At 48.3% G+C, this 456,253-nt stretch overlaps 7 protein-coding genes, 2 long non-coding RNA genes and 1 pseudogene across 20 annotated transcripts; 5 read left to right on the forward strand and 5 right to left on the reverse strand.

Annotated features, from left to right (window-relative positions):
- Positions 1-9,296: 9,296 nt before the first annotated feature.
- KCNK3 (potassium two pore domain channel subfamily K member 3) lies at positions 9,297-50,193 on the reverse strand. The gene is made up of 2 exons (XM_031008328.3): positions 49,710-50,193; positions 9,297-12,834 (listed from the first exon to the last, which is right to left on the reverse strand). Exons 1-2 carry the CDS (start codon positions 49,990-49,992, stop codon positions 11,933-11,935), a joined length of 1,185 nt encoding a protein of 394 aa, XP_030864188.3. The 5' UTR covers positions 49,993-50,193; the 3' UTR covers positions 9,297-11,932.
- Positions 50,194-64,354: 14,161 nt separating this feature from the next.
- On the forward strand, positions 64,355-64,673 carry LOC109025676 (large ribosomal subunit protein eL37-like; annotated as a pseudogene).
- Positions 64,674-67,672: 2,999 nt separating this feature from the next.
- LOC129531532 (uncharacterized) lies at positions 67,673-94,806 on the forward strand. The gene is made up of 3 exons (XR_008676762.1): positions 67,673-68,485; positions 69,341-69,400; positions 94,738-94,806. It is a non-coding gene; the product is annotated as an uncharacterized lncRNA (long non-coding RNA).
- Positions 94,807-100,521: 5,715 nt separating this feature from the next.
- On the forward strand, positions 100,522-161,109 carry CIB4 (calcium and integrin binding family member 4). 4 transcript variants are annotated; one of them, XM_055377606.2, is made up of 8 exons: positions 101,156-101,190; positions 101,991-102,025; positions 104,226-104,921; positions 113,029-113,125; positions 147,095-147,236; positions 158,400-158,509; positions 159,385-159,473; positions 160,908-161,109. In XM_055377606.2, the coding sequence occupies exons 3-8, from the start codon at positions 104,902-104,904 to the stop codon at positions 160,936-160,938; spliced, it is 489 nt and encodes a 162-aa protein (XP_055233581.2). In that variant the 5' UTR covers positions 101,156-101,190; positions 101,991-102,025; positions 104,226-104,901; the 3' UTR covers positions 160,939-161,109. The 4 variants fall into 4 exon arrangements, with proteins under 4 accessions (XP_055233580.2, XP_055233581.2, XP_004029015.3 ...); XM_055377605.2 differs by lacking the exon at positions 104,226-104,921 and having other exon boundaries at positions 100,522-101,190; XM_004028966.4 differs by lacking the exon at positions 104,226-104,921 and having other exon boundaries at positions 101,157-101,298.
- Positions 161,110-162,778: 1,669 nt separating this feature from the next.
- Positions 162,779-179,817, reverse strand: CIMIP2C (ciliary microtubule inner protein 2C). Its single transcript, XM_004028965.4, has 4 exons — positions 179,657-179,817; positions 166,115-166,388; positions 164,664-164,776; positions 162,779-163,009 (listed from the first exon to the last, which is right to left on the reverse strand). The coding sequence occupies exons 1-4, from the start codon at positions 179,728-179,730 to the stop codon at positions 162,865-162,867; spliced, it is 606 nt and encodes a 201-aa protein (XP_004029014.2). The 5' UTR covers positions 179,731-179,817; the 3' UTR covers positions 162,779-162,864.
- Positions 179,818-183,593: 3,776 nt separating this feature from the next.
- Positions 183,594-285,156, forward strand: OTOF (otoferlin). Of its 3 annotated transcripts, XM_055377604.2 has the most exons (47): positions 183,620-183,857; positions 204,748-204,806; positions 214,550-214,638; positions 223,348-223,447; positions 225,858-226,039; positions 238,620-238,693; positions 240,075-240,201; positions 240,693-240,747; positions 247,445-247,576; positions 252,771-252,833; positions 253,217-253,301; positions 257,880-258,039; positions 258,879-259,065; positions 259,879-260,065; positions 261,464-261,687; positions 262,162-262,270; positions 262,786-262,966; positions 263,055-263,175; positions 264,685-264,785; positions 264,928-265,018; positions 265,146-265,262; positions 265,391-265,543; positions 265,902-266,091; positions 266,181-266,305; positions 266,691-266,825; positions 267,510-267,671; positions 268,220-268,339; positions 268,761-268,922; positions 269,034-269,196; positions 269,719-269,789; positions 271,219-271,248; positions 271,648-271,776; positions 273,894-273,960; positions 274,867-275,003; positions 275,134-275,268; positions 275,519-275,656; positions 276,292-276,419; positions 276,526-276,696; positions 277,338-277,498; positions 278,261-278,403; positions 278,792-278,880; positions 280,176-280,274; positions 280,420-280,661; positions 281,327-281,505; positions 281,610-281,710; positions 282,152-282,349; positions 284,131-284,219. In XM_055377604.2, exons 1-46 carry the CDS (start codon positions 183,779-183,781, stop codon positions 282,330-282,332), a joined length of 5,934 nt encoding a protein of 1,977 aa, XP_055233579.2. In that variant the 5' UTR covers positions 183,620-183,778; the 3' UTR covers positions 282,333-282,349; positions 284,131-284,219. The 3 variants fall into 3 exon arrangements, with proteins under 3 accessions (XP_018876157.3, XP_055233579.2, XP_055233578.2); XM_019020612.4 differs by lacking the exon at positions 282,152-282,349 and having other exon boundaries at positions 183,594-183,857; positions 269,659-269,789; positions 284,131-285,156; XM_055377603.2 differs by lacking the exon at positions 282,152-282,349 and having other exon boundaries at positions 284,131-285,156.
- Positions 285,157-285,678: 522 nt separating this feature from the next.
- Positions 285,679-342,857, reverse strand: DRC1 (dynein regulatory complex subunit 1). Of its 2 annotated transcripts, XM_019020619.4 has the most exons (17): positions 342,575-342,857; positions 330,265-330,352; positions 322,802-322,914; positions 319,745-319,928; positions 314,458-314,595; positions 313,355-313,441; positions 312,212-312,334; positions 303,722-303,861; positions 298,046-298,180; positions 297,454-297,686; positions 293,573-293,685; positions 292,293-292,382; positions 291,696-291,785; positions 288,844-289,073; positions 287,600-287,743; positions 287,157-287,259; positions 285,679-285,930 (listed from the first exon to the last, which is right to left on the reverse strand). In XM_019020619.4, exons 1-17 carry the CDS (start codon positions 342,727-342,729, stop codon positions 285,874-285,876), a joined length of 2,223 nt encoding a protein of 740 aa, XP_018876164.1. In that variant the 5' UTR covers positions 342,730-342,857; the 3' UTR covers positions 285,679-285,873. The 2 variants fall into 2 exon arrangements, with proteins under 2 accessions (XP_018876164.1, XP_018876166.1); XM_019020621.4 differs by lacking the exon at positions 287,157-287,259.
- A 5,952-nt stretch (positions 342,858-348,809) lies between these two features.
- On the reverse strand, positions 348,810-397,609 carry SELENOI (selenoprotein I). 5 transcript variants are annotated; one of them, XM_004028959.5, is made up of 10 exons: positions 397,424-397,609; positions 378,471-378,539; positions 377,901-378,009; positions 375,616-375,690; positions 371,254-371,516; positions 369,536-369,644; positions 361,345-361,393; positions 359,554-359,734; positions 358,159-358,341; positions 348,810-355,699 (listed from the first exon to the last, which is right to left on the reverse strand). In XM_004028959.5, the coding sequence occupies exons 1-10, from the start codon at positions 397,478-397,480 to the stop codon at positions 355,601-355,603; spliced, it is 1,194 nt and encodes a 397-aa protein (XP_004029008.2). In that variant the 5' UTR covers positions 397,481-397,609; the 3' UTR covers positions 348,810-355,600. The 5 variants fall into 5 exon arrangements, 4 of the variants coding, with proteins under 4 accessions (XP_004029008.2, XP_055233575.1, XP_055233576.1 ...); XM_055377600.2 differs by lacking the exon at positions 361,345-361,393 and having other exon boundaries at positions 359,554-359,642; positions 397,424-397,556; XR_008676759.2 differs by lacking the exon at positions 348,810-355,699 and having other exon boundaries at positions 358,202-358,341; positions 359,554-359,642; positions 369,595-369,644; positions 397,424-397,556.
- On the forward strand, positions 397,479-438,854 carry ADGRF3 (adhesion G protein-coupled receptor F3). 2 transcript variants are annotated; one of them, XM_019021297.4, is made up of 14 exons: positions 397,479-397,592; positions 429,468-429,534; positions 429,975-430,118; positions 430,584-430,757; positions 431,287-431,505; positions 432,404-432,613; positions 433,124-433,267; positions 433,454-433,650; positions 433,905-434,084; positions 434,955-436,337; positions 436,792-436,833; positions 436,924-436,986; positions 437,447-437,502; positions 437,921-438,854. In XM_019021297.4, the coding sequence occupies exons 1-14, from the start codon at positions 397,479-397,481 to the stop codon at positions 437,940-437,942; spliced, it is 3,015 nt and encodes a 1,004-aa protein (XP_018876842.4). In that variant the 3' UTR covers positions 437,943-438,854. The 2 variants fall into 2 exon arrangements, with proteins under 2 accessions (XP_018876842.4, XP_063552083.1); XM_063696013.1 differs by lacking the exons at positions 397,479-397,592; positions 437,921-438,854 and adding an exon at positions 428,005-428,088 and having other exon boundaries at positions 431,260-431,505; positions 437,447-437,506.
- Positions 424,240-449,148, reverse strand: LOC109025761 (uncharacterized). Its single transcript, XR_010130032.1, has 5 exons — positions 448,440-449,148; positions 442,932-443,223; positions 438,371-438,477; positions 437,900-437,963; positions 424,240-434,621 (listed from the first exon to the last, which is right to left on the reverse strand). It is a non-coding gene; the product is annotated as an uncharacterized lncRNA (long non-coding RNA).
- Positions 449,149-456,253: the final 7,105 nt, after the last annotated feature.

Below are 456,253 nucleotides of genomic sequence, written 5' to 3' on the forward strand. Positions count from 1 at the left end.
TAGCTCATCTGCTGGGCCGTGTGCAAAGCCTCTATGGTTTGTTTTTTCCTAAACAGCTTCTTTGAGATAAAACTGACATAAAATAAACTACACATATTTAAAATGCAGAATTTGGTAAGTTGACAGATGTATATACATGTGAAGCCATAACAGAGAGCAAATGCATCCTTCGCCCCAAACCTTCCCTTGCTCCCCTCCTGCTCCCCGCCCCCCGCCCCCTCAACTTTTTTTTTTTTTTGAGACAGTGTCTCACTCTATCACCTAGGCTGGAGTGCAGTGGCACAATCATGGCTCACTGCTGCCTAGACTTCCTGGGCTTGGGTGATCCTCCTTTCTCAGCCTCCTGAGTAGCTGGGACAATAGGTGCGTGCCACCACACCTGGCTAATTTTTTTGATTATTTAGTAGAGATCGGGTCTCACTATGTTGCCCAGCTGGTCTTGAACTCCTGGGCTCAAGGAATCCACCCGCCTTGGCCTCCCAAAGTGCTGGGATTACAGGCGTGAGCCACTGTGCCTGGCCTGCTCACCTTTTTAATCCCTGCCTCCTCCCCTGGGCCAGGGCAACTGTTCATCTGCTTTCTGCCCCTCTAGATTAGCTTCTGTTTTCCGGAACTTTAGAGTAATGGAATCCTTCCACATGTGCCCCTGTTTGTCTGACTCCTTCTGCTTTTTGTGTGTTTCAATAGCTTCTTCCTTTTCATGGCTGTGTTGTATTCCTTGCCACACATATACCCAGCTAATGTATCCATTTCCCTGCGGATGGACACGCAGGCTGTTTCCAGTCTTGGCCTGTTACAGATAGAGTTTTGAAGCTGGTGCAGATAGGGGAGAGCACTAGCCAGGGAGCCCAGAGGCCCATTCCCTCCCTCTTTTTTGTGAGACGGAGTTTCACTCTTGTCACCCAGGCTGGAGTGCAATGGTGCATTCTTGGCTCACTACAACCCTTCCTCTTGGGTTCAGGTGATTCTCCTGCCTCAGCCGCCCAAGTAGCTGGGATTACAGGCACCCGCCACCATGCCCAGCTAACTTTTTTGTATTTTTAGTAGAGACGGGGTTTCACCATGTTGGCCAGGCTGGTCTCGAACTCCTGACCTCAGGTGATCCACCCGCCTTGGCCTCCCAGAGTGCTAGGATTATAGGCGTGAGCCACCGTGCCTGTCCTCCCTCCCCTCTTTGTCTTACTGTTCTCTTCTGAACATGAAGCATTGGACTCACAGTTCCTAGGGGCCCTTGACTTTAACAGTTGGCTTCCTTCGTTTTTCTCTGTTATTGCTGTGCTCCTGTGACAGTGAGGGCCAATGGCAGAGGCTGGACCTGCTCAGGACCTGGGGGTGCTGGGCTCTGCACTGCCCAAGCCTCATTCTGGAATTCAAGTGGTAAGTTTGTAGACCCTCAGCTCCGGTGAGCTTAGGCTACAGAATTTGGAGCTAGAAAGGACCTGAAGCATTGTCTGTATGGTCGCGTGACTGGGTGCATGGGTCCCCTGAAATGTGTGTTGAGGATCTGCTGGAGCCAGCCCATTGTGGCAGCAGAGCGCTGACGCTTGAATCCCATCCACCCTGGGGGGCTAGGGAAGGGTGGGGTGGGGCTGGGTTTGTCCCACCCCTACTGTCTCCACTGCCCCCTTCCCCCGCCACGGCCGACTGGCCTCCCTCCCTGCCTCCCAGCAACCTCAGCAGTGCCCTACTTAGACCCCGGAGTGGGGTCTGCCCATCTGTTCACCATGATAAGGCTGGAGGGGGCGGTGGCAGTGGGTTCCTATTGTGTCTGTGGCACCAGATTTGGAGATTAACTCCAAATCACTTCGGTCTCAGGAACAATGAAGTGGCTCCCTCACAGCCTGATGTCACCCCACCAACCTGCTGCTCCCTCTGGGAAGGGAGGATCAGGAAGGGATGGGCTCTGGCTTACTCTGCCTTCCAGAAGCTGCTGAAGCAGCATCTGGGATCCCCATTTGCTCAGGTGCAGGGATGAGGTTGGGGGGCACACCTGGGAAGGCAAAGAAAACAATGTGGCCCCAAGGGCCAGAGATTGTGGTGGCTGGATGGATGTGGAAGGTGGAGCCATGTGGCCTTGGGTTCGAAACCTGGTTCTGCCACTTGGGTGACCTTGGATAAGTAAGGTGACCTCCCTGAGCCCCAGTCTCCTCACCTCTGGATGGGGATAATTGTACCTCCCTCTGCAGGGGTGTTGGGAGAATTGAGTAGCACTCCTAGCCCAGCTCCTCGCACATGCTTCATATCTATTGTTTCCTCCACACACCTCAGCCCCAACTGATCTAAGAGCCCTGGCCATCAAGTTTCCTGTGGCACATTTCAGCCCTTGGAGGCTGTCCTGAGTGATAAGGGACAGCCCTCTTGCTCCCTCTCTTCAAGGACAGGACAGGTGCCTGAGAGAGGAAGGGGCTCAAGTCTGAGCTGGGAACGGGCTGGGAAGGGCCATGCCCAGGTCAGGAGCTAGGGATGGGGTTTGGGCTGGGCAGAGCTTGGCTAAATGAAGAAGCCCAGATAAAGTGGTGGTGGCTGGGGGAGAAAGGGTGAAAGCTTAGTCAGGGAAGGAAGTGCCTTTTTTATTTTTATTTTTATTTTTTTGAGACAGAGTCTCGCAGTGGCGCAATCTTGGCTTATTGCAACCTCCGCCTCCTGGGTTCAAGCGATTCTCCTGTCTCAGCCTCCTGAGTAGCTGGGATTACAGGCGCACACCACCACTCCCTGCTAATTTTTGTATTTTTAGTAGAGACAGGGTTTCACCATGTTGGTCAGGTTGGTTTCGAACTCCTGACCTCGTGATCTGCCACCTTGTCCACCCAAAGTGCTGGGATTAGAGGCATGAGCCACCGCGCCCAGCCAGGAAGCACCTTCTATCTTTAGCAAGTTCAAATCTCCAGGTCACTGACATCTAGGGACTAGGAAGCTGTGCTGATGTGACTGGAGCCCAGCCACCTGCTGGCTTTGATTAAACAGATAATTTTCAAGAACAGATAAAAGGAGTGATGAGTAGCCAGAGCCAGCAACAGTTCACCAAGAACACGCCGGAATAAATGTCACCCTGAATTAAGGGTCCCTTATCTGATTCTGTCCTCTGATATTTTCATCAAAGGCTTGAGTAATGGCACAGAAGGCTATATTACCAAATTAGTGGGTGATGTGGGGCCAGGAGAGAGCAGGAAGAGATTTAATGTGGAACCAGGCTTCAACACCTGAAGCCTCATCAAAGGCCTGGAACTACTCAGTGGCACTAAAGTGCAGTCTGGCGCTGATATTAAAAAGGGTAACTGCTCAGCTTCGGCACAGGAGAGGCCTGGCTCAAAAGGTAACAGGCTGGGCATGGTGTCTCACACCTGCAATCCCAGCACTTTGGGAGGTGGAGGCGGGTGGATCACCTGAAGTCAGGAGTTCAAGACCAGCCTGGCCTACATGGCGAAACCCCGTCTCTACTAAAAATACAAAAATTAGCCAGGTGTGGTGGCAGGTGCTTGTGATCCCACCTACTCAGGGGGCTGAGGCAAGAGAATTGCTTGAACCCGGGAGGCGGAGGTTGCAGTGAGCTGAGATCATGCCACTGCACTCCAGCCTGGGCCACAGAGTGAGACTCCATCTCAAAAAAAAAAAAAAAGAAGTTAACAGACACTGATTTTTTCTCTTGTCTTGGAATTTGCCACCAGTATGCACAGCCAAGGACAAAGAGATGCTCTCAGTTCTCCCCAGCCTGGATAACTAAAAGAAAAGAAGGAGGATCCCTCTAGTTGTGGGTTGTCAGCCTCAGAGAGGAAACCTGGCAGAGTTGGAGCTGCAGGCTCCTAGGTATCACTTGTAGAAACTGCAGGAAGGGGAGATGGCATCTTTTTCCCACGTTGGATGTCTACTTTGAAATGAGCTCACTGCTCTGCTCCCAGTGCCTGTTTGAACAAGGGCAAAGAGCATGGGGAAAGGTGGCAAGGGTCTCTGGGGGCCGTCTCACTCCCATTGTCCAGCATGTATTCCATAGTCAGTAGTGGCCTGGTCACATGTTTCCTCTTCCAGGAAACAACTGTGGGAGAGTGTTGATTTGGGGAGTCATCCCGGTCAAAGGCATGACCTTTTCCCCAGGAACCTTGGTCTCCTCCAGCCAAAGGGCAGAGGTCATTGGCTGAACATTTTGCTGCCGTTGGTCGTGAGTCTAGGCTCTGGGCAGGGTTTGCTCAGGACATGTGGTGAAGTGGGTGAAGTGTTCCTAACTCCTGTCTCCTTTGGATGATGGGTTCTGTGAACCATGTCCACCTGGGGGCTCCTCCACCCATGGGAACCTGCCCAGTGAGCTGGGAGGCTGGTGAACAGCGGGACACTGCTGGCCCAGAGCTATTGTGACTGGGCTGCAGCCCTGGCCCAGCACATCCATCACCATGGAAATGCCTGTGGCTCTGCCCAGTGCTTCACATGCAGGGTGAATGTGGAACAGTCCCTGCTTGCAGGACCTTGGGTCTTTCTAAACCGTAGTTTTGTAATCTGTAAAACAGGGGTGTTAATCCTCACTTAAACCACAGTTCTTTTTGTTTTGTTTTGTTTTTTTGTTTTTGAGACAGAGTTTCGCTGTTGTCACCCAGACTAGAGTGCAATGGAGCTATCTCGGCTCACTGCAACCTCCGCCTCCTGGGTTCAAGCAATTCTCCTGCCTCAGCCTCCCAAGTAGCTGGGATTACAGGTGTCTGCCACCACGCCTGGCTAATTTTTGTATTTTTAGTAGAGATGGGGTTTCGCCATGTTGGCCAGGCTGGTCTTGAACTCCTGACCTCAGGTGATCTGCCTACCTTGGCCTCTCAAAGTGCTGGGATTACAGGTGTGAGCCACCGCCCCCAGCCCCACAGTGCTGTTCTGATGATCAAATGAGAGAGTGATGTGAGAGCTCTGTAACTGCAAAATGCTGTTCATGTGGATTCTTGAGGGGGTGCTGTTCACTGGCCAAAGAGGGTCACGGAGGTCAATTCCATCACAGTCCTTGCCCTAAGGGGCTGGCACCACCCACGAGGCCCTCCCCTGCGGCTGGGAGACTGAGAGGCAGGAGTGTGAGTCTCTGTGTTTGTCCAGATGTGGATGTGGTAAATTTCCAGCATCAGAGTGACTCAACCTCAGAGATTAGCAGTTTTCATCTGAAATCAGAGTCAGAGAAGGCTGGGCCCTTACTGGTGTGTGTGTGTGTGTGTGTGTGTGTGTGTGTTGGAAAGTTGGGCTATGTGGATACTAATTTTGGCTACACCATTATCTCGCTTCATGACCTTGAATATGTCACTTCCACTCCGAACCAAAATCCCTTCCTCTGAAACAGAGGAGCTGGAACAATTATCTGAGTGAGTGTGTGTGTGTGTGTGTGTGTGTGTGTGTGTGTGTGTGTGTGTATCTTTGCAACCTTTGAGAAAAAGTAATGGCTGCCGGGCTCGGTGGCTCACGCCTGTAATCCTAGCACTTTAGGAGGCTGAGGCGGGCAGATTACTTGAGGTCAGGAGTTCAAGACCAGCCTGGCCAACATGGTAAAACCCTGTCTCTACTAAAAATACAAATATTAGCCGGGTGTGGTGGTGGGCGCCTGTAATCCCAGCTACTTGGGAGGCTGAGACAGGAGAATTGCTTGAACCTGGGAGGTGGAGGTTGCAGTGAGCCAAGATCATGCCCCTGCACTCCAGCCTGGGCAACACAGCAAGACTCCATCTCAATAATAATAATAATAATAATAATAATAATAATAATAATAATAATAAAAAGATGCTGTTGTTCCAGCATCAAGGCTCCTTCCTCACTGGGCAAGAGGAAGGTACTGAGTCCATGACAGATTGAACTTTTCAGGGGTTACCTGAGAAACAGAGTCATTCAAACTTCTTACCTGAATCCAGCTTTGGGATTGAGAGGGGGCCACAGCTTTGTGCTGCTCAATGGAGATGGTGATGTGAGCTGCAAGGGAGGGAGCTTGGCTTGGTCACTGTCGGCAGTGCCTCTTTCTTCTGCCAACATGTCTGTCCTAAACACATCCTTCCCTGGCCCTGGACAACCTTCTCTTGCCTCTAGCTTCCTGAGATAAGTTATGGGAAGGCTACTGGGCTTGGGGGTAGGGGGAAATGCTGAGCCTGCAGAAAGAGCTAAATGTGGGAATGTGAGGGCCTGAGGTAAAATAGGATTTCTTTTCTTTCTTTCTTTCTTTCTTTCTTTCTTTCTTTCTTTCTTTCTTTCTTTCTTTCTTTCTTTCTTTCTTTCTTTTTTTTTTTTTTCGAGACAGAGTCTCACTCTGTCGCCCAGGCTGGAGTGCAGTGGCGTGATTTCGGCTCACTGCAACCTTCGCCTCCCAGGTTCAAGTGATTCTCCTGCCTCAGCCTCCTGAGTAACTGGGATTACAGGTGCATGCCACCACACCCAGCTAATTTTTGTATTTTTGGTAGAGACAGGGTTTCTCCATGTTGGCCAGGCTGGTCTCGAACTCCTGACCTCAGGTGATCTGCCCACCTCTACCTCCCAAAGTGCTGGGATTGTAGGGGTGAGCCATCGTACCCGGCCAGAATAGGATTTCTTAGCTCCAATGGAATCTGCCATCTTTGAAGGATGACATCTTTAGATTACAGCCTCCTCTCTCACCGAGGTTCTGAATAAGAAATGACCACATCATAAATAGCTCTGAACTTCTGCCAAACCTTTGCTGAAGATGTGGATCATCATGGGACAGTACACAGCAGGTGGGTAAGAGCATATGCCTCGCAGCCATTGGCCTGTGTTCAAATCCCCGCTTTGCCATCAATTCACTGCCTGATATTGAGCAAGCGGGCTGCTTTGAGCCTTGGTTGAATCTGGCACGTAATTGAGAATAACATATGTATTTTATATTGTTGTGGTCTTCACTTATAGAAGGACTTGCAAGCTAAACTTCTTTTATAATTTAGTGTGGGGTGAGGAGGAAGGATCAGCCTTCTCTCTTCATCAGTGAGATTTCGATAGATCAGCATTTCCCAAAGCATGTGCTGTGACATACAGGGCTTGGAGAGATGTCGTGCAAACAGAGGCTCTGGTATTTGGAATGAGTTTGGGCAGTGCTGGATTAAGCAGGGGTAAACAGCATCTTTGCTGCAAGACTTTTCATAACCTTTATTAAGCTAAGATGCGTTGCGAAGCTCCATGAGTCGGTGATATTGACAGCATTTTCCCAAATTCATTTGACCAACGAACCATTTTTTCCACGAGGCATACCATGGGACACATTTTGAAAAGAATTGTCGTTACATCCCTCTTTCTCTCTTGGCCCCCGGAAACTTCTATTTCCATCTGATGCTCACCCCGAGTAACCAAATCAGCGGGGATCTGGGTATATTTATACCCCACCTCCACTCTGCTGTGCTGGTTTTCTATTTTTGTTTTGCTGTACATATATCTTTTAGTGCAGGATGCCTCAGATGCTGTGTGGAAATGAGGGGGGTGGGGATGGCATCATCTGGAGAGAAGGAGCCCACGCTAGAACCTCAGGCAATTCTGAGATCTTAGGAGATGTGAGCAGGGACATGGGTGCAGTTCACCACTGCTCTGCCCAGCTGTCACAATGCTGATCACCTCTAGGGAGATGGGGATAAATGCAGCCCCTTAGGGGACTCCTCCCAGGTCTGTTTGTAAAGTCTGTCCCAGGCGATAAAGAAAGGAGGGCAAGTGTCATCACATTTATGTCCTGCAAGCACTGCTTAAGAAAATAAGAGTCACCTTGAACTGGTCATTGCCGACCTCAAAAACAAGCTAATTTCTGCTATTGTTGCATTTAGCTGTTTTAAGAAAGACAGAGGCAGGTGGGCCAGGGCAGTAAGCCTCAGATTTTGATGTGGTGGCCTTAGGAGTGGGTGAGTCAATGGCAACTAAGCCCCCTGAGGGCTGCAGGCCAACAAGGAGCTGCCAGGAGTGCTGTCACAGGAGGGCTGGCTGTGTCCTGCCTCTGGGGGCAGGGAGTGCAGGTGCCATCATTTCTTCCTTTGAACTCTGAACCCCCCATCAAAGCTTCCCTCTCTGTATCTTTCAGTTGATCTATGCGGGTAACCAGGGGCGGTGTGGGCATTGGGAGAAAGGGTCCCTACTCCCACTGTCTTTATTTCTCCAGTATATTTCAATCTGCAGGTATTAAACCATTAGCAGGTAGAGACATCAATTTAGTGGATCGTGACCAGCATTTTATAACATGTAATAGAACAGAACGTATTAGAATCATTGGCTGTAGCAGGGTTGCTAAGAATTATTTTGTGAAAGGTAGGCAGATAGATAGGCATGGAGCTAGATAGGTACAGAGCTGTGTGCTATTACTGTGGATTGTACTCTATGAAGTTCGGGGGTCGCTGTAGCTGACCTGGGGAGCTGTCACCAGATGGATAAGGTGGGTCTGCTCTCAGGGTCTGTCCTAGGTTCTGAGGCCCAGTCCCAAGCCTGAGGTGTCCCTCTAGACCCAGAGAAAAATCTACCCCAAAGAAAGGTGCTTGTGATGCACTCTCCTTCAAAGACATGTGTTTTAGTCAATCAGGCCACTCAGCCAGGGGGCCCCTACTGCAGGAGAAGAAATCCATTCTCCTGGCTGACTGGGAGGTACCACTGTCAGCTGGGGTGTGTCCAGGCGGACTCCGCAGGCTGTGTGAGGATGGGGAGCACTGGAATAGCAATCCCCAGTTCTAGTTCCTAGCCTAGGTCTGCCACTCACTGCTGTGTGACTCAGGCAGGCGATTTGCTCTCTGTGGGCCTCAGTTACTCATGTACGGGGGGACAATAGGACCAGGTGGTTTCTAAGGTGTTTCTTTCTTAGTCTGTTCCAAGGGGACTTAAGAAAATCTGGATCTTCTGGGAAATCCCAAAAGAGAAGCCAGTGTCGCCCACAGGCCAGCGAGCCCATGGCGAGTCAGCTAGGTATGTTATTTTATTTTATTATTATTGTTTTTTTTAGACAGGGTCTCACTCTGTCGCTCAGGCTGGAGAGCAGTGGCGCGATCTCAGCTCACTGCAACCTCCGCCTCCTGGGTTCAAGCGATTCTTGTGCATCAGCCTCCTGAATAGCCGAGTAGCTGGGACTACAGACACGCGCCACCACGCTCAGCTAATTTTTGTATTTTTAGTAGAGACGGGGTTTTACCATGTTGGCCAGGCTGGTCTTGAACTTCTGACCTCAGGTGATCTGCCCGCCTAGTGCTGTGATTATAGGTGTGAGCCACGGCACCCAGCAGCTAGGTATGTTTGTAGACCCCGGCAGGGGAGGGGGTGGGAGATGGCCCCTCCCTGGCAGCAGCAAGGGCATACGATGACAGAGGCAGCTGGAGCCTGAGCCTGGTCTCCGTGGATAGCATTTATTGGGCGCCATTCTCAGTGTGAAGACAGATAGGCAGGAAGAGCTGAGGGAGGCTGTGGCAGCCACGACCTTTGGAGTCCGGGGGCTGCCCGGGGTGGGGGTGTGGTCATGAGGGCATGGTCACCCACACATATTGCATATTCTGTGGCAGTGTGCCCAGGCATAAGGCATTGGGGAAGCAGAGAGGCTGCCTGCAGTGAAAGGGAGTGAGGGGGAAGCAACACTGGCCTTCCAGGTCCCTAGGAAAGACCCAGCAGAGACTGAATGGTCTGCCATGCTGTGCCCCACGGCCATTCCGCACCCTTCCCCACCTTCTCTCCGCAGCTTTGGTTGTGGCTCCCTCGGGACTGACAGGACAGGACCCTTCGAGGGCAGGGTCACACACAGGACAGAGGCAGCCAGCACTGCCCCCCCACCCCCAACATAAACACAGAGGGCACCTTCAGGTCCCACGTGCAGCCAGTTCCTCCACACTGAGACGGGACTCACAAGCAGGGTAGACTTCTTCCCCCCAGGGGTCCCCAGAGACTAGAGGACACAGCTGGGGTGGGGCCTGAGGCTGGCCACCGTATGGGTGCTGCCCTCCAACTTCCCTGAATGCCAGGGCTGGCCTTGGTCGGCAGTGTTAAGGAGCTGGCAGGGGAATAGCATGGGAAGGCAGTGTTGCGGGAGGAGAGGCCCCTCACCCACCCCTTGATGTTGTCCCAGTCACTATACCGGCTCCAGCTGTGGGGCCCCAAAAGTGAGCCTCAAGCATCACCTTCGTCAGCTGCGTTCCATCTGGGCTTCTGGGTTGCAGGTGTGGTGGGCAGAGGGCATCTCTGGTCCAAACTCCCCCACCTGGGAAGGGTGTTTCTTGCTGCAGCCTCAGCTTATCACTAAGCTTGGGACACAGGCACCAACAATGACAATGGTGCCAGGTGTGATGTCCCATAGGATATGCCTGCCAGCTTTCTTGGCCACTCTGCCCAATTCCCAAATTCCTAGAGCCCCAGATCCTGACCTTTCTGCCATGAGACCCAGCCCTGCTTACCTCGATCCCAAGAACTGCACTGTTTGTAAGCATGCACCCCAGTGACAAAGGCCCCTGTGCAGCCTCAGGGGCCCATTCAGAGCTGCTGCCTCCTGGCCAAGAAGAGAAGAGGCTGAGCCTCAGCAGTGCCCTCTGACCCGGGACTTCTGATTCTGGTTTAAAACCCAGGTAGCCACACAATGCCAGGATGTACACTGCAGGAGCTTTGCTTTTAAGAGCAGGCCAAGCTGGAAGGAAAGAACACTTTGGCTAGGAACAAGTAGGCTGGGCTCTTGTCTCCCTTTGCCATTTTTTTTTTTTTTTTTTTTTTTTTGAGACAGGGTCTTGCTCTGTCACCCAGGCTGGAGTACAGTGGTGCAATCAGGGCTCACTACAGCCTCGACCTCCCAGGCTCAAACAATCCTCCCACCTCAGCCTCCCAAGTCACTGGGACTCCCAGGCACGTGCCACCACACCTGGTTAATTTTTTATTTTTTGTAGAGATGGGATCTCACTATGTCGCCTAGGCTGGTCTCGAATTCCTGGGCTCAAGCAATCCTCCAACCTCAGCCTCCAAAAGTGTTGGGAATACAGGTGTGAGACACTGCACCCAGCCCCCACCCCTTTGCCTTTTGCTCTCTGGTCACTTCACCTGTCCAGGCCTCAGTATTCTCATCTGTAAAATGGGAGTGAGAACTCCTGCCCTGATGACCTAAGTAGGGTTTTGTGAGACTCAAAGGAATCAGTGGCCAGCATAGAGTTTTCAGAGGCTAAAAATCACTCGACAAATTTAAGAGTAGGTAATTATCAGCAATTATGATGAGTCTGAAGTCTTCTGTTCCAGATTCTAAGGGCAGCGTCTGGAAGGCTGAAGTCCTACCGGCTATGAGAATGTGGCTGGAGGCCAGTTAGCTTGAACCTCCAGTGCGACCATTCTGCAGACTGACAGGCCGCTGCCTCCTGCCTCCCAGCTCACCCCTCCTGCTGCCTGCCTGTCCCTCCTTCTTTCTGTCCTGCTTTCTGGGGACCAGCTTTAGGGACTGCTGGGTTTCCACTTTCTCCATAACTGCAAAGCCATGCAAAACAACACGAAGGGAGGTTGGGAGACACAGCTGGGGATGAGGAAGGGGAGTGGGGCTGAGTAGGGGTGACTTGGACAAAGACACCCTGGCTTTTGGAACCAAGGGAAGGTGGGAGACCTAGCAGGACAGAGGTATAAATAGAGATGCAAACGTACACGGAACATGAAGTCCCCTCCGAAGGTGGGGGTCTGGGTACCAGCAGGGTCTCTGAGGACTGGGAGCTTCTTAGATTTTCAAAGGGAAGGGAGGCTCCCAGTTTCTGCCTTTCCTCCCTGACCCCACCAAGTTTCACATTTCTCGGAATTTGCAGGGCTCCGATGGGGGCCCCAGGGGTCCTCAGAGCCCGGCCTCCTGCCGGCTGGTGCAAGCAGGCACAGTCGGAGATGGGGGTGCTGGGGGAGAGTGGTGAGGGATGTTGTGCGGGGTCCCACTGGGCAGAAGGCAGCAGGGGCAGTCTCCTGGCCTCCCAGCAGGGGTCCCCCGCCCGCGCCCCCAGGTGCTCCAGGCCCCTCGGGGCAGTCACACGGAGCTCCTGCGCTTCATGAGGCCGCGGAAGGTGGACAGGCTGTGCAGACCCGTGGACACCGAGCTGATGGCGGAGCGTGGCGCCCCGCTGCACAGGCAGCGTCGCGAGGGCGTGTCGCTGTAGCGGCCGCCCCCTCCCGGCGACGAGTGGCTCTGCTCCACGCACGTGTCGGACGTGGAGAGGTCCCGCGGGATGATCATGGGGATGGAGTACTGCAGCTTCTCGCGGCTCTTGTACCACAGGCACGAGCACATGGACTGGAAGTGCAGCACCTCCGCGTAGACGTTGCGGAAGCCGCCGCCGCCCGCTGCCGCCGTGGATGAGGCGGTGTCCGTAGTGTGCGCGCTGCCACCCCCTCCGCCGCCGCCCGCCTGCCCGTTGCGCGTGAGCAGCGCGCGGTGCTCGGCGTCGCGCTTCTCGTCCTCAGCGTTCATGGTCATGAAGCGCAGCACCACGAGGTTGAGGAAGGCGCCGATGACCGTGAGGCCCGTAAGGATGTAGACGAAGCTGAAGGCCACGTACTGCGGCTGCGTCTGCAGGGCCTGGTCCTTCTGCAGCGCCACGTAGTCGCCGAAGCCGATGGTGGTGAGCGTGATGAAGCAGTAGTAGTAGGCCTGGAAGAAGGTCCAGTGCTCGTAGTGGGAGAAGGCGGCGGCGCCGATGCATAGCGTGCTGATGCACGAGAAGAAGCCGATGAGCACCATGTTGGCCATGGACACGTCGGCGCGCCGCATGCCCAGCCCCTTCTTGGCGCGGTGCAGCAGGTACCTCACCAAGGTGTTGATGCGCTCGCCCAGGCTCTGGAACATGACGAGCGTGAGCGGGATGCCCAGCAGCGCGTAGAACATGCAGAACACCTTGCCGCCATCCGTGCTGGGCGCCGCGTGCCCGTAGCCTGGGGGAAAGTGGGAAAGAGGAGAGAAAGCACACATTTTGGGGCTGCCCTTCCAGAAACCTTCTTCTCCCTCCCCGTCGCCCCGCCACCTCCCCCACCTTGTGGGTCTGGGTCCACAGTGATGGGCGCTCCTTATCCCCACGCACTGTGCTAGGCCCTGGCTCATGCTTTCTATTGTACTCTTGTGACACCTGCAGAAGGTATGTAGGAAGGAAGAAATAAGGAGGGATGACTTCCAAGGTCACACGGCTTGGGAGCAGAACAACCGTGTTTGAACTCGAGTCCGTTTGACCTCAATGACTGGACTGTTTTGTATGCCTAGAGAAGGGGTGGCCTGGGTGCTGCTGAGAACTTGTCTAGAGGCACAGGGAGAGTGTGAGGGCACAGGTCAGCTGGGAGAGCTGGATTCTAGTTCAGTGTCCTGGGCTGCGGGCGTGGTCCTTGTCCTCTCCATGCCTCAGTTTCCTTGACTACAAGGTGAGGTGGTTGCCCTGAATGGTTTCTCACATCCTGTGACCCAGTGTACAGGAAGGGAGACTGAGGCAGGGCTGGCTTCTTGGTGGATTCCCCGCTGCCAGCCAAAGCTTATGTGGGGTTGGTTGGCAACAAGGGCCCTTCAGTCTCCCTGGGGCAGCTGGCCCACTGTGCCACAGAATAAAGGAGACTGCCTGCCCCTCCCTGCAACAGCAGGATGAATGAGTGTTCCGGGGTCCCCATCAGCCTCCAGTTGGAGGCCTTGGGGTCTTCCTCTGTACTCGACCTGATGTAGGATCTGTCCTCATGGGGAGGTGGTGTTACCCTTGGCAAAGCAGGAGCCCTCGGTGTCTTTCCAGGTGTGTTACTATCATCAGCCAGATAATCTCTCTGTACCCCGCCCCCACCCTGGCCCACCCTGAGCCAAGATCAGGGCAGAGGGAAAGGTTCCCTCTGCACCAGCCATTCAAAAGCCTAAGTTGAGAATTCTTCCGTCTAACTGGAGGGAAAATGACCCTGGATGGGAACTCATCCCTAGTGACAGGGCCCTAGTGGCTGTGTGACCTTGGGCAGATTACTCCCCCTCTCTGAACATGTTTCTTCATTTGTAAAGTGTGTTTACTGCTGCTGGCCTGCTTCTTTTATTGTTGATATATTTACTACTTTTATTAACATAATTATGATAATAAAATGACACTGGCATTTTCTTCCATTCTAAGCCTTATCAAATCTTAACCAAATGTTTCTTCTTCCATGCAGTCCTCCTGGATTCCTCACAGCTTATGATCTCTGCCTTATTTGAGTGGCACCGAAAATGTTCAGCTTGTAATTCCAGGGCCAATATTACCACCACCCCCTGTCCTCTAGGATCCCCAACTACATAGCGCTAAACACTAGCTTTGGGGGGAAGGGGTGGCACTGATGGGTCTTGTCACTTTCCTCTCTAGCTTCTACCTCCACATTGCCAGCCATACCTATGGAGGCCCAGAATATGTTTGATAACTAAATTGCAAGGCAGGATACTGTGTGACTCTGTCCTGGACTTGCTCTCTCTCTCTCTCTCTCTCTCTCTCTCTCTGTGTGTGTGTGTGTGTGTGTGTGCATGATTTCTCTGAGCCTTAGTTTCCACATCTATAAAATGGGGTTAATAATACACTTGCCTCACAGGACTTTGGGGAGGAATAAGTAAGATCATGTGTGTAATGCACTTAGCCCAGAGCCTGGTACATATCAAGTGCTCAATAATGGCTCACTGTGATTAATAATGAGTAAAGTGCCAGATTACTGTCATGTTTCCAAGAGAGCAGCCAGGCTTGAGGGCAGCTCAGTTCCAGTAAAGCTGGCACCTCTGTCAACCCAGGGCCATTTGGATCTTAAAGCTCAAGGAGCTCTAGGGACAGCTGCTTGGGGCTGCCCTTAGAACCAGCTCCCCTGACCCCTCCACAGCGTCGGGCCAGTAACTGTGTCACCATTTGCTAGGGACCTGGACAGCTGAGCTGTAGAGCCACTGTGCTTGGGACGTCTGTGCTCCAGTAGGGTGAGAACAGATTGTGCCCGCCAGCTGGGCCATGGCAGCCAGACCACAACTCACCTCGACAACTGGGCAGGCCCTGAGCCAGAGCTGCTTCTCATCCCGTCCTTCCCTGTCCTCCAGGCCGGCGCTACTTGGTGGAGAGGGGAGGGCATGGCACCATGGATGGGGCTCAACAGGAAGTAGGGAGTGTGGACATAGCCCCAGCTTGGCCACGTGATAGCTGTGTGACCTTGGGCAAATCCCTACCCCTCTCTGGGCTCACTTGTCTTTCCTACACTCTGGAGGATTGAGCTAGAGCTATTAACCCCCACCCTCGCTGCCCGCCAGAGCCATCTGCAGGAGCACAGGAGAGACTGGGCATTAGAGCTCTTTGAAACCTGTAGCTTGCGAGATGGAAGCAGTGGTCGTGGGATCTCACAGGGGAAGGGTGACCTGAGAGCATGGTCCTGGGGGCAGGGCCATCTCTGTGGGGTCAGGCAGACACATACCACCATCAGGGGCCCTCACCTCCTCTCTGCCACCACTGCTCCCTTGTCCTGTGTTTGTCATAGGCCGTGACTTCCCTGGGCCCACCGTCTCTTAGGAAAAGCCAGTGCCCCCCTGTCTGGCAGCCTTACTGCCCACTGTGACTGTGCTCACAAAGCACCCAGCTTCAAGGAGCCACACATCCCTTCCTTGCCCTTCTTTTGCTATACCCTGCAGCCACCCCAGAGACCGGTCCTTATCCCACACCCAGCCAAGCCGGCCCCTCCTCTCCACAGTGCTTCCCACACTGCCTCATGGCCCTCCTCCGCCTCTCCTACCCCAGCCCACAAAGACCCAGCTCCTCAGGACCCAGCTTCAGCTGCAAGTGACAACCCCTTCCTCTGCCCTTCATCGTGTTGAACTTAGTGACTTTCAAAGCAAATGACACATCCAGGCTTAACTAGAGGCTCTTATCCCAGGCAGCACCTCATGCTCCACCACAGCCACTGCCCTGTCCAGGCAGCCCTGGCCTAGATGTGCCTCCTCTTTGGGGTCAGATGCCCCCAGGGCTCAATCTCACTTCCTACCACAGGCTGAGGCTTAAGAATAATAAGTTCTTACCCTTCAGATGTATTTTTAACTTAATCCTCAAAAACTTCTTACAAGGTCACTATTATGACTATCTTCATATTACAGTTGGTGTCATGAAGTCCAGAGAGGCCTTGGGTGTTGGCCAAGGCCACTGGGCCTTTCTGACTCAGCATTCATTCCGGTACGTGGGAGCCAATGCATCACCCAGGAAGGGCGACCAGGCCGGGAGGCCTTGGGAGGAGAGCATTTCACTTGGGCATCAGCCTCAGGCGTTGCTCTGAGCCAGTTGCAGCAGAGGTGGTAACAGGAGGGCCATGCTCAGGCAGTCAGACGCTTCTCCAAGTATCCGGCTTAGGGTGCCCCCCGCCCCATTGCCTGTCCCATTGTCACTGGGTGAAAGGGCAAGGGAGTGTGAGGACCTGCTGACGTGGGCGCCCAACTTGGAGGGGTGCCAGCTGGGTGGAGCCACTCCCAGGGGGCCCTGGAGCTTCTGGGAAGTAAGAGGGAGTTTGGCAAGACCCGTCTGCCTGCCAGCAGGCCCGCTGCCTGCCTGGTCCTTGCCCACATCGCGCTTGGCTTTATGAGGCAGGGGGCAAAAGGTGTTCTCTATCTTCTCTCCTCTGTCCAGGCCTTCGAGTCTCTGGGTGAGGGGCTGCATCTGTCCTTCTGTGTGGCTGACTCTCTGAGGACCCTCTCTCGCAGTACCTGCTGGGCTGATCAACCAGAGCAGATGTTCTGACCGGGAGACTCTGGCCACTGCCTCTCAGAAAACTACCAGGACTATCCATACCGCCTCCTCTCCCAGCCTCCTTTCCCTGAATCCAACATAAATTTTAAGGTTCTCAGAGCCAGAAATACCCTTAGCCATCATTTGGTTCAGTCTTTACATCGTACAGATGAGGAAATGGAGGCCCAGAGAGGGAAAGCAATCTGTTCAAGGTCACACAGCTTGTGAATGCCAGAACCAGGATTATAACCCAGGATACCTGGTTCTAAAACCAATGCTCTGTCCACTGCCCTCCAGCTCAGGTATGACCAGAGTTGTGCCTCTTCATTCAATCATGGCCCAGCAGCTCCTACTTGGGAGCAACTCAGCTAAGAGGTGGCCTGGGACCCTGGCTGGAGGCACAGAATCCACCTAAGGAAGCCAGGTGGCTGAACATAAAAATTAATTATTAGTGTAAATATTTTAGGGCAGCAGGAAAACCAAGAGATCGGAGGCAAACCCTGGGCCACCTCAGTTCCTCTGTTTTCCTCCCAGAATCACCAAGGAGGTCAGAAACTGGCTGAAGCTGTCTTCCAGGGAGATGAGGGGTGGGGATGGTGGTGTGGGAGTGGGATTGGGTCTGGTCCTCCCTTTTACTGGTCTTTCTCTCCCTGTGGCTTATTTCCTTCTATTCAAAGCACAACTAGCCACTCTGAGCCCTTGGTCATGGCCTTGGCTGGACTGGGCTTGGCTGCTTGTTCCCCACTGGCCTCCTATGCCTGCTAGTCTGCTTGCTTGACCTCCTACCCTTGGCCTAGCTGGCCACAGCCTTGGGCAGAGGAAAGAGCATGGGGCTAGGAGGCAGGAGATCTGGGGTCTGACCTGACCCTGATCAAAGACAGCTTTGTGTCTTGGCAAGTTCCTTGTGGGCCTCAGGTTTCCTCATCTGTGACATGGAAGATAGGGCAAGACATGAGGTTCCCACCTTTTCCCACTGCCTTTTATTATTTTCTCTGTTCACTCACCCATTCACAGAGGCAAAATTTTGGAAGATTTTATTTATGAAGTTCGATGTGGTGATCAGCACAGTGTGGATACTCTCTAGAGCAGGCACTGAATAAATCATTGTTAGAACCATAATTAATTTCTTTCCCCATCAAAATTAATTAAGGACACATCTGCCAGTCAGAAAGTCTGATTAGCCTGAGATAATTGACTCTTTGAGATGGAGTTAAGTTATTGTTGTATGTTTGAAATACTGAACACAGGGAGAGGATCTCTGCAGTTTAGTGGAGTAGAGAAGATCACAGGCTCTGAAGCCAAACGACTTTATCTTCGGCCACACTGCTTAATCCACTGTGCCTCAGTTTTCTCATCTGTAAAATGGGAATAATGAAGTACTCACTTCATAGACTTGGTGTGGGGACTTGATTGAGTTCATAGACTTAACATGCTTAGGACATTGAGATCAATAAATATGAATTATTAATATGAATATTTTGGGGAGCACCAAGATTTGATGATCTTTAAAGTTCCTTTCAGTGCCAACATTCTATGATCAGTGTTTACTCAAGTTGTTTTTCTGAAATACCAGTTCCATGGAATGTTAACAACTGTTGGATGAGAAAAGAGTTTCTCGGCTCAATTAAATTGGGGAAATGCTGAATTTAACAGGATTCACCATCATTTGATTTGAGCCTAGGCTTTCTCAGGGCTATGTATGTGTTCATGTGCAAGGTCGATCAAGGCCGGGAAAAGGTGCCTGTCTTCCCACTTCCTTGACCGTGGAGCACTTTTCTCATAGTGCACATTACCGAGCAAGTGTTTCTGGGAGCACAGTTTGGGAAACGCTCCTGTGCAGTATCAAGAACCTCTGAGGTCCTTCCCCCAGGTCTCTGACAACATGATTCTTTGATCTCCTTCTCTGGGTGGCCCAGCCCTTCTGTAGATTAGAAACCACAGCCCTTGGCAATGCCAGCTGTGCCTGTCTCCAGGCTGACCTAGTTATCTAATGTAAATAGGCAATGGCTGGGCTAATGTTTGTCCTGAGGGAAGGTGGATGAGGGACCTGTGGCCTGAGGTGCCCAAAGGCCGTGAACTCTGGGCTGATGCCGAAGTGACCTCAGTGTGGCTTGGGCCTGGTGTGGCAGCCAGAGAGGAGTGCGGGCTTGGGGGAGACAGAGGCAGCTCTGGGGGCTGCAAGACACAGGGAGGGCCCTCAGAGGAAGGCTGGGCTCCCCTGCTGGATGGCAGAGGGCAGCTGGGCTCAGAGGGCACCTAGGGGAGGGCCCACGAGGAACCAGCTCAGGGGCCTGAGGCACAGACATGGAGCCACCTCTCAGTGTGGGGATGGCGGCAGTGTGGAACCAGGAAGTGGGACCGCAGGCTCTGAGGGAGCCTAATTGGCATGTTAAAGGAGATGAGGCGGAAGGAGCCCAGCTTCTGTGCCCAGGTCTTGGGGGAGGAGAGGAGGGAGGGGCTGTAGCTTGGTGGAGACGGGAGGAGGGCGCAGGTGCTCTCCCTCCTCCTGTGAGATGCAGCTCAGACACTGCCTTTCCCGAGAACCTTCTGGGAACCTTCTCTGGGCACTGAAGGGGCCTCTCCTCCCTCTGCCCCTCTCAGGCCCCCACCCTGTATTTGGGCACTCATGTCCACAGAGGAGTCCGGCAGGGCTGGCTTGTCCCCTCAGTGTCCAGAACAGGCCTGGGGTGGGAGGGCTGCAGAACCCAGAGGCTCCAGTTCTGAAGGACTCTGAGGTCTGGGATGGTGATGAGAAACCACCCCTTAGACATCCAGGATGGGGACGGGAGGTGGCCCTTGGCAGGAGGGCCTCGGGTGACTCATAGCTCCTGCCTTCACTGTGGCCTCTGGCCCCTTCAAAATGAGGTCAGCTTCAAGGTTCAGAAGGAATCCCCCCTGCACTGGGCCTGGGCAAGCCCCTAGCTAGGCCTGGGAACCACCGGGTCTCATGGAGCTGGGGTAGGGGTGGGACCAATGTACAGAATGGGGTCTGGAGTTTGTCCCTCTTCAGGCCAGAGCTCCTGGGAAGGACAGCTCTGAAGCACAGCACCTATCCGCTTCTTCTGCCCTGCCCCTTCCCGAGGCCTCTCTTCCCATTGTCCCATCTCCTCTCCCAGCTCTTCCCCCCACTACCCCCAGCAGCTTCTCTCCCTGCCCCATGCTTCCTCCTGGACTCCCCACTCTTGGGCCCACTGCTGTCTCCTCTCTTGCCTTGAGCTGCCTCCCATCCACAGGTGGCCCTAGTACTGATCTGGGGGCCTCTGATGTAGGACAAACCCCCAAAGCCCCCATCCCCCACCCTCCTCAGGCCCATGTGTGATGCAGGGAGCTCAGAGGGAGGGTGCTGGTGTCATGGAAAATCCCTGCGGCAGCCAAGGTCAGTGTTTGCAGACACAGCCTGGCCTAGAGCCAGGCCTGCCTCCCTGGCCAGCTCCTTCTGGCCCATCCCAGAGGCCGGCTTTGTGCAGAGGCCCTCAGAGGCACCCCAGGGCTGCTCTGGGTGCCTGGGGATAGGGACCTTAGGAGCAATCAGTCCTGGTGTGACAACGTAGTTCAACCCACTCGTTTTTTGTTTTGTTTTGTTTCTTTGAGACGGAATCTCGCTCTGTTGCCCAGGCTGGAGTGCAGTGGCATGACCTCAGCTCACTGCAACCTCCACCTCCTGGGTTCAAGTGATTCTTCTGCCTCAGCCTCCCGAGTAGCTGTGACTGCAGGTGTGAACCACTACATCCGGCTAATTTTTAGTAGAGATGGGGTTGCACCATATTGGCCAGGCTGGTCTCAAACTCCTGATCTCAAGTGATCCACCTGCCTCGGCCTCCCAAAGTGCTGGGATTACAGGCATGAGCCACGGTGCCCATCCTGCCACTCATTTTATAGATGGGTAAACTGAGGCTGAGAGAGGAGCAGGGACTAGCCCAAGGTCACAGCAACTCAGTGACACAGCTAGGACTGGAATCCATGTCGTCTTTTACTGCCCTATGCTACAGAAGGGAGCATCTTGAAGTCTGTTCTGATAGGCCAAGGAGTAACAAGGGCTGGTTAAACACTTCTGTAACACAAGGGCTAGCTTGAGGTTGTGCTGGACTTGAGTTGGTGATGTAGCCAGGAGAAATAGACCTAGATGATCTATTGATGAGGTCCCTGACCTCAAAACACTTTCCATCTGGGATTGAATCAAATGAAACCTCTCAGTGGAAGCACTTTGAAAACTTCAGTGCCCTGTATAAAGCAGAGGTTATTATTACACAAATTATTAAAATGCATGGCAAAGGTGGGAAATGTTTTAGGAGGGATTTAAGACAGAAGCTGAAGGAGGGCTGGACATAGAGAACTTTGGTTGGGTTATCAGGGAGGGCTTCATGGAGGAGGTGACATTTGCTCTGAGCTCTGAAGGGTGGATAGGAAATGCAGGGTTCTGATGAGAGGAGCTACTGAGGCAGGGATACAATGTTAGGATGACACATGATGTGTTAAGGTCAGAGAAAATAGACCTGCGTGGGACTGGTGGGTGTGCTCACAAATGGGGTTGGTGTGGGGGCCAGCGGACTCTCTCAGGAAGGCAGCTGCATGATACGAATCAAGAAGCTTAGAAATGTGTCTACCCAGTGGCCCTGCAGTGGCACTTCTAGGAATCTCTGCTCGGAAAATAACCAGAGATCAGAACAAAGATTTATGAACAAGGATGTTTATAGCAGCATTTTCATTGTGAAAAATTGTAAACAGTCCAAATATCCACCAATAGAGTTTGGTTAAACATATTAAGGTATATTTATGTGGTGGAATATTGCGCGACCATTAAAGTGCAGTTCTTGAACAGTCTCTTGATTACATAGAAAACTACCACATCATGTTAAATTAAAAGGGGAGGAGACAACGCTTTCTATATTGTGGGATCCCACGCTAATATGAAAATATGAAAAATGTGGCTGGGCACACTCGTTCATGCCTGTAAACCCAGCATTTGGGGAGGCTGAGGTGGGAGGATCGCTTGAGCCCAGGAATCCGAGACCAACCTGGGCAACGCAGTGAGACCCATCTCTAGAAAAAACGAAAAATTAGCTAGGCATGGTGGCTTGTGCTTGTGGTCCCAGCTACTCAAGAGTCTGAGGTGGGAGGATCCCTTGAGCCCGGGAGGTCGAGGCTGTGGTGAGCAGTAATTGCACCACTACACTCCAGCCTGGTTGACAGAGGGAGACCCTGTTTCAAAAAAAAAAATGTATATTCACATATACATTTTGTATGTGTACACAAACATATATAGCTGTAAGGAAATATTCTAAAGCTCATATAGCTCATCTCTGAATAATGGGCTCATGATTAATTTTAATTTTCCTCTTATAAATTCTATACTACAAAAAACTATTACTTTTGTAAGTAGAAAACAGTGAATATTATAAACCTAAAAACAGCACAAGTTCTTCTGGCGTTCTTGGAACAGGAAGTACAGTTGAAAAGTGAAGATCGTCAAGGTGAGAAGGGGCCAAAATTTGAGGTGCTTTCAAGGGTGGGTTCAGGAATGAAGTCCTCATTTTAAGGCAATGAGGAGCCATGGATGGCTCCTGAGCAGGGGAGGTCTGTGCTCAGAGAGATATTGAGCTGAATGCCTGGCAACCCTGGGCAGGGGCGTGGCTGTGGGAGATGGGGGCAGGTGGACCCACTGGGGTCCTCTGCATGGTCCAGTTGTCAAGTGCTCAGGCCTGAGCTAGAGGGAAGCGGAGGATCCAAGAGTTCGGGATGAGAGGAGGAGGTAGGGGCGAGGGGCCGAGAAAGGAGAGGACAGGAAGGGGCGAGGGGAGGAGAGTGGATGCATGGTGTGTGGGATGCCCTGCATTCATGGGTGAAACCGTAAGCCCCACGAGGACAGGGGTTCTCATTTCTTTTGTTTGTTACTGGATCCCTCACACCTGGAAGGGGGCTTGGCACAGAGCTGCTGCTTCATCAATTTCTGTTGAATGAATGACTGAGGGAGAGGGAGGCATCAGAGATGAGCCTGAGGTTTGAACAGAATGGAGAAGGAGAGGATAAGCAGAGAGTGAGGGCTAAAGCAGGCAATGCAACACCACCAGCCAGTTATCCTGGGGTTCCTGGGCAGGACCCTGACCTGGGGCCGGTGGGGCCTGTTCTAAGCTAGCCATTGAGCCAGGTGCCATGGCCCAGGCCTGTGGCCTGTCTGCATCCTCATGACCAGCTGGACAGGGCATCTGTGAGCTCAGAGCTTCTAACAGATTGGATCTGGTGGGGTTTTAATTAAATGAATCCACCAGGAACAGCCTGGCATTGAGAAAGGAATTCCACAGCACAATTTAAAGTGGACTTGGCCCTCTTCGCGGATGGTTGAGGTGCCAGTTCTCCCCCACATGCTTTTTTCAAGGCCCTGTCCATGACGCTGGCATCTGGCTGGCCCGAGTCTTACACATTTACACTCCCAGGCCTTTCCTATTGAGCCCATTGAGAAGAAACAGGGGTGTGTTGGCATCTCCTTGCCACAATCCCCTAAAGGGAATGAACTTCTCCCAACTGGAAGCCCTGTTGGGTCTGAGGAGCAGCAGAGGCCAGCCTAGGTGTGGGCCCAGAGTCTGGCTGCCTGAAATCTCACCCTGTGGGCAGTGTTATGGGGGCAGGGCGGGGCCCAGAGGGTGATGGTGCATAGGAATTACAAAGTACTAGGAGTCAGGAGGCCTGGCTACCATCCTAGCTCTACTATTGCTGTATGACAGGGGTCAGCAAACTGTTTCCTGTAAAGGGCCAGATAGTAAATACTTTAGGCTTTATGAGTCTGTGGTCTCTTGCAACTACTCGACTCTGCCATAGAACCAAGAAAGCAGCCATGGATACTATGTGACAATGGGCATGGCAAATTTAGTGTTCCAATAAAACTTTATTGACAGCAACAAGTGGTGGGCCAGATTCAGTCCATAGTCCCTAGTTTGCTAAGCCTACTGCAGGGTGTTTGTTAAGCCACGCCAGCTCCCTGAGACTTATCTGAGTCAGTTTTCTTATCTCAATTTTTCCTACCTTCAAAAGAGAAGTTAGATTAGAAGATCCCTTATGTCTCTTCTTCCCTGAAAAGTTGTATTTTAGCATTGAATAAATTGCTAGTTCCTCCTATTCCATGTACCATGCAGAGGCCCTGAGGAGAGGCGTACATTTTGAGCAGGGTCTGGTGCCTAAACCTGGCTGCGGACATGGTGTCAGCAGCTCTTGGGAGGGCCCCTTTCCACATTTCTGGACACTGCTCGTGCTCTTTGTTCTGCCTGTTGGGCTTCTACTTCTCCATCAAAGCCCATTTCAAAAGTCACCCCCTCTCTGAAGCCTTCCCTGATCTCACCCACCTAAACAAATCAGTGCTCCAGGGGCCCTTTGTTCATTACTCATCATCCTTCAAACATTTCTCCACTCCAACCAGCAGGTGTTTTTGAGTCCTTAATATGTGCTGTGCTCCGAGTTCTATTATAATAATCCCTTGTATTTCATTTGTGCAGGACTTTATCAATTACAAAGCAATCTCTATACATTCTATTGTTTGAGCTTGCATTGCTGTCCTTTAGAGGAGGTGCTATTATTCCTATTTTACAGATGTGGAACCTGAGGCTCAGAGAGAGAGACAGTGTTTTATCTCAGGCCATAAATGCTAGAATCAAACTTGAAATTCAAAGGCAGTTTTTTTCTGCTGCACTTGGCTGCCCCGGGACTCTTCACACCAAGATGGAAGTCAGAAGACCTGGGGTGTGGTTCTAGTTGTGCTGCTGTGTGATCCCAGGCAAGACGCTGCCCCTCTCTGGGCCTCGAGCACCTCCTCTGGGAAATGAAGAACTTAGAAGACATTCTTGAGGCCCTTCAGCATTCTGGGATTGTGGGCTTTCAGAGGGCCACGTTCTCTCCCCCACAAACAGTGGAGACAGCAATAGTTTCAGTCAGACAAAGGCCACTGGGAATGTCAGCTGGCCCAAAGCAATAACACTGGGCATTTGGGTGTATGCCAGACCGACAGTCCTGGTGGGCACTGACCAGATGCTGTGGAGAGGGTGAGGGACCTGGGGCCGGCCTGGCCAGCCCAGCTCTGATTGTAACATTCCCCAGCTGAAGCAGAGGGGCAGGCAGAGCTAGGTGGAAAATCCCCGACCCGGCCCCATACACCTTTCCGGCCCTCAGGGGCACATGGAGTCAGGGAGGAGATGGCCACGTGTCCCTGCCTGAGTCTCCCATGCCAAGACAAGCCAGAGCATTTGGGAATCGTGTTGGTACCCAGCTTCTCCTCTACTCCCTGCCACTCATCTCACGCAGGAGACCAGGATCCTGGGGACTTGAGCCTTTGCTTTCTTTCATTTATTTAGCTGCTGCTGCTTTTTATTTTGGCTGTCATTTTGTCCTGTAAGTCTGTATGCAGAGGCTATGGAGGGCAGGGGTACTGCCTTGTACTTCTTAGTGGCTCAGTGCCTGGCACACAGCAGCTAATGGTGGTGGTGGTGATAACAACAACAGCAGCAGTAGTAATAATAAAACTCACATTTATTAAGCACTTGTATTCCAGACACTGTACACTGTAGTAAGTGCTTTCTGCGCATTAGTTTATTTAGTCTTCACAAACATTTTAGATGAGTATTATGTCCACTTTGCAGGTAAGGAAACTGAGACACAGAAAGTTTCCATGACTCATTCAAGCCCACACAGCTAGTGAATGTCTGAGCCAGGGGACAAGCTCAGGCCGGTCACCTTGTCCGGTCTAACTAATGTTAGTTGAATGGATGCTGCATTCCGGAAGGCAGGTGCCCTGACTTTTCAGCTAAGGAGACTGGGCTGAGTGAGTGGCTGGTGATTTGGACAAGGCCACACAGGTATGTGGCCTCCAGGGCCTCTGGGCTGGGGCCCAGGGATCAGGATCCATGGCCCATCTAAGGGGACCTTGATGCATCCCTCCTTTTTTATTTATTTATTTATTTTTTCGAGATGGAGTCTCACTCTGTCACCCAGGCTGGAGTGCAGTGGCATGATCTCGGCTCACTGCAACCTCCGCCTCCTGGGTTCAAGTGATTCTCCTGCCTCATCCTCCTGAGTAGCTCGAATTACAGGTGTGTGCCACCACTCCTGGCTAATTTTTGTATTTTTAGTAGAGGCAGGGTTTCACCATGTTGGCCAGGCTGGTCTCGAACTCCTGACCTCAAGTGATCCGCCCACCTTGGCCTCCCAAAGTACTGGGATTACAGGCCTGAGCCACTGCATCCCGCCTGCATCCCTCCTCTTAAGGTTGTTCTGGAAAGTGATGGCCTGGGGAGGACAGGCAGGCGGGTGCTCTCTCCAGCTCTGCTTCCTGATCCTTCCTGCTCAACCCCTCCCCAGCAGCAGTTGGGCCTGAGAGTGCACTGGGTCTCCAAAGAGGACCCATCCACTGGCCTGAGCCAAATGGCAGGAGGCTGCAGGCTGAGGCTGGCCACAGGCTGTTGGGGGCTCATGGCCAGCCCTGGAAGAAGACACCCTGCCTCTGGCAGAGGGAGCTGTGGCACCTGGGGAGGCTGAGTGGGAAGCAGGGTCCCCAGGGAGGCTGCGGCACTTGCCTGGTCTCAAGAATATCATCTGGAAAATCAGCAAGGCGAAAATGGCTTTATTCCCTCTTAGCTTGTCTTAATTAATTAATTGAGCAAACATTTCTTAAGCACCTACTACTCTGTGCCAGGCACTAGGCTAAGTGAAGAGAGGATGCAGAGACAGGCCAGCTGGATCTTGCCCTCTGGGAACAAAGACTTGTTGAGAAAGGCAGGGAGGTCTTTGCACTAACTCTAGAAATCTGAAACTGTTCTAAAACAGTTGCCAGCAGACAGGTGGGAAATGGCTCTGAGCAAAGATTTGCCCCAGGATATGATACATCTGTGCCAGAGGGGCCCATTCGGTGAAAGCGGGACCCAGGAACCTGGAAAGGAAGTCAGAAGGCCCAGGCATCTTGCCAGCGTTCCTGTGGCTGGAAGCATGGCATTTTCCACGTCTTGCAGCCTCAGAAGATGACCCTGGACACCTGGAAACATTGTTCAGAGTCAGTGTGAACACCTGGCTGGTGTGCAGAGCTGCTTGGCCCTGGTTGTCACTACAGATTGGATCAAGGTCAATGTCTGAGGCTACACTCTCTCTTTTCCTCCTTCTTTCTTTCTTTTCTGGTTTGTTTGCCATTTACTATTTTTTAAAACCAACTTTTAAATTTTAGAACAGTTTCAGATTTATAGAGTTAGTGCAGAGACCTCCCTTCCTTTCTCAATAGTCAGCACCTCTCCTACGTTGATGCAGTGCTGGCTGCTGTTCCTCCCCCTGCACCTTGCCTTCCCCCAGGAAGCCTCCTTCCTGCTGTGGCCCCAGGAGCCTCCTCTGCTCTCCCCACGTAGCATCCATCTCTGCCACTCGGTGGGCCTCTCTTGGCAGGCGCTGGCTGGCCTATTTACCCATCTCCTTATGTACAGCGGTGACTCTGAGCAAAGCTCCTTTTAGTCAAGTCTGCCTACACAGCACGGGGGATGAGGGCTGGCTCACACGGAGGGGTGCTGGGCACTGGACAAGCCTTTTGGGAGGTGGTCAGGGCTCAGGCCTGGACCCCTGCGTGGGTGCTGTGCTGCTGGCCTCCCCTCTGTGCAGCTGAGTCTGGGCTGCAGGTGGGAATGCAGAGGATGGAGCATAGGAAGTAAGGGCGAGAAAGGGAGGCATTCACACGCCTGAGTGGAGCCTGTGCTATGGGATCCTCTGTGAACAGTGGCAATGGTGGCAGGGAACCTGGATGCCCTCACACTTGTTATCCCTAATGTTCCCCATGGCCTGAAGGTGGCCATGATTTGCTCCTTTTTGATGGGGAAACTAAGGTTCAGGAAGGTTAGACACTGCTGGCCCAAGGTCACACAGATAAAAATTGGCAAAGGTAGGATTCAACCTTGTCTGACCCCCTCAGATGTCCCCAGGACCACTCCCTTTGTCAAAGCACATAGAAAGTATGTCCAACAGGCCAACAACCCAAGACCGCTGTACTCCACTCTAGGCAGAATCTGGCCTTGCAGTCTTGGTGCCGTGCACACAGCAGGTGCTCAAACTATGTGAGGATGGAAGAGGCCTTCCTAGCCAAAGCTCCTCTCTCCTGAGCCTCGCCCCACCCTGCTTTCTGCCAGGCAGATGCACCCTGAAGTTGGGTAGCCAGTCCTTTCTGTCCTAGGGATGTGTCAGTGTGGCCCTGAGCCAGACAGAGCAGGAGGTGAGAGGGGGAAGCTGGAGTGCAGGGGCCAGGGCTCCAGGGAGGCTGTCTGTGGTGGGCATAGTTGCGGGCTCTGCCTGCTTCTACCTTTTTGGAACTGTCTGTCCTACAACAACCCTAGTCAAGGGCGGACCTAGGCAGCCCCTTTGTACCACGTCATCCTGGCACCAGAGCAGATTGGACCAGGGTTGGACACCTGGGCTGAGAGGACTTGGCTGGGCTTAGCAATTCACATTCTCTCTTCCAGGAATTGTGATGGGCTGAGGGGCTGGGTCAGCTGTGAGGGGCTGAGCTGCAGGGTTAGAAAGAGGTGAGTCCTGGCTGGGACCAGGGTAAGCCCAAGCCACATGCGGGGGAACAGAAGCCCGAGAATGGCAGAGCAAGGCAGAGACAGGAACAATGCAGCCTGAGGGACGGGAGGGAGAGGCCTGGGCTTCTGCCTGCTGGCCTTTGACATTAGCTATGTGGCACTGTTTCCTTTCAGAAGTCCCCTATACTTGCTCTGGTCCAAAGGGGCACTGTGCCCTGTCTATGCCCCAGCCACTCCAGATGGAGGGCCCCAGTCCCCAAGCACTGTGTCCCAGGGGTCCCCAACATAGTGAGCAGTGCAGGGCCATTCCTGTTGAATCCCTGTGGCTCATTGGGCGGGGTGGTGTCCATTCAACAGTCGGGGACACCGAAGCCTGGAAAGATTGGGTGTGTCGCCTGCAGTTGCAGCTCCTGAGTTGGACCTGGGACCCCAGCCTCTTGATTCTGGGCCTGCTGCTTCCCCTCCAACCACACTGCCTCTCTGAGCCCATCTCTTGCTAGGTGGCTGGGTGACTTTGCGGTTAGAAGACAGCATGTAAAATAAAGTGTCCAGTACAAGGCCTGGCGTGTGGAGGGTCTCACAAAGTAGGAGTTCTTATTAACACATACATGTTTCTTTCTTTTTCTTTTCTTTTTTTTTTTTCAAGACAGAGTTTTTGCACTGTTGCCCAGGCTGGAGTGCAATGGCGTGATCTCGGCTCACTGCAACCTCTGCCTCTTGGATTCAAGCGATTCTCCTGCCTCAGCCTCCAGAGTAGCTGGGATTACATGTGCCCACTACCACGCCTGGATAATTTTTGTGTTTTTAGTAGAGACAGGGTTTCACCATGTGGGCCAGGCTGGTCACGAACTCCTGACCTCATGTGATCCACACATCTTGGCCTCCCAAAGTGCTGGGATTGCAAGTGTGAGCCACAGCACCCAGCCCCTTTTTTTTTTGAGATGGATTCTTGCTTTTTCGCCCAGGCTGGTGGTACGATTTTGGCTCACTGTAACCTCCAGCTCACTGCAACCTCTGCCTCCTGGGTTCAAGCAATTCTCCTGCCTCAGCCTCCCAAGTAGTTGGGATTACACACCCAGCTAATTTTTTGTATTTTTTAGTAGAGATGGGGTTTCACTATGTTGGCCAGGCTGGTCTTGAACTCCTGACCTCAAGGGATCCGCCCGCTTCGGCTTACCAAAGTGCTGGGATTACAGGCATGAGCCACCGTGTCCGGCCCACATACACGTTTCTAAGCCCAGCTCTGTGTTGCCATTCACCACTCAGAAACCTTCCTTACTTCCCCCAGTCCACACAATACAGTCTGGGGGTTTCCTGGCCAGTAAGTGGACTCTCCATCCACCACCTGATCCCGCCCTACTGGCCTGCCCTCTCCTGACTCCCTCACCATTTCTGGTCCCATCTGTCCCATGCCTCCCCTCTGAGCACTTCCACTGCTGCAGAGTCACTGGAGTCGCTGCTGCCCTGACTTCCCTCCCTCATCTCTTCTGGCCTCCAGTGAAAGCCCCAGGGCTGCCTCCTCCTTTCGCAGTCTCCCCGGAGAATGGCATCTTCTGCCCTTACCACCATCTGCCAGGTATTAGGTTTTGCGTGGAGATGGCCCCTCTCCTACTGGCCTGCCTTGCCCAGTGCCCACAGTGGAAAACTAGCAGATCCATGAAGCTAGTCTTGATGAATGGGTTGGGTGTGGTGGGGGGAGCTTGGGGCGTGTGTGGCCCCATCTCCATCTTCTGCTCCTCACTCTCCATTCTGGTCATCGCCCAGACAGCTCTGGGCTGGCAGGGAATTTGGAAGCAGATGCCAGGAGATGTGAAAGGAGGCTTTTCTTAGGCTCAGCACCCTCCCCAGGGCTCAGGAGCTCAGATGGTGTAGGTTGGCATAGTGCCCAGGAAGAGAGGGACTCCAGGCAACAGGGACTTCAGCCTGGAGGCAGCTGCTGGGGACCTTCTCTCCCTCCGAGCCAGCCTGCAGACATGAGGTCCCCACCCCCAACATTCACATGTGTGTGCACACTCCTACACACACACGCACACTCCAACACCCAGCCTCTCCCCTACTGTGGCCTCTGGGCACGCCTCTGCCCACCATCCCAATAGGTTATAGGGTGGACAGACACAGCGAAGAGGGACATCTGCACAAAGGGAGAGGCAACACCTCACAGGACCTGGCCTCTGGGCCTCCCACTCCTTCCACTGTTCTCACAAGCTCCAGGCCCTTAGGGATCTAAAGAAGCCACTGAATTCAGCCTCCCCTTCTCTCCAGCCAAGGGGACACAGACTCTTCTAGGAGGCTAAGATTCCACCACTCTCCATAGAAACATACTCACTCAACCCTGCACCCTATAGGAAATGCTCTTTCTGCAGGATGAAGTGAACAAGCCTTCGGCTGCTTGACTCAGTCTGTCCTCCGTGGAGACAGCAAACAGCTGTCCCCATCCTCGGGGACACTGCCCTTTACACGGAGACAGGGAGGCAGCTGCCCACCCCAGCCTGTTTCTGAGACCTGACTTGCCCTGGGCTTGTTGCTCTCTTCTGACCTCTGATTTTCCAGCCTTTCCAGTGGCCTCGGCCATCCCGAAGCCCTCCAGCTTCTCTGCACCCACTGTTCACAGTGCAACATTGGCAAGAGATCAGCCAGGCCAGGGTATAAGAGGAGAGTGACTTCCTGGCTCCTGTGATCTACAGAGGCTGCCTGTTTATGCACCGGTGTCCTGAGCTTGCTTTTTATGGTGCCAAGAGCTCCAAGCTAGGCAGCCTCCCCAGGACCCAGGCAATCTCCCCAGGACCCAGCTCCCCCCAGCTGCAGCTTACAGTGCTACCCTGCTCCCTCCCCCCAGCCCCGATATGGAATCTGGGCAAGCTGGCTTTCCCTGCACTTGACTTTATTCGAATGATTAAATGCCTCTGTCACTGATCCTCCCTCCAATTCAAAACAATATTAGCTAACATTTATAGAGCGCTTACTACGTGCCAGGCACTGCTCTAAGCGAGCTAATATATGTACGTTGTGTAATCTTCAAACGACCCTATTGGTATGTATTATTATTATCCCCATTTGAAGATGCAGTAACGGAGCCACAGAGAGGTCAAGCAGTTGCTCAAGATCACACAGCAAGTAAATGCAGAGCTAGGTTCTCCCTCATACTCTCTCCCCTATACTGCCTCCCTTCACCCCAGGCAGCCTGGATTAGGGTTCAGCCAAACAGAAAACGTGGAGGGCAGGTCTCAGGGCTGGTGGGAAAGGGAGAAATGGGAGTGGAGCCTTCCAGACTGGGAGTCACTCCTCTAGGGAGAAAGACGTGCCTTGGAGGGGACTTAGTGGGAGAGTGCGGGGCAGCATGTTTATATGGGAGTTAATCACGCTGTTCCTTGATGTCTGCACCAGTTCAGTTTATTGCACACTTCAGAGCGTTTTCACGGTGAGTAAGGCAATGTCACTTTCGTTCATCCCACTGAGAAATGAGGAGGCGATGCTGGGACAGGCGAGGTGACTCGGTCAAGGTTAGGCAACATGTGTATCAGCTTCATGACAGAGACGTGGTAATTTCCCAGGGGTCTTCTGCTGCCGGCCCACCTGCTTGCCACAGGCTGGACTCTGGGCTTCAGCGCAGCAAGAACCCCCCTGGAGCCAGTCAGTGAGGGGCTGGTTAGCTCCGGCACTCAGGGCGGGACTGTGAGGGAGGGGGCACATTTTGCCCTGCTCCATTCCTGGCCCAAATTGGCACAGGCACCTGGGAAGGGCAGCCGGCCAGCCACGTGCCAGTGTTACTTTAAAAATAAACCAGGGGAGAATGAGACAAAAATAACCCTGGGGATATGTGGGGAGCTAATTACTACTGCAGCCCCCTGTCAGGCTTTCGGGAGAGCGGCTGGACCTCCGTGGTGTCTGGGTGTTGGGTCTGCTCTATTCATCTCTTCCAGCTGAGAATCGGGTGCCAGGCCCTCCCAGAGAAGCTGGGAGCAGCAGGGCCTCAGAATCCCAAGGCCTTAGAATCCCAAGGGTCAGAGCTGGAGGCTGCTACAGACATCCCAGACAGCCTCCTTTATCCCAGAGGCCAGGGTAGGGAAGGGGAGCCAGGTTGGGCAGGCCCCCATCTCCTGCCAGGGCTTCCCTCCTCCCCCCTACACTGTCTCTGGGCCTTGCACATGACTTCCCACTGGAGTCACCTGGCTCCAAAAGGGTCTTTGAATTCCCAAGCCCCTCCCCTCTTCTCTGAAGCCTGTGTGTTAGTGGTGGCAGGCACCGGTGGGTGTTGCCGGCTACCTCTCCCTATTTAGGACTTGGGCCCACTGCTCTTCATCTGTACCCTTCTCGAGAAGCACCGAGGCCCTTCTTGACCCATCAGGATAAGGAGGCACGGCCCTGCCAGCTCGCTCCTGGCTGCCTCTGGAGGCATTGATGGACTGTGCGCTTGCATCTCATCTCTGGGCCCCTGTGCTGAGCCCAGCTAGGCCCAAAGATCCCCAAGCTCTTTCCCAAAGAGCAGTCGGGGGACAGGGGTCACACTTCTGTCTCGCAGGCCCAGGTTCCCTGCAAAGCTCTTGGTTACTCTTCAGCCCCCCACCCTTGGCAGAGGGTGCGGGAACATCTTGCAAGGACAGGGTGGGAGGGACATGGGGCCCAGCTGAGGACACAGCAGAGGACAGACGTGCAGGATCAAAGAGAAAAAGCAGAGCTTTCCCGGAGGAGGGAGGCAGAGGCCAAGACGGCTGGAAGCTGACAGAAATGATCAAAGGACAAGGATGGATGAGGTGGGAGGGAATGTGGAAGGCGGCGGCAGGGTAAGGCAGGCGGAGCTCGTGGGGCTGGGGTGAGGGACTGCTGAGGAAGAGCGGGGGCTTTGGAGTCAGACAGGCCCGGACTCGGCTTCCTGGCAGCCCTGCGCCCATCGCCTTGCTGGGCCTCAGGCCTCATTTGCTTGAGGGATATAAGGCTAACTCCCTCATGGGTCTCTGCAGGGGAAGGGTGTGAAGCATTTACGGGAAGGCCTGAAAATAGGGCGAGCTGTGGTATAGTTGCTCTTTCCCTGCCTCTCCTGGAATCTGGCCTCACTGTTCCACCTCAGGCTGACTCCCACCACCCTCCCCTTCCCTCGCTCCTGGAGCAAGCTGTTGAATGTTGCACTGCTTTCATGGCCAATGTCTCCGGTGACCACCATGCTGCAGATCTACTGGTGGTTTCCATCCTATTTGACCTCTCAGCAGTAGCCAGCTTGGTTGACTGTTCCCTCTCTGGAAACACTCCCCCTGGCCTCTGGGCCACCACAGTGCCCAGGTCTCCTTCCCGTCTCCTGGCAGGCTCCCTTCCTTGCTTGACCTCCCAGCACTGGAGGAAGGGCTGGGCGCTCTGCTCTTCTTGCCCGCTCTACCCCCTTCCCAGCTGATCTCATCTGGCGCATGACTTTCAATATTATTTCTATCTGATAACTCCTGAGTTGATATCTCAGCTTTGACTTCTCCCTTGATCTGCAGACTTATCTGTCTAACTGCCTTCATGGATTTGAAATGAGCATCTCAAAATTAGGCTGGGTATCCGAAACAGAAGTCTTGAGTCTACCAAACCTGCTACTCTCTGGATGTTCTTTTCTGTCTAGTAAATGCACATCCTCCACCTGGTTGCTCAGGTCAAAAACTGAGGACCATTCTCGATTGTTCTCTTCCCCCAACTCCTACAGCCCTCTCCTCCAACATATGTATCGTACCCATCAGCCAGTGCTGTCTCCTCTGCCTCTCAAACATAGCTCAATCCACCCACAAGCTCTGTCTCCACCACCACCACGCTGGTCCAGTCCGCCACCATCCTGTCTTTGGAGGGGTTGACCTGTGGGAGGCCTGGTGACCTGTGGCCTGGCAGTCTCCCTGCTTTTGTTTGCACTGCCACCATCCGATCTTTGCAGAGCAGCTAGAGTGCGCTTGTAAAAATTTAAGTCATGTCACATCACAACCCACTTAGACCCTTCCAGTGACTTCTATCAGTCTTAAAAATCCAAACTCTTTTATTTTTATTTTTTATTTTTGAGATGGAGTTTTTGCTCTTGTTGTCCAGGCTGGATTACAATAGCGCGATCTCGGCTCGCTGCAACCTCCGCCTCCCAGGTTCAAGAGCTTCTTATGCCTCAGCCTCCCGAGTAGCTGGGATTACAGGCACATGCCACAACGCCTGGCTAATTTTTTTGTATTTCTTTTAGTAGAGACAGCGTTTCACCATGTTGGCCAGGCTGGTCTCGAACTCCTGACCTCAGGTGATCCTCCTGCCTCAGCCTTTCAAAGTGCTGGGATTACAGGTGTGAGCCACCTCGCCCAGCCAAAAATCCAAACTCTTGACCATGGTCTCCATGGCCCTGCAGTGTCCAGCCCTTACAGATTTCTGCCTCTTCTCCTCACTTCACTCAGCATGCCACAGACACACTGCTCCTGTTCCTCAACCCACCTGGCACTGGCCTGCTTGAGGCCTTTGCATCTGCTCTTCCCCTGCCCAGAAATCTGTTCTCCCACCTCTGCCTTCTACAGGCCCCTCCTGGAAGGCAGCTCTCCCTCTCACTCTCATCCCCTGGCTTTCTTGTCTTGCTGGCCCTTATTACCATTGAGATGATGTTGTTTATTTTTTACAACATAATTTAGTTTGTTGACTCTCTACTTCCTCTAAAGTGGCCCCACGAGAACAGGAGCTGCTCTTTTTCCCTGCTGAGTCCCTGGGGCCTAGAATGGGGCCTGACACAGCGAAGATGCTCAGAGAGGCCGAGTGGGTGGAGGAATGACTGCGTGGGTGCCTGAGGGGAGTGGAAAGAGTCGGGGGCCTGAGTTCGAGGACTGCTTTGTCACTGGACTGCTGTGTAGTGGAGGCACGCCACTGCCCATCTCCCCTGCACCCTGCCTTGGGTCTCATCCCCTCATCTGGAAGAGAGAAGGGTTGGGCTGCATCAGTGGTTCTCAAAGAATCTGAAGCATCTGCAGGACTCTGGGAATTGCCAGAATGCTATCTGCTGTCTGCCCGAGCCTCTACTCTGCAGGTGCGGACCATCAGCAGCACCCTGAACTCACCCCATCCTGGCCAAAGGTTGATTACATGACTGTGTAGGCTCTGCAGCAGGGAATCACACCAGGCCCCAAAACATTCTGAGTGATCAAACCACAGTGGAGACCCCCAGGGCTAAGCCCCGACCCTGAGAAGATCCAGTGGGTCACTGGTCAAGGTGAAATGTTGAAGGCTGGTGCATGAGCAGAACACAGCTCCCGGTACCCTGGCAGCCTTGGAGCAAGCCCAGGGCCTGGATGGCAGGACTGGCTGCCAGTACACACATCCTGGGCCGGCTGGGGTGCAACAAAACTGTGTCTGCAGCCTCGCTCCTGGCCACTCCCTGTCGGAAGGCAGTGGCTGGGATCAGCCTGCCCTCAGCACCAGTGCTCCCTCCCGCACTCCATTCCAGGGACTACTGTGGGAGCTGTGAGCAGCTGACCCTGTCCGGGTGGGAGGCTCCTGCATTCCAGCAGCCCCAGGGGCTGGGGCAGTGGACTCGCTGTGCTGATAAGCAGGACCTCGGCCACACTCAAAAATGCTCTCTTTTCAGCAAGGGGTGACTTGAAGGTCCTTGACAGAGCTCTATTCTTGGGACTGGACACAGAGGAAGTCTCTTCAGGGCTCGGACAGCATGGGGTGAAGCGGGGACAAAAGCGTAATCCTGGGTAGCATGCTTCTCAGGAGGGCTGGAGGGGAGGCCAGGGCAGGTGCAACAGAGACGGCCCCAACTGGAAGGGCTTTAGGTGCCACCAGCCCAGTCCCTCACAGACAAGGCCAGGGGCAGGTATGACTCACCCCAGGTTTTACAGCCAGGTGGGAGCAGAGGAGCAGTGGAGGAGGCTGGATCCCCTCTTTCCTTGGCCCAGTCACAGCTCCAAGAAAGGACGCGATGCCTGCCTCTACCAGTTCACTGGCCCACCCCCTGGAAGCAGGCAGGGGACAGCAGGGCCTCCTTGGAGCCCAGGCAGATGAGTGCTCGGGACTCCAGGGCACTTAGCTGGGCACGGCATGCAAGAGGAGGGCTGCCCACTGAGTTTGGTTCCAGGTTTTCTCTCTCTGGCCCCTCCTGGAGGTGGCAAGGACAAGAGGGGCCCCTGCTCCAGAGCCCCAGGAAGCCCTGGAGGGTCTTACTCTGCCTGACCCTCATGGTGGAAAATCCATGACTCAGAGTCATGCTGAAGAAGGGGGAACCCTGGCTCAGCCTGGCCCCAACCCCAGATTTGTTCCCAGTGGAGGGGGCCTCCCCTGGGCTGACCCCCTTCCCTGGGGTTGTTTGAGAGCAGGCAGTGAGAGCTAAAGCCATGAAGCGAAAGACAGACCTGTCCCCAGGACCCCAGGACCCCTACTGAGGCCCTCTCCAGCTCCTCTTCTGGGGGGAGGGGAAACGACCTTCTCCGGGGGCCACCCACTGACTCCTGATGTCTTGGCCACCTGGCTCACCCTGGGAGCTTTGGCTCGAGGATGAGCAAAGATCTTCCTCAGCCACCTTTGCATGTTTCTGAGACGCCAAGGACAGCCAGAAAGAAAATTCTAGCAGCTGTTGAGTGGCCCAGCCTCCCAAGTATGGAATACAGATCTCAACAAGCTCTCTTCTCCATCATCCCCGATCCAGGCTGCAGATTCCAATCGCCTGGGGGGGTCCTTCAGACTTGAAGCCTCCTGGGCTTACCTCAGCCCTAATGAATTAACTCCCGTGGGCAGGGTCCTCACACCCATGACTCTGGTTCCAGCAACTGCTGCTACGGGGGTAACCTCCCTACTCAGCACACAAGGGCCGTCTGACCTGCCCCCCACCCCCCTACCTCCATACCAGGGAGCAGGTGAGTTGCCCAAGTCACCCTCAGCAAGGCCCCCTCTCCACTCAGTGGCCACTCTTAAGAACCGTCACTCTGTCCCCATTCTGGTCTCAGATTCCCATCCTGTTCAGTGGGATGGTGTGGACAAAGGCTGGGAACCAAGGCCATTCTGTGACAACTGCCCCTGCCCCCAACGCTGCCTTTTTGCCCCTCATAGGCCAACACAACCCTCTGTGACATCTCTAACATCCCTACTATGGGAATGACCTATTTTCTGCCACTGTCAAGGGGGCAAGGGCACTTGTGGTTGGGGTGGGTCGGGGAGAAGCTAGGTGTTAAGGTTGGGAAGTCTGGACTGGACTCTGGCTCCCACGTTCACTGACCCTCAACTGCAGGAAGTGACCTTATCTCTCAAGTCCAATTTCTTTGTTGGCAAAGTAGGAATAATGATGCCTACACCTTGTGGTTGATATGAGGCTCAGAAGAGACACTCGATGACCGAGTGCTTAACATATCCCTGTTCTGCCATTTGCCAGCTGCATGACTTTGGACACATCCCCTGACCCTCCTGAGCCTCAGTGTTCTCATCTGTAAAATGGGGATAATAATACTGTCTCCAGGCCACATGCAGTGGCTCACACCTGTAATCCCAGAACTTTGGGAGGCCGAGATGGGAGGATCACCCAGGAGTTTGAGACCAGCTTGGGCAACATAGAAAGACCCTGACTCTACTTAAAATTTAAAAATTAGCTGGGTGCGGTGGCACATGCCTGTGATTCCAGCTACGTGAGAGGCTGAAGTGGGAGGGTCATTTGAGCCAGGGAAGTCGAGGCTGCAGTGAGCCATGATCATGGCTACCCTCCAGCCTGGGAGACACAGTGAGACCCTGCCTCCAAAAAAAAAAGAAAGAAAGAAAATAGTGCCTCCCTCCTAGGGCAGCCATGAGGATTGGATGAGGTAATGCCTGTAAAGGGCTCAGTCCAGAGTAACCTCCTGATGAATGCCAACCTTAGTTCATGACTGTGGTAACAGAGGCAGGCTCCCTGAGGAGTGGCTGCTCCATGTTGGGCGTAAGATCTGTGTGGAACAGTCCAGGGCAGATCCATCTGTTGCATTGATCGGAGGCTTCCTCTGCCTGGAACTGTCTGTACCGTGCCTGCCCCCAAAGCCCCAGGGAATCTCCTCTGCACGGGCAGGGGGACTAGACCTCATCCTGGAGGAGCGGGCCTGCCCCTGTCTGAGTGCCTGTGTAGATCTCTCCAGGCTGCCCCACTGGGGCCTGACAGTTCAGTTCCCTGGAGAAAGCCCCGGATGGTCCTATGGCTGGAGGGCTGGAATGTGACTCTCAGGATGTTTCCAAGATGGTTATTTCTGAATCAGAGTTGTGGTTAGGAGAGGCCTGTGCATTCCTGATGAGGGACACTGAGTCCATGCCAAGCCTCGGAGCCTGGAGCAGAAATCAAGGAGGGTACGCTTGGGATCCAGAAATTTGGATTTGTGGGAGGGTGTGTGGGAGAGAAAAGGGGTCTGAGAGCAGGGGCCTGGGGTTGTCCATGCAGAAGCTGTGCACTCAGTGTTGGATGACAGCATCATCTTCAGCTTAGCACTGTCCCGGTGCTCCTGCAAGCAGTCAATAAAACTGTACTTGGTGTGAGCTCCAGAGTGGACTTTTGGCCCAGAAAAGGAAATGGGATAGGGGAGTCAAAAACTCCCTGGGGGCTGACAGAGGGCTGCTGGGTGAGCAGGGTGGGTGAGAAGTCAGGCAATCAGGATTCAGGTCACCATTACCCTTGGGTTCAACTGGAATCACAGGGCACCCACTGCTTCAACTGGGGTCATGGGGGCATTCACTGGTCAGGACTCAGGCAGGGGCACACAGATCGGGCCTATCCTCTGTCTTCCAGTGCTTGTCCACTCAAGTCCACCCACCAGAGTCCAGAGCCCTCCACGGTCTGCTCACGAATACATTTCCTTGGGCATGCTCATGCCCTGGCGTGTGTCATGCTCACCGCAGAAAGCTCTGGCTGCTGATCTTCACCTCCTGAAGTCCTCACTCATTGTTCAAGCCTGCCCCTGGACACCTTCTCAGACCCTTCTTTGGGTCACTGTACTTGGATTTAGCATGTGCACCATGCAACTTGTGCTTTTCAGATTCCACTAGACCCAAGGCTCCTTGGGGAAGGCTCTAGGTCTTAGTTTTTCATTCTCTTGATGCCTCACATAGTGCCTGGCACACAGGAGATCTCGGGACATCTCAAATGATCTTTGGTTAACTGAACTGAAAGGAAGGCTGAAGCCAATTCGATTTGGAAGGGGACCCAGAGGGCCTGAGGGCCCCAAGGACACTCCTGAGTCCCACTCTGGGTGCTCAAACTCTCCAGGCTGCCCCTTTGAAGATCAATAAATCAAAGCATCTCAGGGTTGGGAAGAATCTTAAAAGCCATTTATTGTGACCCTTAGTGGGATATATGGGTGGTGTGATGGCCTTTTTGATGTGTCATCTTGGCTAGGCTAAAGCCCCTAGTTGTTCAATCCAATACCAATCTAGGACTGCTGTGAAGACATTCTGTAGATGTGATTAAAGTTCATAATCGGTTGTCTTTAAGTTTGGGAGATTATTCTAGATAATCTGGGTGGGCCTAATACAATCAGTTGAAAGCCATAAGAGTACTGCTGAAGCTCCCTCAAAGAAGAAATTCTGCCTGTGGACAGCAGTTTTAGCACATACTGAAGAGAGCTCCGGCCCGCCCTTCTTTTGTTTTGAGACAAGAGTCTCACTCTGTCACCCAGGTTGGAGTGCAGTGGTGCAATCTTGGCTCACGGCAACCTCCGCCTCCCAGGTTCAAGCAATTCTCCTGCCTCAGCCTCCTGAGTAGCTGGGATTACAGGTGCCCACCACCATGCCCGGCTAATTTTTGTATTTTTAGTAGCAACAGGGTTTCACCATGTTGGCCAGGCTGGTCTTGAACCCCCAACCTCAAGTGATCCACCCGCCTTTGACTCCCAAAATGCTGGGACTACAGACATGAGCCACCATGCCCAACCCAGCCTGCCCTTATTGATGGCCTGCCGTATGGATCTCAAATTTGCCAAGCCAGCCCCTACCAGCCTATACGCCAATTCCTTGCAACACATCTCTTAATATGTATCTCCTACCAGTTCTGCTTTTGTGGTGGAACCCTGGCTGATACAAGTGGCTTTTGTAGTATGTCCATCCAGTGTCTGCTTGTATACTTCCTGTGATGGGAAGCTCACTACCTCTTGAGGCAGTGCAATTCATCTTTGGTCAGCTTCAATTTTAACAAGTTCTGCTTTACAGTGAACTAAATCAAGTCTTTCTATGAACTTTACCCACTGCTGCTGGTTCAACCCCTTGGACACACTCAGAGCAAGATTGGTCCTTTCACCTCACAATAGCCCAGCAGATATTTGAAGTTGGGACTCATGCTGTCCATGCCCGCCCTACCAAGTGTCTCTCATTTGACCTGCTGCTCCTCTCCTCTGACAGTCCCCCAGGTTGTTGATGCCCCTTTTAAAGTTTGCATACACACATGGCCCAAAGAAAACAGGTCTTGTGCTACTATCTGCATTCCACACTGTAGCCTGCAGCAGGGTGAGTGTCTGGTAGCACTCTCTCTCATTTTCTCTCTCTCTCTGTCATGTGAGGTTGTGAGGACACAGTGAGAAGATGGCTATCTGTAAGCCAGGAAGCCAGCTCTCACAGCCACTGGATCCACACACACTGGGGCCTACTAGAGGGTGGAGGGTAGAAGGAGGGAGAGGATCAGGAAAAATAACTAATAGGTCCTAGGCTTAGTACCTCGGTGATGAAATAATCTGTACAACAACCCCCCCATGTCACAGGTTTACCTATATAACAAACCTGAATGTATATCCCTGAACTTAAAATGAAAGTTTTTATTGATTGATTGATTGATTGAGACAGGGTCTGTCTCTGTTGCCCAGGCTGGAGTACAGTGGCGCTTTCTTGGCTCACTGCAATCTCTGCCTCCTGGGTTCAAGTGATTCTCCCACCCCAGCTCCCTGAATAGCTAGGACTACAGGCATGTGCCACCACGCCTCACTAATTTTTGTATTTTTAGTAGAGACAGGGTTTCACCATGTTGGCCAGGCTGGTCTCAGACTTTTGACCTCAAGTGATCCCCCGCCTTGGCCTCCAAAGTGTTGGGATCACAGGCGTGAGCCACCGCGCCAGGCAAAATAAAAGTTTTTAAAAAATGTGTGTTGTTCAAGCCCCCAGTCTACAGTAATTTATGATAGCAGCCCAAACTAAGACAGGCTGATGCTATGAGGGAGGAGCCAGTTTCCCGCTCTGATGTTTAATCTCTGGGGTACCGGTTTTCCATTGATCTAAGGTGCCTTCCTGGCAGACAGGGGAGGAAATGGCAACAACTGAGGACCAGTGGTCCCCTGCTCCCCAGCCTCCTCATGGGGCAAGCCCTTCTCCACTTCTCTCCTCCCTTTCCATCCACCTTCTCCACTTCCCTTTCTTCTACCTCACGGTGCCAGCTACAGCACGCGGCTCCACCCAGGCTCTCTAGCTGGCTCCTATGGGGCAAGACATAGCATTGCTCCAGCCTCAGGGAAGTGGCCACAGCTCCTGGGCCCTCAGCTCTGACATTTTACCACCAGAGTCCCAAGGTCTTTTCCAGCTGCAGACGTTCTTTTTCTTAAAACTGTGGTCCACACATCTCATGGCTATTCCCAGATGTCAGGTCTCCAGGTTCTTTAGAGCCTTGCTACTCAAAATGTGGACAATGGATCTGATCCACAGCATCAGTGTCCCTTGGGGGCTTTTTGGAAATGCAGAATCTCAGGCTCTGCCCCAGACCTGCTGATTCAGAATCTGCATTTACACCAGATCAACCAGGTTATTCCCTGCACATTACAGTTTGAGAAGTATTGACTTAGAGAACTCTGCATTGCTGAGCTGGCCTCCTCAGTTCCCTCTGTGGACTGCTTCCTCTATACAGATGGGAGGACTGATGTACACCAGGGAAGTGTCTGCTCCTTCCATGATCACAGAGCCAGCAAAGAGACAGACAGAGTGAGAGAGAGAGAGAGACAGAGAGAGAGATATGATGATGATGGTGGTGATGATGATGATGATGGTGATGATGGTGATGATGATGATGAAGAGGGAGAAGCAGAAGCAGCAACAGCAAACAATTTGTCTAAGACCTCTCTAGCATGAAGGCCAGCCTCCTGCCCCACATTCCTGGCAGCCACATGGCCCCTTCACTAAGGGATCTTTGCTGTGTCACTGGAGGAAGCGGGGGTAGTAAGGAACTTGCTTTCGTGAAGGGTGAGGATGGGATGTCAGGCCCAGCCAGAGAGGCCACCAGCCCAGGAGAACTGGAGCTGTGGCTCCAGGCCACAGTTGAGGCTGGCTCTAGCAAATGGGAAAGTGAAGCTGTGACTTGTGGCAGTAGCTTGGGGATGCTGGCTCCAGCTGAGGGGAAGGTCTCTGGGAGCCACCTGGGAGCTGCTGTAGCATGGGCAGTTTCTGGACAATGAGAGAATGTGGACAGACAGGGAGGCGGTGGCATCAGCTGGGTGGTTGACTGCTCTTTGTGCTGCCACGAAAGACATTTGTCATGTGGCTCTCTGAGGACCAGAGGCTGGCGGAGGGGTCAGGAAACAGGGCTCTATGCCCAGCTCTGATGATAGCTGTAAGCATGATCCTTCTCCAGCCTGGATTTTAGTCTCCAAACTGTGAACTGAGAGGATTGGAGCTAAAATTCTGTTCTGTCTTTTGGCTAAATGCTCTATCCATAGTTCTGAGGGCAAGAGACCCTGAAGCTGAGCCCACAACTGAGCACCCTGCATAGACCCTGGTACCCATCTGCCACCGCTAGCTGTGTTCACATGGAAGGAATCACAGAGGCTCCATGGGGAGTGGGGGTTGCATGACTCCATGAAGAAATACTCCCTACAGACCTGGGTGCATGTCCTGGTGCTGTCATTTTATATTTGTAGGGTCCTGCCCAGATTTCTGAACCTCTCTGAGCGTCCTTTTCCTTGACTGTGCAGGATGATGCCGCCTGCCATCCTGGAGCAGTGTGGAGATTCTGGTGACAGGAAATGTTGTGGACAGCACCCGGCCTGTTACAGACACTTGTCCGTTCCCTGTGTCCAAGGTGGAGAGGGAGTGGAGGAGGGAGTGTCCGTCCTGGGTCTCCACTGAGCTTGGCCTAGACCCCCAGTGGTCTCAGTTAGAGCCTGGTCTCCACTTGCTGCTGGCTGACTGTAGGGAAATCATTTCTACATTTTTTTTAATTACAAAATCAACTCACAGATTCACCGTTTGTGCAGCCAGCTGAAAGCTGTTTATAGTGGTGATTTGCACTACATTCATCTGTGCTTGTTTATGTTTTCTTTGAAAATACTTATTGTGTTTGTCCTGTCCCCACTGTGGCCAGGCGTGTGTCTTCTATTTTTGTCCTGTTCTCACCCCCACTCTCTCCGTGCTCCAGCCCCTAACGGTAATGCGTGGAAACGGGACCTGCAGACATGAGGCATGGCACAGTCAGAAAGATCTCTGGCCAAACACACTCCGTAGTTTCTCCTACCACCGTGTACCTTTCTCCTTGGCTTGCTTGCTTTCTTTCTTTTTCTTTCGTTCTTTCTTTCTTTCTTTCTTTCTTTCTTTCTTTCTTTCTTTCTTTCTTTCTCTTTCTTTCTTTTTTTTTCTGAGACGGAGTCTTGCTGTGTTGCCCAGGCTGGGGTGCAGTGGCGCGATCTTGGCTTACTGCAACCTCTGCCTCCCAGGTTTAAGCGATTCTCCTGCCTGAGCCTCCTGCATAGCCAGGATCACAGGCGCGTGCTACCATGCCCGGCTAAGTTTTGTATTTTTAGTAGAGGCAGGGTTTCACCATTGTTGACCAGGCTGGTCTCGAACTCCTGACCTCACGTGATCTGCCCACCTCGGCTTCCCAAAGTGCTGTGATTACAGGTGTGAGCCACCACACCCAGCCCCTGGCTAGCTTTCTGCAAGGTCTGCCCACCTCAGCCTCCCAAAGTGCTGGGATTACAGGTATGAGCCACCACGCCCAGCCCCTTGCTAGCTTTCTGCTCTGAGGAGGAGCAGGAGCCTGGACAGTTAGGGAAACACCAGGCATGGCTGAGGAGCGGGGAGATGGGGGGTGGGGAGTGGGATTGGGAAGATAAGGGGAAAGGGTGTGGCAATCTCCTGGCCCTCAACCTCACTGTTCCCACCTGTTAGGAAGCAGCAGAAGTAGCCGTGGTCATGGTAACCCTTGGGAGACAGAGCAGTTCCTTGGTAAGGCAAGTAATAATGCACAAACAATAGTATTAATAACAATAATAATGGCAAATTATTAAGTGCCTTCTCTGTACCAGGCACTTTCTTTTTATGATCCCATTTAATCCTGGCAGGCAGATATTATTATCCCCACTTTGTAAATGACAAAACAAGCTCAGAGAGATTAGATAATGTGTCCAAGGACATACAGCTAGTGGCAGTAGGGGAATGGGGGTAGGGTGGATTGAGATGAACCCAGGCACTCCGGCTTCCAAGTCAGTGCCTATGTTCCTCCGCTGCCCTGCAGAAATTGTGGGGTCGAAGCACGCCCATGGGCTAGCCTGTGGGCAGGAAGGAAATGCCAACTGAGGTGGGTGCCGGGACTTTCCTAGGCTGTGCTACCCTTCCTTCACCTTGGAAAGTCTAAAGAGGCCTCGAACAATGGAGTGATGAGCTGCCAGAGGCCTGAGTGCTAACAGAGATGGTGGGATGTGCGGGACAGGCTGGAGGATGCAGAGAACGCCAGTGCAGGCACCAGAAGGCCTGGCTTCTAATCAGGGTCATACTCTCAACTCCCTGTGTGAGTGTGGACAAGCCGCTCACCTCTCTGGGTGTTTGGAAGATTGCTAATGTCTCCTTCTCTTATTTTAGGACCTCTGGGATTTTGGGGGTGGCAGGTCACATCTGTACTTTCCTTCTTGAAAAGATGTAAAAAGTATAGGTTTCCTCATGAATCACCTGCTTGAGTTCATAGTCTAAGGGTTCTCAGGCCATGCATGTGGTGGGTGACGGGAGGTGGTGCTCAGCTGAGCACAGGCTGGAAGCTGGGGAAAGAGCGGAGCAGAAGGTTTTCTGCCCCAGCCCCATCAGCGAATCAATCACCTGGTCTCTTTGTTGTTGCTTAGAGCCAAAAAGATTCCCAGGACCTGCAGTGGGAGAATGGGCACCTGTGAGCCCATGGCAGGTGCCCATGGCGGGTGCTGGGCACAGCTGTGACAAGTCATCTGGTTTGGTCAGGGGCCAGGGTGTGGGAAGCAGCAGGCCTGACTGGAGTGTGCTGGAGCAGGAGGCCCCCTGCTTCTGGGGAGGGCTTTGCCGGGGAAAAGGCAAGCCTTGGCTTCTAGGTGTCCTAGGCTGGAGTGCAATGGTGCGATCTCGGCTCACTGCAGCCTCCGCCTTCTGGGTTCAAGTGATTCTCATGCCTCAGCCTCCTGAGTAGCTGGGACTACAGGCATGAACCACCATTCCTGGCTAATTTTTGTATTTTTAGTAGAGACTGGGTTTTGCCATGTTGTCCGGGCTGGTCTTGACCTCCTGGCCTCAAACGATCTGTCTACTTCCGCCTCCGCCTCCCAAAGTGCTGGGATTACCGGTGTCAGCCACTGCACCCAGCATGGAATGGGCTCTTGAAATGGAGAAAGAATTCGTGAAAAATTCAGGGCAGGAGAGTCAGAGAGGTCCAATCGAATCTGGGCAACTGCCGTGCTTCCGAGGCCTGAGGCCATGGGGGAGTCATCTACCCTCAGAGCCTCAGGTTCCTCAGCTGAAAAGTGGGGGTAATAATGCCCATCTAGAGAGGTTGGTGAGAGAATTAAATAAGGGGGTACAAATGAAGCGTCTAGTATAGAGCCTGCCACAAAGTAAATAATAAATGGTGGTTGCCATTGTTATTGTTGCTGCTGCTGCTGTTGTTAATAAAAATAATAAATAAGTATCCTGAACAAGTAGAAGGAGTAGGAGACTGGGGGTTAGGTTTTTGCTACCCTCTGACTGTGTGATTTCTGTCACCTCTCTGACTCCTTATCTGTAAGAGCAGGGGGTGGTACCAGCTGATCTCCGAAGCCCCTTCCTGCTGTGACAGCCTCTGGGCTATGAATAGATGAGGCTTGGGCCCTGGAGGAGTTTAATGACTCAACAGCTAAAGTGGTTAAGACTTCCTAAGAAATGACTTTCTATTACTGTTGGGTGAACTTAGGGCACCAGCAAAGGAAGGTTTTCCTGGCTGGGAGACCAGGGATAGGGAGCTGGAGGAATCCTTCCAGCCAGTGGAGACGGTGACTAACCAGGTGAATGACTAAGAAAGAACCTGCTGACTTCCAACCAATCAGGGCTGCCCATGAGCACCCTGTGAGCTGGCATCACTAAGCACGGCTTGGCTGTGTCAGGCCTGGCTGGGTCTGAGCTTCATAGCATATGGAGTCAAAGGAAGCAGCCAAAAGACCAGCAGGGAAAGAGCACTGGGTTTGGAGTCAGAAGACCCAGCTTCCCACTCTGACTCTGCTGCTTACCAGCTGGGTGACTGGGGGAGCCGCTTCCCTTCCGTGAGCCTTCACGCCTTCATCCATGCAGCAGAGCTAACAATACCTGCCCAGCAACTTCACCAAGTCATGAAGACTGAGAATCATGACAAGAGATGCAAGTGCATTGTGATCACTAATGTACCAAATGATGGGAAGTGCTGTCATTATTCCATCCCAATGGGACACCTGGTATCTCAGAATGAGACTCATTCATGTTTTCAAAGGGGTCAGGTGAACACAGGCTGCTGCCCTTGGGTTTGGGGCCATTATCAGCCTAACTTATGGCCCCTTCCTACCATCTGATCACAGCCCAAATAGGTTTTTCTTAGAGCAGAGCCCCTGTGGACAGCTTCCAGCAAGGTGGCATAGCCACAGTGGAAGGCAGCACAAAGCCAGGATGGTCAGGTGGGGCAGGGAGGGAGGGGCCCCCACAGAACCAGAGGGGTGGTCTGATGTTGTCTTTCCTCTTGCCCAGCACTTTATAAATAAATAATCACCAGAACAGCACTCTGTCTGCCTCTCCCCCCATGGCTTTTAGCGTCTCTCTTGGTGAGGACTGCAAGCACTTTGGGAAACGGCAGGGGAGGAGGGAAGGATGCTACCCTTTCATGTCTGCACACCTTAAACCCATCAATAGCATTCTGTGTGTGCTCACAGCCTCTGGGTACTATGCTGGCACTTGGAGCGCAGAGACAGGAACTGCAGGACCTGCCCACATGGAGGTTGAGTACAGTGTGGTCAAGGAGACAAAACACTTCCCCTATAATGCAAATAACCATTCAAAACAGCCAACAGCGTGTCACCCAGATCATCCTCACAGTGAGACCTGCAGTTGTCCAGAGCAGTGGCCTGGGAGGCTTTGAGGAGGAGGTGGGATTTGAGCTGGACCTGGAAGGTTAGCATGGACAAGATAAATAGAAGGTAGAGCCAGGCGCAGTGGCTCACACCTGTAATCCCAGCACTTTGGGAGGCCCAGGTGAGAGGATCGCTTGAGGCCAGGGGTTTGAGGTTGTGCTGAACTATGATTACACCACTGCATTCCAGCCTGGGTGAGACAGAGTGAGACTCTTTCTCTCAAAAAAAGAAAAAAGAAAAGAAAAAGGGTAGAGAAAAAGGCATGCCAGACAGGCATACTTAAGGTATTCTCAGAGGACAGGTTGGCAGCTATCGAGAGAGATCACATAAGTAAGAAGTGAGATGTGAAGTCAGACATAGAGGTTGGAGCCAGGTATGGAGATCCTCAAAATTTGAGATAAGGAGCATAGACCAGATTCCATGGACAGTGGAGAGTCACTGAGGGATTCCAAGAAGGGAATTGGTTTGGTGACAGCTGAGTTTTTCTTTCTGGCAGCATTGTCCAGGGGAGCATGCCTTGTTGTGGGGTAGGCAGGGAGGTCAGTTGGGAGGTTACTATGAAGCTGGGGACCATGGGCCTGAGAAGGAAAGGGGACATGCGTGAAGGCTTGACGTGTGGAAAAGAGGGAGAGAGAGGGTCTAAGCATGTTCAGTCTGATTCTTCTGATTCTCCAGACAGCTAAACAGCTACTGAAACCCTGGCAAATAGTAGTGGGGTGTGAGAGTGGAAGAGACTGCAGACCAAATCTGGGCTGGTGTTTTTCAGGAAGCGGGCTCCTCTTTGGGCAGACCTAAGTCTGATCATCCTATCCTAAACTCACAGGACCAGTAGGACCCAGAGGTGCCCCAGCTGGGCCACGTCCACTCCCAGGGCCCTTTCCTCCCTCTTCCAAGAGAAGAATCCAGAAACGACACAGCATAGCTCCCCATGGTCCCCAGGGAGCCGTAGATTCTTGGAACAGCGTCCTGCAGTGGATAGACCGCAGGAAGAGCGTCTAGTCCTGCCTTTTACTCCCTCAGCTCCTGTTGACTCCCAGGAAAACAATGCCATCTTCATGGGCTGCGCTAAGTGGCAACGAACCCCTGGGAGTCTGACCAAGGCAGGGAAGGGGACTAGGGAGAGGAGAGGGAACAGTAAAGACAGAGGAAACTGCTTCTGGAGGCATCTCAATGGGCTTTGGGGGAAGGTGGGTTTCATCTCAGAATCCAAGCACGTCGGGGCTGGGGAGGAGCTCTTGAGATCATTTTGGCCACCCCTCCTTGTCTGGAGGTGAGCCTGAGACCCAGGCAGGGGAAGGGAATTGCCCAAGGTCATATATCACGGTAGTGATGGAGCTGGGCTGGAATCATAGGGTGTTGGGGACAGGTAAGGTGTTACTCCCGTCTGGACAGTTTTGAATAGCACCACCAAGGGCCTGGCTAGAGATTCCTTTCCTGGGCAACGTTTGTTCTCTCTCTCTCTCTGTCTCTCTCTCTCTCTGTGTGTGTGTGTGTGTGTGTGTGCCCGCCCTGTGTGTACCCTGTGAGTGCCTGTGTGTATCTGTGTGGGTGTGTGCCTATGCCTGTGTTGTCTGTCTGGGTGTACGTGTGGCCTCCTACATGGTGATCTGCCCTGGCTTGGAAAGAACTGGGGTTATTCCTGTGAGGTGACTGTTTTGCTGGGACAGCAGAGAAGAAGGCTGACAAGGCCAGATCTGGCTTCCCGCACCAATTCTGCCGCTCTGAGAAAATCACAGGCACTGACTGGTGGCGACCAAACTCCTGGAGCTGAAACACGCAGACACACGTACACTCACAGCCGCCGTTATAGGGTGGCCCCAAGTGCCCCGAAGTGCCGCATTCCGGCATCCTCATGCCTCCCCAGAGCCCAGCAGGTGTAGACCTGCTAGGCTGTGGAAGCCGATCCGCAGGGATAGGGAGCAGTGGCGCTCTCCCGCCGCTCACACTCAGCGCCCTGTTCAGGGCCTGGCCCGGCCACACCCCTCCTGCCCGAGCCTCCGCCGGTCGTCCCTGCCCCTCTCACACACTTCGGAGTCCCTGGGGGCCTATGCAACATGGCAGGGCCAAGTTAGGGCTGGCCCGGCCGGAAAGTCAGGTCCGGAGCCAGGAATCGACGCCTCCCCGAGTTCCGTCCCCGCGGAGCACACACGCCAGGCTGAACTCGGGTTTCTGCGAGCGCAGGGTTCGGCGCCCAGCCCCTCTCGGGGGAGCCCCCGCCCCCAGCCCCAGCCGGCCCCGGACGACTCCCGGAGCCCCGCGCCCAGCCCTGGGTTCCCGCCCCCCGCCCGGCGAGCCGTTACCGATGGTGGTGATGACGGTGATGGCGAAGTAGAAGGAGCCGGCGAAGCGCCACTGCACGCCGGCCTTGTGCGGCTTGAGGCGCAGCACGACGCGCTCCAGCTCCTCGTAGCCGCCCTGGCTGAGGTTGTAGCGCGCCCGCAGCTCCTGCTGCCGCAGCTCCAGCCGCTGCCGCTCGATCAGCTCGGGCTCCGACTCCAGCGCGTCGAAGACCGCGGCGCCCACCAGCAGGTAGGTGAAGGTGCACACGATGAGCGCCAGCGTGCGCACGTTCTGCCGCTTCATCGTCCCGCCCGGGCCGCCGCCGGCCCCCCGGCGCCCCCGGCCCGCGCCTCGGCCCCGGCCGCCGCTGCTGCTGCCCCGGAGGCGGCCTGGGGCATGGCTGCGCTCGCCGCTCTCCGCGCCGGGCACCCGCTCAGCGCCCGGGGCCGTTGCCGCCGCCGCCGCCGCGGAGCTGTCCCTTCAGCACCACCCACCGCCCTCCTCCGCCCGGCCCCGCGCCCGCCCCCCGCCCCCCGCCCGCAGGCCGCCTCCTCCCGCCAGCCCTCCCGCCCAGCCAAATAAGGACTGGGGAGACGCGCCGAGGAGGGAGGAGGGGGGCTGGCGGAGGGGACGGGAGGGGCGGCCGCGGGAGAGCCCGGGCAGGACAGAGAGACAGAAAGAGAGAGAGAGCGAGCCCGGGAGACAGAGAAAACTAGACAGCGAAACGCTGATAACTACGGAGAATGGGGGAAAGGCAGTGTAGGACTGAGGGAAGGGGGCTGTGTGACAGAGGAGGAGATAAAATCAGAGGTGCACTCAGACAGAAAAAGAAGAGAGGCGGGCAGAAAAATACAAAGCAAAAGATGGAAACAGAGAGAGCAACAGACTGAGACAGAGAGGCCTGGATTGCTGGAGATAAACTAATGACAGAGAAACAGACAGGAAGGCAAGGAAGGCAGAACGAGCCCCTCCCCACCCCACCCTCCACCCTCATCATAGCATATTGCAGCCAGGAGGCACTTGGGGCCTCGCTGTCCTGCCCTTATCCTATGGATGAGGAAATGGAGGCCCAGAGAGGTCAAGTGACACGCATGGGCACGCAGTGATTTCGTGACAGCACTGGGACTCAGCCAAGCGTTCCTTCCTCCCAGGCCACACTCCTTCCTCCCTTGGGCCAGACTCTGGCTGTCTTGGAAGCAGGCAGGGCCCAGCTGTGGACCCGGGCACACATGAGCTGACACCCAAGGGAAAGCCCTGTTCTCAGGCAATGTGTGCCTTCCCAGGTCAGCACAGTTCTTGGAACTGGCTGAGAAGGCACAGGCTGGGAGTCTAGGCCTCCTGCTTCGCTCCCAGGGGCTTCTAGGCTGTCCCGACTCCCATGGTTCCTGTCTTGCACCCGTGCACCAGGCTGGGCTTAGGCTGAGTTGCCAGAGATAGCACCTGCCACCACCTTAGGGCATCCCAGCAGAACCAGGATCTAGCTGGAATTGGGCAGGTGGGGCCCAGAGCAGGAGGCTCACTGGCAGACTGCGGGAACTGGGGCAGGAGAGGGGGTCCCTATGCCTCAGTTTCTTCATTTGTCAACATGGTGGCTAAGGTTGTGAGGTGGGAAGGGCAGTGGAAACTCAGGCATTACTGACCCTCTCAGAGCCTTGTTTCCTTATCTTTTCAACGAGGTGTCGTAGCAGATGATCCCACAGGCCTTGCCCAGCTCCAAAGAACTCCAGACTTGGATGGGCTGAGTGAGCAGAATGATTGGAATGCAAATCTCAGTGCCAAGGAGGGTTAAAAAGTCCTTCACAGGACCCTGGCATGGGCCACGCAGAGAGACAGGGAAGAGACACCAAGGCCCCTGACTGAGAGCAGACTCAGGAGGCAGTCAGCCAGAAGCTGGAGCACTGTCTACCCACAGGCTGGGCTGACCTGTCACTGCCGGACACTACACTCCTCCAATGACACCCCAGAAGTGCCACCAACCCCTTCATTCCTTCAACAAGTATTTATTAAGCATCTCTTGTGTGTCAGGGATTCATCATCTCTGGTCCTCACCACAATCCTGAAAGGTAGGTGTGGTCATGCCTATTTTATAGATGGGGAAACTGAGGCTAAAGGCAACGTAGAGAATCAGTAAAGTTCACTCAGCTGGGAAGAGGCTTCAGTCTGTCTGCCTCTTAAGCCCATGCTCTTTGCCATGACTCCTTGAGTCTCTCTTTTTTTTTTTCAATTTGTAAAATGGAATAGATAATAATATTACCTCTACCCACATCTTGAACCATTTGTTTTGAGAGATCAAAGAAGAACACATGTGTGCAAATCAGATGATATGAGGCTCTCTAATGACTTCAGAGCCCAATGGGAGGGTCCTACATTTATAGCACCATGTTCCCCCTCCCTCTTCAAGGGAAGATCTTTGTTTCTTTGCAGGCACAGAATTTCTGGTCTTGCCCTCTGACCAGCAACTCAGCCTATTGCAGGCTTTTCCCCTTTGCATCTTCTGGCTCCCTGGAAGGAAAGTACTGCCTTTTCCAGCTTCTCAGAGGTGAAGGTACAAGTTAGGTTCTGTGCATTTCTGATGTATTGGCTCCTGGTGACAGTCACTCCAGAAGCCAATTCCCCCAAAGCCTGTCTAGATGAGCAAGAGGGTTGCTAGACCAAGTTTTCAAGGTGAAAAGGCTGTGTCCAGGTTCTGCTTGTGACTGCCAGGCCAGACAGCTGTACCGACGAAAGGTGATATTATGAGTGAAAGAGCTTTGGAAAAGGGAAAAAGCTGTCTTTAGGGGCAGGGCATGTATTATTAATCATGATGAAGCTTTTTCTCTGAGCACTTCAATACTGAAAGGACCTTTAGAGATCATTTAGCCCAACCTTCTCGTGTTACATATGAGGAAACTGAGGCCCAGACAGTAGGAAGAGTGTTGTCCAAGGTCACACAGTGAGTGAGGGGGAACCAGGACTCATGTCCCAAGGCTGGCACTTTTTTGTTGCACCTATTATGTGTGGGACCAGGGCACCTGTCAGTGGGGAGGCCCTGAAGCCCAGAGGGCAGCCTAGGTCTCCTTCTTCCTGCCCCTCCTCTCTCCTTCTCTTGGGGAGAAGGTTCTGGAGTAGGAGCCATGTTGGTACCAGTCTAGGTTTCTGAGTAGCCCCTGGGACTTGTAGGCAACCTGGGTCAGATTGTGCCAAAGACATATCAGCTTATCCCATTTCTTCCCATCCTGGGCTCCTCAGACCTGCCTGTGCCTGCCCAGTGTCAACCTGTCTCTGCCACCTGTTTGCTCTGGCATGGGGGCCAGTCGCTCCTTCTCCTTGGGGCTTGCTGCTCATCCATCAGTGGAGGGGTCTGGACCAGGAAATGTCTACACTCCCTTCATTTATAGCATCCCATGACCTTCCCGGACTCTGTTTCTCTAGTACTCCCAATAATCAGACAAAAAGAGGAAATAGCACTACTTTTAAGATTCTAGTTTGTGAGGAAAGGGACACAGAGTTAGGTAGGATAAATTGAACATAATGTGTCATTAGTTACTATATTTTATTATATACTAACATCATACACAATTATTAACCAGCTTTATCTTCCAGTCCATTCTTCCCTAAGTTCTAAACACATCCAAGTACTTCCATGCTTCACATGGCTCATGTGGCTCCCATAACCTGGGATGCTGGTGCCTCCTTGCCTTTCCCATCTTCTGTCTGTTGAACTCCTATTCAGGCTCCAAGACCCAGCTTAAAGACCACTCCCTCCATGAAGAATTTCCCAGTTTCCTCTGATCAGAACCACTGGCTCTTTTTGTGCTTCTGCAGCACCCTATCTAAGCATCAACTCAGCAGGTACTCCTCCTGCCTAAAACATTAGCTGTTCTTTCATATCCATCTTCCCCACTGGCTCATTATCTTCTCCAGGGTGGAGGAAACCCTTCTCACTCATGCTACTCTCCCCGCAGTGCTTTGCACCTTAGAGCTGCTCCACATGTTTCCTTGGGTGACTCACTCAAATGAAGGCTTTAAGGATCTCTATACCTGAGTTAGAGACCATCAGTGTTAGAGGGAGAGGGGCACAGATGGCTGAGTCTGCAGGCAGAAAAACCCTGGCAATCTGCTTCTGTGGCTCACTGAAGAGAGACAGTTCTAAAGCTGGGACAAGCCCTGTCTAGCTTAGGAGAGGAGAATAAAGACAGATGTGTGTCCCAGGGCCCAAGGAAGCATGTGGGAGACAGCATTGAACTAGGAGTCCAGAGGCTGGAGTTTGGTCCCAGTGCTGCCGTCAACTACCACCAACTAGTTGGGTGGACTCGGGAAACTCACGTGGCCTCTATGTGTCTCAGTTTCTTTTTCTATAAGACAAAAGCGTTGGCTGTATCCAAAGGTCCCTTCCTGCTCTGACATTCTGGGATGTTAACGAGAGCCCTGGCCATTTGACCAGCAGTGGTCATTGTACAATGGCCAAGAATGTGGCCGGAAGGATGAGAGGCCCAAATACCTCCCTGTCCATTGCTTTCCAGCCCCCTGTATTGGCAGTTTGGCTGGAGGATAGGGGCAGGATCAATGAGGTAGGACCCTGAGTCAGACAAGCTGAAGTTCAGATCCTGACTCCATCAGTTTCTAGACCAGATCCTCACATGAAATTCAAGTTCATTTTGTTTAGAGCAGACCATAAGCTCCTGTAGGGCAGGGGTAGGGCCTTACTCATGTCTGTAAGCCACAGCTCCTGGCACAGCAGCTGACACAGAGAAGGTGTTTGTAAACACCCCTCTATTTGGTCCAGTTGGCCTGGTGGGCTCAGGTGGGTCAGTAGGGCCTGGGGCCCATGGTTCATGTAGGAGGCAGGGTCCAGAGCCATCTTGACATCAAGCCAGGGTCAGGCCTGAGAAGGGGGAGAGAAGCCCAGAAGCTGCTGCAGAAAGCCCAGGAGGACATTGCTGACACCGAGCGCTGCACCAGGGATCATGGCCTTTGTCTGCAGGTTGATCAGATTTAGGGTGCTTTGGGTATGATTGGGGTGTTTCTTGGTGTATCTCTGTAGGGAGAGAAGTCAGGGGATTAGCCTGGCTTTATGGAGCATAACTGGTCCCAGTGCAGCCGGCTTGCGTTTGTCAAGAGACACTATTTGTTTAACATCTCAAGCCCAAATCAAACACAAAAGGCAACTGTTAACAAAGAGAGGCTCTGCGGGCTGTGGGGGAGAGCACACGGGGCTGGGAGTCTGGACACCTGGCCCTGTTCTTAGCCCCGCCCAGTCGTGCCGTGGGTTGGGGAGAAAGGGTTCTCACCTGGGAATGAGGGGTCAAATTCAAAGATCTGTGAGGCCAGCCCTGGGCTGGGACTGGGCTTGGCTCTCCTACTAGTGAGAGTGAGGAACAGCAGGGCTTTGTGGAGTTGCTGTGGGGTCAGGCTTGCTCCTGCTCACAGCGGCCATGGACAACATGAAGCCATAGCCCTTATTTCACAGTCTGCATCCCCCGTGTGTGATGAACCCCTGCCCCTAGAGCGGCCTCCTAAGTGGCCTCCATTTCCCTGAGCCTGTGATGAGCATCCTTGTGTATGCGTGCTTAAGGATCTGCAAGGAATTGTTCAGGGCCACAGTGCTTATGCCCGCTGAACTGGCTCCCAATGCCACAGCAAACATGTGGCAGAGACAGGTTGACACTGGGCAGGTGCAGGCATGTCACTAACTACTGCTGGGCTGTCCTTGGCATGGCTGTCTTGGTTTTCATTCTCCCCGGCAGTGCACAAGATTCCCGCTCTGTCCTCACCGGCACTGGGATGATTCACTTTTCTGACTTTACCATTTGTGTGCCTCCCTCCCCACTTTCTACTCATCTCATCCTCTTCCCCCTTTTCCTTTCCTCTTCAATGCCTTCCCCTTCCCACACTTGGGGCAGGGGCTGGGACAGACCCAGCCATTACTGGGGTTTCAGGAAGGCCAGCAGGTGATACAGAGCCAGACCTGGGAGGAAATCAGCCTTTGTTCTCCAGCCTGGAGTGTGTGTGTGTGTGTGTGTGTGTGTGTGTGTGTGTGTCTGTGTGTGTCTGTGAGTCTGAGAATTTCAGCTTCAGTCCTTGTCTCCTCTTCCCCTCTTCTTCTGTCTTCTGGACCTTTGCATTTTCCCCTCCATACCCAGTCTTCTCGCATTTGGCCAAGGATCACAGAGTAATTAAAGCTGGAGAAAAGCGTAGAATGCCCAGTGCCCATGAGGAAACTGAGGTCTGGCAAGGGGAGTGAACTCCTCCAGACCTCACGTCTATGCTACTTCCTAACCGAATACCATAAGATAAGTTCGCTAAACTCGCCCTCTTCCCACTGCAAGAATTAAGTCCCTTAAGCTTGTCCTCTGCAGAGGTTCTGGAGTGGCCACAGCCTGTATTTCCTGACAAACGCATTGTTGCTAAGGAAGAAAGTGAGCCCGGAGATCGTGTCAACAGCCTCACAAATCTTGAAATCCTTCTGTGCAGGTTTATGGCTTCTGAGAAGCAAGCAGAGGCAGCCTGTTCTCAGCACCAAATGCAATAATTACAAGAACACTTGCAATGATTAATCAGCCCGTGCATATTGAGTGGTGCCTGTGAGCACGCAGGGCAGTGTGTGTGCGTGTGTGTGTGTGTGTGTGTGTGTCTCAGGGCAGGGGAGAGGGCAGCAGAGGCGACTGCTACTGGTGAGCAGGCTGCAGGTGTTCTTCCCTCAGTGGACAGGCTCAGGCAGCCACGATGGTGCTCCTTGGGTAGTGTCATGTTCTGCTAGGGCTGTAGTTGTTTCTGCCAAGGGAGGAATCTTGACACCTGTGGCCCCCCCTGCTGGGCTCCGGACCAGCATGCTGGGAGGAAGGAATTGACAAACAGAAGCAGGTTCCAGGCCTGTCAACCAGATTAACGGGGGGCCTCGCCAGCATGATGTACGTGGCACAAAGGAGGGGCCTTGGGATGTTCAGCCAGAAGAAAAGATGCAGGGGACATGAGAGCTATCACCTGAGGAGGGATTGGCTTTGCTCTGTGTAGTCCAGAAGGGGCCAGTGATCTGCGGGGATGATGCAACAGGGAAAGAGCTTTCAGTTCAACATAAGATGGAACATTCTCCACGTCCCTGAAGAAGGAGTGAGCTTTCCAGGATGCTGATGAGCACTTGGTCACCAGAGGTATGTAAACACTGTTTGGGTGGCTTGAGGCTATGTTAGAAGGATCCTAGGAATGAGCAGAGTGTCTGGCACATGGCAGGTCTGCAAGGATTGCCTTTTGACTTGACTGTTGAATATTTTGAGTTTGGGGCTGGTCTAGATGCCCTTTGTGGATCCGTTGGGCTCAGTTTAACATTTATGGAGCAGTCTGTCTATGCCAGACTCTATCCCTCCCACCTGGAAATGCTGTATTCCCTGGCTCCAGGCCTCAGGAAGGGATGCATCTGGAGTTCTTGCATAGCCTCCACAGCAGTGCTTTCTTCCAGCTCTCCAACCCAAGCCAGAAGCCCACCCACATACACTGTACACCCTGTTACCTGCAGAGGGAGGTCCATCATGCACAGGTTGGAGTGAGGGCCTGGAGGCCCTGGACTCCAGCAAGGGAAATGGGCCTCTGGCAGGCTAATTACTGGGAGCTGATACTGTTAAGCAGATAGCTCGCTCTAGGCAAAGCAATTACATCTAATCAGCCCCTTGCAGCGGTCCAAAGGGATAGCCATTTGAGCCAGACACATGCGCGAGTAGGAGCATCAGAGTAACCTGAGGTCCAGGCCTGGGCAGGCTGGTCTGAGGCCAGGGGCTGCTCAGAAAGCAGTTCCCTGGCCCCTTCCACAGGCTTCCCGGATCTCAGAGCACAGTGCACTGTAGAAACAGTATCAAAGGGGGACTCAAAGACCTGGGTTGAGGCTTGGCTCTGCCACAAAGGAGCTGAATTTCACTGAGGAGAGCACTTTTCTATTCTGAGCCTCAGTTTCCCTATCTGTCAAACAAATAGGATGGACTAGAGAAGATCCATTCTAATCTTGAAACTCTGGTCTATGCATCCCAGCTGGCTTGAATTCTGGTTCAGGTTAAAGTGAGCTGACCAGTTAGAGAAAAACCTGTTTGAAATCCCCAAACATAAAACACACACTACAGGATCTAATTATTCAGACTGTGTTTTAAAAAATAACTCAAATAACACATTTTTAAAATAAAAATACAGATGTCCTGGTAGTATTCTTCTTTTCCTCTAGAAATTTTATGAAATGTGTGTTCCCCCAAAAACAGCTATGATATTTTGGACCATGATTTAGTGGCTTCAGAGTCCCAGATTCGTCGAGGAAGTTGGGTGGGTCATGTTAGAGTGTTAACACGGGAAGGGGGTCCCTGGAAATGAAGGGTGATGAGCAAGATGGAAAGAGATGAGGTGTGGGCCACGACAGCATCTGTTCTATCCACGCTGCTTCACATGGCATTCTCCTTTTCCAGAGGAAGAACTCCCTGGAAGATTTTCTGAATGCTGCCCCCTTCCCATGCTGAAGGGGAATTTTAAACAGAAGTTCTAGAACTCTGGATCAGTACCAAACGACTGAGTGAACCAAACTCACCAGATGCGCAGCCCAGTGGAAGGGACCAGGAGGCAAGAGGCCTCTGTGGTGACCTTGGGCAGGCCACGGCCCTTCTCTGAGCCTCAGTTTCCCCTCTGTAAGTGAGCAAATGGAGACAGCAATGTCTGCATAGCCCACCTCACACAGGGGTAGGGAGACTGCCAGTGTGAATGTGAAACTAATATAATATTTTGTTAAAAGGTGAGACTGTTATTAACAGCTGGGCTTCAGGTCTCCCTCTCCAACCTCGCCCTTCTCTCTGTTTTGATGGTTTTGAGAGCCAGCTGGCCTTGCTGGAGCAGACAGTGGGAACTACCTGACTTTCAGCTTTTCCTGGCCTTGGTGATCTCAGATGCCTGGTGCCCATGTAATTAGACCAAAGCCTCGGTCTGTCCTCAAAGAAGAGCCCTGGTGCTGATTGGCAACCATTGGCCTTGCTGAGCCACACACAGCCTTTGGGTGGTATTTAGTGGGGGTGGGGTAGGGGGCAAGAAGCAACCTTGATTCAGAGACTGGGGCTGGGGAGAGCGGATTCTCCTGGATCAGGCCCAGAGGAGAAGAAAAGGAAGGAGGCAGGACATGGGGGCCGGAGCACAGAGGCAGGCTTGGGCTGTCCTGCTCCTCCGCACCCAGCACTAACCATTCACCGAGAAAGAGACTGTAAAGAAGATGCCACTTTATTCCCCATCTTTTTCAGAGTGTGATGGGAGAGAAGGCTAGACTGGATGCTTGCTGGAAAGCCTCAAGGGTTGGTTTGGTCGAAGAAACCTGCACTGCCACTTGGAGGCAGTTGGGGGACATGAAGGTGCTTGGGCAGGGGTATGACATGATGAGCTCCTGGCTTTGTCGGCTCTGCCTGGCCTGGGTTCCTCGGTTGGTCCTCCATGCCATGCACCATTCACCCAGCTGGCCTCTCCGGCTGCACGCCCTATTGCTCCCCTAGGGCTCCTTATACCCGCCATTCTGTATTCTTTGCAGTTCCTCCAAATATACCAGCCTTTTTCTTGCCTTCATGCCAGAAATACACATCACACCACGTACATATATGAATGCACTTAGTGCTCCCAACTACCTTAGCAATGGCAGCATTCCCAGCTGACAGATGAGGAAACCGAAGCTTCCAGTGAAGCAACTTGTCTAAGTTTTCATAATTAAATAGACAACATGGCCAGGCTCGGCGGCTCATGCCTGTAATCCCAGCACTTTGGGAGGCCAAGGCAGGCAGATGACTTGAGGTCAGGAGTTTGAGACCAGCCTGGCCAACATGGTGAAACCCTGTCTCTACTAAAAAAATACAAAAATTAGCCAGGCGTGGTGGCAGGCACCTGTAATCTCAGCTACTCAGGAGGCTGAGGCACTAGAATCGCTTGAACCTGGGAGGTGGAGGTTATGGTGAGCTGAGATCACGCCACGGCACTCTAGCCTGGGTGACAGAGTGAGACTTGGTCTTAAATAAATATATAAATAAACAAATAAACAAACAAACAGATGACAGATCCGGGACTGAAACCCAGATAACTCTGACTCCCAAGTGTGTGCTTTGCCATCTGTGCCACACTCCCTCACTAGAAAATGGTGGGGGCCAGAGCTATCAATGGCAGGGAGTAAAACAGAAGGTGCTGGCAACACTGGGCCTGGCACATAGTGAGAGCTTAGGACAATACTGGTCACATGCATGAATGAGTAGCTCAGAGAGGAAGGCTGTTGGGAGGGCCAGGACCCAGCACCTGGATTCACCCAGGAGGAACCTATGCTAAACTTGGAATAGGAAGTATGTAGAGCTGTGGGTGATGCCAAGTGACTTGAGCTCGCAAAGGGACTGCGAGAGAAGACTGCCAGTGAATGTGCTAGTGACCCATGCAAGGTGGAGATGAGGGAGAGGAAGAGCTGTCCATGGCCCAACCTGACATCCAGCCCAAGCAGGGACTCATAAGGATCCCCATATCTGTGCACAAGTTAAAGGATGCTTCTGAGGCTTTGAGCCGGGTGGCTGGAGAAGATCCGTGTCTCCAGGGCACCCAGTGATTTGAAGGAACAGGGACCATCCAACTAAATGGACAAGTTTGGTCATGGTGTTGGGTCACCATGGGGAGGCCTGGGGGTACTCAGGCTCTGAGCTTCACAGATCTCAGATGATCCAGAGATGATGCCCTCCAGCGATCCATGGAAAGTACAGCACGTCAGGGAGATGGAGATCAGCTGGGAGTCAGTGCTCAGGCGGAAGGGCACGGTGCCTTCGGGAGATGGAAAAAGTGATGTCGTTAAGGAACAATGTGGGCCAAAGGAATGAGCTGTAACTTGCTGGATCCAAAAGAACAATTGGGAAAGTGGCTGCCAGAGGCCCACGGGTGTCTGACGATGGCCTGACACTGCCCTGGGGGAGGGACCGAGGCCCACCCCAGGGGCTGGAAGGGAATCACCCCATAGGTTCTGTGGTCCCTTTCTGTCCCCTAACACCATGCCAAGCAAACCTTCTGGTCTATTAATAAATATTTGATGAATTGAGTTAAGGCAGGACTCCTGGCCAAAGAACTGTGCCCTGCTTTCCCAGAGGAGATCTAAGGAGGCAGCACAAGGCTGAGGAAGGAGCTCAAGCTCTGGAGTCAGCACCTCTGGGTGGGGTCTCCCCCCACCCCTTTTTCTTAAAGTGGGGTTCCTGGCCCCATCTGCCTCAAGAGGATGGCAAGATGAAGGGAGATAAGGGAAGCTGCAGTCCTTACAGTAGGACTGGCATGCCACTGCCCTCTGTTCCCTCTTTTCTTGATAAGGGCTGGAAACCAACCCATGCCAGAGCCCAGGAAGGAAGCTAGCCTGAGGCTTAGATGATCTGCCTGGGTGACAGGGACTGCCAAGGGAGGAATCCTGACACCGATGGCCCCAGCTGCTGGGCTCTGGACCAGCATGCTGGGAGGAAGGAATTGACAAACAGAAGCAGGTTCCAGGCCTGTCAACTAGATTAATGAGGGACCTCACTAGCATCTAACCTGGGGTTGGGGGGTGGGCTGTGGAAGGACTGAGTTGATGAGAGGCAGGCAAGAGCCTTAGCAGGACTCAGAAGTCTAGAATCTTGAAATGAGCACCAAAGGGAACTTGCATGTGGTGCAGGAGGTCATCTGGGCTGAATTCCCATTTAACAGGTGACAGAACAGAGGCCCAGAGTGGGGAAGGGCAGAGGGCTAACATGATGATGGCGCCAACACTTGATTGAGCTCAAAACCCATTGCTGAGTTTCCTAATAAGAAAAATTGAGGCCTAGCAAAGGGATGATGGTATTCCAGGCAAAGGCCAGGGCCCTGGACTGGAGCAGATACTCGTGTTGACCTTGGGAATCTGGAGGAACTGGGACCTGCTTTTTTGTTGTAGTCAAAATTTCTGGGAACCCAATTAGCCCTGGGTGAGGGCGCCAGCTTACCTTGTGCTACCCTGGGGAGTCCAGCCTTCTGCAAAGGGGAATTCTCTCTCGGGATTTCTGGGGCCAGGAAGCTACTGAGTCTGATGGGCTGGGACCCCAGGAGGTAGTTGGTCTCCAGTGGCTTGACGTAGATTGGTGGGGACGACAGATGACCACACCAAGGCCTCTGTCCACCTACCAATGCTGACCTTAGAAATACACTCTCATGTTTGCCCCAAAACTCAGCAGCTGTAAGAGCATAGCCAGTGCAAATGTGGCCCCACAGCCACCCCCATTTTTCCAAGGAGGAAAGGTCACTCCAAGTTTCACCCACACAGTAGATGGGGAAGATGGGATTCCTGGCGAGTTCTCCACAACATTCTGCTCTCTGTGTATCTTCCCCCTCTCTCTGCTTACACCTCAGAGCCTCCCTCAGAGCTTATTGTCCTCTCTCAGCTGCCAGGTCAGGTCCCCCAACTTCAACTGTGACTCCTGCTTCTCATCTTCTGTGTCTGAGCCCTTTTGCTCTTGGGTTTGACAAACCACCCTTGGGAAGAGGGATAGAAAGGGAAGCCCCAGGCCTTTGTACGGAGGAAAACTGAGGCATGGAGCTGGCCTGAGTAGAGACCAGGTTCCAGGCATCCCTGTCCTCAGGTCCAATAAAAGAGGCCTAGAGCTTCAGAGATAGACCGAGGCCGAAAAACGCAGATCTGTCTTCTTAAGCTCCCAGCTGGGGCTGAGAACAACAAATCCTCTTTGAATAAAACAGAAAAGGGATTTAAAAAAAATCAAGACATTCACCTTCTGAAACTGGATCCCCCCACCCCCATATAGATTAACTGCTTTCCTAAGCATTTTTTTTTATTTCTATAAACATCTTAATTCATGTCGACATCGTGGCCATCTTGGATTACGGATGGATGGAGAGACAGATGATCTCATCTCAGCCACATATGTGTGCGCGCGCGCACACACACACACACACACACACAGCGTGCCCATGTGCATGCACACAGGGACCTGTGCACACGCCTGGAGCAGTAGGAAGAACAGCGGAAAAGAAGCTAAAGAGCTGGGCTTTATTTCCAGTTCTGCCACTGAACCCTGGACCTTAGCTTCCTCATCTGTAAAAGGGGTAGTTGGACCTGTCGATTTCTAAGATTCCTTCTCAGCTCGCTCTCTGGAGCTGCTCTGGCTATGTGGGCCAGTTCCTCTTGCTTACTTCCTTCTCCTCCTCCCCGCCTGCTCCTCCAGCTTCTCAAGGGCCCTGCCTGTTTCTCCCAGAAGCTCCCTGACAGCCTTCAGGCCTGGAACACCCAACTCATTGTGGGGTGGGGGGAAACAAGCACCCCAGCTTTAAGTGGGGCAGGGCTTTTCTGGTTATTTCAGCTCTGCTGTAAATGCAACGCCACATGTAAAGCACCCAGCGTGCTGCCTGAGCACATGGTAGGTGCCTCCCAAAGTCCATCCTTTTCCTTTTGCCTCCCTCTTTTTAGTTCACCTGGACCCCAATCCCCACCTGAGGTGAGGTGAAGAAGCCACATCCAATTTTATAGTTTCAGATCCCCTCAGTCTTATGTCACATGGCTCTGATCCAAACCCTCCAATTATTCCTATTGCTTTCAGGATGAAGACCTGGATCCTTGAAATTGCTTGCAAGACCCTTTTGGATCTGGCTCCTGCCTACCTCTCCAGCCCAGCTTCAAGTCCTCTATTCTGCCCTGCCTTAACCCTGGGCTTCCGGAGCCTTCTTTCAGGACCCAAACCCTCCATACTCCTTCCATCTCAGCCCCAACATAGACCCTTCTTCCACCAGCCTCACTCCTCTTCCCATCTGCTCACTTCTGCTCCTCTGATGGTCCCATCCCCAGGAAGTCCCCCATGACCCCAAAGAGGGTTACACCGCGTATATTCCCCCAGCTCTCACTCTCTTCCCCAGTGACGAAACACCATTATAATGGAAAGATCAGTTGCATCTTAAGGACTGGGTATCTGCCTTCCCGACTAGATCTCAGGCTCTAGGAGGGTAAGAGCAGGTCACTACGCCTGCTTTCTTCAACACTGCCACCCCAGCACTTGTTTAATGTCTGGTTCTTGATACATATTTGTTGAGTAAATAAATGAATGTCATTTAAAATTGCTCTCTTTAAACATATCTGAAACTGGGCTCAGCATCTTCCATGAAGTCCGGATATAAAATCCCCTAAAATAGCTTCACTCTTTTCTAGGTAGATATCTGACCTTCCCCAAAAGTCTCCCTCTTTTCCCTCCTGACTTCTTAAATTCTTAAAACCTCAAGTTTCTCTTTAAACCTATGTCTGATTTGCCAGTATCATCACCCCAATCAGGCATCAGAGTTTCCAGTTTCTTCCACCTTCTTCTGATAAGCCCAATCATTTCCACACCTTGATTGTGTTTTGATTTTTGAGGCTGCAGCCAGCTGCAGTTATTCTCAGCCCTTGATGGCACAGAAGAGGAGGGTAGTTGCGGGGTATCCCTGACTCAGCTACAACCAGCAGAGAGATGCTGATGTCCTCACTGGTCCTGGACCTCTGCTGGAGGTGGAGCTATTGCAGTGGTCTGGTCTGGCAGGAGCAGAGGTTATGGGAATCCCTATTTGACTCTCATTTTGGCCAATATACCTTAAAGTATGCTCATAGCACAAAGGTTCTTTGAGATGTTTTGCAAAAGAAAGAATCCTGTGCCTGCTCTCTGGTCTCGGCCACAGAAGCAAGATGACGAAGGGAACATCATCGTTTGGAAAGCGTTGCAATAAGACACACATTGTGCAGCTGCTGTGGCTGTAAGGCCTATCACCTTCAGAAGTTGACCTGTGGCAAATGTGGCTACCTCGCCAAGTGCGAGAGAAAGTATAACTGGAGTGCCAAGGCTAAAAGACGAAATACCACCCGGACCGGTTGAATAAGGCACCTAAAAATTATATACCACAGATTCAGGCATGGATTCCATGAAGGAACAACACCTAAACCCAAGAGGGCAGCTGTCGCAGCATCCAGTTCATTTTAAGAATTTCAATGATTAGTCATGCAATAAATGTTCTGGTTTAAAAAAAAAAAGAATCCTGTGCCCAAATACACTTAGAGAACTCAGTACCACCCAATTAGTTCTTAATTGCAAGCAATGGAAGCCGACTTTCCTAATTTAAGCTTAAAAAGGATTTATTCTAAAGATCTTGGGTAGCTCACAGAATCTCCTGTGGGGTCAGAAAAATCAAGGTCAGAGGCAAAGTAGCCAGGAGCAACACCCAAAGTCACATTGTATGATGGATCCTGGGAAGACCCTACTGCTGCGTAGACACCTTAGCTTGTGCCACTAGCTCCATCCACCCTGGGTGCTGCCTCTAGGACCACCATAGCCCCTGCCACCACAGCTGCTGCCACCTCCCTCACTGCTACACAATGGGCTCTGCATAGTCTCACTTTTCTGCATCACGAGTTTTGGATCCAAATCCTGGGGAAAATGCATGTGACTGGTGGAGGGAGGTCACCTGCCTCCCACCTAGCTGCAAGAGAGGCTGGGACAATGTGGATTGGCTTCATAGAGCTTCCATTCTGGGTTCAGCTTCTGGCTCAAAACATGGGGGCAAATCCTCAAACATGGGAAGGGAGAGCAGATGCTGGGTGGCCCGAAAGAATGACAAATGTTCTCTACACTGTGGCCCCTGAACACCTCCCTGGAGTTCTATGCAACACTCTAGGACAAAGTTTCTCAGTCTCAGCACTGTTGACATTTGGGCCTGGATACTTCTTTGGTATGGGGTGTCCTGTGCATTATAGGATGTTTAGCAGCATCCAGGCCTCTACCCATTAGATACCAGTAGTACCCTCCCAGTTGTGATAACTAAAAATGTCTAAATACATTGACAAGTGTCCCCTAGGGGACAAATTCACCCCTGCTTGAGAACCGCTGTCTAGAAGATCTGAAGGAAATTTGTAATACATTTGGGAATCAGGATGGGTTTGGCCTGATTTCCCAAATTTATTTGACCATGGAAAAACTTTTTTCTGTAACACAGGAAATGCTGGGCTGGTCAATGGGAAGCCGGCCGTAGGAGTGTCTTTGTCCATTCTTTGTTGCTTTAAAGAGAATACCTGAAACTGAGTCATTTATAAATAAAAGGAATTTTTTATTTTTTTGAGATGGAGTCTTGCTCTGTCACCCAGTCTGGAGTGCAGTAGTGCAATCTCGGCTCACTGCAACCTCTGCCTCCCGGTTTCAAGCCATTCTCCCTGCCTCAGCCTCCCAAGTAGCTGGGATTACAGACACCTTCCATCACACCTGGCTAATTTTTGTATTTTTGGTAGAGACGGGGTTTCATCATGTTGGCCAGAGTGGTTTCAAACTCCTGACCTCAGGTGATCCACCTGTCTCGGCCTCCCAAAGTGCTGGGATTACAGGTGTGAGCCACTGTGCCAGGCCAAGAAAAGGAATTAATTTCTTAAGCTATGAAGACTAAGAAGTCCAAGGCTGAGGGGCTGCTGAGGGTCTTCTTGCTGGTGGGGACTCTATGCAGAGTCCCTGGGTGGTACAGGGCATCACAGGGTGAGGGGCTGAGCGTACTAGCTCAGATCTCTCTTCTTCTTATAAGGCCACCAGTCCCACTCCCATGATAGCCCATTAATCCACTAACCCATTAATCTATTAATTCATGAATGGATTAGTCCATTCATGAGGGCAGAGCCCTCATGACCTAATCACCTCCTAAAGGCCCCACTTCTCAATACTGCCACATTGGGGATACAGTTTCCACATAAGTGTCAGAGGAAGGAAACATTCAAACCATAGCAAGGAGTTTCATGGGGGTGGGAGGTTGCACAGGCCAAATGGCACCCCAGATCTTCCTGCCATCACCTTCCCCACTAGCCCACCTCTCTGAATGGGCTGGAGTCTCCCTGAGGTCAGCTTTGTGGAGGCCCAGGCTCTGGGCAGTTGGTGATGATTCTAGGAAACATTTCCAGGGTCCAAGGGAGGAGCCCAGAGAATGTCATTCAGCGTGTTAAGTTGGTCTTCTCTCCTTGGCTGTGAACCTGCCCTGCAGGCACAGGTACCTCCCCAACCACCAGCCAGGAACACTGTCTTGGGAAAAAGTAGCATCCTGTGCCTGCCCACTGCGGCCTCCTGTGGCCCTCCTGCATGGCTTGACAGAGGCCCCACAAGACTCAGGCTCCAGCCCAGCTGGTCTCCCTCTGCAGGCCCAGCCTCTCAGGCTGTCCTCCCCACAGGTTCCAGATCAAGGCCCTTATTGCTGCCCAAGGAATGCTCGGGATGCAGGGTCAAATGTGTTGGCCCCAACCCAGGAAAAAGCCCTACCACTGTGATGCAGAATGAGGGGTTATAGGCTCCTAAAGTGTGGGCCCCAGCCTCCTGGCCTGGACTTTGGGAAGGAGCTGTTGGCGTTGCTGCCTCCAGGCTGGAATGACACAGCATGGGGATGCGTGTGTTGCTGGCACACTCAGCTGTCCATTCCAGGGACTTCTGTGAGCTGGCAGTGTCCCCACATGGATGGCCCAGCTCCCTCCTGCAGCTTTTTTTTTTTTTTTTTTTTTACATGGAGCCTTGCTCTGTTGCCCAGGCTGGAGTGCAGTAGCGTAATCTCGGCTCACTGCAACGTGATTCCCCTGCCTCAGCCTCCCAGGTAGCTGGGATTACAGGAGTGAACCACCACACCCGACTAATTTTTGTATTTTTAGTAGAAATAGGGTTTCATCACATTGGCCAGGCTGGCCTCGAACTCCTGACCTCAGGTGATCTGCCCACCTCGGCCTCCCAAAGTGCTGGGATTAAAGGCGTGGGCCACAGCGCCTGGCCACAGCTTCATCTTTGAAACTCCCCCTTGCAGTGTCTTCCGGTGACCTTGGCTCTTAACCTTGGGAAACTGGTTCAGTGGAAACAGGATGGAGCCAGGCTTAGACAAACCTGTGTTGGCTCTACCTTGGACATGTCACCTTCTCTCTGAACTTTAATTTCACTATCTATGTAGATTTATTAAGAGTGATTTTCCTTTCCTTCATTCTGTATTTTAGGTACTGACTGATGGCTTCTGGGTCATAGAAGGGGGGCTTCCTGAAGCCTCTCTGAAGATTCATGGCCCCCACACTCTGGCCCCCAGGGTGCATCTTCATGGGGCAGGGGAGACAACTGGAGTGAAACAAAAAGGCTCAAAAATGCGTTGGATCCCAACCAGCCAGAGGATGCGCCAGTGGAAAATTCCTGCTGTGTGTCAGAGGCCCACCTGGCCCGGGGGACAGCCAGCCAGACGCACAGGCCCCAGAGCGTGTTTAGACAGCGCTTTCCTGCTTCGGCCAGAGCTCACCCTGGCCCTCACCAACGCTCATCCTGGGAAAGTAGAGTGGGCCAGGCCCTCGCCTAGGCTCGGGAAAGCTTCTGCAGCTCCGTATCTGGAGCAGGGTCTTGGGGACAGCAGCATGAACTTTGATAGAAAAGATGGGCAGTAGGAGCTCCAGTTCAGCCTCAGATCTGCCCCGAACCCGTCTCTGGGACGCAGGAGTAACCGTGTCCTCTCTGTGGGCCTCAGGCTCCTCATCTATGCAGCACATGGGGTGGACAAGGACGTCTAATGAGCCTTCACCAGCCCCACCCTTCTGCTGGTGCAGAGCCACAATCTCTAAGGGATCCCACATCTGCCTCTGGAGAGGCCAAGGCTCCTTTCCTGGGCAGAACCAGGGTGGCAACTCTCAGAAGCTGCCCTCAGAGACTTAAGCTCAGCATCCGAGGAAGGTGGCCCAGCGGCTGTCTGTAACTGTGGGACCCATGCCTTTGAGAGTGTTCTCAGCACCCACCGAGGTTCGCCGGTGTGGGGGTGATGAATCTGGGAGGAGAAAAAGGTAACCCTGAGCTACAGGGTACAGGATTTGTCCAACACTGTAAGGGGAAGGCCTTGAATCTAGAAATGCCCCAGGGTCCAGACCACATGCTCTAACGTGGTCTCAGCAGGTTAGTGGGCCCACCAGGCCGTATGGGGTGGCCCTAAGACTTTGCACAGACCCCGTACTCACAGCTCCAGCCATCTAGGGGGTCTTGTGCCAGGCTAAGGCAGCCTGGGAGGTGGGGAATGGGCATTCCAAGCCCTCATAAGGGTTGAACACGTTGGCCAAGGAGGGTCTGCAGGTTCCCCTCTCTTTGGAGCTTGATTGGCCCTGTCTGGGATAATGGTCAATTCACCAGGACAATGTCACCTGGGAGGTCCCTTAGTTGATGCTACCTGACCTACTAGACTACCTGTCCCTACCCCACTAATCACCTCTTCTTAGCTCAGGTTCCCACAGCGAGAACCACTCTCAATGCCTGTTACCACCCCACTTAATACCAAGAGGACATGACAAACTTTTCAGGGCCACCCCAGATTCCAAACTCTGCCCCCTGCCCCCCACCCCCTGTCCCTTGACCCTGACATCCCCAGCTCATCTATGTACAGACCACCCCCTGGGCATATACTTAAAGGAAAGCTCTGGATGACATCACACACAAGCCAGGGCAAAGAGGAGCCTTGGCCCACACGACCCACTCTGGCTGGTTGCTTGTCCCAGCACATTGGAGGGGTTTCCAGACCTCATCACAGCCTGCGCTTCCTTCCATCATTTTTGATCTAAGGCCAGATCAGTCCTTTCTCAGAGTTCTCCCAGTCGCTCAGAAAAAATGGTCTCTTTCCCAGATTCTAGGTCTGTTTCTCTCTGTTCCAGGTCAAACCTGCCCTTTGCAAAGTGCCTGCTGCCCAGGTTCTGCCCAGAAGCCAGCTGCAGGTAAGCTGCCCCTCCCGAGGTGGCTCCAGAAACCTCTTTCACTCAGGAATCCCTTCTCCTGATTCTTGTTCTCTTGCAGTCTCCAGTCCATACTCTTCCCCCTTCTGCATTGCTAGGGGCTCTGCTGGGATTTGGGTCACCCCAAAATCTCTTTCTTGCCTCTTCTGAGAACCACAGTCAACATCACAACGTGCACCTCTGCATCTCCAGAATCCCAGGGCACTCCAGGATGAATAGATGGGAGTGTGGGCACATGTAGGTGAATGTGTGTGCACATGTGCACCCGTGTGTATGTGTTTGTGTGTAAGGGCACGTGTGCACGCGTGTGTGTAAACTCATGTGATTTGGGGATAATCTTGGCTTTGGGGATAATCTTGGCTTCTAGAGAGAACACAATGTCTCCCTCTTACAAAAGTTCCCCAAAGACCTCTGTCTCCCTCTGTCAAAGTCAGCCAGGCCGGGTGAGTGCAGGTTTCAAGAGGGTACCTGAGCTCCCTCTGGGCCATGTCACAGAGCAGGCCATGGTTTCCAGGAGCCCTGGGCCCTGCTGCAGGGCCCTTTGCACCCCATGCTGCTTGAGCATCAAGAGAAGGAGGGTTGAGCCCCAAATATCCTTACTGGGGGTGATGGTGGCAGAAGGCAGTTTGATACCATGGGTAAGTCTGAGTTCATAAGATGCTATTTAAACACAATCATCAGGTGATTGACTTTCTTTTCCAGAGCGTTCCTTTGGTCTCACAGCTCAGCATCCTGATTTATGGGGCACAGGATTCCAGCAGCTCTGAGAAGCATTCTGGTTTCTGCTGGGCTTAACTCCTGGGGAGAGGCAGAAGGGAGGGACTTGTGCTGGAATGTTAGGGGTTGGGAATCAAGGGAGCGGAGCTCCATGGTGGGGCTGAAGCAGGAGCTCCGAGATGTTTCTACCGGCCTTCGGCTATAGATCCCTGGGCACAGGGAGGTGGGCTGGGGGCCCCAAGTCCTGCTGGAAGCAGCGTCCTCATAGCAGACAGGCTCCCTGGGTGAGCAGCTCCTCACCACTGGTGAGGCGCCAGGTACTGTTGCTTACAAAGTGAGTTTCTCTGTTACAAAGCATGGCCACATTCACTGGAGTCACAGAGAAACTGTGTGTGCTGGGCACTCACTCTCTCCCATTTAACAGATGAGAAAACTGAGGCCTTAGGTTAGGAGTGGCTAAGTGGTGCATCTAAGGCTCTCGCAGCCAGGAAACAAGGGAGCCAGGCTTCCAACCTGCGCCTTCTGATTTAAAAGTTCAGCCTCTCTCCATGAGCACAGTACACCTCGTTACCCTCAGCAGATAGAAGAGCAGGGACCACTGAGCTTCCAGGCAGTCAGGCTTGGGTTTCAATCCTGACTCTGCTAGTATTGACTGTGAATTTGGACATGTTTCTGAATCCGCTTTCTTATCAATAAAGTGGATACAGTCAGTGATGCACTGGAGCTGACTCTTTTACACTCCAGAAAGTCAATTGTATGCATTTCTCCCCAGCTCTGCATTAAGTAACATGAGGCCGCTTAGCTTGGAAAGGGTCAAAGTGGAAGCATTGACACCGCAGAAATGGGCAAACACTACAAATCAGGACCTTCCTCCCCGGCGGGCTGGCTGCTAAGCATTTCCCTGCACAACCCTGGGGATAGTTCTTACCTCTAGGTCTCAGTAATGAGCTTAGATAAAGTATGTAAGGTTCTCACCACAATGCCCCGATTGAGCCGATGCTCACAAATGATTAATAAGAGTAAACATTTTACATTTTCTGCAGCTCTATCATCTTTTATTCCTTTATTCACTCAGGAAAGTAATTTGGGCAAGAATGACTTTTCTTCATCCTGTAGATGAGGACAATGAAGCTCTGAGGGGCACAGAGGTACTAAGCGGGGCCCAAGTCTGAACCAGGATCTTTGTACTCTTCACCTTAGACTCTGTCCACGGCCCTCAGCTGCCCTCTCACAGGCCAGGCAATTTAGATTCTCAGAAATAAGAGCATCCCAATGCCAGGAAGAATGTTACAGATCACCTGTCAGTGACGCAAGCCCCTCATGTGACCGACAAGGAAACTGTTGCCCAGAGAGGGGAATGGACAAGCCCAAGGTCACTCAGCCAGCTATGGCCAAGCTGGACTTTGGATCCCAGATCTCTGGATTCCCCATCTGCATCTCTCTCACTGGATCAAACTGCCTTTAGACCCGTGCACTGGGGTGGGACTGTCCTATTTGCAGGGCATGGCTGCTGCCCAGTGGGAGGGGATAGGATGGCTACTGGGGCAACCACCACTTGTCCACCCTGAGGAGAGAAGGTATAAAAATAACGCTACCTGCTCTTCCAGTTCATCAAGTTATATGAAACTGTCTTGGGCATGCCAAAGCATTTGTAAATGTAAGTCACTGACATTTTGTCAACCAGCAAACCCTGAAGAGCTAGATCTTCCTACAGGCTCATCCATGGGCCTCTGTGGGCAACAGAGCACTGGGATTCATGGGCCGGGGCTGAATCCAGCTCCAGAATCCCCATGGCCCTGCTCATCTTCCTCTCTCCCTCTCTCCCTCCCTCCCTCCCCTGCCTTCCCTTCATCTCTCCTTCCTTCCCTCCTCCCTTTCCTCCTTCCTTCCTTTCCTTTTCCTTCCTTCCTTCCTTCCTTCCTTCCTTCCTTCCTCCCTCCCTTCCTCCCTTCCTTCCTTCCTCCCTCCTTCCCTTCCTTCCTCCCTTCCTCCCTTCCTCCCTCCTTCCCTCCCTCCCTCAGGTTAGGAGTGGCTAAGTTGTGCATCCAAGGCTCTCACAGCCAGGAAGCAAGGGAACCAGGCTTCAAACCTGCGCCTTCTGATTTAAAAGTTCAGCCTCTCCCCATGAGCACAGGCAGCCCCCCGTTACCCTCAGCAGAGACAAGAGCAAGGGCTACTGAGCTTCTAGGAAGAAACTTCTAGCTCCTTCCTTCCTTCCTTCCTTCCTCCCTTCCTTCCTTCCTTCCTTCCCTCCTTCCCTCCCTCCCTTCCTCCCTCCCTCTCTCCCTCCTTCCCTCCTTTCTTCCTTCCTCCTTCCTTCCCTTCTCCCACCTTCTCTAGAGACCCATCCTTGGGCTACTGGAGCCTGCTTTCCCTGCAGGCACCAGAACAGCCTGGAAATTTACATCCCTGGGTGCCCTCTAACCAGTGACTAAGGATGTGGGGGTGTGGAAGGCTGGGACCATGCCAGTGTTTCCTGTGAGATCAGGCTGAAGCCTCCTCTGTGGGGCTCGACTTCAGGCCGAATGCCTGCTGGGCCTCCTCACTCCCCCTCCCCTTCCTCCCCAGTCCCTTACCAGCGGCCCCTGTGAGCACTTCCTTAGCAAATCCTCATCTCAGGGGCTGCTCCTGGGGAGCCCAACCTGAGACACCCAGTTTGCTGTTTTGCAATCACTTACCACTACTTGACATGATGCTATACTTTCATTTGTTCACTGTCTGTCTCCCTCCACCAGAATATGAGCCCGATGGGGGCAGGGACTTGATCTATTTTGTTTAACTGTGCACTCCCAGGCTGGAGCCGTGTCTGGCGTATAGGAGGTGTCCAAAAGATATTTTGTGGGATAAATATTCTCAATTAATTCTCACAATGACCCTGTGAAATGAAAATTATTATCCCCATTTTACAAATGAAAAAAATAGTTTCAAAGAAGTTAAATAACTCACATGGGCTACACAGGTTGTACGTGGCATAGCCAGAATGCCAAACTCTGCCTGTGTGCCTCCAGACCAAAGCTTAGCCTTTAAAACCCAACCCCATGTTTGCAGTTTCCAGAACATTCCAGGCTTTTTCACACCTCCTCAGTGATGCTGAAGCTGCTTCTTTTGCAAAAATATGCTCCCCTGCCCCCGCCAACTCTGAATTGACCACCACAGTACCCTTTGAGACCCTTTGCGCCCCTATGGTTCCCAGACAGATTCCCCATGGCTATTTCTGTTTCTCTTTCCTGTAATCATTTCAGATAAGGCTTTGTCTTGCATCTTTGCTTCCCTAGCACCTAGTTGGAGTCTGGCAAAAGGCCAGCAATCTGTGAATGTTTGTTGAATGAATAAAAGGAAGGGAGGGAGGGAGGGATGGAGGGAGAGAGGAAGGGAAGAAGGGAAAGAGAGAAGAAAGGAGACAGGCATTCTATACTAGGAGGGGACAGAGAGTTCGAGCCCCACGTGGACAGGGAAGGCTGTGGTGGGGTGTTGTGGGAAGCCAGGGGAGTCGGCCACATCCTGGGCCTTCTTGTCATGTGGTGTGGTTGGGATAGCTCTGATCAGTCACCTTTTTAAGCTCTGGGTCTAGCCTTAGGGCAGAAGCAGGATGTATCCTGGCAGCCAGCACCCAGCCTGGTACCCAGTAAGGGCTTAGTAAGTGCTGAATGAATGAATGAGTGACAGTGTGGTATGAAAAGCAGATTTGATTTGGAGTCTGAGTCTGAGGTTTGAGTACTGATAGCCTCTTTTCCAGCCTTTCCTCTCTATTCCCTGGCAGCTGCCTTGGTTCAAGTATCACGTGTCTCCCCAGACATCATCTCTCCTGAGGCTGCTGCTTAAATGAGCCTCTTACAGGAGGAATTGCCACATCTCTCCTTTCCTGGTTTAGCAAATCTTGTTTGTAGGGTATCGTCAGACTCTACAGCCTCATCCTTGTGCATCTGTGGGCAACAGAGCACTGGGATTGATGGGCCGGGGCTCTGTGGCTCAGCCTATGAGGCTCTTCAGACAGTGTAGAGATAAGAAGATGGATGGCCCCTGGGCCCACATCCCTGGGCTTGAGTCTTACTTCCATTACTTTCTAGCCACATGGCTTTGAGACGGTCTCTTAACTTCTCTCTCTCTCTCTTTTAGACAGTGTCTTGCTCTGTCCCCCAGGCTGGACTACAGTGGCACAATCATGGCTCACCATAGCCTCGACCTCCTGGGCTCAAGTGATTCTCCCACCTCAGCCTCCCAAGTAGCTGGGACTACAGGTGTGCACCACCACACCCAGCTAATTAAGAAAAAAAACTGTAGAGGGGTCTCACTATGTTCCCCAGGCTGGTCTCAAGCACCTGGGCTCAAGCAGTCCTCCTGCCTTGGCCTCCCAAAGTGCTGGGATTGCCACGGCCAGCTGACTTCTCTTTAACTATGTCGTCCCATTCTAACATAGGAATCATGACAGTTGCTTTGTAACTGGGATGTTGTACATGTTCAATAAGTTAGTGCTTAAGACAGTGCCTGGCACACACGTTGGCCGTCAAATGACTACCCTTCTGGCCAAATCAATCATTGTTTTGGCACCACCTCACCCTACTCCCTTGCCACTGCATGCCTGAGTGATCCACAACAACTTGTGGTTTCCCAAACACTCCAGGTCTTCCCATGCCAGGGTACCTTTTCTCATGCTGTCTTTTCCTGGGATACACACTTCCCACTGTTCTCCCTAGAAAAATCTTAGTCATCCTTCAAGTCTCAGCTCAAATGCTGCCTCTATGTCTGTGAAGACTTTCTGGACTCTCCCAGGACATCCTGGGGGCTCTCTCTGGAACTTTTGCGCTGGGTACTGAGGCAATAATCTGATTGCGTTGGAACTGCCTGCTCACCAGTCTGTGTGCCTTCAAGCTTCAGGCCTATTCCTAAGCCATCTAGCCAGTCCCCAATACAAATGGGCCTTGGGCATGATCCAATATTGTAGAGACATAAATTCTCCCAAAATTAATCTATAAATTCAGTAAAATCCCAATAAAAACTTAACAAGAGTTCTAAAAATGTAACTTTACAAGCTAATTCTAAAAGTCATCTTAGAAGAAAAAAATGCACAAGAATAGCCAAACAAATTTTGACACAGCAAGAACAATGAAGAAGAAACAGCCCTTCCACATACAAATATTTACTGTAAAGTGATGAATGCAGAGTGATGTTGGTATAATTCAATCAATGGGACAGTAAAGAAACAGATACATGGAAATGTAGTGTATGCTAAAGGGGCATTTTTAAACCAGTACAAAAGGACTGGCTATTCAAAAATGGTTTGGGAGCAATGGTTTGGGGACAATAATAGATTTCCCACTTGGGAAAAAATTAACTTAGATAATATATTGGTGATGGCTTTGCTTCCTGCAAAGAGAATTTATTCTAAATATTTTAATCAGAAAGGAATTTATGGAAGGTACATATAGCAGACAGGATTGTAGGAGGCATTGAAGAAAAAGACTTTAGGTTGAGCTTACCAGAACAACTTCCAAAGACACAGTGCAGAACTGAGTCACTGATGGAGCTGATGTCTGCTACAATCTGGAAGCTGCCAGATAGTAGGAAGTTTTTGCCATGGATGTTGTTCTGAGACCACACCGCCTCTAACCAGGATCTGAGCTAATAAAATGGAGGTGGTGCTACCTTTCTCTCCAAATAACTTGAAGCTTCATGTGAGTTGTATCTGCTTAGGTCCCTTAGGAAGCAGACATCGAGATAGAGTTTAAGAGGGTAAGAGATGTGTTGTGATAATGCCCATGCAAGGTAAAGCAGGAACAGAGCAGGAGTAGTAGGGAAAGTCTTCTGACTGTGACACAGTTATGACACCTGTGAAAAGAAAGAGAGAAGGAAGAAGGTTGGTCAGAAAAGGCCTCAGACTCTGGTGCAGCTCTGAGGAAAGTCTTGGTCACCACAAAGATTGCCCATAAAGAAGTCTCTTGGTGGGAAGAATTGGCTATGCCCTAGTTTCCTCTCTGTGCTCAGTCATTGGCTTGGAGCTGTGATGAATCCCAAAGGCATCTAGCCAGGAGACTCTTCATTACATCTGGAATCCTAGCATGAGGGGAATCTCTGCAATACAGGAGGAAACACCAGAAGGGCACCGATATGAATTTTGAGCCAGCCATCATATAGTATCTATCTGCTGCAGATCCCTACCTCACATCACATACCAAATAATTTTCAGATGGATTAAAGAGGCATAGATAAAAAACAAACCTATACAATTATTAAAAGAAAATAAAGAACATATAGGGATGTACTTCTATAACCCTGGAGTAGGGAAGGCCTTTTTAAGAAAGGCACAAAAGGCCAGGTGTGGTGGCTCATGTCTGTAATCCCAGCAGTTTGGGAGGCCAAGGCAGGCAGATCATGAGGTCAGGAGATCGAGACCACCCTGGCTAACACGGTGAAACTCCATCTCTACTAAAAATACAAAACATTAGCCAGGCGTGGTGGCCGGTGCCTGTAGTCCCAGCTACTCAGGAGGCTGAGGCAGGAGAATGGCGTGAACCCGGGAGGCAGAGCTTGCAGTGAGCCGAGATCGCACCACTGCACTCCAGCCTGGGTGACAGAGCGAGACTCCATCTCAAAAAAAAAAAAAAGAAGTCACAAAATCTGGAAAATATAAAGACATATTTTAAATATTTTAAATTAGTTTTTATTGCTTTCCACATTTTAAGAAAATAATTGGTACTAACATACTTAATGGTGAGAAACTAAATGCTTTCCCCCTAAGATTGGGAACAAGACCAGAATGTTGCTTTTCTCCAGTCCTATTTAACATTGTCTTGAAAGACATAGCTAATGCAATAGGATAAGAAAAGGAAATAAAAGGTTTACAGATTGGAAAGAAACAAAATAGTTTTGTTTGCAGATAACGTGATTATCTATGTAGAAAATTTCAAAGAATCGACAAAAAACTAACTAATAAATAATTGCAAGGGGCAGCATACAAGGTTAATATATAAAAGCCAATTGCTTTCCTATATACTAGCAATTAACAACTGGAATTTGACATTAAAAGCACAATGCCATTTACATTAGAACCAGAAAGAAAGAAAGACAGAAAAAAAGAAAGAGAAGGAATGAAGGAAGGTAGGAGGAGAGGGAGGAAGGGAGGGAGGAGAGGGAAGTAAGTAAGACAGGCTGACTTAGGCCTAAATCTAACAAAATATATACAGGATCTGTATAAAGAACTACAAAACTCTGAGGAAAGAAAACCCTGGTAAATAAATGGAGAAATATTCCATGTTCATCAATAGGAAGACTCAATATTATTAAGATGCCCGGCCAGCCGCACCGTCCGGCAGAGAGGTGGGGGGGTCAGCCCCCGCCCGGCCGGCTGCCCCACCCCGGAGGGAGGTGGGGGGCGCCTCTGCCCAGCTACTGCCCCGTCTGGGAGGTGGGGGGCGCCTCTGCCCCGCCGCCCCGTCTGGGAAGTGAGGAGCCCCTCTGCCCAGCCGCCACCCCGTCTGGGAGGTGTACCCAAGAGCTCATTGAGAACAGGCCATGATGACGATGGCGGTTTTGTCGAATAGAAAAAGGGGGAAATGTGGGGAAAAGAAAGAGAGATCAGATTGTTACTGTGTCTATGTAGAAAGAAGTAGACATGGGAGACTCCATTTTGTTCTGTACTAAGAAAAATTCTTCTGCCTTGGGATGCTGTTAATCTATAACCTTACCCCCCAACCCCGTGCTCTCTGAAACATGTGCTGTGTCCACTCAGGGTTAAATGGATTAAGGGCGGTGCAAGATGTGCTTTGTTAAACAGACGCTTGAAGGCAGCATGCTCATTAAGAGTCATCACTACTCCCTAATCTCAAGTACCCAGGGACACAAACACTGCGGAAAGCCGCAGGGTCCTCTGCCTAGGAAAACCAGAGACCCTTGTTCACATGTTTATCTGCTGACCTTCCTTCCACTTTTGTCCTATGACCCTGCCAAATCCCCCTCTCCAAGAAACACCCAAGAATGATCAACAAATACTAAAAAAAAAAAAAAATTAAAAAAAAAAAGGATGTCAGTTCTTCCCAACTTAACCTGTAAATCCAACACAATCCCAATAGAAATCCCAGCAAGTTATTTTGTGGATTTCAACAAATTGATTTAAAAATTTATATAGAGAGGCAAAGACCCAGAATAGCCAACACAATACTGAGGGAAGACAATGTCAGAGGACCGACACTACCTGACTTTAAGATACTGTAAATCTATGGTAATCAAAATAGTATGGTACTGGTGAAAGAATAGATGCATAGATCAATAGAATAGAATAGAAAGCCTAGAAATAGACTAACACAAATATAGCCAATTCGTCTTTGACAAAGGAGAAAAGGTAATTTAATGGAGAAAAGGTAGTCTTTACAACAAATAGTGCTGGAACGATTGGGCACAGATGCAAAATCAATGACTCTAGATAAAGACCTTATACCCTTCACAAAAATTACTTTAAAATGGATCATAGACCTAAGCAAAATTCAAAACCACAAGGTTTTTAGAAGATAACATGGGAGAAAATCTAGGTGACCTTGGGTTTGGTGAGGATGTTTTAGATATAACACAAAAAACATGATTCATGAAAGAAAAAATTGCTAAGCTGTACTTCATTAAAATTAAAAATTTCTGCTCTGTGAAGAACACTGTTAAGAGAATGAAAGACAAGCCACAGAGTGGGAGAAAATGTTTGCAAAACACATATCTGATAAAATACTTTAATCCAAAATACAAAAAGGACTTAAAACCCAATTTTAAAAGCTCTGAATAAGCACCTAAATAAAGAAGACACACAGGTGGTAAATAAGCGTATGAAAATATGTCCAACATCATATACCACTAGGGACTTGCAAATTAAAACAACAATGAGCTACCACTATACACCTAAGATGGCTAAAACCCAAAACACTGACAACACCAAGTGCTGGTTAGGACATGGAGCAACAGGAACTCTCATTTATTGTCAGTGAGAATGTAAATAGCATGGCCATTTTGTGTGTGTGTGTTTTTTTTAAACAGTCTCACTCTGTCACCCAGGCTGGAGTGCAGTGGCATGATCTCGGCTCACTGCAACCTCTGCCTCACAGGTTCAAGCAATTCTCATGCCTCAGCCTCCTGAGTACCTGGGACTACAGGCATGCACCACCACACCCGACTAATATTTTTTATCAGTAGGGCCACTTTGAAAGATAGTTTAGCAATTTCTTACAAAGGTAAACAGGCCAATCCAGCAATTGTGTTCCTAGGTGTTTACCAAAATGAGTTAAAAACTTTGTCCATGCAAAAGTCTGCACATGAATGTTTGTAGCAGCTTTGTTTGTAATTACCAGTAGTTGGAAACAACCAAGATATTATTCTTCTATAGAAAAATGGATAAACAAACTGTGGCACATCAGTGCAATGGAATATTATTCATCATTAAAAAGACAGGAGCTGTCAAGCCATGAAAAGACATAGAAGAACTTTAAATGTGGATCGCTAAGTGAAAAAAGCCAGTCTGAAAAGGATACATGGTGTTTGATTCCAATGATATGACACTCTGGAAAGGGCAAACTATAGAGACAGTAAAAAGATCAGTAGTCTCTAGAGATACAGGGGAAAGTGAGAGGAATGAATAGATGGAGTACAAAACATTTTTAAGGTGACAAACTGTTCTGTATAATACTGTTATGGTGGATATAGGGCGTTATGTCTTTGTCATTACCCATAAAGTTGTACAACACAGAGAATGAACCTTAACGTAAACTATAGACTTTAGTTAATAAAAATGTGTCAATACTTGTTAATTAATGGTAACAAATACCACACTAATGCAAGGTGATGATAATAGGAGTGTGTGCATGCATGGGGTTGGGGAGTGTGCAGGGGATATATGAGAACCCTGTATTTTTTACTCGATGCTTCTGTAAACTTTATACTGTATTAAAAATACATCTATTAAAATGTTTTGAAGTAATTAATATACTTGGAGAAAAGTTCAGCGCAAATATAACAGACAATAGGGTAACCACACATTCTAGTTTTCTCAGGACTCCTCTAGTTTATACTCGTTGGCTTGGTGTTCCATCTGGCTTAGGATTTGTCACTCTCAAAGTGTGTCGCTTTGGATGATAACTTATATAATTGCCCTAGACAAAGGTTGTTATTTATTTATTTATTTGTTTATTTTTTTGAGATGGAGTCTCACCCTGTCACCCAGGCTGGAGTGCAGTGGCACTGTGGTGTGATCTCGGCTCACGGCAACCTCTGCCTCCTGGGTTCAAGTGATTCCCCTGCCTCAGCCTCCCGAGTAGCTGGGATTACAGGTATGTGCCACCACGCCTGGTTAATTTTTTTTTTTTTTTGTATTTTTAGTAGAGATGGGGTTTCACCGTATTAGCCAGGATGGTCTCGATCTCCTGACCTCATGATCCGCCCGCCTCAGCCTCCCAAAGTGCTGGGATTAAAGGCGTGAGCCACCGCGCCTGGCAGGTTGTTATTGTTAACATATAAAAAGCTCTTATAAAGTAATAAGAGAGTCCAGAAGAAAAATGGGCAATGTATATGGACAGGTGTATTAGTTTGCTTCCATAATCTAAAATCCCACAGATTAGGTGGCTTAAACAACAGGAATTTATTGTCTCACAGCTCTGGAGACTGCAAGCACAAGACCAAGATGTTGGCAGGTTTGGTTTTTTCTGAGCCCTTTCTCTTTGGTGTGCAAATGGCTGCCTTCTTGCTGTGTCTTTCCTCAGTGTGTGCTCAAGTCTGTGTCCTAACCTCTTATAAGAACACCAGTTATATTGCAATAGGGCCTACCCATATGACTCATTTTACATTAATTACATATTTAAAGGTCCTATCTTGGCCAGGCATGGTGGCTCACACCTGCAATCCCAGCACTTTGGGAGGCCGAGGTGGGTGGATCACCTGAGGTCACGAGTTCAAGACTAGCCTGGCCAACATGGTGAAATCCAGTCTCTACTAAAAATACAAAAATTAGCTGGGGGTGGTGGCATGCCTGCAATCCCAGCTACTCTAGAGGCTGAGGCACAAGAATTGTTTGAACCCCCGAGGTGGAGGTTGCAGTGAGTCAAGATCACGCCATTGCACTCCAACCTGGGCAACAAGAGTGAAACTCTGTCTCAATAATAAAAATAAAAATAAGAAAATAAAATAAAAATAAAAGCCCTATCTTCAAATACAGTTATATCATGAAATGCTGGGGGTAAGGATTCAACATACAAATTTTGGGGAGACATAATTCAGCCCACAATGACAGACAATTTACAGAAAAAGTACAAATGGTGAATAAATATACGTAAATACGTTTAATACCACCAGAAGCACACAAATTAAACAGTAATGACAGCCCCTCCTCCAATAGAATAAGGAAAGAGAAAGAGGGAGGGAAAGAGAGAGAGACAGAGAGAAAGAAAGAGAGAGAGAGAAAGAAAGACAGAAGGAAGAAAGAAGAAAGAAAGAAAGAAAAGATTCTACCTAAGGTTGGCAAGGATGTAGGAAAATGCTATTAGTGAGAAGAACAGATACCTCTTTTTTGGAAGTGAACTTAACAGCCTTCATCAAAATGAATATATGCATATCTTTTGACTCAGAAATTTCACTTTTGAGACTTGATCTTACAGAAATACTGACAGAGGGTCAAAGAGGCATGGCTGGGCATGGTGACTCATGCTTGTGATCCCAGCACTTTAAGAGGCCAAGGCAGGTGGATTGCTTGAGGCCAGGAGTTTGAGACCAGTCTGGTCAACATGGCAAAATCCTGTCTCCATAGAAAATACAAAAATTAGCTGGGCATTGTGGCATGCACTTGTAATCCCAGCTACTTGGCCAGCTGAGGTGGGAAGATCACTTGAGCCCGAGAGGCAAAGGTTGCAGTGAGCTGAGATCACACCACTGCACCCCAGCCTGGGTGACAGAGTGAGACCTTGTCTCAAAAAACAAAACAAATGAACAAACAAAAAACAAAGAGGCATGCATAAAGGTATTAATTACAGTATTTCTCATAACAATAAAAATTTGAAAAAATATTGAAGTTTCTATTGATAGGTAAATAAGCTATGGTATATCCACACTGTGGAATACTAGACTGAGGTTAAAAAGAATAAGATACATCTATGATAAATAGATCATGTGATATCTGAGAAATAAAGTAAACCTAAGATAAATGGAATCATGAAACATATTAAGTAACTCAAAAAGAAGAAATAAACAACAAAGAAGAAATGGGATAACTAGAATACAAATAGCAAAATGGTAGATTTAAACTCAACCATATCAACAATCACATTAAATGTAAATGATCTAAACACCCCAATTAAAAGGCATAGATTGTCAGGTTGTATTTTTTTTAAATCATGATCCAACTATATACCACCTACAAGAAATCCACTTTAAATATTGTCATAAATAAGTCAAAAGAGAAAAATTGCATAAAGATATGTCCTGCAAATATTAATCAAAAGAAAGCTGGAGTGGCTATATTACTATCATACAAAGCAGATTTCAGAGTAAAAAATATTTCCAAGGAAAAAGAAGGTTATTTTACAGTGACAAAAGGATCCATTTATCAACAGGACATAGCAATCCTAAATGTACATGCACTTAATAAGAAAGCTGACTCAAAATACATGAAGCAAAATGAGATAGAACAGCAAGGAAAAAGAGAAAAATGCACTATTATAGCTAGACATTATTTTCTTGTTCTTATTTTATAATTTTCTATTCTTGTTATATGGGAATCTCCTTTATCTCTTTCATCTCTTAATCAAACTTAAGGTCCTTTTCAGATCACTTTTTAGTCTCTAGTTCCATTGATGTTAGTTATTCCATTTGCAGAGTCAGTAGAATATCTATCTTGGCATTGGACTTTCCCATCTGTTTTATAATTTTTGTGTGTGAGCTCATCTTCAATAGGTGTTATTTTTCACAGGAATCCTGTAAGTGCCTTGACTTATTAAGGCCTTCTTATTGAGTTATCTCACTATTCTCCTACTCTTTTGGGGGTTTGCCCTTTCTGACCCTCTGTGGTTACAGGTTTCTGCTTCATTTCTGGTACCTGGAAATTTTCTTTTTCTTGCTTTTGAGCTTAGCTATGTTTTAAACTGAAGTTTTATATAAAATGTTATAAAACATTACAATTATATAACATTTCACTGTTTGGAACAGGTTTGGGAAACTCCCATATCGGATTAAATTTTAGTTTTGATTGAATGTCTTAATAGGTCTCCTACAACAAAATCTTGAAGTCAAACCTTCACCTTCTCTCTCTCTCCTTGTTGTCCTTTGTTATGGAATTAAAAAGTTACTTTACAGTAAATTGATGTTTTTCTCTTTTTTTTTAATTGAAAAAATGACATTTTAGGAACATAAACTGTGTCTGCCTTTTCAGGTGGAGACTAGAATGCTTTGTGGAAGATGTTGTTTTGTTTTGGAATGCACCACTAGAGTTGATCCTTTGAGCTAGGCTAGTATAAAACAGCCAGGGTCTACCTATCATTCTTGGGGAGTATGGGAAAGCACTGACGGGCCTCTAAAGGGGATTACTTAGTCTGAGATGTTAATACCATTTAGTAATATACATTTAATGAATTTGTTGAATTATGTCTCTGAGGATTGTTTTATTTAGAGCACCACCATCTCCTAATTTGGAATGTGACTATCTTATGCCTGAAATTGATGTGTCCTTGCAATGTTGTATGTTACTCTGGGATCAGTTGTTTGCACAAGATAAGGAGCTGCGGTGGAGAAGAATGTGGGAGAGAAGGGCTCACTTCTTCAGCTCAGGCTGGAGAAAAAGTGCAAATGAGCCCGACAGGGCTCTGCTCGGTCCATCCTGGACCTGGGAGTTGGTGTCCCACTGAGGTGCTATTTTAACCTGCCCATCCTAGCTTTGGGGAAATATCCTAGCCAGTATTTTATTATCATTTTTTTGATATCCTTATTATCAGTAATGCAAGAAAGAGGCTAATTCTGGTGCAGGCAAGAGGGCTTGGGAGGCAGATCTTAGATGTGAGTGAGAGGAAAAAAACACTTCCTGGGGCTGGGGAGGTGGGGAGAGTTGCTTAGACCTGGACTCCAAGGAAGGGGATAGGCCTGGTGGTGGGAGGAGATTTATCCTTCCAGCTCCAGGCAGCTGATGGGTGAGGTGGGGAGGGGGCCTGTGAAGGACTTTGTGGGTTTGTGTTTTTTTTCTGAGATGGAGTCTCATTCTGTTGCCCAGGCTGTAGTGCAGTGGCACGATCTTGGCTCACTGAAACCTCCACCTCCTGGGTTCAAGCGATTTTCATGCCTCAGCCTCCCAAGTAGCTGGGATTACAGGCATGCGCCACCACACTCAGCTAATTTTTGTATTTTTAGTAGAGACGGGATTTTGCCATGTTGCCCAGGCTGGTCTCGAACTCCTGGCCTCAAGTGATCTGCCCGCCTCGGCCTCCCAAAGTGCTGGGATTACAGGCGTGAGCCACTGCACCCGGCCATGGCTTTGAAGTTAGCTCTGGGCTAGGTGCTCTCAGCAGAGCCACTTCTAAGAACAGTTATAGGTTGCACTCTGGTGTGTACTTTTCTTTTCCCCCTCAGATTTCAGGAAACTTTTCTTAATTTGCCTTTGGGTGTGCTGTAGAATTAGGAGAAAGCCTGGCACATGGGAGGACAGAGTGAGGCCTGACTGGCTCTGGGTGGGATGTGCCAGGGACCGGGGGGCGGGTGGGCAGAGAGTGGTTGGAGGTGAACCTGAGCAGGGGGCCAGGGCCAGAGCCTGGAGAGCTTTGCATGCCATTTGAAGGAAGCTGAACTTACCTTGTAGGCCCCTGAAAGATATTAAGCAAGATGGTGATGTGATCAAACTTGCATTACAGGGAAACACCCCAGGATTTCTCATGAATTTATAGACAGCTGCAGTGGACATCTGCTGTTTTTATCTGCCCAGCACCTCTTCCACCCCTGCTGCAGCAACAGAACCCCTCTTTCCTGTGGGGAACCTTTTTCATGTGAAAGGCAGAGCTGACTGCAGTCTTCTCAAAACCAGGGAGTGTGCTCATGACCCAGGCCAGGCCAACAGGAATGCCTGATTAGGCAATGGGTGCTGTTTCAGGGACAGGGCTGTGATTCAAGTTTGGGCCTAGGACTTTCCCAAAAGAGCTTCTAGAGGAAACCAATTCATTCTGGTGGGGTCTCTAAGCTGATAGGATAAGAATCTAGTGCTACTGGTGACCAAGAAGGCTTCTTGCCACGTGGAGAGAAAATGTTTGATAGATGGCATGAGACAGAGCCCCAGGGATTTAGTTTGAGGTACAAGATCCAGCCATAGATAATGCCAAGTAGAAACGGTCAGGTGAAGGAGAGAGAGACTTAGAGAACCCTGAGGACATGTTGAGCTACTGGATCCAGCCATTCCTGAAGCTTACTTGACTTGCCCTTTTACATAAGCCAATACATTTTTTTCTTGCTTAACTTACTTGGTTGGATTTTTCTCACTTAGGAGTGAGAGTCCTCACTAATAATTGCATGTTCTTCCCGATTGGCTCTTCCCTAGACTCAATATCCCAAATTCAGGCGGGCACGGTGGCTCATGCCTATAATCCCAGCACTTTGGGAGGCTGAGGCAGGCGGGATCATGAAGTCAAGAGATCGAGACCATCCTGGCCAACATTGTGAAACCCCATCTCTACTAAAAATACAAAAATTAGCCGGGCATAGTGGCTTGTGCCTGTAATCCCAGCTACTCGGGAGGCTGAGGCAGGAGAATCGCTTGAACCCAGGAGGCAGAGGTTGCAGTGAGCCAAGATTGTGCCACTGCACTCCAGCCTGGCAACAGAGTGAGACTCTATCTCAAAAAAAAAAAAAAAAAAAAATCCCAAATTCATTTTACTTCTGAGATGGTTTCTAGATCCCCCTCCTCCCTGGTCATCCTCCTCTGGATGGAGATGCCCACACTAGTTCCCTGAGGAACCCTGCTTTCTAAGGCTTGTATTGCAGTAAAGTACATGATGGACTCTTCTCTGAAGAAATCGAGATATAAAGTTGATACCCTGGGTTGGATGTTGGTGAGGCCTTTTGAGGGCACCCTGGTCAGGGCCAGGCATGATTCGAAGTAGCTACACTTTTTTTTAAATTTTAATTTTAATTTCAATAGTTATTGGGGTACGATTGGTTTGTGGTTACAAGGATAAATTCTTTAGTGGTGATTTCTGAGATTTTAGTTCACCCATCACCTGAGCAGTATACATTGTACCCAATTTGTACTCTTTTATCCCTCAAGTGCCCCTCCCAAGAAGTAGCTACACTTCTATAAAGAAAAAAGCAAGCCAGCCATGGTGGCCCACACCTGTAGTCTCAGCAATTTTAGAGGCTGAGGCAGGAGGATCACTTGAGGCCAGGAGTTTAAGACCAGCCTAGGCAATATAGTGAGACTCCATCTCTGTTTTTAAAAAGAAGAAGAAAAAGAACAAAGCAACTTTTCTTGAACGTGGGGATTTCTGAGGTCAGCACCTTGAGCGACCTGTTTCTAAGTGGTAGGGAAAGGAATGTGTCCTCATTTACAGCCAAAAGGATCCCAGGCTGCCCTGAAATACTGAGGAAACCACTCAGTCATCTTAACTGGCTGCTAATGAGTTGATCCATAATTTAAAAGTGGCTTCAAAGCCACTTTTCTTGCTTTAAGAAACAGCAAAAGGAAGAGGGCAGGGGAGACACAGAGTCAGACCTATCCTTATCTAAGCTGAGGTGGTTTGCGGGGGGGCCAGGGTGGAGGGGGTGTGGGCGGTGGGTGCACACATGTGCGTGGGAAGCAGGGAAGAGCATGCCTATTTCCTGCGGGATCCTACAAGGGTTTCTATAATCACCTTCGTGAAGGTGACCTGAGGACCTGCCTTTGACAGAACAGACCTGGATTTAGACTCCTAGATGATGAATCTCCTCCTGCCCCATAGCAACTGCCCTGAACCTCCCCAAGTTCTGCTCTTCTTCTTGGTGATCACTTAGTAAGTTATGCACAAAACTAAAACCCAAGTGTCTGCCATTTTGGTGTTCTAAGCCCTGTGGCCTTATAGGGCCACCTTGCTTTTCATCCAAGAGAAAATAGATCAAGCCCTCAACCCACAATAGAGGAAAACACAAGATTTCCTGCAATAACTCTGGGGACCTTTTACTCTGATATCCTGTTTCTACTGAAATCCAGTTCTCTCTTCCTCCCTTCCCTCCTTCCTTCCCCCCTCCCTCGCTCCCTTCCCCTTCCTTCCTTCCTTCCTTCCTTCCTTCCTTCCTTCCTTCCTTCCTTCCTTCCTTCCTTCCTTCCTTCCTCCCTCCCTCCCTCCCTCCCTCCTTCGCTCCCTCCCTTGGCTGCTATCATTTCTGCCTTGTATCAAGACAAATGTAAAACATAGATTGTTTTCCTTGATTTCCTCCAAGTAGCTCTAGCATAAGGCATATGAAACATGTTTTTCCTGTGTGTAATTGGGAGAGTTACGTTGCATTTTAGCACAGAAAACACCTTAAGGTTGATATTCCTTTGGCCGTGTCCTCTACCCACCTCCCCGCTTCCATGAGCCATTTTGCCTCCTTGAGGCCCAGCCTCCACCAGACTCATTCTCTCTCTCTCTCTCTCTCTCACACACACACACACACACACACACACAGCCAGACTCCCATAGCATCCTTTTCCTCTCTCCTGTGGAGTAGTCAGCCCCCATCCCCCACCCCAGACTGCATCTGGGCCCATCTCTGTCTGCTTAGAAACCCGCTAAAGACCAGCTTTGAAATTACTTTTTCCTTTAACACTACCAAATTATCCGTCATAACTCCTTTCCCTAGCAGCCTCTACAGGCATGTAAAAATGCATCATCCTTTTGATATGAATTATACCACCCCCTTAGAAGGCAGAAGAAGCTAGAATAATTTTGCTGGTTGTTTAAATAGCAGCTTTTTCTTTTCTGTTGCTCAAGTTTAACTATAGCCCAGAGACGCTTCCATCGGCCCCACCTGCTTTGTTGGATAAATCTTACCCCACCTGGCTCCATCCTGCACTTGTCAGCACCTCCCTAGCCACACCCTACCTCCCCAGTACACGAGACTTCTCAAAATAGCCCAAGCCCTTATGTCCCCGTTCTGCCTCCCAAGCTGGAGTATCAGCCACAGGCTACCTTGAGCCATAAGAAGGCCCTCTTTTCTCTCCTCCAGGGAGATCTTAGGGCCCTGCTGCTTGTCTGGGGTCAGTCTCCCATGCCACCCTGCTTCTGTGTGGCTGAGGGTCTCTCAGTGTGCGATTCAGACCCAGGGTCCCTAGCCCTGGCAAGTCCCCCGCACCTAGCAGAGCACCTGGCTCATGAGAAGCACTCCAGACACGTTCACCTGCCTCATCCAGAGTTGCACTGTGTCCTGGGCCCAGGGTGGAAGTAGTCAGACTGGAATTCAGTCTCTCAAGGGTTGCACAAACTACAGCCTGCTCCTTGGGCTGCCCCGTGGTTTCTGAGCAGGCAGCCTGCAGAAGAAAAAGAAGCCTGCTCTGAGAGGCGAGACACAGGCCAGTTCTGCTCTCAGCTCACTCCAAGTGCTGGACAACCTCTTTTCCCTACTTGGGCCTCTGTCTGTCATCTGAAAAAGGAGGGGCTGGATTCGATAAGGCCCAGAGAGCTACAATGGAGTCCTGGGAAGGGGATGACCTTACCTCTGGTAGGAGTTCACTATGGTGCCTGGAGACAGGTGGCCTGCGAGGGCAGAGGCTGTGCTGCCTCAGCTGGAGGGATGAAGGCTGCACCAGCTCCTGGCCTGGGGTGTCCAGGATGGTGGCCCCCTGAGGAATGGAGGGAGGTCAGTGTGGCTGGGGTGCAGTGGTGAGGCAGAGAGCCACTCAGGATGGGGCTGGAGAGACAGGCAGGTGCACGTAGGCCATAGCAAGGTATCGGTATTTTGTGGTAAGTGCCATGGAAAGCCATCAAGGAGGTTTTTGTGGGGGCCTGACATGATCTGATTTGTTTTTAAAGATCGTGCTGCCTTCGTGCAGAATGGACTAAAGAGAGGCCAGAGGAGAATCAGGGCCATGCAGGGGCAGGCGCATTGGTCCGAGTGGGAGAGCAGGGTGCCAGACAAGAGTAAATGGTGGGGATGGAGGTAGAAATGATCATTTTTGCAGTCAATTCGGTGGGTAAGGATACTGGGCAACTGAGGTCTCTTACCACCTAGTTTCCAGCAGTTTCACCAGGACTCAGGTACCTCTGTCTGTCTACATATAAGGCGGCTCGGATAGCCTCAGGAGGAAGGGTGGTCAGATGGGCTAGGGTTCCCAAACTTCACTGCTAACCTAAAAGGTGACTAAGGTGGGAGGCTTGTGTCTTCCTCCCAGTGACTCCAGGAAGGATAGGAACTGATGGGAGCAGAGGTTGGGCTGCCTGTGCAAGGGGTTGGAGCTTGGCCACCCCCCTGCATCAGCACTGGGGGCGAACATCCCAAACGTCATCAGCCTCCAGGCCCAAAACTGGCCTTGCCTGCAGCCCTGTCCCTGCAGCAGTGAAGACTAGCTCCCGCTGGCCAACGAGTTGAGATTCAGGAACCCTCTCCTCTAGAGGTGCTTCAGACTCAGCTCAGTCTGCTCCAACTCCCAGAGGCCTTTGGGCTGATTTCCTGCTTCCGGCTCTGCTGGCCAGGGGTGGCTGATGGAGGCAACTCAGTTGATTGAGTTTGCCTGGCAGGCAGATTGGTGCTCTCTGGGAATGGGAATAGAGGCGGGATCCTGCGAGACAGAGGAAGAGGGAGAAGAGCAAATAGGGGCTTGGTGTGAGAGGGGTGGGCCATTTGCTAAATAAAATTTAAATCCTTGCCGTGGTGGCTGCCAAGAAGAGAGAAGTGACTGATGAAAACCATATGTCTCTAAGTAAGTGGAAAGACAAACCCTGCTTGGTGTGTGGAAGATGTTGCTGTTGGTCTCCCATGCAATGGAAAAATCTCCTGTTTTAAAGAATACAATGTTAAGAGGCACTCTGAGACAAACCACATTTCGCAATTAAGTAGTTTACAAGGTCAGTAAAGGAAGGACAAAACAAACCAGCTGAAAAGGTCTTGCTCAATAACAAAATTTGTTTAAAAGTTGAATCTTACAGTCCGAAACTGTAATATAGGCTCATCACATAGTTTTTGGAAAAAACAAATAGCCAAAAAGATGAAACTTTTGAGGGATGGAGAAGCAGATCAAAGTGCTTTAAGTACTGATACAGCTATTGTATCTCCTAATGTTTGAAAAAAAAGTAATTTTTAAAAAAACTTAAACTGTATCACTTTTTACTTTTACTAAATTGACCCAGAGACAAACTAAAAGCAGAGACACAGACAAACGTAACTACTGTTCATTCCGTCTGCAGAACAGAATTCTAATTTCATCATCCAACATTCAAGTTCCAGCATAATGTGGTTCCAACTGTCCTTTTTTTGAATTTTCCTCCACGGAACACTGTTGCCCCTGTCCCTCTCCCCCACCGCCTCGCCCCGCCACACAATCCATCCTGTTTCAGGCTGCCACCGTGGGGCTTCCTGGTACACCTACTTCCCCCTGGGATGTCTTTCCTCCCAGCTGTATGGAAAAATGTTAGCCCTTCTTTAAGACTATCAATTTCCAAATTCTACCCATTCCACCGTAATTTCCATTTGATACTTTTGCATAGATTCCAGTTCTCCGGTGAAATTCTCCATCTTGTCATCTGTTTTCTTAACTATGTTAATCACACTTATTTTGAAGTCTGTGTCAGGGAGCTCCAGTATCTGGGTCACCTGCAGGGCTGTTTCTATGACGGAGATACTTTTTGGCTCCAACTGATGCTGTCCTTCATCATGGAGGATTTACTTCATTTTCCGGAAGGCAGTTAGAGAAGGGAAGGTCATTCGTAATCCAGGCTGCAGTTGAGCTGGTTTGAAGCTGTCAGGCTTTTTGAAGGCCACTCTATTTCCAGCTCACCCTGCCTCCTGGTGTGTAACCCATCTGAGGTTCTCGCTGGAAGTCTGGCTTGTTCTTTAGGGTTCTTCCTCTTTGGTGGGCCTTCAATTCCAAGTCTGTCTTCCAAGCCCCACGAGACTGCCAAAAACTCTGCTCAGCTTCCCGGTCTCTTAGCCATGCTTCACTCCTTGGCTGGGTGCTGCTTACGGATCCGTGAATGCCTTCCAGAGAAAGGGGCCTTAGAAGCTAACCTCCACGTGCTTCTCTTCCCCAGACGTCTTGGCCCCCAGGTCTGCTTGTCTTGAAGTTTGAACTCCAAATTTATCTCCCAGCCCTTCGAAATTGCCAAAGTCTCCTACTCAAGTTCTCAGCTTCTTATCCACACTTTCTGCTTGGCTTTAGCCTCTTGGCCCCCATGCTGCTCATGAATCAGCAGATGCCTCAAGGGGAAGAGTGGCTCTGAGGCTACCCACAGGCTTCCCTTCCCCCGGGCACCCTGCCCTCTCCAGCCTGGCTGCCCTCAACAGACAGCTTTTGGACTTTATCCAGCTCATTCCTGGTGGGAGTACTGGCCTCTAAGGAGCTACTCTGACACTGCAGAAAGTGAAGTCTTCTATCCATCCATTAGAATGTAAGCTCTGTGAGGGCAGGAACCATGTCTCTGCCACTGCTGAGATCTCTGGCTGATCTCAATGATGGCTTTAAACATTCCTGGACATTCCCGAATGCCTGTCTGCAGCCCAGAGCTCTGTTCTGAGCCCCTAGCCCCACATATCTAAGTGCTCCATTGTCGTCTCCATGCAGCTGCCACACAGATATCTCAAACTCAACACGTCCAAAATCTTGTTCTTCTACCCAGATCTGCATCTCCTCCCTTCATCCTGCTGCTTACGTCAGAAACCCCAGGGTCACCGTGACAATTCCTGCTCCCTCCCCTCCCACATCCAATCTCCCCATGTTGCCGATTCCACCTTAAATGACACATGAAGTCATCCTCCCCTTCTTGAAGCCACAACCTTGTCCCCAAGACTGTGCCCTCATGTAGGTTACTCAGTAGTCCCCTCACAGTCCCCTAGAGCCATGCTGGCCTCCTTCCAACATGCTGGCCAGCCACCCTGTGGGCAGAATGATCCCTTGAACACAAAAATTGGATGATGTCATTTCTTCGCAGAACATCCTCCAACGACTTCCCACTGCTTTTAACAGAAAGCTTTGAAGATATACTTTCAAGGAGCCACTGGTCTGCCTGGGCTGCCCCAAGCCCCCTCCCAGTCTCTCCTGACTCTCGACCTTGAACACACTGCATCCACTGGGCCTTCTCTGTCCTGCCAGCACCAGGAGCTCCTTTGCCCAGGCCTTCACACGTGCCCTTCTCCTGCCAGGAAACACCCTCCCCCCATGTCTGCCTCTCTGCTGCTCATTCTGCAGGTCCCAGCTAAATGGCCCCTCCTCAGGGGAGCTTCTTGGACGTCCATAATTGGTTAGGTGCCCCTGATAACTCACCATCACTGCATCCTCCACTCTGCTTATAGCGCCCAGCACAGTCTTCTTCGTTAATTGAGAGATCATTGCCTCGCTTTCTCCCCTACTAGACTCTAACCTCCCTGAGGCCAGGAACCGTGTCTGTCTTGGTCACCACTTTATCCCCAGCACTAGCAAATTACCCGGGGTACCTTAAAAGACTTGTAAATAATTTTTTGAATAAATGAATAAAAGATGGACAAGGACAGCAGATGGCCATACCCCAAGCCCCGGGCACCCAGCAGAAGGCCGTGCAGGGAGCGCTTGGCAGTCAGGGCAGCTGAGAGAGGACTTTTAGTCAGCAAGTGTCTGAGGGTGAGACTATGAAAATAAGCAATTGTATCTAATGCCGTCTTCTGCTGTCCAGGGAGCCGGCAGATCTGGGTTCCAGTCCCAGGTCTGGCACACATCATGACAAATAGCATTTTTATGATGCTTCACAGTTTACAAGGCATTTCCACAGATGGGATCGAATTAAACCGGCTCTGTGACCTCCAACAAGCAGCTCTGAGAGGCCCCTGGGGAATAAGGAGCCAGGGAGCCGGCTCCTGAGCCAGCTCTGCCGTCAGCTCCACATGCTGGTTGGTAAGGCTCTCCAGCCTCAGTCTCCTCATCTGTTAAACAAAGGAGTCCAACAAGATGACCTCTAAGGTTTGTCTGTGACATTTTAGATTTAGAAATTCAGAACTACCCAAATCAGAAAGCAAGTTTTTGGAGTCCCCTTCTCAAATAGCTGCTCCCCACTTTCAGCATAAGTAGCAGGGCAGCGTCCCCAGAGGCTCTTAACAGTACCGGGGTGACTTAGCCTTCGTGTGACTTTGTGTCACACCAAAGCAGAACCTGAAACCAGGGCTTTTTTTAATTTTTATTTTTTGAGATGGAGTTTTGCTCTTGTCACCCACGTTGGAGTGCAATGGTGCTATCTTGGCTCACTGCAACTTCCGCCTCCCAGGTTTAAGTGATTCTCTTGTCTCAGCCTCCCAAGTAGCTGAGATTACAGGCATGCACAACCATGCCTGACTAATTTTTGTATTTTTAGAAGAGACGACGTTTCACCATGTTGGCCAGGCTGGTCTAAAACTCCTGACCTCGGGTGTTCTGCATGCCTGGGCCTCCCAAAATGCTGGGATTAGAGGTGTGAGTCACTGCGCCCAGCCTGAAACCAGGGCTTTTGAGAGCTGACACCAGAGCAGGAGTGAGGGGCTGGGGAGAGAGAGGTGGGAAAGAGGAGAAGCCCAGGTGGGCGTCCAGGTGTGTCTAGGTCACCTCCAGGTGTCTAAAGGCCTTGACTCCACCAGAACCTGCTGAGAAGCCACAGAACCCCTCCAGAGCTGTCACCCAGAAATACAGGTGAACGAGCTTCTCTACCAGCTCCCAGCCCCACTGGTTGAAGGTCAGTGTTGCTCTGAACTTCGGGGTTGTGTGTAACCATAGCCTGAGGGGTCTATTTGATACAGAAGGTTCTGAGGCAGAAAATGAGGCCTTACAAGGCCTTGAGGCAACACCGGATCAGTGAGGGAAGAACTAGGTTCACAGGAACCTGTCCATGTAGCAGCACCTGAAATCAGGTGTCACCTGGAGCATCAGGGCATCTAATGCAAATCGCAAAAGGGCAGGATGACTGCTGTCCAACCCTGCCCGAGAACCAGTGCTGGGACTTCCTCCCACACCCCCATCAACCCTCCGCTCTCTGAATGTCAAGGCCGCTCACCCGCTTTTCTGGGGAGCTTTTTGGTGTCTTGTGTCATTGGAAATGGAGGATGCCTCTCTACCAGGGCAATTCAGATGGGGCTCAGCAAAGCCTTGGGACACAAGCAGCTGTCACTCTGCTGGGCAGTCCCTGAGGACTGGATGCTGTGATGGGTGCCCTGCCCCACAATGAGGCTGTGCTGGTCCATGTGGCTCCTCCCCCTCCTCCCCTGGGCAGTGAGTAGTGCTCCCAGGGTTGGCAATGGTGATGCTCTTGGTACCGTCTGGAGACCCTCACTCAGGCTCCCTGGTGACATGGTGCTTCCTCCCTGTCTTCCTCATCTGTCCTTTTATTAACTTTAGACTCTGCTTCCCTCACCTTCCCCCCTGATTCTTAAATATCTGATTTGTTAGTAAAAAAGGAGCGTAGGCTGCTTCTAGCTTTTTCCCTCACGCTCTCACAATTCTGCTTTTCCCCCAGGCAATGTGAATGGGAGAAAAAAAAATGTCTCTCATGAGAAGATGGGGGAAAGAACACGAAGATTTAAATTTCAAGGTATTGTTGCCACCTTCTCCACACTGCTGTGGGAGTCCGCGGCATCCCGTTTGACCCTAGGAAATGTACCTGGTGGGCTCTCCATCCTGGCCAGGACTTTGACAGGCCACTGCACTCTCAGGCCCTCTGCACCCCCTCCCTGGGGCATGTGGGAGCTTCTGGGTCCCTGCATGGTGCCATCAGGCCAGGGAAGCCAGGTGCTCTGCCTTGGGCACTCTTGCCCTGCACCCTGCACCCTGCACCCGGCTGGAAATGGATAAGAGCATGAGGCAGGCTTCTAGAGATGTGCAGGCTCCCAAGACCCCTGCCCAGGGAGCTCAGGGATGTTCCTAAGCAGCCCCACCCCATCCACCCCATCCCTGGATAGCTAGTGCAGGGCAGTCTCACTTCCTCACTGCCTTCTTCAGCTCCTCTCTCCCCAAGACCAGCAGGGCAGCCCTGCCATCCTTTTTCTTCCTGTCTACTCAGGAGGCCCCCATAGAAATCAGGATCTGCTCCTGAGGCCTGCTTCTTGCCACACAAAAGGAATTTAGAAAATCTTCCCTCCAGACAGAGCATAGCTTTTCAGCCTGCTCGTTTGCTGGAAACTCAAACAAAAGTCTAACTGATGTTGGGAGCCGGGGAGCGACTTGCCTCAACAGGATCCACCTTTGTCCCCAGCACGGAACTACTGCAGTGGAGGAGCCCCCTGGGCTGCAAGACTCAGGCTGAGGAAATAGATTTGAAATAGTTTCAAATATATCCTCCCATGTACACATTCCTTTAATTGTACTTATGGTGAGGCACTGAGTTAGGACTTAACCCCTTGACATTTAAAAATAGCTTTATTAAGATATAGTTGACATATCATACAATTCACTTTTTAAAAGCATGCAACACAATGGTTTTTAGTGTATTCACAGCTGTACAACCATCACCGTCATCTAAGATCAGAATATTTTCACCTCCCCGGAAAGAAACTCCATGCCCATAAGCAGTCACCCCTCAGTCCCCCCACCCCCCAGCTCCCAGCAGCTACCAATCTACTTTCTGTCTCTATGGATTTGTCTATTTTGGACATTTCCTATAAATAGAATCCCACCGTACATAGTCCTTTGTGACTGACTTCCTTCGCTTCACATAATGTTTTTAATATTTATTCATATTGTAGCGTGTATCAGTACTTCATTTCTTTTTATTGCCAAATAATACCCTACTGTATGGATATACTGCATTTCGTTTAATCAGTAGATGGACATTTGGGCTGTTTCCACTTTGGGGCTATTATGAATAATGCTGCTATGAACACTCGTGTGAAGTTTTTGTGTGGACATTGTTTCCATGTCTCTTGAGGACATACTTGGGTGTGGAGTTGCTGGGTCCTACAGCAACTGCTTAAAACTGCAAGGAGCTGCCAAATTCTTTCCCAAAGCGGCCACACCATCTGACATTCCCACCAGCAATGTATGAGGGTTTCAATTTTTCTGTATCTTCATCAACACTTATTACTTGGTTTTTTTTTTTTTCCTGTTGTTGTTTTGAGACAAGGTCTTGCTCTGTTGCCCAGGCTGGAGTGCAGTGGCACAATCTCAGCTCACTGCAACCTTTGCCTCCTGGGCTCAAGCGATCCTACCACCTCAGCCTCCCTAGTAGCTGGAGCTACAGGTGCGTGCCACCATGCCAGGGTAATCTTTGTATTTTTTGTAGAGACAGGGTTTCACTATGTTGCCCAGGCTGGTCTTGAACTCCTGGGCTCAAGAGACCCGCCCATCTCAGCCTCCCAAAGTACTGGGATTACAGACATAAGCTGCCACGCCCGGCGCTTATTACTTGTTCTTTTGATTTTGACCATGCTGGTGGGTGTGAAGAGGTATCTCACTGTGCTTTTGATCTGCGTCTCCCTGATGGCTACTGATGTTGAGCTTCTTTTTATATGCTCATCGGCCATTCATGTATCTTCTTACATGTCTATTCAAATCTTTTGCCCATTTTTAAGTTGGCTTACTTGGCCTTTTATTGTTGAATTGTGAGAATTTTTTATATATTCTGAATGCAAGTTTCTTTTCAACTCTTCTCGAATTCTAAGAGACACCTAAATCAGGGTCGGAGCCGGGGTTGTAGTTTTACCGGTCTGTAAAACTGTAAGTTGCAAGGTGACAGAAACCTTGCAAAGAATACATTCTGTTCCACACAGAGGGTTCCTGCAGGGGTGGACCCTGGAGGGGAAGGATGTAGAACTGCCCTTCCCCAGAACCTCCTCCCTCCTCAATTATACCCCTTTCAAAATCTCTGCTGAAGAGGAGTTTGAGGGATGTAATGGGCTGGAGATGGATAGAGAGGCAGGTTGGTTAGTGTATCAAAGGCAGAATCATATGGAGGGAGGATTTCTCTCTCTTTTTTAAAGAACACTAGCTTTTATTTCTGGGACAAATGAGATGGTACATAAAAAAGCATTTTGAAATTATAAAGGAATATGCAAATGTAAAGTGATATTCTTATTGTTAGTATTGTTATTGTAGGAACCAATGAAAACCCTCTCTGTGATGAAATGACAGAGCCTGCGGGGGTGCAGGGAAGGCAGGGGTTGGGGAGTTAGGGGGATGAAAGATCAAGGAGAGAGAAGGGTAGCAGAGTTTGCAAACCTTGGGGTGTGTGTGTGAGTGAGAGAGAGAGAGAGAGAGAGATTGAGAGAGAGAGAAAGAGACACAGAGAGAGATTCATGATTTCTGGCATATTTCTTTACCACCTGTATAATTATTTACTTAATATTTTTGAATAGGTTCCTATTTCTTTTAATTAAACAGATATGTTTATAGAGGAAACTTTAGATCACAGTAATAAATGGTAAACCTGCATTATTTTCAATATGGAAGATACCTTTATATAAACAAATATAATGAAAACCAGTGTTATTAAATTCTCGCTGGATCCCGTGGCCATCTGGGCCTGTGCAACTGGCCCTGACTTCTTAGCCTGGTTCACTCGTCCCCGTCACTCAGGTCTCTGCTCCGGTGCTTCCATGACCACCAGCACCTCCATCGTCACACCCTCTCTCCCCCGTTCCCTGCTTTCCTTCTTCCGCAGCACGTATGGCTGTCTAAGGGATGTGGGTGCACATATGCGCGTCTGGATCCATGAGGGCAGGACATCATCTGTCTCATTCACCTCTGTCTCCACTACCTCGCTCAATGAATAGTGGTTGAGTCAGTAGCTTAAAACTCTGGGCTCCAGGGCAGCTCTCTCTTTTGTTTTTGTTTTCTTTTTAGCAAGTGTCAGCCAGGTGTCAAAGTCACAACCAGCCAGTGCCAAGCTGCCACTTGCACCTCGATGTGATGAGGAGCACTGAGGCTGGAGAAGGAAGTGGCTTTCTGGGTGTGATCATGCAGATCATCTGGCTTCCCCAAGTTTCCTGCCCCATGCTTTGGGAATCCACAGACCCACATCTTGCCCACTTATCAGCTGACTGACCCAAGAGCATCACTTCACCTCACCAGCCTCCGCCTTCCCTAGAGCAAAGAAGCAAGGACACCCTACTGCCCTCACTGAGCTGCTTGAGCCTGAAGGTAGTTTACATGCACACACCTGGCAGATAGAAGCTGCTTAATCAACGACGGTAGAAGCTCAAAGGGGTTAGCAGAAGATGGGGTTTGACCACTGGCTTAGCCTGCAAAAGTCCTACCCTTCCTTCCAGGCCTAACTCTCTTTTTTTTTTTTTTTTTGAGATGGAATTTCACTCTTGTTGCCCAGGCTGGAGTGCAATGGCAAGAATCTTGGCTCACTGCATCCTCTGCCTCCTGGGTTCAAGAGATTCTCCTGTCTCAGCCTCCCGAGTAGCTGGGATTACAGGTGCATGCCATCATGCCCAGCTAATTTTTGTATTTTTAGTAGAGATAGGGCTTCATCATATTGATCAGTCTGGTCTCGAACTCTTTACCTCAGGTGATCTGCCTGCCTCGGCCTCCAAAAGTGCTGGGATTACAGGCATGAGCCACCATGCCCGGCCCAGGCCCAACTTTTAAAAGTAGTAATATAATTTACCCTTATTTTTGTTTGTTTTGAAACAGGGTCTCACTCTGTCGCCCAGGCTGGAGTACAGAGGCACGATCTTGGCTCACTGCAAACTCCGCCTCCTGGGTTCAAGCGATTCTCATACCTCAACCTCCTGAGTAGCTGGGACTACAGACACACGCCACCACACCTGGCTAATTTTTGTATTTTTAGTAGAGATGGGATTTCGCCATGTTAGCCAGGCTGGTATTTTACCCTTTATTGAGAACTCAATACACAGCAGGTATCTTGCTAAATAAGAGCTTCACATATACCCATCATTTTATTTTATGCCTGCAATACTTATGAAGTAGGGATTTATCATTCCCCTTTTACAGATGAGGAAACTGAGGCTTACAGTATTTTATGACTTGCTTGAGGTGATGCAGTAAGAAGAGATGCTGCCAGGCCTTTCAGATTTCAGAGCCCATGTTCTTAACCACTGCATGATAACAGCAACTTAAATGCCACCACCTACATGAAAGCTTGGTGCCCAGCAAGCCTTTCCTCTTCTAAACACTCGTAACTCTGTACTCTTCCCCATCTGTGACATCTGCCTCCATCTGCTTTAGTGTGTGTATATATGTGTGTGTGTGTGTATGTGTGTGTGTGTGGTGAGCACACATTTCTTTTTTTTTTTTTTTCTTACTCCCTTAAAAGAGCATGAAGAGCATATGTTCCTTGAGGGTTGAAGGCATGTTCAGTCCTCTCTCTCCCAGGGTCAAGCCAAGTCCCTGGCACACTGTGGATATTCTACCTGTGTCTGGTGAGCAGATGAAGGAATGAGGGCCCCGGGTTTCCTTCTGCCAGGCTCTATCCCCATGGAGGACAGTCAAAGAAAAAGCAGGCAGTTGCACTTCAGAGATATAAATAAGCTTCATCAGAGAATCACTGGGATGTTTACTCAGGAGAGCATAGGGAAGATGTGTTCTAGAACAAGGAGACCAGCCTTTCATGACAAAGGTGGGTGTGCAGACCCTCCTGGAGGCAGGGGAGGGAGTGATGGCTTCTGGAAGGCCCTCCTGGCCTGTGATGTTGATGCCTGTGCTGGACGTTGTCTCTGTCTGCCCATCCTGCTCCACCCTGTTCTCTTCCCTGTAGGAGATCACAGAAAGAGGAGAGAGTGGGGCTGGGGTGGTGCTTCCAGGTGGGTGGTGCTGGGTCGGGTAGCAGCTCTTTGTTGTTGGGCTCAGGAGTCTGTGTTATCCAGTTATCCATGTGACTTCCCTACACCCTGAACACATGTTTGTGGAGAGTCCTTTTTTTAGACCCTTTTCACATGATCCTGATTTGATGGTGCCCTTTGTTCCTGCAGAGACCCTGACGGATGGGGTGGAACGCCCTTTTCTGTACTTTTTGGGCCACTCCCTGAGGTTGGATCTATGCTGATATATTTCTGTATCCCCATGCCTGGCACGGTCCTGGGGTTGTGGTCCCTTGTTTATTTTTTATTTTGATTTGTTAGAGACAAGGTCTTGTTCTGTCACCCAGGCTGAAGTGCAGTGGTATGATCATCACTCACTGCAGCCATGAACTCCTGGGCTCAAGCGATCCTCCTGCCTCAGCCTCCTGAGTAGCTGGGACTACAGGTGTGCTGGTGTGCACCTCTGCACCCGGCAGGTTGTAGGGTTTTTTTGTTTTTTTGAGACAGGGTCCTAGGCTGGAGTGCAGTGGTGCGATCTTGGCTCTCTGCAACCTTTACCTCCCAGGTTCAAGCGATTCTCCCGTCGTAGCCTCTGGAGTCGCTGGGACTACAGGTCATGCTACCATGCCAGCTAATTTTTGCATTTTTTGGTAGAGATGGGGTTTCTGCATGTTGGCCAGGCTGGTAGCAAACGCCTCACCTCAAGTGATCCACCAGACTTGGCCTCCCAAAGTATTGGGATTAGAGGCGTGAGCCACCATGCCCAGCTAGGTTGTGGTTCAAATAGCTAGCATTTATTGAGCACTTACTATGTGCCTGACATTATGCCCTGTATTCGTCAATCCTCACAACAATCCCATGATTATCATCCCCGCTTACAGATGAGGAAACTAAGACACACAGATATTGAAGAGCTTGTCCCAGGTTACAATGGGGCGGATCTGGGATTGGAGCCCAGGCACTGTGACTCCTGAGCTGACAGTGTGACTCTCAGCCCTGTCTTTGGGCTGCCTTTCTGCTTGTTGTATGGGACTGATGCCCCTTAGCTTTGGGATTGAAAATAATTTGCTTCTTTGCTAACTCCGCAACTCAGGTGGAATGGGAATGAAAAGAATTTGTTTCTTTGCCAACTCAGTAACTCAGGTGGAATGGGCAGAAGGTGGAATGTAGGTCACCATGGCAACCGGATCAACGAGGTGCCCCAGCTGGTGAGTTCTTGAGGCTGAGGTTCTACTGCTGGCAGACAGAAAGGTGTGGTTGGCATGGGGCAATGCTTGAGGTACCAGATGCACTGGGAGGACCTGGAAGAGTACCAGGTGGGTAGATCGGGCTAGGGATTCTGGGCAGAGGTGGGAGCTTCCTAAAGCAGGTGGAATGAATGGGAAAATTCTTTCCTGACGCTCTAGCAGGGGTGTCCAATTTTTGGCTTCCCTGGGCCACATTGGAAGAAGAATTGTCTTGGGCCACACATAAAATACACTAACACTAATGCTTGCTGATGAGCTAATAAAAAAAATCATGAAAAAATCTGATAATGTTTTAAGAAAGTTTACAAATATGTGTTGGGACCCCATTCAAAGCTGTCCTGGGCTGCATGTGGCCTGCAGGCCGTGGGTTGGACAAGCTTGCTCTAGAGTTTACCAGGCGGGGTAGCGGTGGTCCCTCTCTTTGCTAAATCTGCATCTATGTGGCCCAGATGAGATCTCTAAGGTTACTTTCCTCCATCTGTCTCCTGCTCCAGAGCCCAGAGTTTCACTCTTGTCTCTGATCTCCTCTCCACATCTGTGCCAATGCCCTCCTTCCCCGGGCTGTAAGAGACTAGGGGGTAAGAAAGAGCACCATTTCCTCTCCTGCTGCCACCTCAGGCATCCACCTCAACCTGGGGTTCCCCCAGCTGTGCAGCAAAAGAATAGGCATTTCCTCCCCAGCCTCTGAATTGCGCCACTCCCCAGGGGCCACAGCAGGGATGAATGGAGTGGACACGTCGCTTCTCTGTGATTTGTTGCAGGCCCTGACCTTCCTGACCAGAAATGAAATTCTGTGGTGAGTAGAAGCCCCGCCCCTCTTTCCTTCTCCCAGCTCCTCCCTCTGAGCTGGATTCTTGCCCTAATACAGCCTCACGCTGGTCCCTGAGTGTGGTCCCTGCTCAGAGCCACACAGCCCTGGAGATGGGGCTGGGACACGGCAGGCAGGGATGGGAGGGCCCAGGGGCCATGATCCGCAGAGCCCCACTGGAGCTGAATGAGACATCAGGCTTTAGGCTGCTAACCTTTTACTGGGATCCAAAGTGAGGTTTCTTCAGAGGATCATGGAGCTGGACAGAACCTCTTTGGAATAATGAGGAGAACAAGGAAAGGACTTGGGGAACTTATGTCTGAAGCCCATTTTGGCTGTCCACTGGCTGGGTAAACTTGGATGCATGACTGAAGCCCAGACTTCCCTCTCCACCTCCCTCCCTCCCTCCCTCCCTCCCTCCCTGCCCTTTCTCCAGTGCCTGTGATGTGCTGGCCTCGTGGAGGCCCTGAGGGTGGGGTGGTGAGCAGCCCCGCTCGCTGTTGTCATGCGGACCCCTGTCCAGTGGGGAAGAACCTTCATTCAACGTGGAGGTGGCCAAATACCCTTCTCGTGGGGCTGTGGGGAGAGTGAATAGTGTGAGAGGTGTGTGTGTGTTTGTGTGTTTGGGCCAAGCCAGGTGCCCAACAAAACCTGTTAGATGAATAAAGGAGCTCACCAAGACACTTTCAGGGGAAGGTGGGGGGAAGGTTCCCTCTCATCATCTTTGCTTGGACTAACCCTCCCCAGTCACCACATGGAAGCCACATTTCCCACTCAGGGTCTAGGGGTGGCAGGTAACAACTTTGTCACAAGTGCAAGACTCTCCAGGCACAAATGAGGATGGGGGATGGCCAGGGCACGGGGAGCTAACCAGGGGCTGTCACCCAGTGACATTATTTCCCTTTTGAAAATAATATTCACTCACTTTTTTAAATATAGAAAAATATGACATAACTCCAAATGACCCATATCCTACTACCCATATAACCTCTATTGAAATTTTCTGAAAAGTATCACATGAATAAAAATAAAATGAAATCTAAAAAAAATCTGCTACCTGGCTAGAAAATTCAAAATTCAAATAATGGTTCTCAGTCCTAAGTGGGAGTTGAACAATGAGAACACATGGACACAGGGAGGGGAACATCACACACTGGGGCCTGTTGGGGGGTGGGGGTCTGGGGGGGATAGCATGAAGAGAAATATCTAATGTAGATGACAGGTTGATGGGTGCAGCAAACCACCATGACATGTGTATACCTATGTAACAAACCTGCATGTTCTGCACATGTATCCCAGAACTTAAAATATAATTTAAAAAAAAAAAAAGAAAATTCAAATAGTGTAAAAGTTCTAAGTGAAAAGAAAATGTCTCCATTCTCTCCTCCCAGTCCTTTTCCCTCAAGGCCGCCTCTGCTCACTGTTGGTTTGTCTTACCATCTAGCCTTCTGGAAGAATTTTCCATACATAAGCCAACACATTTATCCTCCTTTTACCCCATTCACACGGTTGCATTTATCCCTTCATACTGTTCTGTACCTTTTTTTTTTTTAAGCTTTTGGGGTTTTTTTTGAGACAGAGTCTTGCTCTGTCTCCCAGGCTAGAGTGCAGTGGTGCAATCTTGGCTCACTGCAACCTGTGCCTCCCTGGTTTAAATAATTCTCTTGCCTCAGCCTCCTGAGTAGCTGGGACTACAGGTGCCTGCCAGCACGCCCGGCAAGTTTTTGTATTTCTGTAGAGGTAGGGTTTCGCCATGTTGGCCAGGCTGTTCTCAAACTCCTGACCTCCAGTGATCCTCCCACCTTGGCATCCCAAAGTGCTGGGATTACAGGGGTGAGCCACTGCACCCGGCCTACATTTTAGAACTTCGATGGGTAAGACAATGTTGTCCTTCAAAGGAGTTGCACCAGTTTATACTCTCAGCCAGGGGGCATGGCCATGCCTGCCCCTCTTTCTACCCCAGGGGCTTCAAATGGCATTCGTGGATCCACCCCTGGGGTTCCTCCTATATGCCAGGAGAGAGCATGGGGTGGCGGACGAGAGGAGTGAGAGGAGTATGGGAAGGGTTCAGGCTCTCTCTTGAACATCGATCCTCCATTTTCATTTGTTCTGCCTTGGCCTTCGGAGAAGGAGTTCCTTGGAAGCGAGCCATGCTTATGGATGCCTCCCTTCTGAACCTCCCACCCAGGCCCTGAGACGACCTCCTCCCAGATCCTGTTTCCAGTCTGTTTCCATCCCCGTAGAAGGTGCCTTTCCCTGGAGAAGAGCACAGTTTGGCTCCACGTTGTGTTGGGGAGGTGGGTCCCGGTGAGTGCTGCCAGGGAAGGCTCCAGTTCACAGTTCACGGTTCATGGTTCAGTGCAAACTTCTCTAACAAGCAGTTCTTAAAGCTCTTTCTGTCCTGCCCCTTCTCTTGAGAGCGCCATTCCTGAGCATGAGGGGCCTGTGCCTGCCCCTGGGTAGCTCCTGCTCAGGAGGCTCCCACTCTCAAAGGCCGGCGTGCGTCAGCGCTGGGGGTGGTGGGGTTGGGGACGCCACTGCATAAGGAAGGCAGAGTAGAGGGCAAAGTATCCAACTCCTACTACTTGGACGCCTTCAGATAAGACAGAGTGAGAAGCACTAGTGGGGCCGGGGACAGCAGTGCAGAAACTCTCAAATGGGAAGGTGATACCAGTGAGAGCCCTCTGCTGCTTTAAACCGAGGGGAGTCTCCAGACCCAGGAGACCACAGCCTGGGAAGCAGCTGAGAATGTGGAATAGCTGTCAAGAGCTTTGAAGAGTGGAAGAGGACCAGCGAAGGCAGGAGATGCTGAAATGTCCCAGTTCAAAATGAGAAGTACAACTTGACCCAGCCATTCGACTTGCATGAAGAGGACACAGGTGAAGTAAGTGCTGATTCATCCCTCCGTGGAAGACTGCCCTTAGAGAGGAGGGGAAGAGCTTTCTGTTCGATATAGAGCCATCTCCAAGGTATATTATTAAGTTAAGAAAGCAAAGTTCAGGGGGCTTCCAGTTACGTGGAGAATAGAGCATTTTCTTTGACCTCTGTTTACTAAAAGGAGAGTAAAGGAATTAAAAAAAACAAAAAGAAGAAGAAAGAAACCCATAAGGACAAAGAGAACACAAGCAATGACAGCAGATGAGAGAGGTCAACAAAAATTTTATAAGTGCAAAGCAGATAGACCCATGACGCAGACTTAGCTGAATAGAAAGTTGAAAGAATTTTGCCTGCAGGGGTTGGATGATGGAATCGAGAACCCAGAAAGGCTCAGGAACCTCCAAATGCCAGGATGCAGGATCAGGTGAAAACAGAAAGGCAGATTGAAAGTCTTATGTGATTCCTTCTCTCTCCCTCTGCAATCCACAATCCACTTGGCACCCCTGCCCTGCCCCAGCGGAAGACAGGAGCTAACCATCTGGGGAGAGCTGGAGCAAGACAGGCCCCTGACTCAGGGCCACCAGCATGATGAAGAGCAGGGTGAGCTTCTGGTCAGCATTTTAGAGCCTCCCTGTAAGTAGAAATCGAAAGCTAAGGGACACCAGGTATTTGAGGAAAGAATAAAAAACAGCCTACACACACTAAGTCATGCCATCATGACATTTCAGACTGCCAGAGATGATGAGAAGATCCTGAGTGCTTCCACAGAGAGCAAAACAGACTACAGAGAATCAGGAATCAGAATAGCTTTGGACTTATGTTGGAAGACAGTGGCTAAACACATTCAAAATTCTAAGGAAAAAATTTCAATCTAGAAATAAGTTCTAGCTAAGCCATTAATCAAGGGTCAGGGCAGGATAACAATACTTTTTGACATGCAAATTAAAAAAATCATCTCTTATGGACCTTTTCCTAGGAAGCTTTTGGGAGATGTGCTTCATTAAAACTAGTGAGTAAACCAAGAAAAAAGAAGACCCAGTATCGGGGAAACAAAGGCTTTCAACCTAGAGGCAAAACGAATTACAAGGAAGATAGTGAAGGGAAGCTGAAGGATGACAGCAGGACAGTCGGCCTGGAAAGCAATCAGTCCAGATTAGAATTAGGGAGTCAGGGGTTCCAGGAGTGGTGTCTCTAAGAGACAAAATGAATCTATCTAGATACCATATTGAGAGGTACTTATTTCTGCAGAAAGTTTGGAGATGAAATAAAGATAGGCACACAAAAACCAAGGCAAAAAACTGAAAGTGATTATTAATTCTGGGAAAAACAAAAAGACTTGCAGGAAAGAAGTAATCATGTTGCACTAGGGAACTCAGCTTGAGCAATGTTTGAATAATGCATATACGATATATAATATTATTATAAACACTGAATATTCATTCAGGAAAATTGTTTTATATTGGGAGGTTGGGGAAAGGAAAAGAAGTATATATAGAGAAATAAATCCTCTTTTTTTCTACTAAGAGGTCACAAGATAATATCTATAGTGAAAACAACAGCAAAGGCAGTATTAGCACAGCATTTGGAAGTACCATGTAAATATTAAGCAAAAACAAAGTGAAATAGCAAAATGCTTGCAAACTGCCACCTTTGGAGAGCAGGGTTAGAGAGGTGGTGTGGGGTATGGAGTATTAGTGACTTTGATTGTAAGCTTCACAGTATCACAGTACTATTTGCATTTTTAATCTATTTAACTGTATTACTTTGGCAAACAAGACCAGTACATACAGGCTGCTACTGCTCTTGTGAAATAAAGGGCTGTTCATACATGCATACACAGAGGAGAATATCCCTGGAAGCAGACACAGAAACTGATAATAGGTTATCTTCTTGGTGGGGCCCTGGGGAGTGGAATATGTTAGGGTTGGTGTGGGCATGCTGTCTGTAAAGTGAGGGGACAGCTGTGATGTGGATGCCCAGCTTCTCTGGCTCAGGGCGCAGAAGGCATGTGATACTCAGGGAGAAACTGGCCATCCTGGGCTACCAAGGCCAAGTTGAGCCAGACGAAGCCCTGGTCACTTTTGAATGATTTTCCACTGTGGCCTCTGACAATGCCTTGTGATTTGCCTATCGGTGTCATAGAGAAATGTGGCCCAGATGGCAGTACAGTTGGATGGACTTAGCCAGTTAAAAAAGTATTCAAGAGACCGATAGGTAGAAGTAACCTTTGCAGGGAGGCTGGCTCTGTCCAATATTTTCCCACCTTTTAATCTGTGACTTGCATAAGGACACAAAGGCCTGGTCACCAGATCTGCAGATGGCACCTCCTGGGGGCTGGTTGGGGGAGACCTCATGTTCTAGACTTGTCTTGGAGCCAGCACCTTCCCAGTCCAGGGCTGCTTTGGTTTGGCCCTCCAAGAAGAGATCTGTTCACTCTAAGTTTCCAGCCTATGAGACTTTCCTTTCACATGTTTTTGATCTCAGCAAAAGCAAGGTCCCTTTCCGCCTTAGCATCAGGGCAGCATTGTCTGACTCTGTTTGAATTGGTTGTCCCAGAAGAAGCCTTTTCCCGAGATGCCTTTTCTGGGCCCAGGCCCTTCCGGCGGTGACTGCAGACCGTGCAGACCCTGCAGACCCAAAGAGGGCCCATGTGGCTTCCTGGGCAAGGCACAGCCTGACTCCAGCCCAGACCTCTATGTCTCAGGCGCAGGTCAGCCTGGCTCAGCCTGAGCTCTTCGGACTACTCTGCATTGCCTGGGATGGTTCCTGACACTCTCTTGGGTGGGGTGGGGTCTGGTTTAGGAGCCTGAAGCTTTGCTTACAGCCTCTGCCCAGGCTGACGCAGCCATGGGGCCTTTCTTCCTAGCACCTCTGGAGGTTCCAACACTTTGTAGACTCCATGGCCCTGTCCTGGCCATTAACAGGCACCTCAAGGCCGCAGGTGGAGTGGTTACAGGTTTATTTCCTGGAAGCCAAAGACCTGGGTTTGAGGCTCAGCTCTGCCACTTAGTAGCTGTGCAAACACGGGGGAGTGTCTTACCCTCCCTGAGCATCAGTTTCCATCCTTATAAAATAGTTGAGGGAAATAGAACCTAATCTCACAAGGTTGTTATTAGGACAACCAGAAGATCAAATCTGTCATTGTTAGAGCAATACCTGGCACATGGGTCAGCACCGATTATGTGGCTGCTGTTACTATCATGGTATTATTATCCCTACTTTTTGCAAATGAGGAAATCAGCTCAAAGAAATGAAGTAATTTCCTCAAGCCCACACAGATTGCAAGTAGCAGATCAGGGAACTAAAAGCCACATTTTCAGGCTAAAGAAGGACCATTTAGAAAATATCTACTATCTGCAGGCAGTACTGTAGAGCAAAGGACTATTGACCCCATGGGGTGGGGGTGAAGCCAGAAAGCTGGGACTTGAGGAGTGGGAATTTAGATTTGTTATGTTCTTGATCTCTCTGGGGCAGTAGAAATACTGAGAAGCTTGTAGAACCTGTAGGTGCCTCGGGCTCTATCCTGGCCTTAAATGAGAACTTCAAGGGGTGGGGAGGGCAGATCCTTTTACAAACTCCCTACATGATTCTTATGTGGGACCCCGTTGAGAGCTACTAAGCTAGAGGGTCTCAGAGGCAAGGGGGTAAATGGGATGCCAGAGAGAGGCACGAAAGCCTAGAGTCATAGGATGCCTAAACTGGAGGGAGCTGGGGGGATGCTGGGACTCGAATTTCACAGAAGGGAAACTGAGGCCCGAGAGGGGACTTGGTGAGTCCAAGGTCCCACGGACAGTCAGCAGCAGAGTGACCTCCACCCGTCTTAGGGCCAGCCCCTGAGCCCGCAGACAGCCCCTCCTGCCTCTCTGGGCTGTGTGGAAGGGAGCCATGGCCCAGGCTGCTGGATTGCTGGCAGGCTGAATGTGTGAGTTTTTCAAATGGCTTTGACTTTTGAGTCCATTAGTGATTAATTCAGGGTTCCATTTAGAGCCAGCTGATCCATATTTGGAGGAGGAGAACATTTTATGGCAGCCGAGATGCAGCCACGATTCATCTATGGGCAGCCCGCCCACTCTGCAGCCTGGGAAGGCACCAACTCCAGGCAGGCACCCCACCAGCACCCTCCCCCAGAGGACTCTCCAGGGGGGTGACTCGAGTCTCTCACCTGGAAGAAGGGTGGGCCCTTTAGGGGTGGGCAGCACAGCCCAAAGAACTTGGTTTAGGGTTCAGCCCTCCACTCTGTCTCTTCCCAGCTGTATAACCTTAGATACAACACTTAAACTCTCGGAGCCTCAGTTTACCCATCTGTAGAAATGATGGCCCCTCCACTTCTCCCACAGAGAGTTGTTAGGAAAATTCAGTGAGATGATGTGTGTGAGTGCACCCGGCACAGAGGCTTTGTCATGAGAAGAGGGTGGCAAGGGCTGGTGAGTTTCCTCTCTGCCCCTCAGCAGCCCCTGATGCCTCCTGGGGAACGAGCTTTGGTGTTTGTATCTCTGGCTTTAACATTTACCACTGTGTGACCTTAGGTAGATTATTTTACCTACTTGACTTTCAATTTCCTCATCTGTAAAAGAAACAATGGTCCCTTCCTTGCAAGACTGGCATGAGACATGCAGAATGTCCGTGAGAGTTGGCTACACAGAGCAGGCACTCCCAGTGGTGCCCGTGGTGGGGGCAGGAGCCCGAGCTCACTTGTGCGTTGCCTTAGGGATTTTAAAAAAAAAACCAAAACATTAATTTTTGTTGAAAATTGCTCTTATTGAAAGTGGGTCTGTTCTTTATCACCTCAAGCCAGCAATTCTAACTATGACAGTGACAAAATGCTCCTTTTGACTGGAGCCGGCCACTCCCACTGCCCTTAACCCTTTCTTTTCTTTTTTTTTTTTTTTTTTTGAGATGGAGTCTCACTCTGTCGCCCAGGCTGGCGTGCAATGGCGCAATCTCAGCTCACTGGAAGCTCTACCTCCCGAGTTCAAGCGATTCTCCTGCCTCAGCCTCTGGAGTAGCTAGGATTATGGATGTGCGCCACCATGCTGGGCTAATTTTTTGTATTTTTGGTAGAGATGGGGTTTCACCATGTTGGCCAGGCTGCTCTCGAACTCCTGACCTCCAGTGATCCGCCTGCCTCAGCCTCCCATAGTGCTGGGATTACAGGCAGGAGCCACTGCGCCCGGCCTACCCCTCGCCCCTTGTAGGGCACTGGACACTTCAGCAGTGATGGCTTTTCTTCCTCCTTGTTGACCTGTGGTTCCCAGCATCCACCCCAGTACTTTCCTGGAGAATCTCTCCCCCAACCCATTCCACACTCTGCTTTCTGCTCCCTCCCAAACGTGTGCAGTCTCTAGACCCTAGTGACAGCTCAGGCCCTTTCCGTGGCCAAGGCGGCAGTCATGGTGCTCTCCATGAACACCACATGCCACTCCAGCTCCCATCTGTCAGGCCCTAGCCCGGATCTGCACAATGCCACTGGAAGGAGGCTGGCTCTCCATCGGACAGAGTCAGGATATAAACCTGGGCCTGCGTGCTCAGAGAGGTCCAGCAGTTTGCCTTGGGTCTCATAGCTAGAGGTAGAGAAATAGGATCCAGATAGATCCAGATAGGTCTGTGAGCAACCCGGCGGGAAGCAGGTGGCACACTCAGCAGGATCTTTGAAGGTGCTTTGCAGTGAAGGAACTGTTCAGAAGGAGGCCCAGGGAAGCACCCAGGGGCCAGCCCTGACTGCCCCAGGCCTGAGGTGATAGCTGAGAGCTGGAGCTGCAGAAGCTGGCTGCTAGCCCGAGACAGCGGGAACACAGACACTGCAGAGTCGTGTGGGGCTGGGAGGGAGAGAAGGATAAATCCCCACCCATCCCTCACACCTCCAGTCCTCCTGGAGCTTCCCTTAAGCCAGAGGGCAAGGGAGGTGGGAACACTGTCAGTAGAGATCAGCTTCCCAGGGCACAGAGTGCAGTGGGCACACAGAATCCCAGCATAGTTTCTTTCCACTCTCCCAGGGCTGGGAGCTGAAGGATGTTTTTCTAGTCAGTGAGATGTGAAACAGTGAGTGGCTGGCAGGGTGCGAGGCCTCCACCTACCATCGTCAGGGCTCTGGGAGAGCCTCCTGCTTCCTGCTCTGCCTCTGAGTCTCCACTCCTAAAATCACCCTCCAAATTCTTCACCTAGTTTTTGTGTTTATTGAGATGGGGTCTTGCTCTGTCGCCCAGGCTGGAGTGCAGTAGTGCGATCGCAGCTCGCTGCAGCCTCAACCTCCTGGGATCCAGTGATCCTCCCACTTCAGCCTCCTGAATAGCTAGACTATAGGTGCGTGCCAGTATGCCTGGCTAATTTTCAATTTTTTTGTAGAGATGGGGTCTCCCTGTATTGCCTAGGGTGGTCTCAAACTCTTGGGCTCAAGCGATTCTTCTGCCTCAGCCTCCTGAAGGGCTGGGATTACTGGTATGAGCCGCCGCACCCGGTCTTCACTTAGTTACATGTCCCTAAATTCCACCAATCAGAGCCTCATTTGAGTCAACAAATCACATGCCCTGGAATGTCAATAGGGGACTGTTAGTCACTCACTCCTGCATACAGACTCCTTTCATGGGATTGCTGGCCTCTCAGGAGAGTAGAGGTTTGATGGAAAACAGGAGAGGAACAGGAAAGGACTAAAGGAGGGAGGGGTAATTTTGGAGCATGGAGGGGACCATGAAGAGAGGGGAGAGCAGGTCTGGGTCAGGGTGGTGGGCTCCCATTCTCACAGTCTAGGTGTGGGTTGTGCACAGCCCAGGGGCACAGGGGCACCTGGAGTATAGGAGAGAAACACAGAGAGAGGGCAGGCTGGGTGTCCCCTCTGAGGCCCCGGGTAACACAAACACTCTCACCTACCAAACACTGCGCTGACGTTTCATACACCTCCCCTCATTTAATCCTCACGAGTGTGTGTGGGGAGATTTATTACCCCACTGCAAAGAGGAGCAGACTGAGGCTCAGGTGGATTCAGAACCTTGCTCGACGCCTCAGAACTATTAAGTGGCAGAGTCAGGATTTGAATGTAGATCTGTCTGGCTCTAGAGACAGTGTTTTCAACCAGCCTGTGGTGACCCCACCACCCGCCATCCACCATTTATACATAAACACACATACCCTTCAGCCTCCTTCACACTGAACCCCCGCCACAGCCCTCCAAGAGAGATATCATTCTTGTCCCTTATCCAGATGATGAAACTAAAGTTCAGAAATGTCAAGTGAGTTGCCTGAGGTCACACAGCCCTGCCATAGCAGTTCAGGTTCTGGGATCCAGGCCTCCTGGGCCCCAGGGCACCACTGTCTCACCTCCACTGGCTGCCTTGGTTGCTGGACCTGTAGGCCTAAGAGCTTGCCGGTGGACAGGGACCCAGGTTCAGGATAGGGTGAGAAAGACAGGGAATGAGGGCTCATCCTCTCTCAGCCTGAGGCAGAGCTCCCTCCCGCCCTCTTACTCTCAGGGGTCACACGGCCATTTCACCCTCTGCCTGTAGCTTATAAGCAAAATCCTCTTGACTGGGATGGGATCCTATAGACAGAGACATCGCTGACAGGGATGATTAGGAAGACCCCTCAGTCCACGATCTGCTGGAACCAAGTTTGCTGTCAAGTGGCCTAGCAAGGCTGGTGGTTTGCTGGCTGCAGGCAGCTGGGCTCTAATCCCGGCTCACTCAGACCCACGAAGTGACCTCTTTTCTTGGGTTGAGGATGGAAATTGGCAGATGGCCAGAGGTGGGGACCCTGGCTTCCCCAAGGTCCTACTGGCTTCCCCATCCATAACCGAGGGACTGGACATAAGCCCCTTCAGTTCTGACATTCTATGATGAACCCTTGTAGAGTGTGCTGCTGGCTACAGGGCATATTCGCCTAACTTTCCTCTCACCTGGCTCATCTCTGCATCCTCTATGGTGTGCCTGGCACGCTGGAGGGTCCAGGGATGTTTCTAGAAGACATATTTATTACTGCGCTTTATTATTATTGATTACTGCCTTTTCTGTGTCAGCCAACCCCAAGTCTCCTTCCTCAAAGAGACACCCCCACCCCTTGCAGCAGGAGACAGGCTTGCTGGCCTCCTTTCCCTGGCCACACGGCCTTAATGCCTCTCTTCTCAGCATCCATGACACCTTCCTGAAGCTCTGCCCGCCTGGGAAGTACTACAAGGAGGCGACGCTCACCATGGACCAGGTCAGCTCCCTGCCAGCTCTGCGGGTGAGTCCAGGACGGTGGGTGGGGCAAGGGCAGCATCAGTGGGACCTGCTGATGGGCTGATAGGTGCTGGGAGGGGTGGGGTGAGGTGGGCACTCCGTGCTGTGGGATGGTCACCTCACTCCAAGGGGCTCCTGATCCTCCAGGCAGAGGAGCACAAGGACATGGCTCCCAAACACTTCCTGCATGCATCTGGCCTCCCTCCATCCTCACCTCGGTCCTAGAGCAGGACCCTGTGATAACAGTCACTACTTCTCAGGTGGGGCCAGGGGCAGACGGGGCATGAGACCTGCTCCAGGCCTTACCATGGGAGGTGGCGGCCCCATCTGGAGGTGCTCCCTGGCCCTGCTGCTCAGCCTCTGAGGCCAGCCTGTGGGTCTTTAGATGGGCTTCAGCTTGCAGTCCACCCCACGCTGTTTGCTCATTCCTTACTTAACCCTCACCCCAGTGACCCCACACCAGCCAGTTTCCTCTGCTGTCTGTTGTGCCCCAAACTAGGGCAAGTGACCCTAGGCCAGGATCCCCTGCAGGACCATTAGGCCTTGAGGAAGCCAGGGCGCCACCCTAGCCATCGGCCCAGTCCCTCAGCCCTTCTCTTCTCCTCAGGCTGCCTCAATGGACTGGGGCTTTTCTAGAGGGACTGAGAATTTTCTCAGGTTCTTCTCTGAGAAGCCAGGAGGAGCAGGGCTCGGGGCCCAGAGACTGTCCTCCCAACCTGCCTTCTTCCCAGCTCCAGGAGTGGCTGCAGGAAAGAAGGGTGCTTGCATTTCTGCTCTTGCAATCCTCTCTCTCCTCAACTCGCCCTCAATTCAGCCAACGCTGCCTGGGCTGGAGGCTCCTGTTACACAGACGGCTGGTTGAATGCTCATTCCCTCCCAGTTTCCACAACTTTTCCTGGGCTGAATCTCACCTTCCAAGCACCCAGAACACACTCCCACCCCCCACAAACACACACCCTTGCTATGGGTGGGTCCTTGGCAAACCTTCCCTGGTCTTGGTTTCCTCACCTGTAAAATGGGTAGAGCAGTGGGGGGAGGCTGGGAGTGACCGTGTGCACTCTAAGACTCCTGGCCCCACAGGCAGTGCTAGCCTGAGCTGTCCCTGATCCCCCCACCTCCCAATCCTTTAGGGACAATTATCTGAGCCTTTATCCCTGTTACGAAGAGGCCCTGCCCTTCCCCCAGGGCAGCCTGGAAGAGCCTAGAGGCACACAATAAAGGACTCCAAAATCACTCCTGAGATTTTAATTAAAATTTGTGCATTGCATTGAGAGGAAATGTCACGTTAACAAATCATGGCTACGTCAGGCTTCTCTATTTTTCATTCGGTTCTTGGCAGAATAATGACTTCAGTTTGTCATTGTTCAATGAGAGCCCATCTTCGTTTCTGTTTGGAACGAACTGGGCTCTGAGAACTGTGGCCACCACTTGGAAGAGGCCTGGGGACACCAGGGAGGAGGAGGCTGGCTCCTGAGGAAGGGACATGGAGGGGGCACAGACATGTCATTCAAGCCACGGCTGCACGGCCCCTCCTAAGTGACAGGCCTATCTGTAGGGCAGACAGAGACAGAGGAAAATGCACAAAGCTGGGTCTTGAAATAGAGGCAGGAGTGGAGAAGACAAAATAATGAGAAAGGGTGAGGGGTGGGTAGGTGGGTGGGGGTAGCTGGGAGAAGCTGGGATTCTGGAGGGGAAAGAAATAGAAACCTCAGAAAGGTGAGTGAATCAAAGACTGTGACTGTGACAGAAACAAAATGGGGAGGCGGTCTTCCTGGCACCCCCCACTTCCTGGCCTCACCTTCACACAGTCACACCCCACGTGTACACGTGCATGGGCTCCACCACACGTGGGTGGGACTTCTCTCAAACCCAGGCCATCCACTAAGGGACCCGGGGCCAGGGCCAGCCAGAGAGGCAGGGCTGATGGGAAGCTTCTGCCCTCCCCTGGGTGGGTGCAGGGTCACTGGTCAGTCCCAGACTCTCTGAATGCTACGACTGGAAAGAAACTTAGAGACCGCCCAGTCTAGTCACTGTTAAATGCTCCTCACCCTGATTTTATTAATGTGGAAACTGAGGTCCCAAGAGGGAAACAACTTCCAAGGGGCCACATGATGGAAGAGTCTGGACTAGTTCCTGCTCTGGGGGAGTCAGCCTGAACTCTGGCCCAGGCAGAGCCTCCTATTCTAATCAAGGCTTGGCTGAGCAGTGACCATGTGCCTGGGTCTTCCAGGTGCCACAGAGGGCCCAAGGGGAGCCGAACTGGAGGGGTGGCATAGAGGGTGTTGGTGACCCATGGCCTCAACACATCCTTCTCCAGCAATAGCCTTGTCTCAGTAGGGCCTAGAGTCTCTGTTTGGCCCCCAAAGGAGTAAGCACTGGACTAAGATCAGGAGGGCTGAGTCTGGGCCTGGAGCTATCACACTCCTTGCATGTTACATCCCCCCATTTATAAACCAATATGAACACCTTGTGCTAGGTAAGGGACCCAGTGGAGGTGAGCCATTGTCCTCCGCACTATCTTTTATGCTTCTCCTGTTCCTCTCTTCCATGTCATGGATGAGGAGCCTGTTGGGGTTAGGGGTGGGGTGCAGCAAGGCTTGAGAAGGCCTGGGATGGGGCAGGTGGGGTGAGGCCTGCTCTTCCCAGCAGATAGGCTAGGTGCACAGGCCGGGGCTGGGATGCTTCACCTTTTCTGGAGTCTCAGACCCCCTCTTCCCCCCGGACTTGCTCACTGGAGAGCAGCTGGGAAGTGGAGTCTTGGCCACATGACTTTAATTTTACTTTTCTGATTTAATCTTAAATGGTCATGATTTTATTCTATTATACAAATAAGAGCCAGCTCATTGTAGAAAAACTAGAGAACACAGAAAAACAATAAAAAGATTAAAATGATATATTAGTCTACCTCAAGGGATGACTGCCACAATCATTTTGGCTTATTTCCTTCCAGACTTTTTTCTATGCAGATATATACATGTTGATTTGGATCCCATTTTTTTTTTTTGTATGTTGTTTTTTTTTTCTACTTGGATTTCTTTCTTGCTTTTCCATCTGGTCTCCAACAGCCAGAACCGTCTTGTGAACTGAAGACCCTGAGCCATTGCCCCACCTAGAGAACTAGGGATAGGGCACCAGGCCAGGCATGAAAGAACTAGGTTTGGATTCACTTGCTAGCCACATGATCTTTGGCAAGTGACATCAAAAGAGGAATGACTGGAGTGGGGAGAAGCAAAGGGGCAAATAGACTTCAGCTAACTATACTACAAGGCTACAGTAACCAAAACAGCATGGTAAAGGTACAAAAACAGACATGTAGACCAATGGAACAGAATAAAGAACCCAGAAATAAGGCCACACACCTACAACCATCTGATCTTTGACACACAACAAAAATGAGCAATGGGGAAAGAATTCCCTATTCAATAAATGATGCTGGGAGAACTGGCTAGCCATATGCAGAAAATGGAAACCAGATCCCTTCCTTATACCTTATACAAAAATTAACTCAAGATGGATTAAAGATTTAAATGTAAAACCCCAAACCATAAAAACCCTAGAAGAAAATCTAGTCAATGCCGTTTAGGGCATAGGCATGGGCAGAGATTTCATGATGAAATTGCCAAAAGCAATTGCAACAAAAGCAAAAATTGACAAATGGGATCTAATTAAACTAAAGAGCTTCTGCACAGCAAACAAAACTGTCTGCGCAGGTCTGGGTGGGCAGCAGTCGGGGGGTGGAGCCTGTTTTCCACAGGTGGGCGCAGTGGCTCACGCCTGTAATCCCAGCACTTTGGGAGGCTGAGGTGGGTGGATCACCTGAGGTTGGGAGTTCGAGACCAGCCTGATTAACATGGAGAAACCCCCTCTCTACTAAAAATACAAAATTAGCCGGGCATGGTGGCACATGCCTCTAATCCCAGCTATTTGGGAGGCGGAGGCAGGAGAGTTGCTTGAACCCAGAAGGCAGAGGTTGCAGTGAGCCGAGATTGTGCCATTGCACTCCAGCCTGGGCAACAAGGGTGAAACTCCATCTCAAAAAAAAAAAAAAAAAAAAAAAAGGCTGTCCTTAGAAAAGGAAAGGCCTCGCTGTAGGTGGTCCCAGACACAGGTCCAGGTACAAGCACATGCAGGTTTCTCCACAATACAAGTAAACACTCCCTAACTGCCAGCGCTATGCACAGAGGGAATGCGCTTTCTGTCACTGACGGGTGTTCTAGCATCCCTCAGTCTCAAAGAGAGATTGGACCGATGCTCTGGTGCCCTCCTCACTCTCTGAGTCTGTGGTTCTGGCCCTAGGACTTGGTCTTACTCTCTTTTGTGGTGTGCCATCTACCACAGTATGTCCCAGACTTACAAAAAAATTTGTGGGTACATAGTAGGTGTATATATTTATGGGGTACATGAGATGTTGTGATGCAATGCGAAATAAGCACATCGTGGAGAATGGGGCATCCATCCCCTCAAGCATTTATCCTTTGAGTTACAAATAATCCAATTACCCTCTAAGTTATTTCCAAATATACAATTATTCTTGACTATAATACCTATATAAAATATATATATATATACACCATAATACCCTGTTGTACTATCCAATAGTAGGTCTTATGCATTTTTTCTATTTTCTGTGTGTGTACCCATTAACCATCCCTGCCTGCCCCGCCCCCCACCCTCCCGCTAGCCTTCCCAGCCTGGTCCCAGACTTTTTATTCAAAAACAAAATCTTTTTTTGAGACAGGACTAGAGATGCCAACTTTCAGTTTTGCCAAGTAAGGACGTTAAAAAAAATATGTCATCCACTGTCAGTGACCATCATTTTATTTTAAAGAAATATTAATTTTAAAACAAAAATGTAAGAAGCCTCGAGTGTTTTCAGACACACCCCCTGTTGTCCGTATTGTTCTCCGTTTGTCACCTGTTGTCAAGAACTTTGTCACTGACTCATCCCTAGTGCTCAGACCAGCTTTTGGAGACCTAGAGCGAGGACTAAAGATTCCTTCTGTGTCTTTCCGATTCTGGACAAAGCAGAAGGCTTGCAATGAGCAAGGAGAGGCTTGCTGGGAGGTGGGGGCCCGGCTGTGCCTGCGTCCTCTGCGGCCACAAGGACGGGAGCTGCGTGACTCACACTGCCCAGAACACGTCTCTGGAATAGGCTTTGAGAACTGGGCCCCAGGGAGCTCTGGGTACTGATATAACTTGGCTCAGGGGCTCGAGTGGTCTGGGAAGAAAGCTTTGTTTTCTTAACTTGGGTTCACTTGTGGAAAAAGCGGGCTTGGGAATATTGGGAAGGGTCTGCCCATCAGCGGAGAACAAGGCGAGAGAACATCCTGGGTAGCAGGAAAAGCCTGCTGACCAAAATGTCCTGCACGGGGACAGGACTCAGTGCCCCCTTTCCACTCAGCAGTTTCTGTTTTCTTTTTGTCTGATGGATTTGGTGTATTTAAAAGTGTATTAGCTCAATGTTTCTGTTCTTGTAAATAATTATCTTGCTTTCTGTAAACACAGATGAGTGTGGCATGGTGTGACTTGGGTTTCTAGTTTCCGAGCCCAGAGCTGTATTTGCATCCACCAGGGATGGCTGGAAACAGGGCCTGAAGGAAGATCGCAGGGCCTTGGAGCAGGTAGGGTGGAGGCCTGCACACTGGCGGGGCCACCTCACCCCCCTGGCCTCTTCCCTCCTCCTGCTCCGGGCTTCCTGCAGGCAGATGGTCTGCGCATAGACCCGCCCCTACTACATTTTATCCCATCTGTTACAGAGCAGAGAGGTTTGGAAACCTGCCCGAGGTGTAGGGAGGTATGGTTAGGATGGCCCCTAAGGTTTCAGCTCCATCTCGGTTTCTATGTATCTCCCAAAGTTTTCCGAGCCTTTCTGAGTCCTGCTTAGAGCTAGTTCCTATCTGCTTAGAACAGCTTGCAAAGAACTCACTCCCAAGGCTGAAAGCGATGAAAAGTCCTGAAATTTACTCAGCCTTTCAAGAAATCCTAAAAGTAGGTGGGGTGGGAATGGTAGTGTATTTTTAAACATTTAATATTTATTTTATTATTTATTTATTTATTTTGAGACAGGGTCTCACTCTGTTGCCCAGGCTCACGTGCAGTGGTGTGAACACAGCTCCCTGCAGCCTCAATCTCTGGGGCTAAAGCGATCCTCCCGCCTCAGCCTCCCGAGTAGCTGGAACCACAGGCATGTACCACCACACCCAGCTAATTTTTGTGTTTTTCATAGAGATGGAGTCTTGTCATGTTGTCTGGTTGGTCTTGAATGCCTGGGTTTAAGCAATTCTCCTGCCTCAGCCTCCCAAAGTGCTGGGATTAGAGGCGTGAGCCACCATACCTAGCCTTAATTTTTATTCTAATCAAAAAAAAAATTTTTTTAGTTTTTATCATTTATTTATTTATTCTTATTTATTTTTTTTGAGATGGAGTCTCACTCTGTTGCCCATGTTGGAGTGCAGAAGCACCATCTCAGCTCACTGCAACCTCTGCCTCCCAGGTTCAAGCAATTCTCCTGCCTCAGCCTTCTGAGTAGCTGGGATTACAGGCGCGTGCTGCCATGCCTGGCTAATTTTTGTATTTTTAGTAGAGATAGGGTTTCTCCATGTTGGCCAGGTTGGTCTTGAACTCCTGACCTCAAGTGATCTGCCCACCTCGGCCTCCCAAAGTGCTGGGATTACAGGTGTGAGCCACCTCACCTGGCCTTTTTTTTAAGTTTTTAAATCAAAATTATTCATGTGTGCCAGGAGTTAAGTTGCCCTATGAGGGTTGCCACATTTCCCCTTCTCAAAGGCAACTATTTTCAGCTCTTGGCTGATTCTTTCCTTATTTGCCTCCATGTCTTTAAAGAGCACCTTGTATTACCCCTTCTTGATAGTTCAGCCTTTGACTTCCCCTAAGAGCTAAAGCTCTTCCCCTCCCCGACACCCATCCTATTCCTCACTTTTTGTTCCCCTGCCCTCCCAATATAGTTACATGATAGTTTGGGGGAGATCAATAGTCAATGTTTTGTATTATTATTATTTATTATTATTATTTTTTGAGATGGAGTCTTGCTCCGTCGCCCAGGCTGGAGTACAGTGATGTGATCTCGGCTCACTGCAACCTCTGTCTCTTGGGTTCAAGCAATTCTTCTACCTCAGCCTCCCAAGTAGCTGGGATTACAGGTGCCCGCCACCATGCCCAGCTAATTTTTGCATTTTTAGCAGAGACAGGGTTTCACCATGTAGGCCAGGCTGGTCTCGAACTCCTGACCTCAGGCGATCCACCCGCCTTAGGCCTCCCAAAGTGCTGGGATTACAGGCGTGAGCCACCACGCCTGGCCTCAATGTTTTGTATTATTATGACTGCATACACTGTTCAGAGCTGAGTCATGAAATAAGCTGTAGTTACTTTCCCTTTCTGTGTAGTTTTGTTTATTTTTCCTGGATGTCATCATTGTTTTTGCTTAGTTGTCTATGTACTTTTCATTGAATTGACACCAAACCTCTGCCAATCTTCTAAGTCTTCTCCAAAGGCATTTAGAAATGAGAAGTTTCCTGTACATTTCCTTTTCCTAGCAAAATTTCTCTTGGAGCCTTCTAACATTCTCTAACTAGGACTGGGTTGCCCTCTGAGCCTGGTATATGTTACCACCTTGGGATCTCCTTTCATGACCATCTCAGATTCTTCTCACCACTCTCTTGGGTCTTGCATTTTCTGTTTTCATGTCTCTCCATTTACTCCCCTTCTTTTGGTGGAGCACATCCTCTGGTAGCTTTCTGATAAAGGGTGCATGGAGATAAATGTTTTTACAACTTACATATCTGAAAATGTCTTTTTCTCCTCTCATACTTGACTGATAATTTACCTATTTATTTATTTTTTGTAGAGATGGGGTCCCACTATGTTGCCTAGGCTGGTCTTGATCTCCTGGGCTTAAGTAATTCTCCCACTTCAGCCTCCCTCCCAAAGTGCTGGGATAACAGGTGCATGCCACCGAACCTGGCCTTTGACTGAGAGTTTAGATGGAATTGTAGGTTGGATATCATTTTTCTTTAGAATTTGGAAAGCATCACTTAATTGCATTTTAGCTTTCACCGTTGTTATTGAGAGGTCCAAAGCCTTTCTGTTTCCTGATCTTTTTTCATTCCCTGTTTTTTTTTTTTTTTTCCTGGAAACTTGTAGACTCTTCTCTTTTATTTTACTACTCTGATATTCCCAACAATAATTGTTGGCACGAGTCCTTTCCCCTGTGTGTGAGGCACGCGGAGGACCCACTCAGCCTGGAAACTCATGTCCTTCAGCTCTAGGGCCTTTCCTTTAATTATTTCATTGATAACTTTCTCCCTTCTGTTTTCTTTGTCCTTTCTTTCTGGAACTTTAATATTCTGATGCTGTACATCCTAGATTGGTCCTTTATTCTCTGTCTTTTCTCTCCTACTTTTCATCTTTGCCTTTTTGCTCTTCTTTCTGGGAGATTTCCTCCACTTTATCTTCAACTCTAATTGGGTTTTTCACTTCTGCCATCATGCGTTTAGTTTCCAAGAGCTCATTTTTGTTCTCTGATCTTTCTCATTTTTGTAGCGTCTTCTCCTTTTTCCTTCAAGGTGCTTTTCTCACTTGTTTGTTTGGGTCCTTGGCTTGCGCATCAGAAGCCTTCCTCAGATATCTGGTCATCAAGGGCTCATGATGATGAGTGAAGGGTGGTTGCTAAAAAGCTGTTTTAAAGCTGAAGTCCCTAGGTGGGATTTATCAACCGGGAGCTTCACTGAAGGGCGATCTGAGGGGTCATTTTGAGGATTCTCTAGAAAAATGGAGAGTAAAATTCTGCCTGCTAGCATCCTAGAGCCATGTTAGGAAAGAGGGCTGGTGCGGTCTCAGAGTTCAGCACCTGTATGTTTATTCACTCCCCAGTTCTCAACCATGTCTGATGTCCCCCGTGGAGAAAGCCTCTGCTATATTCTCCCCAGAGAACAACCTCCCGTCTTTTGCAGGGGCTGGGGATGGGCAGTCACCCCATGGTGCTGAGCAGCCAGTGGGTTGGCGGGGGTGGGGGTGTCTAGAACTCCAACTGCTTTAAACACTTGCAATTGACCTTCCTTTCAGCCAGCCTCTATTTCCAGCGCTACCAGGAACTTCCAGTCGCAGAGTCTGTAGGGGATTCCGGGATGGAGATCAGGGTGGTGTCACCTTCCCCGCTGTGGGATTCGGGTCCTGCTTCCTCAGTCGCGGAGTCTGTAGGGGATTCTGGGATGGAGATCGGGGTGGTGTCACCTTCCCTGCTGTGGGCTTCGGGTCCTGCTTCCTCAGTCGCGGAGTCTGTAGGGGATTCCGGGATGGAGATCGGGGTGGTGTCACCTTCCCTGCTGTGGGCTTAGGGTCCTGCTTCCTCAGTCGCGGAGTCTGTAGGGGATTCCGGGATGGAGATCGGGGTGGTGTCACCTTCCCTGCTGTGGGCTTAGGGTCCTGCTTCCTCAGTCACAGAGTCTGTAGGGGATTCTGGGATGTAGATCAGGATTGTGTTGCCTTCCCCGCTGTGGGCTTTGGGTCCTGCTTCCTCAGTCGCAGAGTCTGTAGGGGATTCCGGGATGGAGATTGGGGTGGTGTCACCTTCCCCGCTGTGGGCTTAGGGTCCTGCTTCCTCGAGTCTGCTGGGTTACTTCCCACTTGCTTGTCTGTTTCCTGTGTATGTCACTGTGAACCTGCTGTTGTTTCCCTGTCAGGTCTCTATGTTTTTGTGGGTCATGCCTCTAAGAAACCCCTTTACTTTCATTTTGGCAGGTGTCAGGAGGGAGTGAGGTTTGATGCAAGGGATCTTTCACCCTGTCGCTTTACCCAGGAATCACACCTGCCTTTCCGATGTGCAGTAAAACATTACAGAAATCCCCTCCTCATCGTTGCCCTCGTAGAATCTTCCGCACATATAGCAGCTGCCCCCACAACTTTCCTTTTCCACTCTCCATTCCCAAACTCCCAAGCGCTCCATGAGGCTGGTGTCCTGAGAGCCTGGTCCTGTACTGCCCTCCTTCCGGTCTCCACGCTGGGACGCCCAGCAGCCAGGCACTTCCGGAGCCTCCCTCACCCCCCGGGGAGGGCCCTGTGAGGAGACTCCTGGGAAATGTCACTCCTCTTTCCTTTGATTTCATCCCCAGAGGGAAAAGACCATGGATAAGAGAAGTTTTTGTGGAGAATGCCTGGTGAATAGAGGCTCCCACGCCTGGTTCTCGTCCATCACCCCATAAGAAGTGACTATGCGTTTACTGCGGGTTGTGCACCGAGTTCGGTCATGGGGGCTGATGGGGCCTCTTCTCAGGGAATTCTGGATAAAGAACAGGAGACTCACCAGCCAGGGGCTTCACAGCGCTCAGATTCTTGACCCAAGTGCCCAAAGTGCCCAAAGCTGGGGCCCAGATGGTCTCACCCAGGCTACCAGTAAGCACAGTCCCTCCTAGAGAGGCCGGTGGGAGATGCCTTGGTCATGCCCGTCAGCATCTCCTTCCCACTTCTTAGGAGCTGAGTGGCTTCCTGGGCGGCCATGCAAGTCTTGGCACAACTTCTTCCTCCATGAGGACCCAGGAAGGACCTCGCCAGTGCTGCCCTGCGGCCAGGCTAGGACCAGGCCCTTGGAGTACCCACACGTAGACCCTTCCCCAGCACCCGGCCCGACTGGACCCCCAGGCCCAAGGCAGGCTTGGCTCTCTGGCCCGGTGAAAACTTTGCCATTAAAAATGACAGTCTTGACTGGGTGCGGTGGCCCATGCCTGCAATCCCACTACTTTAGGAGGTCGAGGTGGGAGGATTACTTGAGCCCAGGAGTTCAAGACCAGCCTGGTCTTGATCTCACTATGTTGCATAGTGAGATCCTTTCGCTACAAAAAATAAAAAATTAGCCAGGCATGGTGGTGTGCACCTGTAGCCTCAGCTGCTTAGAAGGCTGAGGTGGGAGGATGGCTTGAGGCCGGGAGGTTGAGGCTGCAGTCAGCCATGGTGGCACCATTGCACTCCAGCCTGGGTGACAGAGTGAGATTCTGTCTGAAAGAAAAGGAAAGACAGTCCTGCTTCTTCTTGCAGAGACCTGGGCTGGAGGGGTCTCAAAGGCTCTTGGGTTTTTGAGCCTCTTTTCCTCTGGATATGGCACATGTGGAGGGTGTTAGAATCTGCCTGTCCACCTGAGACGAGGTCGGGGTGGAGGGAGGCAGGGCCTGGACTCCAGGGACCTTCCTGGTGCATTTTTTGATCAGTTTTTCAGAGCTGTGTCATGGCCTCCACCTCACCACACTTTCCAAGGGTGAGCCAGCCTTCATAGATGGAGAAACTGAGGCCCATGGGTGGGATGCAACCTACACTTGGTAACAGGGCCAGTCAGAGGGTGAGCCAAGGTTCCAACCCAGGCTTCCCTCCCCAGCCTAGGCCGTTCTACACTCCCTGTTCTGATTTTCTACCGTGTCCAGAGGAAACTCCATGTCTGAGGTTTGGTCCGTTGATGAGGAGCTGCCTGACCTCCTGGCTGTCACGAACTCAGGGCAGCCCTCCGGGAATGCTACACTCAGCCAGAGGGCAGAGGATTGAGGAGGAGGAAGGCAGCCGCAGGGGGGTCTTTGATCATCCTCAACCCAGGCAGGGACAGCTGGACCCGGTGATAATCCTCCTCCTGTATTTAGGCCACTGCCCTGAGCCCCTCCCTCACCCTCAGATAGTCTCCCTGGCTTGTTAATGAAAAGCAGCAGATTGGATGAGTACAGCAATTCCACTCTCCAACCCCAAATGTTCTCTGCCCTAGTCACCGCTTCATGGTTGCAAGCACTTTCACAGTCTACCTAGTTTGATCCTCACAGCAGCTCTGTAAGATGCAGTGGTATCTCCCCATTCTACAGATGAGGAAACTGAGGCTCTGAGAAGCTGAAAGCCCTACTCAAGGCCACACAATTGCCCAGAGACTGTCCTGCCAACCTGCCTTCATCCAGCTCCAGAAGTGGCTACAGGAAATAAGGGTGTTTGAATTTTTGCTTTTGCCAACTTCTCTGTCCTCATCTCGCCCTCAATTTAGCCAACCCTCCCTGAGCTAGAGGCTCCTGTTACACAGAGGGCTGGCTGAATGCTCATTCCCTCCCAGTTTCCCCAACTGTTCCTGGGCTGAATCCCACCTCCTACATGCCCAGGACACAATCATGCCCACCCACGCTCACATGTGCGCACACACACACACACACACATTCCACGCTCTTGCTGTGGGTAAGTTCTTGACAAACCACTTCCCTGGTCTCGGATTCCTCACCTGTAAAATGGGTAGAGCAGTGGGGGAGGCTGGGAGTGACCATGTGTGCTCTAAGACTCCTGACCCCTCACAGGCAGTGCTTGCCTGAGCTGTCCCTGCTCCCCTCACCTTCCAATCCTTTAGAGGCAATCGTTTGAGCCTTTGTCCCTGTTATGAAGAGGCCCTGCCCTTCCCCCAAGACTTCTGTTTGCTCTTCTGCATATCTCTTCATCTTCTCGGGAAGATAAAAGTCAAGGTCACCATGCAGGTGACACGTGTGTGTGCCTGTGTGGATACACACGTGAGCACATGTCTAATTTATGTACATGTGTGTGGTAGGAGGAGGAAGGAGGATGGGAAGGAGCTGGTGGCCGGGGTGGTTGATGGCTGAGATGGAATAGCTGTTCTCATACACATCTGGGACGCCCTGTGGAGTCTCTGTCTTGGGTGTTGGGGTAGCCTGGGCTTAGGTCCAGCTCCTGACAGCAGGGCCCCTTCAGCTCCCAGCACCCAGCTTCTTGGGCTCCTGTGGTAGGCCTGGGAATTGTCTGATTCCCAAGTCCCCAAGCCAGGCCCCACCCTTAGTGCCCAGACGCCCCAGCGGGACAAATCTTCCACTGAGAAAGGACAGAGAGAACAAAGGGCCCAGCCCGGCCTCCCAGGCTCGCACCCCAAGGCTCCACCTCACAGGGCCCGAGGTCACCAAGCCTTTCATTCCATTGGGGAGATGCACGCTGGCTCTGTGAGCACCCTAGGAGCTGGCGACCTCCACTCTTCACTCACCCAGGGCTGCAGGCACGGCCACCATGCTGCATTCAGCTGACCTCAGGCCAGCTGGCTGCCCCATGTGGCCCCCAGGCAGTCCTGAGATCTGGGCTGTGCCCAGCACGGTGTGGGATGTCACACATGCATCATCTCACTTACTCCTCAAGGTAACTGTTTGAGGAGGGAGTTGTTCGCTTCATTTACAGCTGGGCCGCAGAGGCCCACAGGGGTTAAGCAGCCCAGCCACCACAGTCACATGGCTGATGGAAATCGGCAGCCTTGCTCTCCAGTGCTCACCCCCCACCGCCCCCCAGCGCTGGTGGGAGGGTCCCGACGCCTGATGCCAGTCGGAGCTGGGAGGGTAACTTGGCAGCTGGTTCACACCCTGCATTTTCAAGCATCATTAGATCTTTTTCTGACAACTTCATCAGTTAGCAGGGCTCAGAATTGGCAAAAATCCTTATTTAGACATTCAGCCAAAGAATTAAGAAGTGGTTTGTTTCAGAAAAAGCTCAGTGATGTAGGAGGCAGTCTCTGTTCTGGGTCGAGCAGGCAGCAGTAGAGGGACGGGCTCTGGCCCCCTGCCTCGGCCTTGCCGCTGCCACCTGGCGGTCTTGGGCTTGGCACCACCCTTCTCAGGGCCTCAGTGTCTTCATCTTCCAAATGGGTGTGATAGCACCTCCCACAGGTGAGGAAGGTAGCGAGGAAAGCCTGGGAAGTTGGGGAAGAGCTCAGGGCTCTAGTTTTAGCTTTCGCATCTGCTGGCTGTGTGGCCTGGGGCCAGTTCCTTCCTCTTCCTGGGCCTCAACTTTCTCCCTAGACCAAAGGGCGGGGCATGGATGACCTGAGGCTCTAATCTCACGCCAGGGGTGAAGGGAGCCTGTAGGGATGGCAGCCCCTCTCCCAGGGCATCCTGGGAGGTAGGGGAGATTCTGTACCCTGCAGCCTATGTGGTACCTCTTGCAGGGGACAATGGATGGGTAAGACTTCCCACTGCTCACCTGGCTGCAGTTTGTTTGACCCCTGTTTCATGCTGTCTGGGGGCAGGGGATGGAGAGGCATTCTGCTTTCATTTGTCCAGGATTTGACTGTTCCCCTGACTCCTTACATGCCACATCTTACTGGGAAGCAGCATTCAGACTGTTACTGTCTCCAGTTCATGGAGGAGAAAATTAGGCACTGGGTACCTGAGTGACCTCCCTCAGTCACCCAGCTAGTCTGGTATGCAGCCAGGGCTGGAACTCAAACCAGCACTGGCAACCGCAGGGCCAACTCTCCTTGCTTCTCATCACGTTTCTCACTTCCTGGGAAGATTTTCTCATCCAGTCAAACCCACTCAGGCCTCTAATTGGTTCTGTCAATGATTCGTGACTTCTCTCAAAGCTCCCAAGAGCAGGGCGCATTATCCTTGCCGTGCAGCATTGGAGAGGCAGTTTAGCAAATGGAAGGAGTTCAGGCTTCCGGGCAAGTTGCTCCACTTCCCGGAGCCTCAGCTTCCTTACCTTGAACTTGGGCATGGCGAGCCCCCTTTGCAGGGTCATGTAAGGATTCTGTGGCTCAGCCCTTCTCTGAGGACACTCTGCACACACAGCATCTCATGTGCTTCTCCCTGTGAGGGGTGCATGTGAGTCAAGACGGGAATAATCAGCCCCACTTGGCAGATGAGTAAACGGAGGCTCGGGAGATGGAGGGGTTGCCCGAGGTGGCAGGACCAGCCAGTGACCAGCTGGAACTGGGCGCCCTGTGGTGCACCGACTCTGCCAGGCTCTGCCTCCAGGGAAAACTGTTCATGTGTCTGAGGTGAGAAGTGAGTCCAGGCTTCTTTCCAGAGGAGGAGCCTCCTCCCTCTAGTGCAAATGACACACTAATGGGATCATTTAAAAAGTATTGCTCGTGCCTGAATTCCCCAGTGACACCAAGGGACAGGCAGATGAGGGCCTGGGGAAGGGGCCGGCGGGCCTGGGGACATGCTCATCCAGTCCCTCAGCCACAGTCCGGCACTCCCAGAGTACAAGATAAACAAACTCCATTTCAGCTTTTCAAGAGTCCTGGTCCCAAGGGCCCCTCTCTGCCTGCTGGCTTGAGGCTTTATTCCACTCATGTCTTTTCTGATAACTTCATTTGTGCCCCAGAGACCTCAGACTTGTTTAAAAATAGAAAAATAAACAATATCGTTCCTGAAGTACCCCCTCCCCTCTTCGGGCCTCCTAACGAGGTGCTGGCCAAGCTGGCCGGGGCTCTGTTCCCAGGGTTTTTGACCCTCTGCAGGCCCTGGGCCTGCTGCTGCCTCCACAGGGAGGAGATGCCCTGCAGCTTTGGAGGGCTTCCCAGCAGCCCGAATGGCTAGTGTCAGAGGAGGCATTCAGCCACCTGCCTGCCGGTGTCGGCGGCCTCTGCTCTTCACAGCTGGGACAGCTGAGATGCGGGGACATATTCACCCAGGTGCAGAGAGGCAGGACAGGCCCCGCACAGGCCCGACCACAGAGAGACCTGTTGGGGACATTCCTTCTCCTCTTAGCTCTGGCCCCAGCCCTCACAAGACCCCAGGCCCCTTCTGTGTGCCAGGCACCGGATACAACTCCAGGATGCAAACCCTAAAGTTTCCTGGGCTCTTCAGGCTTGTCACCAAAAGCCCTGGAGTTGAACTGCAGTTTGTGTATAACCTCAGCTTTCCCCATCTGAAAAATGAATACAATGATAGCAGCCCTGCCTACTTCAGAGGGTTTTTATGAAGACTGGATGACAGAATGGAGGTGAAATGCTAAAATACTCCAGGAAAGGGAGGGGGATTGCAGGCAGCATTCCCAGAAGCTGCCTGTGGAGGGAGGGCATGGCTGTGCCCTCTGAGTGGCAGGACCACCTGGGGAGTCTTTATGTGTAAGCTCCAGCCTCACACCAGGGGCTTAGAGGGAAGGTGGCTAAGAAACTGGCGTGCTCCACCTGCAGAAAGACTTGGGAAGACATATGTTCTTTACATCCTTGCTGGTGGGTGGAGGAGGAATTAGATTTGGCCCCAAGGGTACTGCTAAGGTGGATGGGAAAAGTAACCTTGGGGCCCCTTCTGTTGGTCCTAGGGAGGAAATTTCCTAACAGAGAGAGGAGGCTCAGTCGAGAGAAAGCAAGCTCCAGGCGCTGGAGGCCTCCAGGCATAAGCTGGGGGATCAGGCTCCGGTGGGAACAACCCACTCTCCTAGAAAGCTGAAGCTGAGATGAGGAGAGATGATGAATGCCCTTGCATCTGCTGAAAGTCCCCTAGGCCTTGGGGAAAGGAGCCTCCTTCTCTCTCTTTCTGCCCAAGGCCAAATGCCAGAGGGAAGTGCTCCCAGCAGACCCACCCAGCATCTAGGGGAATGGAGGCAAAGGCCAGTGACCAAGACGTCACTTCTCAGGTGGCAGAAAACCCAGAGATGGGAGATAAGTTATCTCTGGAGATGATTGGAGCACCTACTGCCCTGGCCCCTGTTGATGCAGAATCTCCCCCTTGTCCCATACTCTGTAAACTGCCCCAGGGCTTAAGCCACCCCACCTTCAGGAAAGTCATCACGGGGAGCAGCTGGCAGGGCTCTTGTGGATTGAAGACAGCTTCCTTCTGTGCATATGCAGCGCCTCGCTTGGCCAGCTGCTCCTGCTCTCTCTCTCTGGGCAAATGGCCTCCTGGAAGAGGAAGAATCACCGAGAAAAGGGAAGGCTCCCAGCAGGGCCAGGCAGTTGGCAGTGGTCCCACTTCTTGAGTCCCTTCCTCCTTAGAGAGGCCTCTGAGCCACCAGGGACCCTGGGAGGGGAGGGAGGCCAGGGAACCACTGTGCTTTTTCAGGCTTTCACGCCCAGAAAGTAGAAGGAGCACAGGGGCCAACAAGGCTCTTAGAACCCTGTAGAATTATCCACAAAAATGTCCACTGCATCCTAGTTATCCATCTTTGGCTCCATATTTTGGAAAGTATATGGAAAGGTACAGACATAGATGCTCTAAGACTCAAAGATGGTGCAATGAGCTGGGGCCATCTTCCACTGAACTTCCGTTCTTATTGAGCTCTGAGCTGAATAGGATTCCCGTCTCCTGCCAGGCCTTACAGGAGAAGAGTGCGCATCAGCCCCTCACTGGGTCTGGGAGCCAGGAGTTCAGCTCTGCCTGGGTTCAGCCCTTGCCCTGCAGAGAGTGAAGCAGAAGAGAGAAGCAAAAGCTCCTGCCTCCAACCCCCTAGGAAGGAAAGTTGTTTTGCTTGCTTAGCAAATTGTCTCTGGAGTGCACTTTCTTTTCTAATTTGCTTTTTATTTATTGTTAATGTAGTATGACACCAATAAAATAAAATTTTAAGAAATCAATTCCTTAGCACCCAATGACCCTAACATAAATTTTCATTTTCTATTTTCTTTTGCCGTCTTTTCCCCTAGGCAAGCTTTATTTTATAATATTGTAGACATACATAGATACAATTTTATTCTGTGCTCTTTTCCATTAGGCATAAATGCTTTTTCTTGTTGCTACATAGTCTGTGTAATTATCATTTTGATGGCGCATAATTGCATTGAGTTCTGATTTACTAAACCATCTCCTCATGGCTGGACATTAACATTCTTTCCAGGGGTTTATTTATTTATTTGTTACTATAAATAATTTTGTAATAAACACCCTCATCTATTATTTTTTTCGTTTTTTGAATTTTTTTTAGTTTAGACATCCAGGTTCTCCTTGGAGGTTTTAGATGGATAGAACTGTCCACTCCAAGAATTTGAACTACGCAATCATTAAAATGATAATTATACTGAGTATGTAGCAACATGGAAAAACCTTTATGCCTCATAGGGGAAACTGCACAAAATAAGAAACCTGGGCTTTGGAATATCCTTAACCCAAATCAATGATAAAAGATGGAGCCCTGTGACACATCACTAGAGACCTCCCTCTAAGTTGACATGACTCCATAAAGGTCTCTTCGCATGTGGTTTTTCAATAGGCAGCTCTGCCCTGTGTTATCATACAATCCATTCTCTCCATCCTCCCACGGACAGTATTATGTGAGAACTTCCCAGATGGACTGTGCTGACAGGCGCCACAGCACTGCTGGCCCTGCAGCCCGAAGGCTAGTTTGCATCTCCTGCTGAGTGTGCAGTGGATCCTAGCCCCAAGTCTCCTCCACCTGCACTGCTGCCCAGAGGGTGCCATCCTGGAGGGAGAGATGCAGAAGTTCTCATCACTCCTGTGACAGGTCATCAGTTCATCTGGCCACCCCAGCAAATGCAGGGATTCACGGGGCATTTTCCACTTCTCCCCTTGCTCTTGCAGGAGCAAGCTTGTTGCTGGACTCTCAGCCTGGGCTTGTTTGCTAGCCCGGGAGTATGACACCCCATGTGTATTTTTTCCATTGCAATGCAGCGTTTTCCTGGAAAACATTCCAGGGAAGGAGCTCAGGTTTGAGGGTCACACAGACCTGGGATCAAATTCCTGCCTTTCCTCTTATTTGGTTAAGTAATTTAACCTCCTCACCCCTCAGTTTTCTTAATCTATACAATGGACTTACTGCTATTGACTGCTTGGTTTCTTGTAAGGGATTAATGGACAAATAGATGTGAATTTGGCTGGCACAGCACCTGATATACAGTAAATATTTAACAAGCACCAGTTTCCTGCCTTCCTTTCTGCCCTTCTTGGACCCGAGGGAAGGTATAGATAAGGTGTGGTGCCCAGAGGTCTGGGTACTTAATAAATGCCAAGGTAAATCATGGCTGGCTGGCAGGGCCCTTAGCAGGCAAGGGCAGCCTGATACTATTGGGGCAAAGTCCCCAGGATACAGGAGAGAGAAGAACAGAAAGCTAGGGGTTTCAAAAATCCAATAGTCCAAAATGTCAAGGACTGAAACATTAAAAGGCCTTTGAGTTGCTTAGGTTTAGACTCCGTTGTTTAAAGAGTCACTGAGTGTGGGGCAGTGGGTGGGCAGAGGGAGAGGTGGCTATTGGTGAGAGGAGGCTGCAGTGCGAGTCCATTTCTGTTTATATCAGTGGATTCAAAGTGAGGGACAAAATAGATCAATTGTTGCTTAGATGTGTTTGATAAAAGAGAAACTGTTATCTTGATGCAAAGATCTACAGCCTGCAGAGTTCACAGGGAACATGGTTCCCAGCGTGCCCTGGGCTGGGTGTCCCCAAACAGCTGCAAAGCAGCCCTGACACCATCTGAGAACCTCTGGCGGCTTACAAACAGGAAGGCTGCTTGTAAACAGTAGGCCGGAACCAGGAGGGTCGTGGAGGCACAGCGGGGCCCTGCCACTCCAAGCGGAACCCAGCCTGCTCCCATGAGAAGCAGAGGAGCGAACGTTCTAGGCAGTTTTCTAAGCTTCCGCTGCCTGGTCTGCCCTTGAGTGGGTGACTTCATCCTGTTAGTTACAGTCTCTTGCTTTGAACTAACTGCCTGTAAAGTACAGGTACAGATTGTGTTTTAAAGGGTTTTCATATTGGTTGTTTGGAACTTTGTTTGTGTTTTCCGTGGGAAAACATATAAACTGTGTTTAAGTTCCCAGCCTGAGCCACAAGCATTGAGGCTACTCATAGTACAACAGCATTAAAATTGAGAAAATAACCTTGCGCCCAGACCTGGAGCCCTATTGCGCCTGGGACCTTCCCGCCCTGAAAAATGGAGTTGAAATGGCTGTGAAATCCCTTCCCTCCTCCTCTCTGGCCCAAGAGCGTATGCGGTCCTCCCCTATCTTTCTGTTCTTTTGTCTGGGGTGGGGGTGAGGTTCACAAGAAGAGGGACTCCTACATCTTCCTTCTGTTCCCTCTGCCTCCGTCTCCTGCATGTCTGCTTCGCTTCACATTCACCCAAACAAAACTCTCGGCCTCTTCACTGACATCTGCAAAAATTCCACTCATGTCAAGCACTGTGTGAATTTCGGTCAGCACCACTGAAGGCTAGGGAGAGGGAGGTGGGGAGAGGAGGGAGGTGGTCTCTGTAAGGGCCCTGGCTTGTAGCATTTGCATCCGCTGCTGCCTCTCCCCTCCTTCTTCCCCCTGCCCTCCTCAGCCTCTATCCTGGAGTGCCTGTAGGGGCCCCATTCTCTCTGTACTGGGCACCAGCTCCTACCTCCACCCAGGCCTGTTCAGAGCAGAGGGGCATCCCCACTCACAGGACTCACCTTCCCCCACACCAGTTGTTTTAGTATCAATAGTAATCTTTTTCTCATTACCGTCAAAATTCGATAAAACCAGCAAAGCGGTAGAATAAAACTAGAGTCATCCATTTAACAACAGTGCTTTATTTGGGGATCTGGGAGAGGTGGTTTTTGTCAAAAGGGCTGCGGTGGTCAATAGAAACATTTCCTTAAAAAATCTGGCAGAAATTGGAAGAGGGAAGCCAGTTAAAGGACAGGCTTGCAGGAGAGACAGCTCATCTCAGGTGGAAGTGACCATGAGCGACGAGAGAGCAAGAGAGGGAGAGGTGAGAAGAGGGTGGGCCCTGGGGTGGGGGTGATGTGCTATGCTGCCTCTGCAGGGTCCGGCCACCCACGAGACAGGGGTGCTGGGGAGTGCAGAGAGAGAAAGAAGGCTTGGTGAGATCTGTGCCAAACCACTGTTTCCAAGTTGGTGGTTTGCACTGGAGTGAGGCTGGGTGTGGTCTGCGCTCCACACCACTTCTCCCCACAGCCCCCATCGCATCGCCACCCCTGTTGGGTGGCAGGCTCTGTCCAGGCAAGGATGGGACAGCCTGGGAGTCAGCCTGACAGCATCTGGTGTCATGTCTGTGCCATTTAGTGGCCCTGGGAGTTCGATCAGGTCATTTAGTGGATGTAGTCTAAGGATTGTCCATGGAGAAACCCAGGCAGCTTATTCAGATACAGACTCTTGGGCCTTAGGCCTAGAGGTGCTGACTCGGAAAATCTATGCTGGGGTTAAGGCATCTGAATTTTGTTTCAAATTCCCTGTGGGACTCAGACACACAGCCAATGTGTTAGCGTCTCTGTCATTCTCTAGCCTCAACTGCAGAGCGAGGTGAAACGTAGGTAGGTACACAGCATGTGAGCCCCCTTCTTACCCCCTTCTCACCAGAGCCAGTCTCCTTTTTTTTTTTTTTTTTTGAGACAGAGTCTAACTCTGTCGCCCAGGCTGGAGTGCAGTGGTGCAATCTCAGCTCACCGCAACCTTCCCGTCTCCTGGGTTCAAGGGATTCTCCTGCCTCAGCCTCCTGAGTAGCTGGGATTACGGGCATGCGCCACCAAGCTCAGCTAAGTTTTGTATTTTTAGTAAAGGTGGGGTTTCAACATGTTGGCCAGGCTGGCCTTGAACTCCTGACTTCAGGTGATCCACCCGTCTCAGCCTTGCAAAGTGCTGGGATTACAGGCGTGAGCCATCGCGCCTGGCCAGAGCTGCTCTCCTTTGAGTCCCCTGGAGATTTCACGTGGAGGTGACATTCACATCAGCCTGGCTGGCCAGCCAAGCCTCTGGCCAAATTCAGCATCTGAAGAGCCAGAACACACATTTCTGCTGCCCTCCGGCAGGCAGGGTGAACCCCTGGACACACGCTGGCCCAGGTAACAGCTTTGCTTGGAGCTCAAAATGAACAGCTCTACCAGAGCCAGGAGTGTTGGTGGTGCTGGTGGTGCTGATGGAGGACAGGTGAAGTGGGGTGGGGGTTATTCATGGTAGCAAATGTTTATCTGGGTCCTGGCAGTGCCAGGTGTTTTGCAAAATATAATCTCATTCGAGCCCCACAAAACCCTGTGAACAAGGCTATGACTTTACCCATTTTACAGATGGGGAAATGGAGAAGCTCTATGACCTACCCAAGGTCACACAGCTTGTTTTGTTGTGTTGTTATCTAGGAATTTGAATATTGTTTAATGTGTTATAAGGTATTATAGAGTTGATCACAAGCTATTAAAAATAGTAATGTACAAACGTGGATAGATATTTATCTACAATACGGGTAAGTTTTGTTTCTCCTGTAATAGATGTTGATGAACAAGTGAGGGGACAATTGATTTTTGGTTCTCTTTTTTGTTCTTTTTTGCTCGGGCAAGTTGCACTATTAAAATATTGAGATTGTATAAATATACATAGTCAAAAGCTGCAAGATGGGGATATCTTGTAGATGTCAAATAAGAAGTCACTATACTAACTTTTTAGAGTCAATCTGACTCCAGAGCCTCTGCTCGCTCCACTGCCTACCCCAAATCTCCCACAACACAAGACCAGGCTTCTAGGTGGCCCCCAAAACCTCAGGCCTGCAGTCCTTTGAGCTCCACCTAGGAGAGGTAGTTAGGGCAGATGGCTCTTTGGGAAGTTTCCTCCAGGGAGTGGCAGGTACCTGTTGGCCTGGAATCTGGCAAGGACTGGTTTGGTGGGTCTGAGTCAGGTTCAAGCCACATGACCCCATGGCTGTTTAATAATATTTAACATTTTTACTGCCTTTCTTCCCTATTTGTTCCATTAGCGATCTGCCTCCAGCTGCCGGCAGGACACATCCTTAGCCTGTCCCTGCCAGCCCATCTGTCACTAGGAGACAGCTCCCATTTGAGCCTCTCTGTTTTTAGACTGCAGGAAGGTTGAGCATCTCAAACACAGGGGCTGTCCCTTTCTTATAAATAATTAGCAGGAAAGATGCCTCCAGGGCCCTGGACAATAGAGGAAGTGCATTCACCTAAATAAATTTCTCACCCTCCATGCTCCCTGGACCCCAGCGCCCCAGAAATGAAAATTTCAGGGTTCTTTCTACCTGGGGAGGGTCATACCAACCAGCTAGAGTCTCTGAGGGGTTTCAGAGTCCAAGTTAAACCCCACTCCTGCCTTCTCCTCCTTCACATTTTTATTCCCTGGAAGGGAAAGAGACAGCTTGAGGGGCGCTGGAGGAGGGGGGAGTCCTCTGGCCCTGCGTCTTTTCTCATTCCCCTGAACAGCTTTTTTCCCTGAATCCTCCACCACATCTCCCTCCCTTCCGGATTTGGCCTCGGCTTTGCTCCCCTCTGTCTTCTCCCTGGTTTCTCCTTCCGAGCCCTTTGTCCGTCCTGCCTCCCAGCCTCACTGTCCTGTCCTAGCTCTTGTCATAGCACTTTGCGTGCGCTTGATTGAGATACTTCCCCACGCTGTCTGGTTCTGAAGAAACATCTGTAAGTGCCTAGGCTGAGTTTCTTGGAGTGCAGTGGCAGCGTCTGCATCATTTTGGGGGGCCCCAGGACTCAGCGCAGTGTCTGTTGCTCAGTACCTCACCCTGATGCATTTGCGGCAAGGACTTGAAGTTCCGACGATGAGCTTTGTGTCTTCATTCCCAAAGGAAGGAGCCACATCATTCGCCCTCCCCCGTGCCTCCCCCCTGCCCTTGGCCTGTTCTCTGAGTAACTGCGGGCTGGCAGGGTCATGGGACTCATGGCGATTCCTCAAACCCCGCCTGCATGGTAGGTGGGAGTGTGATTTTGAAACATTTTCTTGGGAAACAGTTAATTAAATGCTCGATGGAGTCAAAAGTAGCACTGTAGTTGGGCATTTGAATTCAGAATTTGAGTCCTGACCTTCGTTTGGCTAGTTGCTTTCCTTCTTTGGGCTTGAGTTGTTTCCTCTCTTTGTAAAATGAAGTGATAATATCGACCCTGCATTTGTAAAATGAAGTGATAATATCGTCCCTGCCACCTGCCTGCAAGGTCGTCACAGCCTGCACACAGTAGGTGCTCACTTGTTGGGTTTGTGAACTGACTGAATGATGCTGACCCAACACTGCCACCTTCTGGTAGAGCTACTCTAGTGCTGAAGAGTGAATCCTGGTTCAGACCCAGAACTAGGAATTCCTCCTAGGCAGTGAGATGAAGGAAGAAGAGCCTTCCCTGAAAGGGCGTCCACTCCCCTGTTCGCAGGTGAGTCCAGCAACTTCATCTACCTGTGGCGTCCAAGTCACCGCGGGTGGTGATAAGCTCTTCCATTTCCTCCAGGCAGCCACTTGCAGGTAGCCCAGGAGCACAGGGTGGAATGGGTTCCACCATCCACCAGCTGATACACTTTCCCCCGGTGACTGACTGCCAACAAGGGGTGAAGGACATTTTTTTTTTCACTTGAACAAACGTTAAAAACCTTTCTTTTTTAAAAAAAATTCAAGCATTTAATGCTATTAATTTCCATGTATACATTGCTTTCACTGAATACCACAAATTTTCATATGTTATGTTTTCATTTTCACTTAGTTCAAAATAATTTCTAATTATTCATGATTTCTTTGACTTTGAGGGTTTTCAAGAATCTTTTTATTATTGATTTCTAATTTAATTTTGTTGTGTTCAAATAACATTTTCTGTATGCTTTAAATCCTCTTAAATTCATTGAGATTGGTTTTATAACCCTGAATATGGTCTATCTTGGTAAATATTCTAAGTACACTTGGAAAAAAATGTGTATTCTGCTGTGTGGGGTGGCGTGTTCTGTAAAATATCAATTGGGTCCCGTTGATTGGTAGTCTTTTTAAGTCTTTTATATCCTTAATGATTTTTAGAGGTGCTACTTGTTCTATCAATCATTGGATGTTGAACTCTCCAACTATAATTGTGAATTTGTCTTCTTGAAAAAGGATTCAAAATGAAGGGAAAAACCCTTTATGTTTACTCACCTACTTATGATTTCTAATATTCTTCATTCCTTTGTGCAGAAACAGGTTTCCTTCTGGAATTTTCCTTCTGTCAGAAGGACTTCCTTTTATATTTTTTGTAGCTCTGGTTTACTGCTAATGCATTCACCCAGGTTTTGTTTGTCTGGGGGAAAAAAGAAAGAGTATTTTGTCTTCAGATTGGAAAGGTATTTTTGCTGGGTATAGAAGAGTAGAATAAGAGATTTTTTTTCTTTCTCTCAGAGAGTAAAAGATATCGCTCCATTGTCTTCTGGCTTGCTTAGTTTCTGACAAGAGACCTAGTGTCATTTTAATCTTTGTTCCTCTCTACCTATGTGTTTCCTGCCTCTGGAGAAAGAGTTTTCTTCTTCTTTTTATTTATATTTTTTAAACAGGGTCTTGCTCTGTCACCCAGGCTGGAGTGCAGTGGCATGATCATAGCTCACTGCAGCTTCGTCCTCCTGAGCTCAAGCAATCTTCTTGCCTCAGCCTCCCAGGTGGCTGGGACTGCAGGCGTGCACCACCATGCCCAGGTAATTTTTTTATTTTTAGTAGAGACAGGGTCTTGCTAAGCTGCCCAGACTGGTCTCGAACTCCTGGGCTCAAGCGATCCTCCTGCCTCTGCCTCCCAAAGTGTTGGGATTCCAGGCATGAACCACCATGCCCAGCTCTGATTTTTCTTCTTATTACTGCTTTTTAGCAGTTTGATTATGCTGTGCCTTGATGTAGTTTTCTTCATATTTCTTTTTTTTTTTTTTTTTAAGGTATGATCTTGCTCTGTTGCCCAGGCTGGAGTGCAGTGGCACAATCTTGGCTCATTGCAATCTCTGCCTCCTGGGCTCAAGTGATCCTCCCACCTCAGTCTCCTGAAGAGCTATGACTACAGGCGCACACCACCACACCTGGTAAATTTTTGTATTTTTTTAAAATAGAGATGGGGTTTTTGCCATGTTGCCCAGGCTGGTCTTGAACTCCTGGGCTCAAGTGATCTACCTGCCCCAGCCTCCGAAAGTGCTGGGATTACAGGCATAAGCATGGGTCTGTTTTCTTTAGCTGATTTTTCTACTGGTTGTGGGTCTTATTTTCCTCCTTTTTTTGCCTGATGGATAATTTTTTACTGGATGCTAAACACTGTAAATTTTGTATGGTTAGGTGTTTAATTTTGTTGCATTCATTTAAATGTTACTGAGTTTTGTTCTTGGATGCTGTTTTGTTACTGAAATCACTGATACTTTCAAGTCCAGCTTTTAAGATTTAGTAAGACAAGACTGTGTACCTTTCACCCTGTATTCACATCAGGGAAAGCTGGGTGAAAAGTATACAGGACCTGTATACCTATTATATTTTTATATAGGTATTTTTATACTTACTTTATTTTTCAAAACTAAGAAATAAAAATTAGTGCTTGCATTGTATTAATGCAATACAAACTTTGCTCGGCTTGCACTAGTTTTCCACTCATGTTTTTTGATCTGTGTCAGGATCCCCTCCAAGGTCCCACCTTCCATTTAGTCATTGCATGTTTTTCGTTCCTCTGATCTGTGATAGTTTCTCAGTCTCGCTTTTCCATGATTTTTTGGAGAGCACAGACCAGGTGTTTTTGTAGAACATCTTTCAACTTGGGTCTGTAAGATGTTTTCTCATGATTAGACAGAAGTAATGGATTTGTGCAAATACCACAGAAGTGAACCCCCACCCCACCCCGTTTTTTAGAGACAGGGTCTTGCTCTATCACCCATGCCACAGTGGAGCGATCATAGCTCACTGCAGCCTTGGACTTCTGGGCTCAAGTGATCCTCCCCTTTTACCCTCCCGAGTAGCTAGGACTACAGGCACAGAACACCACACCAGCTTATTTTAAGTTTTTAGAGATGGGATCTCACTATGTTGCTTAGGCTGATTTCGAATGCCTGGCCTCAAGTGAGCCTCCCGCCTCAGCCACCCAAGCTTGAGATTACAGGCGTGAGCCACTGCACCTGGCCTGAACCGCCCTTCTCATTGCATCATACCAGGGGATACCTGACATCAACATGACCTATTACTGGTGATATTAACCTTGATCATTTGGTGAGGATGGTATTTCTAAGTTTCTCCACTGTAAAGTTATTTGGTAGACAGAAGCTAGAAAATATAGGTATGTATACTAACCCATGTATACTACACATCAATATTTATTTTGTATCTATCCATCTGTACATGTAGTAAAATACCCATTAGTTCATACTGATGTCTCTGACTAATCCAGTACCATATCTAGCCTTCCCTCTTGCTTCTTTATCTTATTTTATCTTACTTATAACTTGTTATTTATTTATGTATTTGTTCACTCCTAGTATACTTGTGGTAAGAATTGCTAATCCATAACCCTGTGAGAATCAAATTGACTCCGTAGAATACACTCCCTAGAATACTCCCTAGAATGACTCCCTAGAATACTCCCTAGAAGTTTATTTATATTATTTTGGTCTTTAGACTACGTACCTGGTCAAACACCACTTTTCAAAGTTACTTGGTCACTTCCTCTTCTTCCACTCCTTTCAGGAAGGTTTTGTCATGCATTTGTAATACAGTTGGTTTCATTTGCCATGACCTGTATTCCATCCTGGATTCTCTGTCATCCCATATTGTCTTTGATTTGCATCCAGTGAAGTTCACTCTGTGGTGTACAGTTCTATGGGTTTCCAGAAATGCATAAAGGCATGGCTTCTATCTGCACCACAGCACCCTAGAGAACAGTTCCATCACCCCCAAAATTTCCTTTGTAGTGAACTCATTCCCCCTCCCACAACCACTGACAGCTATGATCTGTTTTCCGGCCCTATGGTTTTACATTTTCTGGGATGGACTCATACAATATGTAGCCCTTTGTGTCTGACTTCTTTTATTTAGCAAAATGCATTGAAGAATCATCCACGTTGTTGCATTAATCAATGGTTCTTCATTTTTATTGCTGAGTAGTATTCCATTGCATGAATGCACCATGGTTTGTTTATCCATTCACCTGTGGAAGTACCTAGTGATTGTTATGGCTTGCCTTTTCATTGGCTTAATTATGTATTTTGAGCAATGTAATTTGAAAATTTTTAATATACTCCAATTTATGAGTCTTCTCCTATGGCTTGTGCTTTTGTATATTGTTAAACTGTCTTTGCCCCCGAGATTATGAAGATATCCTCCTGTGATATTTACCTAATGTTTTATTTTAGTCCTACATATTAGATCTATGATCAGTCTGGATTTGATTTTTGTGTATGGTGTGAGGTAGGATTATAAAGATTCATTTTTTCCCCATATGAATGTCCACTAAACCCAACACCACTTATGGAAAAGACTGTCCCTTCCCCCATAGCATTGCCATGTTATCTTTGTCATAAATCAGGTAGCCATATATATGTGGGTCTGTTTCTGGAGTCTCCATTATGGCCATTGATCTATTTGTCTATCCTTGCACAAATGCCATACCACATTAATTACTAAAGCCTTAGCATATATATATATATACTTTTTTTTTTTTGACAGGGTCTCACTCTGTCACTCAGGCTGGAGTGCAGTGGCACAATCATGGCATGCTGCAGCCTCAGCCTCCTAGGCTCATTGATTCTTGTACCTCAGCCTCCCAAGTACCTGGAACTACAGGCGTGCAAGACCATACCTGGCCAATTTTTAATTTTTTTTGTAGAGACAGGGTCTCATTATGTTGCCTAGTCTGGTCTCAAACTCTGGACTGAAGCAATCCTCACCCCTTAGCCTCCCAAAGTGCTGGTGTGAGCCACCGCTCCCAGCCTAGATCTTGATATCTAGCAGTATAAGTCCTCCAGCTTTGTTGTTCTTTAGGATTAACTTGGCTGTTCTTCACCCCTGCATTTTCATGTAAACTTTAGAATTGGCATGTCAAGTCCTGCAAAATGGACTGGCTGGAAAACTTTAACTAGAACTGCATTAACTTTATGGATCAATTTGGAAAGAATCAACATTAATAATATTGAGCCTTCTAACCCATAAGTATATCTGAGGGGAGTTTTAAAAGGCACTAAAATACAAAAGGTTTTGTTACGCCCTTCTCCCAGGACATGGGCTCTGCTCACCTAACCTTACACAGCCATGAGGCACTTTTTGGGCAGTGCCTTTCTGGGTGAGAGGGTGCTTCAGGTAAACTGAGGACTCCACTCAAGACTGAGGAAGGACTGACCTCTTCTATACCACTCTAACAGACACCTTCATCTACCGCTTTCTTTGACAAGTACTTTACATCTGTGTAAAATGTTTAAAATATAAACATTAATCATATCATTTTATTTCTTTGTTTGTTTATTTATTTATTTTTGAGTCAGAGTCTTGCTCTGTCACAAGCTGGAGTGCAGTGGCACGATCTCGGCTTACTGCAACCTCTGCCTCCCGAGTTCAAGCAATTCTTCTGCCTCAGCCTCCGAGTAGCTGGGATTACAGGCGCTCGCCACCACGCCTGGCTAATTTTTGTATTTTTTAGTAGAGATGGGTTTCGCCACATTGACCAGGCTGGTCTTGAACTCCTGACCTCAGATGATCTGCCTGCCTTGGCCTCTCAAAGTGCTGGGATTACAGGAGTGAGCCACCATGCCTAGCAGCCACTGTGCCCAGTCAATAAACATTAATCATATCTTTTTTTTTTTGAGACAGAGTCTCGCTCTGTCGCCAGGCTGGAGTGCAGTGGCGCGATCTTGGCTCACTGCAACCTCTGCCTCCTGGGTTCAAGCGATTCTCTTGCCTCAACCTCCTGAGTAGCTGGGACTACAGGTGCACGCCACCATGTCCAGCTAATTTTGGTATTTTTAGTAGAGACAGGATTTCACCATGTTGGCCAGGATGGTCTTGATCTCCTGACCTCGTGATCCACCCACCTCTGCCTTCCAAAGTGCTGGGATTACAGGTGTGAGCCACCATGCCCGGCCAATCATATTATTTTAATAAGAGTGGGTAGCAGATACAATGCACAAAATAAAGTATGATTAGAAAATAAAAACGCTAAATGAAGTCTAAATAGAAAAAGAAAACAAAAACACTAGTAATTAAGAAAATTTAGAGATGAGAAATTTTACATAAATTAATACTGTTTGATTTTTTTAATGAGCTCTTGAAAGTCCAAGTGCATCAATGGCATCATCATTGAGTCACTAGCGTATTTTTGTGTGAATTTTTTCCAGCAACTGTAAAAAGCTTTTTTTGACTAGGCGCTAGTTGGAGAAATGGTGAGGAGATATTTTTAAGCTAGGTCCAAATATTTTCCCTCTGACTTTCATCTTCAAATCAAATCTCTTGTTCAATAACTTTAAGAAGATCTTTAAAAAAAGAAAACTTTTAGTTTTTTTGGCAGGGACTGCAATCTTTTTATTGTCGATAAACTGTAGCTTCTATTTCCAAAAAACCTCCCAGAATTTGGGGTTTATTTTCATCTACTTTAGTTTCATCACGCATAAATGGAGATCATACACTGAGTTACCTGTATAAATTGCTGTACTGACATGTTTGTATTCCCTTTGTTCAAAACGCCCTCAAACCAGGGTACATGTTATTCTTCAAATGGAAGCATTGCTTTGTCAACTGTCACTTCCTTCCTCCTCTGGAGGACTGAAGACTTCTAAATAAGTGTGAAATTTCATACAGATGATAACTCTCTGGATAGGTCCCCAAATTTATTCGTTCAGATTTCAGATTGTTAAAGTTATAGCATCAAAAATCTGGAATCCAGTAAACTGGACCTGTGATCTCTAATGAGGCTTGCTTTTTCAGCTTCCCCTTCTTGGCTGTTTTGTCTGCCTGGGGCTGGACTGAACCAGATCCGAGGACACCGGCTGAGCTGGCCTTTAGCTCAGGATGGAGAGCAGGGAGGGGCATGAGGCTGCCCCACCAGGGCCCCTAGAAACTCTCCCGCAGCACTATCGGTGCCCCTTTGACTGGAGCTGCTCTGTCGCAGGGGGGCTCATAACCTGAACTATCCCTTGAGACAGGGACCCTGGGGGAGAAGGAAGCTGCACCTTGTTGGACCAGAGACAGCCCTGGGACACTCTCCTGGCAGGTGCCTGCCAGGCCTTACAGCGAACTATACTAGCCACTCCTGGGTCCCCAGGACCCAATCGCAGCTCTGGTGAGCTCAGCCCTAGCCCTGTGGCCTGACATCTGCCCTGCCATCCTCTCAGGGACAGTGTTCCCTGCTCCATACTCGTATTCCTCACTGTTTCCCAAGCCCAGTTGCTCCGTGTCAGCTCCATCTTCTTTGACCTTCTCCCTTCTGCAGTCTCTGGTCCCGTGGCCCCCTCCTGTGCCTCTCACTTTCATAGTCACAGAGTCACAGAGTCATTTTTAGCCGGCTGCTGAGTTCTCCTAGGCCATGAGCCATTTCTTTAACTTCAATCTAGATTCTGTTTTTGCACTTTTTTTTTTTTTTTTTGAGATAGAGTCTCCCTCTGTCACCCAGGCTGGAGTGCACTGGCGTGATCTCAGCTCACTGCAACCGCCGCCTCCCGGGTTCAAGCGATGCTCCTGCCTCAGTCTCTCGAGTAGCTGGGACTGCAGGCATGCACCATCACGCCCTACTAATTTTTGTATTTTTAGTTGAGATGGGGTTTCGTCATGTTGGCCAGGCTGGTCTCGAACTCCTGACCTCAGGAGTTCCGTCAGTCTCGGCCTGCCAAAGTGTTGGTATTACAGGCGTGAGCCACCGTGCCTGGCCAAAAAATGTTTTTTATTAAAGTAAGAATTTTAGAGGGATCCATTTCCAAGGTTTTCTATATTTTGATGGCCACTGCTTGGCCTTTGCTTTTTTTTTGGCACCAGGCACCTTAGTGGAAATAGGGCAGGACAGGCTCAGGAGTCCTGGGTCTCAGGCCGGCTCTCCCACTTGCTGGCTGAGTCCCTCCCCTTCCCCAGGCCTCATTTCCTCATCCGTGAGATGAGCAGGTTAGCCTAGATCACAAATCCCCCGCAATAATATGAAAAAATGAGAAACATGTACTCATCATATGTATATATTCATTTATAAACTATATACATTTACTACTATACTAATCTGATATAATATCAAAATAAAAAATTTAAGGACAAGCTAAAAACTACATAAAATATTTAACAAACAATTTTCCCTTTAATAGATATAGTAAGATTTCTTCCTTGCACTATGCTATTGTTTGCATATAGCTAATAATATTGTAAGAGAAAGCAAAGATATGCTTCATTATTCTTTGAAATCTTGCTTTAAGATTGAGCTAGAGCCATTCAGAGGTCTGGTTCTAGTTCAGCTTTTTTTTTTTTTTTAATACCTGTCGTAACTGATCCAAAGAGAGGAAATGTGTCATGGGCTATATGTCTTAAATCATTTTCAACCCCATTTTCAACCCCATTCACCAATTAAAAGCTTTCAATTGAAATTAAGCTAGTAATTGTCTGTCTTCCCTTACATCAGTCAGTGGCTCTTACACTAAGTGGAAAGTATTACATTTTTATGTTTTTAACAAATGGATTCAAAATCCACTGACATTCTTTATTTGGACAGTATCCAAACAGGTCAGAAGAGTCTGTTTCTATATTTCCAGGTATGTAATATAAGCATTTCTATAGGTGATACACATGTTTTTAACCACAAAAATCCCATTTTAAAAATATTCTCTTCAAAGCATGAGTTTCTTTAGAAAAGCAATAACGCTAAAATGAGTCACCTTTACCTTGAAAAGTCAAATGAAATTGAGTTCATTTTTTGGTGGATATTTGCTAGGTAGCACACTGCCAACAGCTACTTGTCATCATGGAAAGGTCAGCAAATTTGGAACACTTGTCTTTTTGTGCCAGGACAACATATAACTCATCTTTAAGTTTGATAGCTCTTTTAAGAACTCTTCCAAGAGCTAAGCAGCAAACCTCCATGTGGTTCAGAAGATTTTCATACTTACTTTCCTTCTGATTACAAATCACTGTATAAGCTTTACTTTTTTTTTTTTTTTAGATGCAGTTTTGCTCTTTTTGCCCAGGCTGGAGGGCAATGGCGCAATCTCGGCTCACTACAGCCTCTGCCTCCTGGGTTCAAGCGATTCTCCTGCCTCAGCCTCCCGAGTAGCTGGGATTACAGGCATGCGCCACCACGCCCGGCTAATTTTTTTTGTATTGTTAGTAGAGACGGGGTTTCACCATTTTGGCCAGGCTGGTCTTGAACTCCTGACCTCAGGTGATCCACCTGCCTCGGCCTCCCAAAGTCCTGGGATTACAAGCTTGAGCCACCGTGCCTGGCCAAGTTTTACTATATTTTAACTCTTTTTTTAAAAAAGAACCATTTCAATGCCTTCTGCTGTACTTTAGTTATTTCTGGGCTTACCTTCCTGACTGCAGTAGCCGGCAGGAAATCCTGCAGGGAAGTCATTTGGCATGTGTCACCATCCTGCATCCTCACCCCAGAATTCTTTTCCATCCTGGAGCAGCCACGCCCCTCGATGAGTACCTTCACTTTTCCCCAGCAATGGTGTTTTTATTAAAGACATTCATTTACTATTCAGTCCATGTCTCTGTTTCCTTTAGTGGCTTGCAGAAATGTGGTTTTTCACATACAGAATCTAGGAAAACCACATTAGAAAATCTATACCTTTATTTAACTATTTAACAAAGCTTTCACAGTGTGAAATTTGTTCAAATACTTATTTCTGTATATCTTCGGCAATATTTTCTCTGCATCTTCCAACGTGCTCACATGTTGTGTCATAGGTACTATTCGTGCTACCAGCAGCTACCACATCAACTGTCCTGTTTTCAGTCTCTATAAGACATGGTTTGTGTGTGTGTGTGTGTGTGTGTGTGTGTGTGTGTGTGTGCAGATAAGTCATGTGACATGGATCTAAGGAGTGTATTGGTGTCCTGGCAACCACCTCCCTCCCATCACTACTAGCAAAGACAAGGGGAGGTCCCCAGGGAAAAGAAGCTTGGTATCTCATTCCCTGGCTGGCTATGCGCTTGGGCAGTGAGCCTGTTGGCTTGCCTTGCACCTGCCTGAGCACAGGACAAGAAAATTGATGCAGGACTTCTTGTTATTTCTGCCTGGATGCTCATGATTTCTACCTCATAGAGAAGGACTCGTATTTAGAGTAGGAGAGGTTTCAGCTCTGACAATCTCTTGTTCATTTGCATTTGCATTATAACCATTATCTTCAACTGTGGCATCCTTGCAGGAATCTTGTGAAGTCACATATCCAACTGCAAGATTCATCCCCGGCACCCCATCACGCCCAGGGTCCTGGCTCAGTGAGCCACCATCTACTCTGATATTTACATTGTGGCTGTTGCTTTCATCTCAAACCCAGAACACAGTGTTTGCAATAGATGAGAGAGACCCAGGGAGACACAGCCCCGACCCTGATAGACCTCCTCCCTGCTCCTCCTGTCGCCCACAGGTCAACCCTTTCAGAGACCGTATCTGCAGAGTGTTCTCCCACAAAGGCGTGTTCTCCTTTGAGGATGTGCTGGGCATGGCATCTGTGTTCAGCGAGCAGGCCTGCCCAAGCCTGAAGATTGAGTATGCCTTTCGCATCTATGGTAGGTGCTGTGGGGGACTGAGGGGTGAGGGGTGGAAGGGCCATAGAGAACATACCATATCTGGACTCCATTATCAGTTCATTGATGGATGGCATTAACTGGGGTGTGCTTGGGTATCTGTGGGTCCGTGTCATATTTTGCATGTACCATGGAGTAAAAAAAAAGATTGAGAATGACAGCATCAATGGACAGACTCCCCTCCGTGTCATCAGAGGGCAATGGGGTCATTGGCGTTGATATTTGCTGGTAGTGTGTGGTGTGTGGGCAGGCGAGAGAGAGAACCACATATGCATGTAAAGGATTTATGCTTATTTGGCAGAAGGAACGTTGGATGGGAAGTTAAGAAAATTTGAACAATCTTGGACAAATCATTTCACCTTTCTGGGGCTCAGTTTTCTCATCTGTAAAATGAGGGGATAGGGAGAGATAATCTCTGAGGCACTTTGACATTTTTTGGTCTCTGACTCTGTCTCGGGTAGTCACAAGACTCTGCTGAAGTTCTGCTCTTCACCAGGCAAATGTCTGCTTAGCACAGCTGGGATGCAAGGGAATTCTCAAAAGGAATCAAAAGGAAAGAAAGAAGTCTTAAGATGCTTTCAAACAAACCAGGTGCAAGTCTTCAGTGCATCCTGATAACTCTTTGGCCCCAAAGGACTTGCACATTTAGACTTGCTCATTCGCATCTCACGTTCCTTCCTTTCCTGCCAGCTCCTCCCCAGTCTCCACATGGTGGACTCCATCTCATTTCTGCCTCACCCAAGTGTGATGTGAATAGAAGACAGTAGAAGAGCTTTAAGCCAGAGGGACCTATGAGGCCTCAGTTTTTTCATCTGTAAAAAGGACTTAATATTTTTTATCTCATATGTCCTCAGGTTCAGCATTTGGTAAGCACACATGAAATCACAGAGTCCCCTCCTGAGAATGGCTGAGTAAACTCCTATCATAGGTCACTCCTGCAGATAGCAACTATAAAACTCTACATATAAAAATCAACTAGCTGGTGGCATTGCAAAGCTACCAAAAGCGAGATGTGTTCTAGAGAGATCTGATGCCTGGAAGAAGGAAACGGTAGTAGATGGGTTTTCCTTCACCCACTTTTTTTATTTTTAACTTTTTTATCCTGAAGGTAGGCTTCAGTGAGTGGAAACACTGGACTCAGGCAGGCTGATGGAAACACTGGGTTCTTTCTGACTTGAAAAGCCAGAGAGTTTGGGGCACACACAGCCCCTACCAAGTGAGGGAGAACCTATGAAAGAGAAAGGGAGTCCAAATGTTGTGTGTAAACTATGCCCATATCTCTTTCTGACCTCTACACCGCATACACGAGGGCAAACTCAAAGCAGCTCAGCTAAGGATAAAAGAACTAAACTGAGATTTGAGCTGCCACCACATTTTAACCAGATCCATGAGTGACAGGGTTTGCACTTTGAGTCGAAATCAATTGCCTGCTAAAACCAAAAATTCAGCACTCTTTGGAGAAATACAGAGTCTCTACAACAAAACATTTATAATATCCAAGAAGCTATTCAAAATTGTACACAATGTACAAAAATTTGTTTTCATTGATGAATTCTCAAGAATGGAGACTGACTGACATGACCTAGATGTTGGAATTAGCTAATAAAGATTTAAAAATAGCTATTATAACTGTATTAGTCAGGATTCTGCAGAGAAACAGAACCAATAGGCTATTTATATGTGTATATGTGTATATTTATATGTGTATATGTGTATATGTATGTGAGTGTATGTGTGTGTATATATATGTGTGTGTGCATATATATGTGTGTGTATATGTGTGTGTGTATATATGTATATGTATATATGTATATATACACACACATATATATATACATACACACACATATCTCTACATATATATGTAGAAAGAGAGAGAGATTTATTCTAGGAACTGGCTCATGTGATTATGGAGGCTGAGAAGTCCCATCATCTGCTGTCTGCAAGCTGGAAAGCTAGGAAAGGCGGTAGCATAATTCATTCTGAAGGTCCAAGAACCAGGAGCATCAATGTCTGTGGATGGGAGAAGACGGATGTCTGAGCTCAGAGAGTACAAATTCATCCTTCCCCCACCTTTTTGTTCTGTTGGACCCTCCATGGATGGAGCAATGTCTAATTGGTGAGGACAGATCATCTTTACTCAGCCTATTGATTCAAATGCCAATCTCTTCCGGAAACACCCTGACAGAGACACCCAGAAAGAATCTGTTGCCAGCTATCCGGGCAACCTTAGCTCAGTCAAATTGACACGTACCATTAATCATCACAATAATCATGCCCAAGGATGTAAAAACTGCTCATAACAAATGAAAAGATAGGAAATCTCAGCAGAGAAGCAGAAACTATAAGAAAGAATCAAATGGAAAATATAGAACTGAAAAATAAAATATCTGAAACAAAAATTCACTGGATGAGCTTAACGAGAGAATTGAGATAACAGAAGAGTCAGGAAACTTGAAGACACAACAATAGAAATAACCTAATCTGAAGAACAGAGAGAAAAATTATTCAAAGGAAAGGGGAACAGAGCCTCAGAGACGTGCAGGACAATAGAAAGCTCTAACATGTATCTAGGTGGAGTCTGACAAGGAGAGGAGAGAGTGATCGGTGCAGAAAAGATATTTGAAGACATAATGGCCCCAAATGTCCTACATTTGATGTAAGACATAGATTTACAGTGAACTCCAAGCAGGGTATATAGAAATTAAATCACATACCCAAATTCTGTTGGCTTCATGGGCCCCACCTGTCCACACCAGCGTTCCTCCTTCTTTACCGCAAGTATTTCTGGGAGTTTCCATGGGGATCCCAATGCATCCAGGGAGTTGGAGCCCTCTAGCCGCTGCTCCTCTCGGCCAGGCCTCCCACAGGTGGCAGCTGTGCTGGCTCAAGCCCCCATCAGTGCTCTCTGGCTGGGGTCGCTCCTCTGGGAAGATGCCAGCCCAGGCTTGCTGTTTCTGTCTTAGCCAAGAGTCTTTAGGTTGCAAACCACAGAAACTTACCTATGTAAATACCACTGATAAGAACCAGCACTAGATGAGTTTTCCATTGTGTAAGAAATTACCACAAGCTTAGAGGCTTTAGATTACATACATTAGTAACCTCACAGTTTCTGTGGGTTAGGAGTCCAGGCATCACTTAGTTGGGTCCTCCTCTTAGGGTTTTGCAAGCTGCCATCAAGGTTCTGGCTGGGTTGCCTTCTCACCTGGAGGGTGCTTGACTGGGGGAATCTGCTCATGAGCTTGCCCACGTTGTTGGCAGAATTTACTTCCTTGTGTCTGCAGGACTTAGGGCCTTGACTTCTTGCCGGCTCTCAGCCGGAGGCTGCCCTCAGCTCCTGGACACATGGGCCTCTCAACCTGGCCACTTGCTTCTTTAAAGACAGCCAGGGGGAGAGACTCTTGAGTCACCCCACTGGCAAGATGGAGTAATAAAAGACAGCGTGATGGTGGAGGTGACAGCCCATCACTTTTGCCAAGTTCCATTGGTTACAAGCAAGTCACAGTTCCCACCCACACTCAAGGGGGTTGGGGATTATATGAAAGCCTGAGCACCAAGATGTGTGGCTCTTAGGAGAGAGGTCACTAGAGTTCATCTGCCAAGAGCACTATGGAGCCCACGGTGGAAGTGAGGCAGGACTCCTGGGGCCCTAGGGCACAGCTGGATGAGAGTCAGGAAGCCAGGCAGCTGCGGTCTCCTCTCCATGGCTGCCTCGTCTCTCATCTCTGCCTCTCTCTGTGGGCTTTCCTTCTCCTTCTGCAGATCTGCTATACCTCTGTGCCCACAGGCCAAAGATGACTCCCCGGCCCCCACATGGCCTGCATGCTTCACTCTGAGTAGCCACAAGCATCTCTGTTTCTCCCTTCTGTTTTCTCACCCAGCCAGTGATCTAGCTTCCCCTGGGATAGGTGACCAGCCTCGCCCAATCACCTGCAGCCAAAAAGAAGCAGAGTTGTGAAACAAGCATGGCTCCAGAGGCCTGCCACTGGGGTGGGGACACTTCTCTGAGACGGTAGAGCGTAGGGTGGGCAGAGGCCACAGAAGACGTCTGCCTCCGCTGACTTTCCATGGTTTCCTGAGCTAAACAAACAAAAACACTCAAACCCTTCAGGAGTGAGGTGAGCAGAAGGTTCTCCTTGGGCTTCAAGGCACAAGCTAAATCGTGTTCAGCTGCGACATGGGGAGAACACCCACTGTCCCCAGAGGTCAGACTGAGAGCCTCAGGGTAGATCAAGGACTAGACACCACAATATCCCCCACAATGTCTTTGTATCTTTCTCCCCACTCTCTCTCCAGGCCCCTTGGAGCACAGAGGTTCCTTCCTCCAGCCTCAGCACAAACACAAAAAGTTCAAAGCCTTCATTGCAAATCAGCTGTGCAAATAGATGCCCAGGGGCTCATAAACGCCCAGGCTTCATCAGATAGACTCAGACAAACCTGAATTCTCTCTGGGCTCAGAAGGTTTCTTTACAGAGCTGTCAGCAAGATTAGAGATGGGACACGTGGATCCTGAGCCTGCGTAGTAAGTCGAGGAGGGAGTGGTCCACAGTGAAGGATGAAGAAGGATCAAAAAAGAGGGGAAAGGAGACAGAAAGGGAAAGGAGAAGGCAGGCACGGTAACTGTCATGGTGATGATTCCGTCCAAAGACGGAACTCAGTGCTCCGGCCCCTTGCTACCCCCGGTGTGGCCCACAGACCAGCAGTATCAGCACTGCCAGGAAACTTATCAGAAATGCAGAGCCCCAGGCCCCACTCCACCCACTGGATCTGAATCTGCATTTTAGCAAGATTCCTCTGCGCTTTAACGTCTAAGAAGCATTGCTCTAACCCACTGCTTCTCACACTTGGCTGTACGTTGAATCACCTGTGAGTTTTTTTTTCTTTTTTTTAATACAGATGCTTGGGCCCCAGCTCCAGGGACCTGATGGAATGGTATTGGGTATGTCCTGGTCCCTGGGCTTTTTGGAAGCTCCCTGGATGGCTCGAATGAGCAGCAGACTGTGAGAACTGTTGCTCTAAACTGCTGCAGGAGCTAGGGTTGCATTCAGTGATGTGGAGTAGTGGCCACGGTATTACAAAAAAGAAAAAACAAAGTCTGGAGTCAGGCAGTCCAGAGTTGAGGCAATGGCTTCAGGAGGTTACTGAGGGCCCAGGCTCCTTCAAGCTTCCTATTCTGCCAACAGTCGGGGACCATTATCCTCATAGTTACAACATGACTTCCGTGCCCAAAGACATCTCCTCTTCATTTCAGGAAGAAAAGGTGAGAGGAGAAGGGATCAGGACAAAAGTACGTCCAAAGTGCAGATAAGTCCACTCCCCTTTCACAAGCTTTCTTGGAAGCCCCACCCGGCATTTTTGGTTTATATTTCACTGGCCAGAACTATGTCACCTGGCTACCCATAGCTGCAAAGGAGACTTAAAACATCCAGCTACACATTTTAAGCTGGACATGGTGTCATCCTGAAAAGAAACTGCAGTTATGTTAGTAAGAAAGACAGGAGAATGGCTTTTGGTCAAGAATCCAGCAGGGGCTGGGTGCAGTGGCTCACACCTGTAATCCCAGCACTTTGAGAGGCTGAGGTGGGTGGATCACCTGAGGTCAGGAGTTTGAGACCAGCCTGGCCAACATGGTAAAACCGTGTCTCTACTAAAAATACAAAAGTTAGCTAGGCATGGTGGCAGGCACCTGTAGTCCCAGCTACTCAGGAGGCTGAGGCAAGAGAATCACTTGAACTTGTCAGGCGGAGGTTGAAGTGAGCCGAGATTGTGCCACTGCACTCCAGCCTGGAGAAGAAGAGTGAGACTCTGTCTCAAAAATAGAAGAAGAAGGAGAAGGAGAATGAGGAGAAGAAGGAGGAGAAGAAGAAGGAGAAGGAGAAGGAGGAGAAGGAGAAGGAGAAGGAGAGGAGGAGGAGGAGGAGGAAAGAAGAAGGAGGAGGAGGAAAGAGAATAAGAAGAAGGAGAAGAAGAAGAGGGGGAGGAGGAGGAAGAGGAAGGGGAAGGGGAGGAAGAGGAAGAGGAAGAAGAAGAAGAAGAAGAAGAAGAAGAAGCAGCAGCAGCAGAAGCAGCAGCAGAAGCAGCGGCAGCAGCCAGCAAGGACAGCCACACCTCCCTGGAGCTTACCTACTGGCCTCCAGGTCCTGCTCTGAGAGACACTCTGGTCTCCAACTGCTCACTCTCCTCTCTCTGTACCTCTGGAGAGAGTTTCCACTGGTGAGAGACTACCATCCCAGCAATGTCTTCCTGCTCCCATCAGCACAGCCTCCACCAGTTAGGAATTATGCCCAGGCAGGTACTGGAGCACCTGTGGCAGGTCTCCCCATACCTTCCCAGGGACTGATGTCACGGCAGGTGCAGGTGGCTGGGGAGAGGCAAAGGAAGAAACCTCAGTTCTCACAAAAGTCACGGTGAAAGGAGCCCTCCTTCCCTCCACCACGGGTTGATTTCTGTGAAAGTCCTGGGAAACTGCAAGTAGTAAGAATGACAGAGACTTCGAGTGATGATGGTCAGAGTCTTCGGGGGGCCTGAAGGCTGAGCCCCGACTCCACCAGCTCTCTGAGCCCCTCCTAGCACTGTTGGGAGAGAGCAATAAGAAGGCTCCAGCCCCTCCCAAGTGGTATCAGGCTGCAGAGGCTGCCTGGGCTGGTCAGCCTCCTGGAGCTCTCAGCCCCCAGCCCCTCCCAGGCTGCCCTACCCTTGCCACCCCCAAAGGAGGGAAACTGCCCGGGACTATATTTACTCTAGCAAATTATTCTGTTTCCAGATGGCTTGGGGCCAAAGCCATGTCATTTGCTGCAGTCTCTGCATAGAAGAGCTGGGCCAGCAGGACGCCTGGGGACACCGCAGGGTCTCTGAGAGGCTGCAGAGGTTCCCAGCAGCAGTGTAGTGTCACTGCAGCTGTCCACCATCTCCAGGCCCAGGGGCTGGTCCCTTCGTCCCCTTCACCTGCTCTGAGCCATTTCCCATGGAGGTGGCAGCAGAGCCTGTGCAGGGAGAGAGGCTCCAGTCCTGGCACTGACAAGCATTCAGCCAGGGAAGGGGCACTGCTGGAGGAGTGAGGGGAACTTACACCTTCCACACCCATATCCTGCCATGGGGAACAGAGACAAGTCTTGGCTCTGCCACCAAAGGACCCTGTGACATGAGCAAACCTGGGCCTTAGTTTCTCTAGTAGAAACGAGTATGGAAACTGGTAGAAACCAATGCAGCTCTAGTTCCTTTCCTTCAAGGTGGGTTTATAAAGCCTCTTCGGTTTGCACTTTTAGTGTTTAGCAATCAAGCGATGTAGAATTGAGCCTCTTAGTATAAAAGATATATATAACTATACTAAGTTATAGCGTTGTATATTTACTAAGTAGTGATGATAACTATATATACTAAGATATATTAGTATAGAAGATGCTTATTAGATATAACTAATATGCTTATTCTTATTTATATCTAACCTTCTATACTGAATATCTTCTATATTCCAGGTGATGTCCATGTATTTTCTTATTTAATCTCCACAGCAACTCTGCAGAGGTACTGCTATTACTCCCGTTTTACAGATGAGGAAACTGAGACTCAGATAATGAATTAGGATTAAATTTGGTGGCCAAAGACAGTATAACACAGGTAGCAGTGGCTTAAGCAAGATAGCTTCCAAGATTGCTGAAAGCTATATATTTATTTAGTTTGTAGAAGTCAAGAGGTAGCTACCCACAGTTGTTCTTTTTTTTTTTTTTTTTTTTTTTTGAGACGGAGTCTCGCTCTGTCGCCCAGGCTGGAGTGCAGTGGCGTGATCTCGCTCACTGCAAGCTCCGCCTCCCAGGTTCATGCCATTCTCGTGCCTCAGCCTCCCGAGTAGCTGGGACTACAGGCGCCAGCCACTACGCCCGGCTAATTTTTTGTATTTTTAGTAGAGACGGGGTTTCACTGTGTTAGCCAGGATGGTCTCGATCTCCTGACCTAGTGATCCGCCTGCTTCGGCCTCCCAAAGTGCTGGGATTACAAGCATGAATGTAATCCACAGTGTAATCCACCGTGCCCGGCCAGTTACCTATTCTAAAGCTCTCAGTGTCAGGGATCCCAGGTCCTCCTATCTTGTCGCTTTATCCTTCATTCCCAAGGTCACCTCATTATCCCAGACGACCACACCTTCTCTTTATAGATGGTCCCAGAAGTTGTCTGTGCCTCTTCTGCTTACACTTCATTGGCCAGAACATGGTCACATGGGCACATCTAGCAGCAACGGAGGCTGGCAAATGTAGTGATTGTTTAGGGTGATCCTCTGCCCATGAAAGATTGGCTCTTTATTGCAATAAAGGCAGTTAGGGGTGGTTAAGAGCATAGACTTCCCATTAAGTGAGACTGCCTGGGTTTAATCCTGTCTCCATCACTTACCAATGGTTACCCTGGGTAGTTCATTTGTTATTTATTCAACAACAGCCATTGAGCGTCTACTCTGTCCCAGGCATTGTTCTGTGCACTAGGGATATAGCAGTGAGCAAAAAGACAAAGATGTCTGCCCTTGTGGAATTTATATTCGAGTGGAGGGAAATAAACGAGCTAATAACACATAGTGTGTTGGGGAGTATTCTGTGATGGGAGAAGGACAAAGCTGGGAAGACATGGGAAGTGCATGTTTTCACAGGGGCTGGGTAATGCCCTAGGAGGAGCCGACACTTGAATAAAGACCTAGAGGATCTCTGGGTGAGAGTGTCCCGAGGAGGGGGAGCCTCTGTGCAAAGGCCCTGAGGCAGGAGTGTGTCTGGCTTGACTGAGCAAGGAGGCAGAGTGAGGGTGGGCTGACTTGGGGATCAGGACTTGGGCTCTGCTGTGGGTGAGACGGGGCTGCAAGAAGAGGGCAATGAGGAAGGAATGACGATCAACAGATCACCCGGGCTGCTGTGTTGGGAATAGACTTCCGGGGGCAGAGAGAGAGGAGGGAAGCTCAGCAAGGGACTGCCAGGGTGACCTGGAGAGAGGCAACGGTGGCTGGGCTAGGGTGGGGTAGTGCATGGGAAGTGGGGGGAGCTGGGAGGATTTGCCAACCCATCGCCTGTGGGGTGCAAGGGAGAGAGGTAAGGGTGACTCCAGGTTGGCCTGAGTGGCTGGAAGAGTCCCGAAGAGTCCCACTTCCTAGGGAGGGGACAGCTGTGAGTGCAGCAGGTCTAGGGGTAAGGGCTGGGGAGCGGAGCATGAGGAGCCTGGGCTTGGACATGTAGCATATGAGGGACTATTGGGTAGGAGCAGGAAGGCAGGTGCATATGTGAGCCTGGAGTTCGGGGAGAACCCCAGGGTGGAGACATACATTTGGCATTCATTAGCCTATAGGTGATATTTGAAGGTTGCAATGAGCTGAAATGAGATTAAGGAGGTAAGTAGGGTTATGTAATCTGTGCATGCCTCAGTTTCATAATCTCTGAAGGATTAAATGCAGTGAACTGCAAAGCGCTTAGACCACTGCCTGGCCACAGCAAAAACATCTGTGCTTGCTGTGGTGGTGATTATTATAATTCACTCAGGCAGCTGTGTTTACCACCCGGCCCATCCAGTGAGGGGCTCGGTGACTGTGCTGGGAGCTCTAGGGGAGTGGTGCTGAGAATGCCGGACATCGCCTCACCTGCCATTCAAGGCCTTCACAACTCGGCCTGCCTTCCAGACTTAACCCCTGATGCTTCTCCACCCAGGCCCTCCCCGCACCCTCTGCTCCCCTCACACCATGCCAGTCACTCCTGCCAAGCACCCCAGGGTGGCTCCTCTGCTGCTGTCCCTGCCTGGCATCCCAGGGTGGCTCCATCTCTGCCGCTGTCCCTGTCTCCCCAGGGTGCCTCGGTCTCTGCCCGCTGGTGGCCTGGCACCTCCTCCACCCGCCGTCCCTCCAGGTCATGCTCTTCCAAGGTCTGTTGAGAAGACCCATTTAGGCAGCCCTGAGGGATAAAGGACACCCCTCAAGGTGGCTCTGTGGGAAATAGGGTCAGGTGGACCCTGACTCTTCAGTACTCAGGAGGTTTATGTAATGACCATATTTTATGGCCCTAAAAGGAGGACCCAAGGCCTGGCCAGGCTCAGGGCAGCACTCCCTGACTGGCGGGATGGTGGGTGGGCACTTCCGAGCGCTGTCCTGGAAGGCAGGGGCCCTGGGCTGTGGCTGCAGTTGAGGAACTAGCAGCCGGCACACGCGGGAGTCAGTGCGGCCCCCAGAAGTCTGGGAAGTCCCGGTGCCGCCCCCACTGCCACCCACCCCAGAGTCCCCAGGGCTCTCCACGGCCGGAACCCTCTGTGCACACCAGGGCCATGGCACCATCCTGGGTTATTTTACAGGGGGATGTGAAATGTGAGGAGCCTGCCATGGTCTGCAGGCTCCCTGTCACATTACCCTTTATCTGACAGCTGTGGCTTGCCTGGGATGAAGAAATGGTGCCCATTCTTGCCCAGTTCTGGACTCCATTTCACGAAGGAGGATGCACAGGGTTGGAGGGAATATTGCCTCTTGTCCGCTTAACCCTTTGAGGGCATAGCCAGGGTCAGTATGGTCAGCCCCACTGTGAACAGTCTACAAGGACCACTGTCCCCCCTTCACTGCAGAGGTGAGGGCACATGCCCAGATCACACAGCTACCACATTGGGACAGGAGCAGGGACTGGCACCCAGGCCTTCTGACTTCAGATCCAGGCCGCCCTCCGCTCCACACTGCCTGGCTCCCAGCCACCGAAAGACACCCTGGCTTCTGAATTGTGAGATGGAGAGTTGCAAAGCGCAGGGGTGGATGTGGGGCTCAGAGGTCAGCCTGGCTGGGTTTGAATCTCCCCTTCCACTTCCTGGTGCTGCAGACAACCATATAACCCTCTGTGCCTCAGTTTCTTTTTGGTAAAAGACTAATAAAAGGTTGATTGTGAAGATTCAATGACTTAAAGCTCTCAGGAGCGGTCTGAACATGTAGTACACACACGATCAATACTTACTACCATTGGTATTTCCGACGGGTTATTTAGCACACACGTGTGACCCGCCTGGGAGAGTTGGGCTCTGGGGGGCCTCCCAGAGGCTAATGGGCATCTGTGGGGTCCTGGCTGGTGCTGTGTCCCCCAGGACTCCTCAAGTCCTCTTCCTGTTTAGCCCCCAGCTCCATCTAATGCAGGCCTGGCCTCTTCTTTGCAGATTTTAATGAGAATGGCTTCATTGATGAGGAGGATCTGCAGAGGATCATCCTGCGGCTGCTGAACAGTGATGACATGTCTGAGGACCTGCTGATGGACCTCACGAACCACGTGTGTGCTGGGGGCTGGAAGTTGGTGGCTGGGGCCGGGGATAGGGGCCAGGTTGTCACCCAAAGCCCCCGGATGTCAGGCCACCCTCTTGGGAGGAGACCCAGGGCCAGCCTGAGGCAGATGACACATTGGCCTTTGGTGCACACATTCCCTGGGGGCTGCCAAGGGGACAGGCAGCTCAGGGTGCCCTGAGGAATGGGCACACAGCTGGAGGCAACTGCCCCTCCACTTTCTGTCCTTCCTCCAAGTCCTGTCCAGGGTCCCCAGAACACGGAGCCTGACCCACCCACTCGAGGGGCCTCCCTACATGACAGGGACTGCCATTGGTGGGCCAACAACAGCTCAACCTCAGAGGGACCCATCTCAACATCCCCTCCCCACTCTGTCCCAGCACAACACAGTGCCCAGGTGTCCTGGAGTGACAAACACGAGGACGGCCCCGCAAACTCAAGTCAGGGCATGGATCTCTGCTTTCAGAACATGACAAGTGTCCAGCATTTCCAGTCTCGATGGGGACTAGAAGAGAAAACCATGAGCACTGTTGAGGGAGTCACCACCGCCTCCCTGCCTGCCTGGGCCCCCTGCAGTGCAGAGCCCCTGCGTGTATTGGTTGGTGGGGCAGGTGGGGGACACTCTTGTTCTCTCACTGCCAGGCTGGTGCTGGAGGCCCCAGGAGTGAGAGGCAACCAGTAGGGTCCCAAACTTTGGTGCACATAACCTAATCTCTGTGGGGTCACTGGGGTCAGGGGACCCAGGGGACAAGTGTTAAGCATGTGGGAGAGCCCCTGGCATGTGGCTTTCCCCCTCCACCCCGTGCCCCACCTCACTGCCTGACATGGGGTTCCACTCAGCTGTCTTCTGTGCTCCCTCGCCAGGTCCTGAGTGAGTCGGATCTGGACAATGACAACATGCTGTCCTTCTCAGAGTTTGAACATGCAATGGCCAAGTCTCCAGATTTCATGAAGTAAGGCATTCTGGAGGGGGTGAGACTGTCCAGAAGAGGGGCGGGGGCAGGAAGGGCCCCCAGTCTCTCCTCACTCCATGGGACATCTCAGTCTTCCCAAGAAGGCTGTGAGTTTCCAGAATACTTTGCAGATTCTTTCAGAATCAGCAAAACTGGAGCTTCTGAGAAATTAGGTAACCCTGGGGTATTAAAAGGCAAAGGAGAGGACTGGATCCCAGGCTTTGAGAATGACGTCACAGCTCCAACCTCAGAGCATTCCCTGCGCCAGCCGACACATCTCTGTGCTTCTCCCAAAGCCCACTAGGCTCCTGACGACCCCACTGCCTCCAGCAGCCAACTGGGAGGTGGGGGTTTACAGGGGGGATCTGAAGATGCTGGTGGTGGAGCTCATAGAAGAAAAGAAACAATGAGAGAAGCACTCAATTCTATTTCTTAGAGCAGGAGGGGCCCAAAGGGTCTTCTGAGGCCCAAACGTCCTTGAGAAGGTTGGCCATCTCCAGATCTCCCTGGCCACGTTGAAGTCTTTTTGGGGTACTGCTGCTTTCGGGAGATGCGTGCCCCCTGGAGGCAGAGCGTGCCATGGAGGACCAGCCGGGTGGAGCTGGCGTCTCCTGCTCCTGGGTCTGACTCTGCCCCTGGTCTCAGAGGCACGCTGATTTCAAGTATGCCCACTCAAGGTGCTTTTACAGACTAAGGGAAACAGAACAAAGAGCTAGACCTCAGCCAGCGCCAGGGCAGGAGCCCGGGGCTGCTGGGTCTCTCTGTGCCAACGTCTCTGCCTCCCATCGCCCTTCCACGCTCACTCTGTGCTGTGTACCAGCTGTCTCTGCTTTGCCAGACACAAGACCATGCACGGCCTCCCTGCAGCGGTCAAGTTTACACCTCCTTGGTCTTGAGTGACCTTCAGTGACTCCTGAGTAACACCTCTCAGCTCTGACTCCAAATCCCCAGAGACAGAATCTGAGTGGCCATGGTCAGGGGTCCTCTCCTCTTCTGGCTGCCTGGATGAGGAGGGGGCTCCTCATTCCAACAGACCTGCTAGGGCCTGTGGCCTGGGTGGCCCCTCTCTAAGGATGCACACTTGGGACCACCCCAGCCAAAGCTAACTCCTCTTGTTCTGTCACAGCCCAGCACATAATTGAAGCTGGCACCCTGACTGCTCGGAGTTTCTCTTTGAATCTCTTCCATTTCTTTCCACTGATTCGAGCACCACAAGGTTCCTTCTGGTGCCCTGCCTTTGCCTTGGGGTGATGTCGAAAGAAGCTTAAAGAAGATTTGGGGTTGCTTTGGGATGGCTGCAAAGTGGCTGTCGCCCAGAGAAAGGGACACGAGATGCAGGCCGGGGAGGGAGCCTCCAGGACTACTGTGAACCCAGGAGTCAGAGGGCCCCTTGGACCTGCGGGCTCACGTGGCTCACGGGATTCTTTCTTTCAGCTCCTTTCGGATTCACTTCTGGGGATGCTGATGTAGCGGCAAATACCTGACGTGGCAGCCTCGAGGGAGACCACTGGAATCGAACCCCCTCCAGCACTGGAGGGAGCTGGTTTGAAGTATGACTTTGTACTGGGCCCACCCTCACCTCTAGAATATTGTTTATTGGATAAAAGAAAAGAAAAAGCTTTTCCTTAGCCCATCAGATCATCGCTTTCTAAATGCAGGGTCATACATGGTACTTTTTGTTAAGAACTGCCCTTTCCAGGGCTTCAGTGTGCCAGCGACGTCAAACAGGCTGGGGTGGCAATCTTTTTGAGGGAATAGTTCAAATCTCAATCCATGTCATAGCAGGGGGCCAAGCCAAATGGGATGAAGGTCCCTAGCAAGATACATGTCCTTCCCTCCCTTCATCAAAACCCCCAACCCCCAGCACCTCACAGTTCACAGCTGCACAGAGACGTGCACATAGCAGCCATTCCAGCCGGTGCCCGGCTCCCCACTTGCCTTCTGAGGGAGAAGGCATCTTGGCCCTGATTGTGGGACCAGCAATCAGAGTTTATTTGCTTTGCTATTCAGCCAAGCCCTGGAATGAATTTGGCCACCACAGACAGCCTTTGGGGTCCAGCTCCTCGGGGACTTGGAGACACAGAAGAAGCCCCCCTTTGGGTTTTTCTTATTTACACTGTCCTGGGGGAGGTGTCTAATCGCTGGCTACAGAGGAGGGGCTGCTTCAACCCCAGGTGCTCTAGAACCTGGCTGCGTTCCCCTTGCAGTTAGGTCCTGATTCACCCATTGAAGGACAATAAGGGCCTTGTCCCTTAATGGAGTGCCCTTGATCAAATCTAAGAGGTGCTGGAATGTTGGAGAAGGTCCCCGCCTTGGTCTGATGTCCCCATCCCAGATCCTGTCACTGAGGGGCTCTCACCCCCGTCCCGCCCCTGCCCCAGCAGGCAGGAGCCTCCTGGGAGGTAGGAAGCAGCAGCCTTGTGGGAGCAGACCCTCCAGACCCTCAAAGACCACCCCAGGCATGTGGCTTCAGCACCCATGCTCAGCATCCACTTCCGGCCTGGGGCCCCGAAACATAGGGATTCCTGGAAGAGTTGCCTGGTCCTAGGTCATTCCCTCCCATCGTCTTCTAGAAACAGCTTCAGGGGTAGATGCTGCATCCACCCTACCAAGCCAGCCTAGGCAGAATGCAGAAGGTGCCTGCTGCACACAGCTTCTTTCCCAGGCTCCACCCTCCACAGGCTCCTTCAGGATCCCCAGGTTTATGTCTTCCCTGCCCCTCAGTCTCCACATGGACCACAAGCAGGCTGTGTCGTGGAAAAACCAGGGCTTGGGAGTCAGAAAGACCTGAATTCAAATTCTGGCTGTGTTACTTCCCAACTTTAAGCTTGGGCAACTTTCTCACCTTCTCTGAGCCTCAATGTCTTTATCAGTAAAGTGGGGATAATAACACCTCTTCCCTCACAAGTGATCGTGTGGACCAAACGACGCCAAGTCAGGGCTCTGATGAAAATTCCTTTCCAATCACACCCAGTGCAATTATTCTGGGGTCATTTCCCCTTCATTCTTAGACCGGCGCAATTGGACTTCCTTGCTTATACCAGTGGAATCTGGTGGGAGGTCTCTGTACCTGAGTGACCTGCCACTAAGACTAGGGAACCCTACATTCCTCAACTCCATTTGCCCCACCTTGGGGAGAAGGTAGCTGGACCTGCCAGGTAGCCGGACACCACTTTTCCTTGGCTTGAGTCCCTGGGGCAGAGCTTTCCGCAGGCCCTTAGGACACAATGCTGTGTGACTTTCAGGGGGCATTTCCTGCTGTGGCTGAGTGTCCCTGGGATCCAGAGGAGAGGTGGGTAGCATGGTCATGGTTAAAGATTTTATTCCAAGCAAGCCAGGCTGGTCACGACCCAGGATCTCAGGCATCAGGCTCTGCTCTGAACTTAAAGTCTCATGCTCTGAACTCAAAGTAGCAGTCTCTCTTTTTCCGCTCCTGTGGAGAGACCCTCTTCCCTGATGGGAAGGTCTGGTAGGTCTTCAGGTTCTCGGGGGCTAGTCTTAAAAGGTGCCACTTCTTCTTCGGGCACAGAGGAGGCCTAGGGGTGAGGATGGGACTGGTGTTATGCAGTGTGCCAGGGAAGGAGGGTGGTGCGTGCCCACCCACAGCCCCACGTGCCCACTTTTCAGCTCAAGCTGACCTGCTGGCTACTCGTCAGTTTAACACCTGATAAGTCCCCCTGGACTTGGGGTGGGAATAACCTGTATTTACATAATGGCACAGTGGTTAAGAGTGAGGACACGGATGTCAGACAGACCTGGGATGGACTCTGGTCCTAACTCCTGCTAGAAGTGTGCATATTTAAGAATGGCCCAGTGGTGGTATCCCCCTCTTAGCTTTGACTTGAATAATGCATGTGAAGCTCTGGACAAGGAGTAAACACACAACAAATGTTCTAAGAAATGATGATGGTGCTGATGGAGGGGATTCCGGGAGGGAGGGGCTTGCCCCAGGCCTGTCACTGACCCTCTTCTCCCAACCACCTGGTTGGCCCTTTGCATTAGTTGTGAAACTGTCAGCAGCAGTGCAAGTGGCCAGGCAACCTGAAGAAGGAACAGAGTTGAGATGTCCCGCTCACCCCACAGTGATGGGGATGGGGGGCAGATCCTGGCCAGAGCCATCTCAAGAGGATACCTGTCCCCAGGAGAGTCCCACTATACTCTAGGGATGGACTGGCTCAGAGCCATTCCAAGATTAGAGAGAGCCCCCGAGTCCTAGAGGTGGTGATGGGAGATGCTGCTTCCTTTTCAAGCTCTGCCTCCAACCATCCAGGCCACGCAGCACAAGTTCCCCAGGCGATCAATGAGCCTCACGTTCCTTTTTTTGTAAAATGATCCTGTCTGACTTGCAAAAAGGAACTTTTAGATGCAGTGAAGCCTGTTTCTTTAAAAACCATTAAACTTACGAAAACAGATGCTGTTTTATCAGTAAGGATGATGGTGAATCTTAGGACTCTGAGGCAAGCCGGAAGTGGTTGGCATGGAGCTAAATCCGAAGCTCTATCCACTGACCTCCCAGGACAGGCACCACCCACCACCCTACCCCACTCCAGGACACCTCGTGTGAGCCAATGATCCCCCCTGCCTGCGCTTCAGGAAGGAGAGAGCACAGAAACCACAGTACCCAAGTCATCTTTCGGGGCAGAGTGGGCCTTCCCTGGAGAAAGGAGCTCTCCTAGATAAAAGCAGAGAGGGGCAGGAGGCAAGGAACTTTCCTATTTAGTTAGATGGACAGAAAGTCCTTAGGAGAACATTTTCCAAATGTGAACGGGACCGGGGGAGATTCCTGCTCGGTGTAGTGCCCTCTGTATCCACCAGAGGGCAGCAGCTCCTTACCGCTCTCTGCATTGGCGCCCACGTTAGGACTAGTGTAGCTGCCAGGCTGCCTTTGCAGGCGGGGCATCAGCCCGCAGATTCAGGCCCACTAAGCTTACGGAGCTTCTCCCAAACTCCCAGTGCATCTGGCCGGGAAAGCACTCTTCCTGATTCACCCATTCAGGCTACCACCATCCCCCCTGAGGCTGCCAATGCCCTGACCCACTTGCTCTGTAACCATCACTCTCTGCACTGCACGTTTTAGGGCAAGATCCTCAACTCATTTCTCAGTCTGTGCGCTGTGCATGCCTGGCCGAGAGCAGGTGCCCCATGGGTGCGTTTCTTGACTGCTTAGATGAAGGGAGGGCAGGCACTCACAGGACGGTGGGGAGGGGGTACCGTTCCGGCTCCCTCACGGGCAGCGCAAAGTAGGGGACTCGAGGCACTGTGCCCGTCTTGTCTTGATAGTACTTCCGATGCTGCTGGACCATCTATGGTTCAATCAAGGAAGAGATGACAGGTTGTTAGTGCACAGGACTGACCACAGGCACCTGCAGTCCATGCCTCGCTGCACCTGGGCAGGGTTGGGGGCCACCTCCCCTAATGCCCCTGGAGGAGTCCCAGAGTTGCTGGGGCCCCAACTCAATTGCCAACCAGCTGGGTGTCCTCACTGAGTCACTACTTCTCATCTGCCTAATGGGAATAACGACACCCACCAGACCAGCTTTGCTATGGAGAGTAAACGAGACAAGAGACCAGCTCAGACCGAGTACAAAAACAGCCCCGCAGGCGTACGCACACCTGCTGTGCACACAGGCACCATGTCTGCCTGGCCTGTGTTTGCTCCCCGCTCTCCTTCCCCACTGTACAGGGCATGTTCTGTTCAGCGCCAAGATGGAGGGAGAGGCTTTGGCAGACCCCCTGAGATGGTCGCACATGCCTCAGAGGCTGGTGGCATCAACCTCCTCCTCTCCCGAGGAAGCTGCCTTACTCATACAAGTTCTCTGCCCTGGGGCCAGGACACACCTTGTCCTTGCAATCAGGCTAGAGGGGGAGGCTTGTGAGAGAAGGTGATGGAGAGAGTAAGGTTTTGGGAACACAGGAGAGAATGAACCCTTATCCCTGCCAAGGGCATAAGGGCCAGCTCAGGCCCGTGCACCTGTGGTCTCTGGGGATGTGTCTGAACCACATCCAGGGAGGCTTTACCAGCCTGAACAGCAGGACAAGAACAACAGGGGTGTGGGTGGGTCCCCTTCCTCGAGCTCACTCCCTGCAGGGCAGTCTAACCCAGGCTGGGGCTGAGAGTGACTCAGAGCATGCCCCCAGGGGGCTGCAGGGCAGGGAGGGGTGAGGAGGCTCTAGGACGCAGGTGGATAAATGCCGTGGGGCTGGAACTGGGGCCGGGGGCTGTAGTGGGGGCTTTGCTCATGTGTTATTCATCTGGTGGGTGGATCTTAGACCTTTTACTCACCTACAAAATATATGGCATTCCACAGATCCAAGAGACTCCAGGGGGCAGAAGGTAAGGGCAGGAGCCTAGAGACAGGTCCCTAGAGACCCCTAGCTCCACTGGCAGTGGGAGTGAGCAGGAGTTGGAGGTCCTGAAGCCCCAGGAGGTGGGGAGAGATCAGAGGGGCAAAGTCCTGAGCCTCCTTACTCCCTTTAGCCAAGCCCACCACGCTCCCTGCTGGCTCAGGGGCTCTGAGAAAGGAAATCAAGACACTGTGGCAGGTGTGAGGTCTCCCCCTGGCCCCTGGCCATCACTCCCTTCCCGTGGTGGGGGCAGGTGGGCAGGAGGGGAGGCCACAGGGCAGCCCCACACAGCTTACCTGGTAGAAATTCGTAAGCTCTGTGGAGCGATGGCTGTCCAGGTTGAAGCGAGTGTAGCTGGGCTTGTGCAGCCAGCGGTCCCGGGAGCTGGCACGCTTCATCAGCAGGAGGTTGGGGTTGGTGGAGAAGATGGTGGGGAAGTGGCCGCCTTGGCTGAAGGGAGTGTGGCTCTTCTCCATGGCTGCGTTGCGGTGGTCCTGGAAGTACTTGAGGGTGGTGGTGCCGCAGGGAGCGCCAAAGGAGAAGGCCACAGTGGGGACGTGGCCATGGTACCTGCCGATCACAGTGGGGGTGGTGGAGCCACAGATCAGTGAAGGGCCCCAGGCCTGTTCCAAGAGAGGCCCTTAAAAGTGGAGGGTGCCGTGGCTCATGCCTGTAATCCCAGCACGTTGGAAAGCTGAGGCGGGAAGAACACTCGAGCCCAGGAGTTCTGAGACCAGCCTGGGCAACACAGTGAGACTCTGTCTCCACATAAAAACATAATAACAATTAAGAAAAAAAAAGATGAAGGGCAGAGTCAGGGGAGCCCGGTGGCCATCTTTGGCCCTAAGGGGCTTCCCCAGGTGCACTGACCTGCTCAGGTCTTTGGGGATGGCCAAGTCCAAGGGGCTCTGGGCCTCTCCCTCCCCACAGAGGTCTTTGCCTAGATGCTCCTCTCTCCAGACCAGGGGCTTACACAGTGGCCAGAACACCAGATACCCCCCAGTCAACACTGTAGGCAAATCACTGTCCCTCCAGGGACCCGCATTTACTCAGGCGTTGGCCTGAAGATGCAAAGGCCTCCTCTGGCTCCCACATTCTGCAGTTATCTCATGAAAGAGTAGGGGGAGTATGAGAAGCGGGTGGGGGCCCGGTCAGTGAAAAGCGATGGGTGGGAGATGTGGTGTAGCAAGGCCTAGGTTCAGGACGCCGCAGCCTTGCTCCCAGCACAGCAGCCTCCCAACACCCTGCTCAGGCAGCCTGGAGAGCTGACTACGGTTCTGGAGCTCTGAGAGCCTACAAGGAGTCTTCCACCCTCTGTGACCAAGGAGGTTCCGTGAGAGGGACAGGAGATGGGCGAGTGGAGGCCTTGGTGACACAGGCACTCTAGAGATCGTTGGTTAAATGAGACTTGCTCCAAGAGCTAAAGACTTGTTTTAACAAAGCAAGGGAGAGTCAACAACACCCAGACAGTACAGGCACCAGACTCGCGGCCAATGTGGAAGCTTGCCGAGCAGCACGGCCCTGTGCCCCCCTGCATGCCTCACTCTCCGGGGTCTGACTTCTGCTCCATGAGGCCCTTGAAATTGCTCTTCCCAAGGCTGCCTGTGCTCTTGCTGCTGCAGGTCGGTGGACACGCTCTGTCTTGCTGGGCCTTCCAGTAGCACAGGGCATTGCCCACCTCTCCCTTCCTGAAACGCTGCTCTTGGTTTGGATGACACCTTTGCTCCTTTCTGTTGCTTTTGCCAACATCTCTGACCACACCTTCATGAGCCTTCTCCTCTGCCCGCCTCTTAAGCACTGGTGAACCTCCGGGGTCTGTCTTGGGTGATGGCAGCCATGCCATGGCCGTAGCCACCTCCTGTGTGCAGATGAACCCAGTCCACAGCTCTCGCCTGGGAGTTCTCTTCAAGCCTTAGGCTGCTATGTACAATTGCACACCAGACATATCCCTTGGATGTCTCCCAGGCTTGATCTCCCACCCCCACCTTCCCTGACAGTCTGGTCCCATCTCTGTGAAAAGTTCCCCCTAGCCATCCAAGTCAGAAACTGAGGCATCCACCTCACCCACATCTAGTCAGTCACCAAGTCCTGTAGCTCCATCTGCACCACCTGAGCCCAGCCATGTGCCCTTGTACCTGGCCTGTGGTCATAACAACCTCACTGTTCTAACTGCACCAGACCCCTGCCCCTGCAATCCCTTCTCCACCAGACTGAACTTCAGTCCACAGTCAGATCTTCGGCGTGGCATTCGAGGCCATGTGTGATCTGACCCGGGCCCAGCTCTACAGCCCCATCAGCTCCTCTACATCCCAGTCCTGCAGAGTCATCACAGCCATCTAGATGTAAGTCCGTCCCCTACTCTCACCTCTTCTGGGGTCTTTCCCTGTGCCTTGGGCCTCGGTCTCCTCACCAACAGAATGGAAGCTGCCTGGAATTAGATAGCAATGCACGGTTTCCTTCTTTTTGTCTTCAGGAAAAAGGCAAGGAAGCGAAGCCGAGTGACTGCTGACAGGACTGCTCACTGTAGGGAAGCTCACACAAAGTGAGTCCTGCCCTGGCTCCTGGTCCCACCACCCTCAACAGCTGTGCCTTCCTGGGGTCTCACAGCATCTGGCATTGGCTGGGCCAGAGCTGCAGTGAGGCTGCAGAGGGAAGAGGCTCCACCCCAGCTGCACAGGCACCCCCTCCAGCCTCACTACTCACATCCCTGGATGCCACAGAGGTGCCGCCCTTGACACCGTGACCCTGGCGGTCCTGACTCTTCTCCACCACCTCAGTGCCCTTCCTCCTCAGCCCCCTGAGTTCCCCGCAGAGGCCAGGTCTCCTCTGAACTGGGAAGACGGAGGAATTGGTGGGTGCCTTGCTGTCTCTCCTGTGAGGCTGTGTGGTCACCTTGGCCACTTCAGGAGACAGAGTCTTCCTCCCGGCCTGGGCGCCACTCCTGGGTCTGGAGCTCCTGCTCTTGTTTCACCCAAGGCCTCATTGTCCCATCCGACTCCTCCCTGTCTCTCTCAGCCTCTGCCCTTCTTCCGTCATCTTTAATATCCCCCTCCCTCTCGGCCTCTTCCCCTCTGCCTGTAAGCGGGCATGAGCCGTGGTTCCTAGATTGTACATTTCCACAGTAAAGGCTGGTGCCCGTTTATAGGCAGAGGGGAAGCAGCCAAGAGAGGAGACGTTAAAGATGGCAAAGAGGAAGGCGGGATTGCAGATTCCCTCCCTCCTTCTGGAGCTCGCTAAGGAATACGCTGCATCTTCTGCCTGATTTCTCAACTCTCACCCTTTCCTTGACCTCCCTCAGTCTGCCTTCAGACCCACCATTGAAACGTGAACCTCTACATCTAAATTAAGGTCATATCAGGTCCTGCTGTTGCCAGATCCAATGTCCTCGGCTCACACTGTCCCGCTGCAACATTTGCACTGATGAAGAAACTTGTTTGGGAAAAAACCTAACCTGTGACGTGTAAGCAAGTTCCTGAGAGCACTTTGTGCTGTAGATGAAGCTTAATCAAGATATAGATTCAATAAATTAAGATGTCAAAGACAAGCGATGGGGAGATGCTGCCTCCTCTATCCTGAGGGCTCCTCCCACGTGGAGGGGAGGTTCTTCCCACACTGGAACCATCGGGCAGCCTGTGGCCCACCTCTCCCCTCCCTCCTTCTCCTCCTCGGAAGCAAGGAAGCCTGCTCTGCCCCTCCAAGCCTTAGGTTTTAGATGGACAGGCTCTGCCCGTGGGGAGGAGGCCGGCCCCAGCGCCTATCTCGTTCTGAGGCTGTGTTCACCGCATTCTCTAACAACCACATTCCTCTTTCACCTTCTTTCTCAAGTGGTTCGGAATGTAGGGAATGGAAGAGATGCTCGTCACCAGATGCTGCCAACCCCAGCAAAAAGATGAAGCGATAGAATGAAAGGCAAAGGAAGATACCCACAGCATTCCGCAGGGAAAAGAGCATAACCCAAGAATACCACACCAGCCAGGCGGTCACAGGGGTACAAAGCCACCCTTTCCTAGCATGAAAGGGCTCAGCAACTAAAGCACCCACAAGCTCTTCTTGAAAGTCATGTTCAGCGACAAAATCCTGCCAATCAAGAGATGATTCAAAAGAAAAAAAAAAAAACCAACTCAGTAATGTAGAGCCTCTGTTAGAATGAGTGGTGGTGAGCTTCAAATCTATTGAAGTGCAGAACCAGGAATAGCAACTAGGTGAATGCTAGTTACAGAATGGAATGTAAATGTTATAAAACCTGTCAAAGTAAAACTAATTTAAGCAACCAAAATTGGGGGGTGGGTGGAGGGGAGATGGGGGTGCACTTACTAAGAATCTCTTTAAATCAGAGTCAACCCATGGCATCTAAAATTGAAACACATCGTTAGAAAAAAGTACAACATAATGGCTTTAGTCCTTTGATGGTTTTTATCCTCTCTCTCTCTCCTATAGCGGGATCTTTTTGTACTAATATCTCTTGTGATGAATTAACACTTATCTCAAATCTACTTATTCTTCCATTTTACTTCAGTTTCTTTCTCTTCAGTTAAGTTCTATTAAGATTCAATTTCATGCTTTTCATTTTAAAATAGCAAATATGGTATGATTATATTTTTATAAAGTTGCTTTTGTCTGTCTTTATATCCATCCGTCCATCCATCCATTCACTCCTCCATCTAGTCCTTTATCTGAATATACACATAAGGTCTACAGCCATACCATCCTGAGCATGCCCGATCTTGTCTGAATATACACATAAAGAGAAACTCTGAATAAAATGCACCAAATGTTGACCCTGGATAATTCAGGGTGTTTGGATTTGGGGTGATTTGTGGCTTTCTTCTTTGTACACACATCATTTTTTAAAAACAGAGTCAGATGGCATGAAACATTAATTTATCAGGAACCTGCTGTGTGCTGGCACCACACTAAGTGCTGGGAACACAAAGACCCACGGTGCTCAGCCTGCCTTCCCCGAGCCCAGTCCTCACTCGGTGTTTACTGAGTCATGGGGTGCATGTGTCAGGCGCCATGCTGAGCTGGCCTGGGTACAACCAGCTCCAACCCAAGTGGGACCATGGTCAAGGTTCTAGTGCTATCAACCACAAGGAGGGAAGGCCATTCCCAGGGTGGGTACTGGAGGAGCTCCATGACGAGTGTCCACTGGGGTGAGGCTTTGAGGAAAGTCCCAGGGCAGGGGGAGCCCCTGGCTCTGGCTCCTTCCCCAGGCGATGGTGTTGCCCCAGGGTCCTCTTCTCTTTCCAGGGACCCATTCCTTCTGGGAGATCTCATCTGTGTTAGACTTCCAACATGTCCCGTATGTCAATGACAGCCAGATCTGGGTCTCCAGCCTCTACCATTCTGGCAATGGATCCACATGCCTGGCGGCCCACACAAGGCTGGGCCACCACGCCACAGACTCAGGGCCACTGAAATTGCTCTTCCTCCAGTATATCCCTGCCCCCTCCAACCTCCACCTAAGCCAGAAACTGGGACTTGATGGCTTCTCCATCACCCTCCATCACCCTCCACATCTGACCTCTCCCTAAGTCCTGCTTAGGCCCCTCCTTAGCCACTGGCCTGTGGCCCTCCTCCATCCCACTGCTGTGAGCCTCCCTCGTTGCTTGCCTGGACAATCTCCAATCTCCTCCCTGGTCTAAACGGAGCATCACCCCCTCCAGCCTGCTGTCCACACAGCACCAGAGCCATCCCTCCTCTCGCCCATCAGTGCCCTGGGTCCCAGCAGCGTTACTCCCAGTCTCTGGGGCCACACGTGCTCTTCAGGCCTCTGGGCCTTTGCATGGAGTTCCTCTCCCTGGGATGCATTTTCCCTGTTGCCCATCTGGGGATCTGCCACCCACTCCTAAGGATCCAGTGCCCTCTGCTACCTCCCCTGACTGCACACCCTGTACCTAGCACCTGCCTCGCTGAGAGGACTGTCATCCTTAAGTCCACACTCAGACCCGAATGAACTTGTCTCTTCCGCTAATCCGTGTTCTCCTTTATCCTCGGCACCTGGCACATGACAAGTGCTCAACAAATGTTCACTGGAGGAGGCAGAATTCCAGAAACTCTGGGGGCACCATGCCCTGGAGTCCTGATTTAAGAGGAGCGTGGCTCTGATCAGCAGAGCACATGTTGGCATGAAGCATCCCGCCTACAGGGGCGTTGGGCTCCTCCGAAGAAAGGAGCCATAGAAAAATGATGTGTTCTCGTGATTCTTCTCTTCGCCCCCAAGCTCTCTGCCATACTCCTCCTCTGCTCCCTGCTTCTCCACCTTCTCTGAATGCCACGATATTTGCATCCCAATAGAATAGAAGCCCTCTCCTCCGCAATCCTGCTGAGTTCTGCCTGGATTCTGTTCAGGGCTTGCTGCTCAGGCAGGTGTGTGTGCACGCACACACTTGCACACATGTGCAGGTTCACATTCTTTAGCACTCAGTGGGCGCATCTTGGCAAGCTAGGTCTGTGTCCCTTATATGCACCTGCATTTGTGTTCCTTTGAGCATGCCCTGAGCTCCACGGTGGAGCCTTCTGCAGTCCTGTTTGTGTTGATATGTGGCAGGCCAAGGTAGGGAGGAACAGAGGGGAATGGCAAGTTTTATAACAGGGCATCGAGTGGCAGCATTTGCTGTGTTGGCTGGTGCCACCACACCTCCCCTTCAACCCCTTCATCTGCTCCCATCCACCACCCTGTCCCTCCATCCATCTGTACACCACATAAGCCAGGAGACTGTGCCAAGCCGGACCCCTGGGCAATGGTCACGTGTGGATTCTAAGGCCCACTGTGGGTTACTGTGTGAAAAGGAGCAGTCCCTTCCCTGACTCTTAATAGCACTGCTTGGCCCCACAGCCAACATTAAAACTAATTACCATGAGCCATCAGAGATCCCATGATCAACCTTATTAACTGATTAACCAGCGACTATTCGGCATGTCCGCATTCCACAATGCATCCTCTCCTCTGTAATGCCTCCTACTAAGGACAGTTCTGATCACATTCCTCCCCAAGGCAAAACCCTTCAAGGGCTCCCTATTGCCTGTGACACCAAGCACAAGCGGGGCCAGGTGTCAGTCCCTCCACGCCAGGGCCTCTGTGAGAATGCTTTCCAGCCGCATCATCCACTGTCATCACAGTTTTCCCACTCCAGCTGAAGAGGCCATTTGCTGCTTTGAAAGAACATCCTTCTGGCACCTCCACACCATTTTTTTTGTCTCAAGCCACATCCTCCATCCAGAAGGCTCTGCTCTCCCCGCATCCCACATTGTGATCTTACCCATCCTTTGAGGTACATCTTGAATACCCTCTTTCCCATGGAGCCTCCATGACCCAGCCCACAGACCCTGCCTGCCCGCTCCATGGAACTGTCTTTGCCCTTTGCACCTCTCCTATGTCTCAGTTCATATTGTTTTTCTTTTTCTTTTCTTTTTTTTTTTTTTTGAGACTGAGTCTCACTCTGTCACCCAGGCTGGAGTGCAATGGCATGATCCTCACTGCAACCTCCATCTCCCGGGTTCAAGCGATTCTCCTGCCTCAGCCTCCCAAGTAGCTGGGATTACAGGTGCCCGCCACCATGCCCAGCTAATTTTTGTACTTTTAGTAGAGACAGGGTTTCGCCATATTGGCCAGACTTGTCTCGAACTCCTGACCTCAGGTAATCCACCTGCCCCGGCCTCCCAAAGTGCAGGTGTGAGCCACCGCACCTGGCCTCAGTTCACATTCTTTCATATCACAATAATCTGAGCCACTGGAATATTCTTTCTGTATTAATCATAGGCTCTCTGGGGAAGTAGGATTCTGTTGTACTCATACTGGCATGCTTGGCATTCTCTGCACCCAGTGGATGTTCTGTGAATATCTGTTGAATGGAATTGACAAATGGTGGCACATTTTAAAGGGTTGCCCTTTCTTCTGGAGAGAAGGAGGATCCTTGTTGCAAAGCCCAAGTCTCCAGGAGCCCCTGATCACCTGTTCTTAGGGGGCTCCACAGTTCCTCAAGGTAGAGAGGCACCAGTTACCTATGAAATGTCCTTGAACAGCTCAGAGGTGAATTCCAGGGAAGAGATAGGGGCTGGCCTTGGGGCAGAGGTCCTGGGAAAGGGGTGGGGAATGATGTGGCTTATGAATCCTCCATAAGAGAAGATACTGCAGCAGAGAAAGGCAGGTGAGTGGCCAGAGGCTCCCTAAGTGTGTGAGGCCCTCTGAGACCAGGCTGCCTCCTGGGGGGATAGAGAGGGAAGCTCCCTGTGGGGACAGGGCCAAGAGGGAGAAGAATTGAGGGACTGTAGAATTTACTTTCTGCTTCTGTATTTTGGGCTTGAATCTGGGACAATGATCTGTTCCCTCAGCTGGAGATGAGAACCGAACAACGAAAGTAGCGCCTGCTGTGCCTTCAGTCAGACCTCTCAGCCTGGGGGCGGGGGTGTGCCAAGGAGAATGGCACAGGTAGAAGGCTTCACACGAGGAGGTCCCTTCTTTCAAATGCTTGAAAACAGGACCACACCTGCCAGTTTCTCAACAGTGGTCTGCAATGCAAGGGGCCATAGAAATTCTCAGACAAGCATTCCTGTCCCTGGTTACATCTTAGAATTGCCTGGGAGGATTAAAAACTCCTGCAGCCCTGGCCCAGCCCAACTAATGACATCAGAATCTCTAGATGGGGCCCGAACACAGGTCATAGTTAAAGCTCCCCAGGAGATTCTAATACTAACGAATGGGCACAAAGGTTCCCCTACCTCCTCCTGGGCAGATGGCCTTTATTTCATACCCCAAGATGCACTGGCCTCTTTGGAGGGCTGCACCTCGGGTGCCAGGGACTGGGTTGAAGTGGAAGGGGCTTTGGAAATGCAAATGCTTTGGAACCCTCCCTTCCCAAGCCTGGCCTGACCTCTCTCCCTGAAGGGTAAGGCCCCAGGCCCCAGGAAGCTGGCAGAGTGTATTACTCTGTTCCCACGCTGCTATGAAGAACTGCCCCAAACTGGGTAATTTATAAAGGAAAGAGGTTTAATTGACTAATAGTTCTGCAGGGCTGGGGAAGTCTCAGGAAACTTACAGTGATGTCAGAAAGGGAAGCAAACATGTCCTTGTCCTCATGGTGGCAGGAGAGAAAAATGGGTGCCCAACAAATGGGGAGCCCCTTATAAAACCATCTGATCTCGTGAGAACTAACTCTCATGAGAACAGGATGGGGGAACTGCCCCCATGATTCAATTATCTCCACCTGGTCCCTCTTGTGACATGTGGGGATTATGGAAACTACAATTCAAGATGAGATTTGGGTGGGGACACAGCCAAACCATATCACAGGGGCAGGCAGTAGTGGGCTACAGGCAGTGCCTACTGGCTTCAAGGGAATCAACTTCTAAATTTTCAGGAAATTGTTAAGTCTATTATTAAACAAGCCAGTATTCAATATCAAATTATATTCCATTACAATTAAATATGTTATATTAGGCCAGGCATGGTGGCTTCTATAATCCCAGCACTTTGGGAGGCTGAGGCAGGCAAATAGCTTGAGCCCAAGAGTTCGAGACCAGCCTGGGCAGCCCTGTCTCTACAAAAAATATAAAAATTAGCCAGGTATGGTGGTGCGCACCTGTGGTCCCAGCTACTCAGGAGGCTGAGGTGGGAGGATCACTTGAGCCCAGGAGGTTAAGGCTATAGTGAGCTGTGATCGTGCCACTGCACTCAAGCCTGGGTGACAGAGTAAGACTCTGTCTCAAAGGAAAGAAAAACACACTAAAACCAAAGGAGACAGTCAAAACTCCTCACTTCCTAATTATTTTGCCATGTTACTATCGTCTGTGTTTGAGGTTGTCATGTCCACTCTATCTGTGGGGTGGAAATGTTATATAATGGTGCACAGCTGTGCATCCATCCCTCCCCAACTCTGCAATTAAGGACACTATGTTGATAGTTTGAAATCAGCTTTGGTGAGAGTATTTATACCACAGATACGGATGAATGTTACAAATCAAAGCATTTTTGCTCCAGAGAACTGGTTGTTAAACATTTGTCAGCACACCACTGTGTGTGTGTTTGCTGTACAGGGATTCTGGGGATGGGGACACAGCCACCTTTGTGGGAGCACTTCCTGACAATGGAGCGGAGCGCACTGATTTTAGGACCAGAGGCCCCTGAAGTCTCCGAGGTCCAGCTCAGTGACAGATGTGGGCACAACTGCCACCCCAGGCAGACAGAGAGAGGGGCTGGGAGGCAAATCCTCCTGCCCTCACTCTTGGTGAGAGCCGCTGGGCAGGAGCTGTGGGCATGGGGCGCAGTGGCAGTCTGGGAATGAATGAATGCACGGTGCAGGCCAAGTGTCTGCACTGAGAGTGGGTGAGGCATGGCCAGAAACAGAGAATGAGGAGTGGATGCCACTCAGATCCGACTTGCAAGCAGGAAGCTTGGACCTCCCTGAAGCCAATCTCATCCCTTCAAACCCCTTCACATCTCAGGGGCTCTGACCCAAGAGCTCCTGCCCACTGCAGGAATAGCACCCAGGCCAGGCGTAGGCAGGCACTGCCTGTGGCAAGGTGCCTAGAAGCTGTGTCCCCAGGAACAGCACAGAACCAAATGGAGCACCCTGGCCAGCGAGGCTGAAGACCAGCTTTGTTATTATCTCATGTTCCCCGGGGTTCCTAGAACCAGATCTTGAACACAGTAGAAATCTAACTAATGATAACAGCTAACAATGATCAAGTGCCAGGCTTTACGCATGTTAACTAACTGAAACCTCTTTAACCTGCACACCGTGATCATCCCCATTGAACAGATAAGGTAGGTGAGGCAGGGGGGATAAGTAACCTGCCCAGGGTAAGGAAGTCATGGAGCCAGGATTCGTACCAGGCAGGCTGGCTCCAGAGTCCATCTCTTACTGTCGACCCCATTCCCTCCCTGCTAAATAAGGGAGGCAGTGTGAAACACCACATGACGGTTGGGGAGATATTGGGGTGAGTTGGGGTGTTGAAGTCACAAAGCCAAGGCTCGGCAACTTGCTGAATGACTTTGGGCAAGCTGCTCATTCCTCATCTGGGTTATTGTGATGATTTTAAAAAAGAAGAAAGGCCAGGCACGGTGGCTCGTGTCTGTAATCCCAGCACTTTGGGAGGCCAAGGCGGGTTGATCATCTGAGGTCAGGAGTTCGAGACCAGCCTGGCCAACATGGCAAAACCCCGCCTGTACTAAAAATACAAAAATTAGCCAGGTGTGGTGGCGCGTGCCTGTAATCCCAGCTACTCAGGAGGCTGAAGTGGGGAGAATTGCTTGAACCCAGGAGGCAGAGGTTGCTGTGAGCCGAGATTACGCCATTGCACTCCAGCCTGGGCAACAGAGCAAGACTCCATTAAAAAAAAGAAGAAGAAGGGGAAGGGGAAGGGGAAGGGGAAGGGGAAGGGGAAGGGGAAGGGGAAGGAGAAGGAGAAGGAGAAGGAGAAGGAGAAGAAGAAGAAGAAGAAGAAGAAGAAGAAGAAGAAGAAGAAGAAGAAGAAGAAGAAGAAGAAGAAGAAGAAGAAGAAGAAGAAAATGTCGTGAAGGGCCCAGCACAGTGCCTGGCACATAGTTGGAGCTCAGACTTAGGAGATCACGGTGTTATTGCCAGGCATTAGGGACCTGGCTCCAGCCCAGCACTTCCATCACCAGCATGGGGCTCAGGCAAGTCCCCCCACACCTCAGTGACCACATCTGGAACAGGAGGGGACAGGGCTACATGATCTCTGAGGTCCACACCCGCATGAATATTCTCTGCCTCTATGAATAAAGCAGGTAAGAGCAGGGTGATGTGAGTGTCAGAAGAGACTGGCTGTGCTTTAAAATCCTGTGATTAGTGTTTGAACAGACACACAAAAATAAGAATTATCCAAGTGTGGTCGGGAATCTTGGGTTCTTTCATTAAGTTAACAGAATTGCCAACGAGGTAGCATTTGGAAACACAAAACGACTCAATTCATCCCTCGCTGATGGGAATCTTTAAGGGGAACACATCCCTTCCAGAAAGATCTAGATGAGAAAGCAGCAGATATGGGCTCAGCTGCTCAAACTAGCCCAGTCCAGGCTTGAAGCCTCATTCATGATCCTCTTATTGCCATTTCTAAATCAGTCACAGGACAGGGCGCTCAAGGGAACTGCTGAGAAGTGGCAGGAATAGGAAAGCACCCTGGGGACTGCTTCTGAAACCTGCAGCTCCCACCCCGGCCAAACAGAGTTGGGGAACTGCGGGGCAGGGTTTGCAGGAGCACCAGGCCTTGCCCCTCAGATGGGACATGTCCAGGAGTCAGACAATAGAAAAGTTTCCAGCTGGAGACTGTGGGAGGCTTAAGAAAAAAAGTCAGTGTATAAAATCAAATCTCATGATAAACACCCAGAATGTGGTGTCAGCACCACCATCCAAGGCTGCAATAATGGATTTGAACTAAACCTTATGTGTTTACACCACACTAGGGCAGCCCCTCACTTGTTTGTCTTTGTCTTCCCAGCCTCCTAACATAACACCTGGCATGTCCCAAGCACTGACCCACATGAATGTCTTAAATAAAGGAAAACGGGCAAATCCTAAGTCACCTGGCTTGGCTTCGGGAAACTACCATGACCTGGTAAATCAGCTTTGTCTGATGGGAACCCTGGTAGCTTCTGAGCTCCCTCCAAGGCCCAGAGAGAGGTCGCATCCACAAATGGGCTAGGTTAAAACTACAGCACCAGCCCCTGGTTGCTACTTTCTCATGCAGCCTCCAGAAATGATTTGAATGTCACAGCACCTCTGTGTCTAGCTTATTCTGCTTCAAAACAATCCCAACTTCATACCAAATACACTTTTCTTCATGTTGCCATCTGTTCCTATTGCAGGGGAGAGCATGCGGGCTTTTTCACCCATTTGGAGACTCTGCCTGCAGAACTCTCAAGACATTCATTTCATTCATTCGTTCACTCTTTTTTTCAGACAAGGGTTCTTAGGATCATTCATTCATTCTATACAGATTTGCTGATACTGTACAGGTTGCCTCTCAGAATCCAGTGCCTGTTCTCAGTACCCATGCTGACTGGTAGGAGGGATAAAGACAGCCTTACACCCTGGGAGAGGCGGTCTGGAGTAGAAACATCAGACACTGTAGGAGAAAGAGCCAAAGAACAGGAGGCAACAGCCAGACTTGCATGTTAGATGCTTGGAGTCTGAAAATATCCAGAGTAAAGAAAGGTAGGTGTAACCTAGTATTTGAAAGTGCTAAACAGCAAGCCAGCGCTCAGGGCAAGCGGCCAGGAAGCTTTCCAAGAAAAACTTCTGGGAGGATAAAGGGAGGTCTGTGAAAGGACCGACCGCAAAGTCGGGCGGGTACTGCATACATGACCCATTAACTACGGCTCTTCTGGCCTTGCCAGGCTCTTCGAGCGGGCACCCACCCGGTATCCTTCCCTCCTTCAACCAACAAGTACTACCTTGCCCGAATGCTGGGTGCTGGCCCTGTGGGCCGGACAGAAGGGCCTGCTTTTTCTCGCATTTTCTCTAAGCGCTGGAGGCTGCCCGCCTGGGGCGTCTCCACGCACTAAACCCCACGTGGCTCCATCTCCTCCCCCTTCCCCGGCTACGTCCACGCGAGGTCCCTTATGCCCTGCTGGCTGTGCCCCACTTGCCAGGGAGCGCCTTCCTGTGAAGGGGAATCTGGGGAGGCCCCCGCCCGTGCCCGCCCACTTCCTACTCTGAAACCACAAACCTCCAGGAAGGCCCCTCGCCCCGTCGGGTGGAAAATTGGCTCCTCGGGGTTCCCTCAGCCCCAAAGTCCGGGGGCAGGGGGCTGAATTTCGATCACCGAGGAGGGCGCTAGGGGAAGGGGGAGGGGAGGAGGCGCTCCCTCGGCCTTACCCGGGCATGAGTCCAGGGGGCACGTAGGCGGCATTGAACTCGGTCAGTAGGGTGCCCGCGCTGCGGGAGACCATGGTGGGTGCGCGAGTACAGCGAGCCTGGCGCTCCGCTCCGCCCCACGGTAAACAGCGGCGGGTCACCTGGCAACGGCCACGGCGGCGAGCCTGGCAAAGCCAGCTGGCCCCGCGGTCCTCGCGTTCCGAGACACTGCGCCCCCCTGGCGGCCACCTCCCGGAGCAGCCCCATAGGGCGCGCCCAGAAGGCGCCTCCCATTTCCGCGAGCTCTGCTGGGTGACCCCTGTCACTTGCCCCGGCGCGTCGGGGCTCTCTGCCTTGCTGCCTGCGGGATGTGCAGAGGCTCAGATGCGGGAGGGAGACAGAACATCGCTGGAGAGGCCTGGCGGGATCCGTCTTGCGGTGACCCGGCTTGGAACGCGACGCTACCACAAAGGACAGGCTAGGTCCTGACTTTGGAGGTCACGCACAAAGCAGCTGCCCCACCGTGGCTCAGGCCCAGAAACCTGAGTGGCCTTAGGGTCCCCAGGAGCTATGTCTCTCCAAGGCTTCCCCTGCACCCCAGCTCCATGGGAGTTCCAGGAAGGGGCTCTGTAGTGGGCCGCGCTGGGCGAGGTTGCCTAGGACGCTGTGTGTAATTGTGTGTGTGCGTGCGTGCGTGCGTGTGTGCGTGTGTGTGTGCGCGCCTTGCGAAGAGGAGCATTTTTCATTTTTCTTCTTAATCTCTAGCTGATGGCTTCCTTCTCACCTCATCATACCCTCAAACTACTCCACAAGAGGCAAAAAGAAAATCATAGAACGTCTGGGTGTGTGATTTACATTTGTCCCCAATGCTGCCGTTCATTTTGGGAATGGCATCCGCAGGGGTAGCACTTGCCCCAGAGAGCAGGCCTGCTGAAGGCCCACCCCCTGTGTAATCCTGCCTCCCTCCCTCCCTGTGACTGCTTCAGCCTCCACATTTGAGTTTCTCCAGGGACCCTTACACCAGCCTTGGTGCCTAGGGCAGGCACAGGGCCTTCGGCTTTTCCATAAGGGGTGAGGGTATGGGGACAGCTTCCACGGTGCCAGGCTCTTGGTGACTCGGGTGGAGGCCCCGCCACCCCAGCTCCCTCTGCGGCAGTCCTGGTGTCATGAAGGAGCCTGGCAGTTCCCACTTTGTCTCCAGGTCTTGCTTCTTCCCTTCAGATGCCAGATGGAGAGCAGTGCTCCCCTCGCACTTCGGTTCTGTAAATGGCAGTGGATGAAGACCGCAGACGCTACTGGGTTCACAGAATGTGGCTGCCACCAGGATTCTCCAAAGACTTCCCCTGGCAAATGCCAATGAAATGAAGGGGAGCCACAGGCTTCCCAGAGGCTCAGGAAGCAGAAACACTGAGGCCTGGTTGGAAAGAGAGCTGTAGGCAAAGGAATGGCTGCAAACAAACTGGGTGGAAGGAAAATCCATCCATCCTTCAGAATGCAGTCATGTCTGTATTTTTCTAAATTCACATTGGGGAACATGTTCTACAATAAGAAAAACATGAGTCAAAGACCCCCAGCCCTGGTGAGGTTGACCGCCTACTTCCTCCCCTATTCAGGGCTGCCCAGCCAGTCCTGCTGGTAAACCCACCACCCTGCCTTCCACCTGCCTGTGTTCTAGTCCATCTGTCTCGTCTGATTGGGGTCTTGTGCCATCCATATCATATTCATCCCTGAATCTCAGCACCTGGCTCTGGAAAGAATTCAGTAAGTGTTCATTACATAAATTATATACTCAGTTACCAAAATGCGTAATAGAAGAATGGAAATTAAAAAGTGGGTTCTGGCTGGGAACGGTGGCTCATGCCTGTAATCCCAGCATTTTGGAAGGCCGAGGCAGGTGGATCACTTGAGGTCAGCAGTTCGAGACCAGCCTAGCCAACATGGTGAAACCCCATCTCTACTAAAAATACAAACATTAGCTGGGCATGGTAGTACATGCTTATAGTCTGACCTATTTGGGAGGCTGAGGCAGGAGAATCGCTTGAACCCGGGAGGCAGAGGTTGCAGTGAGCCTAGATCACTCCACTGCCCTCCAGCCTGGGTGACAGAGTGAGACTCTGTCTCAAAAAAAAAAAAAAAAGAAAAGAAAAGTGGGATCTGTCTTAGGTTTCAGAAAGGTCAGCTGACTCCATTGAGAGCTGCTGAGTGGAATTGCTACCATTTTATGGATGTGGAAAGTGAGATTCATCATAGATCGATGCCTTGGCTAGGGCAGGATCATGGGCTTTTTCCTAAAGATGCACAGGGTCTATAAGAGGCCTCATGAAATTCACTCCTTTCAGGGGAGGACCTCGAGAGAACCAAGGAAGAAGATATTTTCTGTTGTTGTTGTACCTTGCAGTCACCAAGCCTTAAAAACACAGATCACCTGATGACCTCATGGATGGAAAATGCTAGTGAATTTAGGTGTTTTTTTTTAAGACATTAAACTTATCTAGCTTTTGAAAATTTAATATTCATACTTGTATTCAATAAACAGAATACTCTAAGACATTTTTAAATTCAATATGATTAGATAAATGTGAGAAAGGTAAGCAAGAATTGGTTAGGAAAAAGGGCAAAGGAAAAAAACGTAAGTAGAAAAAGAAAAATAGGGCACAGTAGCAAGGAAATATCTAGAAGGAGGAAAGAAGGCTCTTGGGACATACTGCAGGTTATTTGGAATGTAGAATTCAAAAGAAGTAACCTCTTGTTACCATGCTGTGAAAAATTAGTATTTCTCTTTTTAACCTTTAGACTCTGTTTCAGGTAGATCCCTGAGCTCATTCTTTTATCCTTTCAACAGTAATTGGGCATCCTACGGTGCACAGGATACCATGTGGGGCTCTGGGGTAGAGGGATGCTGTGCTCCAGGGCCCTCCTGAGGTCAGGAGGGGAAAAGGCAAGGGAAGCAGCCCCAGGACTCAGTAAGATGAGAGGAGGCAGGAGCAGCACAGAGGAGGACCCCAACCCAGCTGGGGTACGGGTACAGAGGCACCTCCAGGAGCAGGCACTCAAGCTGAGTCCAGGGTGGGGTGGAGGGCATTCCACCAAGAATGAATAGAAAGAACAAGGGTGCAGATGACCCTGCACAGATTCCAGCATCAGGGATTCTGGCCCCCAGCGTCCCTTTCCTTGGTGTATGCTGCTGGAAGACAGGAGGGGGCAGTTCTCTTTTGGTCCTTAGAAATTTCACTATAGACATCCCTTCTCCTGCCCCTAGCAGCTTATAACAGCAGAAGGCCATTCAATTCTGCTCCTCTGGCTGGAAAGCAAACATCAGTCTGGCTTACTTTCGCTAGCCTGCCTGACCCCCAGCCTTGGGGTGGGGCTAGGTTAGTGCCCTGGATCCTTAAACATGGCCCCTGGTAGCACACAAGCCTCTGCTGCTTCCACAACCAGCCATCTCCATCATGCATGGCCTGGTCCTGAGCCTCGCCTCAGGCAGCAGCCCCAGCCTCTCTGCTTCCTGAGATTCAGAAATAGGGATCCCAGGGCAGGGCTCAGGGCCCAGCCTCTTGGGGGCACAGTCTCCAGCAGGGAAGAGGTGGGCTTAGGTGGACAAATACATTCCCTTCTTCTTGTAGTGTGCCCCTGTGGGTGGGAATGCCCCCCGCCCCACATCCACCCTACCCATGCTCATGCCCACTCCTCTGTGCCCACTGCTGGTGGCAGGGCTTGCTTAGCAGGGAAGCAGCAGAGCCCTGCAGAGGGGTGGGCAGAGCCTCCCTTCCAGGAGGTGGGAGAAGACACCTGAAGCTGGACAGAGCTTTATCTGGGAGCCGGCGGCTGCTGAATAATGAATTCCAACTCTGCCGCACTCCCAGGCTGCACACTGGGTGCACACACACACACGCACACGCACACACCGATACACACACGCTGGGCTGACAACTTGGAGGGGCGGGGGCTGTGAGGCTCTGTGAGTCGCTGCAGGAGCAGCTTAGCTCGGCTTGGTTGCCTTGGTCTCTGTGGGCAGCATCGGAGGGGGGTCGGGAGGAGGAGGAGGAGGCAGCGGCAGAGAAGAGAGAGGCGTGTGAGCCGTGCTCCACCGGCTAGCTCCTTCCCGCTGCTCCCGCCTGGCAGTGCCAGGCAGCCCACACCAGCATGGCCTTGCTCATCCATCTCAAGACAGTCTCGGAGCTGCGGGGCAGGGGCGACCGGATCGCCAAAGTGACTTTCCGAGGTAGGGAAGCCCCTGTCTCAGAGGGACGCCAGCTCTGAGAGCTGGACCAGCCCATGCTCTGGAGGTGGCTGGGGATAGGACAGGGCTGGGAGGATGGGTGGGAAAAGTTCTAGCAGGGGCTGGGGCGACAAGCCTTTTCACAGGTAGTCATCTGCCCGGGACTGACTGGCCATTGTGATTTCTGGAAAATCAGGGTCCCCTGTTCTTCCATGCCTGTGTCTCCTTGTGCGTGCCAACATGCCAGTGCCCGGGCAGGGCACAGAGCCCTCTGCCTGGGGAGGCAGAAGTGAGGACCATATCCCTGAGCTCAGGGAGACCCAGGACCCCCTCCTTCTCTCTCTCCCTGTCCTGCAGGTTGATTTCCTTGAGCACAGGGTGGGGGCCGGGTATGGAGCCTGGGATACCCAGGGTGGCTGGGAGAAACCAGGCAGCCGGTAGCTCCCTGGGCCCCAGAGTGATGGGGGACACTGTTGGCTTCTTTTAGATCTATTCATGGGCGGGAACCCTGGGAGCCCCTCGCCTCTCTTCTGTCTGGTCTTTTCTCATCCTTTTCACTCCTTTATTCAGCTACCATTTATCATGATCTACTGTGTCCCAAGGATAGGGGTAGAAACACAGAGCTCAGCACAACCCAGCCCCAGCCCCAAGGAGCCTGCATCTGTTGGGCAGGTGTGGAACAAGCAGGACAGGTATGTGAGATAGAAGGTGGGGGTGAGGCATGCAAGCTACAGAAGCAGCACCCTCACCCAGGCTGGTGACCGGTGGTCAGGGAAGGCTTCCCGGAGGAAGCAACACTCAGCTGATACCCGAAGGACCAGCGGGAGGGAGCTAGGAGAGGAGGTAAGGACTGAGCAGGCAGAGGAAACAGTGTGCCCAGAGCTGAGAGAGGAGCTGAAACTCTGGAACCGAAAGAGGTTCCATGTGTCTACAGCTCAGAGAGGGTGCAGGAGCGGAGGCCAGAGAGCCAAGCAGGGCAAGGAGGCGAGGCTGGACCTGACCCCGGGGACGGCGGAGCACCTGAGCATTTTAAGTGGGGAAAGGCAGGGCCAGGCTGACTCTGTCCTTCACCACCTACCTCTGCCTCTCCATGTGGTTGCTGCCCAGCCCTGAGGGTTGGGGGTACTTCTCACTAGACATGGCCCCTTCTCCCGAGAGAGGGGTCTGAGAGTGGGATGGGGATGAGGCGGTGAGAAGGGGGCAGAGAGGACCCCCCTATACTAAAGAGCAAAGTGAGCCTTGGGGCCCAGGCTGGACACAGTGTCTGCACCTCTGTTGGAAGGGATGGGAGAGGCCATTGGCAGAACATTCCAGCAAGAGCCCTGGGGCACCCACATCACCTACCCAGAGGCCCTGGGATGCCCACATTGCAGCTTGTGTTCATAGGGACAGGCAGAGGTGGAGGTGATGGCAGTGGCCCTGCCGGCAGGAGGAGGTCAGGCAGGAGGGAGAGGGAGGTGTGGGCTGGGCTGCCTTTTGCCTCCCACCCCAACCCACTGACTGCTTTCTCTGCAGCACCCTGGATCTCCCTCTGTGTGCCACCTGCAGGCTCATGCTGGCTTTAGAAAAAGCAAATGTGTCCTTTCATCTGTGAAATGTGGCCCTGAGCTCCACGGGCAGCATAGCGTGGGGCGGTTAAGCTACAGGTTGCCATCCTGCTGCAGCTGTGCTGGAACAGTCCAGGCTGCACTGGACAGGCCCACCTGCAGGCTGAGAAACCAAGGTTCAGGGGTAGAACACTGTGCGTGGCATTCACGGAGGGGCTGAGGCACGGTGGTCCCAGCTCTCAGGACCTCATCCTGAGTACTCAATCTTGCAAGCTCTTTATCTGCTCCTGGGCCACCTGGAGGCCAGCACCTTGTCTGACACCCATCTTCTCCTTGGAGCAGTGAAGGGCTGGGCCTTTAGCCTCACTGACCACACAGGAATTAGTTTATTTGCAACCCTTGCTCTCTGGACTGAGTGGAGAAATCGCTTCCAAGCTCCACATTGGCAGGAGGTGGCCATGGGCAGAGCTCCTGGGGAAGGGGGCTGGGCAGCAGGAATAGGCAGATGACAAGCAGTTTCCAGAAAGTTCCTTTATTACAACGAAAGATGCCTCAGCCGCTCACCTGTGTCGTCTAGCAGTTGACAGCTGTAGGCGCCCCAAAAGACCAACACTGACCACAGTTCAGAGGGAATGGACCCGGTCTACAATGTTCCTTAGCATCTCCCAGCACATGCAACCACTGGGGGCCAAGCAGGTCCTCTGCAGGGGGAAACAAGAAACTGGTAAACACGCAGAGGGAGACACTGGCCCCAGGCTCCCCAAGGCTTTTGAGTGAAAGTCAATGCCGGGGGAGGTGATGAGGGAGCCCTTGGTGAGCTGTGCCCATTGGCAGTGGCCCTAGGTAGGCCAGAGCAGCTGGTTGAAATATGGCTTGACCTTCTGTGCTGTGCCATCCAAGACACTAAGGAAAGAGCCCTGCTGGGCTATCGTGGAAAAAGTTCTGGATATGGAGTCAGAAGCCCTAGATCCTACCTGGGTACTGCCACTCACCCTCAGTTTCCTCATCTGTAAAATGGGCATGATAATAACACTCACTTCACTAGATTGCTTCAGGGAAACCATAGGTATGGAAGAGTTTGAGGGAAGAGTATTCAAATGGCCGATGTGTTTGTGAGGCAGCCATTCCCATTCTCCTTGGGAGCAGCTGCTGGCCCCTGAAGTATCTTCTCTCCAGACCAGCAGAGGGCCCCATGTGAGATATAAAGGGAAGAGGAGAGCACGTCTAAGGGGTTCCAGTCTGTCAGGAGCAGGCAGAGAGCCTGGCCTCTGCTCTGTAGGAGCCTCTGCTGAGATGTTCCGCAGGAACCCAGGCAGGCAGACCCCCGAGACTCCTGTTCTCATCTGGCTGGGTGTGCACCAGCTTTGCCCGTGGCCACCTCTTTTCCCACTGCCCTCAGGTCAGTCGGCCCCTCGCTCAGTGCTCCCAGCCAGTTCTGTATCTAGCTCTTAGTTCTTACTGCCCCTGGCTGCTCCCAAGCTGGTGCTGCCCTATTCAGGCATTTCCTGAACATGCTGATATTTGTGCACAGGCCTGGGACCCTGAGGTGAAGGGGCCAGCCTGGCCCTCCAGGAGTCTCAATTCCATTGGGTCAGACAGGAGATAGGGAGTCCTGGGCGAATCTCTATTGTGCCTGCAGGCCACAGGGCTCAGCTGGGTTTCTCATTAACAAAATGGAGACAGTGGTCCTCATTTAGCTCAGAGGCCTGCAGTTCCCAGGAGTAATCAAGAGTGGGCTATCTGAGAAGGAGCCATCTTGACCACAGGTTGCTACTCAAAGAGAGGAAGTATTAGCTTCAGGTATTTCCTTTATCAACTCCTGAGATAGTTCCCTACATCAATCACAGAGCCACAGAACGCAGGGTGTGAAGGGTCCCGAAGTTCTTCTAGTCCAACCTTCTGTCCAGTGCTGAGCCCCAAGGCTGGGGGACCTGGACTGTAAGGGAACCAAGTGACAGACTGTCCAGGGCCAACCCTGATGTCTCCCTTCTCTTTCTATCCCCTGAGCCTTCTTGCCAAGACATGAGGTTTGGGGATTTTCTGTGTGAGATAAGAACATCTAAAGGCTGGACCTGGCTTCCACATAATTCACTGTGGCTGGAAATTGGCACAAAGGTTTGCAGGGCATCCCCCTCCACATTTTCATTCTTACTCTTCTTCCCACCCTACCCCTGATTCCCACCCTGCTATGTTCCCACTACATTCAACTTCCAGCCATTCCCAAAAGTTACCACACCCTTTTACACCTCCAAACTTTGAGACATCGATCATATTTCTTCTGCCTGGAATGACCACCCTCCACCTTGAGAACACCCATTAATTCTGCTCATCCTTCAAGGCCCAGCTCATATGCTCCCTCCTCCATGAAGGAGTAGTACTTTGCACACAAAGTACTCCTCTAGCAGTACTTTGCACACATTCTTCCTACTGCTCTGCCAAGGTACATTGCATTTCAGAAACTGGCCACACCTCTGCATGCTGCCCAAGCTTTTGAGCATCTTCAGGACAGACATCAGACATGGTTTCTGTCTTTGAGGGATTCACTGTGTCATGGGTTTGAGTTCTTCCACTGTGGCACTGCCACTCTTTGGCTCCATTTCCCCAACTGTGAGCTCCCACCCCAGAACTTTCTATCCAAGGAGGATCGAGGGACTGGAAGAGGCCTCAAGGGCCAAGAACCAAGAACCTTGGCTCTTACTCCTTCCATCAACTTCCCTAGCCCAGAGAATCTTCTAGGGCTCCAGAGGGGCCTAACAATTTTTTTTTTTTTTTTTTTTTGAGTCTTGCTCTGTCACCAGGCTGGAGTGCAGTGGTGCGATCTCGGCTCACTGCAACCTCCACCTCCTGGGTTCAAGTGATTCTTCTGCCTCAGCCTCTGGAGTAGCTGGGACTACAGGCACACACCACCATACCCGACTAATTTTTGTATTTTTAGTAGAGATGGTGTTTCACCATATTTCCCAGGCTGGTCTCAAACTCCTGACTTCATGATCCGCCTGCCTCGGCCTCCCAAAGTGCTGGGATTACAGGTGTGAGCCACTGCGCCCAGTCAAGCCTAACAAATATTAGCAAGTTCAGCTCCAGCCCATAGGTGGGAAGCAAGAGGGATTGCATGTGTAAGCCAGAGTCAGTTAGGGGAAGACAGAGGAAGGAGAAAGGGCAGACGGGAAAGGAGGTGGGAGCAGGCTCTGAGTCGGCCCCTGGAGCCCAGAAGGGAGGCGGGAGTTTTTATTGAGCAGGGGAAATGGGTGGTATTTAAGAAGCCACTGAAGGATCGTAGTTCATTGGCAGGATCAAAGGCCATGAAAGGGCCAGGCGTGGTGGCTTATGCCTCTTTCCGAGCCTTACTGCGACCACACATGGGGCAGGATCTCACCATCTGACAGAGGAGAAGAAACATACACACAGAGGTGAAATGAGTGCAGCATACAGGAGGGCCAGCGGTGGGGGTAAATCGCAACAATGTTCAGAGGATGACAGCTTACTTAGAGCTACAGAGACGAGGGAAAAGGAGCAGGAGGAGGAAGCGCCTAAGCTGGGTCTTGAAAAACTGCCCCTGTTTGCACCTATGGAGATGCAGGAAGTGAGAAGTGAGGAATTGGTGATGGAGGAAGGTGAAGTCATTTTGTTTGAGGGACTGACCAGACCAGAGGCCAGAGGAGGAGAATTGCAGCCAAGTTCCATGTCGGGGAAGCCACACCATGTAGCTGGAGCAGAGGCTATAGGAAGTAGAAGAGGGAGACCAGCTAGGAAAGGAGCAGTGGGCCTGCTGAGTGATTGTGCAGGGAACGGTTGCAGCTGAGGCACTGGGGACAAGATGTCCCCCTACTGTTGGCTGCAGGCGCCACCTCTGACTCCACATTAGATTTATTTTCCTCAGTAAAATGAGGGAGCCCTCCCTCTTGATGATAAATATAGCTACTATTTGGAAACTTATCTGCCGCCCCTGGTAAAGGAGGCAGAATACCCAGTGCACCCACCCCTGAAATGCTCCTGCAATGCCTAGGCCTGTCTGTGGGCTGTGGTCCAGCCTAGCACCCCCTCTCTTGGAGAATGTGAGGTTGGCATTGTCCCTGCTGAAGGCAGCAATAGAGGGGACCCTTACAACGACCTTGGCAGCCGGTGGCTGGCTGTGGACACAGCCCTGCGCTTTTGTTTTAGTCCTAACCGATATGCCCCCTGCATCCTCCATTCTTCACAGCACACTCAGACCCCCTCACCACACCTGAGGGAAATCTTCTCTGCCTAATGCCCCAGGTAGTGAATGTTCACCTCTCCTCCCTCCCCCAGAGCAAGCCATTGCACACCAGCGAACAGCAGACAGAGCACACAGAAAATTCCCCAGACTTCTGCTTTGATAGGAAGAGTGTGTTTTCATGTAATGGAAATGATTGTAAAACTGCCTTCCCCTGCAAAAGCCCTCAGGAATATGCTGCTGGAAATGTGCTTGAGAACAGACTTGCAAATCATTTCTCTGAATTGAGAAGTCTTGGTTATCTTAGCCACTTTTACCGATCATGTGAAAGCCACATCTCTCGCACCCACTCCCATCCCTGGGTCTCATTTTTTTTTTTTTCTGTCGCCCACGCTGGAGTGCAGTGGCACAATCATAGTTCACTGCAACCTCAACCTCCTGGGTTCAAGCGATGCTCCCACTTCAGCCTCCCGAGTAGCTGGGACTACAGGCATGCACCACCATGCTCAGCTAATTTTTGTATTTTTAGTAGAGATGGAGTTTCACCATATTGCCCAGGCTGGTCTTGAACTCCCGGGCTCATGTGAGCTGCCTGCCTCAGCCTCCCAAAGTGCTGGGATTATAGGTGTAAGCCACTGTGCCCGGCCTTATCTTTTTTCTTTAAACTTTTTATATATAAAAAACTCTCAAATACATACAAGAGTGGGGAGAACAGTATCATGGCCCTATGTTGTCCCATCCAATTTCAGCTACCATCAATTCATGGCCAATCTTGCTTCATTTGCATCCCATCCTACTTCCCCACCCCAAATTATTTTGAAGAAGATCCCAAACTCCATACCATTCCATCTGTAAATATTCAGTACATAGCTATAAAAGATAAGAGCTCAAATAAATACCACATACTTTGTCATTTTAAAGAAATTAATAACAATTTCCTTAGTACTATCAACTAATCAGGCAGTCATCAAATTCCTAATTGTCTCATCAATGTCATAATTTTTTTCCAATATATTAAAAGCTTCATTTTAATGTGTTTTGTAAATCAGGTATTTAATCATTTATCCACTCGTTCTGTTGAAGGGCAGCCATGTGCCACGCACTGGGGGATGGTGGGGAATGAGACAGATGTGGTTCCTGTCCTCAAAGGGGGAAGATGACCACTGCACCCATCATCATGAGGAGCTTTATGGAAGGGAGGCACAGGTGCCCAGGCAGCTCGTGGTGAGGAAACCCACTTAGCCCAGGATGGGGGGAAGCCACCCCAATGAGTGAGCCAGAGTCAGTTAGGGGAAGACTGAGGAAGGAGGAAGGGCAGATGGGAAGGGAGGTAGGAGCAGGCTCCTAGTTGGCCCCTAGAGCCCGGAAGTGAGTCAGGAGTTTTTATTGAGCAGGAGGAATGGGCGGTATTTAAGAAGCCCTTGAAGGGTCGCAGCTCATTGGCAGGAACAAAGGCCATGAAAGGGCTGGGCATGGTGGCTCACGCCTGTAATCCCAGCACTTTGGGAGGCCAAGGCGGGGGGGATCATTTGAGGGCATGAGTTTGAGACCATCCTGGCCAACATGGTGAAACCACATCTCTACTAAAAATACAAAAATTAGCCGGTCGTGGTGGTGCACGCCTGTAATCCCAGCTACTCGGGAGGCTGAGGCAGGAGAATCGCTTGAACCCAGGAGGCAGAGGCTGCAGTGAGCTGAGATTGTGCCACTGCACTCCAGCCTGGGCGACAGAGTGAGACTCTGTCTCAAGAGGGGAAAAAAAAGCCATGAAAGGCTCCATCCCAGGCAGAGGGGCTAACACTAGTGCAGACGTGGTGGTGTGGAGATGCATCAGGGGAGTGTGGAGGGGAGACTGGAAGGCAGGGCACGGGGGACGCAGCCAAACACGGAGGGTCTTCAGTGTCACACTCTTAGCAGGAGAATGGGATGCTAAGATCTTGTTTTGGAGAGAAGGCTCTAGAGGTGAGGACTGCGGGCAGGGACACTGGGGAGGAAGCCTGGGGCAGGCGGAGGGCTGAGTGCCTCAGCAGGCGCCATGAGAGAGGAAGGAGCGGCGCTGGGATCAGGGGAGTGAGTGAGAGGGCAGGGCAAGAGTCAATTGTGGTCCTGGGGACCACTGTGGACCCAGGGATTTGGGACACAGGGCCTTAGTTGATTCTCATCTAGACTCCTGCCAGTTGCTGACACCCTGAATTCTGGCAAACATGGAGACATCAGGGTGGAAACACCTGGAGCCACTGCCATCCAGGTGGGCGCCTTGAGGGCCAGGCCCCTTGGCTGCTTTCCCAGCAGCAGCATGGAGCGTGGCACAGAACAGACCTGGCATAGAAGTGGGAGCAAGGAACACCGCCTGTGGGTGCAGAAGCAGTGATCAGTTAGCAACAGGGGCCCCCCTGCAGCCAGCCATCCAGGCAGCACCCGACAGTGATCCATTTCTCTCGGTGACAGTTCTAGAAAAGGCTCCGGAGACAGGGACTATCATGTGATCATTTTTACCCTAGACCGCTTGACCACTTTCTGTCTGATCTGATCCACCTGCTAGACGCTGCCTCAACAGTCCTCGTCTCTATTTTATTTTCTTTTACTTCAAAGCAGAAGGGCTAATCTGCTGAGGTGGAGATGAGTTTTCACCCACTGGCTTTTTTTTTTTCAGCCGAAGTTTAAGATAAAGTCAGGACTGCAGTTTCAACAATATTTTTACCCTATCGGAGAGTAAAAGTGTCACCCTCCCATTATACCTCATTGTATTCCCAGTGCCTGGCACAGAATAGGTACTCTACACACTTGTGGATCACTGGGACCACAAGCTCCTCTGTCACCGTAACAGGGGAATCTAGGACCCAGCAGTTGATGACTGTGTGGGTGGCACTGTCCAAGGCTCAAAGACAAATACCACAGGCCCTTCCTGCCTCAGTGCCAGGGTCTGAAAAATGGGAACCAGCGCTTTCAGTCAGTTGCAGGGCAAAGTCAGAGTTTGAGGGAGGACCTGGAAGAAGGGTTTGAGCTGAGCCGGAGAGATGGGATTTATCATCCCTGCCCTGCCCCTGCCTCTGCCTCTCAGATGAATCCCTGACCCAAGCCTAAGTTTCCATAGTGTAAACCTGGATGTTAGCAGGGTGGGTTAAGGGGAAATACATGAGTGGAGGTAGGAATGATATTTTAGTAAAATTTGTGGATAATAAACGGTTAGAGTTCCATGGGGCCTCCATTTAGCTGAGAAATGGGGAAAATGGAAGGGGTAACCTTTGCCAGTGGGAGGCCCAGGGACTCTGCAGTATCCCAAGTCTGGCTCTGTGAGTCACTGGTGATTTTCAGAGAGTACACTATGTAAGAAACATGAGGAATAGCTGCTTTCTTGGACAACTCTTTGAATTGAATTTCTTTCTTCTATCATGCCATCAACTGTCATTATAAAATTGAAGATGTGTTTCTCATGGGGAAAAAAAGCGTTATTACAAGAGATAATCACAAACAACTAGACAGGAAAATCATACCACCGTCAACCACCTTGACGTAACTGGCATTTCTAGAACATTACACACCCAAAACTGAAAAATATACATTCTTCTTAAATGCACACAGAACACTCACCAAGATAGACCATATGCTGGGCAATTAGACAAGTCTCAATACATTTCAAAAGACTGAAATCTTACAGAGTATGTTCTCTGACCATAGTGGAATTCAACTAAAAATCAATAATAAGAAGATTATCTTTGAAAGTTCCAAATATTTGGAAATTAATGCCTTTCTTAACCTATGGTCAAAGAAGGAAATAAAAGAGAAATTATGAAACATTTTAAACTGAATTATAATGAAAATACAACATATTAACATTTATCATTTTAAGTACTTATAGCAGAAAAGAAGAAAAGTGTAAAATTGTAATCTAGGTTTCTGCCTTAAAAAGATACCAAAAGCGAATTAAACCCAAATCTTGAAAACATTATGTTAAATAAAAGAAGCCAGACACAAAAGACCACACACATGTTGTATAACCTCATTTACAGTCAGGCATCACTTAGTGATAGGAGTACATTCTGAAAAATGCATCATTAAGCTATTGTGTCATTGTGTGAACATCGTAGAGTGTACTTACACAAAGCTAGATGGTATAGCCAACTACACACCTAGGCTACATGGTATGACCTACTGCTCCTAGGCCACAAATGTGTACAGAACATAACTGTATTCAATGCTGTAGGCAATCATAGTACAATGGTAAGTATTTGTGTATCTAAACATAGAAAAGATACAGTAAATACAATATTATAATCTTATGGGACCACTGTTGTATATCCAAGTGGTCGTTGACCAAAACGGTGTTATGTGGTGCATGAATGTATACGAAATGCTCAGAACAGGCAAATCCATACAGAGAGGAGATTTGTGGTTGTCAAGGGCTGTGGGGAGGGAGAATGGGGAGTGACTGCTCACGGGTATGGAGTCTCCTTCCAGGGTGATGAAAATATTCTGGAATTAGGTAGTGGTGATGGGTGTACAACCTTGGGAATATACTAAAAACGACTGAACTGTACACTTTAGAAGGATGAATGTTATGGAATGTGAATTATATTTCAATAAATAAAAATCAAACACCCCCCCACCAAATTAAACCCAAAGACAGTATAAAAGGAAGGAAATAGAAAATAGACAACAGAGAAATTTAACAAAGCCAAAAGTTGGTTCTTTGAAAAAAATTAATAAAATAAATAAACCCTAGCAAGACTTATCAAAAATAAAAAGCAAGAAAACACAAATTACCAATATCAGGAAAAAAAGAGGGAATATCATTACATTTAAAGGAAAATATGGGAATATTACAAATAACTTACCTCAATAAATTCTACAACTCAGATGAAATGAATAAATCTTTTGAAAAACAACTTACCAAAACTGACAGAAAAAGAAATGGAAAATCCGAAGAGCCTCCATATCTATTAAAGAAATTGAATTTGTAATAACAATGATGATGATGACAATAAACTTCCTTCCACAAAGAAAACTTCAGATCTAGATGATTTCACTGCTGTATTGTAGAAAACATTTTTTTTTCTTTTTTTGAGATGGAGTCTCGCACTGTCACCCAGGCTGGAGTGCAGTGGCGCGATCTCAGCTCACTGCAACCTCTGTCTCCCCAGTTCAAGTGATTCTCCTGCCTCAGCCTCCCAAGTAGAGTAGCTGAGACTACACAGGCAGGCACCACCATGCCCGGCTAATTTTTGTATTTTTAGTAGAGACAGGGTTTCACCATGTTGGCCAGGCTGGTCTTGAACTCCTGACCTCAAGTGATCTGCCCATGTCGGCCTCTCAAAGTGCTGGGATTACAGGTGTGAGCCACCACACCCGGCCTGTAGAAAACATTTAAAGGAAAACGTAATAACAATCTTACACAAACTCTTTCAGAAAATAGAGAAGGAAGAGCACATTTCAATTCATTTTATATTATCAAAACCTGACAAAGACCTTACACAAAAAGAAAATTACAGCCCAATATCTCTCATGAACACAGATGTAAAAATCCTTAACAAAATATTAGCCAACTGAATAGCAATATATGAAAAGGATAACACATCATGACAAGTGAGTATTATCCCAGGAATGCAATGTTAATTTAAAAGTAGAAAATCAAAATATTTTACCATATTAACACAGTAAAGGAAAAAATTCATGATTATATCAATAGATGCAGAAAATGCATTTGACAAAATTCAACACCCATTCATGATAATAACTATCAGCAAACTACCAATAAAAGGAGCTTCCTCAATCTGATAAAAATCATCCAGCTAACATTATACTTAATTCAGAAATATTGAACATTAAGATCATGAGTCAGGCAAAGTTTTCTACTCTCACCACTTCTGTTCAACACTGTGCTAGAATTCTAGCCAGTACAAGGCAGCAAGGTAAAAACAACTCCTACAGATTGGAAAGGAAGAAGTAAAACTATTTTTATTCACAGAAAACCTGATTGGTTATGTAGAAAATCCTAAGGAATCTATTAAAAAGCTACTACAATTAATGAGTGAATTTAGCAAGTTTTCAGGGTATATGATTAATACACAAGAAAATAAATTTTACCAAAGACAGGAAAGACTTCCACCCTAAAAACAAAACAACACAAAATGCTGAGAGAAATAAAAAAAAAAAAACACCAAACATCTAGAAAATAGATTATGTTTACGGACTGAAGATTCATAATTGTTAAGATGACAGTTCTCCACAAAATGATCTATAGACTGAATGCAATCCTAATAAAAATCACAACAAACTATTTTGTAGAAATTGAAAACTACTTTAAAATTTATGTGGACATGCAAATGATCTAGAATAGCTAAAGCAACCTTGAAAATGGAGAAGAGAATTGGAGGGTTCACACCACAGCTGACCCCTGAACAACATGGGTCCACTTATATGTGGATTTTTTTTTTTTTTCTTTTTGAGACAGAGTTTCACTCTTGTTGCCCAGGCTGGAGTGCAATGGCGCAATCTCAGCTCACTGCAACTTCCACCTCCCGGGTTCAAGCGATTCTCCTTTCTCAGCCTCCCGAGTAGCTGGGATTACAGACATGCACCATCACACCCAGCTAATTTTTGTATTTTCAGTAGAGACGAGGTTTCACCATGTTGGTCAGGCTGGTCTCGAACTCCTGACCTCAAGTGATCCACCAGCCTCGGCCTCCTAAAGTGCTGGGATTACAGGCATGAGCCACTTCGCCTGGCCATGTTTTCTCTTCCTTATCTTTTTTCCTAACATTTTCTTTTCTCTAGCTTACTTTATTGTAAAAGTACAGTACATAATACATATACAAAATATGTGTTAATTGGCTGTTTATGTTATCATTAAGGCTTCTGGTTAACAGTAGTCTATTAGTAGCTAAGTTTTTGGGGAGTCAAAATTTATACGCAGCTTTTCAACTATTTGAGGGGCTGGTACCTCTAATCCCCGTGTTGTTCAAGGGTCAACTATATTTAATTATAAGTCTAACTATAAAGTTAAAGGAATTAGGAAAGTGTGGCATTGGTCTAAGAATAGGCATATAGACCAATGGAGCAGAATAGTGTCCAGAAATAAACCCTGTACATATAAAATCAATTGATTTTCAATCAAGGTGTTGGATATCTAGAACTAGGTATCTATATGGAGAAAAAATGAACTTCAAACTCCTACCTCAAACCATCCACAAAAACTAATGTAAGATGGATTATAGAATTAAACATTAAAAACTTATAAGCTTCTAGAAGAAAATATAGAACATCTTTTTTTTGTATTCTTGGGTTAGGCAAAGGTTTCTTAAAGAAAAATTTTAAAAGACTAAACATGAGAAATAAATTTCACTAAAAACTTGCATTTCTTAAAAATTGGAAACTCTCTTTGGCTAGTCACAGAGTAAAAAAAATTGAAAACTCCTATTCATAAAAAAATCACATTTAAGAAGGCAAGAGAAGGCAAGTCACACACAGGAAGAAAATATTCACATTTATCTGACAAAGGACTTGTAGCCAGAATATATAAAGAACCCCTATAAGTCAATAATAATAAGACAAATTATGAAATTTTTTATATAGGCAAAAGACTTGAAGAGACACTCCATAGAATAAGATAGACGTATGGCCAATAAACATGTGAAAATGTGATCAACATCCTAAGTCATTAGAGAAATGAAGATCAAAATTACAAAGAGATACTATTTCACATGCTCTAAAATAGCTAAAATGTAAAAGTCTGACAGTAATCAAATGTCGATGAGGATGGAACAACTGAAATTTTTTTTACATTGCCAATAAGAGTGTGAAATGATGCAATCCGCTTGGAAAACTATTTGGCGATTTCTTTTTTTTCTTTTCTTTTTTTTTTTTTTTTGAGATGGCATCTCGCTCTGTCACCCAGGCTGGAGTGCAGTGGTGCGATCTCGGTTCACTGCAACCTTTGCCTCCCGGGTTCAAGTGATTCTCCTGCTTCAGCCTCCCGAGTAGCTGGGACTACAGGTTCGCACCACCATGCCTGGCTAATTTTTTTTTTTTGTATTTTTAGTAGAGACAGGGTTTCACCGTGTTAGCCATGATGGTCTCCATCTCCTGACCTCATGATCTGCCTGCCTCAGCCTCCCAAAGTGCTGGGATTACAGGCATGAGCCATTGCGCCCGGCCAGCAATTTCTTATAAAGCTAAGGGTACCTATCCTGTGACATAACCATTCTGTTCTTAGGAATTTCCTCAAGAGAAATAAAATTATATTTTCAGAAAAAGACTCACATGAATGTTTACAGCAACTTTGCTCATATAGCCCAACCCTGGAAGCACCCAAAAGTTTATCATCAACAGAGAAATGGACCAAGAAGTTGTGGTATAGGCATGCAACGGGCTATTACTCTACAATAAAAATCAATACATTACTTATATATGTGACAACATGGATGAATCACAAAAACATTACCTTGACCAAAAGAAGCCAGACACACAAAAAGTACATTCTGTAGGATACCATTTATATGAAGTTTAAAACAGGCAAACTGATCTTTGGTGCTAGAAATCAGAGCACTGGTTACTAAGGGATTAGAAATCGACTGGAAAGGGACATGAGAGAACATGGGGAACAAATGGAAATGTTCTATGTCTTGATTGTGTGGCGGTATACAAGGAAATGCATTTATTGAAACTCATTGAATTTTACACTTAAGATCCATGAATGTAAGTTTCACCTAGTTTTAAAAAAAGAAGAGAGACTCACATCTAAAATACCTAAAACTTGAAAAATATTATATAAGATGAGGAAAAAAATTATTTCTGATTCCATGCTACTAAAAATAAGCTACAAATGTGATTCATAATAGAAGAAGCCATTTTTATATTTAGCACATAACTTAAAGGTCTAAAGGACAAGCAAGCTGGGCGCAGTGGCCCACGCCTATAATCCCAGCACTTTGGGAGGCCAAGGCAGGAGGATCACTTAAAGTCAGGAATTTGAGAACAGCTTGGCCACATGCTGGTGAAACCCTGTCTCTCTAAAAATACAAAAAATGTTAGCCAGGCGTGGTGGCGCACGCCTGTAATTCCAGCTACTTAGGAGGCTAATGCAGGAGAATCACTTGAACCCAGGAGGTGGAGGTTGCAGTGAGTGGAGATCACGCCACTGTACTCCAGCCTGGGTGACAGACCAAGACTCCATCTCAAAAAAATAAATTCAAAACAAAATAGAATGAAGGAGAAACAAGACTATTTAGTAGACTGAGAATAGCTGTTTCTTATTGAGGGATAAACTGCACCAAATGCTGTTGTAAGCATTATTATTTCCTTCATTTTAAGGGTGAGGAAACAAGGGCAAAGAGAAGTTAATTAGCTTCATCCAGGGCACGCAAACTAGGAAGAGGCAGCTGGGATTTGAACTCAGGGACTCTGGCCCAAGAGCCTTAACCTCTATCCTATGCCCCTCATGCTTGTAAAACTTGATGCTTTACTTAGACTTTCCCACAACAGTTTCTTGTCATCCTCGTGATGGTCCCAGGACACAGGCTGGTCCAGGATAATGACCCCCAGCTAACAGATGGTGAGTCTGAGACCCCAAGGGGTTGGATGGCCAGCTCCCAGGCCTCCAGACCATGGGCCGTTGTGCCAGGCCGCACACCTGAGTGGGCCTGGCTTTTTCCTGCACGCAGAGGTGCTTGGGCCCTGCTTCCTGGTGCTCCATGGGAGTATCTGGCCTTCAAAAGGAACAGATTGATCTGAAGTGGGGAGAGAGAAAATACAGCCTGACCATCACTCAGAGAGTCGCTGTAGAGGAAGAGAGGGAGAGGAGACGCCAGGACACGGGAGCTTTGTGGGAGGGAATGGGACTATTTGCTGAGCTTTGTACAGCCCAGCCCAGGCAGTGCATACAACAAGGCTTTGCTGATTTTAAATAACACGAGGAAATAGCAGCCCCAGGTCTGAGTCACCAGCACAGTTTTACTCTATTTCTCAGTTCACACAGGGACAATAGCAATGGCGGGCACTGCTGGGAGACAGGCCAGTGGGCTGGGCCGTGGTAAAATCATGACGTCTTTGAAAACAGTCCCAGGACCTTCTCCTTCCCCTTCGGATGGCCCACCACCTCACCCTCTGCCCTTTCGGGACCCCAGCCCCTCTCCAGTCTTGCTTCCACAGGCTGCTCCCTGAGGGCAGACCATTTTTGCTTTTCCCTTCACCATCGGGACTCCCCTGTCCTGTGTCCAGCTCCTTGGGGGCTCCACTCTCTGCTCTACGCTTTCAAACATTTCCTTACACTGTTCTCTCTGCCTGGATTTCCCTCCTTCTCCTTGCTTCCCAGTCTCTCTGAATATCCAGATTTCTTCTGGTCTTCTAGCGTCAATGCCTGTGCCTCTGCAATGCCTCCTTAATCCATTACATTGAGAGTCATTGCTCCTTTTCCTGTGTTCTCACTTTATTTACACTTTTTGCATGCCAATGACAAAATTCTGCCTTATATCATCGGCAGAATTTTCCATGTCTGATATATCTCCCTCTGGATTGTAATACGCTCTTAAAGGCATCGTTCAGATTCGAATGACCTTAGTACAACTCCCCTCTGTGAAGGCCAAATGGCACACAAGCCAGGAGCAAGAAAGCCCTGGTTCCCTGTGGAAATGAATGAACACACATGGGCTGGCAGCCGTGTCCCTGCACACCTGCCTTTTCTCAGAGGCGTGGCCCTAGCAGGGTAGGCTGTCTGGAAGAGGGAGCTATTTTGTGCAGATGGAACATTTTGTCCCCTTAAATCATGTCCCATGAAAGGCCAGCATGCCATCCTGCTTCTGAAACAAGCGCTGAGCTCGTCTCCATTTGGAGAAGATCTGTCATGTGGGTATTTTTAAATGGTGAAGGGAGAAATGGGTATATCTGATACCATGGCGCTTGTTACACTTTGAGCACAGACTCTGCTATTCATACTCCATCTATTGACTCAGGGAGGAGTTTATTTCAAACCAAACAGCTCAGCTATCCTAGGAGCAGCTGCCTCAGAAGGAAGGAGGATGCTGTTCTATTTTCCCCATCTAACCTCCTTCTCACTCGATCCACAACAGCCTTTCCATGCAAGGAAGAGGCTATTTTCTTTCAAGCTTTATTCTCCATTTTCCCTGTGGCAAGAAAGGTGATTGGATATTGGGATTTGTAATGGTTTTATCTGAAAGCCATTTAAAATGAAGCTGGAATGTCAACAAGACTGATGCTGAATGGAGTAGATGTGAAGTGGAAATGAACTTGAAACAAGAGATGGGGTTAGTCATCCCCCTGGTCACTTGGAACAGATGATGGAGGTCCCCTGGCTCCACTCCAGTGAACAGAACAGAACCACTTGAATACTGCCAGCCACTGTTTGTACATACCATCCTGAAACGGCTCTTCCAAATGCTGAAGGACATTTTGTTTTCTTAATAATTTGGCCTTTCCACTGTTTCTGTATGATTGATGTGTTTCAGCAAACCTTTTTTAAAAAAGAATATCTAGAGGTAAATTTAGCTCATCATGTTTGAGAATATTCACCATCTCTAAATCCCCAGGGCCTAAATCAATGAGGTTTTAGCACATTTCAAAACAGAACCCTGATGTATAAATTCTGCAATGGCTGATTTCACGTATTTTACTTCCTCTCTAACAAAGCTATGGAAAAATGCACAAGCAGGGGAGGGTTTGAGCCTCGGTGCTTCCTGCAGATGTGAATCTGACACCACCTTGGAGCAGGGCCCCTCCCCACCCTCTCCCAATCCTCCGCTGGGTTGCTCCATTTTTCACTCCAAGAGACCCCGGAGGACAGCTATATCCGAGGCTTATTAAAATCTTCTAGGATGCAAAGGTCTTTGGTTATTCAGAGCAGCCAGTCTTTAAGGGAAGCCCCCATGCACAAACATGTTCAGCTGATTCTCAATTTATATTGTGTGTTACCTGCGGGGAAAATTAAAAGGTCAAACCTCAGGCACTTTCACTCTCCTCCCTTGATTGCCCGGGGGCTTGTTGTTGAGATATTTCTTGTGATTTTTTTGTTTTTTATGTCCCTGGCTGGTGCTAAACATTCTTTCTTTCCCATCATGTTTACTTCACATCTCTTTTCTGTATAGATAGCTTCTGCTTTATGGCTTTTTCCTCCTTATCTCAGATGCAGCCAGCCCTTCCCCACCTGCCCCCGCCCCAAAACACACACACGAACACACACCCTTTCAGATTGCATCCACACTCTCTGTTTCAGTGGATCTGACATCAACGACCCCGCCACCCCCGGCCCTCGTCAGAGGGGAGCTCTGCATTGAACTAGGACTAGCTCCTGGGTCATAAAAGTTGCTAAGACCCTGGAGAGCTCTTACTAAACAGATGAGGCCACCAATGCCAGAGGAGAGAGGTCAGTTCCCGGAGGGAACGAGCCTGCTTTGCTGAGCCCCCTTCCTTGCCCAGCCCCCAGCCCCATCACAGGGAAGGTTCAGAGGAGCTCTGACCCCTCCAGTACCTCCTTGGCCTGACGCCGCTCTAGCCCGGGCTCCCAGGTTTTCTGTAGGGAGAGGAGCACAGTCCGCTCCACCCATGCCATGGGCTTCATCAGTGACAACCCAAACTCACCCCCAAATAGGAATGGCTTCAACCTGGAGAAAGCCCTTCAATGAAATGGTTTATGCTGGTGGAGATTTAAAGGTATTTGTCTTTCGGCTGGGTGCGGTGACTCACACCTATAATCCCAGCAGTTTGGGAGGCCGAGGTGGGAGATCACTTGAGGCCAGGAATTCGAGACCAGCCTGACCAACATGCAAAACCCCATCTCTACTAAAAGTAAAAAAATTAGCTAGGCACAGTGGCACATGCCTGTAATCCCAACTACTTGGGAGGCTGAGGCACGAGAATCATTTGAACCCCGGAGGCAGAAGTTGCAGTGAGCCAAGATTACACTACCGCACTCCAGCCTGGGTGACAGAGCAAGACTCTGTCTCAAGACAAATAAAAAAGGTGTTTGTCTTTCAATTACAAAAATCAAGCATGGTCACTGAAAAAAAATTCAAATTCACATTTTGTTTTGTTTTGTTTTGTTTTGTTTTGTTTTGTTTTGTTTGTCTTTCAGCCAGGCGCAGTGGCTCACGTCAAAGTATGCTGCTTTCAATATCTTCTCACTCTCCCTCCCCAGGGATAACCACTTTCTTTTTTATTTTATTTATTTAATTTTTTTTGAGATGGAGTTTCACTCTTTGCCCAGGCTGGAGTGCAATGGCGCCATCTCGGCCCACCACAACCTCCGCCTCCTGGGTTCAAGCGATTCTCCTGCCTCGGCCTCTTGAGTAGCTGGGATTACAGGCATGTGCCACCACACCCAGCTATTTTTGTATTTTTAGTAGAGACGGGGTTTCTCCATGTTGGTCAAGCACGTCTCGAACTCCCGACCTCAGGTGATCCGCCCGCCTCGGCCTCCCAAAGTGCTGGGATTACAGGCATGAGTCACCGCGCCCAGGGGGGTAACCACTTTCAATGGTTTGAGATGTTTGTCTCTTCATAGAAGAAATACATGCATATAATTTGGGTTTTGTTTTTTTTTTTAATTAATGGAGTTCTAGTACACATGCTGCCTTTTTTCCCTTACCATGGAATTGACACAGGATAATAAATTAATTCTAAGCAACAAATTTTTCTTTAATCCATCCTGTCTCTAGGTTTCTCCTCACAGAAATTACAACCCCTTCTCTTGTGGTTCCATCCCATCCCTAAAACAGTATTTATCCTCCCTTCTCTGTACCATTACTGTTTCTTGTGCGAAACTGTACCTTGGAGTATGTACTGAATGGTGTTGTACTGGAGGCCTGGCGCGGTGACTCACGCCTGTAATCACAGCACTTTGGGAGACCAAGGTGGGCGGGTCATTTGAGGTCAAGAGTTCCAGACGAGCCTGGCCAACATGGTGAAACCCCGTCTCTACTAAAAATACAAAAATTAGCTGGGCATGGTGGCGGACACCTGCAATCCCAGTTACTCAGGAGGCTGAGGCAGGAGAATCGCTTGAACCCAGGAGGTGGAGGTTGCAGTGAGCCGAGATCGTGCCACTGCTCTCCAGCCTGGGAACAGAGCAAGACTGCATCTCAAAAAAAAAAAAAAAAAAAAAAGGTGTTTCCCTTGCACTGGTGCCCTGTTGGCTCCTGGCCTCCCTTCTAGACCATCAGCTACCTGTGGGTGGGAGCCTGTGCCTTTGTCATTGGTCCATCCTCTATCCCGAGGCCCCGGGACATGGCCTGGAACGTCAGAGACTCCAGCGGCTGTTTCTCAAAGTGAACTGAACTAGCTGGTGTTTCCCACACGTTGGAGCCCCCTCAACCTGCCCTCGATTCTCTCCTGACTTATTTCTCCCCACATCTTGGGCCAGTTCCAACTGGACTAGCAAAGAGGGCAGCTTTACCTCTGTGCTCCCAACATGCCCTACTGGGTGGCGTATGGATGGGGGAGCCTGGGACAATGTGTGTCCATCTCACACACTCTCTACTTCCCATGCCAGTGGGGAAAGTGGGGGCAGGAATAGAGCCCAGGAGGGAACAGCCAGAGACCGTCTTCTCTGCTAAGGCTGACAGGAAGATGGACAACCATGACAGTGGTGGAAGGGGAAGGCCCTTGGCCCACGGGGAATGGCTGTCTGGGAGCTGACTCGTTGTTGGGGGCCTGATTTGGGCAGGAGCCCCTGGGGTGGCTGCAGAAGGAGACTGGGCTTCACAGACCCCTGTCGGCAGGCAGGGGCTACGCTCCCTATACCAGGCTTCTGCTCAGGGCAGCAGGGCCTGGAGCCACCAGCAGAGCTGAGGAGGCTGCAGAGGAGGCTGAGAGATCCGTGGAGGAAGAGCGTGGTGGAAAAGAGTGCCTGAGGTCCCCTTCCACAGCCACTCTGACCAGCTTGGGCCTTCTGTGCCTTAGCATTCCCGTTCCTAACATGGAACTCATGGCCTTTGACCCGCTTCCCTCACGAGGCTGCTGAGAGGGTCAGAGAAGAAGCCGCATGGGGACTGGCCTCACCCTGGGAGAGGTGTGCAAGCCACGAGGTCCCATGTTGCATGACAAGTCAAATGCTGTTAGGACGACTCCCAGGATGAGGAGGCTGACCCCACGCTCGTCGTCTGGACAGCTCTGACCCTAGAATTTATTTCCTCTTTCCCCACAGGGCAATCCTTCTACTCTCGGGTCCTGGAGAACTGTGAGGATGTGGCTGACTTTGATGAGGTAGGAGGCCCAAGACTCCCCCCTCCCTCAGCCCTGAGCCCAGAGGGGAACAACCACCCTTCGCTGCCTCTTGCGGGCACACACTGGCCCCAAATCCCAGGCACCGGCCTGCTCTGAGCCCCTCACCTCTCAGCTGCTTCCTCCCCCATGTTCCCCCCAGAAACCTCTGCACAGGTGAGGCCCATGTGCAAATGACACGGGGAACAGCAGCCTGGCCCACCTCGACGGCCCTGCTGGGTCTGGGCCTGTTATTCCCTGTGGAGAAAGAGCTCACAGGTGCTGTAGACCTGAATGTGAGCCACCAGCTGAGGGCCCAACGAGGCAGGCGAGTGCTGGGGACGTCGCAAAGGCCAGTCTGTGTCAGTCCCCAGGAGTTGAAGAGCAGGGCAGCCCCGGGCACTGAGGTGGGAGCCCCAGTCACCAGGGAAACATTGTCAAGCACCCCACGTGAGTGAGGGCGCCATCTCCAGACCTTGAGGGGAAGCATAAGGAACAGAAGACAGTCTGGATTTTCAGCAACAGCTCTGGGGGTGCCATGAGAAAAGACGTGAGCTGCTGGTCTATTGACAACGATTTTTCTCAATCCTCACTCCAGCTGGGCTGTTGTCACAATTTTATCAGCAAAGGAGCAGGCGACACCATCCCACAGGGGTGCCCGGGAGCAGTGAGAGGACTTACAACGCTTCCCTCTCCCTGCCCGTCCCCTCGGCACCTGGCCGGGCTGGGAGCCCTATCCTCACACACACACACCAGCTCGAGCAGCCTGCGGCCTCCTCCACCTCCTCACATTCTTTCGTCTATGTGTTTGCTGCTTCCAGAATCTATATTCCCCTCTGGCTGCTGTAGTTTTTCCAGGGTTGACTTTGGAGTGAGGGCCAGCAGTCATCCGTCACCATCTTAGCACAAACTGGAAGCTCTGTAGTGACCCTCAAATAGTGTACCCCCTCTCTCCTGGGGTTGGCTCTCCCGCTTGGCTCTGTGGGGGCTGGGAAGGGCCTCATAGCAGACTGTGCCTCTTGAGGTTGGCTGCTGGCGTTCGGCTGAGCAGCCACCAGGCTGACACTTGGCACCAGCTGTCTCCCCCTCCTCCTGAAACTGGGCCACACGATGTGGCTGTGTCCATTGACCCAGAGCTGGAGACACAGGGAGCAAAACCTCGCTCCTCACTCAGGCTTAGGCACAGCCATCAACCATCGCGGCCCAGCACCACACCCTCCCCAACCACTTCAGGGCGCAGTTGCCACGACCTCCCTGGTACGTCCCCACTGCTACGCAGGACAGGTGAATCACTCATTTAGAGTGAATCACTAGAGCTAAGGAAGTTTCTGTCCTTACCTTCTCCCCCTCCTGGCTGTACAATGACCTCAGTTTCTAAACCCGCCACCATCTTTGTCAAATGTGGTTGGTGATGGGTGTGAAGGTCTCTGTGAAATGATGAACAAAATGAAGGGTTATGGTGAGAGTGGAATCATGGCTGCCCACTGAGACAGCTGTCATAGATGCTTCAGGCTTGCCCCATTACACACCCGGCCTGCTCCCTCCCCTCCCCATTTCCTCAGTCAGGGCACTGGGCTGGCTGGGAGAAGATGCCAGCAGCCTGGCCCAGTTTCTCATAGTCCTACCTCTCTGGGCTTCTGCCCACGAATCCACCAGGCACAGCATCTGACTCCCTCCTCCCAAGACTCCCAGGGGATATGTCAGCCCAGGCGTTCAGCCAGGGGGCAACCTGATGCCCCTTCCAAGGGCACTGCCACCCTTTTCCATGCCCAGCGCCTTGGACACCTGAGCCACAGGTATGCATGACATTCAAAGTTAATCACCGTGTCGTTCCTCTTCCCAACTCTGCCCAGCCCGCCTCAGGGGGAGAGTCTGTCTCTGCTGGCCCTGAACAAGGGGCCACATTCTGAGCATCTAGTGCATGCCAGGCCGGGCTTGAGATATCCCAGAGGCAGGAACCTGGGCTCAACACCCCATGATGATTTGTATGGGAGCTTAGGGATGGGGTAGCCAGAGTTAGTGTGGAGAGACTGGGGCGGGGCAGAAGCAGTTATGGAAGAAGCACATGACTAGGGTCAGAGAGCAGGGCACGCGATGGGGAGAAGAGGCTCCTGCCCGGGGAAAGTGCTGCCCACCCACTGGGGAGACAGGGAAGTTTCTGGTTGTTGCAATGAGGAGCCTACTGGCATTTAGTGGGGTGGGGAGCAAGGATGCAGAATGACTTGCAATGCTCAGGCCATCCTGCACTTCCCACCTGGGAGCCCCATGGGAAGATGGTGGCAGCCCCAGCAGCAGCACTGAGCTGCTTCCCGAGCCATGTCCCTTCCACTCAATCTCTGAAATCATCCACAGATGAAATTAGGCTCAGATGGTAACTACCCTTCCCCAGGTGATAGAGCTGGAAGCGGCCAAGCCAGGGTTCTGAATTCATGCATAGATTAGACCTAAGCCCTCTCTGGATACAGTGATAGGGCCTGACTCCCACCACCCCTGCAAGGCCCATGTTGGAGTCTCTCCACACCACCTGCCTCCATTTCTCCCTGGGCAAAGTGGCTGCAGCCCTGGCCACCACTGGTCAGCAGTGCACATCCCGCAAAGCAGGAAGGCCACCCTCCCATTCCCTGTTCAGGAACGGCCCGGAGGCCTGGGTCAGCCCAGTCCCAAAGGTAGCCTGGAGCCATACCCTGGCTTTAACCTTTCTCCCTAGACCCAGTGGACAAGTTGTAAACTTCCCTGGCTTCCCCCTGAAAGAACCTGCCTGCCAGTGGTTCCAGAATATCCTGGGAAAGAGCCCTTTCAAATCCCCCTGAACCTTCTTGACTTTCCAGAAAGCCTCTTCTCTCCGCCTTACTCTGCCCAGGGCCTGCCGGAGCAAGCTTAGTGAGACACACTGGCCTGGGAGTCATGAGACCTACACCACAGTCCTTGCTGAGGAACCTCTTTGGGCCTTGGATTCCCCTTCTGTAAAAGAGAGATATGCTCCCTGCTCTATCTGCCCCATGGGACTGTCACAAGGCTAAAAAAAGATGAAATGAGAGACAAGAAAGCAAATGTCTCTCATAGCTCTACTAGGTAAGGGATTCCAAGCAAGGGAGGGGCCCCTCCTCTGCTCAGGCATGGGTGAGAGGGGCTGCAGCAGCTGGGCTTAGGAACCTGAGTGGGGAGGAGGATGCCATGGAAGAAAGACAATGCTCTCTACAACAAAGGGTGGAAACAGAGCCTGGACTTGGTGTCTCCTTTCCCAGAGGCTGGAACCTGAGCCCCTACATTTAACCTACAACACTGGAAAAGCTAGGGAGAGACAGAGAAAGACCCAGCCTTTGTGACCTGGGGAAGCAGGAGTAGCCACCTTTAGCCAGTTTGGTTTGGCTCTAACACAGGCCCTGTGTGGACCAGGCCCCAGGGGAGAGGCCAGAGTAACAATAGTACTTGTGCCAATGACAAGAAGAACTGCTGCTAATTACTGAGCACTTAGTGTGTGGCAAGATGGGCTGAGAGCTTGACACAAGCATTAGACTCACTAGAACTTGCTGGATTGGTAGCATCCTAGGTGATAAGGAGCCACACCAGGATTTAAACCCGAGTCTATCTGATTCCAGGACCTATGGTCATTTGTAAAGTAGACAAGACTCAGCCCTGCCCTCAAGGGGCTCAGTCTAGCGGGCAGATGGACCACTACAAACAAGGAGGGACCCTGGGCCTTCTGAGCCAAGAGGAAGAAGAGGTCTCCAGCCTGGGGGATGACAGGGCAGAGGAGTTTGGCCTTATCTGCCCCTTTCTGCTGGTACCAGGAAGTCATGGCTGTTACCTCCTGGAGGCCAGAAACGCACCTGTCTTGTTCGTCATTGGCCTGGCACCCAGCATGGAGTTCAGAAAATGTTGCCGAGTGAAAGAATGAAAAAAACAGTGACATTCACTAGGACTGGCACCTGTCACCGCAGGCCTGTGCCCAGACCAAGTGGGCTCAGCAGGGCTAGTGGTACATCAAGCCCTTTGCTGTGGCCTGGATAGAAAGGAAGCAGGCAAGGCACAGACGAGATCACCTAAAGGGACTTTAGATCACCTTGATCTCTAAGGTTAGAGATCATCTAGTTTAACCCTCTTGTCTTGCAGTTGAAGAAACAGGTCTTAGAGCGGGGAAGAGAATTGCCCAAGAAGACCAGCTGAGATCTGAGATCCTACATTTAACTCACAACTCTAAAGAAGCTGGGGAAAGAGACAGAGACAAAGACAGAAACAGAGAGAGACAGAGACAGAGAGACCCAGCCTTTGTGCCCTGGGAAAGTGAAAGAGCCACACTAGGGATACTGAGCCCAGGCCTTTAAGCTCGCAAATCCGTCTCTTTCCATTGTACTCTAAAGCAGCAGTCCCCAACCTTTTTGGCACCAGGGGCTGGTTTCGTGGAAGACAGTTTTTCCACAGACTGGGATGGTGGTGGCTGGGGGTGATTTGGGATGAAACTGTTCCTCCTCAGAACATCAGGCATTAGATTCTCTTAAGGAGTGCACAGCCTAGATCTCTTGCATATGTAGTTCACAGTAGGGTTCACACTCCTATGAGAATCTAATGCTGCCACTGATCTGACATTAGATGGAGCTTAGGCGGGAATGCTTGCTCACCCGCGGCTCACCTCTTGCTGTGTGGCTCCATTCCTAACAGGCCATGGACTGATACTGGTCTGTGGCCCGGGAGGATATGGGGACCCCTGTTCTAAAGCTTTGTAGTGCATCTCAATATTTTCCCCCAAACCTATAGCCCTGTCCCTTTAAGGATGCTACCTTGCTGATTTAGGATGGTTCCAGGCCCAGTCAGTGGCCAAGCTGGACATAATCCAGATCATTCTCCAAGGTACATCAGGGAAACCTTTTTTGCAGAGTCCTAGATCACTGGGGCTGATAGGATGCAGAACCCTGCGCCCCGGCCAGCACCAGCCAGGTCAGGGCTAAGCCTAGACCAGGAAACTGGGTCAGGACTCAGCACTCCCCGGGCTCCTGAGACCACCCCCTCCAACAGAGGCCCTCTTTCCCTCCCTATCTGTATACCTACCACCTTGCTTCTGTCAACAGTCCTATCCCAGGCTGCTATTCCAGGTCTGTGTCTGTCTCCAGAACTATCCAGGACCATCCCCAGGACTGAGAAACAACCCTGCATCCCTGCGTTCTGCACAGCGTCATGCACAGAGCCTGGCACACAGCAAGTGCTCAGCAAATGTTCGCCCCCAGCATGGGGCTTGCTGGCTCGTGACATCTTGAGTGACTGTGTTTGGCTTAACTGCTAGAGTCCCCCAGCAGTACCAGGCTTCAGGAGAGGATTCAGTGTAGTGGATTAAGCCCTGAGGACTGAACTCCAGACTAAGCGTCCTGAGACTTGAGTTTGAATCCTGCCTCTGCCACCAACCAGCCTTGTGCCCGCGGGCAACTCTCGCCTCTCCACTTTCCCACTTGTAAAAGGAGCACATCTTTGCCATGTTGCTGTGAGCCTGGTCATGGGTAAAAAGTGCTCTGGAAGTACTAAGTGCTACCCAGATGAAATTCTTCCTTCAGAAGCCCTTTTCCTTCAGTCTTTTTTTTTTTTTTTTTTTTGAGATGGAGTCTTACTCTGTCACCCAGGCTGGAGTGCAATGGTGCCATCTGGGCTCACTGCAACCTCTGCCTCCCAGGTTCAAGCGATTCTCCTGCCTCAGCCTCCCAAGTAGCTGAGATTACAGGCATGCACCACCACACCTGGCTAATTTTTGTATTTTAGTAGAGACACGGTTTCACCATGTTGGTCAGGCTGGCGTCAAACTCCTGACCTCAAATCATCTGCCCACTTCGGCCTCCCAAAACGCTGGGATTGCAGGTATGAGCCACTGCCCCCAGCCCCCTTTCCTTCAATCTAATAGCTCACAAGTTCAATACCATAGTCAGGAGAGGAGTGTAGCTCCCAAACCCTCAAAGTCCTCATCTCGTCTTGCTGTGTTCTCAGCATATCACCCCAAATGGAGGAAAGGACATAACCACAAAAATAAGGAGACAATGAAAAATGAAATTAGGGAAGAGAAGATGCAGTGAAAGAGACACGTGAAATCCACAGGCCGAGGCAGAAGAGGAAAGTGATGGCGGCAAGGGAGAGGGAGGTGGCATGACAAGGAGACAAGGCAGCTGCAGACCTGCACAGAGTTCCCACTGGGAAGATCTAAACTAAACACATTCTGCAGTGCTGTGTCATTTACGACTGCTGTCACCTGTGAGATCCCATTTGATTCTCTCAATAGCCCTCTAAGGTAGATATTGTCACCCCCCCAATTTCACAGATGGGGAATCTGAGGCACAGCTAGTGAGTGGCAGAGCCAGGGCTAGAACTCAAGTCTCCTGACTCAAACTCAGAGTTTCTGCAACACCACGGAGACTCCCAGTCTGCGTGAGATACAAGCCTCAGTGTTGTCAGAAGAACAAAAAAGAAGCAAAGGGTGGGCATGTCCTTTGGAGCTCTGTGAGGTGCCCAGAGCTCACAGATGCTGCCTGAGCAAAGGAAGGTGTCAGCAATGGGAGATGGGGCTGGAAATGCTGTCTGGGCACAGCAAGGGGGCCTCTGGGTGCTAGGAAAGGGAATCCCCACCTCTTTCAGGGAGCTGTGGAGGAGCCACTGAAAAGTTTTAACAAAGGAGAGATAAAAAGAGGAAAATTCAACCCAAAAAGTCTCCTTACAGCCCACGCCTCTACTTCCAGGGAGGCCAAATGGGAGTAACCCCCAGTCCCAGACCCTGAGTCACTTCCCTCCAGCCAAGAGACCCGTCACCCTCCGAGGCCCCACACTGATGCCGGGACCCCACCTAGAGGTGCCGGCTTGATCAGTCTCCAGGCCTGGGCCTTGGGATTTTTAAAAGCTTCTGGAATGGATTGCAGTTCCAGCCAAGATGAAGAACCCCTGAGAGAGACAGAGGGAGACAGAGACAAGGGGAGAGATAGAGACAGAGAGAGAAACTGATGAAAGAAAACAGATGTGGTGAGAAGAAAGCACAGGAATGATGCGGGAGGGAAGGAAAAGAAATGAGGGGAAAGCCTCGTGTGGGTGGAAAATGCGGGAGGGAGACAGGGGAGGAAAGAAAGGAATCTGTAAGGGGGGAGCAAGTCAGAGACCGAAGAAGCTGCTGTGACTCAGTGAGGACCCTGTCTTCTCCCTCGCCCGGAAAGCCTCCAAGAAGAACATTCCCCCCTGACATAGGCATGGACTGCCCAGACCCGGCTGACGAATTTCTGAAAGGGCACCTGAGCCACACACCTACACACGCTTCCCCTGATTATTCTCATCTGCTGTCAGGGGTCCTGGAAGCCCCCTGTCTCCTGTGCCCTCCCTGACCCCCGACTCTCACTCAACAAACTGGCCCTCGCCCCGCAGCCAGGCAGCCTCCCTCCCCAGGTCCCTTAGCCTCAGCCTCCTGCCACCGTTCAACACCCCACCTCCCTTTCACAGGGCCATCTCCAAAGTCATGTCCTTTTTCTCCTGATCTTTCTCTCCTTCCAATGCCAAAATCCCACCCACAGACCCTCAGGGGGACAAATCACCCCTCCCCTCTTCATCCCCAGTAAACCGAATCTCGGTGGCTCCTACGGCCCCCCAACTCCCACACAGCGCCCTGGCTGATGAGCTGGGCCTTCCTGGGCTGCTTTATTTCCCTGCAACCCCATAAAAGCAGCTTCATTAAGAAAACCACACACTCTGCTGAGCTGCCAGAGGCATCCAGAAGCTGGAGCTGCAGCCGCTGAATGAGGCCTGTGGGCCGGGCTGCCTCCACTTCCTGGGACTCTCAGCCCACCCTTCCGCCCTGTGCCCACCTCGCCTCTAAAGCCCTCCCTAGGCCCTGCTCAGAACCCTCCCCACCCCACCCCGCAGACCCCTCTCCCGCTCCTCTGCTTCTTCCTCCTTCTCATGCCAAGGCCAGGTCCTCCCTTGCCAGTCCTGAAGGGAGATGTCACAAAGGCCGTTTTCCTGAGACAGGCCCTGCCCACACTGGGCAGTGACCCGCGGTGCTGGCCCAGTGTGCCCAAGCCCTCCAAGTCCCCAGGCTGGGAGAAGGAATCTCTGCTTTGGGAATGGCAAACGTGCAGGGTGGGCTCACAGAAGCCTCCTCCCCAGGGCCTGCTCAGCCACCAACAGAGGGCTCCAAGTCATGCATCTGCTCTGAGGCCGAGTTCCTTGTTTATAGAGCACAGAAGCCATTACCCACCTCTCCGGCCATTGGAAAGACTAAATGAATGAATATGCACATAGAGCATTCAGACCCCTGCATAAGAAAAAGTTCCCCAGAAATGGCAGCGATTATCACTATTATTATTTATTATTGGACTATTGAGCAGTCTGAATTTGGTAGGGTATAAAAATGGAACTAAAAAATAAAAAGTCACTGCCTTCTACCAGATCTGTCAAAATCCTCCCTGACACGGTCTCTCCACAGCGTCTTGAGCAGACCTCAGCGCTGTCTGGTCCTGTCCAGAAGGGCTTCCTACTCCAGTCTGGCATCCTGTTCACCCCTGGCCATCCTCCTTCCCTCATGCTTGTGGCTCAGGATGTGGAGTGGGACAGGGACCCCTGCTGAGGCCCTCCACATCCTCCCCTGGTGGGCAGCCCATGGAGAAAGTGTCCTCAGATCACTCAATCCCACTTGGCCAATGGAGCGCAAATCGATGACTTGCCACAGCCAACAGTGGCAGGCTGGGCTCCTTGCCCTGCTGTGCTCTATAGGTCTCCTGCCAGTCCACTCCCCTGCAGATGCCACTGGGGATTTGCATGCCACGCTGCCCCTCTTGCGGTATCTAATCACCATAAGCTGTTTCCCCAAGAAGTACCACAAAAACACTACGCCTAGGACAGAATTCCTCCCACCTTTCCCTTGCCCAGTCTTCTTTCCCATCCCAGGAAGGTGGGCTGGGTGATGGTTGGAGGTAACAGGGCCTTTGAGGAAGCCCTAGGAAGCTGTCTGGCTCTGCCCATTGGCAGCTTTTTACAGAATGGGGCACTGGGCCACTTTAGCCTCTGTTTTGAGCCATTGTTGCCACTTCTAGGGCACCAGGAAAAATCCCAATCAAATTCCTACTCATCATTAACATTAAGTTAGGGAGGAAGGAACAAAGAAGTGGTAAGGGTGAATCTAGAAACAATGAGTTGGGGACAGGCTGTGGGCCTGACTCCAATAACACCAATCAGCTCAAACCTGTCCCCGATGTTACCACTGGCAGAGTGAGGAGTGGTTTGAACTCAACACAGGAGTCTGGGGCAGAGCCTGTGCCAGTCAGGGTGATTCTGATGAGAGAGAGCTGGAAGCTCACAGCTCCATTCAACACCCACCAAAAACCAGGCTCACACCCACATTCCTTGCTGTCTCCCTGGGACCCGACCACCACCCTGGTTGCACCACCCTCTCCCAACCCCCCTCAGGAGCTGGGAGGCCATGGAAGCAGCGCTGTGTAGGGAGTCAAAAGTCCTGGTAGGTCCAGGCTCTTCACCTACCACATGACCTTGGGCAGGTCCTCCAACATCTCTGAGCACCATCTTTGAAAGAGGAGTGGGCATCAATGCCGGCTCTACAAGGTGGTTGTTGGAACTAAATGAGATTCCAGGTTTCAATGCTTTGTCCCTGGGGAGCACTGGGCCCAAGTGAGGGGCCACTCTGGCTGTTGGAGATCCCCACCAGAGATTCCCCTCCCACACCCCACGGCTCCTACCTGTTATTGCCACCGAAGCCGCAGTTGTCCCTCTCTCCCCAGACGTTTCGGTGGCCAGTGGCCAGCAGCATCGACAGAAATGAGATGCTGGAGATTCAGGTTTTCAACTACAGCAAAGTCTTCAGCAACAAGTAAGTGTGGGATGGGGCAGGAGGGGCTGGGCGTGGACAGGCTGGGAGCCTGCTCTTCTCCTTGGGCTACCCTCTGTTTGGGGCTTAAAAGGGGGACCTACACTCCCAACCTGCCCTGGATTGATCTTCAAAGACCGAAGAAGTCTTGGGCTGGTCTTTGATCCCCATTTTGATCCCTCTTCTTGTCTTCAGAATCCCCCAGTTCTCCCAGCTGCTGTCAGCCAAGAACACTCCACCCTCCTATCACCCCTGCTGTCTCCAACCCCATCAAAGCTTCCTGTCTTAAAGACTTAAAGCTTTCTTTAAGTCTCCCTCAATGCCACGCTGGGGTATAGTTACCCATTGGAGAGGCGAAAGGTGGAGGGGCTGATGATCTCCTCCAAGAGACACTCTGTAGCCCTGAGGGCAGGCTTGACAGTTTGGGGTGGTGGTTTAGGAGTCAGGCAAGCCTGATCTCAGACACTCAGGTCAGTCATCTACTGTGTGACCCTGGAAAGGTTACATAACCTCTCTGATTTCAATGTGCTCATGTGTGAAAAGGACAAGTATTTACCTCAAAGGGCAGCTGTGTGAATTAAATGAGATAGATATTCACTCACTCATTCAACAAATGTTTACTAAGCGCCGATTGTGTATCAGGTACTGAATTAGGTGATGCAGAGGGCGGGGTGCCTACCTTCATGGAGCTTGCACTCCACAAGTGAAGTACACCTGCCATAAGAGCATTATCACTATAAGGTGTTCAATAAAAGTAGTTGTCATCCTTCTCTCTGGGCCATGAGAAGAATTCAGAAGGATTTGAACACGCTGGAACAGTGGCTAAGTAATATCTTGGGTTAAAAAAATTACAGCCAGGTGTGGCACACACCTGTAGTCCTAGGTCCTTGGGCAGATAAGGCGGGAGGATCATTCGATCCCAGGAATTTGAGGCTAGCCTGGGCAACATAGTGAGATCCCATCTCTTTAAAAAAAAAATCGGTTGCTCTTATACAAGCTGGAGGTCATGGCTTAACTGTAACATGTCCAAGAAGGTGTGGAGGTGTTAGCTCACTGAGGACTCAGAATGACTCAACAGTGGGAGGAGACTACAAACAAAAGAAAAGTAGGCCTCATCCTAAATCATACTAATAGAATTAAAGCACTTCTGATCTGAGCAGGAGAGACAAGGAGTCCACTGCTCTGATACTGGTGGCAGAGAATTCCTGTAGGCACCACCCTATAGTTTCCAGGAGGAAAGGGACTTTAAGTGTTACCTTATAACAAATGGATGAGAGCCTGAAAGGGAAAATCACAGAGGACATATTCATCCATTCATCCATCCATTGATCCATCCATCCATCCATCCATCTATCATTCCTGTTATTCATCCATCTGCCTATCCATTTGTCTGTCCATCAATTGATTTATCCACCCTTCCTTTCTTTCATCCATCCTTCCATCCTTTCATCCATCCATTCATCAATCCATCCCTCCATCCATTTATCAATTCATTTATCCACCCATTTATCCATCTATCCATTCATCCGTCCATCCTTTCATTCATCCTATCCATCCACTCATCCATCCATCCATCCATCCATTCACCCATCCTTCCTTTCATCCATTCATTCATCAACCCAATCCTTCCATCTTTCCATCCATTCATCCACCACTTACCCTTTCATCCTTTCCATTCATCCTTCCATCCACTCATCTATCCATTCATCCATCCTTCCATCTTTTTTCTTTTCCTTTTTTTTTTTTTTTTTGAGACAGAGTCTTGCTCTGTGGCCCACAGTGGAGTGCAGTGGCCTGATCTCGGCTCACTGCAACCTCCGCCTCTCTGGTTCAAGCAATTATCATGTCTCAGCCTCCTGAGTAGCTGGGATTAGAGGTGCTCACCACCATGCCCAGCTAATTTTTGTATTTTTAGTAGAGATGGGGTTTCACCATGTTGGCCAGGTTGGTATCGAACTCCTGACCTCAAGTGATCTACCCTCCTCGGCCTCCCAAAGTGCTGGGATTACAGGCGTGAGCCACCACTTTTGGCCCATCCTTCTATCTTTCCATTCACTGATCCATCTATCGATCCATCCATTCTTTCATCCATCATCCTTCCTTCCATCGATTCATCCATCCTTTCATTCTTCCATCCATTCATCCATCCATCCATCCATCTTTTCACCCAACTTTGCAGTCACTCATCATACATATAGTGAACAAATGCTTTCTGCCAGTCAGACACTATGCTAGTCACTGGAGATACTGAGATGAGGTATTGAGGCACAGTCCCTGCCCCTACCCTCCCAGAAGGTTTTTTGCCACAGGAAGAGGAAAGAAAGGTGTGTACCTAGAGGCAGGATGAGGAACAGGCTGCTGGAAGACAGCAGACAACTGAAAGATAGCCAGCATTTTCCAGCCAATGTGCTGTCTTAGGAGGTAGTGAGCTCCTTGCCACTGGGTGAGGGTGAGAAAAGAGTGGACCACGCTGTAGAGGGGATTTCTGAGTCAGGAAAGGCCCCACCATATGGGCTCCAAGGAGTCTCTGATTCTGTGGGTTTTATTAGGAGCTTTCAAAATCTCAGCTGAGTATGGGGCAAGGGCATTTCAGGCATGCTATCAGGGCCACAGGGAGGATGTTTAGGGCACAAAGGCCTTCCCTTTGCCTCTCATGGCATCACACCATTCAGGCAGCTGCTTTTGGCACCCACAAGCAAGGTTGGTGAGACACCCCCCACCAGGGGCCCCCAAGGTGAAGCAGAGCCTTCTTCCCTGGGGTGAGATACCATGAGGGTGTGACCTATGAGGACAGGAGAAACAGGAACAAGTGGAAGGCTCACACACAGACCAAGCAGGTGTGAAAAAGGAAGGAGAATTGGAAGTCAAGCACCAGGGAGGGCACCTGAGAGCCCCTGAAGGAACCCAACCATAGGTGCCAAAGCATCCAGGAGCCTTACAGCTCAGCCACTACAGCCCTAGCTGTGCAGGAGGGGAAACCGAGTCTCAGAGGGGATCCTGAGGTCACATGGGTAGACAATGGTAGAGCCAGGGCTAGAATGCATGTCTGTTAACTTCTCTTCCTAATCCAACTCCCAGAAACCAAAATATTTGAGCAGTGATGGTGGAAACTGAGGGCATGGAAGACATTGTTAAATCATTTATAATGAAAGCCACCAGCCTAACCACTGAAATGCTGGAAACGCTTGAGCCCATCAAAAGACTGCTACAAACAAATCAGAAGTATTTGGGAAATCGGGAAATTGAATACCATGCAGTGAATATGTTGAAAGTTACAGCTTCTATTAGGTGTTTTTGGTTTTTGTTTTGTTCAGAGACAGAATCTCACTCTGTCACCCAGGCTGGAGTGCAGTGGCCCAGTCTCGGCTCATTGCAACCTCTGCCTCCTGAGTTCAAGTGATTCTCGTGTCTCGGCCTCCCGAGTAGCTGGGACTACAGGTGCATGCCACCATGCCTGGCTAACTTTTGTATTTTTAGTAGAGACAGGGTTTTCCCCATGTTGGCCAGGATGGTCTCGAACTCCTGGCTTCAGGTGATAGACCTGCCTCGGCTTCCCAAAGTGCTGGGATTACAGGTGCCAGCCACCGAACCCAGCCTGTATTAAATGTTCTTAAGTGCCAATAAGAAGGAAGACAGAAAGGGGGATAGTTCCTATCCTAACTCTCCTCTTCTTCCCTCCCTGTCCCCATCCAAGAGAAGGCAGGAAACCCCACAAGGGGAGGCCCAGGCCTGGTGGGAGAGGTTCTGCCATTTCTTTGGAAGCCTAGAGAATGCCCAGGGCGCTGCTGGCTGCAGAGCTGAGATGGGAAAGAAGAGGTCCCCTTGTGGAGAGCACAGGCCCAGGCTGACACAGGCCAGCTTGTGGGGGTCAGAGTGGGAGAGAGGTGTTTGGAATGATGTGAGACTCAAGTCTCCCCATCCTGGCATTTGCCTGGGCCAGGCCAGAGAAGCAATGAGGCCACTGCCCTCAACCCCCACATGGCCCAGTTCAGACCCCAGGCTCCTTCTCATGGGGCAGCTGAGTGGAAGGGGTCTTTGGGGTCTGCACTAGGCTTAGCAATGAGCAAAGCCATGGCCACTGCTGGGGACAGTGCCTGGCGCATGCCAGGCCCCTGATTATTTTGTGGAATAAAAGAATGAATAAATGCCCCTGTGGTGTTAGGAGGCAGAGGGTAGGTATACGAGGTGGGAGAGCCTTTGAGAGGGAATCGGAGTGGCCCCTCTTCTCTGAAGGACTCAGGGCACTCAAGGGTGACACTCAGCATCACATGACTGATGCGTTTGGGGAAACTGAGTTAAAAGAGGCATGGAGGAGCTGCCTGGGGGAGTGGGGCCCAGGACGAGAAATGAGCCTGATCCCATCACTGCCATCTCAGAGAGAGAGACTTGTCCTACAAGCAGAGAGCAGCTTGGAAACTGGCCCCTCACCCAGTGGTTCTAGAGGCTGCCAGGAGGCAGAGACATGGTATGAAGGAAGGAGGCATCCTAGGCAGAAACCAGGAGACCTCCAGGTCTGCTTGGCCCTGTTTGGAACAAAGACCTGCGTCCAGGAACCTTGGGCTTCCCCATGAGAAAGAAATGTTCGGTTCAGAAGATTTTGTGCATCCAGCTCTGCCTGTCCGGGACCTCTGAGGGTCCATGGCCTGGCCTCCAGCCTCCTGCCCGCTAAGGATGCCAGGGGCCCTGAATAATTCAGGAGCCAGGACAGCAGGAGAGGCCTGGCAGGGCCCAGGACATCTGACACGGGCTCCCAGGGGAAAGTGATGAATTATTGACAGGATTCTGGTGCCCAGTTGCCGCTCTATTGTGATCAGTCTGTGGGCCCATCTGGGCTGGAGGCCTCTTCCTGCCAGCTAATTACGTGGGGATCTTAGCTCTGCCCAGCCACCCAGCCCCTCGTGGGGCCAGACAGCCTCCTGTAAGGGGTGTCCTCTTTGCCATGGTGACCTGGATGGCCCTGTAAGGCAAGTAGTCAGAGGACATGGAGTTAGCCCCAGATCCTTTGCCTGACAGCCCCAGGGAAACTGAGGCCCAGAGAGGCCTCTTGTCCAGGGTCACACAGCAGGTTCAGGACAGTCAGGTCTTCACCCCAGGCCTCCTGATGCCCGGGCCAGTGCTCCTTCCCACAGAACACATGGCCTCACAACTCCATTCCTAGGGAAATGACTCAGCTAAGGAGCATATGAGCCCACCCTTCCTCAATCGTCCTGGGACCCACTCTCCCAGGCAGCTCCTCCATGCTGACCCATGCAGAGGAGTAAGAACCTACTATGTGTGCAGCCAGGATGCACAAAGGCCAGCTGCGGCGGGCAGGGTTGCCTCTGGGGTCACCACAAGGGCCAGAGCCAGGGGCTCCTCCTACCTCTTCCTGTCCCAGCTTCTTCCCAAAGAATATCTATAGAAGACGGGCTGAGGGATGGCATCCTAGAAGCAGTGCCAGGGCCTTTGTTTTGAAACTGTTTTCATGGCAAGCACTGTGTTTCTGCTTAAATGGTATGTTACAGACCTGTATAAAGAGTCAAGGTTTATAAAACTGCTTTTCTTTATACTTTACATAAGGCTGAGATAATATCAATTGTCCATGTCAAAAAATATAATTTTTAGTTTTATTTGAGAGAGGTTGGGGGTGAACTGTTAGGAGTTAAAACCCCCCAAGCCACTCCTGGGGGTGTGGCAAATTGATTCCTTTAATCTTGCAAGCTCCTAGCGTCCCAGTCCCACCCTCCAGGCCATAGACAAGCTCTGGCTGTGTGAGGCTATGCACAGCTTGAAGGGTGGGGGACAGCCTGGACCTGCCCCTGAAGCCCATCCTGCAAAGGAGACTCTCCAGATGTGTAGGCTCTCCAGATGGCCAGCCTTGCTCATTATTAGGGAGGGAGGAGGGGCTGGCATCCCAGTGCCAGTGTTGGTAGAGGAATTTCACATGAGCAGTCTCCTCACCACTGTCTGGTGGAAGTCGGAAGGCTATAGCAGAAGGAGCCAAAACCACACCGCTGCCAGGAGGTGGAATCTCCCTTGGGTCCTGCTGAGTGAGCCCACATCTGTCTGACTCCAGAGCCCAGGCTCCTCACTGTCTACACTGCTTCCCTTTAGGGATGGAATTAGTCTGCATGTGGACAGGGCTCGCACCAGGGTATGAAGAGTAGGGGATTTGCCTGGAGGCCAATCTCGCTCAGCACACTGTGTGATTAAGGCAGTGGCTGAATGGACTACCAGTGACAGCCCCATCACTGTCACCGCCACCGGAGTATCTAGCAGGGACTTGAAAGCACATGTCAGGGAGGTTGTTTCAGGGATTCCTCCTGGAAGGGGCGCTGGACAAGGTCTCTCAGGTTCTTCCCAAGTATAAGATCTGAGATTCAGGCAGGTTAAGCCTAGAAGGAACCAGACGCCTCTCTGAGCACTTGCAGGGGGAATAGCTCCACCCTGCCCCCTGGGAGTGTCTTGTCACATTGCAGCACCTCTGCGGATCCTGGGGGAGCTGCCTTTGCTGTTCTTAGGCATCTAATTCTGGAGAAAGATGTGCCTGATCGCCCCACGCTCAACAGGTGCTCGACAGGTCCTAGGGGAATCAAGGCAGCTGAATAGCCATCCACAAAGGGTAACAGTAGAGCAAGGATTCTCAAAGTGTCTCCCCAGCCAGCAGCTTCAGCATCACCTGGAAACTTGTCAGAAATACACATTCTCAGGCCCTCTCCCACCCACTGAATCAGAGCCCTGGGGGCGGGGCCAGTGGTGTGAACTGAAGTCCGGTGGACCCAGTTTGGTGACTTCACATTAGAAGCTTGAAGTTGGCCATGGCGGGAGTATTTATATCTCAGAAACCAACAAAAGCTACAGATGAGCACCTCTCCTCTCCCACCAGTGACACATTTTCCAGCATATCCACAGAGGAGTATATCCCAGCCGTGCGTGTTTTCACAAGCCCTCCAGGTGATTCTGTTCATGCTGAAGTTTGAGAACCACTGATTTAGAACAAAAAGGGGTGAGGCTGCAAAAAGATGAGTGTATTCCTTTGTGCCCGTGGTCTACTGTTAGAATGTCTACATGGTACGGAAGCTAAAAGTCCCCTTCCCTCTTCATTTTATAAAGACCAAATTGAGACTCAGGGGCAGCAGCTCCAGGGCTCCTGGCCCCCAGCCCAGCACTTCTGTCTCTGGGGCACTGCCTGAGCTGGGGAGAGGTGCATGTAGCTATGGAAGAAGGCTTCCATGGGGCTGCTCTAAGAGCCCAGAAGCCCAGTTCAGCTTTAGAGTGAAGGAGTGGCGTGGTCAGTTTCATCCTCAGGGAGGTGGGGCACAATGGTGGTTTGGGCTCTGAGCTCCAAAGGGGAGCATTTCATATCCATTCCTCACGGCTGCCCCTACCACTTCCTCCCCTCACACAGATGGGAAGATTTTTAAAAAATCAATGTTCACCCTCCACAGACCTCAGGGTGGTATAGACATCAAGCATGTCTGAGTCAGAATTCATCTGATACCTCACCTCACCCAGATCTACCATTAATTAGCTGTGTCCGTTCCCCTTCCGTGGCCTCACTGTCTTCCTCTATAAATCTCAGGCAGCATCAGATGATGCCCAAGGTCCCTTCCAGCTCTCACACGCCCTGGATGCTTCCCTCGCCTTTGTGCCTTCAGCTAGAAATGATGTGTGTATTCTAATCCACTCTATGTGGAAGCACCATGTGAGAACGTCTGTCTGAGTTCCCTGTTCTCTCCCAGAGCAACAAACAGCCTTCTGACTGTGGGGTGCAATGGGGTTGAAGTCAACTCCATCAGCATTTATTGGGCACCCACTGTTGTTCATTAATTCAGCCAGCAGATATTGAGATCTCTAGTGTGCTAGAAATGTCAAACAGAGGCTGGAATAAAAAGCACCACCCGTGCCCTTGAGAGGTTCACAGTTTAGAGGCAGTACATGAATCACAACAAACCGGACTGCTTTGGAGTGCCGGCTGTGTGCTGGGGGCTTTGATAAGAACACTCGCAGATGATCTCATTCAGTCCTCCAACAACAACTCTGTGAAGTAGGGCTTATCAGCTCATCTCATGAGAAAACCAGCACTGAGAGAGCTTAAGGAAATTGCCCAGGAAGCAGGTAGCTTGCTAGTCAGTGTCAGAGCTGGGTTCAGATCCCTGTCTCTTTGATGCCAGGACTGTGCTGTTAACCAAAGCATTGCACCGCCTCTCCCCTGCTGTGCAGTTCCATGGGCTCTGCCATCACACAGGTTCCTGCCATCCAGGAACTTACAGGCTGCAGATGTGGAATGGATGAGTGAGCGCTGTTGGTGTGGGCTGGAAACCTTGGTCATGGTTAGGCGGGTAGAAGCCGGAGGAGCTACTTGTCCATCCAGGAAACTCAGGTCCTTTCCCAGCCTCCACACTGAGCATCTGGAAGCTTCTCTGCAAGGGCTCAGCTAAAGCTGGATTTCATGCACCTTTCCCCGCAGTCTGTAGACATCCCCTAAGGGTGCTCACTGCCCCTTGGAGCTCTCCCAAGGAAATGGGCCTCCCACAAACAACCATCCACAGTGGGACATGCTGCCCTGGCTGCAACCAGTCCTGGCTCCTGGGCCACCTTCTCCAGCCCAGCCCAGAGCTGGAGCAAGCCCACCTGAGTCCTCCCCAAGCAGTCACAGCCCTTGGGATGTCAGTCTTGCTCCTCACCCTGGTCTCTTCCATGTTACCACCGTGCCCCCTCTGCCATCCCCAGGCTCATCGGGACCTTCCGCATGGTGCTGCAGAAGGTGGTAGAGGAGAGCCATGTGGAGGTGACTGACACGCTGATTGATGACAACAATGCTATCATCAAGGTGGGTATGCCCCAGGGAGTTCCTGGACTTTCCCATATGGGGCCATCTGGGGGTCTGTTCTCCCTGCCTCACACATGGAGTGGTCTGGGGAATGCCTCTCATGCATGGCGAGGTGTGGCAGGAGGAGACTCAGGTCAGACTCTGCTGGAATGGCTCAATCTGTGGCCATGGCTGGAGGCCCTGTGGCATGGCAGGGTCTGCTGCCCCACAGTAGGCACCCCTGCCCTTCCTATGGTGGGAATGCACCAACCGGTCCTTCCATTTGGAACCAGCTCAGGAGTCACTAAAGAGGCTCCTTTTGTCATCCAAAGGCCAGACTGAGCCCTGCTGGCACTCGAGGGCATGACCTTCACTCTGCACATCTGGCCTGGGTCCTCCCTGGGAGGGCAGGGACCTCATTTCCTATTGTTTGTCACATCCCAGCACTTTTGTGTGAGCACGCATGCACTAGTGATGCACAGTCTAGAGGCACCTGACACATGTTCTAACAAAGAAGGAAGCAACCCTACCAGGACAGCCTGGCCCCAGGCTCTGCTCTGATTCTTCAGTCCTCTTGAGCTCAGCCGTGGCCACTCGTGGGCAGTTGGCATGATGGTGAGGAACAGGGACCCTGGGTATGAATCTTGGGCTGCTCACTAACTGTGTGACTTGGGCAAGCTACATATCACCTCAAAGTGAGCACAATTACATTATCCACCTCCCAGGACTATTCTGAGGATTAAAGGACAATACACAGAAAGTACTTAGAACAGATATGCACAATAAATCTATAATATTGTTAGCTATTATTTCCTGACCTCAGTTTACCCATGTATAAAATGGGGCTGTGCCATGGTCCCCCAATGGGGTCCTGTGTAATATATGGCCCTATGTAGTGGCCAAGAGAAACAGCCTCAGAAGCCAGGACTGCAGCCACAGGGAGCTAGAACAGAAGGAACTCTCTTCTCCCATGGGCAGGGGTGGGCAGGGAGGGCTTCTTAAAGTTACCGGGGTCTCAGCCACCACAGCAAGGGGAGAAGGGGTGCAGAATAAGCTATGTATGGACACCCATGGGAAGGCGGGCTGGGAGGAGAACACAGAAACCTGGATGAAGAGTGTAGTGTGGGAAGTGAGTACGAGAATTGGGGAGTGAGCGAGGGACGGACAGACAGCACAGCCCACGCCCTGGATTTTCAGAATCAGACTTAAGATGTCAGCAGAGGAAAGGACTCACAGATCTCCTAGCCCACTTGCCACCCATCTCCACTACCCATTGTTATGAATGGGAACAATGAAGTCCTAGATGGGGAATGGATTCGGCCACAGTTGACAGCAGGGCCAGCACAGAGACCCAGGACTTCCAATGCCAGAGACCACCATTTTCCCACAACAACATACTTGGTTCCACCAAGAGGGTCACATTTGTTCCATGGAAAGGACATGGGGCTTGGAGTCAGGCAGCCTGGGCTCAGATCCCAGCTCCAGTACTTCCTAGCTGTGTGACTTAAAGCAAGTAACTTAACCTCCTGATATGCTAGGTAAGGTAGGTTGCAATGTTGAAAACATCAAATGAGTGTATATTAAAGCATCTTAGCATGATGCCTAGCACAGTGAGGATTCAGAAAATATGTGCACCTTTCCCTTCCCTTGGGAAATCTAAGCCTGGGTGCTGGAGCATCCAAGCACTGAGTGAGGGCCGCCTGTCTGGGGCACAAGAACAAGTCACCTCTAGACCAGTGAGGAAGGGTAATCCCTGGGCATTGGGGGGAAACTAGAGCTGCAAGAAAGTAATGGCCCCAGGACACAGAGCAGGAAGCCCAATCATGATTCTCCATTGCTAAGCCTGAGCCCAGTTGAGTGCTCTACTTTTTCCCAGAGGAAAACCCTAGGGCAGCTCCCAAGATTCCCTCCCTCTCCAGGGTAGGAAGGGTGAGTGTGAGCCTGGGCCCTGGGCTCCTCTCCCGGAGGCCACTTTCAGCTCATTCTGTCACATTTCCAACAAGCCAATTTCTGGCGGGCCGTGCCTCATGCCTGCAGGCAGCCCTTGTTCTGAGGAGAGGAGGTGGCCTGATCATGGGGATGCTGAATGACACTCTCGGTTATGTAGACAGTGGACTCAGGGGGTGAGTCCAGGCTCAGTTGTCCTGGGCAGGCCAGGCCCCTCCACCTTGAGCACCAGGGAGGAGTGGAACCACCAGCAGCGGGACCTGGAGCCAGAGCCCAGTAAGCTGACCCGGGCTGCACAAGTCAGCCTTTCAGAGCCTCTGTTTTCTCATCAGCAAAATGGGGTAGAGGGGATCATACCATCCTGACCTCCTCCAGTGAGGCAAGGGTGTGGAAGCGCTGTGTGAACACCACCAAGCAGCCACATATATGGGGTGGAGATTGCTGTCACCATCCCAGCTGCTCACCACCGCCTCCCTCCCTTCAGACCAGCCTGTGCGTGGAGGTCCGGTATCAGGCCACTGACGGCACAGTGGGCTCCTGGGACGATGGGGACTTCCTGGGAGATGAGTCTCTTCAAGAGGAAGAGAAGGACAGCCAAGAGACGGATGGACTGCTCCCAGGCTCCCGGCCCAGCTCCCGGCCCCCAGGAGAGAAGAGCTTCCGGAGGTAACAGGCAGGGCCCCTCTGGCTGCCCACTGCTCCCAAGACACGGGGAAGAGACCTGGGGCCTGGTCCTACTGACAGGCCTCTCTAGGCCTAGCTGGGCTCAGAGTACAGGGCTGAGCTTCTGGAGAGACATCCAAGGGGTGGGAAGATGTTTCTGTAGCCCCCCACCCAGCCGTCCACCCCCGAGGTCACTGGGCAGGGAGCAGGGGACTCAGATGGAGCTGCAAGGCCAAGGCCTCCCCAGTGGCCCTGAGGGAGGTGGAGCTCTAACACAGGGATGGGGCTAGATCTCCTGCCTTTCTCAGAGAAGGGGAGATGGGGATAGGAGGGCCCCTGGCCTCTCTGGTTCAAGACCCAGCAGTGTCCACCAGGTGCCGGCAGCCTGACCTCTACCCTGGCCCAGTGAGGCGGCCCAAGAGAGGGCGGCTCTTCCTGCCAGAGTGAAGCCAAAGATCCTGACTGGGCCCTGGTCTTTCTCCCTCTTGAGAAGGGAGGGTACCCGGGAACCCCCAGAATCCAGCGTCACGCCCTGCAAGTGTCCTGCCACCCATGGATCACAGGAAGCTGGATCCAGGACAGCTCATTCCACGTGCACTATTTTTACAAAACAGAAAATGCAATTGTATTACTATTAGAGACCAAGGGGACAGAATCTGGGCTAGTCTAGTAAGATGTTGTCCATGGGTTCCTAAGTCACTAGGAATTATGTGTTAAATGCCAGTAAGTCAAGGGTGCATCTGAAGGACCAGGGTGTGTTTTGAGAAGGGACCCTCCGTGCCACTGGAAACATATCCCTGTAAGCTCCTTCCACGCTTTCCTTTCCAAGTAAAGTTTACTCAGTCCCTCTGCTGAAGAAACCATAGGTTCTAAATTAGTGTAATTGAACTGACATACTTTTATGGGACAAATATGTTTTCTCCTTTGCACTTGAATGAGTTCACATCCCCTTAAGCACCCCTCACACACAGGTGCATGAGTGCACACGTGTGCACATACACATACACACACACACACACACACACAAGCTTCAGAAACCCTGGGAGCCAGATGAGAAATAGTAACAAGGTCAAAGTGACCAGGCCTGCAACAAACATGGCGGGACTGTCTACTCCAGGCCCGCCACGGGCATGGGGCAGCCCCAGGCTAGCTTAGAGCCTGTCCCCTCAGACTCCTGGCTCTTTATCAGAAGACCCAGGCCTGAGTCCTAGCTCTGCCTCTTACTAGTCGTGTGACCCTTGGCAAGTCTCTGACCCTCTCTCCTCACCTGCAAAGAAGGACATAGCAATGAAATCCCCCTGCCCTGCTGCTGGGAGAGCCGGAGGGATCACAGAGGAACAGGTGGCAATGGAGGTGCTGAGCGCTGCCCATGTCCAGGCTGGTGACAGACAAACAGGTTTCTTGTAGCACAACAATGCAAAGAGTCAGGAATCGGGTTGGAAATTGTGAGAAGAGGAGCAGTGCTCAGATGGGGAGTGAAGGGATGCTGACTCAGTGGGCACCACCTGGTCCTCCTCGACTGTCTCCATTCAGAAAAGAGGTTGGCAGGGCTGGTCCAGAAACCAGAAGCCGGGCTCTAAGAAAGAGCTTCCAGAGAACAAGATTGGAAGCCACACAAGAGCCATCAGTCACAGGGAAAGGAATGCTGGCCCCAAATCAGGAGAGCTAAGGCCCATTAAGTCCCATCTTGACTGTGCCACTCACTGGCTGAGTGACACTGGGCATGTCACTAGCCCCTGTAGGTCAGTAACAGGAATGGGTTCAGCAAGTTAAATCTGTTTCCCCTCCAACTCTGATGTCCTAAGGGACCCATGGACACTCCGGACCTGTGGGTCACATCCATGGGAAACAACATCCTGGGAGCCCTTAGCAGCCACGAAGGCAACCGCCATGAAGGCAACCTCCCTGGGGTGGCGTAGCAACACGGAGCCAGTTTCTCACTCAGTCCTAAGAGAGTGGGCCAGGGTGCTGATGGGGGCTCTGCAGAGCTTAGAGTCCCAGAGAGCCCTGGGCGCCAGGAATCTGGAGATAAGAGGCCTCCCCCGACCCTTCCTCACAGCCTGGTGGCTTCCCCACCTCTCCCCATCTTCGTGTGGCCCCTCCCAGGGCAGCAGCAAGAAGCGGGAGCAAAAGGAGGGGCTTCACCCCAGGACTGGGAATTGGGAGAGGGTGACAGCCGAAGCCAGGCGCCCCCACCCTGCATTGCAGGGGCAGTGTGCAGGAGCACAGTTTCCCTGCTGCCACTGGGGCTGCCAGTCCAGGTTTGAGAGCACACTGGGGACAGGCATCGCTGCTACACCTTCTCCCGCCAGGCCTAGCCATGCAGCCAGCAGGCCTGGTTGTGGAAAAGAGGGGTTGAGAAAAATTCTAGAGATGGGCCATTTGCTGGTGAGGAGAAGGTGGAGCGGGTTCAAGAACTTGGGGTTTTTCTGTAGCTTAATCCTGGCTGCCCATATGGGGCCAGTGAGTTCTGGGTCAAGGAGTGCTGAGGTGAGGAGGGGGATCTGGAAGCTGGCCCCGCAGCCCTAGATGTTGCATCTCACCCTTGTCACATAGTGTGGGTTCTGGGAGGAAGCCAGAGAGCTCTCCAGAAGGGACTTGGCCAACCTTTTATCAGGAAAACACCTACTCCCTAAAGAGGACAACACCGGGGAAGGGGTGTCAGTGCCTCACCTCTGACCCCGTTAGGAGCCCAGGCAGGCTTCCCCTGCATCTGCTCCCTGCCCTCCATCCTCTCCTGGGAAGGCCAATCCCCTTATAGATCAGGGTATTCAATATCCACAGTTCCCTCTTGTTCCTGCTTTAGCCACAATGAGCAAGAGGAAAACCCTGTTGCTGGCAAGCAGCAGTGTCTCACCGGCCATCTTGACCGTTAGGGTCCGGCGTGGGGATCAGCCGCTCCCTGGCTGATGGGGTGAAATGAAGGCCTGCTGGGGGCTGCGGGGAGGTAGAGTGAGTGGGCAGGAAACAGCCTCAGCCCAGGCAGGCCCCGGGCAGCCCAGGCTGGAATCTTCCACGGATGGAGGGGAGGCTGATGCCAGGAGATCCTCTGGGCACTCCTCACCTCTCTCTCCAGGGCCCGGGTCCACCCCCAGCCCTGCCCTGCCTGGCCTGCTTCTCTGGGACTTCACCCACATTCATCCTGTCCTCACTCTGGGGGTCAGATGGTTCTAAGCAGGGGCAGTGTGGACCTCAGGCCTCAGCTGCTGTGACACTCACTCCTAAGACCCTAAGAATCTGCCATGAAGTTACCCCGTTCCTCCTCAGGGAATCAGTATGGGGGCTCTGCCTGAATGACCACCAACCCCACCTCCCACTGACCCTCTGCCCCAACGGTTCCACCTCCACTAGGCCCTGGTCAGCCACATGCCCTCTGAGCCACTCTGCCCACTTCTCTAGTTCCTGCCACCAAGCTCTGATTTCTGCCGGCTTTTTGCAGAATGCCCCCAGTAATGTGCCAGGAAGCTGTGCTGTGTGACAGAGCACAGGCTCCACTCACAGCTCTGCTATTGGGAACCCCCCTCCCCATTTGTGAGATGGGGCTCACGGATGCCTCACAGAAGTGCCAGGATTGAGTGAGGTGCACCTGCGAGCCACCCACCCCTGTGCCTGGCATGTGGCAGGTGCTCAGCCAGTGTTCACTTCTTTCCTCTTCACTGACTCCATGTTACCCTGATGTCAACTTCTACCCCGAGCAGCACCTGATCCTCTTGTTCAGGCGCTGTCCAAGCACCTTCTCAGCTCTTTCTCCCCACCCTATACCAAGGGCTCTGCAGAAGCTGCCCACACAGGAGCCTTACTGGCCCAGGGGCAGGTATAGGGAGCTCATTTACTCAACGTTCCTCTCACCTCCCCAGGCTCCCAGTGTTGCTGAGATGGAATGAATCCCTAACCTCATGGGCACTCCACTCTCAGCAGCACAAAATCGGTGTTCCAGACCCTTGCATGGCAGCATATGCCTGCCCTAGTCTCTGGAGAGAAAGTGACTTGGGCCCTGACCACACTCACATGCACACACATGTGTACACAAGTGCCCATGTGTTTGCACACACTCACATGCACTGCATGACACCAGGGAGGACTCTGGATTCTGGGCTCTGCTGTTGATGCTGTCTTTAGGAGTCACATCTTAGAGAGGACAAAGAAAGAAATCCCAGCTTTAGTCTTGCAGCTAAACTGTAGAGACCTGAGCCTTTCCTCCTGAGTTCCTGTATTCTGCGACTATCTCCTCTTCTCATTTTCTCCACCTGGCCTGGCTCTCCTGCCCTCCACAACCCCCACCTCCTTCTGCTGCCCAAACCCTCTTCTGCTGGTCTCCTCTCTGCTGGGTCTCATCTAGGAGGAGTTTGGGGCAGGAGCCACTTTTCTCATTCTCCTTATTGATCATTCTTCCACTCCAGTGGAGGCCTGCAGAAGCCAGGTAACTTCCTCCTATGCTGGGGCCAGAGGGCAGTGGGGCACGTGTGAATGGTGGGGCTCTGAGACAGAGGGGCAGAGAGTGGGCATGCAGAAGTGTGTGCATGTGGGGCCAGTACATGCAGCCTTACCCCAAGAGTGTTTTTAAATCGGTTTCCACAGCCCCTAGAGAGCTAGAAAATCCTCTGCTGCCTCCCTTCTCCAGGCTGAGCCCCAGAGTTGCAGCAGCTCCCAAAGCTGCTCAGAGGAGCCAGGGCAGCCGGGCGCACTGGGATTTTGTGCTTGAGACACATTCCTCCTCCTCTGCTGTGAGCTCTTCTCCGCTTAGTAGTCTCAGCTGATGTGGGCAGCCAGAGGCCTGGCTGATGTTAACACCTTTGAATTACAGACTGACCTGCTTGCCTAACGTAAAGGTTAGCTGGCCAGTGCTGGACTGCAGCTGTGCTGTGTCTAGGCCTTCAGGTCTTGAGCCATCAGGATATGCAGTCAAGTCTACCTGGGCAAGGCCTGTGCCAGAACAGGGTGTGAGGAGAGGAATAATTTGCTAATTGTTATTCACTTTCCTGTCTTCATCCTCATTGCCACAGCATTGGGAAAGCATTGAGAGAACATTCCAGAAAAGTTTTCTGGAAGCCTCCCTAAAGTGAGATAGGAGGGCCGTTTTTCCCTGCTCTGAGCCCTGGAGTGGTAGCTCACTTACTGCCCCACCTACACCCCTAGAACTGCCCCCAACCACCTGTGTGCACTCCATAGCAGGACCCCCAGCCCTGCCTCACCCTCACAGAGCAGGCTCAGCCCACTGTTCCCCTAGAGGCCCCCAGAGCCTGGGAGCTCCCACCCCATTGGAGGGGAGCAGGGGAGCAGGGGAACCGGTGGGCAGAGGAGCAGGGTGGCCCAGGCCGGGAGGGTGGCCAGGCTCATCTAACCCTGTGTTCCCTGAGGAAGCTGCCACTCACATTGTGGAATCATCAGATCTTAGCCTGGTAGGGGCGATGAGCTGAGGCCCTGAGGTATCAGAGCTTGGGGTTGGAATAGTGGCCACCCAGGCCCAGCACTGTGGGCCCCTCCCCTCTCCCCCAAGGCAGAACCCAGGGCCATGGGATCCCTACCCTGCAGACCTAGGCTTGCTACCGTGCGAAGCTGTGGGGTGAGAGGTCTGTGGGACAAGGAGGCCCCTGGGGAGCGTGCAGGTCCATGGGGCCGGGGCTGAGGCCAGTGTCTCTGGTCCACAGCCCCTCACACGTGTCCCCTTGTCTCCTCATTTCTTCCCCCTACTCAGCAAAGGCAGAGAGAAGACCAAGGGAGGCAGAGATGATGAGCACAAGTAGGTGTCCCAGGAGAGGGCAGACGCAGCAGCGTCTCTGGGGAGACAGAGGCCTCCTCCCCACAGGCTGTGGAGGGCGGGATGGGCTCGGCTGAGAGGGCTCAGGAGTGGGCTGTCGTGGTGGAGCTGGCACAGGTCATGCAGGCCCAGGGAGGGCTTTTCACCTGGCCATGGGGGTGAGGGACGAGGAGGGGTTAGGGTGGGGTGGGGGGGAGGTGGCCAGACCTTCTGGTTTCCACTCTGGGCTCTCGGGGGTGACCGTCCTCCTCTCCGTGTCTTGTTCCTCCTCCACTGTTCAGCCCCCATCCTGTGGCCTTCGGGCTTCCCTGGGAGGGAGGGGACAGCTAAAGGCTAAGGGGAGAGGGGCACGAGGACCTCAGGGACCCCTCTCCCAACAGGGGTGAGGCAGGGCCAGGCAGCTGGAGGCACAAGGAGGAGGAGCTCTGGGTACCCTTTGCAGCTGCAGGTCGTGGGTGGAGTTGGAGACCCCCAGGAAGCTTAGGAGAGACCACCATTTGGGCGGCCCTCTCTATCTTCATCTCCCCAAAAGGCTTCCTGGAAAAATGAGGTCAGGGTGCTGTCTGGAGAGGACAGGAGAAGGGTCCTGCAGGTGGGAGGGGCCGGTCACAAGGGTCTGGAAAGATTCGAAGGCTGGGGGTTGTGAATGGGTCTCGTAGGCACCCCTAGAAGCACACTGACATCTGGAGGACTCTAGCATTACGGGATCTCATAAGGGCAGTGGTAGCCAAGGCAGACCATACTGGAGGAGGCCTCTGGTTAACACCTGCTCTTACAGATGACAAATCTGTCTCAGAACAGGGGCAGAGCTGGAACCAGAACACAGAGAAGCTGACTTCTGACCCGGAGCTCACCATAGACCCAGGAAATTTAGAGAACTTGACTGTACTCTAAATTTAATCTAATTCTCCAAACATACCAATGAGAGCTGAAAAGCCAGGAGTGTGGTCTTTTTTATCTTCCAGATAAGCAACCTGAGCCCCAGAGATCTTAAGAGATTTGCTCAAAACTGTGGCCTCAATATATTAAGAATTAGTTCATCTGAAGATATCATGGAAATATCAGGATTGTGTGTTGAGGGGTCTGAACTGATCAACACTGGTGTGGGCTTGGGATATCCACTGGCATTAAGATCCTGGGGAACTCACAGCCTCATTCATTGCTTTAAAAAAAGTATGAGTTCTAACTCGCATTTGTTATGCATAAGCAAAAGCAATGATGATGCAGTGTTAACTCTGTAGTGATGGAGGAAATGGCGCTGTGTAGGAAGAGCTCCAGCCCAGAGACCTGAAGGATGGAGGAGTTTGCCAGGTTCCCAGTAAGGGAAGACGTGTAGGCAGAGCATGTGTCAAGGCTCAGAGCCAGGGAACTAAATCCAGGGCGGGTGGCGATGATGGGGAATGCTGAGCTGGGGAGTCCTCTTAGGGAGTCCTCAAGGGTTCAGGTTTCCCCATAGATGCTTAGATGTAAAAGGCATATGAATGAGATACGAGCAGCCTGTCCATCCCCAGCTTCTCTGCCTGAGATCAGCGATGCTCTAAGGCCCTTCTTGATGTCCAGTTCCCCAGCCTGTCCCAGGCCAGACCCACAGGGACACAGACTGGCCTGATCCCTTTGACTGGCTACAGTTGGAGTAAGAGGTACCTCACAGTGCCAGCACATAGTAGGTCCACCAAAATACTGGTTCCCTAGCACTTCTCTGTCCTAATTTCTTACCATCTCTAATTAGCACATGAGATAAAGTAAACTGGCATATAGTGTTGTTATTATTATTATGTGTAGAGCAATAGGACTATTGAAAGGATAGGAAAATGAGATTTCTAAGAAGAGATTGAACAAATTTAAACTCTTTAGCCTGGAGGAGAGAAAACTGTGGAGACAGATTTCAATCTCTGAAATGTTAATGTGTGGCAAAGCTGGTTGGTATCTATCTCCACTGAGAAGAGATAAATGGAAATAAATTTAAGTTGAAGTAGAGAAACAAGGTTCAACCCACAAAATAACTCATAGTGTGTGACATTCTGGGATAGGCTGGTTTGGGGAGATGAGAAAACACCCAACATCTTCCATGATGCTGCTTGCTTGAGCCCTGCAAAGGGCTGGGCCTCCAGCAAGAACTGAAGAGCCAGCTTCCCTGACAATCCTGGGGTCAGGACAAGTGTGTGTGGGTCCCCCAAGCCTTCTGGCACAACATGGGCACATGTGCAAAGGGGCCAGTTTGGAGACAGGGTGGTTCTTGTATAAAGGGTCAGCCTATCCTGCCCACCTATGGGAAGCTATTCAAAAACTAACTGAAATTCAACGCACTTTCAAAGACACCTGTAAAGACTGAAATTATGAAATTCCCTGTGCCTTGGGGCATGGAAATTTTTTTAAATAAACCCATTTAGGGGCGCTTGGATAACATGCTCCGAGGTTTTGAAAATTGGGCTGTTTGAGCAATACAAAGAAGGACCACAGACCCTTTTTCTCATAGATAGGAGTCTTTATCCTGATTGATTACCTGAGACCTGAGCTAATGAGCCTAGTAGTTCCAGTTGAAGCCAGTCATGGGGTAGAAGCCCTGGGCAGTGAATGGACTCGACCTGCAGCTCATTTATGGTCAGGTCTCTAATTAGCTTTCAGAATAATCCAGAGACCTGAATTAATGAAACACTCGGGTCACTAAATTTAGTTTGGTGAATGTTCCCAAGTCATTATGAATACTAAGCTCTACCTAGGACCCTGTGTGCACCACACAGCAACACGCTTCTAAATCTGGGCCATAAAATGAGCGGAGAAATCATCAGATTTATAGTTTACAATAAGTGAACTAATTTTAGCATTTTTTCCTCTAGAGATAAATACCAGTCTAGATTGTAGGTGCATTTCATTCTGACCATGGTGAATGCAGCCACAGGAAACTCAAATGGATTCTAAATCCTCAGAGGGTCCTGGGATACTGGCCTCCCCTTGGCTCTCACTTCTCAAGCTTTAATACGCCCAAGAATAAGGAGCCATTTGATTGTAAAGTGAGTTTTCACTGAGTTGATTATTGGCTTGTTTTCTTTGTCTGTTTCTCACCATATCCTGTTTTTGGTAATTGTAGAACTCAACTAGACCAAATGCAGAATTTTACTTTGAAAACAAAAAAAGGCCAAGACAACAGACACCTCATCAGCAAATTGCATTTTTCGAAATCTAAGTCTTTCAGACAAATAGATAATCTTCAAAATTCCCTGATTAAGTTGACATTTATTTCAAAACTCTCCTTTACAGTTTGCCAAGAGAAGTAGGCATACTGCTTTCTGGGAACTGGTGCTGCAATCAGGCAGAAAGGGCTTTTTCTATAGTGAACTTCTGGTGTGTTACTGATCAGAAAATTACAAAGGCCAGTGGCAGTGATGACATCATGCTGTACTGATCACAATTCAGATTCATTGAAGAGCAAGTCTAGGAGAATCAGAGGTACAGAGCCTATAGTAAGAATTCTGGAAATTACATCCTTCACTACACATTTCTGCATTTTTAATAAAGGGACAAAGACAATATCCTTTTGAGATATTCCCAGGCACACAGGAGTGCTACCAGTACTACCACTTCAGACAGCTAAAATTATGCAGGGTTGGAAGGGAGAGATTTCTCCTTTCAATTGCTTCAAGGTGTAGTAGAGATAGTTGGACAAGTATAGTTTTTGTTTGTGTGTTTGTTTGAGACAGAGTCTCACTCTGTCGCCCAGGCTGGAGTGCAGTGGTGCGATCTTGGCTCACTGCAACCTCCGCCTCCTGGATTCAAGCGATTCTCCTGCCTCAGCCTCCCGAGTAACTGGGATTACAGGCATGTGCCACCACACCCAGCTAATTTTAGTAGAGACGGGGTTTCACCAAGTTGACCAGGCTGGTCTTGAACTCCTGACCTCAAGTGATCCACCTGCCTCGGCCTCCCAAAGTGCTGGGATTACAGGTGTGAGTCACCGCACCGGACCAGGACAAGTATAGTTTTTTAAAGCCTCAATCATTTCTTTCAAATCTGTTTGTGTTAAGAAATAAAGTGACTTTCAAATTCAAGGGCCATAAGTGCCCCAGGGATGCCTCAGGTCCTTTTCCACCTGGGTGAGTCCATGGGACCAGCCTCTGAAAGCCACCATTTGTTGCTATCTTGCACTCCCCCTGGGACTCAGGCAGCAGGGCCAGATCCCATCCCAGCAGGCCGGGCAGCCGGCTTCTCCAGGCAGGGCCTGCTTCTAACCTACCATCTCAGAGCACTTCCCCTCTGGGGAAGTGGGGAAGGGGCAGGGGAGAGGGAAGTCTGTGGCTGGAGCAGGCTGCAATGGCAAAGGCTAACTATGTAGGTCACACATGGGGAAGGGCCAAGGACTCCAAGAATAACACAGCCTAGGAATGGCCAAGAAGTAATGGTACAAAGTCAAAGCTGAGCCCTGCAGGAGACTCCTGGGTAATTCAGGAGAGACATAGTTGAGCAGCAAGGCTGGGCAAAAAGGAATCCCAAGCACTGAGACAGGAAGTGACCCACGAGGAGGCCCACAAAAACTACACTTCTGAAGCTGGGCCTATGGCAGGGGCCAGGACAGCCAGCACCCCTGTCCTTGGGGCCAGCAGGTGGGGCGAAATCCCACACGATGCTTCAGGGCAAGCCAGCCAGGGTGGTCCTTTCCCCACCATCACACGATTATTTCTGGTGGGTTCATTGATCTGTTCAATGTTATGTCACCAGCAATTTAACATGCACAGCAGTCCCTTCCCAAATGTTTGGGTGCTCAGGTTCTTTTTGAATGAGCCCCTTCTTTGTAAACATGGGTATGATCTGTGAGATTCCACAGATGACAGCATCCTGATCTGTAAACTATGCTGGCACACAGACCATACCTGTACCTATGGATGCCAGCCCTGGGGCCTTTTAGCTAAAATCCCAAATGGTCAGGAATGGATGGGATTCTTGCCCACAGAAAAGTGCAGTCCTACGGCAGCGACGCAAAGGACCTGAGATGCAGTAAAAATATTGCTGGGCTAGAACACAGGAGCTTTCTGCTTCAATCCCAGTTCTGCCACTCACCGTGTGACCTCGTGATTATTGTCCCCTCTCTGAGCCTCAGTCTTTTTATTGGTTGAATGAGGAGAAGTATGTGGCCCTCAGAGGATTGCCAGGAAGATGAAATGAGCAGACATCTGCAGATATTGCAGACATCTGGAAAGGCCTTTGGCCCTACGTAGTCTCTTTTTGGCCTGTGTGTGTGTGTGTGTGTGTGTGTGTGTGTGTGTAACTCACCTCCCCCATCAGAAGGGAGGAAGCTTTTAAAAATAATTCCAAAGGCATCAGCTTTGATTTTAGAGCCTCTTTCTTTCCCTTTCTTCTCATTGTCGTATTTCAGATGGTATGCTACTGAAGAGTGCAGACACATCAGCCTTCTTCCATTCCTTTTTAGGAATTCAAAGAACATGCTAATATTCCCTAAATTGTGAGCTGCTGCCACGTGAAAAGAGTGATTCTCAATTGCTCCTTCACTGGGATATGAACGTGCTTTGTCCTGCATATGAACAGTAAAGAAAGGTCCTGGGGTTGGGATAGGGCCAGGTTTGGGGAATAAGATTGGCTCCACAATCCTGAGGAGAGGGGCTTGAGGTTTCTAGGTCATCTGCCTGAGGACAGAAAGGTTTTCCCCAACCTCCTATTGCCCAGCATAAGGAACAAGGATCTGGGGTCTTAGAAACCATAGTCAAGCCTCCACAGGGAGATGTGTGACCCAAAAAGGGTGGACTCTGCTGTAAGTGAGCTCCAGGTTGGAGCCTACACCTGGCTCCACCTGGACCTACAGGATGATGGGGCCATACCCAGGAGGAGGGAGAATGGGAAGTGGAGAGAGTCAGGTATCCACTCATGCAATATGGATGGGGCAATGGAACACTGCACTTTACCCTCTGCTGATCCTGCTCCTGGGGCTTCCTGGCGCCAGGAACCACAGGCTCGGCTGCAGGGACATCACTGAAGGGCAGTGAGGACCCCTGCCCCTTTTCCTCAGCCCCCGTGACTGCAAGGCCCTTCACCTGGGGGCACAAGGTCGCAGCAAGCCAGAGGAAGAGGTAGGAACTATGGAGCCTGCCATAAATTCCTGGGGTTGGGGGAAAGGGGAATTCGGCAGTGAGAGGGGACAGGTAGAAGGGGCAAACTCCAGGATCGAAGATAGATGGGAAAGGGCCTATCTCCCCCTTTTTCATGGGGACCAAGGAGCATCCCAGAACACGGAGAGGTTGGAGAAAGACAAGTCAGGCTTTGAGCACCAGGGCCATCTGAGAACTGAACAGCTCGTTTCAACCACATCTCCCATCTCCTCATCGGCCTCTGCCCCTGAGTCCTCTCTGGTCCCTGCCCCGCCGTTCTGATGCTCTGTTTCCAGTCCTCGGGCTTTCTCTTCAACCAGCTGAGCCAGGGAGGATGAGCGTGGGGACACTGGCAGGGCTCGGAGCTCTGAGGAGACTAGACTGAGGGGCTGGGATCAGACTGAAAAGTCCAAGACCCAGAGGAGCGCCAGTTAAAACGGCTCTTTCCGGCTCAAGACCACGTTCCCTGCTTGCTGGGGACCCCATCCCTCTCCTCCGTGTGTGAAAGGATGGCAAAGGCGGAAGTGGAGGGGTCTCTCACCGCCCTGATTCCCCCTCCTGGCTCCCAATCTGGGAAGACAGATCCCGATCTGTCTCGGGACCAGTAGGTGAGGGGCCGGGTCCATCTCCCTTCTCTGATGTGTTCTCTCATGTTTGGCTCTTCTGTATTTGTGTGTTTTCCTCCATGCGTCCCTCTCCCTGCACCTCATTCTGGTGGCCCCCCTCACAGAGCCGGGAGGAGCGTGTTCTCCGCCATGAAGCTCGGCAAAAACCGGTCTCACAAGGAGGAGCCCCAAAGACCAGGTAGGACAGGTGCCGCGTCAGCCCCGCAGGCCCGCGCCTCGCGGCGCCCTCCCGCCGCTTGCCAGCCCCTGCCCGGCTGCCAAAAGGCCCTCCTGGGATAGGTCGTCCAGAGCCATCTGTGAGGGGCCTGGACTCTCATTGGCTGGCCCAGGGCCAGGCCCCGCCCAGTGTTGCTTGGCCCTCTAGGAAGGAAACGCCCTGGGGCCGAGGGAGGGAAACGGGCAGCGCCCTCTGTCGGGGGGGCCTGGTTACAAGGCTCCTCCCGCCCTCGTTGCTCCCGGTTCTTCCTTCTTCACGCAGAAGCCCAGAGTTTTAATTAGAGCAGAGAATATCCATCAAGAAACGCTGTTTGGCCAACTCCCTATTTCTGGGGGGAAACCGTCGTCCCACTAGTGCGGGGTCGGCGGCAGGCCTCGCCCGCGCGCTCTCACCAGGCTGCAGCCTGGCCTTTGGGGAGGTCCTGGGGCCGCTGGAGGGCGCGGCAGGGCCGGGCCTGGGAGGCTGGAGCAGCAGGTGGCACTGGGCCCTCCCGGAGGAGCGACTGGAGAGGGGAAGACAGCTGCTGCAGAGGAGGCGGGAGGCCTGGAGGAAGACAAGGGGAGAAATGGAGAGGACAGGGGAGCTGGGAGGGGGCCATCTTCTCCATCACGGGCCCACCATCGGGGCTCCCGGCTGCCCTCCCCCAGCATCCCCTCTGTGGCCCACTGGCCCTCAGGCTCTCTCCCCCACCCTCTTGCCCAGGCCAATTCCAGCCGTGCCCTTCACCTTCTTAAATGGAGAGAGTACAGCTGCTGGCTGAGGACCAAACCCAGCATCCTTGGGTGGCTGTTCGGAATCCACATGTCTGCATCTCATTAGATGAATACACACCAATGCATTAGGTTCTGAATTCCATCAGCTATTTGATATGGATAAGTTACTTCCTAAGCCTTCGTTTCTGTACCTGTGACTTGAGAATAACGCCCATCTTGGCAGGGCACAGCTCTAAGGACTAGAGATACTCATGTAAAGTCCTGGTGTTGTGCCTGGAACAGAGTATCCACCCAACAAATGGTAGCTATTTATTGAGAGGTGCAGAAGTATAGATTCTTTATTCCCTACCTTCTTCCATAAGAGATATTCAGTGCCTAAGTAAGTGGTATACAATAACAGAGCATTCAATTAAAATAAAAAGGCAAGACCAGACATAATGGCCATTCAAATCCAAGATCGGGATTAGGTAGAAAAACACTGCAGTTATTCAGGCCATAACATTCTAAGCGGTAGCAACTAAGTAAACCTCGAATTTAACTCTCAGCTTTCTGGATGCCAGAGTAAAAGGAGAAACGGTCACTATCTCACCATCAGTCAGCCCACCTAACCAGTCTTTCATCTTCCCCAGATGAACCGGCGGTGCTGGAGATGGAAGACCTTGACCATCTGGCCATTCGGCTAGGGGATGGACTGGATCCCGACTCGGTGTCTCTAGCCTCAGTCACAGCTCTCACCACTAATGTCTCCAACAAGCGGTAAGTGGACGGGAGCCCTGCAACCCCAGCTGCCCCGACCCTGTCAGGCAGGACCTGGCTTGCCATGATTGGAATTTGGGTAGGGAAGAATCAGGGCTCATGGACGGCTTCTTCCTAACCTAACCTTACCCTTTTCTGCTTTTCCTTGGGTGTTTTTCTCACCTCTCTCCCTGCAAAAGCAGAGCACAGCAGCTGCAGGCCTGTTCTTAAGTCCTTGAATACCTCCCAGCCCAAGGAAGCCACAGACCTGCCCACCCCATATTTGAACCTATTGACCCCATGTCTGTCTCTCTGTTACTTCTGCCTTTGATTAGTTCTCTGTGTTGAGGCCTCTGAGGACAACTAATCCTCACTATTCTTGGCAGTGCTTGAATGTTTAAAGACCATGATTCTGTCCCTCTGCCCACTCCCAGGTCTAACCACTGCCAGTGTCCTCCTCCCCCACAAGCAGTTCCCATACCCCAGGCCTGATGGTACATTCTCTTCCTCAGATCTAAGCCAGACATTAAGATGGAGCCAAGTGCTGGGCGGCCCATGGATTACCAGGTAGGTGGGCACCTGGAGGCCTCATGTCTTTCAGACTCTGCTCTAGTAGGGGATTCTAGCCAGATGTGCATTATCCACTATACTGAGGCATGGATCCAGGGGTCGTAGAGAACCACAAGCTGAATATAAGTTCCCAAAGTAAGCTTGTTCCTGGGAGGCATTCCTAGAAGTATCATCAGTAGAGAGATACAAACCCAAAGAAAAGCTTGAGAACTCTGCCTATGCTAATCAAAGCCCTTCCATTATTTCATGTTCAGTATTGGACTTCATAAAGTGAGAAGCACCTAGAAAAACCATAAAGAGACCAAGAACTACAAAAAAGTATTCAAACAGTTAAAATAAGGGCCTTTGAAGAAAGTTTTCCTGGCATGATTTTTAAATTGTTGTTTTGTATTGTTTGATTGCTGGAAGTAATGTCGATTCTGGTTATCTCTGGATGGTGAGAATGTGAGTGATTTTTTTTTCTTCTTTTTGCTTCTCTGTATTTTCTGAGATTAACACAACTTTTTTATTTGTATGCTTCTAAGACCAGAGACAAAAGACTGAGACAAAGAGAGGTTGACAGCTGTAAGAATGTGAATGTGGCCAACAGTGCAGGCAGGACAGGTGATGAGCATGTCTGGTGGCTGCTGGGACACCATCTCTCAGGAAGGGCCCAGGGACCCTCCATTGCTCCAGACCCTCCCTTGGAGGCTAACAAGACTCAGCTATAAATCAGAAGACTGCTGGGCTTTCCTAGGATTGAGTTAGAATGCTGGCTGCTCAGAGGGGACAGGGCTTGCAAGAGATCTCACCTGGCTGCCACTGCGCTTCTGTCCTGGGGATGTTCAGTCTGGGTATCAGCACCAGGCCCCAGAATCAGAGTGAGCCCCATCTACCAGGGTGGAGCTTTATCTTTGATGCCTAGTTCCCAGACCCCAAGCACACCAACCCTTCTTTACGGACAACCCCACCTCCCCTCACTCAGGTGATGATGGAAAGGATAAGATGGCACTTTTCTATGTAAAAGGTACATCTGGCCATGTTTTCTCCAGAATATACCTCATCTCCCTTCATCTTTGTTTTAGTTTCCATCTACTCAGGCGACTGTCTTCCCAGGTGCCTGAAAAACAGCCCCAGGCAATGTCAAACGGACCTGCCCCTGTGGTTTTAAATAACTTCAAGCCATTGGATTCCTTAGGAGTTTGAGAATCCCGGCCCCTCACCTCTGCCAAAACCCAAACACAAAGTGTCCTGAGACTTCAGAGGGCTTTTCCAAGGGATTGGGCTCAGGGCTTTGTTTCTCTGTGTGCTAAGAACTGGAGAATTCCAAAGAACAATGACCCCAACTCAGGTATCATGTCACTGGCCTAAGAGGTAAGGACACATCAAAAATAGAGTCATTATTGTTCATGAAACTTATTTTTGAAGGTTTATTCTATGCCAGGCACTGTGCTAGGAGCTATATATGTATTTCCATTGAAGTTAATGTAATTCTTCAACCACCCAAATATAGGTGTTACTGCATTTATAGGTAAGAAAGTGAGGCCCCAGGAAGGTCAGGAGCTTGTCCCAGGTCATTGCCACTAAGTTAGCCAAGGCTAGAGCCAGGGTTCAAGGCCAGGGGTGTCTGGCCATAGCCATAAGAGCAATTGACTTCTCTATATCAAGCCTTCTAGACAGCTGCTCCCTTCAGGTCCCTGGTTCATCTTCATCTTGCTACTTAGTGCTTGTTTTCCAAACCTTTTCAAACTGCTTCCTACCAGAGACTTTTATTAACTGAACCAGACATTGTCCCCTCCAAAGACTTTTTAAACTGAACTGAACAAAACGGTTGTTGTATTTAACCTGGTAGCATAGTGTTTCCCGACAAGTTCATTCACAATTAACCTTGCAAACATTTGAGTGAGAGCTATGAGGATGCAAATGTGAAATTATTTTCACTTCCAATACATACAGTGTATAATGCTATAAAACCAAGCCGGGTGCAGTGGCTCATGCCTGTAATCCCAGCACTTTCGGAGGCCGAGATGAGTGGATTGCAAGACCAGCCTGGCCAACATGGTGAAACCCCGCCTCTTCTAAAAATACAAAAATTAGCCAGGCATGGTGGTGGCACATACCTGTAATCCCAGCTACTTGGGAGGCTGAGGCAGGAGAATCCCTTGAACCCAGAAAGTGGAGGTTGTAGTGAGTCGAGACTGCACCACTGCACTCCAACCTGGGCAACAGAGGGAGACTTTGTCTCAAAAGAAAATTAAAAATAAATAAATAAATAATAAAAAGCAATAAAACCAGACACGACTTCACTCTCTTGGAGACTTTGGGTTTGATGAGTTATAAAGACCTCAGGAAGGACACCTCGTTGGTGAGATGAGGGGAGACTTAGCTGAACTCAGATCCAGGAAGGGTTGTGAGGGCTCAGGACCATTCTAAAGGTTATGGCACTGAAAGAAGCCTGGAGGTAAAAGGACCGCGGCGTACCCATGATCTTTGTTTCTTCCATTTAGAATGCATGTCACGTGTAAACTCTTTCCTGATTATTGCCACCTCCAAGGCAAGAAACCACAGTCACCCCCCTGTGAATGTGCAGTTTCCCCACCAGAGTGAGCAACGCTTGGCACTTGGCAGAGATGTTCTTGGTGGATCAAGGGGTCTTGAGTCTCTTCATTACCATCTCTTCCTGGCACCAAGACTTAATACATTGTCACCCAACATGTCTCCAGTTTTCGCCTCCATTTCATGCCCCTGCCACTGACCTGAGGTCCCCAGCCTCAATTGCATGCTTGTACCTACTTTCTACCTGGTCTCCCTGCCCTCATATTGCCTCCTTCACTCCAACCTCCATGCCACCACTGGAGCAAACTTCTGAAAATGCAAATCTGGTCATGTCACATCTCTGCCACCTGGAAAAGTGGGGAGTGGCTAATGGATGTTGCAGAAGGACAGTACTAAAGGGCGCACCAACTCTCATCTCTGGCTCCCAGCAGATGTTCCTGAAGCTGGATCAGGTCCCTGGGAAGCAGGTCACAAAGCATCATTACTCTCGGGTTTTCCCAGGACAGGGGTATAGATTTACCACTCAGCATTATTCCTTGTGATCGCTTTCATGAAGCCACTGGGGAGTATGTCCCTTATCTTGAAAGGAGATGGTGGAATAGTCAGCTGGTCAGTTGGTCCCAGCTGTGGCTCTGTTTGCCTCTTCATCTTCCACCCTGGGAAAATTGAGTCCTCTGCTGATGATTGGAGAGAAGGATGGCCAAGCCCCTCCCCCAGAACCCTGGAGAATGACCAGCCGTTTTTTATTTTTTATTTCAAGTGCATCATTTCCCCTTCCTAGAGCCCCAGGAGGGGTGGGAGGCAGCAGGAATGGCATTCCCCTTCCCCTAACACCATGCACATGGTGGTCTTTCTCCAGCGCCCTCAGCTTCCTCTCGGGGCTGCCCCTCAACCAGCAATGAGCACCCTCTGGAGCTTCTCTTCCCTCCGTTGCTCCTTCAAGCCTCTGCCCACCTTCCCCTCCACCCTCCGCCTCTACTGCCAGAGCTTCTGCCCAGGTTGTCACCTTCACTGGCTCTGCTCCATGGAGGAAGGGAGAAACGTATGAGGCCTGAAAAGGGGGACAGGGAGAAGTAGCCTGTCTTATGGCCATGCCTCGAGATGGAAAACATTAAAACCAACCACTCTCTTGGCAGTGGGAAGAGGACTTGCTGCTGGCTTATCTTCGGTAGATGCCAAAACTATGTCTGTCCGCTTCCCAGTCCTGAGTTATAGAAAGGCTTTTTTATTGTTGGTGGGGGCATTAGTTGTGGAAAAATTCATGGGGTTTTTAAAAATCTTTGGCAAAAAAGGGTTCGTGGAAGTTAAAACTCTATAAACTATTGTGAAAAGAAGGACTTCTAGTGTCCGTTTGCTCTCTTCACAGTAAACTTCTCAGAGCTAAGTTAGTTAGTCCTATTTCCTTTTTAGCTCCCTGAAGGAGCGGTGAATATTGAACTTCTGTGAAGCTCCAGATTCTAAACTTTTACTTCCGTCCCTTTGGCACTTCACGTTCCAAACGGAAATGTTTGCTTCCTAGTTCAAGTGTCACTTCATTTGTAAATATCCCCTTTCCTGGCAATGTTCTCATTAACATTGGAATTTCTATTTCCTTAACATGATTACTTCTGATGTGTAGATTTTTCATCGCCCTCAGGATATTTTTCAGACTTTGATGGACACTGGATGATCATTTTAGTGGTTATTCTTTTTCATGGAAAGGGAAGATAATTCTCTCAAGTAAAGTCGTATTTAGAAGTTGCATCAAAGCACAACTAAAATATGAAATCTCCAAGATGACAGGCATGAAAAGCAACCTTCGGAGTCACATTAGAAGAATGTGCCGGGCTCAGTGGCTCACGCCTGTAATTCCAGCACTTTGGGAGGCCGAGGCAGGTGGATCACGAGGGAGATTGAGACCATCCCGGCCAACATGGTGAAACCTCGTCTCTACTAAAAATACAAAAATTAGCCGTGCGTTGGCAGGCGCCTATAATCCCAGCTACTCGGGAGGCTGAGTCTGGAGAATAGCTTGAACCCGGGAGGCGGAGGTTGCAGTGAGCCTAGATCGTGCCACTGCACTCCAGCCTGGGCAACAGAGTGAGACTCTGTCTCCAAAAAAAAAAAAAAAAAGAAGAAGAAGAAGAAGAATGTACTGAGGTCCATGCTTATTCTAGCTGGGGAAAGGCTTTTCTTGTTAAAACACACGTTTGAGAGAGGCAAGTGAATCAATCATTCTAAGTATCATGCACAACCTCACCTACTTGAGAGATCAACCGCTTAGCTGAAGGGAGATTCTGTTGGGGTCGCTCACATTTTATAGAGCTTTCTGCTGTTTAGGATGCATTTTGACACACATGATCTCATTTAACCTGCACACAGCCTTACAGGTAGCTGGTGTCTCTGCTTGTAACTGAAAAACACAAGGCTATGTGGTCATTTGCCCTCACACCTGGCAACATGTCAGGTCTGGGGTTCAATCCCAAGTTCAGCAACCCCCAGTACATGCCTCTGTCTATCTTACCATGGCCACCCTGACAGGAACTGACACCTCCAAATCCAAATGAGACCTGATGGCTTAAAATGAGCGTTCCGGAAAAGTAGTAGTGACGTCAAAAATTACTAGTGCTCTGGCTCTCTCTCTCTCTGTCTCTCTCTCTCTCCTTATATCTTTTTAGCTTAAAAAGCCAATAATCGGCTGGTCACAGTGGCTCGTGCCTGCATTCCCAGCACTCTGGGAGGCCAAGGCAGGCAGATCACCTGAGGTCAGGAGTTCAAGACCAGCCTGGCCAACATGGTAAAACCCAATCTCTACTAAAAAAAAAAAAATACAAAAATTAGCCGGGCGGGGTGGCATATGCTTGTAATCCCAGCTACTTGGGAGGCTGGGGAGAAGAATCGCTTGAACCCAGGAGGTGGAGGCTGCAGTGAGCCGAGATCATGCCACTGCACTCCAGGCCTGAGTGACAGAGAGAGACTCAGTGTGAAAAAAAAAAAAAAAAAAGCCATTAATCATTTGTGGTAAGCTCCACAAGGAAGAATATGTTGCAATCCCACCTGTGCCTGGCTCCAGCAGGTTTCCAGGAAACATTTGTTGCATGAATGAACAACTGAAATAGGGCTTCCCAGGATATAAGTAAGATTGCAGAGCTGGACGCCACATAAAGGACACAGCAGAGTGCACACAACATACAATCAGTAGGCTGAAAAAGGCGGCTCAGGCAAGCACCAAAGCCGCACTGGCCATACAAACAAAGAAATTCAGCAAACGGAGAGGAGGTAGCAATGTGGAAAGGGAGGGAGCCAAATTCCAGAAACGCAAAGATGTATCAGAGGCCTGCAGGCTTACATGAGAATTCCTGGAGCAGGAAATTAAATGCAAGTTAATGAAGACTTTGAAAGCTTTATTCCTGAGTGCATGAAACCTGTGACATGGGTTTGGCAGCTCTTTCTGAAGCAGAGCCATCGACGCTGGGGAAGAACGCAGGGCACTTGGCATCACCTAGGAGCTTTAAAAATACAGATTCCAGTCTGGGCACGGTGGCTCATGCCTGTAATTCCAGCACTTTGGGAGGCCGAGGCAGACAGATCACTTGAGGCCGGGAGTTTGAGAACAGCCTGGCCAACATGGCAAAACCCCATCTGTATAAAAAATACAAAAATTAGCCCGGTGTGGTAGTGCATGCCTGTAATCCCAGCTACTCAGGAGGCTGAGGCAGAAGAATCACTTGAACCCAGGAGTCAGAGTGTTGCAGTGAGCCGAGATCATGCCACTGCACTCCAGCCTGGGCAACAGAGTAAGACTCCATCAAAAAAATAAAAATACAGATGCCTGAGCTGCATGTCCAGGATTGGATTGGATTGGTCTGGAGGTGGCCTGGGCATCAGTGTTCTTAATGCCTCTCCCTCCCTCCGGCCCAGCAAGTTAAGTCTAGTGAACACTGACTTAGAGGTTAGCCAACTCATACTCCTCTATAAATGAAGACACTGAGGCATAGAAGGAGAAAGAGCCAGGATCACCCAGCAGATGAGAGGCAGTGGTCAGAATGGGGCCCAGGAGGCCAGTGCTGGCTCCCGTGCCCTCCCTCTGACCCTGCTTCCCCAGCCCCTGGACCCCTGCGGGACCAGGCTCCTAGGCTCAGGCAGCTTTCCTTCTGGCTCCCCCTTCTCCTGCCTGCAGGTCAGCATCACAGTGATCGAGGCCCGGCAGCTGGTGGGCTTGAACATGGACCCTGTGGTGTGCGTGGAGGTGGGTGACGACAAGAAGTACACGTCCATGAAGGAGTCCACTAACTGCCCCTATTACAATGAGGTCAGTGGCCCTGTGGGGAAAGGAGCCTCTGTAAATATGGCAGGAGGGTGGCCCCAGCCCTCCCCAGGAGAAATAGGAGTGGCTGGAAGTCAAGGAGCACACAGGGCTACCAGCAGGGGTGATCCACCCTGTTACAACCCCCAGGACACTGACAAACAGAGCCACATCCTCTGAATCCTCTGAATCCCCCAGTCTAGAGCACAGGCCAACACTGGTCTTTGAAGCGTGCACCACCCGGGTGCTCCTGTGCAGACCCCAGCAGTGCCTGTGAAAGAACCCCCCCCCCACCCCACTCCCCAAGAGGCCTGGTTCCCACTGTTTCCCAGGCCAGAGCCCAAGGACAGGGCTGCCTCATTCCAACCCATGGTGGCACTGGCACCATTAGTAAGCACTTTCTACCAGCCAGCCATGCTCCTAAATGCTTCTGAACTGGACCATCCAAAGTTGTCACTATCAATTCCCTTTTACACAAGGGGACAGTGCGACTTCTGAAGGCAGACCTTGTCCAACCTCATAGTGCCAGCATCGCCCTTGGCGTGCTAGTGGGGTTCTGCCTTCTTGGCTCGGCTCCTTCATGGTTGCCTAAACTTCTGCGGGCTTCTCTCCAGAGCACTGGCCTTGATTTTGGGGTGTGAAAGAGAAAACATTTGGTACCCACTCCTATTCTTTCCAGCCATTTGAGTCCACATCAAGGGTGAGGGACCTCAGAGACCTTCTACTTTAATCTCCCCATCTTACAGAGGAGGATACGAGGCCTCCATATGGAAGGGCCTTGCCCACAATCTCAGAGAGTGTTGCTGATAGAGCAGGGGCCAGGCTGCCCACCCAGCTTCCAGCCCAGGGCTCTGGCCACCATCACAAATATGGCACCTTGGTTCCCAGGCTCCAAATGGGACCCCATCATAATCAGCTCTGGGGAGGGATGTGAGAAATAGAGAAATACACTCACTCATCAAAACCCAAAGAATGGACTTAGAGGCATGAAGAACAGCGAAAGTGAGACTTTTAATAACGGTCTTGCAAGATGGAGTGTGTGGTAGGCAGGCACACCTGGGGCAGTCACAACAGGAATTTATCTCCTAGTGTGCAAGTCCCTCCCCCAGTTCCGCATTGGTCAAGTACTATGGGGTTACAATCTTCCCTGACATCGCCTAAGTTTCATTTTCCCCCTTATAAGGTTATACCCCGCTCCCCTTCCCCACTTAAGTTTCGATTTCCCAATAACAAAACTTTCTTCCCTTTCATGGGCTGACCCCTCCTCTACATTCTGTTCGCTTATTGTGTCCTTCTAGGTGCATGAGCCGTGTGGTTTGTCACATTCGCAGGTTGGATGCCAGTACTTAGACTTATCCTGCCTTGAAAATGGACCATTTAAAATGTTTTCTCACCAGAATGCCCAGGCCTTTACCCAGATGCCTGACACACATCAGACTAACCCAGAAGCCACAGGCCTGGGCCCTGCCATCCCTTTCCCGGAGGGTTCCCTAGTCTGTTTCTCCTGGTGGCTCCAGGCAGTGAGGGGTGCCAGGCTGGCCCAAGTAAGGCAGCTGAGTCCCGTACCCTAAGGTGGGTGAGGGCTGAGGTGCCCCCTGTAGCTTGGGGGAGGGCATTTCTCAGGCAGCTCTGAGAGTCCTCAGACTGTGCACCTGCAGGAAGAAAACCCAGGCCCACCTCTGCCCTTCAGCCCGGGCCTGGCCGAACTCTCCTTTGTGACCACAAATTGACTCTGCTGTCCCAGCTGCTTTCCCACAGGCCCCCCGAGCTGGACAACCTGCTCAGGACCCCTCCAGCCCCAAGGACGTTCAGGATTGACATCTCTGGCCTTACGTTAGGACACATCCTGACTGGACAAGCCTCCGCCTAGATAAGCATCTATGTCCCCAAGACAGGCATGGAGACAGGTCCCTGTGGCCCCTGTGGTTACTTGATAGCAGTGAAGCCACTTTTGCTAACTTAAGGGATCTCCCTCCACCAGGCCCACACACATTGGCTTTCATTCAAATTACTTCCTCTTTCCCAAGGGCACAGAGCTGCTCTCCCTACTCTGTGGCTCCCCCAGAAAACTCCTACTCACCCGGCAGGGCCCAGCTCAAATGTTCTTGCTACTGAGCAGCCTTGCCTGCTCTGTCTGGGTCAGCCTTGCCTTTCTCTGCAGTGTTAATGTCCCAGAGTTGAGGTTGGTCCTCCGTGTCTCTGTCCTGCTGGTGGACTGGAGGCTCCCAGTCTCCTGCCTCGCTGTATTTGTTCAGAGCCAGGCATGTACTCGGAGGGGTTCGGTAACACTCACCCAAAGGAAGACACAAACATCCACTGAGCATCTGCCGTGCACCAGACAGTGGCACGTGGGGCAACATGGAGGCTGCCGAGATGAAGGAGGCACAGTTTCCGCCCTGCGCAGGTCCCCTCCTCGTTTCAGCCTAGAATCTTTCTAAATTCCCTATTTACTTCCTCTAAGACTGACTATTCATTCTGCTCATCTTTGGACAATCTTAAATGTGTTTCTGATCACATTTTTGTTCTTTTTCACAAACCCAAATAGCTCTGATTTTGTTTCTGTTTCCTCTAAACTAGGGTTTCTCAAACTCAGCACTATGGTATCTTGGACTGGATAATTGTGGTGGGATTGTCCTGTGCTGTGTAGGATGTGAGCAGCATCCCTGGCCTCTACCCAGTAGATGCCAATAGCAACTCCCCTTAGTTACAGCTACCAAGACTGTTTCCAGACATGCCAAATGTCCCCTGAAATTGCCCTCAGTTGAGACCACCATTCTAAACTATCTTACTATGATTCCTTCCAGCCCCAAATCAGCCTTTCCAGCCCCAAAGCTTTGTTTCCCTTTTCTTCTCTTTCTATGCCACATTCCTTCTCAATGAAGGACATCCTCCTCGTCGTGGGAATGTATTATTTCTGACTAATTATCTGAGCTGGTAGGAACCTTCCTTTGGCTCCATTAAAACAACAGAGGGAGGTGGGAACAATCAACATGACTTAGGTATCTAAGCTATTACGAAAGGAAAATATGCTCAGGAAATAACAGGAATTTGATTGCAGACAGCTCAGAGAGTTTGGGATTCTGGCTCTAGCTCAGCTAGCTCGCTCCCCTGGGGCTGGCACATCTGCGGGCACGTGGCCTGATCACCCTGCCTGGCCCTGAGCCTGCCTGTGTGCAGGGAAAGCTCAAAACCTTTGCCCTTCCGGAACAAGCTGGCCATTCACAAACCAGACTAAGGCTCCTTTCCTGTGTGTCCTGTGTGTGCATCTGGCCCCGCCCTGGGCATCTTGGGAGCGCCACCATCCTTCCTCCTGCTGAAAATCCACCTCTCCCCTTTGCCTTGGATCCTTCTCTTTCTACAGCTCAAAGAACCTGGCATTGCACAGCCCAACTCTGTCTTTGTTTTTCTTCCAGCCCCTTCTTCCTTGCCTATAAGGTGTTCTACTCCAGCATATGCTAAGTACAACCATGAAGACCCATGTGTGCTCAAGGACAGGAACTAGGAGTCTGTCACCTCTCTCTGGGCCTTTCCTCATTCCCACACACTGCTCCAGTGACCTCCTTTTTCCCTCCACCCCTCCACAGTCAGACCACTTGGGTTGTCCTCACTTCCTCCCCCCAGTCACCCCTCAATCTCTGCAGGGTTTCTGCCTCCAGATGTCATTGACACTGCTCTCCTCAAGGTCACCAAGGACATTGCTGTTCCTGAGTATAATGTCCATGTCATCCTCCTCTCCCTTGATCACCCAGTTTCTTTCATCCCGCTGCCTGCTGCTCCTCTTGGGGGCCTCTCACGCCACTCTCCTGCTTCCCCTGTCTCTCCAGCTCCATCTCCCTGGCCTGACTTCTTGGCTGAAAGGCTGTGTCTTCTTGGAGCCCTGACCTGGGCCTGCTTCCCCTCCCATGCTCTCCCCAGGTATCTCCTCCATCTCCAAGGTGTCAGTTACCATCTTGCGCTGACGATTCCCAAATCCATATCCCCACCTGCCTCCCCAGAGCTTCAGAACTCCAGCCAGCACACCCTGGGCCTGTTAGTGTCATGCACAGCTGTCGCTGCTTGCTATGTGCTTACCGTAGTGCACACCTGCGTTAAAGACTTGACCAGGGTGTCTCATTGCAACTTCACAACCACACCTTGAAGCCCCCCAAAGAATGGCACCCCTGGAGCAGTTCAGCACGACAGCCCTGGATCATATCTCCACATTCATAGTATAATAGGTAAACTGAGGCTCAGGCAAGAAAGTGAGTGATCTAGCAGTAACAGCCAGGTGGGGCTGGCTCTGAAGCTGGCTTTACCCTCAGTGCTCAAGGGCCAGCCCCCAGCAGCCAGGAGCACGTTCTCTTCGGACATTTACCCCAAGCACATTGGAAATATTTCTCCCTTCTCCCCCACCACAGTTCACCAAAGCAGCAGCCCCTCTACTCACTGCCCCACACCCTCATCCTCAGCACCTGCACACCCAGGCCAGGGGAAGAGATGGGGACTGCAAATGTGCATGGCAGCCCACAGCACCAAAGGACAGTGCATGCCCATGGCATTTCACATTGACTGCCAACTAAGTGCTTGGTACACCATGGTTCATCTGCTCTGAGGCTTGTGTTATTTTACAGTTTCACCTCTCTGAATTTGGGATGTGTCTCCTAGGCAGCCTTGTGGCTTCATGGCAATGTCCATGTGGTTTATTAAACCGTAGTATATCTTACAGCCAGTAGCCACTTTAGATTTGGTAAAATATGTTACACTGTCTCATCAGAGCCTCATAACAAGACTCTGAGGTGGGTGTCATTATCCCCATTTCACAGCTCAAAAAACTGAGGTTCAGAGAATGTGTTGCTCAAGGCCACACAGTTAAGAAGGTGCAGAGCGGGGACTAGAACCCAGGTCTGTTTGCTCCCTGGCCCTGTGCCTCTTCTGAGCACAGTACAAGGGCATGGGCTGTCCCACCTACTGTTCCAAGTTCCTTTCCCACCCCACACTAGCCAGCACCAGCCCCACCTAGGGGATGGGGCTCTGCTTCCTACCACCCACCACCAGGGTCAGTCAGGATCAGATGAGTTGCCTCTGCTGCTCCTCTGAACTTTGGGGCTCAGGGCAAATGTCTGGGGTGCAGACAGGCCCTGCGAGGAGGGAGGGGCCCAACACTGCCTGGGCTGTTGCTGCTGCCCTCAGTGACAGCAGGCCTGGATCCTTCCCCCTCCAGTACTTCGTCTTCGACTTCCATGTCTCTCCGGATGTCATGTTTGACAAGATCATCAAGATTTCGGTGAGTGGGGAGCAGCCCCTGGCAGGCAGGGCCACTCCCTCAAACTGCACCTTTGTGCAGACTTGAGAGGGGCCCCCTCTGTCTAGACCCATGATAAAGAGGCAGCTCCGTGCCTGGACACGCGGCTGGGCAAGTAGGGACAGGCTGGATTCTGGCCCCCACCCACCCCTTTCATTGGATGCCTCTGAATAGTGCATTCGCCCGTACACGGTGGCCAGCAAGAAACTGGCGTGGGCAGGAGGAGCTGATGCTGAGCCTCAGTGAGCCACCCCACTCTGCCAAACGCCCTCCCACTTCACCACAAAGCTCGGCTCCCACCACTGCCCCATGGAAAGCCTCACCCTCGCTGGGCCTGACGGGTGGGCTGTGGTTCTGCCTGAAAGGTGATTCACTCCAAGAACCTGCTGCGTAGTGGCACCCTGGTGGGCTCCTTCAAAATGGACGTGGGAACCGTGTACTCACAGCCAGGTGAGTACCTGCGCATGGCCAGTCAGTCGAGGTGTGCATGGCTCAGGGAGCTTGGTGCACGGGGCCCTTCCCACTGTGGCAGTTCCTGGGAAAAGGCTGGCAAGGACCACAGTCTGGCGACTGTTAGTACACACAGCCATCTGGCCTGCGGAGAAGTGGCGCACACAGTCTGTACACAAATGCAGTGAGCAACTGCGCACCCAGTCTGGTGGGTTCTCACTCATAATTAGGTGAGTAACTCTGCACAGAGCCTGGAAGGAGCTTCATCACACGCTCTGGAGTGCATGGCAGGCTGGTGCATCACTGGCCATAGGCAGGCTGACCAGTAGTGGTAGAGGATGCAGTGAGGGAGACCCGTCACGGCCTGCAGAGAGGCTGCGCCCAGACTCCTGCCTCCTGAGCTGGCACCTGCTGAGCAGAAAAGAACCCCTTTCCACCCCTCACAGGACCCTGCCGTCCCCTTTTACAGTTGAGGCTCAGAGCCAGGGCTTGCCCCAGCCACACAGCTGGCCGGGGGTGAAGTCAGGCTGTGTGTCCCCAGAGCCTCACTGAGCCACATTATCCAATCTGAACGCAGTGATGCTGGTCAATGCCAGATGTAGTGCGGCGGCCTCTGAGGGACTCTGGTCTCTGAAAACACTTCTTACAAGAGCCCCAGGCTTTTGGGCAGCCATGTGTGCTCCGTGGCGTCCTGTAGGGTAACAGCAATGGTGTTGGCAAGGGAACCCCAAGGGGTGGCCCAGAGGGCTTGTGAGGTGGGCCAGGCAGAGGAAGTGCCTCAGCCTGCCAGATGACAGCTCACCACGTGGGCAGGTTAGGGACCACCCTGTGTCCCTGAAGTGAATGCACTGCTCAGAGTGCTGTAATGACCCCATTAGGCGCTTTGACAGTGAGAACATAATTTCACCCAATTGTCACATTGGACCCTCACAAAACAGTAATGTAGGCAGCAGCATTTCTTCCCATTTTGCAGATAAGATAAATGAGGCTAAGAGAAATGAAGGGGCTTAGAGATACCACTAAACTAGTAGGTTAAACAAATTGGCGATTGCTTGTGGTTCAACCTAAGAGACGTCCAGCTGGTGCACATTACAACTGTGACTTAGACCAGGGAATCTTGAGTCCAAAACCAAGATTATACACATAAAAATCACAAGATCATAGAACACTCAAGCTGCCCAAGACCTGAAAAACATCTAGTCCAGCCTCTGTGAAGATAAACTGAAGCCCAAGGTGATGAAGGGGTTTGTCCACCATCTAGGAGTAGCACCCCTGTCTCCAGCTCCCAGGCCAGTGCCTTTGCCACCACCCCACACATGCCATAGCCCTCAGCGGAGGGCAGCCCTGCTGACCATCAGTGCCATGGGGAGCAAGGAAGAGTCGGCCTCCTGCCATGTTGCTTTCCAGGAAGGATGCATAGCCGTGGACTACTTGCTTGGAATGACTGGCATCCCTGAGGATAAGCTCCTCCCAGGGCTGAGCAGTGGCCCCGGTACCACTGGCAGGCCTGAGGCCGAGAGCCAAGAGAAAGTCAGGGGGTGGAGAAAAAGGCAGAGATTAGTCTAATATGGACCTCTGGGCTTCTGGGTAGTAAAGTCCTGGTGAGGAAACCACCAGGGCATCAGTAAGTGCCAGATGTTGGGCTAAGCTCACTGTCCCAGCAGGCCTCACCCTCACGACCCCATATAGGCATCATTCCCATTTCACCATAAGGAAACTGAGGCTCAGCAGGCTTAAACAGCTGGTCCAGGGCCACATTGTGAGTAAGCAGCAGAAACAGGATGTGGGCCGAGGTCTCCACTTGGGTAACCTAGCTCAAGATTTGCTGCTCCTGCTGAATCCAGCCCTGAGCCTGGTGCCCTCCCAGGGACAGGAGAGCCTGAAGTCACATGGGTCCTGGAGTTGAGACCCAATGTCTTTACTCTGATATCTCCAGTTTGGCCTGAACTTCTTGATGAGTCGTTGGTTCCAGCCAGGGCATTGTTGGACAGCATGCTCCCAGAGACACTCCTGGGTGCTGCTGGGAAGCTTTGGGTGGTGTCAATATCTCTTGGAACTGGAAGGGGTTTCCCGAGAGACCCTCTTCTAACCCTGGCAGGACCACATTTTGTCATTTGTACCACCAGATGCAACATCAGGAAACTGTTTACTGTTTGCTACTCTCTGTTGGGGGTGAGGACAGGCCATACCCTCATCCTCATAGATCGTAGAGGAAGTCAGGGGCATACACTCATCCTCATAGATCATAAAGGAGGTCTGGGATGCAGCAACTTCCCCAGCTGGGCTACCCTTGACTGGCAGGTGTCAGCCCCAGGCTGAAGGGAGGGGAAATGATGTTTCAAGCTGGTAAGCATATAGCTCAGGATCTCATGTGGTCCTTGTATCTCTAGCCTGAGATCACACAGTATTAGGACTAGAAGGGCCTCAGAAGTCATCAGTCAAGTGTTAACCTGATGTAGGGACCCCCACAGCACCATCTCTGATTGGTCCTCTAACCTTGCTTAGTCCTCCCAGAAATGGGGCACTCACTACTTCTTATTTTAGATATCTTCACTTTCTTTAGGTCATCTCAAAATCTGTCACCCTGTAACCTTCACCCACTTTCACAGGTCTCTCTTTCAGGACAAAAAGAAAAATAGCCTTTAAATTTGAAGGTAAATTTTACATTCCTCCTGAATCGTATTCTCTTTCTTTGCTAAATGTCCCCAATTCATCTAACCATGCACACCTCTATAAATCTACCCCTGTACCCATCCATCCACTCACCCACCCATCTACAAATCCATCCACCCACCTGTCCACAGATCCACTCACCCATCCATGTATCCATCCATTCACCCACCAATCCATGTATCCATTGGTCCACCCACCCACCCATCCATGAATCCATCCACCCACCCACCCGCCTGTCTACAGATCCACCCACTCACCCATATATCCATCCATCCACCCACCCACCCATCCATATATCTACCCACCCATCTATCCACAGATCCATCCACCTACCCACCCATCCACAGATCCACCCACCCATATATCCACCCATCCACCCACCCATCCATATATCTACCCACCCACCTGTCCACATATTAATGGCTCCTTCTATCCAGTAATCCATTCACCATCTGTCTGTCTATCTCTCAGCCGGCCAGGCAGCTCACCACCCATCCCTCTGCCCATTTATGCACCCATTCATTGAGCTTTCTGTCCATCTCCTCATCCGACACACATCTGCTCTGGCAAGACCTGAAGCTCCTGGGATTCCTGGGACATGGCCCCTCCCTGGAGGCCTGCCAGCCTGGCTGAGGTTCTCCAGTGACTCCTCATCCATGTGCCTTCCTGCCCTCTCACCTTGCTTGTCCCTCTCTTCAGACTCTACTGTGGCATTATCTTTTCTGAGACACAGGTGGCCTGGCTATTCCCAGAAAGGCCAACCTCTGCACACAGCCCCTAACATCTCCGGGAGCCCACCAGGGCCACAGGCTTGCAGGGCGCAGGCCTGGGCTACGGTAGAAGGTGGAAGAGGAGGGAGTGAAGGAGGGAGGTGCTGAGTCCCTGAGAGTTCAGTGCCCACCTAACATCCCGGGAAGCAGATTCCTAAGGCACAGTGATGCGCTTCCCTTTGCTTGCCCACTGAGCTTAAAGTAAACCCGAAGGGGCAAATCCTTCCTAAAGCGCCTCCTTCCCTGACATCCGTCCTTTCCTCCACACAGTCATAGGTCATGGGACACTGGGATGAGACGGACAATCCCTGTCTTTAGGAGACTCTCAGTCTAAAATCAGAGCCAAACAATACCCAGATCAGCACAGTGAGATGGGAGGTGTGCATGGAGAGCACAGAGAACAAACACTAAAGAGCCCAGGATCAACTCTTCAGAGGAAGTCAGGGAGGGCTGCATGGAGGAGGAGAAACTTGAGCAAAATGAGTAGAAGTTTACAAATTGAATAGGGAGAAAGACAGATGGAGGTGGAGAGAACAGGAATGAGGGCATTCCAAGCTCAAAGAGCAGCAGATGCAAAGGCATGGAGGTATAAAAGGGCATATAAAACCACAACACCTGTTCAGCAAGGAGGAACACAGGGCTGGGTGGGCTCAGCAGAGTGAGTCAGGGAGCACTAAATCAGGAGCCTGCAGGCCATGCCTTTTGTCTTCACCCCAAGGCACTGGGAAGCCCCAGAGGGGCTGAAGATGGGGAGCAGGAGCATGAGCCTCCACCTGGGAAGGCCCTGTGTGCAGCTGTGTCCTTCACAGCTATGTGAAGGCTGGCTGACTGGGGTGGGGCCATAGAAGAGGCCACAGGCAGAAAAACCCAATTAGGAGGAGGCTGTCGTGCTTCCAAGTCACACCACTCATGGGATATATGTCCATGAGCAGGCCATGCACCCACTGCCCCAGCTCCAGAGGACCTCAGACTCTATCATACCCTGGGCTAGGGACCGGCAGAGCTGTGGCCCCAGGTCCCGGGACTCTAGGGACCAAGACAGCATTTGGTTCTGCCACCCCTTGGCCTGCCCTGAGCACTGGGAGACGCTCTGGGTGGGGGCGTCTGGTGCAGTGCCAACCCCTCATCATTGCAGAGCACCAGTTCCATCACAAGTGGGCCATCCTGTCTGACCCCGATGACATCTCCTCGGGGCTGAAGGGCTACGTGAAGTGTGACGTTGCCGTGGTGGGCAAAGGGGACAACATCAAGACGCCCCACAAGGCCAATGAGACCGACGAAGATGACATTGAGGGGTGAGGCCCAGCTACCCCAGCCCCTGGAGTCTGAGCCAGCCCTTCCTTCCCCCAGGGAGCCCCTGGTGAGGGTTTGCTCAGAGCACCTGCCACCCGTCTCCCTCACCCTGCTCTCGCTCACTCTCCCAAGCAGCCCCACTCTTCCGAGGCAGGGCAGGGGCAGGGGGTGATGGAGGATGGCTGAGAATAACAGTCCTTTGACATCCTTTCTGCCAGTGAGAAACGGGTTGGGAAGAGTCGATGCTGGCAGACCAGAGCCAGCAGCTGCTGGGTCCTGAGTATAGCAGCAGGAAGTGCTGGGAGAGCCAAGGTTTCTTCTGGTGTGCCAATTCCAGGCAGCTGATAGCAGCTGTTGAGAAATATTCTGTGACCTTGTCTGGAGTCAGTGGGTAAAAGTGCTGGGATCAATGAATCCTGTCTTTTGTGAGCTGGGGGAGAGAGAGTGGCTACTGTGAAGTTTTTGTCTACGAAACAAAAGATACGGCACAAAACTATAAAACACTGACAATAATACTAAGATCATATCCCAATGTACAATCTACAAAGCACTCATATGTTTTAGCGTGCTTGAGCCAATCATATTCTTGGGAGGTGGGTATTATTACAGCCACCTCAACAGTGAGGAAACGGCAGCTCAGTGAGATGGGAAGATTTGCCCAGAATCCCACAAGGGGCAAGTTCCATGAATGCAAGTGTCTAATCCTAGCCTTGCTCCCTCAGCTGTCCCTTAGAGACTGTGCCAGTACCCAGGAGTCCTGGATACCAGGATGCCAGGATGCCAGGATGGGGGTTGGGGACCTGGACCTGGTGACCATGTCCCTGGCTGTATGTGCTGGCAGGAACTTGCTGCTCCCCGAGGGGGTGCCCCCCGAACGCCAGTGGGCCCGGTTCTATGTGAAAATTTACCGAGCAGAGGGCCTGCCCCGTATGAACACAAGCCTCATGGCCAATGTAAAGAAGGCTTTCATCGGTGAAAACAAGGACCTCGTGGACCCCTACGTGCAAGTCTTCTTTGCTGGCCAGAAGGTACTGGGGTATGAGGTACAGGAGGCTGGGGCTGGGTGACAGGTATCACAGGCTGATGGGTGTGGGGCCTGGGGCAGCTGGGCAGGTAAGACAAGGCTGGAAATCATGTTGGCCAGGGACGGACTTAGAGGATCCTCACTGCCTCCTGGAGTCCTTAGACTGAGAGCTGCGCAGGGGGCATGAGAGGGAGGAGAGGCTGGGGGTGTGGGAAGAGTGGAGACAAGTCCACACACAGGCACGCACACACACATGCACCCACTCACACACGCACACATACCAACTCACACACGCAGACACGCACCCACTCACCCGTGCACACGTGCACCCACGAATACACACACACATGCACCCATTCACACATGCACACACACCCACTCACACATGCACACATGCACCCACTCACACACGCACACACACCCATTCACACATGCACACATGCACCCACTCACACGCACGCATACCCACTCACCCGTGCACACATGCACCCACGAATACATACACACATGCACCCACTCACACGCACACATGCACCCATTAACACACGCACACATGCAACCACTCATACGCACATATGCATCTGCTCACGCACACATGCACCCACTCACGCACACATGCACCCACTGACACACGCACACATGCATCCACTCACACACGCACGCACACCCACTCACACATGCACACATGCGCCCACTCACACACGCACACATGCGCCCACTCACACACACACACATGCGCCCACTCACACACACACACACACATGCACCCACTCACACACACATGCCACGCCCTCACCCGTGCTCCCCCTTCCACCAGGGCAAGACTTCAGTGCAGAAGAGCAGCTATGAGCCCCTGTGGAATGAGCAGGTCGTCTTTACAGACCTCTTCCCCCCACTCTGCAAACGCATGAAGGTGCAGATCCGAGACTCGGACAAGGTCAACGACATGGCCATCGGCACCCACTTCATTGACCTGCGCAAGATTTCTAATGATGGAGACAAAGGTCAGCAGTGGGAGACCCGGTGTGCTGGGGGGCAGGGAGTGGCCTGAAGGGAAGGAATATGTGAGATCCCCTCTCTTCACACCACTGTCATCAGCTCTGGACCTCAGCCTCACAGGCACTTCCAGGGCCTTGCCAGCAGCCCCTGCCTCAGGGGGAGGGTGAGGATTTGTGGCTCAGGTCGGCTCAGAGCTGGCCTGAGCCCAGCTGACTGGATTTGTCAGCTAGTAGTTGTGTGACCTGTTTTCCCATTTGTAAAGTGAAAATAATAATGATTATATGATATGATAATTATAGTATGATACGCACATTATAGCAGTGTATATACTGCATTTGTATATAATTACAGTGTGTGTGTGTATATATATATATGATACCTAATAGTAGTGCCTATCTGCAGAATCGCAGGGATTGACCACCTCCTAGGATCCCTGCCCTGTGCTGGGTTCCAAGGACATAGAGTGAGATAAGAATCTATTCCCGGATCAAAGTGCTCACTGTGTATTGAGGAGATAGATGTGCTACCAAACGGTCAAAACATAAGGCAGAAGACACAAAAGGCCACATGTTGTCTGATCCATGTATGTGAAACATCCGGCAAATCCACAGAGACAGAAAGTAGATTGCCGGTTTCCAGGTGCTAAAGGGAGGGGATTGGAACTAACTGCTAAATAGGTGGAGAGTTTCTTTTGAGGGGGTGCAACTGCTCTGGAAGTAGATGATGTTTTATAACATAGTGAATATACTAAAAACCACCGAAACGTACACTTTAAAAGGGTGAATTTTATGTCATGTGAAGTATATCTAAATTTTTAAAATGCTGTAAGTGTGTTTTTAAAAAAAAGGCAGAATAAAAAGGAAATGAACCAAAAAAACTGGATCATGCAACCCCTGTCAGAGGCCTGACAAATCTTAGCCATAAGAGAAGGGACTTGTGCCTAGGAATTGGGAAGGCTTCGTGAGGAAGCAGCATTTCACAGGCAGAGATGGAGAGGGAGGGCCTTCAGCGAGGAGGGGAGGGGTCTGCACCGGCAGGGTCACCGTGGTGGGACAGAGCTGCAAAAATGGCACAGGGCCCAAGGTCATGCTGGGGACTTGGAAGGACTGGCTCTGTCCTACAAGTAGACTGTTGACAATTCCTGCTCTAAGTTCCAGGAAGCAGGGAGCTAGACTTTGCCTTCCCACTGCTTCCAGCTCAGGCCCCCGCAGGGAAGAAATAGACCCAAGAGAGTGCTCCACCCCAGCGCAGTGTAAGAAGGCTGCCCCACACCTGAATGGCACACATGAAGTTCTCAGCTCAGCACCCGGGAGCTGGAGGCCAGGGACCCCCAAAAGAGGCCCCTCTTCCCCAGGGAAACTGAATGTGACGCGGCCCCCTCATTTTTCTTCCCACTGCCACAGGCTTCCTGCCCACACTGGGCCCAGCCTGGGTGAACATGTACGGCTCCACACGTAACTACACGCTGCTGGACGAGCGTCAGGACCTGAACGAGGGCCTGGGGGAGGGTGTGTCCTTCCGGGCCCGGCTCCTGCTGGGCCTGGCCGTGGAGATCCTAGACACCTCCAACCCTGAGCTCACCAGCTCCACAGAGGTGCAGGTGGAGCAGGCCACGCCCATCTCGGAGGTGAGACCCCAGGCACTGTGCTGTCCCCCAGGGCCTCCAGCTCAGCCCCCTTCTCCCTGAGTCACCTGGGTCCCAGGCTTTGCCTGTTGCTGCCCTGTCTACCTGAGGAGTCAGACCTCAGGATAAGGCTTCTCTCCAGGAAGCAGAGCCCCCCACTCAGCCCCCCAACAGGACTCTGCCCTCTTCCACTGCCTGCCTGTGCTCTGTCTCACAACGGCCGCCAGATCTCACAATGGTGCCTCCCCTCTGCCCCTCTTCCCAGCCACGGCTGTCCCTGTGGTGTCCGCAGCCAGCCCTCCTTCCATGGATATCCAGGCTGGGGGGCCATTGGGGCGTGGGCTGCCTGGCCCCAAAGCCGGGTGGGATGCCCCCACCATCCACCCCCAGGGCCTGTCTGTGAGACGGAAGGAGGCCTGGCCCCCGACCTGCCACCCTTACTCAAGCTCAGGAACGCTTTGAACTGCCTCCCCACAGAGCTGTGCAGGTAAAATGGAAGAATTCTTTCTCTTTGGAGCCTTCCTGGAGGCCTCAATGATAGACCGGAGAAACGGAGACAAGCCCATCACCTTTGAGGTCACCATAGGTGAGTGCTGGGCCCACAGCAGGCTTCAGGCCTAGGCTGCAGGTGGTAAGTGTGAGGCTCTGCACCTCAGCCCTGTCCTCACTCTTGTAGGGAACGTGACCCCTTTCCCCTGAGAGGCCTCAAGCACCCACAAAACACCTTTGTGTGTGCATGGGGTGGACCACGCCCCATAAAGGGGCCAACCCTCAGCTCCACCTACAGGGTGAGGCTGTGTTTGGGACCTGGGGCAGAGGGCAGGGAGAAGCCCTTCCTGGGGCTGGAGAGGAGAGAGTGGGAACTCAGGCCACAGCCTGGGCCAGGGCTGGGCCTCGCACTCGGGCATCATGAGGACTCCCTGACTCTCAGCGGAGTGGGGACACGGGCTAATGCTCTCTGGCTAATGATGTGTCACATCTGAGCCCCATTCCCTGACTCTCCCTCTCCCCTTTCCCAAACCCAAGGCAGCACCGGATTGGATGGTGGGAGGGGCCTGGTGGGGAATGCACTCTAGGCCTTCTGGGCCCATTCTGCTCCAGGCAACTATGGGAACGAAGTTGATGGCCTGTCCCGGCCCCAGCGGCCTCGGCCCCGGAAGGAGCCGGGGGATGAGGAAGAAGTAGACCTGATTCAGAACACAAGTGATGACGAGGCCGGTGATGCCGGGGACCTGGCCTCAGTCTCCTCCACTCCACCATTGCGGCCCCAGGTCACCGACAGGTGGGCCCAGCCTCCCATCCTCCTGTGGCCTGGCCCTCCCACCTCCCTGGGCCCCCAAGACCTCACCTCCCGCCTCTGCCCACCCCAGGAACTACTTCCATCTGCCCTACCTGGAGCGAAAGCCCTGCATCTACATCAAGAGCTGGTGGCCGGACCAGCGCCGCCGCCTCTACAATGCCAACATCATGGACCACATTGCTGACAAGCTGGTCAGGGCCAGGCCAGGGGCCAGCAGGGGTGGGGTCCTGGGGGAGACGGCGCTGTCAGAGGGCCTTCCCTGGAACACGCAAAGCTAGTCTGCCCAGGGGGCTGCAGGAACGGCCCCAGCAGGACCTCTGTTCCCATCCTCAGCCCCAGGTCCCAGGGCACAGACAAGGGCAGGAGCCACCTCTAGTCACTGCAGCCTCCAGCGAACCCTGGGGCAGGAGTTTTGGGTTCCCTGATTTTTCCAGAAATCTTAAAAGCAAGGCTAGGGAGACAGGTGTGGTGGCTCACACCTGTAATCCCAACACTTTGGGAGGCCAAGGCGGGTGGATCACCTGAGGTCAGGAGTTCGAGACCATCCTGGCCAACATAGTGAAATACCATCTCTACTAAAAATGCAAAAATTAGCGGGGCTTGGTGGCGGGCACCTGTAATCCCAGCTATTCGGGAGGCTGAAGCAGGAGAATCGCTTGAACCCGTGAGGCGGAGTTTACAGTGAGCCGAGATGGTGCCGCTGCACTCCAGCCTGGGCAACCGAGCAAAACTTCATCTCAAAAAAATAAAATAAAATAAAACAAAATAAAAAAGCAAGGCTAGGGAAGGGAAATGGGGAAAAGGGAGAAGCGAGCAGTGTCTGAAGCTCAGGAGCTGCCCCCTCCTCCTCTGCCCACCCCTCTCCCCCCTTGAGCCATGGGCACTGACTGGGCGAGGAGTGCAGCTGTTGGCATGAGACCTCCTTCTCCCCAACCTGGGGGAGCAGGGACCAGCAGATAATCCCACCCTTCCCTGAGCTGTTGCTGTTCGCTGTTGAAGTTCCCTGAAGCTCAGCCAGCTCATATTTTATAAAAATGAATTAAAACCTCCAAAAAAATCAAGGCTAATATGAGGTCTGCTCCCAGCCCCCTGCCAATGTCCTCCTTGTCATCCCTGTCTTGTGACTATAACCACAATTAAAGCCCATAGCCTTTGCAGTGTGACCTGGGTCTGCAGTTATCTGCAAGGCTTTCCCCTAAGGAGCTGGGGTACAAGCTGACCTGTGTTTCCTGTGGGACCTGGGTCTCACAGCCCTCCCAGTGCTCTCAGAGCCAGAGCCACTCCTTCTTCCCCCAGGCATCTGTTCCCATCCCCTGCCACAGGCCCCAGCATTCTGGAGTGACGTCAGGATCTTGGCACATCCAGTCCTAGGGTTTCCCTCTGTCTCTGGCCAGCCCTGAGCCCCCTAGCCCTGAGTTCTGCCCAGGCCCTGTGAGCTCACCAGAGCCACAGACTCACAGCCCAGAGGTGGCTTCTTCCTTCAGGAACTGAAGAACCCATGAACACCAACATCTCCAGGTTCTGAGAACAGAACCTGGGAAATTGATGACTTCCTCATGATGACCGATACTCAGGATGGCCCTAGCGAGAGCTCCCAGATCATGAGGTCCCTCACTCCCCTGATCAACAGGGAGGAGGCATTTGGGGAGGCTGGGGAGGCGGGGCTGTGGCCCAGCATCACCCACACTCCTGATTCACAGGAAGAAGGCCTGAACGACGTACAGGAGATGATCAAAACGGAGAAGTCCTACCCTGAGCGTCGCCTGCGGGGCGTCCTGGAGGAGCTGAGCTGTGGCTGCTGGTGAGAAGGGAGGGGCGGCAGGTGGGGGGAGGATGAGGCGGAACTGGACAAAGGGGACCCTGCCAGGGCTGGGCAGATGAGGAAGAATCTACAGAGCCCCTGCTGGTCAGGCTCGCTAAACCCCGGCTCCCCCTACCCTCAGCCGCTTCCTCTCCCTGGCTGACAAGGACCAGGGCCACTCATCCCGCACCAGACTTGACCGGGAGCGCCTCAAGTCCTGCATGAGGGAGCTGGTGAGGACGCGACTGGATGGCGGGGGCTGGAGGGAGGGCCTGGCTGTGAGAAGGTGTCACAACCCCCTTTGTCATCGCCCGAGCTGTCCCCCAGTTGCTGGGTTCGCTGACACCCCCTCCTTCGCAGGAAAACATGGGGCAGCAGGCCAGGACGCTGCGGGCCCAGGTGAAGCGGCACACGGTGCGGGACAAGCTGAGGCTGTGCCAGAACTTCCTGCAGAAGCTGCGCTTCCTGGCAGACGAGGTGCGGCCCAAGGGGTCGGGGCTTTGCCTCATCCAGGGCTGGCTCTCTGGGGCCCCTCAGGATCAGGGGGCTCAGTCAGGAGGCTAGACCCCCTTACCCACTGCCCCTGGCCACCCCCCAACCCCCAGCCCCAGCACAGCATTCCCGACATCTTCATCTGGATGATGAGCAACAACAAGCGTGTCGCCTATGCCCGTGTGCCCTCCAAGGACCTGCTCTTCTCCATCGTGGAGGAGGAGACCGGCAAGGACTGCGCCAAGGTCAAGACGCTCTTCCTCAAGGTGCTGGAGGGAGCAGGATGGATGGGGGCCTGGGTCCTTTCAGGGGAGCAGCAGCCCCCACCTGGGGCTGGACGGCCTGAGTGACAGGGTGGGGCCTTCAAGCAGCAGGTGCTCAGAGAAGAGCCAAGAATGGGAAGGAGGTGGGGGAAGGGGTGGGGAAGGAGGTGGGGGAAGGGGTGGAGAAGGGGGCATGACGGCCTCCTGCCCATCCCCCTGCCTCCACTGGACCCCAGCCCAGCGGGATGGCTGTGAAGGGGCAGGGCAGCTCTGACCAGGGCCTCTGCCGGCCCCTGCCCCTTCCCCACCCCTTGGGCCCTGGCAGCCGTCAGGCTCCTGGTGACCCCATGCCCGCCCCCAGTTGCCAGGGAAGCGGGGCTTCGGCTCGGCAGGCTGGACAGTGCAGGCCAAGGTGGAGCTCTACCTGTGGCTGGGCCTCAGCAAACAGCGCAAGGAGTTCCTGTGTGGCCTGCCCTGTGGCTTCGAGGAGGTCAAGGCAGCCCAGGGCCTGGGCCTGCATGCCTTCCCACCCATCAGCCTGGTCTACACCAGTGAGTGAGGACCCCTCACTCGAAGCCTCACCTGGGAGGGGGCCGGAGGGGCTGCCCATCCCGGAACCTCAGGCTGCCCTTCCCCACAGAGAAGCAGGCGTTCCAGCTCCGAGCCCACATGTACCAGGCCCGCAGCCTCTTTGCCGCCGACAGCAGCGGACTCTCAGACCCTTTTGCCCGCGTCTTCTTCATCAATCAGAGTCAGTGCACAGAGGTGAGGGCCTGGGAGGAGGGAGTGGCTCTGGCTTTGAGAGCACCGGAAGCCTCTGAGCCTGTGGGGCCTGGAGCCACAGGTCAGCCAGTGCCCCGGTTTCTCAGGGGAAGCCCTGCAGATAACTGCAGAAGACGCGGGTCACACTGGAAAGGCTACGGGCTTTAGCTGTGGTTATATTCACAGACAGGGACGACAAGGAGGACATTGGCAGGGGGCTTGGGCCAAACCTCATATTAGCCTTGATTTTAAGATTTCTGGAAGAATCAAGACACCTGTCACTCCTGTCCCCAGGTTCCGTGGAAGCTGAGTGAGTAGGGGTGGTTTCTGTTTGTGCATCTGCCCACCCTCTGTCACTTGTCCCCTGTCTCCCCATCCCATGCTGCAGGTGCTGAATGAGACCCTGTGTCCCACCTGGGACCAGATGCTGGTGTTCGACAACCTGGAGCTCTATGGTGAAGCTCATGAGCTGAGGGACGATCCGCCCATCATTGTCATTGAAATCTATGACCAGGATTCCATGGTATGGGTGGGCTCTGGTGCCAGGGACCCCAGCAGCACCACACCTGGCCCTTGTTCCCTGCACTCCACCTGCACTGAGGCTGTGCCCTCACCTCCGCCACCCACCCGCAGAGCTCCTTGGCCAGGTGCTGGCTGGGAAGCTGGGAGTGGGGGCTGACATCTAGTTCCTCCTGTCTGCTTGCGGCAGCCTGACCCTTTCCCAGGCCAGGACATCCTCACCTCCTGTCACCTACAGGCTGAGCCCTGGAGGTGTGCCAGCAAGTCCTGCTGTCACTAGCCTCCCCACCCCAGGGCTCCCCGACCCCTGCCCTCACCTACCACAACCAGTAACAGCCTTGCCGTCCTCCATGGAGGTTCTGGAGCAGGGAGTAAGGGGTTGGGGTGACCCCCGAGAGTTAGCGAGCCACCTTCTCATGTACCAACTCAGCTGCTGAGGTGCCCAGATAGCCCTGGACTAGAGGTAGGAGGATCTCATGTCTAGTCCTGAGCCGGGCATCTGCCATTTACTGACTGCTTGGCCTTGAACAAGTCTTCGGTGGGCCCTGAGACTTGGTTTCCTCATCTGTAAAATGGGGTGATCACACCTGTCCCTTACAACAACTCATGGGGCTGTGGTAAGGACCAAACGAGATCACAGGTGTGGACAGCAAGCACCAAGAGGCTTCTGGGTTGTCTGTTGCGTCAGGGCAAAGCTGACTTCATGGGCCGGACCTTCGCCAAACCCCTGGTGAAGATGGCAGACGAGGCGTACTGCCCACCCCGCTTCCCACCTCAGCTCGAGTACTACCAGATCTACCGTGGCAATGCCACAGCTGGAGACCTGCTGGCGGCCTTCGAGCTGCTGCAGGTGGGACTGCAGGGAAGAGGGGCTGAGGCCTGGGGACTGGAGGCTGGGAGTTGGGGCCTAGGGCTGGGGGCTGGAGCCTGAAGGCTGGGGCCTGGGGTCTGGGGCCTGAAGGCTGGGGCCTGGGGTCTGGGGCCTGGGGGTGGGGCCTGGGGGCTGGAGGCTGGGGCCTGGGGGTGGGGCCTGGGGGCTGGAGGCTGGGGCCTGGGGTCTGGGGCCTGGAGGCTGGGGCCTGGGGCTGGGGGCTGGGGCTGAGGGCTGGGGCCTGGGGCCTGGGGGGTTAGGGCCTGGGCATTAGGGCCTGGGGGTTGGAGCCTGGAGCTGGGGCCCGGGGGCTAGGGCCTAGGGGCATTAGGGCCTGGGGGTTGGGGCCTGGAGCTGGGGCCCGGGGGTTGGGGCCTAGGGGCCTCTCTCCTACCCATCCTGACCAAAGCTGGGGGCGTGGTCCTTAGGGGATTTCCCTGTCTCCCCAGATCATGGCAAACAACTCATGGGCAAGGGGCCCTGTCCCTGGGCTCCCCAGTGTGTGACCTGTGACCCCCATTCCCCAGATTGGATCAGCAGGGAAGGCTGACCTGCCCCCCATCAATGGCCCGGTGGACGTGGACCGAGGTCCCATCATGCCTGTGCCCGTGGGCATCCGGCCCGTGCTCAGCAAGTACCGAGTGGAGGTGCGAGGGCTCTGTGTGGCCCTTCCCTTTTGGATGAGGAGTCTGAGGACCCAGGAGGGGAAGTGGCTTGTCATCCCCCTCCCACCACCATCACCAGGAGCCAGCAGCAGACCCAGGCTCCTGCCCCAGCCCAGGGCCTGCCCCCATCTGCACCAAGTCGCACTCCCATTTCCCAGGACCATGCCCAGCCCTCCTGTCTGCACCCCTGACTCTGCACCCCTTCTCCGGGCAGCCCCACCCTCATCCCTGGAGGGCGCCTGCCCCTCCTCTGCTCTCCTGGCCCTGCTCCCACCCTTTGAAATCTGGGCTGAACTACTGCCCATTCCACTGCCCAGTTCCTTCTTGGATGGTCCAGCACCCCCATGGCTGGCTCCCTTGACTAAGGGGCTCTCTTCTCTGCACCCCCCCCAACCTCTCCCAGGTGCTGTTCTGGGGCCTACGGGACCTAAAGCGGGTGAACCTGGCCCAGGTGGACCGGCCACGGGTGGACATCGAGTGTGCAGGGAAGGGGGTGCAGTCGTCCCTGATCCACAATTATAAGAAGAACCCCAACTTCAACACCCTCGTCAAGTGGTTTGAAGTGGTGAGTGCAGGCCCTGGCGGAGGACGTCCTGTGGCCAGTGTGGCTCCACTCAGCCAGCCGGCTTCCTCTGCCCCTTCTTGGAGGCTCAGGCTCCTGTCGCCAACACCCCAGGACCTCCCAGAGAACGAGCTGCTGCACCCGCCCTTGAACATCCGTGTGGTGGACTGCCGGGCCTTTGGTCGCTACACACTGGTGGGCTCCCATGCCGTCAGCTCCCTGCGACGCTTCATCTACCGGCCCCCAGACCGCTTGGCCCCCAGCTGGAACACCACGGGTATGGCCACATCCACCCTGCCACCAAGCCTGGCTCCACGCCCCCCAGGGAAGGGCTCCAGGTCTCCGCCCAGTCCGAGCCGCGACCAGTTTGCTCCTTGGGGCCGAGGGGGTGGGCATAGAAGAAGGTCACCCTGGTGGCCAAGGAAGGCTGCCCAAGGTGACGCCAGCTCTACAGCCAGAGAGGGCAGAACTGGAGACAGCCTGGGGGGGCCTGAGGGCAGAAGGCCCCTTGCGCTGGTTGATGGAGAAGACCCAGGCCTCCCTGCCACCTCCCTCCCGCCGGCCTCCGCAGCTTCCCCTTATCTCGGGCTCTCTTCTTCCCTCCCCATGACTGCCTGTCCCTCTCTCCCTCAGAAAGTTCCAGAATCAGCTTTAGTTCTCCGCACCTTCCTGCCCCACCAATCTCACTGTTCCTCTTGCTCCTTCCTCTGCCTGTCTGTCCATCTGTCCATCTGTCCAGTCAGGCTTCTCCGGCGCTGCCGTGTGCTGTGCAATGGGGGCTCCTCCTCTCTCTCCACAGGGGAGGTTGTGGTGACTATGGAGCCAGAGGTACCCATCAAGAAACTGGAGACCATGGTGAAGCTGGACGCGGTAAGGCGGGTGGGGTCAGCCCCCTGCTGGCTGGGAACATGCAACTTTGTGTGACACATCCTGTGAACCAGACTATCTGCCCCGAGAGAAAAGGACACTAAGAGCCTCCTTTGGCATGTGACTGTCGGGGGCTGAGCTTGATTGTGTGTCCAAACAGCTCCCTCCTAATACTATCCTGGAATGCACACGCGTGCGTGTGGTGTGTAAATGTGCATGTGTGTGCACATGTGTGTGGTGTGCATATGTGCATGTGTGTGTGCATGCATGTGATATATGTGCATTTGTGCGTGCATGCGTATGTGTGGTGTGCATATGTGCATTGTGCATGTATGCATGTGGTGTATGTGCATATGTGCGTGCATGCGTGCATGTGGTGTGTATGTGCATGTGTGTGTGCATGCATGTGGGGTATGTGCATATGCACGTGCGTGCGTGTGGTGTGCATATGTGCATGCATATGTGTGGTGTATGTGCATATGCATGTGCATGCATGCATGTGGTATGAGCATGTGCATGTATGTGTGCATGCATAGGTGTGCGTACGTGCATGTGTGCATGTGGTATGTGCATATGTGCGTGCATGTGGTGTGTAAATGCATATGTGCATGTGTGCAGTGTGCATGCATTCGGGTGGTAGGTAAATGTGCATGTGTGCATGCGTGAGTGTGGTATATATGCATATATGTGTGCATGTGTGCTTGTGGTGTGCATATGTGCATGTGTGCATGTGTGCATGTGGTATGTAAATGTGCATGTGTGCATGTGGTGTATGTGCATATATGTGTGCATGCATGCTTGCGGTGTGCATATGTGCACATGCGTGCATACATGTGGGTGTGTGCATGTGCACTGGCGTGTGGTATGTGTGTATGAGAGACAGAGTGAGCCATCACAGTTTATTATAATCACCTGCTATAATTTTTACTCCAACAAATGACACCATAGGTAATGATTCCTTATGAGATCATCAGTGTCCTTTCCAAAGAGTCCCTGGTTTTCCATCCCAGCCATTCACCAATGACACTTCCCTGGCCTGGGTCGGAGGAGGATTTCCAGGTGGAAGCTCCTTATTCCTCCTGGCTTTGGGCCCAGGACTGTTCATCTGCCAGAGAGAGAACTGCCACCTGGGGGTTGGGTGTGGAAGTGGCGTACAAGCTGTAGACCCTACAGGGAAGGGCAGAACGTGGGCCAGCCTGGAACACAGCCCACTGTTCCTTTGGCCACCCAAAGAAACATCCTCACTCAGACCCTTTGCAGACTCACCAGTCAGAGTGCTCTTATTAATGCAAAGTTGGCCTTGCGGGCACAGGGGCTGCCAGCACACAGTAATTTCCATCTCAGCTCCTCCACACACCCTGTGCTAGGCCACTGCCTGCCACTCCAGGCCCCAGTGGCTGATTCTGCCCCTGTCTCCTTGGTTCCTCTGCAGACTTCTGAAGCTGTTGTCAAGGTGGATGTGGTGAGTGTGGGGGCCATGCAGGGTCTCTGGGGTGAGAGGGTCCTTTATTGGCAATGATGTCAGGCCAAAGGGTCCAGCATCAGCGACAGAGCCAGCCCCAGCCCCCGCATGCTTGGGCCAGCACACCTCCCCCAAGATGCAGTGGAAAAGAGCTGGGTGAGTGCAGGACTCGGTGCCAGTCCTGCTTGGGCGAGTGGATCACACTGGCAGGTCACAACACTCTGTGGCCTGTGGCACCTTCTCCATAAAATAAGGCCCTGCCCCTTGGACATGGGTGGCCCCACAGAGCCTCATGGAGCCCAAGGCTTCCTGCTGACAGATGGCGGAATGGGTGGAGGCTCTCGGGATTGTCCAGGCAGGAGGAGTCCATGTAGGACTCTGGACGTGGCCAACCTGCAGGCTGAGGAGGAGAAGGAGAAGAAGAAGAGGAAGAAGGGCACTGCGGAGGAGCCAGAGGAGGAGGAGCCAGACGAGAGCATGCTGGACTGGTGGTCCAAGTACTTTGCCTCCATTGACACCATGAAGGAGGTGAGACCTCGGGTAGGGTGAGGGGAGGTGACCCCCTCCACACTCAGACCCTCCTGTCCAGCTTCTTTCCCACGGCCCCCAAGAGCTGGATCCCACCTCCATTCATGTGAGTTTGGGATGGCTTTGTCTCACATCCTTGAAATCCTAGCTCAGAACTCACCTTCCAAGATGATGGTCCCATCTACCTTCCCTGCTTGGTTTTCTTTTGTCCTCATTGACTCATTCCACAAATGCCTCTTGGGTATATGCGATGAGCCAGGCTCCATACTAGGTGCTATGGGAGCCAAAAGATGCCACACCTGCCCTGATGGGCCTCCGGTTTACTGGGCAAAATGGACATGTAAACAGAGACTTAGAGAGGACTATGTGATAACAAAGGCAAATCATGGCTTGGGGGAATCAGGGAAGGCGTCCCAGAGGAGGTGACCTTTGTGAAAAAGGAGAAACATGTTCTCAGAGGCCGTAAGGGAACAACTGCTTATCAGTAGTCCTTACGACTCTTCTTCATACTGTTTTATTTTACACATCTTGGTCATCGGCACGTGAATGATTCTTCCCCTATTACACATATGTGGGTTCCATCTGTTTGGCCAGATTGCAAGTTCCAGAAAGCGCATTTCTCTGCTTTTTTGTTTGTGTCCTCTCCACGCTGCCTACCTAGCTCAGGGTGCTCTGACTGGCCACCTGACCAGGAGGGACACATGCCTGCAGTTGTGTTTCCTCAGTGGGGCCAGAGCTGATCCAGCCACATCCTCTCCCAGGCCCTTTCTGTGACCCAAGCTAGGTGTGATATTTATTAGAGCACACATTAAGCTGCTGTAGCAAGTTAGAGTGACGTGAACAAGACAGCAGTTTATTTCTCACATAACATCTCAGAGAGTGGGGGTTAGGCTGGTATGGTGGCTCAGTGGTGTCAAGGACTAAGATCCTGACCTCTTGTTTGTCACATCTGTAGGGTTGGAGGTGACTCAACATCATGTTCTAATTCAAGTGCACAGGAAGGGTTAAAGAGGAGAGGAGGCATATGCTTTTCTTTTTCAGGGCCCAATCCAGAAGCTGCACATATGACTTCCACTCACATTGACCAGAATCTAGTCCCTTAGCTACACTTATCTGCAAAGGAGGCTGGGAAATGTAATCTTTAGCAAGGTGGCTGTGTGCTCAGCAAAACTTGTAAAAATAGGAGAACAGATCATTGAGGAAAACTGGTAGTCTCGTCTCCCACCATCAAGTTGGCCAGGCTGGAGCTGCAAGAGGCTGCCTGTTGTCGTCTCTACTCCTGCAATTTTCACAGACTGCCACCAGGTGGCGGTGGCGACTTAGTTGAAACCTGGTTTCTAGTTTCTAGTAAGATTTATTCTCGTTTCCAGTAAGATGGGGTGTGCTGAGTGAAAGAAAATATAGTACATTTTCTTACTGTTATACTTTTCTACATTAAAACAATTTATTAATATTACTAAAAGCAACATTAAAATGCACTGTACTTTTTAAAATAGAAAATGTAAATATTTATTGCAAGGTGTTATTTCTTTTTTTTAAAATTATACTTTAAGTTCTAGGGTACATATGCACAATGTGCAGGTTTGTTACATATGTATGTATGTGCCATGTTGGTGTGCTGCACCCATTAACTCGTCATTTACAGTGGGTATTGCTCCTAATGCTATCCCTCCCCTCTCCCCCAACACCACCACAGTCCCTGGTGTGTGATGTTCCCCTCCCTGTGTCCAAGTGTTCTCATTGTTCAGTTCCCTCCCATGAGTGAGAACATGCAGTGTTTGGTTTTCTGTCCTTGTGACAGTTTCTTCAGAATGATGGTTTCCGGCTTCATCCATGTCCCTGCAAAGGACATGAACTCATCCTTTTTTATGGCTGCATAGTATTCCATGGTGTATATGTGCCACAGATGCATAAACCCCTAAGTATAACTAGTCACACTGTACACATTATAAACTTTTTTTAACCCACTTAAGCGGAGCACATGGTGGATTTGAAATGCAGTAGGGAAGATTTTCTACTTCTAGTGCATTAAGACTGGTCTGGGCCCACAATTTGGGGTCAACAGACTCCTCCCCAGGAAACCCACCTTCTGTCCTTTTCATCTCATCTTTTGGCAGCAACTTCGACAACAAGAGCCCTCCGGAATTGACTTGGAGGAGAAGGAGGAAGTGGACAATACCGAGGGTGAGCCCTGGAACCTGGAACTCTGTCTCCTCCTCCCCGCCCCTGGGTGGTCAGCTCTCCTGCCCACCTCATCACCTGCTTCTCTTTTCCCTCCTGCCAGCCCTCCCAGCCTTAGTAGCCAGGGAAGCAGCATCAGTAATCCGTGGGCAGTACTGGGCAGGCTAAGGCCCTTGTCCAGGGAGGCTTTTACTCTGACCAGTTCAGCACCCACAGTGATGGGCAGACATTTAGAGCCACGGAACATCAGAGCTGGAAGGGACCTCAGAGCTCATTCCATCCAGCATTTTCCAGACTCTTTTCCATGAAGAAAATTGATGGATGTTCTAGAAGGAACAAATTAGTTTTGGTCAAATTAGTTTAGGAAAAGCTGATTGAAACAGCTTGTTTTGGTGCAGGACTTTTCATAGCCTTTACTGTGCAAATGTTATTATACATCTCTAAAAGGAAGACACAGTATAAAATATTTCCCCAGCTTATTGGATCACAGTACCCTTTCTTCTAAAGCATGCCAGCAGCATCTGCACCAGGTGCTCCACTGAATGAGGTTTGGGAAATGCTAATACAGAGTGTTATTATTATGGACAAGAAGAGGGAAGCTAGTGAGGAAGGTGAGTGGGCAAGGAACTGCGCAGCAACAGGCCTCCACCCCCAAACCCATGCTGCTTCCTGCCCCTCTCTTCCAAAGGGCATGAAGACTGTCTTCAGACACCTTCCCGGGCATAAACTCACTGGGGCCCCCAGCACCTCCATGACGCGGGCATGCTAGGGAGTATTATCTGCATTTGACAGCACATGGACATCCGAGAGTTAAGTTAGTAAAGCAAATTAGCGACAGAGCTGGGTCTCGAATCCAGGCCTTCCTGCTCTGCTCATTTCTGCTCCACCTCCTTTTCTGCTTCTGGCCAGGCCTGAAGGGGTCAATGAAGGGCAAGGAGAAGGCAAGGGCTGCCAAAGAGGAGAAGAAGAAGAAAACTCAGAGCTCTGGCTCTGGCCAGGGGTCTGAGGCCCCCGAGAAGAAGAAACCCAAGATTGATGAGCTTAAGGTGAGAGCCTAGGAGCAGACCCTTCTAGGGTGTGCGGGGGCGGGAAGAGGGGGGCGCGGTGATCCTGCAGGTGGGGCAGGACAAAAGCCAGAGACCAGGCAGCCGCCCCTAACAGCCTGGTCTGGCTCAGGTATACCCCAAAGAGCTGGAGTCCGAGTTTGATAACTTTGAGGACTGGCTGCACACTTTCAACTTGCTTCGGGGCAAGACTGGGGATGATGAGGATGGCTCCACCGAGGAGGAGCGCATTGTGGGACGCTTCAAGGTCAGGCCAGGAGCACGGGCCCAGCCTGAGCACCCACCCGCCAGCCCTTGCCCCACCACAGGTTCTCCCACTCACCTCCCACCACTGCCCCGGCCACTCCCTCCAGAAGCCCTGGACTCTCCCATGACTCAGCAGTTAAAGGGTGAAGGCCCTGCCACATCAGGGTCCAGCCCTCCCGGTGCTGTTAGCTATTTTGAATGCCACCCTTGCCAGGCAAACCTACACCCTGACCCACATTTGTCTTGCCCAGGGCTCCCTCTGCGTGTACAAAGTGCCACTCCCAGAGGACGTGTCCCGGGAAGCCGGCTACGACTCCACCTACGGCATGTTCCAGGGCATCCCGAGCAATGACCCCATCAATGTGCTGGTCCGAGTCTATGTGGTCCGGGTGAGACTGCCGTCGCTTTCCCTCCTTGCAAGTCTCTTTATCCTCCCATCTGGGAGAGACCAAAGAAGCTGCATACTGGCCAGGTGCAATGGCTTACGCCTGTAATCCCAGCACTTTGGGAGGCCAAGGCAGGAGGATCACCTGAGGTCAGGAGTTCGAGACCAGCCTGGCCAACATGGTTAAACCCCGTCTCTACTAAAAACACAAAAATTAGCCAGGCACAGTGCCACACACCTGTAATCCCAGCTACTGAGAAGGCTGAGGCAAGAAAATCGCTTGAACCTGGGAGGTGGAGCTTGCAGTGAGCTGAGATCACATCATTGCACTCCAGCCTGGGAGACAGAGCGAGACTCTGTCTCAAAGAAAAAAAAAGAAGAAGAAGCTGCATACTGACAGCCCCAGACTGGGAGGCACCAGGGAGATCATTTGGTCTAGTCTTTATCTTTTCTAGAGGAAAAAGTCAACGCCCAGAGAGGGGTAGCCACTTGCCTAGGGTCACACAGCAAGCCTCCTGAGGGGTCCAGTGCTCCTGCCCCTGCCCTTCACTGTCATAGGACCCTCAGGCAGCCTGGCAGGGGCACTGAAGATGAGCAGGGCATGGGAGCCTGCTCAGGCAACCCTTCTCCCCATTCCAGGCCACGGACCTGCACCCTGCCGACATCAACGGCAAAGCTGACCCCTATATCGCCATCCGGCTAGGCAAGACTGACATCCGCGACAAGGAGAACTACATCTCCAAGCAGCTCAACCCTGTCTTTGGGAAGTAAGGCTTCTTGGTGCCCTCCCCTGCCACACCCCGACTTCTCCAACCCAGAACACCTCCCACCCTAGCCAATCCTTAAGCCCTTCTCCTAACTCCACCCCACCAGGTCCTTTGACATCGAGGCCTCCTTCCCCATGGAATCCATGCTGACGGTGGCTGTGTATGACTGGGACCTGGTGGGCACTGATGACCTCATTGGGGAAACCAAGATCGACCTGGAGAACCGCTTCTACAGCAAGCACCGCGCCACCTGCGGCATCGCCCAGACCTACTCCACGTATGTGGGGCATGGGGCAGAGGGCGGGGGCAGTGTGCCTGCTTTGCCTCCACTCTAAAATGAGATTCAGATCCTGGTGATTTGAGAGGTTAGACATTGTGGTTTCTGTCCCAGGCCAGGCCTCTGCCCCTACAGTCCCTGGGCACAGTCTTCAGGGGACAGGACTACAGATCCCAAAACAAGGAGAGGGACAGTGGATTCCAGGACAGAGGAGGCAGGATGAGGAGAGACAAGTGGGCTAGGGAAGGTGGGGGCTAGCAGAGGAGGACAGAAAGAGTCCCCTGGGGATCTGGGCCAGCTCTGCCACTTATAGGCTGTGTGACCCTGGCCAAGTCCCTTCACCTCTCTGGTTTTCAGTTTCCTCATGGGAGTCTCTGAGGTTCCAGAGGAGTGGGCACAGTGAGGGGATGCAGTGGGGCTAGGCTGGGGACACTGATACGTGGTCCAAGGCCCAGGGCAGGAGGGTTCAGCCTCCAGCAGCCCTAGTGTCTCAGGTGAGCCTGGGGCCCAGGGCAGGAGGAATCAGGCTCACTTGCTGATGAGGGCAACAGCCAACTTTAGAGAACTGGCCACGACCAGCTGTCATCCAGGATGGCTTAGTCCCACCCAGCCCCTCCAAGCCTGTGTGTCCCCTCCCACAGACATGGCTACAATATCTGGCGGGACCCCATGAAGCCCAGCCAGATCCTGACCCGCCTCTGCAAAAACAGCAAAGTGGACGGCCCCCACTTTGGGCCCCCTGGGAGAGTGAAGGTGGCCAACCGCGTCTTCACTGGGCCCCCTGAGATTGAGGATGAGAACGGTAATGGGGCACTGGATGCAGCCGCCTGCCCCCTCTCCAGGGGGTTTCAGAGGCCAGGAGGGGCCCACACTTCCCTGGGGAACCTCACAGCCTAGCCTGGGGTGTCCTCAGCCTAAACCTGGTCTTAGTGACCCTCTGCTCATCACCCCAGAGCCCCGTTCCTGTCTGCCCAGCCTCTGTGCTTCCACCCCTCCTACAGGGCAGCCCCACCTGCTTTCTCTCTGTCCAAATCCCAGTGAGGTAGAGAGGCTATCTGCATCCCATTCTGCAGATAAACAAACCAAGATCCTACTTCTAGTGACTCGCCCAAGGTCATGTGGCTCTTTAGAGGCAGAGCGAGGGCATCGGCCCAGGTCCATCTGGCTCTAATCCTTAAACTCTCCTTACTTCTCTGTCCATGAGGCACTTCCCAGAGAAGCAGAGAATTGGGAGGTGTCTGTGCTGGTATCTGATCACTTTCAGGTGCTGGGACAGGAAGTGGATTCTCCCCTCCCTGACTCTTCTCTCAGCCCAGCAGGGCTCTCCAGTCAACTTCCCCAAGCAGAGGACCAAGGGCACAGACCTCTCTTGGCCCTGTGGGGCAGCGGAGACCCTGGGCAAGCCACTTCTCCTTCAGTGCCTCAGTTTCCCCAACAGTGAAAATGAGGTGGGGTAGACAGGTGATGGCGTAGGGGCTTCTTTGTGCTCCTAAGTCCCTAGTCCCAGCAAAGGTCTCCTGGTTCTGCTGAGCCATGTGTGCAGCTGAGCCGCCGGCACCCACAGGTCAGAGGAAGCCCACAGACGAGCATGTGGCACTGTTGGCCCTGAGGCACTGGGAGGACATCCCCTGCGCAGGCTGCCGCCTGGTGCCAGAGCACGTGGAGACGAGGCCGCTGCTCAACCCCGACAAGCCGGGCATCGAGCAGGTGACACTTGCATGGCCAAGACTGGGGTTCTTGGGTACTGGGGACCAGGGATCCCCAACCTGAGTCAGTAAAGGTAGAAGCCAGGCCTCACGCTGTCCGCTGCATTCCAGAAAGCCTGGCACCTTCCCACCAAGGCCCCTCAGGGTAACTTGAATGGCAAGGGTCTTTGCTTTGAGTGAGAATTACATCAGCTCAGGCAGAGACCTGGGTTGTCTCCCTCAGAAGCTGTGATTGGCTATTGGTGACATCATAGGAATTCCTGGCATCCAAAGTTGGAAACTGATGAACTGGGTCCTTGACAGAACAAAGGTTAGGAGGGAGAGGAGAGCTGATCTTCCTGGGCAGAGGGAGAAGGCCCTGGGAGATCTGCCACAACCCTCTTCCTCAGGGCCGCCTGGAGCTGTGGGTGGACATGTTCCCCATGGACATGCCAGCCCCTGGGACGCCTCTGGACATCTCACCTCGGAAGCCCAAGAAGTGAGCTGCCTGGGGCCCAGCGCTACTCCCTTCAGGCCCACCCCACCCACTTCCCACCATGGCCCAACCCTTCCTGCGGGGGGCTCAGGTCCAGATGGCCTTGGCCAGTTGGCATCCCTGGGGTCTGGGTGTGGCCACTGGGCCTTATAGGGGAGAAACTGACCAACCAATCAATAGAGTTTAGGGCCTGCCCTGGAGAGTCCCCACGTGCTAAGGCAGGACAACGCCTGCCACCCTGCATCAGTGAGCGAGACAAGCCCCACACAGCACACTCCGGTGCATTGTATCTACACGGTCGACGCGCCCATACACGTGCATCTCATGCACACACACAGCATAGCACTCCCACGGACACCCACACACATGCCCACACTGACGCACTCCTTCACAACACACAGAACCCCTGGGAGCCGGCCCTGCGTCATCCTCACATCCAGGCTAGTGTGATGTTCCGCCAAGTTTTCTTTGGAGTGCCTGCCAGTGATGAATCCAGGAGTGAGTGCCTGGAAGAGGCAGGAGGTGGTAGAGTGAAAAGAACCCGGGTTTCCCATCCATAAAGCGGCAGGTTCGAGTCCAGCTGTCAGACAGTGACTGGATTCAGGGCCAGCTTCAGGGATGGAGGAAGCCACACAGGGTCCCACTCTTGTTTCCATGCTCCTATGTTGCCATCTTGAAATTCTTTATGACAAGTGACCCTGCATTTCCATTTGGCGCTGGCCCCAGCAAATCATGCAGCCAATTCTGCCAGGAATGTCCTGGAAACCTGAGGCCGTGAGTCAGCTGTTCCAGGGCCTGTCATTAGGGGGCACCCAACTCACTGGGCCACTCTGGGCTCGCAGCCCTGTCTGCAATCCCAGGAGAGCCATGCTCAGATCAATTTTTAGTGAATGACTCAGCCTCACTCTTAATGATTGAAATGAACTACATCATTCATAATTACAATTAAACCTTGAGGGGAAAATCCTCTTTGGGGACAGGGACATACAGCTTCCATGGGCTTCCATTGCTGTCTACTGGGCTTAAATTCAGACTTCTCTTGGAACTAGCATCTGAGACAGAGGGTGGCTTCCTCCCCTCACCCCACCCCCACCGCCCACAGCCATGTGCCTGGTGGGCCTTCTCACTCATGCCTCTGCTCCCCCAACCCCAAACCACTCCTCCAGCCCCAGCCTGGCCCAGGCCCCGTGCTGACCCCAAGTCCCCAGGGCTTCTCTCCGCCTGCCCCATCCCAGCCCTGGCACCCTGGCATAACCCCCACCTGGGGCTGCTAACCAGCCTTGTCTCCCTGGGCCCAGGTACGAGCTGCGGGTCATCATCTGGAACACAGATGAGGTGGTCTTGGAGGACGACGACTTCTTCACAGGGGAGAAGTCCAGTGACATCTTCGTGAGGGGGTGGGTGAGCAGTCCCTGCATGGGAGGGACTGAGCTGGGTGGGGCTTGCTTCCCGGGGGGCAGGAGAGGAGGCAGAGGGAAGGTGGCTGTGGGTGGGAGAGGCCCCACCAGCCTGGCTGCAGGTCTGGAGATGTGGCTCCCACAGGTGGCTGAAGGGCCAGCAGGAGGACAAGCAGGACACAGACGTCCACTACCACTCCCTCACTGGCGAGGGCAACTTCAACTGGCGCTACCTGTTCCCCTTCGACTACCTGGCGGCGGAGGAGAAGATCGTCATCTCCAAGAAGGAGTCCATGTTCTCCTGGGACGAGACGGAGTACAAGATCCCCGCGCGGCTCACCCTGCAGATCTGGGATGCGGACCACTTCTCCGCTGACGACTTCCTGGGTGCAGAGCAGGGCAGGGATGGGGGTTCAGGATCCAGAATTGAGAAGAGGCAGGGGCCGGGGAGGCAGGGACAGGGAGAGCCCTGCCTTGGGGGGACAAGGGGTCATTGCTTCCAGTCCATCAGAGCCAGGGGTGTCCGACGGGGTTCTGCCCCCAAGGACCCACCTAACCGTCCCTAGGCAGATGTTCTCAGTGTCATAACCAGGCTGACAACAAGCTTTGGACACACCAAGGAGGGAGCAGTCAGTGATGATGGGAGAGGGGAGAGGCTCCCTAAGGGAGTCGGGAAACCTCCCTGGGCCTCAGGTTGCTTCTCTGTAAAGCAGGGATTCTCCCTAACACTCTAATCTGCATCTGCAAAAGCTTGTGGGATTAGCAGGACTTTGACAGAATGGATGCATGGCAGGGAGTGGCAGGGGAGACCCCAGGAGAGACCCTCTGGGGTGAAAGAAGGACCTGAGTAAAGCATGGGGGCTGGGGCTGCCCAGCAAGCCCACGAGGATGCCTGCATTGAGGCCAGTTGCTGGGAGTGAGGCAGGAGGATGAGATGTGGGCTCGGGGAGGTCCGCACTCAGCAAACAAGGGGCCGAGGAGCCCAGACCCCCACCCCCACCCCGCCCCACCCCAGCCCTGTTCACTCAGAGCTGACACTGAGGTCGCCACAGGGGCCATCGAGCTGGACCTGAACCGGTTCCCGCGGGGCGCAAAGACAGCCAAGCAGTGCACCATGGAGATGGCCACCGGGGAGGTGGATGTGCCCCTCGTGTCCATCTTCAAGCAAAAGCGCGTCAAAGGCTGGTGGCCCCTCCTGGCCCGCAATGAGAACGATGAGTTTGAGCTCACGGTGCGCACCCCTTCCTGCTCGGGCAGTAGGCAGGGCTGGGACTGGCTGGGGGGCCAAGGGCCCAGCACGCAGCCTGGACACTGGGACCTGTCTGTCCTCTGCAGGGCAAGGTGGAGGCTGAGCTGCATTTACTGACAGCAGAGGAGGCAGAGAAGAACCCAGTGGGCCTGGCCCGCAATGAACCTGACCCCCTAGAGAAACCCAAGTGAGTGCCCTGCCAGCCCAGCCCCTCCCCACGCTGGCTCTTGGAGGCGCTGGAACAGGAAGGAGACGATCCCCAGACACCCCATCTCTTCCTGGGCCACAGCCTCATTACAAGGGAGCCTCCTCCCTGCCCTCTGCCGACCCTGAATCCCACAACGTCCCTTTGAACCAGAGGATGGGCTAGGAATACTGGAGAGCAGGACCTTCCCTGGGAAAGGCCCCATCTAGCGGAGAGAAACTATGCTCTTCCCTTCCTAGCTTTTGCAGAAGAGCCAGCTCCAGTGGTGGCCTCTGGGGCCTCGGCCAGCCTTGATGGCCAGAGGGGTGCCTAGAACTGCACACACAGCCCAGGACAGCTTCCCTCTTGGTCTCGGCCCCTCGCCACACCCAATCCCTTCTCCTCCCTGTCCCTCCTCTGCGCTCTCTACCCTTCATGCTCCAGCCGGCCCGACACGAGCTTCATCTGGTTCCTGAACCCTCTCAAGTCGGCTCGCTACTTCTTGTGGCACACGTATCGCTGGCTGCTCCTCAAACTGTTGCTGCTCCTGCTGCTGCTCCTCCTCCTCGCCCTGTTCCTCTACTCTGTGCCTGGCTACCTGGTCAAGAAAATCCTCGGGGCCTGAGCCCAGTGGCCTCCTGGGTCTGATATTTCTTACTTCTTCCTCTGGACCAAGGGCTAGGCAGGCGCGTGCACACACACACACACATATATACACGCACACATCCACAAACACAAATATGCATACATGTGCACACAAACACACACAAGCATGTATGCACACATGTGCCACGCACAAGTGCATACACATGCACTCAAGCACACACAGGCACACACTTAAGCCCACACAAACATGCACAGCAACTTTCAAGCTTTCATGACAGAATAGACTCTCAGAACTAGAAATGACTATTTTACACTTTTCCACATTAAGCCAAAGAGGTGAAGTAGCTTGCTCAAGGTTACCCAGCAAATTAGGGTAGAGCCGGGACTCAAGCCAAGGTTTCCAAATTTCCAATCCTGTGTTCTTTGCACACCACCTCTGCTCCCAGCCATGTTTCTCCCAGACTCTAACCCAATTTTTTTTTTTTTTTTTTGGGAGACAGAGTCTCGCTCTGTCGCTCAGGCTAGAGTGCAGTGGCACAATCTCGGCTCACTGCCAGCTCCGCCTCCCGGGTTCATGCCATTCTCCTGCCTCAGCCTCCCGAGTAGCTGGGACTACAGGCACCTGCCACCACGCCCGGATAATTTTTTGTATTTTTAGTAGAGACGGGGTTCACCATGTTAGCCAGGATGGTCTCGATCTCCTGACCTCATGATCCGCCCATCTCGGCCTCCCAAAGTGCTGGGATTACAGGCGTGAGCCACCGTGCCCAGCCGACTCTAACCCAATTTCATTGGCAGAAAGAAGCTGAGCTATGGACAGGGAAAAGGGAAGGGTGTGGCCAGGGTTAGCCAACAGGTCTGGAAATGGCTCTCACCCGTGTGTGACCTCCCAGTCCAGGGATGTTGTTTTCTGCCCTTCAGGATAATAGTTCCATTCAACTCAAACATTTCATAGCCACCATGGCCTGAACACCCAACTGCAGGTGCTCAGAGCTCCCCAGGCACTGGCTCACTGTGCCATTGCGCCAAACCCAGGAGGTAGGTACTGCTTGTAACCCCATTTTATACATGAAGAAACCGAGGTTGATAGAGGTGCCTCACTTGCCTGTGAAAACAATTCAAAACCAGGTGCCCTGCACCCAAGCCCCGGCTCTGTGTCCCCACCAATACTGAGCTCAGCTCTGGGGCTGCACGCCATGTCCTCTGGGAGGCAGTAGTTTGAAAATGCATATGCAGTACTTTCACTTGCATCTTGACATTTTACAAAACCTATTGTTTTTATAACACAAACGACAGATAGTGAGGCTGGCCAGGTGCTTCTCGGCTGGGAGGCTCTACAGAAGGTGGAGTGGGTCTTCATCCTGAGAGTGGGCAGGTCGGTGAGGGCAGCTTGTGCCCCACAGGGGCTGCTCAGACCCTCAGCAGGGCCCGGTGGGAACAGCCATTTATGTCCATCAGAAAGGAAGAGGTTGTGAAGCACCGGTCTTACCAAGGAGCAGCACATAGAACGAGCTAGCCGCAGGAGCTTCCTAACGATGAGAACTGCCTGCAGGGCCAAGGCTGCCCCATGCTGCAAGTAGCTCCCATCTAGGCCTTAGGAGGAGATTCAGGCCCCAAAGGTGCTGCAGGGAGGATAGAGTTTTGTAAGCAGCAAGTCGGGTACTTAGAAATGGGTTCAAACCCTGGCTCCAGCATTCACTGCTTTTGGGGCTGGGGCCATGGCAGGGCTTTTGGGGGTCCAGAAGGACAGAGGATGGGGTGCGCTGGGAGGCAGCTCCTGCCCACTGGCTGACCGGCTCCTCTCTTCCACTTCCCAGCCGGCCCGACACGGCCTTCGTCTGGTTCCTCAACCCTCTCAAGTCCATCAAGTACCTCATCTGCACCCGGTACAAGTGGCTCATCATCAAGATCGTGCTGGCGCTGTTGGGGCTGCTCATGTTGGGGCTCTTCCTCTACAGCCTCCCTGGCTACATGGTCAAAAAGCTCCTTGGGGCATGAAGGCCACCAGCTCCTGCCAGCCGCTCCCCAGCCCTGCCGCATTTCCTTTCAGTGGCTTGGACTCTTTCCCATCTCCCCTGGGGAGCCTGAGGAGCCCAGCGTCCACTCTTCATTCCTTGGGCCGAGCCTGCCTCCTGCTTGCGGGGCCACCTGTCCTCACTGCCCCAGGCTGCGGCTTGCCCAGTCCTGCCCCTCTGACCCCTGCCTGTGGGCTGGGGAGCCTTGGATGGGGTGGGGACCTGGAATGGGTCTCTCTTGCCCCACCTGGCTGAGGCACCACCCTTCTTCAGGCCCAGGCTCCAGAGGAAGACTCCTGAAACCCTCCCCAGGTCTTCCAAGTACAGGATTGAAGCTTTAGTGAAATTAACCAAGGACCATGGGTCAGTGCCCAGGGCTTTAAAAAGAATGAACGAGCAAAAGGTATCCCCGCCGTGACCCCTGCAGATAGCACCGGTCTTTGATCCGCAGCAGGGGCCAGACCCTGCCCACAAGTCCCGGCGCGGCTGCTTCTGCCACTGCTGGGCTCTCGGGCTCCACTTGGCTCCTCTCACTTCCCAGGGGGTCGCCTGTCCTGCCTGTGGGTTTCCATGGCTTCCCAGAGCTCCCTCTGCCCCAGCCAGCGCCTCCAGGCCCAGCTGAGGAGCTGTGAGAAGCAGCAGAGGGGACTCCCCATCCTGGGCACACCCTGTCCTCCCACCCCTGCCCCCCTTGCCCTTCCAGCCCTTTCAGCTGCAGCTGGGAGCTGGCCCGTCAAGTGCTGCCCCTGTCTGTGTCTGGGTTTCTGTTGGCTGTTTTTCTTTTCTTGAGTGGTGATTTTTCTCGAAATAAAAGAAGTCAAGCACTGAGCTGACAGGTCTGCACTGGTCAAGCTGAGAGGAGAAGCCGCAGGTGCGGGGCAGAGGCAGCAGTTCTCTAGGCTGGCGGATTCAGTACCAGCAGGGCTCCCATGGCCTTTCCCCTTCAAGTGGCCTCTGGTGGCCCAGGGTTCAAGGCAGGCCTCAGGCACAGGGCTGCCCACCCAGGCTGCCCACAGGAGGAGTCTTACACCATAGCCCAAAGGGCACACCAGCCTGGGCCCAGGGGCCCCCAAAGCACCGAAAGAATCCTTCAGGTCTGGGGCCAGTCTGAAGGCTTAAGACCCCACAAGGGCCCAAAAGCTCTAGCCTCCACCCACAGAAACCAGTTCCCCTGAAAGCAAGAAAGGAGCCCCATGCCACTGGCCTCGGCCTCTGGCTCACACCACTATCTGAGCCTGGGGCAAAGTCCCCTCATGACACAGAGGTTGGGGCAAAGTCCCCTCATGACACAGAGGTAGGGGCAAGGGCTTGGTCTTGCTAGACCTGACCTCTTTAAAGAGATTCAGCCACAACTTTTAAAAGGCTTTAATCATAATGCAGGACACAGGTGACCCCTCTGGCTCCTTATTTCGACAGGCTATAAAGACAGCCCTGGAAAATCCAGAGAGCGGGCCCAGGTGCAGCCCAGTGGGTGATATGAGCTGGCTCCGGCACAGACACCAGCATCAGGCCAGCCCTAACACATCAGCCTTTGGAGGTCCAGCTCTATTTTGTGGGTACCCGCAACACCTGAGTGGGAGGAACTTGCAGTTCAGAGTTGATCTGGAAAAGAAAGGGTGAAAGTCATTACATTTTTCCCAGGGCCCTCCTTCTTTGCCACCCTTGCGAGCCACGTGGCTCTCCCATGGGCCTCCAAAGCCCTGCACACATCTCCTCTCCAAAGCTGAGAGATGCTGAACACCCACAGACTGCCTCCCTGCAGGAGACACGCCTGAGCCTTCTTGCTCAGCTTCTGCTCCAGCTGTGACCTCTGGTAGCGTTCTTCATCTCCCGCCCATCCATTCTCCGAAGTCTTCCCCTCTCCTCTCTCCACGCACCCATGCCATCCCCAATCTAGCCTGCCCCACCTCTTCCTCCCCCAGCCTCTTGTATACAGTAGCATCTGTGGAAGCAGGAACCATACCGTCCAGAATGTCTGGGTCCTGTCACAGGCCAAGGGTCATTATGAGGCCAAGGTTCACTACAACATCCCACTTACAGCTGTGGCCTGGGACCTGGGACTGTGCTGGGGCCACGCAGCCCCTGTGGCTGGACTTGGAGCTGGCCTCAGTCACCTCACACGTGTGCAACTAACAGCTGTGTCACGACCTTCCTGGCCTACAGCCCCAGCTATAGGTGCCCACACCCACAGAGCAGGAAATGTCAGCAATGGACTTTTTCCTTCCTCCTCTTGCCAGGCCATGGGGAAGTTGTCCACAACTATTGCAGGGTTGGGCACAGATGGGGGCCAGGGAATATCTGCCCCAGCAGAGCCTCCTCCCCCATGCGAGGATGACCCTCCAGTCATATCCCAGGCAGGGAACTGGGGCTGGTGGGTGGAAAGAGCCCAGGCTCTGGACGAGTTGCAAACTCTCCAAGTTGTGATTGTCCTTTTTGTGAAATGAGGAGCATCGTTTCCGCCCTGTCCACCTCACACGGCGGGTGTGAGGATGGAAGAAGAGAGCACAGCTGGAGGCTCTGTAGCTGGGGAGCTGCTCCTGGCTGTGGCACTGCTTCACACAGAGCAGTCCCAGCTGGCCACTGGCACCAGAAACCACAGTATCAAAGAGACACTGTCACATCTGAGCTGTCCTGGAGGAGACTTCAGGCAAGATCTACTCCTTTGGCCAGTAGTTGTCTCAAGGTGCCACTGCTGATTTTTTACATCATATCACAAAGCTCCCTTGCCTCTGGCGGGGAGGGGACTCCTCATTCCCTAATCCCAGCTCCAGTGCCCCTGCCCCATGCGTGTCTCCTGCTGCCCCTCCTTGGAAGGCCCTGCCGCCCACCTTGGAGTTCAGATACTGCTGCAGTAGCGCCTGCAGCTCTGTGTTCTGCTGCTCCAGAGAACTGTTTTCCAGCAGCAGCTTGGCCCTCTGGGTCAGGACAAGGCTTTGGACAGAAAAATCCATTAGAGGCTCACTGAATCCTCCATCCTCTGCCAAGTAAGGGCCAGGGTCTTGGTGGTTCTGCTTTGGCTACAGGTGGAGGGAGACTCCAGAAGCTACACTCTTCACCCAGCCGCCAGGTGAGCCAGGTTAGCAGGAACAGAACAGGCAGGCCAGGGCCCAAGAGCCAACCGCCCCACATGATCCACCCACACAGGAGATGCCAAGGGCAGCTCTTCCCTCCCAGGTTCAGTGGGACAGGGAGGCAGCAAACGCGGCTGCTCCCAACAACCGTTCCTCACCTGCCCGCCAGCACCCTCCTGCTCCATGACATGCACACTTACTGGTACTTCTCCAAGGCTGTGTAGAGGGCGTCCCAGAGGTTCTGCTTGGAGGAAGGGATCACCGTGGTCAGGGCCTGCCAGTACTCCGAGTCCTTGGAGTTGTCACGCACATTCTTCTGCACCCTCAGCGGGGCCCGCGAGTCCCTGAAGGCCAAGAGCACAGTGATTGTCATGTCCATTGGGTACTACCCAGGCTCCCAAGCAGTGCCAGTCACAGGCCTACTGCTTTCCCACCTGTCACCTTCCCACTCAACAGTCCAAGTTTATTAGACGGTGGCAGGTTCTCAGAAAGGACGCATGCTTATTGTCAACGTTCCTGCCTCGGTACCACCGGTACCTTCGTGAGGGCATAATCAGTGCTTCATCCACCCCTCTCTCTCCCAATCAGTTTACCTCACTGGCTTTACAGCTCATCACTGTGCCCATCTCTTGCACCAGCACATCCAAAACAGCACTTGAATTCAGTCATGTCCTCTCCATCCCCTCATGACAGCCTTAATCTGGGGGATCCTCACCTCCCACCTGGACAAACCTCCTGATGCTTTCCCTGTATCCAGCTTCGCCCCTTCCCTGATGCCACAATGATCTCTCTAAAACGCAAGGCTAATCATGGCTCTTCGGCTGCTTCAAATCCTTTTCTGGCTCCCACCCACCAACGGGTAAAGACAAAGATCTTGGGCACACTGGGCAAGGCTCTCCAAGACCTGGCTAGCTCCCCACCCACCAGTGCCACCTCCCAGGCCCTTGACACTCCAGCCAGACCTCCTGTGATGATTCTTGAACAGACCAGACCTTCTCCATGCTGCCATTTCCTGAAATGCCCTTACCTCCATTTTATCTGCCTAGGAACACCCAGTTCCAGTGCCATTTCCTCCCAAAACCCTCTCTGACATGCCAAATGGAAATGGCCACTTCCTCCTCTGAACAACGGTGCACCTTGAATGTGCTTTGACCATTGCTCTGATCACAAGGCAGTGCCCCCACAGTGCTTACACCTGGCAGCCTTCAGTGCATGTCTGCTGAATGAATGATGAGTGAAAAAAGCACAGATCACCACTACGCCCTATTGCTTTCCTGACTCTGTCCAGCGATTGATTGCCCCAGCCCGCCTTCAGATACCCTGTCCTTAGTCCCCGCATCTTGCCCAGCGGACTCTTCTCCACTCACTGGCTCTGCCTGGCTCCCCAGCCCATCCAGCTCCCCTGGTTCTGGTCTCAGGCAAGCCTTCCAGCCCCGCAACCCACCTAGGCTTCTTCAGACCCATGACGAAGGCCTCCAGAATCTTGAGGACATCATTGGGGTGGATGACCCAGGGGGAGGGTGGGGTCTCCTCCTCTTCCTCCTTCTCCCCTTCCACCAGGCTTTCTTCCTTCTCTCCCTCCATCTCCGTCTGCTCTGCCAGCTCCAATTCTGACCTCGTGCTTGTCTCCTCCATGCTCGCCTTCTCCACGCTCGCCTGACTGCAGGGCTTGATCTGGAGAAAGATGCACGGACAACTGTGGGCTGGGGACACACGAGCATGAGCATGGAGAGAGAGGCAGGAAGAAGAAAAACCAGAAAAGTTTACAGAAAGTGACAGAAAGCTTGCCCAGGGAGACATTTACACAGGGACAGAAACAGGAGAAAGAGTGGGAAGAAGGGGGATGGGATGGGGAGAGGCACTAGGAGGCTACGAGACAATGGAAAGGTTCTGTTTCTAAATCCGGGCTCCCAGGTGCTCACCTTATTGACATTCATAAAGCTTACATGTTAGAAATCTTCTTTTGAATCATAATACAGATTAAATTTTTGCTTTAATTGTTAAATTTAAAAGGTCTTCCTCCTACTCCTATCTTGCAGTTCATGCAATTGACCTCCCACAGGCAAACGAATGCTATCAAGTTTCCTATGGTTCCTTCCAAGGAAATAGTATGTCTATATAATGTCTATATATAAATACATGCGCATACCTTTCCATATATACTCCTCCTTCTCATTTTGACATCAATGATACTATACAACAAATGGAGTTCTGTAGTTTGCTTTTACACTTACCAATAAACCTTAGATATCTTTTCATGTGAATACATAAAGAACTTTGGTTTTTTCCCACAGTTTTATAGTACCCCATCGTGTAGACATACCATATATTATTAAATAGATTCCTCAACAATGGACATATAGGTTGTTTCGAATCTTCTGCCATTTCAAACAATGTACAGTGAATCAGCTACAATAAATACACCATTTCAACTGTAATGAGATATATTTAGAGAATAAAATCCTCGAAGAAGAATTTCAGAGGCCAAGGTGGGCAGATCATTTGAGGTCAGGAGTTCGAGAGCAGCCTGGCCAACATGGTGAAACCACATCTCTACTAAAAATACAAAAATTAGCCGGGCATGGTGGCAGGTGCCTGTAATCAATCCCAGCTACTCAGGAGGCTGAGGCAAGAGAATGGCTTGAACCTGGGAGGTGGAGGTTGTAGTGAGCCGAGATCATGCCACTGCACTCCAGCCTGAGCAACAGAGTGAGACTCTGTCTCAAAAAAAAGAAGAAGAATTTCAGAGTAAAATGTATATAGTTTTGTAATTGATACTGCCAAAATGTCCTCAATGGAGGTTACAATTTATACTCCTACCAGTAACTTATGAGTGTGCCTGTTTTCTACACCTCAGTCATCGCTATGTTATACTTGCTGTGTTATCAAGCTTTTTTTTTTTTTTTTTTTTGCCAACATAACAGGTTGGCAAAATGGAAATCAGGCATTTTAATTTGCATTTCTCTTATTACAAGGAAGGCTGATTATCTTTTCATATGTTTAAGAGTTACCTGTATTGCCTCTTCTAGGAGTTGTTCATTCATATTTGTTATCTGTTCCTTTTGTTGGTCTTTTTCTTATTGATTTCTGAGAGCTCTTTATATATTAAGGAAATGCCTTAACTATGAGTTGAAAATATTTCTCTGCAGCTTGTCATTCATCTCTTAACTTTGCTTATCATGATTTTTGCACTACAGAATTGTTTTTAAATTCTGTAGTCAAATATAGCTTTTATTCCCTTTACGGCTTTGTAGTTTTGTCCATTCTGCCAACTCTTTTTTTCTTTTCTCTTTTTTTTCCCTTAGAGACAGTGTCTCACACTGTGTCACCCAGGCTGAAATGCAGTGGTGCAATCATGGCTCACTGCAGCCTCAACCTTCTGGGCTAAATTGAGCCTCCCAAGTAGCTGGAACTATAGGCATGAGCCACTGTGCCTAGCCCAGCCAACTCTTTTTAGAGGCATGTCAGGCTACTCAGCTTTGGGCTAGCAGTACTAAAAACATTTTTCATTCACACTTTTCATTTCTAAATTAAAATGTTATATGACTTTTAATATGGCAACTTCTTTAAAATAGGTAATATTTGATTCACCTTCTGAAATCAATTACAATCAAGATATGTAGGACAAATGGGCCCTGCCTTGCGGGAAAGTATTAAGGATCACAATATTCAGAACCTGGTGGGCTCTGGTCTCACAGTGGCTGAGACCTGGTTTTGAGGGAGGGTGCAGGAAAAGATTCCTTGGGCCTCGGTATAAGAACAGCATCTCACCCCCAAGCCATTCTTCCCTTTACAAAGAGACAAATTGATAAACAATAAGGGAAATGCTAAGTTAGCTATACCTGACATAAAAGCCCCGCTATTTCTCCAGAAGTGCTACTCAAAGACAGCACTGTGCTCTGAGGGCTTCAGGAGAACTGAAAATGCAGGGACATGGATGAAGCTGGAAACCATCATTCCCAGCAAACGATCACAAGATCAGAAAACCAAACACCGCATGTTCTCACTCATAAATGGGAGTTGAACAATGAGAACACATGGACACAGGGAGGGAAACATCACACACCGGGGCCTGTCGGGGGGTGGGGGCTAGGGGAGGGAAAACATTAGGAGAAATACCTAATGTAGGTGATGGGTTGATGGGTGCAGCAAACCACCAGAGCACATGTATACCTATGTAACAAACCTGCATGTTCTGCACCTGTAACCCAGAACTTAAAGTATAATAAAATAAATAAATAAATAAATAAATAAGAAAGAAAGAAAATGCTTTCTTCTCTTTGCACCTTGCCTTACCTGGAGGCTGGAAGATAAACGGTGAGCTCGATATTTAAGGAAGAAGTTCACCAGTTTATACAAGTCATCCTCACTTTCAATTCCAAGGGCCTGGGGCAAAAAACAGGATGGTTGCTCAAACACCCCATCAAAGAGGCCACGGGCTTGGGCAGCTGACAGATGCTCAGCTCCTAAGAGTGGGAGGCTTGGCTTGTGGAGGGCATTCATCCAACGCTGGGAAGCGACTGTGAACTTGGGGACACACACATCAGAACACACGGAAACAATGCTCACAGAGCCAGGAACTGCTCCATATGGATCCCATGGCTGTGAGGATGCCTAGTGGGGCTGCACCAGATTTGAGTTTGGGGGTGTCAGGGAGAACCTACAACCTGAGAGGAAGATGCTAGTAGAGGAAGGTTCAGTGGTGGGAGACACTGCAGTGAGTCTGAGACCAATGTGTTGTGTGGAGGGCAGGTTAAGGGAAGAACGTGACAGGGAGCAGGGGAAGCCCCGGGAGACCCTCATCCACTGCCAGGGTTGAGGCAATGGCAGGGCCATCTGAGAACACGCCCAGCTGCAGCCCCGCCCGTGTCCTCCCAGCCCCATTGGACTCACGGAGAAGATGGCATCCAGCCTCAGCAGATAGCATTCATTCTGCTCCAGGGGCAGGAGAAGGCTCAGCAGCTTGCTCTCTATGAGGAACCCCTGGGGAGAAGGAAGAACGCATCTCCCGTCGGGGACAGGTTTCAGGAGCGAGTCCCAGGGTCTGCAGCTGCCCCGCGTAACACTCCAGGGACCATGCCACGGAGCAGACGCCCAGGGATGGGAGCCAGCAGTGGGCCCCAGCAAAGCCTTCTTGGGGTGCCCATGAACGCCCCCCTCCCCAGGGAGCAAGGCCAGAGACAAGCAAGGCCAGGGACAAAGCCCATCCTTACCACAGGCTTAGCTTTTCCCACCCAGAAGGGCACCAACCCACCTCACCCACAAGCCACTGGGCAAACTCCTGAGGCCCCCACCACAGTCCAAAGCTGACCCAGTCACAGGCTCCTGCTTCACCCATAGTCTTGTCCCCAAATATCTACAGAACACAGCAGCAGGACAGGGAGGCATGGAAAGTGGTGGGCACCCCAAACCAAAACACAGCACACATGCGGTGGAAGGGAGAGGGCGGCTGAGCAGATGCGGTGCCCGCTCTGAGCTGGGATGCCTGGGGGAGGGCTCCATGGGGAGGTGGCCTCTGCGTCCAGCTGCAGGTTCAGAGGGCAGAACCTGCCACCTGACCCCTTCAGCAGCAGCTGCCCTCAGTGGCAAGAGCCAGCCAAAGGCAACTGCCCTCACTATCCCAAAAGAATACCCATTTCAGAACCGTAATATCCAAACAAACACTGCCCATGTTTGACCACAACCCAACCTCCAGCTGAACCAGCTCAATGCAGCTTTTATTCTAAGTCTAATCATGTTTGCTAACATACAATGCAGACATCCAAATCCCAACATAGCCAGAGTCACCCCCAAAACAAGCCCCTGAGAAGGGCCATGTCAGTGTGGCCACATCACTTAGCAAGTTGGTTCATGGAGGTGAGGTGGTGCAACTTCTGTCTCAGAAGCAGCATCATTTAAAGCTGGCAGGAGCCCTCCAGCTGGCCTAAACTATGCCATGCTGGCCAACCAAGGTTAGACCCATTTTCCAGCTGGGCCAGCTCAGAGGCAAGGCCTCTATGAACCGGCCCTGAAGTCCGGGGGCCATCCTGACTCTGCTCCTCAGGGCCCAACCCTGGGCTTGGCCAGGGGAGGACTGGCCCACTCCTGACTCCAGGCTAGCACTGGCCCAGCAGAGGCCTCAGAAGCTGCACACCCCCGTGAGTCCCTCTGCTGCAGCCCCCGCCTGGCCTCACCGACTCGTCACACAGGAGCATCAGGATCCTCTTGGTAGTTTTTTCAGAAATTTGCTTTGGCAAATCCAGGTAGGACTCTGGTTCCGAGGTGGCCTCTTCTGCCTCCTCCTCTTCTGCAGATGGGTCATGGGGAGGAGAGAGAAAGAAAAAGAAGATAATTTCTGGAGCTAGTTGACTCTGAGAAACAGTCAGATGGCTTTCCTTGAGAAAATGTACCTCTTAAAAAGCCTCTGTGAGGCATTCTCACAGTCTCTTTATGATGAAAAAAGCCTATTACGTGGCGGGAAGGCGGGCTAGGGGGTCGGAATCAGAGACTACCTGGAGAACTCGGCCATTCCCAGCCAGCCTGTAATGCCCTACTTTTCCAAATTGCGTCTACCTGGAAACATCATACTCAAAATCCAGCCATGAACCAGGAAGTGGGAGGGAGAGTGTGAGCCCATTTATTCTTATTTCAGAGATGATCTAGCAAGTGGCTATATGGTTTCTAAACCTGCAACAGATTAGATAGAAGTAGCCAACTCAAAGCAGGGGCAGGTGGCTTTGCACATTCACAGATAATTTTTTTTTTTTTTTTTTGAGATGGAGTCTCACTCTGTCACCCAGGCTGGAGTGCAGTGGTGTGATCTCGGCTCACTGCAACCTTCGCCTCCTGGGTTCAAGTGATTCTCCTCCCTCAGCCTCCCAAGTAGCTGGGATTACAGACACCCGCCGCAACACCTGGCTAATTTCTGTGTTTTTCGTAGAGATGGGGTTTTGCCACGTTGGCCAAGCTGGTCTCGAACTCCTGAGCTCAAGTGATCTGCCTGCCTTGACCTCCCAAAGTGCTGAGATTACAGGCATGAGCCACGGCGCCTGGCCCAGAGAAATATTAACAGCAAGAACTGACAGCTGACAGCAAGAGCCAAAAATTTTCTTAATTAAAATTAAATTTTTAGGCCAGGCGCGGTGGCTCACGCATGTAATCCCAGCACTTTGGGAGTCCGAAGCAGGTGGATCACTTGAGGTCAGGAGTTCGAGACCACCCTGGCCAACATGGCAAAACCCCGTCTATACTAAAAATACAAAAATTAGCTGGGCATGGTGGCGCGCACCTGTAATCCCAGCTACTCAGGAGGCTGAGGCAGGAGAATCGCTTGAATCCAGGAGGCAGAAGTTGCAGTGAGCCAAGATTGCACCACTGCACTCCAGCCTGGGCAACAGAGTGAGAGTCTGCCTCAAAAAAACAAAAACCAAACAAAAAGCATAATTAAATTGTAAAAAACCAATCCCTAATAATCAAAAGTAAAACGAAACAAAAATTCCTATATGTGTATCAAGCTGGTGATATAACCACACAGAAACTATTCCAAGTGCATTTATTTTTATTTATTTGTTTATTTATTGAGACAGAGTCTCACTCAGTCACCCAGGCTGCAGTGCAGTGGCATAATCTCGGCTCACTGCAACCTCCACCTCCCGGGTTCAAGTGATTCTCCTGCCTCAGCCTCCTGAGTAGCTGGAATTACAGCCGCGTGCCACCATGCCCGGCTAATTTTTGTATTTGTAGTAGAGACAGGGTTTCACCATGTTGGTCAGGCTGGTCTCGAACTCCTGACCTCATGATCCGCCCATCTCGGCCTCCCAAAGTGCAGGGATGACAGGCGTGAGCCACCGCACCTGGCCTATTTTTATTTTTTTTAATTTTTATTATTTTTTATTTTTTTGAGAAAGAGGCTCACTCTGTTGCTCATCCTGGAGTGCAGTGGTGCAATCTTGGCTCACTACAACCTCCACCTCCCGGGTTCAAGCGATTCTCCTGCCTCAGCCTCCCGAGTAGCTGGGATTACAGGCGCACGCCATGACCGGCTAATTTTTTGTATTTTTAGTAGAGACAGGGTTTCGCCATGTTGGCCAGGCTGGTCTCGAATTCCTGACCTAAGGTGATCTGCCCCCCTTGGCCTCCCAAAGTGCTGGGATTACAGGGGTAAGCCATTGCACCTGGCTCCAGGTGACTTTAAAATATAGCAATCTGTCTGTACATCCCTGGAGGGACACATTTTAAGAATAAAAGGAACCATAAAACAGTGTAAACTGTCTTTAGTAATCATTTGTTGGTGGCAGGGCTGATATTTTCCTCTGAGGCGGTTCTGTGGTGCTGTGGGGAAGGCATGTGATTCATTATTTTGAAGTCACTGAGCACTAATATTTTCAAGTTGGAAGAAAGGGGATACACTTTGATGCTGTTAAATAAAAATCCTGGCATCCTGTTGATGAGGAGGTATTAGGATGAACTCATGATTTATTTTATTACCAAAAAAAAGAAATCCTATACTCTCAGCTCTGTCCACTGAAAAGGCCTAGAAACAATGGCCAATCCAAAACAATAAGCACCCAGCGCCCACAGCGTGGTTTCTAAATACCATTCCCTGGGCAGGCATGGTGACGCAAGCCTGTAATCCCAGCACTCTGGGAAGGAATCGCTTGAGCCCAGGAGTTGAGACCAGCCTGGGCAGCATGGCAAATCCCTGTCTCTACAAAAAAATACAAAAATTAGCTGGGCATTGTGGCACGAGTCTTTGGTCCCAGCTACTCGGGAGGCAGAGGTGGGAGGATTGCTGAAGCCTTGGAGGCAGAGGTTGCAGTGAGCCGAGATCCCACCACTGCCCTCCAGCCTGGGCGACAGAGTAAGACCATCTCAAAAAAAAAAAAAAAAAAAAAAAAAAAAAAAAAAATTCCCTATTGGAAAGGACCAGGAGATCCTTGGAGAAATGGCTGATTCCAGACAAGAGGCAGGAAAAATATAATGTGTGCCTTGAACACCTGGTCATCCTGGAAAGCCAGGACGCTGTTAAAAAAAAACTACTAGGGCTGGCCAAGCGCGGTGGCTCACACTTGTAATTCCAGCATTTTGGGAGGCTGAGGTGGGGGGATCACGAGGTCAGGAGATGGAGACCATCCTGGCCAATATGGTGAAACCCCGTCTCTACTAAAAATACACAAAATTAGCCGGGTGTGGCAGTGTGTACCTGTAGTCCCAGCTACTCGGGAGGCTGAGGCAGGGGAATTGCTTGAATCCGGGAGGCGGAGGTTGCAGTGAGCCGAGATCGTGCCACTGCAATCCAGCCTGGCAACAGAGCGAGACTGTCTCAAAAGTAAATAAATAAATAAATAAATAAATAAATAAATAAATAAATAAATACTAGGGCTGAGTCAAAAGGACCCAGAAGCCAATATGAAGATTTCCACTAGCCAAAGATGGAACAATTTGAGCCTCAATAAGGATAATTACTTTAGTAAACTAAAATACATCAAATTTGTTTAAACTCGTGCATTCATAATATTTTTTTAAAATTCATTGGTACCTTTGGAAGATGATAGAGGACCAACCCATTATTTTGAAAACTGGTAAACAGAGAAAAAATAAGCATCTATCCTGCTTTTCATATACAGACTATCTCAGGGTAGCAAACTGCTGATGAAGGGAAGATTTTCTTTTAAGAAGCATTCTGTTAAATAAAGACACAAGAACAGAATCTAACATATCACCATTTTGCAATCCCTAATACAGTTAATGGATCTTAGACAATGATTAGCAATGGTTGCTAACATCACAAAAAGAGAGACAATTTAACATTAGTTTATCCCGATGGAGGTACACTACACAATAGTGTACTTAGCAAAAATAAATTGGACCTGCATCTGATCAAGCTTCTAGAACTAACTGCCAGTTTATAATACAGGAGAGAGAGCAAAGCTATAAATTAGAGGAGACTTAAAAGCGATACCAATAATCATACTCTTCCCCCTCCTCCCTAGACTATCTCTAATGTGACTGGCTTGACCCGATGTTCTCAGGGGCCTCCTCCAGCTCTAAGGCTCTATGACAATGTTCTAGTCACCTGAACGCATAAGCATTTCTTCTACTATCTGTGTGGCGGACTTCTGGGGCTGCTGAGAAATAGGCCCAACATTGTTCAGGAACCAGAAATCAGGTGCTGCCCAGGGAAGCCCCAGATGATGGGTGTGGATGATCCTGTCCACATCAAAGGCTCTGGCTATTAGGTCCTTCGCCTCCTCTTCATTCATCAGCCAAATCTCCCGAAACTTCGCATCATCAATAAGAGCAAAATGCCTGTGAAGGAGAGTCACAGAGCATGGCCAGCTGGCCCCAGGACCTGGCCAGGGTCCCCTCAAATAGCAGCAGGGCGGGAATATGAAAAGGAGCTGTGCTAATTCCTGGGCCTGGCCCCATCCCTGGGCAGCTGATTCCCACTTACGATAAACTGGAAGCCATCCCAACACATCTCAAGAAAAGGCAGGTGACACGCAAGTGAAGGGCCAGGGGAACACACCACAAAAGGTTAACTAGTGCCTGGTCCAGCCCCAGAATAGCTGGTGACATCAAGTCCAACGAAATCACAGCCTGTACAAACTCCATCCCCGTCACCTCTATGCTAGGACAAGTGCCTTAGGACCAAGTCCTTAAGATACCTCATGGCTTTCTGTAGCTCCTTGAATTGCATCACAAGACGTTTGTAGTCCGAGGTTAGAGACTGGTTCTCCTCCTGAAACTGCTTTATTTGCTTGGCATATTTTGATCTCAGATTGTTAAGTATATCCTGCAGGCTGGTTGAAGGAGAAAAAAGTTAGTCTGCAGCTGAATAGAAGGTATGATGTATGTTCCTCTCATCCACCTGATTCAGCTCTACCACAAACCCAGGAGCAGATCTGTGGAAGAGCAGAAAACCCTCCCATATATTCCAAAACACAGATCCCATTTTGATCAACAAAAAGAAGGCAACAGGAGATCATGGGACAGTCCAAAACAAAACGCATTGAAAACAATCCAGAGCCCATTCCCACCAAGAGGCAGCCTCCTACTCAAGACTGTGGACAGAACCTACTTCACAATACATCATTTGTCAGAATGCCCATACCCATACCTAGGGCCAGCCTCACATATTTAAATAATCTATCTCAACGATTTCATTGTCATGACTTGGATGTTTAATTCAATCATGAAGCAAGGAAATTTTAAAGAAAAAAATGCATATCACAAAAGCCTATGATATATAAATCTTCCAGCCTCAAAGAGCTGATACCGTTAACAGGTCCAGTAACTCATTCATTCATTCATTTATTCACTCATTCACATATTCGTTAAACAACATGAAATGCCACTTTTGAGAAAGGATATGTTGAAAGACAAAGATGAATACAAAGATACGTTTCAATAAAAGGCACTATCAGTCTAGTCAAAAACAAAGACAAACGTTAATTACAGTACAGCGTGGAAAGTGCTATAGGAGAGTTTTATGCAGGGTGCCAGGGAAGCCCAGAGGTGAGGCATCTAACTTACCCAGGCTTGCAGGGGAGGGGATGGTCCAAAATTTCCAGAACAGCAAGAGGCAGTTAAAACCTGTCCAATAGCACTGTGAATCCAGGCATGGCACAGCTCACCATCTCACTGCTAACAGGAGCTCTGTGCATGGAAACTTGGCCCATAAAATATGCATGGCAGGCACAATTTTTAGACCCAGGCCCATACTTCAGACTTCAAACTACTACAGAGGTGTCTCTTATCAGTGCCCCATTCACACAGTAACAGAGAAGCTGAAGGCCAACATATTTTAAGTTTAGAAATTCTAAAAATATAATTTTCCCTCTCCTAAGCATTATTCTGAAATGATCAAAATGTCTCTCAAATGCAAACATTCATCATTCATATTTTCATCATCAAGAAAATGCAAAAAAGTCGTTACCTTAGTCTCTGATAGAAAGAAACAGCTAACCCATTTCCTTAACTACAGCCTTCAAGGAGGCTTTCCAAGCACAGATGTAAAAATAAGTAGTCATTCCAGGCCTCAGCCTGCCGAGTGCCTGTGATTGCAGGCGCGGGCCGCCACGCCTGACTGGTTTTCGAATTTTTTTGGTGGAGACGGGGTTTCGCTGTGTTGGCCGGGCTGGTCTCCAGCTCCTAACCACGAGTGATCCGCCAGCCTCCGCCTCCCGAGGTGCCGGGATTGCAGACGGAGTCTCGTTAACTCAGCGCTCAATGGCGACCAGGCTGGAGTGCACTGGCGTGATCTCGGCTCGCTACAACCTCCACCTCCCAGCCGCCTGCATTGGCCCCCCAAAGTGCGGAGATTGCAGCCTCTGCCCGGCTGCCACCCCGTCTGGGAAGTGAGGAGCGTGTCTGCCTGGCTGCCCATCGTCTGGGATGTGAGGAGCCCCTCTGCCTGGCTGCCCAGTCTGGAAAGTGAGGAGTGTCTCTTCCCTGCCGCCATCCCATCTAGGAAGTGAGGAGCCTCTCTGCCCGGCCGCCCATCGTCTGAGATGTGGGGAGCGCCTCTGCCCCGCCGCCCCGTCTGGGATGTGAGGAGCACCTCGGCCTGGCCGCCACCCCATCTGGGAGGTGAGGAGCGTCTCGGCCCGGCAGCTGCGTCTGAGAAGTGAGGAGCCCCTCCGCCTGGCTGCCACCCCCTCTGGGAAGTGAGGAGCGTCTCCGCCCGGCAGCCACCCCGTCTGGGAGGGAGGTGGGGGTCAGCCCCCGCCAGGCCAGCCGCCCCGTCTGGGAGGGAGGTGGGGGGGTCAGCCCCCCACCCAGCCGGCCGCCCCGTCCGGGAGGGAGGTGGGCGGGTCAGCCCCCCGCCCGGCCGGCCGCCCCGTCCGGGAGGTGAGGGGCGCCTCTGCCCGGCCGCTCCTACTGGGAAGTGAGGAGCCCCTCTGCCCGGCCAGCCGCCCCGTCCGGGAGGGAGGTGGGGGGGTCAGCCCCCCACCGGGCCAGCCGCCCCGTCCGGGAGGGAGGTGGGGGGTCAGCCCCCCGCCCAGCCAGCCGCCCCGTCCGGGAGGGAGGTGGGGGTTCAGCCCCCCACCTGGCCAGCCGCCCCGTCCGAGAGGTGAGGGGCACCTCTGCCCGGCCGCCCCTACTGGGAAGTGAGGAGCCCCTCTGCCTGGCCAGCTGCCCCGTCCGGGAGGGAGGTGGGTGGGTCAGCCCCCCGCCCGGCCGGCCGCCCCGTCCGGGAGGGAGGTGGGGGGGTCAGCCCCCTGCCCGGCCAGCCGCCCCATCTGGGAGGTGAGGGGCGCCTCTGCCCGGCCGCCCGCACTGGGAAGTGAGGAGCCCCTCTGCCCGGCCACCACCCTGTCTAGGAGGTGTACCCAACAGCTCATTGAGAAAGGGCCATGATGACAATGGCGGTTTTGTGGAATAGAAAAGGGGGCAAGGTGGGGAAAAGATTGAGAAATCGGAAGGTTGCTGTGTCTGTGTAGAAATAAGTAGATATGGGAGACTTTTCATTTTGTTCTGTACTAAGAAAAATTCTTCTGCCTTGGGATCCTGTTGATCTATGACCTTACCCACAACCCTGTGCTCTCTGAAACATGTGCTGTGTCCACTCAGGGTTAAATGGATTAAGGGCAGTGCAAGATGTGCTTTGTTAAACAGGTGCTTGAAGGCAGCATGCTCGTTAAGAGTCATCACCACTCCCTAATCTCAAGTACCCAGGGACACAAACATTCTGCCTAGGAAAACCAGAGACCTTTGTTCACTTGTTTGTCTGCTGACCTTCCCTCCACTACTGTCCTATGACCCTGCCAAATCCCCCTCTGCGAGAAACACCCAAGAATGATCAATAAAAATAAAATAAAATTTAAAAAAATAAAAAAATAAAAAAATAAAAATAAAAATAAGTAGTCATTCCAAAGTGTTTTTTTCCAATGTCATGCAGTAAAGGAGTTCCTATGTGTCATCTAATTACCGCAGCTAACAAAACAAACTCCAGGTGCATACTGAAGGTCTGGGCAAGATAGCAGGCAAGGAAGTGAACAGGGAAGAATGGCTGCAAGAGGAAGCTCAACAAAAAAAGTCCAGAGTCCTTAGTGCCTGGAAGCTAGAGATGCAGGGGAGTGAGGCTGGAGAACTGGAAACAGGGAGCAGAGGCAAGTCTGGTTTCAGAAACTGTGCCCTGGAAATGACAGGGCCTCTCCAAGCTGAACTGTTACATTGGCAGTTCCAGGTAAATGAAAGGTGAGCTCAGGATTGGGGATATGAGGTTGGCAGTCATCAACAAAAAGGGGATATTCAAAACCATGAGACTGAGGTATGTGACAGATGAAATAAAAATTAAAAGCAATGGTAAGGCCTGGGTTTTCTAGATTGTCTTATCTAGATACTCAAGACATATCAAGCAAGGAAAAGCAGAACCACCAAAGGAAACAAATACATTAAGAAAGAAGAGCAAATATTTTAGGGTCATCTAAACCAAAGAAGAAAATCCAGTATCCAATCATAATAGATGAGGCCTGAGGAGAAGCCACTGCACTTGGCTAGAAGGGCATCATCAGTATCCTACTGTGGGAAGTTTTTGTCCAATTCTGGGGTCATAGGTTGCTACGACTTGAATGTAACTCCTCCAAAATTCAGTGTTGTCAATGTGATAATATTAAGAGGCAGGACCTTTAAGAGGTAATGAGGCCATGAGGACTCCTCCATCATGAATGGGATTATGGGATTAAGGCCTTTATAAAAGAGGCCTCCCAAAGCCTTAGGCCAACTTGCTCTCCCGCTCTTCTGCTGTGTGAGGACACAGCATCCCTCCCCTCTGAAAGATGCAGCCCTCACTAGAAACTGAACCTGCCAGCCTTGATCTTGGCCTTCCCAGACTCCAGAACTGTGAGAAATAAACTTTTGTCTTTGTAAATTATCCAGTCTCAGGTAGTCTGTTAGAGCAGCACAAACAGATATGTCAAATTATGAAATGTTGGGTGGTGGTGAGCAGGAAAGGAAAATGGCAATGAAAGCAAGAGACGAAAAGATGGTGCTTAGAAACAGCAGGGTCCGTTGAAGGGTTTTTCAGGCTGAGGGAAAGCTGTCTGAGTTTGAAATAAGAGGGAAGATTCCACTCATCTCTCAGCCACACGCATCAAACCCAAGCTCTGCCTCAAGCGCCTCCTCCCGCCTCCTACCTTACCCATTCTCTTCACCCACTGTGTGACTTTCTGAATCCTACCTCCTTGCCTTCAGACCAGCCATTCTCAGCTGCCAGCACTGTCCACCTGGAGTCTCCTCTTAACTGCTTTTTGCCAATTCATGTCCCCACCCCCTCCAGTATTTCACTTCTTTGGGAAGCTTTCCCAGGTGCCTCCTCACTGTATTGATGTGTGCCTTTCTTGGATGTTCCGCTATCTAGTACAGTGCATATATAGTGGGAATTTTTTCATAAATATTGTCCCCTGACTATTCTTGTTTCTCAGATAATCAGGCTTAAGATGCCATCCCATTTATTCAGTATCATTTTCTGTAATAAGTAACTACCAAAAGGTCAACTGATGTTCCTCTATACATTCAACATGTGTCCAAAATGTATGTATTACCAACCTACAAGTGGAAGAATGCCTAAATAATAATAGGCTATTTGGGATTTGGAGGGAAATCCCCAATCTTGTCTCCTTTCACAAGCAAGAAGTCTTATTTCACTCTGGTCCTCAGAGCCTAGCACAATGGTCTGAAACTTAGAATGCAATTCTTAAAGGAAGAAAGGCAGGAAGGATAGGAGTAAGGAGATGAGGAAGAAGGGAAGGATGTATGAGAAATTTCAAGCAATAGGTACCTTTCAATGAGCCACGGTATCTCCACAAAAGCAAACTGGCACATGTCATGAGTACTTAGGTTGGTATTATTTGCAAGAGGAAAAGGTTGGAAGCAATCTACATGTCCATCATTAGAGACTGGTCAAATAAATCATAGTGCATCTATGCAGTGGGTAGTAAGCAGCTTAAGAAACTGTGAAAGCTCTCTATGAACTGGGATGGAAAGGTCTTCAAGATATACAGGAGTGTGTACAGACTGCCATCATTTGTGTAAAAGCAGATGGGGGATGAGAATATTTGTGTGGGCTTGTATATGCCTAATGAAATTCTGGAAGAGACAAACAAATAATGGTTACAGAGGTAGGAAAGAGGAGCAAGACAAATGGGGACGGAAGATCTTTTGCTATGTACTCTTTTCTTGGGGAGAGATTGAATGTATTAACTTTTCCAAAAAACTATTTTAATAAGTGTTGGTTATATTTTTAATGGTTTCTACCCCTTCAATAGAAAAAAGTACATATCCATCCCTATTCTCAGCACAGAAGGCCCAGAAGAAAGACGCTCTGCATGCTAGCTTACCGATTGATCTTCCTCTTCTGCTGGGATTTAATTACTGTGTTTTCTTCATCTCTCTTCTTCAGCACTTGCAAGTTGTACTCTAATTTCTCTTGGTTTAGCTGATAAATTGCTTTCCTCTGCTGAAGCTGCTGCTCAAGAATCTAAAGTTAAAAAAACTACATATATATATATATATACACACACACACACACACACAAACACACTAACTCTACACCTGCATCCTTAGTATTATATACACTAGAGTATTTAAAATGTCTTTTGGGGAACATGCTTTATATAGGTAAATATTTACATAGACATATAATCCTGTTTATGTCTGTTTATTTACCTAGCTATGCATATCCATATTCAGATGTATTCATCTTTGTACCTATATTCATAAAGAATAAAGAGGTAAAAGTATTGGTAGAAATTTATACTGGAAGTAATATAAAAAGAAACTTTCCTACATTTATAAACTTATCTGCTCTGTGAATTATATCTAAAATTGTATGCAAATAAAGGTATGCTCTGAAATACAAATATATATATATATATGTGTGTGTGTGTGTATATATATATATATTCACACAATAGTTGGCCCTAGCTTATGGGCCTCTGATAAATTGTTCAAGTCATGCCAGAGGAACCTTAGGGACAAGTTCCTCAGCCTGCATTTTTAGAAAATGTATCATGAGAGTCAAGTTAAAGGCCAACCAGATAAAATACAAGTCAATGAACTATAAGCTAAAATCTGTGTACCTAAAGCCTAAGAGAGATCACACAGCTTTCAAGTCCAACTAACTCTGCTAACTTCCGCCAGACCCTTTAGAGATATGAGTAGCCCCTCTAAAAACACCATAGAAATAAATATGGCCACAAAAACTTGAAATTTCCCCCACTTTGACCTTCCAGGGTAGAAGTGTTAGTGTTTAGCAACCCAGGCTCATTTAAAAGGAAGACAGACACAGTCATCCTTACTTTTTGGATTTCCATTAGCTGTATTCATTCATTCAGCAATTATTTATTGTGTGCCTAATCTATGTCAGATACTTTTCGAGGTGCTGTTGGGAAAACACTAGTGAGAAAGGCGTAGTTCTGACCTGTCTAGAACAGAGGCAGATAAACAAACACTAGTGATAAGAAGCAAGATAGAGGGAAGGCCAGACCGTTATGGGACCAATGAGAGGAGCACTGTCCTTGGTCTTGAGGGACCAGGGAAGGGATCCCTGGAAGACGGCGTGTCTAGCTGAGACCTAGAGAATGTGCTGGAGTTACGCAGGTGCCACCTGAAGGGAGAGCGCTCTAGAGAGAGGAAATAGCATATATGAGGCAAGGGGGGTGGGTGCTTTGGGAAAACCACAGGAAGTTTTAGATGTGAGGCACGAGGCAAGGAATGGTCAGAAATGAGGCTGACAGAGCAGCAGAGCCTTCCCAAGCTAGGAATTTAAAGCATTATCCTGAAGTCAATGGAGGGTCACTGAAAATGTTAGGCAGGGAAGGAAAATGGTTGGTCCAGTCACTGTAGAAAGCTCACCCTGACAGGTTGTGAAAAAAAGATCAGAGAGGCAAGGCTGGAGGCTGGCATGCTCCTGCTTCTCCCGAGTGAAATGCAGGAATGGGGAAGGCAATCAAGTGGAATCAGAAACTCAATAAAACTGCCACGTGTGTGCTGTCTCCAGCCTCCATCCCATCTCCCTCTGCTGGACTACAGACTCTGGCCCAGGAATAGACAGAGGAAGTGATTCCAAGTGGCCATCACAGCCTACTCTGGGTCATACTCGAGGAGGACCCCTGGCTAGGAGGTGACGCTTCACTGGGTCAGGAAGCACATCTTTTCCATGTTTGCTGTGGAATCCGGCGATCCCCACCCACATTGCCACAGGAGGAATTAGTCAAGGATATTCTACGTCACCATGGCAGAGATTCTTTCATCTCCATTATGAGATGAGTATTTGAATGTCTCCTTCAGAACAGAAGCCTGTAATATCTTTTAACAGATGGTAAATGAAGAACCATATGAGTCCCCGAGATCATAACTAATCCTACCTCTCAATTTCCCTACTTACTTATTTTTTATTTACTTTTTCTAGTTATACATTTTTCTTTGTAAAAACTTTTCCTGAGTGCAAAAGCAATATTTGCTCATTGTAGAAAATTTGGAAAGTACAGCAAATGAAAAAGAAGACATAGGAGAAAGAAGCTGCAAGGCTACTCATAATTCCACCCCCAAAGGCAACTTCTGTTAATGTTGGCGTGTTTCCCTCCAGTGTCCTTTACATAGTTGGAATCAAACTGTGTCTACAATTTTATATCCTACTTTCTTCCCTCAATATTACAACAATTTTCCATGTTAATAAAGTTTTATTAACATCATTTTAATGGTACAGAATCCTTTTTTTTTTTTTTTTTTTTTTGAGATAGAGTCTTGCTCGCCCAGGCTGGAGTGTGGTGGCATGATCTCAGCTCACTGCAACCTCCACTTCCCGGGTTCAAATGATTCTCCTGCCTCAGCCTCCCAAATAGCTGGGATTACAGGTGTGTGCCACCGCCATGCCCAGCTAATTTTTGTATTTTTAGTAGAGATGGGGTTTCACCATGTTGGCCAGGCTTGTCTCAAACTCCCGACCTCAGGTGATCTGCCCGCCTTGACTTCCCAAAGTGCTGGGATTACAGGCTAGAATACTTTTATATACTATGCCGTTTCATCATATATGAAATATTTAATATGTTTACCATGTCATAATAATTTACCATTTCCCTACAGTCGTGTGTGTGTGTGTATATATATATAGTTATATATACTTTTAATAATTTTCTCTTCTATAAAATAATGCTGGGACAAATTATATATACAACTCTTAGGGAAATTTATTTCCTTATGGTAGATTCGTAGAAGTGAAATGACTAAGTCAAAAGTTCTCAATAAATTGCTTTCCAAAGAGCAATCTATGGTTTATGCTCCCACTGGCCATGGGTGCAAGTGCCCACCTCACCCCATCCTGTCAGCACTGAGCATCGTGCCGGGCAGACCCTGCAGCTCCAAGTGCAGGCCTGGCCCTTGTGGAGGGAACCTGGGGCAGGGCAGGGAGCTGCCAGAAGCTTCAACTACAACTACAAAGGACCCTTTCTGAGCCTGTTTAAAATTTAATTTTGAAATGTCTGAGTTGAACAGTATCCCAAAGGACCTATGGATGATGCTAACAGCACAGCCTCATTTCAATGGCAGTTATCTGGGTGGTCCCAGGCTGAGTTGCTTTGGGCCCTGTCCCCTTCTAGGGATGGCCCTGAGTGTCTCCCAGGAAAGGGATTCTCAGAAGCTCTTCTTGCAAAGTTGCAATGATTTATGCCTCCATTCCTCAAATGAAACCAGCTCTGCCACTTCAAATGTTACCAACCTTGGTCATCGTGAGTGGGTCAGGAATCAGAACACAAACCAAACACACGTGGACTGAACATAAGGGAAGCCATTGGTCTATGAGGCAGCTCGGCACAAAAGTCCAATAGAAAAGCTCCATATGGGATGTAACCATCTGAGAACGTATGAGCACTCACAGAGAAGGAGGGTCTTCGGAACTGCTCTCCATTTGGGATGACAATGAATGGCTGTTCTGTCTTCCCGGGAACTGACCCATGCGGGGGCCCTGAGACCCAGAGTGCCTGAATGTCTACTCCGATGATTTCCAGGAAACCCTCCTTCTTCTCATGGCCTTGCAATAATCCCCTATCCCTAAGACAGCATTTCCCAGACTTATCTGGCCATAGGATTGTTTTTATATTTACAATACAACAAGAGCATGTGAACTATAAATGCAAGCTCTACCATATGCATGCTCATGTGAATTTCATTCTTAAAGGCAGGTTATTACATAATAATATGTATATGGATGGCTGGGCATGGTGGCTCATGCCTGTAATCCCAGCACTTTGGGAGACCAAAGAGGGAGGATTGCTCGAGGCCAGGAATTCGAGACCACCCTGGGCAACAAAGTGAGAACCTATCTCTACAAAAAAAAAATTTAAATTAGCCAGGCATGGTGACATGTGCCTGTAGTCCCAGCTATTCGGGAGACTGAGGTGGGAGGTTTGCTTGAGCCTGCTGGGAAGTCGAGGCTGCAGTGAGCCGGGATCATGCCACTGCACTACAGTCTGAGCAACAGAGGAAGACCCTGTCTCCAAAAAATAAAGGGCGGAGGGAGTGGGTGGGCAAAGAACATGAACAACACTTTTCAAAAGAAGGCATACATGCAGCCAACAAGCATATGACAAAATGATCAGCATCACTAATCATTAGAGAAATGCTAATCAAAACCATGATGAGATACCATCTCACACCAGTCAGAATGGCTATTATTAAAAAGTGAAAAAAAAAAAAGAAACAGGAGATGCTGGTGAGGTTGCAGAGAAAAAGGAACGCTTACACACTGCTGGAGGGAATGTAAATTAGTTCAGGCATTGTAGAAAGCAGTGTGGCAATTCCTCAAAGAACGTAAAACGGAGCTACCATCTGACCCAGCAATCTCATTATTGGATATATACCCAAAGGAATATAAATGGTTCTACCACAAAGACACATGCATGCATATGTACACTGCAGCCTACTCACAATAGCAAAGACATGGAATCAACCTAGATGCCCATCAACGGTAGAATGGATTTTTAAAATGTGGTACATATACACCATGGAATATTATGCAGCCATAAAAAGAACAACATCATACGGTTTGACATAAAGGTTTAAAAAAAAAAATGAGAATATGTCTTTTGCAGCAACATAATTGGAGCTGGAGGCTATTATCCTAAGCAAACTAACATAGGAACAGAAAACCAAATACCACATGGTCTCACTATAAGTGGGACCAATGAGAACACATGGACACAAAGAGGGGAACAGTAGACACTGGGGCCCACTTGAGGGTGGAGGTTGGGAGCAGGGAGAGGATCAAAAAACTGCCTATCGAGTACTATGCTTATTACCCGGGTAATGAAATAATCTGTACAGCAAACCCCTATGACGTGCAGTTTACCCATAAAACAAACCTGCACATGTACCCTGAACCTAAAATAAAAGTTAAAAATACCTGTAATTGATTTTGTTAAATGTCTGTGCTTATTATTCAATTATCCAAAGATATTTTTGCAAAGTTGCAGTTCATGTTCCCAAGACTAATGGCAAAACATGATGTTTGTGTTTTATGAGTCATCAATAAAGATTACAAGCTAACCTGCCACAAAAGTCCTTCTATGGTAAAGGTAGCATAAGTGTTGACAACACCTTCCCTCCTTTTTCCTGGAGCAGCACAAGCTTTTCCACAGCTGCTTTTGGGTGTCATCTCTTGCCCATGGGCTCAGGGAAAGAGGCTGCCACCAATGTGCCAGCAGGATGGAAATTTAAAACAGCCTTTCCCTTTGGCCTTCTCTGCTGACTCCAGAGACCCCACTGGGCCTACTTACCACAATCTCAACCCTAAGCTGGGCCTGCAGGATCCCATGTTGGAACCCTAAGACTGGCAATGTCATCTCAGGCCACACTGTTGCTCCCCCTTTCTGCCCCATCTCTTTCTCTTTGACACTATTTGTGTAGCTTTCTTTCTTTCTTTCTTTCTTTTTTTTTTGAGACGGAGTCTCGCTCTGTCACCCAGGCTGGAGTGCAGTGGTGAAATCTCGGCTCACTGCAAGCTCCGCCTCCCAGGTTCACACCATTCTCCTGCCTCAGCCTACTGAGTAGCTGGGACTACAGGCGCCCGCCACCACACCCGGCTAATTTTTTGTATTTTTAGTAGAGACGTGGTTTCACCATGTTAGCCAGGATGATCTCGATCTCCCGACCTCATGATCCACCTGCCTCGGCCTCCCAAAGTGCTGGGATTACAGGCATGAGCCACTGTGCCCGGCGGTAGCTTGCTTTCTTAATAGATTATAAGTTCCTTGAGGGCAGGGGCTGTACTTTGCTTATCTGTGTGCTTTGCACAATGTAAATTAATATAGTGTAAATAAATAACATATTTAATTTGGGGGGATTAATATTCTGGTTTTAAAGGTAACAGCCCCTAAGTTTAAGCTGAACATCTTACAATCCTAAATGATTGTATAAGGCCTACAGATAAAAAAACATTTGCTTCCTGCATTAAGAATTAAATGTTTCTAAGCAGTTTTCTTTTAGGGTGGTGGGCAGTGGTAGGGAGTTTCCCCCTAAGTACACAATGTTTACAGGCTTCTCTTTGCTCTGTTATTCATAACATGACCTTTACTGGCAGTAAGCACTTGAATAGTAAGACATTTTTTTTTTACTTCTTGTACTTTACCCATCATCCAAATCTATGTGTATGGATCCTTCCTATTTTTGTGGTTTGCAAGAATTTTAGTTCCATATTTTAGAATTGATAGAGTGCTATGCATTAGTTGCAAAGAGCAAATTTGATGTTGAGCTGCATGTTATATCTTCTTAACAAAAATCAGTGCCATTTGGCTTGAATGTCTAGTGAAAGTACACTTAAGAGTCACTATGATAAAGTTTAACCTACTAAAACATTCCACATGTTGCCACATGGGTAGTCCCTGATTGGATGATTTTTTTTTTCCCTCTGTTACAGTGTGGAAAGTGGTACAGGTAGCCTCGGTTTCCATCTGACACAGGAAAGAACTATGATGCAAAGGCACTGTGACCCCTTTCTGCCTGAAATGTCTCCATCTGCACACATGCCACCATCAGTCAACCTGGACAGGGACAGCCGGGGTGGTACCAGGTCTCCCAGGCTCCCTGCCTCCCTGCCCACCACTTCTCTGATCTTACCCTACCTCCTAAACCCACCCCAGGATCTCCCCATGTCCTAGAATTTTTTGCTTCACTCAAATATTTGGACATTGGATTAAGAACATGAAATTCCATATATCTCACTGAGGCCAACAGTATGTAGTTTTGTCACATAAATTATCACAGAAACAAGATAAATTCAGAAAGCTTAACAATAGCCATTTTCAGTAAAATCATATCGCATGTACAGCCCACAGAAATAGTGCTATTGTATTACAGATTTGTAGTGTTCTGTCAATAACTCTCATTTCTGTGACATTAATATGAGAAGGACCTGGGAAAATTCTCAAGACTGGTAAATATATTTGTAACCCAATGGGGTTTTTAATGTAACTTCATGATCTCAAGTAACAGGAAAAGAACTGAAACTCTAACAAAAGCTTCGTGGAAAAGCTTTCATCTAACACCTTTTTCTACATAGAGACTGAAATGAATAGACCATACTTGAATATTAAGATGCAATTACATTACATCTACATGTAATTAGAGATACATTTTTTAGCTGGTATTGAAACAGAATCCTAGGCTTGGAAAAAACTTTAGAAACCAGAAATAACCTCCTACTACTGCAGGAATCCTTCTTCAATACCAAAGACAGACACAGTCATTCAGCCTTTGCATATTTTGAGATAAAGCAATCTTTGTTTTGTGGAACGCCCTTCTGAATATTAGACAGTTCTAGCTCTTAGAAGCTTATTTCTGATAGTCAGAATTTGCCTCACTGAAATTTCCAACCATCAGTCAAGGGGCTGTTTGAAATAAGGGGAAGAATATAGGCTTTTGAGCCAGACAGAATTGGATTTGAATCCAGGGTTTATCGTGTACTAGATATATAGCTTTGTCTCTAAGCTTCAGATTTCTGATGTATAAAATGCTGTTGATGATGAGGATTAGAGATACCATTCATTAAGTGCCCGGAATATGGGAGAGACTCACTTGATGGCTGCCATTATTACCAGTAGCTGTCCTAGCTTTGGCTCTCTGACACAGCCAAATTGGCCTAGGGACATTTTTCCTTTGCCAGGAGAAAATGGCTTCCAGACCTCTGTAGCATCTTGGCAGTTTTTCTTTCTTTCTCTTTCTCTTTCTCTCTCTTTCTCTTTCTCTTCCTTTCTTTCTTTTCTTTTCTTTTTTCCTTCCTTCCTTTCTTCCTTTCTTTCTTTTCTTTCTTTCTTTTCTCTCTTACTTTCTCTCTCCCTTTCTTTCTGACAAAGTCTTGCTCTGTTGCTCAGGCTGGAGTGCAGTGGTATGATCACAGCTCACTACAGCCTTAAACTCCTGGGCTCAAGTGACCCTCCAACCTCAGCCTCCTGAGTAGCTGGGACTACAGGTGTGTGCTACCAGGCTCAGCTAATTTCTTTTTATTTTTTGCTGAGACACAGTTTCACTATGTTGCCCAGGTTGGTCTTGAACTCCGGGGCTCAAGCGATCCTCATGCCTCGGCCTCCCAAAGTGCTGGGATTACAAGTGTAAGCCACCGTGCTCAGCTCACCTCCACTGGTTTCTTAAAGAAAGCATCCCTCCTGTACATGAGCTCCTTCAGATATGAACATTTAAAAGAAGGCAGATGATTAATAAATACGTGCTGAAGGGACTACCTCTAGAATATCACAGGTAGTTGCTAAATATGAAACATTCACAGGTGTTCGCCATCTGCTCTGCCACCCAGACACCCTAGTGAGGACCAGCTGTTGCACCTGCACATCCTGCTCCAGCTTGATCTTGATCATGTTGTATTCTTCACAATCCCAGATCCTCTGCCTGTTCAGCTGCTTCTCATAGTCCTCTACTTTCTTCATGCGGTTGTTAAGATACTCCAGCTAAAGGCACAGGAAGACAAGGGAAAAGTTAGGGACCACCCTTGCCCCACCTCAATCTTTCGGATGGCCTGCCCAGCATGACACAGGGGAGAGTTTGGAAGTTTCATGGCTCCACAGGGAGTCTGGTGGCTTTCAGAAGTCCTGAATACCCAAGGCTTTTAGGACTTGGCTTGTATTGCCTAATGGGGTCATTACTCCAGAAACTCTAAGAGGAATGCTCCATTATGAAATTAAGTTCATCTCCTTGAAGTCTAAATATTTGAAAAAAAAAGAAAATAAATTACGCACAGACCCTGAAATCAGATGTTTATATTTCTAAAAAGTCTATTGGATCTTGGTCAAGTCACTTATTTGTTCTTCACAACTCTGAAATAAAGTGATAATCCCACACCCTTTAAAAAGGTGTCTTAAAACACCTTGGGCCATGAATATTCACAGCTGGGTGAGATACCCAGTAAACAGAGGGGAAAGTGACGGGCCCACGGAAAACACAGCAAGCTGCCCGGGTGGTACTCACCACCACCCAAGAGACAATCCCCATCTGCAAGGCCACACGGATTAGCTAGGAAATGCAGTAATGAACGCAGTAGCATTCAGCCACAGCAATTCTACTTAAGATACAAAAAGGCGGCCGGGCGCGGAGGCTCACGCCTGTAATCCCAGCACTTTGGAAGGCCGAGACGAGCGGATCATGAGGTCAGGAGATCGAGACCATCCTGGTCAACATGGTGAAACCCCGTCTCTACTAAAAATACAAAAATTAGCATGGTGGTGTGTGCCTGTAATCCCAGCTATTCGGGAGGCTGAGGCAGGAGAATCACTTGAACCAGACAGTCGGAGGTTGCAGTGAGCCGAGATTGCTCCACAGCATTCCAACCTGGTGACAGAAGCAAGATTCCATCTCAAAAAAAAAAAAAAAAAAAAAAAAAAAAAAGATAGAAAAAGGCTAGCTAGCAAATTCAGTCACAATAAAAATCACCCAGACCCCACGGATCACCCTTGACAGGCTCCACCCTTTACCTCTTTGGCATTATGAGCCTGAAGGGCTCGCTCCCATTTCTTCTTATTACTGGCCAGTAGCTCTTGGCGTTCCACCTCAAATGCTTTCTACGACCAAGAAGGAAAAACACTCTTGCATCTGTTTTGATTGGGCAGGTCCCACCAGTGTCAAAGAACTTTTAGGTAACTATAAGTGCCATACCACCGACCACATAGAAAAAGTCAAATCCGAATTCAGACCTGCCAAGTTTCATGAGACCAAATGGCTATGGAAGGAGCTGCATGGAAATTAGCGTTATGAAGACGATACTCCAAATGCAGAGAGGAGATGTGCCAACAGTCCCGTGGCTTAGTCAATATCAGAGGCAGGGAACTGGAGGAAGGCCAGTGCCCCTGTTGGCAGTCACACGGCAGGCCATGGTGTGTAATTCAACTGTGACTACCACTGATGCGTTGCCATGGTTGGGGATCCCATGAAGCAAAGGCAGCATGAAACTCACAAGGGGTAGGTTTGGGAATGCAGAAATGAGTCTCCAACAACCGAGAGAGAGAGAGGCCTCCACCTTCTTGGCTCTCTTCCATCTTGGAAAGGGCTAAATCTCAATCTCAATCTTGAACATTTCATTCAAATTCAAAATACTGATTCCTGAATCCTATGCAGCACTCCCCTTTGCCACTGTCCACCCCAATTGCCATAAAGAAACAAATAAATGCCTCACACAGGCTTTATGCTTATGGAGTGCTAATCCCCCTTTTTTATTCCCCAACCTCTTGCTCATCTTATTTTCTTTCAAAACACTTATTACCACCTGTAAAATAATATATTTAGTAACTTGTTTATTGTCTAACTGCTTCCTACTAGCATACAGTCTCCACCAGGAACTTTGTTTTGTTCACAGCTGTACCCCCAGTCCCCTGGAACAGTGCCCAGCATATAGCAGACACTTGATATGTACTTGTCATATGAATGAATGAGTAAATAAATTAATAAAACCTGAGAGCAGAAACAGAAATCAGCGGAGAGAGAAGTCATGTAGGGCCCTCCTTAGATTATTAGGACAGACCTAGACCTCCTCCCAGGGGCCCCCCAAGAGCAGAAACCAGGTCTTTTCACACCCTGTTACCTCAATGTTATAGAGCTCCTCACGAAAGGTTTTCATCACATTCTTCACCTGTTCTTCCATCCGCTCCAGAAGCAGGCAGATGTCATCTGACTGTTTCTTCAAATCCTTCACATACTGGTCATCCTTTGTTTTTAACTCCTAGAAAAGAGCATGTAAAAGTCTGGCCACAAACTGTGTCAGGAGCAGAAGGTGCCAAGCACTCTCTCTAGACCCCTCTCACCAGAATCTGTCAACGTTAGGACATGAAACTGTACAAAGAGGGCTGGGCACAGTGGCTCACACCTATAATCTCAGCACTTTGGGAGGCTGAGGCAGGTGCTTCAGCTCAGGAGACCAGCCTGGGTAGTATGGCAAAACTCTGTCTCTACAAAAAAATATAAAAATTAGCCAGACATGGTGGTGCATGCCTGTGGTCCCAGCTACTTGGGAGGCTGAGGTGGGAGGATCGCTTGAGCCCAGAAGGTCAAGGCTACAGTGAGCTATGATTGCACCACTGCACCCCAGCCTGGGAGATGGAGCAAGATCCTGTCTCAATAATAATAATAATAATAATAATAATAATAATAATCTGTACAAAGAGAAAGTGGTTTCAGAAGAGTCTTAGAAGGCCTGAGATAAAGCATAGTAGATGGAGTGGAATGGACTCTGCTCAGGGCAAAGCTCTTAACAAGCACCCAGGACCAAACCTCTCAATGTTATCACCTGCTGCAAATCTCCCTGCAAGCTCCCAGAAAGCCTAGAGTGTCCTAGCTGAGCAATTAATGTCCAGGTTCCAACATGAGAACATATCTACTGCAGACTAAGTTGCATTCCTTAACTAAGGACTAAACTCTGGAACAGCATTTGCTGTAAAAATACTATGGTCATGTGCTGCATAGCAACATTTCAGTCAATGATGGACCACATATACGACAGTGGTCCCATAGGATTATAATACGGTATTTTTTTTTTTTTTGAGACGGAGTCTTGCTCTGTTGCCCAGGCTGGAGTGTAGTGGCTCGATCTCGGCCCACTGCAAGCTCCACCTCCCGGGTTCATGCCATTCTCCTGCCCCAGCCTCCCGGGTAGCTGGGACTACAGGCGCCCACCACTATGCCTGGCTAATTTTTTGTATTTTTAGTAGAGACAGGGTTTCACCGTGTTAGCCAGGATGGTCTCCATATCCTGACCTCGTGATCCACCTGCCTCGGCCTCCCAAAGTGCTGGGATTACAGGCGTGAGCCACCGCGCCCGGCCATAATGTGGTATTTTTACTGTGCCTTTTCTGTTTAGATACACAAATACTTAGCACTGCATTACAACTGCTTACAGTATTCAGTACAGTAGCATTCTGGACAGGTTTGTAGCCTAGAAGCAATTAGTTATATCATATACCCTAGGTGTGTAGTAGGTTATACCATCTAGGTTTGTGAAAGCACATGTTATGACGTTCTCACAACAATGAAATCACCTAACAATGCATTTCTTAGAATATATCCCCATCATTAAGTGATGCATGACTGTATTTCTATTAGATAGCTAATAATTCTACAATTATGACAAAGCTTTTACTTCTAGTTAAAAGTTTATCCCTTGAAAAGACATCAAAATTGGAAGAGTTAAAATTATCTTTGTTCACAGATGACATGATCTTATATGCAGAAAAGCTAAAGATTTCACACACACGAAAACCTGTTAGAACTTAAATTCAGCAAAGTTGCAGGACACAAAATCAAAATTCAAAAATCACACTATTCACAATAGCCAAGAATTGGAATCAACCTAAGTGTCCATCAGCAGATGAATGGATAAAGCAAATGTGGTACATATACACAGTGGAGTACTATTCAGCCATAAAAGAGAATGAGATCCTGTCATTTGCAACGACGTGGATGGAATTGGAAGGCATTGTGTTAAATGAAATAAGCCAGGCACAAAAATTCAAACTTTGCATGTTCTCACTCGTTTGTGGGAGCTAAAAATTAAAACAATTGAACTCGTGGAGATAGAAAGTAGAATGATAGTTAGCAGAGACTGAGAAGGGTAGTGTGGAGGGTCGGGGAGGAATGGGGATGGTTAATAGGTATAAAAATATAGTTAGAATGAATAAGATCTAGTATTTGACAGCACAACAGGGTGACTAAGGTCAGCTAGATTTATTGTACATTTTAAAATAACTAAAAGAGTATAATTGGAATGTTTGCAACACAAAGAAATGATACATGCTTGAAGTGATGGATACCCCATTTACCCCAATGTGATTATCACACATTGTATGGCTGTATCAAAATATCTTATATACCCCATAAATATATACACCTACCCATAAAATTTTTTAATTTTAAATTTTTAAAAAAAATCTCAGGTGTGGTGGCTCACAACTGTAATCCCAACACTTTGGAAGGTGGAGGTGGGTGGGTAATTTGAGGTCAGGAGTTCGAGACCAGACTTGGCAACGTGATGAAATCCCATCTCTGCTAAAAACACAAAAATTAGCTGGGCATGGTGATGTGCGCTGTAATCCCAGCTACTTGGGAGGCTGAGGCAGGAGGATCACATGAGCCCAGGAGGTGGAGGTTGCAGTGAGCCAAGATCAGTCTACTGCACTCCAGCCTGGGTGACAGAGCGAGACTCTGTCTCAAAAAAATTAAATTAAATTAAATGTTTAAAAAATTTTAAATCAGTTGCATTCTTATATGCAAATAATGACCAATCCAAAATAGAAATTAAGAAAATAATCCATTTACTATAGCACCAAAAAGAATGAAATACTTAGGAATAAACTTAACCAAGTAGGCAAAAGCCTTGTACACTGAAAACTGTAAAACATTACTAAAAGAAATCAGAGAAGATACAAACAAATGGAAGATATCCTGTGCTTATGAACTGGATGACTCAATATTGTTAAAAATGTCCATACTATACAAAGTGATCTAGAGATTCAGTGCAGTCCTTATCAAAATCCCAACATCATTTTTTGTGGAAATAGGAAAACCATCCTAAAATTTGTAAAATTCAGAATCTCAAGAGACTCCAAATTGCCAAAATAGTCTTGAGAAAAGAACAAAGTTGGAGGCCCCACGTTCCCTGATTTCAAAACATACTACAGGCTGGGCACAGTGGCTCATATCTGTAATCCCAGCATTTTGGGAGGCTAAGGTAGGTGGGTCACCTGAGGTCAGGAGTTTGAGACTAGCCTGGCCAAAATTGTGAAACTCCATCTCTACTAAAAATGCAAAAATTAGCCAGGCATGGTGGTGCACGCCTGTAGTCTCAGCTTCTCGGGAGGCTGAGGCAGAAGAATTGCTCTAACCCTAGAGACGGAGGTTGCAGTGAGCCGAGATCACACCACTGCACTCCAGCCTGGGCGACAGAGCAAGACTCCGTCTCAAAAAAAAAAAATAAACAAAAACAAAACTGCAAAGAGCAACAGGAATTAAAGAATGTTGTACTGACATAAAAATAGATATATAGACCAAGGGAACTAGAGAGCCCAGAAATAAACCCCTACATATATGACCAAATGGCTTTGACAAGGGTCAAGATGATAAACGAATGATACATAAACCCCTGCATCTATGGTCAAATGACTTTTGACAAGACTATACAGTGGAGAAAGGATAGTCTCTTCAACAAATGATATTGAGAAAACTGGATATTCACAGGCAAAAGAATGAAGTTGGGTCCTTCCTTATACCACATACAAAAATAACTCAAAATTGATTAAAGACCTAAAACTATTAAAGTCCTAGAAGAAAATATAGAGGACAAGCTTTCTGCACATTGGATTTGGCCATAATTTCTTGGATATCACACCAAAAGCCCAGGCAACAAAATCAAAAATAGACAAATGGGGCTGCACCAAACTCAAAAATGTTTGCACATCAAAAAAAAAAAAAATCAAGAATAAGAAGGCAATATACGGAATAGGAAATCATAATTGAAAATCATATATCTGATAATGTCCAAAATACATAAAGAACTTCTGTAACTCAAAAACAACCCAATTTAAAAATAAGCAAAGGATTTAAATAGACATTTCTCCAAAGATGATATACAAATGACCAATAAACACATGAAAAAGATGCAGAACATCTCTAATCGTTATGGAAATGCAAATCCAAACCATAATGAGATATCGCCTCATACCATCAACACGGAAGCTATCAAAAAAACAGGATGTAAGTGTTGGTGAGAATACAGAGAAGTTAGAACCCTTGTGTACTGTTGGTGGGAATGTAAAATGGTGCAATCATTATAAAAAACAGTATGAAGGTTCCTAAGAAAATTAAAAATAGAATTACCATATGACCCAGCCATCCTACTTTTAAGCGTACATCCAAATAATTCAAAGAAGTATCTCAAAGAGATATGTGTATACCCATGTTCATAGCAGCATTACTCACAAAAGCCAAAACGTGAAATCCAACCCAAATGTCCATTCACAGGAGAATGTATAAAACAAGATGTGGCATATATATGCAATGAAATACTACGCAGCCTCAAAAAGGAAGGCAGTCCTGTCACGTGCTACAACGAAGTCCATCTATACTAAGCCAAATATGCTAGTCACAAAAGGACAAATGCTGCATGATTTCACTCACAGGAAGTATCTAATAGAGTAGTCAAAACCACAGAAACAGAAAGTAGAAAGGTGATTACCAAGGTCTAGGGGGAAGGGGAAGAGGGAATTGGTGTCTAAGGGGCATAGAGTTTCCATGCTGCAAGATGAAAAAGTTCTTAGAGATCTGTTGCATCTGAATGCTGTATACTTAACATGACTGAACAGTTTTTTGGTTTTTGTTTTGAGACAGAATCTCACTCGCTCTGTCACCCAGGCTGGAGTGCAGTGGCGCAATCTCGGCTCACTGCAACCTTTGTCTCCCATGTTAAGGCGACCCTCCTGCCTCAGCCTCCTGAGTAGCTGAGATTACAGGCATGTGCCACCATGCCCGGCTAATTTTTATATTTTTAGTAGAGATGGGGTTTCACCATGTTGGCCAGGCTGGTCTCAAACTCCTGACCTCAAGTTATCCGCCTGCCTCGGCCTCCCAGAATGCTGGGATTATAGGAGTGAACCACCTCATCCAGCCCATGAACTATACACTTTAAAATGGTTATGATGGCAAACTTAATGCTATGTGTTTCTTACCATCATAGAAAAAAGTTTATAACATGACTTGTACAGCATTCTAAATAATGAAGTAAAAGGTTTCTACATTTTTCCATTCAGGAAAAGCAAACCAGTAACCCAGCTAAATCCCAGGCAGATCCCCTGTGGCTGGGCTGGAGTGCCCGGGCCTCTTGCCTGCTGTAACTCGCTGATGAGTTTATTCTTATCTTCTAAGAGTCCAGCACAGTGCAGCTGTTGGGTATTGAGCATTTCCCACAGCTCTTGGGGAATTCTCTTCTGCTTGCCCTCTTCCCACTTTGAGGTGATTTCATTGAATTTGTCCTGGCTGGTCTTAACTTCATTCTCCAGCTTCTCAATCCTGCAAATACAAACATGCCAGCCATGCCAACCCAGCTCCAGATGCTGCCTTCCAGTAGAGCAGGTACGTTCTCTAGAATCTCTAGAATATAAGACCCAGGTACTAGGCACTGCCCAAACACACCCGCCCAAAATCAAACTCAATGCTGAGAAATCTTTTCGTTTAATGCTTGACTGTAAATAACTGAGGCCAAGTAAAGAAAATGACACATAGCAAAAACAGATCAACATTAAGGCTACACACACACACATACACACGCGCGCACACACACACACACACCAAGATCGATTGGTCACCTGCTTCTGAGTAAGATGATAACACACAACAGTTAAACGCTGGGTCTCTGGAGTCACAGAGCTTATGTTCAAGTCCTGACTTGGCTCCTAACTGACTGTCAACCTTTTAGACAAGTTGCATAACTCCCTCAAGCCTCACTTTTCTCTTCTGTAAAATGGCGTGGATGAAAAGTATCTACCTTCAAGTGGCTGGCTGTTGTCAGGATGAAATAAGATGCTGCACACAGCACAGGTGCTCAGCATGGGAGTCACTTAACACATGGTGCTTAAATTATCAATTTTTTATTAGCAACATGACCTCAAGTGTCTGGCTACTCCTCTCCCAAGTTACCAATAAATGACTAGTGGAATGTACAAATATGGAAACTCCACCAATGAGTAATGGAAAATAGGGACAGCCTTTCCATAAATTCCAAAGAACCTCCGTGATAGAGCACACCGAGGCTGGGGCGAGGTGGCAGGAAGGCAGGAGAGCTGAGCTGGGGCCCCTCTGGGAACAGTGGCTAAGATATCTGCCAGAGACTCTCTGCTCCTTGTAACAGACTAATCCTATGAGAGCACCTCCAAACAAACCCCCTGAGGAACCGAAGTCACAGCTTAAACATCCTGCAATCCCCTCTTCCTGTCCCATCCCCCACCCACCCCACCTTCCAAGCTAGGACACTTTTTTAATTTAATTGACTTTTTTATTTCAAGAAATGAGAAAGAGCTGTCAGGTCATCTTTCCGCAGCACACTGACCTTGCAACCTGCCACCTGGGACCTTCAGCATTCCTCTGTGGCTAGAGGACAAGGCCTAACTCCTTGCATGACCTTCCCTGCCTTTCACAAGCCGACCCTGCTGGGAATCTGCCGACTCCATTGCTGGCACAGCCCATACAGGCAGTGGGAAGTTTCGAGAATAAAAGTCACCCACGTTTACTGGTAGGGCTGCTAAAGTTGCTAAAGAGGGAACTGCTTATGCTGAACAACTAAAAATATTGTTAAAATCGACCCCTGTATGTATATGATGAGCCAAAATGGTCAAGTGGTTGCTTTTTTTTTCTTTTTCTTTTTTTTAAAGACTAGGTTTCACTCCCATTGCCTAGGCTGGAGTCCAGTGGCACACTCTTGGCTCACTACAACGTCCACCTCCTGGGCTCAAGTGATCCTCCTGCCTCAGCCTCCTGAGTACTGGGACTACAGGTGTGCACGCGCCACCACGCCCAGCTAATTTTTTGTGTTCTTAGTAGAGACGGAGGTTCACCATGTTGGCCAAGCTGGTCTCGAACTCCTGACCTCAAGCGATCCGCCTTCCTCGGCCTCCCAAAGTGCTGGGATTACATGCGTGGGCCACCCCGTGCCTGGCCAAGTGGTTGTTCTTCTAATTGTTTAAGAAATTAATTGAAGAACAATCCAAAGCTTAAACGAGGACCTGCTATCAGTCTGCTTCTGTGTGCAAACCAAAGAAGTTTAATTCTTCTAAGCCGCTTATGCCTCCCTGCTGGACAGCCTGAGACCTGGGACACGGGCGTGCAGGGCAGCCTGCCTCCTGAGGACTGGAGCTGAGGACTTGACACAGGTTCTTGTTATCCCTGTGAACCTCCATCCTTCTAGGCATGGAGCCCTTAATATTCTTTAATAATGCTGCCACCTTTACACATAACACTGAGGTGTTCGTGGGTCTGGTCATTCTCACCAATTGAAACCCAGGACTGCCCAGTTGACCTTCTTAGCCTCTTCTCTTTTCTTCCATTACCCGCATACATCCTTCACTATCATGCCATTCCCAAGCACATCATGTAATCTCACACCTCTGCTCAAGTGTTCCCTCTGCCTAAAATGCCTACTCTTCAACTCCTCAAATTCCTATTCATCCCTCACAGCCCAACTCAACGTCACCTTGCCTGGGAAGTTTTCTGTAATCTCTGCAGATAATATTAAAGGCCTCCTTGTGTGTGTTACTACAACCCTTTACACATTATCTATTTTACCACGAATTATGGGTGTTTCCATGTGTCTCTTGACTAGACTGTGAATACCACAAACAGAGGCCGTGTTTCACTCCTTTTGTATACACACAGCTTGGCACGTATCAGCAACGTAGTGCTCGAGGAGGGGAGGAAAGAAAAGAGACGAGATAGCCGGGCGCGGTGGCTCACGCCTGTAATTCCAACACTTTGGGAGGCCAAGGCGGGTGGATCACGTGAGGTCAGTAGTTCGAGACCAGCCTGGCCAACATGGTGAAACCCCGTCTCTACTAAAAATACAAAATTAGCCTGGCTTGGTGGCGCATGCCTGTAATCCCAGCTACTCAGGAGGCTGAGGCAGGAGAATCACTTGAACCTGGGAGGTGGAGGTTGCGGTGAGCCGAGATCACGTCATTGCACTCCAACCTGGGCAACAAGAGCGAAACTCTGTCTCAAAAAAAAAAAAAAAAGAGAGAGAGAAAGAAGAGGAGGGAGGGAGGGAGAAGTTATAAGGGCAGGGAGGGAATTGTCTAAGGTGGACAAAGTCACCCTCCAACGATTCGGGAGAACTGCCGGACCCATGGAGATTACCTTCATGTCCACCAGGTGCAGAGTAGCACAGTCCTTACCTTTGACGCTTTATCTCCTCTTCTTCGACTCTCCTGTGAATCTCTCTGATATCTATAGCCACTTGGATATTTGTCACCAACTCAGTGCCACAGAGCAGAAGTTTAGCCAATTTCTGAAAAGAGAGAGATAAGAATTTACAAAGCTAGAACACTTTGTAAACAATGTATAAAGTCTGAAACATTTTTGCACAACTGTCCGCAGCTTCTATCCATTCAAGCAGGAAGCAGCAACTACCTTAAGACTTTTAAGAGTAGCCTCTGTGTAGCAACCCTTTTCTATCATGACATTTGTGATGTGATTTTACAGCTCACAATTTAAAAGCACTCTGCAGTTCTTGGCCAGGCACAGTGGCTCATGCCTGTAGTCCCAGCACTTTGGGAGGCCAAGGTGGGTGGATCATTTGAGGTCAGGAGTTCGAGACCAGCTTGGCCAACATGGTGAAACCCCGTCTCTAATAAAAATTCAAAAATTAGCCAGGCATGGTGGCGGGTGCCTGTAATCCCAGCTACTCGGCAGGCTGAGGCAGGAGAATCATTTGAACCTGGGAGGCAGAAGTTACAGTGAGCCAAGGTCACGCCGCTACACTCCAGCCTGAGCAACAAAGTGAGACCCTATCTCAGAAAAAAAAAAAAAAGAAGAAAAAGAAAGAAAAAAGAAAAAGAGAAAGAAAAGTCCAGTATCCAGTCATAATATGATGAGGCCTGGAGAAAAGCCGCTGCGTTTGGCTAGAAGGGCATCATTAGTATCCTACTGTGGTAAGTTTTTGTCCAATCCTGGGCAAAATAAAAAATTTAAAAAAAAACACTCTGCAGTTCTCGATGTACTTTATTTATTCACTGTAGAGAAGGCACCAGCCAACTTTTATACCAGCAGATATTGTACATTCATCTCAGCCTTTTCCCCAGCAGATCTCCAAGTGACTGACACTGCCGGGAGCCTTTCGAAGAACCTCAGTTGGGGAGGTGAGGCAGGTAATGACAGTGAGGCAGATAATGACAGTGAGGCAGATAATGACAGTGAGGCAGGTAATGACAGCTGTGCTCCCATGTCCATTTCTCCCTCTCCTTTTAGTAACAGAACACTCAAATTTTTGCTGGGATGTGGCTTCCCAAAATAGGTACCTTTCCCAGCCTCCCTTGCACCTAGAATACTATCTGATCAGTGACACAGGAGAAGTGATGTGTGCCACTTCTGAATTGTGACTTTAAGGGAAAAAGGTGTACCCTCTGCTGCCCCACTTCTGCCCCTTCTCCCAGGCTGGCATGTGGGGCTAAAGTAAAAGGTGACGCGCAGATAAAGGCAACTCAAGCAATGGCAGAGGGAGCTGAGGTCCCATCATCAAGCAGACCCCATCCATGTGAGCCCTGGACTACTTATACTCAGAACTGTTGAGACAGAGAAACAAGCTTCTGCCGTGCTGCAGCTAATGATATGTGGAGTCTTTCGTTACATGGATTCTAAGGCAGGAAAAGATTGTAGCTGGCTGCACTGCTGTCTCCTTAATGGGCTCAGGGATTTTGTAATTGGTGCCATCCTTCTAAATCCCTCTTCCTAAATTCCATCTCCAGTATCTTCACTCCTAGCCTTGTTGTGATGTTATTCAAGATGATAAATCCTCTCAACAAAAAGTTCAAGTACCCTTAGGTTATGCCTAAGTTTTTTCAAGTCTTTTTGGAACTTATAAACTCTCCAACTCTCAAATAATTTTTAAACTAGGAACCTATAAAACTTCTACACCAAGGAGTCACAGAAATGACCAGAGACTTCACTTGATCTCACTATTATATGAAAAATTTGAAATGTAGTTTCATTGAATACAGAACAGAGCTTTAACCCAGATATCCAGGGCACTCTAGATTTTTTGTTAATGCCTGCAGTTTTATCACTTGTACCAAATGGTTTTACGTGCATAAGGAAGTAATGGCTTTCCTGCAGTTTGGGGTTATTTTCTAGTTTCTACTCAATGTGAACATCAGACAGTTCTGTATAAGTACCATGTGCTAACCAATTACTGGAGTTCCAGAAATTTCTGAATCAAGTATTTAAGACTCAAAGTAAAATTAAAAATCCAAATGTCAGTCACCAACAGACCAAAATGCCCCTCACCTTTATGAGATCCAGGGAAAGCATTTAAATGGAGGTCCACATACCATATGTCTAAATATTTTTAAATTATAGTATCATGTAAATTGTTAAATAAAACATTCAGCTGGGCATGGTGGCTCACACCTATAATCCCAGCAATTTGGGAGGCCAACACGGGCAGTTCACCTGAGGCCAGGAGTTCAAGACCAGCCTGAACAACATGGTGAAACCCCGTCTCTACTAAAAATATAAAACTTAGCCAGGCATGGTGGTGCACGCCTATAGTCCCAGCTACTTGGGAGGCTGAGGCAGGGGAATTGCGTGAACCCAGGAGATGGAGGTTGCAGTGAGCTGAGATCATGCCACTGTACTCCAGCCTAGGTGACAGAGTGAGACTCTGTCTCAAAATATATATATAACATAATATATATAATATATAATGTTGTGTATATAATATATAATATGCTTTATATATAATATATATTATATATTACATATACTATATAGTATATTATATATTACATATACTATATAATATATTATATATTACATATACTATATAATATATTATATATTACATATACTATATAATATATTATATAGTATATATATTATATATTATATATACTATATAATATATTATATATTATGTATATATGTATAAATATATAAATTTATATATATATTTATATATATAAATTTATATATATTTATATATAAATTTAAATATATAAATATATAAATATATACTATATAATATATACTATATATACTATATAATATATACTATATACTATATAATATATACTATATACTATATAATATATACTATATACTATATAATATATTATATATACTATATAATATATTATATATACTATATAATATATTATATATACTATATAATATATTATATATACTATATATTATATATACTATATAATATATTATATATACTATATAATATATTATATATTATGTATATATGTATAAATATATAAATTATACATAATATATAAAAATATAATTTATATATAATATAAATTATATATAATTTATATAAAATTATATATAAATTATATATAATTTATATAAAATTATATATAAATTATATATTATATATAATATAAATTATATATAATATATAATATAAATTATATATAATATATAATATAAATTATATATAATATATAATATAAATTATATATAATATATAATATAAATTATATATAATATATAATATAAATTATATATAATATATAATATATTGTATATTATTAATATATAATATATATTTAAAATATATTTTATATATATCCTCCTATCACAGTACCTTTATGACAATTTAAAAGTCCTCGTTTGAATTCAGACACACCTCAGAGTTCTACTGATAACTGGGTGGCTAAGGAAGAGCCTGCCTCTGGCCACAGCTCCCAGCCCACCCCCAGCTCTGTCCTGCAGGCATGTGGATTTCCCCAACTGCACATCCAAGCTCCATCTATACCCTGTGGCCATCTGTCAGCCCCAGGGGTTGCATAACATTGGCCTCATCTGCCCTGAGCAGGACAGACTCTGGGAAGAGGCACATATAGGTTGAAGGTGGGCTCAGAGTCATTCGGACCGGGAATTTTGGCTCCCACTGGACTCAGTAATCTAGAGGGGACAATGGGGGTTTGAAGGGACATGGACAAGTCTACTTGAGGGGGTGTATCCGCAGGAAATCCAGAGCAGAACCTGGACCCCCATCGTCACCACTTTTTTTAATGAGCTGGAGCGTCCAACTAATGCAATAAGGGCAGAAAAAAAAATAGAAGATATAAAATTAGACAGGAAGAAATAAAACTCATTATTTTCAAATGATATGATTATAGATGTAAAAAAATATTCAAAAGAAGCCACAGGTAACTATTAGAATTAACAAGTGAATTTGGCAAGGTCACCAGATACCAAGGCAATGTATTAAAATCAACTGTACATTTATATACCACCACGAACCATTATAACCTGAACAAAAAGTACAAAACATTGCTGAGCCAAATTAAAGAATACCTCCCATGGATTATAAGTTCTATTCAATCAATTGAAATTCCAGCAGGTTTTTTGGTAGAAATTGACAAGCTGATTCTAAAATGTATATGGAAATACAAAGGGTCAAGAATAGCCAAGACAAGGCTGGGCGCAGTGGCTCATGCCTGTAATCCCAGCACTTTGGGAAGCTGAGGCAGGAGGATTACCTGAGGCCAAGAGTTGGAGACCAGCCTGGCCAACATGGTGAAATCCCGTCTCCAGTAAGAATACAAAAATTAGCTAGGTATGGTGGCACATGCCTGTAATCTCAGCTACTCAGAAGGCTGAGGAAGAGAATGACTTGAACCCAGGAGGCGGCGGTTGCAGTGAGCCAAGATTGTGCCACTGCACCCCAGCCTGGATGACAGAACTAGGCTGTTTCAGAAGAAAAAAAAAAAAAAAGAATAGCCAAGTAGCCAAGACAATCTGGAAGAACACAGTTAGAGAACTTACCTTACCAGACATCAAGAACTGTCATAAAGCTACAGTAATTAAAACTGAGTGGAATTGGCACAGAGCTGGTGATATAGTTTGGATATAGTTTCGATCTTTTGTCCCTGCCCAAATCTTATGTTGAATTTTAATCCCCAGAGTTGGAGGTGGAGCCTGGTGGGAAATGATTGGATCATGGGGGTGGATTCCTCATAGTTTAGCACCATTCTCTTGGTGTTGTTCTCATGATAGTGAGTGAGTTCTCGCGAGATCTGGCTGTTGTAAAGTGTGTGGCACCTCCTTGCACTCTCTCTCTCACTCCTGCTCCTGCCATGTGAGATGCCTGCTTCCCCTTTGCCTTCTGCCATGATTAGAAGCTTCCTGAGGCCTCCTCAGAAGCAGAAGCCACTATGCTTCTTGTACAGCCTGCAGAACCATTAACCTGCAGAGCCGATTAAACCTCCTTATAAATTATCCAGTCTCAAGTATTTCTTTACAGCAATGTGAGAATGAACTAATACAGACAGACATATAGATACCGAAAAAGAGAATGGAGAATGTAGAAACGAACTCACACATACATGGTCACCTGATTCACAACAAAGGTGCACAACAATGCAGTGGGGAAAGGATGATCTTTTCAGTAAACGGTGCTGGGTCAACTAAAAATCTACACAGAAAACAATGAACCTGGAACCCTACCCTTACACGACAGACAGAAATCAATTCCAGATAGGTCATAGGCCAAAATGTAAATGATAGAATTATAAAGCTTCTAGAAGAAATGATAGAAGACTATCTTCATAAATATGAAGTAGACAAAGGTTAAACAGGACACAAAAATAATGACCACTAAAAACATGGTAAGGCCGGGCACGGTGGCTCACGCTTGTAATCCCAGCACTTTGGGAGGCTGAGGCAGGCAGATCACTGGGTCAAGAGATCGAGACCATCCTGGCCAACATGGTGAAACCCCCGTCTCTACTAAAAGTATTGCACCACTGCACTCCAGCCTGGTGACAGAGCAAGACTCCGTCTCAAAAAAGAAAAAAAATGATAAACTGCAGGGTCAAGGGTGGGGCCCAGCCTGCCCAGATCTTAGGTCAGAACTAATAATCAATACCTTAATCTTGAGGAAGGGAGCATTTTTGTGTACATTTCTCCTTGATGCCAAGGCTCTTCACTACTTAGGTCCTAAGTGAAAGGAACCTTCAAAACCTGCTAATGAAAACAATATTATCTCTTTGGTTTTATACCTAACTAAGGAGTGCTCGGGGTGAACTGTATATCAGCATTTTAAAAAATCTAATATCCCTTTGTCCTACACAGAAATGCTCAGAGATCACTGACTTTTTTTTTTTTTTTTTTTTTTTGAAAGAGAAAGAGTCTCCCTCTGTCACCCAGGCTAGAGTGCAGTGGCCTGATCTCGGATCACTGCAACCTCCACCTCGTGGGTTCGAGGAATCCTCCTGCCTCAGCCTCCTAAGTAGGGGGGACCCCAGGCGTGTGCCACCAGGCCCAGCCAACTTCTAGTATTTTTAGTAGAGACGAGGTTTCACCATGTTGGCCAGGCTGGTCTTGAACTCCTGACCTCAGGTGATCCGCTCGCCTCGGCCTCCCAAAGTCCTGGGATCATAGACGTGAGCCACCGCGCCCGGCTGAGCTCACTGACTTTTAAATGAAGAGAACGAAGTACAAAAAAGTGACATGAATCATCTACTCTGCAGTAGGTAAAAGATCAGGAACAAAAACCCACATCAGTCCAGTATCCTTTCCACAGTAAAATATCTTATCCCTAACACAGTATGAGATATTCAGTGATCTCTCTATACCTCTGTGCTCTATAATCATATTCAGCAACCTGAATATTTTTTCTCACCAGAAGTGATCTCTCCTCTGCTCTTAAAAGTCCCACCTATACTTCTAAGACAACTCAAATCCCACTTTCTCCATCGAACTTTCCCTGACCAGGCCAGCTTGGTGAGTTCCTCTCCATATCCGAGTTCACACGGTATCACCATTTTTGCCTTTCACTTAACATTGATTAAATGCAGCATTTTGCCAGTTCTGGTCTGCTGTTTTGAGCTGCTGTTTATCCCTCAGCATCCCAGGAGCTGTTTCATCGCCATGGAGGGTAATCAATGATTTTCTTTTTTGTGTCTACTGAGTACAAGCTACGCACTACCCCACGGCTACAAGAAGAGGCTCTCATTCTCACAGTACATACAGTTTCACTGGGGCACTTCAGGCACACACATCTGAAAAGTCATATGCAGCAGAAAGCAATCTAAAATGAAAAGAATAGCACAGACAGGAAGTATTCAATGTGTGGAGAAAGGGAGCTCACGCTGGGCTGAGGAAGAATCCAAGGAGGATTTGGGTCTTGAGATGGTTGTTGAAAATGGGAAAGTGGCCAGATGAGAGGAGAGAAGAAGAGGAGAATAGAGGGGACCTGGCATTCCAGATGATCAAAGGCACAGAGCAGAAATGAACAAAACCCCACTGGAGGGGAGTGAGTGGATCCGCCTCACCAAAGTGGAAGGCCCAAATTAGGTAACAAACAGGAGATATGTTTGGAAAGTGAAGATGGGAAAAGACTACCAAAGGCCTTGAGTGCCCAAGCTAAAACATCTGGACTTTATCCTATGAAGAGTAAATACCATTAAAAGTGCATGAGCAGAGAAGAGACAGCGTAAATATAAGAAACTGTCATCTGAAAGCTCACTCCTAGAGAGCTCTCAAATGGGAAAGATTCTATTCAGTTCTGCCTAGAGACAGCAACATGGACCACATGATTTCTTCCAGTCTAAATGTGAAAACCATGATGTCACACCCAGCTCACTGGTCTTCCAGAGCCCATCTGCCAACTAGTTCATACCAATCGGCTTTCTTCTTTCTGTTTGTAGCTCTTGCTTTGATCCTCCTCACTCTCCTTCTTCCCATCTAAATATTCTCCAAGTGCTTCCCTGTGATGGAAAAAAGCAGAGAAAATGAAGTTATTTCTAGTACTTAAATTCTATATTTAAAGGTTTTGGCCTGGCACAGTGGCTCATGCCTGTAATCCCAACAGTTTGGGAGACCAAGACAGGAGGATGGCTTAAGGCCAGGAGTTCAAGATCAGCATGGCCAACATAGCAAGACCCCCATCTCTATTTATGTAAAACAATAATAATAATAATAATAATAATAATAATAATGGTTCCATTGTACTTCCTATATAAATATATATTCCATATGGATTAAACTTTAAATATTGGCCAGGTGCAGTGGCTCACACCTGTAATCCCAGCGCTTTGGGAGGCCAAGGCAGAAGGACTGCTTTAAATCAGGAGTTTGAGACCAGCCTGGGCAACATAGAGAGACACTATCTCTATCATTTAAAAAACTTAAATATTAAAAAAACAACAATCATAAAAACACTAGAAGTAAATACAGGAGAATATCTATATAATCTTAGCATAGAAAACCCATCTTTGAATAAGACCAAAGTCAGAAAATAAAAAGATTAAAAGATTTTACTTTCTAAAATTTAGAAATTTTATCCTTGAAAGTCAAGGGATAAACTGATAAAAGATATTTGACAAAATTTTACTATCCATAAAATAGGAAGGGCTCCTTCAAATCAATAAACAAAAGACAAAATACCAAAGAGAAAAACTGGCAGAGGATATGAACAGGCAGTTTCCCAAAGAAATACAAATGGCAAATAGGCATTTGAAAATATGGTCAGCTTCACATATAATCAGAGAAACCAAAACCCTGTGAGGTGTCATTACTCTATTATGAGACTAAAAAAGATTTTAAGGGTTGACAGTATCAGGTGGGAGCCCAGCTTTCCACACTCCATGGGTGGGAATGTAAAGTATAACAACGTGTCTAAAAGGCAGTTCGGCAAGATTTGTCAAAAGCTTAAACGTGCCTTCCCTCTGACCCAACAATCCTATCTTTAGGAATTTTTTACAGAAAGCCTTTACAAGTACATAAATAAATATGCACGAGAAAGATGATTGTAGCACTGACAATACTCGTAAGACCATGGAAACATTCTACATACATATTAATAGCTGACTAATTAAGAGGAAACAATATTTCAAAAATACTTTGTAGCCTACAAAAAGAATGATGTAATACCTAGCAGCAGGGAAAGATGTCCACAGCAGTTAAGTAAAGGGAGCCAGTTTTAGAACAATATGTAGACTATAATACACATTTTCTTTTTAAAACAGGCTTGGCTGGGCGCGATGGCTCACGCTTGTAATCCCAGCACTTTGGGAGGCCGAGGCGGGTGGATCGCGAGGTCAGGAGATCGAGACCATCCTGGCTAACACGGAGAAACCCCGTCTCTACTAAAAATACAAAAAATTAGCCGGGCGTGGTGGTGGGCGCCTGTAGTCCCAGCTACTTGGGAGGCTGAGGCAGGAGAATGGCGTGAACCCGGGAGGCGGAGCTTGCAGTGAGCCAAGCCGAGATAGCGCCACTGCACTCCAGCCTGGGCGGGAGAGCGAGACTCCGTCTCAAAAAAAAAAAAAAAAAAAAAAAAGGCTTATATGTGCACAGGACATTTTCTGGAAGTATATATGACAAACGAATAACAGCAATTACTTAAAGAACAGGAATTAAATTACTGAGAAGTTCTATTTTCTACATTTTTGTATTGCATGAATTTTCTAAATAGTGCATGTGTGTGTGCTTGTCTGTGTGTGTGAATCAGAAAATGAGACTAAAGGGGCGGTGGCGAGATAAAGTTCCAGATTATACACTTCTTCAGAGGACGCATGGGGGAGTGACCTCACCAACCCCCACACCACTTACATCATCAAGACCCTGCTCTCTCTTCTGGCACACAGTGGCCAAAAGGGCTACCAGTACTGCCTTAGGAAAAATGAAACCTCAACATGACACAGCAGGTTTGTTTTTTTGTTTGGTTTCGTTTCGTTTTTTGAGACGGAGTTTCGCTCTTGTTGCCCAGGCCGGAGTGCAATGGCGCGATCTCGGCTCACTGCAACCTCTGCCTCCTGGGTTCCAGCAATTCTCCTGCCTCAGCCTAGCAGATCTCTTTATCTCATTCTTTCTTGACTTTTTCTAACTCTGACTTCCATCTCTACTCCCTTTGTTCAAAGTCCAGGACAATCCTACCTAGGGTAACACTATTTTGGAGATACAGAATTGAGTTACCATCCTCCACTCCCAATCTAACCAAAACCCCTTGTTTTTTTTCTTGTCATTTCATTGGCTTCCCTATTCTTATTGAACATGCTCTTTGTTTTCTTACCAAGTAAACTATTTGTTCCATTTTACTCAGGTCTTCAGCTATTGCCAGGCTTATCATGTTCCCATCACCACTCAAAAAATTCCCTTGACTTTCTACTTTGACCACCAATTAATGACCAACTCTATTTAAATAATCCCTTCCAAGTGCTTTCTGGATCAAAGATCAGTGCTTCAGAAACAAACAAACAACAACAACAACAACAAAACTATGCAGTCCAGATATGCTATAATTTTTTTTTTTTTTAAGACAGAGTCTTGCTCTGTCCCCAGGCTGCAGTGCAGTGGAGCCATCTCGGCTCACTGCAGCCTCCGCCACCCAGGTTCAAGTAATTCTGCTGACTCAGTCTCCCGAGTAGCTGGGACGACAAACACGCACCACCACACCCAGCTAACTTTTGTATTTCTAGTAAAGATGGGGTTTCACCATGTTGGCCAGTCTGCAGATATGCTATAAATTCTTATTAACTACTATTAACTTAAATCTCATCACTGTCTTTTATGCATCATTTTTTACTGCTTAGCACTGTACTGTCCGATATGGTAGCCAATAACCACATGTGGCTATAAAGCACTTGAAATGTGCCTGGTGCAAATTGAAATGCGCTATGAGTGTAAAATACACTCTAGATGGATTTTGAAGACTTTGAACAAAAAATATTTGCAATATATCTCATCAGTATGATTTACACTGATTGCATATTAAAATAATACTTTTATATATTGGGTTAAATAAATTATTAATTTCACCTGTTCTGTTTTTACCACTTTCAATGTGGCTACTAGAAAACTTGAAATGACATATGTGGCTGATACTGTATTTCTGTTGTTCAGCAGTGTAGAACTAGTATGTTCTCCAAAGGAACTGTTTCAGACTTCTGTCTATTCAGATTTGAGCTCCCTCCCTCCTGGGGGCTGAGTCCTCTTTTGGGAAGCTGTTTCCTCACCCCCGCCCCATGTTTGTGGTCTAAATGGGAGCTGCCATCTTGAATACTCTACTTCCTGACCAATTCTCAGGATTTAAAAAAATTGGAACTTGGTTGATTGTCTACCTGGGTTTAGAGTTCTAAGTTGGAAATAACTTTCCTTCACTGCTTCCTTCCAGTGTTGCTAACTGAGAAACCTGAAGTCATTCTGTCTTTACGCCTTTCTTTGCATGTGACCATGTTTTTGTTTTTTATATGTGACCATGTTTTTTTTGTTTTGTTTTATTGTGTTTTGTTTCGTTTCACTCTGGAAGCTCGTAGGCCCTTTCTCTTTATTCTCAGTGTTCTGAACTTTCTCAATGGTGTGCCTTAGGGTGGGTCTATTTTCATCCATTGTGCTAGACATTTCAATCAGGAACCTCATGATCTTCAGGTCTGAGACATGTTCTTGAATTCTTTCCATGATAATATGCTCTCTGCTCCATTCTTTCTGGATCTAGAAAAGTGATAATATCTTCTAATTAAAAAAAAATATTTTTCTCTGGCTGGGTGCAGTGGCTCATGCCTGTAATCCCAGCACTTTGGGAGGCCGAGGCGGGTGGATCACCTGAGGTAAAGAGTTCGAGACCAGCCTGGCCAACATGGTGAAACCCTGTCTCTACTAAAAATACAAAAATTAGCCGGGCATAGTGGCAGGCGTCTGTAATCCCAGCTATTTGGGAGGCCAAGGCAGAATTGCTTAAACCCAGGAGGCAGAGGTTGCAGTGAGCAGAGATCATGCCATTGCACTCCAGCCTGGGCAACAAGAGTGAAACTCCATATCAATAATAATAATAATAATAATAATAATAATAATAATAATAATAATAATATTTTCTCTATAAGTTTCTACCTTTTTTCTTTGCACTCTATTTTCTAGGTGATTTCATCATCTTTATTTTCCAACCCTTCTAATGTTTTCTATAATATTTTTTATTTCTAAGAGCTCTATTTTTTTTCTCTGAACACTCCTTTTAGTAGCATTCTATTCTTGTTTCGTGGTTGCCATATCATCTCTTTTTTCTTTGAGGATCTTTTTTTCCCTCTTTTTCCCCCAAAGACTTCAAAACTATCTCTGAGGATCTGAATGATCATCTTTTTGTGGTATTCTTGTTTTTTTCTCCCCACATAGTCTTAATGTCCTCTTAGGTGCTTTTTTCTCTCTGTTAATTTTCATATCCACCATTCATGTTAAAGACTTTCCTCAGATGCATAGAAATCCTCAGTTACTGACTCATGACAAGAACTAAAAAGCCTATGAAAAAATTAAAACATGGGTTAAAAATAAATAAACACTGTTTTACGTGGAAAAAATCAAGCTAATGATAAAACAACTCTTATGAGGTAGCTTTTAAAGCTGTTTTCACTTATATCATGTAATTTTAGCACTTTGAGTTCCATTATTCTAGTTGTTGCTGAATGTGTCTATTGCTCTTCTTTTCAAAATGTTCTCCAAATTCTTGCCTATCTTGTCTGAGATGTACCAAAGACCTAAAGCTATAAGTATAATGGTAACTTCCATGACAACTTGGGAAAAGGATACTAATACTACCAATTTTACATGTCACCATCTTCACAGTAGCTACCTAGTTGTTGTTAAAGAAAGAGCTGCCTTTCAAAAAAAAAAAACTACATAAAGGATGGTTTGTTTTGGTTATGTGTACATAAACACACCTGATTATGCAGAATCCAAGAATTTAGAGAAAATAAGGACAAATTAGTATCATTTCAATCTAAGTCCCTAGCCATTTGGAAGCTTGTAATATGGTGTCAGGATAAAGCAGAAAAAATAAATTTTAATAGTGTGACAAATAAAAATTTCAACATTAAAAACAAGCTGATGGGGCTGGGCACAGTGGCTCATGCCTATAATCCCAGCACTATGGGAGGCCAAGGCAGGAGGACCACTTGACCCAGGAGTTTAAAACTAGCCTGGGCAACATAGCAAGACCCCATCTCTAAAAAAAAAAAAAAAAAATTAGCCGGGCATGGTGGCCTGCACCTGTAGTGCCAGACACTCAGGAGGCTGAGGCAGGAGGACTGCTTGAGGCCAGGATTCAAGGTTATAGTAAGCTATGATCAAACCACTGCACTCCAGCCTGGGCAATGGAGTGAGACTCTGTTGCTTAAAAAATAAATAAATAAATAATAAAAATAAATTTTTTTTTAAGCTGATGGGAGCTGTGAGTACAAGGGTGTGCCTTAACAACTGTGCATGTCAGCGTGGGTTGATTTAATCGGGCTGCTTTGGGAGCAAACCCGATGTTAGTGTCTTTATTATTTTTATTTTATTTTATTTTATTTTTGAGACAGAGTCTCCCTCTGTCACCCAGGCTGGAGTGTAGTGGCATGATCTCGGCTCACTGCAACCTCCGCCTCCCGGGTTCAAGCAATTCTCGTGCCTCAGCCTCCCAAGTAGCTGGGATTACAGGCATGCACCACCACGCCAATTTTCATATTTTTAGTAGGGACGGGGTTTTACCATGTTGGCCAGGCTGGTCTCAAACTCCAGACCTCAGGTTATCCACCCCTCTTGGCCTCCCAAAGTGCTGGATTACAGGCATGAGCCACTGTGCCCAGACCAACATTAGTGTCTTTAAATCCTTCTTTTGGGGCTGGTCGGATTCCACAGAGAAACTTCTCCAGCCTCCTGCCTGGAATATGAAGGCCGAAGTGCCAGCATTCCAGGAACTGGTGAGAGGAGAGCTGGAAGGTCCTGGCATCCACTGTGCATATTTTCCCTGAATCCCCTTATTTTCCATGAAGTATCCTTGCCTCGCCTCTGTCTAGCATCCCCCAAGCCCTAGATCCTCCGCTTGACTTTCTCCAAACCTCCAATCTTCTGTGCAAAGAGAGAGAAAGGTTCTAGGCATCTACCTATTAATTTTCCAATCGGTTGTCCTTATTTTGGTTCCCTTTGTCACCTCCACTTCCAGATGTCAGCTGAAAAAGAGTCAGAATCCACAAAATCAAAAGAGAACTTTATTTCTAAAGGACACAACCTGCAGGCAGGAAGCAAGCTTTCAACTGAGACTGAGAAGCAGGCTTTGAAGGGGAGAAAATAAGGCAGATATTTCTGCTAGGTGAGGAGGTAGGAAATGCATATTCTACAGGATATAGGAGAAGGTTGTGACTATTTACGGAGAAAACTCATTACGCACGTGCATTAGGCTTACATGTGCACGGAACATACAACAATATGCTACTCATGTTCACTTTGGGGTGGAGATTTAACATTTAAATGTACTACAATTGGGTCATAAATGCAAAAAGGTGATGCTTAGGGCACAAGTCCAGGATCTGTGCAGTCTCAGGGAACCGGTCCAAACTGGCCTGAAGTTGGCAGTCATCCAGGAAGAGGTCTCTGTGGTCCAGGGTTGTTGTCAGGTTGGAACCATAAACATGAGGAGGAGGGTCCCGGGTGGTCGGACGAAGTAAGCCAAGGAGTCTTCTGGCCTTTTGTCGTCTTCAGGTCAGCCTTTGATAAGGCCTCATAATAATTAGTAAAGGGACGGGGGTAGCAGGAAGTGGACATGTCCAGTCTCCTGTCACAGCTAAGGGCTAAGAACTTTGAGGTCTCTCGGCCACAGAGGTCCTGTCACTCCATTGGAAGGGCCATAGGATTTTTTAAATCCTCACGGATGAATATGATATGCCATCAGTCTCCTAGTCTTTGGGGATTTAGTGCAGAGTAAATCAAGGGGGTTCTCAGCTTTCTTCACTATCAGCTTATTTTTCCATCTTCTTGAATCTGCTCACCCATTTACCATCTATCTTGTGCTTCCCAGCATCCACAATTTCATTGCTGTTGAGTCCTCCTGATCTTGACTTTGTGGATTTGCGTCTTTTTTACTTAATCCCCTTAAATATCATTTTAATGGAGTTAAAATGATAGATAGAGATCTAAGGTAGATGTATGTGTTCCATCTCGCATCTTTACCCAGAAGTGACATCTCCCGGCTGGGTGTGGTGGCTCACACCTATAATCCCAGCACTTTTCGAGGCTAAGATGGCAGGATCACTTGAGCTCTGGAGTTCAAGACCAGTCTGGGCAACATGGTGAAACCCTATCTCTACCAAAAATACGAAAAATTAGCGGGGTATGGTGGTGCGCACCTGTGGTCCCAGCTACTCGAGAGGCTGGGGTGGGGGGGATCACTTGAGTCTAGGAGGTGGAAGTTGCAGTGAGCCAAGGTCACACCACTGCATTCCAACCCGGGTGACAGAGTGAGACCCTGTCTCAAAAAAAAAAAAAAAAAAAAAAAAGGAAAGTGACATCTCCCAGAAATGTCAAACCTAAACTAAGACACCAGAGATTGGGAGTATCAGGGCCATTAGCACATTATTCCTATTCTTTTTGGTTTTTTTGAGAAGGAGTCTCGTTCTGTCATCCAGGCTGCAGTACAGTGGCTCGATCTTGGCTCACTGTAACCTCCACCTCCCGGTGTTCAAGCAATTCTCATGCCTCAGTCTCCTGAGTAGCTGGGATTACAGGAGTGTGCCACCACGCCAGGCTAATTTTTTGTCTTTTTAGTAGAGACAGGGATTTCACTATGTTGGCCAGGCTGGTCTCGAACTCCTGGCCTCAAGTGATCCACCCACCTCAGCCTCCCAAACTGCTGGGATTATAGGCGTGAGCCACCACGCCCGGCTGTATTCTTTATATGACATTTGATTCTGTTAACTTTCACCTTAACATTACACCTCATGACATAAGAAGGCCCAGGCAGCAACAGCAGTGGGTATCACAGGCAACCGAGGGGTGGGTGCACTGCCTATAGGTAACGTAAAAACAATACAACTGCTTTTTATTATCACATGTGCCAGCAATTCGAAACAATGTCAGTAGTAAAATATTCCTTTCTGAAAAAGCTCTTGTCAATCTAAGTTCTGATCCATTGCTGCAATTACTGTTGGCTATTAATAATATATATGTAAGCTTCAATATAACATATTTTAATCTCTTTTCCTTTAATTAACAGAGAAGTTAATTCAGGGAGCTTCCAGGCTCGCACAGACTCAGCTGCATGCATTTGTTTTGAGAGCACATTGAAATGGTACAGAATGGTCCCAGCTCACTTACGCACAATGCGTGGCCCCAACCACTAATAAAGAATAGAGGCAGGGTGCGGTGGCTCACGCCTGTAATCCCAGCACTTTGGGAGGCTGAGGCAGGTGGATTGCCTGAGGCCAGGAGTTCAAGACTAGCCTGGCCAACATGGTGAAACCCCGTCTCTCCTAAAAATAAAAAATTAGCTGGGTGTGGTGGCAGCTGCCTGTAATCCCAGTTACTCAGGAGGCTGAGCCAGGAGAATCACTTGAACCTGGGAGATGGAGATTGCAGTAAGCCAAGACTGCGCCACTGCATTCCTGCCTGCATAGACAGAGTGAGACTCAGCCTCAAAAAAAAAAAAAAAAAAAAAAAAAGATATAGCCTTTCAAAAAAAAAAAAAGACCACCATACCATTATCATAGCCAAAAAATTCCTTAATATAATTGAATGCCCAGTCCAACTCTTTACATAGACAGCTCTTTCTCACCCTCACTGACCACCTACCTTCAGGTGCCACATCTATTATTCTTCATATTTGCTCATTGCTTGTTTCCGTTAGGATTCTTTTCAAAATGTATAATTATGTTATTTGTTTACTTGTTTAGTTGCACTTTATTTTTTCCCATCTCCCTCATTAGAATATAAGCTTCCTGAGAACAGAGATTATATTTGCCTTGTTTATCATAGAATCCCCAGCACAACTGCCAAGGTCAGAGTAGCAGACAAGGGCTTGATCCACAGAGAGTTTTAAAGATGGCTTACAAAATATGGCATCATTTGGTGCAAAACAAAAAGGGCAGCCAACAAGAATACAACTCATATGTGCTCACCAAAGAAAGCAGCAAAGGATAAATAGGCTAAGGGTGCACGCTGGTAAAGATTCATGCTCCCTTGCCCAATTCCTGAACCTAAGCCAGTGTTCAGACCCAGAATCTATTGACTGAAGGGGCAGCAGGGTCCCCACAAGCAAGGATCTGGAACACAACGGCAAATATATACTGTAATGATTCCCCCAATTCTTCCCCAAAGGGGCCTAGGGTCGTCTACTCAGGAGGGCTGCACAATAAGGAAAGAGGATACCCAGAAATGTTTAGGATTAGAACAGGGTCTGAGTTACCATTGACACCCAGAGACCCAAAGCATGCTCCCACCCACTTAGAGTGAGGACATAGGGGAGGCAAAGTCCTACTTACAGAGGGTCTGCCAGGTCTGTGGACTCAGCCAGCAATCATGTCTCTAATGGCCAAAAGTATAATTGGGACCTACATACTTAGAAGTTTGAAAAACTCCACTCCTTGGCCTATAAATAGAGCTACCATAGTGGGGAAGGCCAAAAGGACATCTCTGAAACTGCACCTCAGTACACAAAAAACAATATTGCCGCCCAGGGGTGTTGGTGGGGATTAGTGCTACCCTGAATTATCTCAACGATGCAGGAGTGGTGATCCCTATTGAATCTCCTTTTAATTCATGGGTCTGGCACCTGCAGAAACTGGATCCTAGAAAGTGACTGTCAACTACCAGAAGCTCCACAGGTAGCACTCCTGAACACAGCATCTATGCAAGTGTGGTAAACTTCACTAGAGCAAATTTGTACAGCCTCAGGCACAGTATGTGTGGCTACTGATTGGGCCAAATGCATGCTTTTCTACCTCAATCAGGGAAAATAATCAGGAAGTTCACATTTACATGGAACAGACAATGATATACACTCGCAACTCCGTCACACTCACAGGACCATGGTAATTCTCCTGATCTCTGTCATAATATATTCTGAATATATCAGGGACATCTGGATATCCCAGAGAACATCACAATGATCCATTACTTCAGCACTGGCAAACTATGGCCTGTGGGAAAGATCCAGTCCACCACCTGTTTTTGTATGGCTTCCAGGCAAATAATGATTTTTACAATTTTTTTTTTTTTTTGAGACAGAGTCTCGCTCTGTCACCCAGGCTGGAGTGCAATGGCACGATCTCAGCTCACTGCAACCTCCGCCTCCCGGGTTCAAGCGATTCTCCTGCCTCAGTCCCCTGAGTAGCTGGGATTACAGGCGCACGCCACCATGCCTGGCTAATTTTTGTATTTTTAATAGAGACGGTTTCACCATGTTGGTCAGGCTGGTCTCAAACTCCTGACCTCGTGATCCCGCCTGCCTCAGCCTCCCAAAGTTTTGGGATTACAGGCATGAGCCACTGCGCCCGGCCCATTTTTTTTTTTTTTTTTTTTTTTTTTTGAGATGGAGTTTTGTGCTTGTCACCCAGGCTGGAGTGCAGTGGCGCTATCTCAGCTCACTGCAACCTCTGCCTCCCAGGTTCGAGAAGTTCTCCTGCCTCAGCCTCCCAAGTAGCTGAGATTACAGGTGCCTGCCACCACACCTGGCTAATTTTTGTATTTTTAGTACAGACGGGGTTTCGCCATGTTGGCCAGGCTGGTCTTGAACTCCTGACCTCAGGTGATCCTCCTGCCTTGGCCTCCCAAAGTGCTGGGATTACAGGCGTGAGCTACAATTTTTTACAATTTTAAATGGTTTTTACATTTTAAATGATTTTTACAATTCTAAATGGTTAATAAATAAATGGTTAAAAAAAAGACTAGGATGAATAAGCAGAGCACAGGGGATTTTTAGGGCAGTAAAAATATTTGGTATAATACTATACTGGTGGGCTCGTGTCACTATAAATTTATCCAAACCCATAGGATGTACAACACCAAAAAGAAACCCTAAGGTAAACAATGGAGTTCAAGTGATAACGATGCGCCAAGGTTCATATATTGTTACAAATGTGCCCTCCAGTGCAGGATGTTGACAGTAGCTGTGCATGTGGGGGCGGGGGGGGGGGGGGGCAGGGAGTATATGCGAATGCTGTACTTTTTGATCAATTTTGCTGTGGTCCTAAAAACTGCTCTAAAAAATAAAGTTTATTATTATTTTTTATCAAAAGAAGGCTATTTTGTGATACATGAGCAGTATATGAAATTCAAATTTCAGTGTCCATGAATAAAGCTTTATTGGAACACAGTCATGCCCATTTGTTTATGTCTTGCCTGTGGCTGCTTTTGCAATACAATGGCAGTTGAGCAGCCTAGGAAAGAGGCCATATGATCCGAGAAGCCTAAAATATTTACTATTTGGCCCTTTACTGAAAGGGTTTGCCGGCCCCTGCATTCCACTGATGGCCCCGCAGCAATCAGCCAGGGTGAGCGAGTGATGGAAACACACTGCAGGGCTTGGTAAGACATGTGTGCTCCAGACGGTGGGCAATCAACCCTATGAAGGCCCAGGGACTGCCATGTCATTCAAGTTTGTAGGGGTCCAGTGGTCAGTGGCATGCTGGGATAGCCTATCAAGTAAAAAACAAATCTACTGCATTTTGCATCCTCTACAGAGAAGGAAACTCAATGCCTCTTAGGCCACTTTGGGTCCTAGAGACAATACATCCCGCACTTAGGAATATTATTCAGGCTGACACAAAAAGCTGCCAGCTTTGAGTGGTGCCTGGAACAAGAAAGGACCCAGGCCACAGTGTAAGCAGCCAGGCTACTTGGGCCACATGATCCAGCAGACCCTGTGGTTTGGAGGTGTCCGTAGTGGAAAAGATGCCATGTGCAGACCACAGTCGAACGCCACCACGCCCGATTAATTGTTTGATGTTTTATAGAGATGGGGTCTCTCTATGCTGCCCAGGTTGACCATCTCGAACTCCTGGGCTCAAGTGATCCGCCCGCCTCGGCCTCCCTAAGTGCTGGGATGACAGGCGCGCGCCACGGCACCGGCCCAGCGTTTTACTTTCCCATACTCTGCCTGAACCTTCCCGAAGAAATGTTATTTCATCAGGAAACCAGCCCTTCTCCGGCTCCGGCTGCGCGGATCCCGCCCCGCCCGCCCCCGCGCTCACCGCCTCCGGGCTTCTAAGCGCGCAGCGATGCGGAGGCGCCGGGCCTGGATGCGCTCCTGAGAGTTGTCGGAGTGGACTGAGGGCGCGAGAATCTGGGTGGACAAGTGCTCGTCCACGTTCGGGTCCAGGGCCTCTAGGGACCCCGGCGGATTCATGGCAGGAGTCCCTGGCCCCTAGGCGGCTCCCTCCGCACCACCTCCAGACCTCATTGCTAGGAACAAACCGTTGCCAGGGAGAGCGGTCACAGGAGCCACAGCCCGAGTGGTTGCGCGCGCAGCTCCCTGGGCCCAGCCTGCCGCCAGCCGCCGTTCGGGCCGAGCATCCCAGCCTCGGGCTAACGCCTCTCCCGCCTGTGGGATGTCAGGTCTGTTGTCAGGCCCACGAAGGCCCGGTCGTGTTAGCGGAGCTGTGGAGTGTCACCAGGAGACTAGAGGACTAAAGAACTGGACCAAGTTGTGGTTCATCACTTGCTGACCCTGATGATTAATTCATCTTCCATTCATTCATCAAATATTCCTCCAACTCATATTCACCAAATAAAATTGAGCGCCTACTCGATGCCAAGCGCTGTGCTTGGATACAGGATACCAACCTGCAATCAAATACTTACGAAAGAGGAAAAGTGGAATAGAGGAAAACAGTCCGTGGGAGGGGGGAGGGATAAAAGTTAGAAGTGCGGAAGCACTATTAAATTCTCAACTGTCCCCAGAAAGGCGCTATCTTCTGGGCGTCTCATTGTCAACAAAAATAGTGTTCTCATTGAGAATTAAAACCTGGCGCGCTGGCTCATGCCTCAGCCTCCCAACACTTTGGGAGGCCGAGGTGGACAGATCACTTGAGGTCAGGAGTTTGAGACCAGCCTGGTGAACATGATGAAACCCCGTCTCTACTAAAAATACAAAAATTAGCTGGGTATGGTGATGGGCACCCGTAATCCCAGCTACTCGGGAAGCTGAGGCAGGAGAATCGCTTGAATCTGGGAGGTGGATGTTGCAGTGAGCCGAGATCGAGCCACTGCACTCCATCCCGAGCAATAGAGCAAGACTCTGTCTCAAAAAAACCCAACCAACCAACCAAACAAAAACTAGATACCTTTTAACAGGGTTCTGTCCCATTAGCCCGTGGGGAATTAAGGGCACTGGATGAGCAATGAGAAAGGGTGGGTACTAGTCCTAGCCCTGCCCTGCCACCTTGGGCAAGTCACAACTTCTTGAGGACCATTTTCTCAGCTGTTAAATGGTACAACCCACAGACAACTGTGGGGCCAAGACGACCCGTCCTTTGTGAGTAAGAACTGCCCAGAGGCAAATGGAGTGGGTTTTTAAAATCAGTTCTTCCACGTTTGCAAGCAGTAGAGAGGTTTAGGAATGCCAAAACCATCCAACAGCTATAGAGTCTAACAGCAGCTGCCTGGATCCTTGTCTCACACCTGCCTAGGTGGTGGTGGTAGGAGGAGCGGGGGTAGTTGCTTCTAGGCTTCAGGGCCTTCTGCCAGATCTCTGTCTCCTTTGGTTGAAACCTAAAGTATTAAACTCTCCTAGGAGCCATGATACAGCTCTGACCAAAAACTCGTCCAGGTCCTGGTTCATGTTTCCACTATCCGTAAGGACAGAAACAAGCATGTGTGCATATGCATGTCTATGCCTGGGAGTGGGATACCATGAGAAAGTCAGGGGGAATCAGCTGTTGCACAAGAGGTAAGTGAGAGCAAAGGTACCATACAAACCCATGAAGAGTGACCAGTGAGATACTTGGCCCTGCACTGTTCTGATACCACTTCCAACATCTTTTTATATAAGAAATCTGACTCCATTTTTTGCTGCTGACATTTGGCTGCTGGCAGCTTTTAAGCAGCACTCCCTCTTTCTTCTCCACATCTGGGCAAGCTGTTAAAAAAGCCTAGGTGCTCTTTTTGGTGCTGGCAGATTTCATCTGCGTGCACAGGATACCCTCCTCCCAGCCTCACCCCTTAACCACAATAAAAGCCCCAAGCTTGTCTCCTTTCCTGGCTCTGTCTAGCCATTTTCTGACCAGCTGGGAGGCCCTCTTTGCTCCCACAGGCAGCCTCAATTATGTAATAAACCTTTTTCACTGGTGTGGGAAACACTTTCACTCACCGCTGGAAAGGGACCTCCTAGGAGGACAGTTTGCCAAAATCTATTAACTGTTTAAATTGGCATACTAGGGGAAAGGGTGGAATAGGGAGAGATTTGTTAAAGGATACAAAATGACAGGTTCTAGTGTTCTGCACCACTGGAGGGTGACTATAGTCAATAACATAGTTTCAAATAGCAACTAGGATACTGAGCATTCCCAACACAAAGAAATGACAAATGTTTGAGATGATAGACATGCTAATTACCAGACCTGATCGCTATACATTATATGGATTGAAATATTACTATGTAACCCATAAACATATATAACTATTATTTCCTTTTTTTTTTTTTTTTTTTTTTTTGAGACAGTGTCTTGCTCAACTGCCCAGGCTGGAGTGCAGTGGCATAGTCTTGGCTCACTGCAACCTCTACCTCCTGGGTTCAAGCGATCCTCCTTCCTCAACTTCCCAAGTAGCTGGGACTACAGGCATGTGCCACCATGCCCAGCTAATGTTTACTGTATTTTTAGTAGAGACAGGGTTTTACCATGTTGGCCAGCGTGATCTCAGACTCCTGACCTCAGGCGATCCACCCGCCTCGGCCTCCCAAAGTGCCAGGATTACAGGCATGAGCCACTCCGCCCGGCCTGCCGAATTTTTTTAAATACTAAAAATTTTTTAAACTGAACAAAGGACAGAGAGAGGAAGAAATATTTTCATGGGGCAGACAACTGTGGTTGTAGAGGTCAAAGGAATGAAACAAAGAGACAAAGAAAAACCACTAAACAAGAAAGTCAGAAGACATGTAATAAATTATGATTAAATATAAATGGGAAAATGAATGCTTAATTTTCCATGCCTTTGTAAATAGTTCATAAGTGAGTTAAATTTAGAAAATTGTTAAAAACTGAAAAAACTAGATAAAAACATATTTATTTGTATACACACAAAAATAAATTAGCATATCCATTCACTAGGCAATTCTAGTTTAAAGATCATCACAAGGAGGTCATGGATCTAGCTATAGCTCACTGGGGTCACAACTACATCAGTTTTATTCAGTATTTTATACATAGCACCTAGCACAATATTTGATATGTAGTAAGTGCTCAACAAACTTTTTTTTGAAAGAAACGTATACAGATGTATCTGTATGTTCATTCCAGTTACTTGTAATATTAAAAAACTAGATATGACAAAATCCATCAATAGGGGAACTGATAAAGGAATCATGGGATTCTCTAACACAAGAATAAAGGTGACCTAGAAAGACATCCAAGATACATTACATGAGAAAGGGAAGAGGCAGCATAATATAGAGCCTAAGCCGAGTTTGATTTGAAATGTAGACAGTAGTACACAAGAAAAACAGGGGGAATACCACAAAGTAGTCAATATCCCTCAGGGGTGGGCTTATGGGTGATTTTCAGATTCCCTGAAGATTAAAAAAAAATGTTTACAATGAGGATAAATCCCTTTTGACTCAATAAAACATAAAGCTTATTTATTCATGTTTTTGTAAGAGAAATAACAGGAGACCCCCAAGAGAGTGAGGCAGGCAAGTAGGGCTGTTATAGATGAGAGGGTCTCGGGGAAGGGAGGCAGGTGATGTCCATTCACCTTGATGACTGACCAGCATCTAGAGTGTGGTCCTCAACTGGTAGGCAATGCTGGTTCATACTAATAAGCTCATACAGGCCGGGCACGGTGGCTCACGTCTATAATCCCAGCACTTTGGGAGGCCAAGGTGGGTGGATCACGAGGTCAGGAGTTCAAGACCAGCCTGACCAACATGGTGAAACCCCATCTCTACTAAAAACACAAAAATTGGCTGGGTGTGGTGGTGCGTGCCTGTAACTCCAGCTACTCAGGAGGCTGAGGCAGGAGAATCGCTTGAACCCGGGAGGCAGAGGTTGCAGTGAGCAGAGATTGTGCTCTAGCCTGGGTGACACAGCGAGACTCCATCTCACAAAAAAAAAAAAAAAAAGCTCATACAAAAGCCTGGCTGGCTCATACTAACAAGCTCACAAAAGAAAAACATAGAATTTCTTTTAGCAAGCAAGTACAACCATCACACAGGGCAGTGTGCATTTTCGTGCCTTGTGACCAGCACATCTCTGTGGGCTGATCTACAAAGAGGATCAAACTCGGACTGGGAAGTCCTTTGATATGTAGGACTGACTGCCATGGTTCAGAGGCTCACAATGAGGATAATTTGCCACGAGAACAGTCGAGTTCCTCATCCCTGAGTAGGTTTTTGAGAAATCTGGCTGTATGGGCTTCCCTTGCTAAGGAAGGTACGTGGGCATCCACCTTCAGCTTTTATAGCCTTTTTTCAAAAAAAGAAGGATGAACAGATTTGATTTTATATCTTACTAAGTCTAGTCACACTTAATTCTACATCCAATAAGTTTACACTAACTCACCTTAATTGGAATGTGAGGATGCTGACAAATTCATCAAACATTTAGACAACTTAGGTTATTTCTATCTTTCAATGTGTGTGAATTTTACTAATTAGATTCTGAGAAGGCAATCTTACCCATTTTTAATTTGGGGAACTGCCTTACCATCATCTTCATATACTGCCTCAAAAGGCATGAAGGAGGAAAGAGAGGGGAGGAGGCATGGAAGTCATGAGCTGTGTCACATGGCTTAGAAAAAGAGTTCAAAGAAAAAAGACAGAGAACTAGATATTAGTAGAAACCAAGCACCTGCCTTAGTCCACTGACTGTGCTAAACACCCTACATGCATTATTCTCATTCAGTCCTTCATATGGTGTAATTGTGGTAATATTGATCCCATTTTATAGATGAGGAAACTAAGGCTTAGAAAAAAGTAAAAAGCTCTTTCTTCAAAGTTTGCAGAGTTGAACATGACTAAGAAACAGCCATTGTATGAAAACTTTGGGAGGTTTTAAGAAAACTCTCAGAATGAAAAGAAGAAGAAAATTGAAGGAGCAGTTGTAAAGTTTTCTTTCAGGAAATTTGTTAACAGAGGAAAAAAGATGAGAGTGGAAAGAGGAGCAAGACCCTTTGGGGGCATAGGGTTTTTTTTTAAGTTTTGGTAGCCCCAAGAGTGGTTACGTAGTATCTACCTGGTATGTGTCATCAGGCACTCGGGAGGTGTTTGAGGTTTGCAGATAGAAGGGAGGGAATAACTGCTACTGCAACCAAGAGCGTGGGAGGGAAGGGGGTTAAGAGTGCACAGCTGGAGAACAGCCTGGGTTAAAACATGGGGCATTTTCTTCCTCACTGTCTTCAAGCCTGTTACTGAACTTTTTTTTTTCTTTTATCTTTTTTTTTTGAGACAGAGTCTTGCTTTGTCACCCAGGCTGAAGTGCAGTGGCGTGATCTCAGCTCACTGCAACCTCTCCCTCCCGGGTTCAAGCGATTCTCCTGCCTCAGCCTCCTGAGTAGCTGGGACTACAGGTGCGGGCCACCACGCATCGCTAATTTTTTGTTATTTTTGGTAGAGATGGGGTTTCACTGTTAGCCAGGCTGGTCTCGATCTCTTGACCTCGTGATCCACCCGCCACGGCCTCCCAAAGTGCTGGGATTACAGGCATGAGCCACTGTGCCTGGCCTGCAATTTTTTTTAAATGCCTACTGCCAGAGCTGGGAGATCCATGTAAAAATGGGAAATATTCTCCTCAGAAGCAATGTCATGTAATGGGAGTTATAGTTTCTATACTATAATCTAGACGTACTAAGTATGGTCTAACAGGTTTTTATGGGATTCGTCTGGAAAATTAATACCATATGTTAACACTCTTTCTATGGGAAAATGCTTCTGAGGAAGAAACCACCTTACAAACTAACTTAGGCATGACCCAGTCATTATTAGACTATAGAGACTGCCACCACCCAGTTCTGGGCGAGTCAGGAGCAGTATACTATGAAAAGCTGTTACTGCCACCTGCCTCGTATTCTGCCTTTTGAAACAAGTCACAGGATCACAGAACGCCCAGGAGCAAGCGGCTGATCTCTCTAAAAACAGAACAAAACCTTTTCAGTGTTTTGCTTTAAAATAATCAATGATTCTCTGAGACAAGTGGCTGGACATTAGTTTTCTCCCCATAGCTCCCTCCCCTTTTGCACTTACCAAGGAAAACAAAGAAGACAATCTGAAAACAATTAAAAGGATTTAAAAATTACTTTTACTTTTATTACAATAAATAATTATCAATAATAGAATTAAACAATTTTCAATTAAAACCTACTGCATTACTTTGGGGTTTCACAGCAGCAGAAACAAACATAAATCCAGTTGAAAGGGCAAGGCTTCCAGAATCCAGTGACAAGAAACAGTCTGGTCTTGATTATTCGGGCTAGCAATGGGAAACACTGATACAGATAATGCAAAAACAATGAAATGCATCGGCATACTCTCTTTGTACATCACATTATCTGACACTTTAAAATATTCCAGTTAAGTAATTTAAGCAAGCCATGAAGCTCTGTTTCTGCAACAGTTAGAGTTCTCCCCCAGCAAGCCCGCAGCACAACTGCTCCCAGAGCCACCCTCTGGCCAGAAACGGGCCCCATCATCATGCAGACCTAGAAGCCTCCACCCTGGTGGAAGCAGCCATCTTTCTCAAAGCTCTTTCTGGCTCACACAACCCATGGTTAAAGGAAAATGGGAAAGTGACATATTTAAAGGACCTTTCTCGAGGACTGAGATGAACTGGAAGACAGACAGACTGTGGCTCCAGATCAGGAAGAGGCTTCAGAGTAAGGGCCACATGCAGATTAAGTCCACATGAAGAAACAATCTGATAAAGGCTGACCATTTTGCTGATAATCAAGCGGACTGCATGTATATATGAAAAGATCATACATACATATGTAGTGAATATATGTGTACATATTAAATAGGCATATACACACATCACACACAACCAGATAAAATAAATGGTACATACATTGCTACTATGAACACAGCAAGTCCCAGACAGACCAATGACTAATATGTTCAATTAAACTACTTGAATTAAACTACTCTTCCTCTCCCCAAAATATTCTGCTTGCAGCAAACATATTCCAGTTGCTCAAGCGGTGTTGTTTCTAGGTTCCTGAGAAGGAATGGAATCGTCCTCTTGTTTCAGAACACTACAGAAAGCCAACTGCAACAGGACCAAGCTAAACAATTCATATTTGATTTGGCCATGATTCCTGCCACCTATTCTTAGTCACAGGGCATGAAACCTTACTCAGAAAGATATCAATTTCTTTTTCTACAACTGGCTACAAATTTACCGTATTATGTTAGACGGAGGGGACTGGGGGAAGGCGGGCAGCAGGGAGTTTACATGTTGGCAATCATTCATTGCCTTTCCCTTTACCCAGAGAAAATGCTACTTTAAAAAAAAAAAAACACCCAGAAATTTAGAGTTCAATAATGAATTTTGCTTTCTTGGCACATTTTTGAAATGATCATATCATTACATGTAGCTAGGTCTTTATCTCCTGAATGCTCCTCTAGGGAGGCAAGTTATCTAAACAACAAAATAACCTAAAAAAAAGTTAATATTGTGAGCAGTCTCAATTTGTAGTTATTAAACTCAAAGTCTAATGCTGAAAGGCAACAGTAATTTAAACAGATTTGTTTATTTTTATTATTATTGTTATTTTTTGAGATGGAGTCTTGCTCTGTCACTCTGGCTGGAGTGCAGTGGCACAATCTCCGCTCACTGCAATCTCCATCTCCCAGGTTCAAGTGATTCTCCTGCCTCAGCCTCCCCAGTAACTGGGATTACAGGCACATGCCACCATGTCCAGCTAATTTTTTTGTATTTTTATTACAGACGGGGTTTCGCCATGTTGCTCAGGTTGGTGTCGAACTCCTGGGCTCAAGCAATCCACCTGCCTTAGCTTCCCAAAGTGCTGGGATTACAGGCACCTGCCCCAGATTTATAATGCTATTCACAGATCTTGCAGAATTATAACAGGCTCCCTCTACAACGTGGTTAGTGACATCAAGTACTAACTAAATATGTTCCAGGTCAAGAACTTACTCTTGAGATATTAAAAAAGTGCTTGTCAAGAATATCAGAATCTAGAATTTATGGCAAATTGTATATATTTTAATAAAAACCTTAAAATAAATTCTAATTTTAATTGCTACCCATAGAAACTGCTCAAGAGAAGACATTAGCCAAAGAGACATGAAATATCCACAGCATTTAGCTACTCCCTCGTCTTCAGTACTGTCTCTAACTTCAATTGCAGTATATGTGCTGCTGAAGAGAGCAGTCTGCTTCCAATTTCAACACAGCATTAAGGTACCCTATAGCCATCATCCAATATACTTGCTTCAAAAACAGCACTACTGTGATTTAGCCTGGCTTTCTAAGAATGATTCTCTGGAGAGAAAGACCATGTGAATGGTCTGTGGAAGACCAGAACAATCCTGCTGCAGTCCAAGTGGATTTTCCTAGAGACAAGCCTTTGTTAAAATATTCTAAAATCAGTATATGTGGCACCTTCCAATTCTGGGAACCTGGCCTTTCTAAGCATATGCAACACAACCCCCTCGCTTAAGCTACCTGTGAGAGAGCTACAAATGGCAAAACTTCCTTTGCTACTCTAAATATTAATGCATTAAAAGATCTGTCTAGATAGGGAGCAGATCCCTGCTTTAAAAAAAGTAGATAGATTACTATCTCTTGCATATTTGTTTACTAAAGAGCAAAGTATATTACTAGCATGCAGGCTTAAAAAGTTACATTTATTCTGCACTGTGGAAACACTGGAAATGAAGAGCCAACAAATCCAATTCCCACAGCTCCATGCAAGGAAGAAGCATATCACCACTTTCTCTGGAAAAGTTAGACAATCGTGATTAACCATATACCCTACAATAACTGCCTGCCAATGTCAGTCATTTGTACCACTGTCAAACATAAAAACTAAAATATCCAAATCACGTGGGTTACATAATCAATAAAGGAAAATCAGAAATTTACTTAAGCTTCCTAAAATGCCCAGAGCATCATACGTTCAAGTTTCAGAGATTTAACACCATTTTACTTTTAAAACTGTCACTTTAAATGTACATGTCAAAGTGCTTCAAATGTAGCATACTAGTTAAAATTCTTCCTGGAAGGTTCTAATGCTGGCAGCTAACTTACTAAAGTTATTCACCCACAGGGTGTTCAAGCAAGAGCATGCCGACTTACAAAGACACCTCATGGGACAAAGAAAATTCTGGTCTGACTTCACAAATTTTCTATAGAGTACTTAAATCCAGAACTGAGGTCAAGATAAGGCCACTCTGAACACAGGCATCAACACAACCAAAGATTTCTGTATCTGTTTTTGGCTGTTTGGGGACCCAAAGTCAAAAGTTCCAGCCCATCAAGCTTACTTTGTTCCCCCTGGCACGTTCCCAGTCCTTGACTAGTCAAGAGATCTAAGGCCATCAAGGAGATGTGAATGTGGCAACATCTAGGGGCAACAAGGCAAGACCTGAGTGGGCAGCCTCTGTCCTAGGTGGTGGGTAGATAAGAGGAAACCCAGGTGAAGAACGAAGAGGAAGAATTACAAATAGGCTTCTATATAAAATATAAAGGGGAAAAGTAGCCTCTGACTCAAACACCTTCAGATTATCTTTTTATTCTTCATAGGTCATAGAGTCAAAGCCTGTTATGGAAGCAAGGTACATTCCAAATGCATTTTGACTGACTACAAAATAAACCAGTTCTTTGAAAACAACACTTAGGAAACTTTCAAATTCATAGGATGTTTCAAATTCATAGGATGTTAAAGTCCCTTCTTCCCTTTAAAGTGGAAACTATGCCTGCTCTTTCCTTTGTATATTCTCCCAAAGCTCAGGCTCCAGGTCACCATCAATACTCTTTTGGTACCTATTTAGAATTGGGGTAACTCTAGACATACACTCCCCTCCTCTCAATGCCTCTATATTAGAATAAATAACATGATGGTATTAGTACTGTAACATCCTAAACCACAATCAGCATTTAGCTTTCTTTTGAAAATTAGAATTAAAAGTATTTCAATAATGACATTAAAATGACAAGGAGGAATATTTAGCTTTTTATTTGGAAGTTATTCACTCTGTTACCCTTAAGACTAAAACCCATAAACTCTATCAATTACCTATTCGTGGAAGAATGACACTGTAAACTGTGGCAATGTCAAAATGTGTACTGCACTTTATAAAAGCATGGATAATATTAAAGGATCACAAAAGGCAGCATTAGCATTCTCTATCCAGGTATTATTAAATCTTTTTATCCCATGCCCCCCTCAAATATAGGAGAATTATTATCTGATAAGCCTGAAAGGACTTTTTTTAATACCATAACCTAAAAAGACACTTCTTACAGGTGTATGCAACTTTGGTCAGCAGAAACACAATACGAGCCTCTGGCCTAGCTAAGGCACTCTATTCTGAAAGTACGGAAAACATGCACATATGCTCCTTATCATGGCATTGCTCCCCAAAAGGCAGCTCACTGTATGCTGGGGAGAAAGGCTGGGGCATGAAGTCACCCACAATATCATGCATAAGCCTGAAAGACCTTTCATACTTTGGAAATGTTATAGTAATTGGCATGACATAAACGCACACAGCTATCTGCAATGAAGTCCTGCTTCAGCTGCTATATCTCTACACAACAAATGGGGGCTCTCAAGATGCACTTTCAAGAATGGCAGACAAAACAAGAAAAAGAGTCAGCAGTACACTAAAGATCCACAAGTATCCTGAAACAGTGAATTGCTCAATTTCACTTTCCCCTTGTTGACAGCTACTTTTCTTTCATCTAACAATGTCAATAAAACTGACTATGGCATCATTCTTTACCACCATAGGGAAACAAGTCATAAAGTACAGCACAAAACAATTTTCAAATAAATTTGATACAACCAAAAGAGGGCAGAAACACACTTTTGAAGTAAAAGAGCCCCCAAACTATAGGACGTGACCTTAATGTCAGAAGTAAAGGGTATTTTTACTATACTGTACAAGGTCAAGAAAGCCTGTGGTCCAAGTTTGTCATTTTATAAATATTTATCAGTTCTTTTCTTATATAATACAGATTAATCTCATTCTTGTGTACAAGGTCAACAAAACGGTAAAATAATTGCTTAGAAATCTTAAAACAAAGCTTTTTCCCTTACCCCCAATTAACATTTTATCCAGTTTAATTTTATAGATCACAAAGAACAAGGTATACAAAAAATAGTTACCGTCACTTAATTGGTTAATTCTCTGACTTCCATGATGGCAATTAACAAACATGGGATCACTATCTGCATTATTCTGCATCCATTTCTCATCTATTTCCAACGTTCATCTGTGTCTCAGAGAAAGTCACCAAATACACCTCAACCTTTACAATTTCTTAAAATGAGTATAGAACCATGAGTTAGTGCCGTGACTCATTTCTAATAACTTGAATGACAATGATTGGAATTTATAAATTTTAAAAATGAAATATCAATTACAGTTATTTTTTACAAAGCAGCAGACTGAAATTCAACAAAGAAATACACTATAATTAAATTTAACAATGGTCACACTCATAAATAGTTATGAATTTAATTACACATCAACACAGTGGTGCCTATTTTATCCAAGTGCAGCCTGTCCAAAAAAAGGGGGTTTAAGATACACTCTTCATTCAAGCACAAACTTCATTCAGTGAAAAATAAAAGAAAATCAGCAAGTAAAGTTCACCACCACCAAATTAAATGAAGACAAAGAAATAGAAGAAAATATCCACATCATGAAAAAATATGGTTTATAGAACAACTACACTACAATTAAAGGGATTTTTATGTTTGTCAGTAAACCTCAGAAATTACTCCAAGTCATATTAACATTAAAGGGGGCATGTACTCAGTAAGGCATATATATCAAAACTTTTCTTCAAGTGGGGAAATGGACAAGCTGGAGAAGAGAGAACTTCTCTCTGTTTTATCTCGTATGAAATAAGAAACACAGCACCTCACCCTGAAAAAAGAGAGAGGGGAAGGACAGACAGACAGACAAACTGAATAAAAAAATTAATTTTGGTCATAGTGAGGTTCATGAAATTCCTAACTCCAATTTATATTTATCTTACAAGGTACTTTTATCTGCACTCCTCACAAGTCATTACCATAGGACTGGGACTGTCACATGCATTCCTACAATCAGAGCTCACAGGCACCAAATCTCAGGAACCTGCAGCTAAAGGGGGGAAAATGCCACATTTAAACAATGAACCATCCCAATGGGTGAGCTATAATTACAACCCATTCTCAAATTCTCAACTGATTATTTCTCTTTAGGAGAAAATTAAACCATCTATCAAGATCTGTTCCATAATAAAGAGAGCTAGAATATTAGCTAAATGTATTAGCTCTCTTATCATTTGAGAACAAAAGCCATTTTCAGGGGAAAGAGAAACCAGTATTTGGCAACTGTCTATTGTTTGGTAATCATTGGCATCTCTTGGTGAAGGTGACTTATTTTTATCCTTTCCCTATACTAGGTTTGGACTACTGCTACTCCCACTATTACAAAGTTCCAAATATGAAAACACACTGTGGTTTTCTGAGTGTTATCAGTGTTCTGAAACCAATTTGGGTATTTAAAAAATAAAAACAAAGCATCTTTAACCCTGCATGAATCACAACATTGTAAACTCACGAAGTTAGAACCATTAGGAACATTTTGCTGGTCTAACGTACATTCTGCTCAACCAAAATGTCACATAGTTTTATAAAAAATAAAATAGGCTTAGAGTTACTAGGTCCAAAATTTCCCAAGTTCAGATAATATGTATCATTCCTGCTGTCCAAGTACCATACTGAGATCCCATGTCTGTCAAGCAGATCAGTCTAGTTCAATGGTGATGGAGGAAATATTTACAAGCATTTATTTACAGTACTTCTTTGTGCCCAAAGAAAGATTATTACAGGCCAATATTCTTTTCTTCCATTCCTAGTCAATCTGAGTTTGGTTTCCTCAATGAGAAGGGGTAAATCTGAAAATGGCTGCTCAGCTGCTTTACCTACGAAAAATCAGAACATGAGACAGTGACAAATATGTACCTTATTGTTTTTTAAAAGCACATAGAATTTACCCCCTAGAGATAACAATTTATTGACACAGCAAAAATCATGAGAAATACTGAAGAGGTTTTTCTGGATTAGGATAGCTATAGAGCTAGACAGCTAAATGGAAGTGCTAGAACTAACATGGGAAAGTTAGGACTTGGAACTAAAATCTAGTCTTGAGAACCCTCCAGAGCACTCAAATTCACATCCAAATCTGAAAAACTATAGGATTAGTTGACCTGTAGCATCTAGATCAAGTAATCATATTTATAGTTAGACTCTATATTCAGCTTGCTAAACATTTCTAAGTAATCATTCCTAATCCCGATGAAATAGTAGAAAAGTAGATCTATGAATTTGGAGAGGCCTTATTAGTTAGGGTATCTCTAGTGGGAAGGCAAGAGCTTAGTTATAGGTCAGCGAGTGCATGTCATTTACTTGATAATTATTATTTACATTTCAGCAGTTCAAGTGAATGTTTTGTGTGGCCTAGCAAGTTTTAACTTCTGGCCAGAAGTTGCAGATGTGGTAAAAGAACACAAAGACAGACAAAAAAGATGATCCTAAATTGTTTTCCAGTTAGCCTCTTATTTATTTTCCAGGTTTTTAACAATGAAAATGTAGTACCTTTATAATTTAAAGAAAAGTATATTTTGGTTTGGTTTGGTATGTATGTAGCTTTCTGAAGATATGCTTCTAAAAGGCTATAGTAAATGAAAACAATTAAAAAAGACACTGGCAAATGGATATTCTATGCCATGCATATATTGATGAAATATCAGGATAAAGGCCCAAGAGTATTGATATAAGGTATACAAGGTTACATTTGTACAAATAAAAACAAAAATAATTATGTCTTATATCACAATTCATCACAGCTTTTTTCTCCTTAACAATTGTATCTAGTTTGTTCTAACAAATGAGGGCAACTTTGTAGAGAAACACTAAGGGAAGAAAGCCCAAGTTTAGCAACATATGCAAGGTATAAAGTTGTTATCAAGCATGATAGCTGCCTCTCCCACTTAAAAACTGTGTGTGAAAATACAGAAGATATTTTGTTTCTCAAACGGATTAACAGCAGGGTTCCTTTCAAACAAGCATACCAAATAGAAGTGTTTTAAGAGTCATAAAAATGTGAATACCCTGTCACAACCCCATTCCTATGAAATTATCCTCGGAAAATAAAACAAATGAAACAAAAACATTCGAGATTGTTTATGCCAACATTTTTTTCTTTCTTTTTTTTTTTTTTTGAGACAGGGTCTCACTTTGTCACTCAGGCTGGAGCACAGTGGCACCATCTCAGCTCACTGCAGCCCCGACCTCCTGGGCTCCAGCGATCCTCCCACCTCAGCCCTCCAAGTAGCTAAGACTACAGGCCTGTACCACCACATCTGGCTAATTTTTTTTTTTTATTTTTTGTAGAGACAGGGTTTCACACTGTTACCCAGGGTGGTCTTGAACTCCTGAGCTAAAGCGATCCACCTGCCTCAGCCTCTCAAAGGGCTAGGATTACAGGCATGAGCCACCACACCCAGCCTAGGGCAATATTTATAATGGTGAAAATCTGGAAACAACCTAAATGATTAAAATAATTGTGCTGTGCAAGGTCATTATTAACTAATCTCCTTGGTGGAATATTGCACAGCCTATGTTAAAAATGTAAAATAATTAGAAAAGAATGTTAAAGTGAAAGAAAAACCACATGGTTCCGTTTGATTTCATTATATCTATATTCGTCCATTCTCCTAAAATTAGTTTATTTTAGAAGAAAATATCAAGTTTACAAAACATTTCTCAAAATCCCTTTTCTTCTATATTTCCCCTTATTTATCAATTTTGCTGATGAGGGCTCGAGAATAACATAAATGAAGTAAAACCTCAAATAATGCCAAAGTCTTCCTTCAGTCGGAAATTCTAATCTCCCTCACCACAACTGCTTAGCAAACTGGGCAGTGGGAGGGAAAAAGCACTACACAACCAATTACAGTTTCTTTCCAAATTTTGTTAATGAACAATAAAAATGCCCCTAAAGCTAAAGAAGCAAGTGAAGAAATAGATAATCAACAAATGTGATTATCTGATCCCATATAACTAAAGGCTCAGTTTACAATTCTACTCACCAAGAAGATGGCTTATACATACCCACTTACAGTAATAACTAATTCCTCACAATAATTATCCAGCTTTAAAAACATTTGTTATTACAGTAACATACTCATTAGAGAAACAATATCTGAAATTAAACATCTGGATATTATCCAAAATTTAGAGAATATCCCAAAACCCTTACAGCTACTATAATAAGCAATTTTCTTTTTAAAATTTTCCATTGCCTCCTTTCTACTCGGAGGCATTTATTGGTGCCATTTATAAGCCCCAAATTGAACCCATTTTGCTGTAGATTACTCACCACTCGTACTCCATAATGGATGTGGGCCAGAGTAAAAGCAGTTGTTAATGTATACAGGAGAATGCTCTCAACGTAAGAGGCTACTCCTAGGTTTATCACTAAGACAACCAAGAAGAGAGGAACCAGCAACCAATTCAAAGTTGGACACCGGGTACTACTCATTTGGCAAACAATCAGCTGACACTGGACGTTAATTTAAAAAAATAAGAGAGAAAAAAAGAAAAATTTCATTAGCAAAGCACTTCTGAAACTAGTCTTTCCAACATTTGAAAAGCATTCAAGTACCTGAACCAACACACTTACATTATCTAAGTTCAGAAGTTCTCAATGCTTAGGGGCCCAACTGAACCCCTGGCCCCGCCCAAAAACCCATGTACCCTCAGAGTGTGTGTCAGAAGAGGCTGGAAGATAACTGAATAAGGATGCTATAGAAGGCATTCTTCCACTGGGCAACAGTTTGAATAAAAGAAATTTCTCTCAATTTTAAGATTCTATGATATGTTAAAAAAAAATCAAAATAGCCTCCCACACCCCCACACAATTAAGTTTCTTTATGGCAATGATGAAGAAGTGCTATCTCCAATTCAGTCCCATTGCCATAATTAGTATCTCAAAACCTCTTTGGCTCCTTCATTTTTGAAGACCTTACTTGAATATAATTTAATTCTTTCAGAGACACTTTTTATACAATGCATTAGTGTTTTTAGATATTTAAACCCTATAAAATCAGCAGGACTTGAGATATTACACACATTACAAACATGGAAACATAAGATGAGTAGCTAAGTTACAAAATAAAAACTTCTAAGGACCCAGCCTGAGCTAGAACACAGACCTTCTGGCTTTCAGGACTATCAAAGTCTTTTCTCAACTCCTGATCTCTGCTTCCTGTCTGCTCTCTTGCACAGTCCAGCATGGAAAGAAATTTATAAGAATATGTTCTATTTATTACAAAGTTTTAAATTCCACGTTCTTAATCTTAAAATCAGCTGATTTTTAAAGTGTGTGTTTTCTCTTTCTCAAAAATCTCTTCCAAGCTTCCTAGAATAATCATTTAAGTCTGCAGCTATTTTAGCCATACTGGTAATATATTTAGAGTCTAAAGGGAATCTATAGATTTTTTCCATGAATTCTTCAGCGGGCAACCAAAATAAAAAATTTAAGTGTGCCATAGTTCCAAAATACTACTGTAGTCTCCAATCCTATTGGTTTCAAAGGGCAAAATAAAATAATTTTCAGCATTTCAGTCTTTGAGGTTACTATTCTTTCAAATTTCTGAAATAAAAATCTTTAAGTTAAAATCTGTTTATTCTAATATTAAAGATTTTTCAAATTATCAAATTCTGTCATACATTCCTAATATATATTATGATTTTTAAAAGAAAAAAATCTTACTGTACTGTTGGCAAAGGCTGTTCCAACCATAAAGTAGAATACTCTAGGATGTAGCTCTAAAATATCTGAAGGTGACCAAAGGATCCACGCTGTAGACAAAATGAACAGCAAGCATGGAGAAAATAAGGGAACCATAGCTTCATAGACTGAATTGAGTTTCAAGGTGTTATTTTTATAGCTTCTGGAAAAAAAAATCAAGTAATATAAAGAACATTATTACATATAAATTGTACAGTACTTGTACTGTAGTTTATAGTTTCCTTATTTATACACTTATTTTATAGTCACAATAATCTTGTGGCATAGACAGAACCAACATCATTAATCCCATTTTACAGACAGGCTAAGTGAGGATAAGAGAATTTAAATTTACAAAACTTGCTACCAAGTGGCAGGGCCAGGATTAGGACTGAAATCTTCTGACCTCTAATCCCATTTTTTTCTCTTTAAACCAAACTATCAACTGCTGTGCTAAGAATATAAAGATGAATAAAATCTGGACTTTGTTCTATGAGATATTCTAATGGGGGAAATAAGATGAACATAAAATACTACAAGAGTACCTCAAAGTGCGGCTTTGACACAAAGTGATAGAGAACTTAGAGTGAGACAGCTCACATGAAAGACTCTGAGGTGCGACTGGCATACCACATCTCAGTGTCTCTAAGCACACAGGAGGTTATACAATACACGCCTGCTCAGCTGAACAGAGCTCCAAATTCCAGTCCTGCTTCCGCCATTGATCACACGACCTCGGGCAATATGTTGCCCAATGAGAGCCTCGTCGTTATAAAATGAGGAGAAAATGTAGAGAAATAATCTCTACATCCTTCAGAGCTTTAAACTGTATGGCTTCTATAAATAACTGCCAGCTCAAATAAATGAAGAAGATTAATAGAGCTTGGTTTAACATAAGTAAGATTCTGCTACGCAGATTTGAGAGCTAAAGGATGAAGTGGGAAGTGTAAGAAAATGTTTCAACCAGAAGAAAAAGGAGCAAAGGAAGCAGTGGGAGTGAAATTACTAAGAAGGGAAAGAGCAAAATATATTCAGGACACAATAGGCAAATTCAGTGTGGCTGAGCAAAAGTGGAGAAGCACATAGGTCAGAGAAATGAAACTCCACCTGAGCATCTCCCTTCTCCCCGCAACCCAGACAGGAACTTCTATATAAGGACTATTTAAGAAAAGTCAGCACAGGTCCAGTTTGGTCCTAAACTACACACATTCAGAATTTTTATGATCTTGCTAAAATTTTTTTTTTTTGAGACAGAGTCTCGCTCTGTTGCCAAGGCCGGAGTGCAGTGGCGCGATCTCGACTCACTGCTACCTCCGCCTCCCAGGTTCAAGCAATTCTCCTGCCTCAGCCTCCTGAGTAGCTAGCATTACAGGCGTGTGCCACCACACACGGCTAATTTTTTTATTTTTAGTAGAGATGGGTTTCACCATGTTGGTCAGGCTAGACTCGAACCTGACCTCGTGATCCGCCCACCTCAGCCTCCCAAAGTGTTGGGATTACAGGTGTAAGCCACCGCGCCTGGCCTCATTAGAAGACTATTTGATGAGTCCAAAACCGTAACAAAAGAACTAGTAGTTTTGTGCTGTGTTTGAAATGGCTACATTAGCCACCATCGACACCCTAAACTATCCTACCCCATTCTAGATTTAAAATATAGGTTTTGTGACCTTTTCAAAATGTCCTTACTCTAAAAGGAAAATAGATCCCTAAGTTCAGCTAACAACTGCTAAAACTTTTCATATTTCTTGCTCATTTAAAAAATAAAATACTTACCTGAAAAAGTTTAATAAACTCATTGGAAGAGTCACACATAATGCACAACCTAAAGGGAATAATTATTCAATTATTATGCTTATTCAAGAGCGATTATTACATTATCACTGAATCATGCAAAACAAATTTTTTTAGACCCCAAAAATTTCAGGTTCAAGTTTACTTGTGTAATAAAATTAAATACATTTATAAACAACATTTACAACAGGAAGAGTGGCAGTACAATTTGGTGATTCAGAGGGCAGACTCAAAGAGCCAGCTGGGCCTCAATTTCAGTTGTACCATGAACTGATTATGGGACTTCAGGCAAATTGGTGTTTTACTGCCTCAGTTTCCTTATTTATAAAATAGAGATAATAGTTGTACCAACCCCATAGAGCTTTGAGAAGTGAATGAGTTATGACATGTTAAGACACCTGGAACAGTATGGGGTACTGAAACTGCACAGTAAGCATGAGCTACTCAAAGGGGGAATCCTGTTGCTTCACATTTATTTTTTACCTTCCTAGCTTTTTTTTTTTTATGGAAACAAGGTCTGGCTATATTCCAGGCTGGTCATGAACTACTGGGTCAAGCAATTCTCCTATGTCAGGCTTCTGAGCAGCTGAGACTACAAGCATGAGCCACCACACCCAGTCTTCCTAGCATTTTCAGTTTCTCCCCCTGGCTACTTCCATTCACACACTGGTTCTCTCCCCATAAACTTTAAAACAAAGATGGCCTTCCCAAGAAACCCTCCCATTGATTCTGCTGTCCTCACTATCTACTATCTTCTTCTGCTTTGTCTTATCATTTGCTAAACTTTTCAATTGTCCTCAATTTCTTAGCACTTTTTTATTCACTGTGTTCCAACTTTGCAGAAATTATACTCTTGAAATTTACCAAGCTTTCCTAATGTTCAAATTCAGTATTGTTTTTTCATTCCTGACTCCTAAGTGAAATGTCTTGGTTGACTATCCACTAAACTGAAATTCTTTCCTCCCTTTGCCTTTGTGATGCCATTCTTCCTATGTTTCCGCTAGCCATCTCACCATTTCATTCTGTGTCCTTTGTTGGCAATTCTACTTCCTGCATATTACTACCTTGGTGCCCCACTGTACTTATACTCTCTCTCTCTCAGAATCCTCTCTTAAAGCACAACTACAAGCTTGCAACAGATGACTGCAATATCTAGTTATGGACTCTTGGACAAACTCTAATAATCGAACTTCAGATTCCAGTTGTACAATGGGGATGGGTTGAACTATTTTCTAGTGTCCCTTACATCTTTAAAATTCTTTGATCCTATGATCTACAGTGATATAAGTTCCTAATTATTTTCTCTCTCAAACTCCAAATCAATATATCTGGCAAGCTGCTGGGCACTTCATTTGGATGTTCCATTGTCATGCAACATATTAGCCCCAGTTTGTCTCTTCCAGACACCTGGTGACTCTACTTGGTTTGAGGGTCAATGCAGCTATGGCCTTGAAGATTAAAGGCAGAAAACATTCCTTCTAAACAATTCCTAAGACATCTGGCTTAAAACAGAAGACTAGAACCCAACAGAAATCTTATCTCTAAAAAAGAATTACTCTGCTACTCCCAAGCCCAAGTAGAACAAAGTTCCCCAAATTAGACGAACTTAGAGGGAAAGGAAGGAGAAGACCACCTGAGGTCCTCAGTGTTCTCAGAAATTTTTAGCAGCTTACTCCATGTCAAGCTGGGAAGCACTGAAGGGGAGCCAAGGCTAAATGAATTAACGCAGAATTACTTGTAGCTCTGAGGTGTTGGAAATAGGCTGAGACAAACTAGCAAAAGATTTGCCACCAAGAGTAATTTTAGTTTTAAAAATCTTGAAATAACTATTTCAAGTATAGTGAGCATGTAGAAAGCTGGAGCTCTATACAGGTTGCCAAAGAGAAATGCTGCATCTTCTGTTTCTTCTTTATAGTACTTAATGTACTTTCTGAAACGAGTACTTAATTGTTAAATACTTATCTATGAAGCTCTATGTTTCAAGTAGAGAACAGTGATAGAGACCATATATATGTAGACCCGCTTTTCATCTTGCACAAGTAAAGGCCCAGACTTCATAATATAGGAAACTTAACAGCTAGAGAAAAATGAGTAGAATTTGTAAAAAAAAAAAAAAAAAAAGACCAAACTGAAGGAGATACAATCCAAGGATAGCATGGTCATAAAAAATATTTTCGTTCCTCACATTTCCAGTTTATTTATTAAGTAGGTACACTTCAGTTAAAACCACCAAGACAAAAAGTACCTTAAGAAAAGTTAAAAAGAGAAACAATAATGGGGAAAACTATAATCTATATCAAAGGATTAATATACCTAATATATGAATAGCTTCTAAAAATAAAGGAAATGGCCAACAACCCTACAGAAAAAAAAAATCTGCTTGAGAGATGTAAAATATGCAGAAAAAGACATACAAACAGCTCTTAAACACTAGAAAAGCTCATTCATAGTAAGAGAAAGGCAAATTAAAACTGTACAGACATATCATTTCTTACCTATCAGATTGGCAAAAAGTCAAACGTTTGACAATATACTATGTTGGTAAAACTGTAAATTAACAAGCACTTTCATACACTGCTGGTAGGAACAGAAAATCACACAACCCATATGGAGGGGAATATGGTAATTTTAAGCAAAACAGCACACATTTGTCCTCTACTAGCAATTCTACTTCTAGGGACCTCTTCCTCAACACCCTGGCAAAAATATGAAAAGACTGATGTACAAGACTATTCACTGCAGCAATCTGTACAACAGCAAAAACTGGAACCAACCCAAATGTCTATTGATAGGGGGATGGTTGGACACACTACGGTACATCCACACAATGAAGTGCCAGGCAGCTGTAAGAGGACTGAGGAGGCTCCTTATAGACCACTGTGGAGTGATCGCTAGGATATACAATTAAGAGGGAGGAGGAAAAAAGGCACAGTATATAGTACAGTACATATAGAATGGAATGCTACCATGTATCTATGAAAGTGAGTGATAAAATGAAACACAAATATTTACTTATAATAAGAAAGAAACAATGAAAAGATAAGCCATAAAATTAAAAACTAAGAATGGTTACCTCTGAGGAAAGAAAGGATTGGGTAACAACAGAAGCTAGACTTCTTTGAATATACCTCGTTCTGTAAATTTGACTTTGTTATCACAAATATTTTACATAATTATAAAGGAAAAATGAATTTTAAAAGAGAAAGTAATTCTTAAAGTAAAACAAATAAACCTAGATGTATAAATCCACAACTGGTGGCATAACCGGAGTGGTGACTTTAAAATATAGTAAACTGACGGGACACACCTAGTGGGATAAGACATAAGGATGAATAAAACTGCAAAAAAACAAAATCTTAATTTTCAGTTTTCCTCTGTTTGCTGATTTAGGTACTGTATTCGGAGACTGTTGTGAATAGTTCATGGAATAAAGCAAATGAGTATTCTGTGTCACTTAAAACCAAGGATTTTGTCATAGTTTAAAGGAGATAAAAATATAAGATCAATGAGGTTAAGTAAAAATTCTGTACTACCAAATTTGCTTTGGAATTATCAGTATGTATTTATGAAGTATTTTATCATAAAACTAAAAACTTGATTTCCTTACCTATCCACTGAATGAATGAATTCCTAAGCCATGTTAATCAATGTCTGTTAATATTATTAGGTGAAGTTTAACCCTTAATAGTTTAAGGTAGCAGGTTAAAAAATATATATATATATATATTTGCAGCAGATGGAACAAACATACAAAACCTGAACCCGCTACATGCCTCCTAATGTGATGCAATAGGAAGACCAGTACCTAGTAACATTGTTCCCCAGCATGCCCCCCGACCCCCAAAATTAAACCTGTATCAAAATAAGCTCACAGATCTAACTATTGTTTATAGGAAAAGTGAGGGGCAGAGGAACATGTTAACGCCATGAGACCGCAACCAGGAAAACGCAGAATCTAAGAATTCTATTGGCCAAATGACCTACTTTCTTCAATACATAAACTTCAAAGAAAAAACAGGGAAAAGCTACGTAGATTAAAAGAAATTTTTTAATTAGTTATTTATTTTAGAGACAGAGTTGCGCTCTTCTCACCCAGGCTGGCAATGGTGCGATCTTGACTCACTGCAACCTCCACCTCCCAGGTTCAAGCGATTCTCCTGCCTCAGCCTCCCGAGTAGCTGGGATTACAGGCATACGCCACCACACCCGGCTAATTTTGTATTTTTAGTAGAGACCACATTGGCCAGGCTGGTCTCAAACTCCTGCCCTCAGATGATCAGCCTGTCTTGGCCTCCCTAAAGTGCTGGGATTATAGGTGTGAGCCACCGCACCCAGCCAGATTAACAGAAATTTAAAAGGCATACCAACCAAAGGCAATGTATAGGTACTTGGCAGCTATAGAAACACATCAATTGTGGTTCTTTTACAGAAATCCTTATCCTTTAGAGATACACAGTGAAATATTTACGGATGAAAAGAAATGATATCTGGTATTTGCTTTAAAATAATCTAAAGGAAGGAAGGCATCTGTTAATGATGGCATAAAAAGGGAGGACAATTCTTCTCACAAATGATGATCAAAAACCAGACAAAAATATTTAAAACAACTACTTGAAGGTACTAGAGAATACTTAAGGACAGACAGAAATTCAAGAAGCATTTACACTTGAAACACTGGGGAACGACTCTGAGTTCGTGGCTTGCCTACCCCCTGTCCCAGACCAGATGATGGAAAGCCACAGTCTTCCTTACCAGCTTGTGGAAGCAGATAGTAGATTCAGAGCAGCAGAGGAACTAGAAAGCAGGGTGGGGGATATTGTAGAAGAGAGAGATGCAGAAGGGTTGAGATTCTAAATGTGAGTATATGCTCTGCCCAGATTCCTGGGTGGATGCTAAACTAAGCAAGCAAATCGGAGACCCCACAGAACATAGTGAAAGAGAAGGCAGAAAGTAGAGGAGATGCTGTGCTTGAAAGACAGAGGTGTTCTTGGTGAGATGTGAGTCTGTTGTGTCTCTTACTAAGTGTGTTCCCAACCCACACTCAGACTGGGCTGAAGAAGGCAGAGCCCTTACTGGCTTGAGGGTTGGGGGCAGAACACAATTGCTGGAAGAGCAGCCGAAGATTCAGATGGGAAACCCCAAAAGCAAAAAAATCACAGAGAGGTGAGCGCCAAAATCTCAGTATCGACTTTGCCCAAATCTTTGGCTGACCACTAAACTACACAGACACAAAGGAGACCCCCAAGAGACCTGGCTAAAAAAAGCAGCAGCTAAAAGCTGAAAATAACCAAACAGAGACAAGAGCTACTATACAATGTGATGGGACAAATTTCTTCATCTGTGTCCAAACAAGTTAAATGCCTATCAGCACAAAAAACCAAAAATCCTCAGAGCAGAACAGATTATAGTCTCCACGAATGTAATCTATAATATCCAGTTTTCAACCAAAAAAAAAAAATTGCTAGATATGCAAAGAAATAGAAAAAAAAGCAGTCAACAGAAAATGACTCTTAAGTGGGCCCAGATGTTGGACTCAGTAGACAGACTTTAAAGCAGCCATTTTAAATATGTTCAAAGAACTAAAGGAAAATATGATGATAATAATGAACAGAAGAATCTCAACAGAGAAACAGAAAGTTTAAAAACCAAATGGAAATTCTACAGCTGAAAAGTACAATAACTTTTTTTTTTTTGAGACAGGGTCTGACTCTGTTGCCCAGGCTGGAGTACAGTGGCACAATTACAGCTCACTGCAGCCTCGACTTCCTGGGCTCAAGTGATCCTCCTGCCTTAGCCTCCCAAGTAACTGGGACTACAGGCATGCACCACCATATTTGGCTTAATTTTTCTATTTTTTTGTAGAGACGTGATCCCACTATGTTACCCAGGCTGGTCTTGACTTCCTGGCCTCAAGCAATCCTCCCACCTCAGCCTCTCAAAGTGCTGGGACTACAGGTGTGAGCCACTGCACCCAGGGAAAAGTACAATAACTTAAATGAAAGACTTCCTAGATGGGCTCAACAGCATATTGGAGATGGCAGAAGAAAAAAAAAAGCAATGAATTTAAAGATAGATGAATAAAAGTTATCCATTACAAAGAATAAAGAGATTAAAGAAAACTTAATAAAGCCGCAGAAAATTACTTTTAGGACAGTATCAGGCAAACCTGTGTAACACACATGTAAGTGGGGTCCCAGAAAAGAAGAGAGAGGGGAAGAAAAAATATCTCAAGAAGTGAAACTGTGACTGAAAACTTCACACATTCAGTCAAAAATACTTACAGGTCCAACAGAGTCAACAGCTCAACAAATACCAAGAAAGACAAACACAAAGAAAACCACACCTAGGTACATCATAGTCAAATTTCCGAAAGCCAAAGATAAAAAGAGAACCTTGAAAGCAACAAGAGAAAAATAATACATTACAGAGTGACTATGATATATGAGCTGACTCAGAAACAATGGATGTCAAAAGACATTAAAATGATATATTCAAAATGCCAAAAGAAAAAATTCAGGCAAAATCAATACACTTTCACATAAGTAAAAAGAATAAACTGCTACCAGACCTGCACTATAAAAAAACCTAAAGGAAGTCCTTCAAACTTCTGGGAAAGAACACCACATGGTAGGTCAAATATAAGGCAAATATGTCAGTAAGTAAATAAACTGTATATTATAACACAACCCGGGGGCTAAGCAGGGGGCTAAAGAGTACTGGTGCATTTCAAACAAGATTGGCACTGGTATTAAAAATAGTTGAGACTGGGTAATAGTACACAGGGGTTTATTATATAAAAGTAGAAACATTATAAAGAAAATTATGTGCCTATTAGAGTACACACTTAACATTAAAAAATATGTCTCATATACCAGAGGATTCTGTCTTATCTAAATTTAACACTTAAATGTAACATGCAGGAAACCTGCCATGGGACAATCAAAAGGGTCACTACATAATTGGAGAAGAAAAATAGCATTTTTGAGGTAAAGGAAAAACAGTTTATACAGGTATCAAAAATGAACATTTGATAGATTTCAAGATAGTTCCTAAAATATGTACAGTCTAGAGCTACAGAAAAAAGCCCAAACCACTCCTTTTCTGAAAGCCAGTGCCTAATATGCCATCTTCTAAACAGTTTCTAAGCCTTACCTAATTCCCATTCCATTACCAAGGTTCACCAAATGGGAAAGGGTTATTTTTTATTTATTCTTTTTTTTTTTTTTTTTTTGAGACAGGGTCTCGCTCTGTCACCCAGGCTGGAGTGCAATGGCACATGCGGTCATAGCTCACTGGGCTCCGGTAATCCTCTGACCTCAGCCTCTCAGGTAGCTAGCATTACAGGTGCACGCACCACACCTGATTAACTTTAGTTTTTTCTAGAGACAGGGTTTCACTATGTTGCCCAAGCTGGTCTCAAACCCCTGGGCTCAAGAGATTCTCCCACTTCGGCCTCCCAAAGTGCTGGGATTACAGGCATGAGCCACTGTGTGTGGCCTATTTTTTAGATAAGAGAACAGAACACAGGACATAGCCCACACATATACCTTTTTACTTCTACAAAGGTTCTCAGTGCCACTCCTGGGGCCCCTAAATAACCATCTAGATTTCTCTTTACCTCGTTCCATACCACTAATACCCTCTCCACTCAGTCAGTCATCCTACAGATATCCCCTTCAGCTAAAATCAAAACAGAAAGATTACCACCATAAAAAATCTTTAGCAATCAGTGGGTTAAGAAAGAGGATATCTGAGAGGAATAGAAGCTTAATTTTTTGAGTGGATACATTATAAAATAATCTCTACATTTCATCTGTCCTGTATTTCATACAAACTAGTAATTTTCAACTTTGAGATAAATATAAAACCTGTACCAAATGTGGACCCTCCAATACAGCCTAGGTTAATTTGAATAGTCACTTTATCAGGCTTATGTGATCTATTTTGGTATTTCCCTCTGACTAGAAATAGGTGATGCTGAACATAAAAACCCCAAAAACAGAGAAACCTTATTTTTCTTAATGGTTAGGCTGAAATCCTACAAGGTTGTAGGGTTGTTCTGCTTCCTGGAGGTTTTGTGAGGCAAAGGGTGTTGTTGCTTGTTATAGTCAAATACCGGCTCTTTTGATAACAAAATGATGGTTAAAACAGGCTTCAACATGGAGCTTCTTACCAATAATCATTGCAGTGAATAGGTCTCTATATAAGAAATTAAACAGGAAAGGTTCATACCAGGCCTCAACTCCCACAACTGCAGTCACTATGTAGACAAAAGAAATAGTCTGGAAGGAAAATGCAGACAAAAGCATACAGAAGCATTAACGCTAGAAAGATCAGGAGTCACCATGCTTTATGCAGCATTAAGTCAAGTCAAACAGTTTTAGTAAAGGCAAGAAGTATGCTTATATTTGATATGTGGCAAGTCTTCTTACCTTTAAAAATACAATCTTTTGGCTGGACGTGGGGGCTCATGCCTGTAATCCCAGCACTCTGGGAGGCCAAGGCGGGCAGATCACCTGAGGTGTCAGGAGTTCCAGACCAGCCTGACCAACATGGAGAAACCCCATCTCTACTAAAAACACAAAATTAGCCAGGCGTGGTGGCGCATGCCTGTAATCCCAGCTACTTGGGAGGCTGAGGCGGAAGAATCACCTGAACCCAGGAGGCAGAGGTTGCGGTGAGCCGAGATCACACCATTGCACTCCAGCCTGGGCAACAATAGCGAAATTCTGTCTCAAAAAAAAAAAAAAAATACAATCTTTTAGCCAACAATGCTATAAAATAACTAACTTCTAGACAATGCAAGCAACTGGCCATCATTTGGAGCACTTTAACAGCAACTCATAAATTGGTTAAGTTGTAAGATGATCCAAATTTACCCACCCAACCACTTCAACAAACACTCCAACTTCTGATTTCTTTACTGGAGACTTAGGTGCAAATGGGCAAAATGGCAACACAAAAAGCTGGGATTCAAAGGCAGGGAGAGTTAATAGCAAGGCCATTAAAGTAAGAAAAAAGAAATCTCTCTACACACTGAAAAGGTGGCAATGAACACAAAAAGCCAACCATTCAATTATATGTGCATATCTTTCTTTCCAAAATCAAGAGTTCAAATGAACATGCAATAACATTAAGAAATGGTTAAATTTTTGGTGTAATACTGGCATCGTGATTGTTTTTTTAAAGGAAGCTTTTATCATTTAGAGATATATAGCGAAGTATTTATCATATAATATCAGAAATTTCCTTTAAAATAATTGAGAAGGGTCGAGCACGGTGGCTCATGCCTGTAATCCTAACACTTCGGGAAGCCAAGGCAGGAAGATCACTTGAGGTCAGGAGTTAAGAGACCAGCCCGGCCAACATAGTGAAACCCTGTCTCTACTAAAAATATAAAAATTAGCCAGGCGTGATAGTGGACGCCTGTAATCTCAGCTACTCGGGAGGCTGAGGCAGGAGAATCACTTGAACCCGGGAGGCAGAGGCTGCACTGGGCCGAGATTGTGCCACTGCACTCCAGCCTGGGTGACAGAGTAAGACTCCACCTCAAGAGCAAAAACAACAAAACAAAACAAAAACAAATAAAATAATTGAGAAAGGGCTCAGGGACGTTATACACGAAACGAGGCTGACCAGGTGTGCCAACTGCTGAAGCTAAGCAATGGGTACATTAGGGTCTATTCTCTCTACTTTTTCTTAAATATTCTCTCCACTTTACTATTCACTATACTATTCTATTTTTGAAATTTTCCATAAATAAAAATAAAAAATTTTTAAGTACATATCAATTCTAATCAAAAAAGCCTAAGAGCAATAAATAAGCAATGACAAAAGCTTTCCAAAAGTATCATGGTAATACTGAAAATTTAAGGTAGAACACATACTTACCACCTGGCTAATGTCATATCCCCATGGCAGGAAAAGAATCCCTGTGTTATACTTTTCCCAGTGGGACAGGATGAAAGAAAACAAAACTACCCATAGCAGGAGATAAAGAACAAAAACACTGACACCAGTTGATCCTCTTCCAAAGATGGAATAAACAGTTACAACAAAGTAAACACATGACCAACTATCCAGGCCATGATCAAAAAGCTCCCCTAAGGGAGTGCTAGAATTGGTTCTGCGAGCTTGCTTTCCGTCCACACCATCTGCAACAAAAACAAACCACAGGAAAAGTTCAACATATGCATCAGGATACAGAAAGTCTTCTTTAATAAACTGGAGGAAAAAACAAAACAAATCAGTTTATCACAGGAATGTTAAGTATAGCTATCAGCCGGTACTATAAAAATCTAATTATTTAATTCTACACTTCAAAGAGTTTAGGGCCAGGCACAGTGTCTCACACCTGTAATCCCCACACTTTGGGAGGCCAAGGCAGGAGGATCACTTGAGCCCACAAGTTTGAGACCAGCCTGGGCAACATAGCAAAACTCTGTCTTTACAAAAAATTTAAAAATTAGCCAGGCATGGTGGTGCGCACCTGTAGTTCCTGCTACTCAGGAGGCTGAGGTGGGAAGATTGTTTGAGCCCAGGAGTTTGAACCTGCAGTGAGCTATGATCATGCCACTGCATTCCAGTCTGGGCAACAGAGCGAAATGCTGCCTCTAAAAAAAATTTTAAACAAAAAAACAAAGATTTCAGAAATAAAATATATAATTTTTCAAAGTTTAATCTAAAAATCAAAATGTCATATTACACTGAATGGTGTCAATTTTAGATCTGAGAAAGTAGCATTTTAGTTGGAGTCTGAATACCTCCAAATCTATGGAACAATTGGGTTGTTTCACTAGCCACAAATTCTCAAGCTTCCAGCGAACATGCCATAGTAATTCATCACAACTTATCTCACCCCTCCTTGCTCTAGGATCCAAAAGTACTTCAGTCACAACATCTATTCTATCCTGTTTGAAATCATAATCACTTCTTTATAGACCTACTGCCTCCATAATTTTAAATGCTTTCAGAAAATGCACGCAGTGGATATTCAGCAAATATAAGAATTGAATTTACTGAAACTAATGCACTATTCTTGGTGCTATAAGGATTGGAAGAATCTTAGAATAAACTGTGCCCTCAGAGAATTTACAATTGAGAAAGGAACAGGCCGGGTGTGGTGGCTCACGCCTATGATCCCAGCACTTTCGGAGGCCAAGGCAGGAGGATCCCCTGAGGTTAGGAGTCCAAGACCAGCCTGGCCAACATGGCCAAACCCTGTCTCTACTAAAAATACAAAAACTTAGCCGGGGATGGTGCACACCTGTAATCCCAGCTACTCGGGAGGCTGAGGCAGGAGAATCGCTTGAACCCAGGAGGCGGAGGTTGCAGTGAGCTGAGATCACACCATTGCACTCCAGCCTGGGCAACAAGAGCGAAACTCTGTCTCAAAAATTAAAAAGAGAAAGGAACAAAACATGATAATAAAGGTACGGTATATCACAAACCATAAAAGAGTACAGATAAGGGAAAGGTTCTCTTTAGGCTAAGATAATCTAGAATGGCTTTTCAGGCAAGTGAAATCTGAGTAGAGGACATAAAGAATGAGTTGGATTTCAGCTGATAAGAGATAAAGAAGTATGTCATTTCAAGAGGAGGGAATGCTATCAGCAAAACACACCAGGGTGGAAAAGCACAATGCATGTTCAGAAAATGCCAAGAACCTTAGTTTGACTAGAGACTAGCATGTGAAGAGTGAAGTATATAAAAAGGTCAAAAAGGAGGTTTGAGCCAGTTTAAAAGTTGTAGGGAATATGGGGAGTTACTAAAGGTATCTGAATAGAGAAATCACAAGAATGAAAGCAATGCTTCAGGAAGAGGCACCTGACGGTATGAATGACAGGCTGGAGAGAGGGACACTAATTAGTAGGCCTAACTGAGATGAAATGCAGTAGGAATGAGAAGCTGGTGGTAGGTGAGATCGAGGAAATAAAAATGATAAAATGCCGCAAAAGATGAGGCATAAGGCCTAAGGACAAGGAGAGAATCTCCAGTTTCTATTCTGGGTAACGAAGATAGTGGTAGTGTTAATAGAAAAAAGGAAGTCAGAATAAGCAGCAAGAGTGACAGACAAGATGCAGAGTACAATTTTAGATACTGAAATTGAAATGTTAGTGAGATATCCACATGGTAATGTCAAGGAACTCAATCCAAGGGTACTTATTAGGAACTCAGAACACAGATCAGGACTAGATATAAACATGAGAATCTTAATTAAGACTGTAGAGTGAGAATCACCATTACCAAGGGAATGAGGAGAAAGCCAGAGTTTAGGATAAAGCACAGTAGAATACCTTCATTTTACAGGCAGAAACAGAAGAGCCTGTTAGAGACAGCCTGTCTCACTGAACTGTACAATTTTTCCCCCAAAAGAAACAGTTTTGTTAACTAAGTGCATTAGAATTAGGCTAACTGAAAAAATTCAGATTAAGGAATTAACTCCTATAATTACTGTTAATCTTGCTCACCAAAGTATATTCCCCAGTGCCTAAATCAGTCTGTGGCGTAATATATTGTTGAAGACTATATGAAAAGATGAATCCCAAACTCCCTATCCAAATACTACAGATTTCTGTTATACAGGGTTGGGAAAGTTTTTGCCCTGAAGTAGCTAAAATATTCCCAGAAAGTCTTTTCTCATTATTTACTGGCTTAACAATTTCCCATTTTCAATGTAACTCCTATGCAGTTATTACAATACTGAATTCATAAACTATGTATTAATTAGGTTTTATACATTTTCTCACTACACCCATTCCATCTCCACAAGTCTGAGGTCCAGATATGCGTTAGAATTTTTTTTCTTAAAAAGGTAATTCAGGGCATATATCATATATTATCAGAGACTCCCCAGTAGGACATAGAGCAGCATCCTGTGATCAAACATCTTAGTATTTCTGCAGCAAAATGTCATGAATAGTCACACTAGGTAGAATAAAGATTATAAACTGCTTCATGTTCGTTCAAGACTGGTTTGCAACAAATAGTTCATGTCAGACCAGGGTTTTTGCCAAAAAACTGTGGGCCTAGAACAAGTAGATGGTACATCAAAAGGATCTTACGGCGTATTGTCAAAAGTCAGAGCTCACAGCCACTCTCAACTTTTCTCTATTCCTCTCAGCAGTCCTTGGCAACCAAATCCTTCAGCAGCACTTAAAGACCTGCTCATCTTTAATAACAAATGTGCAAAAACCTCTGCCTAAATATGTAGCTTTTAACTAAGCTTTCCCCTAATTCTTCTAGATGTCACTGATTTCTTCCTTCTCCAAACTCTTGCAGCTCTGGTCAGCATGACATCTACCATATCAGCATTTAATCGTGTAGCAGGTTATGCTGGTTTTATGAGAACAAGTCATTTTTATCTGAAGAGATCTAAGCAACTTGAAGTCAGGGTCTGCTATTTTACATGTATTTAAAAACTATGTACCGAGTGTCTACGATACTGGGGATACAGTAGTGAACAACGCAGTACTCACTTTCACAAAACTTAACGTTTTAGTTAGAAAAGAGAGATAACAAACAAGCAGGCAAGTAAATAGATAACATGTTACATGGTTTTAAGTGCTATGGAGAAAAATAAAGCAGGGAAGGAGAGAAGAATGCAGGACAAGCCATGTGGATAATCCTAATGAAAAGCATTCTTGGCAGGACAGACAGCATGGTCTAGCACAGTAGGCCTCCCTGCCCACTCCCTGACCGCTCCCTGTACCAAAAAAGAATTGATCACTTCCTTATTTGTTCGCCCACTGTGTTCTATCATACTATCTATTTTTTAATTATTACATATGACAGTATTGCTTCCCAAACTTAAGCAAAAATGACGTCTTATTCCAAAGGTTGGTAAATATTTTTTAAAGGCCGCATGATAAATATTTTAGGCTTTGCAGGCCATACAGTCTTTGTTGCAACTATTCAACTGTGTCTTTATCGCAGGAAAGCAGCCATAGACAATATATCAAGGAATGAGCACAGATGTGTGCCAGTAAAACTCTACTAACAAAAATAGGCTACACACCAAATTTGGCCCACAAGTAGTAGTTTACCAACTCTTATCTTATTCTGTGAATCCCTGGCAATGAATGACAAAATTTTTTGTAAAGAAACTCAAAAACATATTTATCAATTTGAACAGGATACTAATAAACTCTAGTTAAAATGAATTAAGCACAGGAGAAAATGTTATTTTAATATGTGGCTATCCTTGCTGATTCACCAGTCACTGACTATAGTAAGTATTTACCAATTCCTTACCTAGAGTGTAGGCTACAAAGTTGAGGATGCCCACTACAATCCAAACCCAGTCAGGCACGTGCTTGTGACCTGGTGCTGAAAAGGAAAGCAACTAAGATTTTAATAGAGTTTAAGTACAGTAGTTCTTACCATAGCATATACTGACAGCGAGAAGTGTTGCTATTTGTTCATTAGAAGTTAAAGTACTTTACAATATATTTTGAATCCAGAATTATGTAAATAATACCAGGAAACTGATAAAACCAAAAAAGCAACTTCCCAGCCCGTCACAAACAGTAAGCAGTTATTTTGAGCTTTCATCGTAACTCAAGACTGAGTGTTCACCTTTACTTGAAAATAAATAATTTTCATGTGCCTACAATGAAAAATAATATATTTTTGGAATTTAAAAACTAATTGCATTTAATCTAATTCTTGTTGTTTATGACTGTATTACAAACTTGTATTGAGCCTTCACCTTATCCTTTCCTACACTATTAATTAGCTAAACAAAAGACCTTTTGATCTGGGTATAGATAGATCACCTCAACTGAATGATTTGGGCATCAGAATCATTCTGAAATATCTAGAGCTCACTTTTTCCCCTAAGACAAAACAACTGAGAATCAGAAAGTCTGGGTTCTAGTCCTGGCTTTGTAATCAACCAGCAGTGTAACCTTGAATGTATCATTTAATCTCTCCCATCTTGTATTTTCCAAATATTTTGGGAACAGATGGTTTATCTGGTCCTTGAACTTATATGATTTGGGGAGATATATATAACATTTACATATGTTTGATGCTGTTAATAGCTAAGTAAATAATCTTATTTAGAGTTGTCAAAGAAAATAGTATTTCTAGTTACAAAGATACATTCTTTAGGGTGTCCTGAGGATTAAAATACAAAAATAAATAAATAAATAAATAAATTTTTAAAAACCCACAATACCCAAACAATGCTTAACAAAATTTAATCTTACTCTTTATTCATGTGTACTTTATGATCTTCTCATGCTTCAGAGTTGGCATTTCCAACTTCAATTACCATTTTATTACATGTACAGAAGCTATGGCTAAAAGTTTCAGTAAAGTTCAGCATATGTATACTTTCCATATTCAGAATTTCTATAGTATCAAAAGTCTTGGCCAGGCGCAGTGGCTCACACCTGTAATCCCAGCACTTTGGGAGGCCAAGGCGGGTGGATCATTTGAGGTCAGGAGTTTGAGACCAGCCTGGCCAACATGGTGAAACCCCGCTCTACTACAAATACAAAAATTAGCTGGGCATGGTAGTGCACACCTGTAGTCCCAGCTACTCAGGACGCTGAGGCAGGAAAATCGCTTGAACCTGGGAGGCAGAGGTTTCAGTGAGCCAAGATGGCGTCATTGTACTCCATCCTGGGCGACAGAGTGACACTCCGTCTCAAAAAAAAAAAAAAAAAAAAAAGTCTTAAGTGTTTGAAACTCCAAATTTTTCTACTAAAACAATGTTGTCAGTGGTACTCAGTTTCTCCAGGTCAGTCCAGAAAAGTCTGCTGAACTCATACACAGATGAACTATAACACTAACACTCCTGACTACATCATTTCTAAGTATTACTGTTGGAAAATTCTCTTAGAATGCAAAAAATGCCCATCTGTCTCCAACTTTCTATTCCTCTCAATGCAATCAACTGACTGAACAATAAAAACAAAACTTGTCTCCAACTATTCCCTCCTCATCCCAATTCTTGGCCTGGGGCAGAAGCTGGGTGTGAAACAGAGTGAAGATAAAACGGGTGAGAGAGAAGATGTTGGAGCAGAGGGCAGGAGCAGGCTGACCACTGGCTCCAAAAGTGCCTCCTTCCTCTCTTCCTCAATAAGGGTACAGACTTAGCAATAAATACTTAAGGTCTAAGTATCATTTTCAGAGGAAACTAGGAGTCATTCAAGTCAAGTAGGGATGCTGGGAAGAAGGAAAGACAATCACATTTCCTTCAGAAGAAAGGGGATTTTTCTTTCATGACTAGAAAAGGAGAAGGGATATTCCTAGAGCTGACAGGTAAACTGAGCCCTGTTTGTATTCATTTTTAGGCAAAGTTTTGAGTCTTAATTTTCCATCTTCATGTAAACCCAATTATTCTTTACCTGCCAAAACCTCATTGCTTTTTAGACAACATATCTAATTCAATAGGCAAGGTGATGCCATTATAATATTCAAAATTTTTTGGAAATATGAACATTTTAACAAAACCAGAAAATAAGCATCCACATTTCATTTTTCTCTACTCAGACATTTAAAATTTTATAATAAAGTAATATTCTTACCTGAGGCATAAAAGTCAGGATCAAAGTATGCCATTAGCAGAAAATTGAATACAACCAGCAGAAAGCCAGAAAAAGTTATCAGATTGGGCGCCAGCCAAGTAGGAAATACCTATTTTTGCAAAATAATTATAAAATAATTAAAGTAGAGGAATCTCTGTCCAATATATACTACAACATGCAAACTGAAGTCATAATAAAAGCTATACATTTGAAAGATCATATGGAGAAGTTATAGACATTAACACGTAAACGATAATCTCCATCAGCATTCTTTCTTCCATCCTCTATTTTTTAACTAACTCTGTAATCAGCAAACTTCTATAATCATAACATTAAGTCTATTTTAGAAAAATTTTTAAAGGGATTTTACAAAAATGACAAATCCCAGGGTATAAACTTCAACAGTAAGATAAATCAAAAGGTATGTGATTTGGGGTATTGTGATTGGGGAAGGGTGGTTTCTCTAAATACCTTATGAAACTGAGAGTTGCATTTATAATACTCCATAAAATAGGTTAAAATCTTTAAAACTTACTAAAACAAAAAGTACATGCATATTAATTATCTTACCTTTACTATAGTGTTCCAAAATGGATGCATGACATACAGAGAAAGTGGATTGGTATCCACAGCACTGTACTGTTAAGAAATGAAAGAAAATATTCAGAGTAAATCCTTGCCTACTAGTAGACAGAATAACATTTCTCAGATGAAAATAATAGTAAAGCCAGGCGCAGTGGCGCATGCATATAACCCAGCTACTCAAAAGGCTGAGGCCTGAGGATCACTTGACCCCAGGAATTTGAGACCAGCCTGGGCAACATAGTGAGATCCCATCTCCAAAAAAAAAAAAGGGGGGGGGGGGAGAAAGAAAGTAATAGTACAAAAATACTACAGGCCAGGCATAGTGGCTCACACCTATAATCCTAGCACTTCGGGAAGGTCAAGGCAGGCAGATTACTTGAGGTCAGGAGTTCAAGATCAGCCTGGCCAACGTGGTGAAACCCCGTCTCTACTAAAAATACAAAAATTTGCTGGGCCATGGTGGCACACGCCTGTAATCCCAGCTACTCGGGAGGCTGAGGCAAAGGTTGCAGTGAGCCAAGCCTGTGCCACTGCACTCCAGCCTGGGCGACAAAGCAAGACTGAGTCTCAAAAATAATAATAATAATACTAATAATACAAAAATAACCTGGAGAATACACCTATTTTTATGATGTCCTAATCTGAGTAGCAAAACTGGAATAGCAACATAAATGAGGCAAAGACTATCAAGCAGTCAGATATTATCATAGGGGAAGTCTAAAGATCAACCCAAATCGCAGAGTTAATCATACAGTGGTTGTTTCATTAGCACATACTCAACCAGAGTCCAAATCGCCAGGATAATCACTGACTCATCCTTCACTCTCAATCAGCTTTTACATTATGGTGTTTCAGTAGAGAAATTTATATTGCTTACATGTCCTCACTTATTATGCAGGATCAGCAAAATGCACACTGCATGCATTCACACACTAACCACGCACCTTCTCAACCTCCTTCATCCCTCTCAACTTAGAGGAATCTGTGTTTCCTTTTGATACTATTACGATACACTTACTAGCTGTGAGACCTTGGGCAAGTTACTTAATCTCTCTGCCTTAGTTTCTTCACCTGTAAAATGAAGATGATAGTCCTTACCTCAAGGGATTGTCATAAGGATTAGATATGTGAAGTGCTCAGAACTGACCTACAGTAAGTACTATGTAAGTATTAGCTATTATAATTACATATGTTTTAAGTACCAAAGGAATGACAGACCCCTGTATAGCAGGATACTGAATTGCATAAACATGCACAGGAAGACAAAATAGGTTAGGGTCATACGGTAAGGGAGCTTATTCCCCAGTTACTGAGCTATCTAATAAGAATGTAAAGGAAATTTTAAAAGACATACATAAACATGTAAAACTTTAAGGGTCATGTTGATAACTTATTCACTCCACACACAAACACTGCTAGGTATGGGGAAGAAGGGATACAAAACTGGTAACAGACAAGTCTTGAACTAAATAATATTAGCCTAGTTCAAACCCTCCTTGAGGGTTCACAGTATTACCTGGGTGATTACCTAATTCATCCATCTGAAATTTACATATTATACTAGTCACACGCTTGAAAAAGTTTTTCTTTTTTTTTTTTCTTTTTTTTGAGATGGAGTCGCTCTGTCACCCAGGCGGGAATGCAGTGGCGCAATCTCAGCTCACTGCAACCTCCGCCTCCTGAGTTCAACCAATTCTCCTGCCTCAGCCTCCCGAGTAGCTGGGATTAGAGGCGTGCACCACCTGGCTAGTTTTTGTATTTTTAGTAGAGACGGGGTTTCACCATGTTGGTCAGGCTGGTCTTGAACTCCTGATCTCAGGTGACCCACCTGCCTCGGCCTCCCAAAGTGCTGGGATTACAGGCGTGAGCCACCGGACCTGGCCACCTTTGCTTATATTTTCTATGTGTGTTCAGTATGTATACAAAATAAGTAGTAATCATTTGAGTATCTGATTTTTAAAAATCATAATTAAAGATCAAAATTTCTTTCTGAATAACTTTTATGAATATGCAAGAAATACATCAGTGTTTCAAGACTTAAAAGTGTGATGGATCACGAAGTCAGGAGATCGAGACCATCCTGGCTAACATGGTGAAACCCCATCTCTACTAAAAATACAAAAACTTAGCCGGGCACGGTGGCAGGTGCCTGTACTCCTAGCTACTCGGGAGGCTGAGGTAGGAGAATGGCGTGAACCCGGGAGGCGGAGCTTACTCCAGCCTGGGCGACAGAGCAAGACTCTGCTAAAAGGGTCAACTCTTTTAGCAAAGAGTCAACCAGTAAGCCAAATGCTTATTCAACAGACTCCATGTCTGAGGTTCTTCCATTTCTCCAACCCATCCTAACTAAAATGAAATAAATTGGACAAAAGATCTGAGACAGTAGTAAGAAATGATGATGGGCTGGCTAGGTGAGTGGCTCACGCCTATAATTCCAGCACTTTGGGAGGCTGAGGCGGGCGGATCATTTGAGGTTATGAGTTCGAGACCAGCCTGGCTGACACGGTGAAACTCCGTGTCTACTAAAAATACAAAAACAAATTAGTCGGGTGTGGTGGCATACGCCTGTAATCCCAGCTACTTGGGAGGCTGAGGCAGGAGAATCGCTTGAACCAAGGGGGCAGAGGCTGCAGTGAGCCAAGATTGCGCCACTGCGCTCCAGCCTAGACTACAGAGTGAGACTCCATCTCAAAAAAAAAAAAAAAAAAAGAAATGATGATGGACAATGTGGTTTGCTTCTAATGGCCAGAGGTAGAAACTCTAAAGCTGCATCCAGCCTCTCAGAAGGAGCCCAGTTATATTAGTACAGCAGTCACCTACTTAACCAAGGTTTCATTTTAACCATAGCCAACCAGGGTCGGAAAATAGGTAAGTACAGTACATACAGACGTTTTGAGAGAGAGAGACCAAATTCACATAACTTTTATTACAGTACATTGTTATAGTTGTTTTATCCTTAGTTGTTGTTGTTAATCACTCACTGTGCCTAAACTTTATCACAGGTGTGTATGTATAGGAAAAAATAGTATATACAGTCGCCCCTCGGTATCTGTGGGGAATTGGCCCCAGGACTCTGTGGATGTTCAACTCCCTTATATAAAATGGCACAGTATTTGTCTATAACCTACACACATCCTCCCATATACTTTTTTTTTTTTTTTTTTTTTTTTTTTTGAGACGGAGTCTCGCTCTGTCGCCCAGGCTGGAGTGCAGTGGCGCGATCTCGGCTCACTGCAAGCTCCGCCTCCTGGGTTCACGCCATTCTCCCGCCTCAGCCTCCCGAGTAGCTGGGACTACAGGCGCCCGCCACCACGCCCGGCTAATTTTTTTAGTATTTTTAGTAGAGACGGGGTTTCACCGTGTTAGCCAGGATGGTCTCGATCTCCTGACCTCGTGATCCACCCGCCTCGGCCTCCCAAAGTGCTGGGATTACAGTCCCATATACTTTTTGAGACGGAGTCTCACTCTGTCTCCCAGGCTGGAGTGCAGTGGCACGATCTTGGCTCACTGCAAGCTCTGCCTCCCAGGTTCATGCCATTCTCCTGCCTCAGCCTCCTGAGCAGCTAGGACTATAGGCGCCCACCACCACGCCCAGCTAATTTTTTGTATTTTCAGTAGAGACGGAGTTTCACTGTGTTAGCCAGGATGGTCTCGATCTCCTGACCTCGTGACCCACCCACCTTGGCCTCCCAAAGTGCTGGGATTACAGGCGTGAGCCACCACGCCCCGACATATACTTTAAATCATCTCATGTTACTTATGATATCTAATACAATGTAAATGCTATGTAAATAACTGTTATATTGCATTGTCTTTTTATCTGTATCTTTTGTTGTACTGTTATTATTATTTTTTTTTAATATTTTCAATCCACAGTTGGTTGAATCGATGGATGTGGAACCTGTGGATACAGAGAAACTACTGTACAGGGTTCCATACTATCCTTGGTTTGGGGCATCCATTGGGGGTCTTGGACTGTATCTCCCACAGGTAAGCAGAGGGCAATTTTACTAGTGTTCTTACTAAACATGTCCTAAACTTACAACTTTCACTTGTAGGATGGTCTACAGTTTTGTCGTTGTTGCTGTTCTTTGTTTTTTTGAGATGGAGTCTCACACTATTGTCTGGGCTGGAGTGCAATGGTGTGATCTTGGCTCACTGCAACCTCCGCCTCCCGGGTTCAAGTGATTCTCCTGCTTCAGCCTCCTAACTGGGATTACAGGTGCACGCCCCCACGCCCGGCTAATTTTTTGTATTTTTAGTAGAGACAGGGTTTCACCATGTTGGCCAGGCTGGTCTCGAATTCCTGACTTCATGATCCACCCATCTTGGCCTCCCAAAGCGCTGGGATTACAGGTGTGAGCCACCGTGCCGGCCAGGATGGTCTACAGTTTACAAAGCCTTTCCGTAATAGATAACACTCCATTAGAGCCTGTGCAGAATGAAAGAGTTCTGAACTGACAGGACTGCCTGAATTTAAGTCTTCAGACCTGAGGACCAGGAACCAATATGAACCCCTACAGGCTGCCAATGACAAGATAGGAGGGCCCTACACTCCTTTACTTCACAAAAGTCTGCATCAGAACCACGAAATATAGCCAGCGGGGCAAATAAAATGAAAAATCACCCCTTTCAAGTCCACCATCCATCGTAAAGCACAGAAGTTGTAAGTTCAGATCAGAAGAAAACCGTTTGAGATATCACATGAATACCTAATATAGTGCACAAAGTAACTGTGCAATGTTCTTAATTCAACTGTTTGCTCATTTTCATTCAGCAGCTTTTCATAATTTAACTTTAATCTAAAAGAACGTCTTTAAGGAATGGTATTTTGACTTGAAAAGCTCCTCTTTTAAAATTCTGAAGCTTTAACATGAAATTTCGACTTCAGGAGATCAGAAGTATGACACAAGGAGGCCAGTTTACCTAATTGGATTTCAATTATTTGACATTCAATAACAGCTGATGAGTTCAAACAGGAAGAAAGATTAATAGATTATAGAAGGCAGCAAAACTCTGTGCTCTCGCCTTACACACCTGAGTATTTTTCAAGGTCACATACCACTCACAATAAACAAACTCTAAACTGTCTTAAGAACCCACAAGAAGAAGAATGACTTGAACCTTCCACGTTCATGAAAAAGATAAAATGCAAACTTTTAAAGGTGCTAGACTAGATTTGGGTTTGTTAACGTTTGTTAAAGGTATTATTTTCCACTGGAGTGACATTTTGGCAAACACCAGGAAACCTGAACCAGGTAGATAATCCAGTTAAGACCTGGCATGACTTGCTTGGCTCTACAATCTATCAGGCTAGGGTAAGCTAGAGCCCTCAAAACTGCTTGAGGACCACAGGCTGGGTTTGATAGACTCGTTCCATGAAAAACCTCAGAGCTCAGAGATGCCTAACCTTATACACCATTGTATATCTGACCCTCATTTAGGAGAAGACGTAAAACAGTCATCGGGCCTCATTTTAAAGGCCTCAGATCACCAAAAAACCAAAACAAACAAAAAAACTCACCAACTCATTACTTCCAGAAGCAACCCAATTCAAAGTTAAAACAATTTTTCTATACACTAACAAAATCCTCCCCTGCCCTATATCATCTATCCTGTGTTTTCATTTTGCTCTACAAGTTAAGCAGTCTAATTTTTCTTTTTTTTGAGACAGAGTCTCACTCTGTCACCCAGGCTGGAGTGCAGTGGTGTGATCTCAGCTCACTGCAACCTCTGCCTCCCGGGTTCAAACGATTCTCCTGCCTCAGCCTCTTGAGTAGTTGGGATTACAGGCACCCGCCACCACACCTGGCTAATTTTTGTATTTTTAGTAGAGTCGCGGTTTCACCATGTTGGTCAGGCTGGTCTTGAACCCCTGACCTCAGGTGATCTGCCCATCTCAGCCTCCCAAAGTTCTAGGATTACAGGCAAGTACCACTACATCAGGCCTAATTTTTCTTCTAAACTACAGTCTTTCAAATATTTGAAGACAGCGCTCCCTGTCACACCTAAATCTTTTCATCATCTGTTCCTATACTCCTTTTTGCCATGGTTTCAGTCTCCTTCATTATCTAGGTCTAGTTTAATACACCAGGGGTTGGAGAGCTTTTTCTGTAAAGGTCTAGATAGTAAATATTTGAGGCTTTGCAGGCCATATGGTCTTTTTAACAAATACGTAACACTTGAAACAAGAAAGCAGTCACAGAAAATATGTAAGCAAATGGGCCTGGCTGTGTTCTAGTAAAACTGTATTCACAAAAACAGGCAGACTGGGGGCTTCAGTTTGACAACTCCTGCTTCAGACAATCCAATTTGTTGTTAAATCAACACAAACATGTGGTCTAAGGCAAAAGGAGCATTTCAAGTGGTATATGAATAGGAAGCAGAACATGACTATAAGCCCCTCTTCCTTGATAACTTACGCTGCTCAAGATATTATTAATTCCCGGGACAACTAAATCATACTGCAGTCACCTGAACCCCCTCAGGCCTTTCTCACGTGGACTGCAAAGCCATCTTTCTCTATGCTAATATGAGCTTGACTACTGGAATGCAGGTGTGATACCGCATCTAAAGTTTTAACATTTCGTCTTGCTAGAGTCAACTCATTTCTGCCCTCTCCAGATTTCTTCTGATCCTGGCTTAGTTATCCAAGGAAATAGCTATTCCTACCAAAACTCTCAGCATATAAATCTGGTCATGCTAATAATGCTTTCACTTAAGTCTCTGTAAAAATGCCAATCAACGTAGACCTTCTAAATATTTCCCTCAAGACTGCTATTACGGACCGGGCATTGTGGCTCATGCTTGTAATCCCAGTGCCTTGGGAGGCTGAGGTGGGGTGGGGGAATCACTTGAGCCCAGGAGTTTGAGACCAGCCTGGGCTATAAAAGGTTTTTTTTGTATTGTGTTTGTCTTTTTTTGAGACGGAGTCTCACTCTGTCGCCAGGCTGGAGTGCAGTGGCAGCGATCTTGGCTCACTGCAACCTCCGCCTCCCAGGTTCAAGCGATTCGCCTGCCTCAGCCTCACAGATGTGCACCCCATGGCCTGGCTAAATTTTGTATTTTTAGTAGAGATGGGGTTTCACCATGTTGGCCAGGCTTGTCTTGAACTCCTGACCTCAAGAGATCCTCCCGTCTTGGGCTCTCAAAGTGCTGGGATTGCAGGCGTGAGCCACTGCGCCCCACTAAGACTGGGTAATTTATAAAGAAAAAGAGGTTTAATGGACTCACAGTTCCATGTGGCTGAGGAGGCCTCACAATCATAGTGGAAGGCGAAAGGCATGTCTTACTTGGCGACAGGCAAAGAGAGAATGAGAGCCACGCAAAAGGGGTTTCCTCTTATAAAACCATCAGATCTCATGAGACTTATTTACTCCCACAAAAACAGTATGGAGGAAACCGCCCCCGTGGTTCAATTTCTCCGACCGGGTCCCTCCCACAATTCGTGGGAATTGTGGGAGCTACAATACAAGGTGAGATTTGGGTGGGGGCGCAGCCAAAGCATATCAGCAACAAAGCAAGACACTACTCCCCACACCCCTTAAAAAATAACCACATGTACACAATTTGTGATAAATACTATAAAGGGAATTATCCGAGTATTATGCAAGAAGAGGACAAGGGGACAGAAACACAGGGAACAAGGCCATATGAAGAGGGAGGGCAAGCTTGGAGTTATGCTGCCACAGGCCCAGGCAGGCCAGGAGCTACTGGAAGCTGAAAGAGGCAAGGAAGGATTCTCACCTAGAGCTTTTGGAGGGTGTGTGGCTCTGCCAATACCTTGTTTTTCTACACTTCTAGCCTCCGTAACTATGAGAGAATTAAAATTCTGTTGCTTAAAGCCACTCAGTGTGTGGTAATTTTTATGGCAGCCTTAGGAGGCTAGTAAAGATGGTAACCAGCTCCCAGAAAAGAAGAGAACAAGTGGAGCAGGAAGTGTGCCTAGTCAGAGTGGTCAGAGGCAGCTTCTAGAAGGCGACATTTAAGCTGAGTCCTAGATGAGAAGGCAGTCAGGTAAAGAATGTATGAGACACAATAGTGAGTGGAAGGCTAAAGACAATGTGCTTTCATAGATTCCACTTATATGAAGTTCAAAAACAGAATTGATTTATGGCAAAAGAAGTCCTAACAGTAGTTTGGTGAGAGGGACTGATGGGGACCTTCTGAGGCACTAGAAATAATTCTGTATCTTGAGTTGGGTGGTGGTTACATGGGTATATACACATGTAATAAAGCAGTAAATTATACACTTAAGATCTTAATGTATTACAGTATTTATGTGTAATTTTTACCTAAAAAGGAAAAAAGAAAACGAAAGACCATATGACTCACGTGTGTGTGTGTGGAGGTAGGGATGTAATACATGCCAAGAAACACCTTCAAGGCAGGAGAACAATAACATGTACAAAGACCACCAACAGAAGTATCAGAAATGCTGAAGGAAGGCCAATGGAGCTCCAGCATCATATAGAAGGGTGATATAAAATGAGACTGGAAAGGCGGGCAGACATCACCTGGCAGGACCACAGGGAGTTGGATTTTATTCTAAGAACAAAAAATGGTCCTTAAGAGGACCATTCTGATCATGGTGTAGAAAATGGACTTGAAGTGGGTAAAGTACAAACTAGAGATCAGTTAGAAACTATTATAGTTTATCAGGCAAGTGACAATTACGGGTTTAGTCTAGGAGGAGTACAATGACTTGTAAAATACTTTCTAAATATGCTGTGAAGTGTCCATTTTTGAGAAGATTAGAAATGAGTCCCCCTTAATTTAAGAAGGAAATTGGCTCTAACATAAGGAAAACTATGAAAACACCTTCTCGGACCTAAAAGTATGTCCTTTATACATGTATTTAAATCCCTTCTATGTACCAATAAGAAAACTGAACTGACACATCTTTGCACTAAATACTGAGCTCTGGACAACTTAGTAATCACACTGAGTCCACTGCCCCAAGTAATGCTCTACTATCTATTAACCAGGCATGGTAGTACACGCCTGTAGTCCCAGCTACTCAGGAGGCTGAAGTGGGAGGATCACTTGAACCCAGGAGTTTGAGGCTGCAATGAGCTATGACATGTCACTGTACTTCAGCCTGGGCAACAGAGGGAGATCTTATTTCTAATTAAAACAAAACATCACTAAACTTAAAATACAAAAAAAGTAGGGGGAAGGATAATTAACCCTAGGACAGAAATAAAAAGTTTTTTAATGTACTTTTAATCAATACAAGACTTGAGGCCAGGAATGCTGGCTCACCCAGGCAAGGTGGCTCAACGCCAATAATGCCAGCACTTTGGGAGGCTGAGATAGGCAGATAGCTTGAGCCCAGAGCTTCAAGACCAGCCTGGGAAACACAGAGAAACCCCGTCTCTACAAAATAATACAAAAATGAGCCAGGTGTGGTGGTGTATGCCTGCAGTCCAGCTACTTGAGAGGTTGAAGTGGGAGGATCACCTGAGCCTGGGGAGGTTGAGGCTACAGTGAGCCATGATCATGCCACTGCACTCCAGCCTAAGCAACAGAGCGAGACACCCTCTCAAAAAAAAAAAAGGGAGAGAGAGACTTGAAGAACTACGCCCACAGAGAACATGACTCATTGAGCAAGGAGATCTAATTTCAGTGAATACCGTCGTTTACATCTAACAAGTCGGAGAGAGGAGGGTGGCAATAGGAGACTGGAGAATTAGAGCAATGAGACAAATACAAGCAAGTCATGATGACAAACAGGTTTGCTTGCTAGACTTTAAGTAAGCTCTAACAAGATGAGAAGATACGGCAAAAGGAGGCGTCATTTAGTGAATGAACTTGAAATCTTTGCTGAGGAATTTGGATATCAAACACATGGAAGCCACTGCAGACTCTTAAATAGGGTGCAGTATTTGAGAAAAATTATTTATTGTCTCTTGTGCTATTACATATGATTATTCTTTTCAGAAGAAATCTGAAGCCAAAGACTATCTGGGGGACCCAAGCTAGACAGACTCCTTATTACTCTTTCCAACTGTCCATTACGTTGCCACCCTTCACTTCCTATCTGAAAATAGTTTCTCTTGGTATAACCACCAGGGATGTGTATAAGTGTGGATATATTATATGCTAGCCAATGTTCATTTGTGCAGGGAATCACAAATGTCAAGTTTTGTTTATTTACTCAGCACTTATACAGCACTATGTGCCAGGCACTTTATAAATTTTAACTCATTCAGTTTTCAGAATTATCCTATGGGGCAGGTACTACTCCATTTCACAGATGAGGAAACCTGGTTAGATTAAGTTACCTGCTAAGTATCACATAGCTGGTATGTGGAAACTTTTTAACGTAATATTAGTCCAAAAGCTAATTATTTAATCAAAAGCCTTTTATCTCAATTAGAGCTAATCATAAATGAAATGGTCTTTATACTCAACTAAATGCAAGACTAGTAAATTCAGGCCCACTTGCCCCTACTAATCATTTTAAACCAGGGAAAGAGTAAACAAAATCAGGTTTTTCCCACTACCTTTTCCCCATCTGCATACATTAGATACACATCCAATTAAGCATGCCGTTAAAGGTCTTTATTCTAATGTTTATATATCTTACACAAAAACAGCCAGTACCGCCAGGCGCGGTGGCTCACATCTGTAATCCCAGCACTTTGGTAGGCCAAGGCGGGCGGATCATGAAGTCAGGAGATCCAGACCATCCTAGCTAACACGGTGAAACCCCGTCTCTACTAAAAAAAAAAAACAAAACAAAAAATTAGCCGGGCGTGGTGGCGGCCGCCTGTAGTCCCAGCTAATGGGGAGGCTGAAGAAGGAGAATGGCATGAACCCAGGAGGCGGAGTTTGCAGTGAGCCGAGATCGCACCACTGCACTCCAGCCTGGGCGACAGTGAGAGTCTCGAAAAAACAAAACAAAACAAAAAAACAAAAACAAACAGCCAGTACCTACAAGGCAGAGTTTATACTTCATTCTTAGTTTTGAGAGGCAGAATAGCAGGAAGAACATGGACTCCAGACTGATTGCCCGAGTTCAAATCTCAGCTCCACCACTTAAGAGCTGAGGGACCCTGAGCAAGTTACTTAAATTTTCAGTGTCTCGGTGAAACAGCGAAAATAGTACCTCTTTCTCAGATGGCAGTTGTGAATATTAAATGAGATAATACACATAAAGCACTTAAAGCAGTGCCTGGCACAGAGTATACAATATATAAATGTTTGCTATCATTATTATTGTTATTCAGTATTTATGATGATATTGCTTTCCCTCACTGAGCTCCCAAGGCTCGGCCTGGTCACTTACACACCCGCCACTTCCTTGTGCTTCTAACATACCAGGGTCTTTCCAGTGTCTGTGCCTTGGTTCCCACGGGTGTCTTTGAATGGCACACCTTTCCCCAAGTTTCCCTTATGCAGTAGGCAAACTCTTATTTAGCAAAGAATTTCTTAATATTTAAGCACTACAGCAGTTAGAGAAACAAGCCATCATCAGTGAACTGTTATTTCAGAAGGTAGTAAAAGATCCAATTCAAGATGTTTCCTCCAAATAGCACCTAAAAATATAGTAGCCATCTTCTTACCACTAAATCTCTCCCCTTCTGCAGTTTTCCACCCATCTTTCTTGTCTCTGCCAACTGCAGAAATAATTCTTTCTGCCAGACATATGTAAATCACTATCTAAGACAACTAGAATACATTTCAAGCCTTATTAATGTACTTACAGGGAAGAGAGGGCAGTTCCCCAAATCTAGTCAAGGTGACCAAGGTACAATTAAAGATAAGTTACGCTTCAATTAACTGTAATGGATCCAGGCAATGCCATAATTAACATATTGTATTGTAGTCAGCTTGTAGTCATAATAAATGAAAATCAAAATATCAACAATTTCTCATGCTCTTTCTATTGAGGCTCTAAAAGGAAAAGTGTTCGTATCTTTGAAATTTTTACAGAAATGTCCTCTAACAGAGGACAACTCATTCACAAACGAGATTTCTTTACAAGTTTTCTTTGTTTTAATTCCAAGTCCATAAGCCACACTTTCATGTGGTCCCATCCAAGAGAAGTGACCTGTGCAAAACACTATTGTATTTTTTTTAAATTATATATATAAAACAGCATGCTGTTTCATAAAACCCTGCCTCAGTGACTACCACCTCTATCCACCCAGTCATCCTACCAGAACCTGAGTCATCCCAGACTCCTCCCCGTCTTTTATGTGGCCCTCTACACCACCTCCAGCTAGTCAGTCACCATGTTCTGCCAATCTTGTATCTTCAAATCAAGGATCACAGGGATCTGGCAGGTAAACTGAACAAAGCATTCCTGCATAAAGCATATGCACTGGTAGAGAAATGGCAAATTAGAGAGCAAACAAAAAGAGGGCAAGCACTATTCAGCATCAGCTGATTCTTGTCAAGAGGAAGTTCAGGGCCAGTATAGTCCAATATTCTGGTTTTTTTTTTTCAAGAGAATCCAGAAATCTGGATTTTTATGAGAAAGACACTAATTTTTTTTATTATTATTGAGATGAAGTCTTGCTCTGTCTCCCATGCTGGAGTGCAGTGGCACGATCTTGGCTCACTGCAACCTCCACCTCCCGGATTCAAGCGATTCTCCTGCCTCAGCCTCCCAAGTAGTTGGGATTACAGGCACACACCACCATGCCCAGCTAATTTTTGTATTTTTAGTAGAGACAGGGTTTCACCATGTTGGCCAGGGTGGTCTCGAACTCCTGACCTCGTGATCCACCTGCCTCAGCCTCCCAAAGTGAGATTACAGGCGTGAGCCACCGCGCCCGGCTAGAGATAGTAATTTTTGAAAGAAAGCAAGTGTGGGCCAAATTAAACATAACTGTTGGCTAAATTCAGTGTGCAGGTCAATCTGTTTTGACGTCTATCTTTAGAATCCCCACTCCTTCCTTTTTATCCCCACCCCTTAGTTCAGGCCTTTGACATTTCTTAACTTAGTTTTATGCAGAAGCATCCTAAAAGGCCTCCAGATCACCTCTACCTCTCTCCATCTTCTACACACTGCCAGAGTGAGCTTCCTAAAATTGAAATGTGATCCTGTCTGGATTTCAATTTTAAACAGTGGCTCCCCAAAACCTATAGCACTATAATGTGCCTAAGAACCACTTAAGATATTTGGCTTTTTTTTCTTTTCTGAGACAGGGTCTCACTCTGTCACCTAGACCAGAGTGCAGTGGCGTGATCTCAGCTCACTGCAGCCTTGACTTCCCAGGCTTCAGCAAACCTCCCACCTCAGCCTCCAGAGTAGCTGGGACACAGGTATGCGCCATAACACCTGGCTAATTTTTGTATTTTTGGTGAAACTGGGTTTCACCATATTGCCCCGGCTGGTCTCAAACTACTGGGCTCAAGCAATCCACTTGCCTTGGCCTCCCAAAGTGCTGGAATTACAGGCCTAAGGCACTGCACCTGGCCTGAGGTATTTCTTAAACATAGAAATAACCGCAATCTATCCAATCTGTATCTCCCAAAGAGAGCCAGGAATTTGCTAAAGACCCTCCCGAAGTGATTCTTGCCAATAGTCCTTGAACCACACAGTGATCTACAGGATCAAATCCAGAAGTCCTTTACATCAAATCATCCCCCTCTGACAGCACCCCACCTCACTCTCCAGTCTCATCTCCTGCCACTCCACCATTATGTCTAAAGACCTTATCTAACTTCTTGTGGTTCCCAGAAAATACCCTGAGGCCTTCATCACTTTACACTCCATTGCTCTCTTGTTCCATAATGCCTTTCTCCCCTCTTAACCTGGTAGTACAGTCTGATTTATGACAGTTTCACTCGTAATTTTTCAACTTTACAATGGTGCAAAGGCAACACGCATTCGGTAGAAAGTGGTATGATATTCTCTTGAAATTCTGGGCAGCACAGCGAGCCACAGCTCCTAGTCAGTAATGCAATCACAAGGGTGAACAGGCCAGGTGTAGTGGCTCATGCCTGTAATCCCAGCACTTTGGGAGGCCAAGGCAGGCGGATCACCTGAGGTCCGGAGTTCAAGACCACCCTGGCCAACACGGCGAAACCCGTCTCTACTAAAAATACAAAAATTAGCCGGGTGTGGTGGTGCGTGCCTGTAATCCTAGACACTCAGGAGGCTGAGGCATGAGAATTGCTTGAACCCAGGAGGTGGAGGTGGCAGTGAGCCGAGATTGTACCTCTGCACTCCAGCCTGGGCAACAAAATGAGACTCCGTCTCAAAAAAAAGTGAACAACCAATTCTCTACTGCACTGCCAGATGATTTTGCTCAAGTACAGGTGAATTAATCTAAGTGTTCTGAGCACATTTAAGGTAGGCTAGGCTAAGCTATGATGTTCAGTAGGTTAAGTGTATTAAATGTATTTTTGACTACAATAGGTCTATCAGGAACAGAAACCCATCATAAATGGAGCAGCATCTCTCTCTCTCTCCTTCTCTCTATATAATATAAATATATATATTCATCTTTCTAGACTGAGCTTTGCCTTCACCTCCATCCCCTGAAGGCTTTCTCAACTCTAGCTCCCACTCCCTGGAAGCTGCCTCCTCTCCTCTTCCACAGCAGCCAGCACTTGCCTAACTGGACTTATTAACTTTTTATAACTGTTCATTTACATGTTCACATGCCACCAAACTGAGTTATTTGAAGACAAGAATTTCAACTTAGCTTAATTCTGCAGCCTAAATGCTATGCCTGACACTGAGTAGACCCTCAATAAATGCTTGTTGAATAAACAAAATCAAACTGTATGATGGCCAGGCACGGTGGCTCCTGCCTATAATCCCAGCACTTTGTGAGGCCAAGGGAGGAAGATCAACTGAGGAATTCAAGGCTGCAGTAAGCTATGATCGCACCACTGCACTCCAGCCTGGGCAACAAAGCAAGACCCTGTCTCTAAAAAAAGATAAGAATAAAAATAATTTTTTATGAAATTTTCAGGAACTAGTAAGGTTAAAGGCCAGATTCTGGTTCTTTAGCATTACCATTAAGATGCAAACACAATCTCTCTTTACCACCTCTAATTGTAATACTAATAAATTCACAATTATCATGATTCCTATAATCAGGCTGTTGTTGTTGAGAGCCAAGTTAATTAATTACCATAATATCAAAAACCAGTTCATCATGAAACTATATATATATTTATACACACACACTTTTTTTTTTGAGTCAGGGTCTTTCTCTGTTGCTCAGGCTGCAAAACAGTGGCACAATCATAGCTCACTGCAGCTCAACTTCCAGACTCAACTGATCCTCCCACTTCAGCCTCCCAAGTAGCTAGGACCATAGGCACGTGCTACCGTGCCTGGCTAATTTTTTTTTTTTTTGTGTGGAGATGAGGTCTCACTATGTTGCCCAACTTCTATCCTCAAGCCATCCTCCCACCTCAGCCTCCGGAAGTGTTGGGATTACAGGCATGAGCCACTGTGCCCAGACAAATAACTTCTTGAACCAACCAAACAAGATATTTCACAGAACATTTCCTCCCTGAGGCAAAATGATACAATTTCAAAGTAGCTGCTACGCTATCAATTAAAACTTTGCCTTCCCAAATGATGAGCAAACCAGGACAAAAAAAAAAAAAACTTGCAGTTTCACCCTTAGATAAGTGGGGAAAAATCCCTCAACTATAAAGACCTGTCCAAGGGCCGGGAACGGTGGCTCATGCCTGTAATCCCAACACTTTGGGAGGCCGAGGTGGGTGGATCACCTGAGGTCAGGAGTTCGAGACCAGCCTGGCCAACATGTGAAACCCTGTCTCAACGAAAAATACAAAAATTAGCCGGGCATGGTGGCAGGTGCCTGTAATCCCAGCTACTCGGGAGGCTGAGGCAGGAGAACTGCTTGAACCCGGGAGGCGGAGGCTGCAGTGAGCTGAGATCGCGCCACTGCACTCCAGCCTGGGAGACAAAAGCAAAACTCCATCTCAAAAAAAAAAAAAAAAGACAGGTGTGGTGGCTCATGCCTGTAATCTCAGCACTCTGGGAGGCCAGGGCGGATCACCTGAGGTTGGGAGTTTGAGACCAGCCTGACCAACATGGAGAAATGCACCTCTACTAAAAATACAAAGTTAGCCAGGTGAGGTGGTGCATGCCTGTAATCCCAGCTACTCGGGAGGCTGAGGCAGGAGAATCGCTTGAACGCAGGAGGCGGAGGTTTCAGTGAGCTGAGATCGCGCCATTGCACTCCAGCCTGGGCAACAAGAGCAAACCTCCATCTCCAAAAAAAAAAAAACCTGTCCAAAACAAAGGATGGGTAGAGGCAAAAATAAGGCTGAAATCCTTCAGTATAATTCTCTGAAGTTACCTTAGTTAATAAGCAACAGAGAACAATGGCAATGGTAGTTAAACCCGATATCTTCACATTTAAAATACAAAAGCATCCTTTCAATATCCAGACATAGAGCTCCTTTTTTTTTTTTTTTTTTACCATACTTCCAAAATGGTTTAGATTCTTTTACACTCTCATTCCTTCAATATTTGTTTAGCACTTACTCTGTTCATGGTACTGTGCTAGACCTCAGTCATGTTATTAAAGAAAAAAAAAAAAAAGTCAGCCATAGGGCCTGCCCTCTTAAAAGCTCAAGTCCTAAAAGAGAAAGTAGACATTCAACTAATAGTCAACTAACTGTTTAATACAATTGCGTTAAGTAACACAATAGCGAATACAAGTGTCAATACATAACACAGAATCCATCCCATGCTCTTCCATACCAAAAATCAATTGTCTTATAGTTTCCTGCTTCAGAAACCTAATTTCCACTCCCCGTGTGCACCCCTTTCAGCAGTTATTCTGTATACCTGCCAGGTTTCCAACTGTAGCTCTCAGATATACCTCTAGGGAAGATAAATTAAACTACTTCAAAAGTAATTTTTCCACCAACTGCTTTTGTAGTATCAGTTCTTCTTTACATCCCTCTTATAAAGCATCACATGAGGGAATACAAAATATCTTTTGAGTGTTTTCAATCTTTACCCATTTATGGGGAAAAAAGACTTTTTAAAATAAGCATTTATAAAGTGCTTACTATCTGAAGACAACATAAGGGGAACGCAACGATAAGAAAAAAAGATCTGTGAGATTTGTGTTCAAGCAAAACTGATCCCATGGATTTTTCCTTTGGATACCACTGGATTCATAATTTTAATATAAATGCAGTATTGAGTAATTGCAATAGAAGAATATTTAGGTTATAAATGTGTGCTTTTTTTTCCCCAAGGAAGCCTCATTATAACTAAAATGATATCAACAAATTATTTTAGTGAACATTGGACGCTTGCTAAATCGACCTTTGTTTTCCAGGATGATAGGAAGTCATCTGCTGTCAGATACAGGAACTTATATAATAAAAAAGGGGGAAAGATCAGAACAGAAAATTACACGAAACTTCTAGTAAATTAAGACACTTATTTAGTTGAAAATATAAATCTAGGGAAGATTCTGTATAAGAAAAAGGAGATTTCCTGTTACAAACACTGCTCCCATTGAAATAGCTATTTTATTGGCACTTAGAAAGTCAGACCCTAGTAAGGAAGAAAATGTTTTATATGTCAATATTTACCCTGCAGAACAGACAACAAAAGGGGGGTAGAGCTTAAGGCAAAACAGGAGGTATCTGTGTTAACAGCCTTCTAAAATGAAAGTTGAAAAGCACTGGCCCGAGTTACCAAGAAGGCTCTGGACCCTCTTTCCACTTAAAATGTTAAGACAAGTCATCACCTCAGTTCAGAATGGTATGGCACAATACGGCTTGAAAGCAGAGAAACATGCTATGTGACCTTCTAAGGACCCTTGCTTTTTTTTTTTAACTCGAGTTAAACAAAATCCATTATGACTTTTTCAGTTATTCATTCATTCCACAAATGCTTACTGGGTGCCTAGTAGCACTGTGCTTAAGCCATGATGGTCCACAAGAAAACTCTAATGAGTTGGGCATTATATTCTAATGGCGAGACACGCTAAAGCAGCAATTCCATAAACGAACAAAGCGCACATTTAAGGAGGAAAGGGGCACGTAGGGAGGGCTTCTTTGAGGAAGCAATATTTAAGCTAAGATGTGAAGATGAACGGATAACAAGGATGAAGGGTTAAAGCCCATATTTCAGGCTTGGTCGACTGGATGGTTAGAGTCATTCATTGGTAAAGGAACTGCGGATGGGAACCAGATTTGGAGGAAAGTTAACCACCAGCATTTATTTAATGGGGTCCTAGTATGTTGCCAGGCGCTTCACAAATTCCTCTAATCATTTTGCACAGCAGAAGCTATTACTTTCAGTTTCATACACAGAAGAGAGGCTGAGCGGGGTTAAAATGATGTGCCCAAGACGAAATAAATCTGACTTTTGTATCAGGTTTGTATGTGCTCGAAAGCCCGCGCTCTTTCTACTCCACAGCTCCTTCCTGTGCACCTCCCTTTCATCTGGTGGCCCTAGCGCCACAAGCTGCCGCTTAGGAAGTCCCTGCCGGGAGCAGAAGTGGAGACATCAGCAGGATGGCATCGGCAAGTCGCTCCCCTCCCGGGCCTCATCTGCCAAACGATCATCTCCTCCTCCGAAGTTGTATGCATGACAGGCGAGTGGAAACTTCACTAAAATGAAGGCGATTGACACAACAGAAGGAACTCCATCCTTTCGGGGGCTTACGAAAATAATAAGTTTAAAAAAAAATAGGAAGGGAATTCCCTCGCTCCATGATCACTGAGGGCTCTCCTAAGGAAAAGGACATCTCCCGGGGGGTGCCGACTCCGGGCGGCGGGCTTAGGATGCTCCCACGCTCCCCGACCCCCAATCCCCAGGACCCGCAGGACCCCCGGAGGAACGCCCGCCAGCCCGCCCGGAGCCACGCGGCACAAGGTGACACGGACCGCGCCGCGCCGGCCCCTCAGCCGCCTGGGCGAGGCCGTGAGCAGGGAGAGGGGCATCCGCCGGCCCGCGGTACCTTGTACTTATCAAAGCCAGCCAGCTGCTCCGGGCTCACGTATTCGTAGCCAGCCATGACGACCCGAAAACTGAGCGCCCACTCGGCAGCGACTCCCGGCTACAAGGCTGTGACACACAAGCACCACACCGGCTGGGCAAGGATGGCAAAGACTGGGCTGCCCGAGAAGGTAGGAGAGCCGCACTCCGCCCACCGCGCACGCGTAGCCGCCTCGGCCCCTTCGGCCCCCTCTCAGTGCGCAAGCGCAGCCCACGCTTCTCCCCGCCCACCGAGGGGGCGTTGCTAGCCCGCTCGAGCGGCCCGTCCCCCGACACTGTTGTTATCCAATCGGCGTGGATCAGGCAACACTAAGTCCCGCCTTCCAGCTCTCTTCGTCGCTTCATTTGCTAGCGTCAAAATTGGTGAGCTGAGGTAAGGCAAGAGAGGGGGTGAAAGGTCAATTTCCCAGCGGGCTTTGCTCCCGGTCCCGGGGGAAGGTGGGATTTGCGTGGTATCCACACTTGAGTGGCGATATGGGGGATACCATTTTAGTCTTGGGGGTAGAGTAACTGCTTGCGAACCAGTTCAGCAGTGCCTCAGGTAAGAGGACTTAGTTCTCCCACTGCAGCGAAGTAAAAGAGGAAGGAGGTCTGTACCGCGAGCCGCTCCCAGCTCCTGGTGCGGTGCGCTGCGCTGCGTGCCGTAGAAATTTAGTAAACGTGGTTAGATGTAGAGAAGTCCGAGCTGCTGCTGGGGCCACGGGAGTCTTTGTGCGGTCAGCAGAGGGACTTGAAAGACAGGTGAAAGGACATTGGAGACAAGCCCCTCAGGTCTATGTTGCTTAGGAACCTTGGACCGCCTCATCGCACTCCGCTCTATCAAACCGTTCCAAATTAAGATTGCTGGTGTCTCCCGACCAGATAAAAGCAGTGATCTCTCAGTCTCGACGAGTCCTTAAATGCGTTTGCAAGAGGTGTTTTACATAACTGGAGCCCAGTTAATTGTAAAACAAACAAACAAAAAACACTAGATCAATGGCTAGTGAGTATCTGCTAATAAAATTTTATAATAGTTGCTGCTTTTTATTGAGCGCCTTCTGTGGGGAGAACTTCACATACATTATCAACCCCATAACAACACCGAAGTGAAAGGCATTATCCCCTTTTTCAGATTAGGCAGCCTGCCCAGAGTCACTCAGTTACGAAGCTCGGAAATGATCGACCCAACATGAAATGAGATCTGTGTTATGGGAAACCACTACTTCAGGGAGCCTTTCAGTCTCTCTGGGTCTCTGAAATAAGGGCGATTATTTTGAGATGCTTTTATGTTCATTCGTTTAACAACTATTTATTGGGGACCTGAGATATGCCAAACAGTATTATTACTACATGTCTAATCTCCCCTCCTAAAGCATGATTCTTAGAAAGTAATAGATAATCTTATACTTGGTATATGGTAAATAATAAGCTTCTCCCCGCCCCCTGAGACAGGGACTGACTCACCCAGGCTGGAATGCAGTGACGTGATCACGGCTCACTGCATCCTCGACCTCCCCTGGCTCAGGTGATCTTGCCTCCGTCTCCCAAGTAGCTAGAACTACAGGCGCACACCACCACACCCGGCTAAATTTTTTGCATTTTTTGAAGAGTGGGCGCCCGCCAACCAATAAACTTCAGTGTCCTTTATCACACTTGCCCTCGAGGGCAGTATTTGCATCTTATACATCTTAATTTTCCCCATGTTCCATAACCCAGGGGGCTTGCAAATAATACATGATCAACGTATTTTATTGAATGAATGAGCAAAGATCTCTTTCATATGCTGTGAAGTACCAGTTTTGAGAAGAACATTAGAAATGAGAGTCTCGGCCAGGCGCGGTGGCTCACGCTTGTAATCCCTACACTTTGGGAGCCTGAGGCGGAGGGATTACTTGCGATCAGGAGTTTGAGACCAGCCTGGACAATATGGTGAAACCTCGTCTCAACTAAAAATACAAAAACTAACCGGGCGTGGTGGCACGCCCCTGTAGTCCCCGCTACTCAGGTTATTGAGGCAGGAGAATCGCTTGAGCCTGGGAGGTGGGGTTACGGTGAACCGAGATTGTGTCACTGCGCTCCAGCCTGGGCGACCGAGCAAGACTCCGTCTCAAAAACAAAACCAAAAAAACCCTTCATACTTGTAAAACTTAGTTAATTGTGGAAAGCCATAAAATGTGACTTCAGTGCAAGCTAATAATAGTTTATAAACTGCACTTATTGTTTATCAGTTCAGATATAAGCAAACTCAAAATGACATGATTGATTCTTAAAATTGTTTTCTACCTCTGATATTCTCTTTAAAAGCACTTTTTAAAACAGTAACTTTTAATTTTGTGAAAGCAGTTACAATTTGCTGCTTCTCTGCATAAGGTTGTAACAAGTTTGAATCAATTATAAATTCATCTGATAATTTATAAGCTGAAGCATAACCCAGAAATTGGTTTATACTTTGGCATGTTACTGGCTGTGTAATCCCAGACAACTTACTTCACTTAGCCCCAGTTCTCTTTTTCAAAAAGAGTGTATTTGGGCCGGGCGCGGTGGCTCACGCCTATAATCCCAGCACTTTGGGAGGCCGAGGCGGGCGGATCACGAGGTCAGGAGATCGAGACCATCCTGGCTAACACGGTGAAACCCTGTCTCTACTAAAAATATAAAAACAAAATTAACCGGGCGTGGTGGCGGGCGCCTGTAGTCCCAGCTACTCGGAAGGCTGAGGCAGGAGAATGGTGTGAACCCGGGAGGCGGAGCTTGCAGTGAGCCGAGATCGCGCCACTGCACTCCAGTCTGGGTGACACAGCGAGGCTCCGTCTCAAAAAAATAAAAAAAAAGAGATCATTTGATCCTAAGATCTAATTCGATCCATTAGAACCTATTAGGTACTACGATCCTATTCATCTCTGAAATTCAATGAAACTATATCATATAACTTCTCTGAGATTAAGTCAACTCATCTGGGAAATCTTGTCTTACCTACAATGATATGGCCCCAGTCTGTTCAATTAAACTCATACAAATTTAAGATATTAGTCATGCTCCATATAACCATGTTTCCGTCAATGAGGGACCACATGTGGTCCCTTAAGATTATAGTGGAGCTGAAAAATTTCTGTCACCTAGTGACATCCTAGCTGTCAAAATGTTGTAACACAAGGCATTACTCACGTTCGTGGTAATGCTAGTGTAAACAAACCTACCGCGCTGCCAGTCATCTAAAAGTATAGCACATATAATTATGTACACTACTGAATACTTGATAATAACTAACTATCTTACTGGCTTTTGTATTTACTATCAGAACATATCCTGTCATTAAGTGATGCATGACTGTATTTTCGCAGAATTCTGTGAATCCTAAACCCGGCAGGCATGGTCACGTGGGAAGAGAAAAATGTCATGGAAACAAATTTGCCTTTGGAACTAAGTCACCTTTCTGTTTCCTCGTTCCCAAATTTTATTCCAGGAGGCATTTTTCCCTAAGGCAGCCCAGCTGCCCCGGACTGCTTTAGATTGGCCTTGTTATTCCCATCTGTGCTCTACACGCCACATTCCTGAGTGTAGTTTATTATTGCTTTGTTTCCCTTGTCTGCCTCTTCATCCATTGAAGTTTATTTCTTCTACATCTTGTACACTCAAGATCAGGCATTTTGCCTTCCAGAATAATAATCATAGAAAATATCAATTCGTGCTAGAAACAATATTTTTATTTTTATAATATAACCAAAATAAAGTGTTTTAAATTCCTGGAGTGCCTGTTTTATTTAGTCTGAATAAGAGTGTATCAGATAAATGGAGACAGCCAAAAAATATTGGAGGTTAATTAAGGACTAATATAGTTAATAACTCCAATATAAGTTATTGAAGCCATAAAAATGGGCAGGGTCTTCCAAAGAAGTTTGTAAAAAGGTATTGATTTAGTTCTCATTTTAAAATAAAAATGAATGCCTTATACACATAAACTCTGGTTCTCAAAGCAGTTTCACATGACTAACAATCCTGAGCCATGGGCCTGATGGCTGTTCCAATTGTATACAGTGGAACAATAGAATAGTAATATATCTTACCAAAAGTCACCCAGGAAAGAGGAACACAGGTCATCAGACTTTTAGTTGAATAATTTTCCACTACACTATGCTTCTACAAGTTGATGGTAAGATATTAAAAAAAAAAAAAAAATCACAAGTCAGTTGTTTTTTTTTTTTTTTTTTTTTTGAGATGGAGTCTTGCTCTGTCACCTAGGCTGGAGTGCAGTGGCGCGATATCAGCTCACTGCAATCTCCGCCTCCTGGGTTCACGCCATTCTCCTGCCTCAGCCTCCCAAGTAGCTGGGACCACAGGCACCTGCCACCATGCCCGGCTAATTTTTTGTATTTTTAGTAGAGATGGGGTTTCACCGTGTTGGCCAGGATGGTCTCGATCTCCCGACCTCGTGATCTGCCCGCCTCAGCCTCCCAAAGCACTGGGATTACAGGTGTGAGCCACCGCGCCCAGCTCACAAGTCAGTTTTTAATCAAATTCCAGCATGCTGAAAGGCTGAGACAGGAGGGTCCCTTGAGCCCAGGAATTCAAGACCAGCCTGGGCAACATAGGGAGACCCTGTCTCTACCAAAAAAAAAAAAAAAGGAACTCCCCAGTTATTATAGTAAATCTTCTCAAGTGGGGTTTTGTCTGCCTGTTTTTTGCTATATTTTACATTTTTCAATCATAATCCTCTTAGGTAAGAATGTAAAGGGAACTGTATGAGTGGGTCATCAGTCATATTTTTGTCACAGAAAAAGTCTACGCAATATAATGAGATTCAGCGTAAGCTAATACCTCCTACTTCCTATGTTGCTGGGGGAGGATGGTGTCTCTGCTATTTTGTGACTTATTCTCAACTAGCTTCTCAGTGGTGTTTGTTTGTTTCTCAAGACGGAGCCTCATTCTGTTGCCCAGGCTGGAGTGCAGTGGCGCGATCTTGGCTAACCGCAACCTCTGCCTCCTGGGTTCAAGCGATTCTCCTGCCTCAGACTCAGTAGCTGGGACTACAGGCGCCCGCCACCATGCCCGGCTAATTTTTGTATTTTTAGTAGAGATGGGGTTTCACTATGTTGGCCGGGCTGGTCTCAAACTCCTGACCTCAGGTGATCCACCCGCCTTGGCCACACAAAGTGCTGGGATTACAGGCGTGAGCCACCTTGCCCGGTCTTCTCAGTGGTTTTATGGCCATTTTTGTGGTCTTAACCTACCAAACCAATAGTGTCAGTAGTCATTCGAAGTCTAGAGACAGTTTAAAGATTCAGAGGGACCCAGTGTGATAATGAGGCAAGAGTAAAATCACAGGTCTAGTAATTTAGACCATCTACATATTTGCCATTATTTTTTTTTGAAGGCGAGTGATTGTTTCTCTGTTATAACCATTACTCATGAGCATGTCTGTTAAATAAAAGAAGCATTATTTTAAAAACTGATTGCAGGCAAAGTTTTACACTGGGCAGTCTTATTTTCATCATTCCTGAAGTTCTGGTAGTGAACCAGCATCTGTATTCTATGAATGGAGGAAGAATTAATACCTCTCCCACACACACATCCTCCTCCCCTTTATTACTCCACTAAAGCGGAAGCAGAACTGTAGGTAAAGAGAGAACAAATCATTCAGATGAGTAGCCGTTGGGGCATCACCTCTGCGATGCCTTTCTCTTTATTTTTGTTTGGCAATGTTAATCTCATCTAATGTCAGGTATGCAGATGCAACCAAATGTAACCACTGTTCTTTTTTAATTTCAGTTTGAACACACAGCCATGCAAGGGCCTTCATTTTTGAATGAGGATTATTTTCACCTTCATGAAACTTTGAGATTATTGGATCAATGGTCATTCAGTTTTGGTGAAAGAGAAGGTCACTAGGAGAAAAAAAAAATCCTAAGTGGAACAAGAGAGTAAAGAACATTGTTATAATTAATATAATTCATTTTTCCTGTAGGAATTCTGGAAATACTGGGGTTAAAGCAACAGTGGCCAACATAGAGCTCTACTACCTAAGACTTTCACTTTTTCCTTGACATGTATAACTAAGGCTATGTGGCCTGTTTGACCAGAACTCTAATGGAAGCTGGCTCTATTTTTTTTTAATCAGACACTGTTGTCTATAAGTCTAGAAAACAAGATATACAAATAGGAAACAATATGTAAAATTGCAGTTGAACACAGGTTGGGATGCTCACTGCTTGCAGAGTCTAACAAGAGCGAAGTCTGGTAGAAAGAAAATGATTTGATTAACCAAAACTGGTAAAGGGAAAGTGGCCAGATTTCTATCCAAAGGAATCGTTTCAATTTTTGAAGGGAAAGCAGAGGTTTAAAAAGGGAAAACTTGATAAGGAAGGCATGTGAGAATTGTGCTGAGTACAGTGTGGGTCTTGTTCTGGTGGCTCTCTTGGGTCCTAATCCACCTGGAATGCGGGCTGATGTCATCTCAACAATGGCCAGGTTGTTAACTAGCTGCCTTGAATTCGTCTCTGGAATTTTGCAGTTGGGTCTCCAGGCTTGGTCTGCCTGTCTCAAGATTAGCCCCTGGAACTTCTAAGAAGGCGTATAATTAGATACTAGCATGCAGTTAGATAAATGTGAAGGGAGCATATACCATGAGAAACAGAGGGACCATGGAATCTATATCAAGGCTAAGGGAAAAGGCTTCTGCAGTTTGCTTCAAAATTACATCTTAAAACCCAAGAGGAAAGAAAAAAATATACATTAAAATGCAGTTTTGGGGGTGTTTTGTTTTGTTTTGTTTTGTTTTGTTGGTTGGTTGGTTTGAGTCAGATTCTCACTCTGTCACCCAGGCTGGAGTGCAGTGGCACGATCTTAGCTCACTGCAACCTCTGCCTCCCGGGTTCAAGCGATTCTCAAGCCTCAGCCTCTCATGTAGCTGGGATTACAGATGCGCCACCACACCCAGATAATTTTTTGGTATTTTTAGTAGAGATGGGGTTTCACCATGTTGACCAAGCTGGTCTCGAACTCCTGACCTCAAGTGATCCACCCACCTCAGCCTCCCAAAGTGCTGGGATTACAGGCATGAGCCACCGTGCTCGGCCCTTAAAATGCATTTTGAAGTTAAGGGACCCAGTTACAAAAGTAACAACTTCATTTTCTTTCTTTGCTTTGCTTTGCTTTTTTTTTTTTTTTTTTTTTTTTTTTTTTTTGAGACGGAGTCTTACTCTGTTGCCCAGGCTGGAGTGCAGTGGCGCAATCTTGGCTCACTGCAACCTCTGCCTCCTGGGTTCAAGCAATTGTTCTGCTTCAGCCTGTGACTACAGGTGCACGCCACCAATTTTTGTATTTTTAGTAGAGACAGGATTTCACCATGTTGGCCAGGATGGTCTTGATCTCCTGACTTTGTGATCCGCCCGCCCCAGCCTCCCAAAATGCTGGGATTACAGGCGTGAGCCACCACACCCAGCCAACAACTTCATTTTCTTTTCATGTATCCTTATTGAACGCTATGTACCAAATACAAATTCCATGATGGACATGGAGATACAAAGCTGAAAAAGACTGCCGGATACGGTGGCTCATGCTTATAATCCCAGCACTTTGGGAGGCCAAGGCAGGCAGATCACCTGAGATCGGGAGTTTGAGACCAGCCTGGCCAACATGGAGAAACCCCATCTCTACTAAAAATACAAAATTAGCCGGGCGTGGTGGCACATGCCTGTAATTTAAGCTACTCGGGAGGCTGAGGCAGGAGAATCACTTAAACCTGGGAGGCAGAGGTTGCAGTGAGCCGAGATCGTGCCATTGCGCTCCAGCCTGGGCAACAAGAGCGAAACTCCATCTCAAAACAAAACAAAACAAAGTTGAATAAGACACGGTCCCCAAGCAGGGGGAAGTTATTATTGCACTCTGAAAATGACCAGCATCATCCAGTGCTCTGGCTCATCATTTTACTCTCTCTCTCTTCGTTTTTTTAGAGACAGGGTCTCACTCTGTTGCCCAGGTTGGCCTCAAACTCCTGGACTCAAGCAATCCTCCCACCTTGGCCTCCCAAGTAGCTGGGACTACAGGTGTGCATCACCATACCTGGCCATATTTCTATCTTTTTTTCATCCTCCCGTCTACCTCTCTTCTCCGTTTTTTAAATCCACTGTGAAGGTGTGGAATATTTTGTCTTGGACAGAGAATTGACTTAAAGACAGGAAACAAAGGTTTAAAATCAAAAGAAAATTCTAAATAAAGACTTTGAGATCACATAGGGATTTATTTATTTATCTATTTATTTATTTATTTTATTTTTGAGACCGAGTCTTGCTTTGTTGCCCAGGCTGGGAGGGCAGTGGCACGATCTCTGCTCACTGCAACCTCTGCTTCCTGGGTTCAAGTGATTCTCATGTCTCAGCCTCCCGAGTAGCTGGGATTACACGCATGTGCCACCATGCCTGGCCGATTTTTGTATTTTTAGTAGAGACAGGTTTTCGCCATGTTAGCCAAGCTGGTCTCAAACTCCTGGCCTCAAGCGATCCGCCTGCCTCGGCCTCTCAAAGTGCTGGGATTATAGGTGTGAGCCACCGCACCTGGCCTGATTTAATATTTTGATGAATAATCAAGAAAGTGGGGTATGGAAACAGCTCTTCACATTTACTCACGATACTTAGCCCTTCATGATGAAATGCCTTATGAATAGACACAGACTACAAGAAAATACATTTTTAAAATAAGCAGTTTTAAAAGTTATGTTTTGCCATGTAACAAATTACTCAAAATTCAGTAGCCTAAAATAAGAACCATTTTATTTGCTCATAATTCTGTGGGTCAGCAATTTGGAATGGGCTTAGCTGAGCAGTTTTGCTGGTCTTGCTAGATATGCTAATTAGCTTGACTGTGGTAATCATTTCACACTGTTCTCCATATCAAAACATCACATTGTACACCTAAAATAAATACAATTTTTATCTGTCAATCATATCTCAATGAAGCTGGGAGAACAATAAAGTGGAAGCTACAAGGCCTTTGTCGGCCTAGGTAAGATACCACACAATGTTGCTTCTGTTGCCTTCTGCCAGACAAAGCAAATCACAAGGCCAGTGCAGAGTCACGAAGGAGAAAGAGATTCCACTACTTAATGGATGGAATGGCAAAGTCACACAGTGTGGGGCCTGCAGAAAAGTATAGGACAATCACTGCCCCTATCTTTGTAAACAATCTACCACTTCAGATTAGCTGCTCTCGCTAAAAATACAGTAAGTAGGCTTCATGAAAAGACTTGCAAACCACTGACTTACACCTAGATTGCTTTCAAATATTCAGAGAAAGAACAGCAAAAACTCTTGTCATTGGCTTTTTTTAGTCATCATAAACTATCTCTTACTTCCAAACCTCCCAGTTGCTCTTCACTCATCTTCAGTCCATTTCCAACCCCATAGATGCCACTGAAATGGCTACTGCCAGGTTCCTCCTCTTTGATGCCGAGTCAAATGGACACTTTCAGACATAACTTATTGGGGTTTTCTTCCACTTATCCTGCCCACTGTTATTTCCTTGAAACTTCCTCCCTTCTCCCTTGATTGCTTTTTTTTTTTTTTTTTTTGATGAAGTCTCACTCTGTCACCAAGGTTGGAGTGTAGTGCCAAGATCTTGGCTCACTGCAACCTCCACCTCCTGGGCTCAAGAGATTCTCCTGCCTCAGCCTCCAGAGTAGCTGGGACTACAGGCACTTGCCACCACGCCCAGCTAATTTTTGTATTTTTAGTAGAGACAGGGTTTTGCCATGTTGGCCAGGCTGGTCTCGAACTCCCGACCTCAAGTGATTCACCCATCTCGGTCTCCCAAAGTGCTTGGATTACAGGCATGAGCCACTGCGCCTAGCCTCCCTTGATTGCTTTGAATTTAATTACTCTTGTTGTCATTCTCTCCGACCCTTCCTTCCAACACACACACATACACACGCACACACACATACACACATACAAACACACACACTCTCTCACACACACACACACACACACACACACTCTTGATCTCCCCAGAATGCAGGATTATTCATAAATCGCCAAACATTTCAGGTTGCATATACAAAGCTTCTGTTCCTTTGTTCGTGACTGGTTAACTCCCTCTCAATCTTCAAGATTTATCTTAAGTTTCATTTCTTCCAAGAAGCCTTTTTTGTCCCAGTTGGCAACCTACTTCCACCTCCCCACACTGTGTTCCCACAGCATCCTGTGCATACCTTTATGTTTATGTTAGGAAATTATCTATTCTTTTCTGTCTTACTGGACTCTTAAGTGCCTTGAAGGTAAAGACCAAATCTGTATACCTCTGAGTCTGTAACATAATGCCTCATACCCAGCAAGACCTCAGTAAGCATTGAATTAAGTTGCACTGTGAAGGAATAAGGACATATATGGCACTGGCAGCAACAAGTGATATTAACATAAAACTCTTCCTACTTATTAACCTAGTAATCCCACTTTGAAAGAATATACTTCCAGGAAATGATCTGCAAGAAAAAAATCTTGTTGCAAAGACCTATAAGGAGCCATATTTTGTAACTGCAGAGGGGAAAGCAGGCAATCAAATGCCCAATTATATAAGAACTTAAACTGTAAACTATAGTAAATTAATGTCGTAAGATACATCATTATTAGAAAGAGAAATAAGTGAATGTAAAAAAATGGGAAAAAAAACATAGTGTTGGCAAGGATGTGGAAAAATTGGAAGCCTCATGCAATGCTGGTGGAAATGTAAAATGCTACAGCTCCTGTGGAAAAATGCTTGATAGTTCCTCAAAAAGTTAAACATATAGTTACCTGACCCAGTCATTCTACTCCAAAAACTTGTACATGAATGTCCGTAGTAGCTATTCATAATAGCCAAAAAATGGAAAGAAGCCAAATGCCCAGCTGCTGAATGGATAAATAAAATATGTGTGTCCATGCAACTGTTCAGCCACAAAAAGGAATGAAGTAATGATATATGCTACAGCACGAACTTGAAAACATTATGCGAAGTGAAAGAAGCCAGACACAAATGGCCATATAGTGTATGGTTCCATTTATAGGAAATGTGCTTTGCTTTGCTCTATGGCAAACCATAGAAACAGAAAGCAGATTAGGGGATGGGGCAGGGAAGGATTGGGAATAACTAATAAGTGTGAGATTTCTTTTAGGGATAATGAAAATGTTCTGGAATTAGGTAGTGATGAAGATTGCACAAAATTGTTAATATACTAAACACCATTGAAATGTACTGTTTAAAATGGTGAATTTTATATCAATTTTTAAAAAGGGGAAATTGATTATTAATGTTATATTAAAAAGAAAAGCACATCGTGAGGGAGGAAAAAAGCAAAGCACAAAATAACATATGCATACTTGTTACAACTAAAAATGTATTTATTGATAACCAGGGAAAAAGACAGAGGATGTCATGAATTCGGTGTTTTTAATTTGTGGGCATTTTATCATTGTAGATAAAGTTGCTTAAAATTTAGTACTTTTACAGGCATATCTACCAGAACATTATTGCAAATTATGCAAAGCTAAAATGTAGGCCTATAAAGTCCTACATGATAAGGTAACTATAGGTTCTATGGTTTTATAATATAAAGTAGGAGAGGACAAGTCATTGCGTTAATAGAATGCTTGTTAGGATAACCTGTGTTTTAATGGCGGGGAGATGATCAAAGGGACTCAATGTGAACATCAACAAATTGCCCATATAAGATTTATCTTCCTGGTTTTGGCATGAGAATAGGAAAGCAAAATGCTAAAGGGGTGTTTTGAGAAGCAAGCCCTTGAGGTAGCCACCAGCTAGTTTTCTCTTGAAAGCAATCAAGAGAAAGTAATCAGGAGGATGTGAATTAACAGCTTTTCTAGAGGAATTTGAAATAAAGAATGAAGGCATTAAGAGGTACTCTAAAGTCTAAATTGCTACAAGGGGGTAAGGCTTGCAAATAAGAAAATAGCTCAAAAACCACAGGGAAAATTAGGATTAAAGCATTGTGGGTGGTTTTTTTAATTTCCTTTTTTTTTTTTTTTTTTTTTTTTGAGATGATAGCTTGCTGTCTTGCCTAAGCTGGTCTTGAACTCTTGGACTCAAGTGATCCTCCTGCCTTAGCCTCCCAAGTAGCTGGGACTATAGGTGTGTGCTGCTGAGCCTGGCTAACTACTAAAGGTGATTTTTAAAAATCCTATCCTTGTACAGGTACAGCCCTTTAAATTTTAGTTGGGCACAGTGGCTCACGCACTTTAGGAGGCTGAGGCGAGCAGATCACTTGAGGTCAGGAGTTCGAGACCAGCCTGGCCAACATGGTGAAACCCCATCTCTACCAAAAATACAAAAAAAAAAAAACTAGCTGGGCGTGGTGGCGTGCGCCTGTAATCCCAGTACTCAGGAGGCTGAGACAGAATTGCTTGAACCTGGGAAGTGGAGGTTGCAGTGAGCCAAGATTGCACCACTGCACTCCAGCCTGGGCAACACAGCCAGACTCTGTCTTTAAAAAAAAATAGTAAATAAAATACATTTTATGAAATCCTATTCTTGTACAGGTACAGCCCTTTAAATTTTATTTTATGCTAGAAGTAAAAACTTTTGTGTTAGAAAACCTAGGTATGTATTAGAATAAGTGATTGTCTGCTAAGAGAAGGCATCTGTGGCTGGGGATCCCCATAACCACTGGTTGCCACAACTGCTGCTCTGACACTGGGGTGCTCCTGTCCCAGGAGGAATCGCTCCCTGTGACATAATAAGAAATATATATTTGTTCTCTGCCCCTGTTTAGGAGTCTTCAAAATGTAAGGTCTTTTTGCGTGTTAATGAGATGACTGGTACCTAGGGGCTCCTGGATAACCTCAGGATGGTTGCCAGGGGAACCAACCACGTGATTAGAGGTTAGGAACATTCCACCCTGCTCCCCACCCTCCAGGGAGGGGAGAGGAGCTGGAGATTGAGTTAATAATCAATCATGCCTGCATGAGGAAGCCTCCAAACAACTCCCTAGAGTACAGGAGTTCAGACAGCTTACAGGCTGGTGAACATGTGGAGATGCTGGGAGGATGGTGTGCCCAGAGCAGGCATGGAAGCTCCGCACCTCTTCCTGAGTACCTTGCCCTGTGCCTCCCTCCCGTCTGGCTGTTCCTGAGTTGTGTCCTTTTATAACAAACCAGTAATCTACTAAGTAAACTGTTATTTCTGAGTTCCATGAGCTGTTCTAACCAATTACTGAAACTGAGGAGGGAGTCGTGGGTTTTATAGCTGGCCAATCAGAAGCACAGGTGACGTACTGGACTTGCAAACTGGTGTCTGAACTGGGTGGCAGGGGGCAGTCCTGTGAGACTGAGCCCTTAACCTGTAAGATCTCACACTCCGACTAGACAGCATCAGTATTGAATTAAATTGTAGGACACCCAGCGGTGTCCACCAAGTAATGGAGGATTGCTTGGTGTGGGAAAACCCCACACATTTGGTCACCAGAAGTTCTGTGTGAGTATAGAAAACAAGAGTTTATCCCAGAACACAAGTTTTCTTCTGAAAGGTGCCTCTGAGAAGCCTGAGGAAGAGCTGAAAGAGGTTGACAACAGGAGCTAGATGAGACCCTGTTGGAGAGACTGTGGGGTCTAACAGACATGTTCCTGGAGAGGGTTTGGTCCCTGGCCAGAGCCACTTTTAACCTCTCCGTCTTCATAGGTCAAAAAATGTACAGGTTTTCCAACACAGCCTTGCAGGTTGGGCCCACTTCCTTTATGACCCTGGTTCTTCCTGTTGCCTTTGAGCCTGAAAGGTCACAAATGGAGCCAAGGCAGCAGCTGCAGTCGCGGCAGATACTTCTAGGGCCTAAGCCTGCTGTCAGGAGGAATGGAAAGATCTAGATTGTTACTGCTCTGTTTGAGCTGTCTTGGTGGGAAATCTGAAACTCAGTATTTTTTGAAGTCCTGATTATGTGAATTATTTTTATTTTTGTTTTAAACTTCAACACATTGATCTACCTAAACTTGGTGGGGAGAAGTCTCCCTCCTTCATCTTACAGAAAGACTCCCAACTTCAGCAGTGCCCTCCATCTGTCAAAACGCCTTATGGCTGTGGTGTAAAGCAGCCACTGTCTCTTCTTAGTGCATTGGAGAGGAAGAGGGAGGGCCTGCAAAAGCTTCAACCACAGGATGGGGACTGCGGAGGACAGATCAGGAGCTCATTTCCTTAGTGCACTTTGGCCATTAGATGTGTATGTGTGTTTAAAAAAAAAAAAAGTCAATGCTCATTTTTTGTCTTAAAATATCTAAAATGTTTCCAACTGAAAAAAGAAAAAAAAGACACTCAACATTGTTTTGAGATTGATGCATATAGACCCAGTTCATTCATTTCTGTTTCTGTATGGTAGCAGATTGCATACCTATCTACAGTTTGTTTATCCATTCCACTACTGATGAGTGTCAGGTTATTTCCACTTCTGGAGCCATTCTTTAATACATTTATTTAATTTTTTTTTTTTTTGAGTTGGAGTCTCTCTCTGTCTCCCAGGCTGGAGTGCAGTGGCACAGTCTCGGCTCACTGCAACCTCCGCCTCGTGGGTTCAAGCAATTCTCCTGCCTCAGCTTCCTGAGTAGCTGGAATTACAGGGACATGCCACCGTGCCCAGCTAATTTTTGTATTTTTAGTAGAGACAGGGTTTCACCATGTTGGCCAGGCTGGTCTCGAACTCCTGACCTCAGGTGATCCACCTATCTCGGCCTCCCAAAGTGCTGGGATTACAGGCATGAGCTACTGTGTTCGGCCTAAATTTTTTTTTTTTTAATTCACAGGTTCTCAAGAAAAAAAAAAAATCAGAGAATGATATTCAGGTTAAAAAAATCTTTGTATATTTGTTTTGTGTGTGTGAGAGCAATATGAATAGTTCTGGTTATTTGATCTTTAAAAATAAGAACAAGAAACATAACACTTTTTTATTTTTGAGGTGGAGTTTCGCTCTTGTTGCCCAGGCTGGAGTGCAATGGCCCGATCTCAGCTCACTACAACCTCCGCCTCCTGGGCTCAAGCAATTCTCCTGCCTCAGCCTCCCGAGTAGCTGGGATTACAGGCATGCCCCACCACACCCGGCTAATTTTGAATTTTTAGTAGAGACGGGGTTTCTCCATGTCGGTCAGGCTGGTCTCAAACTCCTGACCTCAGGTGACCCACCCTCCTCGGCCTCCTCGGCCTCCCAAAATGCTGGGATTACAGGCATAAGCCACCGCACCCAGCCTAGAAACATAACACTTTTTAAGTAAACAACTGATAGGCAAAGTATATACTTTGGTTCATTTCATGATTAGAAAGGGAGCCGTAAGTACTTTTGGTTTCTAAATGACAAATGTCTCAATCGTTTTAATTTTTTTGACAAGCCTGCATTGCTTTGATAATCTAAAATCAAAGTTTGTTTTTGTAGTTTATCAGATTGTTTTTATATTTTTAACCTAGGTATTCTACTTCGCTCAAAAAGAGTGGTTTTTTTTTTTCTTTTTCTTTTTTTGTTTTTTGAGACAGGGTCTCACTCTGTTGCCCAGGCTGGAGTGCAGTGGTGTTGTCACAGCTCACTGCAGCCTCGACCTCCCGGGCCCAAGTGATCCTCCTGCCTCAGCCTCCCAAGTAGCTGGGACTACAGGCATGCACCGCCATACTAGGCTAATTTTTTTTATTCTTTGTAGAGATGTGGTTTTTCCATGTTGCCCAGGCTGGCCTCAAACTCTTAGACTCAAGTGATCCACCCACCTCGGCCTCCCAAAGTGCTTTGATGACAGTCATAAGCCACCGCGCCAGCCAAGTGTGGTGTCTTAATTCATTTGACTGAAAACTCCTATTTGGTGGGATTTATTCTTTTTTTTCTTTTCTTTTTTCTTTTTGCGGCAGCAGGGGACAGAGTCTCACTCTGTCGCCCAGGCTGGAGTGCAGTGGCACGATCTCGGCTCACTGCAACTTTCACCTTCCAGGTTCAAGCGATTCCCCTGCCTCAGCCTCCCAAGTAGCTGGGACTAAAGGCGCATGCCACCATGCCTGGCTAATTTTTTGTATTTTAGTAGAGATAGCGTTTCACGGTGTTGCCCATGCTGGTCACGAACTCCTGAGCTCAGGCAATCTGCCCGCCTCGGCCTCCCAAAGTGCTGGGATTACAGACTTGAGCCATCATGCCCGGCTGGTGGGATTTATTCTTTAGTTCTGAGATAAAGGTCCAAACTAATCCTACCCCAGATTTAAGAGGAGAGGTTGGTACCCAATCTCATTTTTATGTGGCCTAAGTACTGTGTGATCAGTTCTTTTATGTTCAGCAATTGTGACCCATCAAATGGCCTACACCTATATCATAATACCAACTGGACTCAAGTTGCCCATCCTGCTTTCTAATCAAAGGATATTTTTAAGGGATTAACTTGAGTGTTCTAAGAAAAACTTGATACTGGAAAGAATCTTGCTCATAATAAAACATGCTTTCCAAAGAGCACTGTGAATGGTTCTGGAGTAGAGGCAATAAGTCGAGGAAGTATTTCACTGGTTACAAGTACTAGGGAGGTGGAAGATTTAGGGAAAACCTGGAAGGAAATATTTTCCTAGGAGAGGAGGGAGTGTTGATGAATACCTGTGGTTCCTTAGGCATTCAAGTTTGAATTAACTTTCAGTTTATCTTGTCGGAGAAACAAACAAGCAAACAATACAGTTATAATACAAAATTTAAAACTTTCTTAATCTTTGAGATTTGAGGGTTAGCCATGGAGGCTAGTGCCTATAATACCCGCACTTTGGGAGGCTGAGGTGGGAGGATTGCTTGAGGCCAGGAGTTCAAGACCAGCCTGGGTAACATAGTGAGACCCTGTGTCTGCAAAAATAGAAAAAAAAAATTAACACAAAGTTTGGTTATAACTTTGTATATATATTTTTTGAGACAGACTCTCACTCTGTTGTCCAGGCTGGAGACCAGTGGCATGATCACAGCTCACTGTAGCCTTGACCTCCTGGGCTCTGGTGATCCTCCCGCCTCAGCCTCCCAAGTAGCTGGGACTACAGGCACACACCACCATGCCCAGCTAATTTTTCTATTTTTTGTAGAGATGGGGTTTCACCATGTTGCCCAGGCTGGTCTCAAACTTCTGAGCTTATGGGACCTTCCCACCTTGGCCTCCCAAAGTGCTGGAATTACAGGTGTGAGCCACCATGCCTGGCCTAATTTTGTATTCATCACTTTTTGTTTTGTGCTATTTCTTTTCAAGTAGTTGCTCTCTAGTTTGTTGGCTTCCCATCCTGCTTTCCAGTATGGACAGCCCTTCATGATCTAATTCCACCTCCATTTTTATTCACACCTCTGGCAGCAATGATCCCAAACTGCAGTACTGTAGTTCTCTGACAGCACAACAATCTGCATCATACCTGTGTACTTTGTAATTGTGTTTCCCAGTGTCTAAAATGTCTGTCCCCTCACAAGGCAAACTCGTTTACCCAACTACTGAACAGATTTCTATTTTAACACATTCCAGTGTAGAAGTCTGGGGAATAAAAGAAGTTAAAGTGTTCTAAACTCCTTGAGATGTCAAAGACGCATGTTATCATCTCTAAAGAAACTTTCTAAATAAGTGGTAAAAATATCTGTAACTAAAAGCTAATGGGGGAGGAGTTCAAATGAGATAATTATAAAAAGAAATTAACTCAAAACAGGGAAATAAGGGAGAAAAAAGGAGCAGAAAAAGTGGACTAAATAGAAAACACATAGACAACAGGTTTAAACTTATCAGTAATTATAATTGACTATAAATAGCATAAATGATTTAATAAAGCTAAGGGTAGTCTAACTGATTAAAAAAAAACTAAACCAAAATATGTGCTATTTATAACAGATATCTAAAGGTTTTTTGTTTGTTTCTTTTGTTTTGTTTTTGCCTTTTGTTTTTTGTATTTTAAAGATTGGTCTCACTCTGCACCCAGGCAGCAGTATAGCGACACAATCATAGCTCACCGCAGCCTCAAACTCTTGGGCTCAAGTGTCTCTCCCACCTCCGCCTCCCAAGTAGCTGGGATTATGGGTACACACCACTGTGCTCGGCTCAGAATACACATACTTTTTTGTTTGTTTGTTTTTGAGATGAAGTTTTGCTCTTTCACCCAGGCTGGAGTGAAGTGGTGCAATCTCGGCTCACTGCAACCTCTGCCTCTGGGTTCAAGCCATTCTCCTGACTCAGCCTCCTGAGTAGCTGGGATTACAGGTGCATGCCACCCCACCCAGCTAATTTTTGTGTTTTTAGTAGAGACAGGGTTTTGCCATGTTGGTCAGGCTGGTCTTGAACTCCTGACCTCAGGTGATCCACCCGCCTCGGCCCCCTAAAGTGATTACAGGTGTGAGCCACTGCGCCTGGCCACACATACTTTTTTATTACATACAGAACACTTACAAAAGCTGACTATATGCTGGCCCATAAAACGGACCTCAAAAATATTAAAGATTGATAATCATAAAGATGATCTTCTCTGACAAGAATGCAATCAAGCTAAAGGCAGTAACACAAATATAACCAGAGAATTTCTTTTGTTTAGAAATTAAGACATAACACTTCTAAGTAGCCGACAAAGAAGAAATCAAAAGGGAAATCAGAAAATATTTTGAATGAAATGATAATAAAAATACATATCAAAATTGTGAGACGCAGGGGCCCAGTTCTAGAAAAGATGGAGTAAGCATCCTCCACCCTGTCTCTCCCCCTGAGTGAAGATGCACGGAACTGATATATGAGGACTCTAGAAAGTAAATAGTAGCAGGTGGATTGGGGAAGAAGTCCAGAATTCAAAATACCACCGAACTGGTGGTGAGCTTCACATTTTTTCTTCTGGTATGCACTGGCCTGAACTCAAGGCAACCTCAAACCCAGAAATGGGCAATTGCACAGACAGACAGAACTACAGAAGAAACCCCCTAGGTCTGGCTCAAGGAGAGGGAAGGAAGACCCTAACACTCAGAGAGAGTGGCGGAAATTCTACCTTTTTTTTTCTTTTTTCTCTGTTCTTTCACACCCAGCCTCTAAGCAATCCCATGGCAGCAGTGGCGGTGAGGATCCGCAGGAGCCGAGAACTCTGAGGGAGGGGAACTTCCTCTGATCAGAATTTATGGTGCCAAGAGGGCAAGGCAAACCTCCATTGCTTTTTGTCTCTGCTACAAGGCCCCACCTGTGAACAGTCACAGTAAGTGCATGGTAAAGCAGGGAAATAAAGCCCTGGATTTCTGGCCAGAGAACCAAAAAGAGGAGTCCCAGGGAATCAGAAAGTACTAGAATGACCAGAAAGGAAGAGGACAAGAAGATGACCCCATACAGTTTTATGAGCTCCTGGGATCACTTCCCAGTTGTACAGGCGTGGATCTGACTCTAAACCACAAACCACCAGCAGAACTGCACTAAGAGATCGACCATCCATCACGCAGGTCCCGGGCCGGCCACTGGGTGGCACACATCTGCAGAAGATCTGAATAGCACCGTAAAGGTTTTGAAATGAGAATTGATGTTGAAAGCACAGTCCGCAGTAGGTTGATCAGAACTTGTGATTGAACCAAGCCAGGTAGATCACCTGCTAAAAAAGAAACATTAACACTTCCCACAGGTTTTAAACAAGATCCAGAGTCTCATAACATAATATTCAAAATTTCCAGGATAAAACTCAAAATTAACTGGCATTTGAAGAACCTGGAAATCTCAACTCACATGGGAAAAAACAATCAACATTTACCAATGTTGAGATGACAAAGATGTTGGAATTATCTGAAAAAGGCATTAAAGTACCTATTACAAAAGTGCCATAAGTAAATGTGAACACTGTTTTAAAAACAAAAGAAAAGGCAAAAAGCCTCAAGGAGGAAATAGAAAATATAAAGAAGAACCAACTGGGAACTTTAGAACTGAAATATATAATAACCAAAAATGTAAAAGTTATTGCATGAGCTCTGTATTAAATTACTACCATGGCTGCTATAATAAATACCTACAAATGTAGTGACTTAAAACAAAACAAATGTAGTATGTAATGTAATGTGTTCTGAGAGTGAGATGTGTGAAATGAATCTTACAGAGGTAAAATCAAGATGTCAGCAGATCTGCATTTCTTCTGGAAACCGCAGGGAAGAATCCATTTGCTTGCTCTTTCCAACTTCTGGAGCCTGTCATCAATCCTTGCCTCAAGGCCCTTTCCTTTATCTTTAAAGTGCATCAGTTTCACCGGACACAGTGGCTCACACCTGTCATCCCAGAACTTTGGGAGACCAAGGCAGGAGGATCATTTGAGCCCAGGAGTTTGAGACCAGCCTGGGCAACATAGTGAGACCCCATCTCTACAAAAAATAAAAATAAAAATTAGCCAAGCGTGATGACACACACCTGTGGTCCCAGCTACCCAGGAGGATGAGGCTCACTTGAGCCCACGAGGTCAAGGCGGCAGTGAGCCATGATTGTGCCACTGCACTCCAGCCTGGGCAACAGAGTGAGACCCTGTCTCAAAAAATAAATACATAAATAAAGTGCTGCATCAGTTCAACCTGTGCTTTTTTGTTTCTCACAAAAGGGTCCTTGTGTCTCCCTTTTACAAGGACCCTTGTGATTACATTGGGCCCACACAGATTATCCGTGATAATATCCCTCTCAATATTCATAATTTAATCACATCTGCAAAATCCCTTTTGACACATACATTTACATATCCAGAAGTTCTAGGGATTAGCACATGGACATCTTTGGGTGGTCATTATTCTGTCTATCCAGGCTTAACAGCAGAACAGAGATGACAGAGAAAAAAGTCAGTCAACTTGAAGATAGATCAATAGAAACGATCCAATCTGAAAACCAGAGAAAAAAGATTGAAAACCTGAACAGAACCACTGGGATCTGTGGATAAAACACTAAAAAGACAGCTGGGCACAGTGCCTCATGCCTGTAATCCCAGCACTTTGGGAGGCTGAGGCAGGCGGATCACGAGGTCAGGAAATCGAGACCATCTTGGCTAACAGGGTGAAACCCCGTCTCTACTAAAAATACAAAAAAATTAGCTGGGTGTGGGCATGCACCTGTGGTCCCAGCTACTCAGGAGGCTGAGGCAGGAGAATCGCTTGAACCTGGGAGGCGGAGGTTGCAGTGATCAGAGATAGCACCGCTGCACTCCAGCCTAGGCAATAGAGCAAGACTCCGTCTCAAAAAAAAAAAAAAATACTAAAAAGGCCTAATAGTTGTGTCATTAGAGCTCCAGAGAAGAAGAGAAATAATTCAGTGCAGAAAAACAATTTGAAATAGTGGCTGATAAAAGACATGAATCTACAGATGCAAAAGCTCACCAAATCCAAAAAGGATAAGTCCAAAGAAAGCCCACCTTAAACACATCATAACTGCTAAAAACTAAAGTCAAAGAAAAAATCTTGAAAGCAGCCAAGGAAAAATGATACATTACTTATAGGGGATCAATGAGTTATATGGCGTGGATTTTGTTTTAGAAACCATGAAAGCCAGAAAGAAACAGAACAACACTTTTAAATACTGCAAAGACCATATATTTTAACTCCATTTTATTGATGTGAAAACTGAGGTCTAGAAAGATGAAGTGGTTGTCTCGAATCACAAGGCTCATTAATCCCACTCCTAATATAATGACCACTTTTCTACCATGCTGTGGTTTGAATGTGTCCCCAAAGTTCATGTGTTGGAAACTTAATCCCTAATGCCACAGTGTTGAGGGGTGGAGACCTTTAAGAGGTGATTAGGTTGTGAGGACTCTGAGTCCATTTTGTGTTGCAATAACAGAATACCACAGACTGGCAATTTTTTTTTTTTTTTAAAAGACGTTTATTTCTTACAGTCCTGAAGTCCTAAGGGAGTAGGCTCCTAATAAAAGGATAAGTTAGGGCCCCCTTCCTCTTTCTCTCTCTGTCTCTGTCTCTGTCTCCCGCCCCCACCCCACCATCTCTCTCTCTCTCTCATGTGCTCTCTTGAATTTCCATCTTCTGCCATGGGATGACAGAGCAGGAAGGCCCTCACCAGATGTAAGCCCCTCAACCTTGGACTTCTCAGCCTCCAGAGCTGTAAGAAATAGATGTCTTCTTTAAAAAAAAAAATTACCCAGTCTGTGGTATTCTGTTATTGCAACACAGAACAGACTCAGACGTACTGATACAGCATCCTTGGTTTTTCTGAGCATGTGTTAATACATTCTTTTAGCTGCAAGTAACAGAAAGCTGCTCTATCCAGCTCAAAGGGAAATAATGAAAGGAAGTCAGGTTCTCTGAAGGAACTAAAGATCAGGAGTGCAAATGAACATCAGGGATAAACTGAATTTGAAAAGAGGAACTCACCTCATGTTTGTCTGTTTCTGTATCCATATTAGTTTTACTTTTCCTTGGAGCTCAGACTATTTTCCCAGTCCCCATGACAGAAAACCAAGAGCTGCTGAGTTTACAAGTTGTAGGCCCAACCCCAGACTCTCACTGGGTCCCAGTTCCAAAATTACCCCAGAAGAGAGAAATTGTTCCCACTTGGTTTTAGATGTGGACTGTACTGTAATCAGAGATTAGTGTAACCAAGTGTAAAACAGCTACTTTGGCCAAGCATGGTGGCTCACTCCTGTAATCCCAGCACTTCGGGAGGCCGAGGCAGGTGGATCACTTGAGGTCAGGAGTTTGAGACTAGCCTGGCCAACATGGTGAAACCCCATCTCTAATAAAAATGCAAAAATTAGCCGGGAGTGGTGGTGGGCGCCTGTAGTCCCAGCTACTTGGGAGGCTGAGGCAAGAGAACTGCTTGAACCTAGGAGACGGAGGTTGCAGTGAGCCAAGATTGTGCCATCTCACTCCAACCTGGGTGACAGAGAGAGACTCCATCTCAAAGAAAAAAGAAAAAGGCTACTTCCATGGTAAACCTGTGGTTATGGGCAGAGGGCAGTTTCTAAGAAATGAGTCAGAAAATAAGCAGAATATAATCATGAACAATAGGTTCTCAGTACAAGGACCTGCTATTTTTTGCCCTTGACACACATTTCTCTAGGGCTTCTAACAGGCTACTCAAAAATATTTTCTAGGTTTATTGACTTTATAAAATCTACTTACTTGTATATTTCATCATTAAATTAAGTTTTTCAGTTTTCCTGCTCACTAGAATATTGAAATAAGTTCACTACTGCATGGTTTGGCAGGGAATGCGTACTCACTTCTCCCATTTCCACAGAAGGAAAGGAACTTCCACTTCCAGAAGGATATATTTTCTGTTCCCTCTCCCTCTCACCGAAGCAAAAAGTGACTTATATCACTTTTTGACGTAAGGGGAACAGAGAGGGATTTCTGACCAGAGAACCAGAATATATCCTTCTGATAAGGATATATTCTGGTAAGACTTGGAGAATGAGCTCTGGGTGCCCCGTCTTTTGAAGTGGCCAGTCCTCCATACTTGTCCTCAGCTCCCCGTCCCCAGAGAGGTAGACCTGGAGATGCCTTGCTGTGCCAGTGACTACCTGGAGATGCCTTGCTGTGCCAGTGACTGAGTTAGTGAATTCAGTTCGAGGGGGATGTATTGGGAAGTACACTTGGCTCAGATCAAAATCACCTTCTCTCACTCAGCTTTTCCATTAATGAAGCTGACTCATGTCTGCTTTCCTATTAGTGACCCCTTTCCAAACCATAACACGTAGTTGTTGACTCAGAGAGAAAATTGTTCTTCTTTCATGGAGTAATACTACCATCTTGCAGCCGTCCAGGATTTGTATATCGTATATTTTTTATACTCACATTAGTCATCTTCTCTTATATGATTTCAGGATTTTGTCTCACACTTAGGTAGGTCATCTATACCTCCAAAATTATAAAATAATTTTCATTAATGGGTTTTAATAGATAGGGAATGGTACCTAAGAGATACTTAAGTTTATAAGATTATAACCCTGAATTATGCCTTAAAATTAGTCAGGACCCTGGCTTAAGGATTTGAAATTATTTTATCTTTAGAAGAAACAGTTCTTCTCCACTCTAATGTCCTGGTCTCTCCATAGGTTTATTTGTATATAAGGTCAGCATGAAACTTTTGTGAAGACCCCACATCTTGTAAGAATCAAAGAAAGCATCAGAAATTCCATGAGTTTCTTCAGCTTCTCTAAGTTGTGCTCTTGAGGTACATAGCTTTAATATAAACGCTGAAGCAGGGTTTTCTGAACAGTCCCAGACAGCAAATACAGGATCTCATTCTAGGGTCCAGACTTAGATACTTAAATTATAGATCTAAGGCTGTCATTATTCCTTCTGAATAACTTTATACCATTTCTTTTAACATTTTAATGTCAGAAGTATCTTTTTTCCTATAAAGACATATATAATGTGTCCAGCTTTTTGTTAAAATACCTCTTCTTGTCAAATATTTCACAGATAAGTAATTTTATAGCATCAAACAATTTTGAACAGACTCTTTCTATATTAGAGTTTTCTGTGTCAGCCAAGGATTAGCTGACTTGCCATTACTGGAATTGTGCTGCAGCTGGGTGAACAGCTGTGCATTTCCCCTTCTCTCTACACATGTCACATGATGTGGCCGCTGCCACTGGCCACAGCTTGGTAGCAACCAGCAGAAATCCTGTATCTCATAACAGCTGTCATGACCTCTGAACCCAAATTGTATTTGTACAAATACACCAAGATCCCCAGTCAGAATGGCTGTTACTAAAAAGCCAAAAATTAACAGATGCTGGCGAGGCTGTGGAGAAAAAGGAACACTTACACACTGTTGGCGGGAGTGTAAATTAGTTCAGCCATTGTGGAAGACAGTGGCAATTCCTGAAAGACTTAAAGACAGAAATACCATTCTACCCAGCAATCCCATTACTGGGTCTATACCCAAAGGCATATAAATCATTCTTTTATAAAGACATATGCATGTGGATGTTCATTGCAGCACTGTTCATAGTAGCAAAAACATGTAATCAACCTAAATGCCCATCAATGATAGACTGGATAAAGAAAATGTGGTACATATACACCATGGAATACTATACAGCCATAAAAAAGAATGAGATCATGTCTTTTGCAGGGACATGGATGGAGCTGGAGGCCATTATCCTTAGCAAACTAACACAAGAACAGAAAACCAAATACCACATATTTTCACTTATAAGTGGGAGCTAAATGATGAAAACACATGGACACATAGAGGGGAACAACACACACTGGGGCCTTTCAGAGGGTGGGTCAGGAAAATAACCAATGGGTACTAGGCTTAATACCTGGGTGATGAAATAATCTGTACAACAAACCCCCATGACTCAAGTTTACCTGTGTAACACACCTGCACTTGTACCCCTGAACCTAAAATAAAAGTTAAAAAAAAATACACCAAGATTCAATGTCTGGTTCATAGAGGTAACTAATATGTAGCAACCCCAGCAGTTACTTTTTCTCTTTCTTTTCTTTTTTCTTTTGAGACAGGGTCTTGCTCTGTTGCCCAAGCTGGAGTGCAGTGGCACGATCACAGCTCACTGTGGCTTTGACCTCCTGGGCTCAGGTGATCGTCCCACCTCAGCCTCCCGTGTAGCTGGGATTACAAGCATGTGCTGCCACACCCAGCTAACTTTTTGTAGAGATGAAATTTTGCCATATTGAGGTTTTGTCATGTTGACCAGGCTGGCCTTGGACTCCTGGGCCTTAAGCAATCCACCCTCCTCGGCCTCCCAAAGTGCTTGGATTACAGGCATGAGCCACCACATCTGGGCCCAGCAGTTACTTTCTATAAGAGGTAATGGAGGCCGGGCGCGGTGGCTCATGCTTGTAATCCTAGCAGTTTGGGAGGCCGAGGCAGGTGGATCTTTTGAGGCCAGGAGTTTGAGACCTGCCTGGCCAACATGGTGAAACCCCGTCTCTACTAAAAATACAAAATTATCTGGGTGTGGTGGTGGGCACCTGTAATCCCAGCTACTTGGGAGGCGGAGGCAGGAGAATCACTTAAACCTAGGAGGTGGAGGTTGTAGTGAGCCAAGATCGCACCATTGTACTTCACCCTGGGCAACAGAGTGAGACTCTGTCTCAAAAAAAAACAAACACAGAAGAAGAAGAAGTAATGGAGGCCAGGTCCAGTTGTGGCTCACGCCTGTAATCCCAACTACTTGGGCAGGCTGAGGTGGGAGAATCACTTTGGCCCAGGACTTTGAGGCCAGCCTGAACAACATAACAGGATCCTGTCTCTAAAAAATAAAAATGAAATAAGGGAGCACTGCTTACTAGCAGCCTTCACAATCCATGTTTAGAGGTGTCCAGGAGCAACCTAGGAGCTCAGAGAAGCTGCCAGCAGTTAAAAACTTACCAGTTTCCAAAAATCATTATGTATATTGGAGGGACAAAGGCCAATCACCTTGTGGTTCACTTTGGACTTGGGAGTAGGTAGGTGGCAGCAATAAGTCCCCGTTGGTCTGAACTCCACTTTGCCTAAGACCTGATTCAGCCTGTGGGTGCTTCCTGACACCCCATGAAACTGATCGGTCCCTAAGACTGTAAGATTTGATATAGATATACAGATATATAGATTTTTTTTGAGATGGAGTCTCACTCTGTTGCCCAGGCTGGAGTGCAGTGGTGCAATCTTGGCTCACTGCAACCTCCACCTCCTGAGTTCGAGTGATTCTCATGCCTCAGTCTCCCGAGTAACTGGGATTACAGGTGCCCACCACCACCCCTGGCTAATTTTTTTTGTATTTTTAGTAGAGACGGGTTTTCACTCTGTTGACCAGGCTGGTCTTGAACTCCTGACCTCAGGTGATCCACCTGCCTCGGCCTCCCAAAGTGCTGGGATTAGATTACAGGAGTGAGCCACTGCACCCAGCCAGATATGATATTTTTATTAAGATCTTTTCTATTACAGAATACAAAATTGAAACATACAGAAAAGTAGAAAAACATACCAAATCCTACCATTTAATTACAATCACTGTTTATGTCTTGGTGTATTTCATTTATTGATTGATTGATTTGATACAAATATAACCTAAGGCCTCCAATGCATGGTGCTAGGCGCTGGGGGGTACTAAGGTAAACTCAATGCTTTGGAGAGCCTGCAGATTTCCCTCCAGTCTTTTTCTAGATATCTCTGTACATGCAAAAATGTTTCAAGCTTTTCTAAAATCATAGGAACAGTCTAAAAAGTGTAAAATAAATCTCAATTTTATCAATAGTTTTGAACACCTTGGACACCTTAGCTTTACTTGAACTAGGAATATGTTGCTCTCATTTCTACTGTCACTATTAGTCATGAACTCAAAGTGGTTAAGATGAGAGATGAGCTGGGAATTAATCAGGGAAAATTATGTTTTGGGGGTGGAATACGGAGGACCTCTCCAGCTCCAGCTCCATCAGCTTTCTTTTTTTTTTTTTTTTTGAGACAGATTCTTGCTCTGTCGCCCAGGCTGGAGTGCAGTGGCAGTGATCTTGGCTCACTGCAACCTCCACCTCCCAGGTTCAAGCGATTCTCCTCCCTCAGCCTCCCAAGTAGCTGGGATTACAGGCACGCGCCACCACACCCAACTAATTTTCGTATTTTAGTAGAGATGGGGTTTCACCACTTTGGCCAGGCTGGTCTCGAACTCCTGACCTCATGATCTGCCCATCTTGGCCTCCAAGGTGTAGTGCTGGGATTACAGGCATGAGCCACCGCACCCAGCCTCTATCAGCTTGCTTTTTTTTTTTTTTTTTTTTTTTTGAGGAGTCTCATTCTGTCACCGAGGCTGGAGTGCAATGGCATGATCTCAGCTCACTGCAACCTCCACCTCCCTGGTTCAAGCAATTCCCTGCCTCAGTCTTTTGAGGAGCTGGGATTACAGGGGCACACCACCAAACCTGGCTAATTTTTTTGTATTTTTAGTAGAAACGGGATTTCACCATGTTGGCCAGACTGGTCTCGAACTCCTGACCTCAGGTGATCAGCCCGCCTTGGCCTCCCAAAGTGCTGGGATTACAGGTGTGAGCCACTGCGCCCAGCCTCTATTAGCTTTCTAATGTCCTCGGAGTTCCTTGTTCCTTCAGTGTTCATGCTGATGGATGAACAGCCTTCCCTCCACTGGAGGCAGTCCTTGCCTCTCCTAACTGGGGGCTGCCATGGCTCAGTCTCCCCTTGGCACTGAAGCAGCCACTCTTCTGGGTCTCAGTCCACCTCTTGCTTGTGTATTTCCTGGTCTTCGACAGACCCTGTTGAGCATAGTCTAGGACCACTTCATGCCTTGACAGACTCCATTTGGAGACTGCAGCAGATGCTGTTGATGTCCCACATCCCCTTGGCCCATCTGAGACTGCCTATAGCTGCAACAGACAGCACACAGCATGCTAATAGCATCCTACCTCCAGCGCCTGTGTTTTCTCTCTCACTTCTCTCTCTGGTTCTCAAACCAGATTCTCCACCATTTTCATGTTTTCTGAAATCAGCTATTTACAAGAGCGATTGCTCCCATGAGTGTATTTGCTCAGTGCGTCTGCTCTTCCATTAGCAGCAAAACTGGTAAGCGGGGATTGGAGGTGGAGGTGGAGGTGGAAATGCAGTGGGGCTATGTTTCTACCATAGGTACTTCGCACTTTGTGTGTGTGTTTAAATCAACTTTTTTTGATTTAAAAAAAATGTCTATGATTAGAAAAACTATATATGAAACAGCACACAGACCCATCCAGACCCTTAATCCCTTTCTCCAGAAGCAACAACTATTGTCAAATTTCTGATGTATTCTTCCAGAAATATTCTAGGGATATAAAAGTACAAGCATCTTAAATAGATTCCTTTTGTTTACATACATGGGAGCATAATATATATAACATATATTTAAACTTCACTACATATATTGGGGATCACTCCAAAATAAAGCTACTTCACTTTTCCCCCACAACTTTAAGTAATGTGTTGTTTGGAAATCCCAAGATTTATATAAGCTCTCCCTTTTTAATAGACATTTTGATTGTTTAATCAACTCATTTGCTATCACAAACAATTCTGCCTTGAATATTCTTATGTACCTGTTTTTACACACATGTACAACTATACTTTTAATACTTAATATAATTAAAATTTTCTCTTTTGATAATTAGCAGGTGAGAAATAGTATCTTCTTGTTTGATTTGTATTTCTGATACGTAAAGTTGGAGGTTTGTATATGTTTATCAAACTACTTCTTTTTTATTTTTATTTTTTTAAGACAGAGTTTTGCTCTTGTTGCCCAGGCTGGAGTGCAATGGTGCAATTTCAGCTCACTGCAACCTCCGCCTCACAGGTTCAAGCAGTTCTCCTGCCTCAGCCTCCTAAGTAGCTGAGATTACAGGGATGCGCCACCACGCCTGGCTAATTTTGTATTTTTAGTTGAGACAGGGTTTCACCATGTTGGGCAGGCTGGTCTCGAACTCCTGACCTCAGGTGATCCACTCACCTCGGCCTCCCAAAGGGTTGGGATTACAGGTGTGAGCCACCGTGCACGCCCATTATCAAACTATTTCTATTCCTTCTTCAGTGAATTGCCTATTCCCATCTTTTGCCTATTTTCTATCTTATTGATATGAAAACTAGAAGAAACTTCCTTTGTTGAGAAAATTATTCTTCTTAGGCCAAACTTAAAAGTTTTTAGACAGTCAAATTTATTTCCTTTTTGGCTTCTCAGTTTTATGTATTTAAAAAACTTAAATACATAAAAAAAACCAGTATTATCAATTTAAAAAACCTTCTGCAGTTTAAAATTATTTTATGAAATAACTTGATAATTTTTTCTAGTATTCTCTCAGATTCTTTTTTACATTTAAGACTCTAGGCCAGTGCAGTGGTGCACACATGTAATCTCAGCTACTTGGGAGGCTAAGGTGGGAGGATAGCTTGAGCCCAAGAGTTTGAGGCTATGGTGAGCTATGATCATGAGCTTTGATCATGCTACTGCACTCTAGCCCGGGCAACAGAGGGAGACCTTGTTTCTAAAAGAAAGAAAAAGAGCGAGAGTGAGAGCAAGTGAGAGAGAGAGAAAGAAGGAAAGAGAGAGAGAAAGGAAGGAAGGAAAGAGTGAGGAAAGAGAAAGGAAGGAAGGAAGGAAGGAAGGAAGGAAGGAAGGAAGGAAGGAAGGAAGGGAGGGAGGGAGGGAGGGAGGGAGGGAGGGAGGGAGGGAGGATTCTAGTCTATCTGGAAATTATTTTAGAGTAAAAGTCAGCTGTCATATTTTTATCTTTTCTTTATTTTTCATTTGTAACCTTGACTGTTTGATCAGTGATTCAGCCTTTGAGGAGTTCAGAACAATCCAGATTTCCCAGGTCCTTGGGAACATGACTGAACCTGGCTTATAGACATGTTGCTGGTTGTGACTTCGAACCCCTAAGCCTCTCCTGCTCTCAGAGCTTTTGGTCCAGAGCCCAAAAAGAGCCTGGGCACCATTCTCACTGGGGCATGTGGGCTCCAGGTGGCCCCCACAGTGACCTGGATTCCCATTTCACTCAGAGTCACAGGCTGTAGTGCTTCCTCTGTAAATTCAGCCCTGGCTCCCTCCCCTCTTCCCTCCCATCCCATCTGCACACTGCCCTGCCAGCTCTTCCTTGCGGAAATTTGCATCGTGGGCTTGTAGGGACTGCTTCACTGAGCCATGGTCTGTTCGGCTGCCCCGCTGCTGCTCCTGGCCACAACTCTTCCCCTGCTGGGGTCACCAGTTGCCCAAGCATCCCAACCTGTAAGTGAGACTGGGGTGAGACCCAGGGAAGGTCTGCAGAGGCAACAATGGAGACCTCTGATTGGGAGAGACAAAGCATGGAATGAAAGGATAGGTAGTGGGAAAAGGGCTGAGGGGAGAGGAAGTAATGTGTAAGGAAAGTGGATGCTTTGTTATGAGATCTCTGAGAACTCAATTTTATTTTCCTGGGTGTGGGGGATAGCTCTTGTTTCCTTATTTGAGTCCCTGTAAACTCATATGATACCTGCTGTACTTTGGATAAAGTCTCATTCAGTCAAGCTGGCCATTTAAAAAGAAAAAGAAAAATTTTGCAGATTTGGAAACTATTGGCTTAGAGGATGGGAGAGAATCTGAGGAAAGACATCAGAGTCTAGAGGGTGCCTTTCCATCTGTGTTCTCCTCAATAGATAGCTATATCTATGGCTATGTCTATGTCTATATATCACTAAGCCTAAATCTATCTCTATTGCTAAATTTAAATCTATCTTTATGTAAATATATATCTGTATCTGTATCTAAATCTATCTATATCTATATCTTTTTTAAGACATGCTCTCACCATGTTGCCCAGGCTGGACTTGAACTCCTGGGCTCAAGTGATCCTCCCACCTCAGCCTCCCAAGTAACTGGGACTAAAGGCACGTGCCATTGTGACCAGCTTATACTCACGTCTTATCCATATTCGTATCTATATCAATATCTGGTTTTGGATAGATATCCACACGCACACGCAGGTGCATATAGACAGGGCTCAGGTCTGTGACACAGTGAGCCCCTCCATATTTCCTGGAGGAAGGACTGCCATGTTCTCTCTCCTTGGCCCAGCTCCGTCCTCACCTCCCTACCAGACAGACCCTTCCCTGCCTGCCCCATCCCCCATCTTCTAGCTTTGGCCGATGGCCCAAGGGCCAGACAATGTGGGCCCAGACCTCCACCCTCACCCTGACAGAGGAGTTGGTGAGGAAATAATGTACAGGAACCAAAGATGGAGGAAAGACACTGCCTTCTGTTCCCCTGCTGTCAAATCCTACAGAAGGAATAAACTCCCCAAGCGCCTGGGCCCCAGCCAGCAATGTCCAAGCCATTTCAATTAGCCTAGAGGCCCAGGGACAGGTAAACGCAGGAAGGAATTAAACAAAGCATGTTGACTTCCCAGGGCGTGCCTGGTTCCTGGTCTTGGGTGGGATAGCAGGGTTCCTGGGGTTGCATCCCTGGCACCCCCTAACAGAAGCCTGCTTTCCCTTCCTGATGTGTACACTTGACTCCTGGCAAAAAGAAGAGCTGGTTGAGACTGAGTCATGCTGGCTGAGACTAGTCAGGCTGGCCCCTGGGGTGCCTTTGGAAGGGACTTGAGGTCTCCCCTCTGTGTTCTGTTCCAGGGACAGAGTCAGGCTGGAGGGGAATCTGGATCTGGGCAGCTCCTGGACCAAGAGAATGGAGCAGGGGGTGAGTGTATGGACAGGAGGAGGAGGGAGGGGGAGGAGATGGGAGCCGGGAATGAAGTGGAAACCCAGGACCCAGAAAGGAGAGGGCAGGTGCAGTGAGGGAGTGGTGGCGGAGAGAGAGGACTGGCTCTGATCACAGTCGGACAGGTCTGTGACCAGTTCTCTAGCGGAGAGGCCTGGAAATGAACTCATTTGTCTTTGGAGCCTCATCCATAAAATAGGTGTTGCTGGATGGATGACATGAAGCCGTGTATCTGAAGGCACAGTGCCTAGGGGAGGACTTGTTCCCTTCCTGAGCCCTATCTACATGCACCTGGACAGGCTGTGGGAGGGGGTCTGCTCTGCATTCCTGGGACTGGCCAGCTAGGTGAGAGAATCCAGAGGGGACCGGCTTGTGGCCTCGCTGCCTGTCCTCTCCAGCTGTCCCCTCTGCTCCTGTAGAATCAGCGCTGGTCTCCGTCTATGCACATCTGGACTTTCCAGATAAGACCTGGCCCCCTGAACTCTCCAGGACACTGACTCTCCCCGCTGCCTCAGCTTCCTCTTCCCCAAGGCCTCTTCTCACTGGCCTCAGACTCACAACAGGTACCACTTGTGTGGGAAGGGGGCTGAGAGTGAATGAACATAGGTTCCCGGGCCTCCTGCAGCCAGCTTGCCTGAGACTCTGTGAGCCCCTCTGTATTTCCTGGAGAAAGGGCTGCCTGGTTCTGTCTCCGTGGCCCAGCTCCTTCCTCACCTCCCTACCAGACAGACCCTTCCTTGCCTGCCCCATCCCCCTATCTTCTAACTTTGGCTGATGGCCCAAGGGACAGACAACGTGGGCCCAGACCTCCACCTTCACCTGTTCCCTGGCCCCCGAGACATCTGCTGCCTCGAGTCCTGACTGAGGAGGCAGTCCTGATGCATGGGCCTGACTGAGGCACCTGTAGCTTGGGAATTGGTCCAGATACCCAGCCCTAAAGCCTCTCAGGCATCAGGCAGGTGTCTGCCCTGCCCACCTAGCTTCCTCAGACAGCCTGCCCACCCCCTCTTCTCTTCTCTCTGTCACAGAGTGTAACGTCAACCACGAGGGGAATTTCTATTGTGCTTGCCTCTCTGGCTACCAGTGGAACACCAGCATCTGCCTCCATTACCCTCCTTGTCAAAGCCTCCACAACCACCAGCCTTGTGGCTGCCTTGTCTTCAGCCATCCCGAACCCGGGTACTGCCAGTTGCTGCCACCTGGTGAGGAAGGTTGGGAACTTGGAAACCAATGGCCTTAAGTGAAATAAATGTTCTCAGTGGTTTTTTCCTCTCTGAACCTGTAGTTTGGCCAGCTGGTCCAAGCACAGCTGCTCCTCTGGGTGGGAGAGAAAGCCAGCCATCATAGCAGATCACAGGCCCTGAGCTTGGAACCTGAGTAGGGAGACTAATGAGAGAGGCCCCAGAGACATAAGGACAAGGAGAGAAAGTGCTGGAGTGACTGCTTTTTACCCTAGGAGGCAGGAAGCAGCTCCAGTAGCCCCAAGATACCTGGGGGAGGGAGAGGCATAGACCAAAAAGGTTCCCTCTTTGGTTTCCAATAACAGATAGAGTCTTCCAGGCTGGATTGCAGCAGCCACATTCAGGTGCCCATCCAGGGACAAAAAGAAAAAGTTAAAAAGCTAGGGAGGGAGTGTGGAGGAATGGGCTCCAGAGTCAGGGGAGAAGCCATTGCTCATCTGAGGGCCATAAGTCCCTCCTCCAGGGTCCCCTGTCGCCTACCTCCCTGCAGTCCCCGGGATCCTCAACCTGAACTCCCAGCTGCAGATGCCTGGTGACACGCTGAGCCTGACTCTCCATCTGAGCCAGGAGGCCACCAACCTGAGCTGGTTCCTGAGGCACCCAGGGAGCCCCAGTCCCATCCTCCTGCAGCCAGGGACACAGGTGTCTGTGACTTCCAGCCACGGCCAGGCTGCCCTCAGCGTCTCCAACATGTCCCATCACTGGGCAGGTAGCCAGCCTGTCCTCTCCTTGCCTCCTTTCTCCTTCCTCTTATTTCCCTTCTTCCTCCTCTTCCTTCTCTGCTTTCCTTCACCTCTTCTTCCCACGCCTCCCTCCCTTCTCCTTCCTTCTTTTCTTTCCACCTCTTTCTCACCCTTTTCATCTTTCTGTTTACCCATTCTGGGGAAACAAAGGCTAAGAGGTCCCTTGGTGTGAAAAATTGCAATGTGGAAAATTCTAAAAATGGCCAGCTGTTTTCACTGTGGTCTGGGACTTCTGAGACCCTTTTCAGGGTTTACAAAGTCACAACTATTGTCCTAATATGCTAAGATGTCATTTGACCCTTTCACTCCCACTCCGTCAGGTGTAGACAGTGGCCCTTTCCAAAGGCTACAGGGCCATCACGAGATTGAATGCAAATGCAGATGGGAGAACCCAGACACGGGCAAGATTTGCAAACATGTAAAACAAAGTCACTTGTCTAATTATGTTTTGGAAAATGTAGTTATTTTTCATAAAAATGTTTCTGTTAACAAAAATACTACAATTCTCCACACAAAATATGGAGAATGTGGAGAATACCGTCTCAATGTCTGCTGAGAACAGATCCACGTTTTTCAAGATGCTAAAATGGCAGGGGTGGTGCAGGAAGGGCATCTGCTCTAGGGAGAGCATGAAATTCACGGGCATGGGCTGATAAAAGAGAGATCTCTTCTACCTCCTAGAAGTCCTTCTTGGGGACAGGGAATGTCCACCAAAGGGGCCATCCTGGGACCTTGCTTGCTGGGGTTAAGCACTGGGTGGGAGGCAGAGGACGGGCGCAAGGCTGTGGCTTGGGAAGCAGCAGAGATTCTGTGGTGCAGCGGGGCCCAGAGGAGCCACATGGTGCCGCACACACGTGTCTGCAGGTGAGTACATGAGCCGCTTCGAGGCCCAGGGCTTCACGTGGAACCTGTATGAGGTGGTGAGGGTGCCCTTGAAGGCGACAGATGTGGCTCGACTTCCATACCAGCTGTCCATCTCCTGTGCCACCTTCCCTGGCTTCCAGCTGAGCTGCTGCATCCCCAGCACAAACCTGGCCTACACCGCGGCCTGGAGCCCTGGAGAGGGCAGCAAAGGTATGAGAAGGGGCCAGCAGTCAGGGGTCAGAGGGACCAGGGGGCAGCTGTCTCTTGCAGGCAGCTGGGTCTTCAGCTCATGAGAAACAGAGGCCACAGTTCAACCAGAGAGTGGGGTCCAAGGCCAACACTGTTTTCTACCCCATCAGAGCCATGCCACGTCTATTGCCATAACATAACCACATGTGTATAGGAAACTTTTGCAAAATGCTGTCATCTACACAATCTCATTTAACTCTCTACGGAATTAGTTTGATGATAGTCTCCATTTTACAAATGAGGAAATGGTGGAAACTGAGTCCTAGAGCTTATTAGAGACCCCACAGTCCCCTCCAGCAAAATCCAAGCTCTCTTCCTCTGTCCAAGTGGAGCCCACACATCATTCAGCTCTTCCCCACTGCTTCCTCTGTTTCTGAATTGCTAGAAAGACTGAAACAGCATGTCAGAGCCTGCTGGGTTCCAGGCCTGTCCCTCGCCCAGTGACAGTTCCCTTCTTCGTTTTGCCCTCAGCCTCCTCCTTCAACGAGTCAGGCTCTCAGTGCTTTGTGCTGGCTGTTCAGCGCTGCCCGATGGCTGACACCACGTACACTTGTGATCTGCAGAGCCCGGGCCTGGCTTCACTCAGGGTCCCCATCTCCATCACCATCATCCAGGGTATGCAGGGCCTGGGGCCCAGTGGGCTGGTCCCAGCTGCTTGCCTTGGGAGCACGGGCTCTCTTGCATGGCGCAGCCCTGCCCTGGGCAACAGGACCAGGCTTCGGGGCCCACATAGGGTTCTGCCCAAGGAGAGGCTCAGGTGAGGCTGTGATTGCTGAGTAGCGCCTGCTCGTCATTCTTCAGATGGAGACATCACCTGCCCTGAGGACGCCTCGGTGCTCACCTGGAATGTCACCAAGGCTGGCCACGTGGCAGAGGCCCCATGTCCTGAGAGCAAGAGGGGCATAGTGAGGAGGCTCTGTGGGGCTGACGGAGTCTGGGGGCCCGTCCACAGCAGCTGCACGGATGCAAGGCTCCTGGCCTTGTTCACTAGAACCAAGGTGAAGCTTCCACCCTGCTGCCCACATGCCCCCTCCACGGCCCACCCTAGCCTCTCTAGGACCCAGCTTGCAGACCCTTTTCCCCAAGGCCCAGCCCACAGGCTGTTCAGCTTCTCTGAACTGGAGCCCTAGCAGAGCCAGGAAGTAGGTGTGGGAGGGCTTCTGGGGGCCAACAATCTCCATGGGTCTGGGATGCTCTTCTCAAACCATCATTCCACCATGTGTCCCACGTCATGCTGTCTCGTCTGTCTCAGCTGCTGCAGGCAGGCCAGGGCAGTCCTGCTGAGGAGGTGCCACAGATCCTGGCACAGCTGCCAGGGCAGGCGGCAGAGGCAAGTTCACCCTCCGACTTACTGACCCTGCTGAGCACCATGAAATACGTGGCCAAGGTGGTGACAGAGGCCAGAATACAGCTTGACCGCAGAGCCCTGAAGGTGAGATCTCTGAGCCACAGTGGGGGCCAGCTGGGCAGTCGGGGGCTGAAGACTCCCCACCTGTGGGCATTTCTGTCCCTCTGATGTCACCATGGGCTGTCGGGCAGCAGACCTTTCCAGAGTCCAGGGGCCTGCTCCTGGTCCATTTCTCCTCTCAGACACCACTCTCTGAGGCTGCAGAATGGAGGCCTGGCGCTGGGAGCACATGGGGGTTGGAGGCAGGCAAGGGTGTGGAGACATGAGGCCCGAGGCGTGTGTGCACATGCAGGCGTGTGGCTATGATACAGACAGGAAGTTTCCATGGAGACGCTGAAGTATGCTTGGCTTTGCTGGGCTCACCTAAATTGGCTCTCTGTATGGGCATCCATTGGTGACCCATGAGCTGCAGCCAAAAGTGTAACAAAGGGCAATGATATTACACACCGTTCACGCCTGGGAATACATGGCATGTGTGAATGCACAGACATGCGTGTGGCCGTCGCCTCAAGGACACGGTGCCCTCTACCACTGCTGGTCACCATTCCTAGCTTTGCAGACCTGGAGGGGCCAAAGAATGGGAGAAGTCCCCTCTTAGAACCTGGGTGGCCCCTAGGGATGGAGGGGGAAAGAAGGGTTTTCAGCAGAGGGGCTGGGTGCAGGTCAGGGGACATATCCTTGAAGATGCCCCCAGGTGGTTGGCCAAACAGCTCCCTGTTCTTCCCATCTAGAAAGTCTCCCTTCACAGGCCTGTCTTCCTCTCCCTTTTCTCTCCAACCTTGGGTCGCACACTGGACTGGGAAGGGAAGGTGTGGGGTCTGTTGTTCTCATTGCCCCCGGCTCAGTCCTGTGGGCGCCAGCAGACGGGGCTCATCTTTCTTTTGGGGGCTGCAGAATCTCCTGATTGCCACAGACAAGGTCCTAGATATGGACACCAGGTCTCTGTGGACCCTGGCCCAAGCCCGGAAGCCCTGGGCAGGCTCGACTCTCCTGCTGGCTGTGGAGACCCTGGCATGCAGCCTGTGCCCACAGGACCGCCCCTTCGCCTTCAGCTTACCCAATGTGCTGCTGCAGAGCCAGCTGTTTGGACCCACGTTTCCTGCTGACTACAGCATCTCCTTCCCTACTCGGCCCCCACTGCAGGCTCAGATTCCCGGGCACTCACTGGCCCCATTGGTCCGTAATGGAACTGAAATAAGTATTACTAGCCTGGTGCTGCGAAAACTGGACCACCTTCTGCCCTCAAACTATGGACAAGGGCTGGGGGATTCCCTCTATGCCACTCCTGGCCTGGTCCTTGTCATTTCCATCATGGCAGGTGACCAGGCCTTCAGCCAGGGAGAGGTCATCATGGACTTTGGGAACACAGATGGTTCCCCTCACTGTGTCTTCTGGGATCACAGTCTCTTCCAGGGCAGGGGGGGTTGGTCCAAAGAAGGGTGCCAGGCACAGGTGGCCAGTGCCAGCCCCACTGCTCAGTGCCTCTGCCAGCACCTCACTGCCTTCTCCATCCTCATGTCCCCACACACTGTTCCAGAAGAACCCGCTCTGGCGCTGCTGACTCAAGTGGGCTTGGGAGCTTCCATACTGGCGCTGCTTGTGTGCCTGGGTGTGTACTGGCTGGTGTGGAGAGTCGTGGTGCGGAACAAGATCTCCTATTTCCGCCATGCCACCCTGCTCAACATGGTGTTCTGCTTGCTGGCCGCAGACACTTGCTTCCTGGGCGCCGCCTTCCTCTCTCCAGGGCCCCGAAGCCCGCTCTGCCTTGCTGCCGCCTTCCTCTGTCATTTCCTCTACCTGGCCACCTTTTTCTGGATGCTGGCACAGGCCCTGGTGTTGGCCCACCAGCTGCTCTTTGTCTTTCACCAGCTGCCAAAGCACCGAGTTCTCCCCCTCATGGTGCTCCTGGGCTACCTGTGCCCACTGGGGTTGGCAGGTGTCACCCTGGGGCTCTACCTACCTCAAGGGCAATACCTGAGGGAGGGAGAATGCTGGTTGGATGGGAAGGGAGGGGCATTATACACCTTCGTGGGGCCAGTGCTGGCCATCGTAGGCGTGAATGGGCTGGTACTAGCCATGGCCATGCTGAAGTTGCTGAGACCTTCACTGTCAGAGGAACCCCCAGCAGAGAAGCGCCAAGCTCTGCTGGGGGTGACCAAAGCCCTGCTCATTCTTACACCCATCTTTGGCCTCACCTGGGGGCTGGGCCTGGCCACTCTGTTAGAGGAAGTCTCCACGGTCCCTCATTACATCTTCACCATTCTCAACACCCTCCAGGTAGGTGATAGGGGGGTGGCTGTGTTTTTTGCCTTTTTAGATGGTCTAAGTCACTGCCGATCTCTTCTCTAGGAAGTACCAAGGTGGAGCAGAAGAAACATAGGTTCAGGAATTTTGAAAGGCTTAGGTGTGGATCCCAGTTCCTCCACTGAGTAGCTGGATAATTTTGGACAAATTACATAACCTCTCTGAGCTTTGGTTTTCTTATCTGTAAAATAATAGCTGATTTTGTTGGAGAAATCAGGAAATTGACAGTACCCAATCCTTTGCTATCCCTTTTATAACCATAACAATAAGAAAAGCACCTGAAATGGATCCCATGCACCAAATGGTGGTAACAGAAAAATTGAGATGAGAAGCCTTAGGATGTGAATTACACAGGACAGAAGGAGCACGTTGATTCGGGTGGATCCCTTCCTCCTTGACCAGCTTATCCCCATATCCCTCTTCTCAGGGCGTCTTCATCCTATTGTTTGGTTGCCTCATGGACAGGAAGGTAAGTCTGCCCACCTAACCCCCTGCTTCACTTGCAGCCCGCAGGCCGGGGCTGTGGCTGGCATAAGCAGAGCGTTTACCTCTCCCGCAGATACAAGAAGCTTTGCGCAAACGCTTCTGCCACGCCCAAGCCCCCAACTCCACCATCTCCCTGGTGAGTTGCTGCCTTCAGATCCTCAGCTGTGCATCTGAGAGCATGTCAGAAGGCATTCCATGGCCTTCCTCAGAGGACATGGGCACAGCCAGAAGTTGAGAGAAGATTGGGGTTGTTTTTTAGAATGAGCAGTTTTCCGGTTCCAGCTCCCCACCAATGGAATGAGCAGCCTGGTCAGAGCAGTCAGGTTCAGGGTCCTGGGTTCTGATTATCACCTGGACTCCTGCTGACTCTCTTTTCTCTGGTTTCTCCATCTAAAAATCTGCCTCCAGTTAGCATTTGAAGGAAAAGTGTGGGATCAGTACTCATGGGAGTTACTGTAGCTGAGAGCAAAATTTCTAGGATTCCTGCAGCCCAGGCAGGAGTGCATGTGAGAAAGTAAAACAGATACAATCTCTTCAAGGGAGAGTTGACAATAATAATAACTGCCCTGCAATTGGGCCTTCCCACCCCTTCCTAGGCCACAAATGAAGGCTGCATCTTGGAACACAGCAAAGGAGGAAGCGACACTGCCAGGTGAGAACTAGGCTTTCTCAGGGGCAGCGTAAGCAGGGTGGATTGAGGACAGTGTGGCAAAGGGCCTCCTGGCAAAGTTCTGGAGAGAAGCCTCCTCTTTCTATACCCAGCCCACACCAAAGGGTAGGAAACAGGTTTTTCTAGGGTAGCCATTGCTAGATGGCTGGGAGACAGTGGAAATGTCAGAGAGCAAAAAGCATAGCACCTTATCTTGCTTTCCAAGAAAGCAAGAAGTTTCACCACCACCAGTCCTTGACTCGGTTTCTCTGAAAATTCCTCTTCACATTATCACACATTTAATTATCATGAGAGTCACGCCTTGAAGGGATTGCCATGGGTGGGCTTGGTATCCAGAGGGGAGGGCAGCCTGCAGAAGTTGGGCTCAGTATCCACTCACCAGCCGCAAGCTCTTTCACAGGAAGACAGATGCTTCAGAGTGAACCACACACGGACCCATGTTCCTGCAAGGGAGTTGAGGCTGTGTGCTTGAACCCACCAGATGAGCCCTGGCCCAATGCTCTGAATTCTTCCCGCCTCCCGGAGCTCAGCCCTTGAGAAAGGCAGGCTTATATTTCCCTTAGTGACACTCATTTATCTTACAGCTCACCCCTTCTCATTTCTAAAGTATCCAGGAAGAATAGCAGGAAAAATTACCTAAAGGCACCTAATGAATAAGCCTGCCTTTGCTCCAGAAATAATCGACAGATATCAAAGTGCGGAATAATTACAAGTAAACTTTCTCAACCAGTTTTTAACTACAACAATACATGTTGTGAATGAATATATTTGATAAAAATGGTTTTAATTGACCTATTCAGCGATTTCTGATTATTTCTTTTTCAATAGTTATGAAGAAAGGATGACTTACTTGACAGGAACCTCTGATCTTTCAAACATTGGAGATGAAGGGCAGAATTTGGTTTGTCTTTTCAAGTTTAGGAAAAGATGAAGTTAATTGGTCCCTCTTTCTTTAACCTTTAAAAAAATCAATATAAAATGTAAGTTTCTTAACCATATCCATGTATAGAGGCATTGATTGATATGAGCACGTTGTAAGAATAGGTTATAAAAATTTAAAGTTTAATATACATTTATATCAATTAATAAAGTTTAATTTATATTTAAAAATGAATACTAGAAGAAAATCTTTTTGAAGACACCAAGATATCTATCTGGCTGAATTAACTTATGGAATTCACAAGAGGAAGATGACAGGATTCTGAGAAATTTTTAAACTAGATACGTGAAAAAAGTCTGATGAATCGGTCTTTGTTAATTATGCAATTCATGGATATTTTTTATAAAATGGCACGGGGGCATTTTCTGTTAAAATAAAAATCGTTATGCTATCACGTACCGTTGAAAACACTTTTCTTACAAACGCCATGCCTTCACTTAATGATTAGTGTGAATATTTGAATTGTGTATAAATTGGCCCAAATGTTTCTATAAGTGGATTCATTATACTTTCAAAGAGAAGCCACCAATTCAGCAGGGCCATTGCAGTGTTCTCTTTTTTTTTTTTTTTTTTTTTGAGACAGAGTCTTGCTCGGTCACCCAGGCTGGAGTGCAGTGGCACAATCTCGGCTCACTGTAAGCTCCATCTCCCAGGTTCACGACATTCTCCTGCCTCAGCCTCCCGAGTAGTTGGGACTACAGGTGCCTGCCACCACACCCGGCTAATTTTTTGTATTTTTAGTAGAGACGGGGTTTCACCGTGTTAGCCAGGATGGTCTCGATCTCCTGACCTCATGATCCGCCCGCCTCGGCCTCCCAAAGTGCTGGGATTACAGGCGTGAGCCCCCGTGCCCGGCCCCATTGCAGTGTTTCTAAGCCTCACACTCACTCCAGCCCTGTAGGAGGCAGGTGGTGACTAAGACAGAGCAAGCTCTGCCTTGCAGCATAGACACGTCTCAACCCCACTTCATTTCACTTTCACTTCACTGATAGTTACAGTTTTCATTTTATAAATTACAAAAGTATCTTTTGGTTACAAAGCCAAATAATACTCTTTCACTTTAGAAGCAACAGGGTTCCCCTTTCTGAGTGCGCTTCTGTAGATATATGTGCTCTAATTTTCCTTCGCAATTGTTTGCACATACTCAATGCATGCTCTGCTGGTAAAAACACACAGAATTACACTGGGCACTGTGGCTCACGCTTGTAATCCCAGTGCTTTGGGAGGCCCAGGTGGGCAGATCACATGAGGTCGGGAGTTCGAGACCAGCCTGGACAACATGGTGAAACCCTGCCTCCACTAAAAATACAAAAATTCACCAGGTGTGGTGGTGTGTGCCTGTAGTCCCAGCTACTCGGGAGGCTGAGGCAAGAGAATTGCCTGAACCGGGGAGACGGAGGTCACAGTGAGCCAAGATCGTGCCACTGCACTCCAGCCTGGGCAACAGAGAGATACTCTGTCTCAAAAAAAAAAAAAAAAAAAAAAAAGCCACACACAGAATTGACAGATGGAATGACATTAAGTTCTTGTTTACTTGGCTCTCACCATAAAACAAAAAAACAAAACAAAACAAAAAAGACAGGACTGTAAAAGAAGGCTTTGGAGACAAAGGTAAGAAAACTGACACTCAGCAGCAATTCCATTTCTAAAAAGATGGCTTTAAAAAATAAGTGGGCCAGGCACAGTGGCTCACGCCTGCAACCCCAGCACTTTGAGGGTCTGAGGTGGAAGGATCACTTGAGCCCAGGAGTTCAAGACGAGCCTGGGCAACATAGGGAGGACCCTATCTCTACAAAAAAAAAAAAAAAAAAATTAAAATTAGCCAGGTGTGGTGGCACATGCCTGTGGTTCCAGATACTCAGGAAGCTGAGGTGGGAGGATTGCCTGAGCCAGGGAGGTTGAGGCTGCAGTGATCACACCACTGCACTCCAGCCTAGGCAACAGAGTGACACCCTGTCTCCAAAAAAAAAAAAAAAAAAAAAGAGAGAGAGAGAGAAAGAGAAGTGGATGAGTGAATAGACAATGTGCACAAACAATGTGCATTCCAGTGTGTTTATGTCCTCTAAAAAGAGGCACCTAGAAAAATAAACTAGGTTATAGCCATACAAAGGAACACCATGTGGTCATTAAAAATGATGATGTATAGCTACACCTACTGATAGGGAAAAATATTTAGACTATATTGCAGTGGGATAATTAAAGAATCAGAGAGACCGAGGGGTTGAGGAGGAATTACTTAATTATTTAGATGCACCGACCCAGTCGGATTAACATTTAAAGGACTGAGCCTTGAACAAAGAGTCAAGCTACCTTTTAAGCGTTTTGTGAGGTGAGGGGAGATCTGTGCAGGGGAAAGCATATTACAGAAGCGAGAAACAAAGACTTATTTAACTGAGACATGCATTATATCATTTTTCACTTTGTAAGGAACAGCATGTTTTATGACTTGAGATTATCTGTCTAGTGACCTTACAGCTGCACAGCTAGAGACACAGTCTTCACAATGCCTGGGAAAGAGAGAGATAAGGCTCACTAGCCACAGAAAAACAGGCAGTTGATTTTAAAGGACTCCAGCTCTTTCTCTTCTTCAGGGGGAATTGGTGTTTTTTTTTTTAAACATATAACTGAGTTTTTGCTCACACATTCTTTAATTTCTTTTAATTTCTGTTCCATTTCCCCCCTTTGGTGCTTTTCATAACAAAGGTGTTAATAGAAAGCACCACTATTTGCCACCTCTTCACAGAGCTGAGCTCTTTCTTCTACTGGCAGCGGCTGATATTTGGTTAATGCCATCAACTGTGTGGCAGTGTGTCGGGTTACCACTGCCTCTATAGTTGACAAATACTCCTACTTACAGGGGTAAAAGGCAAGGGAGGATGAGGCAGATTCCAAGAATAAACAAAAACCCACCAATGAGGGTTTTGAATCTTTTAAAGGTTGAGAACCATCCTGTAAACAAGGAATCCGGGGATTATCTGGAGCAAGTCTGAACTGGAACATGGGCTAACTTGCGCATTTTAGCTGTGATTTCTATGACAGCTTGGCCATTATTATCTTTCCAGTCTTTTATGTCTACATTTTTTTGACATTTGTGTCATTTTTGCGATTATGCTTTTTTTAGTTTTTTTAAAAATTTTCATTATATACTGGATATCCTAAGAGTTCCCCTTGCTTTAGAGGAATTAGAAAGAAGGATGGCTTGATTGTTCCTAACACACATGCCTCTGTCTATTTAGCTGATATGCCCGTGCCGACACACCCGTGCTCCACAGTTCCAATATAGGCCAAAGGGTGCTTTCCAAGCATCTGGAGCCTCTAGCTGATGCCAAGAGTGGCTTAGAGTAGAGAACCGAGAGAAAGGGTTTGGATCTGGTAAATAGGAGTCGTTCTGGCCGTTTCTGCATAGAGTTTTGTTTTTAGTCTCATCATAATACTTTTGCCCTAGGCAGGTTGTTTCTCCTACAGCCTCTGTGAAAGCCTTTTTTTTTTTTTTTTTTTTTTTTTTTACTCAGGCGATACAGTACTTTTCAATTACGGAGGTTTTAAACAACCAAACACTGGTTGAGGCTGTTGGTTCACTGGCAGGGTTAGGCGAAGTTAAGTTATCTTGTGGCATTAATTTTTTTGCCTCTCATGGCCACTGGTCCCCTATATTAGTTTCTCCACATACATAGCATAAGGAAATTTCCAAGCTGCCAGATATGTTTTTAGCTAGTTGAGCAAGTAAATTTTTGGTTGATGGGAAAGCTCAGGCACTGACTGATCAAAATGTTTATAGAATGACTTATGGACCCGGAATTGTGGGGTTGGACACATTTGAATCTTTCTAGTCTTTTTGACAATTAGTAGTGGAACTCCAAGGCCTACTCCTTGTCTATCAACTCATAATAGTGCTGTCTGTCCTGTAGACCAAAAAGGTAGCTCTGGCTTTAAGATAGTAAAATTTAAAGGATTGCATGTTCTTGTCTTACAATTTGGTTTGGTTGACATACTACTTAGCAGAGCAATCCTTCCTGAATATAAGTGTTGGAGATGTGTTAGTGTAGACCACTGAATGTTACAGTCTGGGCATCCAATTTGTAGCTCTCCGTACAGGTGTTTAGGGCTGCTCTTGCTAAGCCTCTCTTGTGTTAAACCATTGCAGACTGTTTCTGGTTGTATGTGTAGGTTTCTAACTTGGTTCCCGTACGTTTTAGTAGGTATGGTACAGTAGAGTTTTAACTATGGTATTCCTTACCCAGGTAGTAGGTACACAGTGTGGACATCCTTCTAGAGATTTCTCCCCTTCTAGTATAGGCAGAAATGGTAACGACAACAGTCTATGTAATAGAAACATGCTTATACTATACATGGGCATGGCAAACCTTCCTCTGGGCATAGACATTTGCAGCATTTGCAATGATAACATAACAACAGAGCAATCAGTGTTGACAGAATTGTAAGTAGGCTTATAAATTGTATCAACATTTACTTATCCGGATATGGTCCTCTTAGCTTCAACTGTGCATAGACTAGTCAGCTTCCAGGATGTGACTAGAGCAGAGCTTGCAGGATCCTCAAGCTTCAGCCGTGCATAGACTGACCATCCTCTGGTGTGGTCAGAGCAGGCCAGTTGTCCTTCTTACCGGTGGTTGGGTTTCGCCGTAGGACTATTCAGGTGGGGCGATCTGGGTCTTGTTGGTTAATCCACTGGTTATCGTCGGGAGTCACTGTTGCCACTGGTTTCTGCTGGCTGTGGTGAATCCAAGGTGTGACACCTGCAACTTTAACAGCAGTGGAAGCAGACATGATTACAATATGAGACCTATCCTGTATGGGTCCTAGAATGGTTGGATTCCATTATTTTAGCTTAAACAAAATCCTTAGGTTTGAAAGGGTGTACTGGGTCTGTTAGACTTATAGGCATTTTTCTAACCCAGTCATGCATTCTTACATGGCCACACTTAAAGTCTGCATTTGCCTTCTTAAAGTTAGTTCTTCTAGTTTACAGAGATTACCTTTAATCTGTCTTATGATGGGTGGGCGGGTGGCCGGCTGAAAAAAATCTCATAGGGTGAATACCCAGTTTGTTTGGTGGAGGTGCACCTGACTTGGAGGAGGACCATGGGCAAGACCTGATCCTACTTTTGATGAGTTTTTTGACACAATTTCTTCAGTAGCTGTTTGAGTGTCTGGTTCATGCGTTCCACCTTCCCTGAACTCTGTGGTCGATAGGCTGTGTGTAGTTTCCATTTGATCTTTAAAAGTTGAGTTAGCTGTCGTACAACTTCTGCCACAAATGCAGGACCATCGTCTGATCCTAGGGTTAGAGGTGACCCAAACCTTGGTATGATGTCTTTCAGTAGCACCTTTGTCACCTCTTGTGTCTTTTTAGTTCTGGTGGGGAAGGCCTCAACCCACCCCGAGTAGGTGCAAACAAACACTAGCGTATACCGGTAACCTCCTGCTCGAGGCAACTCGGTAAAGTCTATAAGCAGGTTCTCACAAGGCACAGCTCCTACTTCCTGAATTCCTGGAGGTTGAGTAGGTCCTTGTTTTGGATTATTCCGGGCACAAGATAGACATTGTTCACAAACAGCACGGGTCATGGCAGAGAGCCATGGCACATAGAGATGCCAACCTCTCAAAGTCTCTAGAGCTGTCCTTCCAATGTGTGTTCCTTGATGGATCTGCTTCACAAACCTTGGGGCTATTGTCTCTGGGATGGCTAGCCTCCTGTCACAGCCACCATCCACCTTTAATATATTTTTTTGTTTCCTGACCAAACCAAGCTTTTTCACTTGAAGAGTAATTGGGTACCTCCGGCAAAGGGGGCTCCATAAGGAGAGGCGTTGCTAGAGGTCTTTCTTCAGGTAAAGCCTTGCTCATTGCTGCCCGCAGAGCCTCTCGGTCTGCCTTTCTGTTGCCCCGTGCTTCATAGCTTTTTTCAATTTGGTGTACTTTGCAATGAATGACAGCCACCTTTTCTGGAGCCTATATGGCTTCAAATAATTGCAAAATTTCCTCTTTATTTTTTTTTAATTTTTTTTCCTTTAGTAGTCAAAAGTCCTCTCTCTTTGTATATTGCCCCATGGGCATGCAGGGTTGCAAAAGCATATCTTGAATCAGTATATATGTTTACTTTCTTCCCCTTGGCCAATAACAGTGATCTGGTTAATGCTATTAATTCAGCCTTCTGAGCAGAAGTCCCAGAAGGTAAGGCTTGAACCTCAACTGCTGAGTGTTGGGTCACTACTGCATACCCTGCATATCGCACCTCATCTGTTATGAAACTGCTACCATCAGTGAAGTATTCAACATCTGGGCTCTCCAAGGGGGTATCTCTGAGATCTTCCTGGCTCGAGAACACTTCATCCACCATATTTATGCAACAGTGGGGAAGGTCCTGCCAGCAGTGAGGCAACCTACCGTCCTTCCAGTCGGGTTCCTCCACAGGCAGCAGGGGAGCTGGGTTCAAGGTATTTACAGTCTCCAGTGTTATCTGGGGATTTTTACACAGAAGCCCTTGATACTTTAGCATTCTAGAGTTGGACAGCCAACGATGTCCTCTTTGCTCCATTAAGGTGACTACAGCATGTGGCACCCGAACTATTAACTTCTGACCTAGGGCTAGCTTGTTGGCATCTTTTAGAAGGATTGCAGTAGCTGCCAACGCCCTGAGGCAGTGGGGCCAACCTAAGGCCACCAAGTCCAGTCTCTTGGATAAGTATGTTACCGGCCGACGCTAAGAGCCCAACTGAGTTACGACTCCGACTGCCATTCCCTTTCCTTTATTCACATACAAAAAAAGGGCTTTTTAATATCTGGCAACCTTAGCGCCGGGGCTTGGATGAGAGCTTCGTTTATGTCTTTGAAGGCCTTTTCCTATTCCTTTTCCCATAGGAGGGGCTCTCTTTCTTTTCCTCTGGTAGCCTCATATAAGGGCTTTGCTATAAGGGAGAAGTTTGGAATCCAGATTCGGCAGAATCCCGCCGCACCTAGAAATTCCCTGACCCGTGGGTGGGCAATGCACATACAGCCTCCTTGCGTGCACTTCCAAGCCTGCACTGGCCTTGGGATACCATGAATCTTAGCTATCCAACCTGCTGAAAACAGACTTTTGCCTTGTCCTTGGACACTTTGTAAACTGGCCTGTATTCACCATTTGGCTTCTGCACAGGCAGCAGAGGAGTATTCCAGGAGGACTTGCATTTCAGTATAATCCTATGTTCATAGAGCCGATTTAAATGTTTCGTTATGCCATCAATTGCCTCTCTGGGTAGTGGGTATTGACGGACTTGTACCGGGGAACATAAGGGCTAAGCTCTACTACGACCGGGGGTCTGACTGCAGCAAGTCCAGGGAGGTTGTGCTCAGTCCATACACCTGGTACCTTGAAAAGCATTCCCCGCATATTGTGTAGGTCCGCCTCCGGTAGCCTTCTGGCACACAGTTTATAGAGCCGCCATTTCTCAGTTCTTGAGACAGTTATAGTCAAAACCATTGCCTTAAACTTTCTAAACTCTAGTGTCATATTCTCTTTAGGTGTAAAGGAGATTTGTGCCTGCAGTTTCTGGAGTAAGTCTCTTTTCAATAAGGGCACTGGATAATTTGGCATATATAGAAACTCATGCTGCACTTTTTGTCCCCCAATAATACATTTCCTGGATTTGCAAAAAGGCCTCTTTGGCCCCAGTAGCCCCTACGATAGTAGCACAGTTCTTTGTGGGGGGACTAATTGGTGAGTTACCACAGAGAAATCAGCACCAGTATCGACCAAAAAATCCATTAATTGGCCCCCTACTTCCATAGAGACTATAGGCTCCCCGGGGCCTAAAAGGATCGAGCCCGGTCTATCAGTCCTCTAAATTCTCAGCCCCCGCTAAGCCGATCAGATCAGGATCTGCCTTTGAAGCATCACAACTAGCAACCGAACGCTGCACTCGGGTGTTAGACCATTGACCATTTTCCTTATTCTTTTGACATTTATCCTTCTAGTGTCCTTTCCTTTTGCACTGTGCACATTAATCTCTCTCTAGCCTCGGCCGGCTTTCAAACTCCTGTCCAGACTAGCCTTTTCCAGGACTGTGTTCACGCCCGCGTCCATGCCTCCTTGCAAAGCCAGCTTCTCTTCCTGTAAGGGCTGCTGCTAGTAAATTAGCCTTTCTTAAGCCTCCGATCAGCTTTCTTTTTTGCCTCTTGATCTCAGTTAATGTACACCTTGGTAGCCACCTTAATAAGCTAGGTAGCATTCACGCCTACGGAGCTTCTAACTTCTGCAGTGTATGCCTGATATCTCCTTGGGCCTGTCTTACAAATACTGTATCCACCATGTGCTGATTTTCAGCAGCCTTAGAGTTAAACGGAGTGTACAACCAAAATGCCCCACAAAGTCTTTTTTAAAACTGGTTGGTGCTTTTATCTGCACCCTGGAGCACCTCTGAGACTTTTTTTTTTTTTTATATTGGTTGCCTTTTTCTTTTACCATCCTTTAGCCTTTGGCAGAAGTGCTTCTCGGCAATTTTGTAGGGGTTGAAGCTGGACTGCATCATCTGGGTCCTAGTGGGGGTCCTTTTGTCCTCTTAAGAGGCATAAGCATAACTTGGGCACGGCCAGACCTGAGACGGCCTGCCTGACTTTTTTGTAGCCTTTCACTTTAACTTCCTGGAGCTCTGATTTTTTCTTCTGGGAGCCTGTATTTCTTTGAACTTAACTCCTTAGGGGCAGTTAGCCTTGGTAAAGGGGGGTAGATTGGAATGTAGGGAGGAGGGGTCTTTATTCCCTTCTGTGGTTCTTGCAAAACCAGTTTTCTCTTTCCTGAGACTTTTCTTTTGTCTCCATAGTTCCTGGCACAGCTGATTTTTACTTTCAGTTTTGGCTTTTACTTTTCACTTTTTACTTGTGGAGTTAGTTACAAGGCTCTGTGACTTTCCCTTTAACTCTGTAGCTGCCAGCACAGCTGGTTCCTCTCGGCATGAGCTGCGAGCGTTCTACAATAAACTGCTAGGCAGGGCTGCATTCATTTAGCCATGAATCAATATAAAGACTAGGTCTGAATGCCCTGGTTGTCCTCCAACCCTAGTCACCACCTTAAAACACAAGGCCAATTTCTCTGTAGTGCCTTCGGCCAGTCATCCAACACTAAAAGAGGGCTATTCTAATTCACAGTATGTCCTTAAATTTCGAGCATCCAGTTTCATCCCATAATCACCTCTAAATCTTCTTTAAAAGTTTTTTATCATGCACTCCAAAGGAGTTGTTTTCGACGCTTTTCCTCCCATTTCCTCCCTTGCGGCGCCCTTTCACTCTCACTTTTACTCTCGGGTCCACCAGACTGGGTCCTATTACGGGAGTTTTGGACGCTGCTTGGCCAGGAACGTGCCTTCCCCTCTCACAGCCTGCTGCAGCGGTGGACCTGGTCCTATCAGCCGTATACAACGTTCTAGGTCTGGTTTCCCCGACACTGGCCTCGGAGCACAACCCATGCTAAGGGATCTGTGCCTCCCCACGTCAGTCCCCGCGTTGGCCTCTCCCGAGACCATCTCTTTCACACACTTTCACACACCTCCCCTGCCCCAGGACTCCTCATCGGATGAAACAGGCCTCTCCATGTCCCGGGTGAGCCTAGTTAGGCTCCCACATTCACACACATACACACACCACTCCTACCCCAGGACTCCTCATTGGACAAAACGAGCCTCTCTCATGTCCCGGGTAGGTTCACACGCACATACCCACTCCCAGTTCACACGCGCCCACACACTCCCAGTTGGGGTGGCAAGAGTGCCAGCAAGCTCTTCCTTGCTGCACTTGCCGCTCTATCGGCCTATTTTCTCCTTTCCACCTTATTAGTGGGGACACAAGCTTCATCCAAATTGGCAGGCCATTCCTGCCGCCCCCAGCCACTCTGGGTTGGATTAGTGATTGGTCCCCGGGAGGTGATCAAGCTCCCCTTCGTCCCTATGGGACGGGCTTTCCTGCCTTGGGCTTTTTTCCTTACCGTGGTTCCTGAAGTGCTGATATTGTCCTGCAGCCCCGTCTCCGGTTCTGTTGCGCTGCCGGGCAGGGCACCGGGACGCGGGGAGAGCCAGTCTCCATCCAGGTGAAGCTCCCCCATGGCGCGCCTTGGATGCCGGGTCTCCCCGAGCCCCAGGGCCCTAAGTCCCGCAGGCAAAGGAGACAGTAAATCTGTCGTCTCCAATTCCTGTACGGGCCACCAGAAATGCAGTGGGATAATTAAATAATCAGAGACACCGAGGGGTTGAGGAGGAATTACTTAATTATTTAGATGCACCGACCCAGTCGGATTAACATTTAAAGGACTGAGCCTTGAACAAAGAGTCAAGCTACCTTTTAAGCGTTTTGTGAGGTGAGGGGAGATCTGTGCAGGGGAAAGCATATTACAGAAGCGAGAAACAAAGACTTATTTAACTGAGACATGCATTATATCATTTTTTACTTTGTAAGGAACAACATGTTTTATGACTTGAGATTATCTGTCTAGTGACCTTGCAGCTGCACAGCTAGAGACACAGTCTTCACAATGCCTGGGAAAGGGAGAGATAAGGCTCACTAGCCACAGAAAAACAGGCAGTTGATTTTAAAGGACTCCAGCTCTTTCTCTTCTTCAGGGGGAATTGGGTTTTTTACATGTAACCGAGTTTTTACTCACACATTCTTTAATTTCTTTTAATTTCTGTTCCAATATAGCATTCCAGAACAGCATTATACTATGCAATTTTGGTCCATATGTAACCGAATGCAGGTGTGGATGCTTGCTGCTTGCAGAGTCCAATTAACAAGAGCAAGGTCTGGTAGAAAGAAAGTGATTTTATTATCCAAAACTAGTAAAGGGGCCGGGCGCGGTGGTTCATGCCTGTAATCCCAGCACTTTGGGAGGCCAAGGTGGGAGATCACCTGAGGTCAGGAGTTCAAGACCAGCCTGGCCGACATGGCGAAACCCCATCTCTCCTAAAAAATACAAATATTAGCCAGGCGTGATGGCAGGCACCTGTAATCCCAGCTATTCGGGAGGCTGAGGCAGGGAGAATGGCTTTAACCCGGGAGGCGAAGGTTGCAGTGAGCCAAGATCGCACCACTGCATTCCAGCCTGGTGACAGGGCGAGACTCTGTCAAAAAAAAAAAACCTAATAAAGGGAAAGCAGCCAGATTCCCATCCAAAGCAACCACTTCAATTTTTGAGGGGAAGGCAGGGGTTTAAAAAGGGAAAACTTGATAAGCAAGGCATTCAAGAACTGTGGTAAATACAACATATGTGTGTCTTGTTCTGGTGGCTCTCCTGGGTCCCAGTCCACCTGGTGTGTGGGCTGGCGTCATCTCAACAATGGCCAGGTTGTTAACTAGCTGCCTTGAAGTCATCTCTGGAATTTTGCAGCTGGGTCTCCAGGCTTGGTCTGTCTGTCTCAAGATTAGTCCCTGGAAGTTCTAGGAAGGCGCAATTAGATGCTAGTATACAATTAGATACATGTGAAGGGAGTATATATCGTGAGAAAAGGAGGGTCGTGGAGTCTGTTTTAAGGCTAAGGGAAAAGGTTTCTACAGTTTGCTTCCAGGTTATATCTTGAAATTCAAGACAAAAAAAAAGTTTTAAAATGCACTTTGAAGTTAAGCTGCCTGGTGACACATTTGTCCATATAAGTATGAGCGCCTCGAAAGGAAGAGATATCAAAGCATTATCAATGGGTAAGTGGGTATCTGTACTTGATTTTTCATTTTTTTCTACTCTATATTATTTGAGTTGTTCTTTGACAATGAGCATTTTTTATTATATATACATCATGAACTGATATTAAAGTCAAGCTGATTAATGTGTCCATCTCATCTTGTGTGTGTGTGTGTGTGTGTGTGTGTGTGTGTGTGTGTGTATGTGTAATCAGATCCCTCGGACTTATTCATCCTATGTAACTGCAATAAACTTTTTTTTTTTCTTTTTTTTTGAGACAGGGCTCTCTCTGTCACCCAGGCTGGAGTGCAGCCTGGACTTCCTGGACTCAGGTGATCCTCCCACCTCAGCCTCCCAAGTAGCTGGGACTACAGGGACGTGCTGCCACATCTGGTTAATTTTTTCTTTTTTGTAGAGACAAGGTCTCACTATGTTGCCCAGGCTGTTCTCGAAAACCTGGGCTCAAGTGATCCTCCCACCTCGGCCTCCCAAAGTGCTGAGATTATAGGTGTGAGCCACCTCGCCTGGCCAGCATGTATTTCTTACATTAGAAAAAAAATAAAATGAGAATCAGAAAAAATAAAATGAGAATCACTTGAACCTGGGAGGTGGAGGTTGCAGTGAGCCAAGATCACGCCATTGCACTCCAGCCTGGGCTACAGAACAAGACTGTTAAAAAGGAAGGAAAGAAGGAAGAGAGGGAGGGAAGGAGGAAGGGAGGAAGGAGAGAAAATGATTTTGGAAAAGTTCTCTTTAATATTTTGCATATTTAAAAGTATAAACTCGTGTGCTTACTTTTCATTCCTCAAGAAAGACTAGCATTTGAGAGGCCTGGAGAAAAACACAACTGAGAAAGGCCAGGAGGAGAGGAGAGGCTCTGGAAAGGGGGAAGCAAAAAGGGCAGGAATTTGGTCTGTTTTCCTGGTTGCTGTAGCCTCAGCATCCAGAATAGTGCCTGACACATAAAAGGCACTCAATAGAATAAATAAATGAATAAACTATATAGAGTATAGAAAGAACATGCAGTTACTTAGAATCAGATACCATCAGAAGCAAACAACCGGGGAATGGGGGACGTTTGAACGAAAGATGAGGACAAATAAAAGGCTCTACTGCCAAATGATTAGTTGGTAGAGCAGAGGCTCTAATTACAGTGAGAGCCTGGTTTAACTGTGGTATATACACACAAGGGAATACTATGCAGCCTTAAAAAGGAAGGTAATACTGTGACAAGCTACACTAGTGGACCTTGAGGACCTTATGCTGAGTGAAATAAGCCAGTCACAAAAGGACAAATTCTGTAGAGGCTGGTCTCAAACTCCTGGGCTCAAGCCATCCTCCTGTCTCAGCCTCCCAAAATGTTGGGATTACAGGCATGAACCAGTGCAGCCATTTTCAAATGTACAGTTTAGTAAGATACATTCACATTATTATTCAACCAATCTCAAGAACACTTTTCATCTTTGAAAATGAAAATTGTATCCATGAAACAACAACTCCCCATATCCCTGGCCCCAAGCCCCTGGCAGCCATCATTCTACTTTCTGTCGCTATGAACGTGACTACTCTAGGTCCCTCATGTCAGTGGAATCCTACAAAATTTGTCCTTTTGTGATGGGTCCTCAAGGTCCACCTGTGTTGTAGTATGTTACAGGATTGCTTTCCCTTTTAAGGCTGCATAGTATTCCCTTGTACATATATACCAATTTATCTGTATTTTGTTTATCCATTTACCCGTCAATGGACATTTGAGTTGCCTCCACCTTCTGGCTATTGTGACAAATGCTGCCATGAACATGAATATACAAATATTTTTCCAAGCCCCTGCTTTTTTTTTTTTTTTTTTGAGACAGAGTCTTGCTCTGTCGCTAGGCAGGAGTGCAGTGACTCGATCTTGGCTCACTGCAACCTCTACCTCCCGGGTTCAAGCGATTCTCCTGCCTCAGCCTCCCAAGTAGTTGGGACTACAGGCGCGCACCGCCACGCCCAGCTAATTTTTGTATTTTTAGTAGAGACACGGTTTCACCATGTTGGCCAGGATGGTCTCGATCTCTTGACCTTGTGATCCGCCCACCTTGGCCTCCCAAAATGCCGGGATTACAGGCATGAGCCACCGCACCCGCTCCCCCTGCTTTCAATTCTTTTGGGTATATGCCCAGAAGTGGAATTGCTGGCTCATAGGGTAATTCTATGTTTAATTTTTTTAGGAACTGCCATGCTGTTTTCTATAGCAGCTGCACCATTTTACATTTCTACGAACTGCACAAAAGAATTCCCATTTTTCCACATCCTCACCAACCCTTGCTATCTTCTGTTCTTTTGATAGTAACCATAGTAATGGATTAATGGATGTGAAGAGGTATCTCATTGTGGTTTTGATTTGCATCTCCCTAATGATTAGTAATGTTGAACATCTTTTCCTGTGCTTATTGGTCATCTTCTTTGGAGATGAAATATTCAAATTATTGGCTTTTTTTTTTTTTCTTTTTTTGAGACAGAGTCTCGCTCTGTCACCCAGGCTGGAGTGCAGTGGTGCGATCTCGGCTCACTGCAAGCTCCGCCTCCCAGGTTCACACCATTCTCCTGCCTCAGGCTCCTGAGTAGCTGGGACTACAGGCACCCGCCACCACGCCTGGCTAATTTTTTGTATTTTTAGTAGAGGCGGGGTTTCACCATGTTAGCCAGGATGGTCTCGATCTCCTGGCCTCCTGATCTGCCCGCCACAGCCTCCCAAAGTGCTGGGATTACAGGTGTGAGCCACTGCGCCCGGCCTATTTGCCCATTTTTAAATGGGGGTTTTCTGGGTGTGAATTTTAGTTCTTTACACATTCTGAATATTAATTAATATAATTCAGATATATGGTTTGCAAATATTTTCTCCCATTCCATAGGCTACCCTTTCACTCTGTTAATTGTGCCCTTTGATGCAGTTTTTAATTTTGATGAAATCCAATTTAATCTATTTTTTCCTTTGTTGCCTATGCTTTTGGTGTCATATCCAAGAAATCATTGCTGAATCTAATGTCATGTATTTTCCCCCATGTTTTCTTCTAAGTGTTTATAAAACTATAAATTTTAGCTTTTATCTTTCTTTAGGTCTTTGATCTGTTTGAGTTCATTTTTGTATAGGGTGTAAGGTAAGGTTCCAACTTCATTATTTTGCATGTGGATGTCCAGTTTCTCCAACACCATTTGCTGAAAAGACTGTCCTTTCCCCCCATGAATGGTCTTGGCACTGTTTTTGGCAATGTTGTCAAAAAGCATTTGATGGCCGAGTGCAGTGGCTCACACCTGTAATCCCAGCACTTTGGGAGGCAGAGGCGGGTGGATCACTTGAGGCCAGGAGTTCAAGACCATGATGGCCTGGCCAACATGGTGAAACCCCGTCTCTACTAAAAATACAAAAAAATTTAGCCGGGCTTGGTGGTGCATGCCTGTAGTCCCAGCTACTTGGGAGGCTGAGGCAGGAGAATCGCTCGAACCTGGGAGGCAGAGGTTGCAGTGAGCTGAGATTGCTCCACTGCACTCCAGCCTTGGGTGACAGAGTAAGACTCTGTCCCAACCCCCACCCCACCCCAAAACAAACAAAAAAAGCATTTGACTATATATGTGAGGATTTATTTCTAAGCTTTAAAAAAAAAACTATTAACTCCAGACTTTATTCAGATTTCACCAGTTTTTCCATGAATGTCCTTTTTCTGTTTCAGAATCCAGTCCAGGATATTACATCACATTTAGTTGTCATGTCTCCTTAACATCTACTGATCTAGATAAATTCTCAGTATTTCCTTTTTATGACTTTGATAGTTTCAAGTTTTGAGTATTGGTCAAGCATTTCATAGACTGTCCCTCAGTTTGGGTTTGCCTGTTTTCTCATGATTCGACTGGATTATGGATATTTGGAAAGAATACCACAGAGGTGAAGTGTACCTTGACTACATCTTAGGAGGCATGTGCATCCACATGGCAGCACTGATGATGTTAACCTTGATCACCTGGTTAAGCTGGTGTTTGCCGTTTCTCCACTGTAAGGCTGCCTTTTTCCCTTTCCATACAGTATTTACTGGAGTTGAGTTACTAAGTCCAGCCCACACTCAAAGGGGGGGCGGGGGATGCTCCACCTCCTGAAGTCAGGAGTATCTACGCGTATTATTTGGAATTCTTCAGTAAGGAAGATGTGTCTCTTTTCCCTTCCCTTAGCTGTTTTAGAAACTATTTTCACCTCGTCTGTAGGCATCTTAGATACTTAGTTTTGCTTGTTTTTGAAACTTTCCTGTCAATGATCATGACGGGAATATTTTGCTATTAAGAGCAATGCTGCTGTGAACAGGCTTGTACATATTTCCTGGACTCATTCCTTAGGGAATATTCCTAAGAGCAGAAAAGCTGGGTCACAGACCTTGTGTTGTATTCAGATGTACAAGATAATGCCAGACTGTTTTTCTTTTTTTTTTTTTTGAGACGGAATATCGCTCTGTTGCCCAGGCCGGAGTGCAGTGGCGCGATCTCGGCCTCCTGGGTTCACACCATTCTCCTGCCTCAGCCTTCCGAGTAGCTGGGACTACAGGCGCCCGCCACCATGCCCGGGTAATTTTTTTTTTTTTTTTTTTTTAGTAGAGACGGGGTTTCACCGTGTTAGCCAGGATGGTCTCAATCTCCTGACCTCGTGATCCACCCGCTGTGGGCTCCCAGAGTGCTGGGATTACAGGTGTGAGCCACCGCGCCCGGCCCAGTTGCCAGACTGTTTTTCAAAGTGGTTTTGCCAATCTGCATTCTCACCAGCAGCATATGAAGTTCTAATTTGTCCACATCCAAGACCAACACTGGTATTCTGAGTCTTGTTAACTTGTGCCAGTCAGGCAGGCGTATTTCATTACGATCTTAATTTGTTTTTCCTGATTACTATTAAGCATCTTGTTATTTACCATTTGCGTATCATTTTCTAAACATTGTGTGTTAAGATCTTTTGCCTTTTTTTTTTTCGAGACAGAGTCTCACTCTGTCACACAGAGCTAGAGTGCAGTGGCGTGATCTCGGCTCACTGTAACCTCCGCCTCCCGGGTCCAAGTGATTCTTCTGCCTCAGGCTCCTGAGTAGCTGGGATTACAGGCGCCCGCCACCATGCCTGGCTAATTTTTGTATTTTTAGTAGAGACGGGGTTTCACCATGTTGGTCAGGCTGGTCTTGAACTCCTGACCTCATGATCTGCCTGCCTCGGCCTCCCAAAGTGCTGGGATTACAGGCATGAGCCGCCGTGCCCAGCCGAGTGGTCTTTACTCTTATTGATTTGTAGGAATTATTTATATATCCTGGATCCTTTTAAAGCTGTATCTACTATATTTGCTCCACTTTTAGTTTGTTTCTCCACCACTCTGTATCATCACATGAAGAATAAAAGTTCTTATTTCAACACAGGCAAATTTATAGATCTTTCATGATTAGTATTTTCAATGTTTTCTTCAAGAAATCCCTCTCTTCCTTCAACCTAAGGTCACAGGGTTATTTTTTTTTCTAAATTTTAAGGTTTTTACATTTTATATTTAACTTATCTATACCTGATTTTTGTGATATATATGTAAATACAATGGTTTTCAGTATTAAAAACTCACATTATAATTACCAAGGAAACCATGGGGAAACGATGCTGGGACCCTCAAATATCCTTTTAAGAGGTTAGCACTAGGTCTCCTGCCCAATCTGTCCCTGAACTACAGGGTGATTTTGATTCCCAGTAACTTTCATAGACCTAAGCAACAGTCACACAAATGTCCATAAAAAGAAGCTAGTGTTTCTTTAAACACTCGCATCCATGTTATTTTAGTACAGGGTAGTTTTCAAAAATCTGAGGATTTATAGTAGTTGATCAAAATAAAAAACTTCTTTACACTTTATTTAAATCCTAGCTAACAGAAGCATCTCCAAACAGTGAAATAAACATTCTGCTGTTCAGCAGTGGGGAAAACAAAATGTGTTATTCTAAAACAGGACTGTCAGGCTGGGCGCAGTGGCTCACACCTGTAATCCCAGCACTTTGGGAGGCCGAGGCAGGTGGATCACCTGAAGTCAGGAGTTTGAGACCAGCCTGGCCAACATGGCAAAACACCATCTCTACTAAAACTACAAAAATTAGT

Source organism: Gorilla gorilla, chromosome 12 (genome assembly GCF_029281585.2).
Source record: "Gorilla gorilla gorilla isolate KB3781 chromosome 12, NHGRI_mGorGor1-v2.1_pri, whole genome shotgun sequence".
Classification (NCBI taxonomy): domain Eukaryota; kingdom Metazoa; phylum Chordata; class Mammalia; order Primates; family Hominidae; genus Gorilla; species Gorilla gorilla.

Coding starts and splice junctions, on each gene's coding strand:
- KCNK3 (XM_031008328.3), bottom strand. CDS start 49,992: ATGAAGCGGCAGAACGTGCGCACGCTGGCGCTCATCGTGTGCACCTTC. Junction 12,835..49,709: donor CACCGTCATCACCACCATCG/GTAACGGCTCGC, acceptor ACTTTCCCCCAG/GCTACGGGCACGCGGCGCCC.
- CIB4 (XM_055377605.2), top strand. CDS start 101,131: ATGGGCAGAAGGTGGAATGTAGGTCACCATGGCAACCGGATCAACGAG. Junction 102,026..113,028: donor ACCAGAAATGAAATTCTGTG/GTGAGTAGAAGC, acceptor CTCTCTTCTCAG/CATCCATGACACCTTCCTGA. Junction 158,510..159,384: donor TGATGGACCTCACGAACCAC/GTGTGTGCTGGG, acceptor CTCCCTCGCCAG/GTCCTGAGTGAGTCGGATCT.
- CIMIP2C (XM_004028965.4), bottom strand. CDS start 179,730: ATGGTCTCCCGCAGCGCGGGCACCCTACTGACCGAGTTCAATGCCGCC. Junction 166,389..179,656: donor CCCCCTGGACTCATGCCCGG/GTAAGGCCGAGG, acceptor TGTGATCGGCAG/GTACCATGGCCACGTCCCCA. Junction 164,777..166,114: donor AGCTTACGAATTTCTACCAG/GTAAGCTGTGTG, acceptor ATTGAACCATAG/ATGGTCCAGCAGCATCGGAA.
- OTOF (XM_019020612.4), top strand. CDS start 183,779: ATGGCCTTGCTCATCCATCTCAAGACAGTCTCGGAGCTGCGGGGCAGG. Junction 240,202..240,692: donor ACTAATGTCTCCAACAAGCG/GTAAGTGGACGG, acceptor TCTCTTCCTCAG/ATCTAAGCCAGACATTAAGA. Junction 275,657..276,291: donor TCCGAGTCTATGTGGTCCGG/GTGAGACTGCCG, acceptor TCCCCATTCCAG/GCCACGGACCTGCACCCTGC.
- DRC1 (XM_019020619.4), bottom strand. CDS start 342,729: ATGAATCCGCCGGGGTCCCTAGAGGCCCTGGACCCGAACGTGGACGAG. Junction 297,687..298,045: donor GAGCTACAGAAAGCCATGAG/GTATCTTAAGGA, acceptor TCTCCTTCACAG/GCATTTTGCTCTTATTGATG. Junction 291,786..292,292: donor GGCTGGATGCCATCTTCTCC/GTGAGTCCAATG, acceptor TTTTTGCCCCAG/GCCCTTGGAATTGAAAGTGA.
- ADGRF3 (XM_019021297.4), top strand. CDS start 397,479: ATGACGACCCGAAAACTGAGCGCCCACTCGGCAGCGACTCCCGGCTAC. Junction 436,338..436,791: donor CCATTCTCAACACCCTCCAG/GTAGGTGATAGG, acceptor CCCTCTTCTCAG/GGCGTCTTCATCCTATTGTT. Junction 437,503..437,920: donor GGAGGAAGCGACACTGCCAG/GTGAGAACTAGG, acceptor GCTCTTTCACAG/GAAGACAGATGCTTCAGAGT.
- SELENOI (XM_055377601.2), bottom strand. CDS start 397,480: ATGGCTGGCTACGAATACGTGAGCCCGGAGCAGCTGGCTGGCTTTGAT. Junction 361,394..369,535: donor ATTCACTGCAATGATTATTG/GTAAGAAGCTCC, acceptor TATTCCCTTTAG/GTTGTGCATTATGTGTGACT. Junction 359,643..361,344: donor AGTTTATTAAACTTTTTCAG/GTAAGTATTTTA, acceptor TTTTGTCTACAG/CGTGGATCCTTTGGTCACCT.